A 573,623-nucleotide genomic window follows, 5' to 3' on the forward strand; every position below is an offset into this window, starting at 1 on the left:
AATTTCCTCAGAAGTACCTGAAACACTGCCATTTTATTCTCTTCTGTCACCTGGTGGGATCGCCAGGAATCTGCCATCCAACTCTCCTTTTGCCCAATCCTTATACTATGAGCATTCCTGGGCCTCTGTTTCCCAGGACCATAGGTCCCCCCAGTACTGCCCTGACCTCACCCCCATTCCCACAGACCTCCAACTGAAGGATGAAGAGGGCACCTATGAATTCACTGCTGGCCCCCTGCCTGGAGCTGGGGATACTGAATATTCCCTGGCCCCCAAGTGACAGCCACCCTGCCTCATGCACAAGTACCTGCTCCTCCTACCCAGCCTCTCCAGCTGACTGCCTCCCACCACCCACTAGCAGCAGGACACATTTAATGACACAGAAGAGAGAAGGTCATTAGCAGGAATGCAATATTAATGAGGAGGCCTAACTAGGCAGACCACTAAATCACTGGGTCTCATTCCAAATCCCTGATGACTAAAGGGGAGAGGGTTGAACTCTGGGGAGGGATTTCTAGGCCTCTGAGTAGGTCCCTGTGTGCTGAGCCTGCACCCACCCCAGAGTATCCAAGCCTCAGGCAGGGGCTCAAAGATTACTGATGTCATGGCCCTGGGAGCCTCCAGCTTTTTCCCTGCCACAGGCTAAGCCCAGTGCTCCCAAGAAGCTGCAGGACCACCCACTGAGCATCTGCACTGGCTCTCAGAGCAGACATGGGCCTGGGGCCCATGGATACCAAGGGGCAGCCGGGCACCTAGTGGGGATCCACCAGATGACAGTTCCCTATGGCAAATATCTCCAAGATAAAAAGGCTCATGGCCTTGGTTCCTTTGCTCTGTTTCTCTCTGTCTACCCCCATCCTATTTCATTTGAGAGAGGCAACCCCCAGGAGCAAGGTCACATTTTCCCAGCAGGGGAAGGGGGCAGGCAGTGGAGTATGACAGGTGTCCCACTGAAGAAGCCTTAATGAGCAATCAGGCTCAGAGGAGCCAGCTATCCCACTAATGGCCTCAGGGCCTCTAACTCCAGAGTAGAAGATCTGTGGCAGGGCTAATGAGGACGTATTGACCAAGGGACACTCCTAGCACAGTGATCCTGCTCTGAGGGCCTATGTTGGCCGTGGGGACAACACTAGCCTTCAAAAACATGGGCAGCTCTGACCTTCTCAGGCCTCAATTTATCCATCCAGATGTGACCTTGAAGGTGATGAAGGAAATAGCACTCTCAAAAATGGGAAATCCAGACTGGGATCGTAGCCATTCCCACTTGGCAAATAGCTTGTGGGAACTGTCTTCCTCTGACAGGAAGGTCCCTTCCCACAGAGCCACCAATCTGGGCCCTTTATTTCTCTAGCAGCAGCCTTTTCTTAATCTTATACCTTGAAAATGTGTAAATTATCAAAACAACTGCAAGTGCAACCCAGTACCCACCCCACTTTTCCTGGGCCCATAGCCAGGTGCCCAGTGTCATATCTGCCCCAGTGGCATCATTGCCATCACTATGATGATGATGGCTCTGAGTTAGGAAAGAAGTGGCCATGGATAATCTGCCTGTCATTTCTGGGGGTTTCTGTTGTTTCCTGATGTCTTTGCATCTTTGCATCTGGGGTCGCAGCCCCAGAAGGGATGCCGTGTGTCTCTCACTGATATAAGGCTTCAAGGTCTCCCCACCAGGGGGCCACTCTCCTCCTTTTTGGAATTAGAATCTTGTGGGAAAGCTGAGCTTGGTCACAGTCCTGTCTTATTAGATTCTGCCTCTAATTTTTACCCCAGCTATGATCCTGCCCAAATTATTATTACCACTATGGTTGAAATAAAGCCAAGACCTCCGAAGCACACACATTCACACTTTAGTGAGAATTGGTAGATGAAGCAGGGCTGGTCCAGATCTCAGAAGCATGGCAGGGCCAAGCCCCCAGGGTGGTCCATGAGCCTTTCTAACTTTCATTCACATTTTCCCCTATGGGGCTTCATAGGTGAGTGCCTGGCCTTGCTAAAGGGCAGAGTCTGGTTCCTTGTTCTCCATGTCCAGAGCTAGCTGATCCATTCTGAGACTCATGGCAGAGCATGCAAAGATAGCACCAGCTCCAGATAGGGGACAAAGTGGTTCTGAGAGCTCTGGAAGCTGTGCGACTCAGGAAGGTTCTGCTCAGAGGATGGCGGGAGTAAGAGAGGAATATAACCATGTCAGCTAGGAGGGGGATCAGGTAAGAGAAATCAAAATGAGGGAAACTTGCTCACATGAAAGGCAGAAGACTCCCAAATCTTGCACCACTCTGGGCTCCTAGCAGCTTCTAAGCCATTGTCCACTAGACTCAAGATGGAGGGTGCCAGACCTCCTATTGCCCTCTTCCTCCCCTTGCATATGAAGATTTCACATGGATAAACACCTAAATCTGCAAGCTTAGAGAATTAGGACAGAATCAAGCAACTACTCACACTTTAATGAGAACTGGTGGATACAGCAGACCTAGGTCAGATCCCAGGAACACAGTAGAACACGTCAGATGATGGAGGGGTATAACCAGGGACCAGAAGGGTTAAGGCAGTAGGATAATGAGGGACTGGCCTATGAAATCCACCCCAGCCCACTAGCCCTGAGATTTGGGATATCTGTAGGGATTGGACAGAGGGTCTTGAACCAATCCTCTAAGACAACTCCAAAGCCACCCATAAGCCAAAAAGAGTAGGAAGAGAGATAGGCTTCACCCACGTGGCCCAGTACTGGGCAGAGAAACCCTGCCATTCTAATCCTGAGTGCAATGTCCTTACTCTGTGCGTGTAACACCAACCCCTTGCATATAACATCAGGAAGCAAGGGTGGCCAAGAGACAGTGGATCTGCCACCCTCTAGCACCAAGGTGCCCTCACAATGCAGGGAATCAGCAACTTTGATGGCTTTTTATTTAACTTTCTCTTTATCATAATTACTTAGAAAACTATTAAGTGTAGTTATTAATCATTAAGTAATTATTATCTGCTCTTGTATTAATTATCTGGCCATCGGGAATGTCACCAATATTTAAGATTTTTAATTGTTAATAATATTTCCCAAACATGAGAGAGTTTAAAGCACCTCCATATATTCTCCCTCTGTGCAGAGTGAGGCAGGCAAGGGCCTTCCTGGTACAGGAACAGACTGCTTCTTACCCACACTGTCTGGCATGCCTACCCACCAAGCACATCTTAAGTGCAAGCAAGGTTCTGGGGGCAAGCCAGGATAACTGAACCCTCCCTCCAGTCATGGCCTCTGAGTCCCAGATGCTGAACCATCAGTGTGACCTGCTCATGTGTCCTTGCCCTGCCTTTCCCATGCATTCTGGTCTTGCAGAAGCCAATATGGGTCCTCTATGAGGCCCATAAGCTGGGGTCCCCAGCACTGAGACCTACTAATATGATTATGTTGGGGAGAATGCAAAGTGCCTGCCCTACCCCCATGGCCCTACCACCAAATCCAGGCCTCACCACCACACTTGGCCCTGCTGGAATCTCCAGTTCCCAATAGCCTTTAGCCCCATGGCCAGAAGCACTAAAGGAACTTCCATGAGAAACTACACTGTGTGCCCACAGATGGCTCTGTAAGGACAGAATGGGTCATGTGAATGGCTGAGTAGGGCTGGAGAGCCAGGGGATGATGAAGCAGGTACCAGAGATGACATTATGTGGCCCTAGTGACCTAGCACTACTGAGGGCCCAAGTGCCCAGCTCACTTGCTGCTATTGTCAGATGACATAGTAAGGGCACCCCACCAATTCCAGTCCACAACACCCTTTACCTGGCCCTTCATGGGCATTCTGGCACTCTTCCATGGCCTACTAGCAGTGATTACTGAGTCATCCCATCTCATAGATGAGCAAACCAAGGCTCATGGGCAAGAAACCAGTGCAGTAGACTCTGACCACCTTGCTATGACAAGTTCTGAGCAGCTGAGGCTTGTGGGAAAAATGTGCACCTCCTCTGGCTGCCCTTAGCTCTGGGGAGGCCATGGAGGATACTCTAGCTTGGGAGGATGTGATGTGGACAAACGGAAAGACCAGGGCACCTCCACCCTCTCCCCTTCCTTTGCTGCTTCCTCAGCTCCAGTTTGGTCAACAACGGAAGGTTGGTTGGTACTGAGACAGAAGCGGGCACTGGTGAGAGTATCCATGTGCTGTGGCCCAGGTCCTTCAAGACCTGTCTCAGCCTGCCTATCTTCCCTCTCCACAATATCCACCCCCACAAACTATCATGTGAGACACTCCTCAGTTGCAATCAGACCAACATGGAGGCTCCTATTCTGGAGCAAGTGCAAAGAGATGGAGAGCCTGAAACCCAGTGTGGAATTGTTGACATGGTGATAATAACAGAGATGATGATGTTCACAGTTATAGTAATCATAGTGATGGAGATGGTAGTGGTGGTGGTGATTGTAGATATGAAGGAGGATGTGATGATGATAGTGGTAATGACAGTGGTAGTTCTGGTAGTAGTGATGATGGTGATGGCGGTGTTGTGGTAGTAGTGATAATGGTAATGGTGGTGGTGGTGGTGGTGGAGGTAATTATGGTGATGGTGATGGTGGTGGTGGTGGTGGAGGTGGTGGTGATGGAGATGATGCTTGGTGATCGTGGCAATGTGGTGGTGATGACAGTCATGTTTATGGTGACAGCAGTGATGATGGAAATTGATTCTCTAAGACCCAGGGTTTTGTGGACAAGCAACTTCTTTGTACCCCAGAGCCACTGGGCCCTTCCCTGTCCTGGTGGGCTGGCCCTGGAGGCAAGAAGAGCACAGTTCTTACTGAACCTGACAAGGCAGTCAGTATATCTTGAGCTCACAGAGAACATTTAATCTTAGTTAAAAATAAATAAGTGCAATTATTGGAAAGGGAAAAATAGCCTAGTATTTACTGCAAGTGAATTGAAGGTAATTACTCTGGGAAAAGTCCTCTTTCAGAATGCCAGGCACTGTCCTTCTTCCCTCTCCTATCAGGTTTACTCATGGCAGGTGGGGTCACTTTGCAAGGCCTGGTTGGAGGGAGCAGGATGGGATTACCCTGTCCAGAGCTTCCAGGGGGTACAGAGCACACTCCTGGTCTCCACTTGACCCACAGGCTCCAGAATTCCTCAACAGCCACTCCTCAGTCCCTGGCAGGATGTTCCCAGGTCAACAGTTGCTCACTCTGTTGCTTACTTGCTCATGTGTCCTTGCCCTACAGTGTGGCCCCAGATAAACCCTGTGCCAGAAATGGATGAAGGCAGTTTTCCATGGTCAGTGTATGGTCAAGAGTTACTGCTGGTGGTCAGTGCCCCGTGACACCATCTCTGTATGAAAGATGGGGACTTTTCTTCCCTCCCTAGTCTCCAACCCATCCCAAGGGGTTCTGTGTAGACACCTTCCCCACCAACCTGGAGGTGGGCCCCATGTCCCCATGGCCTTTTACTAAGTCAAAAACCCTGAGGTTTGAAATCCTTCTGAGCAGGATGCAGGCAAGGCCAGCATTCTGCTGGCTGCAGGAACAAGAGTCAAGGAAAGCTGAGACTAGGGGAGAGTGCTTTCAGGGCAGGTAAAGCCAGATCCAAAGTCAACTGCCCAGCTGAGCACAGGACCCCAGACCTTGCTACTGGATTAGCCAGCTCACTTCCCTGAGTCTGGCTGATAAAGGGCCCATGGGTCCCTGGGAGGTACCAGGCAGTCCCACCTTTCAGCCCAGTTTCTCCTCCCAGCCTCCTCCTTGGTGTGGCCTAGTTAGGCTGGCCTCATCTTTACCTTGTGGGTGCCTTTCTTCCCCTCACCTTGCCCCTGACCAGATGAGGCCACCTTCCCTAGAGCCAATCTGAAGGTCTGCTGAGATTAGGAGTCCTAGAGATGACACAGCCCCAACCCTCAGGCTAGGCAGGCTCAGCCCTATGCCCCCAAATGGGCACCCACCCTGCTGTGGGGATGAGTGGTAAGGAGCTACCATTATAATTAGCGTGAAATGGGTCACATTTGCCAGGGAGGAAAATCCCATCTTGGAAATACACGTCAGATGTAAGTTCAATATCACCCGTGGGGCTATAAAACCCTTTTTCCAATCACCTGGTGATGCTGGCTGCCAGCACCATTAATCCTGGAGATGTTATTTAGAGCCAAGACATCACTTGGGGGGGGGGGATCAGGTCCATTCCCCTAGAGGAGGTTCTATCTGTCCTCCACAGAGGTCTGGGGAGATGGACATGCACAGTTCCAGGCACTGGGTGGGAAAGATGAAAGGACATACAACCATCTCTGGCAGTCATGAGACCAGAGAATCAAGTCTTACTTCATTACCTTCCACTCCAAAATGCAGACCCTTACTTCTAAGCTGCAGGGCCCTGAAGATGGGTGCATTGGTAGGTGGGGAGACCGAGACCAAAGAAGCCTGGAAGGAACCAGGATACACCAGTCCCACTACCCCTGCCCACAGCAGACAGTCTTCAAAGCTCCTCATCCCCAAACTATCAGCCCAGCCCCCATCCTCCTCCCTTGAGATTGTTATCATCCTACAGCCTATCTTTAAAAATCGTTTCCTTGATTACCGACGGTAACAATGAAAACACGTAATTGAATCTCCAAGAAATTACCATTTTTATAACTTGCGCCCAGTTCCTGAGATAAATTAAACGTCTCCCTCATACAAGCGAGCCTGCTCACGGTGCATCAGCGAGGGATTGATACTGCCCTTTATCATCATTGCAGGGTCTTAGTAAGAAGAATGCCTCCAGCTGCCTCCCTGAAAGTACCTGGTGGCTCTACAGCACAGGTACTGAGTGGGCAGTGGTTGGTTGGAGAATCTGTAGCTAGCCATAGGGTGGGCTAGAGGGGTGGGTGGTGGAGTGGCTAGCTCCTTTGCAGGCTGGTTGAGTAAGGGTGTGGGTGGTTGGTAGGAGGGCTGTCTTAGCCTGAGCCTCCTAAAAAAAAAACAGGTCTGGGGCCCTGGCAGGAAAGTTACAGCTTTCTGGGAAATGTGACCCAGGGAGCCAGAGAGAGGGAGAAAGTGCGGGAGCTAGGCAGGATGAGGGCTACAGGGGGAGCGTCTAGCCTGGTGAGAAGGGAGAAGGATTTACCCACTTGCACCCTCCATCTTGTTAACCACAGGGAACCCACTGCCCACCTGGCTGCATTGTTATCCACAGGTACCCTGGTATCTCAGGTTCAGGAATCTAAGAGGCTTTGAGGGTAGAAGAATTGGAGGCAAGACCGGCACAGGGCCAAGGAGCAACTGTGCTTGCTATGTGTCGATCATAGCCTGGACACCCATACCCAGCAGGGGAACTTCCAGGTGGAATGGGCAGCAGGTAACCAGTTGATTGAATGATTTGTTAGTTTATAAGTTGATGGGTTTGGTGGTAACAGTTTGTGGGTAAGTTCATGTCTCTCACTGGCCAAGGGACTATTTGGCGGTAGAGAAACTGAAGCCCCTCAGATGGAAGACTGAGTTTGCTGTGAGTGTTGGCCAGCTGTGCTCAGCAGAACCAACTTTAAACACAGAACCTAGCAGTGAGATTGTTTAAGAGAGAAAAAATAATAATAGTAATCCCTAAGAGCAGCTGGGACTTGCTGCCTATTGTATCAATGGAGGGGAGTGGGTGCTTTCACTGGAATGGAGGATCTGTTCCCTGTGGATGGAAGGAGGTGAGGCCCAAAAAGCAGCCTCCCACCTTGGATATATGGACAAACTTAGGGTCCAGGGCAATACTCTGGGTCACCAGGAACCTGGAACACAGGCTGGGAAGGCTGACCTTCTTCTGGGGAGGCAGGTGGCCTTTGGGCAGCGCCCTCTAGTGGAGCCAGCTGAAGGAACTAGAGTAGAGAAGAAGACAGTCAAACACAGCACCAAAAAGGGGCTAGATGTCCCCACCCAGCAAGTGTGCACTCCTCTGTACTCTCTCTTGTTTACCTCCACTTTCCCTCACTCCCTTCATCCCCTTCCAAAAGTCAAGGGCTTGCCTAGAACCTCGGAGGTGGGGACCTGAGATCCTCATCATCAAATGGCAGAGCATGATGTCAGTTCACTTCCCAGCCCCGTGCTATGGGCTGGGGCAGGGGAGGCCTGCAACAGTCCCTTGAAGAAATTTGTGGCTGGAGAAGACAGGCTGCTTGGAGTCAAAGCTGCACTCAGGCCTCATTGAGAGCTTAGGGTTAGAACGTCCTATTCCCCAATCCACAAATTCTCAGCCACTCCCAGGCCCTGCCCACTCACCTCCACCCTCTAGTCATCCCAAACAGGCCTATTTACCCCAGAACCTAGACAGCCAATGTGGGCACCGAGCTCCCAGCTCCCACTCCTGCCTTGCACCCTAGAGCCCCCCTCTCATCAAGAAGAGCCCAGACCTCTGGCCTGGCTCCAAGAGTCAGACATGTAAAGCTTCCCAGAAGCCTTGGTGGTCCAGGCCCAGATCAGGAAGGGGCAGGGAACTTGTACTGAGACCCCTCCCCAAGGACCCTGACCCCAACATACAAATAAACACTTCAAGTGGCAACCTTGAAACCTTTATGATAAGAAAAAAACATGGTAGATATAGGTTAGGGCCAAGCACCATATGGTCACTCAGAACAATAGCCTTGTACAGCCTTCCTATCAGGTCATCCCAGACCAAGTCTTAAGGCATCATCTCTCTAGGCAAAGTGCTAGCCTCTACTACCTTGCCTCTAGGGCCCTCAAATTCCCTGGCTCTCCCCAGTCTCCCAGGTGACCCTTACATGTAGTTTGTTTTTCAGAAACCCTGAGGGTAGCTGCATCTTGAACCTGCACTGACCTCCTAGAGAGTTTGGGATGCAAAGATTTGCCTTGGCCCTGGGCACAATTTTCTCTCCACTCAACCCTCAGTCCCCCATAAAGAACTTGGGCCACTTTCTAGCCAAGGTCTCACAAACCCTGGGGCTAGTGATTCACATAAATTGTCCAGGGCTATAGTGAACTGGACAGACCTGCTCACCTGGTCCTAAGACCTAAGAGAAGGGAAACATGAAACCAGTTTAGGAGAGTCAAGGGCAGGCATAAACACTGCTAGGGTGAGCCTCAGAATATTTTGTTTCAGTTTTAATACTGGGGAGAAGGATTCCTTCAACTAGCAAGAGAAGTTGTGACAACCAGGACAGACCCACTTGTAGCCACTCATAGAAACCACAGATCCAAGTGGAGAGGACCTAGCATTGGCCCTGACTTGCCAGAATCTTCAGCCTCAAAGAACTTCCCCTTCTCCCCCAGGTCCCCCTGTCAGAGGACTGCCCTTCCAGCCCTGGGCACTGGGTTCCAGAAACCTAATTTGGTCTGTAGGGTCTTGGCTCCATCTGGTGGTAGATGTGAGAACTGAACTTCACTCCTGTCAGCACCTTCAGCCTGGAAAAGGATAGGCAGTGATGAAAGGCCACTTGAGGTGGGCCCCACAGTATCAACTGAATGGGATGGTTCTGTTTTCAGGGTACAAAAATAGGTTTCATGAGGTCACAGTCTGGCACTATTTCCTGAGCTGACAAACAGTCCAGTACCCAGAAGGAGCTGGGCAAAGCAAAGGGGAGAGCAGGGTGAACAGTAATCCCAGTTTTTGACCCCAGTAAGGTAAACCTGGCTCTGACCATCAGGCCCTCCAGCCACTCTGGCTTCTCAGGCACCAACATCCAGCTGTTAAGGGGACCAATAAGGGGGACTGAGCCTATCTGGGTGAGGTCCTATGGAAGGGTGTCCTCTGGGCTCAGGAGTGGATACATACCCACATCCAACACACCCATTGTGACCCTGGAGCACAAGGGCCCTGGAAGTCCCAGCATACTAACTCTCCAGGCCTTGAAGCCCTCAACATCTTGGACTGGCTATGATTTATTGAGGCTGTGTTGTCCACAAGAGGATTTTCTTTGACATTCTTATAATCTTTTCAATTCTTAAATAAAAAAATATGAGCAGCAGGTATCCAGAGAGTCATCTGGGAGGGAAGACAAATGGTCTGCCACAGCCAATACCCTAGGAGCTATGTGGCCATGCCAGGGACAGGGCAGCGTTGAAGCATGACTTCATGCATATATCCTCCACCAAGGCCTCTCTTTTGCTCACATCCCATCCCCAGGACCCAGCCTGTTCTGTCCCTCCATGCTGGGGAGGGCAGGGGAGGCCACCCAGAACTCAGTGGCACATGTCCTCTTACCAGGAATGGAGGTCCAGCATTCCCTGTTTTCTGGACCTGGAATGGGGTGGTCACTCCTCAGGCCACCCCCATTCCTCATCCAGCCTTCAGTGGATTTGTTCTCCTGGCTATGAGTCTAGGAGTGCCTGAGGGGCCAAACCATCCTCAAAAGTTCCATGAGCCCTGGCCAAGTGTCACTCTGCACCTCTTAGATGCTCAGAAAAAAAAGGAAGCTTGCTCTCAGAACTCATCCAGATCCTGGGAAGATGGTGAAGGGGTTAGGAAATGACCTGAAGCTCCAGGTGAAAGGAGGCAATGACTATAGCAGGGTTGCTACAGGGAAGTTGATAGGGATTAAGAGACAGTTCTCCAGAGTCTGCTGACATACCTGATCTTCCATGTAGGGCAGTTTCAAGGTCTAAGTGGGAGAGGCTCCCCTGATGGGCAGGCTAGGAAGATCTGAGTAAGGAAACCAAAGTAAGGAAAATGAAGATGGGGTGCCCCCTCCAGGGGCTGTGGCTGGTTCATCAACTCAGGGCCTGTTTTCCAGCTTTTGAAGTGAGCTCAGGACACTGAATGCCAAGGCCACATTGAGTAAGGCAAGAGGGCCCCATCCAGCCCTTGCCCTTGCCCCCAGATTGGCTCTAGGCAGGAAGAACTGGATCTCCATGCCAGTGGCCAGTCCTGCCTTCTCTTCTGTCTCTTCAGAATACCTTGGGCACCATCATGGAGGGGCAGGGGCGACTGGGGAGGCCCCTTCTCACTGCTCCAGGCTCTACAAGGCCATCTGGGCGTCATGACAACATGGGCAGGAAACTGCTGCCATGGTAACTAGCGTCCAGGGAGGTGCACTGCCTAGCAACGTGGGCCACGGTTCCCCACCCTCCAAAAAACTATGTTTCAGCTGGCCACACTTTCCACACACAAGGCTGGGAATTCCAGCATCTAGACAGTACTCCAACCTGCGGCAGACTCACCCTCTTCCTGCATGAACATCCTAGAGCCCTCACTGGATGTAGACACCTTATTCCCTCCCCAATCCAGGACACCTAATTACATGGCACTGGGCATACGTTAGCATATCTTGCCCTGTGAGTGGGAAGCCCACTGTGGCTGCAGATCCAGTGCTCCTTTCTCCCTCTTAGAGTCCACATATACACTCATGATGTTCTGGATCTCAGGGAAGAGAAATCTTCAGGTCTGACTTTCTTTGGTACCAGACTTCTAGACCAGGCACAGCACAAAGAAAGGTAGGGTGATCAGGGAGTGTGGAGCTTCCAGGCTGAGAAAGGAAGCACTCTGGGGTCTTAAGTGGCAGGAGGACATAAGTGCTTCTAGGGTATCCAAGATACTTCCTCACAGTCACTAGAAGATTGCAGCCCAGCAGGGTGCAACCTGAGGATCTCACTCAGCAGTTCACCCTTGTGCCACCATTCATCGTCATTATTACAGGAGTCATTGAACATCCTGAATACCTACCGAGCACCTAGCAGCCTAAGGGACACAGCACACTGTCCCCCATGCCAGCTTCTCAAGGCCTTTGCCTATGCTGTGCTCCCAATTCCCACCCATGGCCCATCTCACCTCAAAGGCCCTCCAAGAGCCCTTCCGTGGTCTCCATCTCTGAGTTGAGCACCACCCAAGACCCATGAAATCCCAAAGGGGAATGAACAGGCCGGTTTCAGGAGAGGGCCTTGGAAACTTCTACATCCTTCTTGGGTGCTGAGCAAACAGCCGCCCAGGAAGCTAAGGAGAGACTCAGGAAGCCACTGATTCAGGTTCCTGACCCTTCCTATCACATTGGTCAGAGCCCATTGCTACAGGATGCACAGATGTTGCCCTGTCCCTGGAAATGCATTTTAGCCTCCTGCACCAGGGGCACATGTATCCACTTGGGTCCACTATGAGCCACCATTGCAGTCTTTGTGCATCATCTCCTCTGTCAGTGAGATCCTCAGTGCCTCTGGCTATATATCTTCTCTATGTGGAGAAGAGAACAGGAGAGAGGCCATATAGAAACGAAGGATTTCAACAAATGTTTGCAGAAGGAAGTAGGGACTGACAGGGGAACAGCCTGTGTGGAAACCAGGGAAGGGTAGAAAATTAGGTTGTTTGGGGCTGGCTTGTGCACTGTAGTACTCCTTTAATAATTACAGTAGAACCGCAGGTGTCAACGAGAACTACCCAGGCAAACCCCCAAATTTATTCTCCACTTCAGACCTCAGAGCTGCAGCAGGAAGATATGAGCTGGTGCAGAAGGCCTTCCTCCCAGGAGCTCAACTACTCGCCCCCCCCCCCGACCCCGACAGTTAATGGGGAAAGGAAAGTACCTGCTGGCTCTTTCCAACCTTCCTTATAAGCAGGGACAATAAAAGAAAGAAAAGTCAGATAATGGAGGACAGCATCTAACGGGAAGTCCTAAGACCAAACACAAGGGGGCAAAGGGAGAAGAACCAAAAAGTGAAGACAGAAAACAGTCAGCAAAAGATGCTCCTTCCCCTCAAAATCCAGTGAATCCCTAAAAGAGAATAGGATGTTCTGAGAAAAGAATAGGAGGCATCCAAAGTACAATAGAGACAACCACAGTTTAAAATATGACTGCTGAAATTCAAAGAACGTTTTTTAAAACCATAGATATACAGTTATGGACTGCATAACAGCATTTTGGTCAACAACAGACCACATTTAGGATGGTGGGTCTCATAAGATTGTAAGGGAGAGAGCTGGGGTTATAGTGATAGAGTGCTTGCCTCGTATTTGCAAGGTCCTGGGTTTGATCCCCAGCACTGGGGGAAAAAAAAAAGATTATAATAGAGCTCTGAAATTTCCCTATCAACTAATAATGTTGTAACCCTCATGACATCATAGCACATCATCACATGTTTGAGGTGATACTGGTGTAAACAAACCTACTGCACTTTCAGTTGTATAAAAGTCCAGCACATATCATTAGGTACATTGCAGAATACTGGATGAGATAGTAAATAACTATGTTATTGGTTTATAAATTGACTATACTACACTTTTGTTGTTATTTTATTTATTTATTTTTTATTTATTTTTTAGTTGTAGTTGGACACAATACCTTTATTTCACTTATTTATTTTTATGTGGTGCTGAGGATCGAACCCAAGGTCCTGCACATGCAAGGTGAGTGCTCTACCGCTGAGCCACAACCCCAGCCCATATTGTTATTTTATAGTGTACTCCTTCTACTTGTAAAAAAAAAAAAAAAGTTTATTGTAAAATAATACACTCTTGTTATGCCAGTAGCAGCCCTCAAACATCTCATGTTTATTGTGCCTCTTGATTGCATCATTTTCTCTTGTGCTTGATTTAATCTCATGTTGTTTTGTTCATTATGGCCCTAGGAGCAGAAAGCTGTGTCATACATGTAGGTACTATATAGCTTTGGCATAGGAGGCTATTTTATCTAGGTTTGTGTAAGTTCACTTTATGATATTTGACAACCAAATTGCCTAATGATAAATTTCTCAGAATATATTTTCATCACTAAGTGATCCTAACTGTATGTAAAGAGAGTATTAGGACTCAAGGAAATCTACAAATAACAAAGACAAATTTTAAAAAGTAAAGAACACATAAAATCAATACAGAAGGCCCAATATCTAACTATTGGGAGTTTTTTTTTTTTTTAAAGGACAGGAAAAGCAGAAAAGATTTTATTAACAAAATACTAACTCTCAAGATGGGAATGTAGCTCATTGGTAGAGTGTTTGCCTAGCATGCATAAAGACCTGAGCTCTAGCTCCAGCACTGCAAAAACTAAAGAATAAAAATATGAAATGTGCCTACCAAGTGCCCAGTGCCATGATCAATAAGACACTCTCAATAAGCATGAAATCCTAGGGTCTCAGAGGTCAGAGAGGGCTCCAGAGATTCCTTAGCAGCACTAAGGACCTTACTTTCTGTCCTTGAGCTCCCAGGGTGGAGGTGACAGGGGATGCCCTAGGATCTGATTCTCTGCCCAGACTAACATCCAGCAAGCAAGAAGCCAGATTAAGAGGCTTATAGACCTCTGAGGTCCTCATGATTATCTATTCTCATATGATAGACTACTCCAAAACTTAGAAATGAAAACACTCCTGATTTAACCTGATTTAAGCAGGTTCTTCGGGGTTTTTAGTGGGCTATCTCACCCTCCTTCCAGGATCTGGACCTGGCTGGAATATATTGCAGAGTGGCCAGGATCCTGGGGGAAGCCATATCAGTGGCCATTTCTACCAACTTGGTTTCAACCAGGACTCAGGATTTTTCTGAACCAGCTTCCTGGGGATGTTCACTGAGGAACTTCCACGGAATGAAAGAGGAAAACAAAGAAGAGAAGGACATGGGTAATAGGAACTCAGGGGCAGTGAGGGCAGTGCTGTGGTGGGAGGGGCCCCAGGGCCTGGCTCCCGCCCCAGCTCCCCCATTATGACCTCCCTGGCTGTACCTAGGCCTTTGTGACTGTCACCCAGGCAAACCTGTGAGCCAGAGTGACACCCAAATTACCCTCAGTAAGAGGGTGGCAGGTCAGCCAGGCCAGAGCCTGGACCTGGGGTCAGGAAGGGGTCACAGGGAGGGATGGAGGGGCCAAAAACTCTGGGACCATGTGGCCACTCCCACTCCCAGTGTCCCCCAGCCCCAGCCTCGGGCAGCCACGGAGGATGCTTGGATCAGCCCTGCCAGGGATTTGTAAGGTGGCCCTGTCTGGTTCCCATCCCCTCCACTCACTCACTGGAGTCTGTGAGGACTTTTCCAGCCCCGGGGTCAGGGGGCAGGGAGCCCAGGGTGGGGGGTGAGGCAACCAGGGTCTTTCTTTCAAGTGAAGAAGGAGAGATGCAGTGGCAGAGAGTGAGAGAGCCAGTAGGGCCAAGACAAAGAGAAATGGAGGCAGAACTGGGGTGGGGCTGGCCCCTGCACCAAGGGCGAGAGCAGGGGCCATTCAGGCAGGGGGGATCCCCCTGTACAGGGCCTAGACCCTGCCCATGTCCAAGCCTTCCATTGGGAAGAGGGGTCCCAGCCTCACCCAGAGTAGCCCCCTCTCAGCTCCAGAGCGGGCCGCTGGGGTCTGCAGAACAATCCTTTCTCCAGCTGGAGCAGGAGAACCACAGCCTGGTAAGTACAAAGCCACCAGCTGGATGGGCTCCAGACTGATCCTAGCTGCCCAGGCCTTTACCTCACCTCAAAGCTCCAGACCCTGCCTCAGTTTTCCACCTGAAAAGCAGTCATGATAGATGACCCCATCTCTGTCTCCCAACTCTAGAAAAGGCAGAACCAGGACCTTCGGGAGCAGCTGGGGGTCCTCCTGGGTCCAGGACAGCAGTTCCTGCCCCTGTGTCCAGAGCATTCAAGTTGCACAGCCTTGGCCTGGGTGAGAACAAGTGTGCAGCCCTGTGACCCTCCACAGCAGCATCCCCCCAGCTGCCCAGGGCTGCAGACATTGCCCACAGCCTTGGGCTGATCTAGAGGCTCTCCCATAGTCCCCTGAATCAGCCAGCACCCGGCCCCTGGAGGACAGGACACCTGTTCAGCTGCTACGGCGGGAGCTGTGCCAGGGGGAGGAGGCCTTCGTTCGGCAGTCTCAGGTGGGCTTGGCAGTAGGGACCTGGGCCCAGAGAGGGGGTTCCTGTGCCCATACTGTCTCTCCTCATCCAGAATGAGCTACAACAAATACGACTGTCCTTTGAGAGGAAGAAGATGGCCATCACTGAGGTGCTCACCCAGACCAGGGTGGGAGAGGGTATGAGGGGATCCCCGCTGGTAGATCCTGTTCCTTGAACATAACACAGACTTTCCTGCTCCCAGGTATGGGACGGTGTGGCCGAGGTACACATGGCTCTGAACAACCAGGCCACTGGGCTCCTGGTAAGTCCCCAGGAGGATGAGGAGGGCAGGGCAGGAGTTAGGTGGTGGTGAGAGGCAGGGGAGGGCAGCAGGTAGTCCGGGTGGAAGATCTGTCTTACCTCTTCTGTCCCCCAGAACCTCAAGAAGGACATCCGGGGCGTGCTAGAGCAGATGGAGGACATTCAGCTGGAGATTCTGGGGTGACGTAGGGGACCAGGGCCTGACTGAACCAGGTCGGGATGGGGTGGATCAATGTTTGATCCCCCAGTTCCACAGTAGGGGGTGGCACAAGTATGGGGTGAGGAGCACATGGTCCTGACAGTGCGGCCCCCCAGGGAGCGGGCCCAGTGCCGCACCCAGGCCAGGAAGGAGCAACAGATGGAGTGCACGGAGGTGAGCTCCCCACCCCAGGCCACTCTTCCAGTTTGGAGACCTGGCCCAAGGGTACTTCTGCGGGGGGAGGTGGAGAAATGGGATCTAGACAGCAGGCCCCAAGGTGGGATCCTCCTGAGGATCCAGGTGACCAGAGTCATCCTGGAAAGTAGTTGCAGAAGGTGGCCCCTGCAGGAGGGATGGGGCAGGGGCACAACTGGGTTGACTGTATTGAAATCCCTGTCTATTGTGGGTCCTCCAGAGTCAGGGACCCCCACCCTCTGCCATAGCTCTCAAGGCAGGCTCTGACCCAGCCCCCTCCCCAACAGAAAGGGAGGCCACAGCTGGAATGTTCCGAGGGCCTCAAGGGCCAGCTCTGGTAGGTCACTTTGCAGGTAGAGCCCTGTCCCCCTGGGAACGTCCCTGTGGGCACCCCCTGCCCCTGACCACCACCGCCCGCAGGCTGCTGGCCCTGAGGCTGCTACTGGGCGCCCTGCTGGCCTGCACCGCTGCCTACGTGTATGTGGTGGACCCCGCACCCTTCGAGGGGCTAGTGCCGCCCCTGATGAGCCGAGCCACCGTCTGGAAGCTCCGGGCCCTACTGGGCCCCTTCCTGCGCCTCGAGGTGGACGACTTCCTGCCCTTCTAGGCCGGAGGCCCAGCGGCCCCAGCAAGGAGGAGGCCAGGCGGCCACCGGCGCTGCCCTGGGTGCCCACTGGCCCCGTCAGCCCCTGGCCACAGCACTGCTGCACACCGTCCCTGCCAGGAGCTGCGGAGAAGGGTGGAGGCAGGGTCTGTCCTGAGGGCTGGGCCTGCGGCTGGACATATAGTCGTGACATGCTTGGTGTGTGAGCTTGTTTCCATGGAAACAGTGTGGAAGGGGCATTTTGGTGCTTCCTAAAGCAACCTATCCCAAGGAGCCCTGTCAATCTGGCAGTGGCAGGGAGGGGTTCTTCAGGGCAGGATCCCTGCCTCAACCCCAAGCATCAGTGTTGACTCCCGTGTCCTATATTGCTGCCCTCCACCCCAACAATGATGGTTTCCCCTGAAAGGTATCTGCACAGTGAGAACCAGGGGTCCATGGTTCAAGCCCTCCCAGGTACCTCAGAGGTCATGCTTGGATCCCTGAGTCTGCTGACTCACTGACCTCGTAGTGTTCCCATTACCCACCATTCCCCTCCTACCACCCCACTCCACTCTTCAACCCAGTCCAGCTTCCTGGTACTGCCCAAGGCTCAGACAGGGGAACCACATTGGTGGACAGAGCCATGGAGGTAAACACCAAAAATTTTATTGGGGGAATTTAAATGGAGGAAGTATCCCTTAGAACAATAGAAGATAGCTTTGTGGCTTTCTTGTCCCAAAATGGGAGAATAGAGCCAGTGCCCAGGGTGGATCCTGGGACAAGGACCCTGCACAGGAGGGTCATCCTGCTCTGCCTCTGGAGGACAACCAGGTCCAGCAGGCTCAGAGATTGCAGGACTGTGGACCATGGATCACCCATCCCTGGATGCAGACAGACCAGGTGGAGCCAGAGCAGAGATACTGATGGAAATCCGGTGGGCAGGCAAGGGGCCCAGCTGGATGGGCTGGGATCCCAGGGCTCACCAGGCTGGTGGCTCTAGGAAATTAAGGCATCTGTTTATGTTCTGGAGGCAGGGTAGAGGGACTGTAGTAACTGGCAGGGAAAACCTGAGACCCCCTCCCCAGCCCAACCCACAGAGGCCCAGGCTCCCCAGGAGGAAGTGGCTTAGTCTAAAGTGCTTGGTAGGATAGGGAGGCTGGGGTGAATGTCATGCTGGTCACAGCAACTCCAGGGCCACCCTCAATGGGGTACTGGACCCCCTGCAGCAGGTGGAGGACTTCCTGAGGTCACCTGGACACAGGGTCACAGGCCCTGGCAGTCTTGAGTCAGTCAAGATGTAGCTGGTAGAGACAGGACCCACAGTCCACACCCAGCCCCACCCCAGGGTCCATGGCAGCCTGGCTTCCTGCTTCTCCAGTTGGGCTGTCCAGGGCCCCAGAGCTGCCCACTTGCATCCCACTAGGGTCCCGAGAGGCTGGGAAAAAGGCTGGAGGCTGCCGAGTGTAGGCGGCACATGGTCCCACGAGGGGGTGCCCCAGCAGCCTGGCTCCAGGGGGCCCGCAGTGGAGGGCGGTCCTCAGGGAGGCCAAGATGGCACAGGTGCAGGCCAGGGGTCCCCCTGGGCTGGCCACGCTGCCCCCATCCACGGCTACAGGTGCCTATTCGCCCCCTGTGGGCCACGGCATCCGTGAGAGAGAAGCAGAAAGGGTGGAGGTCAGCTTAGGGCAAAGCTGTGGGGTCCAAGGCTCAGGGAACCTCCCTTTGGGTCCCTGAGCCTCCCCATTGCTCCTACACTGGGTCTGCCCCAGTCCCCTCAGTCCCTGCCAGGCTGTGCCAGCCCTGAAAAGCTGTTGATTCCTGGAACTCCCCAATCCCATCTCTAGCATATGGCAGACAAAAGTGAGTGCCTTGAAGTTCAACCTTTATCCAAGCCAGCAAGTGGCCCCACTTGCACCCCATTCCAACTCCCTCAAGCCCTTAGTTCCTGGAGGTTCCTGGGACAGATGCAGTCCCAGCTTTTTCCCCCCGCCAAGAACGATACCTCATGCTGACCAGTTCTCACCTGACTCAGCTTCATCAGCAGAAATGCACACAAAGAATGTGCTACCCTGAGCCAATCAGCTACCCTCTCTCCTGAAGTCCTTCCCTTCCCCCTGGGGCCCCTGCACCCACAGCCCTGACCTTGCCCAAGTAAAGCATCAAAATGACTCTTTTTCTTTTTTTAATAAAATTATAGATATATAGATGTAGATATAAAAACATAAAACAGACACAACGCAAGCTGACGCTGCCATGTGCTTACTCTCAAGTCCCTGACACCAGGGGAAGCACTGGTCCCCCCCTCCCCAATGTGCTTTCCACATGGGACCGGCTGGGTTAGAGCCAAGGACTGCATATGATTTGGGGTGGGGATTCTCCAGTTTGGCAGGGAGGGTGATCCAGGTCTCACTGGCCTCCTGGGGTTGTGTGTGACCCCTGTGCCTGTTCCCATTACTTTCTCTCCCACCACCCACCCCCCCCCTCCCGTCGCCTCCCACAAGAGCATAAAGCAGAAGTTAAGGCTTCAATGAAAGGGACAGCGGCGGCCGAGCATTAACACATCAGACGTGGCACGGCAGCACAGCACGCAGACACGGGGACACAAGCCCACTGGCCAGGCAAGACAAAATGCACAGAGCTAGGGCCTGTGCCACAGCTGGCTGGCTGTCCATCTGTCCATCCATCCGTCAAAACCCAGAGTAGACCAGGACTGCAGAAGCATCGGCCTTGCCAAGCTACAAGCTGCCAGCTGGGTCAGTGAAAGGCAACATGTTAGGAGCAGCTGGGAGGGCAGGGCCCCAGGCACCCTCTGAAAGGGGAGGAGGCAAACCCATGGGATTGTTGGAGACTAGCCTGGGAGCATGACAGAGTGATGTTGTTGAGCTTGGCCAAGGGAGGAGGCAGTCTGGGTCCCCCTCACTGCCCCATCAAGGATAAATACGGGCCTGCAGCCTGGCACAAACTGCTCAAGATCCTGTCTTCCCCATGAGCAGATGAGTGGATGGACAGGCAGAGGGTGCAGGGACAAGCTTGTGGAGGCGTGGCTCTCTCCTGCTGATCCACACCAGGCTTGGGCGGCCTCCTTTCTCTGGGGTAGAGAAGTCGGTGGGGATGGGGAGAGCCACTATGGGGTCCTGGTCCCCATGGCACCACAGCAGACGGGTGGCGGTCAGTTCTCAAACCGAGATCTCGTAGGTAGTCCCACCCACGCCGGAAACCTTCTTAACCAGCGTGTGCCGGGCAGGGCTGGCGGAGGGTCCCAGAGGACCTGCAGCAGGCCCCAGTCGGGTCAAGCCTGGGGACTGCCCGTTAAGCTTACTTGGGGGGGTCTTCAGCTGAGGGTGGTCTCTGCATTAAAACAAGCACACACACATACATACACACACGGTGAACACAGGATGGTGGGGTGACAGGACACGCAGACATGGACTGGAGCCCTCTGTCCTGGCCCCTTCCTCAAAGAGGGTTTGTGCCATCACAGGAAGGACAAACAGATGTCAGAACTGCTATCATCCTCCTGGTTGCCTCAACACCTCCCAGCTGGCAATGACCAGAGAACAGGGCAGGCAGGTGGACATCAAACTGGAGTCCTAGGTCCTGCCCATGTCATGGGTCCTGCCCATGTCATGGTGCCCTGAGCTTGGAAAGCCACCACCGGGTCTGCTCCCCATTCTCTCTCAGAAAAATGAAGGGCTGTTCTCCTGCCACCTGGCCTGGCCACTGCTGACCATGGTGTTTCTGACCTCACTACTTAAACATTCCTAAAGGCAGGAGTCCCTCCTTTCCCCAACTACTGTCCCCGCCTTACCACAGCCACATCCCTGATCCCAAGAAAAGTAAATGGGCTCCTGGCCATATGTAGGGTAGGGAGGCCTTGCTCGGGGCAAGACCACTGGTGACTGGGCTCCCAGCTCCTTTGTGGCCAAGTGGCCTGGATAAAAAAGTCTCCCCTTGGGGCCTCATCTGCCTATCTAAAACAACTGAGCCTGAGCTCTCAGGACCTGGACACAGCAGTTCTGTGACCTACCCAACATGAGAACTTGACCCAAACAAGGCTCAGCTCTCCTACTTGGACCTGGCTCTATGAGGCAGAACCAATTACCAACCCACCAGAAGCCTATAGCCAGTCTTTCTATAAACAGGGAAGCTTCTGTTCCAGGGACTATGTGCCCGAGGTGGCACATTTCACTATAAGGAGATGTCCCCCAGTCTCAGCCTCCGGAGATGCATGGAGACAAGCCCAGAGAGAGTACCAAACAGACTGAGGAAGGTCAGTGCCCATGGCCCAAAGGAAACCCATGCAGCCACATGGTACTAGTTCCAGAAAAAAAAGGTACCAGTGCCCAGTTGCCCTTCCACATTTTGAGCCTGCACCAGCTCTGGGAGAATGTGACATGTTGATCTCAGGGTACAAATCTTCCTGCTCCCACATATGAAGCATGCCCAGGGCATCCTCAGAACCGAGCCACTCTCACATGGATAACTGAGAAGTCTTCAAGGCAGGATGAGGCCCACCCTCCTTGTCCCATCCCAGCAGGCAACCAAAGGGCTCCAGGACAACCCTTGAGTACTGGGCCAAGAAGGGCCCTGCAGGTGGTTGGATGGCTGCCCTGCACTGGGAAACCCACCCACACCTCTGGACACCCACCTCTGCACAGCCAGCGAGGGTGGCCGTTCCGGGAGGTCCGTATGGATGAAGGCGACAGCTTTGGGGCCCATGTAGGAGGGCGAGCAGGGAGTGCCAGGCGGGGAGGGTAGACCCTGACGCACAGGCGACCTGTGTGAGCCACTTCCAGGCCGGGGCCCAGGGGCGTTGTTGTTGGCCTGGTCGGCCTGCAGGGAGGAGGAGGATGTCCGTGGTGCCCGGCTCACAGAGCTTGACAGTGAAGACAGTGATGTCTGCAAGGCAGGGTTGCGGGCACCACCAAAGCCAGGCCCAGCCACAAGGTCATCTCTGGAGCCATAGCGCAACACAGAGCCACGAGGACCCTCAGACAGCACACTGGCCTGCTGCAGGCTGTAAGAGCTGGGTGTGTCATAGACTCCAGAGTCACCAAAGAGTGAGTCGGCCTGGGAGCGCAGCAGCCGCTCACGCTCCTCCCTGTCCTTGCGCTCCTGGATGGAGGCCATGATGGTCCTCGACAGGTTGTCATAGCGTACTGGTGAGGGCTCCCGAGGCCGGGGACCCAGCACGGGACTAAAGCTGCGGGGTGGGGGCCGTGGTGGGTCACCTGCTGCCCCAGGGTGTAGGTAGGGTGAGCGGTAGCCAGCTACACCAACAGAGGGGTGTGCTGGGCATGTGTGGCCACTGGGTGAGCCAGGGTTAAGCAGGCTATCATAGGACAGGCTGCCATTTCGGTTGGGTAATGCATGGGGAGCAAAGATGCCCCGGTGGGGTGTGGGAGGACCACCCTCAGAACGCAGGGGCTGCAGAGCTACATGGTCCCCACCCCGCCGGCTGGCAGCCTTGAGGCTCAGAGAGCGCAAAGCGCCTGAGAAGGCATCAGTGGCACTGAGTGGTGGGGACGGTGGGTAGGTTGAGTGCAGGCCACTGGGCCCATGGTCTGGGAGGTCCAGGCTGGGCTCAGACACAAAGTCCAGGCTGTGGGTGCTGTCATCCCCTATAGTCAGGGAGTCAGGGCCTTGAACCTATGGAGAAAGAGAGCACTCTCACCCCTACCCAATCACACCCCCAGCCTGTAGCCACCAGGTGCTCTGTGCCCATGTAATGTAGACTGTAATGCTGGTGACATAGGCCATGGCAGATGCCACCAACACATAATAGAAGATGCTCCCTATTTTCTGACTATGCCCACCTCTCTCATGCCAACCATGGAAGGAATTTGGGACAGAATGGAGCCAGGACAGAGGCCTCAGAGGGAAGACTGTGTGGGGCCTGCCACTGCCCACCAGCCCCAGGTGAGAAAGGGCTGCATGGGCAACACCCAGGTTAACACTGACTCTAGGCAGCAAAGAAGCAGGAACTCCACAATCTAGGCCAGAGTAGTGCCCTCAGAGTCTACCCAGCCAGGGAGTCCACCTTCTCAGGGCAGCCATGGCCACAGAAAAGAGGGGTCTCTTTCAGTCTCTGTGGGGCAGCTGACTTAGGCTGAAGAGTAGCCCAAGGAACCTCAAATCCTAAAGGTGGTGAGGGTGAAATATGGCCTTGGTGCACTTAGCCAACTAGGCTGAACCTTCAGTAGGCTGAAGGATCCAGGTCAGTCCTGGGAAGGAAGTAAAGCAGGGAATGAACCTAGAATACCCCCATTAGCAACCAGGGCTGACCATCCTCCAGGTGGACAGGGTCACTGCATACCCACCAGAAATGGACCCTCATCTAGAAAAGCCCAGACTCACTGCCCCATCTATCAATCCCTAAAATGGAGGTGGAACAGGATGTGAATCCTAAGGGATGAAGCTGGTCTAGATGAATGGGGCCTGGACTCAGGCCTGCCTCTAAGGCTAGACCTCAAGGAGGGATGGCAGCCCTGGGAACACTCAGGGCTCTGGGTTATTCTGAAAGCTGGACAGCAGAGTACTGAACTTGGAGAAAATAAATGGGTTTTCTCAAAGAAATCTCAAGTTCTTCTGAAGGCTTCCCATGGGCCTTAAGTTTCACTAATGGTGAAACTCCAAGTCATCCTGGCACACACTGCTCCTGGGGGCAGCCTCTCATCTGGCCTAAGGGCAATGCCAGCCAAGAAATAGAGATTCCAGGCTTAGAACCACTAGAATCAGCCCTCCCAGAATATCTCACCCTGTACCCCTCCAATTGACCCCAGTCCCAACCGGGTAAGGTCCCACTGGCATGCACATGGCCCTCTGTGAGTGGGGACTCTCTGGAAGCATGGCCTGGTCTCCTCACCTGCTCGCTAGGCCCACAGAATGGCGCCTTGGGACCCGTGGGGAAGGCTGGCCGGAATTTGTACATGGCAGGTGTTGGAGGGCTGGTCCTCTGCACTGACAGGGCACTCTCTGGGGAAAGGGACCACTGTCAGACTGGGGTCAGTCCATGTCCCTCCCCCAATTTGGCTGTCCAACCTCACCAGCACTGCCAGGCCGTGGGGTCTTCAGGTCACCTCCAAAGGTGCTGGCCTCTATCTTGGGGGGCAGTGGTGGCCCCAGATCCAGTGGCTTTTCATCCAGCCGGTCCAGACTGCCCTTAGACTGGGAGGGATGGGCTCAGTGGTATGTGGGGCTTGGATAGGGGGTGGGACTTAACTGAGGATTCCTTCCTGGAGTGGTGGGACCCTTCCCCAGAATTCTCCCAATTCCTCCTCCTTCCACCTCTTCTGGGCCCCCTTCCAACATGCCTATTTGCTCACTCTAAGGGTCTGATTCCCATCCCCTCTTCCTTCCCAGCCCAGGCCCCCACCTTGCTGCGGCCCAGTCCTGCCTTCAGCCCATTGTCACTAAGCTTGACCTTGAGCGGTGCAGCTCTCTCCAGGAGTTCAGGCCGAAGGAAGGGTGGCTTCAGGCTCACTGAGAGCGGCAACCGGGGTGATTCCACCATGTACCTGCACCAGGAACAGAGGAATCAGCAGCCAAACAACCTGGCTATGAACACACACCAAAGGCAGGACCAACCCCACCTGGAAAGTGCAGAAAGATACCAGGCTAAGGGTTCAAGGCTGCCCACCCTGCACCCAGCACAAGCTACCTCACCCCCCTGCCCAGGCCGGGCCTCACCGGGGTGCCAAGGGGCTGCATAGCACGTGCTCCACGTTCCCATAGCAGCCTCGGGTGAAGGGGTTCACACCCCCGCGAAACTTCCCAGTCACCTGTGGACACGGGACCCCTCAGCCAGCCTGGCCACCCAGAGTACAGGCCAGGGTAGGCAGAGGGATAGGCAGGGGAAACTGGGGTTCCTCAGAAGTGGTGATTGTGGAAAGCAGCTTGAGTGACCCTCACCCAGGCCATCCCAGCATATCCCTATAGGGAGTTATAGAATATACAGGCCATCAGTTGCTGGTGACTGCAGTGTCCACAGGCATGGGGCATGCAGGGGGACAGGTAGGCACAGCCTCACACCTGCGACCCCTCCCACCAAAGTTGCACAAGACACCTCACACAAGGGTTTCCAAGGCCCTGCTCCAGTGAGATCTGCACCTGCTCATTAGTGGTGCGCCCCCGAGTAACCAGCACCACGTGGAAACCAGTGAGGCCGATGACAGGAATGAAGAAGAGTCCAGCCACACACATGACAGCCATGCTGACTGGTTAAGGTCAATGGCTGCAGGTAAGGACAGGGTGGACCCCATCAGAGTGGCACTGAGCAGGTGCCTGTGTCCAAATACCCTCCTCTGCCCACTTAAGAATAACAACTCACCCACTGGGTCCCCTAGGCAGCTGATCAACCCCTCTGGTTCTCAATTTCCCCTGTGACACACATCCCTGGCCTACACTGCCTTTGGGAGGGGCACTCAAGGATCAAGGATACGTGATGGTGGTGTGGGCAGCTCCCAACCCCTCGGCATGGTTCAGCACGTAGACCAGGCCAAAGGCCACGACGCCCACCATGTGTGCACTGAGTGATAGCAGGAACAGGAAGAAGTAGCGGTAGTTCCGGCGCCCAATGCAATTGTTGACCCAAGGGCAGTGGTGGTCAAAGTCCTAGGCAGAGGCAGTGCATCAGGGCACATAGGGGGGTGAAGATTAGGTGCAAGGCCTGGTTGGGGAAGCACAGAGCAATGGGATAGTCACCTCGACACAGTTGTCACAGACACTGCAATGTGAGCAGCGTGGTGGGCGGTAGAAGTGGCATGTGGCACACCATTTCATGCGGACCTGGATACCCCGCACATCCACATTCTTGTAAAGTGGGGCCCGGAAGTCGTCCTCTTTGTCTTCGTCCTCGTCCGCTGCAGATCAGGAGATGGACAGAGTGGCAGGGAACAGGAAAGTGACTTCCCTATTAGGAAAGCCCCTGCCCAGCCTATCTACGGGGAACCACTAAGTCCCTCAATTCAGCCCTTCATACTTCATTGAAAATGAGCAGACGAGCTGCCTCAACACAGAGCCCTACCTCGGGGGAAGACACCAGGGTCCATGAAGGTGGCCATGCTGAAATTGGCCAGGACAAAAAGGAAGATGATGCCATTGTAGACAGGAACAGCTGGGGACACGGCTCTCGTCAACCATGGGCACCTGCAATGGAAAGCCAGGAAGAGAGCTAAGTACGTAGGGTACAGTATAAAGGCAAAGGACAGATCCATAAGACATGGAAATTTTATTTGTGCGGGTTGGACCCATCAGGCCACCAGCTGCAGACCTACTGGGAGACCCCTGCCCATCAGCCCTTTGTTCCTTGGCTCAACCACCAGATGCTATTGTACACTGTGTACAGTGTGTAGTCCTCCCGCTATGCCAGTTCCAACCTGGCAACACCCCAGGGTAGCTGTCTGGAGTGTAACTCACAGTTGAGAAATGAGGCTCAGAGAGGCCCATTTGACTGGAATTACATCATTAAGGATGGGTGGCCCAGAGCCAAACTACAAACATCCTTTTACCCCAGGCACAACTTTTCTTGGCTCCCCTTCCCTGGGGTGACACAGAAAGGAAGTGAACACCAAGACAGAAAATGAGACAACACACATGTGCTATGATGTATAGAGGCCAGTAACCTGCCTGGGTGGCTCCAGTCAGTTCAGGCCTCACCTAAACCTGTCCCCAGCCTGGCAGGGACCCCTCGCAAGGAAGACTCTGGAGTAATGAAAACCACAAACATGAGTCATATATGGAGGGACAGTCTCCCTGCTCTTCCCTGAGGGACACAGCAACCCATCCCTCACCACTGGCAGCCTCTTCTCAGTTTGTCTCCTTGCTCCCCAGTTAACAATGCAGAACACTTCGAAACACTGGAAAAGCACAAGGCCCCTACCCCTTCCCACCTCTCACCACCCTGCAGCACTTAGCTCCAAGTCTTTCCGCTTTTCCAGGAAGCCTTCCAGGACACTTGGTTCTCTGCAGCCTCCTTGAAAGGGTTTTGCACATCTCCCTAAAGAGAACCTGCTCCAATCCTCAAGGAGCCTACCCAGAGTCCCCTCCATGGATACCCACTGGTCCTCAATTCCCCTGACCCTGACCTGCAGCAAGTTCCTGAGTGCCACCTCTCAGGTCCTAAAAAGCACCTGGACCCTCATATTGTTTTTCTGCTGCTTCCCCTACACCCAGCTGTTGTGACAAGTGGTCAGGTACACAGGGGATACACACTTCCCTCCCCATCCTGCACTTGAGCCCTTTCTGGAGTCAGGGGCCAGTGGGGATTCCCCTACCGTAGTCCTAACTATAGGGATGTAGCAATGGTGGCTGCCAGCAAGACAAATAGGACCCACAGCCCTGCCCACCACCCCAGCTCACATCAGCCACACTAGTGCACCCACGCCTGCCTTGGCCAGGAGCCAGCTCTGCCGCCCCAACAACCACCTCCATGGCAGCAGAACTATTTTTAGTGGAAAGCAAGAGGCTATTTAAAGATTCTGCTTCCCACGGCAGTGTCCTCCACAGGGCCAAGAGCTGACAGTTACCCCTTCCCTTTCTCCACAGCCAGCATGGACACAGTGTGTGTACATAATCTGCAGTGCAAAGGTCTCTCTGCCAGGAAGATCTGCCTCTCACCCCTGCCCTGGTGGTCTGGGATGCAGACCCCGTATACACCTTCTTTTCATATTCCCCATCCCTGCCTGGTATACAGATGGCACTTAACATATGTCTTTGACCACCAACCTAATGCTGTTCAGCAAGGCAACAGTGAGGCCCTAAGGCATGGCCAGCCTGACATGGTGGAAGGCATATACCCCAACTGATGCCAAACAGGGGAGACACACTGAGAGAACCAGTCCAGCCCAGGGAGAAGTAAGGTACCCCCTTGGATGGCACAAACAAGATCCCTACAGAACTTTCTGGGAAGGGCTAACTACATAATCAGTGTGAAATGAAAATATGGATGCCTTATTAAAAAGTTATTAAGAAATACAAAACAACATGGTGGTACATGCCTGAAATCCCAGAGACTTGAAAGGCTGAGGCAGGAAGATTGAAAGTTTGAGATCAGCTGGGGCAACTTAGTGAGAATCTGGCTCAAAATAAAAATAAAAAAGGGATAGAGATGTGGCTCAGTGGTAGAACACCCCTAGATTCAATCCCTAGTACCAACAACAACAAAAATCAAGACAGTGATAGTATGTCATTAAGCCCTTGTAAAACATGTGGAGTTGGCCTGCGCTGGAAAAGGAAGAGACCAAAGAGTCCAGGGGCTGGCTGAAGATGAGGTAGATGGATGAATAGATGCAGGGGAGAGGCAGCAGGCAGGTCCCCAGGGTGGAAGGACACATGAAAAGGCCAGTCATGGGCTCTGTCCTTGTATCCATGGCTTCCCATCCTGTATGGTACATCTCCATTCTCCCAACTGTGAGGAAGGGGAAAGCTGCTGTCCTCACATTTTATAGACAAGGACCTGAGGATCCGAGGCCTTGGGACCAGTGTGCATTTGAGCTGGGTTTTCAACCTGTTCCTTGGCCCTAATTGGAACTGGTCTTGGGAGTGCCCTCACCCGTGGTGTAGGCAGGGCCTGAACCCCTCAGCTGGCCAGGTAGTCTATACCACTGGAACGTCCTTGAGCCTCAATTTCTTCCCCTCAAGGCAGGTGGGCTAGACAGCTGACTTGAGTAAGATTCCCTAGCAGGAAGGGGTATGGACAGCAGCTGTGCAATGATAGGTCCACATTTGGAAATTTGTGCTCTTAATAGGGCAGTGCTTGCACTGAGATGCTGGGTAGCCTCTATCCAGTGTGGGCACCACCTGGCCAAATGTCTGGGAGGGCCAGTGGGGGGCCTTAGCTGAGTATCAGAAAGGACTGAGGAGACACACAAGTTCTCTGAGACCTAAGCCACCATTCTCCTATTATCTCCAGCCCCTTGGCTTGACTCAGGCCCAGGACCAGGCACTTGTCCTCCCTGTCGCCCTCTAGGTGTTATTGCAGGGACCCATGAACCTAGACCCCACTTAAGGGGGACAGGCCCACTAGCTAACCCATCTCGGCCCTGGCAGATCCCAGAACTTAGGAAGCATGCGTGCTAAGTGGTGGAGGAGACAAAGAGAATGCACAGGCACATACACACACTTGAACACACATGTGGACACACATACATGTGTCACACACAAACATGCTCCAAAGTACACATGCACAAACACAAATATACAGGCCCATAAACACAGACAACCACTCTTTTACCAAAACAAAAAAAAAGCACATATGCATGAACACATACAAATATATCCACAAGCAAGACACACGTATATGCAAGAACATACACATGCACAGGCACACACACTTGTGTGCAGGTGAATGAATGCAAAAATGCTAGCAGAGCTCACATTCAATCATAGAGGCCTAAGCATATGCATATGCACACATGAACACACACATGCAAAGACACACCCCTCCTCCCCCTACACCCAGCTGTGTCCAACCTCAGCTCAGTAGCCCCTTGTTGTAGGCCTCAGGCAAATCCCTCTGCCTCTCTGGGCTGTCCATTGTTCCCCTGTGGGACAGGGCAAATGTGAATAAACATGAGGACACTCAAGGACATGCAAAGATGTGTGAAGACACCGGAAGACATACAAGAACATGCAAGGATACACAAAGACACAGAAGGAAACAAGAGGACATGTGAGCTCTCCTGGGCAGCAATGTTCAAACCATATTTGTGCCAGCACTAAGCTTGAGAGGATCCTCTGCCCCCCGAGGATATTCCCCGCTCATGTGCGCCATGCTGGTCCTTCTCTACCTGGCTCCAGGGACCCCAGCTGGATTCATCCTCTTCCCCTGCAGGACATAACCCAAGACCTGAGTTTGCAGGAGGGTCAGAAAGAGACAGGCAGGTCACAGGCCCCAGGACCATGGGCAGAGCATTTAGCCTTCCATGAATCCTGCCTACAACTTCCCTATGACCCCCTTCTGGTTGACTCAAGCCATGCTGTGGACCAAATGGAGGACCAGGAGGGGGCCTAGCTCTGAGGTTCCAAGCACTCCTTCAGTTCCAGCCCTACCTCCTGAACAGCAGGGACATAAGCCAGGACACAAGTCATTACAGTGTGCCCCACCAGGGTGGAGGTCTTAAGTCCTGCCTAGGCTAGCAGAGTCTCCCTGTAAAGGGGGATGGGGAACTTTACAGGCAGAATGTCTGCCACAGCTAAATGTGGAATGGAAATTTTTAACTCAGACATTTTCTTTTATATCAGGTTCTTCATTAACAGTTTGCATTTGAGAGTGGTACTGGCCCATGGAATGCCAGGACTCCACTCTGCCCTGGTCATTCCAAGCAGGGCCTCTGGATCATGAAGCATCTATACCTACCTAGCAGTCTGATCCCTATAGACACCTGGACAGATGGGGAAACAGGCTCAGGAGGGCAGGGAAGTCCCTGGTGACATGCATCATGTCCTGGCAGGGGAGTTCACACTGAGTTTCCACCCTCAGGCTCTTCCCCACAAGGCACAATCAGCCCTTCTTCTACCTAGCCCCTTAACCCCCAGGCCTAGACCATCTGCTGTCTTGGACTAAGCCTCCAACATGGAGAGGGCTCAGGCCCAGCCACACCAACCCAGATGCCTCAGAGATAAGACCGCCCAGCCCCAGTCCTCTGACATGCATAGTGTCCCTGTCATTCTGCAAAGTGACTCTGGGGAGAGGCAGAACAGAGGCAGAGCAGAGGACTGCCCTGAAAGCTTTTGGACCCCTCCATGTACCTGACCCAGCCTAGTGTTGCACTATAGTAAGAAGTCCTTTGGAACCCAGAGGACACAAACCCCACCTGGAAAGCTCTAAGAATCTGCCATACAACATACACTCCAACCTCAAAATGTTACACTCTCAATCAGGCATCCTTCCCACACCTCAGCCTCTCCTGGAAAGATGTCTGAATGTCCTACTGGCCCCACAACCTTTGGTGAGCTGGCTGAGGGAAGGGATCCCTAGTCCTCCAGGCCTCAGACTCCTGATCTTGCATGATACCAGAAACATGGCCCACTTGGTATGGAAATAGAATCTACCCTGAAAGGGGCAACTCACATTACTGAGTGCAGAGAGGAGACCTGGGGTCCATTCACCATCTGGTAAAGTCCAAGGAGCAAAAAAGAAAATAGAAACCCTATATAGATCCTGAGAGTAGGGTAGGGAACCATTCCCTCACTGAAGCCAAAGTGGGCCCAGGCATGAGGAAGCTACCGGATATAAGGAAGCCACAAAGGAGGCACTGAAGCCTGTTCCAAGGACACCCACTCAGCATGGCCACCAGACCTACCTAGTATTCCATCTAATCAGAATTGTCATGGCCTACCCTACAAAGACCCCTTCTCAAAAATGGAGCCACCTAGTGGATTCCAGAAGAGCTAGGGTGGGGAAAGTTAAAGTCCCAATTTAGCCCAGGAAATATGGCTTCAAGGTTGCCAAGGGACAGGTGAAGCCATTGAGTCTCACTAGATAGTTCCTACAAATGGGACCCAATAACACCACTGAGACTCCATCCTGCCACTGAGACACATATTGCATGTTCTCCTAGACTAGCTGAGTTCAGCGTGGGCCACACACAGATTGGAGTGCTACCTCAACAAGAAACCCGATACCTCAAAAGCACCATTGTCCATGACCCTAGAACTCCAGCTTTGAGAACAGAGGAAGGAAGTACTAGCAGCCTGCAGAATGGCAGCAGCCTCAGCACTCAAGGCCTAGGCTGGGTCAATTCACAGGAAAGAGCACATAATAGACTCTGAAACCACAGGTGAGTGACTCACAAGCACTCCTATTGCATGGCCTGGGTGCCATAGAGGTGAGTCCAGGGCACAGAGAAGCTCTCTGAGGATGAGGAGATGGGTGGTCTCCATGAGGTGGAGGATGAATTTTAACTTCTTTAAAACTTTTTTCCCCCTGCATTTCGTAAGTTCTCCATAGAGAACCTTAAGTTATAAGAAAAGACACTGGATTGCACTTGGGTAATAAGACCTGAGACAGACACACCACCCCAGTCCCTGGGAGGCCAAGACCAAGCTGAGATCCATGCTCCCAGAAGCCCCAGGGAATGGGTCCCCAACCTCACCCACTACCCACCTCTCTCTGCCCCATAGTCAGCAGCATCAGAATGAGAAGAACACACTGACTCTCCAGAGCCAGAAATAAGCCCGTCCACACAGGCCTTTTTTAAACACATTCTTGGCAGTCTGCAGCCCCAGCCTCCAGGTAAGTACTCTCCCGCCTCCTCAAGCACCCAATTCAGACTTGCCATGCACATGGGCTGCCACCCCAGCTCTTACAAAGGTGAAAGAGCAGTAGGTTGACTCCTGCCTATCCCAGGCTCACTCACACTCAGAAGCCATCACTCTGCCCACCTGGGCTCGGACTTGTGGAAAGGGTTAGCAGCAATCCCTCCTCATGCCTGAATGATCCCTAGGGTGACCCCAGGACAACAGAGGGAGGTCAGCAGATCACTCCAGGCTGTAAGCCAACATGTCTGAGGTGAAGAAGTTGAATTTGGAGCCACCTGAGGCCCTATGAGCAAGGGGATTCTGTCCCTATAACTAGAGGCTTAGCCTCAAAGGTCTTAGTGTCCACTATGAGAAGCCCACAGCAGAGCTATTTAAACATCTATCTCTGAGTGCAGCCCAGCCTAGCCTCTCAAACTCAAATGGCCACTGAGAGCTTCCAAAGAGGAAGGCCAACAGAGGGCAGAGGACCCCACCAGGCCAGGGTCACCAGCAGCTATGGGGTAAGCATGTGGCAACCAGACCAGGCCACACCTACGCGGGAATAACTTGGCTCTGGCCTGGGGTGGCATTCTGGAGGGGACCCAAGAAGCACCCACGGCTGCTTGCAAGGAAGGCTAGTAATTCTAGGCAGCCCGCATCCCCTCCTGAGCTTTGTGAAAGGGAAGGGCTGCTGCCACACCCAGGGCCTGCCTGACACAACTCTGGGATGCCCAGTTAGTACCACTGTCCTCACACACATGTGGCTCACCTGTTCCAGAACGCGCGGCATTCCGGGATGCGGTCCCTTATGCCAGGGTGGGGGCTCGCCTTGCTCACAGCCCGCGCCCCGCCCAGCAGGTCTGATTCCCAGCCCCCTGCCCGGCCCAGCTACCCAGCCCGGTAGCTGCCTCTGTATTCCCAAGAATCTATGTCAGGCCTGACTGCCACCCGGGCACACGGACGCAATGCCAACTCACGTGAACACGAAGAAGAGGGTGCTGGAGCCGACCAACAGCGCGGCGGCCGTGGCCACCGGGATGTACTTGGCGGGTTTGAGGCGCGTCCCGGGGCTGCGGGGCATCCTGGGCGCCGCGCCGCCGCATCCCTCCCCGGGGCCGGGCGGGCGGAGCCGGCCGGGGTCGGGCCGGGGTCGGGCGGGCGGGCTGGACTCGGCGCAGAACCCGCGGCGGCGGCGGCGGCGGAGGAGGAGGAGGAGGAAATCCCACCCCACGGGGCGCGGCGGCGCACTGATGTCAGCGCGCCCCTTAAGGTGGACCCGGCTGCCGAGGATGGAGGCGGGCGCGGGGGAGGGGGGGGCGTCAGCGGGGGCGGTGCGTTGGCCTCCTCGCTGCCCGCCTGCAGCCCCACGCAAGTGCCCTCCGCCCTCGGACCCCCCAGACCTTCAGAGGGGCGGGGTCACTCCTTGCCTCGGCTCAGCGCAGCTGTTGTACCCTGCAGACTTTGCGGGACGAGTGGCAACCTCCGTGAAATCCAGAGACCCTGGTCCTACCCGGTGCGGGTTTCCTCCTGGGCCTGTTTGCACAGATCTTTCCTAAATAGTTCCTTCCCCTAATCACATGTGCATCCCGGCGCAGGCTGATGGCCACAGGTACATGCTATTCCTGGGCAGGGACAGCCCCCTCATCTGGAGCCATCTGGCAGTCACGAGGGTGGGGTGGATTTTGTGATACTGCAGGGGCATCAGTGTCGTTTATCAACCTTCCCCATCTCACTACCCTCATGCCATTCTTCAGGTCTGAACAGAGCAGGGGCCACAGGCCCCTCCGCGTCCTGGCCCAGGTTGCAGGCTTGGAAGGGTGTCTGTATGAGACCCTGGGACTCCTCCCAGAGGCTGGATGCCCCACAGGGGGGCGCCATCACCTTGCCCAGGATCGGGATAGGCCCGGTGAGCAGGCCCACCTCCCGCAGGAAATCCCACCCACCAGTGCCAGTGTAGTTATCACTTAAGGTGGACCGGCATTAGAGAATGAGGTCGTCTGAGATGTGTATAAGTGGTCTGGGCAACTGCACTGGACTCCCTGGCAGAGCACACTCAGAGCCTGAGTGGAGACCTCGTAGTTCTACTGCCTCTCTAGCAAGGGCCTGTCCTGGCCACTCCAAAATGCCCCGGGTTTCTTCTGCTCTGAAACCTATTACAGCCCTCCCCATGTGGGGATCCTAGGAGGGTCCTTATCCTCTAGCCAAGACCCAGCACCCAGCAGCTACCTCCTCCCTGTCACACCATCTCAAACCTGGGATCTTTGCCTTGTTAGTCTTATGAAGCACCTAACAAGCTCCTCAGGGAAGATCTGGCTGTTAGAGGACCAGGGGCCTTAATGCAGCTAGCTATCCAACAGAAACGATTTCTCCTAAACTTCTGTTCTGCAGGATGTTCCACTCCAGAAGGCCCAGTACAGGGGAAGGGGGAGGGTTCTCCCAGCACTAATGGGGACTACAATGAGATACAGGGATCCCTGCACACTGGTGAGCAAAGACCTGATACCACCTCGCCCAGGCTCTCAGGTGGTCTCAAAAGGAACTTCAGGGATAGGAACACATCTCAGAAGAGCAACTCAACCCATGACTTTACCTGTTTCTGCCCTTCTGCACTCAGAATACAGAAAGCTCAGACCCTGCCCTCCATTAGGAATGGCCCCAACCTCACATTAACTTCTTATGTGACACACCTATATCACACCAGGCCCTGTAGGTCCAGGTCTGACTCCACACCCACTCTGTATACAGGGTGCCAAGGACAGTCATCTCCCCCCCTGGCTGGAGAGCCCTGAAGAAAAATGTCAAACATGTCACAGGGAGAAACAGGTTTGGATCTCTTATTAACACAGGTAAGTGGGCAGAGAGGGGTCCAGAGGGGTCCCAGTGAGGTAAGCCTCAGTACTTACTCTACCTGCAGGGCCAGACAAGCAATGGGGCCAGCAGTGGGGAAGCTGGGGCACCATGAGGATGAAACAGGCCTCACTCACTAGTGTTGCTCCTCAACTTGCTTCATTTTCCCTGTCCTCCAAGGGATAGGGACAGGGAAAACGAATCAAGTAGGTGCTTCCTCAGTCAACCCAGCACACAGACCTGAGATGTAAGGCTATCTATACCCCCTAATCAGCAGTTTTGCTTTCAATGGTTTCAGTTATCTACAACCCAAAAATTATTAAATGGAAAATTGAATAAACAATGAATTTTAAATAACTTTATTTTTTTAATATGGTGCTGAGGATTGAATCCAGTGCCTCACACATGTGAGGCACTCTGCCACTGAGCCACAATCCCAGCCCACAATTTGAGTTTTATATTGTGTTTAGACTAAAATGAAATTTTGTACCATCCTGCTCCAAACAGCTTATGTGAATTATCCCTTCACCCAACATATCCACACTGTATCTACTACCTAATCATTTGACACTTCTAAGTTATGAGATCAGCTGCCCTAGCATTGTAATGCAATGTTCAAGTAACCTTTATTGAATAATGGCCCCAAAGCAAAATAGTAGTAATGCTGGCAATTTGAATATGTTAAAGAGAAGCTGTGAAGTTCTTCCTGTAAATGAAAAGGTGAGTTTTCCACTTAATTAGGAAAGAAAAAAAAATGTTGCTAAGATATTTAATACAATAATTTCAACATTACATTCACTATTACCATTTAATCTCCCATTGTTAATCTTTTACTATGCCTAACTTTAACATAAATTATGTGTATATGCATACTTATTTATGAAATAATAGTTGTTATTTTGCCCAGCCAGCCGGCCTTCGACAGATGGTGGCCCATTACGGGGAGCCCCGGGACACTCGGGGGTAAGTGACGAAAGAAAAAAAAAAAAAGCTGCCCGTCCATAGATAGGACGGGAGCAAATCTGCTCGTCCCTAGGCAGATAGGGCGAGAGGAAAAATGGCCATTTCGAGAAAATGGAGATTGATACAGTATGTTTGTGTCTTGTTTTGTCTCAGTGTATTGTATTGTCTTTGTGATGAGAATATGGAAGGGGTGAGAAATAAATTACTAAGGGAAGAAGGCACCCCAGTGGAACCAAGAATAGTTAGGGCATGTGTTGATAAGAGCCCAGGAACTCTAGTCAGAAAGAAAAAGAAAGTTCAGAAGAAGGATTATCAGGAAAAAAGTTGCAGCAAAAGGCTATTACTAAATACTTTTCGTTACCGGAGGGTGCGTGAAGCGGAGAGGCAGCTGCCGAGTGTGCAAGCTGGTCACAGCGCAGCAAGGATTTTCCAAGAGGCGGCAGCGACTGGCCCTTCCCCGCCTCCTGGCTGGGGAGCTGGCTCTTCCACTGCCCCGAGCCCAAATCTAGACCTGACCTGGAGGCACAGTCTCACAGGCTCTTGCTCCCTGTGCCCAGTAGCAGTTTGAGTCCGGGACACTCCCCAGGGCCATCTGGGGCTGCCCAGGCACTACAGCCAGCAGAAGACGCTACTGGTGTCCCTGATATTTGGTCATTTTCAATGCCAATAACTAGGCTACAATGGTTCTCCCACACCTGGAAGCTAATGAGTAATGAGCACTATTAAGGCTTATTTCAAATGTAAAAAACCTTGAGATAATGTACTAAATTGTTCAGAAGGTTGTTTTCTTAGTGGAATGCTACAGGATTTTCTTTAGCCTTCCAGAGTTCCTGCCTTCGTCCCAGTGCCGGTGAAAACGAGGGTGGAAGAATTTCCAGTGTTGCTGAAAACCGGATGAAGCTTCGGCTGAGAAACGGACGAGACTTCGGAGCTGTTGCTGTTTCTGCTGCTACAGCTTAGGCTAGCTGCCTGCAGAACTTACCTGGACTGTGATTTACGCTAGCTGCCTGCAGAACTTACCTGGACTGTGATTTACCTGGACTGTGAGTTAATCTATTGAGACACTGCTTTACCTGGACTGAGACAACAAACTGTAATCTACAACAAATTGTAACTCGGTATCTTTGCTAACGGTGTCATTGCTGGTATAATTTTTCCAAGGACTTCTTGCATGGAGCCATCAACTGGCTTGGTATTGTGGCATTTTGTATCCTCCCCTTCTGCTAGTAGCAGATTATTTATGGTGTTTATGTAAAAACCACTATGGTTGTTATTTAAGTTAAACAAAAGGGGGAAATGTTAGAGTCTGTAAACAAGTCTGGATGGCGCCTGGCAAAATGCCAGAGGGAGTGGTTTGTGAAGTACTGCCAGCGAGCCATTAAGTGTGGAGATTCCTTATTGGTTGACTGCTGTATCTAGTTTATGTTAATTAGATAAGCTGTGTGTAATGTATAAATACCTCTGTTGTCCTACAATAAACGGCTTCCACTCCTGCTGTATCAATCTACACAAGTTGTTCGTCACCCCCTGGTTATTTTGCTGCAGCCAGACTGCGGCAAATAGTATATTCACTAATGAGGTTTCAGGTATCCACTGGTGGGGGGACGCAGTCTTGGCACACATCTGGAACACAGATACGCTGATGCATTCCTCATAATCCCTAACTTCTATTAGGACCTACATTGCTTTTGCCAAAAGATGACAACCTGGAAGCATGTCAGGCTGGGCAGTATGTACCCTTACTTAGCCTACATGATGGCCAGTAGGGCTGATGCTGACTCTGTCCCCTGCATGTCTCCCTTTGAGCAGAACTTCCTACAGTGTCAAAAGCTATTTCCTTCAATGCACCCCATGATACAATCTGAGCAGAGGATGGTAGTGTCCCCCATCCATTCTGAAGAGTCTTTCTGCTGCCAGAAACACCATTTGGAAACACTTCTCCCATCCCTAGATGAAGGAATTTATTGGAACCCAAAGCGAAGACAATGTTAAACATTCATTCTATCCCAGTGGAGGGCTTTCTTCAAGGAAGATCAAGTCATGGTATGCAACATATCTGACTCCTGTGCCTGTGAGGCTTCAAGGGAATGTAAACAGCACAGTGAAGTTCCACCTATGATTTACAACATCACAATTCTACTGCTATAGGACTTAATGGTCACTGTGTGCAATCCTCAACTCCTCCTGGGGTAGAGCCCCACCAAGCCACTACCAATGTGCTGGAGGTAATTCACAAGGTTCCCAGCAGATAAGAGATAGCCTGTGCAGTCTTTGTGTGGGTTTTTATAATAAGAGCAGCTGATTCCCGCAGGAATTGGGAACTGTGTTTAAACAGGACATACACTCACCAAGCAGGACCAGGCACTCAGGAAGGTCAGACAGAACAGCCAGTAGGAGACACCACTGACAGATGGAGAGATTAAGGAGCAACAGCAGAAGTGTGTCAGATGCCCACACTTTACCCTGGTAGATGTTAAGGGCAAATTGCCACAAGTCATGATTGAGTCCGTCTTGTGGCCCATCTGGGGTCAGGTCCTTGCTCAATCCTGCCCTATGGTGGGGAGGGCTGGCACAACTCCTCAGAGCCTTGTCTCTTGGTCACCTTAGACACATGACAGTCAGAACATGCTTTAAAAAGCCTCTTGTACACGAAATCCTTTCTCCCCTTAAGAAAATGTCTGCAGAGAACATGTTTTGCTATACCAAACCTCAAAGAGCATGCTTGAAAACACCTCTTATTTAAAGCTACTGCAGATGCTCACAATTCAAACAAGGCTGAGTTTAGATTTCAAGTCCAGGAGGTCCAGAGTTGAGATAGTTTGCTCCAAGTGGTGAGGTATCTGACAGGGTTTCCCACAGGAGAGATATAGGACTAAGCCCCACTTGGCAAGGACAATGCCCACCACTCTGCCAACAGGGGCCAACTAGAACCAAATGCATACACACACACACACACACACACACTGTGCCTACCTATCTCCTCACCACAGTGCAACAGCAGCTGTTCAGGCCTAAAGAAGTGGCAGAACACACCTCAGCACCATGCACCAGCCCCTGTTCCAGCATGGGCTGACACACCATGCCTCCAGTGGCCAACAACAGCTCAAGTTCTCCAAGACCCACAAGACCCACAACCTCAGCAAGGCAAGGAGTCTTCCAAGATACAACCCGTGGCAACATCAAGACCCACCATCACAGTCACAGGCAGACCTGAACATGCATACTCAAAAGGGCTCAGGCAGGCACCCCCAGGAGCTAGCCAGGACCAACAGTGCTCACAGTACTGTCCACATACATGCAGTCCTACCATCTGGTCCAGGTTTCAAATGCATTTTTTATTCACTATTTTTGATGACTATAAATAAGTGTTTCCACTATGGAAAAGAAAGTTAGCACAGTACATTTTCATGACTGGGGAATGGATTTTCTCAAGTCATCTTCAATAAGGTAAAAACTTAAGAAAAAAAAAACCTGAATGTTGGAATTCAGTTCTTTATATAAAGTCCTTATGAAAACATAACAGAATAAAAATAAACCCAAAAGGAAGGGCAGGGCAAAATTTAAAAAAGAAAAAGAAGAAAAAGAAAGAGGAAAAGAAATTAAGACGACTCATTGCTTCTCCGATTTCTCCTCAGTCTCCTCTCCAGGTTCCTTGTTCTCCTCCTTCACAGAAAGAGCTTCCAGCTTTTCGGTCACTTTTTCAGCATTATCATTTTTGCCCAGTCCTACCAAAAAGGAGAGCACAGTAAGAAAACAGAAGTCCAGATTATGCTGCCTCCTCACCAGGCCCAGAGCACAGAGGATACTTCATCCCTGAGCACTGCCCACTAATCTCCCCAGCTGAGCCCAGAGAAGACACTGCTGGCTACTCTTACTGGGCTGCTCAGTGACATCTGGTCACTTACTACCACAGCTACCATCTGCCCCTAAGAACCAGGAGATCAAGTCCTACAAAGAGAAAATGAGGATATGATTCTCAAATCACCTGATAGGTTCCATACATTATGACCTAACTGCCCACCTGGACCCCACTGATGTGAGCCATGATGATGAACATGAACTCAGGAGGCCCCCCCAGGAAGCACCCTGTGTCCCCAGGCAGCTGCACTGTCCCTGACAGATTCAGGCAGCCACAGCTCCTGGAATGTTTTTTTAGCAGACTGAAAAAGCACCCGCCTGGGACTGCAGCTGGGTGCAGAGTGAGTCTGCAAGGAACCCCCCACCCAGGGGTATAGTGTCACCTTTCTTTTCTCTCTCTTCAATTGCTTTCCTGCATTCTTCAAACTTTGTTTTGAATTTTTGTGCATCTGTGGAAAGAAGAGAGATAAATTCCTAAGAGTCCAAGTGTGGAAAGGACACATCCTAGAGGGTCTGAAAGACCAAGATTCCCAGAGGGCTCTTGTCCTATATGCAATTTTTAACCTAAGGATGGGCTGGGCCATCTCCCTTCATCTGACTGTGACAATTCATACAATGAAGGAGGCAGTGAACTCTTTTCCAAGGACTATTCTCTACAACCATCCTCCCCACCTGACAAGGGCCCATAAAGTGCACCAGGCACTGGGAGCCACACAGTGTTGGAGGGACATCCCCCCTCCACCAAACCATCAACTACTGGGGACATGGCAACCACTAACTCCTCAGCTTTCACAAATCCATGAAAAAACCCTAGGCAGGAGAGAGGTCAGCCTAGATCTACGGACCTCTGCATGGTCTCTGCAGGTTGTTGGTATCCAGGTGACATCACTGTACCTAGCCTCAGGGAGCCATAAACCTGGCAAAAGCACCAATGGGTAGGAAATCCTGAGGTTTGACTCAGGCTCCACTCACCCAATGGGAATTGGAGCTTGAGGAGCAAACTAAGTGCTAGATCTGGGACTGTACCATGGACACTTGCTCAGCACTAGCACCTAAGAGGAAGCACCCTGCACAGCCCCCAAATAGCATGCCAAAACTCTCCAATGAAAATTCCCAGTCACTGTCACCTTTTCTCCAAAAGCAACACTGCACTGCAATGCTACAATCAGTAGGTCTCCAGGGTACCCCATTCCACTTACTCTCAGCGTTTAGGAAGCGGATGGCGAGCAGCTCTGGCTTAGGGTACTCATCAGCAAAGTCAGCATGGGTGTTCCAAACCCAGGCACGGTCGCTGCCGGCGTTTGGCTTCAGTTCCATCGTTGGCGTGACTTGGAAGAGAGAAGCCTATGAGGCTGATGGGGACTACCTAGGAAAGCTCACAAACCCTTCGGCCAAAAAGAGTTCTGCTCATCAAACTGAAAGACTCATTTCAGGCAACATAGAAAATATGGGGTCTGAGAATCGGGCCCAGACAAAATCCCACAGGGTTTACATTTCACCCAAACCTCTTTGAAAACAGTCCATATTCACTTAAAACCATCCACATTTAGGACAATCCTGAATGTGGGGAAGGCACCCGCTCCCTGACCATGAGGATATCTCTGAGGGTTTCCTGAACTATCTTAAGACCACTCAGCACAGATAACCCTACCTCCAGAAAAGTGGACATGGGTAAAGCAAGCTTCAGTTTTGATTCCAGTGTGACTACTCACACCAAGCCCCTTGGTAGTAGCCCCCCAGTGTTGTAGTCCCAAGGCCTAAAGTCAGACATCAGGGCAAAGTCAAGGGAGCCAGCCCTTCCTAATGGCATTCAATCTGGCTGATTAAAAGGTGGGGGTCAATGGAAGGGAAGAAATCCAGAAACAGGACTCTCATCCAGGACACATAATCAGGCCAGCATGAACACTCCATGTTCTATCGTCTAAGACGACCACTGAGGAATGAGAACAGTTGATATCAGAGTCCCATAACAAATGCTTCTAAGTCATGAAGACAGGGCAATGGCCTAGAATAAACATGCTTATCCTGAACCCATTGGGCCCATGCAAACTTGAGGGGAGAAGAAGGGAGACAGGTCCCACAGCCAATTAGGGAGCATCCCCTAAAGAGAGCCTCTTGTCTACAGATGTCTTGTAGACACCTTGTCCCTGGTATCTCCACCCAGTCAATGACCCCTGTGCCTCTGGCAGAAGTCTCCAGGGACTCCAGGTGGGTCCATGACCCCAGTCACAGCCACACCTACAAATCAGTGTAAACTAGAGCTCAGAGATCTCATCCACTGCAGCCCAACATAATAGTCTCCAGGCCTCCTGTACATTCTACACATCCATACCTCCTCCACACCCCTCTTGGATGCCTGGCCTACACTCAACCATCCTCCCCACCTGACAAGGGCCCATAAAATGCACCAGACACTGGGAGCCACACAGATAGCTCTGGAAAATACAGACTCAGCACTAGGAGGTCTACCAAGGGATGGTCCAGGACACATGTGCTTCTCAACACAGCACCCACCAAGAGGAGCATGAATTGTTTCTGCATGGCAGCCAGCAGACAAAAGCAGTAGGGACACCCTCCCATTCATTCCATGTCCCAAGACTGGCCTGGTGCTCTGCAACCATCCTATCAGGACCCATCTAATTAAACCTCACATTCCATGTTCTCTAAGCTTCACTGTAGCTCATAGTTAAAAGGCACATTTGAAAGACTTTTTTTTTTTTTCCCTTCCCAGCCCTGGGGGTTGAACCCAGGGCCTTGCACATGCTAGGCCAAGTGTTCTACCACTGAACTACATGCTCATCCCTTTCTACAATTTTTCTTCAAGACAGGGCCTTGCTAAAATGCCCAGGCTGGCCTAGAATGTGCAATCCTCTACCTCTACCTCCCTAGTAGCTGGTATTATAGGCATGTACCACTGAGCCCAAAAGAAAGGTATACTTCATATCTTAAATTCTACAAACACCACAAACATGCACTCCAGGTAACAACACATTCCCAGGTTCCAAGTCAGGCCTAAAAAAACCTTCCTGTAGTTCCCAAGTCAATTTAACATAGCTTAGGGGCTGAGAATAAAAAAACAACCTTAAGAGACCACCTACTATAGTGGTTGGCGCATATCTTCAGGGTCTTGTCCCTCCTCATGAGAAGGCGGATGGTTCCTTTCTCCTTATGTTTCAGGAGCTTGACATCACCAGTGCCTCGTTCCTTCCATTCTGGAAGATCATTCTCTGAAGCAAATCGAAATAGCTTTGCTCGCCTGTTAAGAAAAGCCATTAAGTGAGTGCTAAACACAGCACAGCTATGTGCCACTGGATCCCATGTTTCTATAAACAGTCTTTCCCTCCTTTGAGCTCAAGTAACTACTAGGCACCCAGTACCACCCAAAAGAGCAGCACAGCCAACAAATTACAGGCCACTTTAATTTCACAGCCAAAATGAAAAAATATGTAAATACTTTCAACATTTTCCCTAGCAAAAACATATGACCCCTCAAAGGGAAAAAGTAAAAAAGCCCTCAGTAGGCTGAGCCTACCATAGCATCCTATGGCCACATAGAGGTCTTTCTCAGGCCCAAGTCTTCCAAGAGATAAATTTGCTCGTGTGCCCTCAACCCAGAGGACCAGGACATGAATCTCCCTGTCAAGGAGCAGTACTTCACACCTATAGGGGCACGCACCCAGGATCCAGCAGTGAATCAATAGTTCTGTCCTGAGGGCTCACGTTAGCATCCTCCCTCTGCCCCCCCAGTTCTGCCTGTCTCTCTTCTACCAAAGACTCTACCCTCCTCCAACCTCAATTCAGTCAAGGGATACCATGTTCTCACAAGATTACCTAACAGGCCAGGCACAGTGGGTGGCGCATGACTGTAATCCCAGAGGCTTGAGAGGCTGAGAAAGGAGAATGGGGAGTTCAAAGCCAGCCTCAGCAAAGGCAAGGTGCTAAGCAACTCAGTGAGACCCTATCTCTAAGTAAAATACAAAATAGGGTCAGGGATGTCAGTGGTTGAGTGCCCTCAAGTTCGATCCCTTACCAAAAAACAAAACAAGATTACTTAACAGGAAACCCAAAGATCCAGATGAAAAGGCCCAATCAACTGGCCTCATGTCTGAGAGCAAGTGGCCCTGCCCAAGATAGCAACACTTCTCAACCCATGGCAGGTAAGCAGGTGACAAGTATCATGTCACTTCAAGTACGAGCTACTCCCCACCTGGGGCTACAGCAATCCCAAGGTAGAACAGAGACCAGTGATCCAGTATCTTTAGGAAAATGCCCACCACCCTCTAGGACCGAAAGGGCACCTGTAGCTTTCTTTGCCCATGCTTCCTTCTCCAGCCCCATTCCCTGGAAGAATGGCTTGGGATGGAATTTTCTCATCTTCCTTCGTCCACCTCAGAATAGCCAAACCTGGTATCTTGGATCTACCTGAAGTGGGTGGAGACTAGAGGGCACAAATTTGCACAAGGAATAAACTAAAACCTTACTTTCACTGAAGTGTAACTGAATTTAATATCTCAGGCAATTCTGGCCGTAAGCTATGATCTCTGTAGTTCTGTGATATAGTCACAAAACACAAAGCTCATACCTAGCGGTACTTCAAAACCTCCCCACCACTGACGAGTGTACACTACTTTTTAAAAAGTAACCCTGAGCCAGGTGTATACTTGTCTGAGGACTGCAAATTTCAGACCAGCCTGGGTTTCTTGGGTAAGACCTCGTTTTAAAATCTTGTCTCAAAAAGTAAAATGTAGCTCAGTGGTAGAGTATCCTGGGTTCAATTTCCAGACAACCAATCCCCAACCAAAAAGTAATTAAATACATATACACACGCACACATATATACACACGCGCGCGCGCGTGCGCGCGCACACACACACACACACACACACACACCCAAATAAACCTCATAAATAAAGCTATCCATTTTCATTTGTAATTACAAGAGTTATTTTGTACATGAAGAGTCAGGAATTCCCAAATTTCAGACTGCCAAAGTTTGTACTTGTTTAAATGTGCCCTAAACATTTGTTGAAAACTTAATTCAGCTTAACATAATGCTAGGCAGGTGCTCTACCACCAAGTTATATCTTAACATAATGCTGGGAAAGGGGCACTACCATTGAATTACATCTCCCCCTACTTCTATTCTTTGTAAATGGTCCACTCTTTGGTATTCTGATAAAGCAACAGAAAACAGGTAAGATACAACTTTATGCTGCAAAAACAATTAAGACTTCCAGCTCCACCAAGGGAAGGAAACTGGATTGCTGGAGGTGAGATGGCAAGTAAGGACAGCTAGGGAACCCAGGGAAGGGTCCTGGTGGTCCTAGTGTGGTACAAGAAAAAACATCTTCAAAAACTATAACAATAGAAAATTACCAGATTTTAGCCCAACCCCAGTAAATCAATAAAAAGCTTATGTATGCCTTTGTTCAAAGAGCAGCCTGTCCCTCCATAGGTCAGGTCTTCTCCTTTCGGTTGAAAGTAAATTAAATCCTTGCATGTGTGTGCTCATGTTTTGTTTCATCTCATTTTTACTGTCAACAGAACCTATCTCTGGTAACACTTCAAATAGCCACAATCAAGCCAAGCCAAGATGTGATGCTCACAAAAACCATAAAACTTCCACATTACCAAAGATAACTTTCCCTCCAGTGACATGAACATACTTACATCTTAAAAAGTTCCTCTTCATCTTCCTCCAGCGTTTTAATTTCTTGCTCAGGGAGCGAAACTATAGGCTCAAACTGGGGGTCGTGATTGGATTCATCTGCATTCTCAGTAGAGGTATCATGGTCCTGATGAGGGTCCTGTGAAGGAAGATGCAAAGAGGTGATGCTGCAGGCTGGAGAACCTGGCCCACAGCAGGCATCCCCAATAGTGAATGGCATCCGGAAAACAAGGACAGGCCTCACCCCAAATCAGAATTTAAGCTCACAGACTTTCACATCAGCAAAAATGTGCATTTACATCCAACTCCACAAAATCACAGCACTAAGTGTGCAGCAAGACACTGGATTTCAGCACCCCTCCCCCAGATCCACAAACATCAATCAGAACCATGCAGACTGTCTGTGGCTCCTTGAGGAGTAGCCTAGGAGAAACTCCCTCATCTCTTTGAGCCCCCGTTTCCTCACCGGTAAAATGAAGATAATGATACCTGCCATGTGAAGATCAAAAGACACAATGACGAACTCAGTAAATGTTAGCCTTATGGCAAAATGCAAATCTAAGAGTTTCCACTAAGGGATATCCATGCATGCTCTTACTACAAAGACAAAAGATTGCTATAGACTACTAGTATTTACACGGAATTCACAATTCTGCCAAAAATTTTATCATGGCTTGGAAAATTGAGTTGATAGGTTTCTAAGAAAATCACAAGTCAAAGTCATAAGGGTCTGAACCAACTCAAAGATTTATAGAGCACAAATTATCACATTTAAGTTTAAGTTTTACAAAACACATGCCTTGACGATACAGAAAAAAACCCCAGACTCACTACTAGACTCAAACAGGAAAAGAAAACATAAGCCCTTCGCTGTTCTTCCTTTGGTTTCACAGCACTGCGGCTCCGCTGCGGCCGGCATCCGACCAGACACTAGCAGCCAACAAAGCCGCCCCCGCCCTGGGTCGGCGTGTCCACGACCCGTCCCCCTCGTTGGAACACGAGCTTCCGCCACGGAGGCCGGCGGCGGTTCCAGACCTAAGGACCGAATGAATGAAGTGCTGCGTGGGCGACGGGATGGAAGAATACTGTCCCGGCGGAAAGCCCACCAATGGGCTGAGCCGGAGGAAACCGGTCTCCTGCCCCTATCCCGGGCAAGCAGGACCGCCTTTCGTGGCAATGGCTTTTTCCCGACCCACCCCAAGGTCACGCGAGCGCCCTCCAGCCCGCGCGAACCAAGCTTACGCCCCCAGATCCCGCTAGCCGTGACTCCACAGGCCTCGAGCCCCCAGGCCCCGCGCGCTCGCCCCTAGCTCCACAGGCCCGGAACCCACAGGCCGGCGGGGGTTGGTGGCAGAGGCACGGGCCGCCCACGTGGCCGCCGATAGCGGCCCCAGCCCCCCGGCCCCCGCCCGCCCAGTCCCCGCCTGGGCCAGGCCGCACCTGGGCGGCCGCCATGGGAACGCGGCGGCAGCGGCAGCTCGACTAGTTCGGTCTTCACTGACTCCGAGGCCTCTAGGCGACTAGTCGTAGCTTCTTTCCTCCGCGTCTGGCGCCGGCGCCTCCCGCCTGCCCGCTCTTCCCTCCGCCCCGCGACCCGAACCCCAACCCCTGACCCCGGCGGCGGGAAACGCGCCGCGATTCAAAACCAGTGCAGCTTTATTGGCGCAGGAAGCGGACACTCATTGTCCCGCCCACCCTGTGCTTCCCGCCAAAACGCCCGCGGCGCATGCCCAGCCAGCCAGTCAGCCAGAGCAGCGCGCTTTCCCGACGGCCCCACGCACATTTCCGTCCACCGGCCGCGCGCGCACTCTGGCGCTGGTGAAAGGGACTGGCTTGAGGATCTAACATGGCGCGTTTTGATGTCGTCACCGGAAGCCAAGACCATAGAGAAGCGCGGCCCCGGAGATACGCGCTAGCGGATTGGAGAGTGGCTGGCGATGCGAGCAGCTGCCACGGGCCCCTGGTGGGCTGGCGGGTGGTGCAGCCCCGTGCCCGAAACGAGGCTCTGAACACCGGAGGTTCGATCCCCGACATACCTCTCCGCCCCCCATCTCCTGGGCAGAGCTGGAGAGTTGGCCTCGCGACGTCGCACCTGCTTTCTGAGCACCTTTAGTGTGACAGGCCCAAGATTGGGCGCCAAGGCGGCCCTCGTGTGGCGCCCACTCCAGGCAGCTGACTGTCCGGACGATGAGTGAGAAGCCGAACAACGAAGTAAAATGAAGGGAGACGCGGGCGGAGATGCGGAGGAGTTGGGGTGGGGTAGGAATCCCCTGGAAGAAGAGGTGGGATAAAAAGGTGACACGGGGTAGGGGAGGAGATGGTAGTGGGCTCAGGAGGATAGAAAGGAGAAGCCTGTTGGGGTGGGGCTAGGTGCAGGTGGGCTGAGGGCCTGGGTGTTGGAAAACGGATCCTGGGGAAGGGGATGTCAGGCCCCGGGTTCTGGTTCTCAGTCTGGCTGTTTGTCCACACAGGCCTCAGAGCCCATGGAGGTCTGCAGCCAGCGTTGCAGCAATGTCCTGGACAGCCCTGAAGCCCCAGTATCCCGAGAGAAGCAGGAGGAGAAAGAGGGGCCTAGGACTGCTGCAGGCTCTGGTCCTCAACCTGGGCTTTACAATTACATCAGGGATGACTTGTTCACCTCAGAGATCTTCAAGCTAGAGCTGCAGAATGTGCCTCGACATGCCAGCTTCAGCGATGTCCGACGTTTTTTGGGCCGCTTTGGCCTGCAGCCCCATAAAACAAAACTCTTTGGGCAACCACCCTGTGCCTTTGTGACCTTTCGCAGTGCTGCTGAGCGGGACAAGGCCCTTCGGGTGCTACATGGAGCCCTCTGGAAAGGCCGCCCACTCAGCGTGCGCCTGGCCCGCCCCAAGGCGGACCCCATGGCCAGGAAGAGGCAGCAAGAGGGTGAGCCACCAGCAATGCGAGTTGCTGATGTGGTGACACCTCTTTGGACAGTGCCCTATGCTGAGCAGCTGGAGCGAAAGCGGCTGGAGTGTGAGCAGGTGCTGCAAAGGCTTGCCAAGTGAGTTTGGGGTGGGATACTCTAAGCACCAGAACTCAACTCTGCTGCCTCCTCTATGAGAGATATACACCATGGGATCTAAGCTGTCAGGGTGGTGGCCAGTAAGTCTCCTGTGATTATCAGTGGCAATAGTGAGGTCTCAAGGGAGGGACCCAGGAGCTTGGGCTTTTGGGAAGTATTCCAATGTGGGTGGGGGGCGGTGGGCTGACTGAAACCACAGATCTACTTCATCCTGCAGGGAAATTGGAAACACCAATCGCACACTGCTGCCCTGGCTGCTCACACAGAGGCACAAGCACAACAAGGCCTGCTGCCCACTGGAGGGGGTCAGGCCATCACCCCAGCAGGTCAGGCGGGACTGGGATGGCCACAAGCCCCTGTCCTGTGTTGGGGGCAGGGATTGCAGTTCTGTGGACCAAACCCAGGGCCTCAAGCATGTTGGGCAAGCACCATATCACTGAGCAACATACACCCCAGCCCATCCTGTGTTTTTTTAAAAACTTTCTTTTTGCTCTTCTCTCTCTTCCTGTTTTGTTTCTTCCTGGTTTCTTTGGTTTCATCATGTGACCGGTAGTTGTCTTGTTTTTCAACTGCCAACCTCTGTGGGGAAGTTGGGGTATTGCTCTTGCTGCTGTGTTATACAAGTGCTGGATAGCCAGGGTAAGGTCTGGCTGCTTCTTTCTGCCTTCTCTCCCCACAGACTGAGTATCGTAATAAGTGTGAGTTTCTGGTTGGCGTTGGGGTGGATGGGGAAGATAACACTGTTGGCTGCCGACTTGGCAAATACAAGGGTGGGACGTGTGCTGTAGCAGCCCCCTTTGACACAGTGCATATCCCTGAAGCCACGAAACGGGTGGTGAAATCCTTCCAGGAATTCATACGGTGAGATTCTGGGACTGGGCCCCTGGGAAATCCTGAGAGCACCTGGGAGCAGAGGGTGTGGGTCCTCCCCAGGGTTCTGGAGTGCCTGCTGTTGGGAAACATGAGGAGAGGGTGAGGGGAGAGATGATCAGGGGGAGAAAGCGGGAATGCTGTCCCTCTGGTCTTGGTTGGCAAACTTTGGGTACTAATGGCTGTTCATGGCTCCCACAGGTCCACCCCATACTCTGCATATGACCCTGAGACATATGCAGGCCACTGGAAGCAGCTGACTGTACGCACCAGCCGCCGCGGCCAGGCCATGGCCATTGCCTACTTCCACCCCCAGGTCTCAGGCGGGTGGCTCTGGTGGGGGAGGGTCTCTGAGAGTGGCCGTGGCACAACCTGATGGGGCTTTGAACCACCTACTCTAGAAACTGAGCCATGAGGAACTGGCAGGGCTGAAGGCCTCCCTGGTACAACATTTCATGGAGGGACCAGGCAGGACCAGCGGGGTGACCTGTCTTTACTTCGTGGAGGAGGGACAGCGGTGAGGAGCCCAGGTGGGAACAGGAGGGAAGCTTGCAGGAGCGGATGACCCTGATACACTTGCCTCTCCATACACAGAAAGACTCCCAGCCAGGAGGGCCTACTCCTGGAGCATGTGGCTGGGGACCGGTGTATTCAGGAGGACCTGCTTGGGCTGACCTTCCAGATCTCTCCTCATGCCTTTTTCCAGGTAGGTGTGGCACAAGCACATAAGAATGGGAGGCCTGACACAACATCAGAGCATGTTGGAGACAATGTGGACTAGATGGCAACAAAAAACTAGCTAGTCTTGCAGATATCTGTGGAAAGCATCTAGGTGGGGGAGCCACAGGAAGACTGGAGTGGGAAAGTGGTTGTTGGTCCCTGATTCGATACTTGTAACAACCCATAGATATACGCGGTGATGGCCCTTCTCATCACAGAGGCTGAGGAACAGGCACATTTTACCACCATAGGACACTACCCAGGCCTTGGCAAGGAGGAGGCCTCAGTGGTCTTTGGGCTAGAGAATAGTTTTACCCTCATTCTTGCTGCCATTGGAGAGACCTTTTAGGAGGTATGGAGACTTAGAATAGGTAAAGACCCTATTTTGGAGTCAGGCTTGGCAGGACCTGCTGGAAGGCCAGAGGTGGGGCTGGGAGATAAGAGTCAGGGACTCTAGGGCTCTTTTGTGAATTCCCATGGGAGGTAGATATACGCTCTACTGGCATGGCGAAGGAAGCCATTGGAGGCTGTAGTCTGGGGAGCTGGATGAAGTTGAGAGGGCCATACAAATCCATTAATTAGAGAAATGCTTCTTATAATTGGAAGTGTGGTTAGGGCTGTGCACATCGGCACAAATTTGGTTTTTAAAGTCAAGAGACTGGGTAAGATTATTGGCATGATGCCAGCATGTCACTGAGACCCTGAAAGTCTCAGCAGGATGGAGCTGGGAACCTAGGTGCGTGGGGTAGTAGGCCTGCCTCTGGGGTCAGGGACTGCCCCAGGAGGGGAGGCCTGCACTGAGTGTGCCATGGCCACCTTCCAGGTGAACACACCTGCAGCCGAGGTGCTCTACACAGTCATCCAGGATTGGGCCCAGCTGGACAAGGAAAGTACAGTGTTGGATGTGTGCTGTGGCACCGGTACCATTGGCCTGGCCCTTGCCTGGGTAAGCCCTCCTGACCCAGCTGAGGTTGCCCTCTCACCTCTCCACCTTCCTCCATTACTCCCACTGACCTCTACAACTTGAAGGCTCAGTCCTTTCCCAGGTCCCAGACCCAGTCTGATTCAGCTGCACACTTTGCCTCAGACAGGGAGCCATCATCTGGCCCTTTTTCCATTTCAGAAGGTGAAGAGAGTCATTGGGATTGAGCTATGCCAGGAGGCTGTGGAGGATGCCCGGGTGAATGCCCATGCCAATGGTGAGAGTCTGTAGCCCATGCAGCAGGCTGGTGGTCCTGGTTATACCTCAACATATTCCATGGCTCTGAGGACCTGTTGGGGGGCAGAGGGGCCCAAAAGGACCCTGTAGACCCACATGCTCCAGTTCTGAAGGTACCCAATAGGACAGAAGAAACTCCTTGGTCAGTGCTTTCCAAAGAGCCTTATGGTGCCACTCAGGGCTGGACCCATGGGGGAGATTATCCCAGGCCCACTGACAACAATGGTGCATCTTCAGAGCTAAACAACGTTGAATTCCACTGCGGGAGGGCCGAGGACCTGGTGCCCACTCTGGTGTGCAGACTGGCCTCCCAACAACTTGTGGCCATCTTGGACCCACCACGAGCTGGCCTGCGTGAGTGACATACACTTGGGGAGATGGCAGGTGGCCTGCCAGGCTGTGCAGTTTAAGGTCTTGGGGACCTAGCCTATATCTGTGCCTTCTCAGATTCCAAGGTGATCCTTGCCATCCGAAGAGCTGAGAACCTCAAGCGGCTCCTGTATGTCTCATGCAACCCCCGGGCAGCCATGGGCAATTTTGTGGAGTGAGTGTTAAAACAGGGATCTGGGGTGGTCCGGGGCCCAGTACTCTCCTGTCTCCCCCAGGAGTCCTTGACTAGTCCTGTAGGACTGACTTTGGCACTCCCTTCCCACTACAGCCTCTGCAGGGCCCCATCTAACCGGGTCAAGGGCATCCCCTTCCGACCAGTCAAAGCTGTGGCCGTGGACCTGTTCCCACAAACCCCACACTGTGAGATGCTCATTCTGTTCGAGAGGGTGGAACACCCCAATAGTACGGGAGTCCTAGAGCACCAAGGCCCTCTAGCCCAGCCCTCACAAGAGCCCGCTAATGATACCACACTGGAAGTTGGGGCCTCCTTTTCATCCTAGGCCCTGGAAACTGCAGGGTCCAGCTCTTCCAGAACAGGGCTTATCATGGGAGCAGAAGCTAGGGGGCTTCCCGCAGTCTTGCTTGTCTCAAGATGCTCAGAAGAGCAATCACAGGGCACAAGGCCTAGCTGCCTTGCCAGGACCAACATGACCGTGATATCGCTCAGAAGACAGCTGGACTTCTATGGCCTGTCCATCCCTCACCCCATCCTTCTGGAACAGCCAGGCTATGAGGACCAGAATAAACAACTGCTGAATTCAGGGTGTTTGTGAAGAACTTTGGTAAACAGGGACTCCTCTCTGCCCCATTCTGTGCGTGCAAAGGGACAGGGTGAGTGAAGTATCTCAACCCTATCCAAGCTGCCTGGGAATTTCTGCCCTTCATTTTAGTCTGACCCTTAAGCCTCTATGACACCCTACCAGGCCTGGATATCAGGCTGGGGTCAATTTGCATGACTTGCCAAAGGAGCTCACAAAGGCCCTGAACAGTGCAAAGCTTGATGTTTAATAGGATGTTAGGTTTTATGCTTGGAGAGGCAGAGACACACAAGACCAAGCATCAACTGGATGTTCCAGAGCATGCAAGCAGAAGGATGTCCCTGCACCTGAGGAAAAGATCCTCCTAATTGCTCCCAAAATCAACCTGGCCCTCAACCCAGGAAGAAGGCCACCTCCATACAGTGACCAAAGGCTATACATACCAGGTGGCTGCTAACCACCTAACAAGGACAGATGTGTCTACTAGTAGGCACTGCAGCCCACAAAGGGCTGGAGTCTGGCCAATTGAGGGCCCACAGTGTCATTCCACCCTATGCCCAGAATAAATAAATACCAGCCATTCCCTTTTAGAGTTTGCTTTATGTGTTCAGACCATTGAGGCTCACTCAAACAGCTGTGGCCTAGTGCACAAAAGCAGCATTGGCACAGGCCCCACAGTACAGCTGTGTGCATACAGGGCTTGTGCCCATATGTAGCAGAGGGAGGACACTAGAGACCACAACTGTGTGGCAGCACCTGCTGTGGTGGCATCTGGGACAGACCAGCCCAGTGAAGCTCACTGTCTTCTAGGCTAATGTGTGCACAAAGCTTTGGTTCACAATGGTCAATCTGGCCGTTTCAAGGGCAACAGTCATGGTCAAATGACAATTCACAGCTGCAGACAGGAGGCAAGACAGAAGCAAGTGTCTAATTACAGCAACTTGATTTTGTTGTTTTTTTTTTTTTTTTCCTCAAGGTCAACACAAAAGTCAACCTCAGTCACACAGGTGTGAGGGAGGGATACAGTGTGGGCAACTCAGATGACATTCTGTCTCCAAGACAAATGCCTTCTTGACTGCAGGGATATGATAGGAGACATGTCATGGAACATGAGGATACAGCCCAGTGCTGGGCTCTGGTGTCCAGTGAGCACATGACCCCTGAACAGGTGCTGGGGACAGGTCAATTGCTGGCCACCACCACCAGGGTCCTGAACACACACATGCTAATTCAGACAGAAACATCTACCCTCAGAGAGGCTACCCCGTGAGCACAGGTGACAAGTTGAAAAGCCAGCTGGACACTGCACCTGGCTATACAGGAGAACTGCCCTTGACACCCGAGGAGGCCACTGTCACTAAAAGTTGAGTCAGCCACCGTGTATTCAGCTAGCCCTTGGCGTACTGCACTAAAGGCCCTTGTTTCTTCAAAGAAGTCCGCTTGCTTAAATGCATGATTTTAAATCTACCTTCTACTCTCACTGTAAAAGTTTCTTTGCAAATGCTAAAATATCATAAAAGCTTTAAAAATTGATGGGTGGACAGATGGATTCAACTGTGCAAAAATCTTTGTAAAAAAACCTGTTGCCAGATGCCAACAAAGGCAGGGGCCTCAGTGTCCAGGGAGGCAACTGTTAGGACATTAAGACAAGATCAAAGAGTATTCCAAGCCCAGTAGCAGGCCAAGTTGATGCAGAGACTGGGTCTGGTGTCCTCACTGGCAACTTCAGTCACAAATAGAGAATAGCTACCTTGATGATTTGCCCGCAATCTCTGAAAAATAGTTCGATGCTAAAATTGTTTATTTTAAACCAAAATGGTCTGAAATATTCCTAACTCTTATAACTTTTTCAGAGAAAAAGGGAAAACACAGAAGGCAGGTGGTAAGGGACAGGGTGCCATGTGCACCTTCTAACCAGGTCCCTGCAGTGGCTCAGGGCACAGGGGCCACCTGGCATCAGGAGCCAGCCACAGCCACAGGACTCAGCTGTCCTTACAACTGTCATCTGAGTATCATTTCTTGTCAGTGTGTGTTATATACTAAAAGTCATGAAAACCTTCATTAAAAGCCTGTAGCAGGTGCATATGAGCAGTCTGCAGCAGTCCAAATTATCAGCTTCCACTTGGGTAATCATTTGGAATTGATCCTTAAACACATCCATTCAGGCCTGGGAGCAGCTTCCAGAAGAGAACTGCTGTTTGACTGTTGTGCTGTATGGCCATGGCTGTCCCCATGTACCAGAGCCTCTACCCTCTGGTTTGGTTCCAGACACTGGCTGCAGGGAAGTTAACTTAGGTTGGTGGCCTGAGGCTGCAGAGTGAGCGGTGGGTGGCTGGTATTCTCCCAGGCAGTGCTGCTGATGGCCCCTTGCCCCAGCCCAGGCTGCCTCCCTCACACGTCCACAGTGCAAAGGGGTTCACCACCAGGCTGGGCAGATGCCACAATAGACATCTTAGGCTTTTTCCTAGTCTCCTCCTGGAAGAACAAAAGGTCAAGGATATGAGTGAGGTGGGCTTAGGAGAGAGGCAGGGTGAGGCCAGCAGACCAGCATCAGGAGACCCCTGGACTCCAAAGGGCACAGGTGCTTGCAGTGCTTAGCTATATGGAAGGCCTGAGGAGCAAGCTAGATTGGGACTGAAGAGGATCTCCCAGGGACACCATGTGCTATCACTTTCCTGGCAATCAGGACACATACCCAGAAGTGAAGAACTTGAGTGAGGTGACATCTTAGAAGCCAGGATTCACCCCTCCATTTAGAGCGAGTCTCTCTCATCCCAGCTACAGGTATGGGTACTTGCGGGGGCAAAATAAGGCACAGATGGCATGGGCAATGTTTACCCTTTCCTCAGCTAGCCTCTCATTTGCTTTGCTTGCCCAATGTCACCATGTCCTGGGCCTGTTGCCCTTGGGCCCCAAAGCCCATTTCCCAACTAGGAGCAGGCTTGTCAGCCCTGCTAGTTTCAGGCAGACAAGGTTTAACCCCACCTGAGAGCAAAAGCAAGGCATCTCCCAGACCACAAGCAGCAGACATCTAGTCCTAAGGATTTGTACATGGGTGCAGGCTGATGCCAGAGCTGAAAGAACTGCAACCTGGAAGGACTAGGTGGGGTTGTAAATGATCACATGAACAGTGCCTGGGGACAGGGAACACCACTATCTGCCTGATGTGGGGGGGGGGGGGGGCGTATCCACAGTGGGTTTAGAAGCTTCACCAGGACAAAGCCCTGCCCAGGTTCAGTTTTCTGTGACCCTTTGGAGTTCCTCAGGAGACCTAAGCTGTTGTACCATCCCTGTCATCAAACACCCAGCTCCAAATGAAGACCCAGTCAGTCCTCAGAGGCTGAGCCCTTCACCCACTAGCAGGCTGGCCTACTGATTCTCTACCTTAACTAAAAATAAAGCTATTTTACAAAAGTATGACATTGAAGCTCAAAGAAAAGCAAGTCTCATCTGGAAGGAGGATTCAGACATTTCCAGAGTGTCAGAGGTCAGGAATGGGTTCATAGTATCTAATGTTCCTCCATAGCTGCCCTAGGGATGGTATGGCTCAGTGACTGCTTACAGGAGTAAATGAGGGGACAGTAGTTGTGGATAGTGCTCACCCTCTCCTCAGCAAGTCTCTTCATTTCCTCCTGGAGCTTGCTCAGTATGTGCAGGTTGGGCTTGTTCTTCTTGGCATACTGCTGCAGCTCGATCACGCTCTTGTCAGAAGTCTCCTAGGGAATAACAAAGCCTTGCTCTTAGGGCCCATAACCTTTCCACCACTAGCAGCAGTTTGTCTCATGATCCCTTGAGGTGGAAGCACTAGGATCTGTCAGGCACATAGCAGCCAGGAGCTGTGGCCATGCAACTACACACTGACACCTGCCTATGATTACACCTGGCCTGCTGACAGCAGCAGAGAATGTGAAGCAGCAGTTCATAGCTCCCTGAACATGCCACCCCACTGGACAGAAAGCTACACTTCCTACAATGGGCAGAACAGGGAAGCCAGGAGTTTGCTGTGCCAGAAGCCCTCAGAACAGTGACCAGATCATGGATGCAGCCTGTAGAGATAGCACACTGCCAGCCAGATACATCCCCAGAACCAAGCTCTCTATATTCCCACAACTTGCACAGTAGGCAGAATAAGCTGTCTTGAGAGGCTATGGCCAAGGACACCTATTGTGCCTTGAGATGCCAGAGCTCCTCCTGCACTCTGTCAGCTCCTCCTGGCTATGTCAGGCTGGGCCTACTGTCTTCCAGCTGAGAAAGGTTTCCACCCACAGCCAAAGCAATGCTTGCCTTCTTTCCCTCAGTCTTAGTCCAGGACTATGCACAGCAAAGGCAAATTTAACCTACATTTGAACTCATTTACCTAAAATGTCTACCCTGGGGTGGGAAGTATAGCTCAGTGATAGAGCACTTGCCTAGCATAAGAGGCCCTAGGTTTGAGCCTTAGCACCACAGGTCGGGGGTTGGGGGGATACAAAATAATCAGATATCCTTTAGGTCATTAATGCATCCATGTAATTCTTGGACTCTGCCTTGTCATGACCAGAGCAAGGACAGGACCAAGACCATGGTCTCAAGGTTCCTGTGTTGTTCCCAGCTGCTGATTCAGTCCAAGGAAGGGTGGCATGAAGACTCAACACAACCCTCAGGGTCATCCTACCTGCAGCCACCAACCCACTACCCCTTAACTAAATGGGATTCTGACAACCCTGATGGTTTCTGTAAACATCAGGTATAAAAATAGAAAATGTCAACACTCACCTCCCAGTACCTCCCTCCACCCCTTAGGTTTGGGCACTGTTTTAAAAATTTTAAAATCTTGGCAAAAACTAAAGAAACAAAACACATGACAGATACATTCTTCAGGCTGCTGGAAGTCCTGAACTAAGCACAAGAGGACATTGCCCTGGGAAGGGCTGAGGGCCTGGCTCTCAATCCTTCACAAACCTCAGCAATGGGGCATGGTCTACATCTTATACCTGGCCTTGTAGCCTTGTCTCTCACTCCAGTCACCTCCCCCAAAGCCACAAAGCAAGACTCAGCCCATGTCCCCTGAAGATGGCTTAGATGACCCTACCTCCTACCCATACGGTCATAGGCATGGCACAGCAGAGAGGCAGTCATGAGCAAGAGCAGTGCTGCCAAACTGTGACCTTCAGAAAGCAGGACCCCAGATGCAAGCTCTAGGGCATGAGGCAAAGAAGCAGAGGAATTACCCTAGGATCTGACAAGGGGTCCAGATACCTGTTTGACCATTTTGCTGCTTTCACGGCCATACATGCGAAGTAAAGACCCCCAGTTCTTGACATGTGGGTGCAGCAGCTGAAGGATTTTCTGAGAAGCTAACTGTTTCCCAACTCTCTTATTCTTACCTGTTAAGAGGAAGAGCAAAGGTAAAGAGAGGGAATCTGGATGTGAAACACCCAGTGTTCATGTGGCCACTTCACACAAATAGAAGTCACTGATCCTCCACACTTCCCCAGGGACCAGCTGGAGCATTCTATAGGACAGTAGGCAATGTTCCACTTTTGGGTACCCAAGAGTCACAGTCCTGTGACCAAGCAATAGCCGCTGCCTAGAGTATGACCTTAGACAATCCAGGTAAGGGTGTGTACCCAGGCCAGGCAGCTGAGAAGTCTCCATCCTCCACCCTACTCCCTGACAAACAGATTAGCAGCAACCTACCTTGCAAGCATGCTGCTCCTTGAGAGAAGGTGCTGTGGGGTGGAGATCCAGCAAAAGGCCTTTCCTAGGCCTTCCAGACAGATCAACGATACTTCCCAACAGCTTAACCAAGTGGCTCATGCCTACCCAGCCTGCTCAGGGCCTGTCTCAGTGGTGACTACATTCTGCAGGGTACAGGGAAATCCCAGAGGCAGCAGGGCACACATGGGTTTAAATGTGGTTCTGTAATTTCTCAGACCACTGTATACTACTTCTAATTCATATAAAACTAATTTGTGTTTATAGTAGTTTTCTTTTACAATTAGTTAGGTGTTTTTATTTTGCTTTGTTTGGTTTTTAAGATGGGATCTCACTATATTGCCCAGACTGGTCTCAAAACTCATGGCCTCAAGCAATTCTAGCCGATCAATCTCCCTAGTAACTAAGACTACAGGGATGTGTCACCATGCCCAGCTTAAATTAGCTTTGAAAACTGGTTACTTCAGAACCAGGCATAATGACACATGCCTACAATCCCAGAAACTCAGGAGGCTAAGGCAGGAGGATTGCAAGTTCAAGACAACTTGATGATAGCCTGTCTCAAAATAAAATATGAAAAGAGCTGGGGATGAAGCTCAGTGGTAGAAGGCCCTTGGGAATCCAATCCCCAGTACCACACCAAAAAAAAAAAAGATGCAAAGTGAGCAGACTACAGGTAGTACCCACAGAGATCAGAATACAGTGGGGTAGGTGGTAGCCAGCTAGTAGATGGGAACCTCTGCCTGCTGCTCCAAGAGTTTGGTCCCTTCTCCCACCACATGGTTAGGGGCTAGATGAAGAGAGGAGTAGAAAAGGAAGAAGACACACAGGCAGGACAGCTACCAGTCCAACCTCAGGCAAATATGTGCAGCCAACATGAACAGCTGCGGCTCAGGACTGATATCAGGGAAATGACAGAGGGGCCAAGCCATGTAGAAAGGAGGATAAGACCACACAACCTGGCATCATTCCCCAGCAGTTATCTGAAAACATATCAGCCTATGTGGGAAGCAGGGGAAAAAAGGCCTTACACCATCCGCGCACTGTGTGCTTGCCACATGCCATGACATATTCACTCTTCTGGTTTTTCCCAGGAACCACTTCAAACTTGATGGATGTGTCACCCATTCCATGGTTTCTTCAAGAGAAAACAAAGACAACAAGGGGTATCAACTGTAGGGACAAAATGGCAGCTTCTGGGGAGGAGAGCTCTTTGGAAAAGCCTGTTAAAGACTGAAGAAAAGGCCAACCTCTCCCCAAAGTGTTTCCTAACTGACAAAAAGAAACTTCTCCATACACCTAATTTAATCCCATGGGGCTCTGCCTGACATCCATGGGTAAAGGGTTCCTGTGAACCCAGGGAAAACTGGCAGTGACTTCACCCCAAATAGCCAGCAAGGACATGGGATGCCCAGGAGCTCCCATGACCTGATTGAGGACAAAAAGTACCTCCCACCCTACCTTTTAAGGCACTCGTGGAGAATCTGATATGGAGACAACAGCCCAGCTTTGCTGGTCAACTCGTAGACCCGCGAGTCCTCGATACTGATGTGGTTAAAATACTACAACACAAAGCAGATGCTCATTAGTCCTGGCCAAATCCACAGCCTCAGAGAGGTGGCCCCCTGCTGTTAATTTCCCCCCCCCCAATGCTTAGATGTCTTTTCTTGTTACCTCACTTACATCCCCTACAGACCTGCTAGAAATCTGCCAGTTGTGGAGGACCAGTGACTCTATACCTCACTGACCAGCTGCCCATGTCCTCAGCCACTCCCCTAAGCATGGCATGACAAAAAGCCTGAGCACACAGAAGATCTGGAACATCTCTTCTCAATCTGATTCTGATTAACTATGAACAACTCAACAGAAATTAATGATAAACCATCTTCCAAGAGATCCTTTAACATTCTCATAATTCAGACTGTAGGAGAAAGGAAGCCAGACATATTAAAGCTGGCTCTCCAAGAGCTAAAGTTTCACAAAGACACCAGTCTGAGAAAGCCAGGAAGGGTTGGGCCTGGCCTGGCTGTAGTCTCCAACTATGTTGTTGCCCTGCCTACACAATCAGATCAATTAAATCAAAGAACAGAAAAGGCAAGAAGGGTTAACAGGGAACCAAGATAACCACCAAAGGGAAAAAGCAAAATTCTGCACAACAAGTCATAGGGAAGCAGGCAACTATGAAGTGTATAAGACCAGCCGTGCACTGGCCACAGGGACAGAGTTCACACCTGACCTTGCCTTTCCTTTCCTCACTCTCTGGCTAACCCAGTATCAGATGAATGGAAGATGCTGTCCAGCCCATTCTGGCACACAGACCACCTATCTAGAAGGAGCTGCAGTAACAAAGCAAGGAAATGCACCAATGAGAACAAACATGCCAATAATAGGCACAAGATTCTATCACCTAGTGGCATCATAGCCATCTTAATGTAGCACACACTGATGTTCGTACAACAAAATCACCTAATGACACATTCCTCAGAATGTGTCCCCATTAACACATGACTGAACAGCAAAGTGGGTGGCTTTAAAAAACAGAAGTTTATTGTCTAACAATTCTGAAGGTCAAAAGTTAAAAAAAAAAAAAATTCAAAGTCAGTTCTCTCTGGAGGCTCTAGGGAATCCTTCCTTGCCTCTTCCAGCTTCTGGTGGTCCAGGCTCCCAGGGCTTGTAGCAGCACCAGTCCAATCTTCACTTGGTGTTTTCTCCCTCTCTTATTTCTTATAAGACTGCCAGTCACAACCACCCTGCCACACTATGACCACATGTTAACTAACAATATCTGAAACCCTGTTTGCAAATAAGGTCACATTCTGAAGTATTAGAGATTAGCATGAAGTGCTAATGGCTTTTTAGAGGACACAATGCAACCCAGAACAGGGTACCCCTGAGATTCTGAGCAAAGGTTAGCTTTACCCACTTGACAATAAACACGCATGAAGAGATTAAAACAGACAAGAAACAGTGGGGCTCACCAGCCAGAGGGAGTCCACCAGGAGCCCACAGCCCTTACAGAGCTTCTCCCACCAACTGGGTCTGAAGGGGGCTAGAGAGGCCTAGAGCCATGGATGGGAGAAATACTTGGGGCCTGGAGACACATGAAGAAGCTGAGACTCAACGTAAATGCCTTGCTGTGCAGGTCCCAAGGTGTGCCAGAACTTCTCCGCACTGACATAGGCTCCTCTGCCCTCGCTCTATTCTGGCGAGGAAGCAGACTCACCATGGACTGCACGGAGGAAGGAAGATGCATCTCTGAAGAGGACTGCAGAGGATGGTGAGCAGGAACTCCAACTGCCATGGTTTGGCTGTTGTCTTCAAACAGGTTGCCAAGAGACGCCTCTACTCTCAAGTGCCCGCATCAGTGTGGGAAAGTCACTCACCAGGACGTCAGGCCCTGGAACCATCAGCAAGGGCTGGCAAGGTAGCCAACCAATTAGCAATGTGTGGTGCTCTCAGCTGTAAGGACACACGGTCTAACCACAGGTCAGCACCTGGGCTGTGGGGCCAGTGTCAGGGCTGGGCAGATAGGCTGCCTACCCTCCGGCTCCAGACTCCTCCCTGGCAGAGCCCAGCCAGCATGTATGCTAGAGAGCACAAGCTCAGAAGCACAAAGACATTAGTCTCTGTAAAAGAGCCATGCCATGGAAATACAGAGCAAGTTGCCACAGGCCACACATGTTGAGGGTTAACCTGCCAAGGAAGTGTGGAAGCTCCAGCTGGGGAAAGAAGACAAAATTGCAGAAGTGACCTATAGACAATCACTGTTGACAAACAGCCTAGGACAAACCCAACTGATCAGTGCTTTGTGGACAGTAAAGAACCATGAGGAACACATGGATAGCCTAATGCCCATTAACTCCTGTCTAGACAACACAGACTAGCACTTTAAAGGTCACAAGCCATCAAAATAGTCTGATTAGCCCCGTAGCTATTCAAGAAATCAACTCTGTAATTACAAACTTTCCCACAAGGAAAACACCAGGTCCAGAGGGCTTCTTTGGTGATGACTACTGAGTAAAAAAAAAACAACAATTCTATTAAAAAACTCAAGGAGGACACTTCCCAACTCATTTTATGAGACATTAATACCATGACATTACCACCAGGCAATGACTGTGGGTGCACATGTGTGTGTGCACACACACACACACACACACATACACACAAACTATAAAATATCTCTCACAAACACAGATGCAAAAATTCTAAATAGTACTTACTTAGCAAATGGAAACCATTCACATATAAAAAAGGATACATAAACATATATATATATGTGATATAGACTGTGTGTGTGTGTGTGTAGTACCCAAGTAGGACTTATCCCAAGATTTTTTTTTTTTAAATCACATAATTAACTATATTGACAAATTAAGAAGAAAAATCAAATGATGAAGTCAATAGATACAGAAGGCTTTTGGAAAAAATCCAACAAACTTTCATGATAAAAACAGGAACAAACCAGGAACAGAGAAGACCTTTTTCAAACTGATAAGGGGCATCTACAAAAAACCCATAGCTCACATTACATTCAACAGTGAGAGGTAGATGCTTCCCGAGATGAGGAACAGGATGTCTGTTTTCATCACTTCTATTCAATAATGGCTTTAGCCAAGGCAGTTAGGTAAGAACATGAAAAAAAAAAAAAAGATATCCAGGTTGGAAAGACAGAAACCACACCATCTTTACTTATAGTTTACATGACTCGATACACAGAAAATTTTTAAAAATCTACAGAAAAACTACCAAACCTAATAAGTTAGCAAAATGACAGGACACAAGGTCAATATATAAATAATAAATTTTCTCTACATTCTAGCAATGAATAATTGGAATTGAAACCAAAGTACTACTCATAATAGTGCCAAAACACGAAATAAGCAAAATTTGTGTGCTGAAACTACCAACCATTAATGAAAAACATCAAAGAACATGTAAATAAATGGAGAGTTAGACTATTTATAATTTAGAAGACTCAATATTGTTGGGATGTCAATTCTCCTCAAATTAAATCTACAGATTCAGCACTAGTCCAATCAAAAAATTTAATAGGAATCAACATACTGTTTTTAAATCCTATTAGCAGATTTTAATAAAAAGACAAAGGAGCTGAAGTAGCCAAAAATATTCTTTGAAAAGAACAAAGCCAGAGGATTTATACCATCTAAAGATATCAAGGTAATGTGGTTTCGCTGAAAGGACAGACACACAGTTCATGGCCACCAAATTAGTAAGAAAGGCACCAGGGCAATCCAAGTTAACCACAACTGTCATCTGGCCCAGCAATCCCATCGTAGGTATTTACCTAAGAGAAATCAATCCCAAGGATCACACTATCCTCATGGCAGCCTCAGAGCAACTTTATTGCCAATGAAACACTGGAAATGCATCAGTGACCCTCATGTAAGAATGGAGTGACACTGTAGCTCAACCATCTGGTAGCAACTACTCAGCAGAACAAAAGGCCTAAAGACATATGCATCAACATGGATAAATATGCCAAGGCACAGAAGCCAGGTTCAAAGGCTATCACTGGCTCCATTGATAGGAAATTCTGGAACTGGCAAAACTGTAGAGAAAATTCTAGTACCCTTCGGCAGATACAAATTAGGAGTTTGACTACAAAGAGATAGCTTGAGAGAGTATGCGGGAAGTGAGGGAAATAGTCTATATTAATTGTGGTACTGATTGTATGATTCTATGCACTTGTCAAAACTCCTAGAATTACACCAAAAAAGTGTATTTAACTTTATAATAATAAAAAAGTAAGTTGAAAAAATTAAAGAGACATATCTGGTCACTAATACCTAAATTCTCAAACAACTATGAATCATGTTGCTAACTCACAGCTAGCAACAAAATGTGATGAAGGGATCAAAAGTTTCACGAAAAGAAATGGTGACAATTCTGTTCCTCAAGTTTCCTCATTTTAATCATGCAATTCACACACTTTATGCCAAGGTTCTCTACTCTGTGGTGGCACAGGGACTCAGGCCCTCCTGGTAGACTCTGAGATCACTGCACCTGACAGCTCCCAAAGCAGCCCTGCCCCAGGCCACTCAAGGAGAGGATACTATTCCAAAATCTCCACAACTCTGCCAGGAAGTCCTGGAGAAGAGTTGCACAATTCTGACCACTCCAACCTAAAGAGCCTCATAAGCATGAAAAATTGCCAGATCCCAGGTGACTTTCTAGAAACACAATGGCCATCCCTTTCAGTCAGGCATGTACTATTCAAATATCCACCCTGCTGAAGGAAAAGCTACTTTCTCCTCTGACAAGAGAAATGTGAAACTACAGAGACACATACATGCAATAAGTTAGAAGGATCAAAAAACTTCTCCAGAGCACCTGGGACACTATATAAAAGTATCTCTTATACCAAGGTGTGGTATAATAAAAATACGTCTTGTATGGTCTCCAATCCTGAGCACACAGCTCCTAAAACCTGAGGTATTTCTGAGTGATGTCAGTATCTTTTATAATTCAAAATGACCCAGTAGGACCTAGGGATATAGCTCAGTGGTAAAGGCCAAGTGGCAAGGCAAGGTAAGGCTCTGGGTTAAATTCCAGAACAACAACAAAAAAAACACCGCAAAATAAAACAACCTACACCATCATATCCAAGCTTATGCTAATGAGATAGATAAAGGAGTTCTTTTAGAATATCAGTATTGGGGCTGGTACCCAGAAAGATCAAACATGAGATTAGAGGGTAGGAACTTTCAACCCTAACCCTGACCACAGTGGGAGAGAAGGATGGCTAGAGACTGAGGATTAAAATTTCTAGATGGATATTCAGGGAGCTCCCTGTTTTATGAACACATCACATGACAGAAAGGCAGTGCACCCCAACTCCCGAGACATAAATGTTCTTGCACTTAGGATCCTTCCAAACTTCACCATATGTAACTTTTCTTCTGGCCACCCATTTATCCTTTAATAACAAATGTAATAAGAAAAATGTTTTCCTGAGTTCTGGAAGTCATTCTAGAAAACTAATGAACTTGACAGGAGCATGTGGGAATCCCCAAATTTGTAGCTGGCTGAGTAGGAATGTCAGTAGCCAGGGGTCCCCCATTTGTGGGATGAGCCTTGTGAGACTGAGCTCTTTACCTTGTAAGATCTGACATTAACTCAAAGTAGACAGTGTCAGAACTGAATTATCAGACACATAATTGGTTTTAGATAACTGGAAGACTGGTATGGAAAAGACTCCACACAAGGGGAGATTTGGGGAATTTCCAAACCTAATTGAAGCTACTTGAGCAGCACCCCTCCCCTACATGTTCTTCTTCACCTAGGAAAATCTCTTTCTAGAGCTACTTTCCAGTACAGTCTCTGGTCCACTTCCCAGACAAGTCCCAGGGTATATGCTGAGAAACTAACTTACAGCTGGACCATCCCCAGTACCAGAACCCAGTCACTTACTCGTACTTCTGTGCATGTGTGCGCGCGCGCACACACACACAGAGTTCCCTATTATCACAGGACAGGCAGAGTCACCATTCAGGATGGTGCTGTGAACCCTACGTGGTTAAGTGCCATCAACCTCATATCCTGTCCTCAGAGTGCAAATGGCCGCAAAGGAGTCTTAGCAGACATTATTCAGAAGGCTGCCCTGAAAAACCATTTTCCCCATAGTTGAGTCATTCAGAAAATAAGCTGAAATGCAACTTTTACTGGAGAAGTTTATGCCCCGGGAATAGTGGAACCTCTTTGTAATTCCAGAGGCTCAGGAAGCTGAGGCAGGAGGATCAAGAGTTCAAAGCCAGTCTCAGCAACTTAACAAGTTAGTGAGATCCTGTCTCAAAATAAAATATATATATTAAAAAAAAGGGCTGGGGATGTGGCTCAGTAGTTAAGCATCCCTGGGTTCAATCCTTGGTCAAAAAAGAATTACAGGATGTTTTGGACTAAGTTTGAGACACCACCCCCCACCAGAAAAAAAGACTAAAAATCAAAATGTAGTCCATCCAATGATATAAAGTTCTATGTTTCCAAACCAAAACTCTTACCCATTCTAATCTTGTATGTTAGGGGACCTAGTCCTGTCCTAATTTTTTTGGTTTTGTTTTAATCAGAGATTGAACCTAGGGTTATTTTTTTATTTTGAGAAAAGGTCTTGCTAAGTTGCTTAAGTTCTCACTAAGAATTCTGCCCTAATCTTGTTTGTCTTTGAAGACATGCCCTTAAGCTAGAAGTAGTACCCATTCAGGTAGACTACCCCAAATTGATTGGTTCTAAGATGGTTGCCAGAGTTGACTGCCAAACATTTTAACTTCATGTAATTCTATCTGCATGATAAACGACAATACCATAACAGCTGACAACTGCCATGACAAGGATAGGAAAGAACCATAAAAGGAATAAAAGGAGGTGACACCCAAATTCCTAAAAATTCTCTGTCCATTCACAGAAAAGACGTGAATATAATTAACCTAACCTCTCCCTCATTTCTTTATATATATATAAAATAATCTCAGAAGTGGGTCGGTGAGCCTTTCTCCCTATTTCTCCTATTATCTTAGTTAACAATAAATCTTCCTTCACTGCTAAGTTAGAACTTGGTCTTATCATTGGGTCCACAATTCTGAGAGGAGAAAAGGACCTCCAGTTTGGGGCCAAAAATTAGCAACAAAACTAAATTGTTATCTGACCTTCCAAGAAATCAGGCCAGAGTGCAGTGGCACACCCTATAATCCCAGCAACTGAGAAGGCTAAGGCAAGAGGATCATGAGTTCAAAGCCCTAGCTGCAAGGCCCTAAGCAACTCAGTAAGACCCTGTCTCTAAATAAAATATAAAAAAGGGTTGGGGATATGGCTCCATGGTTAAGTGCCCCTGGGTTCAGTCCCCAGTACCCCCCACCCCCACCCCCCAAAAAGTTATTTTTTCTATTCTTCTAATAAGGAAAGTAACTTCAAAATGACCAATCTACTTTTTGTTCTTTGTTCCGTCTTTCTTCTGTCCCTCTCTATAAAACCAAATACCTCTGCTCAGCCAATCAGACCACTCACTCTATATGGAATTACAAATTGCCCAAATATAGAATTGCAAATAAAACCAATTAAGATCTCTAAACTGTTTGTTGCAATTTTGTCTTTTGATAAGACTGTACCTACGCAGAATGGCATCTCTGATCTATCTGTGGACCATCCATGACAAAATAAGTTTCATAAAGCACAAAAAACATTTAGAAACTTAAGAGCAATTTAACACTACATATTTATATTAATCAGTTCACAAAAATAAAAAAAGAAATTTTAATGCATCCTATCCTAAAGCACTTTTGGAATGGTGAAATAATGATCTTCAAAATCTGCTCCTCCACAAAAGAACACTAGCAAAAATTGTTAAATCAACTTTTGCAGAACTCTGAAACTTAACGAAGGCTTTCAACAATCTAAGGAGTGTTTATTCAAGAAAAGCAGTTAAATGTTGGTAAGAACAGTGAACTCTATGGCCCTTTAACCTGCCCTTTCCCATCCACTCACACCAATTCTGTGGCAGCCACTGAAGGCAGAATGTGTTCCCAAGACCTTAACCCCAGAGAATTGTCACTCTTTTGCCTATCTAGCAGCTCTCTGGAAAAGCCTCATGGCAGGACTTTTCTGTTTGCCCCGACTTAGAGCTCACTGAGGAAAAATAGCCCAGTTCCCCAGGGCATTGTAATCAGTGATAACAGCCTCATACTGCAGTTGCTTGAGGCTGCTACTAGTAGTGCAAACGAGAAGTTGGCCAAAAATCTTATAAGGAAAAGCTGGGGAATGAGGTGTTCATATAGAACTTTGAAAAGCTTTTCAATGTCTAGGGATCTAGATGGCACAGAAAAGACCTGAGAAAGCCTTAACTGCTCCATTTAGGAGGCCTAAAGGTTGTGCGTGGGTGGAAGGAAAGGTTACTGCAGAGCTGCCAATCCCTGCAGCACCACAGAGGGGGCCCCAACAAGCATATAGAGCCCCTCAGCATAGGATGGGAGACTTACTGGTCTGGACAGTTTAAGGAAATCTCTGTCCAATCATCAATTGACCACTAAGCTAATGCAACAGTGACTCACTTGGTAGGCACATCTTTAAAAGAACATAGACTTATCAAAGTTAGTCTGGGAAAGTCATTATAATTACAGGTTGAATTGTCTCCCCCCAAAATGTTCATGTTGGAGTCCTTACTCTTAGTATCTCATAATGTGAATGTATTTAAAGATAGGGTTTTTTTTAAAATATTTTTTTAGGGGCTGGGGATGTGGCTCAAGCGGTAGCGCACTGGCCTGGCATGCATGCGGCCCAGGTTCGATCCTCAGACCCACATACAAAACAAGGATGTTGTGTCCGCCAAAAACTAAAAAATAAACATTAAAAAAAATATATATTTATTTTTTAGTTGTCAATGGAGCTTTATTTTATTTATTGATACGTGGTGCTCAGATTCAAATCCAGAGCCTCACACATGCTAGGCAAGCGCTCTGCCACTGAGCCACAATTCCAGACACTTAAAGATAGGGTCTTTACAGAGGTAATCATGTGACACAAAACAAGGTCACTGGGGTAAGCCCTAATCCAATATGACTTGTGTCCTTATTTAGAGACAAACATGCCTCCAAGGAGAAAGGCATGAACACAAAGACAGCCATCTCCAAACCAAAAGAGAGGCCTTCTCTCACAGCCCTTGAAGGAACTAACTGGTCTGACATTTTGATTTTGGACTTCTAGCCTCCAGAACTATGAGACAATAAATTATGGTTGTTTAAGTCACCTGTTTTTTGTTATATTTTGTTATAGTAGTCCTAGCAAACTAATATGGTCACTAAATAGATAGCAACAATAATAAACAGCATAAACAATAAACTTTGGGGAGGGGAAGGAATCCGATTTTCAGAGTTGCCACATATTATTTTAAATGGCCAGACATGCAAAAAAACCAATAAAGTACATATAGTCCACATGTTGGGGCGGTGGGGTGGGGGGGCAGTTAATACAAACTATCCCTAAGAAAGCTGGAAATTACCAGACAAAGACTTTAAATCACCTATAAAAAACTCACTCAAACTAAAAGAAATCCTGTCTAAAGAATTAAAGATGGACTGGAGAATATATCATGATAAGCGAAATAAGCCAATCCCAAAAAATGAAGACCGAATGTTTTCTCTGATATGCAGATGCTAACTCACAATGGTGGTGGTGGGGTGCTAAGGAAAAATAGAGGAACTTTGGATTAGGCAAAGGGGAATAAAGGCAGGGGAGAGGGTATGGGGGTAGGAAGAACAGTAGAATGAATCAGACATTATTACACAATGTACATATAAGATATGATTCTACAACATGTACAACAAGAATGAGAAGTTATACTCCATGTATGTATGATGGGTCAAAATGCATTCTACTGTCATGTATAACTAATTAGAACAAATAAAAAGAACTAAGCCGGCACAGTGGCACACGCCTGTAATCCCAATGGCTCAGGAGGCCGAGGCAGGAAGATCGCAAGTTCAAAGCTTGTCTCAGCAACGGCAAGGTGCTGAGCAACTCAGTGAGACCCTGTCTCTAAATAAATTACAAAATAGTGACTTAGTGGTTGAGTGACCCTGAGTTCGATCCCAAGTACCAAAAAAAAAAAAAAAATTAAATAAAAATAAAAAGAGCTACAGATGTGACTCGGTATTAAAGTACTCTGAGTTTCAGTATTGTTTAAAAAAAAAGAAAAGAAAGAAAGAAAAGGAAGATTTACAGCTTCATTAGGCAAAGAGTTCTTGTAGTCTGCATCTGAATATTGGTTTTCTTTCTAGCTGTGTAACCTTGGTCAAGTTACTTAATTTCGCTAAAACTTTTAGTGTTTTTTTTTGTTGTTGTTGTTGTTGGGCAGGGGAGATACTGCAGATTGAACCCAGGGGGTGCTTAACCACTGAGCCACATCCCAAGCCCTTTTTATTTATTTTTTTTAATTTTGAGACAGGATCTCCCTAAATTGCTTAGGGCCTCACTAAGTTGCTAAGACTGGCCTCAGACTTGAGATCCTCATGCCTTAGCCTCTCATCCTCTGGGATTACTGCGGTACTATAATCAGCTTAAAATTTTAGTTTTTTGATCTGTAAAATAGCAATATTGTGGTAAAACACAGATGAAATATTAATAAAGCTTGTAGAAGAATGCTGAAAAAAAAAGGGGGCAATTTAAGAATATGTTGCAATGGGGCTGGCGTTGTGGCTCAGTGGCAGAGCACTTGCCTGGCACGTGTGGGGTCCTGGGTTCGATCCTCAGCACCACATATAAATCAATCAAATATTGTGTCCAACTACAACTAAAAAATAAATAAAAAAGAATATGTTGCAAAATACAGAATATCAATAAAGAGAAACTGGAGGTGTAGCACAATGGCTAAGCGCTTGCACAGCATCATGCCCTGGGTTCAATCCCCAACACTGCTAAGAGAGAGAGAGTGAGAGAGAGAATTATGAAATAGTCACTAGAGAAGTTCCCCAGGAGATTCAGGCAGGCAGAAGAAAGATCAGCAAACTTACAAATAGATCAATAGATTATCCAGTCTGAAGAACAGAAAGAAAAAAAGGAATGAAGAAAAATAGATTCAGAAACCTGTGGAATAATTTACTATTAGATATGACAATTTACATTGATTAGAGTTCTAGAAAGCAGGGAAATAAAACAGAAAAAAGAATATTTGAGGAAACAGTGGCTGAAACTTCCCAAGTTGGATGAAAAACTTTCATTTACGCATCAAAGAAGCTCAACTTAAAGAAATCCACACCTAGACACATCTGCTGAAGGTCAAAGAAGAGAATCTCTAAGCAGCAAAAAAAGGGATTCAGCAAATACAAGCAAGCCTCAATAAGATTACCAGCATTTCTCTTCAGAAACCACAAAAATCAGAGAGCAGTGGATGACAAAAGACTGAAAAGCAAGAAATTTGTTCTAAGCTAGACATGATGATGTATACCTACAATACAGGGTTCTCTGGAGGTTCAGATCAAGGCCAGCAAGGGCAATTTATAAGACCCTGTCTCAAAGTAAAATTTTTTTAAAAGGCAGAGAGGGGCTGGGGATGTAGCTCAGTGGTGAGAGTAAACACAAGGTCCTGGGCTCAATCATAGTACCTACTACAATAGGAACAAATTTTTACATGCAACTAAAGTTGGTATTAATCTGAACTAGCTGTTTTAATAAGTTTATATGTTAATATCATTCCTAGAAAAACCACCAGGAAAATATCTAAAAAAAATAGTAAAAGAAGGTACATTAGAAAGTTTTACTTTAAAAAAAAAAATGATGGTGGAATGTGACGATCATTATTATCCAAAGTATACATATTAAGACAAGAATTGGTGTGAATATATTTTGTATACAATCAGAAAAAAAAAAAAAAAAAGATATAGGATCTCAAGTTCAGCTTGTTCCAGAAAGCAAATATTACTCTGATAAGTACACCAGACAAAGACATCACAAGAAAACTATAGACCAATGTTCCTTCTAAATACAGATGCAAAAATCTTTTACAAAATACCAGCAAACCAAGTCCAGCAACACGTACAAATGATTATATGGTAAGACAAAGTGGAATTTATCAAGAATACAAAGTTGGTTTAATATCTAAAACTCAATGTAATACACCATACTAAGATAAACCATAATAAAATAAAAAATAAAACCACATGATCACCTATCTCAATAGAAGTAGAAAGGCATCTAACAAACTCCAATAAATTCTCAGCAGGGACTTGGGATATAGCTCAGCAGTAAAGTACCTGCCTAACATGCACAAGGCCATGTTTGATTCCCCAGCATCACCAAAAAAAGAAAGAAAATACTCAGTAGTAAATTGGATGTGGTGGCACATGTTTATAATCCCAGCTACTCTGGAGGCTGAGGTAGACTGCTCACTTGAGCCTAGGAGTCCACGTCCAACCTGGACAACATAGTGAGATTCTGTCTCAAAATAATTAAAAAATTCAGCACAACCAGAAATAAAAGGAAGCATCCTCATTCTGATAACCTACAGCTAATAATACAGCATACTAGTGAAGGAAACCAGTCACAAAAGACTATATATGATAAGATTCCATTTACATGAAATATCTGAAACTAGAAAATTACAAGATCAGAAAGCAAATTAGTGGTTGTCAGGGGCTGAAAAACAAGAAGAACTGGGAGTGACTTGCTAATAGGTTTGGAGTTTCTTTTGAGTGATAAAAATATTCTAAAATTAAACAGTTGTGATGGTGGTCCAACACTGAATATACAAAAATCCACTGAGTTTTATTTTTTAAAAGGTAAATATAGAGCTAGGGTTGTGGCTCAGCAGTAGAGCACTCGCATAGCATGTGTGAGGCCCTGGGTTCAATCCTTAGCACCACATAAAAATAAATAAAATAAAGGTATTGTGTCCAACTACAATTAAAAAATAAATATTTTTTTAAGAAAGGTAAAATTTTATAGTGTATATATATTATCTCAATAAAGCTGTCATAAAAAAAGAATCTATCCTTCAGAATTTGAAAAGTCCTTGCTAAAAATAACCATAAAATCATATTCACCCTAAAAAGTTTACAACTAGATTTAAACGGTTCTTAAAACATAAAGAACAATCAAAATCTTATAGATTCTACCTCAAAGGTTCATTCCCACCACAGATCTACATTTATAGTGTACACTCAATGTGGCAAAACAAAGGGACAAAAATCTCCAACAAAAAAGGATAATTTTTCCCTGCTTGCACAAAAGACAAGCAAGTTTTCTATTTATGAAGTATGAACAATAACCTGGAGGCTGGATGACTAAATCAGGGCACAGAGGACATGGGCACGGCCTGTGGGCAAGCCTCAGATCAGGTCAATAGGGCAGGTGGCTACACTGCAGCCATAACTCTAAACAGAGTAGGACCATAAGAACTCACCTCCAGTTCTTCACTGTCTTTTGGCTTCTCCTCAGAGGTCTGTTTAACAAAATCAGGAATAAGAATTTCCAGTGTGGCTCGGGCTATAAAAAGAAAAAGCCCAAGGGTGAGAGAGTAAACACAGCCCTCTTTCTGGGGCTCTAGCTAAAAGGGAAGCCAGGTACACTGCCTGGCCTATAGAGTGAGCCCTGTGCTAGTTCCCATCTCCACAGTTCAGAGGTGTAAGCAAGAGCCCTGGGGAAGCATTTTAGAGGCAGGGTCAGGATAGGATAAGAAAAAAAGCACATCCTGGGGGATAGTAGAGGATAGGAAAGGCAGCAGAATACAACAGACACTAGTATGGCAATATGTAAATTAATGGATGTGCAACTGATGTGATTCTGCAATCTGTATATGGGGTAAAAATGGGAGCTCATAACCCACTTGAATCAAATTGTGAAATATGATATATCAAGAACTATGTAATGTTTTGAACAGCCAACAATAAAAAATTAAAAAAAAAAAAAAAAAAGCACATCCTAAGGAAGGGCAATAATGGGACAGGCTACAAGAAGCTTCACAAGCCATACCAAGTGTGTATACTTTTACCATGAAGTTCTCATCACAGGCAAAGGAGGAGTTTGGATGTGTTTTAGAACTGCATCGGTGGTGTGTGAAAATATAACTTTGAGAGGGCCAACAGAGAGGCCTGATAGCAGGCTACTGCAGATATCCAGAACAGGGTTCAGGGCAGTGGCTGCCATGGGCAAGGAAAGGCAACTAGATCTGAGGTACATTCTGGAGAGAATATATACAGGGCAGAGCAAGGGGATGACACCCACATGAACAGGGCTGCTACCCACCACTGGTGAGGAGAAGTAAGTATAACAGCCCATGTGCTGATGGTTCAGTCTGACTCAGCCAAAGTTCAATTGCCAGCAAGACATCACAGCAAAATAAATAAGTAAAAAAGGCATTCCAATGCAGATGTCTAGTACTAGAATCTGGGTGGAGGAAGCAAATACCAGCACTTGGGCAGCAAACAGTGACACTGCCAAGGGGACAGCCCAGACCATACCCCAGAATATTCCCACCCATACACCAGGCCCCATTTGTAGATTATATGCTCAAAACCAGTTTTAGGTAGAATCTCTCTAACACTGACAGTAGGCCTTCCTCATGACTGAAGTGGACAGTGTAAGCCTTGGATCAGCCATGCAGAGGAAATAACAGACAGTAAACACAATGCAGAAAGGTTTCCCATTGTTCTCAGCATTCACCACCACCAAAAAGCAACACAGAGGGACACTCTTGAGTTCTAGAAGCAGAAAAGATTTTCACTGCCCCGAAATCCAGTGAAACTGTACACACTTCCTGCTCTGTACAGGGCAGACCTGCTCTGGGAGACAACATAACAATGGGAGAAACCTCAAGAATACACGCCTGTGAATTTAAGGGCTGGGAAGGACAACCAACATTATTCTGCTATGTGTACCTTCCATAGAGGAGGCCAAATAAAACAATATTAGGCAAAATGGCTTTAGTAAAAGAATGCCAACTACTATGAGGGCCAGTAATAGAAGTGAATAGGAAGGACATGGTACAAAACAGCAATGGATTTCAACTAGTAAACACCAGTTTTCCAAGAGATAAGATAAGCTGTGTGTAATGAGCACTTAGTCCCTACTGTAGTGTCTAAAAAACTCGGGAAATAGGCCCAAAAATGTAAAAAACACTTGAGAATAGTGGCAGCATGCTGATCCGCCTCTTCTCTTTACTGACATGCCCATATTTTGCTCAGTTTCAAAACAAACTTGTTCTACAATATGCACCCAGCATGGCCCAGTTGGCTCTAAAGTATGCTCTAACCAGTGCATGGCCAGGGCAAGCACAGAAGACACTGGCCCACCTGTCATTTAGCAGAGAGGGAGTTTCTGTTCTACTTTCAAGTTTCATACTTTACCCTATTTGAGTCTACTCCAATGAACATATAATATTAAAAATCAAGTAGATGATTACATAAATAATGTCAATGTGCCCCACCCACATACCCACACCTGTTGCCACTGCTCAGCCCCTCCCTTAACATCCCTCCCTTAACAAGGTGAAGGCAAACCCAGCAGGCATCATATGTCTCCAGGACACTGAAGTAAACACATTACCAGCTTTATTCTTCGCAAGTTTTTTGCTGCTTGCAGTTCCAGATCCATAAGTCACACCATCAATGGTCACCGAGGCACCAAAAGGTTCACTTGGGTTCTCTTAAAGTTAAAATTACTTGTTTTAAAACACACTTGCCAAGACATAAAGTATGTACACACACAATCTGCCCACATTGACAGCTATCTCTGCAGAGAGCAAGTCCCTCATCTGCAAAGACCACAGAATCCCTAAAATATAAAGACAGGAATGAGGATGGTCAGGAACAGACAGCACAAATGGGAAAATTGACAGAAATGGAGAACCATGAGAGACTGAGTCACAGGGGAAGCAGGAGCTAGAGGCAGAGCCTCCTGGAATACGGATAAAGCCTCTGAAAGATGGAACACAGGACTGTTAGGAGTGGGGAATCACAGGATGCAGTGAACCAGAGAAACAACCAGGCTTTGACTTCCAAAGACAGGCTAATTTACATAAAAATGTGAGGAAGATATCATGCAAGATAGCTGGTGGGATGTGGCAGCCTAAGGTCTATTCATCCACTAGGGGTATCAGGAACCAGGAAAGGACCCAAGGCACAGTAGAGAAGCCTTCCTCACAAGGCTCTGAGACAATACAAAGTCAAGAGACAGCAAGGCAAATGGGAAGAACTAGAGAAAGGAAACAGAGTCATTCACCCTCATCTCTGTGAAAACAAAGTACCTATCTGCAATACACTTCTTGACTTTCCTTTGTACTTCCATTCCAAATACTCAGCTGCCACCTCCCTAGCCCATACCAAAGTGATGTTGACATTTATTCTTTAAATGATTCTATAGGAATTAAATGGAGAAAGTCAAACTTACCACATTCAAAGAAATTATAAACAGGGCGAACTTTGAGGACACGCTGCATGTACTCGTGAAGGATGCAGACCTCGGATTTCCCGTTGGGGTTAATAACAAACTCTGTGACAAGAAGGACCATCTCAGCAACAGCGTGAGGAGATACCACAAGCTAGTACTCAGGGAGCTGGCACCATCTGTATTACTGAATCATTCATTAGGGGCCCACCACTGTGAATGTGGCAGACCTCTGCATTCATAGGATAAACATAAGCTCTAAATTAAGTGCAATTCACTCACAAAGTACACACACTAAACAAATGGAATTAAAACAAACAAACATACTATGTGTGCTGATGTTGACATTTATAAGCCCAATTCACCTTTCTTTGTAGGTGCATCCTGCACGGATAAAGTGATGAGTTTCTGATTGGCAGGTAGGATTGGCCTCTCAGACTCAGCTTGCTTCCGCTTCATCTCACGGTTGAACTGTCGTCGCTCAGCCCAGGTCCTAAATTTTTTCACAGTAACTTGCTCAAAGTCAAAACGCTTCTCCAGGTAGTTTCGAAATTCCTCCAGATCTGTGCAAGATTTACCAGAGAATCCAACTAAACTTTGAAAGCAGGAGTCATGTTCCCTTTGTACACAAGATAGTGAAAGGCTACTCGTCAAATAAGCCTGGACCACATGATACCCATTTCCCTTTCCCTGCCCCTTTCAAAGTGTAAAGAAAGTGAGAAATCAAGCCTCTTCCCTCTACCAATTCAAATTATTCTGGCAGGTCCCATGTGGTTAGATTCCTGGGATATCCTTTTATCTTATTTGCAGCAAAAACAAGAATGTGAAAAATGAGGAGAAAAAAAAAAGCTTAAAAGAAAGAAAAAACAAAATGACATAATCTTCAGATCTCTCTCTCCCTTTATCAAAATAAGTACCTAAGGCTGGGATATAACTCAGTTGGTATACAAGCATGTACACCTTATACATGGTCTAGCATGTACAAGGCCCTTTTTGATTGCTAGCACCTCAAAAAAAGAAAAGAAAGAAAAAGAAAAGTATCTGACTTCCAAATAGCAGCTTCCCAGTACCACTCTGACCTTGTCACTCTCTTCCCTTCCATCCTCCCACTTCTGCATTCACTAACACATCCAGACAGCTCCCTTCCTTTGGACCTTTGTACTTGACCTCTTCCCAGTCTACTTTCCCCCACCTCAGCAACAGTTTTCTCCTCCCCACACCTCTTCCAGGGCACCTTACACTCAACTGAGTTATAGCATAGGCAGTACAGCAATACACGGAGAAGCTGAAAACAAAGTCCTCTTTGAAGTGATTCAGCAGGAAGGCTGAAAGAGATGTGCCACCCTAAAGACAGGTCTATTACTTGAGGGGACAGAACTAAACTAAAAGATGTGGAGGAGAGACTAGAAAACACCAAAAAGTATCTAAAAAGCAACTGCAAAATTTAAGAAACATATATATTGAAGAGTATGGAATGAAGGTCCATTCTGAGATCATAAGGATAAATTCAAACACCACCACAAGAGCACATTCTACCAAAAAACTAAGAGTTCAGGAAAGATCATATAAGTAACCAGGAGAAAAGGGCTGCTCATCCTGTATGGCAGCCTCAACCATATAGATTCTGAAAAGCCTGAGCACAGGAACTTAATGCCACACTCAGGCAGGTTCTCTCAAAAGCAGGGAGACAGGCCTTTCCAGTCATGTTGGAGCAGACACACACATTGATGCAACTAGGAACAAGAAACGATGGCTTTCGGTGGGAGAAATAAGATCTCTGGGTAGGGGTGGGATGTAGAAGCACCTCTGCAGATGGATTCTAAGTGGAAAGGAAGGAAGAAAATGCCCTAGGAAAACTTACCAACTGACTCATCTTTGCACACCTCAACTTTGGCCTTCACCTGCCCCAGGGCCCCAGGGGCTGCCTCAGCCCCTAGCGGGTCCTTCTCATCTGGTGGCCCGGAGTCTGTGCCCATGGGGTCAGGCTCTTCCAGGGAGAACTCCAGTTCTGTAGATCGGCTCAGGGGCTTGATAGGGGACACCTCCCCACTGGGGGTGAGTTCACTGCTCTGCTCCCGTTCCTCATTGTCCTTCATTTTCTTATAATGCAGACAGGGAATGCTACTCAGAGGAGGGTCATGTTTCTGTGGACAGCGAATTTGCAAGAGGTTACAAGAACAACTCAAAGTCTGAAAACCTGTTACCTTTCACCAGCCTCCATTTGGCTTCAGTACAAAACATTACAGACAGGCACATTTCAGTCATACAAACACCCTTAATTCACAACTGATTCCTCCCCTACCCGTATGCTTCCTGTTCCCAAGAAATAGGGCCTGGACCAGGTGACCACCCGAGACTCTCTGTGCAGATACACGGGGACTCCAGAGTTATGAAAAGTCATAATCCAGCCATCGGGCAGCGGCTCTGTAGGTGGGCGGCCACGACCTGCATGAAAGATGAGAACATACTGCAATTATTTTTAAACACTTAGTACTGTCACCATGGAGCCTCCTGCACATCAAACTTCCTATGTTTGTGTATTTGTATATCTGGGTCTTTCCAGAGAATCTAAGTTCCTATGTCTTGCTCCCTGCTAATTCTAAGACAGCATTTGGTATAAGGTAGGAACTTATACATGAAGAATCAGTGCATGAGGAGCCTGGAATAAGACTGTGCAAGATAGGAGTTCTAGCCTCAGCTCTCGTCTCCACTTCTGGTGAACACTGTATTTCTTTCCTGCCTGATCAACCATGGCCACAGGCAACCCAGGGGCCAGGTATGCTTTGCTAATAAATGGCATTATCTGTCAACCAGTATTCCTAGTGACCAGGTGACATGTCATTATAAAACACTACTTTAAATTAATAAATTTTATATTGGACACTATACAGATTTAGTGCAATTCCAATCAAAATCTCAATGATATTCCCCATAGAAACAGAAAAAACAATCATGAAATTCATCTGGAAAAATAAAGAGACCCAGAATAGCTAAAGCAATCCTTAGCAGGAAGAGTGAAGCATGTGGCATCACTATACCAGACCTTAAGTATACTACAGAGAAATAGTAACAAAAACAGCATGGAATTAGCACCAAAACAGATTGGTAGACCAATGGTACAGAATAGAGGACAGAGACTAACCCACAAAATTACAATTATCTTATATTAGACAAAGGCGCCAAAAATCTGCATTGGAGAAAAGATAGCTTCTTCAATAAATGGTGCTGGGAAAACTGGAAATCCATATGCAACAAAATGAAATTAAACCCCTATCTCTCACCATGTACAAAACTCAACTCAAAATGGATCAAGGACCTAGGAGTAAAACCAGAGACCCTGCATCTAATAGAAGAAAAAGTAGGCCCTAATCTCCATTATGTGGGATTAGGCCCCAACTTCCTTAATAAGACTCATTTAGCATAAGAATTAAAATCAAGAATCAATAAATGGGATGGACTCAAACTAAAAAGTTTCTACTCAGCAAAAGAAACATTCTGTAAGATGAACAGAGAGCCTACATCTTGGGAGCAAATCTTTACCCCTCACACATCAGATAGAGCACTAAACTCTAGGGTATATAAAAAACTCAAAAAGCTAAGCACCAAAAAAACAAATAACCCAATCAATAAATGGGCAAAGGACCTGAACAGACAATTCTCAGAAGGTGATATACAATCAATCAACAAATATATGAAAAAATGTTCATCATCACTAGCAATTAGAGAAATGCAAATCAAAACCATTTTGAGATTTCATCTCATTCCAGTCAGAATGGCAGCCATTATGAATACAAATAACAATGAGTGTTGAAGAGGATTTGGGGAAAAACGCACACTCATACACTGCTGGGTGGGGCTGCAAATTGGTGCAGCCAATATGGAAAGCAACTGGACAATCGGGAATGAAACCACCATTTGACCCAGCTATCCCTCTCCTCGGTCTATACCCAAAGGACTTAAAAATAGAATACTATAGGGACACAACCAAATCAATGTTTATAGCAGCACTATTCACAATAGCTAAACTGTGGAACCAACCTAGATGCCCTTCAATAGACGAATGGATAAAAAAAAAAAAAATGTGGCATATATATACACAATGGAATATTACTCAGCAATAAAAGAGAATAAAATCATGGCATCTGCAGGTAAATGGAGTTAGAGAAAATAATGCAAAGTGAAAGTAGCCAATGCCAAAAAAACAAATGCCAAATGTTTTCTCTGATATAAGAGGCTGATTCATAGTGGGGTAGGGAGAGGGAGCGTGGGAGGAATAGAGGAACTCTAGATAAGGCAGAGGGGTAGGAGGGAAGGGAGCAAATATGGGGTTAGAAATGATGGTGGAATGTGATGGACATTATTATCCAAAGTACATGTATAAAGATACAAATTGGTGTGACTATACTTTGTATACAACCAGAGATATGTAAAATTGTGCTCTATTTGTGTAATAAGAATTATAATGCATTCTGCTGTCATATAAATAAAAAATTATTTAAAAAATTTTATATTGGTGGGGTTTTTTTAATTTGTTTTGTTTTTGGTAGCAGAAATTGAACCCAGGGCCACTTCCTCAGCCCTTATTATTTTTTATTTTGAGAGCTTGTTTGGAGGTTCCAGCATGAAAGCACACCTACTTGTATACCCTTGACAAGAACATTCCTCCTCTATCAGGGAAGGTCATCCCCTACAACTAAGCGTGCAGCTTCAGGAGAGATGCACATAGAGTGGTGAGGGAGGAAGGGAGCACCCACCTAACCAGCCAGATCAGTCAAATCAACCCTGGCAATCAATGGGGTAACAGATGTTGCAGCCAGATCACCCTCACATCCTTATTTTATTTTGAGACAATTCTAAGTTGTTTAGAGCCTCATTTAGCTGCTGAAGCTGACTTTGAACTTGCAATCCTCCCAAGCCACTGGGATGACAGACGTGTGCTACTACAACCAGCTCTATATTGGTTTTAAGACACTACTCCCAACCCCTTCTTTGCTTTATAGGCCATAAGAAAAAAGTTTTGGGCTACGGTTGTGTCTCAGTGGTAGAGCATTTGCCTAGCATTTGTGAGGTACTGGGTTCGATCCTCAGCACCACATAAAAATAAATGAAAAGGTATTGTGTTCATCTACAACTAAAAAATAAATAAAGAAAAAATGTTTCAGAATTTTTTTTTTTTTTAAATGTGTGAATGCTAGGGCTCCTCAGAGCCTCACATACTAGGCAAGAACTCTACCACTGGGGCTGAGGGTGTAGCTCAGTGGAGGAGTGCTTGCCTAGGATGTGTGAGGCACTGGATTCAATCCTCAGCACCGCATAACAACTAAAAAAAATTATATTTAAAAAAAAAAAAAACTCTATCACCAAGCTACATCCCCAGCCCTTTTGTAAGTTTTGAGACAAAGTCTCGCTAAGTTGCCCAGGCTGGGCTTGAATTTGTGATCCTCTTGCCTCAAACCTCCCTATAAAGCAATGTTTTTGCTGGTATTTAAAACAAAATAAAATTTAGAAACTGAAGAAAAAAATGCAGATGAAATCTAAACACTATATATATATTATGGAAAAAAATAACAGCTAGGCATGGTGGTGCATACTTGTAATCTCAGCAGTTCAGGAGGCTGAGGAAGGAGAATCACAAGTTCAAAGCCAGCCTCAACAACTTAGGGAAGCCCTAAGCTACTTAGCAAGACCCTGTCTCAAAAATAAAAAATAAAAAAAAAGGGCTGGGAATGTGGCTTAGTAGTTAAGTGCTCCTAGGTTCAATCCCTGGTACCAAGTAAATAAACAAACATTTTTTAAAAGAAAAAAGTATCAATGACTCTCAGGGAAATGTAGTCTCCCAACCAGGCGGACCTGACCCTAGGGCCTATACCTAACACATAGGTCACTATTAGACATGGCTCAGAAGAGTGCTCTGTAGGTCAGAGTACACCCTATGGTTTCTTCTTCCCAGGGTTTGGGTCATGGTGGAGTTTCCTCATACTATCTTTGGGCTAAATCTGGAGAAGCAAACAAGCCAAGAATAATACATAACACAGGTTCCTGGCCACTCATCTATGACAATGAGTAGTCATAACCAGCCCAGATAGCTGAAGACCTCACAGCAGCTGTAAGGACTGAGGTCCCTGCCATGGCTCTTGCTAGGCAGTTAGGCAGACCAGGTCTACTGCTGACTATGGGTTGCACAAAATGGACTTAGGTTTATATGCTCAGAGTAAGCCTGCTGAAACTATAGGAAGAACACGATGCCAACCTTCCAAAATCATCACTCCCTGCCCCACATCTCCTCTAGAAGCTGCAGCCTCAGATTCATTACATCTGCAGTTACCTATCCTGACATTCCTTCTACTCATCTACCACCAAACAAAAGGTATCTGCTGACTTGTCCCCTAAGTGATCCAAGGAGGGCAGTCACATGCCACCTACCTCTTATTTTCCATCCCAGTCACTCATCACCTTCTGCACCCAGGGTCTCATCCATGTGCCTGAGTACCCATGTATCTCTTTAGCCCTTCTTCTGAGCCCAACATCTCTACCAGGACAATCACAGGTGCCTCTAGGCAAGTACAGACTGAAACCAATCCCAACTCATCCCACACCTGCCCCACTTTAATGACAGAGCCTCACAGCACAATTCTGGGTACCTCTCAACTGTTCTCGTATTAATGATCCACAAATCCAAGTGCAAGACCCACTGCATGCTCATACAAAACACTACCACATATTTCCCACCTAAAGTACACATGCTATGCTGAGGCCCTAGGAGTCATGCTTTTAAATAGAAATTAGGTAACAATGGCCTACCTTCAGTGGTTTCCCACATAACCTGACACAAAGCTTGAACCATAATCATTGCCTGCCACCTTGCTGAATACCCACCACTGGGCTTCCACATCCTTTGGCTGCCAGTTTTCTTGTCTCCCAGCACACACTGATGCTCCCTCCTCTGCACAATGTCTAAGGCTCTATAATTTCCAAAACACTTAACAACAGAATCTGTACCTGGGTTGTGCAAAGGGTGAGTCCTTGTGTCTAATCTGTTTTCCTTTCATCAGACATGACTGCTATATTCAAACACATGTCTCTACCCAGATTGATGCCTGGTATCAGAGGGCTCTTCAAACATTTTTTGTGAAGGAAACAATGGTACTTCTAATGCCTGGAAACACTACTTTGTGACCCACAAACTTACTTTTCAGCACTGTTTTAATCTTGGTCATCATGGGCTGCACACTTGTTTCTCCATCAGATGGATGATCACTGTCTCCTCCATATTTTTCCTCCGTTCGCCTCTTCTTGGGAGCACAAAGGCCTTCTTCCAGCAAAGCATCCACATCATTGTCAAAGTCATCCTGCAAAACAAGGTGTTCAGATCTCACAGCCCCCAGTGCCTGTTCTCCTGCACCACAGGGAAGCTTAACAATATTAGGACAGACACAGAGCAACAGCGCTCAAGGGGGCCGAGGTGTGCCCTGATAGTACATGATCATCTGAAAAACAAACAGGATAAAACAAGTGAAACCAACACGCCTGGTCCAGGTGAATACCCTTGCCAAGGAGGCTTTTCAGCAGCACCTGCCAAATCAGGTTGGAAAGAGGATACATGGGCAGATGTCAGCCAAACTTTTCAATAAGAAACTTAAAAACCAGGACTCCTTATATCTTTCTTAGGTGCTGCTGAGAAACCTCACATGGGTTTGGCTCCTGTTTTTGTTTTTCTTTTTCCTGATTTCAAAAGATACAGCTATTCCCAAACCTCTCTTTGAGTTTTGCCAGAGCCCTCCAGAGGAGGGGTCGCCAACATACCTCGTAGGAGAAATTCAAGGCTTCTTCATCCACTCTGTCTCTTTGAACGATTGCTTTAGCCGTGAACCCGCCTGCTCCTTCTTCATCTAGCTCCAAATTGTCAGTAAAATCTTCTAACTCATCGAGCACTGCATACTCCACTCTCTTTTCCTGATCCAGCTCATTCTCCTCATCCTTCTTATCCGCACTCTCACCCCCTACGCCTACCCCATTACCAACACTCCCGCCAAAGGGACAAGCATGCATGTCTCCACTGACAGGACTAAGGAGCAGACCACATTCGGTCCGAGTGTCGCGCTCCACTCCTGTGTACAGCACCTTCCTGTCCTTACTCCTGCAGCTCTCGGTAAAGCTCACGCTAATCTTTACATCCTTAAGCAACTTAAGGTCAGGGGAGAACTTCCGGACCGCAGGTGCGTGCCGGGCGGTGCGTGGGCTGTGGCCACTACAGTTCGGGTCTATGAGGAGGCGGCCCTTAGAGAAGGATCCTTTGGAGAGAAGAGAAGCTCCGCAGAAGTTGAATGGGTCCTCAGCAGGGGGTTCGGACTGTCCATCACCACCAGAGCCAACGTCCATTACCTCTGCATCACTGGACGTTTGCAGGGGAGGTGGTGGAGACTGTTCACAGGGCAGCACTTGGAAAGGGCAAGCTCGGTTCTCCATCATAGCTTCTCCTGCGGGCTCACGCGGGAGAGGAGAGGGACTCTCATATGTCTCCATATTAAAAGCAGTTAAGACTATTTTAAAAGACCAAAGTTTTAAAACACCTTACACAAATCTATACAGCTAACATGCACAAGTCCGTCGAGACCCAGTGCCGTCCTGCCCGCGCTGTGCACACTGGCTGCTTAGTCAAGCTGGCCACATTGCTCTTTTCATTAATGTAGACAGCTTTTAGAACCACTGCCTCAATTATTGGAAATCACAATGCACTCAGCTTAAAAGACTGACGACTAAGTGAGTCTGTCTTCATGCCAAAGTGGCACCTTTCTTCTTCCACCTGCAAAGAAATTTAAAAATACCGTCACGAAATGACAGAAACCTTTCACTTCCCTGGTACCAAGTTAAGAATCAAGCGCTATTAACAGCATAGTAAAGTACTTAAAATAATACTGCCTATAAGAACCTCTTAGACATCAGAACATACTAACTTCACTATTTTCCTTCAGCACCTAAATTATAATTTCTTAAATTATAATTAAATATTTTTATTGTCCACTTTAATTCCTCCTTTAGAAGAACAAAAATAATTTAATAAGGCTCAAAAAGGATTTTAAAAACTACAGTAAACTTCACCATAGTGTTCCACTAACTCATCCTATTTAGGTAGATAATCAAGCATGCGGTGGGAGGCCGCCCTTTCTGGAACACACATAAAGTGTGTGGCCTCCCTCAGGCCATCAGAGCGACATCAATCCACTCACCTGCAAGGGCCGGGTCAGTCAAAGGGTGAGCATGAGACCCTCAGTTCAACTCTGCAGCACTAAGGGCCTCAGAGGTATGGTCAGGTGCTCTGCTACCCAGGGACCCCCTCTCCTGGGCCCACAACGTGGCACGTGGACAGGATAGTGATGCAGCGTGCTGAGGTCACCAGAGGTGGCGGCATAGTTCTGTTCCCAGTAGAGGAAAGGGGCGAGTGGCTGTTGGGAAGGGAGCCTGCTAGGATTTTTGGGGAGTTGTAGGAGACAGCTGGAGCCAAGGTACAAAGAGTCTTGGGTGCCATCTGAAGCCTGGCTCCATCCTGGGGGCAATAATGAGCCACCAATGGTGAAGTGACTCTAGTCAGAAAAAAGATTCACAGCTGTGCTAATTATAAACAGCTGTGCCCAGGACAGCCCTCCAGGCCAGAGGACAAAAGCACAAAAGAGGATCTAGATACATCAAGAACAGTGTCAGAACTGACGGTACGTGACCCAATGGGGATAGATAACAAGAGGGAGCTGAAGACAACGAAGGCTTCTCCTTTCCATTCCAGCATCTAGGAAGGAATCTGGAGAAGAGGATGAAGGAAAGCTCCAGGCAGACCTGTCTGACAGGTGCTGAGGCCACAGCTCTGGAGTCCTGACTGGCCCAAATAGCTCTGGTAAGCCAGATCACATTAGCAAGGAGGTAAGTGCCAAAACCACAGGGGGGGAAGTACCAGAGAAGGAAGACTGTAACTGTAGTGTAACTCTAGGAAGCTTCACCACAGAGGAAGCACCATAAAAAAGGAGGACAGGAGGTAGAGAAGACAGGGGTGGAGCACGGGGAAGCAGAAACACCAAGGGCCACAGGAAGAGAGGCCCATCAGCAGAAGCACATGCAAACACACACACACTCAAATGCATTAACATTCCTACACCTTGCATGCACAGAAACATACATGCATGCACATGCCATGCACAACAGTATAGATATACAAACATGGCCACATCCATGGGTGACAGCTCCATCAGTTGCATGCAACATAACTCATATTCCAAAGACTCCAGAAAGAACAGGAGACAACAGAAATCATCCAATTAAGAAGGGATAGAGTGTGGTAGTTATACTTTGAAAGGGACACAACACAAAGAGTCTTATTTAGGTTAAATTCAACTAAATATTCACTAACCATCTACCGAGGAAGATGCTACCACAAAAAGAGACAAAGTCCCCAGAGCCTGGACACAGTTGTAAGAGCAATGACCACAACACTGTCATTTTATTTCCTAGATCCTAGGATTTCCTAACACTTCTGAATTCAATGGGAATTTAACACAATACCTCCCCAAAGTTGTGTCCATCAAACTGCTTAGAATTCAAGAGGTATGGCACAAAGATAAAGATAGACTGAGAAGAGCAGCAATTGCTAAGGAGCCTACATCCAGATGGGCACAAGGAATATCAAGAAGGTCAGTCTCCTGGCAACCAAGAAAGACCACTGTAGAGGACAGGTCAACATGCTCAGTGCTACAGACCCTGAATTATGACAAGGTAGGACTGGACCTCACAGAACCTGGCAACTGTGCAGGGAATCTAGGGAGGCAATTCATGATTTGTGGGCAAAAAAAAAAAAAAGCTAAAGGCAAGAAGATCAAGGGAGGTGGGGGTTGGAGATAAATGGTGGTACAGGATGGGGAAGACTGCCAGCATAGAAGCACAAAACAAAGGTCATAATAGGTAGTGAAAGGGACCTTGAAGAAGCACACAGCATAAAATATGGGAACCCTGGCAAGGAAGAAAGTGCTCTCTGGAGGAACAAGAAAGCTGCCCAGCCCCAGAGATCAGCAATAGGCAGTCATGGTAAGCTCCTTACTCTCCTTCTATAAATTTTCTCTATTCACTCAACAAGTATTTGCTGAATGTCTTCCATACAGTACACATGCCATTCTAGATGCTATGAAGACAAGACAGACAAAACCCATCCCACAGAGCTCACATTTTATCAGGAAAGACAAGTAACAACTAAAAAAATCATCTACCCCATCACATGCTAAGAAGTATACAAGCTAAAACAAAGTAAAAGTGTTGGGGAACTGGAGGCAGCTTCCAAAAGGGTGATCAGAGGAAGCCTCACAGCCAGTATCCACCTGACAGTAGGGGAAAGGAAGCTAAGGGGGTAACAGAGGTGGAAGGAGGGGACATTCCAGGTGATACCTGGAGGAAAAGCAAAGGACCAGGTGTGGTATGGTCAAATTAGGGCAGTGCACTGATGGGGAGTGAGAGTAGGCCAGGTCAGGAAGAATATGGCTTTTATATTGAGATATGGGCCACTGGATAGCAGGGTCCAAACAATGATATCACATAATCCAAGATAAGCAGTGGCATTCAGCCCTCAGTCGGGCTCTGCTCTAAACACTTCATGCACTACAACTCACATAGCACTGAAAGAGAAAGGTTACACACACACACAATTCACTCAAGGTCACACAGCTAGGAAATGGTGCAGCTGCTCTGCCATCCAATCAATCTGGTTTGAGTTTGTACTGTCTCACGTTTATACTATCTTACAGTTTTAAAGAATCACTCTGTATCCAGAAAAACTATAGGCAGGTGGCAGTGGGGAACAAAGAGAAGAATTAAGATACCCACTAGGAAATTTGAATAAGACATTTAGTTGAAGTGCTGAGAAATGGCACATTGTTGGACACAGAAGGCCTCCTCTGGGACATATGAAGGCATAAGAAAGAGGAATCAAGGTGACTTTAGAAAAGATCCTCCTCCTTTAGAGGAGGATCATTTGCCTGGCATGGTGGCACCACGCCTGTAATCCCAGCAGCTGGGGAGGCTGAGAAAGGAGGATCAAGATTTCAAAGCCAGCCTCAGCAAAAGCGAGTCGCTAAGCAACTCAGTAAGTCGCTGTTTCTAAATAAAATACAAAATAGGGCTGGAGATGTGGCTGAGTGGTCGAGTGCCCTGAGTTCAATCCCCAGTACCAAAAAAAAAAAAGAAAGAAAGAAAAATAAATGAAAGAAAGGTATGAGGAGCATCATTTCGATGTTGATGAAGACTGGAGTTTGGTTTGAACACAGCTACTTGGCATTAAAGTAATGTGATAATAAGAAGAGGCACCTAGAAAGGAGGACAGGGCTAAAGATGGAGACATGGAAGATGTCAAGGAAAGTTGGCATTAAACCCAGGAGGCTGGCCAGGTGTGGTGGCACGCATGGTAATCCCAGCGGCTCAGGAGGCTAAGACAGGAGGATGGTGAGTTCAAAGCCAGCCTCAGCAATAGTGAGGAGCTAAGCAACTCAGTGAGACCCTGCGTCTAAATAAAATAGAAAATAGGGCTAAGGATGTGGCTCAGTCGTCTATTCCCCCTGAGTTCAATCCCTGGTACCAAAAAAAAAAAAAAAAAGCCAGGAGGCTGGATGAGATCACATGGGGGGAGCAAGCAACAACAAAAGTCCAAAACTCGGCAATCCAGTCAAAATCAGATTTCCCACCCCAAGATTACCATGGGACTATAAAACCACCCCTAGAAAGTGCTCCAGACCATGCCTGGCCATGCAGGGCTCTAAGAATGGCTCTCCGGCCTCACTGCTGCCTGAGCAGACTCAACACATAGACACAAACCTTGCCTTGTAATTTGGACTGTGAGCCAGCAACAGACCCATAGCAGGATCCCTAAACTCCTGCACAGCTGTAAAAAACCCAACACACTTGAAAAGCACCTTTCCCTGGAGTCCACTTGGTGGACTGACATGGAAGCACCAGCTGTAGTGTCCCTGCTGTGGTTGCAACCCTCCACTCATGCCTCTCCTGCTGCAGCCTCCCACCCGACCCAGGAGCATTATGACCTCATCCATTCCTTTTGTCATCCTCCAATGGGCCTCATATCCTATACTCACAAGCTGTACTCAATCGGCATCCCAGACTAGCCATTCACTCCCTTCAGTGAGTGGAGCCTTGCAAAAAAACGGTCTGGGCCACTCCCACGACTGGGAGTCCAGTCTGTGGCCAAAAAATGGAGGACCCCTGCCTAGTAATCTCCAAGAGTCGACGGCACTAGTTGGAACTGCTGTGCATCAGGTAACAAGGTACATGCAGGCATGCAAAATGGCAAAATCAAATTCCTACCATGAGCAACCTAAGTCCATTGGATGATACCTGACAGATACCGCTGTCAACAGGTTGCCACTTTCCATTTATTTCTACCACGTTCATTGTTACAATAAAACCACAATCTGATTATCTACACGATAATCCAAGAGCATTTGGTGAAGACTTGATTTCTCAGATTTCCCAAACTCTGTTAAAGCAGATAAGGTCCAGTCCACATCGATCCCGCCTTAGGGCGATGATACGGCTTTGGGGCCACCAGACAAGGAGGCTCTTTACCCAGACATACAGACAAGGAGAGTCTGCGACGCCTGGGCCCGAGCCCCGTATCCAGCTCTAGCCCCGGCCTTGGCGCCCGCCGCGAGCTCTCGGCTACCTCCGCTGCCCACGGCCATGTTGCTTCACAAAGGCCGGGTCTCCTTGTGGGCCCAGCCCGCCTCGAGCCCTCCGCCCCGCCCCGAGCCCGGGAACCAGGCCTCAGCCTGGGGGGAGGAGGGAGAGACAGAAGGGCGCGCCCTCGCGCAGGCCGCAGCGCCCGCCCGTCCACACGCGGGGCGCCCCTAGCGCCCCGCACCTACCTGCGGCGCGGTGGCCTGCTGGAGCCGCCCGCAGCCCAACCAACAGCAGAGAGACCCTCACCGCCCCGCCGCCGCCGCCATCTGAAAAGGCCACCCAAACCCTCCGGTCTGCGGGACCCGCCTGCCGCGCCGGCCGAGCGGAGGGCGGGCCTCTGAGGCGCGTGGCCAATCCCCTTGTGCGATTACCCAGCATTGGAGGAGCCGCGAAGCCGGCTGCAGAGGCTGCCAATCCAAGGCGAGTGGCGCGCGCGGTCTGAGCGCGCGGCCCAATAGTTCGACTGCGCAGGCGGGACCAGGCGCCGAGGCAGAGACTGAGGCTGTACTAACGGTCACCGCCCGGGAGGGGCAGCGGCCGCGGGGAGCGCCGGGAAGGCAAGCATGGGGGATGCCGGGAGGAAGGGAGCGCGGGAATTATTGCGGGCGACGGGAACAGGAGCGCCGGGTACTCGGAAACATAGCAGCCAGCTGGCCGCCTCCGATGTGGGCAGTGTGGAAGAGGGCGTGCACACTTAGGCACCGTACAGTCGCCAATTAAAAGCAAACAATCACTTCTTAAAAATCAAGTAAGCTCAACTGTATGACAGTTTTCCATTTGCTAATACTATATCTGGAACCGTAAAAAGAGGGAGGATAGAAATAGAGAAGGGACAGCTCTTCCCTAGATTAGTACTCCGCCAATATATATAGAAGGGATGATGATTGACCATTGGCAGGCTCTTCTATCATTGTTGCTGGATACGAAAATCAGGTGCTAAAAATATGGTATATGTGCGGAAAATGAGAAATAGGTTCTCTCTTCTTGTCCTACTGGGGATCAATCCGAGGGTCGCCGGTTTGCTAGGCAAGTGTTTTACCATTGAGCTGTATCTCCAGCCACAAGGTTTTGTTTTTAATGTTTTTGGTGCTGAGGCTAGAATCGAAAGCCTCTCCTGTGCTAAGCCTGCTGTTGTAACACAGAGCTACACTCCCAGGTTTTTGGTTTTGTTTTTGTTTTTTAACACAGTTGCAAATTTTCTCTCCCCTAGATATTCCAGTAATTACAAGAGGGGAAACAGTAGCTTTGCAGGGAGAAAGAAAATCTGGGAAGGCGCCACCTTAAGCAATTCATCAAGATCACCAGCACCTCCAAATTTAGCATTAGCAAGCTGTACACTTTAAATATGGATGTTGCGGTGTTTATTATTTATACCTCAAAAGAAATGAAGTGGGGAGGGGCTGGGTTTGTGGCTCAGTGGTGGAGCGCTTGCCTTAGCATGTGTGAGGCGCTGGGTTTGATACTTAGCACCACGTAAAAATAAATAAATAAAATAGGGCTATGGTGTCCATCTACAAATAAAAAAATATTTTTTTAAAAATGAAGGGGGATAGGAGAAAAAAGCACTAATCAATGGACAGATATATTGTGGGTCTCCTGAAAAGGGAATAGATTCACTTGTAGGTATTTCTGCCCAAAAGCAAAACTTGAATGAAGAAAGATCAGACATACCCCAAATTAGGAGCATTCTGTAAAATTACCAGCAAGCACTTTTTCAAAGTGTTAAGATGATTCAAATCAAAGACAGACTGAGGAGTCATCTTCAATTAAGAGACACAACTAAGTGCAATGTGAAATCCAGATCCTAAATAGGATCCCGGCTCAGAAAATGGATATAGTGGGATAAGTGGTAAAATTCAAATAAAGTCTATTGATTAGTTAATTCTATTCTATTGAAAGATTCTTCACTTGGCCAAACTTTAGTCAGGCTTCTGAACCTTCTCCGAAGCCCATTTGTGTTCTTCCAGTTTTTGCTAAGGACTCTGCTAAGTTAATCTGGCAAGCACCCTCTTCCCCCAGTTTTTTATATCTGATCAGGATCTTCACCATCCTCCAGGTGGTGACTGATCACCTGGCCTGCCTTTAGCAAGAATCCTGTTAGATTGCTGAAATCCCCCTACATCCCTATATTTTCTCTCAGCAATTTTCCATTCAGTGACCCCCTACTCTGCTCCTTAGAGACAAACTTCCACTTGTCCAGGCTGTATTCAGAGTTGTATCCTTCCCATTGGAAGATCCTACTGTGGTGGTCCCAAACTATGGTGATGATCCTGAATAGTCTTCCTTACCATGATTTAATGAGTATCATTGAATCATCTTTTAACAGTGTCAATGTTAGTTTCCTGGTTATAATCATTTTACTGTGGTTTGGTGCTATTTTAACATTTTGAGAAACTGAATGAAAGATAATGGAATTCTTTACTTTTTAGTTGTTTTATTAAGTTGAAATAATTTTTATGTGAAAAAGGTTAAGGAGCCAGGTGCATGCCTATAATCCTAGCAACTTAGGAGGCTGAAGTAGGAGGATTTCAAGTTCAAAGCCAGGCTCAGCAAATTAGTGAGGCCCTAAGCAACTTAGGGAGACTTTGTCTTTAAAATAAAAATAAATAAATAGGGCTGAGTGTGTGGCTCAGTGGTTAAACACTCCTGGGTTCAATCCTCAGTACACAAACACACACACACACACACAAAAAAAAAAGAATAAAGAAAGAAAGAAAATGGAGGAAGGTGGTATCGAGGTGATGAAGCTGGAGCCCTGCTTAGGACTTTCCCTCTCTACCTGCCTCTCTCAGCATCTAGCATCTCATAGCAGGAACCATCCTACTGTGAGGGTCTGGCTGCTGGACTCAGCCAGGGCACACAAGCCTCCCTGTGGCTAGGCCAGCCAAAGCCCTTGGGAACTCTGCACACTGCCATCAATCATAGCAACCTCCCACACCTGGTAGGTTGTTGAGTCCAAAATGTCCCAATAAGACTTGAGACCTCAGAATTACACACTTTCAGCTTCCCATACAACCTGGAACCAACTGGGGGAACTCCCAACATAGGAACTGGCATCATAGTCACAAAGACCCATTGACTGGAAGCTCCGTCCCAGGCTAGGAGAGGATTCTTTCACCTCAATCTGGTTCACCCATGAGCCATGTTTCTGTTCGAGGGCCTTGGCAATGCCACCTGCTAGCAGATAAGACAAAAAGATATGGTCTTGGGAAGTCTGTGGTGGAAGGCCAGAGCCCAGGCCTGCGGGATGAGACTCAAGGCCATGCTTCATTCATGGGCTGGCCATGTTCTTTCATAGACCCACCTCTACAAAGGTCAGCCCCATACCTCTAACCTCCACATCTATTCTTCAACTTGGCCATTTAGGGGGCAGGGGGCAGAAGTAACTCATGAGGGAAGGGGTATCCAAGAAGGGGACAAGTAACATTTGCCTGAGAGAAGAGGACCCATGTTGGAGACTCAAGTCAGATACGTCTGATGACAAGTGCAGGAGACTAGCTATGCCGTGCCATGGTCTACCTATCTGGCCATGTCCAAAACACTTCTAGAAGACATTGGCTTCCAATAGCCCCTGTATACTTCTAACAGTACAAGAACTTTACTTCAAGGAGTTAATCTGAATAGAAGGAGGCTTGGAAAGCAAAAGTGCTGTTATCCTTAGTTTGAATGTCTATCTAGCCTAGGCATCAAGATACAACAATAAGCAAGAAAGGCCCTTGCCTCCATGAAGCACTAGTTCTAATGAAGAGACACACAAGAAAATGATCAAAATATGTACATCAGGCAATGCTGATTGCCATACAGGAAAATAGAGCAGGAACTAACAGGGAAAATTGCAACTTTATTTATTTTTACAGTGCTGGATTGAACTTAGACCTTGTACATGCGATGCAAGCAATCTATCACTGAGCTATACCTGGTATCTAAGATACCAAAAAAAGAATACAACTAACTGTAAACAGGTACCTGTACCTTCCCCCCACCCCCAGAGACTTCAGCAAAGACCTGTGGAAAGTAAAGGATGGCATGGTTTGGATGTCTACAAGAGGGATTTTTCAGGCACAGGGGATAGTGAATGTAAAGCCCCTCAGGCAAGAATTATGACTATGAGAAATGGAAAGGGCCTGGGCACATAAAGTGAAGGTGAGAGGGGTGCAAGGCATTGTGGCAAGAACTTTGTGGGTTGGCCATTGGCCTACAGAGGTATGTGCCCCCTGAGGTGCCACCAGTCCTTGTCCTGTCCATCCTGGCCTCATGGCTGTGCCTTCCCACCTCTCTGGGAAGTGGAGGACTATTAAGTAGAGGACTATTAAGAAGCCCCCTTTAAGCCTCAAACCTATTTCTCCACCTACAAAGTAAGGATCACAGTTATTTTAGTCTGCTAGGGCTGACATGACAAAATATGACAGAATGGCTTAAATAATAATCTGTTGTCTCACAGCTCTGGAGGTTGGAAGTCTGAGATGAAGAGGCAGCAGATCTATACTCTCTCTGAACACTCTAAGGAAGCTATGATCCAGGTCTTTCTCTCAGCTTCTGGTATACTCCCTGCTTATTCTGGTATAGCAGAACTTCATGCACTGTATGCTGTATCCAAATTTCTTTTCAGATAAGGACAACAGTCACTTTGGATTAGGACCCAGCCTAATTTTATCTTGATTATATATGGAAAGACGTTATCTCCCAATAGTCACATTCTAGATAGTGGAGTTAGAATTTTTTTTTTGGGGGGGGGGGCAGGGGAGTTGGGGGCAGAACTCAACCCATAACAATAGAATCTACATCTGCCCTTTCCTCAGAAGGTCTAGGCTATTGGGGAGCCCTGGGTAGGCTGGGGGCAGAGGGGTTCATGACAAGTGTTTAAAAAGCTTTCCCTGGGCAGACCCAGTCTCTAGGACAGAGATGAACAGGGAGGTTCTAGATAGGGAGGCTCTGCATGAGAGCAGTGTACCTGGCTGGGGGGAAGTGCTGGCATAGAACATGGGTACAAGACAGGGGAAAACCCACTGAGGCACATGGAGAATGTTGGCAGTGGGGCTGGTTGGGAGCCTTGACTGCCAGACACATGGGTCTTGAGACCTTTGGCCTAGATGTGTATTTTGTCACCACTGGAAGCCCCCTTTAAGCCTGGCCTGGCTTAACCACTATTCTTCTGAGTTTAAAGTGAGCCATGGAGGGCCTCAGACCCAGGGGCATGGAGGAGACAGGAAGAGGGAAGCTGGGCCCCTACTCATTCCCAGATGGACTAGCAATTTGTCATACCCAGGCTGGGATACGCAGCGCAGGTCCACATCCACTCTAAACTCATTGCTCTGAGAAGGCCAAGTCAGGTCAACTCCAAAGGCAAAAGGAAGCATGGAGCTAAGCAATGGATATGTGGGACTTATGCATGGCCAGTGCTTGAGACTTTACCTCCCCAGTGCCATGGCTGAGGCTGACTCTATTTGTCCTCTGGCCCTCAACTCCACCATTTCCATGCCTCTCCCTCCAAGGGCTCCTCCTAACGAATCACTGGTGGTGGGTAACTCATCCAGTAATCACCACCTGGGTCCCTTATATATGAGTGGGTCTCTTGCACCCTGGCCTATACCCATAGACAGATAGCCTGACCCAGAGGCCTCCATTACAGTGTTGAGGAGGTTGTGACAAAAGGAGGCAGAAAGAGCCTCGTATGGGTATTGGTACCACCACAGGAGTTCCTGTCACCACCATCACACAAAGGAAGGATCTTGAAACCCATTTACTCACCACAACTTCAAAGCTTTATTATCAACAGCTCACATTCAAGTTCAGATTCCTATAAAGTTTGATGTACCAAGAAGGGAGACAGCAAGGACTAGCTAAGTTCCCTTGCTGAGATGGGCCTTCCCAGAACCCATAACACCCACCTGGTAAGTAGTGGCCTGAAAGCCCCTGGAACACACACAACCATCCTGCACCATGGACCTGAACATACAGGACCCTTGGTGCACAAAAGACCACCCAGCATATGTGGGGCCACATCTCTCATTCAAGACTGTCCAATGCACACAGGACTCTCTGGCATATGGAGAACCACTGGATCTCTAATGAGGCTGAGCTTCTATTGTAAAAGTGAGTTTTTCTCTGGTCCTCCTTGTATATGATTGCAAATATGGCCCATATCCTCTCAGGAACAGGTATGGTTGTTGGGAAGTAAAGCACAGTGGTGCCCTATGTACCACTTAAACACCATTTAAGGCACCATTTAAATAAATGCCTACTCCTGACATTTGACCAGAGCAAAGAGCCATTGGCTACAAGTATAAGGTAAAAGGTTCTCTTCTGCCTGCTTGGCATGCACATGTGTGTGTATACTCTTGAGTATGTGTTCAAATATGTATACACATGCAATTTTGTGTGCATGTGTGTGCCTCTGCACATGGGGGTGTGTATGTGTGTGAGCATGTGCCCTACATGTGTATGTGTGCCTTTACATGTGGACAAGGTAGACCCAAGTATAGTCACACACATATGGTACACCTGGTTCTGTCCTAGACCTGGCATCAGAATCTCTCACTCCCCATTGGCATAAAGGCAGACCCTGAGCTGGATACAACACAAGAATAGGTAACAAACAAATTAGACATCTCTGAGAATGTTGGCCAAGTCACGAGCAGTGTAGTATGGTCATGGAAGGTTGCTGTCCACACTGGCCTTCAAGGCAGGGCCTCCAGAGCCTGCTGGCCATATCCAGCAGTGGGGGATTAGCTCTGTAACATGAACTCGTAGGTGTTGGTCTCCCAGCAGGAGGGGTCCTTGTTCAGCATGCTGCGCTCGGTGAAGGTCACGTGACCATCTGCGTCCACAAGGATGATGGTGTTGGTTCTGAAAAACAGTGTTCACCCTGTATCCCTAGGCTCCAGTCCTACCTGTCAGAGGCACAGCTGATGCCAGACCTGAGGCAGGAGGCAGGAAGAGGCAGATTCACCAAGTGTGGGGTCTGTGCTGGGCACTTGGTTCCAGCTTTGTGGTAGGTCACAAATGAGTAGCAATCCCAGTCTTGAGGATACAGAGAAGCTTGTCAGAGGCATCTGGGCCTCCTGACCAAGCCTGCATGCCCACACTGGGTGAGTCCTGTCACCTCTAGTCTGAAACACCCCCAGCCTTCCCTGCCTTCCCTCTGCAGGAAGAGCCCCACCTGCCTGCCCAAAACTTTCACAGGGTGGCCCTAAGGGGGCCTGACCCCAAGGGGGCAGCCCAATGGCCCCATCTAGAAGACAGCTGAAGACTGGGGGATCTCAAGCCCTGATCTACAGAGCCCCTGGGAATTGATGCTCATTTATGTTATGCATGGCCCTTAACTGTGGAGTCTGCTTGCCCCTGTAGCCCAGTCTATACAGGGCAAAGGCTTTGAATTTACTCAGTTAGGGAAATAGCCTGGTCCTAGCTAGCTATGGAACATAAGGAAGCTCAGTTTCTTTATCCTTCCTCCAGCCTGGGAAGTGGGAGACTAGGGTAGGAAGGTGATGCACCTGGTACCCCCAGCCCCTCCATACCTGGTTCCATAGTTGGGGCAGCGCACACATACAGCTGCATACTTGCTCAGTATGGGCTGTACATATTCCTGGCCCTGGTCTTCAATGGCTGGGTCTGGCAGCTGTCTGGAAGGACAGAGGGGAAAAAGGTCATCATGCCTGTCCATGGTCCTGGATGGTCAGCTGGACTAACCTAAAGTGCTAACAGCTTTCAGGTTCCTAATGAGCTCCCTGGGCTTGGAAAGCAACTGGGGAGAACCACAAGTGTTGGTTTATTCCCTTTCATGCTCAATGCCTCACATCTTTGTCTACTCATCTATTTATGACTCCATCACTGAAACCCAGGCAGCCAGATAGCATATATATTCTCTTACTGTCCCTAGAAGAGCCTTTGCAAGCAGCTTTTCATAACAGGAGTCCACTCAAGCATTGAGACTTGCCAGCCACCATAAGGGGTACTAGAGCTACAGCAATCAATAAGAACAGCCAGGGCCTATCATGGCTCTGTCCAGGATGACACACTGACTAATGACTATGTGGTCTTAGAGCTGAGCAGAGGGCTAGGCCAGCACAGCTCCCCCAAGGGAGTGGTGATGCTGAGGCTAAAGGGTAATGTTATGGTTCAGAGGCCTTGAGGCAGTTGTGGGAGGGCAGGGAGAAAAGAACGGGAGACAGACTATGAGGTGTCCTCTGAGGGTCCACTGGGGGAAGTGAGACCAACAGGGTACACAAGTGAATGCTGGGTTGTCTAGGCAGGAAATGGTATGTGTGGCAGTGGGAGGGACATATGGGACTACACTCAGAACAAAATCCAGGTTGATGAGCACCAGGATCCCTGCTGGGACAGCTAAGCCCTAGGTGTCCAGTATCTGAGGGTGCCTTGTGCAGAGGCCTATGGGCAAGGAAGATGGTGGGGGAGCTCCTCTGCCCCCAGGAACAGGCATGCCTGTGCCCAGTGCTCAACCCCAAAGTCACTAGAAAGACAGCATGTGGGAAGCTCTATCTATATCTCCTCTCACACAGAAGAGAACCTCTAGCTGCTCTGGCCTCAGGCCAGCCTGCATCAGATCTCTATGAGCACTGAGCCTCCCAGCCCACATGACCCTGACTTCCCCATCTCTCATCATCAAAGGACCCTACCAGAAATCAAGGAGAACAGCGGAGGAGTAGCAGAGGGGCCAAGGACAGCATATTTTTCAGGTTTCCTGCAGTTAGAAGCCAGACCTGGTTACTTTCATAGGCCTTTAGAGTAGCAGAACCTGCCTTCTTCTTTGCCTCAAAGCCTGAGTGGTCACCCCAGAAGAATCTGCCCACTTACGCCTCCTCATTGTTGAGCACATCCAGGAGCTGGTTAACAAGAGTATCCTTGGGGAGCACATGGCTCTGCTCCACAACCTCTAGGAAGAGCTTCTTGCCAAAGCACAGCTTCCTCCAGGGTGTCTCCAGCAGTGCATTGCTCAGTCCATAGGTCCCTGCAGGGAAGAGACCAGCTTAGCCATACAGAGGTCCAGCTATGTGATTTCAAGGTAAACTTCTGACACCTACTGGTCCACCCAACACAAGATGTTAGGGATAGCTGAGTGTGGTGGCACACGCCTGTAATCCCAGCAACTCAAGAAGATGAGTCAGGAAGACCCCCAGTTCAAAGCCAGCCTCAGCAATTTAGTGAGGCCCTAAGCAACTTAGTAAGAACTTATCTCAAATTAAAAGGGCTGGGAATGTGGCTCAGTGGTTAAACATCCCTGGTGTCCCCCCAAATAACAAAATGGCAGGGGTATAGCAGGTGATAGCAAAATTGAACCAGACTGCATCACTTTGGCACTCTCTAGGCTCATACCTGATCCATATCTATGGTAAGGGGTACAGAACCCAAGGCAGGGCAGAGGCAAGTGGCAACCTCAAGATTCCACAAAGTACAGATATCTAGGGGACAAGATGGACGGACTAATATGAAATAAAAAACTTGAACTCTAATAGGCATCCATTTCTAAGGTATGGTATGAGGGTTATCTGCAAAAATCAAGGGTGGGACAACCACCAACCCAAGGGCAGGAGGGTGCCCACCATGATAGGTCCTGACTCATGAGGAGATAGGAAGTCCTAGCCAGTGGACACACAGACAGTATACATATCCATTATACAGAGCCCACCTCTGTATACTGACTGGGTTCCTGCTAAGAGAGCAGGTGGACTCATTGCAAGGACTCTGAGCTGCAGTTTCTCAGAACAAGGAAGTTCTAAAGTGGACAGAAGGTGTGACCAAAAGAGAAAGGGTTTCTCATGTCATAAAAGTGAAGGACACACATTTGAGGGGAGAGACCCCTCAGAGCTGCTTCTCCAGAGGTCCAGGTGGCCAAGTAGCACACAGCTCTGCATCCTGGATGAGGCACCAAGGAAGCAGAGTCTGAAGCAGCTCCAGTTCCAGTCAAGTCCAGGAAGATTGCCCTGGACTCTGCTGGAGCCCCCATAGTCAAGTTGCCAGTCCCTGATGTCATTGTGGTTTTTTTCCTTCTGGAACAACTGGGAAGACAATTTAATATTGGTGCTAGGAAATTAGGAAGCCACAGGCAAAGACTGGAGTTTGATCCCACCTGACATCGTACACAAAACTAACTCAAATTGGACCAAAGACATAAATGAAAGAGCTACAACTATAAACCCTTAGAAGAAAACATGAGAGGAAAGCTTCATAACCTTAGATCAGGCAATGACTTATTAAATAAGACAGCAAAAACATAAACAACAGAAGAAAAAAATAGGGGGCTTCATCCAAACTTAGAACTTTGTGCTTCAAAAGAAACCAAGAAAGTAAAAAAAGAAAATCCATGAAATGGGGAAGAATTTTTGCAAATCAGATCTCTTGTTGCATTGGCAGAATAAAGAAATCCTACAACTCAAAAAGAAAACCTAGGGCTGGGGCTGTAGCTCAGTGATAAAGCGCTTGCCTCGCATGTGTGAGGCACTGGGCTCAATCCTCAGCACCATGTAAAAATAAATAAAAGATATTGTGTGTCCATCTGCAACTAAAATATATATATATATAAAAGAAAACCTATTCATTAATTCTGAGGATTGAACCCAGGCCACTTAACCATTAAGCCACATCCTCAGCCCTTTTTATTTTTTTATTTTGAGACAGGGTCTCACTAGATTAGGGCCTCACTAAGTTGCTGGGCTTTGAACTTGGGATCCTCCAGCCTCAACCTCCTGAGTTACTGGGATTATAGGCATGCACTACCACACTGGGCAGAGAACCAAATTTTAAAATGAGCAAAGACCTGAATAAACATTTCTTGGCAGAAAAAGTGGCTAACAAGTACATGAAAATATGTTCAACATCCATAGCCACCAGACAAACGTAATAAAAATCACAAGAAGATGCCCCTTCATACCCATTAAGATAGCTACAATCTAAAAGATAGAGGATAGAGTTGGAATGTAACATAGCAGTAGAACACTTGCCTAATATGTAGAAGCCATGGGTTCAATTCCCAGCATCATATGCACACACCCAAAGACAGAAGACTGGGGAATGTAGCTCATTGGTACATGTGCTTAGCAAGCACAAGGCCTGGATTCAATCCCAGTACCCACCCCTCCCCCACTGCAAAAATAAATAAATAACAAGGATTGGTGAGGATTCAGAGAAACTGAGACCCTTGTACACTGCTGTTAGAAATGTAAAATGGGAGGCTGGGGTTGTAGCTCAGCAGTAGAGCGCTCACCTAGCAAGAGCGAGGCCCTGGGTTCAATCCTCAGCACCACATAAAAATAAATAAAATAAAGGTATTGTGTCTATCTACAACTAAAACATATTAACAACAAAAAAATGTAAAATGGTGCAGATGCTTTGGAAAATAATTTGGAAGTTCCTCAAAAGGCTAACAAAGTTACCATATGATCCAGCAATTCTACTCCTAGGTGTTTTTATGTGTGTCTGTACTGTTTCACCACAAGCAAGGTGAAAACATGTCCACACAAAAACTTTTAATAAATGTTCATGGCAGCATTATTCATAATAGCCGAAAGTATTCATTAATGGCTGAATGGAGAAACAAAATATATAACCACAGAGTATTACTCAGCCTTAAAAAGAATCAACAAGGGATGGACTTGTGGCTCAGCAGTAGAGCGCTCGCCTAACACATGCAAGGCCCTAGGTTCAATCTTCAACACCACATACAAACAAATAAATAAAATAAAGGTATTGTGTCCAACTACAACTAAAAAAAATATTTTTAAAAAAAGAACAAGCTGATTCAGGCTACAAGATGAATATTGAAAACATTAAGCTACATAACCCACTTGAATCAAAGTGTGAAATATGATATATCAAGAACTATGTAATGTTTTGAACAGCCAACAATAAAAAATTTAAAAATAAATAAATAAATAAATAAAAGGTAACTTTATTTTTTAATTAAAAAAAGAAAACATTAAACTAAGCGAAAGAATTCAGAAGTCAGTTCCCAAGACCACACAGTACATGATTCCATCTGTATGAAATGTTCATAATGAGCAAGTCCATAGAGACAGCAGATTAAAAGTTGCCAGGAGCTGGGCGCAGTGGCACACGCCTATAATCCCACAGCTAGGGAGGCTAAGGCAGGAAGATTGTGAGTTCAAAGCCAGCCTCAGCAACAGCGAGGTGCTATGCAACTCAGTGAGACCCTATTTCTAAATAAAATACAAAATAGGGGGGATGTATTTCAGTGGTTGACGCCCCTGATTTCAATACCCAGCACCAAAAAGAAAAAGTTGCCAAGGTACAGACACAGTAGCCCACACCTGTAATCCCAGTGACTCAGGAGGCTGAGGCAAGATGATCTCAAGTTTGAGGCCAATCAGGGCAACTTAATGAGACTCTGTCTCAAAATAAAAAATAAAAAGGACTGGGGTTGTAGTTCTGTGGTAGTCTCCCCTGGATTCAATCTCTAGTATCAAAGAGAAAAATAAAAGGTTGCCAGGGGCTGGGAAGCAAGAGGGAAGGGGGAGTATGTGCTAATGAATGTGAGACTTTCTTTGGGATATGATGAAAAGATTCTGGGATTAGACATAGTGACAGTTGAGTAATTTTGTGCATTTACTAAAACCCATTGAATATAATATACTTTAAATGGGTGAACTATATAGCATGTGAGCCATATCTCAATAAAACTGTTATTTTAAAAAATGGTAACTGGGCCTTGAGCCTCTCTCTTGCTCAGCCCACTCCACTGTACCTTACAGAGTGCTACTTCCACCTTCATCAAATCTGTACTTTGTCTATTAAAAAAGTCTTTGCTAGGGTGTACTAAGGTATAGTTCAGTAGTAAGATTGTGTACTTAGGAACTGGAGTTGTAGCTCAGCAGTAGAGCACTCGACTAGCACATGCAGAGCACTGGGTTTGATCCTCGGCACCACATAAAAATAAAATAAAGGTAAGAATGTGTACTTAGCAGGCATGAGGTACTGGGTTCAATTTCTAAAAAAGTAAAAGAAGGAACACAGATCAGGTGGGGGCAGATGCAGGGATTAAAAACAGGAGGTGGGGGGCTGGGGATATAGCTCAAGTGGTAGAGTGCTTGTCTAGCATGCACAAGGCCCTGAGTTCAATCCCTAGCACCACCAAAAAAAAAAAAAAAAAAAAAAATGGCACATGAAAGAATTTTTACCAAAAATGACTTAGCAGAAAATAAGTGTCTCTAGTCAGGGGGTCTCAGGCACTGAGAACAGTAAAGCTTCTATCTGCTTCCCAAAGGCCTCTGGGCCAATGTTTAAAATGAGGAGTGGACCTATCTCTGTCCTTTGATATTTTAGTTTCCAATTCTCTCCTGCACGGTCACTGGCTCAGGGCAGCCCCAACAATATGTGAAAGGAAAGACTGACTCCAGGGTACAAACCCACCTCACCACATACCCAAACTCCAAGAAGTCTGAACTTATGGGGAGACACTGAGGCAAGAAGAATGGTAAGAACTGTCCCAAGCGAAGCCAGAATGATTCTTCCCAAACCCAGGATCCCTGAGCATCATGTCCCTCTGTTCCTTGCTGTTAGTTATTTATCACCCAACTCTTGGGAGCTTGGCCAGCCCTGCTTTGGATCCCTATGGCTCTAAGGTGGGAGCTGGGGTCCCACTATGGCTCCAGAGCACCTTGTGGTAACTGGGCCAGCATGAGGAATAGATGCTAGCATAAATGTGCACCATTAACCCCCAGTGGGAAGGAAGGACCTGTGTCCTGCGACCTCACTTGGTGACTGGTGCCAACTGCAGAGAAAATCCCTGTGTCCTGAGGACACAAAAACTATACTACGAAAGAACACTGCCTCAAAGAGGCAGGGATGAGGGTGATACCAAGGATGTTGACACTCTTCCCATGGGCTGGGTCATCTGATATGGGCCAACAGCTCAGATATAGGGACCAGAGTGGGTGTCTGAGTTCTGTAGTCCTAAGATGTCACCAGTGAGAACAGGCCTCAAGCAGCAAGCTGGGGAGGGAGGAAGCAGGCCTGAAGGCAGGGTTCTGGTCCCGGAATTTTGTTTACCTGATATACTGTGCTAGACCCCATTTGTGCTATTTCCCAGGGGTTCCTGCTCTGTCCTGAAGACTCAGACCTCCTCCCAAAAGTAGTTTATAGTGGGAAAGGCAATGTAATACTCTCTGCCCAGATTGCGGGGACGGATGCTGACAGAGGAGGCTTTCAGGAAATCATAACACCTAAAGAAGAAGGGAACAGAAGGGCAGAGCAGCAGAAGGCACAGCCTGGGCAAAGGTGTAGCTAGAGGGAGGGGATGGTCCAGGCAGAGTATGCTCTGGGGTACAGGGGGAGGCAGGCAGGTGATGGGAGAGACAAGTCTCTGAGAACATGGGCCAGCATGTGGCCAGATGCAGGAGGTATGCATTTGTGACAAGTTAGCATGTGGTGCTTGTGCATGGGGAAGAGGTCAAGGGGAGGAGCCTGGGTGGAGCCTAAAGGATCTAAGGCAAGATGAGGCTACCGGAGGTGGGGCTGGTGATGGGGCTGTAAAGTGGGGTTGGAGGTCACCAGCTGGGCTTTGGGGCTAAGATGGGAAGTCCAGAGCAAGTGCAGTCTTAGTCTATAGGAAAAGCCCATGAAAGGCAGTAGGGAGGGTATAAGGCTCTCTTGTGGCAGGTATGGGCCACAATCTTGTACAGATCATTAGGCATCAAATGGCCAAAAAGTCCCAGGAAAGTGCTGCAACAGGGTCCTGGTCTCTAAAAAGTATAGGTTATCCCCTTCATTAGGAGCAGCCCCCTTCTCCGTCAGACTCCCAGAACAGACTCACCTGGTGTCAGGACAATGGGCTCAGGCCTCCCCCGGTTTCCATAGTAGCAAACCAAGTCTCCTTTTGTTGTGCTGTAGATAGAGGAAGGGGAGAAGAAGGTAAGATGGGAGCCACAGGGTATCCTGCCCCCACATTGCGCAGTTTGATCTCATGGCCCTATTCCCAGAGCCCCAATGGGAGCCAACGCAAAAACAATGGTCCACTTTAGCCAGGCTAGGATACTGGAAGCCAGAGTCATGGAGACCCTGGCTCCTTCTAACATCACAGGTATATTCCTGGCTCACCTTGGGGACCACCAGCCTAGGAGGCACAGCACAGCATGGCTGAATGCCACATAGCATAGGCATGTGGTGATAATATCAGAGTTGGGCCCCACCCCAACAAACACCCGAACACTCCAGGGGGCCAAGGCCCCCACCTCCACAATTGATCTCAAACTGTTCCTGGGCAGTTGGTCTCACGGCGACATAGACTTCTCAACAAAGTGCCATATGAAAACATATTTTTGTATACCAACTGCAGATTTTAAAAATACTTTAAACTGCTCCACAGCTAAAGATATCCCAGTTCCTCAATACTGCAGTAAGTCTTTCTGCTAGAACTTGGAATACCTTTTTTGCAAACTAAAGAGGGACTCCCCTGTGATCCCAGCTACTTGAAAGGTTGAGACAGGAGGATTGCAAGTTTAAGGCCCACCTAGGCAACTAACCTAGACCCTGTCTCAAATAAATAAATAGGGATTCTTTATAACCTGTGAGGCATCTTCCCAAGACAAAAAGCTGAACAAGGAGACCCTTGTCTTCAATACAGACAAATGCAGGGTAAGGGGCAGATGTTGAGTACTAGAGACCTGCCCTTCCTCCCTCACTCTCCAACCACCCTCCAGTCCACACAGGCATCTAGAACCCCTAGCCTGTACTCACATTTCTTTCACATTCTTCCTCACTACAATCCTTGGCAATTTCCTCAAGATGTTTGGCTAATGACTTCAGAGATTTTATTTTCTGGCAAAAGTTCTTTTAAACTTTTTGCCTATGGGCCTATAGAAATAGATACTGGAACTAATGCCAGTGTCACCAGAGGCCAGGCAAAAGGAGGGCCTGACCTAGGAGAGGTCTTGGTTTCCTCATTAGCACCCACCAACAGGGCTGCTTTCCTGGCACCATCTTCCATCTAACCACAGGATGCTCTTCTGGCCACTGTCAAACTTCTTGGGTGGCGTTGGGATAGCAGGCCCCTGAACCAGGAACCAGGACAGCTAATTAGGCTCCCAGAGATATAGGCCCTCACATTTGACCATACATCCATTCAAAGGACAACTCCCTAGTTCCCTGGACACTCAACACAGCTGCTGAACACCCAGTCTCACTAGCATCATAGTTGCTAGTCTGGTTTCTTAGGGCTGGGTCAGATAAGCATGGAACTACTGACAGTGGTAACCAAGTATGGAGAGCCTAGACAGCACATGGACTTGGTCTTCAGGAGCTAAAGGTCAACAGAAAGGAGAACTCTTGGCAGCAAATTCATAATCAGCCTCTACCCTGGGCCTTCCTCCTATTGGTTATTACAGCTTGCTCAACCTCCACACTGAGTCTGTCTAGCCATGTGGTACAGAGATGAGGCAAAGAATGACACATGAAATGGATTCTCAAAGGAATAGAAGCCTAGGTCTTAAGAGCCCAGAGGTCCATTGACTTCCCCTCACAGAAGGAGGCAGCTCAGGATGGGCATCTGAACATGGGCTAACCAAAGAATACTAATGGCCTCCCTCACTATCTGTACTGGAGGAAGCCCCTAGGCTAACAGCATTCACTGGCTTCTTTGGCTTCAGAGAAGGGAGGAAGAGGACCTAGGAGAGGACAGGGAAGCATAGGAAGGATGCTCCCTTCACTAAAAGGCAAAACATACAAAACCTCTCCAGTTCCTATGGCTACATCTCTAATGTGAGAGTCACCTGGGAGCATAGTATTTGATTAGGGCTGCCATAGGCTGCACTGTGAAACCTGCTTATGGGAAGTGAGGAGCAACCTAGCCAAGCCTCTCCAAACAGGCTGCCCTTCACAGTCCTACACTGCCAGGTCCCCACCTCAGTTCTCTAGAGTCAGGAAGAAAGAAGCCTCACACTGTCACAGGAAGCCCTAGGCTATGTTCTTAGTTCCCAAGTTGATGGGTCTGAAACAGGTAGGTCCTCAGGATGCCTGCCAAGCCCACCAGAAACAACTTCTTAGGAAAGGCTGCCAAGCTGATTGGTAGAGTTGAACCTGCTTTCCAATGATCTGTAGACCTGGCCCTCAAAGCAGTGCTGGGTAGCATGGCTGTCCCCCTGCTGGTAGACCCACCTCAAATCAGCTGCTATGAGGTTGAAGCCATTGTATAGGTGGCCCTCTGTGGAGACCTTCTTCAGGTAGGACAAGCTGTCCATATCAGTGGTCAGAAAGTGGGCCACAAGTTCACCTATAGGCAGGGGATACACATGGCTGAGGAAACAGGGTAAACCCTTCTTCCTGGGAATACAGGAGTGAGGCCCCTTCAGGAGGATGCAGGAAGGAAAAGGGTCCCACTAGAGCCACACCTCATTGACTGCACTGCCACTGAGGTTGACACCAAGAAATCTGATTTTTTTCAGTTAAAAAAAGTTTTCCCCATTATGCCTCCATAGAGAAATTCAGCATGAAAGGAGAAAACTTCACTGGGAACATATTTATGTGTGCTCTTGGGGCAGACATATGCTCTGCAACATTCAAGAGGCTGACACAGTGATTAAGAGTGACATTTTGGTGTTTTGTTTTTAACCAGTGCTAGAGATTAAATCCAGGGCCTCACACATGCTAGCAAAGTGCTCTAGCATGAGCTATATCCCCAGCCCCTTAGCGTGACACTTTGGGAAGTAATATGCTTGGAGCTCACTCACTGAGATAAACAAGTCTCAGGTGACTCCCATGGTGACTCCTCTCCTGTCTCTGCCACATGGCCCAGAAGCAGATCAAGGTGGGTGAGGTATATCAGAAGAAGCCCTTACAACATGACTCCTGACTGCCTTAATTGTCCCTAGCCCACCCACCTTACCTGCTATGCCTTGGCTCTGCCCTGCCTAGGTCCCATTCTACCCTATCCAACTTACCTCTGCCACGGGCCTCTGGATCCTGTTGTGGCTGCAGGTAGTTAGTGAGTGCCCCCAGCTTCCCCCGTGTGCTGATGCCCAACCATGTGCCTCCTTCTTTGCCTTCTTCCATGTCAAGCCCTGTAGCAGGTAGCAGGCAACAGTGTTACCACCAGCAATACTCACCATGAAGGGCATCAACCCATTCTGGTCTCCCTCCTGGTCCCTGTCTCCTGGGAAACAAACTCCTTTGCTCCATGAGGACACACAGCAATGCACAGCTTGGTCTAACAGCCTAGCCTATTGAATGGGCTCTAACTCTGCAAGGTGAGGCAGCCCCTGAGGATACAAGAGGTGCAGATGATACAGATTAACATGGGCACCAACTATACCCATCATGACACCAACAGAGGGCCCTGAAATCAGGTAGTCCCTTTGTGACTTCTACAGAACACACCTCATGCTTGAACCAGTTTTGGAAGTCACTTCCATGCAGAAACCAGGCCAGGCTGCCTCATCTACTGGAAACTGGCACAGGCCCAGTCAGTGGTCAGTCCTGCATGGGCTACCACACCATACCACAAGATCTACTAGGCCCTTAAAAACAGGCATTGGGGTGAGCGAGTGTGCTCAGTGGTAAAATGCTTGCCTAGCATGTAGGAGGCCCTGGATTAGACCTCCAGCACCTGCTACAAAAAACAAAAAGAGTCACAAGAGGGGGAGCCTTGCTAGACTAGAGGATCATTTTCCTAAGTCACTAAAATGTCATTTTTTTTTTTAAAGAGAGAGAGAGAATTTTTTTAATATTTATTTTTTAGTTTTCGGCGGACACAAAACATCTTTGTTTGTATGTGGTGCCGAGGATCGAACCCAGGCCACACGCATGCCAGGCGAGCGCGCTACCGCTTGAGCCACATCCCCAGCCCTAAAATGTCATTTTTATAACAAAGATCAATTATAACAGAAAAAGAAATAAAATGTAAACATGGAAAGGAAGAAGCAAAACTGTCTTTATTTGTAGATGACAAGATTATATACTAAGAAAATCTAAAAGCAATACCCAAAACAATCTACTAAAGCCAGTAAGTAAACATGAGCAAGAATTAGAAAAAGAGGGTTGGGGTTGTGGCTCAGCAGTAGAGCACTCTCCTAGCACATGTGAGGAGCTGGGCTCGATCCTCAGCACCACCAATAAATAAATAAATAAATATGATTAAAAAAAAGAATTAGAGGGCTGGGGTTGTGGCTCAGAGGTAGAGCGCTCGCCTAGCATGTGTGAGGCACTGGGTTCGATCCTCAGCACCACATAAAAATAAAGCTATTGTATCCACCTATAATTAAAAAATAAATTAAAAAATAATTAGAAAAAGAAATTTTAAATATACCATTGACAACAGTGTTAACAAAACGCTTAGTATGATTTTTAAAATAGTTAGGAAAACATTTAATGAAAAACATATGGAGGGCTGGGGATGTGGCTCAAGCGGTAGCGCGCTCACCTGGCGTGCGTGCGGCCCGGTTCGATCCTCAGCACCACATACAAACAAAGATGTTGTGTCCGCCGATAACTAAAAATAAATTTTAAAACTAACACTCTCTCTCTAAAAAAAAAAAAAAAAAAACACATGACACCTAAAGATAGAAAGCCAGAGAACACTGCAGAAGGAAGTCAAGCTGACCAAGGAGAAGTGTGCCATCTTGTATGCCAAATGGAAGACCCAACTTCTTCCCCAACTGGCCCATGAACACCATCCCTATCAAAATCCCCTCAGTTTTTTTTTTTAATTACACAGAGATTGGCAAGCTAATAAAATGTTTATGGACATGTGAAGGAATTGGGATTGCCCAAACAGTCCTGAAAAAGAACAAAGCTGGAGAACTCACATTACTTTAAGACTCACTATAAAGGACTAAATTGTTGTTGTTGTTTTGAGATTGGAGTGTCACTATGTTGTTTTGAGATTGGAGTGTCACTATGTTGCCCATACTGGTCTTGAACTTCTGGGTTCAAGTGATCCTCCTACCTAAGCCTCCTTAGTAGCTGAGACTACAGGAGTTTGCCACTGCACTTGGCTCAAAAGGACATTAATTGAGATATTGTGGTATTGGCATCAAGAGAGACACACAGATCAATGGGATACAAATATGTTCAACTGACTTACAACCAAGATGCTAACAGGCAAAAGAGTATCCATTTTAATAAATGATGCTGGAATAACCAGAGAGATGGAAGGGAGATGACCCTCAACCCTTACCTTATACAATGTATAAAAATTAACTTGAGATAAATCATAAACCAAAGCATAGATCTCAAAATCGAAAGGCAAAACAGAGGGAGCAAAATAGGAAAACATTTTATGACCTAATGGAGGCAAAGATTTCTCAAATACAACACAAAAAGAAGAAACCGTAAAAGAGTAGATAAAATGCATTTTGCTAAAATCTGCTCACCAAAAGAAATCATTCAAGAAATGAGTAAGCAATACATTTATCAACAAAGGATGCACATCCAGAATGCATAAAGAAATCCTACAAACTAATAATTTTTTTTAAAGAGAGAGAGAGAGAGAGAGAATTTTAATATTTATTTTTTAGTTTTCAGTGGACACAACATCTTTGTATGTGGTGCTGAGGATCAAACCCTGGCCGAGCATGCTACCGCTTGAGCCACATCCCCAGCCCAAACTAATAATTTTTAAATGAACAGCTTGCTCAGCGCGGTGGTGCATGCCTGTAATCCCAGCAGCTCGGGAGGCTGAGGTGAGAGGATCATGAGTTCAAAGCCAGCCTCAGCAACAGCAAGGCACTTAGCAACGCAGTGAGGCCCTGTCTCTAATAACATAAAATAGGGCTGGGGATGTGGCTCAGTGATTGAGTGCCCCCGAGTTCAATCCCCGGTACCAAAAAAAGAAAAAAAAAAAGAAGAAGAAGAAGAACAGCTTTGCTATCTGACCAAGCAACAGGATCCAGATTTTCTCTCCCAAATAGAACAACCAAAAATTAAAATATGTGAATAAAGGACTTTTGAGATAAAGGAGATGAGAGACAAGAAGCAAATGAGATGAGTTCCATGACTGGAAATTCCCCAGGATCCAGCAAAGGGGAGGTGGGAGGCGGGGCAGCCAGGAAGAGATCAGCAGACTCCCTGAGCTGAGGGCAGAGACTGAGAGTTGGGGGATACAGAGGCAACCAGAGTTCATAAAAAGAAGATCAGAGAGGAGAGCCACACAGAGAACACCAGAGTTCTAATCAGTGCACAAATTATCTGAACCAACCAGAAGGATTAGACCCGGACACTGCTTACACATAATACCAATCCTAGAAGTCAGATTAGAAAAAACATGTAATAATTAGCCCTGAACAGGCTACACAGTTCCAAACCTATCAAATCTTAAGCAGAAGACCTGAAAGGACCAAAATGGCATCTATTTATTTATTTATTGGTACTGGGATTGAACCCAGGGGCATTTTACCACTGAGCAACATCCTCCGCCCTTTTTATTTTGAGATAGGGTCTCCCTAGGCTTCTGAATTTGGCCTCAAACTTAAAATTTTCCTGCCTCAGCCTACTGAGTATATGGGATTTCAAGTATGTGCCACTATACCCTGCTTAAACTTTCTTTTTTTCCCCCCAATACTAAGGATTGAACCCAGGAGCACCTACATTCCCAGCATTTTTTTTTTTTTTTTTTTTTTTTTTTGAGGAAGAGTCTCACTAAGTTGACCAGGATGTCCTCACACTTGTGATCATCCTGCCTTAGCCTCCTGATTCACTGGGATCAATAGGCATGTATCCAGCCTAAACATGGTTCTTGTAATAACTTACCTAATCCAAAACAAAACTCAATTATAACATTTTTTAAATTAATTATTATTTTTATTTGTTCTACTTAGTTGTACATGACAGCAAATGCATTTCAATTCATGGTTCACAAATGGAGTGCAACATTTCAATTCTCTGGTTGTACAAGATGTAGAGATGTACCATCCATGCAATCAATGATAATATTTCAGGGCTGGTGTTGTGGTTAGTGGTAGAGAGCTTGCTTAGCATGTGAGAGGCACTGGGTTCAATTCTCAGCACCACATACAAATAAATGAATAAAATAAAGGTACATCAACATCTAAAAAATTGTTTTAAAAAAGATATTTCTAGTAATACAAAATGTGCCCCACCCAAGCCTTTGCTCCACCAATTCAGCCCATCTTCCCTGCAGCAAGAGAAGATAAGTAGAAACAATAATGCAGACACAAACATACGTACGTACATGCACACACAATTAGGATGCCTCAGAAGTGATATAGCTCCTACATGTAGTCTGACTACTTACTTCTTCAAGGGGTCACAGGGCATGTAAAACCACAAGGACACTGGGTGGTTCTCAATGCTGGGGCTGGATAACTCAATGCTGACCCAGATCCCAAGGTTCACCATATCCTTGCACACATTTGGTACTTACACTTGGAAGCAAGGATATTATTAGGATCATTCTGTGACTTGCACTTTCATGACACCCCAGGAGCCTGAGTGGGGCCATGCTGAATGGCTACCTACCAGGTGTGAAATAAGACTTACCACTGAGGATCTCATTGTTGTTCCCCCAGAAGCCTGCCAACTTGGATGGTCTGTGGTAGAACTCATCCCTGTTGGCTGCCAGAATGAACCTAGGAGAAAAAAGTATGACTGGCCATCTCGGATTGAAACAGAAAATCCACATTCTCTCTCTCTTTTGTGCTGGGGATTGAGCTCAGGTCCTTGCACATGCTTAGCATATACTCTACCACTAAATTACACCCCCAGCTTCTCTTGCTAATATATAAAATTTATAGGAGTAGCAATAAGGATAAGACCTAAAGATGATAGAAACCCTTCAGCCCTTGCCAAACCAACAACAGATAAAAGTATATAGAGGCTTCAGGTAGCCCCTAGGGAGATAGCACTCAGAGCCCCTACCCAAGAAACAGACAGGTCCTGGGAAAAGATGTAAGACTACCTGGCTTAGTGCTAAGAGACAGGTCTGCCAGGGCTCATGGGACACCCTTGTTCCATACTACACAGAGCCCCTGCCCACCCCAAAAGGTCCCAGCCAGTGGCAGGACCAGGTGCTGGGCAAGTGAGGATCAGGAATGGAATCATCAAGCACATCCTGGGGGCCTAGACTAGAGAATGGGGAACCATCCCTTCTTCTGACCATCTGTCCCATTCCTTGAGAATACCTACAGCAAGCCTGTAGGCTTCCTGGAATGTAAGCATGCATGAAAAGGAACTTGAAGACATATGCTGAATGTCAGCAGCCCTCTGAGGGCTGCTCCATCCTATTTTATAGTGAGTTTCTTTGGCAGGAGGTGTCAGGTCTGGCCAGGGACTGTGCATTTCCCTCGAACCCTCTGGGTCTCCTACAGAAGCCTCACCATCTTCAGGGCACCCTATGTGGCCCCTCTCTATCCCATCCACATAGCTGGTTCCAGGGCTGCATCAGGTATGTGCCACCCAGGGTGAGGAGGGAATGGTCTGTCCACTGTCCCTGATACAAGAATCAGCCATTCACAATATGCTGCTGGGAGGGGTAGGAATTAAATGAACTCTAGATAGGGCAAAGGGGAAAAGGGAAGGGAGGGGGCATAGAGATAGGAACGATGGAGGAATGTGATGGTCATCATTACCCTAAGTACATGTAGGAAGACACGAAGGATGTGACTCTACATTGTGTACAACCAGAGATATGAAAAATTGTGCTCCATATGTGTAATATGAATTGTAATGCATTCTGTTGTCATATATAACAAATCAAAATTTAAAAAAAAAAGAATCTGCCATACGCAAAATAACCCTCTGCACCTTCAAGTGCCAAGTTTCAACCCAGACTCCAGCCTACATCTCCTACCACATTTCCTCTGTCCCTTCTAGTCAAAGGTGTCCCCAACCTCTGCAGCAGAGGCAGCAGCAGTGCCCACCTTTCCTGGCCCTAGGGCCATCCTGACTGACACCATTCTAACAGGCATCATGTCTGTCCCTGGACCTGTATAGGTCAGTCGTGGCTTCAGCTGTGCCTGAATAGTGGTTAGGAGGAGGTCCCTGAGTGGGAGGAGACAGATAAGCTACAGTAAAGATACACTAGGGACTGGGTTGAAGCCCCTATGGTCCCTGTGGGGGTGGAAGTCAATTTCCACAAGGTCCTATTCAAGTGTTCTCTCTTAAAAAGAATATTTCTGGGGCTGGGATGTGGCTCAAGCGGTAGCGCGCTCGCCTGGCATGCGTGCGGCCCGGGTTCGATCCTCAGCACCACATACAAACAAAGATGTTGTGTCCGCCAAATACTAAAAAATAAATATTAAAAAAAAATTCTCTCTCTCTCTACCTCTATCTCTCTCACTCTCTCTTTAAAAAAAAAAAAAAAGAATATTTCTTCTCTTTTCTCACCTCCAAGATCTCTGAGGGTGAGTGGAAGATGGGGTAGTAGGGAGGCCCCTGCTGGATAAAACCAGCCCTCCCAAGGAGAGGATAATAAACTCCACAGTCCAAAGCCAGGCTGTTGTCTCTGGGTACCAATTCTTACATAAGGTTACAGGGAAGGAAAAAATACTAATAATAAGGAAATTAAAAGCTTATTAAAGCAGTCTTCAACCTTAAGATGTTCAATTGCCTATTTTTCAATAGGAATGTATCTGCCTAATAATTTAGGAACATTAATTTATAGGTTATTTTACCATAGGAGACACTGTTTAGCTGAATTGCCAGAGATTTGCCTTGCCTGGGATTTCATTAAATACATAATTCAGAAAGAAATGAGTGTGATGACTACCTACTCTGATGCCTAGAGCCCTAGATGAGAGGAGGAAGTAATTCCCTCAGTCAACACTTGAGACTGCAATGCAGATGAAAGTTCATCTATGCCAATGTTCAGGGTCTGAGTGATAAAACACCATGGTGAAGGGCTGTGCATCACATGGCAAATCATCCACTGGTTTGGTTCTGTTCCATTAACTGAAACCACTGATTATCCATCACCACCAAGCACTCTTCACACAGCTGGGGTAAGTGAGCATATGCAACATCGGGGAGATGAAAGGGTACATTGTTGGGGGGAGATGAGTGTGTGCAACATCAGGGGGATGTGTCTATGCAAGGTTTGGGATGAGTCTGCGGGAAGGTATGTGTATCATGATAAGGTGAGTCTGTGACCATTTGGGGCTGGGTCAGTCACCATCTGAGGGGTGGTATGGCAGCAGGTAGCAGGTGCTGTGATCCATTGATCAGGGCCTCAGTGATAACCCCACAGAAGTTACCATAAGGAGTGACAGTCTGTACAGTAGCCACTCCAGGTTGTAGGCAACAAAGGACTTCAGCATGTAAGTGTAAAAAAACATCTTTTTAAAAGATGGTGGTTATGTGATAGTATGACCATGTTATCTTGGTTTTCTATGATAGATATCAAATTACTGCAAAAACAGTGGTTTGGGTTTTTTTGTTTATTTGTTTCCTTTTAAGGTACTAGAGATTAAACCCAGGACTCAGCCATCCAGGGCTCAGTCTACATGCCCTCTGATCTGCTCTCACCCGTCCTGCATGTGGTACACAGGACTGGGAAAGAACCAGCCAGGCATCCCAGACCCAGCAGAACATGAAAGATGCAGAGCCAGAGTGTTACCTGTATGCATTTTTGGAAACAGGGTGAGGATCAAACTTAAAGAAGATGATGCACATGGGTTGCGAGGGATGGCTTTGCAACAGGTTCAATGAGGTCTGCAGGAAAAGGAAAATAATAAGTTGAATAAATGACTGATGATAGAATAGCCTCAATGAACTTACAACAGCCTAGAACAGAAATGCCAGCAAGCAGGGCTGAACAGGCAAAAATCACATGCTTGCTGGCACTGCATAAACATCTGTCTTCACCTGTGCACTAATCAGCATAGTCACTCTGTATCGCAGTTACCCATGATGTTCACAGGCCCTGGACACACCACATGGGGGTGGTGAGTGGGTGTGGAGGGAATGGCAACAGTGAGACTAGGAACCACGCATGTAGCTAGGGCCAGCAGGTAGCATACCCTCCCCTGAAATGGTACCAAATCCTCCCCACAAGCAACCAAGGGAGGCACTTTCATCTCAGCCCATGGCACCTTAAGGCAGGACACTAACTACACCCCACTCACCTGGGATGCTGTGCAGCATATGTCCCTGGCAGGCCTTCATCCAGCTCATGCCCACCACCCCATAGGACACAGGAGCCCTGGACATCCACATCAGCAGGCAGGGACATGTGCTGGCAATGTGCACACACACCTAGGTGTTGGGCAAGCATGGATTAAGTGCCCACTCCCTTGCCACACAGACCCCAGACCCTGTGCCTGGGAGCCCCTGGAGCCAAGCAAGCATTTTCCCACAACTAAGTTGAAAACAGATTAGATATTAATGCCACCAACATGTAAAAGTGACTCAAAGGTCCCTGAAGACTATACGTGTGCAATGATTCAGTCATATAGCTTCAGGCAGAGCTAATGTCTGCAGCCAAGACATGGAACAACCAAGAAGCTGTTTTAATACTAAGAGAGCCAAACATATTCTTCCCAAAAAAGTCTAACAAACCGGTATGCATATGGATATTCGGTGTATATACAGAAGTGAGTCTGCTGAGGTATGTAAGTGCATGAATAAGTCTTTGTGTGTTTCTTTGTACACATGTGTTATGGTTTGGATCTGAAATGTCCCCCAAAGGCCAAGTGCTAAGGTTTAATTACCAGCTTGTGGTGCTATTAGGAGATAGTGTAACCTTTAAGAGGTGAGGCCTAATTGGAGAAAGTAGGACACTAGTTATGAACTTTGGAAGGGCATATTTGTCCCTTGTCACTGAGCTACCATGAGGTAAGCAACTCTGTTATACCACATCCTCTCCACTATGATGCTCTGCCTCACCACGTGCCCAGGAATAGTGTAACCAACCACAATCTTAATCCATGAAACATAATAAATCTTTCCTCCTAGGCTGGGGATGTGGCTCAAGCGGTAGCGTGCTCGCCTGGCATGCATGCGGCCAGGGTTCGATCCTCAGCACCACATACAAATAAAGATGTTGTGTCCGCCGAAAAGTAAAAAAATAAACATTAAAATTAAAAAAAAAAATCTTTCCTCCTTTGATTTTCACAGGTATTTTGTCATAGTGACAGAAAGCCAACTAATATATGTACTTGTGTGTATATGAATAGCATCTGTATATACCTGCATTTGTGAGCATATGAATATTTCAAGGAGGCCACTGAGCTCCCCAAGCACATTAGCAGAAGATACCCTAGAGGTCTGAGTGCCTTATCTTGGTTAACCCTTGGTTGGGGAGTGTCATGCCATATCTTGGGGAACCCTAGGAGTCAGGGAGGACCGTGCTATATCTTGGAACACCATCGGGGGTAAGGAGGGTCCCTAGAGTGGCCTTGGTCCCAGATGTTAAGCATATGGTACCCACTAGAGCTTGGGTTCCTCCTCAAGAGGCAGCATACCTATAAAGTGAGTCTGTGTATCCAGGCCCTTGCTAGGAAAGGAGACCAAGGTTACTCAAGTGAGGTGTCCCAGACCCAGCCCATTCTGTCTCCAAGTCTCAACAGTTCATAAGCACTCCTGCTCCTCTGCCCAAGGTCTTAGAGCAGGCACACAGGGCATCATTCTGGGTAAAGACCCCCAAAGCCTCCCTATTGGTGTATAAGCAGCAAGCATGAGCTGGGGAAGGCTCTTGGTTCACTGTTTCAGGCCAGGAACTCCCAACAATGGCCACAGCCAGCCTCTTAAAAAAAGAGGCCTCACTGAAACCTCCCCCTCTGAAATGGTGCGATGACTCCAAATTCTTGGGAATCTGACATAACAACTTTTCAGACTCTGCATCTCAGCATAAAACAAAGGCATTTCCACTGCACCAACCCTGCTATCAAAGCCAGAGCTGGCACCAGGGGAATAGCAGGGGCTTTGGTCATAGCCTTCAGTGAACACCTGGGTTAACAGCCATGGGGACACTACCAAGTTCACAGCCCTTCTCCTAGACAATGTCATGATGTCTCCTGCTCACTGGTCAAGCCTAGAAGTCAGGGGAGAGGCACAAGGGCTCCACTTTCCATCCACGAACTGCTACTTTCCCTGCCAGCTCCCACAGCTACACACTGGGACCACCAAGGACCCAGTCCCACCAGGCTCTGGAAAAAGCCCTCAGGATTCAGCTGAGGCTCAGAGCTCTCCAACCTGTGTTCCTCCACCTACATACACATCCTTCTCCCATGGTTTCTGCTCTGTTCCAGGGCCCTGCAGGCAAAAGAGTTAATATAACCACTAGGGGCCAATATTCTGCCCTAGGAAGGAGCCAGTGGCTATGCAAGTAAAGTGTCACTATGGTTATGAGAACCATCTGCAGAAGCACAGGGTGCTGGGAGACATTCAGCCATTGTAAATGGGCTGCTAGTCACTGCCTTTCATAGGACACTGAGCCAAAGGGATGCCAAACATGAAGGTTCCTATACAGAATGAGGCCAGAGGTCAGGCGCAGACTGGATTCTCTCCCTGGGTGCCCTGGCAGTGCCCACTGAAGACCATCATCTCAGGGTAATGTAAGAATCCAGAACTGGTATGCAGGCTATTAGGCCAACATTCTTAGTAAAAATACACCAAAGTGCTTGGGGAAAAATGGGTGTGGCAGTGCATGCTTGTAAACCCAGTGGCTCAGGAGCTGAGACAAGAGGATCCTAAATTCAAAGCCAGCCTCAGCAACTTAGCTGAGGATCTAAGCAACTTAGTGAGACCCTTGCTCAAAATGAAAAATAAAAAGGGCTGGGATATGGCTCAGTGGTTAAGTGGCCCTGGGTAAAACCCTGGTACCAAAAAAAAAAAAAAAACTTGAAAAAATATGAAAATATCTGAAAAGAAGCCAAGATCACCAAGGATTTGGAAAATATCTCAGAGAATATAGGGACCCAGAAAGGAAAGCAGGGCACAGTGGCTGTTTCTGGCTCAAAGCATCTGTAAGGACAAACTAGGCTTAGGTTCTGGTAGCCTCATAGGAGAAGGGCACAGAAGACAAGGCTTAGGGTCCTTCATCAATATAGGGAATCTAATTCCTAGAGGATCCTCCCCCAAATTAGATTCTCAAAGTAAATAAGATAAACACATGTAAGTAAGGGTAAGCTACATCCACAGTCACCCCCAGGGGCTCTGAGAACAATGTGCAAAAACAGGGGGAAAGTCCTGATTCAGCCAGACTTCCATGGATTAGACTGAGGTTCATATTGAGGGTGCCCACAATTGGTAGATACCTGGATACAAACACCAGGAGTAAGGACCAGCAGAAAGGGATCCACACATATATCATAGATCAAAAAACTCTAATTCCAGAAAAATAAAAGCAACTGAGAGGAATTGAGCCAGTAAACCAGAAAGTTTACAAAGCACTAAAGGAATTTTTAGAAAGTTCTTGCTGGGTTTGGTGGTGCACACCTGTAATCCCAGTGGCTGGGGAGGCTAAGGCAGGAGGCAAGTTCAAATGCAGCCTCAGCAAAAGTGAGGCACTAAGCAACTCAGTGAGATTCTTTAAATAAAATACAAAATAGGGCTGGGGATGTGCCTCAGTAGTCAGATGCCTCTGAGTTTAATCCCTGGTACAAAAAAAAAAAAAAAGTTCTTTAAAAATGAAAGCCATAAGCTATAGGAATATAGGAACCATAAGTCACAAGTTAAAGCTCAGCAGGGAACTTTTCTTTCCTTACTTTTTCTTTTCTTTATTTTTATTTATTTTATTTTTTGGTGTGAGGCGTTGAACAACAGTGGATTATTCAAATAGGACATAACTGATGAGATGGATCAGCAGAATCATCCTTGGCAGTGCAGGGAGATAAGAAGCATATTGAGACTTAGAAAAGTCTCACGTATCCCACCTCTCAGGTACTGTGGATAGGGGATCCCAGTAACCACCACATGACCAGAAGACACAGTGCCCTCACCCTGGAGGAGCCAATTTTTCCCTGACATGAGAACCTGCCAAGCTGAGGTCATGAGAGAAAGCCTGTTAGCCAATCCCTACCATAATCCCATTGGCTCAGTGCCCAGCAGCTGCCCAAGTCCAGGGATGATGAAGAGCTCTTGTAAGGACTGCCCACCAGGAACACACCATTCTATAGTATCAGAGAAGAAGGGTAGACCCTCAGTCCTGGTCTACTCTCTGACTGCAAGCCCCATTGCTGGGCAAGACTGCTGACAGGAGAAACCCTTGTCCATTGTCAAAAAGAAAGGGCCCTTGGTTCAGCTTTAGGACCCTGCCATCCTAGCAGACCAGCCCTCGAGACAACAGTGATAAGGAGGGTTCCACTCTCCATAGGAAGGCAAATGATGGATCTCCAGGTAGCCTGGTGCTGGAGATGTTGGCGCAGAGCCCAGACGTGCAATCTTGATGAAGACGCAGTCATTGGGAGGGAAAGACCAGAGGAAAGCCAGCCCCTGGGGAGGGGACCATCAGGAACTGCCTTTCTCTCCAATCCCTCACCCCCCACTCAAGCCAGGCCCGCTGCCCACTGGACCCTCCTTCTTCCTTTCCCACTTCGCTCCCTCAGCATACCCACCTCCTTCACCTATGCCTCTATATACTCCATCAGCAAACTCTTGGCAGGTTCCTGTGAACTCAATGTATCTTCCACCCAGGCTCCCACCCACCAACCCCAAGCTCTGCCACTGACAAAGTCTTCCCTGACACCCTGCTCAATGGTCCACCTTCTCACTCCTGTGGACCTGCAGGTTCTGAGAGCAAGCCCTGGGTACAGACCCTGGCCTCCTAGTCATTGCATAGTGGGCAGGGTACTCAGGGTAGGCAGGGAAGGTGGGCACACAGGCAGTTATAATCACCCTACAGGACAAACCCCGTGGCATACTGATCACACTGTTGTGTACCTACATACTTCCCAAGGCTACTTCCCACATCTCTGTAGGAAAATCCATTGTGCCACAGGTGAGGCTAGCGCTCATCCTCAGGAACATCTACATGTGCCACAAGGACCTCACCTTAAAGGATACCTGGATTGTTCAGGAGAGGGTGGCATCCAGGGGAGAAATAAGCCTGGTTTTCCTGTTGATACCTCCACTGTCTGGCCCCAATTCTGGGTTCAACACATGGACTAAGAGGAATCTCTATAGGTCCTTGGCAGCCTCGTCAGGACCACACAGGATTTTAGGGCCTCTGAGGCCCAAATAGCCAGAGCTAGACCACAGCAAGAGCAGGTAAAGGAAGAAGCAAATAGGAGGACCAGGGATCTGACCAGGATCTCACCCAGGGGCTTTGGGAGCCCGACCTGGAAGCATCTGAGTATTTACAAGAAATCATGTCCTATGACAAGTGCTTCCTGCCCCAGCAGAATGAGGAGAACACAACACCAAGCTACACACACTGCCAACAGCAGTCAAATGGTCACACACACACCCATTCTCTTCAGGTGTAAAAGATTCACCCTCCCTCAACCTCTCTCCTAGTCTCAAGTAACCACGATAACCACCAGGTCATAGGAGAAGGGAGAGGGCCAACAAAATGGTGCAGGTACCACACATACTCACTTGGAGGAGGCTAGCCCAGGGTATCACAAGGCAGGGGAGGGTCAGCTAAAGAGTGCCATCCCCAGGCTTCAAGTTTCACAGGTGTGATCCCTCTCACTAACAGCTCTAGCAACATATCCAAGGTCATACACTGGGGATGTGGCAAGATGAGCCTAGTGAGGTTCATGGAGAGGTGCCTGACAGCTTGAAATGGCATGAAGGAGTGACGAGTGGCTATTCTAGAGTGAGTACACATGGGATGCTGGAGCGAAACAGGCCTCCTGGACTCTGCACTTGCTCCTGGCAACTACTTCCTTCCCAGTACCAGGACACCCCCAGTACTGGTTCTGTCCATCTGCAGATCCACAGGCTATTTTGCCCAGTCATGTCACAGAAACTCCTAGAAGCTGGCATGCCACTTATAGAGGTCCTGTCACCTCACTGATCTCCCTATGGCCAGGCTTCCAACCCTCCCCAAAGGAGGAGAAGCAGGGGTGACAGAGCAGCAGCCTTCCCCAGGTTATTATGGTGGTGGCACTGACAGCACTGTCCTAAGGGCAACTGCCATGATATAAGGGTACAGGCCAGTCTTGTTCAGGCCCACAGGAATGAAAAGCTCAGATGTGTGGTCCAAGTTGAAGAAATGAGGCCATGTGGATAGTAGTCAGGAAAAGCCACATGCAAGAGCTGAGACTAGGGTCTGTGAGTTGGCCAACATCCTGACACATGTCAAGATGCAAGAGCAGTGTGACACAAGATCGTGATGAGGTTCCCTCACCCCACACTCAAGCCACGTCTGCTGCCCTCTGGACTCTGCGTGAGCTCGGAAAGAGAAGTGGCTCTCTTACCAGAAAGGCAAGAGAAGTGGCTCTCTTACCACTGTGTGGGGAAGCTTTCCACTTCATTCTCACTATGAACCTCAAATGGATCCTTACTGTGACCTAGGCTGCTCTGCAAAGAAAATCAGAGAGCTAAGCCCTATCATCATGGCAGCTGGCTTCAGCAGTGGCCTAAACAGTGCACCCTGGAGTCTCCTTGACATGGCTTCCTTTTGATGCCATGTTCCACAACTCACATAGACTCTACTTTGCTGCACATGACTACCAGGCAATGTTTGTTAAACCAAGATGTCACCTAAAAAGCCAACCCTGTGAGTTATAGGTCTTCTAAAAAAAAAAACTACCTGGAAAGTTCTAAAAATGAACAGGGACCAGCATGAACTCCTGCTGAGCACCAGAGGCTGTGGCCTGGAAGTATGTTTTCTCTGAAAGCACTCAGCAAGGTCTGTGACTGTATCAAGGGTCTCTAACCCAGGGACTGTGATTCAGATAAGGCAGATACTTGAAGATGCAAGTGCATGAATGAGGCCAGAGTACCCACAACTCACATCTGTCCACCAATCCCTAGACAGGGGACTACCAATGTGTCCTTAGCCTGCCTAGCAACAGCTGAGAAAATACCACATCTCCTGGAGTATTATAGCAAACCCAAATGTGCACCTTTTCTAAGTGCTCCCACCTGCAGCTGGATCAGTCCAGGGTGACCATGTGTGCAATACAGGGATAGCTCAGCAGGCCTAGGCTGTCCATACCCTACATACTCCAAAGAAGGCTCTGGCCTTGTACATCTCCCAGGAAGTATCTATCCTCTAATCCTCTGGAATATCCTGTCCAGCAAGAGTATCCTTATTCAACTGGAGCCTTGGGCAATACCAGATAATCTATGCTAACAATGTGACTTATGGTGAGGGTCCTAGGACACATTGTATCAGCTCAACCTCTGGAGGGGTTGAAAAGGAAGTAAGGTCAACCATACAGGCTGGCAGTCAATCAAGCTAAATAACCAACCCCCAATAAAAATCTGAGGACACCAAGGCTGGGGTAGGCTTCTCTATTAGCAACACTCCACATGTTTTCACACGTGGCTGCTGAGAGAAATAAACATGTACACACAACTCCACTAGGAGATGGCAACTGGAAGCTGGAAGCTGGTGCCTGGTCCTCCTAGATACTGCTCTCTGTACCTTTTCCATTGCTAATTTTAGTGGGTGTCTTTCCTTGTAGTAAATAATACCCAGTCAGGTGTAATTGGAGGCAGGTGTAATTGGACTGGGCTAGGCTGGGCCCAGAGAGCAGACTGTCCAGAGTGGAGCCTGTTGGTGGGCTCTGAGGTCCAGCCCCTCCCTCATGAGAAGTACAGTGAAGTCAGTATCTCACAAGATAGATAGATGGGGGAGGTGGGGATTCAGGAAACAAAGAGCCACTGTGCCTCAGCCCAATGTGCTCACCTCTGTGCCTTCACCCTTCACCCTTCATCACAGTGACCCTGATTGTGCTGGTCCCTGTTCATTTTTAGAACTTTCCAGGTAGTTTTTTTTTTTAACCTTTATTTTATTTATTTTTTTATTTTTTTATGTGGTGCTGAGGATCAAACCCAGGGCTTTGCAAGTGCTAGGCAAATGTTCTAACGCTAAGCCACAACCCCAGCCCCCAGGAAGTATTTTTTAAAAGACCTATAACTCACAAGGATTGGCTTTTTAGGTAACACCATCATAGTTTGAAAAACATTGCCTGGTAGTTATATGCAGCAAAGTAGAGTCTGTGTGAGTTGTGGAACATGGCATCAAAAGGAAGCCATGTCAAGGAGACTCCAGGGTGCACTGTTTAGGCCACTGCTGGAGCCAGCTGCCATGCTGACAGGGCTTAGCTCTCTGGTTTTCTTTGCAGAGCAGCCTAGGTCACAGTAAGGATCCATTTGAGGTTCACAGTGAGCATGAAGTGGACTGTGACTAGCCTTTCTGAGTTCTGAGTCCTCTAGTGAATCACTGAAGCTAAGGGTGGCTCTGGGGTCTTTCAACAGCACTGTCACAGTGACCCCACAGGGCGAAGGCACAATGGCTCACAGAGGTGAGCACACTGGGCTAAGGCTACACAGTGGCTCCTCATGAGGGGCTGGACCTCAGAGCCCACCAATAGGCTTCACTCTGGGCAGTCTGCTCTCTGGGCCCAGCCCAGCCCTGCTGATTTACACCTGCCTCCAGTGAAACATCACCCTAGAGGTATTCACAGGCCCAGAAAGCTCTGTTACTGAAGCCTGCCACTGATCATGGGTTACCTGACTGGGCAAGGCCCAAGCAGAAACACAATTGCCCTACACAGTCAAATCACCCAAGTAACTTGGGGGCAGGGGGCAGGGGACACCTGGTATATGGCTCTCTGGGGGTGGAGGCCAGTCCAGGACCCATTACAGGGAACTGGGCAGGAAATTTTTATGTGACTGGGTATTATAAGCTATATCCTTTTTGCTTCCCCACTTTATTCACATTAATTTTTTGCCTTTAGTGTGCTTATAGAAAATTAGAGAGTCTTTTTTTTTTTTTAAAGAGAGAGTGAGAATTTTTTAATATTTATTTTTTAGTTCTCGGCAGACACAATATCTTTGTATGTGGTGCTGAGGATCGAACCCGGGCTGCACGCATGCCAGGCGAGCGCGCTACTGCTTGAGCCACATCCCCAGCCCAAAATTAGAGTCTTAAGCAAGAGTTTAGTGACAAATTTTGTAAGCAAAGTTACATTCCATCTCTAAGTCAAATTTGTCAGTTCTTTCAGTATTTACAAAGCATACATTCTTTTTGTTTCTTTTTCATTTTTCTTTTTAAGTAATTGTCTTGTACATGAGAATCTCTCCTCCCCCAAAGTCCTGGTGCACCCTCTAAAAGAGACACATAGCTCTATGCTCAAACAGACCTGCCTGCCTGCCTGCCTCCCAGGGCACACAGTGACCTGGCAGACATGTAAGAAATGCATGCACATATATGTCATGAGGCTCTATGTCTGAGGAAAGTCAAGTTCCTCTTACTCAGATGAGATGACAAAGGAAGATCCTGTGACAGTCAACACCACCCCAATAGAACACTCCAGCTCTCTACGGGCTGCCATTGGCCACAGGGCCACCCCATCTCCAGCCACCTCACCATTAACCAAAGTCCAGGTACTATGGCTGGCACCAGCGAGTTGGTGCTGGGCCAGGCATTCTGCTTTCCTGCAGTGTCCAGCCCCCACCGAAACAAATGCCCAAAGAACATGTGTAGTTTGTGTTCAGGGAGGCCTGGGAATAAACCTGCTTGGTTTACTCACTGCCTCTACTGACCCTGCCAGGGAGGTCCCAGAGATGGTCACCAAGACTGAACCCTGAGTGCTGCCAGAGCCCATGCAGGAACATGGTACAGGTCACTCTCAGGGAGAAAACCCCCCAGTGCTTTCTACCCACACCTGGGAGTCCCTGAGCATACCCAGGCCCTGGGCTAGAAGGATATGCAAGATGTGAATGGAAAGAAAGAGCCCCCTTCATATTGCAGCCAAGGACTTCCCATCCTCTAAGAACACCAGTGGAAGTCTTCCCAGAATCATGGTTCAAATTCTCCTGGCCTAACAACCTGTAATTCTGCAAAACAAGAAGAACACATCTTGGATTTGGCTCAAGTTATTCTTGGTGCATGGTGCTGGCTAAAAGGAACAGAGCTTTCAGGCATTCCTGGCCTATATGCTGATAATGCTTTTAAGAACTTTCCCAACATGCAATGTACTATCTGCCCACCAACTGCCTCTGACATCAACTCCCCTTGGCACCCTGGGTCAAGCCTTCCTTCTCTCTTGGAATTCTCAGAGGAATCAGCAGGGCCTTTTCTTCCTAAAGGCCTAGTGGAAATAGGCTAAACCACTTCTCTGAGGAGGACAAGAATCTCCAGGGGAGCCAAGCCCCAAATCTCACTCCATGCATTGTCTAAAAAGAGTACAACAAGAAAATGACACAGACAGACCTGCTCAAAGACTTGGCCACATGCCAAGAGCACATGGCAATGATGGCAGTCACTCTTACAAGAGCCATATGAAGATAAGGCCCATCACTCTGACAAAGGTCCACTAGACGGAGTGATCAGAGGGACCCAAGGACCATGTCAACGGGGCTTTGCAGTCACACATGAAAGGCTTCAACACTGCAGGATATGGTTTAGCCTAGAGAGGAATCAAAGCCACCCTCCCTGTGCACTACAGACCCAATCTGCCAGCAGGCAATAGGCATCACACACTGACCAAGCTGGCCAACCACCCCACTGACCAGCATCACCTCCTCTGGCATTTCACCAATAGCCCGTTCCACCCTATTCGCTTGCATTCGCTGCAAGCTTGTCCATCCACTCCATTTAGCTTCTTCATGTCAAGTCCAAGACTCCACATCTCTGGCTGCCACAACTGGCAGCTCTGTAGAGCCAGTGGGGACTACAGTTGTTGCTCCCATTGCCTGGGCTATACAGGAGCACATACCTGCTGGAAACATTTTTCTAATGACACATCAGGCAGAAGACCCACCTGGAGGGCTATGTGTGCTGTCATAGGTTTCTCAGCAAGCACTCACACACATGTACAAACAAATAGGTTATATTCTATAAGCAGACCTGGCCATCTGTCCCCAAATGTCCAGTGACAACAGGTATGCAGTGGCAGGAAATGCTCTCACCATGGTTCCATTGGCAATTCCCAGTGGCTGAGAGTTTTAAGACTGTTAGCCACCTGTCTGCCCTTGCCCATAGATCACCAATTTGGGTACTGACTCCTGGGACTTTGTCTCATGGACTTACAGTGCAGCTGGCAGGATATGGGCATCCACACACCTGTTCCATAACCTGCAACTGCTTTCACCTGTCTATCCCCTGCCTTCCAGCTTTGCCTGCAAGGCTGCCTATCAAAAATGGTCTTATCATATGGCAAATTTCCTAACCACAGTGGTTGTGTCCCATTCTATTACATAAGACCCTATCTGCCCCCAAACTGAGAACCCTTTTTTCCTGACTTCCTTGTATAGGCTTAGCTCTTGAATCTGCCCTGTCTGCTTGTATAGATAGTATGAGGCAAGGATATACCCACATTTCCCTAATGCACAGCCACTACTCTGCAGGTAGGTCATTGGGCCATCCCGTCTGCCCCACCTCAGTCATACCCTAGACTCCTGGTCTCTCAGGGCCCTGCATATGTCACAGGGTCTCAAATGCTACAGTAGTTTTACCTTAGCTCCAGGGCATACTCTGGTGTCTGAAAAGCAAGTCTCCTTTAGCTATTCCTGGAAGCTAGCTTAAGTGTGTCCCCAAACTCAGGGTTCCTGTGTTGGGAATTTGGTCCTTAGTGGTGCTGGGTGGTGGTGGAACCTTTAACAAATGGCTCCTGCCAAGCATGGTGGCCCATGCTTGTAATCCCAGCAACTTGGGAGGCTGAGGCAGGAGAATCCCAAGTTCAAAGTCAGCCTCAGCAATTTAGCAAGGCCCAAACCAACTTATTGAGACCTGGTCTCCAAGAAAAAGTAAAAAGGGTAGAAAAGATGGTGGAATGAGATGGACATCATTACCCTAAGTACATTTATGAAGATATGAATGGTATAAATCTACTTTGTATACAACCAGAGACATGAAAAATTGTGCTCTATGTGTAATATGAATTGAAATGCATTCTGCTGTCATATATAACAAATTTGAATTAAAAAAAGAAAAACTCTAAAAAGGAAGTAGCCTGTTAAAGCACAAGGAACATGTCTCATACTGATTACACAAATTTTAATTGCTTCAGTGACAGCTCTAATTGTCAAACAGCAAAAACAGTTCTTAAATACAAAAACTGTATTGTGAAATAAGATTAAAAAATATTTAAGAGAAAAAAAAAGTAAAAAAAAAAAAAAAAAAAGCTGGGAATATGGCTCAGTGTTTAAGCGCCCCTAGGATCAATTCCAAGTACCAAAAAGAAAAAAGTCTCCTTATGTCACTGAGGACACTGTCTTTGAAAGAGATTATGGTGGTTCTTATGACCCTGAGCCCTTAAAAGATCAAGTTATTATATAAGTGCAAGCCCAATCCCTGAATCCCTTTCTGGCCTCCAATTTGGCTATGTGTTTGCTTGCTCCCACACATGCTCCTGCCATTTCAATCTGCCCTGAGGTTATATAGCCAGACAGTTCTTGCCAGAGGCTGCTATTTTAGCACCCAAAACTATGTACTATAAACCTATTTTCTTTATAAAGTTAGCCTTTCAAGTCAAGTATTTCACTATAGTTATGAAAAACAGACTAATACAACAGAATATTCTAAAACCCTGATGGATCATTTCATGCCCCACCCTCTGCTGGCCATGCCAAGAGCTGTGCCAACCTGGAATTTTTTTTCTTTTTTTGTAGTGCCTTGAATCCAGGGTCTTGCACACTACATAAGCATTCCATCGCTGAAATAGACCTACAGCCCCAACATCCTGGAACTTGAAGCAAGTCTGTGTCCTTCCAAAATAGTGTCTCTACCCTGGAGCAATATGTAGTGGAAGACAGCAACAAGCTCAGCTCCTGAGGTAGCAGGGAGACCCAGCTAGGAGAAAGCTTATCACCTCAGTCATTTGTCCAGAGGCCAGAAATAATCAAGACCCATAGGGACAGAAGCAAGGCAGAGCCACCTAGTCTCTGGGACAGCTGGGGGACATGAGGGAGATACATGAGTGTGGGTGATAGCTTCCATGTCCTGGCATGGATGGTTATTTCCTGACTAGGATCCCTTTGTAGAATCCATCTAGCTAGATGCCAAGAACTTGTGTGTTCTCAATAGGTGTATTTCATGGCAGGAAAAAGAGTAATTTTCCAGTCCCAAAAGCTGCCATCAGAACTGATGAAAGTTTGCACACCTTGCCCTCTTCACCCTGCTAGTGCTGGCAGAAAAGGTGAGGGAGACAGGAAGGTGGGGATAGCTTAAGGTGAGCTGCCTGCACATAGGAGACTGGACAAGAACAGATCAGCCCTGGTAAAAAACACCTTGGTAGAGGATGGAGCAGCTGGGCTATCTTTCAACAACACTGTTTACCTATCACCCTGTGGCCCTTGAGGTGACAAGGAACACTTCCCTTTGTCAGCTAAAAAGGCAAAGAGGGCACGTGGCACAAGGGAAAAGTGCAGAATCAGGATGCAGCAATGACAGATGCAAGAATACACACACAAGGGAACAGAGATATTTTTACTTAGACACAGGGTCAGTACACATGGAAAAGTGGGGTTCACAGTTCCCAGCAAGATGGTCTTACCAGAGATGCATGTATCAAGACTCTGGACAGAGGTTATCTGAGCCCCACAACAAGCTGACCCACTTAATTTACACCAAGTAGTTTACAACATGTAGGGAGTATGTTTTACAGCTATCCAAACTCTGGAGAGGCCAAGAAAAGGTCAGAGTCCCAGAGACTTCTAGAGAGCAACTTAGCAGAGCTAAGCAGCCAGGTACCTAACTCCACTAACTGCCTAACTGCAATGGCATGGCTGTCACTGTCAGCTGTGGCATCTCCTGGGGTGGAGTTGCTCTATTGGTAGGACAGGACAGACACAGACATGTGATATTATGTGATATGGGCTTCCAGCAGCAGCCAACAAAGGAGGTAAACACACACAGAAAAGTGTCACTGTTCCTGGGACCTTGGCTGAGAAAGCCCTGACATCCTGAAATCCTCTGAGTGGCCAATCCATAGCAACACCCTACTCTCCTCTCATAACAGCAGTAAGAGCTCAACAAGCTACACTTTCTCATTTTAGCTATTACATGGCATTTTACCATGACAGATTTTCTACAGTGATACTCTCCCCTCAGATCTTTGCAATGTTTTAAGGACATTTTTCAGCCTTACATCATGATGTCATTCTCCTTTCATAGTTTAAAGGAGCAACACAAATAAGACACATCATGGTCATGATACAAAGCTTTGGACACAGAGTGACCCTTGCATCTCATACTTCTGGCAGGATACCTGGCTTCCCCACAACAGAAAGACAGGCTCAGCATTAAGGTAGTCCTTATGGCCTACGTGGTGTGTAAAAAAAAAAAAAAGAAGAAGAAGAAAAAAGAAAAGAGGACATTCTTAACTGCTCAAAAAGGACAAAAGCTAGCACTTAAAAGCAAGCATGTCCAGGCCCTGTAGTCTGTAATCCCAGCAATTCGAGGCCAGGATTCCAAGTTCAAGGTCATCCTCAGCAGCTTAGCAAGACCCTTCCAAAATAAAAAATAAAAAGGGCTATGATGTAGCTCAGTGGCAGAGAACATCCATCCCCAGTATGCAAAAATGCACAAAGCAGAGCACGGTGGCATATGCTATAATCCTAGCTCCTTGGGAGGCAAGACTATAAGTTCAAGTCTAGTCCAAGCAACTTAGTGAGACTCTGTCTCTAAAAAGGGGGGACAGGGGCTGGGGATGTGGCTCAAGTGGTAACGTGCCTGCCTGGCATGCGCAAGGCACTGGGTTCGATCCTCAACACCACATAAAAATAAAGATATTGTATCCACCTAAAAAAACTTTTTTTTTAATATTTTATTTTTTTTAATATTTATTTATTTTTTTAGTTCTCGGCGGACACATCATCTTTGTTTGTATGTGGTGCTGAGGATCGAACCCGGGCCGCACGCATGCCAGGCGAGCGCGCTATCGCTTGAGCCACATCCCCAGCCCGTAAAAAAACTTTTAAAAATAAATATGTTTAAAAAAAATAAAAAGGGGGGACAGGGCTGGGGGCTGTAGCTCAGTGGCAGAGCACTTGCCTAGCATGTTTGAGGCACTGGGTTTGTTAGCACACATAAAAAACAAACAAAATAAAGGCATTCTGCACATATACAACTACAAAAAAATAAATTTTAAAAAGGGGAGTGAGGAAGTGGTGCTAAGAATGTAGTTTAGAGGTACAGTGCTCCTGACTTCAATCCCCAGTACCACAAAAAATAAAAATAAAAAATGGTTAATATGATACTTGTCAATGCACTTTCAAATGTCAGCAGGTACACCAACCATCCAGGAGATGGAGATCAGCCTTTTTCATTTTTTAAGTGAGCATATATTATTTTTGCAGTCTAAAAAAGGAAATAGAGATGAAGGGGAGGGGAGAATCTGCACCAATAACCTCAAAGAACAGCTCAGTTGGTTCGGAATGACCTTTTTTTCACAGAGCCCATCACCAAACCCCTGGTAAGGACTAACAAATGCCAGACTCACCCATGTTGCTATGATGTGCTGATTGATACACTACCAAAGGATGGACCCCAGTTCTCACCCACCTAGAGTGTCAATGACAAGCATGGTCCCACTTCTAGAAATCCTCCAGACCTCCCTGTCTTACATCATTTCTCTACAGACCCACTCTCTCCACAGACATTCTCAAAAGCAGCACCCGTGGGCAGACATCAGGATGACAGCAGAGATCACCATCTGACACAGAAGGTAGTCATAGGAACCACCATCTGTCATAGAAGGTAGGGACAGACCCAGACCCCACAACATTGCAAGTGATTATATTCATCATGAAACACGATTGGAATAACAATGTACAAGTAAAGACATCAATGAAGCATAGGGGCAGGGCAACCCAGGCAGAGCTGTGGTAGCCAATCATCTTCATTTAGGAAAACGCTATTGTCATCAATCATCAGAGCAGGCAGATGCTCAGACTGAGAGGCCTGCAGTCCAAGGACATGCAAGTAACATGAAAACGTGGAACTGAGAACCCTTGCTATAGGGGCCCAAGGAGGTGAGAATACCAGGATATGTCACCCAGCCCCACCAGGGTGCTGGGATCCTGGGGATCCCAGAGGAGGCAGAGGTTCTGCTGTGCCCATCCCAGTCACTCTCCCCAGTTACTACCACCCCACCAGACAGATCACCTGATTCAGAAGTGCTCCTGGGAGGGGGGGGGGCCAGGAAGAATAGAAGCACTGGGAGCCAGTCCTAGCTCTAAACGACCTTGGAAACTCCACCTGTCCCCTTAGCTTGAATTTTCTTCACTATAAAAAGGGTTGGACTAATAAATACTTACCCGAAAAAGTTACCCAGAGGGTAATTGAGCAAGTGTGAGGATACATTCCTAAGCACCACGCAGCTGCCTCTTATTGCTGCCATCACAACTGTCTCATGGAAGATGGCTGAGTCCAGAGTGGTAGCAAAATAGCAGTCAGCGGGTCCAGAAAGGTATGAAAGACCTGGCCCATGCTAAGCATGGGCTGTTCCATTGGATAAAGAGGCTCCAGAGGCTCAGGGACTTATCCAAGGGTAGAAAGTTCACTCCAAAGCTGTGACCCAGAAGGAAGCCAAGGAGTATGGGAGAGGTGCTGGTCCTCTGTGTCCATTGCCCAAGAGAATACAGGCCTAGTCCAGCAGTGGGACCAGGCCTGGTGTGGGTGAAGTCCTGCCCAGTCCACACCCCTGACTTCCAGGTAGGGTTGAGGTGGGGGTTTAACTATTCAAGACACCCCCGGGAAAAGGCCGCATCCAGGCACTGGGATGACCCAGCACTTGCTACTTACTCTAAAGGGGCAACAGCTGTCATCCTGCTGTGGCGCGATAGCATGGGGGATGGGCCAGCGTGACTCGGCTTCAGAGTAGTCCCTGACGCTGGCTGAGGCCGCAGCCTACCACTCTGCCGCGACCACGAAGCTCCACACCCCACCAATCTCAGCATTCCCTCAGCTAGTTTGCTCCTGTGTGCCAGTGGTCTCAACCTGCACGCTGCAAACGCCTTCCAGTACTGCATGGGATGCTTTCGTTGGCCAGGGTGGTCTGGTCTCCCTGGACCCAACAGAATCCCTGAGCCAGGCCGCCAGATTTCCGCACTACGCCTTGGAAAAGGGAAACTGAGGCACGGCGAAGAAGTGCAGCCCGCCTAGCCCTGGTGCAGCCTGCCTCGCCCTGGTGCAGCTCGGTCCCACCGTAGCCCCAAGAACCCTGAGTCCCCGATCCCCGGTCGACCCCGCAGGGAGCAGTGTTGTCCAGGCCAAGTCGCCTGCCGCGCACTCACCGCCTCCGCCGCCGCCGCAGCCGCCGCCGACTTCCGGGTACCGCGCCCGCGCGGCACAGTAGCCAGCTCAAGCCCCGCCCCACCCTCTGCCAGTGCACTTAGTCATTGGACTAGGAGATGAGGGGCGGAGTAGAGCACCTAAGAGCAGGGCCCAGTTGGCTCTTCGCGCTGTCGCTCAAGGGCTGCAGTAGAGCTGCGTCAAGTCTGGAAGCTGTGCTGGCGTCTGAGCGCCACGTAACCCCATGGTCTTGCTGGTCTCCAGGGCTCCTCAGCCAGCTGAGGTGTCTTCGGAAAATCGAATGTCCAGTGACCCTGTGCCCTCGCGGACACCATGTCACCTGTCCACCCTGCTCTCCTTCCTGGAAGGGGACAGGGATGCTCGCTTGCAGACCGCCCCCCTCTGACTTGGTCCTAGTCTTCCAATCCCTGTCCCCTAAACCCGACCTCTGGACTCATCCATGCTCGGTTCTAGACATCCTCTTCGCTTTCCCGCTCCAGTTTGCTTCTCTAGCCTCTGCCCCTCTCCCCACTGCAGCCCTAACTCCTGATGTTCCTTCATCAGGACACAGCCCAGACCCTTGACCAGGCCATTCAGCCACACCTGAGCTACTAAAGCTTTTGAGCCCCCATGTGGGCTGTTCTTCTGCAGGTCCAGGCCTCAAGGATGAGTGGCTGGCCCAGCTTGAGCTGTACCAGGTGAGCAGATGGGAACTCACTGGAGCTAGTCTCAAAAGGATAGAGACATTCCCTGGGGCTTCCTGTCCCCAGTATTCTCAGAGGTATAGCAGGGGCCTGAGCACTGCATAGGTAGAGAGTCAAGGACCAAAGGCCCAGGGCCTGCCCCAAAGTGAGTGTTCAACAAACCATGACAGCTACATTAAGAATACTGACAATGTGTTAAGAACTCTAAACCCAGTGCCTTAGTCTACGGGTTTTTAATATATATATATATATATATATATATATATATATATATATATTTTTTTTTTTTTTTTCTTCTTTAATGTAGTGCTGAGGATCGAATCCAGAGCCTCACAAGTGCTAGGCAAGCACTCTGCCATTGAGCTACAGCCCTAGCCCTCAGTCCACAATTCTTATTCACCCAGTTTACAGACATGAACACTGAGCAGTTATGCCATCCAGTTGAAGTCAAAATGGTGACTGGATTATACCCACTGGCCTGTGTTGAAGACCCTGATGTCCTGACCCTGACTTGGAGCACTGACACCCTATGGAAAACTGCAGCTCAGAGAAGCAAAGGCAATAATCTAACCCAGAACCACCCAACAGCACATTCTGCCCAGCTGTCTAGCTCTTGTTAACTGTATGCCTCAGGAACCTATAGAAGCCTTTCAGAGAACTCCAGACATTCTAGGACTCATGGCCAGTAGGTGGCAGACCTATCCAGACATGCAGCTCCCTTCCTATAGAACAGCAGCAGCACAATCCTGTTTGGCTAGTGCCAGCGATCTCCCTCTGAGCTGCCAGACCATACTAAGATATAGTGATGTTGAACAAGCAGGATCTGGGTCTTATAAATGAGTGTAAGGAGGAGGTGGTACGTGACTATGAGGTCATCACAAGAAGGGCTCCAGGAGTAGCAGGGTCTGATGTCCTTGAAGAGATGCCCTGTGACAGACTTATTAAATCTCCCATAAGGAATAAACCAAACACTCTCTGCCCAGCTACATAGCATCTGACTCAAGATGTTACCCACAGTGCAGCTCCACAGGAAGAGAGCTACATTGTTCACAGGGGCTCTTGAGTTCCAGGGGGTGATCCCTCATTCTGCATCCCCACCCCCAGCTGCAAACAGCATTCCTATGCCTAGATGCCAAATGGCTTTCACATCAAATGGCAAAAACAATGGATTGGTAGTGGCTGTGTCATGCTGAAATTGATTTATTATGACTGCCAGGACTCAGGGGGACCCAATGGTGGTACCAGTGGTGAGTTTTTGACCCAGGCCACTTCCTTTGTTCTGACCAAGCAACTTGGGTAAACAACTGGAGTCTCCAAATAGTTGGATTATTGTCTGGATTAGATCTAAGTGTACTTCCATTAGTCCTGTCTGCAGGTAAATTTGCTCCTCTCATGGTCTTGGGGAATACAAGGAACCCAGGAACTAGTCATCTCCAGATTCATCAGGGTAGGAAAGGTTTAGAACCAAATATGAGCCAGGTTCACTGACTCACTCTCCACAAACTAGCCCCACTGGATAACATTCCTGTTGGTTCCCCTGAAACCACAAAGGTAAGTGGAGCTGGCCTAGGGTTATCACTGCAGGGAGGAGGTTGGTGCTCTGTATGGGACGGGAAAATAAGACTTGTGCTGATCTCAGCAGGAGGTAGCCAAAGTCCCACAATGTTCCTTTATCACTCCAGGTAATACAGGAGAAAGGGGCACCAGGATGGAGTGAGAAGAAACAAAACACCCCATACCCGGGCTGAGAGTTGTGTAGAGGCCACCAGGAGGTGAAAAGGGGGGTCACAGAGGAACAGCAGGATGGTGAAAGCCCAAGGGGTCTGTAGATCAAAGCCTGGTGGGGGAGGTAGTTTACCAAGGACTCCGTTCCTGCCCTCTTCCACTCCACAGCCTCACTAAGCCAAGAACGCAACTCCGTCTGGGCTGCAGGTGCCGTGGGGCGGTGAGAGTGGGAGAGTTCCAGATCCCGAAGTCGGACAACTAAACCCATCATCTAAAGCAAGAACCTCTCTGAGCCTCGTTTTTTTGTCCCTAAAATGTAAATAAAATGAGGTAAGTAGCAGAACTCTCCCTCACCGATTATGTGAGGGATACAATTAGACGGTAGTAGAAGGGATCTGAGCGCAGCGCCCAGCGCTGGAGGATACCTGCGAACTAGGGTTGGTGATGGACACAACACTGCCGGAGTGTAGGGAAGAGTCGCCGGCCGTGCCCAATCCCCGCTTTCGAGGCCGGACAATCTGAGAACGTCCTCAGAAGACGGCCTGGAGGGGGCAGTCCCGAGCCCCTGGCCGCCACCGCAATGTTCCAGGCAGGTGCCGGGGCCTCGGCCTCTCCGCGAGGGGGCCGGTCGTTGGCCACACTGACAACCTCGAGGGCCAATGGTAAACCGTCTTCTCTGTGCAACGGTCCAATCGGCATGGGCTGCCGGGCTTCTCGACCAATGGGAAAATTCTCAGATGGGGCGGGGCAGAGGGTCGAGTCGCGGGCCTGGGCAGCTTTGCGCACGATCCGCGCGAGGGGCGGGGAGGGTGGCTGACGGGCTGAGCGCTGGGCCGGGGAGGGAGGGGTCTGCTCCTGCACCGGCTCAAGTTGCGGCCCTGTGGACCGCGACCCTCGCAGCGCCCTGGCAACGCCTCTCCCCGCGCGCCTAAAGACCCAGGGAAGCTCGACTGGAGGCGGAGACCGCGTTGCGGAGCCGCCCACGCTGCGCTCCAGGTAAGCTCAAGCCGGTGGGCGGGGTCGGGAACCCGGGGCTGGGGAGGAGGTTTGGAAATTCACGTCCGGCTGTGCTGAGGCGGGGTCTGGGACCTGGGGTGCGAATAGGACAGGAGGAATGGGTTCCTGGGCCCTGAGTCCAGGTGCACGCGAGAGCGGGATTGGGGGGCGGGGGGGGGGGGCGGTGGCCAGCCCCACCTCACCAGCTTTTTGCTCTCACCGTCGCGCTGGAGTCTCGTGGCCCGCGGGGGCGGGTCCCTTTGTGCGCAGCCTCTGGGCTCTGCCGGACCCGGCCGGGGCGCCCCGCGTCGCGCGCCCCAGCTGAGTGATCCCAGCTCCGCAGCGATGTCCACTCCGAGCGACTACGGCGTCTCGAACCCGGGGCCGGGCGGCTACGGAAACTTTCCAAGGGCCCGAGGGGCGGCGAGGCCGGGGAACTTTCCAGGGGTGGTGTGCCGTAGGGCCTCAGCCTGGCCAAGAGGATGTTCCCGCACCGTGCTGCTGCTGCCGTCTGGGGAATAAGCGAGAGACACCGCTGGGGATCCCTGTCTGGTATCCCGGCCTGGGTCACTTCCCCACGTCATCCCTGCCACCTTCTCTGTCGGACGAAGGTCCTGGTTACTCTGAGTGGTGTGTAATCTGGGATTGCTGAGGAGTTGCCCAGGGCAGGAGTCTAAGTTCCCTGGCTTTCCCATTTTAACTCTTTAATAATTCAGTACTGGGTTACATTTAATCCTTTCTGATTTGTGTTATCTATCAGATTGAATATCGAACTAAAAAACTTTGGCTCCTTCCCTCTAAATTCAGACAAATTCAGACCCCTGGGTGTCAACCTTTAGGGTAGGTAGTCTCTTCCTCGCCCCCCACCTTTCTTATTGGCAACATCCCCAGCCCTTTTTTATTTTTAAATTTTGAGACAGAGTCTCTAAGTTGCTGAGGCTGTCTTTGAACTTGTGATCTTTCTGCCTAAGCCTTCTGAGTTGCTGGATTACAGGCCTCCTCAGGCTTCCTCCACTACACTGGTCTGGTGATATGAGCTAACAATCTCAGGTGGTCATGCACATTCCACATTGTAATGCACACCCCAGAATGTATTAGCCCAGAGGGTGGAGTGATGAGCAAGATGCCTCTCAGGGGAAATCATCACCTGAATACCAGCCAGAGGTACACTGGGAACCTCCAGCCCCTTGGTGACTATAGCCCTTCTGCCTCTACTCCAGGATCCAGGCTGTGGTCATAAAGCTGGTCCATTCAGAGCAGATGCTGCTTATCTTGTGCTCCTTGTATCTTTGGACCTGAGATAGTGTTGGATACCAGAGACAGAGTTCTCTGGTCCAGCATTGTAGAGCCATGTCCAGTCAGTTCCTGAGCAGGTAGTACAGGCTTTGGGATCTGGAAAGGCATAGACTTTTCCCCCATCCTTGTCCCATCCCAACTGAGGTGCCTGCTCTCTGCTGTCCCCTAACTTCATACCTATTTTCTGTTTGGGGTGCACCAGGGCCCCGCATATGACTGAGCACAGAGTATTTACTAAGCACAAGAACTCAAGTCCAAAATTGGTGAGGAGGGTGATCCTGAGAACAGCCTCCCCCTGGGTTTTTCTAGCTGGACTGCCTTTGGGATTTGTGTAGACCCGAGGACCTGCTATCCAAAGCTGGAACTCCATTCAGCCCTTTGTCCTGCTTAAATTCTGTTCTGCTCCCACCACCTGTCACAATTAGACTGCTTGGTTCCCTATGTTAGCTCTGACACCCCCTCTAGAGGTGGACCTTCAAATCTCTTCCAAGTCCCAGAGGCCCTTTGCATTTCTCAACCTCCCTCATGAGAATGGGGCTGCAGCTCTGTTTGTGCTTCACAAGGACTCAGGGTGAGTTCATTTCACACCAAGAGGCCTAGGGGGCACAAGGCAAGCCTGGAGTGGGAGCAGAAGTAATGAGATACCCTGCAAGGAGGAGCCAGGAGCTATGCCAAGGATACCAGGCATGTCTGGCCAGCCCCCACATCTGTCATATTCTCTAACACAGGGGGAGGGGGCAGAGTTTCAGTTGGAGTCAAGGCCCACTCTGCCAGGAATGGAGAATGGAGGAGTCCCTGAGGCAGCACTGCAAGAGACCAGGTAGGCCACAAGAAAGTCTAGAGACTTCCAGACAGTAACTCCTGTTGAGAGACAATTTATGTTCTTTTACAACAGGCTTTCATTAAGGTCAGGATGAGGTTTTAGGCCACTCTGTAAGAACCCCAGAATTAGGAAGATAGAGGGTCAGAGATCCCTTTGTGGACCTTCCAGCTAAGGAGCTCACCTATCAGCCTGTTTCAGGTTGAGAAGATATTTTCAGAATTGGCAGACATACACACACACACAAGTGTCTTCCTTTCTCCACTGAGTCATTCACTGGCCCTTTTCACTGCTTCTGCCCAGTGAGGGGCTGCTGACCTCTTGCAAAGCAACTAGGGGCCAGCCATGGCCACCAGAGGGCAGCTGGGATCATGGTCATGGCAGACAAGACCATCTTCACTCAGTCTCCTTCTAAGGACTAGAACCCTTCCTGAGGTGCCCACCTTGGAGGCCAAAGCTCTGCTTCCTCTGGGCTACTTGTCAAGAATGTGGATCTGGAAAAGAGCCAGAGATCATGGGGCAAGCCCCTTGGTGCCCCTTACACTTGGATGTAGACTCCAGGGCCAAATGGTGGGAACAGTGAAAAATGGAGCCCTGTGCTTGCATGGCCCTGAAAGGCCTCTTTCAGACATGCACCCCAGCCACTTTCCCAAGCCTGGTCCTGTCACCACAGCAGGGTACAGGCATGGGTTGTACCTCAGTGTCCATATGATGTTCTCAGGGTGGTAGCTGCCTAGAGGAACACATTGGTTTTGCTATGGTGGACACCATTGTCATTGGGAAACATGAATCTCCCCTGTTCAGTGGTGGCCAAGGTGTGGTCCATAAATATGCCCACCTTGGTTTCTGGAAGAACATATCCCCAGCTACTTGTATTCAGTTCCACCTCTGCTCACAGAGCAGGTTTGGAGGAGATCTGTTTAGGGCTATAGCCTACCAAGTTCACACTGCAGCCATATAAAGCAAGTTCTCAGACCTATCTGATCTCACTTGGCCATGGGTTTTGTGCCTAGCATGCCCAATCCAGATCCTGTCCCCACTGTGGACTCAGCTTGTGACCATAGGAACTGCCTCATGCAGTTCATATTCTTAGGACTTGTAGCTCATGGTCTGGTTGCATGACTGGTCCTTGCAGCCTGGGCTGGGCTCATGCCCTAGTCTGTGTGTTCTGTTTGGGCCACAGATACTGCATCAGAGCTGTAGACCTTCCCAGGACTGGAGGTGGTTCTGTGGGGAGTGGGCAGGGGCTGGTAGTACCCCAGGGCTTGGCTGTAACTAGGAAGTTTGGTGAGGAGTCCCAGCATGGAGTGGCCATGGTAAGGATAGGACCAGGCCAACCTATTTGTTGGATGAACCATCTGACAAGGTTGGTGGCTCTCCTAGCTACAAGATTCCTGTTTCTGTGTCCTTGACCAGATGGATGACCCCTGAGCCTATAGACTAGCCTCAAGGAGTGTTGAAAGGGTCTTCTCAAATGGGTATCTCCTACCCCCTTGTCACAATTCTCATCATTAGATCTATCTTCATATCTCTGTCCTGTCATTTCTTAAATCACTTCCTCCATCCATCTACTGCCTCAGGGCTTCCAGCAGGCTGGCTACAATCATTCTGCCTTGACCTCACCTGTATGAAGCCACTATGACAAGGACACTCTTAAGACCGAGACACATTCCTTCTGGCTACCACTATTTTGCCTCCACAGTCCCTTCTTCCCCACCACTGCTCCCACCACCACCTCTGAGGCACCTTGCAAGGCAGGAGCCCCATTCTTCTTGAGAACGTGCCATCCCCAGCTGGGTAGAAATTATGGGGAACTCTGGAGACAGGAAGATCTGAGCTCAGATGTTGGTCCAATCACTTTCTGTCCTGGACCTGGTTTCATCATCTATAAAATGAGGTGTTAGCTCTACTCAGGGCACCTAGGAGGAATCAGTGAGATGTTGGCAGACAACTTGCATTGCACAAAACAGCGACATATGGCAAGTCCTGAGAAGAGACTGTAAGATATCAAGGTTGATGATAAATTCACACAGTTCTTTGTGGGACAAAATTGTTGTGAATATTTAAACTAAAAGCAAATGTGTCCCAGAGATGTCATATTGAGAGGAGGGATTCCTGAGCCTCAGACCTCAGGATAGGAGCAGCATTTTTATCTACTGGGGTGGAGGATATTAGGGGCTAGCCCTAAACCATGCCTACCTGCTGCTTCCAGATAAGTCCTTCCAGGCTGGTCTATACACAGATGCACACTAATTGTGCACATGAGCATGCACCAGCTTGGAGCCCCAGTTTGTTCCTGCCTCTGACTTCCAGGTCCTAATCCCCTAACCCTGCCCTGACCCATGGCCTGTTCCCACTCCTACACAAAGTTCTTCCCCATGATGAAGGGGCTGTTGTGGACAGGGAATGTCATCCTTGGCACACCCAAATAGATCACATCCACACAGGTTGGATAGAGCCTCAGAACAATCTGGAAAATACCATAGAGCAGAGGCAAAAGAACTCCCATCATTATCAGCTTTCTCCTCAGACATGGCTTCCCAATACCCTCCACTCAGGTAGAAGAAAGTGCTTCCCAACCAAGGCCATCCCTCCCTGCCTGTCTATGCCATTCTGGTTCTCATTTTTACAACATGGGTGCTTTGGCAGTCTCCAGGTGTGGATATAATGAGAGGGAATGTGTCCCCAGGCTGTTGGCTGAGACAGGAAGTGTGTGGTTCCAGGACTGTGAGATGTGGCCTATGTGAGGGACAGGTGCCACCTTGTCCCCATCTTGGCTCCATACAATGTGGTCACCCAAGAGCCAGGTCCCAGGTTGCACTTGAACATAACTCTGGGATCAGTAGCCTACCTGCCACTGGTATCTTATGGACTGGGGAGCTGCTGCCTATTTGGGAGAACAAAAGATCTGGGCTGGCCTCTGGGAGCATCAGGCAGATACTATTCCATAATACAGGAGTGGACTCTAGGGTAGAAGGATCAGGGCCATGCTGGTGGAGGAATTGTAAACACCTGAGTAGGCCACCAAAACTGTGGTCCTGACTGTCTCTTGTGCGGGACTTCTCTCTTTATGCTTCTTATCAGGATAAAATGAGCCCAGCCTTCTGGAAGGGGAAAAGAGGTCACTATCAATCCACACCTCTGAACTCTCAACAATGTTAGAAATACAAGAGGGGCTGGGAATATAGCTGAGTGGTAGAGTGCCTACCTAGTATGCATGAGGCCCTGGGTTTGATCCCCAGTGCTACAGAGGGAAAAGAAGGAAAGGAAGGAAGGAAAGAAGGAAGGAAGGGTGAAAGGAAGGAAAGAGAAGTTGACTTGATATAAACTAGGTTCCAGCGACATTGGGACGAGAAAGTGCACACAAGTGTGTGGTTATGAGTCAGGAGCACTGCAGGATGACCTTAGGGTTCAGAATGACATCATTCTGATTTGGAGATAATTTGGACCATTACATCTTAATCCAGAAGGAATTCACCCTAGCCGGGGTAGCGTTAAACAGTGCCCTCTGGTTTCTCTGCAGGAGCCAGAGTCCACAGGATGGGCATTAGGACATGCTGATCTCCCATAGAGACAGGTAAGTGGCCTGGGGTTGGCCTGAGCATATCTGTTTCCCACACAGGACAGCATAGTCTTGCTGAACCTGGCAGGTGTGGTCAATAGAGAATGGATGGGCACTGTCATCCATCCTGGTCATCTTTACCTTGGTTGAGCTTTATAACCTTTTGTATAAAGGCTGGATATGGCAACCCCTGCTGGATTTCCTAATGGTCCCAATGTGGGCAGCAGCCACCAGTTTGATGTCTGACTTGAGGACAACCCTCTGGTGGACCCAACCTACCAGATTGATGGTAAGTATTGATTAGGACATTAGCTGGTTCTGATCCCCATCCAGTTTGGCTTGGACACCAGCCATTGCAGTCTGGTGTTAGCACAGCCGGCCCAGCCTTGTGTTCATCTCAGCGTAGCTCCTAGGAGATTGGAGCACCTGGCTGGTCATAGCTGATAGGCCTCAAGGCCAGCTTCCACAGACTTTGTCTGAAAGAGGCAAATAATGAATATTGCAGTTTTTCAGGTTTTTGTGGTCTCTGTCACAGCCACATTACTCTGCCATTGTAGAGCAAGAACAACTGTAGACAATTTTAGCAATGATATTCTTTCTTTCTTTCTTTCCTTCTTTTTGTTTTTTGGTTTTCAAACCAGGGATTGAACCCAGGGGTACTGAACCACTGACCAACACTTCTAGCCCTAGCAAATGATATCCTGCTCTGAGCACAGCTGGGGGTTATATGTGCTGGTCCCTGCCAGTGGTGTTATCTGTGTTTTGAGTTCATCTGTTAATTATAGCTCACTGAGATGTGGTACTGGGAAGATACAACAGATTGTAAGACCGAGTGATAATTATGTCCCCTATACCTTTTGAATAGAAGGGACTCCCTGATGGCACTTGACACCCTGTCAAGAATACTGCTGTGATGGTTGCTGTTGGGCAGAATGGGTGATTGGTTACAAAAAGTATTCCTAGTTACTCTTGTTCCTCCGGTACAGATGCCCAGTTCCCAGCCAGCTATCTGCCCATTTCCCTACCTAGTGCTGTCTTGGGAGGCTCAACTAATGACAGCCCTGTGGATTCTTAGTGACACTTATCACCCAGTGTGGAAGCCTTGCCCACTGGTACTATGCTTGGGAGAAGGTGGTAGCAGCAGACCCAGGAACCCCTAGGTCTTTGGGTGTCTGAGTGTTCTGTACAAAGGGATGTAGGGGAAGGGAGAGAGAGGGGTCTGGTTTCTCATTCCTTGTTCCCAAGGACCTTGGGTGTGGGAAGTTGCTGACCAGGCCAGCCCAGGTCAGCCTGGGAGGAGCTAAGTCTATTGCTGACTCCTGTGTGGGAGGACCAGTATCTGGCCAAGTATTTCAGTGCTCAGGCCATTGACCCATACAGGGGATTCTGGGAAGAAGAGGCTCAGGCTGTGTCCAGGGCTTACTGAGCCAGAGTGTCCAGGACTTGGGACATAACATTGCTTGTGACAGAAGGTAACAGTGTCTGGAGACAACAGCGTGAGGAGAGAGTGGCTCCCATCCCCCTTAACTTCTTAGGGAGGCCAGGTCAGATGTCATCTCTAGTAACAAAGTCTATGGGGGCGCGGGAGCTAAACACATCCAAGGCTACCTGGCCCTTATCACCTGATTTTCCTGCCATTGCTCACTCCTTTCCTGTCCCTCTATCTCTTTTCCTGCTTCCAATTCCTGGTCTTCTCCTCATATCTATTGCTCTGTCTCTCTCTCTCTTTCTCCCCCTCTTTTTCTTTTTTCTCCTTGCCTCTACTTTGTCCATGGAGTGTTGTGATTGATTATTCATGTCCGACCTAGGCATTAGATGAATGGGTGATGGCATTTGTAGTGGACCACATTTCACAGACTAGCAAGTAGAAGCCAGGCCCATACTTATTAGTTCCCTGTTCTGCTGGGCCCCAGGATATAGTTCTGCCCATAACCAGGAAGGAGATAGGAGGGAGACATCAAAGCTAAGTTGAGATAGGGACTGATATAAATACACATGTGTGTCCTACACTCAGCTTTGATAACATCTCCCAGTCCCTGAGCCCCATGCCCAACATTGGGCATGGCAACCCCACCAGGCCCAGCCCCGCCCTTGAGAAGCTCCCAGTCTGGCTGAGAAGATGGATATCAAACAGGGAAGCAGTGGCTAACTGTGGGATTGTGAGATGGTGAATGGTGGGGCTTCCTGGGGATGGAGAGCTAGAGGGCCATGTGATGGGTTGGCATATGCTGATGCCAGGCCTAGGTGACAAGGGCTGGTGGGGGCCAGCCCTGGTATTTCCTCTCAGAAACAGGCACCCAGCCCAGCCTGTCCCTGTGCTGGGTTTCCCCTGGGGTCTTGATGAGTTTCTTAGCCCTTAATGTGAGCCTTTCTATATTAAAGATATTAATTAAAGATATAAATCATATTAATTATTTGCTCATCTCCCTGCCTGCTGAATATTTTTTGTTTTTGACAGTTTTTGATGTTCAGAAATTTTTCATGCTTTGTAGCAAAATGTTGGATTTTTTTCCCTTTCTTTAGTTGTTCCATCACTCTGTGTATAGTCCTCCTCAGCATGTAGCCAGATAAATACATGTTTGTCTTCTCTTCTAGTAGATGTTTCTACTTTAGTTCTTAACACTTAGCATTTAATCCATCTAGAATTTTTTTTTCCATAAACATCAGGTGAGAGTTTAGTTTAGTTTTTCCTGTTGCATATGAACCATTTATTGCCTAATATCTTGCCTAATGTCACTAGAAGTTGGAAATATTTTGATGTCCTTATGTCCTCAGGTTTGCTATCACTGGTGACAGGCAGGCAGTCCCTAGTTACAGACAGTCCCTACACTCAGCTTTGATAACAGCTCCCACTTCCTGAGCTCCATGCCCAACATTGGCCATCGCAGCCACATCAGGCCCAGGTTTGCTTGTTACTTTTTAACTAAAAGACCAAGTAAGGGAGACTCCATGCCATCAGTCTTTATTCTCAATGTTTTGGTTGTTCTGCGTGTTTCTTTGAATGTATGTTGAATTACTGCAAGCTCCCCTCCCTGAGATCTCTATGGGACTCCCTTGAAACTCATGCTGCTTAAGCAGGCTGACCCTCCTTGCATAGGTTGTGGTATACTTGGGGCCCATTGACCAAGAGTAGGGGACTTGGTCCCTGTTGTGATAGGACCCTCCCTAGAAGCTCAGAATGTAACCTGGACCTCTTTGTAGGTGTCTAGCCTTTAGATACCACATTCTGGCTACTGTTAGGGTCATTGCAGGCCCCCAGGGTCCCCAATCCCTGAGCCATCCCTGAGGAGCTTGAGCCTCCTGATATCAGCTTGTATGACCTTTCACCTGGGGGCACCCCTTGACCAAGCAGCTTTGTCATGCTGGGAGTGTGGGGGCGGTGTTAAGCCAGTTGGCCTCATCTTCAGGGATCACCAACTTTGGCATCTTCATGATTCAAGGTAGAGGCACCTCCCTCACTCATGTTCTGTATGTGTCCCAGCCACAAGGGCTGGTGGACAATTCAGTTGATCTGGCTGCCACATAAGAACCTTGCATGACTGGAGAGCCTGGTATAGGCTAGCCAGGTACTTCACCTTGCCATCCCTTTCTCAGTATGATTTGTGACTAGTGGTATGGCCTATGCTGTAAGAATGGCAAGGCCTATAGTGTTCAGGCCATCAGATGAGGTGGCCTACTTATGTTCTCTGCCTAAGGGCTCTCCTGGGCAGTCTTCATAATGGCTATTTTGATGTCCACAACCCCCCCCCACCCCGTGTTTATAGGCCCCCCAGCGTCATTGTTGTCTTCTCCAGAGCTTCCTTTACTCCTTGTGCCCTTCCCTTGGACCTCATACAGTCATTCTGACTATAGTCACCTTCTAGCTGTTCCCTGCCAGGATTGTCCTAGGGGATCTGCTCATGAATGCCTCTGGACTCAGGCTGAGTGAAGTGCCTTCCTTCTCTCAGGCTTGGGTACCCTTTGTCCAGGCCTGACCCTCAGCTGCGGGGGCCAGCAGTCATCAGCTCAGCTCTGTGTGGTAAGAACGCCTCTGTGGAATGCCCCTCAGCAGCTCAGACTTGGGGATTCTGATTCCCAATTTTTTTTTGTGGGGGAGGGGCAGAACTGACCTGATCTTGACACTTTGCAGCTCTGAGTTGGCTAATATGTCTTTAGTTAAACTTTTTATATTCAAAATACTTTCACTGTCCTTCAAATTCTTATTAGGCCATTCCAGAGTCTTGCTTCCCTCTGTATTTTGTGAGATAAATGAGTCTGCAGAGATGGCTCCCTACTGTGTCTTCCCTGGGGCTGTCCTTTGTGCCCTGGAGGAAGGTGCTACATGCCCTCAGGGCTCATCCCAGCTGGTCAGGATCTTGGCCACAGTCCCTAAAGGGGCTTGAGTATACAAATGGGAAAACTGGTGCCTGGACCACTGAAGAATCTAGAATTATGTAGGCAGAGGAATCTCAGGCCCAGGCAAGGCCCAGCCTTCACAAAGCAGGTCTTCCTTCTCAAATGATCCACCTCCTACACCAAGCCCTGAGTCTTGTGATGCCAAGATGTGCCTTCTATTATCCACATCTAGGTGGGCCAGGCTCTCCTGGGTGTGCCCAAGAGACAAAGAGGCTAGCTGACAAGAGACCCAGTGTCTGAGGTGCCAGCATCCCTCTTTTTGCCTTTAATTTCTAATAGTAGATTTGTATGTGCTGGAAAATGTGGAAAACACAGAAAAGTAAGGAAAAGACATACTTGCATATCTCCACAACCCAGCACTGCCTGTCCTTTACCATATGGTTTTTATTTTCATTTTATTTTGTACTGGTAGGAATCAAACTCAGGGTCTTATGTGTGGTAGAACAGTTACTTTACCATTGAGCCACACTCTGCCTTGTGTTTTTTTTTGTTGTTTTGTTGGTTGGTTGGTTGATTAGTACTGGAGATCGAAGCTAGGGTGCTTAACCACTGAGCAACATCCCCCAGCCATTTTGATTTTTTAAATTTTGAGGTGGGGGTCTCATTAAGTTGCTTAGGGCCTCATTGTATTGCTGAGACTGGCTTCAAACTAACAATCCTCCTGCCTCAGCCTCTCAAGTCACTGGGATTACCAGTGTGCACTACCACTGCCATGCGGTGTTTAAGTATGATGTGGGTTGGGTTCCTAGTTCCCTAGTGTCCTCTCATTGGCATTTCCTATTGCTAATGTCTAGATGAGTGGCAAATATGAGTGGGAAGGGGATAGGTTTCCCTCTCTCTACCCACGTGCCCCGTGGTATTGGGCCTGCCTCTCCTTAACACTCCTGACTTGTTCCGCCTTGTCCCTTGCATTTTCCCCTAAGGGCTTGTGAAATTTATCCTTTATCCCATCATGGACATTCAAAATGTTGCCATTTCTTCTTCATCCTTAGGGATGCTGCAATAAACATCTTGTGCCCCAAGCCACTTTTATGTATTTGAACAACTTGAACTTGAACCTTGAGGTCCTGGCAAGGCAGGCAATGTGTCTGCTGTGGTCAGTGCCTTGGCAGGGAGGATCACACACCAATGAAGCCTAGGAGCATAGCTTGTGACCAGTGCCAGCCCTTCTCACAAGAAACATTCAGGTCCATCTCTGCAAATAGAGCCTATTCTGGGACCTGCAGAGAAGATGAGTCTTTCTGGGAAAACAATCTAGAGAACCATACTGCCAGCTAGGAACCCTCTCTCCACCCACTGTTCCTCACCTATAAAATGGGAGCCTAAATCCCCTGGCAGGCATGTATGAGGTGACAGCACTTATAGTACTACATCAAGATACCCAGGCTGCCCTGGACCTGAAACTGATCCCTACTGAGTGTGTCAGACACCACACAGTAGGTCTTGAGGAACCCAGGCCATTTTGGGTCTGGGCCTGGGCCTGGTCGCAGTCCTGGTCCCGGTCCCCATCCTGGTCCTTATAGAGCCTGCCTCAAAGACCACACAGGGTAGGTCTTTTAGGAACCTAGACTATCCTGGGTCTGGGACTGGTCCCCACAGAACCTACCATAGACACAGAGCTGAGTAGGTGCTGGGGCCTTCCTCTCTGTTTATGACTCTACCATCTGGTCTCCTAGTCATGGACCCTTCCTCACCCCCAGCACAGACCCCTTGAGAGTCAGAGGTCTGGTAGTGCTAGCATCCCTGCATATGACCACCTCGCAGGTGAGTCATTGATGGACCCTGGCAGTCAGGGTAGCATCCTTAGAGCTAAGTCTACTGTATACATATCTAGAGGCCCCTCAGCTCCTCTCATTCCCTTGCAGAGGCCTATGTTAGGGTAGGGGCTCCAGGATTCTGCTCAGGGGGTTAGCTGTACCCCTCAAAACATACCATGAGCTCTTCAGTCCATTCACCATTAGTGAGAGTGGGATGCTGGAAACTGCCCAGACTTCTGACAGGGTGAGGGGGAAGCAAGAGTGGGGACAGGGTGGGATGCAGTCAAGGAAAGGGTAGAGGAATATAGGGGATGGAGGGAAGCAGGGGGAAATGAGGGGACAGGGAGATGTGGGATATGGGGGGAGACAAGAGTGCCAGAGGAGGTAGATAGGGATGCAGAGGAAGGAAGTGAGCAGATGATTGGAGGACCAGGCCCCTTGTGCAAAGACAGGAAGAAGGAAGATGCTAAGCACCCTGGGCCAAATACTGTGCCTTCTGAGAACAGGGATTGCTGGGGAGGGGACTTTGCTGAATGCACTGGGAGATGGCAGCCCCTTAGGCATGGAATTTCTGGGACCCCCCACCCCAGCCAGTATAGACTATAAGCTTCACCTGGTCCTTCCCACCTGGAGAAGATGGGGGTAGGGATCATTGCTATTCAGGGCCCTGGAGAAGATGAGCATGCCAAAACTACCTTCCTTCTGCTGGGGCTTCCACCCAGCTATCCTGACCACTGCAGCCTAAGTCCTGGCTTGGGACCAGGGCTTTGCATGAGACTAAGACCATCTTCCCTCTTGGACCTCACAGCGAGTGGGCCCTTTCCAGTCTTCATATTTCTTTGGCATTTGCCCATCATCTACAGGGAGCTATTGGTTTTTTTTGTTTGTTTGTTTGTTTGTTTGTTTTATTGTGTTTAAAGAGAGAGAAAGAGAGAGGGAGAGAGAATTTTTTTTTTTAATATTTATTTTTTAGTTTTCGGCGGATACAGCATCTTTGTTTGTATGTGGTGCTGAGGATTGAACCCGGGCTGCATGCATGCCAGGTGAGCGCGCTACCGCTTGAGCCACATCCCCAGCCCGGGAGCTGTTGTTTTTAAGGAAACTAATTCACTGAGTATTTTGTGCTTGGAGTAATAATTCCAGATATTTATTTACCAAACCTATGAAACAGGCATTGGTTAATTTTAAATTAAGCCTTGTAGTCACAGACTTATGTCTTTTCAGACCCAGGGATTTCCAGAGTAGCTAAGCATGGTGTAGAGGAGAAGGCATCTGTGATGGTAGCCCAGACAGCCTGTGCCCTGGAAGAGCCTTGGGCCATGATCCTTGGGGTTCATTGTGTAATATGGCGGTCTTCTTGTTCCTGGTAACTTGGCTCCAGCGTACTCAGAGCCTCCCCACCCCTGTTGATGGGGATGACCTCCCAGAGCCACCACTGGTAAGATGAGGACAGCAGGCTTGAGCAGGGATGGGTAGGCGTGAAGGAAGTGTCCCCATCCCCTTCCTCACACCTGGTGGGGTCTGCTTCTGCTGGAGCCATGGAAGTTCCTGCATTGGACATGTTTCTTTTGCCCACTCTTTCAGCAAATATTTAATTGATCTTCCCTCTTAATACCATCTTGAGGTTCTATCTAAGTCTCAGCCATCTTAATTAACTCTTCTGATTGCCTATCAGTTCCTTGTCTCAGCAGTTGTTCCCCTTCCCCATCTTTCTAAATGTGGAAATCCCAAGGCATCGCCTTCTGAGCCTGCTGCAGCCCAAAGCAGTCTTTCTCCTGACATTTCTGGAGTTTTCTGCAAAAATCTGTGTCAATGCAGGGAACAAACTCCGATTCTTGAACACAGGAACTGCACTGCTTTGCTGGCCTGGGCACTGTTCTCTGACTTTTCCCTGCTTCCTCAGTGCAGCAGAAACAAATTGAGCACCTGCTATGTGCCAGATACTGTGCCAACTGGTGCCTAGTTCTGGCCTGAAATTCCATAGAGGCCAAGGTGGCCTTGTTTCCCCCACCCAGACCACCCTTCCAGATGGTGGCCAAGGAAAATTTAGATTTTTTTTTTTTTTTTTTTTTTTTTTGTGTGTGTGTGTGTGTGGTGCTGGGGATTGAACCCAGGGCCTTGTGCATGGGAGGCAAGCATTGTACTGGGGATTGAATCCAGAAGTGCTTTAGCGCAGAGCTACATTCCCCAGCCTTTTTTAAAATTTTTTGAGACAGGGTCTCAGTAAGTTGCTGAGGCTGACCTTGAACTCATGATCCTTCTGCCTCAGCTTCCCAATTAGGTGGAACTTTAGGCATGCACCACCATGTGCAGCTCACAGCTGTGTGTTCTGCAGCTTCAGTTACTTGTGGTCAGCTCTGTTCTGAAAATATTAAATGGAAAGTTGCAGAAGTAAACAATTCATAAGTTTTAAATTGTACACCATTTTTAAGTATGTCTTTCACCTCACTTCTTCTCATCATGTAGGCATTGTATCAGCTCATATCATCAGAAGAAGGGTGAATATGGTACAATAAGGTATTTTGAGAGAGACCACATTCACATAAATTTTATTACAGTGTAATTGCTCAATGTTATCAGTTATTGTTATACTCCTGCTGTGACTATTTTATGTTAAACTTTATCACTGATATATATGTACACATATATGTGTGTGTGTGTATGCATATATATAAACAGTAAAAAATAGGGTACTACTATCTGTGGTTTCAGGCATTCATGGGGGTTTGGAATGTATTATGCACAGATAAGGGAGGACTATTGTATTGAAGTTTTTCTGTTTCTTCACAATTTAGTCATGGTAGATTGTGTGTTTGTAAGAATTTATCCGTTTTATCTAGGCTATGTAATTTGTTAGCTCATATTTTTTTTTTTTTTTTAATTTGGTACTGGGGATTGAACCTAGGGCCTTGTGCATACAAGGCAAGCACTCTAGCAACTGAGCTATATCCTCAGCCCACATAGTTGCTTTATAATATTCTCTTACCAGTGTTTTATTTTAAAATACAAAGAAAAGACATGCCAGAACAAGAGAGTTTTTTGTTTTACTTTGTTGTTTGGTTATTTTTTGACTTGGTTGGATCTTGTTTTATATTTCTTGAATTCACACTTAATGTGTTGCAATCATCAATCCTGATTTCCCATGATAATAAAAATGCTCCCATGGTCAGTTGACAGCGACCTGTTTCAGACACCCAAAGCTGTCTTGATAAATTCAGAATCCTAGAGTCTTGCTGGAAGAATCAGTTCCTTGTCTCAGCAGTTGTTCCCTAGAAGAATGTTGCCTTCATGCCCAAGCTGCGTACTTCTTACCAAATCATAGTGGTGGCCACCCCCAGATTTAAATCCAGCAGTACAAGCACAGGATCCCATTTTTTTCAGGCCTTATAGATCCTGGAGTTTTTCTTCCTCTTTTGGTTCTCAAAGCAAAACTGCTTTCTTAGTGTCCAGGGTTCCAGGTGAGACATATTCACTGCCTCCAGAGGGAAAGCCATTCAGAGGGAATGATAGAATTATGTCCCTGAAATCCAGAACTTCATCATGTTGTTTCCTTAAGGAATTTTGGAGCTAGGTTAACTTGCTTAAAGATATCAGGATATTAGCTGGTGCCATGGCACATATTATAGCACCTGCTGCTTGAAAGGCTAAGGTAAAAGGATCACTGGAATCCAGGGATTTGAGGCTAGCCTGGGGTGGGGAGAAGATTTCAAGGTAAAGAAGAAAGGCATTTTGTTTTTTTAACAAAGCCATCAGCTTTTCCTTTCCATAAAAGAGCATCTGAGATGTAAGATATAGGAGCCAGGCAGTGGGAACCATGCTGAAGTTAACATGGGTGGTCAATGTCTTCTCCAGGGCTGTGGACATCCTGGCAAAAAGAGTGACCCAGACCTCAGCAAGGTTGGCAGGTTAGGACCTGGCAGACCTTCTCCCTACATCATGAAGCAGACATATCACAGAAATGTGACTTTGATGAGACTGAATCATGAAATGCTGGAGAAAGACATGCCCATGATTTCCTCAGCTTCTGCTATGGTTTGTATCCTCCAGAATTCATGTTGAATCAGGCACAGTGGCACACACGGATAATCCCAGTGGCTCTGGAGACTGAAAAAGGAGGATCAAGGCCAAACTCAGCAATTTTCGAGGCCCTAAGCAACTTAGTGAGACCCTGTCTCTAAAAATGTAGCTTGATGGTAAATTGCTCCTGGATTAAATCCCCAGTAACCAAAATAAATAAAATTTGTGCTGAAATTTAATACCTTCTATGAAATACTAAGAAGTGGGACTAGGTGGGACCTTTTAAGAGGTGATTAGGGATCTACCCTTATGAATGGATTAATCTAATCATGATTGGTAGATTAATGGATTAATGAGTTATCTTAAGAGTGAGTCTTCTATGAAAGCTAGTTTGGCTGCTTGCTTTCTTGTGTTCCCTGCATCTTGCCATATGATGCTCTGTGCCTCCTCAGGACCCTGCTAAGAAGGCCATCATCAGATATGACCCCTCAACTTTGGACCAGAATCATGGGCCAAAGTAAACCTCTTCATAACTTACCCAGTCTTGGGTAATATGTTATTAGCAACAGAAATGGATGGAAACACCTTTTCTGGACAAAAAGCTCACCTCAACTCAGGGTCCAACTTCAACATGATGAGGGTCCCCTCTTCTATGACTCCCCCTGCCATGTTTCTATGGTCAGTAAAACCCTCTCAGCTCATCCTTACTCTGGGAATTCCTGTTACATCTCCTGCCATCCACCTTTTGTCATCTGTATTTTTCTGCTAGGTTTGGAAGGCCATCTTGATTTGCTGCCTTCTGCCTGACATTGTATACTGGTTTTCTACAGTATCCTCTCTGCAATTTGCTGCCTTTGTCATGTTTTTCTGTAAATCTCCATGGGCTCCTGATTACGATGACGCCTTTTCATTGTGGTCAATTCTCATTTCATTGAACACTGTCTTTTTAGCCTTTTGAGGGGCATGTACCTTCAACTCCCAACATCTGTGCTAGTAAATATACTCAATGTGATTCAGTGAGAGGCAGCTTTCTTAGTTCACCCACAACAGGAGGGTCTTCAAAGCACTGGATATTGATATTTGTTTGTTTTTCCCTTTGCAAACTCAGGATCTGTGGGCCTATCCACACCAGTCTGTCACTGAGGGCCCTGAGGCAGGGATCAGAGGCTGAGGTTTCTTGTAGACTGGTGCTGAGGACAGTCTTGGCTAGGGAAGAGGCACCCTTGCCCATTGTTCAGGACAGCAACAGAGGTCTGCCCAGAACGCCAGTGCTCAGAAGGAGTTGTCATGGCCAAGCCCTGGTCCTCACTTCCCACCAAGAAGCCTGTCAGGAATTTCAGGCCATCTACTACCTATTTTCACATGGAGTAGGAAGGGCCACAAATGGGTATGAATTCCTGTGCATAGGTATTGTACCTGGGAGGGCATCTGTGGGTACCTGTGGATAGGTGTGCTCTATGTATTTGTGTGTTGTATACATGCATGACCAGGGACTATATGGGTGGTTACCCACATGTACCTGTGGTTAGCTTTGAGAAGATCTCCAGACTTGATAGTATTTCCTGCTGTAATGTTTCTGCCTTTTTTTTTTTTCTTCCTTTTTTTGTACTGGGGATTGAACCCAGGGGTGCTTATCCACATCCCCAGCCTTTTTTATTTTTTGAGATAGTGTCTCATTAAGTTGATTTAGGCCCTCACTAAGTTGCTGAGGCTGGCCTTGAACTTGCAATCCTCCTGCCTCGGCCTCCCAAGTTGCTGAGATTACAGGAATGTGCTACCATGCCTGGCTTCCTGCCTTTTGTGTGTGTGTGTGTGTGGTGCTCGGGATTGAACTCAGGGCTTTGTGCATGCAAGGCAAGCACTCTATCAAATGAGCTGTATCCTCAGCCCTTCATGCCTTTTTTTTGACAGGAGCTGGACACAGACAAATCCAGCTACCAGAAGGCTCTTGTGGTATGTGTGTGGGAGGGAGCCAGAGGGGACACTGCGGGGCCTGAAGTCTGCCCTGGGTGGTGGGTGGAGAGAGTACCCTGCCCATTCCTGCTTCCTTGTTTGCAGATAAAAGGCAGGACTTTGCTCATTTGCTGGTGGTTGGTGTGTTGCCATGGGCACTCTAAGCTGAACTGGCTCCAGAACCCGGGAGACACAGGATTGTAAGCAGCATGGAAACATCTACCTCAGGTTTTAGAAGGGAAGTGCTGTCCCCCTGGGGCCCTGGCAGCAGCTACCACAGGCCATATATACACAAGACCCTGAGTAAGAGCAGAGTTTTGGGACCCAGGTCTTTGGTACCTAAAACCACCTTGCCCAATAGGATGGACTACCATTCCTGGTTGGATCAAGATCTTGTACCAACTGCTACCCCGATTTGCTGAGCTGGAAGAGCTTGGTGAGAAGCACCTTTCCTCTGAGGGTCTTTAGACTTTCAGGTGGACAGGTCACTGTCCCCAAATGATGGCAGCTCTGTTACCTTCCCAAGACTGACTTTTCAGTGTATTCTAGCTTCTGTCCCTTCCAAAGCCATGACAGCTGATGGCATGGAGAGTAATGTCATTTCCTTGTTCTAAAAGATGTTAAAGCAAAGCTGGTGCACAATGGCTCATGCCTGTTATCCCAGTGGCTTGGGAGGCTGAGGCAGGAGGATCATGAGTTTAAAGTAAGCCTCAGCAACATTGAGCATTAAGCAACTCAATGAGACCATGTCTCTAAATAAAATACAAAATAAGGGTGGGAATGTGGCTCAGTGGACAAGTGCCCCTGAGTTCAATCTCCAGTAACCACCCCCCCCCAAAAATTAAAAAAAAAATGTTAAAGGGAGGCCTATTAGGAAGTGGTGCTGTTTTGTGGGGGGAGGAGTTGTTTTGTTTTGTGGTACTGGACACTGAATTCAGGCCTTGTGGATGATTTACAGACCAGCACTCCCCAGCCCTAATTTTTTCTTTTGTTTTTGTTTTTTTTTGTTGTTGTTGTTGGTTTTTTTGTTGTTATTATTATTGTTATTGTTGGTTGGTTACAGAGATTAAACCCAGGGGTACTTAACCACTGAGCCACATCCCCAGCCCTTTTTTATATCTTAAGACAGGGCCTTGCTAAGTTGCTGAGGTTGGCTTTGAAATTGTGATCCTCCTGCCTCAGCCTCCTGAGCTGCTGGGATTACAGGTGTGCACCACAACATCCAGCCATGATGCTGTGGGGTTTTTTGTTGGTGGTGGTGGTGGTGTTGTTATTGCTGGTTTGTTCATTTGTTTTCTGCACCTCATTATCTCTCAGAATCTGACAGTGGTTCTCTGTCTCCAGCCTTAATCTCTCTTCTGGAGTCGCCTATATCCAGTGGGTCCTTGGTTTCTCTAGCCTAACACATCCCCACCTGCACTCTGGAGTGCAGGATCTGGGCTCCTTCTCTCAGCTGACCAGGTCCAAACTCCTATAGTCATCCTGAACTCCCCATTTATTTACCCACTCCAACCTCCCATCCATCCACAACCAAATATCCAAAGTTCCACCACAGCAGCCTCTGCCATGGCAGCTAGAGGATCCTCCTGATACAAAGTCAAAAGTGCTATGCCCAGGTCTCTCCATGCTGTTCCCAAGTCTGACCAAATTTGCTTGTGGTCCCTATGCGGGCAGGACCAGGAAAGGGGGAGTCCCACTTTTTGGGTCACAGGGTTTTGTTTTGTTTTGTTTTTGTATTGGTGATGGAACCCAGAGATATTTTACCACTGAGCTACATCCTCAGTCCTATTTTTATTCTTTGAGACAGGGTTTCACTAAGTTGCCAAGGCTGGCCTCAAACTTGAAATCCTTCTGCTTCAGCCTCCTGAGTCGCTGGGGTTAGGCATGTGCACCTGTCCTGACCTCCCCACACCTCATTCTTACCAAGCAACTACCTTTTGAAGGATATAGGCAATCCAACCTAGATCCCCATCTTCCCTGGGTAGAAGAGGCCCCTGGCTGGGAATAATTGGAGCACACTTCAACACTTTGTCCTGTGTGAGCCTTTGCAGTCTGGCTGTGCTCACAGGGCTGTGGGGAGGATTGATGGGGTGTTATTGAATAGTGGGTCTCCACAGGCATATCCTGGTGTCTACAGGCATCAGCAGATAGCACAAATGCCAATGGGGAAATCAGGACAGGATGGATGAGGTGGTGGCCTCTGTGGGAGCTGGAGAGAGCACTTGCTGACTCAGAGGTATTGCCAGGTTGGGGGTGGCCCATTTGCACACAAAGGGACAGATCTTTCCTGGGGCCAATGCCACCTCCTGCTGCCACTAGGACCTGTGACCCTCTACCAGTAGCTTAGTTAGCAAAGCTGTTGTGGGTCAGACTGAGGTCACTTGGTGAGGGCCTCCCAGGCAGGGAGCCCAGCATGTAGGGGTACTGCCAAGCGCCTCGTCAGCAGCAGTCAGGGTGAGTAGGGACCCTTAGGCCAGGACAGGGAAGGGCTCCAGGACTAGAGATCTCCTGAAATGTGGCCTAGCCACCTCTTGCCTCAACTGTGGAGTGGGATTGCAGATGGGGCTACCATGTTAAGGGGTGCCCAGGACCTGCATTGACCCCAGAGTTCTGTTTCTCTGACCCTGGATCAAGCCAGTCCATGGTGAGATTCCTTTTTGTCTAGACTTGTCCTGGGGTTTATGGCTCCAGCAAGTTTGCTACAGGCAGCACAGCTGGATGGGCCATGTTCTCCCCAGAGAAGGCCAGCAAAGTGAGGGTTCCCTACAGCAGGAAGTGCCAAGACAAGAGAAGTAGGAGGACAGTGAGCTGGGGTGGGGCCCAGATGCCATAACCAGTCCCAAACAGACCTGATGCCAGACCTCCCTCCACCTTACCTGCAAGCCTTGGGCTCTGCCTGCTCACCTGCCTATGACTTCCTACTTTCCAGTTCCCACTGGGTGAGTAGGGACCCTTAGGCCTGGTTTCCCAGCCCATCACTGTCCCTGTAACCAGTCCTAGGTGTTTCTCATCAAGCACAAGTTCCCCCTGCAAAGGTCTTTCCCATCATCAAGTAAGAAATCATTTCTTGTTAAAAGAATGTGTGAGAAAGTGAGTAGGCCCATAGCCTTTGTTGTATCTCCTGGGCTGATCCATCCCCTAATCATCAGGCATTCCCACCATGGCTGCTTTCGCTTTGCAAACCAGGGAAGAAAGGCTGGGCCAGGAGGGCCTCCCTTATTCCCCAGAGACTTTCTGGCCATAGGCTTCTAGGGGCTGCACCCCTACTACCCCTCAAAGGGGCTTTGTGTCACACAAAGACACTCTGTCCTTCCAGAGAAGCCTGGGTGTTGCCATGGTGATGGAGGGGCCTGGCAGAAGGGGTCCACCCACCGTCTGTGTGTGTGTGGCAGGGGGGTTCCAGGCCTAGGACACTGTTCACACAGGCTAGTGGCCAGCATGGTAACTATTACACCTGCCCAGCTATAGCCCCTCGGCCTGTCAGGACACTTGTTGCTGACTGGGCCTCAGTGAGGCCATCTGAATGTTAGTAGGAATGGGGTTCCCAAGCCTTGTGCTTGTTTGTGATTAGTCTCAGCCTTGCAGTGAGCTTCAGACCCCTCCTCAGGAATGCTTTTATCTCTACCCAACTCCAGAGTACAGAAAGGTGGGGCTCAACTATGTGCCTGGGACCTCATAACCCCCCACACTGCTCCTATCTCCTTGAGATGTGAAGATGAGCCATATAGTGCACCTTGCAGGCTGAATATTTGTCAGGGGAGGGAGTAGAGGCAATGGCTGCCACCATCACCATGCTTGATCCTACTTGATGAGACATCTTAGGGGACAAGTCCCTTCAACTTCCATGGGCTTTGTTGTCATAGATGAAGTAGGTAGTCTGAATATGTAGGGAGAGGATACTGTATGCTGGTAGCCCCCACACTTCTGTGCCTGGAGCTCCCAGCCCTGGGGCCTTAGGCCCTTAGAGTTGCCCCAGGTCAGTTGCTGCAGAGACCCCAGAGGATCTGGGTCCTTACTGCCCCTAGGTCTATCTGCAATTCAGGTAGACTTGGCTGCAGCTGGAGTCTAGGTCAGGCACAGAAGGGGCCAGAATGAGCACTGCCCTAAATCTCAGCCTAGGGTCCACCCTTGATCCCTATGTCCTCATGGAGATGCAAGTCTCAAGGAACAACAAAGACTCGAAGGGTGCAGTTGGCACAGAGATCAGGTATCTGTGGCATGGGATCCAGAAGTGGTTCCCTGTGGTTCAGGCCTCTTATGGAGGAAGACAATCACTGGAATACTCACAAGCCCCATCTGCTTACCCACCATGTCCTTGACCCCCCAGTGTGTCCTGCCTTAATCTGACCCTTAGCCTCCTGTGTCAGCTCTCCCATACCCCTTAATCCCCCCAGGACCTCCTGTTCATAAGCCCCTACCTTGGTCCTGGCCTGCCCTTGGCCTAGGGTGCCCACAAAGGGTTCACTTGCACATAGGAGCCCTTCTACATGTGATCAGCAAATATACTGGGTAATCACTACAGGGCGTCTCCCCTCATCCCACCCCCACTGTGGTCCAGTGTGACATACCTCCTCTGCTTGGGAAATCTAATTTCCACACTGAATCTGATTATGCCTCTTCTGGCTGCATGAAAATCCTGCTGCATCCCCCAAGCTGCAGGTTGTGGGCACTGCCCTGGCCCCTGGGGAACTTAATTTCCTGGCCTCCATGCTTTCTGGACATTTGTTTTTGTTTTTTTTCCACTTTCCTTTTTCTTTCTCTTTCTTTCTTTATTTGGTACCTGAATTGAATTCAGGGACACTTAACCACTGAGCTAAATTCCCAGCCCTTTTAATTTTTATTTTGAGATAGGGTATTGCTATGTTGCTTAGAGCCTTGTTAAATTGCTGAGACTAGCCTTAAACTTGTGATCTTCCTGCCTCAGCCTCCCAAATTGCTAGGATTACAGGCCTGTGCCACCACACTCAGCCTCCTTTCTTTCTTTTTTTTTTTTTTCCTTTTTTAATAAGATACTTTTTGACAACAATGATTCTTTTTTTAAATATTTATTTTTTAGTTTTAGGTGGACACAATGTCTTTATTTTTTATTTTTATGTGGTGTTGAGGATGGAACCCAGCGCCCTGCGCATGCCAGGCAAACGCACACTACCGCTTGAGCCACATCCCTAGCCCAACAATGATTCTTAATAAAGGCCAATTTAAAAAACATCCCTCTATGCCCAATGGAATCAGACACATGGGCTGGAGATATAGCTCAGTTGGTAGAAAGCTTGCCTTGCATGCACAAGACCCTGGGTTCAATCCCCAGCACCAAAACCAAAACAAAACAAAACAGAAAATAATCAGACACATGGAGATCAAGATTCCAGCTTCTTTAGTGTAAGAGCCATGTGGTCTCAATAGAATAAGCCCTGTAAATTGAACTTCATGCCCCATGCTGCAGACCTGCCCTCACCTGCACAGATTCTGCTTCCCAAAGGAAAAAGAGAAGATGGCAGAACCTCTCTGTAGGCAGGTGGAATCCACAAAGGAAGGGCCTGAGCTGAGCATGGTCATTGCCTTCCACCAAACCCACCAATCAAAGGAGCTGGGAGAGAGGGTGAGTGCATTCTAAGTCAGGTACTCAGGGCTATTCTAGTAGAAACACTTCTCCCTGGAAACCAGAGTGGTATTACCTGACCATTCCTTCTATCCTACAAACAATGAAGACTGTTAAAGAAAGACTCTTCCTCATCCCCTGGCCCCCCACATCTTCCCTTTTGCATGCTGTCTTGACTGCTCTGCACATTTTACATGACTGCAGTCACTGGGCACATGCATGCCATTTAGTGCCACCTGTCCGGGAGGCTCCAGGGTGGCTCAGCCATCATCATGGCCATATCCACCAGCTGGCAGAGATTCCATTATTGAAGTACAGCCTACACATTAGTGGTGTGTGTGGGGGGGATTCTTCCAGAGGAGTGGTTACTGAGCTCTGCAGTCTCCTTTCTTACTTAGGTTCTGACTATAATCATAGTTCATGTTCTTTGTAGGACACAGGCATGTGCAGAACTGTGTGAGAGTCCTGGAGCAGCCCCAGTACAAGGGACCCTCCCCACCACCAGCCACCACTCTGGCCTCAAGATAAAGATCATTGTATTCCTTTCCTGTGTATGTGTGTGAATCTTAACTCCAACCATGTTGTTTATGTCTTCTTCACTTTCAGCTGTTTTTTTTTCTTATTGATTTATTAGAGCACCTACAGATTAAGGATATCACTTTATTGCCAGATGTTAAAAATACTTGATTCTATCATGTCAATTATGTTTTGATATTCTGTATGCCTTATCCTTTTCTCTCTCCTCCCCCCCATCCCTCCCTCTCCCTCCCTCCCTCCCCCTCCCCCCCTCTCTCTCTTTGTCTCTTTGTGTCAGGATCTTGTTATGTTGCCCCAAGCTGGCCTCAAACTCCTGGGCTCAAGCGATTCTCTTTCCTCAGCCTTCCAAGTAACTGGGACTAAAGACTTATACCACTGTACTTGACTTTCTTCTGCTTTCTACTGTGGAAAATTACAAAGGCACAGAAGTAGAAAGAGGAGTGCAGTGGGTCCCACATGCCCCACACCAGCCTCCACTGTGCTGAAGTCACAGTCTAAAAGTAAACCCAATGCTTGTTATTCCAGCTAAAATGCTTACTGCATGTGTTGTTCTTAGAGGTGTCACTTCCTAAAAAATGACCATACTATTTGTTGATTTTTTTTTTTTTTAATGTATAGAAATGTTTTATTCTAAGTCCTGCTGGTTCATCTTTCCTTAGCAGTTTCTGCCATTGCTTAGAGACTGAGAACAGCCTTCCCCTAGCACTGCCAGGCACCCCATGGTCTGCATTGACTGCCAAAGACCTTGTAGTCCTGGCCTCTGGCAAGAGTGGACTCTGCCCGGTGTGAACCCTTTACCCAAGTCTGTACTTCTTTGCCTTATTCCCAGATTGGGCACAGTGCCTATCCTTGGGGGTTGACCAGAAATTATCCCTGAAGCTTCGGGCACCGTATGATCCCAATAGGGGCAATGGGATAATGATGGGTCCCCAGAAGGCCTGGCCAATAAATTAGGGAATAAGTCTCTTGTGGGGTCGGGGGACAGAGCTCCAACAATGTCCTAGGCAGAAAGTATGGACTTGTATACCACTGGGCTTGAGTTCAACTCCTGCTACTTTACTTTCTGGTACCATGTGCTTCTCCTCGAGATGGCCAGAGTATAGAATGGGGAGTGGAAGAAGGATTGATGTCACCAGTTCCCTCCTGGGTTCTGATATGTGGCTGGCAAGAGCTGCTGCCTACTCTCCTGCTGCCCTGACCCTTAGGAAATTCCTCTAATTCCTCAACCCAGATTGGACTGGGGCCCCATAATTTGATTTTCCAGAGCAGTGCTTTGGCTGGACTCCTTCTGAGGAGGAATGTCTGGGTCAGCAAGAAGACGTAAAATATTGGATTTTGGTTTCAGGGGAAACATTCAGATCCTATCCTGAGGTTTCTCTGATGATGTCTTCTCTTTCCCAACAGAACTAGCATTGACCACATTTGACCCAGAACATGTGAGACTGGGCTTCCTCCTTCCAGTTGTGTTGCAAGCTTTTTGTTACACACCTGCCACCACAGTGCCCTATCCATTTGATCAGCTATCTATTCACTTATTCCTTCATCCCCCATCTATCTAGCTTCTAATCAGCCCATCTGTCTAGTCTTCTTACCCATCTTTTTATCCATCCACCCACCTGATCCATCCTCCCTCCACCCTTCCATGGAGCCTTCCTCCTCTCATACAATCATCTCCTCATCCTCTTGTGCACACACCTGTTCTCTCACTCATTTATTCCCTCTTCCATCCAGCCTCCTATTCTCCCATCCCTCCTTCTATCCACCTACCCATCCATCCATCCATTTGCCAATCCATCTACTTGTCAAGTTATCTACCATCCCCTCATCCATTTATTTACAACCCACCATAATCCTACTTGCCCATCCATCCTTTCACCCATTTGTCAAACCATCATTCCCCTACCTGCCTATCCATTGCTCCATTCACCTGTCAGTCTGTCCGTCCTCTGTATTCCCCCACCTACCCATCCATCCATTTATGCTTTGTCCATTTCCCATATTCACCTGCCTATCCCTGTATTCACCCATCTATCTCCCTCCATCCCCTACCTGCCTGTCCATCAGTTCACCCATTTGTCTGTCCTTCCCCCTACATTCCCATCTGTGATTTGCTCTTCCTTCAGTCTCCCGCTTCCAACTTGTGTGTCCTGGAGTCACTTGTTTTTCCACCCAGGCTTCTCATGCAACTCCCTGTCCAGCAGCATTCTGAGACCATGGGGGAATGCTCTTAGCTTAATACTAAACACTCAGCCAGTATCTTTTTTTTTAATATTTATTTTTTAGTTTTAGGTAGACACAATATCTTTATTTTATTTTTATGTGGTGCTGAGGATCGAACCCAGTGCCTCATGCATGCTAGGCGAGCGCTCTAACGCTTGAGCCACAACCCCAGCCCCTTATCTGGTGTCTTTTGTGCTGGGACTAGGCAGTCACTTTTCTTTTATAATTAAGTTTTGCAACATTTAATCTCAGCTCTGACCTTACCAACCCGCCTACAAGGTTCCTAATGTTTTCTGGTCTGGATATTCGTGTTCTTTCACTGTCCTGATGTATGGTCACTCCTGGCGTGCCCAGTGTTGTCCCTGTCATTTATAATTCACTCTGTGGGTAGGCACATTTGTCATAAAGTGGCCTCCTGTTTGGAAAATGTGAAACTGATTATGGGGGTCAAGCAGGAATCTTTCTCGGCACAAGGAGAGAAGAAAGCTGCCTCCTGCCCACAGGCCAGCAGTTGTCCCATGGATCCTGATCATTGCTACCCACATGCAGTGTCCTGGTCCCTTCTGCTTCTTGGCTCTAAGTCTCAGCTGAGATGGGCCAACTCAGCAAACAAGACATGGCTGAGGACGTGGGTTGTCTGTCTCCTCCCAGGCAGGAAGACTCCATACCCATCTAGCACCACTCTTTGTACCACCAGTCTCAGTTTATACTTTCATAAGGCCTAGTGTCTACGCCTTGACTGGGTCTGGGTGCTGGAAGATGTGCACAGGACAGAGTACTCCTTCTTTGCCTGTGCTGTGCTTTTTGGTGGCCAGAGAATTGTGCCTCACTCCCAACCCCCTCTTCCCAGTGGGGCTAATACCTTTCCCAGCTGTAATGCCATTCATTCTCAGGGTATGGCTGATTTAACAGCTCCTATCCCCACACTAGCATCCCCACAAGGTCACATTGACCATTTTATTTATGTGACAGGAGCTGGGGAGATGAAGAGCAGGTGTGGGGACTTATGCTGGTCTCTTGCCCTCAATGGGCCTTGGTTTCTCAAGTGTCATGGTGGGACTAGGCCCCATAGTATCATTTCACCTTTGAAATACACTATGTCCTCAACTCAGCCATCACTGATGTGGCCCAGCCTAGCACTGGCCCTTCCTCTCTAGGAGCTCTGTCCTTGCAGCTGGCTCCATCCAGGCCAGTGAGTAGCAGACCTGGCCCTCTGTTTGTGTCAGTCATTGTGTGTGGCATTCATACACAGGGGCCTCTATTTTCTAAGTTCAGGTTCTATGTTGGTGCAGGGGTAAGGGGTCTAGCAGAATTGGCCTTAGTGGGCTGTGTGGGACCAGCCAGGAGCAGACTCCAAATAGCACTGGGCATCAAGCCACGCACCAAGCTCTGGGCACTGTGGCCACATGGTTGTACCCTGCCTGCGGCTCTGAGCCTGGGTTTGAGCTCTGCATACTTGGTCTGCTTTTCATTGCCCATGAAAAACAAACACACTGGTCAGCCAGAGAACAAGCAGCAAGGAAAAGTGCTGGCTTGTCACTGCAAATGCCAACTCTCCATTGCCCCTGCTTGTTCCCCTGGGGCTCTGGGCCCCATGGGGGCAGTGCTGAGCCAGGGGCTGGGTGGGCCTGACCTCCCCAAGTATTGGGCCTCAGATGTTTGGGCCTATGCCCTCTCACACATAGGCCACTTACAGGCACAGAGCCTCTAAACTTCATGTAGCCCTAGCCAGAACCTCAGCAAGGCTTTTACTAGATTTTCACTTAGCCTTGTGAAACAGATACTGCCCCTATTTTAGGCTGGGATGGCTGCAAATGGAGGCTGGACAATAGTCCTTGGGCCAGTGTTGCTGGGAGCTGAGGCAGAGGTCACTTGCCTAGGTGTTCTGGGCAACTGCGATAGTAGACTGGCTTCTTACTCCCTGTCCATTGGCTGCACCAGCTCTGGCCCACTAGTTGTGTGGCTACAGATAGTCCCTGACCCTTTCTTGGCCTTGTCCACTGTTATAAGGTGGGGCTGGGGTAGTCCCATGAAATAGGGATGAGCTGGTATATGCTGTGGGCCAAGGAAATAGTGGACACTCATCACACCAGCTCTTCCTGCCCATCCCAGCAGTCTCTAAGACACTCACAGTCCATGATTCTGCTGGACCTGGTAGGAAGCAGAGGAGCCTGGGTCAGAGCCCCAGGCCTCACTGGGAGTAAGCCAGCTGCTTCCAGCCGGCCTGGGATTAATGACTTTTAATTTAGAATTTAGTCAATGCAGCTTTCCTCCAGAGAGCTGAATGTTCTGGTCTGGGAGTGAGTTGTATGATCTGTGAGTGGGATAGGCAAGAGGCCTGTGATGGCCTCATCAGGCCACTGTTCCACACCACTCTTAGTTTGCTCTGCTTTGCCTGCAGCTGGCTGGCACCCTATCATGGAGGACTACAATGTACACTCAGCTGCCAGCATCTTGGCCTCGGTGAAGGAGCAGGAGGCCCGTTTCGAGCGACTGACACGGGCACTGGAGCAGGAGCGGCGCCATGTTGCCCTGCAGCTGGAGCATGCCCAGCAGCCTGGAGTAGGCAGCAGTGGTGTGGGCAGTGGGCATCCCCTACCAATGGCCTGGCAACAGCTGGTCCTGCAGGTAACAGCCCACTGACTGGGAGAGGGTAAAAACAGCCAACTGGGGAATCAATCAAAGAGTCCTAGCAAACCTTTGATGTATGCAATGGCTTGTTATAAGACCTGTTGAGCTTTTGGAGAGGAAAGAAAAGATCCCAAGGATGTTGGCTAGCCACTTAGGTATGCTAGGCACTATATGAATGATGTTCAAGATACAGTTTGACCCTGAGATTAGCACACTCCACTGAGGGAACGCTCAGGATTCAGTGGATAGGATCTGATCTTGGCAGCTCTTTGGGCAGCTTGGTGACACTGAGGGTTTTGCCTGTTCTGGAGCCTCCCTTCCATGATTTTCTTCTTCATTGCATGCACTGGTAGGTCAGCCCCAGGAGAAGGCTTGATTGAGGTCCCGGGCTCTGTCTACAGCTCAGAGGGTGACCTGGGAACCTCAGTTTCCCTGCTGGCCATTGCCCTCAGAATAGGCTTTAGGCAGCTTCTATCCCCAGAGGGTCTGAAGCCCTGTCTATTTCCTAGCCAGTGGAACAGATAGGGCTCCACAGGAGTCAGACTTCCTAGACCTTCCCAACATCTCCCTTACCTCCATGGGTCATGAGGGTGGAATGAGGAAGCCCAAGGAGCCTATAGAGTCTGGTGACAATCTGCCTGTGTCAGGCTGAGGAACTTAGGGCAAGTGACCCCTCCCTGAGCTTGGCCTTGCTTGACAGTGGCCAGGTGATGGTTCTTTTGTCCACTCATGAGATCCACTCATATAAAATGTATGGCCCTGTACAAGTACACAGTCAAAGTCAAATACATGTCTTCAGAATGCCCCTAACTCACTGGGGAACTCTTCCTAAGCATCTGGGTCTGAGTGGTCTCGGGCAGGTGGCATAACCACCCACAGGAGCCTGGGACTGAGAGGAATCAGTATGAATACAAGAACTCAAAGAGTTCCAAACCTCAAGAGTTCCAAAGGGTGTTCCCTAAACTCTAGCAGGGGAATAGAATGCCTAGCTGAGCCACATGGGGACAATGGCAGCCTGTGACCCCAAGGCTGCTCCTCAAACACCAGGCACTCAGTCTATCCCTCCCAGCCTGGAACAGGCTCTGTTCTACAGCTCACAGATAAGTAGTGTGGGAGGACAGAGGGCATTCAGAGGGTCGATGCTCTGGCAAAAACATGTTCCCACAGTCTGGAATTGCCCTGGCCTCCTGGGGACTGAGCCTGCATGACCTTAGGCCATGACCTCTCCTCCACCCTGCCCTTTTTCCTTTGGCTGGGAGCAGAGACAACATGTGTTCCCAGGGCTGTAGCTGGACTGATTAGGCTGATGGGGACACAGAGAAGCATTGGATTAGCCAGACCCAACTGCCTCCATGCCAAACCTACTTCTCAGATTAATCCCAGCAGGAGGTGCTGGGTGAGCTATCATTGAACCTCGGGACAGAGCTGGAGTTCTAAAGCTGGCAAGACAGGTAGCTGGGGGCCAAGACTATGGAACCAAGGCTAGAAGTTACTGCTGCTGTGTCTCCTGGGATTCTCCATGTCTTGGCTGCCTGCCCTTCAGACACTCAGCCAGAGCAGGGCTGATCCTCACCTAGCTGGGAAGGGTACCATGAAGGCCTGGCCAGATGGGCCATTGGACCTGCCTTGGGCTCAGGCAAGATGGCCTGTGGCTGGGGCACTAGCAACTGGTATATTTGGGGAGAAGACCAAATCGGCCTTAATTCAGGATCGGGGCCACATTCCCTTAAAGCAGTGTATACTTCTTACTGGCCTGGGCAGCTATGAATGGAGGATGCAGTAGGCCAGTGGTAAAGTCAACCCACTCCTGTCTAGGTAGGGAAACTGAGGCTCAAAGTGGCACATAGTGGACATTGAAAGTGCTTGAGCTTACTGGAAGTATAACCTCTGTACATGGCATATTGTGGAAGCCAGGGGTGGTATGAGGCAGGAAGCTCAAGCCTATGCCCCTTTCTTGCAGTACCCCCAAAGCCTCTGTGGGCTGGCCCCAGCTCTGTTAATATCAGAACCTGGTTTGTCATTCATGATGCAGGAGCCATTGGCTTGCCTCTGTGGGAAATGATCCAAGAAGGTCGCCATCACTGACCCTCTCCTGAATTTCCCTCCCCTTCACCTAAGTTTCCCCCAAACAGAGTCAGACTCCTTAGGTGTGGCTGCTTGGGGGCTCCATGGGATAGAGAACCCCTAATTGGCAACTCTGATCCCCTCACTTCATCCACCACTTCCCAGTAGATCAGAAACAGAGGGTCTGAAGCCAGCTCAGCCCCCAGGACTTTTTCTGAGGGTTCAAGATCAAGATATTAAGTTTTTTTTAGGGTTGGATTTTGGTTTGGTTTGGTTTGGTTTTGGTACTGGGGATTGGACCCAGGGGCACCTAACCACTAAGCCACATCTCCAGCCTTTTTTAATTTTTTATTTAATTCACTAAGTTGCTGAGGCTGGCAATCCTCCTGTCTCAGCCAGTCGCTGGGATTCTGGAATTACAGGCTTGTGCCACCACACCTGGTAAAGGGATTAAGATTTTTACACGAGGTTACCCAAGAGTTGTTCTCCTGCCCCAATATTTGACCCACTCTGACACCTCAAAGGGTGGGAAGACACAGGGTCTCTTGATGGAAAGAACTCAAAACATAAAGTAAGCCTGTGGAAAGACCTTTCGCCAGGTCCCCATTGAGCTCCGTGGGAGGGCCGTTCTTGGAAGCCCATCCTGGGTAGGGGCTAGGCAGAGGGCTGGGACTAGATCTGAGAGAACTTGCAGCGCTAACAATGCTTAACTACTGTCTCATTGGCCTAGAAGGGGAAAACGGAGTCATAACCAGGATAAATGGATTATGCCAAAGATGCTGGCTTTTGAATTCAGTTTTTCCGTCTGTATAGGTGGAAGGGTGTTCATTTGCTGAAGTCCAACCGAAGCCTAGGAAGGACTTGGCTAAAGTCACTGGGCTGGAAAATGCCACCCCCTGGGGGAGGGACGAGAATTCTGACCAGCTGCCAGGGACCTGGGGACCACCCGGGCCTATCCTGGCTGCAGAGCCCCGCCCCCGACAGTAGAATGCCGAACCTCGCCCCACTCCTTTGGCTCCCGCCCCGCCCCGCCTGGGCGCGGCCCCGCCCGATTGGCTGCTCGCTGTGACCGCCGCCAGATCCGCCCCCACGGGGAGCGAGTCCGCTGAGCCCAAGCGGCAGAGGCACCGGAGCCGAGCCCGGTGTATCTGCCGCCGTCCCTGCAGGCCTGCGCCCCCAGAACCCCGGCCCGATGCCGGCCGAACTCAGACAGGTTGGAGGGAACTCGGTTCCGGGCGGGGGCCGAGGGCACCATCCTGGGGCCAGCCCCACCGGAGGGCGGGGCGCCGGCCTTCCCGGGGAAGGACCCGCTTTTGTTACGCTGAGCTGCTGGCCCAAAGCAGCTATTGTCTGATCTCCCGGCTGGACTGCGCGGGACCCAGGGCCAGGCGGGGTGGCAGGAGTGAGCACACTACCCTGGGTTTGTGCAGAATGGGTTGGGGCCTCTGAGTCTCCAGAACTAGCGCGCAGTATCCCAAGGCAGGTGACCCTGGGTTCAGAAGGAGCCAGGACCTGACCTGGTTGGGTGTATCTCAGCCAGCACCAGGATAGGTGGTGGGGTAACCGGGTAGAGGGCCAGGGCCTCCGTGAGTAGCCCTTCTCTGTGCAGAGGGAGGCTGACTGAGTCTGCAGAGGGAAGTCCAACCAGGCCTCCTGTTTCCTTGGGGCACCCTCCCTTTCCCTTCCCTCCCCTCTCTACCCCTGCGCAGACTCCTACTCTGGGGACCTACGAAAGAGCTTCTGGAGCTTTAATGGAAGCTCTGCCTCAGCAATGCTCATGAGAGGAGGGGTGGAAGCTGGTCCTGCCCACGTGTGGAGGCAGGACGGGTCTCAGAGGAAAACGGGGCTGGTCGCCTCCCAGTACTGGATAGAGTGGAAGGCAGGTGAGCAGCCTGTACTGTGCTCAGAAGTAGGATTCAGTAATAGTTGGGGAAATAGGCTGAATAGAGGAGCAACCCCAATAAGACCCTTTGTGGTAGGAGGAGTGTCTCCCACAGCCAGATTTCTGCCTGTTACGCATTTCTGGCTCCGGGGGTCTGGCTACTGACTGATTCAGAAACGGAGGGATTAGGGGGGAATTCGTGGGTACAGTGTAGCTGAGGTCTAGGCTTAGGGAAGCTGGGTTAGGTGACTGGCTTGCTCTCCCAGCCTGCTGGACACCAGATTCCCTTGGCCTTTCAGCCCACTTGTCTAGGGCCACACCCTGGCAGGTATATTGCTACTGTGGAAGATCAACCTTCAGCGGCCATGGACACCAAAGGAGAGGGTACTTTGTGGTGGCCAAGGTCTGGATGCCTCGTGGGAAATATCAGCCTGACTTGTCCTGTACTCCACCTGGAAGTGTCATACTGAGGGATTCAGAACTATTATTTTTCCAATTTTTTATCCATCCAGGGGTAGCCATTGCTTGCCCTCTGGAGACTTGGCCCAGGAGTTGTGGTCTCTAAGTGTACATTCTCACCTTAACCTGTACCCAGCAGACCTTGCATAGGGTGGGCAGCCCACCTCTGCAGTCTGTTCTTCATGATACAGACTGTGAGTGTGTATCTATAAAGTTCATAGACCTTTGAGCATTGATCTACATCTTGCTTTTCTACCCCCTATGTTTCTTGTATCTGGCTGCATAGATTGAACTGGCAACCTGTTTCCGGAATCTCTGTATGAGGAAAACAACCCCCAAAGAGGCAGACGCCTCTTGGGGCCCAAGGCGCTTGTGCTGTGCTCAGTTGTGTCTGCAGGGATCCTATTGAGAGGTAGTGGGCGGGTCTGCCTCATCAGACACTCTGGCCTCTTCTACAGGCCCAAGGGAACTCATAGGAAACCCCAGATCTGGGCTGCAGCCCCTCTCCAAGCCAGGCCCAGAAGCTATAGACCTACTGCACCATAGATGGGAGAGCCCCAGGATGAATGTGAGCCCCACAGAACATGGTCCTTCTATGAGGTGAAAGGAATAAACCAGGACCAAGGAGGAGGTGACAATAAATGATTGGCAGGACATAAGGAGTAGGGGAGGAGAGGGGTGTTGTGTCCAGCATGGTGCCAATGTCTGGGCTGTAGAGGGGAACAGCCTAGAATCAGGTCTAGGACAAAGGTAATGTGAGGCTGCAGGACAGGGTTCCCTGCAGGCCAGTCTGGGCTGACAAATGTGAATCGTAGAACCCCAGAATAGGACATTGGAGCCAGTCAGGGAACCAGGCACCCCATTCAGCCCCCTTTGTCAAGTGTATGCTGGTCATTAGTTCACCATCCTATAGATCCACCATAAAGATGTTGGAGAGGCCTGAGCCATGGAGTTAACCTGGACATCCCTCTGCTATAAGCTTCAGTTTCTCTATTTGCTGCCAGCTCGGAGAGTCTGTGGCTTGGTCCTTGTATGTTGAAAGCATATCTCGAGGTCCCAAATGGGTAAGGGTCTGGATAAACCAGTGGAAGACCTGAGAATACAGGTATTCTAGCATATGCCTCTGAGAATAGTAGTACTGTGCACTTTGAGTGCTCTTAGAGGTGCCACAAATTTATATGTTCGGACCTGTGAACTAGGCTGGGTGCTCATATACTTATGGACCTGCACATGTTCCTGCTTGAGGAATCAGGTACATGTGTCTGTGCATGTTTCCAGATCCCTGTCTGTGTGTGCCTAGGCATGTGTAACAGGGCTGGGCTTTTCCTTGAGTGCCAGCTGACTCATGCTTCCACCTGCCTGGATGAAGTCATTGCCCATTTTTAGCTCCCTGAGGTCATTTGCCAGCAGGGACTCTTGGGTCCTTGGGATCCCGCTGCCTTGCTGCTGATCCCCAATGTTAGTGGTGATACTGCAGAATTACCACTGATGGCTGGGGGCCCTTGCTTTCCTAACTCTTTCACCCTAACTCTGCACTGTTAGACCCTCACCATAGCCAACTTGGGAGGAGGAAGATAGGCCACAGATTGGTAATGAGGTACCACAATGTCCTTCCCTCATCTCCCAAATTCTGGGGTCTCAGCTGGCAGCAAATAGGTAAACTGAAGCTTATGGTAAGGAAATGCCCAAAGCCATTCTGTGGCTCAAACTCTGGAACATCTTTCTGGTGAGTCTGTGGGTTGGTGGGCTCATGAACAGCATGTACTTGGCAGAGTGAGCTGATTGGTATGTGCTCAGTTCCCTACTACCTAGCTAGGGAATATGAGCTCTTCTACTTGTGTTTAATGTATAAAAATCTAAGAGGCCATATATGACTGGCAACAGTCTCCTCAGTCTTGCTCCTCCCCTCTACCTTGTCTCCAGGAAGGCCACCCCTCTTTCTTGGGCCCCACACTAGAGCTGTGACTAATCTCAGGGCCCTGCACAGAGTTTGAAGCCTGACACGCAGTTACCAGATACACATGGGGAAGCCCAGGCGCTAGAAGGGATAGCTGCCCTGTGCCTACTTTTACTTTAGAACCTTCCCAGCTCCCCATTGCCCTTGGGGTAAAAGCCCAGGCCTCCCTCTCAGCACACTACCAATTGTCCCCACTCTGGACCTCAATCTGTTTCTCTTCCCTGGGAACAGGGTCTCTTCTTTCTGGCCAGGTCCCAGCAGACTTTCCACTAAGACTGGGCTGGTGGCCATCAAGGCCTTGTTCCCAAGAGGTAAGGTGTCACTCAAAGGATTCCTTCAGATAAGTGCCTGAAATCCCTTGGCTAACAATAGTGAGGTTCTGAGTAAACTTTCTCCCCTCTGCCAGACCTCAGTTTTCCCATCTATAATCTCATCTCTTTACCTTTTGAGGACCTGCTTCTAGGGGAGGGGGGAGTGCATTCTGTGCTATTGCTCTCCTCTTTCTCTTGATCCTGAGGGATGTACTGTCCTAACATATTGGTGCAGGCTCCTACCCAGACCTCTGCCCATATGCATTAGGGCCACTAGGACAGGGCCCTGATGTGAGGCAGATTCCTGTGCCAAAGATCTCAGGAGGAAGGCCCTGAAAACAGCCCTGGGTATTTTGCCTTGAGTACCTCCCAAAATGACACATGCAGCCAGAGTATAGCTCTGGAGCCAGGCAGGTGCAGTATGAATTGCAACTCTCCCTGGACCTCTGCTCAGGATCTGTGCAGGCCTTAAGGGGCCCAGACAGGGAGCACATTCTGTGAGGCCTGGGCCACAGAGTGAGGCATGTACTGCTGACTTGTCCCTGGCTACCCGGGAATGTGCTTCCCATTTGCCCACCCACAACAGTTTTGATTTCAGTCCCCCTGCCCATCCTGGTAGATGCCAATCCCTGGACATAAGCATGGTGGAGCCCTGGGGTACATATGCCCAAAGGCAGATTGGCTTGGGTCTCCCTGCCACTCAGCAGAGCAGAACTGGCCTGTCCTCTTTCAGCTTCAGCTTCCCCACTGGCAAGTCCAGCTATTTAGCACATGGATCTCAGAAGGGCATAGTCTAGAGTTGTCCTGCCTAGAATTTCACTGTTGTGTGCCCCCTGCAGGGTGATGGTAAGGTGACTGTAGTGCAAATCTACTATCTCTGATCTCTGATATGACATCTAGAATCTCTGTCAGCTGGGGGCACCAGACATAGGCCTGAGGTGGGGCCAGACCATGCCTTTAAGAGTGTCTAAATTGGAAGGATCAAGGATATTTTGGTGCTTTGGACTACAGTACATTCTGAGAGCTGGGTATTTCTGTCCTGTGAGAGCATCTGGCTGGACTTGACAGGAGACCAGGAGTGGCCACAGGAGACAGACAGTGCCACTAAAACTGTGACCCCCAATGTTTATGCATTTATGCATTCCAGGCTTCTGGAGTGCTATAGGGAGGAGGCTGCACAAAACTTTGAGGGTCCAGCCAGGAGTAACTAATGATGTCAGGAGGACATCCTGCATGTCCTATCTAGACCTCTTTAGGCCTGGGAAAACCTGCAATAGCCAAGGCATTGAAGCTCAGAGAGGCCTGTACCTCTCTAAGCTATTTATTTGCCAGTGGAACCAAAGGAGGCCCTAGGATGGGGAACCAGGCACCTACACTCCAGGGACATATGAGCAGCAGGTCCTGCCCCCTGATATCTGCCTCTTTTCCCCCAGGAGCAGAGCCCAGGGAGCCAGGCATCACTGGCCACAATGCCGGAGGCACCTGAGGTGCTAGAGGAGACAGTGACAGTGGAGGAGGACCCTGGTACACCTACCTCCCATGTATCCATTGTCACATCTGAAGATGGTACAACCCGGCGCACTGAAACCAAGGTATGGCTGGGTGCAGATGTTAAGAAAGCAAGCCAGGAAGCCCATAGCTCTCCCTTTGTGATGTGGGCATGTGAGCCAGCCCCTTAGGGGCCGCCTGTTTGGGTGGAAAATTGAGGCCACCCTGGCTCTGCTAGGGTACTGTCCAGGTCTCTTGGACTGCCCAGCTCACACACTACCGGCCTATCCACCAGGTCACCAAGACTGTCAAGACAGTGACCACGAGGACAGTACGGCAGGTGCCTTTGGGCCCAGATGGACTCCCCCTGCTGGATGGTGGCCCTCCACTTGGCCCTTTTGCTGATGGCCCTCTGGATCGGCATTTCCTACTGCGTGGTGGTGGTCCAGCAGCCACACTCTCCCGAACCTACCTCAGTAGTGGGAATGGCTTTCCTGATGGCCTTGAGCTCCGTGATGGCCCTAGCTATGGCAGCCTGTCCCGGGGTCTAGGGGTACGGCCCCCACGCACTGGCCCCCTTGGCCCAGGACCTGGTGATGGCTGCTTCACACTGCCTGGCCGCCGGGAGGCCTTCCCTGTGGGTCCTGAGCCTGGACCATCAAGTGGTCGTTCCCTGCCTGAGCGCTTCCAGGCAGAGCCCTATGGCTTGGAGGATGACACACGCAGCCTGGCCGCTGATGATGAGGGTGGCCCTGAGCTGGAGCCCGATTATGGCACAGCCACACGGAGAAGAGCTGAGTGTGGGCGGGGCCTTCGTGCCAGGTGAGCACCCCATTCCATGTGGCTGCCTCCTTTGGAAATTCTACCTTCTCTACCCAAGCCATAGAATACTCCACAGTCAAGCTGCCGGGGCTGAGTTAGTCATGCACACTTTAGTTTGGATCAGCCTTGTCTCTTCTCAAGGACAGCAGCAAGGACAGACCCTGAGATGGTAGATGTTAGTCTGGACAGGAGAGAAGCTGGTGACAGTGCCAGATTCCTGCTTTGTTCCAAACAGATGGCTGTTAACACCAAAGTGCAAGAGATTCAGGGTGTTACTCTGAGCTCAAGGTCCCAGACTATCCCTGTGCTTCAGTCTCTCCCAGGTACCAGAATAATTAGAACCCATTGCCCCTAGTCCTTCCTGTCACAGCCTCTGGTTCTGTCTATATGCCTTATATGTGCAGAGTGGGAACATAATCACAGCCTGGGTCTGGATTTTTTATGTGACCCTAGGTGAGTTACTTGACCCTCCTAGCTCAGTCCCTACCCTGGGAAGTGGGTTTGATGAGAGCCCATGGGGCTACTGAGAGCAAAGGATATCTCATACTCTGAAGGGCTAGTAGCCTGAATGCTCTTCAGATGGTTCTACTAGAATGACCACATGAAGGGAAAGTCATTTACTTCCCCTACTTCCTGGTACTAGCCAGATGATCTTACAAAATGGGGTGAGATTTCCCACTCACTATCACAGAAAAATATTACATGGAAACACATTTAGTGCAGGATTGGTGATAGGAAGTGAGCAAACTCCCCATCCCCAGTGGCCTTTGGCTGGGATTTGGCTCTGTCATTGACTGTGAGTCAGTTCTTGCTTGGTCATGACTTTTGGAATGGTCAATTCTTGGGCATGACTTTTGGGACCCACTCCATGCTCAGTACTGAGATATAGATTCTGTCAGCCCAGCCCTGCTCTGGGCATTTATAGTCTTCTGGATACTGTGATGGGTAGCTCAGAGGGTAGGGCTGGCAGCGGCTATAAAGATGTTCACTTGCCCTGCTCACCTGAACAGGGCCTATGAGGATATAGCAGATGATGCTGGTGAACTGACCGATGAGCGGCCCCTGTACCCAGCAGCAACGGCACCACTGGCCCAGCCAGAGCGGGGCAGTCTGGGCAGCCTGGACCGGGTGGTACGTCGCTCACCCTCAGTGGACAGTGCCCGCAAGGAGCCACGCTGGAGGGACCCTGAGCTACCTGAAGTGCTGGCCATGCTTCGGCACCCTGTGGACCCTGTGAAGGCCAATGCAGCTGCCTACCTGCAGCACCTGTGCTTTGAGAATGAGAGTGTCAAGAGACGTGTACGGCAGCTGCGTGGACTGCCACTGCTTGTGGCACTGCTAGACCACCCTCGGGCCGAAGTGCGTCGCCGGGCCTGTGGAGCACTGCGCAATCTCTCCTATGGCCGTGACACCGACAACAAGGCTGCAATCCGGGATTGTGGCGGTGTGCCTGCTCTGGTGCGCCTGCTGCGAGCAGCCCGTGACAACGAGGTCCGTGAGCTGGTCACTGGTGAGTGGGACCTGGTCATGCCTACTTCCCCCAGGAAGAAAAGAGAGCAAGGCTCAGCCTGCAAGGGGTGAGGCCACCTGGGGGAGAGCACCCAGGAGGTCAGGAATTCCAGCTGCTGGGACTGTTTGCCCTGGGAGTGGGCATCCAGCCCAGATGCTGTGACAAATTCCCAGTCTCTATTACCATAGGCAGGGGTGCTGGTACCAGGACCCACCTTCCTGGTTCCCACCCCATGATAGTAGGGTAGTAGGGTTTGTGTCTTGTAGGACCTGAAGGAGCAGGCAGGGTCACATGACCATCTCTGTGTATGGCCTGGTGGCCTCAGGAACTTTGTTCCACCTACCTACATAGCAGGAATAGGTAGGAAGAGATGACACCTGCCAGGCCCCTCTGAAGCCCAGCTCTTCCCTCCCAGCTGGAAGCCACCTTTAGGTGCTGCCTGCATATCTTGCCTAGGCTAGGATGGTCTTCCAGAACCTCTCCTGGCTTTTTATTATTTTCTAACTTTTTGTGCAAGCTAGAGTGTAGCTCAGTCTTAGTGTGCTTGCCTAGCATGGACTAAGGCCCTGGTTCAATCCTCAGTCCATAAAAAGAAAAAGAAAAAAAACCTATACTGATTAACTTTACACAGTTAATCAGTGTAGGGTTTTTTTTTTTTCTTTTAACTGTGTAAAGCTGGGTACTTTGACTTATGCCTATAATCCCATCTACTTGGGAGACTGAGACAGGATTTCGAGTTCTGGGCTAGCTTCTGCAAAGAACTAGGGTTGTAGCTCAGTGGTAAGTGTCCCTGGGTTCAATTCCCAGTACCAAACCAAACCAAACTGAACAAAAAATTCCTATGTGGACTGGGGAACAAGGGTGGGGGCAGGTCCTGAGCATAGTCCCCAGGGGAGGCAGGGCCCAGTAGTCAGCATGGTTGGTCGGCGGCGCCCTGCAGGCACACTCTGGAACCTGTCATCCTACGAACCCCTGAAGATGGTCATCATTGACCATGGCCTGCAGACGCTGACCCATGAGGTCATCGTGCCCCACTCGGGCTGGGAGCGAGAGCCCAACGAGGACTCCAAGCCCCGGGATGCTGAGTGGACGACTGTCTTCAAGAACACATCAGGCTGCCTGAGGTGTGGGTAGGGGCTGGGCTCAGGCTGTTTCCACAGGATGACTGGGTATTTAATTAGGGAGGCAGAAACAGGTGCCAGAGACTGCACATACACCCGAGCCCTGTCCTGGTGGGTAACCATGTTCTCAAAGTCCCAGAGAGCATGGAAGACAGTGAACCACCTGGATCTTAAGAGTTTCAGAGCCACATCACGAGTCCTATTGATGGGAAGTAGGACTGATGGGAGACCCCCAAGGGCAACCTCTAGACAGGGACTCCCACCTTTCCTATAATGTCCAACCACTCTAGCTCTGCCCATCATCCCATCACCATGATAGCTAGGGAGTAGGAGCAAGATCCTTGTGTCCAGTTACCTCTGAGTCTTGTCCCTTCATGTTTATGACCTTTGCTCTTCCCCTCCTATCTCTGGGAGGCCTTCCATAGACTCCACAGGCATCCATCAGGTCCTGCCCCAATGGTCCTATGGGGTCCAGGCCTCTCAGTGTGGAGCCTAGTGCTGCTGCTGGGATGCAGGGGCAGAATTACCATGTACTGATGGATTCAGGCCTCCTTGGGCCCCTCTTTGGCCCTTCCTAATTAAACTGGGAGTCAGGGAAGACCCCCTTATGCCCAACAGATATGTTGAGCTAAAGCAGCCCACCTCCTGGAGTTGAAGTTGTCAGGACTTCCTGCCCCTCCTTCACTGTGCTTCAGGTTTTGGTATACTATCCCAGTGGGACTGTTGTGGCAGCAGCAGGGCCAATTGTACAGATGAAGACAAGCCCTTTGGGCCAGGGTTGGGGCTGGAGAAGTTCTTACGGGGGTTAAGGGGTCACCAGGCCTGCTCTCTGGCAATACAGGAATGTGAGCTCAGATGGTGCTGAGGCCAGGCGACGGCTCCGGGAATGTGAAGGACTGGTGGATGCCCTCCTGCATGCCCTGCAGTCAGCTGTGGGCAGAAAGGACACAGACAACAAGGTGGGCAGGGCAGGGACAGTCTTGCAGCCTCCTTCCAAGGATCAAAAACTGGATGGTGCAGGAATGGGACCCAGGGGTCTGGAACTGTCTGGGGGTGGCCCAAAGGGGCATGGGTGTGGATCTAGACATGACCCACCTGGTAGCGGCCACACTGAGAAGAAGGCGTGGTCCTACTGATGGCAAGTGCTCCCTAAGATAGGGGTTTCCTCTTGTAGCCCCTCCTTGGCCTAACTGTGGCCAATCTTTCCTGAAAGCTAGTTCCACACACAGGGTCCTGGGATGGTCAGCAATCCCCAGACCCCGTGGCCCTGCCCCACCAGGTCACCTTTCCCCACAGTCTGTGGAGAACTGCGTATGCATCATGCGAAACCTGTCCTACCATGTGCACAAGGAGGTGCCTGGGGCTGACAGGTACCAGGAGGCTGAGCCTGGGCCCCCAGGCAGTGCTGCAGGCTCCCAGCGCCGGAGGAGGGATGACGCCAGCTGCTTTGGTGGCAAGAAGGCCAAAGGTGGGTGGGTGAGATTGGCATGCTCCCCCTAGACCCTATTCCCTGGGCTAAAGTCTCTCATATCCATGACAGACAACCACAAAAGCTGGAGGACATCTGGTCAGCCCTCCATGGCAGGTGAGGAAGTAGGGAACTGCTGTGGGTCACACAGCTAACGGGCCAGGGTTCACACCCAAGCCTGGTCTTCACCCTGTGTTGTGAGCCCCCCAGAAAAGTGTTCATGTTGTCTACTACTGCCCAAACTCTGTCCCTTAACTCTAGAAAAGGGTTCTGTTGGCTTGTGAATTTGGAAAGTGCTATAGGTGACACCCCCTGGTCATTTAAAGAGCACCTACATGTCCTGACAAGCCCTGCAGGTATACCCCACTCCAGCTGGGCTAGGCCTCTGCTGCACACTGTCCCCTTAGGTACCTGGGGGTTGCAGTTTCCAGGAACCTGCATCCCCTACCAGTTGCAGAACAGTGTACCTCCTTCACCTGCCCTGCTGATCCCAGGTCCTCCCTTGCCTGTCCCACTGGTGAGTTCTCAGCCCCAAAGAGTAATTGGGACAAGGTTCTTACTTGGCCCAAGGCACACAGTGGGAATCTGAGGGCACAGGGAGGGTGCCACCTGCTCAGGCTCATCTCCTCTCTCCTGTGCTTCCTCCGGCCGCCCAGAGGAATGGTTCCATCAAGGTGAGTTCCTGTTTGTCCTGCTGTCCAGGCCTGGCAGGTGCTGTAGCATCAGGGAGATGCGTGTCCCCATGGCTCAAGACAGTTTTCTATGACGTCTGCAGGGCAGTGGGTACAATGGGCTCTTGGGATGCCTTCCAGCTTCAAGGCCCTGTCCCACCCCCAGTCCCATGAAAAGGCAGCCATCTCCATGACAACTACATGGACTTGACAAAGGCAGGAATGTGAGCCATGGACTTGTGGGGAGCCTGAGAGGGAATACCCTCTGTAACATCAGACTCAGTTACCTAAGCAGGGTCAGGGCAGAGCAGAAAGTGTGCAAGGCCTGGGGTATGTCTATTACTCAGAGGGCAGAGTGTGTACTGGGGCAGAATGTGCCCCTATAATGTGGCTTAGTTGTCCCATGAGGATGGGCAAGGCAGGAACCTCAGGTCATTTGAGCTTGGCTTATTGCTTTCCAAGAGGAAGATGGCTAGAGGCACTGAGTTTGTTGTCCTGGAGGTATGCAAGCCAGGGCTGCACAAGAATTTGGTAGGGCCACTATAGGAACCCAGCCTGGGTAAGGGGGTTCTGGTTCGTAGAGGCTATGTTCATGTCTGGCCCCTGACTAGGGAATTTTCCCCTTAGATGGGACTTGACCCCAGCCCTGCCTCTCTGTGTGACCTCAGCAAGCACTGTCCCTGTCAGTTTCTCTATGCTTGTACCTAACTGCTACCCAGCATGGGCTCCTGTTTCCCTTATTTCAAATACCTGGAAGCTTCAAGGAAGCCATGAAGAGGTCTGTGGTACATTCCCAGAACCTGATGGAAGGTGAGGCCTAGTCCCCAGGGCAGGGCTGGGATGTCCTTAGGTCCCACCTCCCTGACCCAGACTAAAAAAGTGCTTCACACCCAGGGCCTCTCAGTGCCCAGGCCTGGACATTAAGGTTGTTTTTGATCTCTGGGCAGGAGAGGACGATGCCTAATCCTCTTGATATACTCTTGTGCCCCATGAAGATTTCCTCCCCTCACACTGCTTTTCTGTTTCAGGAAAGAAAGATGGTGAGATGGACCGGAACTTTGACACATTGGACCTGCCCAAGCGAACTGAGGCTGCAAAAGGTAAGTGGGAAGAGGCAGAGCCAGAAGTGGCCATGGGTACTTGGTGGGGCTACTGTATGAGCTGGGGAAGCCTTGTGCCATCAAGCAGGCTTGAAGAGTCTGAGGGGATCATTCAGACAGGGAAATGGGCCCATATGTTTGGAATTTCATGGAGGGGTCCAATCCCTGGGCACCTCGGAAGGGCTCAGAATCAGGATCAATATCACAGGTAATTTCAGGTAGGGTAGATGGGAAGATACAGGCCAGGCTCTGCTCAGTCACTCAGCAGGTAAAACAGGCCAGTCAGAGGGAAGGTAGGGCTTTCAGTATACTCCATGGGGGCTGGGAGCCAGTAGGTCATGGACCAGAGGGCCAGGACCCAAGAATGCCCCTCTTATGGACTCATGCAGGGACAGGGTTGTTCACCCTTCATGTCCTCTGTCCGCCGGATTCATGTATATGGATTGGCATTGTTTGCTGCACTCAGAACTAGCTCATGAAAGAAAACATTGCCCTGCAAGCTAGAAGAACCCAGATGCCCCCGAGATGGGTAGAAGGACCCAGCCCTGGGTGGGTGGGTGTGATGTGGGGCCATACCAGGCAGAGCAACAGGGCCTTAGAGGAGAATGCTTGGAGAGTTTGGGGAATAGTAAGCCCAGTTAGAGTAGAGGGAACATGAGACTTGAGGACAGGGGAGCGGTGATGAAATGTGAGAGGATAGGGGAAAGGGAAGTAATGTCTTAGAGCCAGACAGAGGCCCAAAGTAGGGAAAGGCAGGCTTGGAATGCTGCTTCCACCTCTGACTCTGGATCCCTCTGCAGGGCACCATCTTAGGGCAGCCATGATCACAATCTGAGACCTTCATTACTAGAGCTCTTAAGAGTGGTTGGCAGGGAGGGCAGGCCCTGTTGCTAGGGCAGGCCCCTCATTCACAGGTTCATTTGCATTTGGGTTGGGTCGGGGGTCCTGTTTCCAGGGAGGGTAGCCAGGTGCCCTGGCCTGGTGGGGCTTATTGCTAGTAGTATGTCCTGGTTGTCACCTCCTTTCCCCAAAAGTCCCCTGCTATGCTCAGGCTTCCAGGCAGATCCAGTCCCATTTCTTTGGCAGCATGGTTGAGGAAGGAATGTCCTCACCCAAACCTATTACCTTCTGAGTAAGCCTGTTTGCCCCTCTGTGAAATGGGAACATTTTCCTCTTTGGGTGGCTATAGGGTTCAATACATTGATAGAAAACATGTCCTGACTCCTCCACACTCATCCCTGGCCCCAGTTCACCACAGCTTTGGGAGTAAGGGTAGGGGGTTCTGGATGACTATGGGCTCTGGTTGTCCTTGTACCCAGGCTTTGAGCTACTGTACCAGCCAGAGGTAGTACGCCTCTACCTCTCCCTCCTCACGGAGAGTCGGAACTTCAACACCCTGGAAGCTGCAGCAGGTGCCCTACAAAACCTCAGTGCCGGCAACTGGATGGTAAGGGGCCAGTTTTGGCAGGGAGAGCATGACCTGGACAGGAAGGGAATTTCCCCAATCCCTGCCCAAGCTGGAGGGTATTTCGGGGGGAGGTGAGATACAGTATGACTCCCCAAGGTCTGGGAGGTTCAAGGTACACACCCTGGGTGATAGAGGTAGTGCTGAGCTATTGGGGCAGGACTTTGTGAGGAACCACCCCTCGCTGAGCAACCCATCTCCCTGTCCTCACCGCCACAGTGGGCCACATACATCCGTGCCACAGTGCGCAAGGAACGTGGGCTGCCGGTGCTGGTGGAGCTACTGCAGTCTGAAACTGACAAGGTGGTGCGTGCTGTAGCCATTGCATTGCGCAACCTCTCACTGGACCGTCGCAACAAAGACCTCATCGGTAAGGACATTGACAGGGCCAAGGTGTAGAACCATGAAGGCCGTTCACTTCTGGTTTGGGGTGGGTAGTTTGGGAATCCAGGCCCTGCCCTTGTGTCTTGGGCTAGTCCCAGCCAGCTACAGGAACTCACTGTCTTCCTGGCCCATTCTCCGAAGCTCAGCCCCCTGCTCTTAGGGGTCCTTATGGCGTCCTGGGGGCCTTCCTGGCAATGCCCCTTGCCTCAACCCTGCTCCTTCCCACACAGTTGGGCAGAGGTTATCTATGTCCTAATACCAGACCCTGCCTCTTAGGGAGCTACGCCATGGCAGAACTGGTGCGGAATGTGCGCAGTGCTCAGGCTCCAGCTCAACCCGGAGCCCGCCTGGAAGAAGACACAGTGGTTGCCGTTCTAAACACCATCCATGAGATTGTGTCCGACAGCCTGGATAATGCACGCTCACTCTTGCAGGCCCGTGGTGTGCCCGCGCTGGTGGCACTAGGAGCCAATAGGTGGGTAGGGGTGGGGACCAGGGGGTGGGAGTGGGGCCAGGAGGTGGGGTTGGGAGACTCGAAGGCCCCAGGGACTTATGATCCTGCCTCTGATCCTGCTGCAGCCAGTCGGTTCGGGAGGCAAAAGCAGCATCACATGTGCTTCAGACTGTTTGGAGTTACAAGGAGCTACGTAGTGCCCTACAGAGAGATGGCTGGACTAAGGCTCGCTTTCAGGTGTGGTCCACCCTGGCCTTCCCTCTCCCATTATACCATGTCAGGTTTCCAAGGGCGCTGCTTCCCACCTCACCCCCTGTTTTGTGTCTCTTTAAGTCGGCTGCTGCAGCAGCCAAAGCACCCAAGGCAGCTTCTAGTCCCGGAGGCTTCGATGACAGCACGCTGCCTCTAGTAGACAAGAGCCTTGGTAAGTACAGGCCAGAGGAAGAGGTGGATGGCACAAGAGTCCATCCCTAAGGCTCAAGAGTGGCTCCCCACCTGCGTTGATCGTGACAAGGTTGGGGGTGGCCCCTTTCCCTGCTCTCATCCTCCTGGGTATTTCCTTCCCATGCTGTCTATATTGGCACCAGGCTGGGTGGTGGGTGTCAGCAGGCAGAAGCTGGGCTGAAGAATGCAGTGACATTAGTGACAAGAGCACCCAAGGTCACTGAGGTCAGTCCTATGATGGGCTTATCTGCCTTGGTCATCTCTCCATCCCCAGTTGCTTGTCCTTTCCTTGTAACCAGCTACCTGCTTATGCCTTCCAGATGGTGAGAAGCCAGGCAGCCGTGATGTGATCCCCATGGATGCCCTTGGCCCAGGTGAGGGCAGGTGCTGTGAACTTGTTTCCTCCTCAGGGAGGAGGGAGGGCTCTGAGACAGTCCTGCTGGTTTTATGGGGTAAGTGTGGTTAGTGCTGGGAAGAACTTCCATGGACCTGCTCCCTGGAGAAGATTGGTTCAGGGATACCCAGGGAATATAATGCAGTACTGGTGAGAGCTGGCACCAGGACAGGTCTCCAAGGATCTGGTAGGTGGGGATCTTCTGTAAAAGCTCCCTGTCCAAGGGGTCTCCTGAGTTTGGCCTGAGAGGAGCTAACTTGTTCCTAGAGTGCCTGCCCCTCAGAGCTCCCCTCATGCCCCACCAACCCTAACCCACTCCACAGATGGATATTCCACCATGGACCGGAGGGAGCGGAGGACTCTGGGCAGTGACTCTATAGGGGAGGCCTCAGAGAAGGAACCATTGAAAGTAAGTGATTGTGGGTAGGTGACCAGGGAGGCTGTATGTCTAGGGTTTGTCCAAGGAGCAGCTAGGTAGCACTCAGTTTGATGTGGTCCCTGGGGCATGACTAGGGTAACATTTATCCATGAACAACTGGGAGCTGGAACCAAGCCTGGGAAGCAGCCCTTCACATCAGTCAGCCTTTGGGTGTTGGGTTCAGAGCTCCACCTGCTGGGAGGGAGGAAAAAGGGGATAGAGCTCCACCTAGCCACACAATGCACTGGACCGGAGCCTGAGAAAGTGACTCTGCATCCTTCTCTGCATGCATGTGTATGGTCCATGCCATGGTCCAGTGGAGAGTGCAGCACCCATCACCTGCTCTGTACCAGTCCCTGGCTTTATGTGAAGGCCTTTGTATGTGTCCACATGCCAGCTAAGCCTATGTGAGCCATGCCAGCTGAGTTGCTCCATGCTGCCTTGGCAGGCCCATTCTCACACTGCCCTGGCCCTGACCCCACTGACCAGCTCAGCCCCGCCCTTCAGCTGCAACTAATGTGCTTTGTTCTGCCTCTGCCATCATCCTGCCCACCCACCTATCCACCCATCTGTGTGCTGCAGCCTGACCCCTGCAGGAAGGCCCTTCTTCCCGGGCCCAGCAGGCCTTCGGTCAGGCTGGTGGACGCCGTGGGGGACACTAAGCCTCAGCCCGTTGACTCCTGGGTCTAGCTTGCATGCCTGGTATGTTCTCTTGTCTGGTTGTTTGTCCAACTGTTTTCCTATCCTCTGGGCAGGGCTTCTTGTTAATCTCTGTTGGCCGCATGCTCTGCTCTCCCTGTTGCTCCCTGGCAAGACCCAAGCTGCCAGCAAGCACAGCAGGCCCAAATTCCCATCTTTGGGAAGGCCAGACTGAGATCTGAGCAGGGATCCTCCCAGGGCCCATAGCCTCATAGCACTGTGAAATCAAGTTCCTGAGGAGATTAATCCATAGCAGGGGGTGGTCCCCCATAAGCCTTAAATTCCTCTAGCATAGGACTCCACCAGGTCCAACAAGTCAGGATTGGTCCTAGTGTCAAGTCCCTGGGGGTTGGCCCCTATCTCCTGATCCATAGTAGTTGCTTTTGTCCACATCTGCATTCACATGGCCAGTGATCTCTGTCCAGAGGTTGCAGTTGCTGTCCCATTCATTTGGTTCTGGCTACTTGCTTGTGCTAGTGGTTGCAGCATTTTTCTTCCTTCCATCTCCCTCTTCAGGGCCAGGACCCAACCATGTGTTCTTAGGGATCACCAGAAGGGCCATCCTGAGCAGACCCTGTCGTGGAGCTTGGAGCCCCCTGGCGGCTGAGATTCTCACCCGGAGCCAGGACCTTTATGGACACCCCTCCTGACCCACCCTGTCCATTCTTCCCTCTGCTCTCCCGACCTAACTCCCTAGGCCAGAGTTAGCTATTTACTGACATGGTGCTGTGTGTGGGCAGGGGTGGGGACCAGTGAAGTGGCAGGGGAGGGTAACTAGTTTTGCTTTGAGAGAACAGGAGAGAGCACCCTGTGTGCCCAGTGCCCCAGAGGAGCAATATGGAACTGAGGTGCAACTCCTGGGGACAGACAGCCAGGCAGGGAGGGAGGGGCTTGGGAAAAGAAGTGGGACCATGGAGAGTGGAGGCCTCCCCTGGCTGAAGCCCTACCCTGCTTAGAAGGCAGACTGCAGGCATGGGGCTGCTCCAAGAGGGCTGACCCAGGCAGGGGATTAGCGAGATGGAGTTCAGGCTATGCTTGCCCCTCTACCACTCATTGGGATCTGTGGATGTGTAGGATCCCCATATAGTGGAACTCTTCCCTGAACTGCCTCTAGCTGGGGCTGCTATGGGTGCCATATCTGCATCTGCCCAGAACCTCAAGTAACCTCCGGGACTGACCTCTGGCAGCAGCCCCCAAGGGAATGCTGTTCAGTGCCTGCTGTTTGTGACTTAAAAACAGAAGAAAAACACTGAAAAAAAGCATTAAAAACAAAACCAAAATAAGATTGTATTGGTAAACATCTAACTTTTTGTAAGAAAATTTTAAAAAAGCAACAAAGAACTTTCTGTTTTGTGTGGCTCAGCTTCTTTTTCCCAAGCCACTGGGCTTCTCCCTCAGCCTTGGGTAGGTAAAGGCTGACCAGTGCAGACTCTGCTCCTGCCCTTTGGGCATTTCTCCATATCCATTCACCCTGGCTACTTGCTAATTCCTTTTCTCTATGCTCAGAGAAGTGGGCTGGCTTATGGGTGGTTAGCTGGCCCTGAGACCAGGAATGGGCACAGGTGAGCTCAGCTTGGACAGCGTTTATATTTGTGTCCAGTATAGGAACTGGGATCCTGCTGGGGTGGCCAGTAATCTGATCACTTGGAGGAGTTGGGGCCTCAGAGCCAAGGTGGGGGCTGGAGCAGCTCTAGATTTAGGCATACACAAATCAACTCTGCTTCACCACTTGGTACCTGAGCAGCCAGAAGAAATGCTCTGGCTAGGCTAAGCCTGCCTTCCTTTGCATTAAACCAAGCTGACTGGAAATAGGAAGGAACATAATCATTTACAGTGCCACATGAGGGTCCAGGGAGTCAGGTACTTTGCATAGCCCTGCGTTCACCTCTACCTAGTGCCTGCTTAGAGATGGGTAAAGGCTGGCCAATTTCTCTGTTCTGTTTTTTTTTTTTTTTTTTTTCAGTAATACTAAGTAAGGCTGGCTTCCACTTCACTGCTATGGCCAGAAATCCTAGGCTGGGTGTGATACACAGGACCCAGCCAGCCATGAGCCTAACCTGTAGCATTAGCATTCCATCAAGAGGAAATTGGCATGTTTGATATTAGCAAAGGGTCCTGGGAAAGAGGGAGCAGTGTGGCAGTTGAGAAGAACTATACTCAGTTATCTTGTATCTAAATACTTAATCTTTTCTTTTTTTCTTTTTTTTTTTTTTGGTACTGGGGATTAAGCTTAGGGGTGCTCGACCACTAAGCCACATTCCCTGCCCTCTTTTGTATTTCATTTAGAGACAGGGTCTCACTGTGTTGCTTAGTGCCTCACTGTTGCTGAGACTGGCTTTGAACTCATGATCCTCCCAAGCCACTGGGATTATAGGTATGCACAACCATGCCCAGCGTTTAATTTTTAATTTCTATTTTGTCCTTTAAACATTATTTTAGTATAAGATTATTGCAGCTAGCCAATTTTAGTAAAGCAGTTATGATTCATTCTTAAAAAGAAAGTGAAAATTCAGGAGTCCAAAGTATGATATGAGTTGTTAATTCTGGTAGTTACTTTGCTGCCACCTACTGACAGCAAGCCTTGAGGACATCCTGAGTGGAAGGCACAGCAGTTTGTAGATGTCTGACTTCCACACCCCTTCCTGGATCTAATAGAGGTGTCAGTGCCTGAGGACCATGTAGAAACCCTATTGGAATTCCACTTGCTGGTCAGTGACTCCAAAGATACCACCTGCCCCAATTTGGTCTGTGTGTGTGTGTTTGTGGTGTGTGTTGCTAAGGATGGAACCCAGAGCCTCACTAGGCAAGTGCTCTGAGCTATCCCCGCTACCCTCAATTTAGCTTTGTCAGCAGTATTTTCACACAATGAACCTATACTATGGAGCGTGCCAGAGTGTGACAATCTGGAACTGCAACACAGAGAGGTCACTGTATGGGCAAGGCCCAGGCCTTACAGGCCTAAAGTAAGCTTTGGATTTGAGGACAATCTCAGAATTATAGAAATGGCATTAGTAGAAGTTAGTCTATCTTGCCCTTTGGAGGACCAGGCTTGGCAGGGGAGCCCAGAGCAGGATAGACGATCAAGGCTGCACTGGACTGCTTGGGCCCTTGTAGATGGCTTTCTCAAGGCCATCCACCACCTTCCTGTATTCCAAATATGAGCTGTAATGTGTGCACTCAAAGTTGCTGCTTTCACGCACATATGCCAGATATTCGGGTGTTCCTGGGATGATGACATTGTCAGCCAAAAGTACTGTCCCCTTCCGCAGCAGGCCACATTCCTACAGAAGACAGACAGACAGAGTAATGAACCTATTATACTATGGAGCCAGGAAAATTCACCCCAAACCAGGTGCTCCTCCCCAAGATGCTGCTTCATGCACTGTCTTATGCCTTGCCCTAGGCACCAGGTCTCTCTCACTCCCTCATTTTCTCCCCAGAGCAACCAGTGTCAGAAAGGGTTGTGTTAGGTCCTAGTCCTGTGTCTGGAACATCAGCTTTCTGAAATGATGGGACTTTGGGACTTTTTGCTCCTCCTTTCTTTTTCTTTTTTTGTTCATGGTACTGGAGATCAAATCAAGGGCCTTATATATACTGGGCAGATGCTCTACCACTGAATCACTATCTCCACCCTTCCATTCACTCCTATATCCAACTCAGTCCCTAGAAAAACATGTGACACACAGCAATAAATCTCCATCAATAAATGCTTACTGGATGAGGAAGTAGAGGAAATGCTGGAACCAGAGCATGCTCCTGAGATAACTAGTTCTAGGAACACAGGCCCTTGAGCCCTAAGCAGCTTGGGCTGCTGCTACAGTCATTACAGACAAGAGCTGGTGACCCACAGGATTGGGGGGCAAGTTGATCTTGCCACTGACAAGACTACCCACTTCTCTGGATATCCCAAGGTTCATGCTTTTGCAGATCTCTATTCCACCAATTTTGGGGATATGGGAAGATACAGAGCTCTCTACAAGATGAAGGAGTCATTATTGAACATGCTGCAACAGGTGTGGCCCCCCAGGGTCTGCAGTCAGAAAAAAAAACTCCATAAAATGTTTAAGCTGAGAGGTAGATGTGCACACATCAGAAAAATAAATATATAAATATTTATAAATAATAAAAGAAACCTGAATGGAAGTGTATCCTGGTGGGGAAAGAGGCAGTGCAAAAGGTCCCCCAGACACATCTTGGAGTTGAGTTTGGAAGCATGGAGGGTTGTTGGCTTTTTGTCTCCCACCCCCACCCCACATAATTACAAAATAAAAGTTAAAAAGCAGTTTTAAACATTAAAAGCAAAAACAAGCAACCCAGATTGGAGTATTACCCAGGCCCTGGGTTTGATCCCTTGTACTGTAAAACAACAATAAAGCCTGCACAATGGATATACACCAATAATTCCAATGACTTGGAAGGCTAAGGCTGTAGGATCTCAAGTTTAAGGCTAGCCTTGGCAAGACTCTTATCTCAAAAAGGGCTGGGAATATAGCTCAGTGATAGAGCACTTGTATTACCAAAACAACAACAAAGATAAGTGACCTTGAGTATCTCAAATCACAGGCAGGAGGGGGCTCTCACTTGAAAATGACAGACATCACTCTGCACCTCTGCAGGGATGTGCTGCCCTATGTTCAACAGTCACCCAGCATTTTCAGCTGGAAGTGGTGGAGGGCAGTCTTTTTCAGCCTGTTGGCAGTGGAAGAAAGCCAAGGGGGCCCCCAGGCTACAGTAGTAGAGAACATAGCTGTAAGGTCACTTAGGTCAGGGGACAACCCCATGATCTGGAATTTGCACAGGAAGTACACTGAATCAAGATGTATTTCCTCTTAGGGAAAAAAAAAAAAAAAAAACAATGTCCTAGCAAAGTAAGCTGAAAATATCTAGAACAAAGAACTACTCAGAAGGAGGGCACCTGTGCTCAGGCACCAAGAAAGGGCAGAAATGTACAAGATGAGAAGGAAGACGGGGCACCTAGAGTTTTAGAGTCAAGCAGAGATTCAGGAGTCAGCCTTAATAAGCTGACCTTTAGTAAGACCAATGATATCAGTGATACCAAAATTTCATGAGTTCTTCATGTCATAAAGGAAGAGTGAAATGTTGGTCACCTTTGGAGTTGCTAGGGGCCCAATGTCCTTTAAGAAACTGGTCAAGAAAAAAAAAAGTCGGGCTAGGGTTACAGCTCAGTAGTAGAGTGCTTGCCTAGCAAATGTGAGGCACTCTACCACTGCGCCACAACCCCAGCCCCCACAATAGAAACTTCAAGAGACAAATTTTAAGGACACACTGGTTTCCCTGGAGCCAGTATCAGCAGATACCCAATCAGCAAAGTGGCTGTGGCCCCTAGAACTGCTCTTCCTATTTCCTCAGCCTAGTGCCCTTTCAGCCTGGGCTTTCTGACCCCTATTTTCCCAATTCAGGCAATCTGACCCCCATGCTTCCAACAGATTACTTTATCTGATCCCTGACCCAACAACCCCTTTCCTCCCATCTCCACCTGCCTCAGGGCCGCCATGGTTGTCTGCTTTCCCTGACCTTAGGTAGCACCCTAGGTGTAGTTCAATGCCTATTATAGTTTGAATATGGAATGTCCCCCAAAGGTTTGTGTATTGAAGGTGTGGTCCCCAACTGGTGGCACCACTGGCAGGTGGTAGAAACTTTAGGAGGTAGAGCCTAATTGGAGGAAGCAGATAACTGGGGGTGTGTCTTTGAACAAAATATCTTTCCCCAGCCCTTTCTCCCCTTTTCTCTTTCTTTCCCACTGTGCTTCCTATGAGGTGAGCATTTTTGTCCACCAAAGATGTGCCTCACCACAGGCCCAGAATCAACAGAGCCAAGTGATCATTGACTGACACCTCTGAAACTGTGAGCCAAAATAAAATCTTTCCTCCTTGAAGTTGATTTTCTCAGGTATTTTGTCACAGTGTTGGAAAGCTAACTGATGCAGTACCCAAGGCTGTCCCCAGGGGCCACCTATGTCCCCTGGACTGCCCCAGCAGGATTTGGCCAGAGTACATGGATCTTCAGAGGCAGAGATCAACCGACCTGGGTGGTCCCAGCAGAACCTACAGCAGCAGCCAACCTAGGAGCCTATTCTAGCAAGGCATGTGTAGCTCACCTCCAGGAGGAGTGTGTCTGGCAGATATCGGTCCTTCCAGTGGTCAAGGAACACCATGTCCAGTGTGTCCACATCATACTTCTTCTTCAGCTGGGGAATGAGGTCCTGGGATGCCCCAACCAGGACAGTGACCTAGAACAATGTGTTGGTGTTGTGCCCTGGGAACACATAAGAGCCCCCTACCCCACTCCCTGCAACCACCCCACCAGACACCCACAGATTTTGTCTCCCATTAATTTTCTTTTAGATTGTAGGATTTTGCCTGCTCCCTCCTGGAGCAGCCTTGGGAATTTCCAGGCAATATCACTCTTCCCAAGCTGCTGGGTATTCCTTTCATGACCCCAGACCTGGAAAGCACTAAGAAGCCCAGGCAAAGCATGTGTTCAATGCATGAATCAATTTTGGGTGTGCCCTAGGCACTCCCCACCTCTTTGCCTTCCCCTTTCAAGTCTCAAAGTCCACATTTGTCACTTGTGTCAGGCATGCCGCACCTTGTCCTGCAGACCTGCAAAATCTACCATCTGCTGGGTGATGGCAGCAAAGTCAGGGTTCATCTCCATGGTGAGTAGTCGTGCACCAGTTGGCAGCAGGCGAGCCATCCGCACAGCTGAGTAGCCACAGTAGGCCCCCAGCTCCAGCACGAGGGAGGGGCTGTGCTCCTGAATCACAGCATCCACAATCTGGCCTGTGGAGCAGTTGGGGAGTATGTAAGTGTGGCTGGACAAAGGGGAACTTAACTCCTACTCATAGGTTCCACCCCTCTCCAGATCAAGCAACAGGTCCCTCTTTCCTCCCCACTGTCCCTAACCATTGCTGGAGAGGGTCTTTTACTTCCCTCAAAGTCCCCAGCTCTGAGGACCTGTCCTCACTGCACATATTCTTAGAACTTCCACAGTCCTCCAGGCTCCTATGCCTTTGCACACACCAGTCCCTCTTTTTCCCCACCCTCCCTGGCTCCCTCAAGAGTTATATAATCTAAGGGGGCTAGACAGGGGCTGTGAAGTCTTGTCCCAGGAGGTGAAGCAGAACATACATCTGTGCTCTGGGCTAGAGTCCAAGACCAGGGGAGGTGCCTGGAGAACCTGACTGACTGGTTCCTAGGCAGGTCCCATGACACTGTGGGACAAAGTCAAGGGAAGCTGCACCACTCTTGTTGTCTGAGTGTAGGGTCCTGAATGTAATTCCTACTGTGGCCTTCTTAAGTAATGGGGTTATGAGGAGTCACTAGGGACTGGTGTCCATGGAGACATCTATGGTAGGGACTTTGCAGAACCTGACTCCCACCCCTATGTCCCTGGACAATGACCTTCCCTGGCTGGCTCTCTCCTTACAAAGCACATTTTGGAAAACATCTCTCCTCACTGGAGCAATGGTCTGGGTGCAGAGTCCGGCAATGGGTGTCCAGGTCTCTGAACAATCTTTGCCCCGGGTCAGGGAGCAACAAGCAGGGTCCTGTGGCTCAGGGTCCTGACGAGTCTCCCATTCCCACCTGAACACGTTCCAGGGCTCCCAAACCCAACCACCCACCCCCTTAACAGGACTCTCCTGTAGAGGCAACAGTGCTGATTGACCAGGGTTCTGCCTGCTAGAGAGGTCACCTACCTTTCCTATCACCCACGTTCATGGCCCATTCCTTCTGCGTGCAGTAAGTATCAATGGCTTCTAGCACACTCTGAGGGTCTCCAGGCTTTGCGTTCTGCTGCACATGGCGGAGGATACGCTGCTCCTTAGTGTCACCCATGATCAGGTTGTGGACTGGCTGCAGGACCCACTCAAGCCAGAAGATGACTAATAATCCCCAGCACAACGGGTATCTCCGTAATAGCAGCAGGACTAGCAGCACAAGGCCCAATGAGGCAGCTGCCAACAGCAGAAGAAGGACTCCCAGCATCTGCAAAGGTGGAGCTTGGTGAAGGAGGGGGGCAGGAGGCAGCAGGGTAAAGGAAGTCCACAGAAGGGAACAGAGAAGGGAGTGAGCAGAGAGGGAGGGGCTTAAGTGTTCTGTGCTTTTCCTGACTTACCACCTTGTCCTCAGTGGAGGGCCAAAATTCAGAGAAACAATGTTGCATGCCTTGGTTGCCTAAATGGGTCAGTGCCAGGGAAGCTCACCACCCTACCCCTCTAGCATCTGTGAAGAAACAGAGAGGATGCACATGTTCCTCTGGTAGGCAGAACTCCCTGTCTGGATCCTTCCCAGTGAAGGAGTTAAGGACAGGCCATCTCAGAATATGCTGAACTGTTATTAGTTCAAACTGAAAGAAGAACTATGACTGTAGGAAGGGCCACATGGTCCTTTTCTTACATGTAGCGGCCTACATGTAGGGAGGCTAAGGCAGGAGAATCTCAAGTTCAAAGCCAGACTCAACAACTTAGTGAAGCCCTAAGCAACTCAGCAAGACCCTGTCTTTAAGTAAAATATAAAAAAGGGCTGGGGATGTGGCTCAGTGGTTAAGTGCCCCTGTGTTCAATCCCTAGTACAAATAAATACATACATACATACATACTCTCCACACCGCCCCCCCCCGAGAGAGTAACTTGGGGCTGTGATGAACCTAAATAAAACTTAGACTACCCCCCATGTATCTCTAAGTGATATCCCTAGAATTTACTATTCAAGTCAGAAATCATAAAATTCCTTACAAATTTATCATTGTCTAAAGAAGCATGAAAATATCATGTTTTGATCATGTCTTTGCACTTGATTATTGTGTAGAAATTCCCAATGTGCATGTAAAATTAATAAAACTTGTGCAATTTTATCTTATTATTCAGCCTTGTATTAGTTACATTCCACCCAGCTGAACCCAGCTAAACAGCAAACGTGCTCTAAGGGAGGGTACAAGAATCTCTCCCTTCCCTGCATCAGACGGACTGGGATGGGGGTGTGTGTGTGAGGCAACCTGCCCAACTGAGGTAGGGAACAGCTTTAGTCCACTGACCCTCTAAAACCAAGCTCAAGGGCTAGGGATGCAGCTCAATGGTAGGGTACTTGCCTAGCATATATGAGGCCCTGGGTTTGATCCCTGCACTGTAAAAACAAAAACATAATACAGAAGTAAATATAAACCAAGGTTGTCACCTCCTGGCACCTTAGAAGACACTCAGGTCTAGGAAGGCTCCACAGCCTGGAGTACAGGCAAAGAAGTGTTAAGGGGTAGGAGAGGTTACAAGGCACAGAGGAGGCCACACACTTTGTGGAGCCCCCTTGGCCCCACCAGGGAAGCCTTCACTGGACACTCATAGTCTGCACAGCCAACAGATTTACATGACCCTTTTTGTTGTTGCTAAGAATTGAACCCAGGGGTCTTACATATGCCAACACATGCTCTAGTGCTATCACTGAGCTCCATTCCCCCAGCCCCCATTGTGTGGCCTTGTATTTCCGGGTAAGGAGAGAGGCAGTGCCCAGGATAGATGCACAAAGACAGCCATTCTCCTCATGGAGTGCTGTTCCAGAGGGAGCAAGGTTGGCCCTGCTGCCCACACCACAAGGTAAGTGAGACATGCAAAACCATATCTGTTGACCACAAAAGTGGCATGATAAAGCCGGGCATAGTGGCGCAAACCTGTAATCCCTGCATCTTGGCAGGCTGAGACAAGAGAATAATGAATTCAAAGGCAGCCTCAGCAAAAAAGCGAGGCACTAAGCAACTCAGTGAGACCCTGTCCCTAAATAAAATACAAAATAGGGCTAGGGATGTGGCTTAGTGGTAGAGCTGCCCTGAGTGCCTAAATAAAAAATAAAAAAGGGGAGGGGAGCACAATGATATCTGAAATCATGGCAAATGACTCCACTTGAAATCCTATTGGCAGGTAGCCCTTGAGGAAGCTCAGCCAGGGGTCCCTCAGCTGGCATAGAGTTGAGTTCACAATGTTCAGAGCAAAGGCCCATCATTTCAGGCCAGAGACTGTAACATAAGAAAGAGAAATCTGCCAAGCTTCCCTCAGGGTCCTTATAGTCACTCACAGGTCTTTCTGGGATGGGGCCTGGGAAACCCTTGCAACTATATAAGATCCAGTTTTCCACTAAAAGCACAGAAAGGCACATCCAAGAGGGAAAAGGAGTCAGGCCCAGGACCTGCTTCCTCTCTCTGTGGGGAGACTGCTTGAGGACATTTTCAGGGCTTTAAACCCCAGGATCACTGGTGGGGAAAAGTACTCAGAAGACAGAGCAGAAAATAAATAGAAAAGCTGAGGCTCTGCCTATGGGCACCTAGACTTCTAGGTAGTCTCAGGACATAAAGCCAATTTACACTGAACACATGCTAGACCTGAATCCATCCTGCCCTCTTCCATCAGCCAAATGATCTTCAAAGATGTTTCAAATAGCTCCTGTTCTCATAGCTGTGGAAAGGGTCTAGACTCTATTCTCTGAGCTTACCAGCCAAGCAGATATTTGTGTGGAGCTCAATTTTGTTTTTGGATAATCATTAACAGAAACCTTAATCCAGAAATTATCAAGGTCCAACTATCCAAACCCCTTCCCCATAGGCCAGCCTTGCCCAGGCCTTCCCCATCTTGCTGAAGGTAGCAATTCACCTTACCAGCCTCAGAAGAGGCTGTAGAAGGCCTCAGAGAGGTAATGGTAGAGTGTCCCCCAACCAGGGACTCCGGAGAAGTCTCTCTGGTCGTTATCTGCACTGCCCTGTGAGTTATGGTGGCACATGAACCCAAACCTTAGGAAAAGCAGGAAAAAGGAACCATTTTGCCAGGGCCATATTTTCCCCAGGAGATCAGTGATAAAACTTGGAAATTACATATAAGATGGAGGGCTAGTTACAAAGAATACATATAAATCAATAAGAAAGAGATGATCTAGGGCTGGGGATATAGCTCAGTTGGTAGAGTGCTTGCTTCACATGCACAAGGCCCTGGGTTCAATCCCCAGCACCACAAAAAAAAAAAAAAAAGAGATGATCTAAGAGAACAATGGGCCAGCATGACCAATGCACAGCTTACAGGAAAAAGGCCCAGAGGCCAGAAGCCTGGAACAAGCAGGGCAAACCAAATGCAGCTCTTGCAGACCACCTGGGGTTGGCCCCGGTCCTGTCCGCTCATGAGGAGGTATGAATCATGCCATCCTGGATATCAAAGGACACTGTGCAGACATTAGTCACTGTCTAGAGTTTTTAATTGCCCAGGAGTTCTGGGCAAGAGGTTGGGCTATAACCCAGGCCTGCATAGATTACAACTTCAACTACTTCTTCTTCCCCCCGCCCCTGCCCTTCCTTCTTCTTCTCCCTCTCAGTAGTGTGTGTGTGTGTGTGTGTGTGTGTGTGTGTGTGTGATTAAACCCCAGGGCATTCATCACCAAGTTATTACCCTAAGACTTTTTATTTTTATTTTGAGACAGCGTCTTGCTAAATTGTCCAGGCTTGCCTTGAATTTGCAATCCTCCTGCCTTAGTCTCCCTAGTCAATGGGATTAACAGACATGTACAACTGAACCTGGTTCCGCATTATACCTTTAGTTGATTACAAGAGCATGAAAAATATAGAAGGTCACTGCACAGTGTAATCCCAGCTACTGGGTCAGCTGAGGTAAAACAGAATTTGCACCCCCCCACACACACACACCAATTAAGAACTTCTGCTGAAAGAAGGAAGCTAAAGGACTGTGACCCTTGACCCTGACAGGTGCCAAAGAAGATGGCAAGAGATTGCCCATTATGGCCTGAAAGGTTAACTAAACCTACATACGTATATAATCTGGCTTTTGTTTCTGTAATTGCTTTTGTGGGGTCATGGGGAGAAGCTTCCAACTGGATTGCTTCTCCCCAGTTTGACAAAACTGTATAAATTTTATATTTCCTTTTTCCATCTTTTGCCTAATTTTTACACAGGTGGGAAGCTAAATCCAGCCATCTAGGATCCAGGCAGATCTACTGGTTACAGAGGTAGGAGGGTGGCAAGTTCGAGGCCAGCCTTAGCAACTTTATAAGATGCTGTCTCAAAAAATAACAAAATAAAAAGGGCTAGGGATGTAGCTCAGTGATAGTGCCTCAATCCCCAATTAAAAAAAAAAAAAATCACAAGGACATATTTGCAGAAAAAGAGAAATCTGCCTTAAAGTCCCATGGAATCAAGGGACCCTGAATAGCCAAAACAAACTTGAAAAAGAAAAACAAATTACAGGATTTACACTTTTATATTTAAAACTCACTATAAGACTTGGGGGTGCAGTTCAATGGTAGAGCTCTTGCCTAGTACGTATAAATCCTTGGGTTCAATCTTCAGTACTGCAAAAATAAATAAATAAAATAAAACTCACTACAAAGCTACAGTAATTAAAATACTTTGGTAATGGCATAAAGACAGACATATAAACCAATGGACTAGAACCGAGTCCAGAAATAAACCCTCATCTATAGTCAACAAAGGTGCCAAAACCAGTCAGTGGGAAAAATATGATATGACTTCATTCTTCTGCATGTGGCTATCATGTGCTGGGACAAATGATAGCCACATGCAGAAGAATGAAGTTAGACCCTTATGTCATACCACATGCAAAAATTAAATAACAACAAAATCTTAACACTCAAAATGGATGAAACATCCAACTTTAAGGGCTAAAACTATAAAGCTCAGAATAAACTGTAGACATAAGTGACTTTGGATTTGGTAGTGGATTCTTATACGTGACACCAAAAACACAGGCAACAATCAAAAAATAAGTTGGACCTTAATAAAATTAAAAACTTTCCTGCATCAAATCACTAAAAAAGACAATGAAAAATGAAAGAAAATACTTGCAAATCATCAATCTTTTGAGAGTTTAATTTACGAACATATAAAGAAATCCCTAAAACCTAATAAAATGACAAGACTCCATTTAAAAATGGAATTTGGGGCTGGGTGTAGCTTAGTGATAGAGCATGCAGGAGGCCCTAGGTTCCATAGCCAGTTTAGGGGAATGTGGAAGGGGAGATAAACATAAAAAGAGGTTCAGCCTTATTAGTCATTAGGGAAATGAAAATCACAACCACACTTCACTCATGAAAATGGCTTTTTTTCTTTTTAAAAGAAAAATAACAAGGATGTGGGGAAATTGGCCCATCCACTATTGGTGCAAATGGAGATGGAAAAACACTTTTGTTGTTGTTTTGCAGTACTAGAGACTGAACCCAGGGCTGCTTTACCACTGGCTTACATCCCCAGCCCCACTTTTTTTTTTTTTTCTTCATTTTGAGATAGGGTCTCACTTAATTGCTGAGGCTGGCCTCAAACTTGGGTTCATCCTGCCTTAGCCTCCTGTGTTATTGGGATTACAAGATTTAGGCTACCACAACCAGCTCTTTCTGTAACTTTTTGCGAAACCATCAAACTATTTCCCAAACCGGGCACAGTGGCACAAGCCTATAATCTAAGCAATTCAGGAGGTTGAGGCAGGAGGTTCACAAGTGGTAAGTCAGCCTCAGCAACTTAGTGAGACTGTCTCAAAGTAAAAAACAAAAAGGGCTGGGGATGTAACTCAGTGGTAAGATCACCTGGGTTCAGTTCCACCAAAAAAAAAAAGTACACAAAGAATTACCGTATGATATTGCAATTCCACTGCTAGTATAGACAGAATTGAAAGCAAGGACTCAAACATACACTCGCCCACTCATGTTCATAGCATTATTTGCAATAGCCCATGTTCATAGCATTATTTGCAATAGCCCAAAGACTGAAACAACCCAAATGTCTACCCACAGATGAATAGATAAGAAAAATGTGGCATATTCATACAATGGAATATTACAGTTATTAAAATGAATAAAGTCCTGATTCATGCTGCAACATGCATGAACCTTAAAGACATTATATAAGTGAAAAAAAAGTCAAACACAAAAGGATTAAACACTGTATGATTACAGGTAATGAAATATATAAATAGGAAAATCTATAGGCAGTAGACTAGAGGTTACCAGGGGCTGAAAGGAGGGGGAGGGGAATTACTGCCTAATGGGTATGATTTGTGTTTGGGATGATAGAACATTCTGGAAATAGTGGTTAAAGATTACGCAACATTGTGAATTGTGAATGTACTTAATACTTGATAAAACTTCTAAAATTTTTGTCCTAAATTTATCTACAAAGGCCGGAGGATAAAGGGAGAAAAAGATAGGGCAAGTTAATCAGTTAACAGCTGCCTACAAAACCAATAAAAACTCTGTTGAAACTTAGGCTGGGGATATAGTTCATTGGTAGAGCACATGCTTAACATGTGTGAGGCCCTGGGTTCAATTTCCAATACTCACTCTCCCAACACAAAATTCCTAATGTTGAAACTTTGACTTAAACTCTATCGCTGCTACCAGGGCCATCACGGCCTATGTACACATAAGTTTTCTGGACTGTTAATCCCAACCAATCCAGAAGCAACAAGCGCTTCTCTTTAAAAACTATCTTATCCCAATATCTTGCTTCCTTGGAGTTATCCTGCCCTTTTCATCTATAGCCAATGTAGGTTACAGTGTTTTTCCTTCCCCCAGAGTTCAGGAAAAAAAGCTCTTAGCTCCTGTCTGATGGACATTTCCAACTGCTACCTGTCCCCAATGCTGAGTTTGGGGAATGTGTCCCAGGACTGGTCCTTTCCTTTTCTAGCTGGCATCTATCACAGGTCAATAAACCCTATTATTTCACAGATCCCTTGGTCTCAAAAATTTTGGTCTTATGTGCCAATGAGTTGTACACCTAGAAATGGTTAAAATGATAAATTATAAGCCCAGTATATTTTACCAAGATAAATACAAAAACAAAACAGCCAGGCATGGTGATGCATGCCTATAATCCTAATACTCAGGAGTCTGAGGCAGGAGGTTCAAAATTTCAAAGCCAGCTTGGGTGATTTAGCAAGACCCTGTCTCAAAATAATAGTTCTTACCTGCCATACACAAGGTGCTGGGTTCATTCCCAGCACAGCAAAATAAATAAATAAATAAATAAATAAAATAAAGAAGGAGGAGGAGGATGATGAGGAGAAATGAAAGAAAAACATTGTAGTAAGACAAAATTTAAAAAAATAAATAAAAAACTGCTTCAAGTCCTCCCTGTTCAAAAAAGGATATTGGACATACCATTCCCCATAAAGAGGCAAGACCCAGAAAAACAATTACAGCTTCCAGTTCCCAGGGGAACTCAGTCATTCAGGAGGGCCTCTCTCTGCCAACCAGATCTTCCTGGCTGCCTGAAAATTGCAGTCCACCCTGGCTGTGCCTGATGATAGAGTATGCCCTTTGGAAAGATTCTCTTTCTTCTTGGAGTCAGGGGAAGAGGCTGTCTTTATCACAGCAAGAATCTGTCCATCTCAACCTCTTCCTTGCCATGTGCTCTTAATATGTGTATCCAGCAGCCTTCAAGGATCAGCCACATCCCTTTCTGCACAAATGGCACATGCACCTGGGCAAGGGTCAGGTCTTCTTTCCCAAAGCAGCAACAAGAACACCTGAGCAGTTAATCCCAGTGGCACACACCTGTAATCCCAGCAGCTTGGGAGGCTAAGGCAGGAGAATCTTGAGTTTAAAGCCAGTCTCAGCAATGGAGAGTCGCTATGCAACTCAGGGAGACCCTGTCTCTTAAAAAAAACAAAAAACAAAAAACAGGGCTAGGAATGTGGCCGAGTGGTTGAGTGTCCCTGAGTTGAACTCAACAAACACAAAAATACCCAAGCATCCCCTAAAACCCTCATAAGCTTGGTTAGACAGTATCCCTGCAAAAACAAACTGTGAACACCTATCTCAATCAACTCCCATCACCATCTGTCCTCCCAGAAACCTGAAGAGGGCAATCAAGACTCGTGGGCAGTTAGAAAGGCATAGTGGTACATCCCTGTAGTTCCAGCTACCTGGAAGGCAGGAGGATCATTTAAGCCCCGGAGTTCAAGGTCTGTTCGAGCAACATAAAAGATCTCCATACTGGTGGGGAGTGCTTGGCAGCTACCCTCGGGTCAAGGTGGGTCACTGACACCCAGAGTCAACAGTTTTGAAATTGATTGTAGTAGTGTTTCACAACTTTTAGCCTGGCACAATCATTTGCACCGGGTGTATTAGACCCTGTCCCTTTCTCAAAGACATACCCAGCAGCTCTAGTAGTTCCCAAGAATCAGGAAGTTGAGCGACTCTACTTTTGAGGACATTTCAAAGGATTTTTTTTTAATGTAGATGGACACAATACCTTTATTTATTTATTTTATGTGTTGCTGAGACTTGAACCGAGTGCCTTACACATGCTAGGCAAGCACTCCGCCACTCAACCCCATCCCCATTCCAAAGGATTTCACAGTTACCCATAATGGGGCCCAGGAAGACAACCCACAGTTGTTATGGGGCAGATGGCAGATGATGTTCACTCTAATGGCCTTTTCCTAAATAAACAGACATGGACAGGAAAGGACAAACACACTATGTGAAACTGCCTGGGGTGGTGAGTTCAAGGGGCCTGAGTAACTGTTCCCACATGTCCATATCCTCCCAGCATAGACTGTCCAGATCTGTGCTATCCCAAGCCCCAACTCCCAAGATGCACTCCACAGACCCAAGATGCCCCAACTCCCAACAGATCTGGACAGCAGAGACTGTCCAGATCTGTGCGGTCCCATGCCCCAACTCCCAATAGGTACTGGGCTTGTCTGTGTGCCAGCCACCTCCCCATTTCTTGAGTCTTCATTCTACTGGTGCTTCCTTGCAGTACATTTGTGGAAAATGTTTATGCCTCTTTAAGGAAAGATAAGAGGGTGTATAGCTCACTTGTAGAGCCTTGCCTAGCAGACATGAGGGCCTGGCTTCAGTCCCCAGCATGGCAATAATTAAATAAGTTAAAAGAAAGATCATCTGGGGATGTTAAAGATGAAAATACTGACCAGCTGACAAATGATGAACTATCTGGCTATGAAGCACAAAGAGAGCCTCTCAACCTCTCTGCTGAGTGCCTACCTTCTGAATGCCTTCAGCTGTCATCTTAAAGGGGAAGAAGCTATAAGAATAGAGCCAAGATGCTGTGCCTGCAAACAAAACTTGCACCTTTTCTGCACAGGTTGTTTCCAGTCAGGCTGCTGCTGTCTCCTGCAGTCAAAGGGTCCTTTAGGTTTGGATGCAGGCTTTCCCAGGAGTGCTGTTGCACTGGCTACCCTCTACTCTTTTTTTTTTTTTTTTTAATATTTATTTTTTTTAGTTTTCGGCAGACACAACATCTTTGTTTGTATGTGGTGCTGAGATTGAACCCGGGCCGCACGCATGCCAGGTGAACGCGCTACTGCTTGAGCCACATCCCCAGCCCTTGTTGTTGTTTTTAATATTTATTTTTTTAGGTGTATATGGACACAATGCCTTTATTTTTATGTGGTGCTGAGAATCAAACCCAGGTCCTGCACATGCTAGGTGAGCGCTCTACCACTGAGCCACAATCCCAGCCCCTCCCCCCCTTTTTTTTGGCATGTTTATGTGGTACTGGGAGTTGAAACAAGGGCCTTGTGCATGCTCTACCACTGAGCTATACCCCAGGATCTTTTTTTTTTTTTTTTAGTATTTTTTTAGTTGTCAGTGAACCTTTTATTTTATTAATTTATATGTGGTGCTGAGAATCAAACCCAGTGCCTTACACATGCTAGGCAAGTGCTCTACCAGTGAGCTACAACCCCACCCCCCTAGGGTCTTTTTAATAAAGTGATAAGTCCACGGTGTCCAGCTTCCTGCCTTCAGGTCTGTTGATCTGGTTCCTTGACTTCTACCAGGACTACCATACCATGGGTAGCCATGGCCTGGACTGGTAACTCCACCTCTGTAGCAGTCTTGGCCCCCTGGTCTTCATCTGTCCTCCAGTCCTTTCCAGTGGCCAGTGGAAATTGATTCATAGTTACTCTTCTTGTGGAACTTTCTATTCCTCATGATCTGAAGAATTCTTTGTCTATATCCATTTTTGCCCCAGAATTTTCTTACTTTAGTTGGTGTGAAGGGAATTCTCTTGAGTTCTCATATTCTGCATTCTTCAAAGAATAAACATTTTCATTATTTGATCTATTGGGGGAAGAGATGGAATAAAAACCAATACTAACAAATCATTACTCATAAGACATGAGGCCCAAAGTTACTCTCCATTTAAGCAGGAAGTAAGCTTTCATTGCGAGATTTCAGCCACGTAAGTATGGTCATGGAGTCTCATTTAGGAGTATGTCTGACTGACATCTGTCTTCCCCCTATATTTGCCTTCAGTTGGCAATTTAGAGATGCAGCCTGAGAGCTGAGGGCACTCATGAAGTAGTAACTTCTCCCCACTGCTTGTGGCTGTTGGAGTAGGTAGGTGGCCCAGGGTGCTGAGAGGACTCCAAGGGAGGATCTGGGGATCCAGTTTCCCCATCCACCTGTCTCCTCCATTTAGCTTCCTGTGCAGAAGGTCTAGGAAACACACATGGACTGCAGAAACAGAAAAAATTTTTGCTAGAATCAGGAGACCACATTGTTTTATGCTCAACAGTGTGGTAGGAGGGCCCAGAGATTGGCCCAACCCATTGTCCTGCAGACTATAGATTGCAGCTGGCCCACTCCCCAAGGAGTGTTAGTAAGACACTATAGGGGCCAATATAGGGGCCACATTTGTTTTGTTTCTCTAGTGCTGCATGGCTTGGCAAAATGCAGGAGTCCCATTGCATGGGCACTGCTAGAAGCAGGGAACAAAGAACATTGCATGTTGAGCACTGTTGCACTTTCCCAACTTCAGTCATGGATTTATGCCCATACCCTCTACTCTTACTCACTAGCTCCTTCGAGCTCTGTCAGGCACAAGTTCCTCCAAGGTCAAGGTGCCCTTGCAGACTGAGCAATCTATGGACAAGAAGGCTGAGAGGGGAGGTTCAGAGGCCACCTTGGAGGCAGGGCAGCCACAAGCCCAGCCTTAAGGGTAGGACCGTGGAATTCAGCACATTCTCCCACAGCTAAGCCTGTTTCTTCTTCTATAAAATGGGTAATTGTCCCAGGTCTCCAGTATGATGGTGGACAAGGAACAATAAGAGTTCCTGGAGCTCAGAATGGCAGCCCATGCTTTTCTCTGCCTCTTTTTGTTCTTCATAGCCGGATAATTCATCACTTGTCAGCTGGTCAGTATTCTCATCTTTCTTTTATTATTTAATTATTGCCATGCTGGGGACTGAAGCCAGGCCCTCATATCTGCTAGGCAAGGCTCTACAACTGAGCTATATACCCTCTCATCTTTCCTTAAAAAGGAAAAGTTGGGTGGAGACTGCCTTTCCACAATTATACTTCAAGGAAGCACCAGTAGAATGAAGACTTAAAAATTCTTTAACAATACAAACTACTTGGGGCTGGGATTGTAGAGCACTCGCCTAGCACGGGCAGGACCCGGATTCGATCCTCAGCGCCACAAAAAAATAAAGGCATTGTGTTGTGTCCATCTACACCTAAAAAAAAAAAAAAAAAAACCACAAACTACTTGTATGACCTGGTTTATAGGCTCATTTTATAAAAATCATGAAAGATAACTAGGAAGTGACTTTGACTCATTTGCAAAGATCTGGAATCTTATGCCACATTCCATCCCCACCTCAGTTTGAAGAGCAGCAGATGCACCAGCTCTGCTCATTCATGTCTTCCTGATTCAGAAGTTCAAGGAGGGATGAGATGGTGCTTGGGCATGCAGCTACCAGAAGCAACAAGAAGAAAAGTCCAGGTCATGCACAGGTGACCTCAGGCAGTTGTCAGGAAGGGCCATAGTCAGCCTCCTTGAGAATGAACTCAAAGGGCTGCATGTTCCCCGTTTTCCATAGCAGGTCAACACATGGTTGCAATGGGTCTTCAGCAGCACTAGCCATTTGAGAAGTACTTTATATTCCTGAACACAACTAATGACAGCCACCAGTACCCTAAGAATGACTGGCTCAGGCATGCCTTGTCCTGCCCTCATGCAGAGGGTATAGAGCCACAGGTGTGATGACAACCAGGACAGTGGCAGGGAAAAGGTGACATGTGAGCACTGAAAGACAGAAGTAGTCCCACTCTGCACACAGGTCCTCCAAGGAAGCTGGGGAGAGCCTTGCCTGGAGCTTGCCGAACAGGGCTGGAAACTCTTAGCAAAAAATGGAGCAGGTATGAACCCTGCACTAGAGGGGCTGGTCCTGCAAGATAAAAAGGGACTGAGACAAGGGCCCAATAATCCCAGGGGAGAGCCAATGTAGGTTTATTTGTCTGTTTTGGTAATGGGGATTAAACCCTGGAATATTCTACCACTGAGCTATACCCCCAGCCAAGCTAATGGCACACCTGGCTCCATTATAGGTTCCTTTTTTTTTTTTTTTTTTGTACCAGGGATTAAGCCCAGGAGCACTTTACCAATGAGACAAGTTGCTTAGAGCCTTACTAACTTGCTGAGGCTGGCCTCAAATTTGGGGTTTCCCTGCCTCAGCCTCCCAAGAAGCTAGGATGATGGGCATGCACATTCCACTATAGGTTCTTTGTTTTTTAATTTTTTTTTTTTTTTTAAAGAGAGAGAGAGAGAGACAGAGAATTTATTTTTTAGTTTTCGGCAGACACAACATCTTTGTTTGTATGTGGTGCTGAGGATCGAACCTGGGCTGCAGGCATGCCAGGCAAGCGCGCTACCGCTTGAGCCACATCCCCACCCCCAATATAGGTTCTTAAAGAATGGTCAAGGTACAGCTACACATGGCATGCCTGAGCAGCACTTAGACAGGCTGTGAAGACACAGGGAGGCTAACATTGAATCTCCACCCAACTGCAATCTGCTCACATCTGTGGACCCAGGGGCTGACCCCTTAACTCTACTTGGGCTCTCTGAGTATCTAAGGAAGGGACTAGAAATAAAAAGGCTGCAAAATACCCTATTAAATCCAGATAGTGGCAGGGTCTCCAGGCCTTTGCAGCAGAGAGCCTGGCCTCTCTCTTTTGCAGAACTCTGGACAATGACCCCTTCCATGACTGTCTCACACCCTCCAATAGGGAAGAAGAGAGAGTCAGAGAACTTGGCCTCTTGTCTTTGTCACCTGAGTTGAGAAAACAAATCTGTCCTGGGTATCATGTAAGGGTCCTGCCTGCTGCCTATTTTGTCAATAAAGCCCTATGGGCATGGAATGTAGCTCACTCATTCATGTGCTTGCTCTCACAAGCCACAGCAGAGGTAAGCTGTTGCAACAGAAACCATAATAACCTTGCATAACGAAATAAAAACTGGGTCTCCATAGGAACAGAACTGGAATGGCCAGACATGCATCATGGTCTAACATGCCCTTCCATCCTTCACAGGTATTCTTCAGTCACACCTGAACCTGCCTTGGCACCTACCTGCTTCTTGGAAAACCCCCACAACAGAGCCAGCTGCTCTGGTCAAGGCTCATGTGCTAGGAGCATGGCTGTCTTCTTGGCTCCCAGGAAAGCACAGGCCTTAGGCTGGAGGATCCATATGTGGAAAGTACCAAAAGGATGGGACTCTTTCTAGGGCGAGGCAAAAACAGCCTGGATGAATGTGTTGGGGTGATGACCAGGTCAGCCAAGTGCCCCATAGGCCAGTCTCAACAGACCAACAAGTTTGCTCTGCCTGGAAACTCAAGTTTCTAGCACTTCCTGAACACCAGGAGCAATGCCCCAACAGCTACTCTGGGCTCTGGGCTGGACTGGAAATAGCCCACTAAGTCTGATTCTGACATCTTTATTCCATTCCTCAAAGACTGGATGGTACTATCACTGCTCTCCCCCCAGGCCCCAGTGTCAGGGCCATAAGCGCCAGGCCCCGTCATTGCAATAACCTTGACAAAAATTTTCTCCCTTAGCAAACCCCTGCCAGGCTCCTCTGAACCATCACATTGGCCCATGCAGATGTGAACAAACCTGAACATAGTTTCTAACAGCTCATGGTCATGTCCCTAGGATGATTCTAGGCCTCCTCAAAGTGAATGCCTGAGAAAAGGTTGCCAACACATAAGCAGTCTATTGTAGCCAACACCTAAAAACAGAGCCCCCTGTTTCCCAGCTTCTGTGAGAGTGTAGGAATCTTTCTTTTTCTTGTCTTTTTATTTATTTTCTTTGCAATGATGGGGATTTAACCCAGGGCCTCACACATGCTAAGCAAGCACTCTACCACTTAGAATTAAGGAGTAGAAAGGAGGAATGTGAGGGGCTTGAACATAAGTGGAAATCGACTAAAGAATGGAAGGATGATTGAGCACCATGGCAAACAGTTTTAATCCCAGCCACTCAGGAGGAGTGTAACTTCATAAACTAGAGTAGCAAACCCAGATGTGTTTTCCATGGACCAACAAAAAATAAAATAAACCCTTTTTTTCTTTTCTCTTTTTTTTTTTTGTGTGTGTTTGTGTGTGTGTGTGTGTGTGGTGTTGGGGATTGTTATGATTTGAATGCGAGGTGTCCCCCAAAAGCTCATACGTGAGACAATGCAAGAAGGTTTAAATATTAGGCTATGAGAGCCTTAACCCAATCCCTGAGGGGATTAATTGAGCAGTAATTGAAGGTGGGTAGAGTATGGCTGAAGGAGGTGGGTCATTGGGGTCATGCCTTTGGAGTATATATTTTATATCTGGTAAATAGATTCTCTCTCGGCTTCCTAATCATCATGCATGTCACTGCCCTCTGCCAAACTCTTCCGCTATGTTGTTCTGCCTCACCTCAAGCCCAAGGAATGAAGTCAGCCTTCTATGAATTGAGACCTCTGAAAACTTTTCCTCCTCTAAAGTTGTTTTTGTCAGCTCTTTTAGTCACAGCAGCAAAAAAGCTGACTAAAACAGGGAATGAAACTAGGGGTGCTCTACCACTGAGCTATACCTCCAGCCCTTTTTTATTTTTAGACAGGGTCTCATAAATTGCCCAGGTTGGCCTCAAATTTGTAATCCTTGTGCCTCAGCCTCCTGAGTGGCTGGGATTAAAACTGTTTGCCATGGTGCTCAATCATCCTTCCATTCTTTAGTCGATTTCCACTTATGTTCAAGCCCCTCTCATTCCTCCTTTCTACTCCTTAATTCTCTCTTTAAAATGCTAGTTGCTTCTGCCAGGGTCAGAATGAAGCCTAGCTCTTTCCCCTACCATTAGTAGTCACCAAATACTTTCTGTTCTTACCTCTTTAACCAGAATCAGGACTCTGATCTAGATCAGGACCACTGGACTGTCAGAGCATGCTCAAAAACTTATGTGCCACCTCAGGTTTGCTTGCTCAATTGGTCAGTCCATGGTGAGGTCCCTCTCCTAGTCCAAGGCGCCAAACACATGTCTGATGCCATATGGCTGAGAACAACTGCACTTCTTATTTATTTATTTTGGTACCAAGGATTGAACCCAGGGGCACATTACCACTGAGCCACACCCCCAGCATTTTTTATTTTAAGACAGGGTCTCACTAAGTCATTTATGGCCCTGCCAAATTACTGAGGCTGGCCTTGGATTTGCAATTCTCCTGCCTCAGTCTCCCAAACCGCTGGGATTACAGGTGTGCGCCACCTCTGCAACTACTTTTTGCTAAGCACTGGGGCTGAAAATACTCTTGGTTTCAAGTGCTAATTTACCCAGGGCTGGAAGATCCTCCCTCCCCCATCCTTGGAAGCATTTCTTACTACTCCTCCCATGGGAACTTCTTGCCTGACTAAACACTCCTACTTGAGCCTCTGTATGTTCTGTCACTACTTCTAATCAATATATGAAAATAAAAAATAAAACTACCAGAAATAATCTATCTTCTTCTTGCTGACATCACTACCAAGGTTAATCTGGAACATCAATGGCTTTTTGGGGAAACAAGATTTCCCCTAACTGGCTCCTCCTTTCTGTTACCCCTGCTCCTCCTGTTCCTCTTTTTCAGAGGGAGTGGGTGGGTATTGAACCAACCGTCTCATACATGCTCTCCTTCCTCCTCCTACCACCTTCTATCTTCCTTTTGGCTTCCTTACATCATTTGATATATCCTCTTTCAAGCCCCCATCTCTTGTACCCCTCTGTTCTAATCTTTCATTTCCCATTCCAGTTCCTCAACTCTGGATACTCCCTGAAACTTTAGGTACCTTTCTCCAACAGTGGCTCTCAAGGAACATAGGGTTCCCCAAAAGCAACCACTTGAAGCTGAACAAGAAAAAACACTCCCTGGAAGGGTAGAGGTGTAATTCAGTAGTAGATTGCATGCTTAGCATGCCTGGGTTCAATCCCTAGCACTAAAAAAACAAAATTGAAAAACTAATTAGAAATAGATATTTAGACCATGGCCTCCATAAGATTATATATCAGGGCAAAGAAAGATTTTCTCTATAAATACTGGTGGAAGGCTTTAGCCTCACATTAAGCAGATAACCCCTAATTTATTCCATCTGTCAGAAACATATGGCCAGGCACAGAGGCACATGCCTATAATCCCAGTGACTTGGGAGGCTAAAGCAGGAGAATCCCAAGTTCGAGGCCAGCCTCAGCAACTTAGTGAGACCTTGTCTCAAAATAAAAAATAAAAAATATCTGAGGATGCAGCTCAGTGGCAAAGCACATATAGGTTCAACACCTATTATGCCTCCCCCCACCCCTGGCAAAAAAAGCCAAAATAAAAATATAAAATGGAGGAGAGAGAACAACTTTTCACATAAATTCCTGATTTTATGTTTTGTAAATTGTGTTTTATATCTGCCTAAAAGTTTCCAAAATCTTTTTTATAACTTATAAACTTAGCATTATACTAAAATAGTTACATAATAGATATTCATTGAATAGCTAATTTCTTTCCTTTTTATTTGGTGCTGGGGAATTTTTTTTTTTTTAATTGGTTGCTCAAAACATTACAATGCTCGACATATCATAATTCATACATTTTGGTCCTGGGAATTAATCCAGGGCTTCCTGCAAGCTAAGCACTTGCTTCACTACCGAGTTATACCTCCATTGCCTAAATAATTTCTTTTATTTATTTATTTATTTATTTATTTATTTATTTATTTATTGGTGGTACTAGAGATTGAACCCAGGGACATTCTTCCACTGAGCTACTGTGCTACACCCCAAGCCCTTTTTGTTTTTTTAAATTTTGGGACAGGGTCTCACTAAACTGCTGAGGATGGCCTTGAATTTACAATCTTCCTGCCTCAGCCTCCCAAGTCACTGGGATTACAGGCATGTGCCATTGCACTGAGCCCTAAATAACTTTTAAAAGAAGAAAAAGGACTTCTGGGCACGGTACAAATGGCTGCCGCCGGCTCCTTGGCGCTGAGTCTGGCCGTCCGCCCAGTCCCTGTGGCTCGCGCTGCCTCTGCAGAGCCGTGGGTGTGGCGTGCATGACCCAGAATCGTGAGTGACCGAGGGGTGTGTTCCTGGGGATCCGGCTTTGAGGATGGTGCCCAAGATGCGACGTGCCTGCCCGACCCAGGGGTCTCAGGAACCTGAAGCAAGAGGCAGCGATGGCAAGTTTGGGGTCTTAGGGCCGCGAGTTCTGGGATTCTGTCTGTGTCACCCAGGAAAGCTGTTGTCCACGCCTGATGGTAGAGCTTACCGCGCCGCCTTCCGCATACGTGCGCGCCCTACACCGCCTAGCGCCACCCTGCCCTCCTGCATCTGTCTCTGCAGCGAGCCGGCCGTGGGTGTTGAGGTGTCGCCAGAACCCCAGGACACTAAACCAAGCCTTTCCTTTAAAACTTGTTGCAAGTCTAACCTCCTTGACAGCCTGTGCTTGAAATCCTGAAGGAATTGGACAAATATTACGAGAAGTTTAAACGAGAGACAGATGGTACCCAGAAACACCGAGTGTTACACTGCATCCAGAGGGCCCTGATTCGGAGCCAGGAACTGGGCGATGAGAAGATTCAGATTGTGAGTCAAATGGTGGAGCTGGTGGAGAACCAGACAAGTGGATAGTCATGTGGAACTCTTTGAAACACATCAGGAAATCAATGACACCACTGGCAACAGCGGCAAAGCTGGCCAAGATAAGTCAAAGAATGAGACAATCACGCAGGCAGAAAAGCCGAATAACAAACGTTCCCGGAGGCAGCGCAACAATAAGAATCGAGAAAATGCATCTAATAATCATGACCACGATGACATCACCTCAGGAACACCTAAGGAGAAGAAAGCAAAGACCTCGAAGAAGAAAAAACGCTCTAAGGCCAAAGCAGAGAGGGAAGCATCCCCTACAGACCTTCCCATAGACCCAAATGAGCCCACGTACTGTCTGGGCAATCAGGTCTCCTATGGAGAAATGATAGGTTGCGACAATGATGAGTGCCCCATTGAATGGTTCCACTTCTCATGCGTGGGACTCAATCATAAACCAAAGGGCAAGTGCTACTGTCCCAAGTGTGTGTGTGTGTGTGTGTGGGGGGGGGGGGGGGCAATGAGAAAACAATGGACAAAGCATTGGAGAAGTCCAAAAAAGAGAGAGCCTATAACAGGTAGTTTGTGGACATTCACTAGTAGTGGGGAAAACAGAACCAGCTAGTGTATTTATTACATTGCCACCTGTGCTGAGGTGTGAGGATTGTCAAATGTGTATTTTCAAGGAATGTTGGAGAAGGCACTGTTCCCTTCACAGGGATGGCAGTGACTCTCTCCACCTTTTGTTCTCACTGGTATATGTGTGTAAGAAGACAGTAGTCTGTGGATGGAACTACAAATATAGGTTTCAATTAAACACTTACGTGAGTCTCAAAAAAAAGAGGAAGAAAAAGTGCTGAAACATTATTAAGCCTAGGTATATGCTTTTGGCTTTTTCTCCTCTCTGAAAACCAGGGCTTTGAACACACTAGGCAAGCATTCTACCACTGAGCTCCACCCCCAGCTCTAGTTTCTTGTTACATGATACAGAGGAGTTAGATATTTGGGTCTATTAATAAGCTCAAGAAGAACTAACGTGCTTTCTCCATTAAAAAAAAAAAATGCTGGAACTGGGGATATAGCTCAGTTGATAGAGTGCTTGCCTCACATGCACAAGGCTCTGGATTCAATCCCCAGCACCACAAAAAAAAAAAAAAAAAAAAGTGCCTAGACAACCAGACACAGTAATGCACACATATTATCCTAGCTACTGAGGAGGCCGAGGCAGGAGGAATACAAGTTTGAAGCTAACCTTGGCAACTCTGAGAGAACTTATCTCAAAATAAAAGGACTGGGGGTATAGATCAGTGATAGCACTCCTAGGTTTAATTCCCAGTACTATGAGTACAAAAAGTTATACTATAAAAAGCAATGCCTCTAGATGTTATATAAGATAATTTATTTATAACAGCAGTCCCTTTCATGTAACATGTTTGACCATGGTGGCTTATTTTAAAACTGACTTTTTTTTTTTTTCCCCTTCCTCTTCCCCCTAACTTCAGGGGAAGCAAGATTAACATTCCTTCTATCCTAGGCCAAGTTATCTGTACTTCTTCTGGCTCACTGACCACAGGAATGAAGAAATGGAGACTAGGGAGGTGGTACCAATGGATGTAAGAAATGGCTATCTCTCAAGGCTACATTTGGATGTGAATTACAACTGCTGATATGCATACTTGGAATTTAGTCTATGTATCCCCTGTTTAAAAGCCCTCTACTCCCCCTGACAGAATTGCAATAACCTCCAAGACAGGAGTCTACTGCCTTCTTATTTGCTAGCAAACCAACAAAACTTCTTTTTCCTTTTTTCTCAAAACCTTGTCCTAATTACTGGGGATAAGAACTGTGTTTTCAGTCTCTTATTCATAAAATGTGCTAATCTACTACTGATACTTGTATATAATACATTCACAATAGTCTACTTCCTAGATTTCTCTGTAAGGTACAAGGTACTAATGGTTAAAAATTATGGGATGGGGGTAGTTCAGTGGCAGAGTGCTTGCCTAGCATGTGTGAGGTCCTGGGTTTTATTCCCAGCACCATCACTGAAAAAATAAATTATATATAAACACACACACTGACAAAACTACTAGCAACAGAGCTGTGGTTGTAGCTCAGTGATAGAGCACTTGCCTAGCACTTGTGAGGTACTAGGTTTAATTCTCAGTGCCACATAAAAATAAATAAATAAAATAAAGATCTAAAAACACAGTGTAAAAAAAAAAAAAGCAAAGGCAAACAAATGTGCAAATATTGGTGGAAAACAGGATGTGTTTTTACATGAAAAGTATGCCAAGAATGTAGAATGTGTTTTTGTTACAGGGAAGAGAAAAATTTTGTCTAAAAGTAAAATAAGAAAGAGGGAAATTATAGGAAAAATCCTGAATGGATATAGAAAGTTGTAGGTTTGCAGAAAAAGGATTCTATGTTTCAAGCTCAAAGCAGGCTAGGATTAAGGGGATTTATATATAAAGTTTTTTTAAATGAGCATTACTATCAACAGTGTACTGATGTAAAAACTAGAGTGTGTTTTTCTCTCTGTTAAAACAACAAAGTTGCAAGTTTAAGTAAATGTCCACAAGGTCTATTTTGTTTTAAACCTATCCAATGAGTCATCCCTGTTCTTTATTTGATATATTCTTTTTCTTATTTTCTTTCTAATTCTTACTATGGTTATTTTCTCTTAAATACCTGAACGTATCGAGCAAGTTCATAAAAGCTCTCTTAATGTCCTTGTCTATTAATTCCATTTTCTTTGCCATTTATGTATCTTTTTCCATTGCCTGATTTTTCTCCTGTTACTGGGTACACTTTTATTTCTTCTCTGCATGTTTTAAGTGTGTAGTCATTTTAGACATGGTGAATTTATGCTGAGTGCTCAGTTTCGCAGTGTCCTTTTCCAAAGTGTTAACCTTTCTTCTGTCTGTGTTCCAACTGCAGAGTAACTTGATCTCTTTTTATCTTTTATCTTTTTTTTAACTTGGTCTTTTGATTTTTAATTAATTTTTAAAATTAAAAAAATAAATAAACAATAAAGTTGGGGCTGGGGTTATAGCTCAAAGGTAAAGCGCTTGCCTCACAAATGTGAGGCCCTGGGTTCAAGCCTCAGCACCACATAAAAATAAATAAAATAAAGATTGTCTCAATCTTTAAAAAAAAAAAATCTTAAAATAAATAGATAAAACAAAGTTGTTGGGTATGGTAGCACATGCCTGTAACCCAGAAACTCAGGAGGCCAAGACAGGAGAATCACAAGTTCCAGGATAGCCTCAGCAATTTAGTGAGACCCTATCTCAAAAATTTTAAAGGGCTGGGCATGTAGTTCAGAGGTTAAGTGCCTCTGGGTTCAATCCCCAGTACCAAAACAAAACAAAACATTCCCTGCATTTTTTTTTTTTTTAAAACCATGCTATGGATTAAACCCAGGGCCTTAAGCATGCTAGCCAAGTGTTCTATCCTAAACTACACCCCTATTCACCTCAGCCCCTAGCACCTACAATTTTTTTATTTTTATTTTTTTGTAGTTGCAGATGGACAGAATGCCTTTATTTTATTTGTTTATTTTTTTTTTTAATGTGGTGTTGAGGATTGAACCCAGTGCCTCATGCACGGTAGGCAAGCGCTATGTACAGAGCTACAGCCCCAGCCCCATTTTTGTTTTTTTGGTACTGAGATTGAACCTAGAGGCACTTTTTTTGAGCTATATCCCTAGCCCTTTTTGTTTTGTTTTTGAGACAGGGTCTATGCCAATTTGCTGGGGCTGGCCTCAAACTTGAGACCCTCCTGTCTCAGTCTCCTAAATCTCTAGGATTATAGGTAGGTACCACCATCTCAGTTTTTGGTACTTTTTCAACAATCTGCCTAGAATATAATAAGGATTCTTTATCATATCAAAATAAGTTCCTGTGTTTCATGCAATCATTATTGTATCCTGGTTATCTAAAATTTCGTCTTCTCAAGTTAAAAGAGTTAATCTTTCACGGTCTTGTTATTGCTTATATTTACTTTTATCTTTAATTATTTTACTGGTATGGCAGATGGAATTCCCTGCTTCAGTTCAAGTCAGCCAAGCTCTACAACTGAGCTACACTCTCCATCCGTGTCACAATAATCTCAATGATTTTAATGTCATTTCAATTAAATAGGTAACTAAGTTAGGGCTGAGGATATAGCTCAGTGGTAAAGCTTATAAGGCCATGAGTTAAATCCTTAGCACTGCAAAAGAAAAAAAAAAATTCTGTATAACCTTTCTCAAGTTACATTTGTATCGGTAAAAGTTAATTTAAGGACTTCAGAAATTGGGTGAAGTCCCTAGTAATTTGTCAATGCCCATTATATATCTTCATATAATGTTAGCAGTCACACAGTCATAATTATAATCATTATTTAAAAACTTGGTGGGGGGCTGGGGATGTGGCTCAAGCGGTAGCGCGCTCGCCTGGCATGCGTGCGGCCCGGGTTCGATCCTCAGCACCACATACAAACAAAGATGTTGTCTGCCAAATACTAAAAAATAAATATTAAAAAAAAAAAAAAAATTCTCTAAAAAATAAAAACTTGGTGGGGTCACCAAAACAATTTTGCATCATTTTGTAAAGAACTCTTATTAAACCTTTAATCACCTCACGTTCAGTCTTTAATCATCACAAATAGCTGTTTTACTCTGATGCTTTCTTAAAAGCTCTTGCAATCAATTACAGGCCAAAGTGCTTCGTCTCCAATACCACGGAAAGGCCTCTGAAGGCAACTCTGAGGCACAGGCTTCTGATGGTATCACTTTGAGACCATGCCACTGGGCTGGGACAGGGTCTCCAGAATTCCAGCTGAGAATCTCATGGGGTCATGATACTGGGGTCAAAACAAAAATTAGGTATAGGGACTGGAGGTGTAGCTCAGCAGAAAAGTGCATGATTAGCATGCATGAGGCTGTGAATCTTCACCACCAGCAAACACACACACACACAAACACAGCCTTTCTCTGGGGTGGGGGCTTAGCTCAGTGGTAGAGCACTTGTCTAGCATGCTCAAGGACCTGGGTTCAATCCCCAGCACAGGAAAAAAAAAAAATGTGCTTTGATTATCTTTGCTCAAAAAGAGGTTATTTTTTGTTCAACATCTCTAATAATGAAAGAAATGCAAATCAAACCTATTCTAAGATTTCCTCTCACACCAGTCAGAATGGCAGTTATCAAGAATACAAACAACAATAAATGTTGACAAGGATGTGGGGGAAAAGGCACACTCATATATTGCTGGTGGGACTGCAAATTGGTGCAACCAATCTGGAAAGTAGTATGGAGATTCCGTAGAAAATTTGGAATGGGACCACTATTTGACCCAGCTACCCCACTCCTCAGTCTATACCCAAAGGACTTAAAATCAGCATACTATAATAATGCAGCCACATCAATGTTTACAGCAGCTCAATTCACAAGAGCTAAACTGTAGAACCAACCTAGATGCCTTTCAATAAATGAATGGACAAAGAAACAGTGGAATATTACTTAGCATTAAAAGAGAATAAAATTATGGCATTTGCAGGTAAATGGATAGAGTTGGAGAATATCATGCTAAGTGAAGTAAGCCAATCCCAAAAAAACAAAGGCAGCATCTGATAAGTGGATGCTGATCCATAATTGTGGGGGGTGGGAGAGAAATGGAGGAACTGTGATTTGGCAAAGGGGAGAGGGCATGAGGGCAGGAAAAATGGTAGAATGAGTTGGACATCATTACCCTAGGTACATGTATGACTGTACATATGGTGTGACACTTCATCATGTACAACCAGAGAAATAAAAATTTGTGCTGCAACTATGTACAATGAATCAAAATGCATTCTGCTGTCATATATACTTAATTAAAATAAATTAATTAATTAAAAATTTTAAAAAGAGGTTATTTTTAAGTTAGGTTTTTTTTTTGTGGTTGTTGTTTTGGTACCGGGGATTGAACTCAGGGGTACTCAAACACTGAGGCATCTCCCCAACCCTATTTTGTATTTTATTTAGAGACAGGGTCTTTTTTTTTTTTTTAGAGAGAGAGAGAGAATTTTTTAATATTTATTTTTCAGTTTTCGGTGGACACAACATCTTTATTTTATTTTTATGTGGTGCTGAGGATCGAACCCAGCGCCCTGCGCATGTCAGGCAAGCACATTACCGCTTGAGCCACATCCCCAGCCCCAAGAGACAGGATCTTGATCAGTTGCCTAGTGCCTCGCTGTTACTGAGAATGGCTTTGAACTTGTGATCTTCCTGCCTCAGCCTCTCAAGCCACTGGGATGGCGGGCGCCACTGCGCCCAGCTATTTTTATGTTTTGATGGAGAAGTATAATACACCTTTATAGGTTATCAGATTCTGATTTTTTTTTATGATCTACCTATAAATTGGGTTGGACCTTGATTTCTTATTCATTTTGCCAGCCCTTAAATACTCAGATACACTTTCCTTCAATATTTGGCTACAGAGCACCAAAATGTTGTTTTTGATTTTTCTTCTTCCATTCTGACTTGGTGTCACTGAGAACAAAACCTGACAGTCTGAATCTTTACTGGGACTCGAGCTGGCTGTCCTGCCCTATCAGAATCTGAAAAAGCACTGCAGGCTAAAGCCAGGCAATTTGATAATAGACTTCAAAGACCTCATCACCACACTAAATAGTCTATGTGCAACCGTCATGCCTAGAGCTGCTACCACATAAGCCACGAAGTCCTCTCCAACTCCTACAAGTTTCATACTCTGCTCCAAGAAATAACTACAATGCTGACACTGATGTCTATGCCTTCACCACACACATTCAGACTTCAAAATCTGGGCAATCCATGAAGTTGCTACTGCTGTCCACATTCTACCACTTAAAAAGACAGTTAAGAGGGACTGGAGTTGTGGCTCAGCGGTACAGCGCTTGCCTAGCATGTGAGGCACTGTGTTCGATTCTCAGCACTGTATATAAATAAATTAATTACATAAAGGTCCATCAACAAGTAAAAAAAAAAAAAATTTTTTTTTAAAAGACACTTAAGAGTCAGACACCCAGAAATTACTACCCGCTAGTCTCAAAAGCTGGGTTTAGGCACACACCTGTAATCCCAGCAATTTAGGAGGCTAAGGCAGAAGAATGGCAAGTTCAAAGCCAGACTCAGCAACCCAATGAGGCCCTAAATAACTTAGTGAGACACTGTCTCAAAATAAAAAAAATTAAAAAGGGCTGGGGATGTGGCTCAGTGGTTAAGCGCCCTTCAGTTCAATTCCTGATACCCCGCCCCCCAAAAAAAGCTGGGTTTAGAGGTCAACTCCAACCATTAACCTTTATTTTTCTATTTTCACTGAAATGCTCCTCATTAAATACCTTATCACTTACACCATACAGCAAATATCTTCATCCTAGTTCAGCTAGTCCTTCACAAACAAAAGGCTATGGAACAGAAAATGGACTTCTATTATTAGGGAAGAAGAATGTCTCTTGAACAAGAACACTGACAAGATCCTCTCTGTCCAAACTCCAACCATTAAGGCTCCTTCTAAATACTAAGTTTCTAATAGCTCATGACTGCATCCCTAGGATAGCCCTAACCCCCTCAAAATGCCTAAGAAAATTCAAGAATGCAGCAAAATTCAAGGGCCCCGGGGCAAACCCATTTGGCCTTCCCAGGAACCCACCCTCCTTCCCTGATTTTTGTAAATGCTTACTTCCTTGACCCTACTGCACTCTTTATTCCCCCATACCCCTGTGAAACACTCAGTCACCTCTGCACAAATCAGAATGGAGCTCAACTCTTTCCCCTACTATTACTAGTTCCTGAGTAAAATTTGTTTTTGCCACATCAACTAGTGTCGAGTTGTATTTCTCTGTGATATGCTGTCCTCCTCATTGAGCCTTGCAGGGTACCCCAGAGTCCCTCCAGGAAGCAGCAAGTACTGAGGCATGGAGAACCATGTTTAATAAATGCAGTAGGGCATCAAAATCTCTGGCTGGAAAAATCTGAAATGCTGATCTGCTAGCAGGGCAGGTGTGGCGAGCCTCCTGCAATAACACAAAGCTCAGCCTTGGGGGGTCCTGGACTCTGATTGGTCCCCCTTCCAGGTCAGGAAGCCACTCGCTTGCATACTCTTCCTAGGTCCCTAAAACTCTCTGATCTGAGGGTCTGATCCTTATCTAAGGACCAAGTAGGATCCTCCAATGGGTCGGGTCCTGGTTTTGCCACATCCTCACCAGGTCAAGCTATGCTCCAGGGATAGACCTACCCTTTCAGTCTGTAAGTCTTGATCCCCACCCGTGGTAGAAGAACAGATTTCCTACCCTGTCTCGAGGCTCCAACTCCAGCACAGATCTTCAAATAACCACCTCCCCATTACACACACGCACACACACAGTCTGGTGCCCAGACCCTGTCCAGAGACCCTCACAGAAGATCAGAACCCCTAACGGCTATCCAAATTCCCCATCCTTCCAAAACTCCCCACTTTAAATACATCTTCCAACCCAGGTCCGCAGACCCACGCCCAAGGGCAGATTCCTACACTCCGGCCCAAATTCCCCAGCTCAGGTTGGAATCACCAACCCAGGTCCGGAGACTCTCCTACTCTTTCACTGCCGGCCAAATACCCCACCCATAAGCCCATCCCTTGGCTCACCAGCTTACTCACCTCGCTCAAGGCCGCGCTCCCTGGACTGCCGGACGCGCTGGGCGCAGGCAGCGCGGAGGGCAGCCCCGGCAACTGAGAGGTCCCGACACCATGGCGGCGATGGCGGCGGCGATGGCGGCGGCTCTGCGGGGCCCCGGCCGGCGCTTCCGGTGGCGGACGCAGGCCTTGGCGGGAGGGGTGCGGGGTGCGGCTCGGGGCGTGGCAGGTAGGGTGGGCGACCTAGGGAGCGACCGAATCCCTGAGGCTGGGGGCGGGGGTGCCCACGTGGGGGTGTCCGCGTGGCCTGGTACACGGTGTAGTGCGTAGGTGTCGACGTGGGGGGTGTTCTTGTGCGGGCGGGCGTGCCCGTGCTGACCCTGGGTAGGGCATGTATCCATAGGAGAGTACTCCCGGGTTGGGGGACGGGGTATCCGTACCGAGATTGTTCTGTGGGGGTGTTGGCTGCTTCTAGCTAGGTAGCCTCCTCAGATGGGGAAACAGGTTGGTGGACTTGCGGAGATCATCCAGTACTGGCTGCACCTGCAACCTCCAGGAGCTGTCTCTCCCCACCCCCACCCGCCGCCACCCCAGCTCAATATTAACTGTAGTTCTGACTAGGATGATGTCCCCACTCTTGGGGTCATCTGGCACCCCACGGGCCACACCATGAGCACCTCCTCATCGAACCACTGGCTATGGTAAGGAATGAATGAGAGGAAACTAAGACCAATGGGTTCTGGGGACCCAATGCACATGGGAGTCTGTGTTAGGGAAAGACTGAGCCTCATTGACCAAATTAGGACAATAATCATTAACTTTAAGTGGCCAGAAGTCTGGATCCTTATTAGGACTCAAGTTGTCTTGCAGCTGTCCTGTCCCATCCAAGCTGAAAAAGCACTGCAGGCTAAAGTCAGACAATTTGATATAGACTTCAAAGAACTCATCACCACACTAAATAATCTGTGTGCAGAGGATAGGCAAGTCACTCAGAACAGTTCACACTGCACCCTACAGAACTGGCAACAGTGCCACCACATCTGGGATGGTGAGGCCAGTCCCATGCATGAACCTGCACAGTAACCACCCCACCACCATTGCCCCAGCGCTATTCCCTGGACTTTAGTGACAGAGCTCAACTCTCCCCCATGGGAGTGAGTGTGGAGGGCTGTGAGTAAGGACACATCACGGCATCTTCACAAAAATGGCTGCCTGGGAAGCAGAGTGGCTGGCACTCAGCCAGCAGTTGATTCAGGAGGGATTGCTGCTGACTGCATATATGAATGGGCAGAGCTGTTAGTGTTGGAACCTTGGGATGCCTTGGGGCTGAAGGTGGCCCTACAGAGCCCCAGGAGGTGGTCACCATGTCCTGAGGTGAAAACCTAGAGGAACCTAAGTCTGCTCTTATGGGTTACCTATGCTGACCCTGAGACTTTGGAAAGTGCTATCTTTTGGAGCCTCCTTGTTGCATATGTCAGGTAGGAACATTCATATGGATTAAATGCACCCATATCAGTGAAGCTATTACCCTGTTTAGTGGCATTAAAGATCCATTAGTGCATTAACAGGAGCAGTGCTTGTGGTCACACATCCAGGGCCTTCAGGCTGGTGGGTAACTGTGGCCTTGGGGCCAGGCATTTCATTTTAGCTGGGCAGGAGGCACTGCTGCCCTGAGGATTCTGTTCCTGGAACCCAGGGAGTGCTGGCAGTAAGTGGAAGACCCCAGGACCTTCTGGAGTCATAGTCTAGGCCCTGGAGAAGGTGCCAACTCTCTTAACGATGATTCCAGAATCCAATTTTGAGTCTCCTCCATTTCAGCCTGACAGTTTCTCCTTTCAGAGAAGAAACATCTTCCCTTTTGAGCTTGAGGGAACAGCTGATATAACTCCTGAATGGGAACTAGAATGACAGCACTGCTGGAGTCATCTGTCACCCTAACACCTGCTAACAGAAAAGAGCTTGAAGCAGGAAGAATAGTTTTTCAGGAAACTCCTGAAGGTGACTCCCTTAGGGGTGGCCAGCCCACCTACAGGTACACAACCATTTTGCAGGTCTTCTTACCGTTGTTAGAACATTGTACCACTCATTTGGTCTTTGCCATACTCACTGGGCTCCTGTTCTTAGCTGGCCCTGTACTAGGCATTGGATCCAGAAAGGAACAGAAAATTAAAAAATAATGTGGTAAGAAGGTAGAGATGAGGCAAAGACAAGTTCTGGAGCCAAGCCCTGTGGGCAGGGAGGTTGTGACCGGCTCAAGTGATTGAAGGCCAGGTTGTTAGTTTTCCCATCAAGTAATACCTGCTGTGCTCAGTCCCACCTCATCCACCTTTGGAGTACTTGCTCTCAACAGGCTACTCAGAGCCTCCCAAACACTCGGAGATATCTTGCACTTGCAAACTGCTCTACTGCAGGACCTTTTTCCAAAAGTTAATCAGGCTGAGAGTGCTCCTAGTTATGCACAGGGAGATAGCAAAGGGCCCAAGATAAGTCCACAATTCACAAACAGCCAGTCCTGTTTGCTGGCTGATAGCAGGCAGGCAGAGGGCAGGCAGAGGGCTTTGGGGCAGGACAACTCTGGACAACCCGCTCTGGTTACAGGAAGGACAGGTATTTGCAATGGAAGGTAGGACTCTCCAGGACGAAGCATTGCTTCCCCTACCCTCAATCCCTTGAGCCTCTGCCCTGCTCCCACCTCATCCCTAGTAGCAGGAGAGGAGAGAGACCCTGACCCATATTTTTGTGATTCCTGGAGCTCTGTGGCAGTCTTCCCTTCTACCACCAGTTGTCCTTGGTACTTTTGGCTCATACTAAAACCATCAGAATAATTTACAGCTTGTCAGGCTTTTTCAGAGTCCTTGAATTGAACATGGAATTGGGTGTGCTTTATAATGGCTGCTTGAGTTAGCTGTGACTCCTTTGTGTTCATTCGTTCAAATAATGGCTGCTGGACAGGACTTTGAGTGGGTCTAGTTGTGAGGCAGGCCAGTTGCAAGCCATAGGCCTCCTTCAGGCTCCAGTTCTGTGTTCCTATAAGAGTACAGGCCCTGTTTGCTCAGCTAGAGACCCTGAGGTGCAAGGAAGCCCCAGCATATCCTCTTCATCCTTGCCAGACCAAGAAGGCTGGTGGCTGCAAAGACAGACACAGCTTTTCCCCCACAGATGCTAGATTTTGATGCTGGTAGGGGAAGATGCCTCAGCCTTGGATGGCAGGCACTTTGGTCATGGGACCCCTGGGCCTTACTTGGAAACAGTGGCCAACTTCAGAGGATGGCATTTCAGGCAGGCTCATGTCTGTAGAGGTACTGAAGGCACTATTTGTTTATATCCTGGCCTGGTACCAGTCCTCACCATGCCCTAACCCTGATACTTTTCTATTATTCCTTCCTCGATGGAGTGGCCTGATGCCTGGTGCTGGGTATCCCCAACTTCAGGCCCAGGTTAAAGCATTCTCCCCTCTCCTTCCTTCATCTTCACCCATCACCTGTTACTTGCCTGCCTTTCATACAGCAGCTTGCAGAGTGGAGGAGTGAGACAGCAGACTGGTCAGAAAGGCTCTGAGCAGCCCTCTGTGCTGTGAGTAAGCTATGGTGTGAGCTTCCAAAAGGGATCCCAGGGAGGAAGCCTGAGCCCAGGCAGCTCTACTGGTGTCCAGGGTCCTTTCCCTCCTATACTTTACCATGTAGTCTGGCACACTGAAACACCTTTGTTTGTCACCGACTTCCATGTGGCGGGGGCTGTACTTTTTCTTCTTGCTAACTTCTAACAAAGGATCACCTTTACAACTGGAACAAACATGAACTCAAGGAAAATATTTTAGTTCTGTCTGGCTCAGAACACTGAAGGTTAAATTCTGAGAAGTGCTGCCAGGGTGTGAGTGGTAGTGTGGTAGGGAGAATGGTCTGCAAAGGTGTTCATGCACACCTGCTGCCAACTTTGCCTCACTTTGCTTGGATTCTGGCTTTGTGTGGAAGACATGTATGGAGTCACGTCACTTTCTGCTCTGATTCATGATGCTGATGTGTTTTCAGCCCTAACTGCCACAGGATGGAATTTTCCATCCTAATATGGAATCTCCCATCCTGATAAAATAAATGCTGCACCATGTTTAAACAGAGACCCTTTGGAGATCACAGGGGCTCTTCTGGTTCTGGTTTCTTTACTTCTCACCTCATTCTTTCCTTAGCAGGACAACAGGACTATGATCTCCTGGTGATTGGTGGGGGATCTGGTGGCTTGGCTTGTGCCAAAGAAGGTATGTATGTCCCTGGAGAGGTGGCATTGTGGACGTGGGCCTCAGTATCCACAAGTAGAGTACAGCTGACCTGCTTGGTCACCCAAGCAACCTCCTAGTTATGCCCTGCTTCCCACCATGGCATAGTGTGGTGTCTGCCACACATGGCAGTCACAGCAGTACTTGAAGTCTGAGCACAGTCTTTACTCAAAGTGGAGGTCCTTGGGCCTCACAGGATCTGACCTTATCCATCCAATTTCAGCAGCTACCCACCCCCACTGCCCTGCCTCCTTACTGTTCTGCACATCCTTTCAGAAGTGCTTATGTCCTTCTTGCCCTGGCAGCTTGATTTGTTGGTCTGTTGTTTGCCCACCAGGTTAGCTGGGGGTCTCACTCATCTCTCTTCAGTCTTTGCTGAGATGGCTATACTTAGAACTGCACACTCCCACTGTATAATCCCTGTCACTAGCTCCTCTTCCTTGTTCTTAGTGCTTTGCCTTCCCAAAGAGACCACAGTTGCCTCTGCAAATCATGTCTGGACCTAGGTCTGGTACTCAGTAGGTACTCAGTAAAGACATGGTGGATGATACATCCAGAGACCTTACCTTTCAGTTCACTGATAATCTAGTAGTGCAGTTCACTGGGACTCATTGAACTGCTATAGGAAACTTGCAGTCTAATTGTTGATCCCTTCCCGCCTCCTCTCTTCTTTTCTTTTTTTTTTTTTTTTGGTACCGGAGATTAAATTCAGGGACACTGGACTGATGAGCCACATTCCCAGCCCTATTTTGTATTTTATTTAGAGACAGGGTCTCACTGAGTTACTTAGTGCCTTGCTTTTGCTGAGGCTGGCTTTGAATTCACGATCCTCCTGCCTCAGCCTCCAGAGCTGAGCCACTGTGCCCAGCCTAGTTTGCATTTTCTAAAGTTTTATATAGATGGAATCATATATAAAACTTTCACTGACTTCTTTCACTTTGCATCTTTATTTTGAGAATCATCCCTGTTGCTACATGTATGTACAGTTTATTCTTGTTTATTGATGAACAGTATACCACCTGTAGGAATTTGATCACCTGCATATGGTCATTTTTGTTTTTGTTTGTTGGTTTTGGCTATTGCATATGGTGCTGCTGTAAACATTTGTATGTATGTTTCTGGGGATGTATGTTTAAAATTCTCTTGGGTAAATGCCTAAATTTGGACGAATTGAGTCGTGATATATCTCTAATTTAGATATTTTTTTTTCATTTCTCTCAGCAGTATTTTGCAGTTTTCATTATACAGATCTTTCACATCTTTTGCTGGACTTACCCCTTTTTCATATAACAGTTTTGAAATATGTCACATACCATGTGATTTACTCATTCTGTGTACATTATTCAGTGTTTTTAAAAATATATTTGCAGAATTGTTCAACTAGCACCACAATCAACTTTAGAACATTTTCATCTCCCTACCCTGAAATACTCTGTACCCATTAGTACATTCCCTCTTCTCTTTGCTCCTGGCACCCTCACTCAGCTACTTCCTGTCTCTTTGTGGATTTGCCTGTTTTGGAATGGGATCATACTGGTCTTTTGTCATTGTTCCTTTTACTTAGCATGTTGTCTTCTGTGTTCATCCATGATACAGCTTTTGGTTCCTTCTGTGGTGGTTAATTTACATTGTACATATAGATCATATTTTGTCTATGCATTTGTTAGGTGACTGACATTGAGTCATTTAAACCCTCTTTTCAGCTATTATGAGCAATGCTGCTGTGAACATCTATATGTTGGTTTCTTTTTTAAAATTTTTTTTAGTTGTAGATAGACACAATATCTTTTTATTTATTTGTATGTGGTGCGGAGAATCTAACCCAGTGCCTCACACGTGGAAGGCAAGCGTTCTACCACTGAGCTAGAGCCCGAGCCCCTATATGTAAGTTTTTGTGTGGACATATGTTTCTGTTTCTCTTTGGTATTTACCTAGGAGTGGAGTCATAATAGTAACATCTGGGTCATAAGGAAACTCTATGTTTAATCTTTTGAGGAATTGTCAGTCTTCCAAAGTGACTGGCATCATTTACAATACCATCATCAATGTACCAGGTTCCACCTTCTCCATATCCTCACTAATTCTTTGTTATCTGTCATCTTAAGTAGGTATGAATGGTATTTCATTGTGGTTGATTTACATTTCTCTAATAATTAGCATTGTTGAGCATCTTTTCTTGTGCTTATTAGAAATTTTTTTGAGGAATGTCTATTCAAAATCTTTGCCTATTTTTTAAAATGAATTGTTCCCCCCCCCCTCACATACACACACACACACACAATACCTATGTTCATATCTCCAAGTTTTTCTTCTATGTCTGGATCTGTAGACTCCAGATGTAACCAAGAAAATTTTTGATAACTTGCCTTTATTTATTTGGGGGTTGTAGATGGACACAATACCTTTATTTTATTTATTCATTTTTATACATTGCTGAGGTTCGAACCCACTGCCTCACACATGCTAGGCAAGTGCTCTCCCATTGAGCTACACCCTCAGCCCTGATTACTTGCCTTTTTAATTATGGCTGTGAATACTCTTACAGGTTCAAGTTTTTATACATTCAAAACCATTTCTGGTATCTTTTGAGTTTATCTAAGCCATTAATTTGACTAATGAGTCCTACTTTCAAAGCATTTCTAACTGTTCTCCAGAATTTAAGAGTTAGCCTATGTTTCTTAGAAATTCTGAAAACACAGAACAAACAGGAACCAAACTAAGGGGTCTGAGTTATAGCGAGGAATGAAGCAAGAAGGAACACTTCCTTAACATAGAAGGCCCTGGGTTCAATCCTCAACACTGCAAAAGTTTGATAAGTAAGATAATAAGAGAAAAATCTTACATACTTACCCATGTATTTCCCATTTCCAGTGTTCTTCATTTCTTTGTGTAGAGACATTTTTTACCTATTATCATTTTTCTTCTACCCCCTTTTTTTTTCTCAGTACTAGAGCTTGAACCCAGGGGCACTACCACTGAGTTATATCCCCAGCTGTTTTAATAAGTTTATTTATTTTTATTTTGAGACAAGATCTTGCTAAGTTGCCAAGGCTGGCCTCAAATTGCAATCCTCCTACTGTAGCATCCTGGGTAGCTGGTATTACTGGTGTCTACCACCAAGCCCTTCATTTTTCTTCTACCTTGAAGATGTTCTTAAACAATTCTCACAACATGGTTCTAGTGGTAATAGGTTCTTTTAGCTTTTTTTTTTTTTTTTTTCCCCAGTACAGGGAATTGAACCCAGGGCCTTGCACATGCTAAGCAAGTGTTCTACCAGTGAGGTACATCTCCAGTCCTTTTTATTTTTATTTTGAAACAGGGCCTCACTAAGTTGCTGAGACTAACCTCAACTTGATCTTGCCTCAGCCTCCCAAGTGGCTGGGATTATAGATGTGTCCCATTACCACTCCCAGTTTGCCTTTAATTTTTAAAAGACATTTTCTTGGGGAATAGAATTCAAGTAGACAGTTTTTTTTTTTTTAGTATTTTAAAGATTTTGCCCCTTTCTCTTTTCACTTGTACTATTTCCAATGAGAAATTATAACAAAGTCTCTTTGAAATTAAAAGCCCCAAAGTACTTTTTGCTTCCCAACTTCCTGGTGACTGATTTTCTGCATCCAGAGTTTCTTCATGCTAAGAAAGTAAACTGGAGAAACTACCCTCTGCCCTGGAGCTGTCACCAAGGAAACTAAAATTGTAACAAAGTTCTTGTTAGCACAACCTAGCTAAATCTACATGTGTATATTTTCTGGTTTACGATTTTATAAATTGTAATTGCTTCTATGGGACCACTTCTATAAGACCAGCAGAGACAGATTCGTTGCTTTTCCTCATTTTAACCTAACTGCAATTAAATTCATTTTTCCTTTTATTTCTTAGTTGTGCAGGCACCCAATTCCAGTCAGTCGGAATCTTGGCAGGTTCTCTGGCTTGGTTTCTGGTGACAAAATGTGCTGCCATCTTTATCTTTGTTGCTCATTAGTATATCTTTTTTTTCTCTGACTGCTTTTTGAATTTTCTTTCTTCATTGTTTTTGAGCAATGTTGTTTGTTGTTATTGTTGCTTTATTTGTGGTACTGGGTACTGAATCCAGAGCCTTGTGCATGCTAGGCAAGCACTATCACTAAATTTTGGTGTACCTTGATTAGTTTTCTTATTGTTTTTTTTTTCCTAGAGTTTGTTGAGCTTTTTGGGTCTATGGGTTTATAGTTTTCATTAAGCTGTGAAATTTTATAATCATTTTCTCAAATATTTTTTCCATCCCCACCCCCTCACTGTTGGAGATTTTAATTACATGTATATTAGGCTGCTTTTCATTAAAACAAACAAATAAAAAAATTCTTATTATCTCTGTGTTTTATTTTGTAAATTTCTATTCTTGTTTTCAAATTCACTAATAATAGATTTTGCAGTGTCTAAATCTGTCATTAATACCATTCATTGTATTTTTCATCTTTTATATTATATTTTTTATCTCTATAAATTAACTTAGGTCCTTGTATCTTCCATGTTCCTCCTTAATTGTTTTGAACATATGGAATAGTTATGAGTGTCTTACTGGTCCTTTGACATTTAAATCAGTTCTTGGTTTCCATTGACTATTTCCATCTTTATGTGTTGTATGTATTTTCTTGCTTCTTTGTTTGCCTAGTAATTTTTGGTTGAATGCCAAACATTTTGAATTCACCTTGTTGGGTTCTGGACATTTTCGTATTTCTAGAAATATTATTAAGGTTCATTCTGGATGTAGGTAACTTATTAAGAAAGGGTTTGATCCTTCTGCCTAGTATTTGTTAGGTGAGGACTAATTATTCTCAACTCCTGAAGCATGACCTTCCTTAGAACTTATGCATAGTCCCAGGAATTGTATATATATTTTTTTATCTGTCTTCTGGGAATGGGCACTATTTCCTGCCCTGTGCAAGTGCTGTCTGCTCTAATCCTTTTGGTAGTTCAGACTCAGATAGTTTCCTCAAGTGCATGTGCTGATCTGGCTCTTCCCTCTCTTTCTGTCCCATGAACTCTGGACACCTCAGAATCTCAGCCCCTCCTCTCTTTCACTGGGTCTGCCTTACCTGCAATGTTGGATCCAGGAAACTCTATAGTCAATTTCACCTTGTTCACATCTTGAATCTCGGATCCTTTGTTGCCTAATGTCCAGTGTCTTAATAATTTATTGTTTCATATATTTTGTCTGAATTTTTGGTTGTTTCAGGTGGAAGGCTAAATTTGGCCACTGTTGCTCCATCATGGTCAGACTTGAGAGTTTGACATTGATATTTTAATGATTCCCATCAACCCAAGCTTTTAACTTAAGTGTGGGAATCTTATTTTTTGGACAAGTTTTGGCTAAATTGCCCAGGATGACCTTAAACTTGGCAACCCTCTTGCCAAATGCCCCTGTACCCAGCTGGATTATCATCATTAATCACTTGAGGAAAGTAGATTTTTAAGATGAACTCTTCTGCCAGGTGTGGTAGCACACACTGTAAACCCATCTACTCAGGAGGCTAAGGCAGGAGAATCACAAGTTTGAGGCCACTCTGGGCTATTTGGTGAGACCCTATCTCAAAATAAACTTTTTAAAAGAGATTGTGATTTGCCAGACATGGTGATGCACACCTGTAATCCCAACAGCTTGGGAGGCTGAGACAGGAGGATCCCAAATTCAAAGCCAGCCTCAGCAAATTAGGTCCCAAGCAACTCAGCAAGACCCTATCTCTAAATAAAATATAAAAAAGGACTGGGTAGGGGGCTGGGATTGTGGCTCAGCAGTAGAGCACTCGTCTAGCACATGCGAGGCCCTGGGTTCGATCCTCAGTACCACATTAAAAAAAAAAAAAAAAGGACTGGGGATGTGGCTCAGTGGTTAAGCACCCTGGGTTGAATCCCTGCACACACACACACAAAAAAAAAAAAAAGTTGGGGGGAGCTGGGTAATATACTTTCGTGATAGAGCACTTGCCTGTCATGTGTAAGCCCTGGGTTCAATCCCATGTACTGCAAGGGAAAAAAAAAAAAAAAAAAAAGAACCTTCTAAAACTTTGTTCTCTAGTCTTGCTTTCTAATAGCTATGAATTTTTGTGTTCTTTTATGTTTTGAATACTTCTGGGTTCATGAAATTTAAGCCCCGCATGCCCTCAGAGATAGTCAAATCCAGGGCCCAGAGTTTACCAATGTACTTCCCAAGGTAAATCAAAGGGATGCCTGGCAATTAATTAACTCTACTAATGGTTCAAGAGTTGGCCTCAAAACCTGAGGATTGAGGCCCTCAACCCTCTGCTAATGACTGGGAGGTCAACTGGTAGCTACATGGCAGGGAATCTGTTTAGACTCTAGGTCTCCCCTTCTTCTCTGGGAGATGATCAACCTTGGACTTAATGTTTCACTTCTAAACTTTGATGTTTTTCAACCTGAGAGGGAGGCAAGTAAATGCCCTGATGAGGCAAGGTCATGTTCATTCTCACTATTTGGAAAAGAGGTGAGCCAGTGAGAAGAGTCTGGGCTTCCCTGAACAGATAGAGATTAGGGGTCCTCTCCCAGGGAGGTGGGTTGCTCCTGGGATACTCCCTATGTAATTGAGGTGTGCACTGAATTTATTCCAAACATATGGTCCTGAAACTAATAGGAGCAAGAGCCAAGTGGGGATTGGTCCCAATGTCATCTTGGAAGGGGATGTGAAGGCTGCAGTATGAGAAGAGGCCTAAGGGCTCCCTCCTTTGAGCAACATAGCTTATTGGACAGTGGGAAGGCCAGGAAGTTGGTGCAAAGCTAGTAGGCAGTGTGGCCTTATGGGCCAGAATACCAGGGTAGATGGGACAGAGTCACTAACATTATCAGCTTGGCCACTATGAGGGCAGAAGCTAGCCCAGGCCCTTCCCCACCTTCTTTTCAGTTTTATGGGCCCCTGGTAGCCCCTGTTCCCCAGCCCCTGGCCACCTTTCCTGCTGTGCTTATCTTCAGTTCTTTTGTCATTCTAGCTGCTCAACTGGGAAGGAAGGTGGCTGTAGTCGACTATGTGGAGCCCTCTCCCCAAGGTAGGCAGTCCCTGATAGGAACCTTGTGTCCTAGGGAAGGGTTTGGGAGATGGAACCTAGTTCATATATAGAAGGTGACTGATACAAAATCATTTGTCCCCCTCTGTTCATTGTCTCTGGAGAGTGTCCTATTTCAGATGTAAACTGTCTTTATTTTAAAAATTCTTTATCCTCATGTTTAAAATGGTGCTGAACACAGTTACAGAGAGAATATTCCTATGGTATGGCTCACCTGGGCCATGTTTGAATTACAGAACAATGGCCACTTAAAGGGATTCTAAACCACCATAGAGCAGAAGTCCTCCTGTGCGTCTCTGTATATGAATTCAGATGTGATTTTCCCAGGGCTGGGAATATGGCCAATGAAAATAGTGAAAGAGTACTTGCCTAACATGTGAAAGGCTCTGGGTTTGATTCTTGGCACTACAAAAAAAAAAAAAAAAAGTGCACTTCCCAATGTTGCAGGCACCAAGTGGGGCCTTGGCGGCACCTGTGTGAATGTGGGCTGCATCCCCAAGAAGCTGATGCATCAGGCGGCACTGCTTGGGGGCATGATCCAGGATGCCCACCACTATGGCTGGGAGGTGGCTCAACCCATCCGGCATGACTGGTGAGGAGCTCATTATGGGAAGTTCCCAGTTCTTTTCTGCTACTCTTAAGTAGAGGAAGAGATTTATTCCCTACTAACTCTCACTGGGAGCAGCTATAGGACAGGAGCTTTCAACTAGGGGTAGCTCTGAACCTGAATCCCCAGATATTTGGCAATCTCTGGAGACACTTTTGATTTTCCCTGGGTCAGGGAAGGATTTGCTTCATTTCCTGAGTAAAACCCAGGGATGCTGCTAAATGTCCTACAGTGCATGGAATAGGCCTACCAAGAATGATCCAGCCCCAAAGGCCAATGTGGGGACATAAAGCCTCTTCGGTTTAGTTCTTTTGGGAAGAAGATTGATGGAGGCAGTAGCACATGGTTCTGCTCAGAGCTCACATACAGGTGACTGAGACAGGATGTTGCCTGCCAGGTATGACGTCCTGGATGCAGAACCACTATATTTGAATGATTGTGGGCCAAAGCCTGTGTTTCCTGATTTCAAAGATTCATAGCCCCAAACTCTGGTGAGAGGTCATGATGCCCATGAGGAAGAACATCACATTGTACTCCTTTAGACACACTTCTACTTCTTAATATTTAGATAAATGTACTATTTGCATCTAGTCTGTTTGAGATTCCATAGTTAACACTTCTATTGTGGTTTTTACATTTTGTTTTCTGTTTCAAAGGAGGAAAATGGCAGAAGCTGTGCAAAACCATGTGAAGTCCCTGAACTGGGGGCACCGTGTCCAACTGCAGGACAGGTACTGAGACTTCCACAGTCCTTAGTGGCTATGTAGTGAGGCCCTCAGTGGGAAAACTCCCCTCCTGGCCTTCCCAAATTCTATTCATACCTGGACAAGCTCTTTCTGATTGTGCAGAGTAAACCCTGGTAGGCTCTAAATGCACAGCCAAGATAGGACAAGGGGTCCATTCTCCTGGGTGGGAACACAGACAAGGGGTGGACAGAGCAACTGCTGTGGGAAGTGGGGGATGCCCTCGAGGCCCAGAACTGAGTAGAACCCAGGGACAATGAAGAGTTAAAGAGGGACATATATCCAAATAGCCAGAGCCTGATGAGAAAAGAGGTCATTCAGGGACAGGGAGGCCTCAGGCCTGAGGTCTTCCTGGGACTCCACAATGGGCAGCTTCCCACTCAAGCCAGGGAAGCTGAACCAAGGAAGCTGGCCCCCTTGTCCACTGCCTGGACTTCACCAGCCAGTTGCCCTACCAGAAAATTAAGCCACCTTTTGTTACAGTTTTTTGTGTCTTGTCTTTCATATGGAGCTCCATATTCCCAAGTTTGGTTTTCTGAAGGTAGTAGGCTCTGCCATCCTTCTTCTGGCCCCAGGCAGCTCCCAGGCAGGTGCAAAGCAGGCCCAATTCACAGCCACCCCTAAAGGGAGAATAGCAGGGACCTGGGTTGTTTCAGTTTTTCATTATTATGAATAATGCTATGTTCCTCTGTATCACACAGCTGTTTCCTATTGTCATGATAAGTGAAGGGCATGTGTACAGGAGCTTCCTATAGCTCAGATAGCCCAGAAAGGCACAGAGCTTGGAGGTGGAGATAATGCACAATGAGGAGGCAAACCCATCTCCAAACTATTAAGAACTTCTGAGATAGCATTGTCTTTATAATTAGTGTGGGTCATTTCTTTTTTTCTTTTTTCTTTTTTCAGTTGTAGTGGGGATTGAACCCAGGGGCACTCTACCACTGAGCTACACTCCTAATCATTTTTCTTTTTTAATTTATTTTTATTTCATTGATTGATTGATTGTGGTATTGGGGATTGAACCCAGGGCCTTGTGCATGTGAGGCAAGCACTCTACCAACTGAGCTATATCCCTAGCCCCTTATTTTTTTATTTTGATACAGGATTTCACTAAGTCGCCCAGGCTAGTCTCGAACTCACAATCCTTCTGCCTCAGCCTCCTGGATACTGGGATTACAGATGTGTACACTGCCCCTAGCTGCATGGATCATTTCTGCATATTATGCACCTGACCACTGCTGGGCCCCACCAACTACATTAAGCCCCTCCTTCAGGCAACACCAAGTCCTAAAGGCAGAGAGGGTGGCACCTACATGATAGGCACCTTAGTTTCTTGTTGGTACATGCCTAGGCTTAAGGCCTGGCCCTTGTCATTGCCTACCAGGGCTTGAACATGGGTTTTCAGGACAGTTCTGAGTTGACTTTTGTCCCTGCCTTGACACCTATGGTCACCATGTACCAGGAAAGCATAGAGAATTGGCAAGATGCCCTTCATACCCTCATGTTTCCCAGCATGGTATTCTGCTCATGTTCATACAAGCACCTTAGCATAGGTACCAGATCCTGGGCTGGACCTTGCCTTTTTTGCTTTTTTTTGTTTTTTGTTTGTTTGTTTGTTTTATTTTTTTGCAGTATTGGGAAGGATCCTGGGGCCTTATACATGCTAGACAAGTTCTCTATCTCTGAGGTATATTCTCAGTTCCAAAGCTTATCTTTTAGCAGTCTATACAATGATATCCATTCTAATCTGATCACTGAATTTTAATTTGCAGAGGAAATGTTGAAAATCCTTATTTTTGTTTTTGCAGAAAAGTCAAGTACTTTAACATCAAAGCCAGCTTCATCAATAAGCACACTGTTTGTGGCATCGCAAAAAGTGGGAAAGAGGTAAATGCTCACCTTGCCCCTCATGATTCTCTCCAGGCATTCTGAGGACCTGGGGTCCAGTCTTGTTCAGCTTAAGTGTTGTTCTAGTAATAAGCACTGCTGGAATTAAACTAACGACTTCCTTTGAGGTCACACTTCTTCAAAATGATTAAATAGGGCTGGGAGATTAGCTCTGTGGTAGAGTGCTTGCCTAGCATGCGTCAGATCCTGGGTTCCAACACTAGCTCTGCCAAAAAAAAAAAAAAAATATTTAACAGTTTGTGCATGGGATGCACATCATGTCAAGCTGCCCAGCTATTCAGGGTGATGGGCTGACAGGGAGCATGATTACAACCTCTTTGCAGAATTTTGTAGTGATTTGAGGAGATAAGATGCCTGCTGGGTACTTGTAAATTGTGAAGTGCTTGGAGTTGGAGTATCACCCTGTCCCTTCCACCTGTAACCTCCTGTTGTCTCCTGTCTGAAAGACTTTTGACAGATCCCTGCTCTGTATGACTCTGAGCTACTGGTAGGGGGCTATAGTGAAGGGTACTGTTGTCCTGCCGTACCAGCAGGCATTTGAGCCTTTTGTTGGGTGATCATAGTATACAGTTTGATCTGCAGCTTTCTTGGTTTATTCTCAGACTCTGCTTTCAGCTGACCACATCGTCATTGCTACTGGAGGACGGCCGAGGTACCCCACACACGTGAGTGTCCCCAAAACCCAGCTTCCCCTGCACCCCTGAGCAAATTAATGGTCCTTAGAATTACATGCTTCCCACATCAAAGCTTTCACCCCTTTGTTTCTTCTATACATCTTTATTTCCTTTTCAGTTCTCTCTCGAATCCATTCTGCTGAAACTGGAGGTCTCCAGAGATCTCTTCTATTGCTGAATCCTCAGAATTATTCTTATTGCACTCTTTAGTTAGATCCTGGGTATCACTGAGCCTGTTTTCCTTTCATACTAGTGTTCCTTCTCCTCTTCCATTTTCTCCCCTCCTCCTCCTTTTCTTCTTCCTCCTCCTCATTCTTTTCTCCTCCCTCTCCCCTCCCTTTCTTTCTCTTCCTCTCTTCTTCCCTCCCTCCCTCTCTATTTTTAAGTGATAGAGTCTCACTGTTTTGCTCAGGCTGGCCCTGAACTACTCTGCTCAAGTGACCCTCCTCTTCAGTTTCTTTATAGCTGGGACTGCAGGTTCATGCCAACACATCCAGCCCTAGTGACCTTTCTTCTAAGTCTTCATTGTTGACTCTTCCTTTTCTCTTTAACCTCAGAATGTTGGAGCATGGAAAATTTAAGCCTTTTTTATCTTTCTTCTCCTCCCCCACTTTTAAAAAATTTGAAATAAATTCAAATATCCTAAATTCACCCTTTTATAAATACAATTCAATGGCTTTTAGTACATTCATAGAGTTGCACAACCATCAGTCACCAACTTCCATCTTCAGAACTTTTTAATCATCCCAAACAAAGTCTCTGCACCCATTAAACAACAGTTCTCTGTCCTTTTCTCCCCCAGCCCCTGATGGCCACCATTCTCCTTTCTGTCTCTATGAGTTTGAGTATTCTAGATACACAAAAAAGTGGGTTCACACAGTTTGTATTTTTGTGACTGGCTTATTTCAAAGGCTCATCCATGTTGTTGTAGTATGTGCCAGAATTTCCTTTATTTTTTAAGCCTGAATGATACTCCAGTGTATGTGTAGATCACATTTTATTTATCTACTTGTCCACAATGAATATCTCAGTGGTTTGCTGTTTTTTAACTATTATGAACTGTGCTGCTGTGGCTATCTGTGTAAAAGTTTTCTGGGGGATTTGGTTTTTATTTCTCTTGTGAATTTACTTAGGAAAGGAATTCAGATCATATGGTCACTGTAACCTTTTGAGGAACTACCAGATGGTTTTTCAAAGTGGCTATACCATTTAGCAGTGTTCAAAGCGGTGTACATTCCCTCCAGCAATGAACAAAGGCCACAATTTCTAGTTTCTTTACATATCTTATAATTTTTTGTGATAAGTTGAACTTTTCAAATAATGTGAGTTATTGTGATAATGCTGGAAATCAGATTCTCCTTCCTCTCTAGAATTTTTCTGTTGTTTTGCTGTTTGGTGACTTATTTGAACTAATTTTATAAAGTATTTGCTCTTTGTTATATGTGGCTACTGAAGTCTGCTTGCTCAGTGAAAGACTTAAGTAGAGAGTTCCTTAAACATCTGGAACCATGAAACCTCCCAGTCTTTGTTGAGGACTATGTCCATTTTCAGGGTGCTGTCAACACTCAGTTGGACAGTAAATAACTCTATTTTGCTTCCTGCTTGTGCAGAGATTAAGGTTAGCCCAAGATGAGAGCCCTTAGTCTTTCCTGATGTGTGCACAACCCAATGCATTTGCCTGGCCTTCTAGATACCCAGAGATATTGTGGAGCTTTTCAGAGCACCTGTGAATATTCATTCCTCAATTTTTCTTTTTCAACTTCTTGGTTCACCTGTTGTTTGCCTTACCTGTTATCCATCACCTCAGGAAGCCATGAAGATAAAATGTTGGCCAGATGCCCAGGGAGAGGCTTTTAGCACTGGCCATACTGGAGTAAAGTTACGACCTACCAGCCAGCTCAAATGCTAGTGTTCTTTGGGAAAGAGGCTTTGCAAGGCACCCAGCTCTGTCTTGCTATCTCTGGTGCTGTCATTTTTTAAGACTGAGAGACAGGACTAGGGTAAGTTAAACTCTCCTCATAGAGATGCTGTTCTTATTGACTTCCCTCTGTTTCTCTTGATTCAGTATTCCCTGTGTTGCTGTGAGTTCTTAGTTGATTTTTCAGAGCTCTGAAAAGGTGAATCTGGCCAGACCCAATGGTGAATGCCTGTAATCCAAGTGACTTGGGAGGCTGAGGCAGGGGGATCACAAGTTCAAAGCCAAACTCAGCAACTTAGCAAGGCTTAAAGCAACTTAGCAAGGCTTAAAGCAACTTAGTAAGGCTTGAAGCAACTTAGCAAGACCCTGTCTCAAAATAAAAAATAAATGCTTGACATGGTGGTACACACCTGTAATCTCAGTGGCTCAGGAGACTGAGGCAGGAAGATGGAAAGTTCAAAGCCTCAGCAACTTAGCAAGGTCATGAGAAACTTGGTGAGACTTTGTGTCAATATAAAATACAGAAAGGGCTGGGGATGCAGCTCAGTATTAAGTGCCCCTGGTTCAAGCCTCAGTACCAAAAATAAATAAAAAGGGCTGGGGATGTGGCTCAGTTCCTCAGGATCTCAGTCTCAGATCCACATTGAGCACCCCTGGGTTCAATCCCCTTTACAAAAAAAAAAAAAAATTTGAATCTGAACTTTCTTGCCGGTTTTTTCTCTGCTTTCACAGAGGGTTGGATTTTGGGAGGTCCTATTCTGATGACATCATCTCCTGGCCCAGTCTTCTGGGATGAGGGGGCTTTTCTGTCCTCCTGGAGGGCAGAGTTGAGGAAGGGGCCACAGAGTGAGCTTGGGTGGGGATATGGAGGAGCTGCTACAGGGAAAGTAAGAAGCAGGAACAGGAATTTGGCTAAGGCTACATCCTTACAAGTCTCTCAGGGACCTAGATGTTACCAGCCCTCAACATGTTAGCTGCAAAAAAGCTCATGAAGCCCACAGGTCTCATGGTCCTGTAAGCCACACCAGCCTCTGATTAGACCCAGGTGGAGCTTGGATGGAGGAAGAACAAAGGGTTCCTTTTTAGATGGGAACAGAGACGTGTGAACATCTAAACCCTCAACTTCTACTTCTGTTCTGTGCTTGCCCTAAAAAATGGGGAAGAAAAGAGACCAGAGTAATATGAGTTCCCCCAGTCCTCAGAGGGCCATGGGACCTCTGTCTGGCAAGTCAAAAAGAGCAATCTCTAAGGTGGCACTAGCTGCTTGTGCACAGAGGTGGCCCTTAGGCAGACTGCTTGGCTCCATAGATGACACAGTGCCATCGTTCAAGTTTGATTCAGTGGACAGGATTGAAGTGACCCCATCAGCCAGGAGTAAGGCTCTGGTGGTTGTAAGTCCCCAGGGCCATAGTCACCTCAGCTCCTTAAGGGTGCTGAGCAGAGCTGTATATGCCCCCATGCTTCAGTGCCCTATGGACATTCCTTGGCCTGCTCCACCCTGCTGTACTGCTGGTGTCTCTGCTTTCCCACAGGAAACTGGAGCTACGATTCCCAGGTCCTGGAGAAGGCAGCTCAGTGGCTGATCCACTCTCTCCACTGCCCACTGCTATCCCTGGTGTGCATTCCTTGAGTGCATGCCAAAACTTGCTTCTGTTTAAGTCCCTTTGATTTTCAGACCTTTTGTTTTTCCTTGTGCAAACTGGAGAAATTCATGACTTTATTTTATTTTGGCCAGTTGGAATTGTAAACTGTTTGAAATCTATTTCCTCTCCACCAGCACATCTTAACTTTCATAAGGCCAAGAGGATGCATGACCTTGGGACTCCCCCACCTGCTTAGCTGCCCCATATCAAAGGATCTATATCATTCCTGGGCACAGAACTCATCCTAAATGGTCTCAGAGGGATTTCTGGTGTGTCTAGCCTGCAATCTCGTGTCCTCAAAACCATCAACTCCCCATGTCCTACCTGTTCTCAGCCCGTGATGCTTATCCTCTTCTTCTGTCCTACTCTGGTGCCTGGCCCCTGTCACTGGGACATTGCAGAGCTCTCCTGATCTCTGATTTTCTTTCTTTCCTTCCTACTTTTGAGCCCAAGGCCTTGAGCGTGCCAGGCAAATACTCCACCACTGAGCTAAAACCCCAATCTCTGATTTTCCAACCTCTTTACCCACTTCTCTCTCATACTGGACCCCCAGACCTGAGCATTACTCCCTTGGTCTGCATGCCCCCATCTCCTCCCTTACTGAGTACCCAGACAGAGTCATGGGAGGACCAGCTCTCTGTCTGTGTGGCCCCTACAGCTGCCATGCTTTTCTAAGGCCCCATGCTCTTATCTGCATCAAGGTCAAGTGGAAAATTTCAGAGAGCAGAAAGAGCCACCCAGGCAGACACACACTGAATTTGATATATAGACAGGTCACTTTCTATCCCCAGAGAGGTTACAACCTGAAGACAAGTTCCATTGTTCAAGTTTGAAGAGAAACCTTCTCCACGTGTGGGCTGGGTGTGATTCTGGTTGTTTCTTCAAAAGAAGCATTCTCTTTGAGGAGGTTCTTGGGACAGACCAAATGGCATTCCTGTCATATTGATCTTCTTTTCTTTGATAGATTGAAGGTGCCTTGGAATATGGAATTACAAGTGATGACATCTTCTGGCTGAAGGAATCCCCTGGAAAAACGTAAGGTCTAGCATGCCCAGGATGAGAATCCTCTTTTTGCTCGCTAGCATCAGTGTCTGTTAGAGTCCATGGCACTGTTCACTTCTCAGTCCATTCTTTCCAGTTTTTCTAGAAGAATGAAGAAAGAGGGGCTGGGGATGTAGCTCAAGTGGTAGCGCGCTCACCTAGCATGTGTGAGGCACTGGGTTCGATTCTCAGCACTACATAAAAATAAAATATTGTGTCCACCTAAAACTAAAAAATAAATATTAAAAAAGAATGAAAAAAAGAAAGACTTTCATGTGTGCCTCTCTGCAGGGCTGTTGATGCTGTGTGCTATGACTGTTTTAGAAGTTATAGCACAAATGTCACATAAAGTGAGTCAGCCATTTATTATCTAGGTCAGTAGTTGTTCAGCATGGTTCCCCGGAACCCTAGAGTTCCTTAGGGACATCAGGGAGGGCCTCAATCAAATGTCCTCAGTATCATTTGCTTGAAATCTAGAAAAAGATCCAAAAGCCTCAGGAGTTACATCCCACTTGATACCAGCAGCATGCAGTTGGCACACATGCATTAAGTACGTCCACATGCTCACAGTGCAACTGGTCCAGGGGTCCCAGGTCCAGGCAGCTTCTGATGGCTACAAGTGTGACTTCCAGCTTGCAGGGACCAGAGGAACCACCAGAGGGCAGCAGAGGCTTGTTTGATAGCAGTGTTTGGCCATAAGGAAATCCTGGTAGAAAAGTCCCAGAGATGGGCAGTGTGTGTGTGTGTGAGAGAGAGAGAGAGAGAGAGAGAGAGAGAGAGAATGCAGGTGTGTATGTGTGTGTGTGTGTTGAAATGTATTTGTGGGGAGTGTCTGTGTGTGTCACATGCTCTACTTGCCTTCAGTAATTCACACTAAATGAGGTGGCATCTTTGGGATCAGGTCTGGAGTCTCTTAAATGGTTGTGGTATTGTTTCTTTGACCTTTCTATCATGAATGAATATCTCAGTAGTTTATCTTTCTTACCTTGTATCATAAATATTACTTATTCATTTTTTCAATTATTAAAATGATGAAAAATACACATAAAATTTACCATTTTGCTGGTGGCATGTGCCTGTAATCCCAGCTAGGCTGGAGGATCACAAGTTTGAGATCAGCCTCTTTAACTTAGAGAGGAGGCCAGCCTCCTTAACTTAGAGAGACCTTATCTCTAAATAAAATTTAAAAAGGACTGAGACCAGCTGGGAATATAGCTCAGTGGTATATTCCTAACATATGTGAAGCCTTGGGTTCAATCCCGAGCACTGCAAAAAAAAAAAAAAACAGTGGGGGGTTGCTGGGGGCAATATAAGACAGTGGTAGAGTGCCCCTGAGTTAAATCTCTAGTATCATAAATTTTTATCATTTAGACCTTTTATTTATTTTTTAAATATATATATATATTTTAGTGGTAGTTGGACACAATACTGTATTTTATTTTTTTATTTTTAAATGGTTCTGAGGATCGAACCCAGGACCTCACATGTGCAAGGCAAGCACTCTACCACTGAGCCACAACCCCAGCCCCATCATTTTGACCTTTTAAAGTCTACAGTTCAGTGATGTCAAATACACTAATAATTGTTGGGTAACTATTACCATCATCCATTTCCAGAACTCTTCATTTTTGCAAATTGAAACTCTGCAGTACACCTCATCCCCACACCCCAGCCTCTGGAACCACCATTCTATTTTCCATTTCTATGAATTTGACAATTCTCACTACCTCCTGTAAGTGAACATACACAGTATTTTTCCTTTTATGACTGGCTTATTTTGCTGAACATCATGTCTTCTAGCTTTCTGCATATTGGAGAATGCATCAGAATTTCTTTTCTTCTTAAAATTGAATAATATTGCATTGTATATATCACATTTTATTTGTACATTCATCCAGTATGTGCTTGGGCTCTCCCACCTCTTGGTTTTTATGAATAATAGTGCCTTGAATATGGGTATACACATATCTATTTGAGTCCCTGCTTTTGATTCTTTTGGATATGTACCCAGAAGTAGATTTGCTAGATTTATGGTAACTGTACTTTTTAAGAAACTTTAGCTTTATAAGAAACTGCTAAACTGTTTTCCATAGCAGCTTCAGCATCTTACATTCTCATTAACAGTGCAGTGGGGTTAGAATGTCTCCATATCCTCACCAGTTATTTTCTGGTCCTGATGGGATGAGGTGGTCTTATACATTTTATATATACCTTTCAGGGGTCTTTCCTACACGTAGAAAAGCTGACTCCAAAGGCAGATGCCCTTCAACCTCAACATATGGCTGGCTATACCCTGTCCTACATGTATTTCTGCCTACTTCTCCATTATCCCCCATAACTTGGGCATCAGCTTTTATTTATTTATTTATTTTTGTACTAGAGATTGAACTCAGGGGTGCTTAATCACTGAGCTATACCCCTAGTCCCTTTTATTTTTTGAGATAGGGTCTCCCTAAGTTGCTTAGGGCCTCACTAAATTGCTGAGGCTGGCCTTGAACTTGTGATCCTCTGCCTCAGCCTCTTGAGTTGCGGGAATTATAGGCATGTGCCATCACTCCTAGTGCAACAGCTTTTTTATAAGATATAAAATAGAAAGGACCCTCTCTTCCCATTCCAGTGGAATGGTCATGATACCTGTTGCCTATGGCACTTCATCCTCTCCCTAAAATTGTAGCTGAGCTCATCCTAGTTTGTATCTGCCTGTCTGCTGCCTCTCACAGGATCCCCAGATTAAGGTTTATCTTTTGAATTGGTGATATTTTTTTCAAATTTTTTATTTATTTTTGTGGCAGTGCTAGAGATCAAACCCAGGGCCTTATAAATACTCGGCAAGCACATTACCATTAAGCTACATGCTCAGCCTAAATTTTTGTCACATTATCACTATTTCCTTTTTTCCTTTATGCTGTAATTTTTAGGTTTTTTGTTTGTTTGTTTGTTTGTTTATTTTATTTTTTCAATGCTGGGAATTGAACCCAGGGCATTGCACATCATATGCTGGGCAAGACTACATCACTGAGCTATATCCCCATTCCCTTAACTGGTCGTGTGTGTGTGTGTGTGTGTATGTGTGTGTGTGTGTGAGAGAGAGAGAGAGAGACTGGGGATTGCCATCCTTCTGACAGGCTCCTGAGTCACTGGGATTCTAGGCATATACTGCCACACCTACCCCCTTATCTGTTTTTGTTGTTGTTATTGTTTGTTTGTTTTTACCTTTTACTCCTTTTACTGTCTGATAGGTTATATGGGCCACAATCAGTCATCTTTTTGAGTATTTATTGGCTGTGTTTGAAATTGAGAGTGTGTTCTATGAGCATGTGAGTATGTACATGTTTGTGTGAATTAACTGATTGGTCCTTGACCTGCTTTCTATTTGGTTGTTGATGACTTTTTTTTCCCCCCTGTACCAGGAATTGAACTCAGGGGCACTTAGCTACATCCCCAGTCCTATTTATATTTTATTTTGAGGCAGGTTTTCTCTTAAGTTAGTTAGGGCCTTGCTAAGTTACTGAGACTGGCTTTGAACTATTGATCCTTCTGCCTCAGCCTCCCAAGTTGCTTGGATTATAGGCGTGCACCACTGTGCCTAGCTGATTCTCCTTCCCTCCCCCCACCAATTCCCTTATCTTTTTCTTATCTTCCAGCTGTTTTGTATTTTAGAAATGCGACCCTGTGTCATACATGGTGCAGATTTTCTCAGCTTCTCATGTCTTTGAACTTGTGATGTACAAATGGTTTCCTTTTTTTTTTTTAAATGTAACTTAAATCTCTTTTTACATTTAATGGCTTTTAGATTTATTACATGCTCAGAAAGGCCTGCGTCACCTCCAAGATTTTTTTTTTTACATTGATTTCTCTTGGTAGAATTTATTCATGCTTTCCAGCTTCTTCATAGTGCTTTATGTGCTAGACCCATCATGAAACAATCTTGAAGATTCAATAACCCTGGAAGCCAGGCCCTGCCAGACACCTCTGTCCAGGCTGAGGCCTCCCATAAGCTCAGGTCAGTGTCTTGAACTGTCACCAAAGACTAGCATTTTCTGAGTTATGATCAGAAAATAGGTGTACACAGACTGTGGATGTACACAGCAGTGTAGCCCAGGAAGGACCTCCCTCTAGTGAGATGGTACAGGATTGGGGGACCTCTCCTATGTGACCTTGTTCTAGGGGCAGCCCACTCAGCTAGGAAGACAAGGCTTCAGATATTTTGGTCAAGAAAGAAACTTCAGTGTTTATTTTCTTCAGGAAAAAAAAAATTCAAAGTTTTTTGTTTTTTTTTTTAAAGCTCTTTCGTTTAGAAGGAATCTAGGTATGTTATTGTTAAGAAAAAAAGTGTTTGCAATGTATCAGTCACCCGTTTAGTTCTGAGCATGATTTATGTGAGGAAATGGTTTTTTTAAAAATTAAGCTGGAGATATATCCCTGTACGATGCTTCTGTGAAAATGCAGCTTTTGTCCAGCGCTGTTAATGCAAGTTGTAACAGTGTAATATGGGAGTCAGTGTTTACATGTTACATTCCTCCGCAGCAGTCAAAATAAGCCCGGAGGGTCTACAGTAGCATTTCTGTATTTTATCAGCTTGGGCTGGGGCTGAGGGGGAGGCCTCCACTCACACTTGGAGGGGCTGTTTCTGCCAGATTTATTTGCCTTATAAATATTCCCCATGTTTATTTTAACTCGCCTTTAAAATGGAGCTGAAATTAATATGGACCTTAGGGCTGCCCCTCTGGCCCCAGAGTGCCCTGGAGCCTGGTGGGGACATTTTGACTTGGCCCCATCCAGGAGGCCAGTTCAGTGGCTGAGGATATTCAGCTTCCTTGGGCCTCTGTCTGCAGTGGACACTACATCTACTGGTTGACATTTCGGTACTAAGGATGGGTCATTTCTGTCCCAACCCATGCCCTTGGGGAGTTGTGCAGCACAAAGACTTCCTTTCCTCTACTTGTATGTGCATAAGCAGCTGCACCATGGTAGAACTTTCTTTCAGGTCTGTCTACATGGGATGCAGTGAGAAATGAAATAAGTTGAGCCCATAGTGAGGCCTGTGGCCCTTCAGCCTCCATGCTGCCTTTACCCTTGAGCATTATATGAGGAACACCTCTACTCCCATCCCCACCCTGGCTTCTTGGATGACATCCAGGTCTGAGAGGGAGCCCATGGCTAGAGAGATGACAGGCATGGGGCAATCATGCCTGAGCCCTGTTCATAGGAAATAGAATTAAATGATATCCTTCACTCAACAGCTGGGTGCTGGCAAATAGCTATATTTGTCAGCCACATAGTAGGCTAAGCACCTGAGTCAGTATCTGTGAAGATGATCAACCCTGTGTAGAGAACCTCTGGGAAGGCAGCATTAGTTTGTGGGAGGTGGGACCCTTAGGCCCGATGGGGTCAGGGACCTTCCTGGTTGCCCCAGATCCTCATAACTGCACCTTTGGGGAAAAGGAGCTGTCCTCCCATCTCAGGGGACTGGGACCAGCCAGTACAAAATCCTGGGTGGAACTCCATGCTGGTACCTACTCAGCTTTGGCCACCTGGATATCAGCTTTGTGCCCAGATTGGTTGCTTTTCCATTTTTCAGTTTATTTCTCTGTCAAAATCCAGAATAGGTGGAAGACATGAGGATAATTCTGGGGCAGGGACAGGGTCCCCTGGGCAGGTAGCAGGGGCTTCTTCAGGAAGAATGGTCAGTGAGATAATGGCCGCTGTAGATAGCTGTTCACCAGCAGCTGTAGAAGTAGGGATATAGAGTGGATGTGTGGCCCTGCATGGCTGAGCCATTCTGTTTCAGAAATCAAGGCCATTGCTGTGGAGGGATTGTAGAAGGTGAGAAAGGGAAGCATGCTTCCCAAAGCTCCTTTAAGGAGACAGCATTGGGGTCATGATTCAAATGCAACCAGGTGTGGCCTGGAAGGAGTCTGATATCTTAAGAGGAACCTACCCATTGCCTTCTTCCCATCTGCTCCTCTGCACTGTGGTAGAAACTCAGTCCTGGTTGCCCAGCCTGCCCAGGTCTAGCATCCCTGATTTCTCCCTTCTGCACTTCCAAAGTCCTGGGCTCTGCCTTTTTCCCTTAATACCAGGTTTCAGGGCTCAGATACCCTAACCCTGAAGCAAGGGATCACAGCTACTCTATTACTTACTTACCTACTTACCTCCTGGGAAGCTGATCTGGGGCTTGCTGTGTATGAAGGTCAACTTTCTACAAATCTGAGCCCTGAGCTGGCAGCATTAGGATCAGGAAAAGGATGGCTGTCTCAGGGAGACTCTTTCCCTACATTGGACCTAGTCTAAAGTTCAATAACTGAGTTGTTATTTCCAGATAGCAACCAAGACCACCTTGTTCCTGCTGTCCACCTGGGTAGCCCCTGTGCAGGTCCCCAGGAGGCTTATAGAACAGGGAATCAATCTCATCCATAGCTCCCAGCTCTACTCAGGGATTCCCTGGGCTGCCCACTGGTTCTTGGAAGGAGACCAAAGCCAGCTCAGGACTATCTACTCTCTTGTGGCCACATTAGCATTTCAGGGTTCTCTGTCCTTGGATTTTTCTGGGTCCTGTGAAGCAGGGAGAGTGTTTTTATATCTTGGGCTGATTTAACACTTCAGTTTGTCCTAGGAGGAGCTTTTGTTTGACCTCTTTTATCATGAAGTTCAGAAGTCAGTCAGATACCATGTCTGTTTTTCTGTTTTCCTAAGTACAAGAGGGAGAAAGGTAAATTTTATCTTAGGGAGAGCTACAATTCTTTTTTTTTTTTTGGAACAAATCACCCCTGCATTTTCTGCTTTTGCATTTTCTGCTTAGTGTACACATTCCTTTGGTGTTGTGTTCAGCAAAAGGGATACCAGCTATCTGCCTGGGACTTGGTTCCTAGACTGTTAAGCCTCTCTACCCATCTGTCTGTGTCCTTGCAGCTAAAATATTATGGAGCCAGGACCTGAGATAACATCTATTTCCTAGCAGTTGGCCTGCACAGAGGCTCTGGCAGGCCCAATGTTGGTGCCTAAGGGGTTGGATGGGGCTACCAGATCCCAGGCAAGCTCAGAGCCAGACTCCGCTGGGGTAGAAGCTTTGGGGGTGCCTCACCCTGGTGCTGCCTCTCTGGGGCATCCAGAACTCTGCAGCCTGACTGGCATTTCCTGTGCTGGAAGGACTGCCAAGGGCCCAGGTGCTCCTATAAGATTGTCACTTATATGGGTGTGCCTCCCAGAGAGTGGAACAGGGACCTTCAAGCTCAAGAGGCATATGGAGGGCTCTGTAAAACTGGGCTTTTGTGGGCCTGTGTTAATGCTTTTATTTTTGCTTCCTCTACCATTTTGATTTTGAATGAGAAAGCCTATCCTGTGATTAAGCTAATCTCATAGCAGTTATTTCTCTGTGGAAAACGCTGGTGCACTGGAAGTCAGAGAATGGAGCCTCCTGAAACACATGGAAAATTAGATTCTAGGTTCACAGGGTATAGGATGGTAACTTCTGGTGTGGGTGGGCAGACACCCTGGTTTTAGGTTTGTTTTTGTTGTTGTTGTTGTTGTTTTAATACTTTTTTTTAAAGAGAGAGTGACAGAGAGAGTTTTTTTTTTTTTTAATATTTATTTTTTAGTTCTCGGTGGACACAACATCTTTGTTTGTATGTGGTGCTGAGGATCGAACCCGGGCCGCATGCATGCCAGGCGAGCGCGCTACTGCTTGAGCCACATCCCCAGCCCTTGTTGTTGTTTTTAATATTTATTTTTTTAGGTGTATATGGACACAATGCCTTTATTTTTATGTGGTGCTGAGAATCAAACCCAGGTCCTGCACATGCTAGGTGAGCGCTCTACCACTGAGCCACAATCCCAGCCCCTCCCCCCCTTTTTTTTGGCATGTTTATGTGGTACTGGGAGTTGAAACAAGGGCCTTGTGCATGCTCTACCACTGAGCTATACCCCAGGATCTTTTTTTTTTTTTTTAGTATTTTTTTAGTTGTCAGTGAACCTTTTATTTTATTAATTTATATGTGGTGCTGAGAATCAAACCCAGTGCCTTACACATGCTAGGCAAGTGCTCTACCAGTGAGCTACAACCCCACCCCCCTAGGGTCTTTTTAATAAAGTGATAAGTCCACGGTGTCCAGCTTCCTGCCTTCAGGTCTGTTGATCTGGTTCCTTGACTTCTACCAGGACTACCATACCATGGGTAGCCATGGCCTGGACTGGTAACTCCACCTCTGTAGCAGTCTTGGCCCCCTGGTCTTCATCTGTCCTCCAGTCCTTTCCAGTGGCCAGTGGAAATTGATTCATAGTTACTCTTCTTGTGGAACTTTCTATTCCTCATGATCTGAAGAATTCTTTGTCTATATCCATTTTTGCCCCAGAATTTTCTTACTTTAGTTGGTGTGAAGGGAATTCTCTTGAGTTCTCATATTCTGCATTCTTCAAAGAATAAACATTTTCATTATTTGATCTATTGGGGGAAGAGATGGAATAAAAACCAATACTAACAAATCATTACTCATAAGACATGAGGCCCAAAGTTACTCTCCATTTAAGCAGGAAGTAAGCTTTCATTGCGAGATTTCAGCCACGTAAGTATGGTCATGGAGTCTCATTTAGGAGTATGTCTGACTGACATCTGTCTTCCCCCTATATTTGCCTTCAGTTGGCAATTTAGAGATGCAGCCTGAGAGCTGAGGGCACTCATGAAGTAGTAACTTCTCCCCACTGCTTGTGGCTGTTGGAGTAGGTAGGTGGCCCAGGGTGCTGAGAGGACTCCAAGGGAGGATCTGGGGATCCAGTTTCCCCATCCACCTGTCTCCTCCATTTAGCTTCCTGTGCAGAAGGTCTAGGAAACACACATGGACTGCAGAAACAGAAAAAATTTTTGCTAGAATCAGGAGACCACATTGTTTTATGCTCAACAGTGTGGTAGGAGGGCCCAGAGATTGGCCCAACCCATTGTCCTGCAGACTATAGATTGCAGCTGGCCCACTCCCCAAGGAGTGTTAGTAAGACACTATAGGGGCCAATATAGGGGCCACATTTGTTTTGTTTCTCTAGTGCTGCATGGCTTGGCAAAATGCAGGAGTCCCATTGCATGGGCACTGCTAGAAGCAGGGAACAAAGAACATTGCATGTTGAGCACTGTTGCACTTTCCCAACTTCAGTCATGGATTTATGCCAATATATCCATGGTAACTGGATTTGTTTGTAGTTTAAGTAACGCATAATTTCATATCTTAAAGAAAGGCTTATACCACTAAACTCAGAAAGTCAAGGGTCACATATTTTCTCTCATATGGGAAGCTGGAGAGGAAAAAGGAAAAGAAAGGTTAGGGTGGGAACTCATGAAAATCAAAAGGAGATCAGTAGCTAGGCACAGTGGTGCACACGTGTAATCCCAGCAGCTCAGGAGGCTGAGGCAGGAGGATCAAGAGTTCAAAGGCAACCAGCAAAAGCAAGGTGCTAAGCAACTCAGTGAGACCCTGTCTCTAAATAAAATACAAAATAGGGCCGGGGTTGTGGCTCAGTGGCCGAGTACCCCTGAGTTCAGTCCCCAGTTCCTGCCCCATAAAAATGGATATCAGTAGAGCAGAGGAAAGAGACCAGAGGGGAGAAGTAAGGGAGGGAACAGGGAAATACTGGGGAATTATATTGGCCAGATTATATTGTTATATTGTGTGCATGTATGAATATTTAACAACAAATCTCACCACTATGTACAACTACAATGTATCAGTAAAAAAAAAAAAGCGGGGGGGTGGGGAACCAGCTTGTAACCTTTCACTATATACATCAAATCCAGAAAGAGTTAGGTTTTGTAACTTTGGTTATGTGTATTACACCTATGGGTGAGTCTACATTCATATGGATGTACATTTGTGCCCCTGTGTCTATTGCTTAGGCATTGCTGACCCTGTGTGGGGCCTGGAATGCATTTCTGCTCTCCTGATCTGTGAAAATTCCAGGGTCTTCTCTTACCTTCTTTATACTCTAAGTGTGAATGTGTAACAAGCCAGGACCACCTTGTACCCAGCCAGTCAGTGTGGTTCTGTTCCCAGATCCTATGAAGAAGCTGCCTGCCAGATGCTTCCCGCAGGGCACCTATAGAAGTATTCCAAGGGATACATGCTTTTTGAAATGGAATTATATCATTAGTACCTGCCAGGATTAATGCTGACATTAGGCTTATCCATCCTTACATCATCTCCTCTTGTTCAAAGACTGAAGAGGTGATCTGTCGAGCCCACCCATGCGTAGCCACCCTGGCTGGGAATTCTCATTCTCTGTTGGGTTCTGAGCCTGCTCCTGAGTATGTGCATGCATATGTCTATGTGATTTTGTACACATGTGTGCATGTAAGTAAGTACACATATATAAGCATGTTTACAAGGGTGTTATGTGATGCATATGTGCACATGCCAGTTATCACATGTGTGCATGTTCACATGTTGTGCAGGTTAGGTATATGTGTGCATGTGAATTGCATGAGATTGTGTACACCTGTGTGTCAGTATGTATGTGTGCATGTGTATGTGAGTATGTGTGTGTGCACATACCTACGGAATGTGAAGTTGACCACAGGAGAGGATCTAAACTACTAGAGCAAACATTTCCAGTGAGTCTCAGCATCCTGTCCTGCCTCCCAGCAACCTGGGTACCCTTTGTCTTTGGCTCTGGAAAGCTGACTGTCCTGGCTCTGGGCCCAGGTATGGTAGGCTGGACAGGACGACATAGGCTTTCCAGCCTTGCCTTCTGTGGTCTAAGAGTATTCTGTTCACAGAATATGCTTCCCCAAGAACTCCCCACAGTCTGGTCCCCTTACTGCCTGCAAAGCATGTCCCTGCTTCCACCCTGGCCCCAGGAGGCTCCAGAGGCCTCAAGACAGAACTCATTTTAGGGCAGAAGAAAAACTGTGCTTCTCCTGAGGGATGTTTCTCAGCACATCCACAGAATGCTGGTGCTGCCCAGTGCCTTTCATAGGACAGGTGCTGTTTGTCACTGACCACATACCCTTCACCACCAGGCAATTTGCTGGTTCAATAACACTGTTTGTTGTATTGTATTTCACAGCCATAGCCTCTGGGAAGTGGGCTTTGTACCTCAGTATGAACTATTTGAATAGTCAGCCTCAGCATTCATTAGCTGAGCGCCTGGCATGAAGGCTAAAGGGCTCTTTTGTCCCACCCTTGGGATGACTGCTTGTGTGCCCATGTGGGCCACACAGGTTCTCACATGCTTTTTCTCTCTGTCCATTTCTCTAACAGGTTGGTGGTTGGGGCCAGCTGTATCCTTTGCTAGTATGCAGTTTTGTCTTTGGGACATGGACTTTTATTCTCCTGAGTTCTCCTGATGGCTCTTCTTCCCAGTGGTCATTTTGCTACCTCAGACTAGATGCTTACTGAGCCTCTCAGGGGTAAGGTCTGTGCCCTCAGAGAAGGACAATTTGAAGTTTACCTTCTGGGGCTAGGGCTTCCTGGAGACTTCCTGAGCCACACACTGAGCCAGTTGAGCCAGCTGGGGCATCTGGACACGACTGTGAGGCACCAAGCATTCCTCCCTTGAGAATAGCCCTGCTCTGGCCTCATTCCTTCAGAAGGAGCAGTTAAACCAGAGAGGGTCAAGACAGGAACCCCAGAGGGAGCCCAGGGTCAGATGATCGCTTTGGAACTTTATAGCTGAAAATACAGGTCAAAGATAGCAGCTTTGTATCTTCCACCCATGATATTCTTCTTCCCTGTGCTTGGCCAGCAGCTCTCCACCTCTATAGACACCCCCCACCCCACCCCCAAATGCAGGCCTATCCCTAGAGGCTGAGATTAAACTCCAAAGCCAAGACAGATAACTTGTAGAGGCACAGGCCAACTTAGTCCTTGGGTGTATTGGAAGGGCTTAAAGTTCCAGCTAGCAAAGCCCTTACCCCCTAGTCCATGCACTTGAGACTGGGGCTGGCAATGGATATGTGGGGGTGTGGGCTGCTTGAGCAGGAGCCTGGAGTCTTGCCTCCTGTTTTCTGGAGTCATGATTTCTTAGTATTTCTTAGCCTGGTACTCACAGATGTGGCACTGGAGTGTGCTGGCTTCCTCACTGGGATTGGACTGGACACCACTGTCATGATGCGCAGTATCCCCCTTCGGGGCTTTGACCAGGTAGTACAAGTAGCTCTGGCTCCTGCCTTACCATTGTGCTCTCCCACGGGGCCTGAATTCCCTTCTGCTCCCTGCCCCTAGGCAGGTACAGTTGTGGACTTGGAATAAAGTCTGTATCTTTAGAAACAGGTCCTTGAATTGAACAAGGGAATTGTTCCAGAAAATATAAAAATGCATGTGCTAGAACATAGAAAGAAGGATTTGGTGCATGGAGTGTACACACAGCTGCACATACATTCTTCTTACCAGGCTGAGGGGACATTTGTGGGCACACCAAGTCCAGCTTCAGGGACCATCAGTTTGGGTCACTCTTTTCATATGTCCCATTAGTAAGTGGTGGGCATATATCACAGAAGCACTATCCCCACCTCAGAGACCTTCAACTCCTTGGTCCTTCCTTGCTGAACCCTTTTGGGGTCTGCATCTCGCTGCCACATAGTCTTCATGGAATGTCTTCTTATGCTTCACAGCAAATGTCTTCTTTGGTCATGGAGCACATGGAGTCTCACGGCACCCAATTCCTGAGGGGTTGCATCCCCACCTGCATCAAGAAGCTTCCAGATGGCCAACTCCAGGTTACCTGGGAGGACCGCACCTCTGGCAAGAAGGACACAGGCATCTTTGACACTGTCCTGTGGGCCATAGGTAAGGGGATGTTGAGCCACACACATGCTGTCTCTGGTTGCCCTGAGGTCCATGGAAACTAACAGAACCTTGTCCTTTGGAACAGAAATCTTTACCATTCTATCCCTTTGTTTTCCAATGTTGGAACCATTCTATTTGTTCCAAGGAAGGTTGGCTGCTGCCTGGTGCCCCTCATGGGCCTTTCATTGTAAAAGCCTGTAGATACATTATCCATTTCTGGCCATCCCGGGCACAATGTGCCTCTGTCTTTTTTCTTCTACCCTGTCATGTTCTAGAAACACAAATCAAAAAAGAGACCCAGCTGTTCTCAGCCAATTATAATCATTTAGTAAAGATAATGAGTCCTCCAGCTTCCATGTCCTCTGATAGAATGTTCATTAAAGTTTCAGTATATAAATCCTATATACTTCCTATGAGGCTTAAGCCTTTTTTTTTCCCTTTCACAAAATAGATGGTTTTTATTTTAGTTTCAAACTATAACATGATAACTTAAAATTTACCTTTCTTTATGTGTGTGGTGATGAGGATTGAATCTAGGCAAGCACTGCTAGGTAAGCATTTCACCCCTCAGCTAAATGCCCAACCTTATTCACAGCTTTAACCATTAAATGTCTGATACAACAACATTGAATACATTCACATTGTTGTGCAACCATCACTACCATCCATATCCAGAACTTTTTCATTATCTTAAAACTGAAACTCCATCCTCATTAAACAATAATTCCTCATTCTTCCGTCCCTCCAATCCCTTGGCAACCACCATTCTCCTTTCTGTTTCTATGAATTTGATGACTCTAGGTTTCTCACATAGGCGGGAACATACAGCATGTGTCTTTTTGTGCCTGGCCTGTTTCACTTAGCATAATGTCTTCAAGGTTTATCCATGTTGTAGCATGTGACAGAATTCCCTTTGTTGGGGGGAGGGTACCGGGAATTGAACTCAGGGGCACTCGACCACTAAGCCACATCCCCAGCCCTATTTTGTATTTTATTTAGAGACAAGGTCTCACTGAGTTGCTTAGCACCTTGCTTTTTGCTGAGGCTGGCTTTGGACTCACAATCCTCCTGCCTCAGCCTCCTGAGTCACTGGGATTACAGGTGTGTGTCACTGTGCCTGGCTTTTCCTTCTTTTTTAAGGTTGAACAATTTTGTTTATCCATTCGTTTCCTGAGAGACACTTGGGTTGCTTCTACCTTTGGATTCTTATGAGTAGTGTTGCTATGAACATGGCTGTCTACTTTTGTTTATAGTTGTTTATAACATATAACAATGATACAGGGGCTGCAAATGTAGCTAGGCAGAACATTTGTCTAGTATGTGGGAGGCCCTGGGTTTGACCCCCAGTACTGAAAAAAAAAAAAAACAACAGATTTTTTTTTTCCAGCTCTAACTGGGCTTTTCATGTCTTCTTATGCTTCCATTGGGCAGCTTTGGGTCCTATAAATCATCACATGCTAGGATCAGGATCTCACTGGACTTTCCAGAAGTCTTGGTGTGCAGGTTTCCAAAGGCAGCATCCAGTGATTGGGCAGAGGCATGGCTGGGGAGGTCTTTCCAGCAGGCGTGGCCTGGCCACCTACTCCCTGTGAGTGATGGGTCTAGTTTTTCATGAGGATGAAGGTTGAACAGATGTGACTGTATATAAGTAGCTCATTGCTGACCTTGCTAAACACATAGCCTCCCTGGCTGTGCACCTAGGGAAAAGGGTGAAGAGTATGGATGCAGCCAGAGGAGATTCCTGCCCAGAGCCTGGGTGAGGGTGACTATGGAGGGACTGCCCAGAACCTAGTGGGGGGAGCAGAAAGCTCAGATGCCATTTGAGTCATATTCATGCTGGGATTAGGGTACCACAGCTACTATGAATGGGCTCCCTGGAGGAGGACAGCAGGCTGTCCCCCCACCTCACCCTCTAAATGGAAATTGAGCCCAGGGATACTTTACCACTAAGCCCTTTTTATTTTGAGACATGGGCTTGCTAAATTACTCAGACTGGCCTCAAACTTGCAATCCTCCTGCCTTAGCCTCCTGAGTAACTAGATTATAGGTGTGTGCCACTGTACCTGGTCAGGGCTGCAGGTTCTTGTTGATCAGAGTCATAGAATGCATGCTGTTTTCTCTATGAGGACATCCCTACCCACCTCAATATGAGCACCTTATAGTTTGGCTTCTGGTTTTCCTAACTGTCCTGTCAACTTGTACATTGACAGAATTGTCAAGTTGTTGCTTTCTCCCATTATTTCTGGTTCTCTGGAGTCACTGTGCTGAGCCTTGTCTGTGTCCCCCTGATGTGAGCCAGAGGGCTTAGAACTCAGGTCACTCTCAGAAGCCTCATGAAACTGGTGTTTACCAAGTAGCCCAAGAGGCTGTTCCATCAGTGCTTGTTAAGGCTGATTTATTTAACCAGGGTCCCAGCATCCGCTAAGATGGGGGTCCCGAAGCAGCCTGGCTGCTTCTGGGGGAAAAAAAAAAGTTTCTCCTGAATTGTTTAGAATACATGGAAATCTAAACAACAACAACAACAACAAAAAAAAAAAAAAATGAAGGAGACAGACCTTCCACTTGTACATAGTGAACACAAGAGCAGATTGTATAAGGAGGGATCTGAAATGCCCTGGAATGAATTCAGTACTTCTTGACCCAAAGTTGACCAGTTACCAAAGGAAATGTTTTTGGTCAAATTGTAGAAGTAAAATTTAAGTAAATTCAGTATAATGACCACCACAAAGATTAGGTGTATCTTTTGGAGCCAAAAGTGTTAAACTTCATTCTAATCAGTGAGATAGCTAGTTTCTTGTTTCCTACTCACTCCCCAACCTTCCCCTTTGTCTTCTGTACTCCTACCATTGGCACACAGAACCCTTATCTCACCTTTGAATGGAGGGGTGGGCCATGCAGCCAGATGCTGTTGGATGGCAGTGGCTCTAGAGAGCCAAGGACCTTGCCTTTGGAAAATCCCCGGTCCTTCCAACTTCAAGGAGGTCCCTGGCAGGAAAAAAGTAAGGCCCCTGCCGGGCAGAGTTGCCATGGTACATACACACACCCTCCCCCACTATTCTATTTTTTGTATTTTCAAAAAGAGCATCCCCCAGACAGTCTGCCTGGTGTGATTGATGCTGGGGATGGAAGCTTTTCACAGTCCTTGGCCTTTGACCTTGCTTCCCCAGGGCTGTGGCAGTGGCGGCAGCAGTTTCTGGCACGCCTTCTGGGGAGGAGGGGGGTGGTACAGGCATGTGCTGACTTTGCTGCTCCCTCTGAGCCAGGTTTTGTAAACATTCAGGAGCCACTTCCCAGTTTAACAACTGGTAATCTTTTCTCTGGTTTGCACTGATAAGCCTTTAAACAAGAATTATTTCTACTTGTAATAAAGGATGATCCGTTCCAGAAGGTTAAAGTAAAATGCCTTGGGGGGCTGCATATCTGGCACCACTAGCATCTCCTTGGATGGTGCTTCTAGTCCTGAGCAGTAAGTATTGTGTCCAAATAAGCTGGGCTTTGGTGGGTGTTTAAAAAACAGAAAAGGGAAGGATGCCCTTTTTGCCTCCAAGAACACATATAAAAGGGGCCCAGATGCTGCTGTGGACCTGCCCAGTGGCTTGTGTCCTGCAGCCCTTGAGGACAATGAATGTTGGCATCACGAAGTGGGTGCTACAAGTCTGGAAGCCGAAGAGGACTCAGCCTCTTCCTCGGCGCAGCCTTGATCTCCACGTGGTGGATTAAACACATTAGCAGTTAAAGCAGTTAATTGCTGTGCAGGGGGCCCCCTCATTGTTTGTCTGTGAATCACCCGCCCACACCAGGTGTCTCAGATAATAGACTGGGAACTTCAGCGAGGAGGATTTCCTGTCTGCAGATGTGCCGATTACAGCGCTGAGTGAAGACAGTCAGCCTGTGCACAGGCTGCTGCGGGCTCGAATTCGCCTGTCAAGTTAACCAGTTGTGGCCTGAATTCACAGCTGTCTGGGGAGAGGGACCAGGATGGGCATCGCAGCAGATGCCTTCACAGTGTAGACATGTCTAAGCTCTAGTTGAACTTTGGGTATTAAAGAAGGGAAAGAATGATTCTCGAGTTCAGTCTTGGGAAAACCCAGACCTGAGATTGTTGTGTGCCTTTCAACATCCCAGGTCCCTCTGGATGATTCTTTGTCCCTTTTTTAGAAAGATGATGAAGACTCTGGTAAGTCCATCTCTGCCAAGGAGTCCTGCTGTAGTGGAAGAGCCAGCATGTAACAGAGGGACCTTGTTGCATCTGTGGGGTCTGCAGCCTGGATGGCCTTTGTTTCTGCTATCCTTCATGCCTGGGAGGGCAGTGGGGCCTGCCTGGAGAACTTTTCAAGAGTGGCAGGTGAGGGCTAGGGCCGTAGCTCAGTGGCAGAGCGCTTGTCTAGCATGTATAAGAAGCTAGGTTTGATCCTTAGCACCACATAAAAAAATAATAAATAAAATAAAGCATTCTGTCCATCTATAACTACAAAAAAAAAAAAAGTGGCAGATGAGACCTAGGGGAAGAATCAGCCTGATTCTCACCTGCAGCCACTGAGGCCCTTTTTCAGCCTTTGTCTTAGACAACTTAGTGTCATAGACCCACTTCTGATTCTCGGAAATGGTGTGAGGGCAGCCAGAAAGCCCTGCCTGGCTCTTGGGCATTGGAGCTTGGCTTCTCCACTCTTATCTGACCACTGTGTGAAGGCTGCCACAGGAGCTGCCCCATGTACAGATACTTCACCCCACATAGCATGTGCACTTGACCCATGACCAAGAAAGCTGGGGAGACCATGATGAGGATCCCTCAGTGTCCAAGAAGGGTACACATTGGCCCAGAGGGGCTATAGCCTGGGTCTTCTCCACCCAGGACTGCTTTCTTGTATTTACACAGTGGCCCCGCCATCATAGACACAGTCCATGCGATTCCCTGCAGAGTGCTCCTCCCCCTGTAGAATGCCAGGCAGCAAGAGAGGAGATCAAAGGCTAAACAAAACTGAATTCCCCAAGTCTGGGAATTTATGATGGAAATATTCTGAGCCCTGTGAAAGGGAAGAGGTGGATCAGGGTCTGGTACCTCCTGAAGGCCATGGCTAGGAGCTCAGACACTGGGGAGGAGCTGATAGATGCCACAGAGCATGGATATACTAGTCCAGAGAACCTTATACCTCCCCAGGCCAAACCCACCAGGGATCTGCCCCTAGGGTGTCACAGCTGTGGGTGGGTGCCTGGGAATCATTGAGAAGGAGCCATTCTAGAAAAAGAAGAGGAAGAGGAGGGAAAGGAAGAAGGAAGAGGAAGGAGGAAGAAGAGGGCTGAGGGTATAGCTCAGTGGTAGAGTTCATGCTTAGCATGCTCAAAGCTCTGGGTTCTAGCTCCAGCTCACACATATACACATACACAAAAGGAGTAGGAGAAGGAGATCAGAGCCTCTCAAGGATCTGACTCTAGACTCCACAGATATGAACCTTCTATATGCCTGGTTCCAGTGCCACTCTGGGGTGGGCAAATGAAAGCCCTGGCTCTTGAACTAGGCTGGTACTGGAGGACTCAAGCCTATGTGAAGCTCTGCCTGCCTTGCAGGACAGCCATAGCTAGCTCTACCCTATTGACCCTTGCACCTCCTAGCATGGAGCTTCTGGCTGTGTCCTTTATGCCCAAGCTATGTTCATCTCTATCATAGCCCCTCATCCATCCTGCCTACTCTGGCTGACACTTAAATCTCACTTCATTACTAGGCTTGTTCTTCCTTAGTGGGAACATATGTTCCAGGCAGGCATGAAATTGGAGGGTATGCTTTTTTCCATTGTGGATAAGAGAAACTCATGTTGCTGCATGTGGCCTACTGTCTATGTTTCTCTGTGTCCAGCAGAGCAGGTAGTGATGAACGATGTCCGCCTTCTGGGTGGGTTTTGGCCTACAGCCCTCTTTGGCTTTGCCTTGGAGAAGGGCTGACTGGCAGGCATGGTGGCTGGGTACCCCTGGGCCAGCAACAGCAGCTGGTGGGATTCCCAGTATGATTGGAAGAGATCTGGTCCTGCCCCATTGCTCTGAGGGTCTCAGGGGCCAAATCCTGCCTACCTTAGGGTCCCTGGTCTGAGGGAAAGGGCTGTCCTATTGGCAAGTCACATGGCTGGACCTGGGAAAGGAGGCAGATCCAGTGGCCAGAAGTTTTTAGTACAGGGCATATTGAATATCCCCCATCAAAGACCCATCCACATGTTTACTCAGAGGAGGAAGTGAGAATGTCCATTTATACCTGGAATGTTAATGCCCTCATCATTTGCAGAAAATGTGACAGAGCATTATGCGTCATTTACATAAGAAGCTCTACCAGTGAATGAGAAAAGGCAGGAATTGGCAGTTCACCAAAGAGAAACTATAGTTGATAAACATGTGGCCAGAAAGTACTTAATTTATTAATCATCAAAGAAGTGAAAATTAAAACATTATAAGAGGAACCTCTGAGCCACCCTTCCTCCCCAGTGAAGGTACATATTCAAGAATAAGGTGCAGTGGCACATATCTGTAATCCCAGCAACTCCAGAGGCTGAGGCAGGAGGATCACAGATTCAAAGCCAGCTTCAGCAATTTAGCAAGCTTTGAGCAACTTACCAAGACCCTGTCTCAAAATAAGAAAAGGGCTGGGGATATGACTCAGTGGTTAAGTGCCCCTGGGTTCAATCCCTGGAACCCGCCCCCCCCAAAAAAGAAGAAACCATCCTGAGAGGAGGCCCCCACCTTGTGCTGGGAAACTTCACCCTTCTATCCAACTGTCTCTCCTCTGAGAATTTGTTCTAAGAAACCAAACAGACACATAGACAAAGGAGTTCCTCAGGTCTCCAGCCTGGTGGTATCTAGGAAGGAAAAATTCAGAAGCCACAAAATGTCCCACCCCAGGTTCAATATTGCTTGACAGACACCACACTGGGCTTTCTAGAGCTGAGGCCATGAGGCTGGAGCTATACGAAATACAAAGGCCCCCACAAAGAGGCCTAGAGCTGGCATCCTGGGACCCAGCTAGGACTGAGAAAACTCTTGAGTACAAGACATGGGATCTCTTCTCCCCCCCCCCCCCTCCCCAAAATTGGCTGAGTGGCCTTCATAGCTGCATAAGACAAGAGAAAAGTGGTCAAGGAGATGACTTGGGGCATGTTGGCCTGCATCTTTCTTCTCATACCATGTAGGGTCCACTGGACCTCAGCCTAGTGTGGCTGAAGCTACCCTACTTATGGACCTTGGCATCTATTCCCCATCTTCCACTGGGAATTCAGCCTCAAACTGAAGGGGTACCTACACCTGATTGGATCCCCAGCACCAACAGGGAGGTTTGACCTTGCTCTGAGCATGAGGGAGCAGTGTTTAAAGTGGTTATGAGGTGTTTGAAGTCATGGGACCCACCCTGCCTCTTCTGTGCTAGAGTCCTTTGCTTAGCCAGGTGCAGAGTAGGGGCTCAGGGCTCAGTGTCCTGGCTGGCAGAGTCTGTCACAGCTTCAAGACATGGCCCCATGATGTAGAGCACCTGGGTGGAGCTGGCTTCCCTGCCCACTAGGGTCAACCCCTGCTAATATACCTTCTAAACTCTTTCTCAAGGTTGGACTTCACTGCCTATCTTGGCCTCTCTCTTCCCCCTTTCCTTTACCATCTATTCCAAAAGCAACAACAGAGCACATAGGCATGCAACAGAACATACTGGGCAAGTTTTTGCCACACTGTCCATTCATCTTGCATCCATCCAGCCATCTATTTCCTACATACTCATATTCTTGCAAACTTCCCTAGAGTACACATACAATATGTCCTTAAGAGTTCTGGCTTTGAAATGGATCATAGGGACCACTTAGTTCCATGCCTCCATTATCTCCTGCAACTGCTTTTAAATACAATAACATTTTAGCCAGGCCCAGTGGCACATGCCTATAATCCCAGTGACTTGGGAAGCTGAGACAGGAGGATTGCAAGTTCAAAACCAGCCTCAGCAATTTAGTGAGGCCCTAAACAACTTAGAAAGATAAAAATAAAAGTTTAAAAAGCTCAGAGCCGGGCATGGTGACACATGCCTATAATCCCAGCAGCTCAGGAGGCTGAGACAAGAGGATTGCAAGTTCAAAGTCAGCCTCAGCAATAGCAAGGTGCTAAGCAACTCAGTGAGACCCTGTCTCTAAATGAAAATACAAAATAGGGCTGGGATATGGCTCAGTAATTGAGTGTCCTGAGTTCAATCCCCAATACGGCCCCTGCCCTCAAAAAAAAAAAGCTCAGTGGTAAAACTCCCCTGGGTTTAATCCCTAGTACCAATCAATCAATCAGTCAACATTTTGATCAACAATGGACCAAATATATGACCATAAGGTTTATAATAGAACTGAAAACGTTCTATGGTATAATGACCTCTTCAGAGTTAGTGTAACTGTAGTTCAACACTTGCTTGTTTGTGGTGCTGCTGTTGCAAACAAATCTATTTAGATGCACAAATACTTTCCATTGTGTTACAACTGCGTACAGTGCCCAGAGAGTAAAATTCTGTGCTGGTTTGTAGTCTAGGAGTAGTAGGCTATATACACAATCTCCCATGTGTGCATGCACACACATAATCTCTATGTATGCACACACATATACATGCTGTTGGATTATGGGGACACATATGCATGTATATATGTATGCACACACATAGGCATATGTGTGTGTGCATATACATATCTATATACATATGAGATATATCATAAAGTCCAGGTGTGTAATAGGCCATATCACCTAGGTTTGTTTAAGTAGACTCTAGATGTTTGCACATTGATGAATTTACCTAACAACAAATTTCTCAGAATATATCTTGGTCATTAAGTGTTGCATGGCTGTATCTTTATTTCCTCTGGACATTGGCACAGAGCTTCGTCAGCACCTGTAAGGTCCATAATTGTTAGTTACTGCAAAGAGCATAAGGAGATATTCTTCGCCTCCCCAGGAATACAGGCAGGTGTACACGGGACTGTGTAGATACGGGGTGGCCAGCATTGTAGCAGGGCTATTAGCTTTGCTCTAAGTTCAACTGTCTCCAGGAAGCAGCGGTTGAGTTGGACAGACCAGCATGGGGAGGGACCCAACAATTGAGCTCTGAGCCCCAGATTGCAGGGACCCTCATCTCCTGAATGCCCCAGTCCTGCCCATGTGACCTCAGCTCCTTCCTCTGATGTGGTCTCTCACCACTGAGTCTGGGCTGATCCTGACTGGCATCCAATTCCTGTGGCCTAGCAGCTCCAAGAGGCTGGAGCCGGCCTCCCATGAACTTGAGCAATTCAGCTTAGCTGAGCCTCTGTGTTTTGACTTCCCACTGTGGGGCGGCAGCTGGAGACTTAAAGTTTCCTTTTCATAGGGGCATTATCTTCCCAGAAGTTCAGGTGGGCGCCACCCAATTCCCGGCTGCTGCCTGCTGAACTCTGTTTTGTCTGAGACTCCAAGAGTTGATAAAATGATACCTCTAATAGCAAATCACCTTTGTCATTAGGGAATCTTGAGCCACTGGGAGCCAAGAGCACCCTAGCCCTGGAGGACCACCCACTGGCTCAACCAGGTCATACTCCTCAGAATTGGGGGCTAAAGGAACCTCCACTGACAGCTCAACTATGATAAGATCCATATGTTGCCTCTCTGCCTATAGGCCCAAAGCTGTATGGAGAGGACAGCCATGCCAATGCTACCAGGGACTGCCACTACCCCTCCTGACTTTTCACCTGGAAAGCAGGATCAGTGGGTTCCAAATGTGCCTTAATATAGGTGTGATGTGATTCAGACATTGCCCCAAAGCCCAGCTCCTCTCAACTCTGAGGTCTCAAAACTGGGGCTATTTGCTGGGCAGCCATTTGGGGCATGTAGGAAAGGACTTAGTGGAGGCCTGGGACATGGAGTGGCTGGAAGACCTGGCTGCAAGCCCTGCTCATTCAGCACCTGTGATGTCTGCCTGATAAGTAGGTTGTGGGCCTGCTCTGAGAGTTTGGGTGGAGCATGAACTTACAAATTCTCACTGCTGGCTCTTGTTGGCTTGTGCTTTATACAACACTGACTACAGGCCATACTGTTGGATTATGGGGACATATGGGTGAAAACTGCCCACTTTTTATATTGGCAGAGAGGAATATGAACCCATCCTGATGTGAGGGGCTTGCCTGTATGAGGAGCTCAGTAATGGGGGATGGTAAATGCTTCAGGGGAGTCCTGGGGGCTGATTGAGTGGGGAGAAGATTGCTTCTCCCAGGAAGAGTCATATGGAGAGTTGCCAAGTGGTCAGCTCACTTGGAGCTCCACAAGACTGAGATATCCCATACCCCAAAATACAAGACAGTTGTAGGGTTTACATTCTACTTGGATGGAGCAACTACTCCTATAAGCACTACTTATAGATGTAGCTTCAGTGGTTAAGGACCCTAGGTTCAATCTCACTAAGATGGGTATCTTCCTCTTGGGGTATGCTGCTTTTCCATGCTGCCTGGCCTTCTCTGTTATGCAGTGTCTTTGATCATATTCTGCCCCATTTACAAGCCATCTAGACCAGGAAGAACCTGATCTTGGTGGGAGGCATTTAGAGATCCCATTCTAGGGCTAGAGTCACTTATTGATCATTTCTGCTGCTAGACCAGAGCCCAGAACTTCATATTTTGGAAAAGAAAAGAAATTACTATTTACAGTTGAAATGTGAAATTACAGGGTCTTAATTGTCCTCTTTGGATGATATTTTGCAGCTTTCTTTATTATTAGGAAACATGGGCTCCTTCCATCTTTTCAACAATAGTTGAGCCTGGTACAGTAACACATACCTGTAATCCCAGCAACTTGGGAAGTTGAGGGAGGAGGATTGCAAGTTCAACACCAGCTTCAGCAACTTAGGGAGGCCCTAAGCAACTTAGTAAGACCCTATCTCAATTAAAAAAAAAAAAAAAAGACTGGAGATGTAGTTCAGTGGTTAAGGACCCTGAGGTTCAATCAGTGGCATAGGAAAAAAAAAAAAAAAAAGTCAACCCTTGTCTATGGATTCAACCAACTATGGATGGAAAGTACTGTGTTGCTGCACTGTATTGAACATATACAGACTTTTTATCTTGTCATTATTCCTTAAACAATACAGTGTAACAACTATTTACCTAGCATTGACATTGTATTAGATATTACCAATAATGTAGAGATAATTTAAAGTTTACAGGAAGATGTGGGTAGATTATACGCAAACACTGTGCCATTTTGTAAAAGGCACTTGAGTGTTACTATCCCTGGTGGGGGGACCTGGAACCAGTTTCTCACAGGTACAACTATAATGCTTTTCTTGTGTGTACTGTTACCAGCCTTATATGAAGTTAGGTTCATTCATTTTAGGTTATTTGTAGTTTTTAAGAATTTTTCCTGTGTTAATATTATTTTTTGAATATATAATTGTGTAGAATTCAAGAAAAAAGAAAACCAAAATGTCACAAGATGTGTTTGGACTACCTCGGTCCCTCTGTCCTCTTCTCTCACTTCCTGTAAGATTCTGCTTTTAATCTTCCATTGATTTCTTTTGCAAATGTGTGTGTATGTTTTACAGGCACATGTATGTGCACATGCATTTCCTCCATCTTCACAAGGATGCTCTGAACACTCACTGCTTTGCTGTGTGCCTGCCCTACTCTATCCCATGGCCCCTCAGATCACCTAGGTAGCCCCTCCTGACTCATGTCAGCATAGGGACTCCCTCTGCTAAAGTTCAGGCAGAAGAACTGGTTCTTCAATGGTCTCATGGCCTTCCCCTGTGACTATTAAGGCAGGATGGAAAAGGAATCTCCATGTGAGCCATATGCCTCATCTTGTCTGGGTCTCACATTGGCACTGTTTACAAATGAGAACACTGAAGTTCATAGAGAAAAGAGGCTTGTCCAGGGTCTCTTGTTCATGGAGGGACAGGGAATCCCAGGCAGTCATCTCCCAGCATGTAGTAGTCCAAAGCAGAGTCCAGCAGGGGCCCAGGGCCCACCTTCAAAAAGCATTATCTATGTAGCTTTTGCAGCATGTCAGTTTAAGGGTCTCAGTTCCATGTAGGGTTACTTCTAAGGCCTAAGTTTTTCTGCCCTGGGTTGTGGGAGCCAGACCTCCTCTGCACTGTCAGAAACAAAAAATAATATATAACATCTTCATGTTACAACCAAAGGAAAGGGTCTGGGGTACAGTTCAGTAGTAGAATACTGGCCTAGCACACATAAGGTCCTTGATTTGATCTCCAGCAATGGGGGGTTGGGGGGAACAACCAAAGGAATGAAGAAGGCATCATTAGTGGAGAAGGAGGCCCTGAGCATGCATCCTTGGAGGGGAGAGACCTTAAGGTCCTGGGTGGGACCAGACAGTGTCAACTGAGGCTATAACCCAGTACACGTCCAACTGTGCCTCAGACTGTCCAGATGAGAAAGAGGCCATCAAAGCCATTTGGTGTCCCTCAGAGGAAGCCCAGCTGGACTCTCAAAATCTGGGGGCTGTGTTCCTGGTACCTAATGGCAGTGAGCTGTGGTGTGGAGAATGATCCAGCAAGAGGACCAGGTGCCAACAGCACTACTCTGTGTTTCCAAGGAAGGGCTGGTTTCTCAAGATGAAGACAGTATCAGAGCTATTCATGCTAATACTGGTGGTGGTGCAGGCTAGGTTGAGGCCCATGGAAGATTCTGGAGTCTTATTTCTAGCACCCTGATATTGGGCAGCATTTGTATTTGTAAGCATCTGCTCTTTCCCCCACATGCCAGAATGCAGCCACTGAGAAGGCTTCTCTCTTCAGTATGCAGCAATGTACTAGTTGTGTCATTTGATAAAGGTTCATAACAGACACCCTTGCCCCTCTTCCATGGTGAAGCTGCTTGTCTACAGAAGCCGAGAGCCCTTTGAGACCATCTGTACTTCACATTTGACCATTTCTAAGATCATTCTGAGAAATGTTTTAATTTTTTTTCTTGTTCCTCCTCCACTCTCCCCTCCCCATCTCCATCTCCTCTATCTCCTCCTCCTCTTTCTCCTCCATCTCCTCTATCTCCTCCTCCTCTTTCTCCTCCATCTCCTCTATCTCCTCATCCTCTTTCTCCTCCATCTCCTTCGCCTCCTCCTCCTCCTCCTTCTCGTTTTTTGTTTGTTTGTGTGTTTGTTTGAGACAGGGTTTCACTGTGTTGCCCAGGCTAACCTCAAACTCCTGGCTCAGGTGATCCCTCTGCCTCTGTCTCCTGAGTAGCTGGAACTTCAGGTACACTATAACCATGTCCAGCTCCAAGAAATGTTTGAAATAAAAGGAATCTAGGTTAGAACTTCTAAAGAAAATCTTTCAACCTTCTTTGTCTTTCCTTCAGGTCGAATTCCAGAAACCAGAAATCTGAATCTGAAGGAAGTTGGAGTGAATATAAACCCTGAGAATCAAAAGATCATTGTTGATGCCCAGGATATCACCTCTGTCCCCCACATCTATGCCATTGGAGATGTTGCTGAGGTATGACCTGTGCCCCTCTGTTCATCTCCTATGACCAGGAACCCCCCAGCTGTCCATGTTCCTGTGGCTGCTGTCACATGAGAAAGAGAAATTTCTTCAATTACAGAGGCACTGGACCAAACCTCAGGGGTTGGTAGGGTGTGTTCTGGGAAGAACTGGGCATTAGATTCAGCTCTTTCGAAAGCTTCCCCCCCACCCCCCGTGGAGAGTTAGTGTGGGATAACTTAAAAAAATGGCTGTAAGCTCAACTAGCCACATCTCACAAATGACATTGTTGGAGGCCCTAGGGCCATCCTGTTCCCACAGGGGTAGAAGGGCAGGCCTAGTTCAGCCCTTCCTGGTCCTGCCCACCTTGCCTTATTTTTTCCTCTGATCTGCAGGCAGGTTCAATTTGCTCCCTGATTAGGGTATCACATGGGAGCAGGGTGTCTGCTTCTTACTGTTACTGTAAATGGGGGCCAGTTTGATTTTTCCTGGTGGGAGGTTCAGTCCAAGGAAGACACAAAGGCTTTGGAGTCTGCCTCTATCCACTGGGTCTGTAGCTGCAGTCACTTCCCTGTCTTACTATCTCCCCTGGAAAGCAAGGACTGTAGCACCTCCCTAGTGAGTCCCTGGTTGAAGTCCCTAGACCCTCCTCCTAGCTTGGGAGGCATCTAGTCACCCTCTCTTTTATGGGCACCCACCAAGAAACCTGCATGGTTTCTTGAAAGAAATCAGTCATGGGACACTGTTTCCCCACATCCTCAGGAACAGTTGGCCTGACCTGCATGTTTCTAATGCATTCGGGGGAAGGTGCCTCAGGACGTCCCTAGTCAAACAAGCTGAGAGGTGCTCCCTACATTCCTAGGCCCTGTCACCTCTTTGCAGTGAGATATGCTAATGTCATCCATGTGTGTGTTCATGTCCTGGGGCTGCTATAAACACATCACCACAAATTCAGTGGCTTAAAACAGCAGATATTCATCTCTCACATTCTGGGGTCCAGAAGTTTGAAATGAAGGTATAGGCCAGGCTGCACTCTCCAGGACCTTCTAGAGGAGGATTTTTTTCTGTCTCCCCCTGTTTCTGATGGCCCTGTGAGTTCCTTGAATCCTGTCCACATCACTTCAGTATGTACCCATCTCCTCCATGTGTTTTTGTGCCCTTATTTGTCTCTTACAAATGTTTCCCATCAGATTTATGGCCTATCCCAATCCACTGCAACCCTAATTATATCTGCAAAGACGCTATTTCCAAGTAAGAACACATTCTGAGGTTGCAGGCAGTCATGAATTTTGGGAAGTCTCTATTCAACCCACCCAAATATATTAATTTACATTCACTCAGATGGGCATTCACTTGAGTGCCCACTGCATACCAGGCATTTTTCTGGGTACTAGGGACACTGCAGGAACAAACGTTACACCCACATGGAAGTGCATCTTGAAAGAGGTTATAGATGATAGTAAGTGAATTATTTCAGACATCAAGAGATGCTTAGTACTAGGGATCAGGAGAGACCTAGAAGGAGTTAAGAGAGGGGGCCCAGTGAGTGTCCACCCCTGTGCTGGAACACAGCAGGCTTGGTGGGGATACTAGTGCTCTCAGGAGAGTACAGGCACCACCCTGCCCTGGATTACCCTAGAACCCACTTTGGAAAATGCCAGCAAGGAGCTTGGAGGGAATGGGAGCCAGTATCTAAGGCTAGCAAGTCCCTGGGTGGGATATCCCAGAGCTAAGTGGGCACAGGTAGGCATTATCATCAATACTGAAGGACTATTCCTCCATGTTGGACTCTGCTAAGGCTCACACCAGGGAAAAGGTTGGCATACATGTAGAAACAGATCAGAGTAGAGGGCTGTACAAGGTGAGGCTTTCCCTTGTTCCTAGGGACCAGCCTGCTTATGTGGTATGAGTCATTCCTGCCAAATACTGGGACCCACACTAATCCTTTCTGCTGGGGCAATAGAGTCCTTCGTGCCCCCAGTGTGCAAGAGGCACCACCTATCAGCCATTGCTAATACATAGATGTGAGCCAAGTTGCTGCTACTCAAGCACTCAAGCCCCTGTGACTCAAGTTCAAGAAAACATGTGTAGGGCACTGGAGGACACTGGGTACCCACTGCTGCCAGATGCAACCCCCACACCCTGCCAGGTAGATGTTCTAAGGCTCCCCATGTTGAAAAGGATTATGAGACAGCTCTGGTGGGGCTTGCTATCAGAGTTTGTCCCCTTCCCTGCTGGATTGTACACAATCCATCAAAGTAATGGCTTCTTTTGTCAACTGGCTCCAGCCCACTTAGCTGAGCAATGCAGTTGCTAGGCCTCTCTGCCTGTAGACAGTTTGGATGTGGTGATCTGTGTGCAGGCTTCTGTTGAATCCTGTGAGTGCTGTACCCTAAGACAAAAACTGTTTTCTTACCAGCATAACACTGTGTGCATCTCTGTGCATCCTATGACGCCTCTTTTGCACCCACCAGTTGAAGTTTCTTCATCTGCACTAACACAGTTCCAACTCTCCAAGGCCTATAACAATGTGATAGAAATGATAACACTTCGAACTATATTGCCAGAAATACATGACAAATACAAAAGCATTCTTTGTAGCTTCAAAGGTCATTTTTGAGCAGTACAAAGAGTTAACACCCAGTGTTAGACCAGAGCTGGGAAGAGCTCTGAGGATTGGGGGCAGGGGGATATTGTTTAATGAGATATTGTGTGCTGTGTGTGTGGATGTTTCCGCAGTTAGTCAGGCCTGGTGGAATGCACAAGCTGCTTTCCTGAGTTTATCTCTGCAGATCTCTATTCATTTCTGGAATGCCAAACAACATCTGCATTTCCTGCTGCAGAAGTGACTGGTAGCAGATCCCAGGTCTACACATGCAGGAAAACCCAAGGCAGGGAGTATACCCTGGGTTGGGGGGGGTCTCCTACAGTATGATACTTTGATTTGAGATTTGTCATGGGCTGTGACATGCACTTCAAGGCGTGTATCAGGAGCATATGGGCTACTTGAGGATCATTTTAGCTGAAATCTCAGTTAATGGGAATGGAGCAAGGATCTCTTTTGAGGTTTGTCATGGGGACAAACCTTTGAGTTCATTAACATGAATAAGGGATTCAGAGAGAAGACTTGAGTGAGTGAAAGTGAACTGACTGAGCCCATTAGCAGTTCATTTTCTGTTCCTGGAAAGAGGGTCATAAGCACAGGTTTCTCCCCAGAGGAGAGTGTAAGGAAGCCATTAAGAGAATAAGCAAACCAATGAGGGTCTTGGCATTCCTGCACCTTCTCACCATGGGAGAATCAACCTCCAGTGGAGAAAGCTCTCAACTCACTGCCATTCTGTGGAGTTTCATCAGGGAGCTGCCCATGAGGAAGATGATGGGTGGTGCCCTCTCTAATGTGGTACTGATATAACCTTGAGTTTCTTCTATCAGGGACGGCCTGAGCTGACACCCACAGCTATCATGGCAGGGAAGCTTCTGGCCCAGCGGCTCTTTGGACAATCCTCAGACCTGATGGATTATAACAATGTGAGTTCTCTTAAAGAAACCCAAGTCCAGCCTGGAAAAGGCTAAGGCTGGATCTTCTGGAGTGGGTAGGGTATGTGTGTGCTCTTGTATGCCTGCACTTTCATGGTACATATGTGCATATGCAAGTGTGAATGTTTTGTACACATATATGAGCACATGTTTATGGTTTAGTCCAAGAGTGAAGCCCAGGAACTGTGAATGGATCCACTTGCTGTGCTTGCAGCCTGCCAGCCACTGTGGCTAGGGCCCTGGCCTGTGATCACTTCTATTTGAATTACACAGTGGAGACTTTCAATTTTGGGGGTCTAGAGGCATACCTGACTCCAGACCTGCTTTTTAGGTTCCCACTACTGTCTTCACTCCATTGGAATATGGCTGTGTGGGGTTGTCAGAAGAGGAGGCTGTGGCTCACCATGGACAAGAGCATATTGAGGTACATTTGTGGTTCTCACCCCCACAGATGGTCCTTCCCTGGATGGAAGTCCTGTGAACAGGGGTATTTATGTCCCTGCTTCCTGTGAGCTGTGGCTTGGCAGGGCAGGATAGGGGGATCCAGAACAATGGCTATGGAGGGAACACACAGGACAGAAGCATTGGAAGGCAGCTCTAGAAATGAAGGAAGGCAGAGGCCTCTGTCAGCTTTGGTGTGGGCTGAGCCTCAGCTTCTGTGATCTCAGTGGCCATCTGCTACTGCATGTCATGTGACTATAGAAGGGCCCCAAGATGCCTAATTCTGAAGCTGAGTGGTCCAGCAGCCTCTAGCTTTCATGCCCAGCTATGCTACAACACATCAGGGGTCCTCACCTTGGTACCAGCAGCTCCCTGCTAGAGTCTCAGGGCATCAAAGTACCAGCCCCATTCCAGCATGAAGAGTACTTGTCACAGAAGACCTGAGGGCCCATATGCCTCTGTGGTTCTCACCATCTCACAGGGGCATGGTCTCTCTCAACCTGGAATAGCTCCTCTGGGGTGTTCTCTGACCACTGTTCCCCTTTACTCTGTCCTCTTACCTAAGGCTGCCCCGTCCCCTCCTACCTGTACCTCTGGGCATTCCCCCAGCAGCTCCAGCAGGCATGATCCTATTTTGTCCCAATCCAAGCTTCCAGTCCTCTTCCCAGACTTTTTAAATCCTTGCAGGCCTCAGTGGCCCAGACTCAAGCATTCATCCCAAAGAAAGGAGCTTTTATAGGGCAAGATTACTTTTTGGGGTCTGCCCTGGCAGGTGGGCTATGGCCCCCAAGGTGGCCACAGAATATGTCTAGGTGCTCTGAAGGGAAGTTGGAGGCTTTGAAACTTGCCAGGCTGTGGAAGCTGAAAGCCTTCCATGTGGTTTCATCTTCCTGCTACAGCAGCTTGCAGGCGGTAGGGGAAACCAGACCCCATGTGGCCTGGGCAGGGAGGTCTGTGCCATTCAGGAATGAGTCACTGGACTCCAGAGCCTGGCCCTTCCCCTGCACCTCAGGCCCCTCCATCACTAGGAAGCATCTGACAGGCCAGCCTTCCCTGCAGCACTTTATTTGCTATTTTTGTTTGATTCATCATAAGTACACTGGGACATGTGTTCATGTCATTTTATAATGTTATTTTATGTTTCACAATGTTGAATGGCCAAATACTCTTTGTTTGTTTTCTTTTCAGTTCTGTCTTACTTAGAACAATATTCTCTGAAGCTCTATTAATTAATAATGGCTGTGTAGCACATGTGAGGGCCCTGCTCATTTTTTACTCGCTGCAGCCCCAAATGTGCTGTCGGCCCTTCATGGGTGCTGAAAGCCTCTGTTCGACAGCTCCAGTGTGACCGTAGCCTGCCCTAGCCCTTGGCCACCCTGTGTCAGACCCCTCCTCCTCACTGAAGTCAAGGCAAACCAAGGACAGAATGCCCAACAGAGGACCATTAGCCCAATCCTGCTTATGTGGGCAGGCTGGGCAACCCCCACACTGGCCACTGCTGCAGTTACCTTGTCCAGTTTAAATTGTCATGGGGGACCTGTGTCTACCCAACATTTGCTCCCAAGGGAGTGCACCAATGCCCTGGCCCAAGCTCATGATGCATCATGGTGAGCAGTACCTGAGCAATCTAGTGTCCTGCTGCATATAGTTACAGGGGTTTAGGGCCTGAGCAGGAGAGGGTCTATCCTGCAGATTGCTTGGCTGCAGGTACTGGCTTCTTGTGCATGGGAGAGGTGAACACACTCTGCAGCAGACTAGGCTGTGTTCTCACCCCACATCACAGTTTTGAGCCAAGTGAATAATTCTGGGTCCCTGAGAACACATCTACTCCTTGCACCCTTCCTGTTGGATCCAAAAAATACCCATAGGACTGGTTTTGCTGTGGCTGCTAATTCCAGGAACTGGTATCTTGTCACCCAGGTTTATCACGCATATTATAAACCACTAGAGTTCACAGTGGCTGAACGGGATGCATCCCAGTGTTACATAAAGGTGAGTGTCTTTTGGGTCCAGCGCTGAGGTGTGCAGGGGGTTGGAGGAAAGGAGGGAAAGAGCTGGCAACAGAGGTGGGTGAGATTTGTGATGCCCCTCTAGCAAAACAGTTGGAATGTCTGAGGATCACTAGTATCCCCAGAGGTGGGACATAGTTGGGTCCCTCCTTTGGCCTGGCTGCCACTGAGATACTCTGTTTTTCAGATGGTGTGCCTGAGGGAGCCCCCACAGCTGGTGCTGGGCCTGCACTTCCTCGGCCCCAACGCTGGTGAAGTTACTCAAGGATTTGCTCTGGGGATCAAGTAAGTCGGGAGGAATTTCGGCCGTTATGCGTTGCTCAGACTGGGTGTCCCTCCTAGTGTTGGCAGCACTACAGTGGAAAGCCTGCTGGGTTTCATGTTGCTTTCATGTGGCCTTGCGCATGTTTCCAACACGGATTCTTTAGGTTCCCCTCAGACATGGCAGGTTCAGTGGGAAGAGAGGCAGCTTTCTTCTCTAGCCAAACACTGTTCAGGCAGAGCCATGCTACATGTCTGCTATGGCTGGCTGCCTGGGGATCATTGTGGCCCTGGGTCACTGTTTAGGCCTTTTCTACACAGTCAGAACAAGCAGAATTGGTCTTCACTTCCCCAGCTGAGCCCTCAGGTAGTTGAGAGCAAGGTCCTGGTTTCAAGTGAGCCAGGAAAGAGCCACAATGGAGTGGTTTTGTGTTTTCTGGGGCTTGGGCTTTTGCCTATGTCCTGGACTAAAGCTGTGTTATATTTTTGTTTTGTTTTTGTTTTTCAGTGCTAGGGATCAAACACAGGGTATTGCATGTGCTAAGCAAGCATTGTACTGCTGAGTTACATCCCAACCCCATCATGCCATGTGTTTTGGGGATTCCAGGGTCTAAGGAGCCATGCAATGGCTCTGGGTGGGGTAGGTTGTCTGTAACAGTTGGAGGCTAGAGCATGATCACCTCTCTGCTGGATCTCTTAGGCAGAAGGGCTGGACAGGGTGGAGCTGTCTGTGCATGAAGCAGAGGTTAGAGGCACAAGAACAATTTAACACAAAGAGAAGGGTATGTGGACAGATGGGGTCCAAAGTATGCTGGGGCATGAGTATAACTAAAAGCCAGCCTTAAGGGTAAGAGGTCTGGGTATAGGGAAGGCAATGAGGGCTGGGGCAGGAGAGCAGAGCCAATATGTTGAAAGGTTCCATGGACAAGATGGAGGGTCTGGGCCAGATGCTCTGGGGAACCCCCATTCTCCCCAGTGGGCTGTCTAGGCCTTCACAGGGCTGAGAGCATTAGACTCCACCATAGCCCATCTAGCCCATATGTTGGAGCAATGGCTTGAGTTGTAGGGATCAGGTTCTCCCAGGGCATAACAGAATAACTAATAGGGAGGTTTAGGTCTGGAGTGGGCTCATATCCTTGGAACATGTGTCTGTGTTCCCTAAGTTGCAGAGCCATCTGTGGCAGAGTTATCATTTGGAAGTCCAGTCCTTAGTAACCTTTGGATAGAACTCATGAGCCTCATGTAGCCTCCCTTGCTGAGAGTTTTCCTAGAGCCTGTGGGGTGCAAGAAGAGTGACCCTTGGAGCCCAGTTCACTGACACTGTGCAAGTGATGGTAAGCTGGGGCCGTCCACAGCACTAGATCTAGCCTGGGAGACTTCTGGGGCTGACAGGGCCCAGAGTATCTGGCCCAGATCCTCCACCTTGCCCATGGAACCTTTCAACATATTGGCCCTGCTTTCCTGCCCCAGCCTTCTCACTGAACTTCCCTATAACCAGTCCTCTTACCCTTAAAACTAGCTCTTAGTTACACTTACAATCTGGTCCATCCACAAGGCTTTTGCCATTCACATGCTCTAGAATGCAAATGCTGATGCCAATACCAACACTTGGTTTCTGGAATAATTTCTGGAAAAGTCCTTTAAATTTTGGCAGCCTCTTTTTATAATGCAACTGCAGAGAGTTGTTTTTCTTTTTTCTTTCTTTGATATAGAGAATTTAACCAAGGAGCATTTAACCACTAAGCCACATCCCACTCCTTTTTATTTTTTATTTTGCGACAGGGTCTCACTGAGTTGCTAAGGTCCTTGCTATGTTGCTCAGGCTTACTAAGCAAGCACTCTACTGCTGAGTTACATCCCAACCCCATCATGCCATGTGTTTGGGGAATTCCAGGGTCTAAGTGTCTATGTATGTGTCTATGTTGTACCTGACCACCTCCTTCCCAGAAAATGTCCAGTTCCAAATGTCTATTTGCTCCCAAGCTGCTGGGATTACAGGAGTGCCCCACCATGCCCAGCAGAGCTGATTTTCTTAATATGCAAAGAGCTGTTAACCTAAAAAGAAAAAATACAGAAAATAAATAGGCAATTCACAGGAAATAAAATAATAATAAACAATAGAAGGCCACTGTGCCCAGAAATGTAAAGTTTGGAATATTAAAATGTAATTCAAATACTGTTGAACCATCTTGGTTGATAAAGCATAAAGGGCTTAATACTGTCCTGTAATGATCATTTTCCAGGGTCTACATGGTAGAAACACTGATGCTCTGAAGCAAGCTAGTAGAGCTCAAAGACTGATATTTCAGACATGGAGTGGACCTTCCTACTACTGACTTCTTGTCTGTAATGCACACACCTATTGTTTGAGTTAGGAATTTACCCATGAGATATTCCAACACACAAGTGTATCTTAAGGAGAGCTGCCTAGTGCAACCTTGTCTAATGACAAACAACGGAAGCTATCTGTGCCCTATGAGGCATCCATAATACTGTTTTCCCAAGTAGATGAACAGTGTACATTGAGTGTGTGTAGTAATGCAAGGGACATGAGTAGATGCCTTGAATACCCACCTCAGCTCTTAATCTGTAGAATTTTGGAAGGTGGGCTTGGGATCCTGGATGAGGGCCAGGTCTCAGAAGTTCCCAGAGGAAGCAAAGGCTGTTTCTTACAGGGCTAGTTGCTGAGCTAGACCAGACCCCTCCCCCATGCTCCATTGTATACTCACTCTATGCAGGCAGGATGCTGGGGCTCAGGGCACAGCCACCCACAGAGCAGCCAGCTCCCTGCCTTGGGCAGCAGGTGCTCAGAGCACTGGCGTTATGCCGCTGCATGTGAGAAGTCTGAGCAGAACTGGGCTGAGCAGGAGGCCAGGCAGGTGCAGTCTACAGTAATAAAAAGTATAGCTAAATGGTTAGAGCACTTGCCTTGCATATGCAAGACTCTGGGTTCAGTTTCTAGCACCACCAAAAAAAGAAGTGGGCTTGAGCTTACTTTGATTGGTAATTTGAACCATATCTTTTTTTTTTAAATATATTTTTAATTGTGAATGGACACAATACTTTTATGTGGTGCTAAGAATCAAACCCAGTGCCTCATGCATGCTAGGCAAGCGCTGTACCACTGAGCCACAATCCCAGCCCTTGAACTATATCTTGACAGAGTGAGGGAGCAGGTCCTCGGGAAGGACCAGATGGGACTATGCCTGGTAGGACTACAGCAGCAGGAGGCCAGGCTATAACAAGCCAAGGAGAGGTTGGATGGGAGGTGGGCCAGAAGGGATTGCCACTTGGCCACTGAGGGAACTGGACATTTTCTGGGAAGGAGGTGGTCAGGTACAACATAGACACAGGCAGGTGTTCTGGCGCTGACTGGAGAAGGCAGGGGTACTTCTAAAGCCTTCCTAGGGTCAGAGTGGCATAGATATGACTCCCTGTGCTGACAGGTTCCTTGCGTATCTCTGCTAATCTTTGCATGCAGATGCGGGGCCTCCTATGCACAGGTGATGAGGACAGTAGGCATCCACCCCACCTGTTCTGAGGAGGTGGTCAAGCTACGTATCTCCAAGCGCTCAGGCCTGGACCCCACTGTGACTGGCTGCTGAGGTTAAGCCATCATCCCTGCAAGGCCAAGGGTACACGACATGCTGCTCCCCACTGCCAAGGCTCCTAAAAAGCCCAGATCCAGGTAAACAGGTTTGAGGGTAAACACGTGGTTCAGAGTTGTGGGAGCCATTGGGTAGGTGGAGGTTGCACCTACTATGCCACCTGAAACAAGTGTGCTCTGCTCCCTGTGTTAAGCCCTGGTAGCCTAGAAGCATGGATTGGAGGGGAGGCCACCAAGTATCCTTACTCTCTGAAAGATACCCAGAGAGCCCTTCCTGGCCATTAAATGTTCCCCATGTTCAGGTTTTGAAAGGACAAGCTCACACCTATAGTATCCCCTGGGCAACCTCAAGTTGCTGGTCCTTGTGGGCTGCTGGCAAGAAGCTGGCCACCCGCTCCTGTCTTTTCAGAGTGCCAGCACCAGCTCTTTTCCTTCTTGCCCAGAAGGTGGAGATGCTGCCTCATACATAGCCAGCTGCCGCCCTGCACATCTGGTTCTGTTACAGCTTTGCAAAGCTGGGCTGGCCAAACGGATGGCCAGAAGTCTCAGGGGTATTGCAGTGTTCATTGCAGTTTTCTTCTGTAGAGGAAAAAAATTAGTGAGTTCCTAGCCCCTAGGAAAGCATGCATATGGCCAGGGCTTTGTCCCCTGTCAGTCTGACATAACACTCTTCAAGCCCCAGCAGGGTTAAACCCTGGGGCCTACACAGTCCAGCCCTCCCTGGGTGTCCCCTATGACTGTTGACTCCTCCTAATCCTTTCTTTAGATCCCCTCTTCCTCCAGAGCAGAGGCAGAGTTGGTAGGCAGAACAGTAAGCTCCCCCTTGAGATACTCTTGGCAGACTTCATTGTCTAATCAGCTGCTGAGGGGTCCAGTGGGCAGCAGGTCCTGACTAGGGGCCTTGCCTGGACATTTTGACATCTAGCTCCACCACAACCTACCAGAACCAGGGATGCCTTTGATACAGACAAACAAAGCATCTTGAGGAAACTCTTATCAGAATATTATAACTCACAGAGCTGTTTTGTTAAGATCCTGCTACAAAAATTTTATCATTTCAAAATATTTTTATAGCACTGGTGTAGGGGGAGGGGAGCATCTCTCCAGTCTACCCTTTGAGGGTCCCATGGGCAGCTGCGGGAGATGTGTCCAAACAAATGTGAGGGTTGACTTGTGCTGACTCCCACCTGTCGTTGGCAGGACTAGAAGGCGAGAATTGGATGAGTCTCTTCCCCTCTTCTGTTTGCATGGGAGCAGCGTGTATCTGCACAGATGGCTGGTGTGCCCTGCAGGGATGGCTCCAGGGGTAGGTAGTCAGCCCCTTTCTCCTCTTCTACCTGGGCTAGCGCCACTGCCCAACCCAGACCCCTAAATGCCAAATGATGACGGCCTGGGCAGAAACCCACTCTGTGGGCTGCCCATGTCCGAGCCCCCTGGCGTTTCTGGATTGTAAATAAAGAGGATGTTTTCCTAAAGTGTGTTTTGCCTATGATATCCCTGATATATATGCAGGACTGCTCAGGTAAGGTAGGGCCTGGCCAGCCCACCAGCTCCCTTCATCAAATGAGAGTAGTTTCTAGGACCTGCTGGCAAGGGAAGCCCACAATCAACTGGGGCCATCCAGAGTACAGAGCATATAAGTTCCCAGTAGCCAGTGGGTGAGAGGGGCAAATGCTGACCCTTCTGGCCCCCAGGAAGAACACAGTCCCCCCTGTGCCTCCTGGCTATCTGACCTCTCATAGGGATCTCTCTGGGGACCCTCTGCAAGGTTCCCCTTAGTTTTCTGTGTACCTCAAAGCAAGGAGGACAGCCCAAAGCAGATACTGGGCAGGGGTTGGGGCAAGTGACAGGAGTGTTTGAGACTTCTGTCCCTGAACATCAGCCACCTCATTACATTTCCATCATGGCCTCCAAGTCAGCTTGTTGGCTGCACTCTGGCTAATCCTGCACATTGAGGCTTGATGGGTTGAGGGAGCGCCTGTCTGTCACATTGCAGAGAGACAGTGCTGACAGCGCTGGGCAGGGCCCGGCATTGTGCTGAGGCTTTAGTGGCAGCTAATCTCATGTCTTCCTTAAGAAAACATCACTTAGTCTGCCGGCCTGGGAGCCCTGGATGGGACCCTGCTTGTCAGTGAACAAAGGAATGTGTTTGTACCTTAATGGGCCTACGGGAGCCTGGCTCACGGTGTGAAGCGTGTGCGGGAGCTCTCAGACGCCCAATTAAGATGCCAAGTGCTGGGCTGGGCTGGGTCCTCCTGACAAGTGCAGAGCCAGATCAGCCGTGTCCCATTTAACGCACGGCTGGTGGCACACCCCTGAAGCAGATCCTGCAGGGAAGAATCCTCTAGCCTGAGCTTTTTGTCTGCCTCAGAGGCAAAGAGGTCAGCTAACACCTGGGGCCTGTGGGGGGTCTGTGGGAGGCCCCTCTGGGGGTCAGACAGGTAGGGCAGACATTATTCTGCCGCAGCAGCACCCTCTATTTTGGGGCAGACAAGAAACTTGCAGTTGGTACTCTCTGTGATGACAGAAAAGATTCAGCCTATGTGGGGTCCTCAGCATATACCAGGCAGCTCCCTGGGGTGAGGGCCTTTTGCCTTCTTGCCCACCCAGTCAGCCAGGAGTACCTGTCACTGGCAGTCAGAATGCCCACACACATCCATGTCCCCCATAATCCCTCCAGGTGGTCTTGCACACCTTTTCCCCAGAAACAGATCTTGCATCAGCATATCTGCTCCTATAATTTCTCCTCTCATTGTGCTGTTCATCTGGCATGTGCCAACCCCTAGGAGGGATCAAAATGTCTATAACTCATATCCCAGATGGTCTTAAGTCCATTGACTCCCTTTGCACAGGGCCTTATGCACTCCTGGGAAATGGTGAGCAGGGGACTGGTCCATCTCACAGTTAGTGTTGCAGAAGAAAATCTTCCACAAAGATCTTAGGGACCATAATCACCAGGGCAACCTTCAGGGCTGGATGCTGGAGCAGTATACGCTGGCTTGGCCATGGGGTTCATTGCCCTGAAACAGGTTCAGGGAACCTTGGAGGCATGCTATTGCTCTAGTGAGGCATGAGCCCAAAAACCCCACACAGTCAGCTATGGATCAGGACCATAAGAGGAAAACCCCAACATGAGTGTGTACACATGGCAGCTCCAATGGGCCTCTCACCCTGAGCTCCTGTGCCTGCATCAAGGTGGGGCCAGGGTCAGAAGCAGGCCAGATATGCTATGCAGTGATGGCTTCTGTCCTGGGTGTCCCTACTGCTCTAGCTCCAAGATCATGGCATGGCCAGCCCCTGCTCAGAGATTGCCCTTCCCTTCCACCCAGGAAGACACAAGGAGGGGCCAGAGTGCCACAGGCCAGGTGCTCTCCACCTGGCCCCAGGGCTGTCTCCTTGCTGCCTTTGCATGTTTTTATGGTGCAATGAAAATATGATTTTAATTCCTCAGATTGTTCCATGTAACCTGCAATTACCCTGGGGATGTCTTGCACACTTCTACTTGTGGCTCCAGGTTGCGCAAGGATAGGGGAGGGAGAGGAGCTGGCGATGGGGGTGGGGTACTATGCTCAGGGCCAAGCTGGCCCATCTCTGCCTCACCCTCCCCTGGGAAGTGGGGCAGGATCACCCATCCTCTTCTGCCACACCACACCCTTTTCCTCCTTCAGCCACCCCTACCTTGCACACTGTTCTGAAGCTCTCTGAGGGTAAGCACACAGAGGAAGGGTGACATGCGGTTATGAGGCTGAATGAAGTACTAGAAGTAAAGGGCAGGGTCCAGAGAAGTCTCTGACAAAGGGGCCTGGGGCTGACAGTAGGGTGTAGAAGGAAGTCATCATATCAAAAGGAACAGCTGAGATGTTCAGACTGAAGCCCCCCTGAGCATCCACTCTGAGCATCCCACAGCATGTTGGGATGCCCAGTTTCATTCAGTGCCAGTGGAGGGTATGTGCTTTGGCTCTGCTTTTCTGGCTGTTGGAAGTGACCTCCTGGATGGGGGCCCTCACATGTGAGCAGAGTTGCTCCTGTGAGGAGCAACTCAGCATCTGGCAGTGCCTGCAACTCAGAGTATCTGTGCCTGACTTCAGGTTTGAGCTTGTCCCTGAGGTCTGTGTGTTTGTGTGTCCCATAGTATCTTGACATACATGACTCACATCACCAGGTGGCTACTCCAGCCTCAGTGCCCAAGCAGAAGCCTGGAGGTGCCACCAGTACTTAGGCCCCAGACTACTCCCCACTCTAAGGTAGGTCTACAAGGGGAGGCCCGAGGCTACCACCTACCACTCACCTGCTGGGTACAGAGCTACCTGGAAGTTCAGGCCACCCAGGACCTACACAAGGGACACTCTGAAATGGCCAGGTGGGCTGTGCCATTGCAGGAGACCTCGTACTACAAGGCCATATTGCTGAGCCTTCTATACCCTATTCAGACTCCAGATTCCCCTGGCCCTCCTGGTCAGGGGACTCACTCCATGTGAGAGGTGTGTTCGTGTCTGCACTAGACTTGTGGGTAGAACTTGCTCCTGCCTCCCTGATTTTACCTTATATGCCTCTGGAGCCACTTCCCCTCCAACCAGGGCCCCTTGTTACCAAGCCTGACCAAACCTGTTGGCTTCCCTTGCCCTGACCTCTGCTTATCTGCCAGTCCACTTGTCTAGTTAATCCAACTTTGGTCCTGCTGAGGGTACAAGGGGAAGACAATGTGGGCTAGTCATTGCCAGACATGTGGTTGGGGATATCCGCCACCCATCAAGCAAGAAGCAGCAGTAGTGGGTGCATAAAGATGGCCGTTGGGCACTAGATGCTGGGGAGTGGGACAACACCACCAGGAGCCTAGCCCTGAGTACCAGAACCCATGAAAGCTCAAGTATATTCCTCCACAGGCCCAGTCCTGTGAAGCATGTGTGAACTAATTCTCCATTCAGATGGGATCTAAACCAGGCTTGGCTCCTGGAGGCCTACCCCCAAACCCTACTCAGACGAAAATTTCCTGGCCCCAAAGTTGAAAGCTGTGGGCCTCCTGCCAGGTGTGGGAGCCTCAGCCCAATCTAAACTGGGTTGTGTACTAGAATGGAGGTGGGGTGATGATGGGTACTATCCTTCTCCTCTAGCTATGTAGATACCCTTGACCAGGGACTGCTTGAGCAGGGCCTGGCCTTAGGGCCTAACCTGGAGAGTTATCTATAGGTCTGAACCCTTAGCACCCTTGCTGCCAGGGACCCTACTGCCTATCTATCTACAACCCTGACCCCTATTTCTTCCTCATGCTTGCACAAGGAGGTGGCTGACTGTTGTTAGAGGTTTCTAGAATCTGGTCCCTAGGCTGCCAAGGAAAAAATCACCAAGAAGCAGCCCCAAGCCCACCTGATCAGGCTCCCAGCACAAAAGATTCCTCTCTGAGGATCTCTCTAGGCTGAGAAATTCTGCCTCCTTTGCCCTTTTCCTCCCCATCAGGTTTCTCCTTGGTGTTAGTGCCACCAGAAGCCCATAACCAGGCTGGCCTGCATGGGTAGCATTTTATGTCCCACCTTTGTTTCTTCCTTCTTCTTAGATCTAGGCTTTTTATGACTGGTCATTGCATGGCCTTAGGAGCTGCCTTACATCCTTCCTGTGCCAGATAGGCATAAGTAAATAAGTATATACTGGCATCTTTGATGCCCATTCCTAGCAGAAGGCAGGCAGGAGGAGCTGCCAAGCACAGGCTTTGCCTGCCCCTGATGTTCTTCTGCATACCCAAGTTTTTGAGGGGACTCCCTGATGCTCTGCTATGGGGCTTTTCTGCTGGGCTTCTTCCAGGTTGGGAGAAGGCTCTCCTGGATTTGTGTAGACAACAACTCTGTCCCAGCTTCCACAGGGCTAGGCCATAGGGGCCCAGCTGAATGGTGTTCCCCTTGGACAGGCTGGGGAAGAAGGAGCTACCCAAAGCAGGTAGCAGGATGGCAAGGGCTTGTCCAGAATGTTCAGCTTGGGAAATAACTAGACATAACTGGAGAAAAATTCTTCACCAAAGAACTACTAAGAGGTTGATAATTCAGGAAATGGAAGAGATATCTCAGTGATGGTAATCTGGGAAGGCAGAGAGCTAGAGAGATGAGACTCCAGACTGCCATACCTAAATGTTCCTTAGGCCTTACCTATAACAGCCCCTGATCACAGGGCCCACCTCCAAGCCCAACACTCATGGCTGTAGTCATTGCTGCTGTTTTCAGAATCCACCACAACAGGGTGAAGGTTTGTCAAGGGCCAAGGACATACAGCAAACATGAGCTTCCACAGGCTGTGATCAGCACCCTCTAGGGCCAGCATTATAGGTCCTCAAGAAACAAGAGTGGCTATAGGTATACCTCACTACACTGATCAGAAACTAAAGATTTCAGGCACCTGTGCCTGTCCATGCATGGTGTCGTGCCATGTCACACTCATGCCCACCATGGCCTGGGGCTACTTAGTGTCCCAACTTGCTTCTGTCAACACCCAGTGTAGGAAGCAACCCTGGGAGAGAAAAGAGTCAGGACTTTGGGCCTATTTAAGCAGATGTTGCTACTTGATCCCTGTGAGCTTGATGGTGGAACAACCATCAAGAGGTCATCAGACCTGGGCCTAACAGCTGCAGGCCTTCACACTTTCCTACAGACCCACCTGAGCACTCTGAACCCACTGGGGCCTCATTTCTGCTGTCCTCCCGCTCTATCCCCCATCCCCCTTATGGCACAACTTGACTCCCCAAGAATTCTCAGGTTTCCAGGGATTCCAGGAGCCCTGCATATCCTGGTCCCCAGCCAAGCACCTGTGGTGACAAGGGCAATAAGGAGCCCTCCTCGTCCCCCTGGGGCCCAGTAAAGCATCTTAGACTCAAGCCTGCCTAATCCCAGCCCTGATGCGGTTTATGGTACTCGGGTTACCCTAATCCTGAAACCCAAGCCAGGGTTCCAGCAGCCTTCCCAGCACCATCTGAGGGGCACTCAGGGCCTTCCCAGTGGGCAGCAAGAGGACTTCCCCCCAGGAGCCATCTGTGTTTAGAGCTGACCCCAACTAGGGATGGGGCAGAGTGCTGGGCACCCACAGAGGTAAAAGAAAATCCTGACCTGGTGAACGCTAGCAAGCTCTGAAAACACCAGGTCCTTGGCTGGTTGGCTGGATCTGCTGAAGCCTCTACCCAGGAAATTCAAAGCCAGTGGCAACAACAGAAATGATAGCCAAGGCAGACCTAGTGAGGTCCCGGCCTCTAGTATTTCATGGGACAGTGATTGGGCCTTGTGGTTCCATAAAATTAAACTGTTTTTCTCCTAATAAAATCAGATCTTTTGGGATAATAACTGAGGATCAGATAACACCAAATGCTTGGGAATAAAGTAGAACCATAAAGAAGACACATTATGGCCTTGTTACGTTAGCAGCTGGGGGTTGGGAAAGATTTGGGTGCAGCTCTATGCCCCAATTGCTGGTCACTGACCCAATTGCTGGCTGCTAGTCCAGCTGAGACTCCCAGGGCCAGCTCCACTCTGGGAATGGGCACACATGTGAGTACCCCAACATGGGGAAGGATAATCCCACAGTCTCTCTGGGTAAGGCACTCAGGTCCTCATGTATCTCCAGCACCTTAATAGAATTTTCATATCCATAGATTTCCATAAGGCAGGCATATATATCTTGACCTACAAGGGTCAAGATATGGTACAAAATGTCAGGGGAGCAAAGCAATGTCAGGATGTGTTTTCTTCAGGTCCCTCACTTGATGAATGAGAAGACTATGCCCAGACTCCCCAGGACTCACTATGGTATGCAATGGTAAAGCCAGGATACCAGCATGCTGCCCCTGCTACCCTCCCCACAGAGGCCCCAGCACTAGATCCCTGCCTGTGGGAGAGTAGATGGGAGGTGAAACTTCCACAAGGCTTCAATGGCTCATTGTTCTGCCCATGATGGCTGGAATTGGGCCGGATGATTATAATAATAAAGTTTTAACAATCAGCCAGTGGTTTGGTTTCCATAGCTTGGGGAGTATTTGATTTTCAAAGTCTTTGGGAGGGGAGGCAGTGTATAAATGGAGTATGTTGTTCACATCAGTCTATTCTTTGCAAGGCAGAGTCTCCCATCTTGTGCCTTAATTCTCTCAAAAAGTGTTGTACCTGTCAGCTCCCCAGTGCCCAGGCATGTCAGGGCGGGAAACTATACCAGGAGGCCCAGACATAGTGGGAACGAGTCCTGCCTCCACCAGCTCAGACAAGCTTTCACCCCGCCCCACCCTTCCAAAGGCTGCTCTGAGAACCAGGTGCCTGCTACCATAGAGGCACTCAGTGAAGGGGGCACTCCTCTTATTTGGATTTTTCAGTGCAGCACACATCTGGCCTTGTCTGGTCTTTATATGCCTTTGTCTATCTATTCCCTCAGTCCAAAGATGTGCCTTCTTCACTCTTCTGCTCTGGTTAAGAATCACCTGTTCAGGGCTCCCGTGGAATGTTGTTTTTTCTGTGACCCTAGAAGGGTTTTTTTCTCCTGTGTCCAAACGGGGCCTTCTTTCTTCATATCTTTATCCCCAGTATGGGTCCCTGGTAAACCGTAGGTGTGTAAAGCATGGTTGTCAACCTGACATGAAGTTTTTATGTTATACTATTATACTTTCTTCTTTTTCTCCTTCTCCTTCTTCTTCTTCAGTAATAGGGACTGAACCTCAGGGCCTCATGCCTGCTAGACAGGTGTTCTACCACTGAGCTACATCCCTACCCCTATGTTCTACTTTCTGTTTTAAAGTGTCCATGGTGCCCTCCTGTGCAATATCTAAGATCATATATTCTGTACATAGTTTGTGGAAATAGGGGGTAGTTTAGACGAGATCTGACTTTCTTCAGCTTACCTTCTCTTACATCTGATGCACTGGAGACCACCTCCATGTGAGATGAGCAGAATAACACACCTTCTACAAACATTTTGTCAGGCACCCTGCATATCCAGCCACAAAGACAGGCACTGCTGGACCAATGCTTATAAAACAAATGTACAAAGGTGCTGATCAATTGATCACAGATAGCAATGAATGATTCTAGATAAAATATGAAAGAAAACTTCTTGAAGTTACTGAAAATCAACTGAAAGCAGTAGACACTAATGGGAATTCAACCACTAAAACCACAGAAAGTCCTTGCCTTAGAAGAAAAAATTGTATTCCAGGACTAAAGGATTAACTTTAGGACTAAAAGCAAAACTGCAACAGATCTATCCTAACAAACATAAACTTGAAATAGAAGGCCTGCTAGAACAAAAGTTAATACTCTTCAAAAGAAGAGGACAGAATCTAGAATCTATAAAATGCCATTTACAGTATTCAGAATGCAATTAAAAATACTAGACATATAAAGTCACATCAAAATGTGATTCTTAGCCCAAAGAAAACTCAGTCAATAGGACTTGGCCCCAGGATGACTCAGATACTGGAATTCTAAAAAAAAAAAAAAAAAAATTTTTTTTTTTTTTTTTTTAGTACTGGGGATTGAATCCAGGGGTACTCTTTCACTGAACTACATACCTAGCCCTTTTTGTTTTATTTTGAGACAGGGTCTTACTAAATTGCTGAGGTTCTTACTGAGTTGCTGAGGCTTGTCTCAAACTTGCAATCCATCTGCCCCAGCTTCTGGAGTTGTTGTGATTACAGCCATCTACCACCTCACCCGCCTGTTATTAAATTTTGAAATAGCTTAAATATGTGTGTAAATATTTGAAGAGAAAAACAATCACAATAAACAGAGGAAATTCAGCAAAGAAACAGACACTATAAAAGGAAGCCAGACGAAAATTCTAGAACATAAAAGTAAAATAGTAAATGAAAAATTGGGTAGACTTTGTTCTTAAGAAAAGATTGTATGCCAGGTGCAATGGCACACAATCCCAGCAGCTCAGGAGGCTGAGGCAGGAAGATTGCAAGTTTAAAGCCAGCTTCAGCAAAAGTGAGGCACTAAGCAACTCAATGACACCCTGTCTCTAAATAAAATACAAAATAGGCCTGGGGAGGTGGCTCAGTGGTCCAGTGCCCCTGAGTTCAATCCTTGATATGACCCCCTCAAAAAAAAAAAAAAGAAAGAAAGAAAGAAAAGATTATAGATAACAGAGTAAAGGGTATTGAATTTTTTTTTTCAGTATCGAGGATTAAACTCAGGGGCACTTAACCACTGAAGCACATCCCCAGCCCTTTTTTGTATTTTATTTGGAGACATAGTCTCACTGAGTTTCTTAGGGCTTTGCTAAGTTGCTGAGGCTGGCTTTGAACTCATGATGCTCATTTTGAACTCATTTTGAACTCACACTGGGATTATATGTATGCACCACAAGGATAAGGAACTTGATGACATATTTTTTAAAAGTCTCCAAAGATTAGAGAGTAAAAAAATTAAAAATAACAACAAAAACCAGGGACCTAAGAGGTAATATTTAAAAGTCTAACATAATGGTGCTTCAGAAAAAAAAGTGAACAGGGCAAAAAAAAATTCTGAATAAATAATTACCTAAAATTTCATGAATCTTGTGAAAAACATCAATTTATAGATTAAGAATCTCAGCAGGATTGGGGTTATGCCTCAGCAGTAGAGCACTCAACTGGCACGTGCAAGGTGCTGGGTTCGATCCTCAACATCACATAAAAATAAATAAATAAATAAAATAAAGGTATTGTATTCAACTACAACTAAAAAAAAAAAAAATCTCTGCAAACCCTAAGCTATATAAACTCAGGCAGATGAGTGTGGTGGCCTATGCAACTTAGGCAGCTGAGGCGAGAGGATCTTAACATTGAGGACAGCTTGGCAACTTAGTGAGACCCTGTCTCAAAAAAATGATTTTTTAAAAATGTTTATTTATTTTTTAGTTGTAGTTGCACGCAATACCTTTATTTACAGGTGGTGCTGAGGATCGAACCCAGGGCCTCGCACATGCTAGACGAGCGCTCTACCATTGAGCCACAACTCCAGCCCCTCAAAAAAAATGATTTTTTAAGGAAGGTCTGGGAATCAGTGGTAGATTGCCCCTGTGTTCAAACCCCAGTACCAGAAAGAAAGAAAAAATAAATAGCACAGGCAAGCCAGGTGTGAGTGCACCTGTAATCTCCTGAGTAGTTTGCTCAGGACGCTAAGGCAGGAGGATCACTTAAGCCCAGGAAGATTGCTTGAGCCTAGCAGTTTGAGACCAGCCTGGGCAACATAATGAGACCCCATCTCAAAATAAAAATAACAACGGAGAGGGTGGGGGAATGAAAAATAACAGGCAGGTACATAATAGCCAAACTTCTTGAAAATCAAAGATTAATGGAATATGCTGAAAGCAGAAATAAGGTACACATCATAAATGCCCTATTTTGCATCAGAAAAAAACAGATCAGAAGGAATGGAACAAAATGTATTGGCAGAAAAAAGAAGCCAACCTGAAATCTATGTGCAATAAACATTATTCAAACCCTAGAAAGAAATAAGAACATTCTCAGATAAAGACTGCTGAGATAATTCCTCACAATAGACTTGCACTACAAGAACAGCTACAACGTATTCTGCTGTCAAGTATAACAAATTAGAATAAATAAATAGAACAACTACAGAAGTTCTTCTCAAACTGAAGGGAAATTATACAAGATGGAAACAGATTTATAAAAAGAAATTAATACACACAAGAAGTGGTAAAAATACAGATGAACAAAATATACTGTTTCCTCTTTATTTTCTTTAAGATACTGATTACTTACAACAACTATAAAAATGTTCAGCTGAGCTTACAGTAATGAAAAAATGTCAAGGGCAAAACAGTTGCAAATGCAGTCATATGAGTGCAAGATTCTTCAATTTAAAGTGAAGTGATACAATATTAACTCTAAGTAGGTCATAACAAATTAAGGATGTGTTATAAACTTCTGGAGCAATCACTAAATGCCACAATTAATGAACAGAGAGAATTTCAGCAGAGAAATAGACACTATAAAAGAAACCCAGATGAAAATTCTAGGTTACAAACATATAATAACAAATGAAAATTTAACTGGTGGACTTTGTTCTTAAGAACAGATTGTAAACTGGGCTTGGTGGCACATGCCTATAATCTCAGCAGCTGGAAAGGCCAAGGCAGGAAGATTGTGAGTTCAAAGTCAAACTCAGCAACTTAGTGAAGCACCAGACAACTCAGAGAGACCATATTTCTAAATAAAATATTAAAAAGGTCTGGGGATGTGGTGCAGTGGTTGAGTGCCCCCCTGGGTTCAATCCCCAGTACCAAAACAAACAAAAAACAGATTGTTGATGGCAAAAAAAGGGGGGGGGGTAATGAAGTAGAAAAAGTTACATCTAAAAAGTCAGTAGAGGATTGGGGATGTAACTCCGAGGTAGAGCACTTGCCTAGGATATACAAGGCACTAGGTTCCACCCTGCACTGCAAGATAAATAAATAAAAATAAAAAAGCCAATACAGGAAATAAAATAGAAAACAAAAAATATTGAAAAACCCAAAAGAAGCCAGAAAAGGGGGAATGGAGGAATGATGGAAGAAATAGAAAACAAGTAGTAAAATGGTAGACCTAAGCCTAATCATATTAATAATTGCATAAAAATGGATTAAATTTTACAACTAAACAAATGCAGAGATTGTCATACTTGATTTTAAAAAACAAAATCCAACTATATGTTATCTACAAGAGATGCCTTTACATATAAAAACACATCCAGATTGAAAGTAAACAGATGGAAAATATATATATAATCTGAAATGAAAGCACTACAAAGCTGATGTATCTATATCAATATCAAACAATGTGGACTTCAAGAGGAGTTTCATCAAAGATAAAAGAGGAACATTTCATAATCATAAAAGGCTCAACTTATCAGGAAAGCATAACACTCATAAATGTACATAACTAGTAACAGAACTGCTTTTGTTGTTGTTGTTGTTGTTGCAGTACTGGAGATTGAATCCAGGGGTACTCTACCACTAAGTTACACCCCAGTTTTTTAATATTTTATTTTGACCCAGGTTGCTGAGGCTAATTTTGAACTTGCAATACTCCTGCCTCAGTGTTATGAATCACTGAGATTACAGGCATATTCCAATGCAGCCAGCCAGAATTGCAAAATTAAAACAATAAAAGACAAAACTGTGGGTTTGATACCAGAATCATAGTTAGATAGATAAAGGACGAATTCACACAGATTTTAATACCTTGCTCAGCAATTGATATACAGCTGAAAAATTCAGGTTTGAAGGCACTATCAACCACCTAAATCCAATTGACATTTATAGAACACTATGCCCATTTTTAATTTTTTGAACAGAAGTCACATTATTTTCATTTATACTCTAATGGCTAGCAGCTCTGATAGAATTTTGTGAAAAGTTTCAATAACAAGTTTTTGAGGGTAAATCATACTCATATAAATGGTACAATTTGACAATTAAAAAAATTTTTTTTAGTTGTAGTTGGACACAATACCTTTATTTTATTTATTTATTTTTACCTGGTGCTGAGGATTGAATCCAGGGCCTCGCACATGCTAGGTGAGCGCTACACCACTGAGCCACAATCCCAGCCCACAATTTGATAACTTTTGACAAATGTATCTACTCAGGAAGTCACCCCAATGATCAAGATATAGAAACTTTTTAAAAAATATATTTTTTAGTTATCAGTGGACCTTTATTTTATTTATTTATATGTGGTGTTGAGAATTGAACCCAATGCCCCACACATGCCAGGCAAATGCTCCACCACTGAGCCACCACTCCAGCCCCAAGATATAGAAATTTTTCATCCCCTTTCCCCCAAATTTCTTCATGCCCTCTTGGTCTTTCACTTCTTCCACTTCTTTGTTCTAGGTGAGGACTGATCAGCTTTCTGCCACTAAGGATGAATTTGCATTTTTCCGGAACATCTTATATAAAGGGTTTCATACAGTATATACTCTATTGAGTCTGATTTCTTTCACTCAGTTTTTGTGATGTACCTGATTTATCTTTTTCTCTTCTTCTTTTTAATAAATAGTATTCCATTGAACATATGTGCCAATTTTGCTTATCCATTCACCTATAGGTGAATATTTGACTTGGATTGTTATGGGCTATTAGCAATGAAACTGCAACAAATGTTTTAATTTCTCTTGGTCATCTCGGACTGAAATGTCTAGGTCATAAAGTTAGCACATGTTTAACATTATAAGAATGATGCTGGATATGGTGATGCCCACCTATAAACCCAATGACTCTGGAGGCTAAGGCAGAAGGATCAATTGAGCCCACAAGTTGGAGAGCAGGCTGGGCAATACAGCAAGACTCCCTCTCAAAAATGAAAACAAAAAAGCCCCAAACAGTGAATACATCTCTTCAAAAGAAAGATTTTTGGGGCTGGGGATGTGGCTCAAGTGGTAGCACGCTCGCCTAGCATGCGTGAGGCACTGGGTTCGATTCTCAGCACCACATAAAAATAAAATAAAGATATTGTGTCCACCTAAAACTAAAAAATAAATATTTTTTTAAAAAGAAAGATTTATAATCCATGACCCCAGCAATTTCCTTAAACCAAAAAAAAAAGAACAAATTAAGACCAACATAAATAAGATATAAATAATAAATGTAAAAGTGGATAACAATTAAGTAGAAAAAAATCATGATTAATAAAATAAAATGTTTGTTATTTGAAAAAAATAAAATTACTTGTATCAGGAACGAAAGAAGAAACACTGCTACTAAAGTTATAGGCATTAAAAGAATAATAAAAGCACTGGAGTGTATCTCAATGGTAGGGTGCTTGCCTCCCATGCATGAGGCTCTGGGTTTAATCCTCAAGCTTGCATGTGTACACGCACATATACTCATATACTCACAAATGATAATAAGGCAATATTACAAATAAATTTGACAATTTAGATGAAATAGACAGATTTCTTAATAAGAAGTAGAAAATATGAGTAGCCCTCTATTAAAATGTTTATAAATTCTTCATTAAAAATATCTCATAAACTGGGGCTGGGGATGTGGCTCAGTGGTAGAGCACTTGACTAGCATGTGTGATGTACTGAGTCTCAGCACCATATAAAAATTAATAACTAAAATAAAGGTATTGTGTCCATCTACAACTAAAAAATTTTTTAAAAACCTCATAAATTGGGTGTGGTAACAAATACTATAATCTTAGCTACTTGAGATTTCAAATTCAAGGACAGCCTGTACAACTTAGTAAGACTCTGTCTCAAAGTAAGAAGGGCTAGAGATAATAATAACTCAGTGTAGAGCTTTTGCCTAGTATGCATGAGTGTTATGGTTTGGATGTGAAGTGTCCCCCAAAAGCTCACTTACGAGAAAATGTAAGAAGGTTCAGAAGAGAAATGATTGGGTTGTAAGAGTCTTAACCCAATCAGTGATTTAATCCCCTGATAGGGATTAACTGAATGGTAATTGAAGTGGTAGGGTGTGGCTGGAGGAGGTGGGAATTGGGGCGTGGCTATGGGGTATATATTTGTCTCTGGTAAGTGCAAATCTCTTTCTCTCTGATCATGATGTGAGATGCTTCCCTCTGCCACACTCTCCCGCCATGATGTTCAGCCTCACCTTGAGGTCTGAGGAAAGGAACCAGCCTTCTATGGACTAAGACCTCTGAAACCGTGAGCCTCAAATAAACTTTTCCTCCTTTATAGTTGTTCTGGTTGGGTCCTTAAGTCACAGCAGTGAAAAAGCTGACTAAAACAATGAGGCTCTGGGTTAAATTCCTGGTACTTCAAAAACAAATAATAAAACAAAACAAACAAAAAACTACCTCATAAAAAAACTCCAGGCCCAGATTGTTTCATTGATTAATGTTATAGAATATTTAGGGAAGAGTTAGTGCCAATCTTTACAATAATTATCTCAGAAAATAGATGAGAAAGAAATATTTTCCCAAATTATCACCTTGGTTTCAAAACCAGACAATTACAAGCAAAGAAACATTACAAGCAAAGAAAATGACCAATATTCCTCAAAAATAGATGAAAAAGTCCTTAACAAAATATGAGCATATTGAATTTAGCAATACATGCAAAAATTCATTATGGCCAAGTGGGATTCATCCCAGGAATGCTAGATGGTTTCATATTCAACATTTAATCAATATAATTTATCACATTAACAGAATGATAAATAAAAATATTGTGATCATATCAATAGAGAAAAAGCATATGTCATTCACATATATCATGTATTTATGTGAAACAAACTCTTAATAAACTAGAGCTAAAAAGAAACTCTCTCAACCTGCTGAAAAGTCATCTAGGATAAATGTCGATGGCTAATATCTCACTTAGTGGTGAAAGATCAAACACTTTCCTTCTAAGATTAGGAATAAGTCAAGGATTCGTACTCCTTATCACCTTTGTTGAACTTTGTTACTAAAGATCTTGGCTGTTTTTAGGGGGAAAAAACACATATACACACACACACATATATAAATATACATATATGGTGTATATATACATATGAATATATGATGTACATATTATAGATTGATAAATAGATACACAGAAATGTCCTTTGTATATTCAGCCCTCTGTATCAGTGGGTTCCACATCCACAGATTCAACCAACTGTGGATGGAAAATTTGGGAGGGGAATGGTGTCTGTACTGAACATATACAGACTTGCATTTCTTGTTATTATTTCCAAAATAATACAACTATTTGCCTAGCATTTATATTATCTTAGGTACTATAAGTAATCTAGAGATGATTTAAAGTATAAGAGATGGATATGGCTGTGGCTGAAGCAAGAAGATTACTTGGACACAGGAGTTTGAGAGGAGTCTGGGTAACATAGTCAGAACTTGTATTAAAAAGGAAAACAAAGGGGCTGGGGCTGAGGCTCAGCGGTATTGCACTTGCCTAGCATGTGTGAGGCACTGGGTTCGATTCTCAGCACCACATATAAATAAATAAATAAAAATAAAGATCTATCAACAATTTTTTAAAAAATATTTTTAAAAAAAGGGGGGGGGGGAGCTGGGGATGTGGCTCAAGCGGTAGCGCGCTCGTCTGGCATGCGTGCAGCCCGGGTTCGATCCTCAGCACCACAAACAAAGAAAGATGTGTCCACCGAGAACTAAAAAATAAATATTAAAAAAAAAAATTCTCTCTCTCTCTCTCTAAAAATAAATAAATACATAAATAAATAAATAAACTAGAGAAGTAGACATACAAGGGTTGAAACTTAAAAAAAAAAAAAAGGAAAAAAAAAAAGTATACAGGAGGTCCTTCCCTCCGGTGCTAGTAGGCGACCGTTCTCCACCGACACTCAGACTACTGGACTAAGGCCAGTTCGTGGGGCGCTCGGCGTGCGGACATACCCGCTTCGCGGACACGCTTTCCCGGTGGTGGATGACCTCGGGAAACTGGGACCGAAAAGGCCGGGGCGCGCTCGCAGGACTGCCCCTGTGCCGGGTGGAGAGCGTCTCAGCACTTCGCCCATGCCATCTGTAGCCGTTCAGAACCCAGACCCTAGACCTCCGTCGCTCCGTGTCAAGTGGGGAAGTGACAGCCAGGTCGGCCTCCCTGTAACCTGGGCTATAGAGAAGCAACCTCAAGACCCATGGATATGAGCAGCTTGTGGCAACGTGAAGATGTGCGGATGCCAGGTGGGCTCGGTGGCGCTGGCTTTTAATCCCAGCAGCTCAGGAGGCAGAGGCAGAAGGATGGCAAGTCCGAGGCCAACCTCTGCAAATTTAAGGGAGACTGTCTCTAGAATTTTTTTAAAAGTCTGGAATGTAGCTCAGTGGTTGAGCACTTGTTTAGCATGCATGAAGCCCTTAGGTGCAATTGCCAGTGCCAGAAAAAAAAAAAAAAAACCCTACTGCTAGGCAGCTCTTGGTGTTGAATGAAATCAGGCCACTAAGTGGGGGGAACCATGGTCACAGGCTCATTGTGCCTTGTGTGGTCCTAGTCCCTACCTCTCCCTTCCTGCCACTCTCCTTCAGCAGAATCAGACTGGCTAGGCAGAGTTCCGCTAGAATTTGCCCAGATTTCAGCCTGATTCATACAGTCATCAAAGTCAGGGAGCACCTTCTGTGTGTGCAAGGCAGGAAGCTTCAATTTTATTCTGTTTACTACTTCATAAAAGCATCTTTACTGTCTCAGAAATGGCAGAAGACAAAATGAGCACACCACCCCCATTATAAGCAGTGGATTTTAATGTGTCTCCTTTGGAGCAGTTAAGGTGACCTCTGAGGATGCCCAAAGGTTGTCTGGCACTTTGGTACAGAAGGATTTGGTCCAATCTTGTGCTGACTTAGGATACAGAAAGGCACATAGAGTAAATAAAGGCACTCCCTTGGGCTGTGGTGGAGCAGAAAGTGAGCAAGAAAGTGGCTTGGGGGAGACAGGATGGGTGTGGCTTGAGTTGTTGACCAAAGCAGTTGTCCTGGGTGGTTGCTGGGGCACTGAGGGCAGCACAAGCCCTCAAGCTGGATAGCTGCTGCTGTAGTGGCCCCCATCTGCCCAGTTCACCAGCTCGCTGCTCTGGAACCACAGCTGGATCTCTCTCTGGGCCCCTTCCACTGAGTCACTGGCGTGGATGATGTTCCTGTGCCAGGTGACAAGTAGCTTAGTCTCCAGTGTGCACCCAAGGGCCCTAGGGTCAATCTGCTGCTCCCCTGCACCCACAGGAGCAAGCAGGTGACTGCAGAAGGAAAAGGAAAACTAGGAGCCAGAAAACTGCCAGCCCAGCCTCTGGGGCCAGCCCAAACCCTGATTTTTGGGAGCCTCCTTTCCCCACCAGTGTCCCACACCAGCCCTTCAGGGTATCTGGCAGGACAGATAACACACAACACAGAGTACAGTCAAAACAACAAACAATGAGAATGTGTCATCATCAATAAGTGCATGGAAGGGCAGGGAAAGAAGTTGTTCTAGTCAGTATTATTCATGATGTCCCACTGTCAAGCCTCTTTGGCTTCACCCCCCACCAAGGGTGGGGAAAGCTCTGTCACATTTCTGTGACTGAGCGCCTCAGCACCCAGCCGCTTCAGCACCCAGCCGGGGAGTGTGACCCAGTTACGTGCAAGGTTGGTCTCCCACAGCTTCACCTGCCACCCAGCAAGAAACCCAAGCCTTGGGATCTGCCTTCAAAGCATGCTGTTGCTGGAATGGCCCTCCTCACCCCACAGCAGGCAACCCAGTGTATCAGGCTCCCAGTACCTGCTGATGTGGATGCTGAAGTCCCCCCGGATGGTCCCAGGGGCAGCCTCAGTGGAGTCACTGTGTCCTATCATGGCCCTTGAGGTGCGGACCACATTGTACTCTTCCCAGACCTGCAGTACAGAGCTACAAGTTGGGGAGAAGTGAGGAGCACCAAAAGCCCAGGGCTCAATCCTTTCCCTGTGCTTGGTGGAGGACACACCCACATTGCACATCCTCCACCCTGGTCCTGTCGTACCATTGCCACCACGGGCCCAGAGCTCATGTAGCTGATAAGGGCTGGGTAAAAGGGCTTCCTCTGTAGGTCCTGGTAATGCTCAGCAAGGATGCTGTCAGGTGTCTGGGTAACATGGGAGAAGAGTAAGAGGAGTCCCTAAAGATGAGCCCCCCCCCCCCCAAACTGGTGTCCTGACCTCAGGGCACATTGCAGTTAATACCTACATAGGCTGTCATCCCAGACAGATACCTCCCCACACCTGCAAATACCAAGCCACAAAACCCCCATGACACTGGACTGAGCTGTGAATGGCCAAGAAGCACCCCCAGTACCTCAAACACTACAAGGGGTCTGATACCTGCAGCATCTTCATGCCAACCAGCTTGAAGCCCCGCCTCTCAAAGCGCTGGATCACAGTTCTGATGAGCCGGCGCTGTACCCCATCTGGTTTCACTGCAACCAGGGTGCTCTCCTGGGTCCAGGAGGGCCCTCCTTTAAAAGTGGGGAAGTTTAGGGCTGCCATTGCCTCACCCTTTCACATCTCCCCAACCTGAGTTCCTGCCTGGGCCCAGACAGCACTAGGCTTCAGAATGCCTTTATGCAGGGCAGCTCTAGAAGGAACAAGCACAGCACCCCCAAACAGGAGCTGCCTCCTAGCACTGCCTGCCAGGGGTACCCAAGGCAGCATGTCCCCACAGCCTTCTCCCACACAGTGGCAAAAACTGCCCAAGACTGGTGCAGTGGTGTACACCTGTAATCCTAGCAGCTCAGGAGGCTGAGGCAGGAGGATTGTGAGTTCAAAGCCAGCCCCAGCAACTTAGTAAGACCCTGTCTCAAAAAAAAATTTAAAAAGGGCTGAGGATGGGGGCTGGGGATGTGGCTCAAGCAGTGGTGTGCTCGCCTGGCATGAGTGTGGCCCGAGTTCGATCCTCAGCACTACATACAAACAAAGATGTTGTGTCCGCTGAAAACTAAAAAAGAATAAATATTAAAATTCTCAAAAAAAAAAAAAATAAAAGTATACAGGAGAATATGTGTAGGTTACATGCAAGTACTATGCCATTTTATATAAGGAAACTGAGCATCTTTAGATCTTGGTGTCCAAGGAGGGTCCTGAAACCAATACCCTGTGGATATCAAGGGACAACTGAATATGAACATATATATTTTAAAAGTATAATTATCTTTAATCATAGATGACATGATCATGTACATGGAAAGTCCTAAGGAATTTATATTCATGGACTCTTTATCTTTTGCTCGTGCTGGAGATCGAACCCAGGGCCTTGAGCATGCTAAGAATTTGCTCTACCACTGAGTTACACCCATAGCCCAATGGAACTGAAATTTTAACAAAGTGTCAAGGTAATTCAGGAGGAAGAGAATCAACTTTTTAACAGATGGTGCCAGAACAGCAGGATGTACACATGGAGACAAATGAACTTCGACCTATGTCACACAAAGAAATCAGTTCAAAATACACCATAAATATGCATATAAGAGATAAATCAATAGAACTTTTAAAATTAAACATAGGAGAAAATCTTCCTTTCACTGGGGAAGCAAAAGTTTCTTTGAATATTAAAATCTCAAGACACCAGACATAAAATTTCTCTTCAAAAGACACTATTGAGAAAATGAATAACACAATTGACAGTAGGAAAAGGTATTTTTGATGAATGTATCTGACAAAGACTTATTCAAAATGTATGTAATAACTTAATAACTTGCAAATTAATAAAATATGACAAACAACCATGTGAAAGCATGGGCACTATTAGTTATCAGGAAATGCAAACCAAAAATACAATGGATATTACTCCTCTCCTGTCAGAATGATTAAAATTTAAAAGGCTGATCATATCAAGTGTTGGGGAGGGTGTGGAGCAGCTAGAATCATGATATATTACTGAAGGAAATACAAAAGTTTCAGTACTTTGGAAAATTCTTGGAAGTTTGTTATAAAGTTAAATATATGTACCTATCTTATGACCCAGCAAGTCCACTCCTAGATATTATCTAAAAGAAATGAAACTTATGTGTATAAAAAGAACTTGCACAAATGCTCATAGCAGCTTTCTTAAAAAAAAAAAAAACCAGAAAAAAATTCAGAAAAAACAGAATGTCCATGGATAAAAGAATGGACATGAAAACTGTGTAGACATGAAATGAGATGCAATATAGCAATAAAAACAAATGAGACATACTAAACTACAATTTGGATGATTCTTACAAATGTTATATTAACCATAAAAGGCCTGTTTTAGTCAGCTTTTTCACTGCTGTGACTAAAGGACGCCACCAGCACAATTGTAGAGGAGGAAAAGTTTATTTGACGGCTCACAGTTTCAGAGGTCTTGGTCCATAGAAGGCTGGCTCCAATACTTGGGGCTTGAGGTGAGGCAAAACATCATGGAAGAAGAATGTGGCAGAAGGAAGCAGCTCATATGGTGATAAGAAAGCAGAAAGAGTCTCCACTCTCAAGATACAGAATATATACCCCACCGCCACGCCCCCATTCCCACCTCCTCCAGCCACACCCTACCACTTCGTTAATCCTTATCAGGGGATTAATTCACTGATTGGGTTAAGACTCTTATAACCCAATCATTTCTCCTCTGAACCTTCTTATATTGTCTCACATGTGAGCTTCTGGGGGACACCTCACATCTAAACCATAACAAGGGCAGACACAAAAGAGTCCATACTGTTGGGTTCTGTTTGTTAGAAGTTCCAGAATGAGTGAAATGAAACTATGGAGTAGAAATTGGAACAGTGCCTGTGAAGAATGGAGCATACCGGCACTCTCTGTAGAATAGAATGTTCATAGCTTAATTGTATATGCCAGTGGTTTACATGTACAAAATACATGCGACTGTACAATGCATTCTTAGAGGATACATTCTAAGACTTCCAGGTAATCTTGGGTACTACTAAATCCTATATATACTTTGCGTATGTGCCTATGTGCCTCTGATAAAGTTTAAATTTTAAATTAGGCACAGTAAGAGATTATCAAAAATAGCTAAAAATAAAATAGAATAATTATACCAATATACAGTGGTGTTATGTAAATGATTTGGTGTCACTCCTTTCAGTGGATCTCTTGTTGAAAACTTCCTATAGGTTCAAAGCTTTCTGCCATGAATGGTTTTCTGTTTATGTCTTCCACCCACAAAGTAATGGTCTTTTCTTTTTTTAAAATTGGGGATTGAACCAGGGGCAGTTTACTACTGAGTACATCACTAGTCCCCTTTTATTTTTGAGATAGGGTCTCACTAAGTAAATGAGGTATTGCTAAATTGCAGAAGCTGGCCTTAAGCTTGTGATCCTCTTGCCTCAGCCTCCTGAGTTGCTTAGATTATAGGCATGCATCACTGTGATCAGCCTCTTTTCATCTTAACTCAGTACTAACCACACACTGTAGCTGTAACTGTCTCAGTTTTAGGTACAACAGTAAAAACTAGCACAAAGTTACTTTTCTTTCTTCACAATTTCATGCTTAGATTTGTTCTTATCATAGATCTTAGCAATATCAACAGGCATTTTTTTTTTCTTTTTCAGAAATTTCACTTTTCACTAAAAGGAACAAAGGAAGCAATTTACAACTTCTCTTTGGCATATCCAAATTGACAGTATCTCTATTTTTGTGTTTGGGGACCATTATTAATAAAATAAGGATTACTTGAGAACAAGTACAAAGGGATGGTTCATCCTGAGAGATACAGAATGGGGCGGTGCTATATTTCTGGTACTCAAAATGCTATGTAATTTAAGAATCTTATATTGTTTATTTATGGAATTTTTTAATATAGTATTTTCAGTCTACGGTTGAGCATAGGTAACTGAAACCATAGAAAGAGAAACTTCAGATATGGGGATGCAACTACATTAGGTTCTGTATATTTCATTATAGTAAATCTAACCTCAACAACAAAAAGAATGGAAGGAAACCCACAAAGGCTCTACTCTTTCTAAAGGCTGAAGTACAAGGAGCCCTGGAGCACCACACTCAGGGACTCATCCTCCTGGCTAAATTGGAAGGGTCTCTGAAGTGTCCATGCTAATCACATAGGTCACAGACTCATCAGCAGGACAGAAGGTAGACCTTTCTGGAAAATGACCATTAGACCTCTGAAAAGGCACCAAAGGATACAGCTCTGAATTTTGAAGGAAATTTCTGTCAAGACAGTAAAATGGCTGGCTAAATAGCAAAGCTCTGCTGCTCCTGATTCTGACTCAGATGCTCTGAAGAATGACTCTCATGCAAGTCCAAGCACAAAGAGCACAGGCAGCTAAGAGGCTAATAGTTGTTGGAGAGTGAATATCAACCCTTCTGTGCTGCCTATGCCTGCTTCTTGTTACCCCTGGCTCTAGGGAGGCACAGGGCTCACATTAACCTGAAACATCTGAGAGACAAAGTCCAATCCAATGTCCTTTGGGTGACCACTTTCTCTGGGCCTCGCAGTTCAAATGCATCCATACAAGTAAGGGGATTTCCCTTGGGTAAGTCTTGTCCATCTGTGAATTGAGCTTATTCCTGCTTTATTATCCTTGGGAATTCTTTCATCATATGATGGGCTCTCAGCAAAGTTTGCTTCCCCCACTCTGGTTGAAAAGGCAGCCTGGGCCCTGTTAAGGACCCAATCCATAGGAAAGTTAAAATTATTTGGAAATATATGTATTGAAGTCAGTATATGCATCACATTAGTAGAGCAAAAGGGAAAAAAATGTGTGATCATCTCAATACAGAAAAAGCATTTGACAAAACTCAATACTTTTTCAAGACAAAGATACTCAATAATAGGATGCTTCTTCAAAATAGTAAAGTTCATACATAAAAAACCCACAGTCAACATCATATTTCATTCTGAAAGTCTAAAATCTGTTCCCTTAAGACAGGGGACAAAACAAGGACAGCCCACATCTGCCACATCTATTCCAACATAGTGCTTGATATGGTTTAGATATGAAGAGCCTCCCAAAGGCTCATGTATAAGACAATGCAAGAAAGTTTAGAGGTGAAATGATTGGGTTAAAAAAGCTATAATCTATTTAGTGGTAAATGTAGGCAGGTGGGGAGTGCCTAGAGGAGGTAGATGTCTGGGGGTGTGCCTTTGGGGTTTATATTTTGTCCCTGGTGAGCAGAACTCTGTTTTCTGATTGTCATGGTCTGAGCTGTTTTTCTCCTCCACACTCTTCTGCCAAGATGTTCTGCCTCACCTGCGGCCCAGAGCAAAGATATGGGCCATCTGAAACCCCTTAACCATGAGCTTCCTCTTCTAAAATTGTTCTCATTAGGTCTTTTGGTCATAGAAGCTAAAACAGTACTGGAAGTTGTAGCCAGAATAATTATGCAAGAAAAGGAGTTCCAAAATGGAAAGAAAGAAGTAAAAATCTTTGTTCATAGATGTTATGAGCTTACCTAGAAAACCATGAAGTTCCTCAAAAGCATTGTTAAAACTATTAAGTTGGGGCGGTGGTGCCCCACTGTGATCCCAGTGACTTGGGAGGCTGAGGCAGGAAGATTACAAGTTTGAGGCCAGCCTCAGCAATTTAGTGAGGCCCTAAGCAATTTAGCAAGACCCTGTCTCAAAATAAAACATAAAAAGAGTTGGGGAATGTAGATCAGTGGTAAATTGCCCTGAGTTAAATCCCCACTACCACCCTACCCCCTAAATTGCTAAAAGAAATAAAAGAAAACCTAAATAAGCTAGGCATGGTGGTGTACATCTGAAATCCCAGCTGCTTGGGAGGCTGAGGCAGGAGGATAGTGAGTTTGAAGCCAGCCTCAGACTTAGCAAGGCACTTAGCAACTCAGTGAGACCTTGTCTCTAAATAAAATATAAAAAAGGGCTGGGGATGTGGTTCAGTGGTAAGCACACCTGGGTTCAACCCTCAGTATTGAAAGAAAGGAAGGAAGGAAGGAAGGAAGGAAGGAAGGAAGGAAGGAAGGAAGGAAGAAAGAAAACCTAAATAAAAGGAAAAGACATAAAATAAAACCTGAAAATAAAAGACTAAAATAATATTCCCCCAGAGCTAGAAGAGCATCGTACACAGGGTCTCATGCATACTAGGCAAGTGTTCTACCACTGAGCTCATCTCATTGTTAAGATATCAATACTATCCAAAGTGACCTAAGATTCAACGAATTATTATTAAAATATCCATGGTGATTTTGCAGAGATAGAAAAACCTATCCTGAAATTCATATGGAATCTCAAGGGACCCCTAATAGTCAAAACAATCTCAAAAAGGAACAAACTTAAAGGTCTCATACTTCCTTTTTTGAAAGCATACTACCAAGCTACAGTAATCAAAACATTGTGGTAATGGCATAAAGACAAACGTATAGCCAGAAATAGTGGTGCATTCCAGCTACTCCAGAGATCAACCTGGGCAACTAAGTAAGACTGTATCTCAGAATAAACAAAGGGCTGGGCATGTAGCTCAGTGGTAAAGGGCCCCTGAGTTCAATCTCCAGTACAAAAAATAAAATAAAATAAATAAAAAGACACATAAACTGATGGGAACTAATAGAAAGTCTAGAAATAAACTCTCACATACAATTTTTTTTTTTTTTGGTACCAGGGATTGAATCCAGGGGCACTTAATCACTGAGCCACATCTCCATCCCTTTTTATTTTTTATTTTGAGGCAGGGTCTCTCCAAGTTGCTTAGAACCTCTCTAAATTGCTGAGGCTGGCATTGAACTTGTGATCCTCCTGCCTCAGCTTCCCAAGCTGCTAAGATTACAGGAGTGTGCTATCATGCCCAGCATATATTATTTTTTAAAAAATTTATTATTTAGGTGTAGTTGGACACAATACCTTTATTTATTTATTTTTATGTAGTGCTGAGGATCTAATCCAAGGCCTCACACGTGCTAGGTTGAGCGCTTTACCGCTGAGCTACAACCCCAGCCCTAGCTTATATGATTTTTAAAAAAAGACTTATTTAAATTATTATTTTTTGTTGATAGATTCTTTTTTAAAAATATTTATTTATTTTTTTAGTTATCGGCAGACACAACATCTTTGTATGACACAACATCTTTGTTTGTATGTGGTGCTGAGGATCGAACCCGGGCCGCACGCATGCCAGGCGAGCGCGCTACCGCTTGAGCCACATCCCCAGCCCTGTTGATAGATTCTTATTTTTTTATATGTGATGCTGAGAATCGAACCCAATGCCTCACACATGCCAAGGAAGTATGCTACAGCTGAGCCCTAGCCCCAGCCCCATGTATGATTTTTGACAAGGGTACCAAAATCATTCAATGGGGAAAGGACAGTCTTTATAACAAATGGTGCTGGAAGAATTGAATGTTCACATGCAAAAGAACAAAGCCAGATCCTTACCAAACAGAATACACAAAAATTAATTCAAAATGGATCAGAGACATAAATGTAAAACCTAAAACTATAAAACTCTTAGAAGAAATTCATAGGGCAAAATCTTCACAATATTGGATTTGGCAGTGATTTCTAGGCTGTAACATCAAAAGTATAGCAACTAAAACAGCATGTAGACAAATTTGACTCTGTAAAATTTTTAAAATTCTGTGTATCAAAGGAAACTATCAATAGGATGAAAGGCAATCTATGGAATGGGAGAAATATTAGCAAAATATATATCTATGTTTATATGTATATCTATATGCATATGAATCTCTAGAATATCTAAAAAAACTTTTACAATTTAAAAATAAACAAAAGCTCAACTAAAAATAGGAATGACTTAAATAGACTTTTCTCCAGTGAAGACATACAAATGGACAATAACATTTGACTATCACTAATGACTATCACTAGTCATTTAGGGAAATGCAAATTAAAACCACTATGAGATACCACATAATATCCATCAGTATGGCTATTGTTGAAAAACCCAGAAAATAACCAAGTGTTGGGGAGAATGTGGAGAAACTGGAACCCTTGTGCATTGTTGGTGGGAATGTAAAATGATGCAACCACTATGGAAAACATTTTGGTGGTTCCTCAAAGAGTGATATAGATCCTATGTACATATATGAATATGCCACAGTTGATCTTACCATTGTGTATATCCATAGGAAATTAATTTAAAAATATAACTATGGGTAAATGGCAGAAAGATCAATATAGGGAAGGGAGCAAGAAGAGAGCGGGGAGAGGGAAGGGGAGGGAGAGGTACTGGGATCTGAATTACAACAAGATATATTATACAATATTACATATATTGTATAATTATGTTAAAATGGATTCCACTGTCATGTATAATTAAAAAGAACCAATAAAAGTAAATAAATAAAATAAGAAAAGGGGAAAAAGTGATAACAGAATTACCATATGATCTGGCAATTCCACTCTTTGGGGAAATACTTAAAAAGAATTGAAACCAGGGACTCAAAACAGAATTTTGTACAATATTCACAGCAGCATTATTCACAATTGCCAAAAGATGGAAACAATACCAAGTGTCCATGGAGAGATGAATAAATAAACAAAATGTATATATACACAATAGCTTTTAAAAAGTAAAATTCCAACACATGTTACAACATGAGTGCACCCTGGAAACATTATACTAAGTGAAATATGAGAGCCACAAATATTTTGAGCCCACATATGTGAGGTACCTAGAGTAGTCAAATTCATAGAGATAGAATGTAAAATGTGGATGCAAGGGGTTGGGGGTGAGGTGGATGAGGAGCTAGTTTTTAAGACAGTTCCCGGGGTAATGAGAAAGGTCTGGGAATGGTAGCCGTGTACTTAATGCTACTGAATTGCATACCTAACAATGGTTAAGATGGTAAATTTTGTTTTGTATATCTTAGTACAATACACACACACACACACACACATACACACACTGGAGGATGGCCTAAAACAACAACAAAAAAGCAATCTGAACCAAAAAAAGGATTTTTTGTTTGTTTGTTTTTGGCCTTCTTTGATTAGTGTTTTGCACAAGCCTGCTGCCCACTCTGCTGTAGGCCCTGAGTTGGCCTGAGCTGCCTGGAGCTGCCTGGAGCTTGAGGTAAGCTGAATTCACAGGAACTCCCCTTCTCCCTCCAGGGAGGAAGTTTAAATTATCAGGTCAATTAGGAAAGATACAACCGAAAAATCCAAGTTTCATTCACACTTCAAGAAGGCGTTTCCTGGCTGGGTGCCACTTTTATTATTTTTGGCCCAGGCGACTGAAAGCCCCGACAGAACCAGAGAAGGTACAATGTGATCTTTGATTCGCGTTTCAAGGATCAAAGGGAGTGAGTTTGGGTATAAATGCAGATAACATTTCAGAGATCTTTCATGAAAGGAGTCACCAGACCAGGGCCAAAAGGGAACAGATATGTTGTGTGTTTGCCTTTAGAAGCTTCGTTTTTCAGCAAATCACCTGCCCCGAACCCAACGGCCCGCCCGCCCCGGCCCGCACCCAGATCCGTGGCCCATGGTCACTTGGTACTGGGCTGGGTGTTGGTACCCTCTCCCAACCCTTCTCTAGGTACCGCGAAGTTGCGGGGAAGTAGTGTTGGACAGCCTGTGTACAGGCAAGTGAGGAGAACACGATCTCATCTCTTCCTGGCTCCCAGAGCGTCTGGGTGCTGACTGGGGTCACCAATGCTGGGTGGCACGCTTGGTCTGGTTATGGCCCTGTAGCAAGGCCTTTACAGCCTGCCCAATCTTCTCTGGGTCCAGCCTCAGCCGGGGTAGGGTAGCACCCACCCACCCATGACAGCCCCTGCCTTAAGACCCTAGGCATTCAGGTGGCCAGTCCTTGCCGCAGCCTGCTCTCCCTCTCACACCTGGGCTGGAAGTATGTAGATACAGGTCCCAACTAAGTTTCGAGCACCGGCTTTGGGCTGTGAATAGTGAACTCTGTAAGCCTGCTATTCTCGGAAAGCTCTTAGGTATAGGCTCAACAGCTCCTTTATACCCAAACTCTCCGTGATACCCTCACCCCCGCCAGGAGCATCCTGGCTCCCGGGCAGTCCTACTGACACCCAGTGTCCAGCAGATTCAGTATCGGCCTGGTCGATACTGGTCGGCCTCTAGATCTTAGCTGCAGGAGTATCGGAGGGGATTACGGCCAGGGACAAATACAGCCCACCCGATCTGCGCCTGCGCAAGCGGCCCTGCCTGCACTCGTGGCACTAGGCGCGGCGTAGTACAGAGCGCGCTCCCATCACCCCCTGCGCTTCACTGCCGCGCTGGCAAGTCCCAGAAGCGCCTGCGCAGCAGAGACCCCAAGGCACAAGGCGCAAGCGCGGCGGGCTGAGGGCGCGCGCGCGGCCCGACTGGGCGGCTGGCTTGGGCTGTCACGCGAGCCTGAGCAGGGACGTATGGGGCTACCGCGCGCACGCTGGGGGCGTGGCTACGCGACGCGGTTTTCTTTTGGGTCGCTTGCTTCTAGAAGGGGCGTCCAGGACTTCGTCTGAAGGGTCAGTGTTGCAGCGCGAGCTCGGGAGGCCGGCGAGGCAACCCAGTGTGCAGGCCCAACGCAGTGACCCTTTGTTCTTTCCTGACTCCCGTTCCACGGAGGAGCGCTCGGAGACTCGGGCCAGGGTTCTGGTGCGCTTCTGGCCGGCGGGGCTCAAGTTTCTCGGTCTGCGGCGGGGATTGGGGAGCCCTTGGAGATTTGGGGGCTGTTCCCGCCGTCTCAGGACGCCGCTCCCGCTTTGCCTGACTCAGGCTCATCTCGTTATCTTTTTTCTAGGGGCCGCGTGGATATTCGCTTTCAGAAAAAAGCCAGTCCCTACGGTCTCCAGTTTCGGATCTCTGGACCCTCTCTGCGGGCACCTAGCGTATTTGCAGGTAGGTAGGCTTTATTGCTGTGGGGCTTGTGAGCTCATATTTCTTGCATGGCGGGTGCTTAGGGGAGGGCGGGCGGGCGAGCGGTGCAGTTGTTTGCCTTCGGCTTTGGGCGGGTTCTTTCCCCCCGGGACCCCTAGGTTTCTAAGGAGTGAAGAAGGTTCCAGCGTTCCAGGCGCTGCCTTTGGCTTTGCGGAGGCAAATACACGCGCGCCGCGGTTCCTGCTTTTGTAGTAGCGCGCTGACTGTTCAGGAGAAGGACACTGGCAGGCTGAGGAGAGGAGCAAGAGCGAACAACATACTGATAAGTGAGGTGGGAATGGGACGGCCAAGGTTCACAAAATGATGAGAGTCTGATCCGGTGTTAGGAATGCTTAAAGCAAAGCAGTGCTGGCTGGCTAGTACAGGGGATCTGTCTCCTGGAGACAGCAAGGGGCACACGAGTATGCAGGTGAGTGGGCAGGGTGGCAGCTAAGTTTCCTAGTGCAGGTAGGAGTTGAAGACAGGGAAGAAGGGCTGATAGAGGTCTAGGTAGTACTAAGGGTTCATAACATGGGATGTGATTTGGGGGGGGGGGGTCCTGACACCTAGTCTTAAGTAGATGGCGGGCACTGGGGCCTGAATCATAGACACTGCCGTTTTAGAACTCAGTGAAAAACTGAACTGGATTCATGAATGGACTCCTTTCATAAGCTGTCTTGTGGGGTACTGCTGCTGCAGGCCACAGTATATTTTTTTCTGTAGTAGGGTGAGAAGCCAGGGTCAATGGCTGGGCTTTCAAGGTGAAATGGGGGGTATATCTGGGTCATTCCAGAAAGCTTGGGTGGCAGATGTAGGTGCTGGTAGTTCAGTCAGCTTTTGAGTGTTGCAGGCCACCTGGGAGGTACTGGTTAGAAAGACCAACATAGCTGTACCTCCATGGGGGAACTGAGATAGTAAAATGGGAAACTGGACATAAAGGTGTGTGTAGTCCATGGTGCTCCTAGGTGTGAGCTGGTGGAGGATTGGGATATGTATGCAGGGATGAAGCAGAGAGAATTTTGTGGAGGTTGTGAGTGGGTCTCTATTTCTAGAGACTGGGGAGGGAGCTGGGACAGAGTGAGAGGTCCAGAGGATTCCCTGCCCTAAAAGAGAACTGAGTTGCCTAGAGTTTGGTCTCCTTGGTGATTTCTGCTTGGAGGGGGGCCAGTTTGGCCATCTTTGAGCGTCTCTCCAGGCTCTTGGCATGGTGGATTGGGATGGTAGGAGCAGATATAGCAAGAGGGATTCCAGGGTTTTGCAGGTGCTGACTGTAGCCTGGGATGGCAAATGTAGGGAGATGTGTTTGGGGTGGGGGTGGCATTGCCTGCAGATGACACTCAGCAGAAAGCATGAGAGAGGACAGGGCAGGAGGGAGCAAGTGACAGCTGAGGACCCTGCTTTTGTTGGATGTGCCTGATGCTGGATGTTCAAGAACCTTATGACAGACTGTGTGTACTTAGTGGTTTATAGTGTTTGTGGCAGCCAGGAACCTACTTAACAGACTGAAGCATAGTCTATAACCTATATAATGTTGTGTTAGGCCTGTGGCTTCTACAACCCTCTCCACTGTCTTCTTGTTACTTAGGAGTTGGTGTGTAGCTGCAGGACAAGTCACTTTGCCACTTTGCCTCAGTGACAATAATAGTACCAACCTCATGCTGACAGCAGTCAAGGAGGGATCAGTGTTTGGCACAAATGGAGGACTCTTTTTAAAGGTTGTTATTGTCATTGTCCTGAAGTTCCCGAACAATTCTGATCTGACCTCATTTATTCTCCTGAGATTGACAGCATCTGTCATTACTCCTTTGCCTTGAAAGTCACAGGTGACATTTTCCTGCCTTCTTGGACATTCCAGGCCAACCCTTGGGCCCTTCCTTCCACTCTAGAGCTCCTAGTGGGGCACCAAGGGTTTGCTTGCTTGTTGCCTTCTCCTGTCAGCCTGTGACAGTTGGGCCTAGTTCCTGCTCTTCCCCACCTTGTTTTTGGACAGATTGCCTTGGATGATGGCCTGCGTCTGACAGTCCCCTCGGCTCACCTTGCTCTCCTAAGGTCGCAGTTGACAGCTCCCCTGGTCCTCAGCATTTGCCTGGAACTGCTGGGTCTGCCACATCCTGTCCAGCTGATCCCTATCCTGTTGTGCTGCCTGGGTCCACAACCTCCCTGCGTTGGCTCTTCCTCCTTTCTTCCCTCTGCTTCCAGTATGCCTCGGGGTCGTCGCCGTCGTCAGGGCCCTCGCATTCCCATCCGGGCAGCTGCCAATTACGCCAATGCACACCCTTGGCAGCAGATGGACCAGGCCTCTCCTGGGGTGGCATATACTCCCCTTGTGGATCCCTGGATTGAGCGGCCCTGCTGTGGGGACCCTGTGTGTGTACGCACAACCATGGAACAGAAGAGCACAGCTAGTGATTCTGTTGGTGGTAAGCCCACAGAAAGGGGCCTTCCGGCTGTGCGAATGCTCGGCCCCCGGCCCCTCAGGATGGACTTCCACTGGGTGCCTGGCTCAGATCCAGGTACCTTTGACGGCTCTCCGTGGCTGCTGGATCGCTTTTTGGCCCAGCTAGGTGATTACATGTCTTTCCGCTTTGAACATTACCAAGACAACCTAAGCCGTGTCTGTGAGATTCTTGGACGCCTGACTGGACGAGCCCGGGCCTGGGCAGCCCCTTACCTTGATGGGGACCTTCCCTTGCCTGATGATTATGAGCTGTTCTGCCAGGATCTTGAGGAAGTTATTCAAGACCCAAACAATTTTGCTGAGTACCATGCCGCAGTGCCCTGCCCCTTGCCTCCAGCCTCGAGCCAGCCACCAGTGGCCCCGCAGCTGCCTGTGGTGAGAGAGTATTTAGCTAGGTTCTCAGAGGCCCTGGCACTCAACATGGGTGCTCCCCCGAGGCCTGTCTCAGCTGCTGTGGCCACCCCTGCTGTGTCTAGGTCCTGTTCTACATCCAGAAATGTTCTGGCCAAGGAGAGCACGCCTGGGCCACAGGTGGTTCCTGTTCTGTCCAGTTCTGCTTGTAGCCATGATCCTGGTCCTGTTGGGCTAGTTCCCTTCCAGCCAGAGGAGGCAGGGACCAAACCTGTCCCTAGACTTTCAAAATCTCCTAACCTCTCTGCCCAGATGACAGACCTACCTTACTCAGAGGGTTCAAAAACCCAGAAAACAGAGGAGGAAGTTTCTGAGACTGGGGGAGTCCAGGATGTATCCTTAGGTGCCTCACAGCAGGTAGTTGAGACCCCAGAAGAGCCTCCATTTTCTCCTGATTGCCAGCACACATCCATGGGCTCTGAACATGGCCCAGGTAGAAGCAATAGTGCACTTTGTGATCAAGTGGCTGGTGTTGCTAAGGAACCCCATAGCCCCCAGTCAGGACAGAGTGGTGTCCCCAGATGACTCCAGACAACTTCATAGCTGGGCTAATAGATGCATCCATTTTGGACTTCTTTGTTCCTTGTTGGAGCACAAGCAATACCCCCTGTCCCAAGCAGAACAAGGGCCTTTGCCCTGTGCACTTGTTCTCTGCTCCTGCTGGGTTTCCAGCTGTGTTCTCACCCTTTGCATGGGAGTACTATCTTACTGGGCCTGTTCCTGCTAGTTGGATAGTTCTGAGAATCAGCCCCATCAGATATTTACACCTGTTAACTCTCACAAAACACTACCCTTGGCATTTTTTAACAGTGATTGGAACTGGATTTGTTTGGCCCTGCCTGTCCTAGTTGGACATGGTCCCTACATAGTGTCTGTGCTCCTGTCTCCTGCCCCCCAAATTCAGGTTCTCTGTGACCTGTGACCTCCAGGTTGGAATGTAAGAAAGGCTGTGTGGAGGAGATGGCCACTTTTTAAAAATATTTTTCTAAATTGTGCATAAGTACATGGAATATAGTATGATAATTTGGTACACATGTATAAATGTGTAATGATCAGGATGATTGGCATTTCCATCTGCTTAAATGTTTATCATTTCTTTGTGTTGTGAACCTTTGAACTCCTCTCTTCTAGTTCTTTATATGATATATTGTTATAAACTGTAGTCACCCTGCTGTGTCATAGAAACTAGAACAATTTTGTATTTTGGTACTTGTTATCTAACCTTCATCTGTCTTTCCTGCCTCCATCCTTGACATCTTCTAGTGAAGGCTGTTCTACTCTGTAATTCTGTGAAATCAACTTTTAAACTTCCACATATGACAACATAGGGTATTTGTCTCTCTGTACCTGGTTTATTTCACTGAATGTTTTCTACTTCTATCTGTGTTGCCATATTTCATTCTTTTTATGGCTGAATAATATTCCATTATGTAAATGTACCACATTTGCTTTATTCATTCATCTATCAGTAGACACTCCATTGATTCCATACATTGGCCTTTGTGAATAGTGGGGAAGCAGCAATCAATGCATCTGAATGAGTAAGATGGCATCTTGGCTTCCTTGTGGGTTTACCAGAAGCCCAAGCCAGCTGGAGTTTTAGATGCAGGAAGGTGGGGCCCAAGCCCCATTGCCAGGCATTATCCTTTCTATATGGTAATATAATGACCACACCAGTTTTCTTAAGAAATTGGTACAGATTTTAATGTTTCTGTGCTGCTCCTTTCCCTCTTTTTTTTTTTTTTTTGTACTTGGTTTCTTGCTGTATTGCCCAAGCTGTCTTCAAACTCTTGGACTTAAGCAATCTGTCTCAACCTCCCAAGTGGCTACTATAGGCATGTGCCACTATGCCTGGCTGCCCCCACTTTTTCTTTTATTTTTTAAAATTAGTGCATTATAATTATAGGTAATAGTGGGATTTTTTTGATACATTCATACATTTATACAATATAACTATAATTTAGTCAGTTTTGTTCCCCAGCACCTCCCCTTTCCCATCTTCCCTCCCCTGGTCTTTCTCTGCTGTCCTGTTTTCATGAGATTTTTTTCCCTCCTTACCACTACGACCTTTACTTTTTTCTAATTTCTACATTGGAGAAAATATACAACCCTTGATTTTCTTGAGTTCAGCATATTTCACTTAACATAATATTCTCAAGTTCTATCAATTTTCCTGCAAATAATAATTTCACTCTTTATTGCCCTTTTTCTAAAGTAGTCCGTGCTCTCCCCCCATGTACTCTTGCATATTGCTGATTCAGCATTTAAAACCCCAGTGATGTAAATAACTTGTATCCCCCAGCAGACTGTGAGCCTCTAGGGCAGGGACGTTAGTCTTAGCTTTGTGTCCCTGGTACAAAATTGGTGCTCATTAAACGTGTGTTGGATCCATTGCTAAATGTGTGATGTGGTGGTTGCTGCTGAATAGAGTCTTTGTTTTGTCAACAGAGGCCCAGCTGTAAGCATTCCAGGTCAGTGTCACAGGTGTGGTTCCCACAAAATACCTCAGGATTGAGGGATCTGGTGGGAGGAGTTGGGGCCTAATGGGTGGGGTTGGGAGGCTTGGCAGATGAAGGGTGGCCTTGAGAACTGACTTCTGAGAGCTGTAGGTAAAGTGAGGAGCAGGCATGAGATTAAGAATTTGGTGTCCCTCGGCCAGAGATTGGAATGAAGAAAATCCTGTTTTGCACAGGATGGTTTCTAATGAGAGCTGAGTGTGGAAGCTTCCTTAAGTAAAGGTTACCTGAGGATGGGGGCTCAGTCATCCCAGTGTACAGTGTGTATCTACTCAGGTGCTTGCACAAAATCTCAAAACTCTTCTGTTTTTACCTTTGTTGGGGAAAAAAAAATCAGGACATCTTCCTGAAAAGTAGGAAAGTAGGATGAAAAAAGACAAATTGAAAACAACTTTTTTTTTTTTTTAGGAAAAAATGGTAATAAGCAAACATCTGGTAAGATATTTTCAGAAAAATAGATGTTGGTATTATTTTATTTCGTAACTTACTTTTAAAAGGCTCTGGGTTCAGGTGGTTTTATGTGTATTATTTCAAGGTACAGCAGGAAATCTTGGAATAGGTGAAAAGCTATTTTTAGGAACCTGAAGGAAAACAAGCAACCTGACAGAAGAAACTGATATGCATTCTTGATTCAGATTTAGAAATCTCTAGACATCCTGGCCCAATCCTTGTCCTGTTCAGGGTCACAACAGCTGTCCCACCATATGATTGCTCAGGGCCAGGACAGACTGTTCTCTTATACCTCTCCAGCCAGCTGTGGCCTGGCCTGCCCATATCTGTAGAACTTGGAGCTACTTGAATGGTCAGCTCAGTCATCCAGCTGACCTCTAACCATTTTGCTGACTTCTGTACAACTGCCTTCCATTTGATGCACCTTTAGCTTAAAGTTCCTATCTTTCCTGCTTTCCCCTGTTCTGCCAGGGTAACTTATAGTCCACCATACCTCTAAGTGTTAACTGTGGCATCTCTATCAATAGGCAGGGAAGACAAGTGTTTAGAAAGAGTCCATATGACCTGTTATTAATTTGGGAAATGGGTCCTATTCATTGTGATTGGGTTCTTCTCTAAAAGGAAAGGAGTGGGGGCATTGCAGCAGCAGGAGCCAGACTGTCCATTTCTGAGTTCCTGTGCAGTGGTATGGAGGAAAGAATTGGGGGGCTATAGCCTGTCCTACACAGGTGGTGTATACAGTGTTGTAAAGTGACTTTGTTACCAGAAGCAGCTGTACCTGCTGGTGAGAGGCAGTTACTGAGCTGCTTTACCACTCCTTGGGAAAGAAGGCAACCAAAGGCTAGGAGAGAAGGCTATGCATCATGCATGGCGCATGTAAGGAGGCCTTGGGTCATTTGTTCCTGCTGCCACCTGCATACAGGGCAGATGACCCAGAGGAGAGTTCTCTGGAAATTGCAAAGCCTGGTAGGGTTTGCTAGACATACTCAGGGATGGACCTAGGTGCTGATCCTGCCTTCCAGGATCATTCCATAGAGTCATGTTCTGATGAAATGAGTGTTCGGACTTTAACATAAGAATTTAGGGGGACACAATTCAGCTAATAACAATGTTCTTTGGTTTTGTTTTTCATTTTCACAATTTTGGACTGCTACTATGAGAGCCCTCTGTGGCTCTGTGCAAGGTTTCTTCAGACTCTGGTGCCTGTGCTGAGGCATGGGATTGCTGAGTCTCTTCTGCCCTTGAATAGCAATGCTCAGCTGTTATGTCTGTGGCGTTCTTTTTATTACTTAAATTTAAGAAATTTTTTCCTTCATGGGAGTTCAAAGACATCATCTAATGTGTTGTCTTTTACACCAAACTTGGAGTCTATTTGTCAGTGTGACTGGTGGAAGGAGAGTCTGTTATCTTCATCAAGGGCCTGTGATGGGCAGAGCCTCTCTGCCAACTTCAATGGATATGTAATATGAGCAAGAAATAAATTTTTGATGTGTTAAGCTGCTAGGTTGGGGGCTTGTGTTTTCCAGAGCATAACCTGTTATATCTCAAGTAGTAGAGGATCTCATTTCTCTTTTTTCCACAAGGCATGGACCTACCCGGGCCATCAACCACTCAGTGCCATCCTAGCCTTACAAATCAATAGAACTCTGGTCTGGTCTATCCCATATTAGGTATTTTGACTTTATAAGTAGTGTTGATTTTTCTGGTAGCGAAATATCCATCACTACCCTTTGTTTTCCAGATTGTTTTGGCTAATTTTAAAAACACAATAGGGTATCATGGGTGTTAATGTGCCCCTCACCCTGCTCCAGTAATGCCTATCAGCAGCCTGACCAAGCTCAGACAGGACAGTAGGAGCTCTGAGTTCTCATAGTTTTAATTCTGGGCCACAGTGACCTCTGTAGAGGGGCCATACAACACTGCTTGGAGACACTGTGGGTGGCCAGTGGAGGAAGAGCCCTGGCCTTCAAGGTTTCCTCAGCAGCTGAATTCTTCCCTCCTGGTCTCAGGGGTCTCACTGCACAGGACTGGGTCCAGTGGTGGTAAGTGAGCATATATTTGCCAGATTCTTATGTCCTTCTTAGTGACTGGGCCACTAGATGGGTGAAAAATGATGTCTGGACCCACCACCCCCATTCTGTCCCTATTTCTCTGTGTCTTTATGCTGCCCAGTCCTAGGCCTTTGGAGCAGCCCTAGCCCTGTGAGGGCAGGTGGACAGTGGAAGTGTGACTGGGTGCTTGAGAGCCTACTGTATCATGGATGCACAGTGGAGACACCTTGCCAGAGTGGTATCTTGCATCTTGGAGGCTGAGGGGTAGTATGTGTGAGCTACAAAGATGTCTCCTTTGTCACATGCAATGCATGTAGGGATTCCTCAGTGAAGGAAGTGCCCATTTACAGTGCCCAGGGAGACTGATTTTCACCTTTATTTGCATATCTGTCGGTGTGGTAGACCTATTGCTGTGAAATGTGTGAGCATGTGCACAGCCAGCATTGTATCAGATGTGGGTACTTAGGAGTCCATGAGGCACACAGCTGGCCACACTACCCCAGGAGTATGATGGGGGACTCCTGCCACCTGAGGTGGCTTCTACCATAGGATATGCAAGTCTCTGTCATAATGTTTCAACACTTGTGGTTAGGGACCCCTCTTTTAAGTCAGATTGTGTTCCCACAAACTGCCTGGACATAATCTCCATCCCCGAGGCCCAAGGGGATTGGCCCCTGATCCTACCCTACATGAGTGTTGTCCCTCTCTGATGGGGCAGGCAATGGCCTCTGGTGGACTGGGCATCTTGGCAGGGGTGAGCTGCAGCTAGCTGTAGCACATGGGAATGGTCATGCTTCCTGTAGAGCACTATTTTTTTTTTTCCCTGTGTTTTCTAGATACAGTAAAGCTGGTGGCCCATTGCTGGCTGGGTTCCTACCTCTGCCTGTAAATGCCTGGCAAACAGGCTGCTAAAAATCCCCCTCAGTCAGGCTTCCTTCCTGCCATCTTACAAGCTTTTCTAACCTGCTTCTGAAGAGACAGATGTCCTCAGCCTCAGCTTGAGTCTCCTATTCAAGGAGAGACACCCCCGTGCCTACTCCTGCAGCCCAGCAGCCCTTCACTCTGGCATTTCCTCCAACCTCAATCTGTGACTTGTGCCCTCAACACCTGCTCAGCACCCAAAACTGCAGGTTGCCTTCTCATACTGAAGCTGACCAGCCCATCACCTTTCACATGCTCCAGCCAAGAAGATTCCAGACCCCACCAAGGAAGAAAACCAACCATGTCTAGGTCTTCATGAGATCACTCCTACTGTCTTAGCTGGCCTATCCTTGCCAACATAATTGTTGGCCACTAGATCTGAGTGCTAGATACCCAGCAGGGACTTGGTGGTGGCACCACTGGGGAGAAGAGCAGGCCTTGAGGGACTGGCAGGTGGGCTACTATCAGTTCTATTTGGGAACTAGCCCACTTGGGCCATGTCTCCAGCAGAGGAGAACATTCAGGAACACGGGGCTGTAACTTGCTCCCTTCCCTAAATCAGTGGGGTCTGTCTAGAAGGGGAATATACAGAACCAGTCAGGTATTCAGGCACTGTATATGTAGGTAAGGTCCGTGCCTGGCCTGAGGCCCTGGGTCCTGCTTAGAGAGGCAGCCTCTCAGCAGGAAGCCAAAGCCGGTTTTTGTGGGAGCTAAAGGTCTCAGTGGTGGAATAAGCAGACCGTTTTCCCTGGCTGGAAGTAGTGATCATCCTTACAGCATGTTCTTCAGGACTACAGTGATTTTGACTCCAGCATGGAAATCGTGTCTATGACTAGAACCCAAGTTCTTTTTTTGTTTTGTTTTTGGGACTGGGAATTTAGTAGGCTTTACCACTAAATTACATCCCCAGCCCTTTTTATTATTTATTTTGAGACAGGGTTTCGCTAAGTTGCTAAGGATCTTTCTAAGTTGCTAAGATTGGCTTCAAACTTGAGATCCTTTTGCCTTAGCATACCAAGTCACTGGGATTATGGGCATGTAGCGGGCACTATGCCCAGTCCAAGTTCTGTTGTGTTAGTAAAACACCAGCTCTCAGGAGATGCCTTGTCTACAGTGGTACCCAGGTTATGCTGGGCTCAGAATAGGGTTCCCTGAAGCTGGGGCTTGGCTTTCTCTCCTAGGTGTTTTTCCTGAACACCCTTACTGAGTTGGTGCAGGGCATTAGTGGGCCTCAGGCTGAGCTGTCAGTCAAGGCACAGTCTGCTTGCTTCATCTGGAGATGGATGTGCTAGATGCAGGCCTGGGGAGAACCACCTTGTCTTTCAGGAGAAGGGGCCTTTGAGGGTATGCCTTATCAACTCCAACCCCCCTCCATAAGCACAAAGATGACATCAGTCAGCCCTGGCAGGTGGAAGTAACTGTGATTGGGTTGTATCCTCACTGCTTTGCAGTGGACAGTGCCCAGCTCCTATCTTGGCACTGGTATTGGGCTGCATAGTACCCACCCTCCCTGCTTCCCTGCATCCCTGGAATTCCTCCCCAGGATCTACATCTTTGAAGCTGCTACCTCCCTGCCTGCTTGGGCGCTTCCCAAGGCGGATACTGACAGAGGATTCAATGAATTGAAGGTCGCCAGTCGGGACGTTGACAGATGCCCGACCATGATACTATTTCTGATTTAATAACCGAATGGGAGGCCGGCCCTTTGTAATAATTAGGGCTAATTACTGAGGAGGTGTTGACAGACGGGCTGAGAGGAAACAAACTACCTTTATCCCGTGGCTTAGAGTCAGATTACCAGCCCAGTGCTATCTGTCCCTCAGAAAGTAGACGCTTCAATCACTCAGCGAGGCTTCAAAGGGGAAAGGGCCCTGACAATGCACAGGATTTGGAAAGGAGCTATGAAGTGCGCCTTTGACTGAATCGCCAAACAGAGCCCCATTCCAGAAATGATTTCTTTGTGTAGTCTGAGTTACCATGGCCAGACCTGCTTCCCGCGCTCAAGACCAGGGAGGGATCTGTGTGGGCACCGGCAGGACTGTGGCTGTGGCTGATGCTATGGCTGACCTGGCTTACTCAGATCTTTCCCAGGCTGGTCCTGAGCTGGGTGAAACCAGCAGAGAACTGGGTGTCCTTCAAGGCTGGCTCTGATAGCCCAAGGGCTCAAGCAGGGGTGTATGGTATGTTTTCCTTAGCCTGGGAGCATAACCAGTTCTTTGTGGTCATGGGCAGCAGGTTATGACATAACGGTCTTATCATCCCAACAGGCTTGTACCTTCCCTTGTTTTCATCTGGAGCACAGTCTTTCTGTAACCTACATAGACAAGTCTGGGCTCTTTTGATGTAGGTTGTGTCTTAGGTTTTCTTTAAGGCAGGACCACCCCTCAGGGGCCTCAGCATCTCTCACAGGCTCCTCCCACCTGTCTTGGGCTTAGAGCTAAGGCTATGGAAGTGATACTAACCTTGGGGTTACTGTTGGGCAGACTTGGAGAAAGGTGTTTGAACTGGTTTCTGATGAATTATGCATGCCCACTGACTCCCATGGATCTCCATGCATTTCACAGATGAGGAAGGGTGTGTTCAGACCTGGGTTTTTTGGTTTGAAGCAGCAGCACTGGGCAGTGTACCAGTGAGTGGGCCTAGACATCCCAGTGACATGGAGTGTGCTGTGTGGGCCTGGCTGGAAGAATGAGAATGCTGGCTGAGGCCATAGTGCAGGGCCAGTTCTGAGGTTGCAGGTCTTGTTGTCTGTTCTCATCAGACAGACAAGGGGAGGACAGCAGGAAAGGAAGCATTTTTTCCTGTTCCAGGTGTACTCTGGGAGATGAGCAGGAGGTGGGAGGAAGCCCTGAATTCTACTTGAATGCTACTTGCATGTCTGCCCTGAGCCTCATGGCCATGTTCTTGCTGCTTGCAAACCTGGTTGGTTTTGAATCTTTCTATCTCAAAGACAGGTAAAGTAGGTTAGGTTAAAGGAGATAGCATGGCCTTCTTTCTTTGCCTGGCGTGCTGCTCTGCTTGCATCAGAAAAAGGTGTCTTTTTGAAGAAACAATGATAAAAGTCATTGCTAGTATTGCTTCAACAAATGAGGAGGCACCTTTGATAATTTGAATAAATCTATATTTGGGCAGAAATAAGATGATGAATTATTTCAAGTAGGAGAAACACTTGAAATTGACTTTAAATCTGTTTATAGTCATCTTGAGCAGAATTAGGAATTCTCTCTAAAGCTGAGTTTTTATAATGTTAGTAGTAAATTAAACACCCTTAACTATAGCACAAAAAAATAGCACAAAGATATCATATATTTTATTTGAAATATAGCCTCCCAGAAAATGGCCACGAGAGTAATGGCCCACTGTTAACTTGTACATAGAAGCCTGTCTGAGCTCTCTTGACCTTGTTAACATCTTAAATTGGTACAGCTAAGGAACCAGTATCCATACATTGTTAATGACTTAAACCCAGATTGTATTCAGATTTACCAAGGTTTTTACCTCAGGTCCTATTTTTCTGTTCCAGGATCTTGCCCAGGATCTCATGTTATACTTAGTCTTTTGTTTCCCTTGATTCTTCTTAGCTGTGAGTTTCTTCAACTTTCCTTATCCTCAATGACCTTGACAATTTTGAGATACAAAAGTCTCTTACTTTGTAGAAAGACCCTTGGTTGGGATTTGTAGCCTATTTTTTCATGATTAGACTGAGGTTTGGAGAAGAAAGAGCACAAAGGTAAAGTGTCATTTTTATTTTCTTGTCATATCATTGGTTCATATCAACACGACCTATCACTGTTGATGACCTGGTTGAGTAGTGTTTGCCAGGTTTCTCCACTGTGAAATTACTATTTTTCTCCCTTTTCTTACTATACTTTTAGCAAAAAATTCATGCACAGTCCATACTTGAAGGGTAGAAGTTATACAATCCCCCTTTTAGAGTGGAATAGCCATGTAAAGTGGAATTCTGCATGGGAGATTTGCTTTCCTTCCCCATTTTTAAATTTATTCAGTCATTTCTTTACCTCAGTATGGACTCATGGATATTTTATTATTAGATGTACTTCTTTGCCAGCACCATCACAACTGGGACACAGAAAACTGCTCCTTCCCTCAAAATCCTCCCCTTCATGGCATTTGGCAGTGAACCCCTTCCCCTTTTCTGACCTCTGGAAGCCACTGATTGGTCCTCAGACCTTCTTTTTTGCCTTTCTCAGGATGCCATCCAAATAGAACTGTACAGTGGTAGCCTTTTACTTGACATAATTATCTGGAGACTCATCCATGTTGTTGTGTTTATCAGTAGTTTTTTTTTTTTTTGTTGTTGTTGTTATTGCTGAATAGTATTCTACTCACCTGAGGGTGGCCATTTGAGTTGTTTTCCATTTGGGATGATTATGAAAGAAACTAAATATTCATGTATAGTTTTTCATTTGCACATAAGTTTTCATTTTTTCTAAATATCCATGAGTAGAGTGGCTGGGTAGTAGAACACATACCTATTTTTTTATAAGAAACTGCCAAACTGTTTTTCAGAGTGCTCACACCACTTTTCATTCTCTCCAACAATGTATGAAAGTTCCTGTTGCTCCACATTCCTGCCAGCCTTTGGTTTCTTTCTTTTTCTTCCCCTTAATTTTAGCCATTCAAATGGGTATGTAGTGGTATTTCATTATGGGTTTAATTTAGAATTCCTTAAAAGCTAATGTTGTGCATCTTTTTGTAATTGCCATCTATATTTCTACTTAGGTGAAATGTCTGTTCCAATCTTTTGTATATTTTTAATTGGTTTGTTTAATGCTAATGGCTTTTGTTTTTACACAAGGTATACTTATATTCAATAAACTGCGCATATTTAAAGCAATAGATAGTTTTCACTATCTGTTGACACCATCCCCACACTCTAGATAATCATTGTCCCTGAGGTTTCTTCCTGTTCCTTTGTGGTCTTCCCTTTTCCACATCCCTGCATTTCCCATCCCTAGGTCTCCACTAATCAGCTTTTCCATCACTTTAGCCCACTTAGCATTTCCTAGAATTTTGTATAAATAGAATCACAGTATACTCTTTTTCTGGCTTCTTTCACCCAACACAATTATTTTGAGATTTATTCACATCAAAGCGTGTGTCAGTACTTCCTACCTTTTTACTGTAGAGTATGGAAATATTCCATTGTGTGTATATACCATTGTTTGTTCAGCTGTTGATGGGTATTTGGGTTGTTTCCAGAGTGGGGCTGTTTTCTAAAGAAATGACCAAAATTTATTCCAAAGTGGTTGTACCATTTTATAAACCCATCAGCAGTGTATGAAAGTTTCAATACTTCCCAACAATTGGAATGATCAGTCTTTTTAATTTTAGCCATTCTGATGGCATTTTCTTGTTGTTTTAATTTGCATGTCCCTAATAACCATAGGTGTAGAGTATATTTTCAAGTTCTTATTTGCCATTTGCACTTTTTTTTTTTTTTTTTTTGGCAGTACTGGGGATTGAACCCAGGGTCTTGAGCATACTAGGCAAGCACTCTACCATTGAGCTACATACTCATGTTAGCATTTCTTTTGCCCATCTTAAATTTTGTTGTTTTAGTACTGAGTTTGGAAAATTATTTATGTTCATTATACAAATTGAATTCTTTTTTTTTCTCTCTGTGTATGGATTGAACTCAGGGCCTTGCACATGCTAAGCATGAGCTCTAACACTCAGCTATACCTCTAGCCCTCTTTACTAAATACATGATTTTAAAAATTTGCAATATTTTCTCTCTGTAGATTGTCTTTCTTTTTTCCTCTCTTTCCTTTTCTCCCTTCCTCCCTTCCTTCTTTCCTTCCTTTCTTTAGGGCCTTGTGCATCCTATCTAGGCAAGCATTCTACTACTGAACTATACTCCCAACCCCCGCAATTTCTTAATGGTATCTTTCTTCTAAAAAAAATATTTTAGTTGTCAATGGACCTTTATTTTGTTTATTTATATGCAGTGCTGAGAACAAACCCAGTGCCTCACACATACTAGGCAAGCACTTTACCACTGAGCTACAACAGCAAACTAAAAGTATCTTTCAAAGAGCAAAAGTTTCTATTTTTATTGAGTCAAGTTTATAATTTTTTTCTCTTATGAATGATACTCACTGAAAGATTTTTAAAAATCATGCTTGGATGTTACATTTTGCCCATACTCTTTCTTTATCAATGGATATAGTCCTATGGTTTTTCTTCAGTGTGTTAATGTGATTTATATTGATAGATTTTGAATATTGAGTCAACTAAGATAAATTCCAGTTGATTATGGTGTATTATTTTTATATATTGTTGGATTTGATTTGCTATTTTTTGAGTATTTTTTTATCTACATTTATGAGGGATATTTGTGGTTGGTTTTCTTTTGTTGTACTACCTTTATCTGGTTTGGGTATTAGGATATTGCTAGCCTCATAAAATTAATTAGGCAGTGTTCTCTCTTTTTTTTTTTTTTTCTGTTTTCTGGGAGAAACTGTAGGACCAATTTTATTTCTTTTTTAAATATTTGGTAGAACTTTTTAGAAGTCATGTGGGCTGGAATGTTGTATCTATTTTGTTTTTGTAAGAATTTAAACTGAAAATGCTGGCTGAGAATGTAGCTTAGTGGTTTATACTTGCCAAGCATACATGACACCTTGGGTCCAATCCCCAGCACCACTGAAGAAAACAAAAGACCCTAAAGATGCAGGGGTTTTTTTTATTGTTGTTGTTTTGTTTTTTTTTAATTTTTTAGGTGGACACAATAACTTTATTTTTTTTAATGTGGTGCTGAAAATCAAACCTAGTGCCTCACGCATGCTAGGTGAGCGTGCTACCACATCCCCAGCCCCTGTTTTTTTGTTTTTGGTGGGTTTTTTTTTTTTTTTTTTGGTGTTGGGGGACTGGGGATTTAACCCAGGGGCAATTTACCACTGAGCTACATTCCTTGCCATTTGTTTTTATCTATCTATCTATCTATCTATCTATCTATCTATCTATCTATCTATCTAATCTATGTATTTATTTCTGAGACAGTCTCACTAAGTTGCTGAGGTTGGCCTAGAATTTGGAATCCTCCTGTCTCAACCTCCTGAGCCACTGGGATTACAGGCATGTGCCACCACATCTGGCTCTAAAGATGCAATTGTTAAAGTCTATATAGGGCTATTCAGGTCTCCTCAACTACTCTGTGGTTTTCAACTTTTCATTTTTATCTAAGTTATTGAATATATGTTCATTGAGTTGCTCATGGTGTTTCTTATTACTCTTTTAATGTTTCTTGTGTCTGAATGATAATCCTTTTTTAGTTGCTGTAATTTTTTTTTCCCATTTTATCATTGTCATTTCAGCTCGAGACTTACCAATTTTATTGATTCAAAAAAAACCCCAGATTTTCTTGTAATATTTCTGTATTAGAGAAAAATCATCTGATAATAGTTGTACTATTTCCATTTCATTTATTTCTTCACTAGTTTTATTATTTCCTCCCTTCTGCTGGATTTGGCCTTATTTAGTGCCTCTTTTTCTAATTTCTTAAGGTATCATTGATCTGGAGACCTTTTTTATTTTCTATTTTAAGTATTTTAATGCTATAAATTTCCCTCTAGGAGAGTAATGTCAGCAAGATGGCCAAATAAGTTGCTTGTTGCTCATCCCCTCCACAAAGAATAAATGACTATATTTTGACTGGATGGATAAGCACATACTCTAGAGAGTACAAGGGAAGTGGTAAAATCCCTATGGGGCACAAAACAAACAAAAAATAATAATATAGCACCATAGAGAGGAGACTGAGTCACCCTGCCTCTCCCATACCATTTCCCCAACTCAGATCAGCTTGAGGTGAAGACAGACTTATGTTTCTAAAAAAATAATAATAATAGGCTAGAGACTCCGATTGGTTTCCATTTCTTCTGTAGATGACTAGGAGCCCTTAACGACCCCAGACATGGTTTGGAGAGTTTCCCACAGTTCACAAGGCTGTTGTGCCACAGAGTAGGATTTCACATTGTACACCCTCTACCCACCATGACCTAAACTGCTGTGGCTTACTGCCATCTTGAAACTGGATCTGCTGCTAGAATGCATATCACCTAGAGGACTAGTGGGCACAGTGTACCTTTATTCTTGAGACTCTGCCATCATTTCACTATGCTTATATGAGTAACTGCAGAACCACAACCCCAACTGCTAAAATCCTAGGTCTATCTAAAAGGCAGAGACCCTGGCTTCCAAACCCTCTTGGCACCCACATCCCAGGGAACTTTTGAACTTGCAGAGGGAAAGCTGACATACAACCAGGGACCTGATATTTCTTTGTATACATCTGTGCATGACCTGACAGCCAACAAGGTAACAGCTTCATCCTGCCCTCTATGGACCAGCTGCACAGCTGACCAGCTTGCAACAACAATACACACCTGAACCCAGCCTTGATAGCCATCAAGGTGGCAACTCCTCCCCTCCAGCGAGCCTACTATACAGTCCACAAGTATACAAACCCAATCTGTCAGCCAACCAAGTAGAGAGCCTGCCACACAATCAGTGGCCTACAGCATCTGTGGACCCCATGTTTGGTGTAGCAGCCTTATTTCTAGCAAAATCACACCACACCACCACGGTTACAAACACTCATAGCCTCAGTCACAGATAACCATAGATATCGTTGAGAGGATAATAGTTGAAGAAACTATGCAGAAACCACACTACTGTATCAACCCTGAATCAACTCTAACATGTCATACTGAACTGGCACTTTCACACCTATCTATAGGAAAAAGTTTCCATACCAAGGTAGGGATGGTAATCTCTCCAAAAAGTTGGAAAAGGCAACTGTTGCACGAGCTGCACAGATATCAACGTAGGGACACAGGAAACATGAAAAAGGAAGAAAATATGATACCCCAAAGTAACACAATAATTCTCTAGTAAGAGACCCCAAGGAAAAGGAAATTTATGAAATACCTGAAAAGGAATTAAAAATAACCATCTTAAGGAAGCTTGGAGAGATACAAGGGAATATAGACAAATGGTTTAATGAAATCAGGAAAGGACTTTAGGATTTGAATGAGATATTTAACAAGAAACTATAAAAAGGGATCAAACAGAAGTCTTTCTGCAAAAGAATTTAGTGAATGAAACAAATACAACTGAGGGCCACAAACAACAGGCTAAATCAAGCAGAAAAAAGTAATTTCTCAACTTGAAGACAGTTCTTTAGGATTAACCCAGTCAGAGGAAGAGAAAGACAAAAAGAATGAAAAAGTGAAGAAAGCCTGTGGCACTTATGGGATGCCTTTAAGTAAACATGTATTCACATTATAGGACCTTAAGAGGAACAAGAAATGGAGAAAGGCACAGAAAACATATTTAACAAAATAATAGCTGCAAACTTCCCAAGTCTTGGGACAGAGTTGGACATTTAGGTCCAGGAAGCTCAAAGAACCCCAATTATATTGAACCTAAAGAGATCCTCTCCAAGGCACATTATAATCAAACTGCCAAAAATCAAAGATTTCTAAAAGCAGCAGGAGAAAAAATAATAAATGACATATAAGTGCATCCCCCTTAGACTAAGGGGTTTCTCAGTGGAAACCTTAAAGGCTAGAAGAGAATGGTAAGATATATTCAGAGTGCTGAAAGAAAAACATTTACCTGCCAAGAATACAATACCCAGCAAGGCAATCCTTCAGAAATGAAGAAGAAAAAATGTCTTTCTCAGATAAGCAAAATACAGGAAATTCCTCACCACTAGGCTAGCCTTACAAAGAAATACTTAAGGTTAGAAGTAGAATGACAATAACTGCCATCATGAAACATACAAAAATCATAAAACTCACTAATGTAGTTAAAAAATGAAAAGTAAAGCAATCCTTATCATTACAGAAAACCATCAAACCACAAAGATTAACTATAAGAAGAAAGGAACAATAGATAAACAAAACAACCAGACAACAGTGAACAAAATGACAGGAATATGTTATATAATAATAACTTTAAATGTAAATGGGTTAAACTCCCCAAGTTAAAAAAAATATACTACTTGAATGAATAAAAACATAATACCCAGCTCTGTGCTGCCTACAAAGGACTCACTTCACTGGTAAAGACACAGATTGAAAGTGAAGGCATGGAGGGCTGGGGAAGTGGCTCAGTGGTAGAACACTTGCCTAGCACGTGTGAGGCACTGGGTTCGATTCTCAACACCACATACATACATACATACATACATAAATAGCCAAGGCTGTCTTTGAAAAAAATAAATAAAAAAGGGCTGGGGATGTGGCTCAGTGATTAAGTGTTCCTGGGTTCAATCCCTGTTATCACCCCCACCAAACAAAAACACCCAAAACAAAATGGATTCAACAAAAGTCTATAACAATTAAAAATATGTATGCACCCGAGACTGAGTCACCTAAATATGAAAAATAAATATTATTAGATCTAAAGGGAAAGGTAGACTCCAGTAATAGTTAGGAACTTTAACATCCTGTTTTCATCAATGGACAGATTAACCACACAGAAAATGAATGATGAAACATTGAAGTTAAACTATATTATAGACTAAATGGGCCTGATATACTTCACAGATCATTTTGTCCAACACCTGTAGAATGCACATTCTTCTCATTAGCACATTTTCCAGGATATGTCATATGGTAGGTCATAGAACGTATCTCAATAAATTTTTAAAAATTGAAATCACATCATTTATCTTCTCTGACCACAATGTAATAAAATTATAAATCAGTAAGAGGAACTGTGGAAATTATACAAGTACATGGAAATTAGACACTAGGCTCCTGAACAACAAATGGGTCAATGAATAAAAAGAAAAAATTTAAAACTTCTTGGAACAATAGACATTTGAAACACAGCATAACAAAACCTATGGGAAACATCAAAAGTAGTACTAAGATGTTAATGGTAAGAAATTATTACATCAAAAAAAGTAGATTGCAAATAAATAACACTGCAACTCAAGGAACTAGAAAAGCAAAATCAAGCCAAACTCAGACCAATGGAACAGAATAGAAGACATAGTCATACCCACTAAATACAGTTTTCTCATACTAAACAAAGGAACCATAAACATACATTGGAGAAAAGATGGCCTCTTCAACAAATGGAGCTGGGAAAACTGAAAATCTATATGTAATAAATGAAACTGAATTCCTATCCCTCACCCTGCACAAAGCTCAAAGTGGATCAAGGACCTAGGTATTAGACCAGAGACTCTGTGCCTACTAGAAAAAAAGTAGGCCCAACTCTCCATCATGTCAGCTTAGGAACCAACTTTCTCAACAAGACTCCTAAAATGCAAGAAGTAAAATCAAGAATCAATAAATTGGGGCTGGGGTTGTGGCTCAGTTGTAGAGTGCTGATCTAGCATGTGTGAGGCACTGTGTTTGATTCTCAACACCACATAAAAAATACATAAATAAAATAAAGGTATTATGTTCATCTACAACTAAAAATGTTTTTTTAAAAAAGAATAAATAGGATAGTATCAAATTAAAAAGCTTTTTCACAGGAAAGGAAACAATCAAGAACATAAAGAAAGACCCTACAAAATGAAAGAAAATCTTTGCCACCTGAACCTCAGATATATCATTACTCTCCAGGATATACAAACAATTAAAAAAACTAACACACACACTAATAATAATAATAATAATAATAATCAGTAAATGAGCAAAGGAACTGAACAGGTACTTCACAGAAGAAGAAATATGAGTAGTCAAAAAATATATGAAAAAATGTTCAACATCTCTAGTAATCAGAGAAATTCAAATTAAAACTACACTGAGATTCATCTCACTGCAGTCAGAATGGCGATCATCAAGAAAACAAGTAACAATAAATGTTGGTGAGAATGTGGAAGAAAAAGTTCACTCATACATTGCTGGTGGGACTGAAAATTGGTGCAACCACTATGGAAAACAATATGGAGATTCCTTAGAAAACTTGGAATGGAACCACCATTTGACCCAGTTATCCCACTCCTCAGCTTATACCCAGGACTTAAAATCAGCATACTACAGTGATGCAGCCACATCAATGATTTTTGCAGCTCAGTTCACAGTAGCTAAGCTATGGAACCAACCTAGGTGCCCTTCAGCAGATGAATGGCTAAAGAAACTGTGGTGTATGTACACAATGGAATATTACACAGCCATAAAGAAGAATGAAATTATGGCGTTTTTCAGTAAATGGATGGAACTGGAGGCTATCATGGTAAGTGAAATAAGCCAATCCCAAAACATCAAAGTTCTCCGATATTTGAATACTAACCATGGTAAGGGAGGGGAATGGAAGAATAATTGGAGTTCATTGGATTAGACATAGGGGAATGAAGGGAAGGGAGAGGGAATGGGAATAGGAAAGATAGTAGAATGAATTAGACATAGCTTTCCTATGTTCATATATGACCAGTGAAAATCCACATCATGTACAACAATTAGAATGCAATCCTAATTAGAATGTTATACTTCATGTATGTAGAATATGTCAAAATACACTCTACTGTCATGTATATCTAAAAAGACCAAATAAAAATTATTTTAAAAAAGATCAAACTCAAAATTAGTAGAGGGAAAGAAATTAAAATCAAGGCAGAAATAAATGAAATTGAGACAAAAATTACTGAAACACGTTGATTATTTGAAAAGAAACAAAATTAGCAACACTCTAGCTAGACTAAGAAGAGAGAAGACCCAAATAAATGAAATGACAAAAAGAGGAGACATTACAACTGATACCACTGAAGTATGAAAGAAGTATATACCAATAAATTGGAAATCCTAGAAGAAATGGATGAATTCTTGGATATATAACTTACCAAGAGTGAAACATGAAGAAATAGACAACCTAAACACCAATAGCAAGCAATGAAATTGAATCAGTAATTTAAAAATCTCCCAGCTGGGCACGGTAGTGTACACGTATAATCCCAGCTACTCAGGAGATTGAGGCAGGAAGATTACAAATTTGGAACCAGCTTTGGCAATTTATTGAGAGCCTCTCTCTCAAAAAAAATTTTTAAAAATTTATTTATTTAACAAAAGAGCTGGGGATGTAGCTCAGTTGTTAAACACTCCCTGGGCTCAATTCCCAATACCAAACAAACAAAAACTCTCAGCAAAGAAAAGTTCAGGGCTGAATTTAAGAAGGAGGGAATTCTTAAAAATTTATTGCCCAGACAAGGATACAACACCACCAAAATTACAGACCAATACCCTGATGACCATATATGCAAAAATTCTCAGCAGAATAGTAGCAAACCAAATCATTTCCAAAACATTTCACACCATCATCAAGTAGGATTTATCCCAGGGATGCAACACCAGTTCAAAATACACGAATCAATTAACATGATATATCAATAGAATGATAGAAACTATATGGTCATGTCAATAGATACAGAAAACAGCATTTGGTAAAATTCAACATCCCTTCATGACAAACACTCAATAAATTAGTTATAGAAGGAACATATCTCAACACAATTAAGGTAGTAAATGATAAGCCCATAACTAACAGCATAACATTGGGAAATGTGTTTCCTCTAAGACCTTCAATAAGACAAGGATGCCTGCTTTCACTACTCTCATTCAAATTATTACTAGAAGTCCTAGCCAGAGCAGTTAAATAAGATAAAGAAATAAAGGGCATCCAAATCAGAAAGAAGGAAGCTAAACTATCCCTATTTATGGATGACATGAAAAACCTACATACAACCAAAAAAAAAAAAAAAAAAAAAAACTGTTAGAACTGATAAATAAATTCAGGAAAGTTACAAGATACCAGATCAACACTCAAAAATTGGTAGTGTTTCTATTATTCAGTAATGAACTAGATGAAAAAGAAGTCAAGAAAGCAATCCCATTTGCAATAGGTACAAAAAAACCCTCAAAATACCTAGGAATAAATTTAACCAAGGTGAAAGAACTCTACAGTGAAAACTATAATTGATGAAAGAAACTGAAGAAGACACTACAAAATGGAAAGATATCCCATATTCTTAAATAGGAAGAATTAATATTGTTGAAATATCCTTACTATCCCAAGCAATCTAGAGATTAAATGCAATCCCTATAAAAATATCAATGATATTCTTCACAGAAATAGAAAAAAAATCCTAAAATTCCTATGGAACTATAGAAGACATTGAATAGCCAAAATATGCCTGAGCAAAAAGATCAAACTGGAAGCATCACAATACTATAAAGCTGTAGTAACCAAAATATCATGGTAATGTAGTAACCAAAACAGCATGGTGCTGGCATAAAGAGAGACACAGGCCAATGGAGATGAACAGAAAACAGAGAAATAAATCTATATATTTACAGCCAACTGATTTTTGATAGAGGCACCAAGAAAGGATCTTTGAAGAAAGGACAACCTCTTCAATAAATAGGGCTGGGAAAAGTATATATCCATATGTAGGAGAGTGAAACTAGATCACTTTCATGATGTATACATTGTTAACTTTGTTACTGTAACAGCATACCCGAGATAATTAACTTGAGAGAAAAGGTTTATTTAGCTCACAGGTCTGGAGATTCCAGTCCAAGATTAGGCAGACCCATTGCTTTGGACTTCTGGTGGATATGCCAGATGGCATTGTGGGGGGAACGTATAGCATAGTAAACTGGTTACCTCATGGCCAGGAAGCTGAAAAGAGAGAGGAAAAGACCAGGATCCCAGAGTCCCCTTCAAGGGCATGCCCCCAATGACCTAAGGACCTCCCACTAAGTCTCAACTGCTAAAGGTTCCACACCTCCCAGCAGCAGTCTTAGGGAACAAGCCTTTAAACCATGAACCTTTGGGGGGAACATTCAGCAGAATGGAGAGACAAGCAGTAGAATGGGAGAAAATATTTGCAAACTATACATCTGACAAGGGATTAATATCCAGAACATATATGGAACTAGAAAACTGAAACAATAAAAAAATACAATTAAAAACTGGATAAATTATCAGAATAGACACTTTTCAAAAAAAGAAATACAAATGGCTAACAAGTATATGAAAAACTGGTCAACATCACTAAAATTAGGGAAATGCAATCCAAAACCATGAGTTATTATCTCACCCCAGAGTGGTTATTATAAAGTAGCAAATGCTGGCAAGGATGTGGACAAAGGAGGACTCTCAATGTAAATTAGTGCAGCGATTATAGAAAGCAGTATGGAGAGTTCTGAAGAATATTAGAAATACAACTACCAAATAATCCAGCAATTCCACTATTATATCCAAAGGTATTAAATTGGTATGTTGAAGAGGTCTGTACTCCCATGTTTTTTGTTTATTTTTACTTTTTCACCAGGGATTGAACCCAGTGGCACTTAATAACTTGAGTCACATCCCCAGCCCTTTTAATTTTTAATTTTGAGACAAGAGGCTTAGAACCTCACTAAGTTGCCCAAGCTGGCCTTGAATTTGCAATCTTCCTGCCTCAGCTTCCCAAGTAGGGAGATTACAGATAAGTGACACCATGCCTGACTAGGCATTTTTTATTCAAGTAATATTTTTGCTCTAATCTTTCTCTTCTTGGACTCCATTATCCTGAAAGTTAGACTTTTACTTTTATTCAACAAGTCCCTAATGGTCCAATCATTTATTTCAATCTTTTTTCTTTCTGATCTTATACTGAATACTTTTTATTGATCAATCTTTGCGTTCTGTCATCTGCCATCCTATTATCAGACTTTTTTTTTTTTTAAGTTTCAGATATGGTATTATTCAATTCTGAAATGTCTGTTTTTTAAAAGGTAATTTCTATTTCTTTGTCAAGAACTACTTCATTTATGAGGGGCTGGGGTTGTGGCTCAGTGGTAGAGTGCTTGCCTAGCATGTGTGAAGCACTGGATTCAATCCCCAGCACCACACCAAAAAAGCTAAATAAACAAAATAAAGGTATCGTGTCCATCTACAACTAAAAATATTTTTTTTAAAAAGGAACTACTGTGGCTAGGGTTGTGGCTCAGTGGTAGAGCGCTTACCTAGTACGTGTGGGGCCCTGGGTTCAATCCTTGGTACTACATATAAACAAATAAAATAAAGGTATTAAAAAAAAAGAACTACTTCATTCATGAATGTTTACCTTTGCCTCAAGACATATAATCATTAAAGCTACTTTCCTAAATCATAAAATCTTTTTCTGAATGGGGCACAGTGGTGCTCACCTGTAATCCCAGCAACTCCGGAATCTGAAGCAGGAGGGTCACAGGTTCGAGGCCATCCTCAGCAATTTAGCAGGGGCCTAAGCCATAATAAAAAAATTGCTTAATGAGACCCTGTCTCAAAATAAAAAATTAAAAGGGCTGGGGATGTAGCTCAGTGGTAAAGCACTCCTGGATTTAATTCCCTGTAACACCCCACTACACTCCCTACACAAAATCTTTTTCTGATATTTTCAACTTCTGAGTCCTCTCAAGGTTGACATCTGTATATTATCTTTTCCCTTGAGAATTTCTCTCATTTTTCCTGGTTCTTTGAATGTTCAGTAATTTGGGATTGTATCCTAATTAAGTATTAGGTGGGATCTTTGAGAAAATGTTTTGTGTTCGCAGGAATTGTCACCAAGTTAGCTGTGTATCATAGATTCTGTTTCACCTGCTGTGGACTGTGGTTTTAATCTCATTTCTCAGACTAGCCTCAAATTTGTGCTCCTCCTGCCTCAGCCTTCTGAGTAGCTAGGATTACAGGTGGACAACCACTATGCCCAGCTCACTTAAGAGTTATTTAATGAATGGTTCTTAATTTCTAGTTGGGGAGTGCTTTTTGGTTTTTACTTTGTTCATTCCCAATTGTATTGCATTGGCACATAGAATTTTATTGATAATTATTTCTTCTTTATAAAACCCACTGATGTTTCTTTGTGGTCCAATGTACAATTTTTACATGTTTCATGAGCACTTGAGAAGAAGGTATAGGCTGTATATCAGAGAAGTTGCACATAGATTCATGATCTCTTCCCTGTCATTTGTGGGTGTTTGAGTCATTTCATCATTATTGTATACTTCTTCTGACTTGCACTAAAAATAGTATGTCACATTCTCCAATCATTAGTAGGCTTCTGTAACTTCTTGCATCTTCTGCTTTATAAGAGTGAGATCTTTGTTATTTAGTGAATTGATGTTCAAAGTTGTTGTATCTTCATTGTGGATTACAAACTTAAAAGTATCAGGCTTTGTCAAGTGAAAGCTTTTTGGCTGGAATTCAACTGTGTGATATTGATATTTCAACCCTTTATTTTTTTAAAGTTTTTTTTAGCTATAGTTGGACATACTATCTTTATTTTACTTATTTTATGTGGTGCTGAGGATCAAACCCAGTGCCTCACATGTGCTGGGCGAGCACTCTGCCGCTGAGCCAACCCCGTCAACCCTTACTTTATTTTAATTCCATTTGTCTCGTATACCTTTGCCTATCTCTAATTTTAGTCTTTTGGAATCACCATGTTTACTTTGTTTTCTTATTGACATGAATTCTTTTTTAAAATTTTTTTAAATTGATTTTTTTAAATCTTTTTTTTACATTTTTTTGAAGTTGTAAATGGACAGAATGCCTTTATTTTATTTGTGTATTTTTATGTGGTGCTGAGGATCAAACCCAGTGCCTCATGCATGCTAGGCAAGCGCTCTACCACTGAGCTACAGCCCCATTAAATTGATTTTTAAAAAATAAATGACAGCAGAATGCATTATAATTCTTATTACACATATACAGCACAATTTTTCATATCTCTGGTTGTATAAAGTATGTTCACACCAATTCGTGTCTATACATGTACTTTGGATAATGATATCCATCACATTCCACCATCCTTGCTAACCCCCTGCTCCCGACTCTTCCCCTCCCACCCCTCTGCCCTGTCTAGAGTTCAACTATTCCTCCCATGCTACCTCTCCCTGCCCCACTATGAATCAGCCTCTTATATTAGAGAAAACATTCGGCATTTGTTTTGGGGGGATTGGCTAACTTCACTTAGCATTATCTTCTCCAGCGCCATCCATTTACCTGCAAATGCCATGATTTTATTCCCTTTTATTGCTGAGTAATATTCCATTGTATATATATGCCACATTTTTTTATCCATTCATCTACTGAAGGGCATCTAGGTTGGTTCCACATTTAGCTATTGTGAATTGTGTTGCTATAAACACTTATGTGGCTGTGTCCCTGTAATTTGCTGTTTTTAAGTCCTTGAGTATAGACCAAGGAGAGGGATAGCTGGGTCAAATGGTGGTTCCATTCCTAATTTTCCAAGAAATCTCCATACTGTTTTCCATATTGGCTACACCAATTTGCAGTCCCACCAGCAATGTAGGAGTGTATCTTTTTCCCCTACATCCTTGATAACATTTATTGTTGTTTCTCTTCATAATAGCTGCCAATCTGACTGGAGTGAGATGATATCTTAGAGTAGTTTTGATTTGCATTTCTCTAATTGCTAGAGATGATGAACATTTTTCATATATTTGTTGATTGTATATCCTATTCTGGGAAGTGACATGTATTCTGAGTCAGTGAGTACATTCTGAACACGAGTTCTTTAAAAGATAATATGTATTGTGAATATTTTCTCCCTGTTTATAGCCTCTTTTTTAAACTTCCTTAATGTCTCTTGATGAGAATTGTGATTTTGAACTTCATCCTTGTAAGACTGGAGTTTATTCTTTTCAGTTCTATGTAGTATTCTAATGTGTGTATTTACCAAACTAATCCTATTCTGCAGTTGATAGCCACTTTGATTGTTTCTAGTTTTTGGTACTATGCACAATAATGCTGTGAACATTGATATACAAGTCTATTTGTGCACATCTCAAAATTTCTTTACGGTATATTTAAGAGTAGGGATACTCAGTCACAAAGTGTGCAAGATAGTACCAGATTGTTTTCTAAAATGGTTGTTTCAATTCATGCTCCTTTCAGCATGATAGAAGAGTTACAGTTGTTCTGCATTTTTTTCAGCACTTGACAGGCTGTTTGATATTTTGTAAATGGGCCAGGAGTATAATTATATCACATTGTGGTTATGACCAGCATTTTCAAGATTATTAGTTTAAACATCCTTTTGTATGTTTACTGGACATTTATGTTGCATGTGCAGTATCTAGTCAAGTCTTTCGCTTGTTTTTCTTGGATTTGCTTCCCCTGCTCCTCTACCTCCCCAATTCTGGTGTTTGCTCTTTTATTGCCTTGATCTGTGTATTCTGAATGTGTCTAATAGGAACTTGTCTATATCCCTGTCCCCTAGGATGCTGCTATACATTTTAAATCTACTGAAAAGTTGCAAATGTGGTGTCAATTGCCTGTACACACTTGACCTATATTCACCGATTGTTAGCATTTTGCAACATTTGCTATACTTCTGTGCCTATATATAATTATCTCCCTGTGTTCATAGGTCTCACATCTGTGGATTCAACCATTTGTACAGACATTTTCCTTGTTATCCTCCAAATAACATAGCGACCATACATATAGCATTTACATTATATTGGGCATTATAAACATCTACAAATGATTTAAAGTATATAGGAGAATGTACATAGATTCCACACAAATACTATTACCATTTTATATAAGAAACTTATGCATTCTTAGATTTTGATATCCACATTGTGGGGCCAAGGGATGTCCTGGAACCAATCTCCCATAGATACTGAGGGACAACTGTATTCATATGTAGATGGATACAGATTAAGAGAGATTTTTTCTATTAAGCAATTAGAAAACAAATAACCCAATCAACAAATGGGCCAAGGACCTGAACAGACACTTCTCAGAGGAGGATATACAATCAATCTACAAGTACATGAAAAAATGCTCACCATTTCTAGCAGTCAGAGAAATGCAAATCAAAACCACCCTAAGATACCATCTCACTCCAGTAAGATTGGCAGCCATTATGAAGTCAAACAACAACAAGTGCTGGCGAGGATGTGGGGAAAAGGGTACACTTGTACATTGCTGGTGGGACTGCGAATTGGTGCGACCAATTTGGAAAGCAGTATGGAGATTCCTGGGAAAGCTGGGAATGGAACACCATTTGACCCAGCTATTGCCCTTCTCGGACTATTCCCTGAAGACCTTAAAAGAGTGTACTATAGGGATACTGCTACATCAATGTTCATAGCAGCACAATTCACAATAGATAGACTGTGGAACCAACTTAGATGCCCTTCAATAGATGAATGGATTAAAAAATATGGCATTTATACACAATGGAGTATTACTCAGCACTAAAAAAATGACAAAATCATGGAATTTGCAGGGAAATGGATGGCATTAGAGCAGATTATGCTAAGTGAAGCTAGCCAATCCCTAAAAAACAAATGCCAAATGTCTTCTTTGATATAAGGAGAGCAACTAAAAACAGGGAGGAAGAGCATGCGAAAAAGATTAACATTAAACAGGGACGAGAGGTGGGAGGGAAAGGGAGAGAGAAGGGAAACTGCATGGAAATGGAAGGAGACCCTCATTGTTATACAAAATTACATATAAGAGGATGTGAGGGGAAAGGGGAAAAAAATCAAGGGAGAGAAATGAATTACAGTAGATGGGGTAGTGAGAGAAGATGGGAGGGGAGGGGAGGGGGGATAGTAGAGGATAGGAAAGATAGCAGAATACAACAGTCACTAGTATGGCAATATGTAAAAACGTGGATGTGTAATCGATGTGATTCTGCAATCTGTATACGGGGTAAAAATGGGAGTTCATAACCCACTTGAATCAAATGTATGAAATATGATATGTTAAGAGCTTTGTAATGTTTTGAACAACCAAAAAAAATTTCAAAATAAAAAAAATGTAAAAAAAAAAAAGAGAGATATTTTTTCTGGGCTGGGGTTGTGGCTCAGTGGCAGAGGGCTTGCCTCACACATGTGAGGGACTGGGTTTGATCCTTAGTACCACATAAAAATAAATAAACAAAAATAAATTTAAAAAAGAGATTTTTTTCTGAAACATTTTGAAAATAAATTGCTGATATGATAACTATTCACACCTAAATCCTTTAGCATACATCTAGGAATAAGGACATTCTTCTATATGAAATATCAGTGCTGTTTTCCTTCTCAAGAAAATAATTCTACATGATCTGCAGTTCATATTCAGATTATCCCAAATGTCCCAAAAAATGTCCTTTATAGTCCTCACTTTTTTGATCCAGGATCAAATTTAATATCCAGGATCTAAGATTCATATGTTGCATTTGGTTGTGCTGTCTCTCCCTTTTGATTTTTTTGTTTGTTTGTTTTCCTTGATCTTGACCTTTTTCATGAGTCTAAGCTAGCTATCTTGTCCAGTGTCTCCTATCTGAATGTATCTGATTGTTTCCTCATGGCCAGGTTCAGGTTGAACATTGTTGGCACAGATATGCAAGGCTGGTGCCTGACTTCTTATTGCATCATGTGAAGAGATGTGATGCCTGTTGTTTACTATTGGCAGTGCCACCTCCTATCAGTTGGTGAAGGTGGTGACAGCCAGATATCTCCATTGTAAATATACATTTTCTTTTTGTGATTAGATAATCTGGAGAGTAACATCTTGGCATGATGCAAATCTGTTTCCCAGCAACCTTTTACTAGATTGGATCCTATTCAAATCTGTGGTGATTTTTAGTCTTGCTTTCTACTTGTAGCCACAGTTCCCTATTTTTATTTCCTTGAAACTTGAAACATTCTTATTTTATATACCCAAGTGCTTTGCTCTGTGGACCTATTTCTGCCTCCTGTTGTTTCTGATGGCTCTCACTCATGGTGCCATGTGTGCTTTGTTTGTTTTTATGATTTCTGACCATAAGACTTTATCTGTGATTTCACTGACACCTGGGTAGAAGGTGGAGTCTCTCTGAGAAGACATACTGAAGTTTTGGAGAGCTTCCAAGGTGATGTGAGTTGGGGGTGAAACCTTCAGGCCAGTATCTTTCTTGCACTATGGATGATGCAGGTTTAGTTCTGGTTTAGCTTAAGCATGAACTGAGCATATAACCTTGTTAAATTCCCATCTTTATTGGGTTTCTCCTAAGAGACTAGCCACCTTGAGAGGGCCCTAAGCTTTGTCTTTTGTCACCTCAGAGGCCATCAGAACCCAAATCCCAGGTTACCCTAAGCAGATGCCCTTAGAAAAGGTGCCAGCTGCAGGCTTTGCAGACCTCAATAGGTTGCTATGTCTGTCCAAAGTATAAAGGTGGGGTGCAGCCTGGCCCCAGCCACCCACTATTGGGGTCCCCTCTCCATGGAAATAACCCTGAGACCTTCTGTGCTGCTGCTGCTGTGGTGTCCCAGCAGGATACTATCATGCCATGGCCAAGGGCCTGTGGGACTTTCAGGGTGTTTGTAGTACCTTAAGAAAGGCTGTCAGAGTTAAACAGATTGTATCAGATTCTTTCCTTTTAATTTTTTGAAAGAATCTGTCTGGCTATGATATTTTAAAAAGCAGGCAGAACGAAAGTTATACTCTGGATCAAATTTCCTATTCCTTTGCCCTCTGGGAAGAAAAGACAGGGATAGAGCTGGGCATTGCATAGCACCCCGTGGCTGGTGCTACACACAAGCTGTATGCAGGGGCTGCGGCCTCCGCCCCAGGGGGCCTTGTGCCAGGGGAGATAGGATAATGGGATTATTCTCAATTAGATTAATAAAGAATAATTAGATGTCATAAATCAAGTAATCATAGGATATTGTCATGGGAAAAATATGTAGGTAGAATTAATTAGTTTTCAAATAAAGCGTTTATTTTAATTGCTTGAAATGATGGAGCCCTTAATTGCCGATGCATCATTTTGGACTGAGCATTTCGGCTGTTGTAACAACGTGACGGGTTTGTTCCCTGAAGTTCTGGGGAAACAATAGAGGAGAACTTGATTTCATCACCTCACAATGAGTCTTCTGCTGTGAGGTTCTGGAAACTCCCACCAGGCCGCAGGCAGGTGGCAAGTGTGGGCCGGGCTTCGGCTGGCACTGCCCAAGGCCATTATGCTGAGTGTGTGTGTGTGTGTGTGTGTGTGTGTGTGTTCTTATACATGTGTGAAATGTGTTTGCCTGTGAGCATGAATGGGCATGTGTTTGAGTTGTGAATATGTTTTTGGGTGAATGAGGGTCTGCATGAGTGTGTGCATATCAGTAATGTACAAGTGCATACATATATGCATCTGTAGGTTTGTGAGTGTGCATATGTGAGTCTAAGCATATATATATATATATATATATATATATATATATATATATAAATTTAAGACTTTAAGCATGTGCATGTATACATTTGTGAATGTGAGTGTATATGTGTGCCTGTATATGTCTTATTCATGAATTATGCATATGTGTATATGTGTCCTGTGTATATGTATGTGTGTGCACACATGACTACAGTGCTGTGCTGCACATGGGAGCCTGGGCAGAGATGGCCTGTCAGAACCTGCTGCCTGGTGGGAGGGATGCCTATCCTGACTTGGTGCTTTTCTATAGGTTGAATTGCTTTAGCCAGGGCAGCGTTCTTGGGCCCCTTTGGAACTGGGACCCACAGCCTTGGATCTGTCAGGACATCCATTTCTCAGGGCCCAATAGCTGCCACTCTGAAATGTCTTCCAGGCCAGCCTGCTGGTAGCATCTCTTTCAGCATTTGGGGCCCTGTCATGGGCCAAAGCAGGAGCATGGGTCCTAGGAGCAATGTGGGGTTGGATCTCTCTCTCTTCCTGCAGGAAGCCATCCTTCCATTTGGGAAGAGTTAGTTGACTTTTAGTCAAAAGTGAGAGGGGCTATTTGACTGAAACTCTTTCTCAGCAACCTCATTCTCTTTGAAAGCCCTTGAGAGAAGCAGGGTTTGGTTGGTATTAGACTGCCACCTGAGGTCCAGGAAAGGCAGACCCTCACTTTGGTGTCAGAATCTGTTCCTGGACCTGACTTTGTGGGTTCTAGCCCTAGCCTCTTAAGCCTAGCAGTCCTCCCTGCACAGGCTATGGTTATCTTTTGAGATCTTTGCTCTGGTCCTTGCCTACTTTCTATGCTCTGTGAAACTTGGAAACTACTCCTTGCTTCTTTTGTAGAAAGAGAGAGATGAGGGCCTGGAGTAGCTTTGGGGAGTAGCTCTAGCAGGTAGGCCGCAGGGCTTGGTGGTGGAGGCATAGCTGAAAGAAGTTGCTCTATGTGGGCTGCCCATTCAAGAAGTCTGCCCCTCTCCTTTCTCCGTACCTACTCATGTGCTGTATGTGACCTCAGCCTATGGCCCCCTCTTCCTTTCACATCCCATTCTGGCCTCCCAGCCAAAGCTTGGTTTTGGAGGAATTCTTTCTTTTTTGCTCCCATTTTCTTTGCCTTCTGGTCCTTCTGATGGCTATGGTGGCTTCCCCAGCAGAGCAGGCCTATTTCTCCCTGCTATGTGCTGCCTGCATGTGGGTGGATTTGGGACTGTTCCAAAGACCAGGGGAAAAGGCCCCCAAGGCACACTGCTTCAGCCCTCCAGCTATCTACTTTGCCTTTTACCTCTGCACCCTCTACTTAGCACTGACACATGTGCCCTTGGCCTTTGGGACAAGTCACTTCTGGCTCTGGGTCACCTCTGCCTCTCAAGAGCAACCACCTGTGGGACTGAGGTGGCATGGAAGGCTCTGCAGGGTTAAATGAGTGGGGTGGGCTCTAAAAGTACATTGGAAGCCTGTCCTTTGCAGGGTGGATCTTAGCAGGTCTTAAACGCAGACTCTGTGATTGAGGAAGTGGCTACCTATCTGTGACAACAGCCCCATGGGGAGCAGCCAGACAGCTCTGCTCTGGCCTCTGTCCATATACTGCAGCACTGGCTACTGTGCTCCTTGGTGATGGCATGCAGACTTTTGAGCACTCAAGCCTGACCCCAAGGGCCTTGGGTAGCACAACCAAACTATTTCCTGCCTCAGTTTTCCCAAAGTAAAGGAGTGCTTCTTACTTATAGGGTTTTTGTAATAATTAGAAATTTGTGAAAATATAGCCCAGGACCCAGTGAGGCTATTTGCTGTAGAAGTGAGGAGGGCACCTCTCCTTCAGCCCCACTGGGACCCTATGTGGTACCTTGCCGAAACTGGATTTTACAAAGAAGTGCACAGATAGACCTAGGAGAAGGTTCAGGAGTCTTTTTTTTTTCAATGTTGGGGATAGAACCCAGGGTCTTAACATTTGCTATGCAAGTGCTCTACCGCTGAGCTACACCCCCAGCCCCAAGAAAAGGATCTTTACCACTGGCAGTGGAAAGGAATTCTTGGAGACAGCATGGGGCTCTATATAGGACCCTGAAGGCCAGAGTAGCCAGGGGTAGGTGCAAGTGCCCTATATTTGTCCAGGAAGGGTTCGGGTTGGGACCTTGTTGGGTACAGAAGCTGATAGGCAGGATAGGGATAGGATATCCAGGGAGGGTTCCCAGATTCCAGAAGGAGCAACCAGAAGAGGTTGGCAGTTGAGGAAAGGATGGGCCTTTTAACTCTGGCATGGACCCCTGTGGCCCATGCAGGGGGATTTGGGGAAACAGGAAGTCTTTCTCCTCCCAAAATGGCCAGGAACACTGAGCAGGGCAATGTCCCAAACACCTTTGCCCAGACTCCCTTCCTGGAGGAGGACAGAAAGTTCTGTCACTCACATGTCTTCCTTTGGTCTACAGGTGACTACGCATGGCAGCCCCTCTTGCACCACAACCACCAGATCCCCAGTTTGTCCTCCGAGGTACACAGTCAGCAGTGAATGCTGTCCATTTCTTTGGAGGAACCCAGGCTCAGGGGTGCCCTCTCCTCTTTTCAGGGTGAGTAGCAGGTGCCCCATCCTGAGCCCAGGAGTAAAGTCAAGTGGTCATAGGCTAGCATGGAGTCAGTTACTTGTTTGAGTACTGGCAGAGGGCTTCAACAACCTGTCACCTATGCTCATTGCACTTTTAGAGACTATTTGATATGTGTCCTTTTGGGAAGCTAGGAGGAACAGGGATACACAGCTTTTCGGTATAGACCATCTAGTTTACATTTTTATGGCATGGCCCTCACTCTGCTCCAGAGTAGCATACACCACCCAAGTTCCCAGGCAAAAACTCCCGATGCCCTCTCAGTTTTACCCTGTGTTCACAGTTAGAGCTGTCAGCTATTATACTTAAATTCTTGATCTGCTGAAATGCCTGTATCCATCAGCTGTGTGTGGTGTCCAGGTTGGTCCCAGAGTGAGCTCAAAGTGTTCACCTGACTCTAGCACCTATCCCTGACCTATGCTTGGCTCTTCTCTAACAGGTCTCAGAGTGGCTTGGTACACATCTGGAGCCTGCAGACACGGAGAACAGTTGCCACCCTGGATGGCCATGGGGGCCAGAGTGTGACCTGGCTGCAGACACTGCCCCAGGGGCCACAGCTCCTCAGGTAGGTCACAGTGGCAGTGAGTCAATGGAATCCCATCAGGCCCTCCAGCAAGAAGCAAGAGCTCCCTAACAGAGGCCCTTGTGGTTCTCACTTAGCTGCTAGGGAAGAAAGGGGGTGACATGAAGGATTCCGGGAGCAGTAGCTAGCTTGACCAGCATGTAGGGGAGCAAGGGCAGCCTTTTGTCCTTGGGAAAGCATGTAGATCTGACTTCTACAGCCCCATCATCCTCACTGGGGCTCTTCACTGCTCTGAGATGGGTCTGGGAGGTGATATACAGGAGATCAGAGGGCTGGAGCTGGTGACATTGAGGTGGCTGCTGCCAGCCTGGGTGTGAGAAGGTGGAGAAGGCCAGGCTTCATGGAGGGCATCAGATTGTGACTTGGAATTAGGCAGAGTTGACAGCATCACGTGTTTAGGGGAAGGAAGTGGAATGAAGCATATGTTTGGAGACTAAGAGCCAGTAAGGAAATAAGTAAACATAGCAGGTCAAAGGCTGGGTGCTGAGACTCTTGGACCTGGAGCCCTGGCCTTGTGTCCTTTCACTGAGTTATACTAGCCCATCTGACTGTCACATTGTGGTTTGTTTTAGTGTACTTCTGAAGTAGGTGCTGTGATGGGGCTAACTTCCTGCCTATAGGCCCTATAGCATTTCCTGTGGTTTTTGCCCATTCGGTCTCCTTTTTCCAAAGTCCTGAGCCCATGTGTTATAGACTGTATGTGTGTTTTTGTGCATGTTTTGTCTCCTACAAATTACTTGGGCATCATTTATAGGCTGCATCATAGTTGGAAAGGACCATAGAAGTTGCCCATCCCCATTGAGATACTCACTCACCCAGCCTCTTATTAACTCAAGGGTGGATTCTGGTATCCTTGGTCTGTCCCCAGGCAATGTGTTTAGAGTGGTCTGGTTGCTGGTTATCCAACCCTCTTAACTGTGATGCTATCTGGACAGGTAACTACTTAGAAGAACCTGATAAATGTTTAAGGATGGTTCTTCCTGCAGCCTGGTGCCAGTCTGTGGCTTCAGAGCAGGATCTGTTATTCCTAGTGGAAGAGACCACATGTGAAGAAGCCACAGAGAGCCTGGCCAGTGAACAGCATGAGGGAGTATGAGGGATTTGGGGATGGACAAACTCAGGGACCTCAAGTTAAGAGGCATCTCTTGGTAGTTGACTAGGGCTGCATTTTGGCATTGCCACTGCAACATTGTGGAGATGGTGGAATCAGGGACACTAGGTGGGCCAGAAAGGAGCAGGAAAGGGGAGATGAATGAGTAAGAGGCTTCCCACAGGGAGAGGAAAGGACAGGGCATCATAGGGACAGGGAGAGTATGCAGGGAACCAATAAGAAGTCCTCTTTCAGGGCTACCTGTCTGCCATAGCAGACTGTTTGTCTTCAATCACAGGAATATCTTCCCCTAAGCAGGTTCAACTGTTGTCAGCCCAGGAATGCACCAAGTAAAATATCCACCTTCTTGAGCAGCCTTTGGCCCCACATGGGCCTGCTGCCACCTTCTGAGACTTGGCACCCATTACGTCCAGGCCATTCATGAGCCATTACCTTCATGGCCTAGAATTCCAGAAGGACAGACTTATTTTCCTGTTCTAGACTTGATGCTCAGGACTCCTGGGTGCTGTGGAGTCTAGTTCCCAGAGTACAAGTCCTCTGACAGTCTGCAGAGTACTTTTGTGCCTGACTCATGCTGTATCACCACCCCAAAATGGCTGGCAGATGGCCGAGGGACCACAGTTGTTCAAGAGGGTGATGGCTCTGACTTTTGTGCTTGTAGAATCCTTGTTGAAGGAGCTTAACTCCTTTCTGGCTAAGCTGCCCCAGTTCTCCTCACTTTCATGTAGAGAACTCTGTGTGGTTTTAGTCTTTCCTTGATTTTCAGAGTAGACCTCATTTCCATATATTCCTCTAAGCCACTTGCACGAAGAGTGATCATTTGTAAATGTTCTCCCTGAGTTTTCAGCTGAGAGATAGACCCTTGAGGGCCTTCTGCTCCTCATGGGCCCAGATGCCTGGGTGGCCTTCACAATCCTTTGGGCTGGGACCATGGAAGGCACACTCAAAGGGCAAGCTTAAAGCAAGTGTTTGATGGTGCCTCTTATCCCAGCTAGAATGGTGCTTCAGCAGACCCTCTCCTCTCCAGGTAGGGCCCCTCTCTGAGTAGGGCTCCTCTCCAGGCAGGTGAGGCCATGGGTCAGGAAGCCTGCAGGTGGCGACTGCAGGTGTGGAATGCCCAGGTGCATTTGCATTGCACTAGAGACTACAGCCCGCAGAGGCTGGCTATACTTGGACTGTAATCAGCTGTGTTTGGAAGCCAAGTCTCTCCAAGTGGTCCTTGAAGGGGGCTATGAGCTTTCATGTTTGGGGGAGGCTAGAGGATAACCAGCTCCACCTGTACCTGTACCATGATAGCCACCTCAGCAGGAAGTTTCTTTTACCTTTTTTATGGTGAAATGTAACATACTTAGAGAAAAGTGAAAGAATGAGTGTACAGACTATTGCATCATCACAGAGGTAGCACCTGAGTAACCACTTCCTGGTCAAGAAGTGGGTGCTGCCAGCCCTGCAGCCCCACTCCCCCAACCCTACCTGCCACCCTTAAAAATGTTTCCTGCCCTCCCCAATGACATAGGGAGACCCAATGCCTTGTTCTTGCTTTACCTTCTTAATATATGTCTCAAAAAAAGTATAGATTAGTTTTTTCTGTTTTTTTTTTTTAACTTAAAAAGGAACAACAGCTTCCTCTGTGTCTGATTTCTGTCACTTGTCCTAATCTCTGCAAGGTCCACCATGGTACATATAGCTACAATTAGTTGTGTAAAGGTTTTTTGGTGGGAAGAGGAGCATACTGGAGATTGAACTCGGGGCACTCAAACATTGAGCCACATCCCCAGCCTTATTTTATTTACAGATAGGGTCTTACTGAGTTGCTTAGCACCTTGCCATTGCTGAGGTTGGCTTTGAACTCACAATCCTCCTGCCTCAGCCTCCTGAGCTGCTGGGATTACAGGCGTGTATCACTGCACCCAGCTTCAATTAGTTGTGTTGTGGCTATTTTTTTTTTTTTTTAATGGTATCTATTAGATGCATTTTCCTGTTTCACTTACTATGCTCCTGTAGGTGAAGATCTGGGTTGCCCACTTGGGACTGTTATGAATGAAACTGCCAGGACAACTCCTATCTGAGTCTCTTGGTGCCCAGATGAAAACATGTCTATGGGTTGGAACCTGCACCTAGAGCTGGGATGTCTGGGCCACAGTGCGTACACACATTGGACTTGTCAGCAGATGTTCATCTGTACCCCTGCAGCAAGATCACCTCCCTCCTCTGTTCCCCCTCAGGACAAGGGTATTTCTGAGTATAATTTGAATTGAGTTTTCTAATCACAGTGGACCTCATTCTTGTATTTATCAGCCATTGGGATAAACTCTTTTTAAAAAAAAAAATTTTTATTCTTTAGTTATAGGTGGACACAATACCTCCATTTAGTTCTTTTTTTTTTTTTTTAATGTGGTACTGAGCATCGAACCCAGTGCCCCACACATACCAGGCGAGCACTTTTCCTCTAAGCCACAACCCCAGCCCATTGGGATAAACTCTTAAATACCTCTTTGATCTCTTGCCTGTTCTGCCAAATTGACTGCCTTTTTCTTAGTGACATAAAGAGTTCTTTTTTAGAATTTTTATATCAAAAATTCTTTCTCTAACATGATGGCTCACTTTTTTTACTCACTTAATGGTGTCTTCAGTGAACCAAAGTTCTCATTTTAATGGAGTCACATTTGCCAGGCTTTCCCCTCCTGGTCTGTGCTTCTGGTTCTTGTGGTGGAATCCTGCACTAAGTCCATGGAGGCCCCTCCCTTTCTCCCAGGATATCACAGTTCCTTTTTAGATCCACCATTTCTCTGGAATTCTTTGCTGATGTGCTCTGTGTCCCCATTGTTCCTTCCTTCATTCCCCTCCAGATTCAACCATGTTGGTCTCTGAGGTCACAGACAGGAAAGGGGGGTGCCAGGTTGGGAAAGAAGGTGGTCAGGTTGGGAGGCCAACCATATCACCCAAACAAGCTCACAAGTTGGGCATGTCAGTAAATATCAGGAAGATAATAGGAGCTGGAGTTTTCCCTGTGCAGAGAAGAGAGTTATAAACATGAAAAGGGGGGAAAAGGTGACATGGAGGTGGCATTTGTGAGTGCTTAGGTTGAGGTCCTTTGAAGATTAGGTTGGTGTAACATCAGAATTCTTCCCTATAGAATTCTAACCAGACAAGGGGAAATGGTGGCTTTGTGGTAGACAGCCCTAGTGGGGACCATCTTGACCCAGTGGACAGGATTGCTATCCCCAGCAGTGGGCAGATTGTATCACGTGCCTCTTGGTTAGATGGCTGAGGCAGATGCAGCATCGTTTTCATGCTCATGGTCTGTCTCCCCAAACATGACTTGGGACTTGGGACTAGGCAGTGACACCCTAGGAAACAAAGGTGTGCCAGGGTCATGATGGATGGGAAAAGGAGGGATTATGGCAGGGTGTAGGAGGCATATGAGAACTGGCAGCCAGTGTAGTGTGCATCCATGTGGGGCTTTACAGATAGCACTAAGACATTGGAAAAGTGCACATCTGGGGACTACCTCTGGATGGCTGTATGTTGGTAATGAGGTGGTGTCCTTGTTTGAGGAGGGGCACAGGGAGAAAATGGGCACATATGGAACAGATGAGGGGCTGGAGAAGGGCCGAGCTGGGACAAGTAATCACTAAGCAGGAGGCCTTCATGCTCTTTTCACAATTCTCTTCTGAGTACAAAACTGATGTAAGAAGTTACAATCATGTTTTTGCATCTGTAGAAGATTGGTCCCAGGATCCCCTGGAGATAGCAAAATCTGTGGATGTTCAAGTCCCTTTTATACAATGGTGTAGTATTTGCATATAACCTATGCACTTCCTCCTGTATACTTCAAATCATCTCTATAATAATGTTAATGCTATACAAATAGTTATTATGATGTATTGTTTGGGGAATAATGACTAGAAAAAAAGTCTGTTCATGGTCAGTACAGAAACAAATTTTTTTGGACATCATTTCTGATCTGCAGTTAGTTGAATCTGCAGATTCAGACCCCTGGATACAGAGAAACAACTGTACTTGAAAAATAGATCAGTCCTTTGCTCACTGCTTGGTACACACTGGTCTACCCACTACCCTCAGGTGTTGAACACACTGCTTAGCTGTCTTCTCCATTTTAGGCTCTGATCCTTCCTTGTGTCAAGGACACCTTCCTATTATCCTTATTGTCATAGGTTTATGCTGGGCCGTACCATCCAGCAGAGACTCATGAAAGCCATGTGAGTATTAGTTCTCCTAATGTCCAGGCACATTTAAACTTCAACCTAGCAGGTTTTCCAGAAACCAAATAAAGATTAGGATTGAGTTGCTCTGGGTCAGCACAGGGAGATTATCCTCCACAGTGCCAGGTTCTCTGAAGCATGGACACCTCACACAATATGGTTCACACAGAGAATGTTGGTAACATGTAGACATTCAGTCCAGCTTTGTTCAATTTATTCAATTTCCCATTGATGTCTTCTTGTACAGCATGGTTCACTGAGTTTTCCTGGGTCTTTAGTCCCCTATGGACTGAGATTGTTTCTCTGTACTTTATTTTTAATGACCTTTGCTCAGGTGTATGCAGAATGCCCCTCTGGTTTCCTCAGGATTAGATGAGGGTCATGGTTTTGGGGAGGAAACCCACAAACTCAAATGCCCTTTTTGTCAAGAAGGCATCCCATAACTCATTGTAGGTGAAGTTGACCTTGATCACTTAGGTCAGGAGGTATCTGCTATGGCCTACTGTCAATATCCAACAGGTGAGTATCCTTAATTCAGAAATCAAAGTCCAAAGTGCTCTGAAGTCTGAAACTTTTTGAGTGTCATGTCAGCTCTCAAGATGTTCAGGATTTTGGAGCATTCAAGTTTCATATTTCCAGATTAAGAATGCCAAACCAGTGAAGTCTTTGCATATGTTTCCAAAATCTGAAATACTTATGGTCCCAAGAATTTTGAATAAGAGATCCTCATCCTGTATTGCTCCCTTGGTTCCTGAGAAGCAGATCACTATGTCTTGTCCACACTCAGGTGAGGAGAATTATGTTCTACCTCCAGAAGGGAGAAGGTCCAAAAACATGCGGGTCTTTGTTTAAACCAGCATAGTTAAGAAATATTTAGGGGAAGACACTTTGAGCTTATACAAATGCCTTGTGTCTCTTTAAGATTTCACCCAATAAAGTTAGCATCCATCAGTGGATTCTGCCTGTAGTGGCTATTACTGGGGTATTCTCATAGGGGGCTTTTTATTTGGGAGGGGTACCAGGGATTGAGCTCAGGGGTGCTCTACCTCTGAGCTATGTCCCCAGCTTTCCCCATCCTTTTTAGAAAAGTTTTCCCTAAGTTGCTGAGGCTGGCTTTGAATTTGTGATCCTTCTGCTTCAGTCTCCTGAGTCTCTGGGTTTACAGGTGTGTGCCACCATGCCTGGATCTTATGGGGACCATTTATTTCCATCATTCCTCCTCATTTTCCTTTTGGTAGAATTCTACATTAATTGAAACTATGGAACATATAAGGAAGGTTTGTTCCTACTTCCATATTTATTTATATGTTCACTCATAAGGGGCTCATGGAGATTTACTTCATTATTTAGGTTAAAATCTAATATTAATATTTATCACTCAGATTGTTACAGCTTCCTTTTTATGTGCCCCTATCCTTTATTTGTTTTTTTAAAAGTATTTCCTGGGGCTGGGGTTGTCCTCTGCACCACATAAAAAATAAATAAAATAAAGGCATTGTGTCCAACTACAACTCAAAAAAAAAAAAGTATTTCCTTACTTGATGCTGGAACTCATCTTGGTTTTTCCCTTACCCCAGCCCTAGAATCAGATATTTCTCCAGAAACCTGGATCCTGTAATTGGAGAACAGGATAAACTGAACCTGGGCTATTGAGTGGGCTCATTACTTCTAGGTCTCTCAGTGGGAAGTGCTAGGACATCTAAGGACATGCCACCCACACTAGCATACATATCTACATTTATCTCCAGGTCTGTCTGCACATGTATGTAACTACACACACATTCATGCTGAGCTCTTGACTTTGATACAGCCCCACAGGTCTATTAGGTCTCCCTGCTTCTTTATAATGACTCTCTATGAAAGGCAAACAAGGCTTCGGCCATCCACCACTTATTCAAATATTTGTTGCACTCTGATGGACCTGGATTCAGAACTGTTTCCCACCCGCTATGAGAAACCAAGTTACCACCTAGACCACTGTATCTCTACAGGGTTATCTTTAACTTTACAGTTGGAACACTTCTCCAAACTCCTTTAGTTGGCTTCTATCTGCCTTCTCCCCCCTGAGTTGTTATCCAGTTTGTCACAGTGCACAGTCCTTCCTGGGGCTCCTGATATCCTGCTGGGTTGGCTGGTTGTTTTTAATGTACATACATTGAAGTTTATTCTGTGTATGGGGGTCTAGAGGTTTAGCAATGCATGGTCATGAACACCCCTTCCCCAGGATCACACAGAGCAGCTGTGTGCCCTGACATTGGGTGCCTTGGATGCAGACTCAGGTGTGAATACTTGGATATCTGACACTCATAACAGCTGCTATCTCTGAAAACATGTTTACCTTTGGCCTTGGGGGACCAAAGGCTCAATGCTGGTCAAGTGGGTGTGCCTGTGTTCACTGGGTGTCTCACAGCATCTTCCTCATGATTTGCCAGTCAGGGCCGGGATCTGCAGCTGTGCCTATGGGACCTGGCAGAGGGCAGGAACACCATCATGGACTCTGTGCACCTGGAAAGTGTGGGCTTCTGCAGGAGCTCCATCCTGGCTGAGGGGCAGTTGCACTGGATGCTTGCTGTGCCAGGGAAGGACAGTGATGAGGTAGGGACTCTTTAGGCTCCTTGTTCCATGAGCCTCTGGCTCTGGGCTTCTCTTTTTTTTTTTTTTTTAAATATTTATTTAGTTTTTTTTTTTGGCGGACACAACATCTTTGTTTGTATGTGGTGCTGAGGATCGAACCCGGGCCGCACGCATGCCAGGCGAGCACGCTACCGCTTGAGCACTTCCCCAGCCCCTCTGGGCTTCTCTTAACAAATATACTCATCCTCCATACCTGGTAAGGGGGCACACTGCTGCCTGAAAGACTCTGTGGAGCTGATGGCTGCAAGTCTAGGGACTAACAACTTCACTGTAGTTCCAGTGACCTCAAGCTAGTGCATGGCTGGCTCCACCTAGTTCTGGTCACCTGTGAAGTGGTCTTGGACCCATACTTGCCCTGTGGCCTACTTGAGTCCCCTTACCCTTATCCTTTACTGCAACCAGAGGGATCTTCTTGAGTCATCCTCCCAGGGCACTTAAGAATCAGAAAGGAGCCCAGAGAGAGGGACCCGTATCTCAGAGGCCTTGTTACCCAGTAGCCTTGTTACTTTGTTACCCATGGAGAAGAGTGGCTTAGAATGGCTAAATGTTCAGGCCCAAGGCCCCTAGGGGCAGTTGCGGGAGAAACCACTCACATCCTCAGGGATCTTAGACTAAAGTAGAAGGAATGCTGGAAAAGGTGGTGGACAAGAGACCAAGGCCCTGGTGAAGTCAGAAGTAGGGCATTAGAGCAGCAATCATAATTGCAGGGCTACAGGTAAATAGGAAGATGGGGTTCATTGGGAGCAGGGAGGTCATGGTCAGATTGTTCTTAGGCCAGAGTGACCAGAGGCATTGGTTATGTGGGAATGATCAGCTGAATAGTGTTATTCAAGCCCCCAGGATCAGAGAAAGCAGAGTCCACCAAGGGAAGGGGTGCCCATGACATGAGGAAGGGCAGAGAGCAAGAAGCCAGGGTGGAGGGTAGTATAAAGGAGGAAGGTAGGGCTATAGGCCCAGCTTCCGAGGGAGATGAAGGGAAAGTGTAGATCATTTGGCCTGGTAAGTGTGCAGCACAATTGCTCCAGGGCCCAGAGGGTAAGTGAGGAAAAGAAGGGGACTTTTGTCTATCACCCTGTCTTCCTGTGGGCCTGTGGTCCTTTAGGGCCTATAGTGCTGGGCAGGGCGGCTCCTGCTGATGCTGGCAGATCAAGCCCCATGTAGTCAGTTAGACTTGGCCCTCACCCAAGAAAATTCATTTTGTCTTCAAGTAGATCCAGTTCATAAATAATGAGATAGCAACAGGCATTTATTTGTTCATGATTGCATTTAAATTACCAATTAGGAGCTACATACACTTTTCTTGCCAATTTGCCAAAAACCTGTTAAAAGTTTTATTAATGTGAGAAGGAGGGGCATGCTTCCCCCTGGACAGTGGAAACAGTCAGTGCCAGCTCCTTCTGAGCCACACACTCACATAATGCCATCCTGATGTGTGTGAGAGCTCTTTTTCAGAGTGGTACTGTTGGCCATCCTCTGTGTCCATCTCAGCCACCCCTAAGCCACTGGCCAGCACAAAGTCAGCCTGCCATCTTTCTCCCTGGAGGCTATATATCCCTGCACGGTTTTAACCAGCTTTCTGGCTCCTGGTTCTCCCAGTACAGGTGGTATTTTTCAGGAGCAACGGTCTGGGGACCATGCACATCCTGGAGAAATGGTTTGTTTTCCACATTCCCACCTGGAATCTGCCTGGACTAGCCCCTTGAAAAGTATTGCTGGCCTGTGCCCAGACAATTCCTGGGGAGCGTGCTCCTGCCCTGCTTGGCCATCTGGGTGGCCACACTTGCCCCAACTCAACATTTTTCCTTCTGAAAACAAAAGTTGCAGTTGGGTGCCAGATGGAAAGTTCTTGGTTTCTGTAGGAGGCTCTGAACACAGGGCAGGAACTCCTCCTCCAACCTCATAGAGGCCTGGGCTGGGGTACCCAGACCAGGTAGATGTAGGCCTGCTTTATGTGCTCAGGCCCTGAGCTCTCTGCTCTCTTGCACACAAGTTATGGTACCACCACTCCTCCATCCTCTCTCCCACAGTTTTCAGCTCAGGCTCTCAGGACTGCCTTGATTTTCACCTTCTCCTTTCCCCTTGACAGAGGATAGACTTGCTATATGACTCATACCTTTCCTCTGGCCTACTTGAGTACCCTTTACTGCAACCAGAGGGGTCTTCTTGAGCCTGCAGATGGGAACAGATCCTCCTTTAACAACATGTGGATGTGGGCTGTGCAAATTTCTGCCTCCTTCAGCACCCCCGACCTGGTACATGCAAGTTTTGTGGCAGCTGCTCCTTCCCACTATATTTGGGTTACAGTTCTAGCCCTTGCCTACTGGCTGTTCTCTACAAGCCACACCCTGTACCTATAGCTCCTCACACAGTGACTGGCTGATTCTGCAAAAAAAAAGCTGAGGCTGAGCCACTATGGGGACCTTGATGAGAGCACCCTGCCCAGAGAGCACCACAGCTCAGCCTGCCATTGGTGAATGCATTGGCAGAACTCTAGCCGAAGACCCAGGCTGCTCAGTACTCTTCCCTGCCCAGAGACTACCCTGGACATGGCCCCACCCCAGCACATTCATGGTAGAACTAGAATTCAGACTTAGGGACCCAGGCCCCTTGTCCTGGATGGGTTGGTGAAAGCAGCACAGCTCTCACTTGCATGGGCACTGAACCTTCAGACATTGTCCTCCAACCCAGCCTGGGAGGCTGAATCAGTAGGTATAAGTTCTGTCCAGTTGACACCCCAACCTCTCTGGACCTTAGATTTCTCATGTGCAAACCAGAAGATACTTGTGTTGGCTGGCCTTTGTTTCCAGGGTGGCTGAATATCAGTGTGATTGCTAATTTATTGATAGAGATACACTCTCACTCTAGGGAAGTTCAGGGCCAGCAGAGACCCCCTAATTTGCAGAGTGATGGCAGAAGGCACAGGTAGGCACAGGTAGGCCTGACTTGCTAAAGAACTACTTGACAACAAACACAAGGCAGGAGGAACATTTGGCCAGCCCTGCGCTACATTGTGTCTTGAGGGAACCCCCTACTCCTCTGAGTTCAGAGGAGTGCTGCCCTGTCCCCCTGAGGAAGCTCAAATATGCAGGGACACAGGACAACTAGGGACCTGATTCTGGCCATTGATGCTCCAGAGCCCAAGTCTTATTATTGTGGCTTTGGCTGTCCTCTAGGGAGAGAGTTGGGTAGGGCCTATCCTGTCTGGTCAGATAGGCAGTCCACTCAGGTTGACAGGCCAGCACATGAGACTGGACTATATTGGCCACAAGGTATGTCTCCAAGCCCAGTTTTAGGAGGGCCTGGCATCTGCGCAGGCTGGTACAGGGGGACTAGAAAGCCAGGATCCAAATGGACTTTCCCTAGGCACTGCACATCATGCTTGTTTTGTAGGCTGCTGGTGGGTCCCAGGTCCTATGCAAGTCATTGTACTACTTGATGTGTCTGAGTTGGTTCTAAGTGTTTCTTGTATAAAATCTATGCCAAGAAAGAAAGACAAACAGGAGGGAGAATGGCCAAGGTAAGTCAGGGCCAACTGAGTTAGGTCTGTTCTGCCTAGATGGCAGAATCAGGAGAGCCAGAGGCAGCCATCAGTCGGTGATGGGCTGGTCACTCAGGAATGATGCAAGCATTTGTTTCACAATAGCCCTGGCAGCACCCAAGCCCACGAGCCTGTGCAGCCTAATTAGGAGACTCAGCTTCCAGGTCCCCGTGGGGAGGGGGGCAGACAGAAACTCGCAGCAGCCTTGGTTAATCGCCTTAAAAGTCTCTTGTTTGTATAGCACAAACTCAATTTGGCATAGGCCCAAATCAACTTGTTTTTTTACTGTCAGGTTCAGATTCTGGAGATGCCATCCAAGACGTCAGTGTGCACCCTGAAGCCGGAGGCAGATGCCAAGCCAGGCATGCCCATGTGCCTGAGGCTGTGGCAGGTAAGGCAAATGTTCACCAGCCACACCCTGCTGCCACACCCGCCAGACTGTGAGTCATGCCCCATTCAGGATTTGATTTGTTGTCAAACCAATTGGACAGTATTCCCTTTAGAGAACATGTGTACCTGCTACCACAGCCCCAGTGTCCCTGGCCAGACCTGTGCTCCTACCCTTACACCCCCACACTCCCAGTTGCTGCTGATTCTAATTCCAAAGGGCTCCTGCAAATTTCTCAGAGAGCCCTGGCTTTGGTGCTTATCCTCTGCAGGCCCAGTTGGGCTCACCCTTCAGGGTAACCTCCTGCTGGTGATGGTAAGGAGGGGACAGAAGTGTCAGCTGCCTCCCAATGGGGATTCAAACCCTTCTCCTTGGCACCTTGGTCCCAGGCTTTGCTGAAGCCAAAAGAGAAAATACTGACTAACTTTGGCAACCCCTCATGGCCCTCATTATGCTTGGAATTAATTCTTGTGCTTCTCTTAGAGGTAGGAGTGGGCTTCTTAACACTTTGACTGCAGCCCCCTGGGAATTTCTGACCCACAGCCATTTCTTCTCAGTTTTATTTTCTAGTTAGAGTTAGGAGGCCTCTCCTGATGTTGTTAGCAGAAACTGGGGCCCTAGTTTTCAGTGGGGCCTGGGATGGGTCCTCCCCCAGGCAGCCTTTCTGGAGGTGAAGCCTCTTTCCTAGTGATCCGCCCAGGTCAGCACTGGCCCAGTGTTTCCCCTCCTGGGGTCACTGGTATCTACAGTAGCAGAGTAGATGTGTTCATTCTAATGTGTTCATTTGCAGAGAACCCCAGAAACTTCTTTGACATTGCAGAACCCATGGTGGGCAGATTACTGAGCAACACCTATCTCAGGAACAATTGATAAACCTCAGGTCATCTTCCTAGTCCTGGGTGCTAAGAACAACCCTGTCCATGGTCAGGGAGAAGCAATTCCTGCCTTGTGCCTGCTGCTTCTTTGAACTCAGAAATTTCTAAGTGTTAGATGAGATGGGCCTCTGTAGTTTGGAAGTATCTAATTACCACACAGGAACCACTGGGGTAGGCACTCCCAGAGACCCTGTCCCAGGTATTTCTGTCCACCCACATGAGCAGAAAGATTGCTGGCCTATCTTGCATCTGGTGCCATCTGCAGTTTCTTGACTGAGAAGGTCAAAGTTGGAATTCAAGATTTTCAAAAAGCTGATCCTGGGTGTTCCCTCTGCTGCTGGAGCCTCTTGGAGAGAAGCCCCTAGGGAATTTGAGGAGGTGGGGGCTTCTGAGAGGTTCATAAGTCTCATGAAATGATGAAGTAAAGGGCCTCATGCTGTCACTTTTGCAACCATGCCCTAGGTATTAAATAGAGCCTAGGTCATTGCACTTAATGTGTCCACACAGGGTTCCTTTGTAGGCTCATTGGTACTTTCCTGGAAGGATAAACACCCCCTCACTCCACACACACACCCCTAAATGCCACAGGCAGTGACCATGATGCTCGTAGGACCTGGGGGGCAGGTCACCTGCAGCTGTACTTCTATTCCACTCCCTGAGAAATGTGGGTCATTGCACAATCATCCAAAAATTCCAACAGAAAAATGTGTAGAAAGGGATGTACAAACTTGTTAAGGTAATTAATATAGTTGACAGAAGGACAAATCACGGTTTTGCTGGTGATATGGATCTAACATTAAGTATTCAGCTGAAAAAAGTAACTTGGAATGTTCCTCTTTTTCTACCCAAACCTAAAGATCTGGGTTATAAACTTGTTAACCTTAGTGTGGCAGAGTGACTAGACTGGATATTTTTTTCCTGAAACATTGAGGTCTATTATTTTGTTTCTCAAAGCAACTGACCTACATTGTTTATTATTGCATAAAAGGTCAGGATCCAAATCAGGCTAGAGGCAGTATCATTGGCACCAACCTCAGAGCAAGGACTTCCCAGTTCCCTACTCTCTGGCCCACTCCAGCTGGACCCACCTGAGTTGGGAAACAGAGAGTTAGGGGCTCCCCATGGGACTCTGGCCTGCTATAATCCCTAGGTCACATAGGGACAGGACTACAGAGTGAATTCTTAGCTCCAGATCTTAGTTGGGGATGAGGGGAGGAGCCAGAGATAAGTAGATCAGAAGACTACAGCCTCTTATCCCTGAAGGGGCCCAGCAGCACCAAGGGTGTGGCCACCAGGGGTTCCCCTACCATGATAGCCTATCTGATCCATGGTGTCTGATACTGGGAGGCTATAGAAACCTGGGGCATAGCAGAGAGCTAGATGGCCAGGTGCTGGACTAGTAGTAGTGGCTGGGAGGGACCAAAACTATAGGGCAACTCCCTCCAGACCAGGCTGGTTCTTCATTTGTCATGGAACCATGACAGGTGGATTATCATACCCAGCCTCTGAATTAAGTTGTGCTTAGCCCTCAGGGGCCACAGCCTTCACTCGGAGACTGGCCAGAACCAATGTCAGCGATAAAGATAAACCCTTGGACCAGTTTCAGCTCATAAGACACAGAAGGAGAGTATCCTATGAAGGAGGGAGAGTGGGAGGCTTGGCTAAGGCTCTAAAATTGGGAGTAGATGCCACCATAAAGCACTACCCTAGGAGAGTAGATCCAAGTGACCCTATGCAAGTTCTTTAGAATGGCTTCTGGGGCAGTATACATTACCTCAGCTGTTAGCAGGGGCTGGTGTGTGTTCTTGGTTGGGTGTAGAGCTCCAGGCTTCTCCCACCTGGTTCTGACACTGACCTGGATACAGACAAAGCTGTTGGCCCAGGGAAGCACATCTGGTAAAGGCTTGATGGCCTACACAGACTTGTAGTACAGAGAGTGTTTCTACTTTGGCGCACTCTATGTCCATATCTGCGAGAGGAATGACATGAGTCTGCACAAATAATTTCCAAGCAAGTGATCTGAAAAGCACCAGTATGAAACTCTTCCCTGTGATGAAACTACAGGAACAGCACAGCAGCACCTCTAGGGCCTCTGCCCGGTGGAGACAGGGCCAGCACATGGGGATCTGTGCATCCAGAGACCCTAGGCAGACCTGCCTCTCAGGATTGAGCTCAAGGGCACAGGGTGGGCTTGGCAGGGGAGTAGGACGTGAATCTAGATGATGCCTAAAGGGAATTGCTCAGGAAGACACAGAGCTGCCAGTACCTCCTTCTAGAATCCTCCTTTCTTCCTGTTTTTTGTTTGTTTGTTTGTTTGTTTGTTTGTGTGTGTGTGTGTGTGAATTTGAATTACCATCAGGATGCAGTCTGTATACAAGCCATTTCTGGGGACATATGGAGGTTGCCTCTAGACCAGCTCTGGCCTTGGCAGGTTCGCCATATCTACCTACAAGCCTGGGGTGATTTTGCCCTTCCTGTTCCTGCTATAGCCCTGCAGCCATCCCTCCAGTGGACCCAGGCTTAGCTTCTCCAGTTCCCATAAAACATATCCGCAGCCTTAGCTTCTCACCCCCAGCATTTTTTTTTCCCTTTGAGATAGTCTTGCTCTATTGCCTACACTGATCTTGAACTCCTAGACTCAAGTTATCCTCCTACCTAAAGCTCTGAAGTAGTTGTGACTACAGCATGCTCCACTGTGCCTGTCTCTTATGATACTAATGAGAGCTATGGTCTTTGTAATGTTTGAGGATGTAGTGTCCACTCCAGTAACCCAGGCCTCCTTGCCCAACCATCCAAGTTTTCTTTTGGTTAACTGCTTTTAGCTAGGACTGATGGCTGCATCCCCCAGGGTGACTTGGAATCCTGCAGTGCTCTTCTTCTGTAGTTGTTTCAGAGGCTAAATAAACGAGGCATCCGCCCAGGGCGCAGAGCCCTCTGACCCTCATCCTCATTCATCATGATAGCAAGGACTGCTAGAGCCTGCTCACACCAGACTTCCAGGGGCGGGGGCTTCCGCAGCCACGTTGACAAAGCACAGAAAGTTCGTTTTTCATTGAGATGGAGTTTGCAATCTTCGTGGCTGGTGGTTATAGACAGGTGACCAATCCTAGCAAGGGGGTCCTTGATCCTCTGGCCTGAGAAGTGGAGGCAGTTAGATAGGTCCCCATCAGTCTCAAGGCATTGGCAAATGCCCAGATGTGCCCCTTTGGGCAAGATGAAATGCTGGCAGCTGGTAAGAAGCAGCATGGCCCTGTGAGGCCTTAGGGGCTTGGCTGGTATACTCAGGGATTTGCCCTCCAGCCCCTCAGGTGCTTAGCAATGGCCCTGCTAAGACCTATATTGGTTGTAGTAGTCACCAAGGTACTCAGGTATACAAGGTATACAGGAGAACACAAAGGAGTGCAAAGCCTCAGGAGTATCATGAGAGCATAGGAAACTACTCCCAGGCTGGTCTACCCCACCTCTGGGCCCAGCATGAGAGGTAACCTGTCTCTGGAGCCCTGTCTTCCTGTAACTCACTGAAGGTAGGGGACTTCAGGGAGCTGACCACTCTGTTGTTCCCTGCAGGCTAACACTGACCCCCGCCCTCTCCTTCTGGTCGGCTATGAGGACGGATCAGTGGCCCTGTGGGACATCTCAGAGCGGAAGGTGTGCAGCCGCATTGCCTGCCATGGGGAGCCAGTCATGGGCCTTGACTTCGACTCCCAGAAGACCAGAGGCATCTCAGGCTCTGCAGGGAAGGCGCTGGCTGTCTGGAGCCTGGATGGGCAGCAGGCCCTACAGGTCAGTGTGCCGGCCCTGGACCTCATTTATCCTGCTCTGCACTAACAGTCTGATAGGCTGAAACAATATTTAGGCATGAAGAGGAGCTGCTGCAGATCCCTAGCTAATTAATCACTTGGAGGTAGTGCAGGAGGGCCTGTCCGCTGCTGGCACAGGGGAAAGGGGTGTGGGCGTGGGCCAGCCGTTCACATGGTTTGGGTTTCTCCTAGATCTCAAGTTAACAGCCGTCACGTCTTGTCCATCTACAGAAAGGCACGTAGAGTCAGGCAGAACCAACCCCTTTGTGAAAACTCAGAGGAATTTTGTCAGTAAGGAATTGATTAATCAAAAAAAAAAAAAAAAATCAAAAACCAAACTCTGGAATGCTCCACAGAACCATGGCCCCAATGGTGGTCTATAACCTAACTCTAGGGAGGTTGTTGCTCATGGGTAGCAGGAAACAGGCTATGAGGCCTCAGATCTGAGTGGGGGTTGCTGGAAATCTCCTCATGATGTCTCATAGGCTGTTCCAGTTGGTGTGGCTTGAGGATTGCCTGTTGTCCAAGCTTGGACCAATGGCCACAGTGCCCAGCACAGGGTGGCCTGGCTTGTGTGCTTTCCCCCATTTGGGATGGGAGAGTTTGGGTTAAGGTGGGGGTATATGAGACATGCTCAGACCTTTCTCTGGTGCAGGTCTTCTGAGGAGCCACAGGCCATAGGCCCTGCCTTGGCCTGGGTACATACTGGTTCTGGGGGTGGGCAAAGAACTCCATTCACCAGGAGCCTCAGAAGACAAACTTGGCCTCCACCAACAAGTAGAAACTTTGGAAACAGCCCTGTGAAAAAGGTCTGATGTGGAGGGGTGCCAAATGGGAGTTGTGTTGTCCCTCAGGGTGACTGGTAGCAGAAGCCATAGCAGGCCCAGCTCTCAGCCCCATTGGGGCTTTTGGACCCACAACACCAAAGACAGGATCCATGCCTGCCCTCATCTGTGGTGTGTGGTATTCCAGGCTTCCCACACACTACAGGAGTGTACAAAGAGGACATTGCCAAGACCCTTCCTAAGACAGGGAGGCCTATCTCAACAACCTCAGCATTTCCCAGCCTAGACCCTGTTGCCAGGGGGAAGGAGCTCACCTTTGGCCCATCGGACTCATCCCTGAGTAGACAGACACTGGCACAGAACTGAGGCACATAGACCAGGGGTGGACCCTGAGTAAAAGTAGGGGTGCAGATGGTGCTGAACAGCATTCAGGCCCCCGTGGTACCACCAAACCTGGAATGCAACTAGGGGCATCATCATAAAGACTTATGGAAAAGGGACCAAGTAAGGATAGCAAGGGCAGAGGTCATTGGGTGGGGAAAGAGTATTGTATAAGGAGACTGACATGGAACAAAGCTAAAAGGACAAGATAGCAGCAGCCTAAGGACAGGTACTAAAGTCAAGCAGGGGAAGACCTTGGACTGCCCCATTGGAAGAATGGAGTTTGGAGCCAGAGTGAGGGGCTAGCAGAAGCACCCATAAGGTTGTGCCCACTGCCTTGGTATAAGGCTGGCCTAGCATCCCTGCTAAGCAATATCTGAACAGAGCCCTGCAGGATCATGCCCAATTAGACCCCAGTACAGAAGTGTGAGAGATGGCAGTATGGGGCCTATAGGTAAGGCAGGCACATGTCATACTCAGAGTATAGGTTCATACCCCCTGGGTACCACCTTTTTTCTGGGGGACCAGCCTGTGACAGGTGCACAGTGAACTCCCCAGAGTAAGCTATTCTATTTGTCCCTCTGTTAGTCCATCAGTGTCCCAGAGAGGCCCTCAGAGGCACTGCTGTGAGGGCAGAGCTTCTCATGCCTCACCCAGAAAGAAGTATCTCCAAGGTCTCAGAATCATGGACCTGGGTTGTGATCAGGTATGAAAGCCATAATGCTAAAGGTCATTTGTACAAATTTGAAGGCTGAGCCACTCTGGGTGCTGGATCTGCATGTTCTGAGCTGCTACCAGGTAGGCATGGGGGCAGGGAAGTTCTCCTCATACCTTTCCCTCCTTTTCCTCAAACCTGATGGGGAGACTCATCAGTGCCACCCCTTATGGGTTCCGGTGTTCATCCCCCAGCGATTTAACCCTCATCAGCCTGACTTTGTAAAGAGCTGAAGACCAGGCAGCTTCTCCAAGATCTCTGTGGATCCCCACCTAGGCTTCCCTGTACCCGGTACTCTGTGAAGGGGTTGTTCTGGCCCAGATCTGCTTGGTCTGTCTTGGCATGTTTGGGAAACAGCTGCTCGAACTTAAGATTTAAATTTATGGGGTACGTTCCAGTCCAGAGATGAACTTTTACTCTACTAATGAATTGAAAAGTTAAAGCAGAAGGGGGAAGCAGGAATTAATGAATTGAAAAGTTAAAGCAGAAGGGAAACCAGGAATTAAAGTGATTGGGGTGATGGTAGGCCCTGGGCAGGTCTGGCTCAGCCTCCCACATCAAAGGAAGAGCAGAGTTCCCCAACCCCCCCGCCCCCACTGAGCACCAACTGCTCCTGCTGCTGAAAGAGGTCCTGGGAGGGGAGGGAATAGCCCCATGGAGAGGGTAAAGGCAGATATTCCATGCTTTACCTGATGGCATGTCCAGTGCAGGTCCCATAGACCCTGAAAATTTTAGTTTCCGTAAGCACCAGACTTCCGGGGAGGAAGCATTCTTGGGTGTTTTAAGGATGCAAGCCATCTGAGAGCTGCCTTGATAACCTGGAAGTAAGTGAGGTGATTCATGCCCTCAGCATCCAAAAGCATTCTCACCTATGCGATGGTGCTGTATAACATGGCTGCTTGCCTTGGCCCAAGACCTACATGCCACAGATGTGCCTTTCTTATGTCCTTCTGTTAAAACCTCTAATGAGCCCAAATCAATCTCTCCCAGGCCGGCGCTGGGAGCAGACATGGATGAGGAAACCTCAGAACACGGGTAATCAGAACCAGATGGCAGCCATGCTGTGCATTCCTGGCACCTGAGGTCATGTGCTATAAGAGCCACTTGTGGCCCCAGATCCTTTCTAGAAGGCCCTGCCCCAGGCCATGGCCTGGTCAGGGGCTGCTGTGGTGACCAAGAGACTCCTTGCTCAGGATGATACCCAGGGCTTGCCTTGGAGACATTTGGTGACACTAGAGCTGTGGGCCTGCCTTACCCAAGTGGCTTTCCCATGAGCCATCAGGTTTGGGCTTGGCTGTCGTCGAAAACAGGTGGTATGCAGGCCCTGCTCCTTCCTCCCATACTTGGGGCAGGGCCCACAGCCTTGAAGCAGGGACTGATTTACAGCTAGTAGTATTTTTAGTATTTTTAAGTCTTTAAGTAATAATCAGGCTTCTCAACCCCAGTCAGCCCTGGGCTGTGCTGTCTCCATACTATACTCAGTGAACATTCTGGCTGCACCACAGTGGTAGCTGCTCCCCTTCCTCTCCTTGGCTCTGCCAGGAGCTTCCCTTTAAATGGCAGTAGCAGAGCTACCTATGACAGCCAGGAATGAGACTGCAGGGTCCAGGGCCAGCTACCCGTGCATCCAGAGTTTCTGTGCCTATTGTAACAGGAGACAAGGATGAGGGCACAGACCTCTGGCCAGTGTTTTTGCATTCCCTTGGAGCCAGGTCCTCTTCATCCTTGGGAACACAACCCCCAGGACAGGTGCTGACCTTTTTCCGCTTTAGGTCTCTGCACAGACTTCTTGTCTCCCTCATTGCCTACCAGGAACTCTGTCCTCTTACCAGGCTCTCTGCCTTGATGTCATTACCCATTTCTAGGAGTGGCTATGGTAGGTGTAGAGTCACTTCTCTCTCTGAGAACGGTGACTGCTCAGCTAGTTGCTCAGTACAGCCAAGTCCCTTGGCAGAAGCTGGATATTTTAGCCCCTCACAGGTGAAATCATTGGTATGGAAGCATGAGAAAGCTAGTGTTAGGCTGCCCACTGCCCTGCCTGTGAAGACCACAGTCCAGGGCTCTGTTGAACCCTTCTGCTTGACCTGGAGCAACAGGGGACATATTTAAAAGCAGCACTTTTCTCCCAGAAAAACTTCACACAGTTGGGAAATTTGTAGAAAGAGGAAATAGCAAGGAAGTGACCTTGAGTCCCTGAGTAAGTGTTCCTAGCCAGGCTCACTGCTTGTTATCCAGAGATCCTCTCTTTACCAGGGGAGAGTTCACAGGAGAGAAAAGAACAAGATGATATCAAGTCAGTCTTTTGTCCTGGTTCCTAGCTTCCCACTGGGCCAACAGTGTTCTGGTCCTTGGAAGTCAAGGAAAGGACTTCTGTGTCTGCAGACATAGGCAAGTACATCCCACAAACACCTACACTGCCTCATGGTCCTGTCCAGCATGGGCCATCAGCTGGGTCATGGTAATGCTCCTGAAGGCAGCTTGTATGTAGAGCCAAGTGGGGATAAAGGGGCCGTGTAGAGGGGAGGGTACAGCCCAGCAGCTGGGCACTTTGCACACTGAGGACCCATCTGGGCTTATGGTTATAGAGTTGAAAACCTGTTCAGTCGCTTGTATGCAAGCATAAGCAGGAAGCACACAGGTTCCCTAAAGCTAGAGTTCTATCTATAGGACTTTGTCTGTAGGAATTTTTCTATAGGATTAAAAATCTTCAAGGTATTTTCCTAATGATGAGATCAACAGAAGGCAAGTGAAGTGTCCTGGACACAGGGATAATGCTGGCTGAGATAGACAGCCAGAGAAGGGTGAGCCCATGAGGGGTGGTGGACACTGGGGACATTGGCAGATCCATGAATAGATGGACTCAGGCACTGGAGAGATGACTGAAAGAGAGGAGGTTGGGCTGATAGGGTCCTTGGCCATGAGATAACAGAACAAGTGACAAGGCGATTGGAGGATAAGCAGTTGAGGTGCTGGTTGTATGTAGAACCCAGAACTTGCCTCATGTGTGGGCAATGACATACCAGACTAGGCTGGATTAACAAGGAGGCTGTGTTTGCAGCAAGTTATTGAGAGTTTTTCATCAGGTGAGATTCCTTCTTGTGGGGGAAGTATCTGAATCATGAATAGGTGCTGGATTTTACCCAATGTGTTTACTACATCTCTAAGACTGATAGGGCTTTTTTCCCAGAATCGTAATTTAGTGAGTTTTGTTGTTCAAAACTTTTGTTTGTTTGTTTTTTAATAGCAACCAAATAAAGTCAAGTGTGGTGGAACACATTTGTAGTCCCAGCTTCTCAGGAAGCTGAGGCAAGAAGATTTCTTGAACCTAGGAATTTGAGACCATCCTATTCTATGCAATATAATAAGAAGTCCTAAAATAACCTAATATTTAGCGTGTTGTCTTCTCACTCTGCTGTGCTCAGCTGGAGATGTTCAGGGCCTTGGATTGGCCAGTACCTGCTCTCTTTCCCTCACCTAATGCTGTGAATGGTATAGAAGGACAAGAAGCCCTAAAATTTGGGAGGCAAGCAACTCCTCTTTAGTCTGATTGATGACTAGCTCTGGGCAGGAAGAATCTGCTTCATTGTTGTTTTATTTTGTTTGCAGTGCTGGGGGTGGAGCCCAGGGCTTCATTTGTGGTTGGCAAGTGCTCTACCTCTGAGCTATACCCCAGACTGAAATCTGCTTGAATGGCCATGGTCAATCTGGTTCTGATTACCACTATGGCAGGTATTTTCTCTGTAGAGATGGTTCAATTTTTCTTTCTTTCTTTCTTTCTTTTGTAGTGCTAGGAGTTGAACCCAGGGTCTTGTGAATGGGAGGCAAGCACTCTACCAACTGATCTATATCCTCAGCCAAAATGGTTCAATTTTTGTAGATTTATTTTGGCTTTCTGATTTTAAGGGAAGTTTGCATTTTTCTAGGTATGTGTCTATAGGACCAAAAATCTTCAAGGTATTTTCCTAATGACCATTTTATAGTTGTTTGTAATGAATATGTACATTTTTGCCATATTCACAGTACTGTGCCTTTTTATTTTTGATTAATCATCTCTCTCCCCGTCTGTGTCTGTCTCTGTCTGTCTCTGTCTCTGTCTCTGTCTCTCTCTCTCTCTCTCTCTCTCTCTCTCTCTCTCACACACACACACACACACACACACACACACACACAGGATTAAACTCAGGGTTGCTTGATATTTTTAAGTTTCTGAGGCTGGCCTCAAACTTGGAATCCTCCTGCCTCAGCCTCCTGAGTCACTGACATTACAATCTTTGTTGATCTTGAAAGTCTGCATTTTTTTTTTATTCATTATTTCTGTTTTTATTTGTCTCTTTCTTTTTTCTGTATTCTCTGGGTTTGCCCTGTCACTCTAAATTAAATTGGGTATGTAACTCATCAGTTCACAGTCTTCGTTTACCTGTGTATTCCCACTGGATGACCCTCTAGCTGCATCCTATATCATGAGATGTCATCATCTTCATCATCCCTCACTTGTAGACAAACCTGTTTTTATTTGTTTTCTGGCTGCTGAGCTGATTAGAGGGTTTTTACGTTCCAAATGTTTTGTTTGATTCACCCCCCAACTCCAGTTATCTTTTAGTTTTCAAATTCTAACTTAATTACATTGTGGTCAGAGAACAAGGTCTGAATGATATCAGTTCTTTGAAATTCGAAGGGCCCGTCCAGTTTGCATAAGTATTCCATATGTGCTTAAAAAGAAAGTTCCTTGTGCTGTTAGACACACAGCTGCACATGTAAACACTGGATCAGGCACAAAGGCCTGGCTGTGGGCAAGGTTGAGGGACCCTGAAGGTAGACCTCATGCTGTGCCCATCTTGTTACTTTTCCCTGAGTTCCTGTCCATTTTTGTTCTGTGCATTTGGAAGCTACCTTAGGAACGCGCAAGTTTAAAATGATAATCTTCCTGGTTAATTGGTCCTGTTTTTAGTCACCCTCATTATTTCCAGAAAGGACTTTTGCCCAAAAGCCTATTTGTATGTACTAATTAGTATGGCTCAGGCTGAGTTTCTTTTGGTTACCACTTCCCTTTATCAATTTTGGAGTTTTTGATCCTTTTCCCTTTATTCTTCCTGGCCCTTCAGATACAGATGTGCCTTACTGAGCTGAGTGACTGCCTTTTGAACTGTGAAGTTGCCCAGGACATTCTTCCATTTCAGACCCTCCTCCCCATAAGCCAAGAAAGCCATCCTTTGTTGGGGCTTGTTGGTAGCCAGTGCTGGTGGCCTCTGGGTTTGTGCGCTTGGGTATGGATGGTGCCCAGAGATGATGCTCTGGAAAGTTGGCCATTGGGCCCATATTTCAGCATTCTGCTTCTGCTAGGCTGTTGAAAAGTCATCTCCCAGCCCAGTAACCTTCCACTATCGGCCTGTCCCACAGATTTTGACATATTGTATCTTTGTTTTAATCTAGTTCCAAGTATTTTCTCTTTTTCCCTTGAGATTTCTTCTTTGATCCATAGGTTCCTTAGAAGTATATTAGTTAATTTCCAAATATTTGTTGATTTTATAGATATTTTTAATCTAGTTTAATTCTGTTGTCAGTGAATGTATCCTGTACAATTTCAATGTTTAGAAATTTATGGAAGCTATTTTTTGGTCCAGCACATGGTGTGTCTTGGGGAGTAGACCACATGTTTTTAGAAAGGACGGGTGTTCTGCAGTTGTTGGGTGGAGTCTTCTGTCAGCATGGGTTAGGTCACTCCAGGCAGTCTGTAGTTCAAGTCTTCAGCATCCTTACCGATTTTTTTTTTTTTTGTCTATTTTTCTACCAATTCCTGAAGGAGAGGTCTTAAAATCTCTGATTGTGATTACGAACATGCCTTTTTCTCCCTTCAGTTCTGCTAGTTTTGCTTCATGATCATTAAAGCTTTTGTTAGGGATATAAGCACTTCAGATTATTACCTCTTCCCTTGACCCTTTGTTCATTATGAAATGTCCTTTTGTGTGTATGCATGTTGCTGAGGATTGAACCCAGGCCTTCGTATATGCTAGGTAAGCGATCTATTCTGAGCTATATCACTAGGCCTAAAATGTCCTTCTTTATTGCTTATGATATTCTATGTCTTAAAGTCACCTTAACATCAGTTTTCTTAGGTTTTTTCCTTGCAACTTTTTCCATGCTTCTATTTTCAACCTATTTTGATCTCTTCATATTTTATTTATTTGTTTTGGTACTGGGGATTGAACCAAGGGGTGCTTTATCACTACATCCCCAGCCCTTTTTATTTTTTAATTTGAAATAGTCTCCCTAAGTTTCTGAGGCTGGCCTTAAACTTGCAATCCTTGTGCCTCAGTCACTGAGATTACAGGCATGCATCATCATGCCCAACTTGATCTCTTCTTTTTTGGGGGTAGGGTGGGGTACTGGGGATTGAACTCAGGGGCACTCAACCACTGAGCCCCTCCCCAGCCCTATTTTGAGGGTTAAAATTAGAGACAGAGTCTCACTGAGTTGCTTAGTTCTTCACTTTTGCTGAAGCTGGCTTTGAACTCATGAACCTCCTATCTCAGCCTCCCAAGCCAGTGGGCTTACAGGCCTGCGCCACCACACCCAACTGATCTCTCCATATTTAAAAAAAAATCTTTTGTAGACAGTATGTACTTGTTAATTCTTGCATTTTGATTGTTTCTGACAATCTATGCCTTCTAATAGGAGCATTCAATGTATTTGCATTTAATATAGCTATTGAAACATCTGGAAGTAAGTCCATCTTTTATATTTGTTTTCTACTTCTTACTTCTGTTTTTGATCCTTCTTGTGTGCTTTTCCTGCCTTTTTTAATGTTAATCAAATAGAGTTGTGCATCATGGGCTACATTCTGAGAAATACATTGTTGAACATTTTCATCATTGTTTGAACATTGTAGGGTATGCTTTGACAAACCTAGATGGTACAGCCTACCTGTACCTGTATAACCTAGTCTCCATGGCATGTGTCTTCATAATATGTTGGTCAGTCCATCATTGGCCAAAAGATCATCAGGTGGCATATGACTACATTTTATTTTTAGTATTTAGCTTCATTTTCTGTCTTGGCATCTTAGCTATATCTCTTGTATTTTTTTTCCTGTGTGATTACCCATGAGTTAAAAATATTCATCCTTATCAAAGTCTGTGTAGACAGTGTTGTCCACATCTCACCTCACAAATGTAATAATCATATATTAGTACCATTCCATATATCCACTCCCCAGTCCTTACTGCTGCTATTGCTATATATTTGACTGCTGCACATATCAGAAAGTCCACTTCACAATATTAGTTTTAAGTCATCTGTAGTTTAAGAAAACAAGAAATTTTAAAATATATTTACTCACTTATTTTGTAGTGCTCCTCCTATAAAATTAAATTCCTTTAACTGGAAGAACAGCCAAGAAATGTAGTGTAGTTCTGCTGGCAAAAAAATTTCCCTAGTTTTTTGTTTTGTTTTGTTATTGCAGTACTGGGTCTGGGTATTGAACTCTGGACCACCTACCACTGGGCCCTTTTGTTAATTTTTTATTTTATACAAGGTCTTGCTAAATTGCTGAGGCTGGCCTCAAACTTGGTAATCCTCCTGCCTCAGCCTCCTGAGTCACTAGGATTACAGGCATGTACTACCATGCCCATCTCTGGTTCACTGTTTCTAATAAGAAATGCTGATATCTTCTTTTCATTGCCAAGTATACAATGTGTCTGATATTTCTTGGCTGTGCCCAAGATTTTCTTTTTTATCATTGATTTTCAGTAATTTGACTTATCATTTACTTTTGTGTAGGTTTTTTTCTTATCCTGATACTATTTTGCTGAGCTTTTGACCTATAAATTGATGTTTTTCTCTAAAATTGGTAAATTACTGGCCATTATTTCTTTAAATATTTTTTCTCCCACCCTTTCCTTTTTTTTCAACTTCCTGGGACTTCAATAAATTAGACAGTTCGACATTGTCTCATTGGTCCCCGAGGTCTGTTCGTTTCCTTTTATCTTTTCTCTTCTTCAGATTGGATAATGTCTATTGATCTGCTGTGTAGTTCACTAACTTTATAGAAAATAATTTCCTAATAATTCCCAATTTGCTGTTTGTTCTATGAATATTTTATTTGAGTTATTGAGATGTTCAATTCTTTATTTCTCTGTTTTAATATAATTTCTATTCTTCTACTAATAGTTCCTATCTGCTAACTCACACAGATAATTTTTGTAATTATTTGAATGCAATTTCCTTAACTAAAAAAAAATTTAAATAGCTTCTTTCTAGTCTTTATTATGTTCACTATCTGTACAATTTGGGGATCAGTTTCTGTTAACTGGTTGGTTCTCCCCAGCCATCTTGACTGTGGGTCTTATTTCCTATTTCTTTGCATGTCTAGTAATTTTTTGTTTGTGTGCCTGATATAAATAATACATTATAGAGACTCCAAAGTCTGTTTTTTGCTCTCAAGAATATTTACCTTTTTTTCTAGTAGGCTCTTCAGTTATTGTTGCTCACCTTGAACTTGTGTATGCTTGGTTTTGTGCTTTATTAGGGCAGGTTTATGGAAAAGTTATTCCCAAGTTCCTTTAGTGTAATAGAACTCAACTCCCAAATCTACCTCTCCTTCAGACAGGGCTTTGTTTCTAGCATTGTTACAGTATGTCTAGGTGGGATCCTTATTCCTGAAGTGAGGACATTCTGGCATCTCAGCTGGTCCCAATCCCATTTAATCCTGTAGCCGCCACACTCTGTTAAGTTCCACATAGTATGCATTGAATCATGCATTGCCCGGTCCTTGAACAAGGACTCAAGGACTTGTAAGGAACCCCCACAGTCCACAGCACCCTCAAAACACCCAGCTCCCATTTTGCTACCTCATTCCCTCAGATTTCAGCCCTCTAGCTTTCCCAAATTCTGATCTCTGCCACCCAGCTTAACATGACTGCTGTGTTCTACCTGGAATTTGTGGTCAGAACATTGTCCCTTGGCAAAGAACACTGAGGCTTGCTCATCAGCTGACCTCCTCTGCCTGTTGTCTGTCTGTAAACAGTTACCATGTGTGTTTTATTCACTTTCATGGTTGTTTACAGTGAGATGACTAGTCTGGTATCAGTTACTGTATCATAACCACTTTTCTATGTCCTTGCTTTATGAAGGATAAGCCTATTTATTTGCCAGTCATAGTTCTTCATTGTGAATCGTACTTTTTATCATTGTTTAAGTGTCATAGATGATCTTAGTGCTTTGGCTCTAAATTTAAATTTTTTCTATTACTAAATGGGCTCCCTATTTTTCTTGTTTTCATTTTCCCTGTATATCTGCCAGTCACTCCTTTGGAGTCTCATACATAGCAGAGATCTGCATTTACCTTTGGAATCTGACCATAAAACTGTTGAGTATATTTGAATTTTTATTATCTTATGTAAATATATAGAGCGAATACTAGGAAAATAAGGTGGTTCATGTCAGGTGGAAAAGAAGGAAATAATGCTAATTTTTTTTCATTATTTATGGTGGAATGTCAGATAATCTCTCAAGTGGGAGGTTGACTATTATGTCTTTGACTGCATATGACAAACAATGAGCAAATCAAGTGAACTTAACCCACATCCTCTCATTACCTCCTTCCATATTTCTGTTTATTACATAACCAGTTCTATAACCATAATCCCCATGTTTTAAACTTAATCCTGCAGGTAAGCAGACTTATCACTGTCTGCCAGACCATTTGCTGTAGTCCTCCAGTTATCTTTTATAAGAGTGAAGTTAATCTTCTTGTTCTTCCAGAAGAGCTTATGGGAGCAATATTCTTTTGAGTTCTTACATGTTCAAAAATGTGTATCTATTGTTTTTAAGAGTTGAGTGACAGTTTGGCTGGATGTAAAATTTTTGGACCACACTTCCTTTCTCCCCCTGTGAGCATCACTCCACTGTCTATTGGCACAGATATAGCCATAGAACATTCTGAGGACAGCCTACACTTTATCTTCATAATCTTCTTACCTGACTACCAAAAAGACTTTAGTAGCTATTAGATCTAGTATTTTACTAGAACATATCTTTTCTTTCTCTTTTTTTGGTACCAGGGATTGAACCTAGAGGTACTTTACCACTGAGCCACATCCCCAGCCCTTCTTTATATTTTATTTAGAGACAAGGTCTCGCTGAGTGGCTTAGTGCCTTTCTAAGTTGCTGAGACTAGCTTTGAACTTGTGATCCTCCTGCTTCAGCCTCCTGAGCCACTGGGATTAAGACGTGTACCACCACACCTGGCTAGAGTATATCTTTTTTTTAATTTATTTTTCAGTTTTTGGCAGACACAACATCATTGTTTGTATGTGGTGCTGAGGATTGAACCCGGGCCGCATGCATGCCAGGCGAGCACGCTACCACTTGAGCCATATCCCCAGCCCCAACTAGAGCATATCTTAATGTTGATTGCTACATAATCTTTCTTTGGACTTAAATTGTAATACTTCAATTTCAAGAAATTAATATTGCTTTTCTAAATCAGTGAGTCCCAATATCCCATCTCTCATTACCCTCCTGTATTCTCTCCTATTCATTTGAACTTTTTATTTTCCTAATTTTTCTCATTTTTTATCCTTCCTGCCCTCCATGTTCTTCCTGTCTTTTTTCAGGGTCTACTCCTGTTTCTGCTTCCCTTTCATTTCTTTGAGTTTTTTGTTCCATTTATTTTTTGATCTCTGCCATTTCTAATCTCCTCTGTATTTTGCTTGTTTTATAGAAGTAATTTGTAGAGGTAATTTAATTCATGAAGTTTTATTTTGTTAATTTATGGCTAAATTGCTTTGTGACCCTTTCCATAGCCTTTGATAAATCCTGTCATTTGTTTTTCCTGTTTCTCTCCTCTTTTTTCTTTGTGCTATCTTTGTAGAAATGGTGATTTCCAACTGAAGATAATATGGCCCTATTAGGAGGCTCTTAAGAAAAAAAGGCTAAAGGGCTGGGGATGTGGCTCAAGTGGTAGTGTGCGTGAGGCACTGGGTTCCATCCTCAGCACCACATAAAAATAAAATAAAGAAGAAGAAGAAGAAAAGTCTGATACAAAGACTTCTTGGTACCCATGGCCAGGCCACACACAGAGAATCAATTAGTGGAGAAAAATCGCTATCATTAGGTGTCACAGTGTTGGCAAAGTGCCTTTGTCATTAAGTGTGGGAACAGAGATGCCAGATACTTTGCAATGCATGGTACAGTTCTACATAACCAAGAATGCTGTGTAATAGTTTTTCTTTTTTTCTTTTTTTTTTAAGAGAGAGAGAGAATTTATTTATTTATTTAGTTTTTGGCGGACACAACATCTTTGTTTGTATGTGGTGCTGAGGATCGAACCCGGGCCGCACGCATGCCAGGCGAGCGCGCTACTGCTTGAGCCACATCCCCAGCCCTGTGTAATAGTTTTTCATTCGTTACGACCAAATACCTGAAGCAGGCCAACTTTATAAAGACGCTTATTTAAATTAAAGTTCTGGAGGTTCAAAGTCCAAGTTTGGTTGGTTGACCCAAAGGTTTGTCCTCAGGAGGGCCCAGTGGTGGATGGTATCATATCAGGATGGGACCATGTGTAAAGGAATAGATTACATCAGCAGGCAGGAAGCCAGAGAGTCTGGGGTTCCAAAATTCCTTACAAGGGCACATCCCCAACTGAGCTAAGGATCTTCCATTAGACCCCAACTCTTAAAGATTTCATACCATCATCACCACACTGAAGACCAGACTTGCAACACAGAAACCTTTAGTGAGCACATACTTAAATATACTCAAACCACAGCATATTGTGACTATGAAGGCAGCTTTGATTCCTTACTCACTTCTGGAGGCATGTGTCAGGGGGCGGTTAAGCAGGAGGCGTCCCATTTGCCCAGCACTGAGCATGGGGGCACTTGGACTCTAGAGAAGACCAATATTCTGACAACTTCATGCAGGTAGAAAGAACCTATGTAATTCCTTGTTTTGCCCAGTGCCCTCCTGCCCATTTCTCAGAACCAACCAGAGACTAGGTTTCACCCACAGCCCAGTGAGCAGCACTACTGTACAGCTTTTCTTGCCACCCCCGGTGTTGTCTCCTTCATTCTGTGTCTTGCTCCATTTTCTGTTGCTATACTAAAATACCTGAGACTAGATAATTTATAAATAACAGCAGCCACAGTTCTGGAAGTTAGAAAATCCAAGAGTATAGTGCCAGTATTGGGTGAGGGCCTTCTTGCTTCATGATGCCATGGCAGAAGGCATCCCATGGTGAGACAGAGCAAGTGTGCTAGCTCAATTTTTTTTTTTCTTATAAAAAAGCACTAATACCATCACAAACGCCCCATCCTCGTGACCTCATCTAATCCTATTTACTCCCAAGAGTTCCACCTCCAAATACCATCATCATAAGAATTGAGGATTAATTTTTCCAACACATGAATTTTGGGGGTGGGGAGCATATTGAAACCACAGGACCCTATCTGCACCCTGTTGGTTCCTACTCTTGTCAGCTCTCCAACCCCTTCCATGTTTCAGTGTTTGACTTAACTCTTAGTGTTTCTGAAGATGAAATTTGTGTTCCTTATTCCCCTTGCGCTTTGAGGTAGTGGCCGGGAAAAATACTGACTTCATGGGTGCAGTCAAGTTAGAAATGTTGCCTCTTACTTAGGGTACAGTATATTTCCCATTATGAGGGATCCTAGGAAAGTTGTGTTGAACTGTCTGCTGAGGGCTGGAAATTCCCTGTCTACTGACCCAAGGGCTCCTTGCTGATGAGCGTGGGAGTCAGAGCAGGTCCAGAGAAGAAGCAACTCTGCAGGGTTTCAGGCTAACCTGAGGGATATCTGAAGTCTCCCATCATGGCCAAGGGTTTGGCAGAGAGCAAAGAATTTGTGAGGAAGAAGACAAGGAGGAGGAGCTCAGCCACAGGAAGCACATAGCTATCAGGGAACCCATGGCTATCTCCTGGTTCCAGTTATGGGATAGGACAGCAGGATATTCATGGTCAGGTCTAACACAGGCTTAGGAACAGCCTAACGTTTCTCCCCTCCACCCTCTCTGTTACAGGTGTGCCACACTCATGAACTCACCAATCCTGGGATTGCTGATGTCATGATCCGGCCAGATCGAAAGATCCTGGCTACTGCAGGTTGGGACCATCGCATCCGCATATTTCACTGGAGAACAATGAAACCACTGGCTGTGTTGGCCTTCCACAGTGCTTCTGTCCACTGTGTGGCCTTTGCTGCTGATGGCTTGTTGGCTGCAGGATCCAAGGACCAGCGCATCAGCATTTGGTCACTGTACCAACGCACATGATCTGGGCACTCCCTTTTTGAAATACTCAAAAGACTGAAGGTGGGCCTCTCACTCCAGCCTTGACCCAGTCATGTGAAAACTGATGCTCAAAGGCCTTTGAGGATCATCAGCTATGGTCCAAAGAGCATGGAGTTCTTACTGTCTTTATGAGGCTTGCTATTTCTTTCATGAACCACATTGTCCATATGACGATATCTCTGGTGACCTCCCAAATACCTGGCACCTGTGGCCTGATGATAGGCATGGTTCTTGCTGATGCCAAATGGCAAATAGCTCTGTCCAACAGCTTTGTCCTCACTGAAACAAAGCCATGAACACAGTGCCTAATGGCCCATTCTTGTCATCCTCATCTTCTGTGGGTACTCTAGAAAGAATGGCCTTGGAAGGATGAGGTGAACAGCAGGAGAGGGGGTCAGGCCTCACAAAATGGTCACCCTCCTGCAGCCTTACCTGCACTACTCCCAGGCCTCCAAAAGCCCCTGAGGCAGCATCTGCCCTGCCTCATTTTTGACCCTGAGGTCCCTGGGTATACAGTACCAACATTCTTGAGAACCTCTGGTCCAGGCACTAAGCCCCATGGGTGGGGCCTCTACCACCCCACCCTACCCCCATTTATGTCCCCATTGTCTTTGGCATTATCACAGTAATCACAGAAATAGAATAGAGCTGGGGCTGAGGATATAGCTCAGTGATAGAATCCTAAGTTCACTCCCCAGCTGTTGGGGGGAGGGGGGACTAGGGCCAACAGCCATGAGGCATGTGTTCCAGACAAAGGATAAGAATGCTGTGAGTCAATGGGAAATCTGCTAAATGCAGAAATGTTCTCTTACAAAATGTCTAAGGAGAGCTGCTGCTCATGGACTGCCAATATCTCACCTGGAGACAAAAGATGGTAAAAAGGTGGTATTGGCGGAGACACATACCTGGCATCTGATCCCTGGCTCTTGCTTTTTTTTTTTTTTTTTTGTCTCATGCATGCTAGGCAAGTGCCCTACCATGGAGCCACACCCCCACATCCCCTGCTTAAGGGCACAAGCAGGGTAAAATAGGCTGCTGACTAGGAGCCTGGGTCAGAACTATGCAGTGTTGAGCAGTTAGCTGATCATGTCTTGTGGCTGAAACTATAGATAGATAGATAGATAGATAGACAGACAGACAGACAGACTGACTGACTGACTTTATTTTATTTATTTATCTTTAGTGGTGCTGAGGATCGAACCCAGGGCCTCACATATGATGGGCAAGTGCCCTACCACTGAGCTACAGCCCTAGCCCTTGTGGCTAAATCTTTTTTTTTTTTTTTTTAACATTTCATATATTTTTATTTTTATATTTTTAGAAAATCATTTCATGACAGAAAATTGCTATAATCAACAAATATTTGAAGTAAAAAAATTATGTATACAAACCATAGTGTTTGACAATAAAAGATTCTAATTTCATATGTTGGCATAATCATTTTCAATGTTTCCTAAAATTACAACATTTTGTCATCAAGTGGCCTTGTGGCTAAATCTTGATGTGCAGGGACAAAGGCAGCGAATAGGCCCTCAACCTTGTATGCTTCATATGGTCCTATTCCTGCATACCAGCCATGAGCTTTGTATGGCTGGATAAGGTAGGCTGTGTTCCACCCTTCAAGCAGATTCATGTCCTCCAAAGCACTATAGCTGGTGGTGTGGAAAGCTGGTGGCCCAGGATTTCTGCTTGCTCAGCTGAGCTTCCTGGAATAGCAGTGAAACCAACTCTATGAGAGCACTGGAGTCCAAGAGTCTTGACTGATGTTTGTCCAGTTTATGTCCTACCTGATGACCATTGCTCTGGCACTGGGAACCTAATTTTGGGTCCCTCCCTTCCCCTTGCCCTAGCATCCCTAGAGGAAACCCAGCCCAGGATAGCCCCTGGTACTTCTTTTTTTTTTTTTTTTTAATATTTGTTTTTAGTTGTAGGTAGACACAATAACCTTTATTTTATTTTTATGTGGTGCTGAGAATCGAACCCAGTGCCTCACGCATGCTAGGCAAGCGCTCTAAAACTGAGCCACAGCCACAGCCCCTGGTACTTCTGATGTAAGGTTCAAATTCAGTATTCACCATGATAGGAAACAAGTTCAGGCTGAGGATGTAGCTCAAAGGTAGATCGCTTGCCTAGCACGTACAAAGTCCTAGGTTTGATTCCCCGCATGCACGCGCGCGCGCACGCACACACACACCCTGAATTATTACTTTCAGATCCTCCTGGGTAAGGAAAGTACAGTGAGTCAAGAGGACAGTCCTTCATCCACAGATCATACAAAACAGGAATGGAGAGTCAGGCAAAAAGAGCACAACTAGTAGTATATATAGGACAAGAGTACGTGAGTTGCTTTAAATTTATAGGCAAGTATTTGACTGATCTGTTTAAAGGAAACAGCCTGAAAAGTGGAAGCCCAGTCTGCTAGGCAGGAGAGATACCTTCAGGTTCTTATGTCTGGTCATGGACTTGAGCCATGTGTGTAATGTTCTGGTGCCCAGATATCCTCCTGTCCAATGCCACAGAGTGGATTTTCTCCAGTTACCAATTTATCACAATAAAAATAGCCTATTTTCCTTAGAGGTGCTGCTATTCCCTGGATCAGTCAGTAAGGCCTTCCTGAGAAGTCAAGAGGCTAGTGGTAGTCATCCATCTCATATAGATAGACTACACAACAGGACTTGGGCAGGCCACCTATTTCCTTTCCCCATCACACCTGGAAGTGGCAGTCAGTACACATCTGCTGACAGGTGTGAGCCCTTCTGCTCTCTGAGGACTACGTACCCATGTGCCCACAAAAGTGGTGCTCTGGGAAAACATTCCTAGGGCCCAGCAACTTTTCTGCATACTCTGCATACATGGTCTGCAGGATCCAGGTAGCTTTGCAAATATAGCCCCGTGATTTTCTTTCCATATTGAAATGCCTTTTCTGACTATTTCAGCTGCTAACCAAGCAACCTTCTTTAGGACTTGAACTTAAGTGCTTATTTCCTTCATATCATTTTAGTATTGCACCAACCAGAATGGCTAAACCATGAGGATTCAATACTGTGGATCAGCATTATCTTCTAAGCAAACAGAAAAGAAAATGTGATTCACAGGTGACACCTGGAGTTCCATGCAGTGTCCCTGGGATGAGCCTGGGGATGGTGGCTCCTGAAGGCAGTATGTTGGACTCCATCCTCACTCATGCAGCAAGACATTTCCCAGTGCATCCAGCCTTCAACTGAGAGGCACAAATTTCATTTATCTGCCTCTCCAAATGTTCTTCCATAACATTCTTTGACATAGTGGGGAGGCCACTCACAACCAAATAAAACTGGTGTTTAGAAGTAGCAATAGACATTTCTTGTGTTCTGTGCTGAGTCTGATTGGTGTATTCTACCTTTTTTTTTTTTGTACCTGGGATTGAATTCAGGGGCACTTGACCACTGAGCCATATCCCCAACCCTATTTTGTATTTTATTTAGTGACAGGTCTCACTGAGTTGCTTAGCATTCACTTGCCATTGCTGAGGCTGGCTTTGAACTCACAATCCTCCTGCCTCAGCCTCCCAAGCTGCTGGGATTACAGGTGTGCACCACTGCGCCCAGCTCCATAATGTTCTTATTGGAAGAGTTTCTGTGGGTCAGGAACACAGTCGTGGTGTGGTCATCCTCTGCTCAGGGCCTCACAAGGCTGCAGTCAGGGCAGCCTGGGCTCCTCTCCTATTCAAACCCAGATCCTGTGGCTGTAGGATAGAGCTCACAGCTCCATGGTGTTGACCCAGGACCCTAGGCCCCTCTCATCAGTACACTGTGAATAGTAGTGTATCTTCACAGTGAGCAGGAGTGGTCTTGGGATAGTCTGTTCAGTGACTTGGGTGCCCCAGGTGGGGTTCAGATAGGCTGCAGAGCTGATGAGCTCTAAGAGAGATCCAACATCCCCAGCTCCCACCTCTGGTATAGGGTAGGGGCACCTCATAGGAACAGAAGAAGGTGTGCAGCTCCAGACAGGGGCACCAAGGCATATTCTGGCATGTCTACCTGGTAAGGTTCTACCTCTAGAGGAATCTGCTACCAGTGCCAAGGGCCTCCTACCTTAATATTCAATGCTACCATGTGCCACTCATTCAGCCCCATGGATGCAGTCATTATCCACCCAGCAGGTGGGCAACACTTATCCAGTATTATGCTGTCCCTCTCTGACAAATGGCCCTGGGAATGCTTTCTTCTTCCCCGCCCCCAAGTGTCCCAGACACGATCCTAATCATGAACTCTGGGAATAGGTACTCCAGACCCTGCATTTTGCCACTGGTGACCTTACAGATGGCCTGGGCTCAACACCTGGATGCTAATGAGTCAGTTGACACCATGAAATTATCCAAGGAAGGACTCCCAAAGCAATGTGTCCAGGGAAGCCACCACCACAGCCTAGGACTTGCAATGTTGGCGTGAGGTGCGTGTCTCCACACTCCTCAGGCAGTGATGTTCACTCAGGTGTTTCCCATCTGTGTCTGCCAAGAAGCTGCAGAATTCCCTCTGCACAAAAGGACTGTTTGCACAAAGAGAAAACATCCCTTCAGGGGGTTCTTTAGAAATGCTTGATTCTCAACTAGCTATAACTTCATGTGGAAACCTAGTGTGGCAGAAAACAAGCTTGCACTGATGACAACATTAAAGCTGAACTTGCTGTGCACTTGTGCCCTGTGCAGGCGAACTATCCAGCCAAGCCATGAGCCCCACCAGCTCCACAGCTCTGGGAAGAAGCGGCTGCTCCAGGGTCTACCTGGACTCACCTCTTCATACCAGGTTTTCCAGCATGCCCTTCCTGTGAGTGGTTTTCACATCTACCTTAGGAATGAAAGTCCTCTTGGGAAACTCAGCAGGTGAGGCCCTTCTGAGATTTCCCTCTCACTGTTAGCTTACCAGGGTCTGTGAGCTACTGCTCAGCCCCCATCCCCAGTGCTGGTTCTTAGTGGGCCCCTGTGAAGGAGCCAGGCAGCAGGGAAGCAACTGCTTCCCTGCAAGAGGCACAGATGAGAAGGGCCAGGTACCTGTTGCTGAGCAGGGCAGATTGTCCACCAGGCTAAGACTGGCTAGCTCTACAATAAAGATTCTAAGGTTCTGCAACAAAGGGCAAATAAGGAATAAAACTATGGACCAAGAAGAAGTAGGACATGGCCATGGGTGGGCCAAAAAACAAAAAAATGAGTGGCAGTTGCTCATGGCTTTTAAATGGGCTGTTTTCACATTCCATCCCTGCTGGCCAGGGGAGGGGGGAACACTAAGATCAACAGTGCATCCATCCACTGCTGCCTGCTCTACACATGTCAGTAAAGTACACCCTGTGTGCTGTCCACAGCTGTCCTTGCATTTCAGCATCAGAGATCATGGGGCCTTCAGAGCCACAAACATTTATCACCTGGCCCTTCACAGAGACATGTGTTGGCCCCTATCTTAAAAGATAGCTGCTGGCCTAGGGATGTATCTCAGGGGTAGAGCACATACCTAGTGTGTGTAAAGCCCTGAGTTTCATCCTGGCTACCATGAGCGGGGGAAAAAAGATTCCATGTGATGGGTAAACATGGGGGAACTTGGTTGCTGCCACAAATATGTCAGAGCAGCACTGGAGCTCCAAGGGCCTCCTTCATGAGGCCAAGATGGCTCGCACATCAAGCCATGACTTCACTATAGACTGTGAAGACAGATGAAACTGACAGGCCAGGAATTCTCACTGTCACTCAAACAGAAAAAAACTTAAATGGTATAGAAGAAAGACACTGGGATATTTACATAGGACAAGTATGACTGAGAGATGCTTATATTTGTATTTTTATAGATGTATAATATTGAGAAATTGGGTCATTTGGTTTCATTCTGTTGTAGTTGTCTGTGACTACATTAATATGACACCAAAAACTTTGCAATGTAATGCAGCCATTCTGTACACCTGAAGGCTGTAGTCAGGAATTCAGGAGGGGCTCTAACTATGTGGTTTGTCTCTACTCCACATGGTGGCAGCCAGAGCTGGCATATCTACTTCCACTAAGGCTTCTGCACTCATGTGCCAGGCACTTAGGCAGGGGCCACCAAAAGGCTGGGCTTTTGGGGGACCATTAACACAGGACCTTTGTGTGTCCTCTCAAAGTGGTGGTCTCAGGGGAGTAAAACTCCTTACAAGTGGGCTCTAAGAGCAAAGCCAGCAAGCTGGATAGAGCCCAGAACCTTCTATGACCAGACCTGGAGTCAGGAAGGAAAATAGACCTCAAATCTTGGAGGAAGGTCTAAGTGTTTTCAGACTTTAAAAACTGAAGCTCAAGCTGGGGTTGTGGCTCAGTGAGTCGTAAAGTGCTTGCCTAGCATGTGTGAGGCACTGGGTTCTATCCTCAGCACCAAATAAAAACAAGGTATTGGGGCTGGGGTTGTGGCTCAGTGGTAGAGTGCTTGCCAAGCATGCATGAGGCCCCAGCACCAAATAAAAATAAATAAAATAAAGGTATCGTGTCTATCTACAACTAAAAATATTTTTAAAAGATACATTTTAAAAAATAACACACTGTGTCCATCTATGACTAAAAACACCAAATTAAAAAAAAAACTAAGGCTCATCCTTGGTTCTTTATGTAGCCAGAAAAAGTGAGCACAGACAACTGAGACTCCAGAAACAGGGGAATGAGCTAGGATCTATATGAATGATTTTCACACACCATCAGAAGATGGGAGGGTCTAGCTGTATGCCCACTCCAGGCTTGCGTGGCCATACATACACAGGCAGTGATCACTGTGGCCATCACTCAGCTCTGCTTAGATGTGTTAAAATGAAAGGAGCTGGGAGTGGTGGTGTGCACACCTGTAATCCCAGCACCTAGGGGAACTGAGGCAGGAGGATTATAAATTCAAAGTTAGCCTCAGCAAAAGCAAGGTGCTAAGTAACTCAGTGAGACCCTGTCTCTAAATACAATGTAAAATAAGACTTGGGATGTGGCTCAGGGATTGAGTGCCCCTGCGTTCAATCAAATAACAAACAAAAAAAAGCCAGCCTCAGCAACTTAGCAAGTCCTCAGCAACTTAGTGAGACCCTGTCTCAAAATTTTAAAAAAATATAAAAATAAAAAGGGCTGAGGATGTTGCTCAGTGGTTAAGCACCCTTGGATTCAATCCCCAGTACCAAAAAAAAAAAAAAAAAAAAAAGAAGAAAGGAAGGTTTATCATCCTAACATATCAGGGCAGTATTTCCATATGAATTGAGATATCTCATGCACACAAACCCAAAGAATTGCACATCTCAGGAAGAGATGCCAAAGTGTCAGAAACTGAAAGTAAATATGAAAAATGAGCTGTAGTAATGAGTTCCTCAACATAAGCCCGGCACGGTAGTACATGCTTGTAATCCCAGCTACTTGGGAGGCTGAGGTAAGAAGATTGCAAGTTCAAGGGCAGCCCTGGCAATTTAGTGAGCTCTGTCAAAAAAATAAAAAGAACTGGGGATGTAGCTTTGTGGGAAAGCACCCCTGTGTTCAATCCCCAGTACCCCCCCCCCCGAAAAAAAATAAGTTTCATAACAAGAAATTTTGTTACAAAAAGAGACTCAAGCATCAAAAAGAATAAGGGACTGGGCTGGGGTTGTGGCTTAGTGGTAGAGTGCTTGCCTAGCATGTGTGAGGCCCTGGGTTCAAGTCTCAGCACCACATATAAATAAATAAAGTCCATTGACAGCTAAAAAAAATTTTTTAAAAGAATAAAGTACTTAGGAGTGAATGTAACAAAGGTGGTGAAAAATTCATACTTTAAAAACTATAAAACAGGGCTGGGGTTGTGACTCAGTGGTAGAGCGCTTGCCTAGCATATGTGAGGCACTAGGTTCAATTCTCAGCACCACATATAAGCAATTAAATAAATAATAAAGGTTCATCAATAACTAATAAAAATATTTTAAAACTACAAAACATTGCTGAAAGAAATTAAAGACATAGCCAGTCATGGTGGCACATGCCTGTAATCCCAGTTACTTGGGAGGGTGAGACAGGAGGATTGAAAGTTTGAAGATAATCTGTACAACTTGGCAAGACCCTGTATCAAAATAAAAAATTTGTAAAGAGAGCTAGGGGGTGCTGGGGATGTGGTTCAAGTGGTGGCATGCTCGCTTAGCATGCCTGAGGCACTGGGTTCAATTCTTAGCACCACATAAAAATAAAATAAAGATATTATGTCCACCTAAAAACTAAAAAATAAAGTAAAATAAAAAGAGCTAGGGGTGTAGCTCAGGGGTAAAGCAACTCTGGGTTCAATCTCCGGTACCACAAAAAAAAAAAAAAAAATGAAGAAGAAGAAGAAAGAAAGAAAATAAAGACATAAACTGAAATATATCCACATTCATGGATTAGAAAACTTAATATTGTTAAAACATCAATACTACCCAAAACAATCTACAGATTCACTGCAATCTTTATTTTAAAAATCCCAATGATCTTTTATAAAAACAGAAAAGTTCACTCTCAAATTCATTTGGAATCTCAAAGGACTCCCCAACATTCAAAAGAATCTTGAAAAAGAACAAATCTAGAAGGCCCATACTTCCTGATTTCAAAATTTATTACAAACCTACAATAATCAGAGTAGTACTAGCATAAGATAGACATATAATCCAATGAAATAAAATACAGAACCCAAAATGAGCCCTCACATATATTGTCAAATGATTTTTTAAAAGGATGGCAAGACTATTCAATGGGAAAAGGACAGTCTTTTCAACAAATGGTGCTGGAACAACTGAATAACCATATGCAAAAGAGTGAGCCAGATTCTTACATAATATCATATATAAAAATTAACTCAAGGGCTGGGGTTTTGGTAGAGCTCTTGCCTGATGTGTGAGGCACTGGGTTCGATCCTCACCACATAAAAATAAAATAAAATAAAAGGTTATTGTGTCCATCTACAACTAAAACAAATTTTTAAAATGCTTTAAAAAAATAAACATCCGTCAACAATAAAAAATATGTACAAAAATCTTTTTTTAAATTACCTCAAAATAGATCAAAGACCTAAATGTAAAACTTCATGACAATGGATTCAACAATGATTTTTTGGCTATAATACCAAAGGTCACAGGCTACAAAACAGACAAATTGTATTTCTCGAAAATTTAAAAAGTATGTGCATCAATAGATACTATCAACAGTAAAAAAAAAAGAAAAGAAAGAATAGAAAGGAAAGAAAGAAAAGCAATCCATAGAGTTGTAGGAAATATTTGCAACTCAGGTATCTGATAAGGGATATATGGTGGTGGAGGGGGAGACAGAGTGTGTGTGTGTGTGTGTGTGTGTGTGTGTAAGAATTCCTAAAACTCAACAATGAATCAATTAAAATGGGCAAAGGACTTGAATTAGACATGTTTCCAGAGAAGATATAGGAATAACCAAAAAGCACATCACTAGTCACTAAGAAAATGCAAATTCAAACTACAATAAGATACTACTGTGTTATACCCATTAGGATGGTTACTATCAAAAGAAAAAAAAAAAGCAGAAAATAAGCCAGGTGATGTGGTGTAAGCCTATAATCCCAGCAGCTCAAGAAGATAAAGAAAGAGGAGTGCAAGTTCTAAGCCAACCTCAGCAATTTTGTAAGTCTGTGTCTCAAGATAAAATTTAAAAGGGGCTGAGGATATAGATAATTCTGTGGTAGAGCACCTCTGGGTTTGATCCCCAGTACCACACATCCCAAAATAAATAAGGAGAAGGAGGAGAAGGAGGAGGAGGAGAAGGAGGAGGAGAAGGAGGAGAAGGAGAAGAAGAAGAAGAAGAAGGATGATGGTGGGGCTCAAAAAATTAAAAATAGAATGACATAATTCAGCAATGTCACTTCTAGATATATACCCCATATCGTTGCAAGCAGGGTCACAATGAAATATTTTTACATCCATGTTCATAGTATCATTAATCACAATAACCAAGAAGTGGCAGCAGCCCAATTTTCCAACTACAAATAAATAAACAAAATGTTGTGTGTCTGCGAACAATAAAATATTATTCAGCCTTAAAAAGGAAGGAAATCATGGCATATGCTACAACATGGATAAAATCTGAGGATCTAATGTTCAGTGAAATAACTTATCACCAAGTATGTATGACTCTACTTATAGGAGCTGTCAAATGCATGGAGAGTAGATTGGTGGTTTGCAGGGACTGGGGAGCAGGAACAGGGAATTATTGTTTAATGAGAACACAGTTTTGGTTTTAGAAGATGAAAAGTGTTTTGAAGATGGATGATGATGATGGTTGCACCACATAATGAATGTGTTTAATTTCACTGAACTGTATACTTTGAAATGAATGGAATGGTAAATTTTACATTACATGTATTTTACTTCAAAAGATTTGGGGGAAAAAGTGCATACTGTCATTCCTCATGGAATGATAGTGTTTGACTAGGCAGATGCTCTTACTCTAGGATTGATCAGAATGCCAACCCCTGGCAGTGTCCTGAGAACACATCTAAGAAATAATAAGAAAAAATAAGGAGAGAACATAAAAACGTAGTGTGGTACTCTTGGAACCAATTTTAGTGAATCATTCTCAAACTGTATGCGTCTTTCAGGATATTTTCAGTTTAAATACATTAATCTTGTAGTTTTCATTTAATATTTATGAGGTTTTTTGTTTTGTTTTGTTTTTGTGCTGGGGATTGAGTCCAAGGCCTTAAACATATTAGGTGTTATGGTTTAGATAGGAGGTATTGCCCAAAATCCCATGTGGGAGAAAATGCAGGGAATTTCAGAGAAATTAAATGATTGGGCTATGAGAGCCTTAACCCAAATCAGTGCATTAATCCACTGATAGGGATTAATTAACTGGGCAATAGCATAGGCAGGTAGGGTGTGGCTAGAGGAGATGGATCACTGGGGGTGTGCCTTTAGGGTATATATTTAGTCCCTGGTATCTGACTGCTGTGTGTTGAGTTGCTTTTCTCTGCCATGCCTTTTCACCATGATGTTCTGCCTCATCTCTGGTCCAGAGCAATAGAATAGTCATCTATGGATTGAGACCTCAAACCATAACCCGTAAATAAACTTCCCTCCTCTATGTTGTTCTTGTCAGGTCTTTTGGTCACAATGACAAAAATGCTGAGTAATATACTAGGCAAGGGGGCTGGGACTGTGGCATTGTGTTAGAGCTTGCCTTGCACACATGAGGCACTGGGTTTGATCCTCAGCACCAAATAAAATAAATAAGGTAGTAAAACAAAGGTATTATGTCCATGTTCAACTAAAAAAAAAAAAAAAAAAGCAGTAGACAAGGACTCTACCATTGAGCTACACCTCCCTTTCTATTTTATTTTGAGATGTGGTCTTGGCAAGTTGCCCAGGTTGGTCTCAAATTTGCAACCCTCCTGCATCCGCCTCCTGACTAGCTGGGATTATAGGAATATGCCACTGCACCCAGCCACTAGTGATTTTTTAAAAATATTTTTTTAGTTGTTGATGGACCTTTATTTTATTCATTTACTCATATGTGGTGCTGAGAATCGAACCCAGTGCTTCACACATGCTAGGCAAGTGCTCTACCACTGAGCCACAACCCCAGCCCCCATTAGTGGTTTTTAAACAATTTTTCAATCAATGTTTAAGTGGTGGTGGGGGGGGGGACAAGTAAAAAAGAAGTATCAGCAGACGTTTACTCTATTATATCCATAATATTTTCATTTGAATTCTTGGCTGAATTAGGGTGTGAGTATATAGAGAATTGTTTATTATACAACATAATTTATGAATCTTGAGCATTTATTGAAATGCTTTCTTTTTAGTTTTGAAAATTTCAAATATAAACCAAAATGAAGGGAAAACATGTACCTTCAGCATTAGACAAAGGTCTTGCTGGTAATCATACCCCAACCTCATGTCCTTCTTTTTTTTTTTTTTAAAGAAAGAGAGAGAGAGAGAGAATTTTTTAATATTTATTTTTTAGTTTTCGGCGGACACAACATCTTTGTTTGTATGTGGTGCTGAGGATTGAACCTGGGCCGCACGCATGCCAGGCGAGCACGCTATCGCTTGAGTCACATCCCCAGCCCCCTCATGTCCTTCTTATCACTTTTCCCAGTCTCCAGAACATCGAAGGGTCATCGCTTAGGAGGCCATGGAGTCCCAGGTTCACATGGTCATTTTCATCCCTCAGAAGCCTCACTTATCCAGGAGGTATGTTCCTGGGACAGCTCTGAATTTTTACTTTCCCATCCTGAACACGGAGACATTGCCATCTAATAATAGTAGACAGAAGTTCTCTGTGCGATTTATGTCTCTTTTAGTAGATGAGACAAGATACTAGATGAATGTCATATGTTTGAACTACATGGAAGGGTCAGGTAGGACTTGATCTACCCCAAAGAAGGACCATCCACAGGAATTTGATGTCCATTCCAGCAGCCAAACCAGGCCCAGCCTCAGCAACAATAATCAATGACCCAAAGGAAATAAGTTGGATTAGGAAATTAAAGTCCCCTTACCTACTTTTTTAGAAAAAAAGGAACAGAAACATGCTATTTTCCTAGTTTAGAATAAAAATTCTGGGTCCAGGGTGTAGCTTAGTGGTAGAGCACTTGCCTAGCATGTGTGAGGGTCGAAATTTCCAGCGCTGCAAAAGAAATGAAGACAAATCCCAAAGCACACTGTGAAGTTCAGCTAAAGCAGCCAAGAAGGTGGAGGATGGAGATGTCTTAATCCATTTTGTTGTAATTTATTTTAAAAAAAGAGAGAGAGAGAGGTTTATTTTGGCTCACATTTCTGGAGGCTGGCAAGTCCAAGATTGGGCAGCCACATCTGGTGAGGGCCTTATGCTTCTCAAATCATGGTTAAAAGCAGGAGGACAGGGGCTGGAGTTGTGCCTCAGTGGTAGAGTGCTTGCCTAGCATGCGTAAGGCACTGGGTTCGATCCTCAGCACCACATAAAAATAAACAAATAAAATAAAGGTATTGTGTCCATCTACAACTAAAAAGATATTTTTAAAAAAGCAGAAGGACCCCCCCCACACACACACACACAAAAAGCAGAAGAACAAGTGGGAATGTAAGCAAATCAACCCACTCCTGAGAAAAAGGTATTAGTCCCTCTTAGTGATCTAATCACCTCTTAAAGTCAATCAAATTTCATCATAAGTTTCAGAGGTGACAAACCATATTCAAACCAAAGCGAAAAAGGAGAAGGAAAAGGAGACACACCAGGATGGTGTCAAACGAGAGGAAGAGAGTTAAGGGCCCAGCAAGTCATTCTTCATATATGAGAGAACTTTCATTCAATAAAATTCACCCATTTTTGGCATACGGTTTTGTGAATTTTGAGAAGTTTTTGATGAAAGTTCCATTACCTGGTATAATTCTCTCATCCTGCTGTGGTTGGCCCTTCCCATGCCTGAAGCCCTTGGCACTGGCTTGTCTTTCGTCACTGTGGCTTTGCCCTTGTCCCACAGTGTGGTGCCTCCAGGGTCTGGCTTCTTTCACTCAATACGATGCATGGAGACACCTGCAGGTCGCCTGCCTCAGCAGTTCCTTCCTTTTCATTGCCAAGTTGTGTTCCAGGGACCTGTGTTCACCACCCACCTGCTGAGGCACACCTGGGTTGTGTCCTGATTTGGGCAGAGACTGCCATGGACCTTGAGCACATGTCTCTGTCTCTATGCTCCAAGCCTTGCCCGACCAACTTCATCACCTGCTGTGATGCCCCGAGAAGCAGCTGCCCACAGTGAACCTCAGGTGTGTGATACCTGATGCCTGAGCTGAGTGGCAGGCTGGGCTCTAGAGAAGACAAAGGTCCCCTTCACCCATCCCTTCCCTGGTCTTGATTCTGCTGAGCCCCTTTGTCCCTACACCCCCAGGAGGTCTAGCCATCCTGAGGAAGTTATCTCTCCCTCCCTATGGAACTTATGGAACTTAAGCCTTTTCAGAGCATAAGTTGTATCTCTCGCCATCTGGCATTGTGTGACATGACCATGATTTGACTTTGGTCACCCATGGCTCTACACCTTTGCCTGAGCAAGGGCAGGCTGGATCCTTCCTGAGCAACTAAGTGGCTTTGTTGTCCTCCTCCTAAAGATTCAGTCCATAACTAAACTTTAGAGTACTGCACTATGGAAAAGAGGGGACAGAAAGTTTCAGAGCGGAGGCACACAGCCAGGCCACAAGTATCAAGGAGCTCTGTCTGGGAACTCTGCCATTCTAGGGAAGACACTGGGCTTTGCAGATGATCTCAGAGGTGCCAACATCATGGTTGGTGCTAACTAACCTCCATCCACACCTGCCCCATCTATACCTTCTGCTCTGGAACCAGCAGGACTTGCCAGGGTCAGGGGTACTTGGAGATGTCATCTCCAGGGGATGGCACTAATAGTCCTCTGCCCCCTTTAGGGCTATCAGCCTTCTTAACCCCTTGACACTATCCCATTGCAACCATCCTCCCTTTGACACTGGACTCCCAAGTCCAGGCCTGGTGACTTCATTGGCAAGTCTAGTTCTACCTGGATAGGGGGAAACCTGCAGAGATCACCCCAAAGCACCCTTGATCCAGAAAAAGAAGTAACTCCTATAGGGAGCAGCAGCTATGTGCCAAGTGAGACTTGGGGGGCTCCTGGGATCAGAATATTTAGTACTGAACTATTGGCTTATCCATATCATGGGTAGCTATTTAGTACTGAGCTATTGGCTTGTCCATAGCATGGGTAGCTCTCTGGGAAGGTCCATACAGGCCTCTCCACTGTGGCCCTGTGACTCCTTGCTTAATGACTCTTTGTGAGGGGGCCTCCCTCTATCTCTGGCTCAACCCACCAGATACCAGGAGAAACCCCCAACTTAAATGACAACCATAGCTGTCTCTAGGGTTTGCCAAATGCCTCTGGGAGATTTGTCTCCTGTTAAAAAGTACTGGCTAAGGAGTTGGTGATGTAACTCAGGATAGAGCACTTGCCTAGCATATGCAAGGTCCTAGGTTCAGTCCCCAGTACTGCAAAACAAGCAAACTAAAAACAATAACTAAAAATAAAAACCTGGGGCTGGGGATGTGGCTCAAGCAGTAGCGCGCTCGCTTGGCATGCGTGCGGCCCGGGTTTGATCCTCAGCACCACATATAAACAAAGATGTTGTGTCCGCCGAAAACTAAAAAATAAATATTAAAAATTCTCTCTCTCTCTCTCTCTAAAAAAAAAATAAAAATAAAAAAAAATAAATAAATAAAAATAAAAACCTAGTTTAGAGACAGGGAAGGATTGGTCAATTCAAGATGAACCCAAGTGACAAATTTGCCATTTTAATCCTTTTTAAGTGTCACTGAGTCAATTTACACTGTCATGCAGCAGTCACCACCATCAATCTCCAGAATTTGTTATCTTGCAAAACCGAAACTTTGCAAGATAACCATTAAGCAGTTCCATTCTTCCCTTTCCCCTAGCCCCTGGCACCCACCATTCTACTTGCTGTCTCTACAGACTCACCTACTCTAGGTGCCTCATATATGTGAAGTTATACAGTATTTGTCCTTTTATGACTGGATTATTTCACTGAGTATAATGTCAAGTTCATCTGTGTTGTAGCATTTGTCAGCATTTTCTTCCTTTTTAAGATTGTTTAAGAGTCCATTGTGTCACTAGACCCCAGTTTGCTTATTTTGCTTTTTCATCTGTTGATGAACACTTGAGTTGCTCTATCTGTTTGTTATCGTGAATAATGCTGCTATGAACATGGGTGTGTGCACTTCTATTTAAGTCCCTGCTTTCAATTGTTCAGGGTATACACCCAGCAGTGGCCTTGCTGGATCATATGATAATTCTGTTTTTAATTTTTTGAGGGACCACAGTGGCTGCACTGTTTTACATTCCCAACAATAGTGCATAAGAATTTCAGTATCTCCACATCCTTTATATTGAAAAAAAAAAAGTAACCATCTTAATGGGTGTAAGATGGTATCTTATCCAGGTATTTTTATTCAGGAGAAATCATGTGATAGGATCTCTGTCTTCCAGATATTTAAATTCTTATTGAAGATGAGACATGTGAGACATGTGTCCGAGAAACACCTGAAATCAAAGGAAACAGCTGCTGAAGGCAGAGGAGGTAGGTGGAATTTAAGAAGCAGATCAGCCTCACTGCCTGAGCAAAGAGGCTACAATGGCCCTTGGTGTCCTGGCCAACCCCAAGACCTTTCCTGGCAGCATCCTCCTAAGCGTTCCTGGAAGTCTGGAGGCTCTGTGAGTAGTCTTGAGATTCAAGAGAGCAGGTGGTGGCTGGAAAATAGAGGCCCAGCCCTGCAATAAACTTCCTGGGCTGTGATCTAGGTGTCCAGCTCTCCTGAAGTAGGTCCTGATTATGGTCCTGGGCCCTGCTTTTAAATGCTACTCCACACAGATTGGCTGCTCAGATGGATGGAGGGCATGACCATTAGAGACAAGGAGGACCACCCAGCTGAACAGAAGGGACCACTATGAAATGCCTCCATTGGGTGCTAGGGAAATGCCAGTGGCAGTCCTATTTGAAACGAGTTCCTTTTCAGCGGGTGATGGTGTCTTGGGATGTATGTGTTCGTGTCCACCTTGTGACTCTGCCACAGAGTATGACCTGCTTGTTCCCCACTCTGCCTCTGTGACCTCTGCGGCTCTGTCCCCCACCTCTGTCTCCCTCCAGGCTGTGTCCCAAATGCTGAGGTAAAGCCCTGAGCCCTTAACCTGGGGCGGCCTCTCCTTCCCAAGGCTCAGCCCCTATAAGTTATCCCAGGAGGCAGCACTTTCTAAAGCTTTCTGAATGGTCAGCTGCATCTCGGTGAAGCTGCTCATTTGTCTTCATCCCTTAAGTCTTTACTCATTGTCATCAGAAGGGTGACCATTTGCATGGAAGTGGCTGCTTTCATATTTTGCTTCGGTCCAACAGCTCGCAACAGCTCTGAATCTGCAAACCTACAATGACACTGCCTGCCACTCTGTGCTGTCTAGGCTTCTGCAGGCACAGCCCCAGCCTCACCTGTAGACCTAGCAGGAGCTGGCCAGAAAGGGGAAGCTCTCGGGGACAACAAGGAAAAGGTCCCGTGTCCCCAAGTCTACCAGGCTGTCCCTTATCACTAAGGAGACCTGGTGGGGGGAGGGGGCAGTAGCTTTGGAGACCTAGCACTGCAATGTAGATCCCTGATGTGCCCTGGGGGATGTACTGACTGATGGTGAAAAATTCAAGCTGTGACCCCTTGCAGCCAGGTGGTCTTGGGGAGCTCTGGCTATCATTACCACTCCACTGTATGACAATATTACAAGAGAAACTATTGGGGAAAGGTCTAGAAAACCCATGTGAATAAAAGGTAGGTTTAGAAATGGGAGTGGGAATGTTGAAATGAATTGAGGGTAGAATGGGAAAGAGGGGTGAAAAGTAGACAGGGAAGACTGGGTTTGCACAGGGAGAAGGTCCCAAGAAATGACGTGAGAAGCCTTGTCTCAGAAGGTCATGGGCACTTGGGAGCCCCAATTGCAAGAAGGTCTCCCAGGATGCAATGCTGCCCTAGAGCTGCTCCCTCCTCAGCCAGGGAACATAAATTTGTGCCTGAAAAGGTAGCCATTTTCCTCAATTCTGGCATCGATCAGCTATAATTGTGCCATCATTTCATGTGTGACCAAGACTTTTCTAGTTAGACTGAGACCCTCAGCCCTTTAATTAAGATGTCTCCCAACTTTAGAACTGTTGAAATGTGAGTGCTTGCCTATCATGCACAAAGTCCTCAGTTCAATCCCCAGCATGGCAAAAACAAAGCAAAATAAAATAAGCACAAGAAAAAACCTGTCCATATCACAATCAGTGCAATGGGGTGATGCACCCCAATCCTTCCCCAGTAGGGGGTCTATGCTGCAGGGAAAGTACTGGGCTGGCCCAAAGCAGGGGAATGGGGGTGGATACTACAGGAAGTGGGGATTAAGTGTGGACTTGTATAATTAAAAGCTGATAAAAGATGTCAACAATGCCATCTTTCCTTATAATTAAGAATATAGGGCTGAGGTTGTGGCTTAGCGGTAGAGCACTCACCTGGCATATGTGGGGCACTGGGTTTGATCCTCAGCACCACATAAAAATAAATTTTAAAAAGGTATTGTGCCCATCTACAACTAAAAAAATATTTTTTAAAAAGAATATAATTTAATTACTGTTATTAAAACCTAAACCACTGCCCCATATGGGCTGCTTTTAGCAGAATACCTTTGGTTCTGCGGTTTTCCATACAGACCCCGCAGCCATTAACAAAGAGCCACGGAGTGTCCAGACTTCATCTTATGAGCCCATCAGGTTTGAAGTAATACAACAAGCAGGAGAGGGAATTGAATCAAAGGCACAGTTTTTGTTTGTTTGTGGTTTTTTTGCTTGTTTGTTTGTTTTGTTTTAATACAGAAAATGTGTGAAGTAGCACCAGGAAAAAGGTCCCATTCAGCCTTGTAAGGACTAGGTACTGCATGGCACGCCCTGGGGCCATGTACTTGCTTAATCTGAGGCCAAGCCCAGGGCAGAACATAGAAGTCACTTGAGGGGTGAAGAAGGAGGGTGCAGATGCTTTGGGTGAGCCTAGATAGAGCTTTAGAGAAGCACACAGCCTCACTAGAACTCACACAGTAGAGGAAACAAAAAACATGAATGTTTTCCCCAGCCAGAGGGCACTCCCCTATGCACATGGCTCATGTTGACCTTCACTGTTTGCATGAGAGATTCCCTGAACAGGGCAGAGCTCAGCACCACAGTGTGAAGGGGAAACTGAGGCACAGATCCTCTAGAACACAGGCTGCTCCCTGTTGATCCCACTGACACCACTGGCATCATCCCTTTTTTCTAGAAGATCCACCAGCACATGGCCCTTCTCACTTGACCCTGGCCACTCTGGTCTGCTTAGTGCTTGGCAACTGTCGCCACATGGAATTCTCTGGTTTAAGGCCTGCTTTGATCTGGGGTACACCTGGAGTTCAGTGTCTCATCCTCACACAGTTGTCATCACATGGGTCCTACACACTCTGCGAATTTCCCCAGCTGGTGGGCACTCCCCTGGTGGGGGCTACATGCCCACAGTGGACAAAAGTTTCTCCCCCTCTACATCTGGAGATGCCCCCAAGCAGACTCCCCTCATTTTGCAGCTTAATCCTGCAGCAAGCCTGCCTCTTTTCCCCAATACTTCCCTGGGAGACTCTAACCAGCCCCTCCAGATAGTGCCGAGTTCCCATCCTTACTTAGACAAGGGTGCCAATGCAGAGCAAGAGGCTGTGAAGGTCCCTGGCAGGCTGCATGTAGCTCTGGGCTTGGTCTCGTCTTCCCCCACTTAGTCAAGAGTTGATCTATTTCCCAAATTGAGTGTCTACTATTTTCTGAAGGGTTTTGAGGCATGAATAAGAGACTGGACTCTCTATGGTGCCTTCTGGTTTAAGCATTCATCCTCCCAAGTCTTGGCAGCTGGACATCTGGAAACAGACTAAGGGAGAAGAATGCAGCCTGTGGACCAACGAAAATGCTTGGGGGAGTCCAATAACAGGGATGTGAGTGAGGAACCCACAAGTGAGAAAACCCCATCACACACACACACACACACACACACACACACACACACGACAGCACAACAGCTCACAGAAGGACAGGGCAAATGTTCATAGAGAAACCTAAGGTGAGAGAAAAAAGGAGTCACTCAGTCTGCTCTGGCTCCTATGATAAATTGCCACAAACCAGGTGACTTATAAATAATGGATATTTTTGTCTCATAGTCCTGGAGGCTGGAAGTCCAAGATCGGGGTGGCAGTATGGTTGGTTCTGCTGGATTGATATGAATGCTTTCTCTCTGTTTTCACATGGCAAAAGGGATATGAGAATTCTCTGGGGCCTCTTTTATGGGATACTCTTATGGGAACCTCATGAATGGGTTCATGAGGGCCTAAACCCTGACCAAATTACCTTCCAAAGGCTCCACCTTGAAACACTAGGGTGGGGACACAAACTTCAGCAATCACAGAAAAGAAACTGCTAGAAAGCTATTTCATAGAAGAATTAAAGGCTCTTCAGAGCAACTGCCCACAGGGATGTCAGCTCCACAAGTGTAGCAGCCAGGGCAGTGACCAGACAGCACCGAAAGCTGGTAGGTACTCACCAAGCACTTGTTTAAGGAAAGAATGAAGGAGGGATGATCAACATGGGGGAGATACACAAATGCATCATGGAGTTGAAACTGCCAGCCACAGGACATCCTGTTATATTCTTCAATTTACTAGAGGTTCTCAGACAAATTCATGCTTGGGGGGTAGGGGAGAAAAAAACATGTCTTTGGGGGCCATTACCCAACACATGGTACTCCCTCATCTGACACAGCCAGTGAGGTGACCCTCAGCACCTGAGCCATTGAGCATTTGGAATGGGGCCAGTGAGGACCTGAATATTTAATTTTACTCTAAGCCATTAAAATGTTAAGTGACCACATGTAGCTAGTGGTATCTCAGTTAAGACAGCAGGGTGATTCTTTGTCTTCACTGGCCATCACAGTGGGAACAGGCAGGTCTGTACAAGGCCAACAAGCTCCACCCCTATTTACAAACACTGAGTGCTATTATTTGTGCAAGAGACAGTTTTTTATTGCTTTAGTTTTGAATGAAACCAAAGCAGAGGCCTCTCTAATGACAGCTCTTTTCCTGGTGTCCCCCTGGAACACTGTGGGTGTTGAAAAGTGTGGAACAACTGCATTCCACTGCCGAGAGGGGAAGGCCCATAGTCCTCTGCAAGGCAAACCCCAATCTGCCACTCCTGGGAGGGGTATGGTGCAAACAGGTAATCACTGCTCCAAGTAGAAGCCCACTGTCACATGGAGGTAACCCAAAGAGAGAGCTATAACTGAAGGTAGGGTGAGAAGCAGGACTCAGAAAGGTATATCCGCAGCTACCCTTAGAAGAAGGTCGCTGAAGCTGTGTCCATGGAGCCTGCTGGCCACTTTGGGCAGACCTATAGAAGTCTTCATGTCCTGGTACTATAAATGTGCCCTTAGAAGCTGTGGGTGGGTCTGGCCACCCCCTCCCTTCCCAGATTTGCCTCATGGGAATTGTTCCTGCCTTCTAATTACTGAACTTCACTGCATAAGGGTGAACACAGCCTGAAACAGGTCCAGTTCAGGGTCAACATATGGAAATGCCTGGGTGTGCCTTTGGAGAGGTGATACCAGGGCTGCCACTGCCATTTGGGAGCAATAATAAACCCAGCAGCCTAAGAAGGAGCAATTGCCACAGATACACTAGGACAGAAAGGAGGGATAGAACCTGGCCACGTGCATTTCCTGTTCATCTTGTGTCCAAGTTAGCCTTGATGTTGACCTGGCTGTCAGCTTTTCCTGCTTGGTTTCAGGAAGGGAGGGATCAAAGGGTTCCTCTAGCCCATCCCTGGTGTTGAGTTAACAGGGAGAGATCTCTCAGGCACCTGGCCTGGGAAAAATGCTTCACAGGCGAGTTTTAAGATGACTCATGACCACTGTCATTGTGCCCCCTGTCCTGGTCATACCGTGGGGACATTCACAGTGAATAAAGTCAATAAACAGGGGAAAATGCAGGCCTGGGCTGGGGCTGGGCCAGGGAAGTGCTACAAGAGCAGCACTGCCTGTTTGTCTTTCCACAATCCCATCCGGGTCAAGGGCTTCTCCCTTTCCCAGGCCACATGTTCTGTGTCCTGTCATGATCATCCCAGCTTCCATGGAAAGGCATGCAGGACAAGTTCTGAAAATAGGTCAGGTCCAGCCTAAGTCCTAGAACAGTGACAACTTCAGGTGTGAAGATTTTAACTAAAAAGGACCTGGGGCTTGTACCAGCTCTGGGGATGTGGGATGAAGCTGACTCTCTGGCGGGTAATTGGGCCAGGAACAGGCGGAGGGAATGAGCCCAAACAGGATGGGGGAGTAACGGGACAGGAAAGGCAATGCAAGGACTTCATTCCCACTGCCCAGGGCCCTAGTGGACCTGACCTGGGGGCCTGTGGGGGCTGGGACTGAAGTCCTGAGTCACATCTAACTTGCTCTTCCTGAGATCTTCTGCAAGACCTATCTAACTCGACGCCAAAAAAAAAAAAAAAAAAAAAAAAAAAAAAAAAAAAACACCACACACACAGGCAGCTTCCAAAAGAAGCGAAACCATTTATCATCAGCGCCGGCGCGGTATCTACAGTATCTACACATATCTACATGTATCTACACCGCCTGCAGGCGGAGCTCTTGGGTCGTCTACATTGCCACTACCAGCGGGACGGAGTCGTTGCGGTCTCGCGGTCTTGGGGAAAACAATAAATACCACTTCCTTCCATCTCCGACCGGGCGCTTTGGCACTGTCGGGCGGGATCCCCCGTGGCCCTTGGGGCTGGGAAAGGAACCCTGTTTACTCCGGGGTTGAAGTGACCGGATAGTCCTCGGGGCTGGAGGGTGGAGGACCCTAATGACTTCAAGGTTGGGGAAGGACAGGACCCGAGGTGGGCCCCGGGCCTGGGAGAAAGTGTCCTTTGATGGCCCTCAGGGCTGCGCGGGGCTTCCGTGGGTCAGGGCCCAGAGCGCAGTTGCGGCTTGCATTATCTGGGGCAGTAGTCGTAGGAGCCGGGCGGCGCAGCCCCAGCAGACGAGTACATGTTGGCGGCCGCAGCAGCGGCTGCCGCGGCTGCCGCGGCAGCAGCAGCTGGACTCACAGCAGGATGATGGTGGTGAGGGTGTGCGTGCGCGTGCGGGTGGTAGCCGTGGCCGCGCAGACCCGGTAGCGGGTAGGGCGCTGGCCGGCTCTTGGCCCCGAGGTAGTGGTCGTAGGCTGCGGCCGGATACTTGTAAGGGTGGTGGTGTAGGGGCTCCGATGCGCCGGGCGCTTCCAGGCGCAGCTCGGGGTGCGGGGGACTGGGTCGGCCTCCGGACGCGCCGGGCAGCTGGACGAGGCCGCCGGCGCCACCGGCTCCGGGCAGCGCGGGGCTCAGCACCCGGGCCAGCAGCTGCGGTGGATGCGCCGGGTCCCCGAGCATGGCTGACCCGCCCGCGTCGCGTTCGAATTCTCGCCGGACCTCAGCAGGGTCTGCGGGAGCGAACCGAGGGGGTGAGCGCAGCGAACTGGGACAACCGAGATGACTCCCCAAAGGCCCAGCCGGCGAGGAGGCGAGAGGCCGCGCTCGGGGCACTCCCGCCCCTACTCTGCGAACCTGCCGGAGACCCTGTGCCGCCTTCGTGCCGAGCCCTCCCCAGGGGCCCGAGCCCCTTCTCGGGCGGCAGCAAAGGGCAGGGAGCGCAGGCGGGGCTGCCTTCGGGCGGGCGGGCGTGTGCGCGCTTGCCCGCCGCCACCGCCGTTGTGCAACCGGCGCGAGGGCTGCAAGCGCCGCGGGGGTACAGGCGAGGCGGGGCGCGGCCGTCGACCTGGGATGGAACGCGCGCGAGTCCGCGGCCTGGATCCCAAGACCCCGGCCCTACCTTTCTCCGCACCGTTGGGCTGCGTTGGAGAGGCCACCGGGTTCCGCGAGCGCGCAAAGGCGCTCATGAGCGGCAGCGCACCGGGCCGGTGATTCCGGGGCCTGTGAAAGGGGGCGGATCAAGTTGGAGCCCCAGCCAGGCGCCCGGGCACTCGCTTTCTGCTCGGAGGACACTCACCAGTCCTCAGGGTCGCAGTCCCGGAAGCCTTTGGCAAAAGGGTTGCTAGCAATCTTCAGCTGCGTGATCTGCAGGGAAGCCGGCAAGAGCAAGCTGCTGAAGTCCGGCAGCCCGCGGCCACCCAACCCCAGCGACAGCGAACAAGGGAGTGTTAGGAACCTCTCTGCGCTGCCGAGGCAAGAACCGGCCCTCCTCTATCCCATTCCCCATGGACATTTTGCCTCCTCTTGCATTAGGGGGACTGGAGAGCCTCCTCTCTCACTAGGAGACGATTCACTGCCCAGGGAGGGAACCCACTGCTTCTTAGGGTGCCCTCCTTGGTCCCAATAAATAAATGGATATGAAGACTTTGCGTCCTGGCTAGAATGGGAACGTGGTCACCTCTGGCCTCCAAGGCGCAGCAGGGGTATCTGAGCTGGCGCCCTAGGAATCTGAGTAAACCTAGGATCAGGCCCCTGATGGGGAGTTTCCGGAATGGTTTGGAAAACAAACTTTCTGGGGGCAGTGACAGTTGCTGCTACAGAGGTCAAGCTGATAGAAGGCTCGGCCAGCCTGGCAGAGGGAGGGAGCAATTTGAGGCCCTTGAAGGAGGGGTTGTGCTCTGTCAGGACCCACAACCTGCAGGTCTAAGCTGTCTATGACCCCAGGCATCGAATGTACCTTGCACTCCATTCCCAGAAATGTTGTATGTGCCCCTCCCCAGAACCTCCCTGCAGGTCCTCACCCTGTGGTTCTGGTAGGCAGTGACCGCAGTGAAGCGTGTCTCCTCGAATACAAAGGTTTTGAAGTTCTCCTCTGCATATTTCTCACTATCTTTGCGTGGGTCCACATAGACAACATGGAAGCGAGGCTGGTATCTGTGCATGGAGTTGAGAATAATCTAGAAGGCAAGGTGGAGGATTAGCTCCAGCGAAGGAGCTGGGACGGAGAATCACGGTGAAAGCTGGAAAACGGAATTTCCTTTGATAATTTGAGCAAAACCCTTAACTTCTGAAATGAGCCGTAAGACCCATTTGGGATCTCCTAAAAAGATAGCCCAAGTGACAAGTGATCAGGATTTATATTCTTTCCTTAGGTCCCCAGAAATTGCTGTGGGGCCTGTAGAGGGTGGTCGCTGTAGAGCAGAACTCAGCGTGAAAGCAGCCTCACTGGCCTGAATTCCACAGTCTCCTGCCCGCCCCACCTCCCCAAACCTGTCATCTGTCCTTTGCAAGTAAAGATCAGGGGATGAGGGAAGGGTAATCCCCTTTCCCAAGTCAGCAGCCTACCCCCTGACCAGAGGTCCATTCTCTGAAGCCTATCCTCTCTGATCAGTGAGGACTGCCAAGGGCCTGCAACAGGGACAGCTCGGATGCCTGGGGAGAAGGGATCGCTCACATGGCCATTGTCGTCCAGCAGGTTGTTGGTCAGCTTGAGCTTGTCGAAGGACACAATTTGCTTCATCCACTGTGCACCTTTGGCAGGTGAGTCAGGGTGGTAGTGCACTCGGCCCGGTGTGGCAGGGTCTGCCTTGCCAGCTACTAGCCAGGAGGAACTATGGAAGGCATACCTAGGGCAGCACCGGGGCAGGAGTCATGCCATACTGGGGTGAACCAACAGGATCTTACCCCATGTGCCAGTTGAACCCGGAAAGTGCCTCTGAGGAGTTTCTTCATCAGTGAAATCAAGCCGTCCAATGTCACATGGACTGGTAGTTTTCACAAGGGGATTGTGGAAAAACCAGAAAAATCCCACCAGCATACAAAATGAACGGGGAACCAGGGCCCCACCAGGATACCAGGAGAAGGTAGTGCTCCCCTTCTCTTCTCATTTCGCTGCACACGGGTCCGCCCTGTGCTAATGTGGTGGGAGGCTAGATTTGGCTTCACTGGCAGCCTCAGGCACAGGGCGGTCCAAATTCGCTTTATTAATTGCTGTTAATTGTCCGGGTAGCAGAGGCCCGCCCAGCATAATCTCTCCCAGCCACCCCACCTTTCCGGCCCAGCTCTGGGACCCAGCGTTCCCTGGAGATGGGGGAAGGGGACAAGGCGCTCTGGCACCTCCTGGGAGAGGGAGACCTGAGGAAACTGAGGGCTGCGCTTGACCCACCCTTCCCAGGCCGTGGAGGCCCAAGGGCATCAGAGCTGCCTCAGGCCTGAAGTTCGAGGGGTTCCCAGCTGTGTGACTTCCTGAGGCAGGTTCTGGAGAACAAGTGGGGAAGGGAGTTGGGTCCGATGGGGGCAGGGAAGAGAGCAGGCTGAGAATGTCAGTGGGGCAGCGAGCGCAGATGCCTGGGTGAATTCGGTGGTACTTGGAGTTAGCAGACATGAACCCACTGCTTCTTAGGGTGCCCTCCCTAGTCCCAAGCATATACAGCCAGCCCAAGTAGTCCCAAGGACTTGCTCACCGGTAGCGCTTGTCATCTACCGGCACAAAGTCCATGAGCAGCATGTAGTCAGCCATGGGGTCCATGCCGAAGAGCTTCACTTGGAACGTGGGGAACATTCGCCTAGAGATGGTGGAGCCTCAGGTCACCTCATTTGGAGGAGGACCAAACTACCCTACCTTGACTTGCGGGGGCACAGGCAGCACTCACTCAGCCCTTCCTTCTAGTTTCTTTCTGGTTGCGATGTTTGATCCAGCTCTCACTCAGCTGCTCTAACCCAAGTAGGCTCCTACCCTACCACGGGTAAGTGTAGCAGGTCCCTTTCTGTAACAGAAATGGCTAACCCAGCGCCGAATCTTGGAGTCCTAACCTTCTTCTGCCACCTTTGCCTGAGTAGACCCAACCTTGCCTTGTCGATTCCTTGGCACTCTGGCCCTAGCCTTGGCCAGGGTGCCAAAGGATCCCTAAGATGCAATCTCCAAGCTTCTCTGCCCTTGACAGAGCCTCCCCAGCTTGATCTAAGTGGCTCCCGGCTCCAACAAAGTGAAACCGGGCGGTCCACATAATTCTGAGGAGTCTTCGTTGCCTTTTGAACTGGGTCTATGGCTGCTCCCCAATCCCTCTGGAGAGGCTGAAGAGCTGGGTCTGTGGCTGTACCCCAATCCCTGACTCTTAGATCCTGGCCCAGTGCTGGAATCTCCCCACCGTCCTCTGGATTCAGGCAAGTTCCTGCTTCCTCAAGACCCACAAGCCCAGAAGCAGCTGCCCAGAACAGACTTTGCTTATGCCTTCATGGTTTCCCAATAGCTTCTCTTCTGGACCCTGACTCAGTGACAGATCAGGGCTCTTAAAAGGACCTTTTGCAACTCCTGGTTGGGCCACTGGCCATGGGCCAGCCCTGGCCTGATGGCGCAGAAGTACCAGTACTGACCCTGAAGGACAGCACAAGGCTTGGTCCCTTCTTGTCCTTCTCACTGCCTCCCCTCATAGGCAACTCCCTGCAGTCAGTGGGCAGAAAACAGATGCCAAGGGCCAGCACTCCAGGACAGGCCGCCTGCCACCCCCACACAAATCCTCTGCAAGTCCAGAGTTCTGCAGAATATTGTCTTCTAGGGTAAAGCCGACGACAAGGCCCTTGCTGGGTTGAGTTGGCCTGCACCAGAGGCCCAACCACTGTCCCCAGGAGGGCCTGTGTACACAGGGACAGCAAAGATCCTGAAGAAAATCCATGGAGCAGGAGATGAGGACAGACCCTAGGCTCCCCAGGGAAGACGGCTGTGGCAGGGAAACAGGAACCGCGAGAAGGCTTTGCAAACAGGCCCAGCGCTCCCCTTGGCTGTGCGGACACAGAGCTGGTGTGTACATTAGACACAGCCCAGCACCAGCCTTTGTCTACTGGTCAAATCGGGTGCATCTGCAAAACTTGTTCCCCTTCTCTCTCGGCCCTTAAAACAAATAGAGGCCAATTGAAAGGCGACGGCCCGGCTTGCGCAGAGCCAGGCCCGCAACTACCCGAAATTTAGGCCTGAGAAAACTGGGTAGCGAGTTCCACTGAACCAAGCACACTGTTTTAAATCTCTCCTAAAATCTTCCATACAATTGCTCAGCTTCTGTTCTTTATCTTGCCCGCATTGACTGAACTCCGGAACCCAAACAGGAGTTTCCTTTGAGGTGGGATCCACCAGGAACCTGCTGGGCGGCCTGGCCCTTAGTCTCGGCTGCCGGCCCCCAACTCAGTGCGCTCTAGCCCGCTGCTTCCCTGCGCGGCATCCTGGGGCTGCGGGTCGAACGGGCCTGTTCCGGGACTTCTCTCGCTACCCATGCTGTCCTCTCTCGCTCAGCACTACCCACGGCTATCGCCGGAGCCGGGACCACAGAGAGTAAAGGCGGCGACAAGGCCGAGAAGAGCTCGCAGGTGGCCGAGCCGCGCCCCCCACCCGGCTTTTAAGCCCCACTCTCGTGCGTCCGAACGAGGGGTGCGGTCCGTAAGTGGCAGCATATGGGGAGGGTAGCGGCGAGGGGAAGGGGCACCCTGACCTGCCGGCCTTGGTGACGATCATCTCGGTGCCCAGCTGATTGAACTCGTCCCACAGCGCCTTCATCTCCAGCTGCACGCTCACGCTGGCTACCTTCGCGTTCTTCTTCACCGGCGCCTTGGCGGCGGCCACGCAGCTGGCCCCGGGGCCCTCGGGCTCCGCAGTGGCGCTGGTGGCGGCCCCTGCGGCCGGCGCGAACGGGTAGGCGTGCGGCGGCGGCTGCGGCGGGCCGGGGGCTCCCGTGGCGGGGGCGGGGGCGGCGGCGCAAGGGTCGTAGCGCGGCGGCGGTGGATCGCGCGGCCCGTACGGGTCGGCGCCCGGCGACGCGGCGCCCGGGAAGCCCCCCGCGGCCCCCAGGCTGCTCAGGCTGCTGGCCGTGAAGGCTGCAACGTCGCAGAAGTGCGAGAGCTGAGTGAGCCACGGGCTGGACACGGCGGAGATCATGACCCGAGGGCCGCCGCCGCCGCCCCCGCCGCCGAGGTGAGCGCTGCCCCGCGCCGAGGGCCGAGTGGCGGGCGCAGCGCTTCGTGCGCCCGGGGCCGCGCCGCCCCACACCGCAGGCCGGCCCTGAGGAGGCGCCCCGCCCCGCCCCGCCCCGCGCCCCCCCTCCCGCGCCCAGACAATGGCTTCGTTCCCCTCCCCCGTCCCTTGCCCCTCCCCCTCTTTCCCCCCTCCCCGGCCCCCAACCCGCCCGCCCCGGCTCGCTCGGCCCGGGGCCCCCGACCGCCCGGACCGGCTCCCCGGAGCGCCGGGCTCGTCCGTGGCCCCTGCTCTGCCGCCCTCCCGCGTTGTATTTCTCCTTTTTCTGTTCCAGATTTTCTTTACCCAATTTATTTCTTTACCTTTGTCTCCCTTCGTTTAAGTTTTTCTTTCTAATCATCTTTCCATCTTCCAATCTCTCTTTATTTTTCTCGTTATTTTTAACTTTCTGCCTCTTTCTCTTTTTCCTGTCCCTTCCTTTGTATTTTATTTTTCATCACCCTTTGTCTTTCTGTTTTTGTCTACCATTTTTCTCTTGTTTCTGTATATTGTTATTCATGATTTCCCTTTCTTTTCTTTTTTTTTTTATGCTGGAGTCTTTTCCCTTTTTTATTTACTTTCTGTCATCAAATTTTCCTTCATTTTCTCTTCTCTTTCGTTCTTGATATCTTTTTATTTTAATCGTGTCTTTTTATCTTTCTTAAATTAAAGCCTTATAGGTTTTCTGTGATTTTTCCTTCCTCTTTTTTTCCTGTTACTTTTCCTCCTGACAGCCTCACCATTTTGTTTTTGTTTGTTTTTGTTATCCTTCCCTCTCCTTTTTCTGTATTCCCTGACTCCCTTGCAGTCTCTTCTCTCACCATCTTTTCTCCCACTTCTCCAAGCTCACGACCACCTCTTGATTCTCCTTACCGGGCTCCACTTGCCCTCTTCTGGGCCTATATCTAGCTGCGTGCCATTCTCTGAGTCTGGAGCCCCCAGACTGGTGGGCGGACAAGCTTTATAAGAGATGCCCATCCTTCCTCTCTGCTCCAGAGTCCCAACTTCAAGCCTGGAACCCACCCCACCGGGAGCTCCCTCTACCTACTCCGCGGCGGGCTCTCACGGCAGCGGAGACAGTGGGTTGGCGGGCAAGCCAGTGTAGACGCGGCCAAGAGGCTCACCTTCCATGTCCCTGGTGACCGTGCTGAAGTGCATCCCGGCCAGGGATCCTGGTAGCAGGAGAAACTTCGCCCGGTTGGAGGCCCCGGGGCCCCGGTGGGCGGTGCCCTCTGAAGCCTCCGCTGCAACCAGAGAGGCGATGCTGAACGCGCTGGCCCGAGGAGAAAGCGGGCTCCAAGCGTCCATAGGCGCCCGCCGGCCTGCCGGGCGCCGCCTCCGACTGCGTGCGCCCAGCCGCACCGCGCCCAGCCCAGCCCACCGGGCCCAGGGGCGGGGGCCTGCGGTGCCACTCACAGCTGCGGTCCCCTAGCCCAGGGGATTATGGCGTCACGGGCCCCCACTTGGGGCCAGTATCAGCCCAGGGGCCCGAATGGGTGGAATACTCTGGAAGTTCGGGGACCTCCTGCTTTCCAAGCTATCCGCCCCTCGCCTCTGCTCCAAGGGCCCTCTGTGACCAACGCCCCTTGAACATCCCACAGCTCCTGCCAAGGCCGGGCCTCCCTCTGATAAGAAAAGCCACCTTCAGCTTCCTCAGCCCCAGAGGAAAGGCCGTTATGTCAGGAGCACCAAGTACCGGACAGATGGCAGGGCACCAAGGGGCTTCCTGGGCTCCGTCCTGCTCCTGCCCTTGGCTCCTCCCGCCTCTACCTCCTCCCCGGCTACCCCTGCACCTGGGTGAGGAGACAGCAGCTCCGGCTCCCGCGCCGGACACGGGCAGATAGCCTCAGGGCTGCGAAGTTCTCCGTTCCTCGGTGCGGCGGGACAGGACCCAGCTCAGCAAGTGTCCTACAGACCCCTTAGGACTGGCTGTCCTAGCTGGGGACCCAAGCAGGGGGACGCCGCCCAGGCCGCGCAGCCCGGGAGCCCGAGCGTCACGCGCACCCGCGCGCACCGCCCGCCTCTGGCCTGGACGCTTTTACATCCGGAGGGTGGGCAGTGCCCGCTCCTCCGACCTCCCCGCGCACCGGCCGGGCGCAGGGAGGGCCGGGGGCGGGGCCTGGTCGGCCGACGGAGCCCCAGAACACGTCGGAGAAATTCAGGCCGCAGGGTTGGGTGTAGCCCGCTTGCCACCCCACAACCAGCCTGCCCACCGGGGAAGGCCCTGCTGCCCGTGGTGCCCGACCAGGCCCTCAGCCTTGGGTCTCTAGTCTCAGACATTCCAATGCCTAACGTTGGGCTCGGCCTGTGTCTTTCCTACTATTTCCCGGGGTCTCCTTTGGCCAGTCCTTGGAGTTCCTGTCCAGGGTTTCTCCAGCTGAGTGTCAAGCCTGCAGCCTTCCTGCTTCTCAGGAGCTTCATTGATCCTGGGCTAAGGCACTAGGCCGTTAAGGCCTCAATTTCCAAGGTCTTTCTTCCTAGGACCTTGTAGGCTTCTTGCAGCACTTGCTTGGGATGGAGGAGGGAGGCAAGTAGCCTCTCCCAGGTCTTACAATTTCAGGACCTCAGCCCCTGGGTTGTGGAGAAACCTAGCTGGTAGTCCACTTGATCCCAGTTTCCAGAAGAGTGGGCTCTAGCAGGAAGGGACTGGATCCAGGAAGGAGCTTGAGGCTGAGAGTACAGGGGGTGAGTATGTATATGGTGCTGTGTCCTTGGTGTGATGTAGGTAACTGTGTGTTCCCCCACTCCCCAGGCCTGCAGCTAGGGCCTTATGGACCATGTAGGGAAAGATCAGCTATCATCAGGGCATTCCTTAGGCCCTGAGTGGCCATTCAGGGCTGTGACAATGACCTGTCATCCAGGGACTATAACTGAGGGGACCCAGGACAAGGTCCAGGGAAGTGTACTGTACAGGGACCAACTCTGCTCTAGGCTCCTTTCTCTCTTCCCTGATCAGGGCCAATCCTTATGTCCAGGACCGAAGAAGGCATTGCCCCTGATGGAGGAGAGATCTTGGCTGTGGGCAGGTGAGAGGGTCATTGGTGGGTGCAGGCCATGGTAATGATGCAGGAGATAAGACCCCTTTGGAAGCCTGTGCCTAGAGGGGCCCTAGGGCCTGTAGACTGTGAGTGGGTCTCTATGTGGGGACATGAAGATGTGTCTCCTGCATGTGATGTGCATTATCAGCGTGCATAGTGCCCTAAAATGTGGGGTGCTCAAAGTTGTGTCCTGTGCACCTAAGGGAGCCTTCCCAGTGTACAGCACACCAGAGGCCAACATAGAAAAGGAAGAAAGGAAGAAGTGAAAGTGAAAAGCTCTGAAACTCTAGGTCAGGCCCTTAGGACGCTGTGCTGAGGTCCTCAGAACTCCCCCATGAAGATGGAGAATGGGAGCAATTCTCCCAGCCTGCCCTCCATTAACCCCTTAGTGCTGTAGCAGGACTTGATGGGCAAGTGGGGTGGACAAACGCTCCAGGACAAAGACGCAAACAAAATGGTGGAGACCCTGGCGACCAGAGGAGCGTTGGGAAGAGGGGCCTCATTCAGTCAGCTCGGTTGGTGGCCCATCCACCCCACCCGCCGCGGATACTCACCGGCTTGATCCTGAAACCCCCAACCACGTAACTCAAAGCCAAGACCATTAGGGGGCCTTACCTTGGCTGAAGGGACCTAAGGGAGCCCATAGCCCTAGAAGCGCGAGGTCGTCCTAATTTCCAGACCGCGGCTGAGCCGCAGCCTCCGCTGTCCGTGGGGCAGAGCTCCTCTGACCCTCCCTCCCTCCCTCGTGTACCACACCGCCCTCTCGCTCTGCGCTCCGCCACGCCACGAACAGCCGCCCCCAGGCAACCCTCCGGAGCACATCTCTGCCCGCCACCGCCACTGCCTCACTCCGGTGCCGCCCGCAGTCCTGAGGGGGCGCGCCCACCCTGTGGCCCTACGCCGCGCACGCTCTGGTGTGAAATATTCCTTCCCTCACCTGGACCCGCTGAGGCTCCCTTCCGTCTCGCTCCCCCTGCCGGCCGCGCCTCTGTTACCGTAAGTTTGGAGGCCTGTCTGGGAGCGGGCCCTGGGCGGACTGAGAGTCCCAAGCGCGGCCGGGGGTCTTGAACTGCTCAGGGTATGAATCCTTAGGGACTTGTGCTCGGCTACTCGGCCGCTTCCTCCATGTGTCACACAAAGTGAGGATGAGACCCGCATTTCTCCAAGCAGGAGGCGGCGAAGTGGGGGCCCTGATGAGGCCATTTTACAGGCCCTAAAACCGAGGCGTGTTTTGAGACTGGTATCCGGCAGATAAGGGGTGGGGACCAGATGCTTGATGAGTGCAGGAGGCTGGACGGGTGGAATGGGGCTGAAGACACGGGGCAGACTTTGCCTTGCCCTCTAGGCCCTGGGGCAGAGCCCCACGTGAGCGATTGGTTGCACCCCAGTCCTGCCTTTGGAGTCCGATGTGCCCTCGACTCACTCACCCCTTGGCCCGGCATCTTCAGAGAAGTTGAAAGTTGAAGCAAGCCTAATTTCCGAAGTTTTCTCCCCAGTGCGCAGAAGGCGGCCCCTAGAGAATCTTGGCTGCTCTGCTGCCTACCCAGCTCCGCCTCCCCAGGGCACACGTGGCTCCCCCAGGGGAGCCGTCAGACAGGCGCCCTCACGCCCACCAACCCCACTCCTCACTTCGCCTTCTTTATAAAGACACAGCGCCGCGCCCTCCGCTCAGACTTCACTCAGCCAGCCCTGGAAGGACTTGCGAACCCTCGAAACCTCGTATGTGTTTGGAGGGCTCACAGCCCACCTATCTTTGAGCTCAGGGGCTCCCGGGACTAGGTGCGCAGGACCAGCGGCCCCTGCGTTGGCCCCAGGATGTTTGGAGCAAATAAGCACACAGATGGGGTCAAAAGGGCCACAGTTTTCTAGCACTGGGAATGGCACTCGAGTGCCGCGTGGTGAGGGGGAGAAGGAGGCTCTGTACCCGCTAGGGAACAGAGGGAAGCCCCGAGAGGGACTGGGCTTTTCTTGACCTGGTTAATTCGTTTCAAGATTGAAAGCAGGGAATAGCCTCCAGGGCTTGTCTGGACGCAGCCTCAGTATCTCAAGAAAGCCCATAGCTACTCTAGAAACAGCCTTCACCGGCCTCAGCGTCTCTGCCCCAGGCTACAGCTGCCTGGGACAGACAGGCAGCCTGAAGAAGGGGTGTGTGTGTGTGGGGGGGGGGGGGTCAGGTGTTGGACCTTTGCTGGAAACGGGAGAGGTGGGCATACCCGAAGGCTCTGTTTTCTTCCCCCTCCCCCCATCAGTCTCCCACTAGGCTCCTAACCCAGTAGCCGGCCCCTGCATAGCGACCCAGGCCCACTGGGTGTGCTGCATCATCCCTCCCTTCCACCAAGATATTTGGCCCCAGATGCTGGCAAATGCTACATTCCTGATGACCCTCATGGGCGTAGGCAGGCCTGGAAGCAGGCCAGTGTGACTTGCTTGGCTGTAAACTCCAGCTGCCAAGCAAGAGAAAAGAGGGTGCCGTGCTGCTTGGCTGGGGAGAAGGATCTGGCTGCGCAAGGTCTGCGTCAAAGGAGTGGTCTCATATTCCACCTGTGCCTGCATATTGCACCACTGGCAGGAGCATCACATGAGCATACCCTCCAAGTGCTGGGCCAGAACTAGGGGGCTGCGGGAGCTTCTGGTGTGCCTGCAGCTCCAGCCAGAAAGGGGGGTGGGGGGCAATGGGCTGTCCTAGCCCACTTGTGTCATTTGGCAGTGGTCTTTTGGCAACCTGGTGAGGTTGGAGACCCTTCTCCCCTGGCCTGGGGTATCCATGAGATTCCTCCCTACCTGTGGCTCAGATGGCCCATACTGATCCTTGACCCTTGCTTCCCTTGGCTCCTCTCTAGGTGGTGGTTACTGCCCCTCTACTGAAACGGACATTTCTGCTAAGCCCACCCCAAGGTGTCCTCCTTAATGTCAGGACTTTACCCAAACTGTTAGGGGGAAGGCATTCTGTGCCTAGTGCTGAGCACTGTGGTATATGACAGGCCACAGTAGGGTTCACAGGAGAAGGACCAGGGACTCCCAGGAGGTGCCTTAGTGAGACTTGCCAGAAAGATCTGACTGATAAAAGTCCAGGGAGTTAGGAAGAGCCTAGTATGGCTTGACAAGGATGCCTGATGGGGGTAAGCTGATGTGTAGCCCTCACCCCTCACATAACATCACTTGAGATCCTTCCTGGGCCTCAGAAACACCTGCCTTTTGTCCTGGGGCAGGGCCTGACCCATCTCAGAATCCTTCTGCCTAAACCCTGGAGACCTGATGACTGGAGGATGAACAAAAAGGAAAACAGACCCAAGAGAGGCAGAAATGTGAGGAGGTAACAAGGGTGGGTAGAAAAGAAGACAGGCCAGAGAGGCTTTCATCCCTGTGACCCCAGCCTGCTCAAAGCTGAGAGATGATGGGCCAGGGTTTACACAGCAGTGGATATCTGGTCCCCTGCCTTCTTTCTGCATAGAGCTTACACCCCTCCCCAATATGGGTGCTATGTTTCTGGGCCGAGTTCTCAGAAGGACAGATGAAGAGAGATCTGGTGGGAGGGATGATAGGCCAGATGGGTGATAGCACCCCCTACCTTCCACCCCCATCTTTGGGGGCACCGAGGACCCCTGCAGGCTGGAAGTTCCCACAACTCCAGAACAAACAAACAAACAGACAGACTGATGGACAGCCAGGCTCTGGGCCCCTCTCCAATTTCTGAGACTGTTGATTTAGCTGCCCACTTGGAGGGAGGACCCCAGACACATGGGGAGCTGGCTGTCCATCTTCTGGCCATGCTAGCCCTTCCGCTCCATTGCTGTCAGACAAAGGTGAGGTAGATACCCAGATGGTCAGGCCAGTGAGGTGACCAGGTCTCTGCATATGGAGGTGACAGCTGAGGAAGCCAGCACCCTGCCAGCCCCTTCCCTCTTGTGGCCATATAGGAGGAACCACTTTATCCAGGGGAAGGGACATGCCCCCAAATTGTACCTTCAGGTTCTTCTGACCTGAGAGGACCCTAACTACATAGGATTTCCTATCTACCCATGTGCAGGCAGCCCACACCAATATCAACACACAACACACACACACACACACACACACACACACACACACTTGAGGGCATGGATGTGAGTTGACGTGTGTACACACCATATGCTCATTTGAACATGTGCATGAGTGTGCACATGTACCCACATATGTGAACACACCATATACTTGTGACCATGCTTGTATACATGCACACATTTGACAGTCACAAACACAGACTTGAGCTTGAACTCACACATGTTCACTGTACACACACAAACACCCACACAGGAGAGTGTGCACACTCTGGCAGGTACAGCACATACACAGAGACATGCACATATGTGTAGGCTTTTCCCTGACAGTGGCCATGGTAGCTCATCTTCAGTGGTGATGACATTTCAGGAACTAGCCAAGACTTCACTTGGCTAGTTGTGGGTGGCACACACCTGTAATCTTAGCTATTGGGGAGGCTGAGGCAGAAAGATCACAAGTTTGAGGCCAGCCTGGGCAAATTAGTGAGACTCTATCTCAAAATAAAAAGGGCTGTGGGGAGGGTAGCTTAGTAGTAGAGCATTTGCCTAGCATGCATGAGACCTTAAGTTCAATCCCTAGTAAACACACACACACACACACACACAGAAATAAATTCAGTGGGACAAGGTCCTTGTGCAACCTCAGTGCTGCATGATGAAGGAAGAATGAAGTGTTTCTGGTCATTCTTATGAGGTCATTTTCTGAAGGTGACACACACTCAGGTAATGGCTCTCAAAGGTCTGATTAGTAGGACACTGGGTACAAGGGGTTCTGCCAACGAGGAACCTTCTGGGTTAAACAGCCTTGGCCACTTTTCGGGCTTAGACCCCTCTCACCCAATAGTCCTGAGTTTGGCTTGGTGGTAAAATGAATCCTAGGAAGCTCCAAGAAGTAAGAAACAAGACAGGGCCAATAAAACGACAGTGACATCAGCCCATATGTCAATAGATCCCAGCAAGGATGTGAGGATGGGCTACCTCTAGTCGTTTGATATATTGTCTCTCCCTTTAAAGATGCTTAAAGCATTTAAAATAATCAAATATATAAAATCTGGAATTTTCACTAAATGCTCAATTACATCATGTCGTTCATGTATTTACCAGGACATCAAAGTGTGACTATTTGGAGAAACTCTGTGGAAATCCTTCCTAAGTGCAGTAGAGCCTTAGCTTCCAGCTACCATTCCTTGATATGCCTCATGCCCTGCTCTCTGGCCACCAAGAGGTCCACTCTGCTTCCTGCCACTTTAGTCCAGGGCTGCTGAACTGTCCCCACTAGCTTAGGACTATGCCCAGGTGCCCCACATCTGGCATTCAGATCCTGTGCCCACTGCTCATAGCATGTCCCCTTAGGCTCTCTTCCCCTACCCTTAGAGGCCATACACACACACACACACACACACACACACACACACACTTGAGGGCATGGATGTGAGTTGACATGTGTGTACACACCATATGCTCATTTGAACATGTGCATGAGTATGCACATGTACTTATATATGTGAACACATATGTGAAGGCCCATGACACTGAGGCCTTCCCCAAGATGACCTGAGGCTGGAGGTAGCTGAGCTGACCAGCCGGTGGCAAGTGACAAGTACACTGCTGTCACAGCAGAATTGGGGTGAGGGTAGAGTAGCCTGATGGGCAAGGAAGTGTCCAGCCTGGAGCTGCTCTGCTGGGGGCCTAAGGAAAGTACCATGGGAGGATGGGGCCAAAGGCCTGGAAAGAGTAGAATAGGCAGCCAGATACCTCTGGTGGGGCATGCATGCCAGCCAGGTTCTGTCAGCTCCAAATGGTCTCCAGGTTTTCTGGGGTTGGATGGGAGGGTCAGTAGGAAGGCTTAAAGAGAGAAGGGATTAACATTTCTCTTCTCTCCTTAGGAGGGGAAGTAGCCAATGGTGACGGTGTGCCCTAGTCGTCACTAGCTGGGACCAGAAGTGAGCTTCCCTTATAGTGCTGTGTGTCTAGTGCCATACCCTGGACCCTTCAAGCATCAGGATTTTCATCAGAAAAGTGGGGAGAATGCTTGAGGCCGCACAAGGTGGATAGAGCGCACTCTCAATGGTAGCTCCTCAACTGATGTCACCATTGCAGCTGCTGGGCTTCCTTGGGCCACCCTCAAATTCCAGCTGGTCCCTCAGCACTGTCTGTAGGGTGGTTACTGCCTCTGCTGCTCCTGAGAAGCCTGGAAGCTTGGTCTGGGTCTTGGGGAGAGGGTATCCCAGCTGTGCCCCTGCCTTGAAACCAATTAGGCACCCTCTACCTGGCTTCCCCACTGGTCCATGTGCCTCAACACAGCCTTGTTTCTCCTGGTCCAAGAGCATGGCCCCAGCCCCACCCCAGCCCTGACAAATCCCTTTCCTCCTCCAAGGCTTTGCTGAACCAGGTTGGAATTTCTCAAAAGCAAACAAACAGGCGAGCTCAGAGTTGCGGTTTCCAGAGCTCAGATTCCTCCCGGGTCTGTCTGAGCCAGCATCAGGCCCTGCCTGCAGCCCCACAGCAGACTGGATGGGGGCCCTCAGCAGAGGCTCCCTGGTCTGACGGCTTTTGGACTCGAGCAGGGGCCCAGGATCACAGCCCATGGTCCTGGACAGCGTGGGCCAGCTCAGTTCCCTCCCAGCAGGAGGCTACAGACAGAGCTAGTTGGGCCGGGGTGGGAGGTGAATGGATCCACTGCAAGGACAGCGGTTGGTAACACTGGCCAAGCAAGGCACAGCAGACAGGGATTGGAGGCATAGAGGGTAAGGGTGGGAAGGGTTGGGGGCTCAGAGGAGGGATGGACAAGGGCAGTAGGCTTTGGTGGAGAGGTGATCAGAGTGGCAGTGGTACTGTGGGGGCCTGAAGTGGGGAAGGGTGTGGGGGCTTTCTGGGAATGTGGGGGGTAGGAGAGATTGGTGGGGGCGGGAGAGCACCTCAAGGGGCCAGCAGGGCTAGGAGGGAGGGCTGGGATAAGGGAGGGTGGGAGGGGGCTCTTGCCAGGTGGTCTTAATCTCCTCAGTGAAATAGGAGTCCTGGAGGCGGGCGGGGGAGATGGGAGCTCAAGACAGCTGCCGGGGAGGGGGTCGAGCCTGACAGCCCAGAGGCTTTGTGGCCCAGGAGTCCCAGCCTGCTGGACCTTCTCCCCAAGTCAGTGCCCTGGGCTGTGCCAGTTCTGCCATTCAATCATCTTCTCACAGCTTCTCTGCCTTTGTGGGGGAGATTTCAATGGCAGAGAGGGTCTGGCATGGGACTTTGCATTTAGGGGTTTGCCTGGCAGGCCAGAGGTTGGGTCCATTTTGCTTCTCCTGAAGCCCCTGTACTCGGGTCTCCACTAAGCTGTTGAAAGCTCTGAGGTACTGTGGGGGCAGGGATGGGGAGGGGTGCAGGGATAAAGAAGGAGCTTCCCCAGCCAGCCCACCACAGGGACCAGAAGGGCAGAGGGGAGGGTCCACCCGACTCAGAACTTGGTCTCTCCTTACCCACTGAGGGGCCTCCCAGAGGTAGAGAAACCAATGCTGAGAAGGAGTGGGTGGAACTGTCCTTACAGTCAAGCAGCAGGGGCAGGATGGTTGTGGGCAGTGTGGAGGCACCGGCTTGCTAAGTGGGTGCTTGGCACCAGCTGTGCTGGGTGGACAGACAGATGGATGTGAGCTTTCACTGGTGCCCTGAAATCAGTCCAGCCCCTCCCTCCAGGCGTTGCCAGGACCCAATGACTGACAGCCACCCCATACTGGGCGGGGGCGTCGGCGTGGGCGGGCGCCAAGCTGTCTCAGGCTTTGCTGGGAACAGCCAAGCCCTAGGGCCCATATGAGCATCCAAGGTACCCACTGCAGCTGGAGGTCAATCCCAGACTGGAGGAACCAAGGCAGTGTCCCCTGACAAAGCCTGGCATCAGGCAAGTAGAATCAGAGTACTTGGGACGTCCAGCTCAGCCAAGCTATCCATTGTTCGTTTTCCTGGGCCCTGGTTTCTATATGTATGAAGCCCCTGGCTACGTATCCCCTCCTTCTCCAGCTCTGTACCCTGCCCCAACCACCAGATCAACCAGTCTCAGGGCTGCACCTCCTCATACCCTAGGTTCTACTCTGCTATTCCTGACTACTCGTTGGGGATGTCTGGGTGGTACTTGCCCCAGAGCATTTGCCAGTTATGTCACTGTTTCCTTTCAGGCCAGGCTTGGGGTCACCAGAGCTCCAAGGATCACCAGGGCACCCTGGGCCAGAGAGGGTAATCAGGCTTACATGGGTGGAGCAACAAGGAAGAAGGACCAAGGTGCCTTGGTGAGTGGTCTCAGATGCCATCACAGGGGTAGCATAGGAGGCTGGTTTTGCCAGCCCTCATGAGCTGTAGCCTTGGCTTTGGGGCCTATGGACATGGGGTCAGCCTTTCACCTCACTCTGCACTTGAGTGAAGGCACTTGTTCACTTTCACCATAATCCTTTAACATAGCACCCAGAGAGTTCCCTCACATGGCCTCAAAGGTCATTCTCTCCTTGAGCTCCTCCTACCCAGTTCTACATATTCAAAGACAGATGACTATTAGTTACACCCACCTTACAGTGGATTGTTGCACTCACATTTTCTCAACATCTGCTGTGACCAGCCAGTCTTATTATTTTATTTTTAGAATGTTCAAATTGATTTATTTTTAAAAACTGAAAGATAAGATTGTACATGTTTATCATGCACAATGTTATGTATTGAAGTATATATATATATATATATATATATATATATATATATATATATATACATATATATATATACACACACACACATATACATTGTGAAATGATTAAATCTGGCTAATCAACAAATTACATTACCTCACATGATTATCATTTTTGTGGTGAAAACACATAACATCCACCCTCTTGGCATTTTTCACGAATATAATATATCATCATTAACTATAGTCACCATGTTGTATAATAGATCTCTTTAATTTATTCCTCTTAACTATAATTATGCCTCTTTGATCAACATCTTCCCCTTTCCCCCTCAACCACAGTAGCCCCTAGGACTTACCATTCTACTCTCTATTTCTATGAGATGAACTTTTTGATTCTGTATATGAGTGAAATCATGTGGTATTTGTCTTCCTGTGCCTGGCTTATTTCACTTAACATAATGTCCTCCAGATTCATCCACATTATGTCAACTGGTAGGATTCCATTCTTTTTTATGGCTGAATAATATGCTACTGTGTATGAGTACCACACTTTCTTTATCCATTCATCTTTTTGTGTGTGTATGTATCAAGCCTAGGGTCTTATGCATGCTAGATAAGCATTCTGCCACTGATCTATATCCTAGCCTTTTTTATTTTTACTTTGAGACAAGGTCTTTTACTTTGAGACAAGTTGCTGAGGCTAAATTTCAATCCTACTGCCTCAGCCTCCTGAGTGGCTGGGATTACAGGCATGCATCACCATACCCAGCTTCCATTCATCTCTCAATAGACATTTAGGTTGTTGCCATTTCTGGGCCATTGTGAATAGTGATGCAACAAACATGTGAGTGTAGATATTTCTTTAACCTACTGATTTTTTTTTCTCCTTTGGACAGACTCAGTAGTGGGACTGCTGGATAACATGGTAGCTCTAATATTTTTTTATTTAAAAAACAATATTTTGGGCTGGGGTTGTGGCTCGGTGGTAGAGCACTCGCCTCACACATGCAAGGTCCTGGGTTCAATCCTCAGCACCACATAAAAATAAATAATAAAATATGGGGCTGGGGTTGTGGCTCAGTGGTAGAGTGCTTAATTAGCATGCATGAGGCACTAGGTTCGATTCTCAGCACCACATAAAAATAAAATAAAGATGTTGTGTCCACCTAAAACTAAAAAATAAATATAAAAAATCAATAAAATAAAGGTAAAAAAAATTTAAAAAAATTTTTAAAATCTTTTGGTACTAGGGATTGAAGTCAGGGGTATTTTACCCCTGAGCTATATCCCAAGCCCTTTTTATTTTGTATTTTAAGATAGGGTCTCATATCTCAAAGTTGCTCACCCCTAAGTTGCTTAGGGATTCATAAATCGCTAAGGCTGGCTTTGAACTTAGTATCCTCTTGCCTCAGCCTTATGAGTTGCTAGGATTACAGGCATATGCCACTGCACCCAGCTATTTTTAACTTTTTAATAAGCCACCAAACTATTTTCCAAAATGGAAGCAAAAATTTACATTTCCACCAACCTTGCTGTGCAAAGGTACCCCTTTCTCCACATCCTCAACAATGCTTGTTATTTTTTTTGACAATATCCATTCTAAAAAGAATGATGTTGTATCACTGTGGTTTTGATTTGCATTTCCCCTGATGATTAGTTATACTGAGCATTATTTCATGTGCCTGCTGACCATTTATATGTCTTCTTTTGAAAAATGTATATTTAGATCTTTTGGCCAATTTTTAATGTTGTGTATATGTGCATGCATGCACTATTGAGTTATCTGATTTCCTCATATATTCTAGATATTGATCCCTCATCAGATGTAGAGTTGTCAGATATTTCCTCCCATTCTATAAGTTGTCTCTTCACTCTGTTGATTGTTTCTGTTGTGGTACAGAAGCTTTATAGTTTGATCTAATCCCACTTGTCTGATTTTTCTTTTGTTGTCTGGGCTTTTGACAGTCAAAGTCTTAATTTGAGGCAGAGTAGTTTTCAGTTTGGGGAGACAAAATAGGATAGATCATACCTCACGAACATCTGCAGAGATGTCCTGGGGTAGCCCAGGTCTAAGAGAAGAAAGTCTGAGAAGGAGATTGTTGCTCCCAAATGAACCAGAGTTTTGCAATCATTAGAGCTTCCTGAGAGGTATAAAGACAGGGGTGCCTGCTGTGAGGGAAGGCAGGAGACCCTTCTTTCTTGAAGACAGTGGGACATCAAGCTACAGGGACTGAAACTGATAGGCATTTCTCCAGCACTGGGCTTCTGGCTTTGCCTCTTGGGAATAGAGGCCCTTTCAATTCACTATAAGAGTTTAGTCTCTGCCAAAATTTGCCCTAACAGCGAGAATTCAGTGACTTTTGTCTAGATCCTGTGGACTTTGCATTTCACTTTCCTTGTCCATAGACCTGTCTTGGTAACCCAGAATTGGGGGAGTGAAGAGTGACCATGTGATGATCAGGGAATCAGGGCAGAAGTCTGAGGCTGCAGTAGTAAAAGATGTTTCAGGCAGGGTGTTTGTGGCAGATGCCTATAGTTCCAGCTACTTGAGGGGCTGAGGCAGGAGAATCTTTTGAGCCCAGAGACTGGAGACCAGCCTGAACAATAGTGAGGTTCCATCTCAGGAAAAAAAAAATGACATACCCCAGTGTGACCCACCAGAGTCTCAGAGCCCCCAAAGGATTGTGAAGAAAAGCATTGAAATGATTATTGGGTGCCTGGCACAGTGTCATCAAATTATACTTGTTTGCATATACTTTGTACAAGTATACAAGTATACGTATGTATGTGAGTGTGTGTGTGTGTGTGTATATACACATATATATGTAATTTGTTACTATACTTTCACATATACATACATATAAGTATAAAATAGATATACCTTCATATATAATCTATATAATTATACTTTCATATAATGCAAATTATACTTTCATGAAGCAGTAAGTAATATTGTGTAGGGCTGAGGACACTGCTCCGGGTCTGAACACTAGCTTCCTGATATGGGATATTATCTTTTCCATTCTACAAGTGCTGCCTCTTTTAATGTGGCCTCAAGTGTTTCCAGCTCTGATCTCAAGGCTGGATGTCTCCAAATCAATGCCCAAGCTCTTCCAAATCTCCTGGCAGCCTCCTCACAAGTTAGTCTATGACTTGGATCTAGCCCTAGAGTTGTTCCCTATGGCCAGTGTAGACAATAGGATCAAGCATCTTGAATTTCAGATAGGGAGACCCCCCACCTGGTGGCCTCTGACACCTGAGCCCACCCTACCCATGTGGCAAGGGGCAGGGGTGAGTGACCTGCCTGGAGACAGCTACCATGGGAATGCTCAGAAAATTCCTAATGTCACTTGTCTTAGTGCCAGGGGAGACTGAGGTACAGAACAGGGCAAGACTATAGACATCTACATAGGACTCAGATGAGCCAAGGGACCCACCATATCCCAGCCTGGTCCTACCCATGGTGCCCTCCACACCCCTGCTGTCCATCTGCCCGCCCAGGCAGAAAATGGTCATTTCCTCTGGCCCCCGCCCCAGGGAGCAACATGGAGCTGGCAAAACAAACAGGCCATTCCTCCTGTGGCTGCTGACTGGTGATGGATGACCAGAGGGGCTGGCTGTGCTGACGGACAACTGCTCGTCATGTGTGGGCCAGGGATGGAGGTTGGCTAGGCTCAGACATGAGCTGAGGTTTTGGTCTCTACCTGCCTTGAGACTCTTCCCGGCCAAAGACGTGGGGGACTGGGACCCAGGCACATCAGTCGCTGGAATATCTGTCTCTCCATCATTGTCATGAGGATCATAGTCCAGGCTCCCATTGCAAATGAGGAATGAATTAAAGTGACAACATACACAAGGATGGTATCCTTCATGCTCCCTAAGGTAAGAGTCCCCTCCTTGCCCTTCTGTACTCTGGGTCCAGTTGAGTTGGGGTCCTCTGAAGCCTCTACCTCCATCTGTGTATGCTTGTGTGGGCCCAGGGACTCCCACAGCCCAGGCTTCACAAAGCCTGAACAGGCTGGATTTGTGCTGTGAATACTTAGCACTATGTGTTTGTGGGACTGATGAGACCAGACTTATGGGCCTGGCACCTGGTAGGAGAGAGGGCCCTGGAGGGGCTAGGTCCTGAGCTTAGGCAAAGCCAGGTGGGCCCACCAGGAGATGCCAGGGTGTGAACAGTAGCAGTGCAATAGGGCCCAGGGTCTTGAAGGTCTGATGGACCTATATTTCTCCAGCTTCAGTGAATTGCCACCTCACTGCCCAAATGGATAAACCCAAGGCTCAGGAGAGATCTAGCTGGAGGAGATGTAAGTAAAACTGAGATATGCCCTTCTGTGCACTCTTAAGCCCTACCACCCCTATCTCACAGCCCCTGCAGCCTCCAAAACAGCCATTCTCAAACTGGGCTGGGATCAGAGATTTTCAGGCTTGACTGTGGGGGCCTGAGGAATACTCAGCTACCTAACTCAGGCCTGTTATAATATAGGCCACCCAGCTGGTGACTTGCCTGAGAGGAAGGGGCAGCTGCAACCAGGCCTCTGACCCTCTGGCTGCCCAGTCCCATGGAGAGCACGTCTGGCTGAAAGGAAGCTTCTGAGACCCCTGTTTCCTGAACTTCAGAGTGGGCTGAGCCTGCCACTTCCGTCCAGAGCCCCCAGCCCTGCCTTCAGCTTCTCCAGTCCTAGTCTGTAGTCCGTAGTGATGTGTTTCCTGCCACTGAGGGTGGAGGGAGAATTCAGGGGTGTGACCCAGAGACTTAATCCAGATCTAGGGTCAATAGGACAGGAAGTCTGGTGGGTGAGGGCTGAGCTGAACAGTGACCTCCCTTAGAGACAGGGCTGCCCACAGAGCAGCTTGGTAAGCTCTGTGCATAGGACCTTTGGAATTTAGGATAACCCACTGGTTCAAGGCCAGCCCTGTAGGGCTATAGCCAGGGGATACTCTGATGTAGCTACCAGCTTCTAGAGCTGGATTAGGGACGACTGAGTCCCACAGTCCACTACTGAGATGGGTGATGAGAGCAGCAAGTGATATCAGAGCAGGGGCTGTCTGAAGAAGGGAGTCTGTGGTACTGAGGAAGGTTGGGACAAGGACATGTCAGGTTTTGCTTCCCCACCCAACCCAGGGTTATGGGGCAGGGATCTAGTTATTTCCAATTGTACCTATCAGGCTGTGTGAGTCTGTGATACCCCTGCCCTTCCATGATATAGGGGGAAGGAAGTCTGGGGTCTGGCCCAGGCTGGCAGAATGGTGGGTAGAACGAAGGCCTACATAGGGCAGGAAGTGGCCCTGAACTCTAGCAGTCATGGTGTGGATTTTGAGGGGCCATTTCCTCCCTGGGAACATCCTGTCAGCACAGGAGAAGGGAAGAGGGCTCCATCTTTGGCTGGACAGGAAGGGCCTGGGGCTCAGGATCCCCTATGGCAGGGCCCTGGGAGCTCCCGGGAGGGAATGACTTCATGGCATATCATCTGAGCCTCTGGAGCTGAGAGGCTGCCATAGGCACCCCTGCTCTGCCACCCCCAACCCCCGAGGTCTTCCCCTCAGGTTGAGCTTCCTAGAGTTTCCACTGCTATTGGTGTCATCCTCCCATGATCAGGAGCTCAGACCCCTGGCCTAGCCTCAGCTTCACATATAATTCAGGCCTCCTAGCCTGTATTTAGCTGATAGACAGAAGGATCAAGAGCTGAGGCAGAGACTCTGCAGGCAGCAACCTGGGCATCAGAGCTCAGCTTGAGCCACTAGGCTGGGCCTGGGCAGAAGGCCCAGCCCCAGCTGCCCCTGCTTCAGGCCCCAGGAGGGGGTCAGTAGCCCAGCACCACCCGCCCCCTGCCCATGGCCTAAATATAACCCTAGCAGGCGCCTGGCCGGGAATAGAGACCTCTGTCAGCCCCTAGCAGGTGCTAGTGGGAAGAAGGTCAGCATGATTGGCAGGGGGGCCGGCGGGCAGGCAGCCAGACATGGGTCATGTGAGTGTCCGGTGGCATGGCCTGAGGGTAGAGCAGTGTGTCCTCTCAGGACAGCTGGATCCCTGGCTTAGAGCAATCCTCAACCCTGCCCTTGCCCATGTTCTATGTCTGAGGCTGCTTCCAGGCCCCCGGGAAGGGCAGGCCAGCTCAGCACTCCAGTATGCCTGGGTTTCATGCATGGGTTTGGTCCTACCACTCTGGCCAGCCACCTTCTGGCCTCCATAATATCAGGTTTATACCCCCACATGGGGATAGGCCCATCCATCCAGCTCTGTGAGGTCACTGAACAGATGTGAGGAACAATCTTCAACCCTGTGTCCCTTGCCCTTAGGGTTTTTTCTCTCCCCTCTACCCTCAAGCCCCATCTTGCTCTTCATTCTTGTCTTTGTCTCCCCAACCCCCAAATCCCCACAAAACCCACATCTGGCTTCTCTGAGCTAGCCCAGTTGATAGAACTTGACCAGTGTCCTTTGGGGTCCTCTGCAGATGTCACATTCCATTCCAGACTCCAGCTCCTAACCTGTCAGGTGAGATCCCCTTGAGCCCCATATAACTGTCACTGGGGCCAGGGCTCTGAGGGTGGCAGATGGGGCTTAGTCTGAGGAGGAGCCCTTACCTTCATCCACTTTCAGCTGCCCTCCCCAGACCCCTCAAACAGTGTTCTGGGTCTCATGTCCCTCGCTGGCCTGTCTCCCAAATCCAGCACTGCATCCCTGCTGCCAGCTCACCCTTGCACTTGGCTCTCTCCAGTTTCCTTTTGGTATCCCACAGTATAGGGCTTTTCTCCTACTCTTTTTGTTAAAGAGAAAATCGCTAAACTAAGAACCTATGAAATACTGAAAAACACCAAACAGACCTGGAAGAGAGTTATCCTTATTAACATCCAGCTGTGCAAGGGTCCTGGGGCAGGAGTGGCAGTTGCTGAGGAGAGAGAGACCTGTCTGAAGCTCTGCAGGGATCCTGTTGACTGATCTGACCCTTAGGGAATGGGGTGGCAAAAGCAGATTGAGGAGAGGGTGGATGCTGATGAATCTGAGGCATCCAGCTGCCCGTGGACTTCACTGAGGTTATTGATCAAACAAGTGAGAATTTGTCTACCAGCATTGTGCTTGCCACATGACAAAGTCTAAGAGGTTGGGCTGTTAGAGAAAGTCTTGGATCCAGGGACTTTGGGTCTGAAAAGAACTTTGGGGAGTCAGTCCTACCTCACTAGCCTGCAGTGGCCTTCTGGTCCTATATCTAGCCCTAGAGAAATATACTCCCCAGAGGTAGCCCATTGCGTATGGAACAGCTGACTTAGCAGTGTTTGCTTAGCAGGTTGGTGGGTGGAAAGGCCATTCTGGTGAATGAAAGGCATGGGGGTGCCCAGCAAGGCAGGATGTGGGTTGATGGGCAGTATGGGCCATGTTGGGAAGTTCTGAGAGGTCCCCAGGCTACCCTTCTCACTCTGACCCTTAGGATTCCAAGAGGGTGGAATCAGCACCATGGCCTTGCTCATACTGGATGTGGTAGAGGCTGCAGCAAGGGATTGTTTATTCTTTGTCTCGTTTTTCTGTTTTGGAGCCTGGATGCCCAAGAAGATCTAGGGGCATGGGAACATGGGGAGGCTTGGGGGATCTGCAGGGTGTGACTGAAGGAAGAGATTGGGCCCAAGTTGGAGGTCATCACTGGGCCTGACCTCATTGTCACCTTGATATCCTTGTCTATGGGGATGTGGGTGAAGCCCAATAGGGATCCTATAGTGAGAGGCCAAGGTCCAAGGATGGGAGCAGGCTCCTGATGAACCCCAGCCTTGAACCTTAGCCCCCTTAGCCTTCCTCAGAGAGACATGGGAAACAGAGTTTGTGTGCAGGGGTGACAGGGATAGCTGGCAGTGGCCTGGGCCTCAAAGTCCCAGGCATGTGGCATAATTTTCCCCTCAGTTTTAATCTGGGCTCCTTTGCTTGTTCCTTGTGGGGCCCTGGCCTCTCTGTGTCTTTGGAGGGAACTGCTGGGGGTCTTTCCACCTTGTTTGCCCATCCTGCCTCCGCATTGCTTATGCTTCCTCCTACCCCAACCTCAGCTGCCCTAAGTACTTGGGATACCCTCTTCTCTCTTCCAGTCACATTCTGCCCTTTCAAAAATACACAGGGAGAAACTGAGGTTCAGAGAATGGAAAAAATGCTGAAATGAAGCAATGATATGTAGTTGTGGCCAGAGCTCTAATACTGGCAGATGTGGGCAAGGTGCTAGCCATGGCCACTGGTTCTGGGTGGCCTTGTTTTTAGGGAGGGCTTCCCTGCAGCCTTCAGCTCTCATTGGTCACAATTTCCCACATCTCCAGTTTGGCAGAGCTGTTAATCAGGGTTTTGTCTGTAGACAGCAGAGGCCCAACTTCCTGGCTTGGTGAGGTGGTAAGGCCCTGAGCAGCTGGCTGGACAGCATCTGTGGACAGATCTGGGCCCCTGGAGTGGAGAATAGGGCCATACAGGTCCATGTAAGTGCTACCCCCAGCTCTCCCGTAAGCTTCCTTCCTCAGCAGCTCAGGGTACCCAGAGCTCAACACCTACACAATATTTACAAGATTCATTCCAGAGCTACCGAAACTAAGGCACAGCCACATAGTGTATGTGTCCTCACAGCACAAGTTTAGGCCTGGCAATGAGGACAACCTGTCCATTGAGGCAAGAGGTAAAGGCTGAGGCCTGGCACTGCCCAAAGTAGGGAGTGATGGGCTCCAGGGGGTACAATGAAGCAAAGCAATCCCCCTGGGACAAGAAGGTCAATTAGCAGCTGAGCTGGGGCCGGGTGTAGGTACAGAATTCTGGGGCTCACAATTCAGGTTTCAGTGGGTTTTGAAGGTACATAGGAGTTCACCAGGGAAGCAAGGTTGGTGAAGAACAGACCAAGGTCAGGTGGTAACATTCACCAAGGCAGAAACCAGCTGTCTAGAGCTTTGTCCCTCATATAGGCCACAGAGAGGGGGACAGAAGAGTAGTTGAATAGTGTTGAGGAAGAGTCCACATCGTGATGTTGGCTGGTGGCTCTCTGTGCAACCCTCGTCTGGTCTCAACTGGCAGGGATGAGTCCACCCTGCCGGTTGTCCTCTCTTTCTCTGAGCCTCAGTGACCCCATCTGTAGCGACTCGGGAGGCTGAGGCAGGAGGATCCAGAGTTCAAAGCCAGCCTCCTCAAAAGTGAGATACTAAGCAACTCAGTGAGATCCTGTCTCTAAGTAAAGTAAAAAATAGGGTTGGGGATGTGGCTCAGTGGTTGAGGGCCCCTGAGTTTAATCCCTGGTACCCCCCACCCCACACCAAATGGTGAAGGTGGATCCCAAGGAGGTCCTAGGCTTTTTGCTCTGAAAGGTTTGTAGCTCTGGGATGGACTCATCCCTGCCAGTTGAGACCAGACCAGGGACTCAGCACCAGGTACTTTGAGGACTGGGGGCCTGGCTGGCTAGGTTGTTAGGATGGCCCACCCTGGAAGAATTCCCGGAACATCTCTCCTCCCCTTCTGACATTCCCAGCTGGGCCTGCATTGGCCCGGCCTCCAAAACATATTTTAGAGATTAGCCCTTAATCCCTAACTGCCTTAGTGTAGTCCCAGCCTTCTTGCCCTGCACTGTCTGCCCACCCACCAGGTCTCCCATTTGGGGTGCTCCAGCCCTTAAGGGCTCCCACAAGGAAGATTGCCCCAGGGAGTCCCAGGGTGATGCCCGAGACCTAGGCTTCACCCTTGCAGAGCCCAAGCCAGCTCTTCACTCCACCTAAACTGAACTTCAGGCCCATCTGTCATCTAGGTAATGGGAAGTCTTTTCTGATTCTGAGGTAAAGAAACCTTATCATATTGCTTTTCTGTCTCCATGGAGCACATTCCAGCACATAATTCCCTACTTTTACTCCTGTACCCCAGGCAGACATGGACAATTTATCCCAGACCTCAGCTCCAGGTCGCCTCTGCCAAAGGCAAAAAAAAAAAAAAAAAATAGTACCTAGGCATCCCCATCTTGATGGTGACAGAGTAGGGCAAGGTAGGAGGCTCTGGATCAGGCAAGGGGTTCAGAACTTCTTGTGTGTCTCACCTGGTGCTAGAGACCAGAGGGGAAAAGAGAAATCAGCAGAGTAGGGAGCCAACACTAGGCCTTCCGCTCTCAGTGTTCAGGGGCGTTCCAGCCCACCATTTCTTCTATCACCAGAAAATGCAACCCAGAGAGGGGCAGGGCTGGTTCATGGGAGGGGGTAGAAAGGGTCCTCTCTTCTGCACTGGCCCTGCCCCCATGAGGCCTGGGCGGGTGCCTCATTGCAGCTTGGGGCCCCAGAAACATTTGCTTTAAGTCTTAAAATATCAGGTTCCCTCATCCCAGGGCTTCCCTGGGGACCATCAGGCAGGCGGGAGGGATTTTAGAGGTAAGAAGACTCTGCCCCTGGCCCCTGCCCCACCGACCACTCTATTCCCACTTCAGCCTCAGCTGAAGTCAGCCAAGTGATTGTAGGGCAGCTAGCTGGGCCCTTGCTCCCCTATTCTGGGGGAGCCCTCGGTTCACTCAGATCACACCAATCTCTCCAAAGTCCCTCCACCCTCCTCAGAACAGTTGGCAGGGTGGAAGCCAGATCCCAGCATCCTCAGTCTCCCTCAAGAACTCAATCCTGCTCTCCCATAGGACCCCACAGATATCTGCAGACAAAGACAGTTCAATTAGAGAAACTGAGACTTGGGGGGAAGTGAAGCCTCTTTAATGAGTGAACCCCAGCTCACAGCAGAGGAACTGTGCACTTCACCCTGTTGTCCAGCCTTATACCAGATGATAGGCACTAGGAAGCAGTGCAGGGCCCAGACTTGCATAGGGTCTTGAAGGGTGAATTTTCAGAGAGGCTCCTTGGACAGAAGGACTAGCCCGACAAACGTCTGAAAGACACTGACACCAGGCTTTTGGTGCAAAAGGAGGCCCTGGGATGCAAACAAGGAAACAGCAGTGTCCTCTTCCTTGAACGCAGTACCAAGTAGGGGTTGTCCCAGGTGCCAGGAGAGGGTATGATAGAGGGTTCTTGGAGATTCAGGTGCTCAGAGCAGGCTGCAGGACCTGCAGAAAATGGAGCTTGAGAAGGTGAGAGAGCCCACTCTGATGGCTGGTTCTGCCCCTCAGCATGAAGGTGGCTCCCTTCTACCCCTGCTGTCCCAGGGACCACCACCTGGAGGAAGGCACACCCCCCTGGACCCCCGCTCCCTTTCAGGCAGACCACCAGCCTCGGCCCTAGGGACTAGCCTCGGTGCAGAGCGGGAATTGGAGCCAGTTTGCAACAGCTGGGCCAACTCCAGCATCCCCTGGGGGCCACTGCCTTCATTCTCAAGCCCCCATCCCAGCTCATTCCCAGGCTGCACCCCACCCGCCAAAACACTGCTTGGGATGTGGTCAAATGGGGCTGTGAGAGGACCACCAGCAGGCAAGTCTTGCCTGCCCCCTGGCTACCAGCATGCAGGACTGGCTGCCTATAGAAAGGCAGGAAACTCTGTCCATCTGCCCCTGCAAACCTACCCACAGTTCCTTGTGATTGTTTTTGTGGACACAGTTTTCCTGCAGAGTGGAAGACTCCAGGGGACCCACCAGTCCTTGTGCCCCTCAGGGCCAGAGGGGACCACATGGGAGGTGCAATACCCTCAGCAGTACTTGAATCAGTTGTCCACAGATCTGGGCATGTGCAGAATTAGTCAGCCCTTCCTACAAAATCTGTGGGTTCATCAACCATGGATTTGAAAATATTTTTAAAAATTGTGTCTATACTAAACACACAGACGTTGTTTGCTTTTCATTATTCCCTAAGCAATGTAACAACTATTTATATGGTAGTTATACTGCATTAGATGATTTAAGGTATATTGAACAGTATGCGTATATTCCATGCAAATACCATTTTATATAAGGGACTTGAGCATCCTTGGATTTTGGTATCCTGGGGGAAGATCCTCTGGGTCCTAGACCTAATAAACCTTGGATACTGAGGGCCATTTTATGTAACTTTTGTGGCTGCTGTCCTTTTTGGTGGCACTGATAAGATTAATTCTTCTATTATTTCTTTGGAAGCTGGTCTTGGTAAGCCTTCTGACCAATGCCTGCCAATGGGGTGTTCTTCTATCTCTGGCCACTGAGGCTATGCTGAGGTAGTGGAGGGCCTCTGTGCCTACATGTGTCCTCTGGAGAGATCCAGGCAGGGCCTACCCTGGTCCCAGAGGTTTCTAGATGTGGCCACACACTGAGGTGTTTGCCTCCTGGAGAGGCATCAGTGTGCTATTAGTTGGCATTTCTCTGATATTGTCTATACACATCCTTCTCCAGCTGCTCCTCAGCATCTGACTATCAGCTGCCCGATCTACTCAGGATCCTGGGGCATATTACCCATTTTATAGGTAAGAAGACTGAGGCCCAGAGAGGTTGTGAGTCTGAGGCTGTAGCAAATCCCTGAGGGATGGAGATATATGTCTTTTGGGATATCAGCCATGGCTACCAAGTCACACAGAAGTGTGGGGGAGGGGACAAGGGCAACAGTAGGATAGAAGGCAGGGAAGGACCCCTGTGGTCCACACTGTTTATATTATGCCCTTCATGGCCAGGGCCAGAGAAGGCAGGAGCTGGAGTAGCTCTCCCAACCCCAAGGAACCAGGTACTGTGTCCCAAGGAAGACGAATTTTAGCCTGTCAGAGGATTAGGAGGTCATTGGCACCCCTGAAATCTGAGCTAGCAGCCAGCTCTGGGAATAGGCATCTGACCCCTCTGTGGCCTCTGGGATCCCGGAGAAAATCCTGGAGGCTGAGTTAATACCAAGACCAATTTTTATTTCAACAAAGTTAATTCTCAACAATGTGATACTGAGGCAGAGGGATTTTCCTTCTTTGGGGGGAAGGAGGAAAAGTTCCTCACACAGTGAGGCCTTCCCCTCCCCTATAGCATTCTTCACTGCTGGGGCAGGAGCAATTGGGGTGCCCCCATGGATCTCTGCTTCCTCAGGAGTCCCAGACATGTTTTTTCCCACACAGGGCCCCTCTTAGTCCCTTGAGATGGGCCTGGGGATCTCTAAGCATCTCTACTTGTCCACCAGTGGAAGGCTGATCTAACTACTGTTAGTCACTTGGGTAGACAGGGCTCAGGAAAGTTTGCTCAGGAATGCCTGAGCCCTTGTCATGCAATCATGCAATCTTAGCAGACCCCTGGCCATGACCAGAAGGGCCAGCCACATGTCCTCGTATTTCTTGGGGTACTATGGCTGGTTTAGACGCAGATCCTCGTTAAGGGTGTAAGTTGTGGGCAGGAGCAAGGGTCTGATTGGCATGGGGGCCAACACATGTGCAGAAATGACACCCATCTGCTCACTTTGGGGAACCCCAAGACGGGAAGAAGAGAGGAGCTGGGGGAGGAAAGGAACACTCAGACTCAACATCATTGACCCTGCAACTGAATGTGGGACCAGACCCGGAAGCCACCCCTCCCACTGAATAATCGATGGTCTGGGGGCCACAGAGGCTACAGGAGGGTCTGTAGCCCTGTCAGAAATTCTTCCTGACAATGACCACATGGGCTGCTGTACAGGGCCAGGCCCTGCCCCCACTGGCCTGCCTTCCCTCCACTCCATCACCTTCTCTTTGGCTTTTCTGAGGTGGGTGCTCACTCCTCTGTATTCCACAGACTGGCAGGCCCCTAGCCTTTGTTCATCTGTGCCCTTTGGCTATCCTGCAAGCCCCAGTGGTGCCAGCAGACCCAGGTGCTGTAGGGATACCTCCAGGGGGTCCAAGTCTAGGGAGGCCCATGATAACAACAGGATGGGCTCTATAGAGGGGACCAGTGAGTACAAAGGTTTAGAGGCATGTTGGGGCTGCCTGGAACTGCCCACACTGGCTCCCAGCCTCACTGTGGGGGTACTGCTTGAGGGCAGGGGTGGGAGCCCAAGGGCATCTGCCAATAGGCCAAAGTCAAACCAGATGGGCTGGGGCCCCGTGGGGCAGCCAGGCCATTCGTCACCGTTATCTGCCCCGCCGCCGAAATCACAAACACATTTTTAAGTGAAGGACTGGCTGCCACTGGCCTGTGGGCCCTGATGCCGCCCAGCTGTGGCCACACTGGGCCTGGAGACTGAAGGAAGAGTGCTGGCAGCCCTGGGACCTGAACCCCCAGGATGTGCACTGGGGTTTTGTGGGAAGGACAGAGGGACTCTGAGTAAGGGATGTGTCTTCTGTGTGTGGTTGGTGGCTCAGCTGGCCATTGTGTGAGATAGAGCTGGGAACAGAGACCCAGAATTAGAGGCAGTGATAAAGAAAGACAGACTGGGAGCCTGGTGCCTTTCACCAGAGTTCCTCTCAGTGGATCCCCACCACCAAACCAGTGAACCAGTGAGCTGCGTGGCTCAGTCTCACTTCTGCTTTGGGCTGACCATGGGATCTGGGCAGGGCTACACAAGGACCTGGCCTCTCCGGGTGTGCAGGTAAGGGTGGGAATGACATTCCCTCTGATCATCACCTGGGAAGCCAAATGTGGGTCCTTCCCTGAACTGGCATCCCCCACAACCCAGCACCCTGGACCCCTGGGCAGACCCTTGGGGGGTGGAAGGGGGCGCCAGGAGAAATGGCCTGTGACAGGGGTGGGCGTCCCTGGCGGGAAAGCAAACAGTGTCAGCGGCTAATGAGCGGGAACCGGGCCTGGGGCTGAGGGCCTAGGGAGGGGTATGGCCATCCCTCATCCTGACAGCAGGCAGTAGGGGGGGCCAAGGACCAGAGGTGGGGGCGAGTCTGAGAGCCGACAGAGGGTCCCCTGGAGACTCGACCCTGCACATAGATAGACAGACAGAGGGGAGGTAGCCAGGCCCCCGCCCTCCAGCTGTAGCCCCAACAGGACTCGACTTGTTCCATCATCTCCCTGTTCAACTCTCGAACCCTTGGCAGCTGCCCTGTCCCAAAACTTTACAGGGAGAAGGAGGTTGACCAGTGAGGGGTGCCAAACCTAAAACCCCCACACTGCATTCTGGGAAACAGGAATCCTTAGTCTCCAGGCCCTATTCTTCTTTCCTGTGTAGCTTCAGATTTCTGCCCCTCTCTGGGCCTCAATTTCCCTGTATCAATAAGGTAGAAGAGGCAGCTAAGGGAGTCTTCCTTGTACATTGCTCCCCCTCCTTGTGCACAGTCCCATCAGCCCTCAAGGGCCCCACACTTTCCCACAGTCCCTACCCCTTCCAAAATCTTGATATTCCCAGCAGGACCAGTGACACTGGGTTAAGGACTCAGCACATGAGGAAAACAGTCCTCCATGCCTAATCTTCCAGGTGTATTGAAGCTGCTCCCCCCATTTCATAGATGGGAAGACCGAGGAGCACAGTGGAAAGAGCAGATGGACTGGTGAACATCAGACCAGGCTTTTGGTCTCCCTGCTTTGGGCAGGTGGACAGTCCCTGAACCCTTAGCCCTGGTGGAGGCAGAGCTGGCTTGGAGATCAGAAGATCTCCTACTAGCCCTCAGCACCCTCAAAATTGCAGTCTCTGAGCCTCAGTTTATTCCTGAACCCCTCCTGGTCCAGTCCCTGCCCCTGTGGTCCTACAACATCCCAGTGGAGTGACCTGGAGGTGCCTGCCTTCAAGGTGTCCCAGCCTCTGTCCTGCCTCAGCCGGGAGGGAGGTGTAGCCATAAATTCACACCGCCAGCCGCCCGCGGGATAAATGTGTCATCGACTGCACGATTTATGAGCACACCCCTGGCCCTCAAGGCAGAGAAAACAAAACTCTGTGTACACATGGCGCAGCGGGCAGGGACGGGGTGTGCAGTAGGGGCGGGAGCAAAGGCAGGGGCGGGGCAGTGGGACATACAAATGCAGGAGGTGTGAGGACACAGGCATACTCACGGGGTGTAAGCACACAGACACTCACAGGGTGGGGCTGAGGACACTGATACATGCTTATGGGGGCACAGGGTCAGACACATGTTTATGTGAGTGTGGGAAAACAGACACAAAGGGAGGTGAATATCTCTGATATAACCACATACTTACACTTAGCGCTGTGCTTACTACACGTATGCATATACTCAGTGGTCCAGCATGCTCGGGGACACTAAAGAGGTTTGCCACACATATCATGTGTCGCTAGCCATGTGGCTGACCCACGCTGAAGGTGTGATCCATCCAAGGGAAGGTAAGACAGGGAAGGGAGACTTCTCTAGGTCTCGTGGGAGTGTATGTATGTGAGTGTAGGGTCTCCACCCACCCCAGACAACCCACATGGAGAGTGGTGGGGAAAGACTCCCAAGGACACTGCATGAGGAGTCATAGGCAGAGATGGAGACCAGTATGCCTAGGGGGGATGTGAGGCAGTGTCAGGAGAAGGGAATATACAGGAACAAGGGGCAGGTGACTCCTAAGCTTGTTTGGGGTCTCACCTGATGATGCTGATGAGGCTTGATCAGTATCATCCCAGAGACCCAGGAAAGCCATGCAAGCAAGGTCCATCAGGTCCCCTGCCTATCTTGCCCACCAGGACAAGGGGCAGTTCCCAGCTGGCAGCTCTGTTGGCACCAATAAAACTCCATGCCCACTGGGCACAGTTATACCTCAGAGGCTGAGGCAGGAGGATTGCGAGTTTGAGGCCAGCCTCTGCAATTCAAAATAAAAAATAAAAGTGATAGCGCACCCTTGGGTTCAATCCCTAGTACTGCCAAAACAAAACAAAATGAAAAAAATAAAACAAAAAAATGCCAATTTGACTGCTAGAACCAGTCCAGATATAGCAGTCCATACCTGAGAGTTTAGGGAGGACTGTGGCAGGACTTCAAGAAGCATCAGAGAACACTCAGAGACTAAGGAAGAGAACTCAGGATCAGAAAGGATCTGGGGAAGATACAACTGCAACACTAAAATCTGGAGAGGACTGGAGGTCGGTGAATGGAGGATGAGGGTCTTCTGGTGAGCCTTAGATCTGGGGATCTGGGGAAATATTCCCTGTGTTCAAGCCAGTTTGCTTCCTGATTTTGCCATAAAAGGCTTGGGAGTGGGGCCCTCTGGAATGATTCGGGCAGCAGTAGATCCCCAGCCCAACATGAAGGTACTGGCTGATGTCCCAGAGACAACCATAGCACAATCATGGTATCCCAAATAAGGGGAGACAAGAATCACTGACCCCCAGTCTAGGAACCACAGAGCAGGCTCCTGTAGAGGACAGAACTGCTCAGCAGGGACCCCCTAGGCCAGAGACACCAACACTAGGGACCCACAGAACAAGGACACGCAGGGGAGAGAAACATAAAATACGGACCCCCACTGAGGATCCTAGAGTAGGGACACCCAGAGCAGGGGGTGCCCAGTGAGGTATTTAGTGCCAAGAGAGACCCTGGACTCCTACAAACAGGTCTGTTTTCACTTTTCCTATAAAGTCTATGGTTTTCTATGCTCCTCCTTCTCTCAGGGTGGCTGTATCCCCGCCTGTCTCTGGCCTGCGTTCCTGGTGCTTTCTGGACCTTGCCCCTCAGGCCATACTCCTGCAGGAAGGTAAGGCAGTCCACATGCAAGAGCACCCTTAGTGGGCAATAGGGGTACAGGCAGGCATGCTGGGACAGGCAGCTGTCAGGGCTCTTGTCCTCCCCAGTTCTGTTCAGACAGAAGTCTCTTTCTCGGCATCTGCAAAGACTGGCTGGAATTCTTCAAGAGCATCTTTAAATAAACAAAGCATAGAGAAAAGCACACCCCCCCATACAAATCTCATCAAAATAGATTTCCATACAGACACCCGAGCAGCACTCTGTCTTTGGCCTGCCCACAAGCACCTCCTTGAAGTTCCTCTTCCTTCTGGTAGTCCCCAGAGGCCCAGGGGCATAGTTGCTCCTGCACAACCCAAAGCAGAGGTGCTAACATTGTCTGGGGATCCCCACCCCCCATCTCAATGGACCTCCTAGCCCCAGGGAGTGACCTTCTCAGGGTTGAGCCTACCAGATCTATCCATACCACCCAGCCATCAAGGGAGGCCTATGTCCCCAGAGTCTGCCCACATGTTCTAGGATTCATCAGGCAAAACTGGCAGGATTCCCTTCCAGCTCCTCAAGGATTCTTTTATCCACTGGTGGTACAGTGGCCTTATAGGACTGGCCCCAGGGTCCTGGGCAACCCAGAAGGAGACAAAGCCACTCTGTGGGGGTAGTCAGGGCAGGCTGGTGCCTGCAGAAGGTGTTCCTGCACCCCTCCCTTGGCCGTAATGGATCCGGCAGTCCCAGGGCCTCTTGATTTGTCTGACATGCTTAAACAAACCCAAGTAGGTGAGTCCTTCAGGGACATCATAGAGTAACAGGGACACTCTCAGTTGAAGGAGGAGGGAGGTGGACCCATCAGGAGGGGTAGAGTTAGGGGCAACTCTCCTGGGTGGGGGTTTGAGGCCAAGGCTCCTGGACGCCCAGCCCTCTGCCTTGGCTGTACACTCCCCAGAGATATCTTTATGCCCAATTTGAAGCTTTGTTTTGAGGGTCAAGGGAACTGTCCTGTGACCAGGCTTGGGCCAGCCCAGAGCACACTCAGTGTCTCTTTCAGGCACATAATCCCAAGAGCTCCAAAGGTCTTTCTAGACAAGGACCATCCTCCCCACCAATTCCATCATTTCTTTTTTTTTTTTTAAGTTGTTTGTGGTCTTTTATTTAATTAATTTATTTATACGTGATGCTGAGAATCAAACCTAGTGCCTCACACACACTATGTAAGTGCTCTACCACTGAGTTACAACCCCAGCCCTCATTATTTCTTGAGACATGTTATGAGTGACTATACAGTGGACATTTGTGTTTCCTTGTGTACAAGTGGCCTTAATGCTGCCATGTAGGCCATGGGGGACTACCTGCAGGACAGATCCCTGGAGAAGGACTGCTGGGGTTGGCCCCACTGGAATGAGGGTCTGGGAAGTGGGGGTGTTGATCATACCCCACAACTCCCACTGGTTCCCTCAGTCCTCTCCCACTGGTGATGTCACACCTATTTTGGGAAGGCGTGCATGTGTGTGTGTACATGTGTGCATGCTCACACCTGGGGCCCACCTGGCTCAGCTCTCACCACCCTTTGTCTAGAGAGCCCTCAGCATCCTGGTGGGAGGTGATAGGGAAGGCAGGATGGAAGGAGGCACAGATGGCATTTCTCCTGGGGCAGAGTGGACCTGAGGGTGGGGGGAAGCCTCACTGGAGAGGATCTGCTGACTCCCAGTTCCTGTGGGACCATTGACAGGTCAGCCCCCCAGGGGTTCTCCTAATGAGGATACATCATTCCCCTGCAGACATATCCTGTCTGCTGAGAGAGAAGGAGGCAGTGAGTGTGAGCATCCAGTGTAGACAGAACTTGGTTTAGACAGCTCTAGGCTAGTTTGCCTGTGTTGGTAAAAAAATGAGAGATGGGGGAGGGCCTGCGAGATCCCCCCAAAAGCTGTTTAAAGAGGGAGGGTCACAGTCAAGGCCAGGCCTAGTCACCAGGATCAGTGACCCTGAAGATCCTCACTCTCCCTGGGGGTGGGGGGAGTGCTTGTGGAGTGCCCCCCTGCTGATTTATAGTCCTCCCAGGGGAGCTAGAATTATAGCTGCAAAGGCCTGGCTCCCTCCCTCCTCCACCTCCCTGTTGGGGTCAGCCAAGGTTGGGGGTGGCTCTCAGCTGGTTTCCAGATGGGCTATGTGGAGGGGACACCTGGGGCGGGGTGGTGGTGTGTGGGGGGTGGTGGTGGGGAAGCCAGACAATCCAGCAAGTACCTGGCTGGTGCAGCTGCCTCTGTTTCTCTGTCTTGTATCTCCCTCTCTGGGCTTCTCTTCGGTCTCTGTCTGAGGCCCGGACTCTGTCACATGCAGCCCTGCAGCCCCTCATTCCCACTGGTCCCCCCGGGTGGGAGGGGGTGGGAACTGGTGATTTATCACTAGCCGCCTGTCTTCCATCGGAAACGCCAGGGGTGGGCGCAGACGGTGCGGTGAGCTATGGGCCCCCAGGGCTCTGCCACCCACCCCAATGTTGTTGCTCTGTCTGGGCGGCGGGTGCGGTCCCCCCCCCAACGTGGCCTGGGCTTGGGCCCCCCAGAACTTCCCAGAGCCTCCTTCATGCGGGGGCCCCAGCAAGTCAGTCCAACATTGACGCTTCCCCACGCTAGAGAAGTTCCATGAAGAACCCTAATACAGCCATTGTCCCGTGGGTGGCGGAGCCTCTTGTCTTGAATATTTGCCTACCCAGACCAGGCATCCTGGTTAGAAGCTTCGGAGTCCAGCCCTCCCGTCCCCTCCACAGTGCACACAGCAGGGGCCCAATAAGTGTTTACCAAGCAAACACCAGCAAGAGGGGGAAGGGCGCACCTGGGATGGCCCTCTTCCCCTAGTCCCGGCGGAAGAGGTCCCTTATCTTTGCGGTTGACGGGCTGTCAGTGCGCCGGGAAGGGAAGGGGAGAGAGTAGAGCTCACCCCTTCCCTGTCTGTCAGCGGCCCCACAGCGCCCGCCTCGCAACTCCCCCGAGGGGGAGACCTGCTTTACCCTCTTAGTGCTGCCTCACGCAGCCTGGACATTTCCCCCCTCTCCTGGCCCCTGTTTTTCCGCAGACCCTGGCTGTCGGCACCCCTAGCGCTCAGCTCTGCCTGCGCTGCCCCTTTGCAGGTGTTTTCTGCGGACTGCGAGCGCCCTCTGGTGCCATCCCTGGTTCGCGGCGCCCGAAGGAAGGACCGGATTGGTCTCTGTACAGGAATCATTGCAGCTTAAGGCAGCATCCACCCATTTCACAAATGAGGAGACAGAGGCTCTCAGCAGCAGGACACCGCTGCGTCTACCCTTGGGCTGCTGTCTAGCTTTGTTGGGGATAGATCTATATACTTCTTTGATCAGTCACTTGCTGTCGGGTTGTGCTCAGGACTTGGAGCTTGTGGCTTGAGCTCCTGGGAGGCTTTGGAGAAATAGGTTTGGACCCAAAATCGTGTGCCATGTGTCAGACCAGGCAAAGCTGGGAAGCTCCCTGTGAGGATGTGCTTGAATGGGGCCTTGAATCCGGACAGTAATCACAGGAGAGAGGGCATGTTGGGCAGAAGGACTGGCTGGCAAAGGTGTGGAAAGCCTGGATACTTGGGAGTGGGACTCCATCTAAGTTTGAGGCCTTGGGAGTCCAGTTCAGCTGGTTGGGATGCAGGGCAAAGAGTCCCTAATCCACCATCTTGAGGTCTGGATATGTTGGGGGCTGGACAGGACCTCCAAAGGGGTCCTCTGACTTTTGCTGGTCTGGGAGGAGTCTGAGGCCAAGAAGGAGACCAGCTGTTCAGTGGAAAAGAGTCCCTGGGGCAGGTGTGTTGTCTATGAAGTGGAGGACAATACTCTGAGCAGGGGGTGTGTATTTCCCTTCCCCTTGTGGGGCCATTCAGGGGCGCTGAGCTGGGACCATCCACTTCCCCATACCATTTGGAGGCTGAAGCCCCAGGGTCAGCATGTGGAGGGTCAGCTTAGGGTCAGGAGTTGGGATTGAAGGTTCCTAGGCCCCAGCTAGTCTGACCAGGCCAGCACCCCCTGTGGTCAGCAGCTTGGCCCAGTAAGAGGAGGGGATCCTGGAGCCATGGAGTTCAGCTGCTTCATTGACTAGCAAGCAAGACTTTTTCATTATGTCTGACCACACTGATTTCATTCTTATTCCTCCAATAGTGGAGGTCCCTTGCTCTATAGTCCTACCCCTCAGGGACTCCAGGCCCACCCCTTCAGCAAAACACTGGTCCTGGAGTGCTCAAGCCTTCTGAGGAGAAGGCCTGGGTTCCTTCCCATAGTTTCTTTTAGCTTGGAGGTCACCCAGGCCCCCTAAACCATTTTCCCTAGGCCCTGAATTTGCTCCTTGAAGGCCTCAGTGAGAAGGAGAATGGGGGACCTAGGGACCTTTCTCAGCTCTGCTCCCATGGCAATGATAGAGAAAGCTCTGGGACCCAGTAGGGAGCTCCTTTCTGGGATTTGGTTTCCTCTCCTGGATAGCAGAAGGGACACCTCCTCCCTGCATCATGTTCAGATTGAGTTTAGAGAGTTGCTTGTCCCTGACCTCCACCAGGGGTTCTGGGGATGCCAGAACTCACCCTTGCAGGGTAAGTTTGTCAGTTCCTTGTACAAAGGGGGTCATTGTCCCTGATGTGGTGATAAGTCCGGATGGACAACCGGACAGTTAGCTGCAGTCCACAATGGGCCGGATGCCCTGCACCTGCCCACAAGGGAGGGGGTGGCTGTTGCCTTATGTCTGATCGACAGCCTGAAGATAGCATCAGCCCTATTGGAGGGCCATCCATCTTATCCCACAAAGGCTAGGACAAAGGCCATGTCAGTGACAGCCTCCCCAACCTGGTCAATGGCAGCCAGAAGGGGTTTCCTATACCCAGAGGTGAGGAGACTTCCTGTACCTAGACTTGAGTCCTATTTGGGGTCCTCAGAGAACAGCCTTTATTATTCACAGGGTCAGTAAGGTGGGAGCCAAACCAAAGGCAGGAGAGGGACTCTGTCCTAGGCACTTTCATCCTGACTCCAATAATGAAAAAGGTGTCACCCCTCATTTGTGCACACTGTGCCCCTTGTTAGCAGTCTTGTGCTATACTGGGGTAACCCACAAAGGACTCAAAAACTATTTGCTCAGCTATAAGGGCAGGAGAGGACAGCAGGAGACCAGGGACTGGAGGGCCCCTTGCTAGTCTGGGCAATCAAAGAGGACTTCCTGAGGAAAATGGCAGTGAGGTGGGCACTAGCTGGAGAGGCAGGAGGTGAGCAAGGAACAGCAATGTGAAGGGATGTGTGCCAGGCAGAAAGAAGGGCACATGTACAGTCCTAGTTGGGAGGTAGGATCAGTATGGTGCAGCCTGGGAGCCTGGGGAGGCAGAGGCTGTGAGGTGGTTAGTAGGGACAGAACTCTCAAGCAGAAGTGGACTTTGAGCCTCAACAGAAGGGCCAAAGGCTGGGGCTCCTGCTGTGAGATGGGGAAATGGGATGGGGAGGATACTTAGGGGCACCTGTAGGAGCCAGGAACTGTGGGAGAAGTCCTGGATCACTCCAGGCACACCATGCCAGAGACACCTGGCATCTACTCACACCTGCAGGGGCCTTCCATGGACTCCACCTCTCATGGTCCCAATCATCCTGCCCTGTATACACTCCAGAGGCTGATTCACTGACAGTCCAGGGAATTCCAGATGCACCACTGGCCCCACTTGACTATTCTCACCATGCAATCACCCCAACCTCAGTCCATCCCTGACTGCTTTGAAAGCTGCCCGATCATCAGGGTCACTGATAAGAGACACCTCATCTTCTGAGCTGTTCTCAGAACCCTCAGAACATCCTCTTGGCCCCACAACTCAAAAGAACCATTCCTCTGAGTGTGCTCTGAGTTTCCTCACTGTTCACAGTACCTTCACATCTACCCAGACTCCTGTAGGTGCCAGGCCAGTTCGGCTTGTTTGAAAATGTGATTGTGTCCCCTTGGACCATCTTCCTGGAGTCTTTTCTGGAATCTGAGGAGGGGAATTCCAGGTCATGTGGTACAGAGACCAGCCAGATCAGGAAAATGGTTTATTCATCGTGGAATTTGGGAAGACTCCACAGTGTTTCAGTTGCAGCTAGGCTCCTTCATCTTTCTAAGTATGAAGGGCACAGGGTTTCCTGACTTCGTCTTGGCAACATTTCCAACCCACATAGATCTGACCCTACCCGCCCGGTGGGTTTGGGAGATCAGGCAGGGGAGAAGACCCAGGGGGATCTTGGTTAGGGAGAGGGATCCTTGGACAGCGTCCTGTGGAGTTTGCAGGCCTGCGTGCTTTGCGCTTCTCTCAGGACGCACCAGCTGCAGCGGGTTCCGCTACCAGAGGGGTGTTCAGCGATAGCCCGTGCGGTCTACGGTCTTGGGCTCTTAGCCTCCGCAGGCGGCACAATAGCAGCGCCAGCAGCAGCGCGTGTAGCAGCCCTAGGCCAAGCAGCGCTAGCTGAGCCACCAGCGCCCCCCAGCAGAGCCGACCCCGCTCGCAGGAGGCGCGCATCTCGTCCTCGGTCAGGTAGGGCAGCAGGCGGCCGCGCAGTGCAGGGGGCGAAGCGCAGCGAAGGTCGCGGTAGGGCTCGCGCTCCGGGCGACCCGCCAACCACGCGCGCAGCGGCACCAGGCTGCAGTCGCAGTGCCAGGGGTTGGCGCTTAGGTACACCGCGCGCAGCGCTGGCAGCACATCCAGCAGCCCCGGTGGCAGTGCCGTCAAGTTGTTGCCCATCAGCACCAGTTCCGTGGTGTCAGGCGGGAAGGCGGCAGGCAGTGAGGCCCACGTCAGCCCGCGTCGCCCGCAGTCCACGAGCGTCCCTGCGCAGCTACACGGCGCGGGGCAACCCGTGGCTGGGCGGATCCGGGGCGCCAACAGTAGGAGCAGTAGGCTCAGCGCCCCGTGTGGCCCTGTAAGAAAAGGCTGCGATGAGCTGGTCGGCCGGTGGGACACCTGTGCGGCGTCCATGGACATCGGGATCACTGGGCCCGGCTCCATCCCGAGGCCTGTGGCCTCAGCCGCACACCTCTCCACCCCAACCGACCTAGGCACTGGTCAGAATCCCCCTCTAAGTCGGATCCAGCCCTCTCCCTATTGCAGTATAAACGAACGAAACGTCTCCCAAACTGGGTCTGCCCAAGAAACTGCAGGCACGATCCCAAACTCACGGGAGTCCATGGCGAGAGGTTGGTGGCCCAGCTTGCTCTGGAGCGGGAGGCGTTGACCAGAGAGCCAGCCACCTCACGCTCGCCGCACAGACCACAGTGCTGCCTCCTGTACAGAAATAACCCCGAGGCGGCGTGGGCCGGAGCTGCAGCAGCAGATAGGGCGCTATCACCAAGGCCTGCTGACGGTTTGCATTTCCTCTCCCACCCGCTCCCAGGGGCGCACGGAATACTAGGACACCCTCTGCGACGTTCACCAACATTGTTCTCCTGTCACCAGGACAGGACACAGCATTCACAACTGAACAAAACGGATCATGAGATGTTGGAGGAAGAATCATGCGGGTGGAGAGATGAAGGAGGCCAAGGGCTAGGGATCCTGGCACCACAGTGCTAAGGGAGATGTTTAGGTATTGGGGTTTGTCAGGGAATGAGCCACTGTCCACTGTTCCTGGAGCCCTCTAGATCGGCCCAGGATGTGGGGAAGGAGCATGGGCTGCCATAGGTCCCCTGCCCACCCTCTGCCTGCTCTCCCTACCAGCAGCCTTCTGGTCTAGATGTTTCCGAATTGCTTCAGGTGCCCAACCCTGCCTACTTTGGTCCCCACCTTGTGTCAGGTGGTAAGGAAAGCCCCTTTCTACACAAAGTAGGGAATCAGCATAGGCTGCATGGCCCATGGGAACAGTACAGAGGACTCCAAAGTGTGCTCTGCAGCACTGGATTAGGGGAACAGGCCCAGAACCTTGGAGATCCATTTCTTTCCTCTGCCTTGGTTTAGGTGCATGCCTGAACAAGGCCTGAAATCTGGTTGCTGTGACTTTCTTGGGGATGGGGGTGATCTCAGAAGTTGTGCTCAACTTAGTGCCTGCTCCCCCCCCAAGACCAGTTGGGATGGGGCTATTGTCCAGGCCCCTCAAAAACAGATACAAATGACCTGGGAGGGGTTGATACTGAGAATAAATTAGGGTCATATGGGGTTGTGGCTCCTTGTCTCTGGGTCGGGAAAAGTCCGGTCAGGGCCCCTCTGGGTTTAGGGTTGGGTCCAGGCCCGACTGAGATCCAGGTGAATCCAGGATGGAATCCAGGCCAATCTGGGGTTCAGGGGTGGGAGGGGCCAGCCCGGTGCAGGTGGTCTATCCGTGGCGACTGGCGACGTGGAGCTGGGACAGGGGTCACTGGTCCTGCATTTGCTGCTTCATCTTCTGCAGCATCTCCTGCATGCGCCTTAACTGAGGGATGTGGAGAACCGAGGGAGGGCAGGTGAGAAAGGTAGCGGGAGAGGCCAGACCCTACCCCCACCCCTTCTGGCGGTCACATCCAGTCCTGGCTCCACCCCCAACTCCCACCAACCTCCTCATCCTTCATCCTGATGAGTTTCTCAGTCTCAGCATCCGGGGTGGGCAGTGGTAGGATGGGGATGGGACTCTCCATGCGACTGTCTTGGGTCAATTTGCTGTGGGGAGGGGCGATAAAGGAGGGAAATGGCTGCTAGGAGGCTCAGAGTGGTGGGCTGGGATACAAAACCCCTGAGCTAATTCTAGGGAGAGCAAGCACTGTGGATTTGATTTGGGGGGTTAGGACAAGATTGAGCTCTGGTTGGGCATTGCCAACCAGCCCTCAGTTATAGAGACATGGCCAGGGCCAAGAGGTGTGAGGTCTGGTTCCAATGTGTGGGGATGGCTCACCTGGTCATCTGCTGGATGCAGTGTGCGCGATAGTTCTCGTAGTGAACATCACATGTCACATCCTTGAGGTCGTGCATGTGAGTGCGGATAAGCATGTTGCGTAGCTTTACGAAGTCGCAGTGTGCCTGATTCTCCACTATGGGGCAGAAGTGGGCTGTGGGTGGGCATCTGCCCAGGGAGCCTTCCCACCCAGTACATGGTGCCCCATGCATCAACTCACCCTCCACGATTCCCCAGGGGTACAGTCGCCCCCGGACCCGCTGCCCCTTGGCTTCCACCACTGTGTTGCTGCCAATAACAGCGAAGGGAGCACTCTCCTGGGGGAGGGGAGCAAGGGCTCACGCCCAGACCATATGAGCGCAGGCTTAGTGGTTGGGGGGGCGTGGGGGCTAGCACCCCGAAGCACGCCCTTCTAGCATCACCATTATCCACTTCCCCCCAAAGTCAACCTGATATTGTTCTTCTTTTGACATCTTTGTTGCCCACTGCAGCCATGATCTGTGCAGTGCACACCCTTAGGCCTCTGCCAGATTGTGCCCAACCAAACTCTCGCTTCTTGACCCCTTCCACATCAAGAGCCACCAATCTAGCTTCCTTCCCTTTCTCTCCCCACAGGCTGAGCCCATACCTTGTGGTATGATGCCCCTGTCCATGCTCTGTTGACCCAGTGGATCTCTGCCCTTGGCCTTGGTGGGTCTTAATTGTCACTCTATCTGGGGCACCCAAAGCCACCACTCTGGGAGTTAGGGGATGTCACAGCTCTATGACAACTGGGTTGGACTCTTTAGCTGTTTACCCATGGGAAGGTCATGGTAATCTGGGCAAGGGCTTCGTGACTCACTAGCACCTAGGTGAGGCCCAAATGACCCACCATCAGCCACAAAGCAATGAGGGTATAAGTCTTCTACCTCCAGGACAAATTACTCTTGCCCTCATCAGATTGGACTTGGATATCTAGCCCTACTCTGGCTCCTGTGTGGCCTCCAGTTCTCTATCCCTGGCTATCTCCATCCCCTCCCCACTGCATATTTACCTTCAGTTCCCGGTCCTGTTGCTTGAAGTCTTCATCCTCATCTGAATCACATTCCGGAAACTGGTATACATGAATCCCAAACTTGTCTATCTCTTCCCGGATCTGCAGTGAAGGGGCAAGAGCTGTCAAGAAATGGGGCTGGCCAGCTTTCCCAGCATTCTCGGCCCCATAGTCTTTGGCCAAGTCCCCTGTCACAGCAGGCTCACCCGCTCCTTCAGTTTCCGGATTTCACTGGGGACCAGGCAGTCGGCTTTGGCAATGAGGGGCACGATGTTCACCTTCTCATGCAAAGCCTTCATAAAACCCACGTCCACTGGCCGCAACCTGCAGAGAGCAGCCAGGGGCAGGGATGTGCATGGTAAGGTAGTGGTGGTGCAGTGATAGGTACAGCCATAGGAATACACTATAGGGGGATGGGCCCTAAGCCTGGTTCCAGGACATACCCATGCCCAAAGGGGGAGATGAAGTACAGGCAGCAGTGCACCCTGTTGTCTTGGATGTTCTTGCGGTTGAGGCCACTCTCATCACGGAAATACTGCTCAAACTGCTGGTCCACATAATCAGTGATGGGCTTCCAGCTGTGGGTGGAGGGAGCATTAATTCAATGTCAGGACCACCCACTTGCCACAGGGAGGCTGGGATTAGCTGGGTCAGGGATTCATTCCCCAGTCAGGCTTTCCTCACCACTCTGAGTTGTTGACAGCATCCCCGAAACCAGGTGTGTCCACAATGGTTAGTTTCAACTTGACCCCCTTCTCCTCAATGTCCACTGTGTGCTTCAGGATCTCTACTGTCTGACTGATGCGTTCTGCAGGGGGATGGGGAGGAAGGCATTGTTAGTATGGGGCCACTCCAACCCTTTATGCCCTCCCCCAGGCAGCCAGGACTCTTGTCCTCATCTATCCTCCTAGTGCCTTGACCTTGGCCATACAATATGACTGTGATCTGGGCCACTCTTTCTGGACTCTGAATAGGGATGCACAACATGAGAAGGAGGGTAGACCTAGAAGGGTGCTCTTCAAAGGATTATAGGATAGGGTTGGTAAATCAGTGTCAGGACTGTGTGCGGACCACTTACCCTCAGCACTGAGCAGTTTCCTGTCCTTGTACAGGTCAGTCAGGAAGAGGCTATGGACCAGTGTGGACTTCCCAAGGCCTGACTCACCTGGCCACAGGTACAGTGAAGGAATTGAGTTAGGTATGGGTTCCCCACAACTAAGCCTGGCTGGCCAGAGGCCCCAGCCACTCCACCCAGCAACCTGGCCCACTCACCAGCCACCATAAGCGTGAAGTCGAAACCCTTCTTTACTGACTTGCGGTGCACCTGGTTGGGCAGTGTGGCGAAACCCACGTACTGCTTGTCGATATCCTGGGGGCAGGATTGGGGAAGGTCAGTGGCACTCTGGAGTTTCTTTGCAGCAGCCCAGTGCCCTATCCTCTACCCTGCTCAGGATGAGGAGACAGCAGATGGCACAGTCCTCACCTAGGGTGGGGCATTTCACTGGCAAAAATGAGGTGAGGATTTGTGGACAAAGGCCTGGAGGTGGGAAGGCTGATGAGGTGGGTAGCAGGAAAAGGCACTCCTTCCCCAGATTCAGCAAGAGGCTTTTCAGGGACCCAAGACTATGGGGAGGACAGGGGAATGCCAGCCCCAGCAGGCATTGGCAACTGTCTTCCCTGGCTCCCTTTGTGGTCTGAAGGTATCAGGACTGAGACCCCTCAGACACACAAGGCACTTCACAGACAGAAGAAGCCCAGGCCTCAACACTTACCTCTTCCCAGAGTACTGAGGGTGGGAGGCCTATCTGGCTCAGATCCAGCACTGGGGGTGGCTGGCTGCAGCACAGAGCAGGGGCTATTTATAGAAAATTGCTTGGAGCCTTCCCAACCAAAGGGTCCCTGGTATCCACCACCAGGGGACATGCGTCTTGCTGGGCCCTACCATGTTCCGGAGCTCCCAGGTCCTGGTCAAGCAAGCTTGCACACACTGACCCACATTCCACCCCCTTTACACACACACACACACACACACACACACACACACCTTGAGACGCCTCTGGGCCTGGGTCCGTGGTGACAGCAGCTGCTCCACCAGGCGGTCCTGGGGTGCTGCCAGCGAGTCCATCGTGGCGACCCTCCAGACCCTGTCGGCCACGTTCAGACCCCAGACCAGACCGGGCCAACCCGAGCAGGGCTTTCGCGAGGGACTTACGCGTGTTACCGCCCTTAAATCTTGTTCTCGCTCCCGTTTTGCAGACACGGGAACTGAGGCCCAGAGAGAGGATATCGCCAACTTTGGGGGCCGCTGACCCCAAAGGCCTTGTGAGCCATCCCCCTGCCTCTGCGGGCCTGCCCAGAGCTGTGGCGGCGTCGCAGCCTCGGCAGGCCTGGCTCCCGCACCCGAACCAGAGGCGGGGCTTCGGGGGGGGGGGCTCGCTGCAGGGGGTAGCAGAGACGCCCCGCCCGCCGTCGCCGGGAAACAGTCGCCTGGAAATTGGGCCGCAGGCGGAGCCACCGGGAAACTGCTGCGGTGGGCAGGGCCCAGCAGAGGCGAAGGGGCGGGCTGCGGCGACGCGTGGACAAGGAGCCCCGCAGTGGCACCCGCGGCTTTGGTCCAGGCGTCTGAACAGTGAGATCACAGGCAGGGGCCAGGTCCGCACGCGGATCGAGGGTGGGAGGGGTGCCTGTGGCTACCGAGCGTCGTATTCCCCGAGACGCAGCGCGGCTTCCGCCCGCCAGAGGGCGTTAGGGGCCGCTCCCGACCCACGCGCAACCGTGCGGGACCCAACCCAATTCAACACGCGTGCTCTCTTCGCAGGCTCCGTCTAAAAACCTCCTAGTGGTGACTCGAGCCCCTAACCACTACCCACCGACCCATCACTTCTAGCATTCCTGCTTCCTTGGTGCTGACCTACTGTGGTTGGCACGCATGAGCTACTTGTGTGCTTAGGGAATTCTTTCCTGGCATGGTGTCCCCAGATATGCGGGGAACCCGTGGAGGACACAGCCCACCTCTCTCGTGATGCCCATGCTCGGCCTGCCCACCACCCACCCCCAGCAGAGGCTTAGGGTTGGTGAAGGGCACAGGGCCGGTGGAGGCGGCCAGATTACATACAGAGGACCCCCTTCCCTCCAGTCTTGGAAGACCTGGCCAACCTCAGCAAAATGTCGCCAACAATGCATGCCACCACCATAGTCCCCAGCTGGCCCCTGCCATCAGAAGTGAGGTGGGAGTATAGAGTAGGGTCCACTGGCCCAGTGGGCACTCCCTTCCCCTCCTTGGAGCCTTCCCACCAGCTCTGACCCACAGGACTGGGCAAAGGCAGAATTGGAGAACTTAGGCCAGCTAGGCCTTCACTCTGGTATGGCCACTCCAGGAAACTTGTAAGTCTGCTGGGCCAGGAAAGCATTCTCTGTGGGTCACCAAAACTTTCCTTAACCTCCACCTCAGGATGCCATCAGAATCAGTGTAAGTGCATCCTGGGGATGGTGGGGGAGAGTAGGGAAAGGAGCCTAGAAAGTTTCCAGGATGACTGGGTGTGTCCCTGGTCATTGTGCCCCTGTAGAACTAGAAGGCCCCCTCCCCCAAGCAGTACCAACCCCTCCTTCTGGCAGGCCCTTCCTTCTTAGCTCCCCCAGTGGAGGGGCTGCCTACCCACTGTCCAGGCCCTGGTCCTGCTGTTGGGCCTGGAGCCCCTGGTACCTGAGGAAGAGGGTGGGTCCACAGCTGGGAACAAAGGGCCTTTCATCCCAGAGTAGGGGGCAGCCCAAGGCCCCTAGCTCTCCCAGTTTAACCACCTCCACCCACTCCGCCAGTCTTGGTTCCCAGAAAGCCTCCTCATGCTACCAGCTTCCTGTGGTCCTGTCCTGTAGGAAACCTCCGGGCTGAGTCCCATCCAATCTCTATCCCAGTGTTGTCCACTTTAGACATAGGCCTCAGCTCAGCAAGCACAAAAGAGTCTGGTATTTTGGACCCCCGGTCATATCCAGAAACACAGAAAGCTCTGGTCTTGGCCTCTGGCTGGGAGGAAGTCTCAATCCTCCACACCCTGATAAAGAGCCTGCTGGTCTCAGACTGCCACAGTTTCCCCAAAGGGAAGACACAGGCTTTTAAGAAGCCCATGTCAAGAGGGAAAAATTCTCACTCCTAGCTCCTGACCTGCCTGCCCCATCATCCAGCTAGGCCCAGTCAAAGCTTGTGCATTCAGTGGGGGAGTCCCAAGGGAAGGGCCCTGTCACCCTCTTTCTCTAGTCACTGAGGCACAAAAAATATTCCTTAGGGCTTCCGGAGCTGTATGACAGCTGCGCCCACCTCCTCCTGGTGTCTGAGACTCTCTAGGCATTTCCATTCTTAGAATCACCCAAGTCAGTTCTGGAAGCAGCAACAAAGCCAACAGAGCCCCCACTGCTGCCTGAGAGGAGGTAAGGGGACATAGAGGGCTGACAGAGTTACCCCCCCACCACCAGCTGCTTCTCTGAACCTCTTGTGTAGAGTAAAAAGGAGGTCTGGAGAAGCTGAGACTCAATTGGTCTTCAGTGACTTCAGTGGTCACACTGAAGCTATTGTGTGCTTCTGGCCTCCCCCAGATTCACTGGGGTACATTCCAAACACTTGACCACCTGGCCCCATCTAGTGGCTCCCTCCATGTGCCTCTGAGATACCTTCTCCCTCTGAGCCTAGGGCAGGGAATGGGATTGGCTGGCTCCTAGCTAACCACCAAAGGATGGGCAGATACAGGACTGAAGGGGCTTACAATTCAGCAGGGTGGGGGTCTCCACCCTGGCAGCAATAGGCAAGAAAACCTAGTTGGTGCGGAACAGCAGGTGCCCAAGCCTGGTGACTCAGAGAGCCCTTAGGCCAAGATTGGGTCACTCACAGTCCCAGGAGAAGCTGAGCAGGTTGGTCTCAGCATCCTCCACTCTTTCCCTGTCCCTTGAACAATAGCTTGGCAGCACATCTCTGCATCTCAGGCTTTGTCTAATGTCCTGTGATGGGGAGGCAGCTCTCTACTCAGGTTCCCTGGGGAGTCCCTCTCAATGAGACTCATCAGTCCCTGGGTGGGGCATGTCCCTGCCAGAAGACTGGCACTGGGCAGTCAGTAGACTCCCAGTTCACACCACCTGCCAGCTGTTCCTGCCCTGCCTGCTGTACCTTGGGCTAGGAGTCCAGGTTCCCTCCCTGCTGTGAGTGCTATGTGCGAACTCCCATCTCTGATGGGAGTTTTCATGGCTCCTGTGGTGCCAGAATTAGGCCCTTCTTTCCCCAAAACCTGTCTGAGCTCAAAGCAGCAGGGCATCAGCAGGGCAAGTGGAAGCCCCTATCTCACTTGCTTACCCATTCCCCTCCCCTCTCTCTCAGGTCACAACAGCTTGGTTTAACCCCCAGCCTGGTTGAATTTTCATAGGGGATGCCCAGGTCAACTTCCTATTCTCAGAGGCTGGGACCAGGCCAGCCCCTTTAGAAGGTCACAAGCCTATCCGTACCCACTGGGTTTGAAGACCATTTCTGGTCCCTGGAATGACTCAGACCAGGCTTGGAGGCTCCCAGTCTAAGAAGAGGCCCAGCTACAGTCTAGAGTATATGAATTTGTGTGTGGCAGGGAGAGGAGCATAAAGGTGCAGGGGTGTGAAGTGGGGTGACCAGAGGTTCCCCATGGTAGTGGTCAGGGACCATGCACTGGCTAGTGGACCCAGAGACCCTTCTTCCCCAGCCTGTGGTCTTCCATGACCATTGCTTCACTCAAGACCTCCTGCACATGGCCTTTGAGCCAGGTCGGCAAGGAGATGCTGGTGCTGGACCAGTGGGAGAGATACGGTGAGCCCATCCTCCCATCCTGAGGAGGGGACCAGGCTCCTGCTGTGAGGGTCAGGGGGCAAGGCATGTAGCCCACTCCTTCCCTGCTCAGCTCCAGGCGCGGCAACGCCGCCCTGACAGACAATCGATTATCGCGACAGGGACAGATGACGGCTGGCGGGGGCGGGGTCGTGCCTGGGAGCCAGCAGCATCCGTGCCACAATAGGTGACAGCCAGCCGGTCTTGCTAAAAGGGGAACGGCGGCGGAGCTCAGGTACCTGTTTGTCCTCTGCGGGGTTCGGGCCGGGGTCGCGGTCGGGGTCGGGTCCATGTCCGGGCGGGTCCAAGCGGGCGGGTGGGAGAGAGACGGAGAGACACGGTGAGAGGCGGGCAGGCGTCAGGGACAAAGGCGCGCGCGGGCACGCGGGCGGGAGCCGGGCTCACCTGGGGTCGCCAGCTTGCTCTTGTACCGCAGGCCTGTGCTCATGGTGGCCGCCAGCGGAGGACGTGCGGCGGCGGGCGCGCGGGCGGGGCGCGGCGACGAGCGGTGGAGGCCGAGGCCCGGCTGCGGGGTGACCCGCCCCTCCGCGCCGCCACCGCCCGCCCCGCCCGTGCTCCCGCCAGCCAATCGGCGCCCGCCGCGCCCACGCGCGACCCGGCGCGGCTAGTGGGGGCGGGGACTGAGGCACCCCTCTCTGGCCCCCAAGCCGGTGGCCTCCGGGCGACGCCCTTGCCTCACGCAAGCAGTGCAGCGCCTGGGGCAAGCGGGCGAGACCTGCGCTGCCCCGCCCAACACGGCTGTTCCCACTGCCCTAGTCGCCTACCTCCCATTCTTGTTACCCCTGTTCCCTAGCCTGGGCTCTCCCTCTGCTGTCTCTGGGACATGCCTGGGCCTCTGATAATCAATCCGTGTGGCCCTCCTATAAAGCCAGTCCTGGCTTTGGCAGCCTAATGCTAACCCCTGCACAATCGGTCCTACCCTACTAAAGTCAGGGGATTCATCCCATCACCATGGACTTGGGAGGCTGGTCACTTCCTTGGTGCTATCTGCAGGATGGTGTGCAGATCTGCTTAGGAAGCATACACCCTTGGGCAAGGTGCAAAGCACATGCCATGGGCAGTTGTTTGATCCTCTTTTCCTGGGCAGTGAAATGAGATTATTTGCAAAACTAACTGAGCTGAGGTGTGGGATGGCACCGGTCCAACCTGCAGGCTCCCCAATGCACTTCCTCACCCCAGCTGTACACCCCTTGCCCTGCAGATCCATAAGCTTTGGGGTGTGCTCCAGGCAGCCCTGCTACCACCATGGGGATAAGAGTTACAGGAAAAGGAGGGGCACTGTGAAGGCAGGGCTGGGGCCTGTTCCCCATTCACAAATGGGGAAGCTGAGGCCCCAGACCCTCAATGAATTAATGGGGCTCAGTGGCCAAGAGCTTGAGTGCCTTGCATCTTCTGTGTCACTATCATATTTTCAGGTGCCCTTGCCTGGACCTCTCCAGAATGTCCCTAGGTGGCATATCTGAAGTATTCCATCCCTCAGAAAGGGATTATGGGGCTGTGGTTACCACCTCTCCAGGCTCAGGTCCCCTTGGAGGGAGAAGGCCCGCTGCTATACCCAGAGGAGACCATACCCTTTCAAACCCAAGAAACTCACCTTTATTCCCCAGCTCCTTGTGTTCCCCTTGGTCCCTCCACTGAGTGGTGGGCTCGCTGGGTGGAGGGTGTGCTACAAGGGCTCCTCTCACTCTCTGAATCATCCAGCACCCTGCACAGAGCTCTTTGCTCAGTAAGTGAAAAAAGTCACATAAGCAGCATTTCTGTCCCACAGTCCTTGTTCTACCATATCCTGTGGTCAAAGCTTACCCCCTTTTACCATGAACTTCCTTCAGGTCCAGAACTTTGACCAACATAGAGATGTTCCCCTTATCCAAAGCCTCAAGGCTAGATGCATTTAGAATTCAGATTTTTTTGTATATGTCATACATGTGATGCCTCTTTGGAATCTGGAGCTGCGCCTCATAATCAAAGCCATTAATATTCTTTTAGTGAAACATAAGACCATTCACATGAACCAGAATAGATGATGACCATAATAAATGGCAGCACATAAGTTCAGGTCTGACTTTGCCACTGAGTTTTGGAGATTTGGGAATTCAGATAAAGAGATGTGGACAGTTGGAGAAGGAGGATAGACACGCTCAAAGTGCCAGGCAGAACTTCTGACCCTGTACTTACCAGTCCAGAGGGGCTGGGAGGAAATCTATTTCCAAAGGCCTGGAGCTTTGTAAATGGTTCAATTGGTCAGTGAAAAGTGATGCTGGGACATTGAACATGAACTACAGAAACGATCCCTGCAAGTATAGTCTTTAGGATATTAAACATGTACGACTCCAATACTGACCAATAAGAACAAAGGGAATATTCCCTGAGGTTCAGATGGGAGGGCAGTTCCAGGCAGCCCTGAGTCACAGGGGTTTAACTTGTCCTGTGTATAGATGGGTAAAGGATGAGAAGTGCACATGCACAAGAGTAATAGGTTCAAAACAGTTCTGGAGATTGGAGGCAGAAAGGATGAGGCATACCATGTAAACAGGATCTATTTTTATTAAGGTAAGTATAGTTTAAACAATCACAGAAATGCAGTTGGGTTAAAGACCAGTGTTTAATGGAAAATCAGTGTGGAGTTGATATCATAAATAGGACTGGGAGCTACTCCTTGGAAGGATGCAGCACAGAGCAACCCTAGATTGTATCTCATGTAAAATGCCTAGGAGTGACCTGAGGCTCGAAGCCTAGAAGGGGAGTCAGGTTTTCTCCCTCACCCTGGGACTCCTGGTCACCTTGAATCCCTCTGAAGACAAATGGAATCTGAATCCTGTGCAGTTGGGAGCCATGCTGAGTGGCAGGACTCATGGCTCAACAAGCAAGGTATCCATGGGATACATTTCTTCTTCTTTTTTTTTTTTTCCAGAGGTGTACCGGGGATTGAATTCAAGAGCACTTGAAAACATCCCCAGCTCTATTTTGTATTTTATTTAGAGACAGGGTCTCACTGAGTTGCTTAGTGCCTCACTTTTGCTGAGGCTGGCTTTGAACTTGTGATTCAGTCTCCTGAGCCACTAGGATTACAGTGCCTGGCTGGGGACATTTCTGAAGTTAGGAAAATGGGCCATAAAAGCATCATTGATTAGTGGATTCATAGGACACATCTCCAGTTCTGCCAGAGGCAGACAGTGTGAGCTCCACAAAGGTCTAAGACTGATCAAAAGAGCCAGGTGCTAAAAGCCCAAGCAAAACAGTTAAAATGTTTATGCCTATCCCAAAGCACAACCTTTGGGGCTCCATTTGATATAAGGGAGGTGTCACAATCAACAAAGCAAGGACCTGGACACACTACATTTATCTGCTTGAGATGCTGTGACTTGAAGGAAAACTACTTCCTGGAGTAAGTGTTTGATTCTGTTTTACCCATCAAGAAGAACCAAGTGCTGGCTATAGTACAGAAAGAAGTAAATAAAACACCCCTTGTGGAAAAATATTGCTATTTTTTTTTAATTCATAAGGAAAGGAAGTTAATGAGTGAAAAAAAGCAACAAGAAAAATCTGTTCAACCAACTTAGGCTACAAATAGCTCAACACTTTTCAGAAAAAAAAAAACCCACTCTTTTTGTTAAGAAAAACTCAAGAGGCCACACTTAAACCACGCTGTGTCTCCCCCTCAGTACAGACCATGGAAAGAGTGGGTTTTCTCTGGCACTGCAGGGCCAATCAGGAGGAAGAAAAGAGCTTGTGAGGCTTTAGTGTAAACCACAGTGACAGTGACCCAAAAACAAGGCATCTGCATTTGGGAGGCAGGTGCTATGTGGGCTAAGGTTCAGAGTGGGGCAGTTTGTTTCGGTTGACATCCAGATGTCTAGTAGAACAGCAACTACCAGAGACAAACTTCCAGATGTTAACTCCATCTGAGGCCAAGGATGACAGAGGTCAAGCTGAGCACAGTAGGTTAGACACCTGAAACCCTCTACCAACATGTCCATTTCAGGGCATCCCTGCTATGCTAGGAATGGGGTATTTTTGTTTCTCAAGCACAAAGAAGTGCAGTTTAGAGAATGCTGGAAATTCACCCAAGACCAACAGCTGAGACTAAAATCTGGACCATTGAGCCCAGGTCTTACTACTTATTGTAAGAGGGTGCAACTTGGTCCTATGCTGGCCAAGGGCCTCCCGGAGTCATGTAGCCCATCCAAGCCTGAATTTATGTTTCTTCTGCAACTGGTATCCTCCATCATTTGATGGGGCCTGGACTTCCCTCATAATTCCTGCTTTTGTCTATTTGTTCCCATGCCACTGTCCTTGCTGTTTCTATTGCCTTCCCCCAGCCAGCCATGTGAAAAGATTTGAACCCATTCCTCAGCCCTTGGGAGCTCCAAATTAGGAGGTGTAAAACTTGCAACTTCACAGCTCTGTGCCTTAACACTTGGTGTGTCCTCTGCCTCCATTGCCCTTCCCCAGGCCTGCATGAACTATCCCCAGCCCTTCCTCACCCTGTACATGCCTCTTTCTGCAGGATGCAGCCTGGGGAGCTATTTAATCCTGACCAGCTCCCTACCCTGACTGATCTTTCCACCACTCAGCCTCATCTTTTACCCAAGGAAGGCTCAGTAGCATCAGTTCATGCTAGGTGGCATGGGAGAGGATGAAGCCACCCTGGACCCAGTGTCATGGGATGGGTAAGGAGGGACAACCAGGAGATCCTGGGTGTGGGGGCTTGCAGACTGCAGCACCTGAATCCTGAAACCTCTCTTGGCCTGCACTGGGGTGCTCTGTGTGCTTGCCTCAGCTACAGGGGATATGTGGGAACTCAGGAGCTCTAGAGTGTCCTCCATGATCCTAAAAGCAGTGGCTATCTCCACACATAAGGGAAAATGTGTGTACAGTGAGGGGCTATTGGAAAATATATTTCTTGATTTCCTTGTCAGAAAAATATAAGGAGGTTACTACACAAACGAGTCCTCGTCACCAAAGACAGGCCAATTAAAAAGACTCAAAGTCCACACTGCCCTTGCCAAGAGGGTGCTGGTTGGCTCTGCTTAAAGCCTCTTGTGTATTGCAGGGTGGACAAAGCAGGGCTGAGACCAGGTCCACACCAAGTCCCCAATTCATTGGGCAGCTGGAGCAAGTGCTACAAAGGGAGCCTGTGCTCTGTGGCAAAGAGCCAGCCTGGGGACCCAGAGCAGCCAGGGTCTCTGTTGGGTGGTGATGTGGGCCTACAGCCACAACTGATGAGCTGCAAGTTCCCTCCATGGGATTCTGGGATGGTGTCTGGGAGAGGAGGCATAAACTAGCCCAAGGCAGGGAACTTGAGTGCAGGTGATTGCATAATGAAGAGTTGCCAGACACTGTGCCCCTCAGGGGAACCCTCAGCTGGGATGCTGTCCATAGGGCATTTGCACAGGGCTAGAAGGGATCTGCCCCAAGGTGTTCTGGCACTTCTGAGGCTCTCTGTCCTCCATGAAGTTCTGTAATTTTTATGAAAAGCTAAAGGTGGAAGAAAAGAATATGAATGAGGAGATAGGAAATGGCGCCAACATTGAGATTCTCCCAGAGGCACTGAAGCATTAAAAAAAAAAAAAAAAATCCCACGGGAACATGCGCTTGCAAAAGGCAGAGTGTGGGGGCCAGAGCACTGGTGACCTAGATCTTGAGGCAGCCAGTAGGCAATGGAGCTGAGCTCACCCCACCCCTCCATCCACCCGCCTCTCTCTGCACTGGGGTTCCTAGGGCTGGCAACAGCTCTCCACTGCATTCTGCCTCCTGGACTCGTCCTACAAGTATCAGGCCAGAGACAGATATGAAAATCCCTCTGGAATAAATTGAATATGGTGGAGAGTTTTACCTCCTACTGCCCAGGTCACGAGGGCCAAATCCCAGTGTCCCTGACACCCTTGACCACAGACACAGCATTTCCTGGCACCCCACCTTTTGCATGCGGGCTACAGTTCCCTGGCACCACCCAGGGAGGGTATGGAAGGTCAGTGGCACTGCATGCAAATACACTCCTGCCACTCCCCCATTCTCCCACGGGGAAGTCAGCCACCAGAACCCTCAGGGTGTGCATCCAGGTGAGGCGTATGTCCAAGGTCTCAGGTGACTGGCCATACTCAGGTGAGGACTTAGATTTGAGTGGGGGACCTCAGCTCAGTCCCCATCATTGCCTCCTTCCCATGCCTCCCTCTGTTCAAGCCTCTTTGTCCTATGAGGATACCCATCGACAGATCTCTGAACTGAAAATATGGCTAAAGCTAGGTAAAGGGGATGGTTTGGAGGACAAGGGGAAGCCATCTCATGATGCCACAGAGAGGGCCATTGACAGAATAGGACTGGCCTGGGTGGGGGACTCTGCTCCCACCTCCAGGGTACAATGAAGGCTCTGCTCTTCTCTTCATTTGCTCTTGGTTGGACATCATTTCTTATCAAGCACTGGCTGCATGTCCCATGGACTGGAGCCACATACCAGTTGGATAGGGACAGACACATACTGTACACCAGGATGCCTCTAAACTCCTTCCATTTAACTGGGAGAAAATAGTAGGTATAGTCCTCCCTCCGTGTAGGGAAGAGGTCCAGCTCAATCTCCCAATCTGACTTCAGGGGGCCATTTCAGCTAGACTTGCCCCTTGAAGGTATTTCTAGGATGAAAAAGAGAGAGACTGTCAACAACAAAAAGAGAATAAAAAATGGGCAAAAAGCTGGAATTAACATTTCTCCAAGAAGAAGCTGGCCACAGATGGGGGCAAAGGGTTCCTGATACCCACTTTCTTCCAGGTTCTCTATGCCCAGTCCTCTTACACAGCCTCCTGGGGGCCTCCTGGTGTTTACCCTGGGCTCCAAGTCATCTTCAAAGACGTTTATGGTGCTAGCTGACTGCACAGCCCTGGCTCTATTGTTACTGCCCTGTTTAAGCTAATTGGTTTCTGGTGCTTCATTGTGGCTCTCTCAAGCAAATAAACAGTGTTTTAGTCTCTTTGGGGTGCTCTAACAAAATACTAGACTGGATGGCTTATTGTTCATAGTTCTGGAGGCTGGAAGTCCAAGATCAGGCAGTAGTAGATTTTGTCTGGTGAGGGTACACTTCTTCAGAGATTGCAGGTAATTTTCTTTCTGTGCCATCATGTGATGAAAGGGTCTTTTTTCTTGGGCCTCTTTTATGAGAAATTGATATGATTTGGATGTGGTTCATCCCCCAAAGTGCATATGTTGGAAGTGTGTTTCCTAAGGTGGTGGTATTAGGATATTTAATAAGTATGGTCTGTTAAGAGTTGTGGGACCTTTAATAGGTATGGTACTTCTAGGTGGGAAGTCTTTGGGTCATTGGGGACCCTTTCTCAGAGAGGATTAGTGTAATTGTCTTGGGCCCCTGAGTTAATTTCCAAGAGACTTTATTATTAAAGCCAGAGTCTGAGTTGAATATGGTGGCACACACTTGTAATCCCAATGACTTGGAGGCTGAGATAGGAGAATTGCAAGTTTTCAGCCAACCTCTGCAACTTGGGGAGACCCTCAGAAACTTATCAAGACATTGTCTCAAAAAATAAAAAAGGACTTGTATGTAGCTCAGTGATAAAACACCCTTGAATTCAGTTCCCTATCATAAATAAATAAATAAACACCAAAATCCGCCCCTACTCAGTGTACTCTATCTCTCTGTATCTGTCTTTAACTCTCTTGGCTTCTTGTTCAAGATGTGATCACTTGCTTCTGCACACACTACTGCCATTGCCATCTGCCACAACCTTTGTCAGAACTGAACAGATGTTGACATCATACTCTCAAACTTTCAAACCCATGAGCTAAATAAACCTCTTTTCTTATAAGTAGTCTATCTTGGATAGTTCATTATAGCGATGAAAAGCTGACTGATACAGATACTGTGCTGAAGAAACAAACTGCCTGTGTTTTCTGTGCTCTCACACCACAATCAACACAGAATACTTCTGTGGCATTAAGAAGTTGTGGGAATTTCTAGCCACTATCAAGAAAAGCAATCAATTCTACAGTGAACACCAGCTGGGTATCCTTTAATTCAGTTCTGACACTGTCACTTGGAAATAGTATCAGATCATACAAATGGAATGCTCAGTTCTCAAGACTGCCTCCCTTTACTTCAGATGCCAATCTCAACTCCCGGTTGTTTTTTCCTGTGCTTCTGATCTACTGGTATAAATTGGGATTCCCACAGACTTCTTCTTGGGTTCAATTAACTTGCTCAAGGGGCTCAGAGATCTAAGTGAAACACTTATGTTTACCAGTTTATCACAAAAGATATTACAAAGGATATGGATGAAGAGATGCATTGGGTGGGGAATAGGAAAAAGGATGTGGAGCTTCCATGACCTCTCAGGCATGCCACGCAGCACACCACCCAGCATACCACCCTCCAGGAACATCCTTATGTTCAGCTATTAGGAAGCTCTCCAAACTCTGTCACTTTGGTAGGTTTTTTTTTTTTTTTGTTGTTGTTGTTGTTGTTTGTTTTTTAAGGAGACCTCATTGTATATCTAATGCTAAAATAGACTGGGTAGGGAAACCCAGCAAAGTCTATCTATTTAGCTTCTATCTATTTAACAGGGTCCTTCTGGAATGAGGAGAGTTGCTATGACCCATCTCAGGGAGAAATTCTAACTTCTACAGGCTGCCTTAAGGAGGGAGTTATAAGCCAGGAACCATGGAGGAAAACCAAAATAAGAATATAGTAATATCACATTTTTTTTAAAGAGAGAGTGAGAGAGAGAATTTTAATATTTATTTTTTAGTTATCAGCGGACACAACATCTTCGTTTGTATGTGGTGCTGAGGATCGAACCCGGGCCGCACGCATGCCAGGCGAGCGCGCTACCGCTTGAGCCACATCCCCAGCCCTAATATCACATTTTTGATAGGTCCCATTTTTGGAGGTTCCTCTCTCATGACCTATTCACCTCCCAAATTCTCCATCACTTAATTCTTGTGACCTTGGGAGTAGGATTTCAACCTATGCATTTGGGGGGATGCAAACATTCAGACCATAGCACATTGGCACTCCAAGACTTTGATAGGATAAGCAGGCAGCATTCCTGAGGTATGGTACCATTGCCAGACCTCTACTCCACCATCTAACTTTAGGCAGGAGAGTCCAATTCAGAAAGGACAAATCAGATGGCATGGGGACATATGTGGATACCATGTTTCTCGGAATTCTGGTGTTTCCCTATCAATAGGTGAGAAATTCCTTTCTGGGAGTCCCCATGGGCTGAGCTCTGGGCAGGGTCTGGGGTAATGATCTCCATAGGCCCCAGGTTCCTTTGAGCTTGATCTGTTGGGGATCCCAACCATGCACTATATCCTGATGACTAAGACCGTTTAAGTGGAGGCTTTATGGGAGGGAAGATGGAGAGAGGGTTCTTTATTTAATATTTATTTTTTTTAGTTGTAGTGGACACAATACCTTTATTTCACTTATTTATTTTTACGTGGTGCTGAGGATCGAACTCAGGGTCTCGCACATGTGAGGTGAGTGCTCTACTGCTGAGCCATAACCCCAGCCCCAGAGGGTTCTTTTTGTTGTTGTTGTTCTAATTATTTATATATGACAGTAGAATGCATTTTGACATATCATACATAAATGGAATATAACTTCTCCTTTGGTTGTACATGTTGTAGAGTTACCCAGGTCATGTAATCATATATGCATATAGGGTAATGATGTCTGATTCATTCTACTATTATTCCTACCCCCATCCCCCCTCCCCTCCCCCTTATCCCCTCTGTTTAGTCCAAAATACCACTATTCTCCCCCACTCTCATATTGTGAATTAGCATCCACATATCAGAGAAAACAATCGGTCTTTGGTTCTTTGAGATTGGCTTATTTTGCATGGCAGAGTATTGGAGAGAAGGTACTTAAGGATGAGTAGGAACCCACAAGCAGAGGAAAGGGGCCAGGATACCCCAGACAGGGGCGGTACACTAAATGGGAGGGGAGGAAGTGATTAGGGCAGCTAGGGAAGGAGAATGATCTGCATTGTGTCATTGAGTGGCCCATGGGACCTGGATGAGTCTTCTTGTCTACTGCAGGACTTGACTAGATGATGGCTGAGAACTCTTTTTGTTTTCCAGGCTACTGTGCCCCTCACATGACAAAATGCAATGAGAACAAAAACAGCTCACACAGGAGGAAGGAAAGAGACCAAGTCTAAGAAACAAGAAGGGAAAGACCGTAACTGAGAACTGTTAGTATAGAACTATCAGCAAATGAGGCCCAACAGAACCCAGAACCTGAACAAGGGCTGGCAGTCTCTCGATTCCCAGGAGGACAACCACTAATTCAGAGGAGCTGCTTTAAATGCTGGGGTCTGAGCAGGCCCTTTTCCACCTAGAAGACAGATGACAGAGACCACCCAGGTGTTTTATTTCAGCAGCCCCTAGCAAGGCACATGGAGCTATACATTCCTTGGCATCAGTTCCTCTAACTTCCCTGGTCCAGATCAGAAGAGGCTAAATTCTAACAGGTGCATAGAAGCTCCAGCCACAAGGAAGGGCATAGCGGGTTCCCAACTGTTCTTCAGAAAACAAAAAAGATGCACAAGCCAGACAACTCTGTCCTCTGTTGAAAGTAAAGACTAGCACCTCACCAGACTCAGTTCTCACCAGCCATCAGCAGCCAGAAGCTCTGTGGGACACTTCCCTGACCAGAACTTCTGCCTGGCTCTGTCCATCTCTCTATGACAGATGTCATCCATCATGTTAGGTGGTATTGGACTCAATGCTGGCTATGACAATGCCACACATTTTGAAAATCTGCTTTGGTTCAAATGTTTTTCAAAGAAATGAACCACTTTTTGTTGTCATTTGAAGGATTCTTTACTGAGCAAAGAGGGAAGGCAGTAAAAAAAGAAAAAGCCCACAGGTGCAAGCACTACTGAGGACATTAGAAAGATCAGTTTCATATGCACAACTCCCTAAAGAGATGCTGTCTCTGGCAATGATCGGAAATGCAAAAAAGGCAAAAGTCTGTGCCGTATGGTAACAAAGCTTCCATGTGGTTCAGAGCAGAGATGGGTTTGGGGTTCTGCATCAGACACAGGCATGTTCCCAAATGTTTAATAAACTCCCTCCATCCTCTTCCCCAACTTATCCCCTAGGTATAGTCACCAGATCTGAGGGCATTTAGGTCATTCCATCCGCGGGGGTTTTGACATGCATGTTGAAAAAAAGGTGCCAGGGCTCCTGTGTCATGTGCTCTGTCCTGGACCCAACTCATTCTTCTCAACACCAGCTGACCCTGGCTCCTTGGATACAGCAAATTCTGCAAGAAATAACAGGGATAACAGGTGTGCTAAGCATGGTGACACACAGAGAAAGGACTATGAGAATATTAGTTATGACTGGGATTTTTAAAAAATTATAAAACACTTGGTCTATTATGTTATCTATTATTTACATCTAAATGCATCTGTCAAGTATATGTTCAACATTGTGCTACAGACTATGAAATACAGAGGTACCATTAGCACTATGAGGAGAGAGACATCTTGGTGGCAAATATTTTAGTGTTATGTGTTGTGGCTGTAAGATACTTTGATTAAACCAGTCATCAAGGCATATATAATATTAAAATTAAACCTTATTTTGAGATGAAATTGTAAGAAATAATACAAAGAGAGTTCATGTAATCATTTTAAATATTTATATGCTGTGCCGAGAATCAAATCCAGTGCCTTACACATGCTAGGCAAGTGCTCTATCACTGAGCCACAACCCCAGCACATGTCCATGTATTCTTTACCAAATTTTCTCCAATGGCATCACTTTGAAAAATGGTAGTATAACATAACATTACTACAACCCAGCTATTGTCATTGATATAGGTGAGACAGAATATTTTGTACAAAGGACTGTTCTATTTTTTCTTATAGCCACACCCACTTCTCTCTCTCATACCCACACACTCTATCCTCAGTCTCTGGCTTTGAGGATAATGTCATTTTATCAAAGTTACATGCATAGAATCATCTAGTATGTAACCTTTTAAGGTTGTTTTCTTTTTCTTTTCCTACTCAGCATAATTCTCTGGAGATTCATCAGGTTATGGTGTATGTCAATAGTCCTTCCTTTTTAATTGCTGAGTAGCATTCCATGGTATGGATGAACAGAGTTTGTTTAATCCTTCACTAAGTAAAGAAGGACTGGGTCATTTCCAATTTTTACCTATTATTAATACTCATGTACAGTTCTTTCCCTCCCTCCCTCCCTCCCTTCCTTCCTTTCTCTCTCTCTGTCTCCCCCAACTTCCTTTCTTTTTTTCCATGCTAGAGATTTTACCCAGGAACTTGCACCTGCTAAGCATGCACTCTATTACTGATCTGCATATTTAGCTCCATTCATTTCTCCAGGATAAATGCCCAGGACTGCAATTGCTGGGTCACATCATTGTTGCATGTTTAGGTTTTTAGGAAACTACCAAACTGTTTTCTAGAGTAACAGTATCATTTTACCTACTCACCAGTCATGTGTGAGTGATCTTGTTTCTCCATATCCTCACCAGCTTTTAACATTGTTGCTTTTTGTTTGTTTGTTTTGGCTATTCTATTAGATGTATGGTTTTAATTTGCATTTCCTTAATGTCTAATGATCTGGTTTTCTTGTGTATCCTCTTTGGAAAAAATGTCTGTTTATGTCTTTTGCCCATGTTCCAACTATATATTTTTTTCTTGTACTGCCGAGGTTTTTGTTGTTGTTATTGTTTTGTGATACTAGGGATTAACCTAGGGTCTCCCACATGCCAGACAAGTACTTTACCACTCTGCTACATTCCTAGCCCTTCCTAAGTTTATTTTGAGATAGGGTCTCAATGAATTGCCCAGACTGGCCTCGAATTTGTGATCCTCCAGCCTCAGCCACAGAGTAGACAAGATTACAGTCATGTGGCACTACTGTTGAGTTTTGAGAGTTTGTTACATGTTCTATATATTGCCCTTTGTTGAGTATATGGTTTACAAATATTTTCTCCAAGTCTGGTTGTTTTTTATTCTTTAACAGAATTTTTTTTTTCATAGAGCAAAGCTTTTTAAAATTATAATGAATTCTAATTTATCACTTTTTTCTTTTTATGATTTGTGCTTCTGGGGTCAAGTCAAAGAATATATTGACTAGCTCTAGACCCTAGGGATTTCTTCTTGATTTTTTTCCCCAAAGTTTTATAGTTTTAAATTTTAAGTCCATGATTCCATTGAATTACATTTTGTGAAAGGTATGACATTTAGATTGAGTTTTTTTTTTTTAATTTCTGTTTGCCTATGGATATCCAATTGCTTCAGAATAATTTGATGTCTTTCTTTCATTGAATTGTGTATTAGTCCATTTATGCTATTATAAGAAAATACTCAAGACCTCTTACATAAAGAAAAGAAATTATAAGAAATTTATTCTGCTCACTCTTTGGGACATTTTTTTGTTTTACATTATTTCATGGAAATAAAATTTATAAAAAATTATACATAGTTAATTGCTTAGACCTTAGGTACTCAATTCAATGAATTTTGACAAATCTATAGACTATGTACTCAAAAACTGGCAGTGTAAACGAGAGTCCCATTTGTTCCACATCCTTACCAACACTTACTAGTATCAGTCTTCTATTTCTAATGAGGATATAGGGCTATCTTACTGCAGTTTTAATTTGCATTTCCCTGATGATTGATACTGAATATATCTTTGGTACTTATTGATCTCAAGTATATTTCCTTTTATGAAATGTATATTCAAATCTTTTGCCCATTAAAAATATTTTTATTAGTGGCTGGGGTTGTGGCTCAGTGGTAGAGAGCTTGCCAAGCATGTGTGAGGCACTAGGATCAATTCTCAGCACCACATATATATAAAATAAAATAAAGGACTATTGACAACTAAATAAATATTTAAAAATTTGTTTATTAGCAGCCATGGTGGTGGGTGTGGTAGTACAAGCCTGTAATCCCAGTGGCTTAGGAGACTAAGGCAGGAGAATTGCAAGTTCAAAGCCAACCTCAACAATTTAGTGAAGCCCTAAGCAGCTTAACCAGACTGTGTCCCAAAAGAAAAAAGAGCTGGGGATGTGACTCGGTGGTTAAGTGCCCCTGGGTTCAATCCCCAGTACCATCTATATATTATTGATCTGCAGAAGTGATTTATATACTCTTAGTACAAGTTCAATGTTGTATATATTCATTGCAAATATTTTGTCCCAGAAAAATGGCTTAAATCTGGTGTGGGGGTTGTGACTCAGTGGCAGAGCACTTGCCTCACACATGTGAGAGGCACTGGATTTTATCCTCAGCACCACATAAAAATAAATAAACAAAAATAAAGATATTTTTTAAAAAAGATATGCCCAGGCTGATCTAGGACAGAATATTTTTTAAAAAGTGGCTTAATTTTACTTTTAAAATTGTATCTTTTAAGAAACATTTTTATAATTTTGATGAACACCATTTTATCATTTTCTAAATTCTTTATTTCATTATTTGTGAGTCTTCTCCAAGAAATCTTTTTGCTTAATTACTCTAGGATCATGAATATATTTTCCTGCTTCTTCTAAAGGTTTTACAATTTTTTTAATATTTATTTTTCAGTTTTTGGTGGATACAACATCTTTATTTTATTTTTATGTGGTGCTGAGGATTGAACCCAGCACCCCGCGCATGCCAGGTGAGCGTGTTACCGCTTGAGCCACATCCCCAGCCCAAGGTTTTACAGTTTTAGTGTTATGTTTAGGACTATGGTCCACTGGGAATTAAATTTGTGTGTGTGTGTGTGTGTGTGTGTGTGTGTGTGTGTGTGTTATTGGGGATCAAACCTAGGGCATGTTAGATAAACACTCTACCACTGACCTAAATCACCAGTCCCCATGGACCACTTTTTATATATGGTGTTAGGTAGAGGTCATCCCCTACCCACTAGTTTAATAGCTCTAGCACTATTTATTGAAAAAATTTGGCTCTCCTCACTGAATTCCATGGCACCTTTGATAAAAACTAATTGGCTATGTATTTCTGTACTCTCTATTCTGCTATGGAATGGATATTTATGGCTGCATAATAACTCAAAACTTAGTGATTTTTCTAACATGTTTTCTGTGGATTAGGAGGGCTCAGCTGAGTAGTTCATGCAATTTCAGGCAGACAATAGCTAGAGCTAGAGCAGCTCTGGCTGGACATCTTTCTTTCTATGAAGTCTCAAGGCTTCTTCATATCATCTTTGGAGGTGGGCTAGCCTGGAAATCATCTCTGCAAGTAAGCTAGCCTGGCATCCTGAAAACACAATAACTACACGATTCTGAGTACGAGGGCCCTAGCACATAATACAGATTTTGTATTACCCTGTCTGTCCCAGACTCAGGAGCTCAGCAGCAGTGCTGCTGTTGAATTCTATTGTTTATAAGAGAGTATAATATCACTTAGATTCCAGAGGGAGTATCAGTACTCCAGAAGAGCATGTGGGCTGGAAGACATTATCATGCATTATTATGGCCACCTTTATAAAACATAATCTGTAAAATCTCATCTTTAAAAAAAAGTTTTAAGAGGGAGTATCAATCTTTGTTCTCTTGTTTCTTCATGCTGGATGATGTATACCAATCTGTCTCTGGATGGCAATGTGGGATAGATTGGAGTGGGCAGTGATGGGACTTTTCAGATCCAGGACTGGGCCCAGGATTAGGGCAGCAACAGTGCAGAGGAGGAGGGGCCACCCCAGGTGTGTGGTCACACCTGTGCAGCACTAGGTATGGTGGTGGTGAGGAGGGGAGGTGACAGGATGACTGGCTGGATGAGAAGGTAATCATGCATCCCTTGGCCTGTGACCCCAGAGTGCCTCTGAGACAGGCCTGCAGGTCTGGGAGGGGCTGGACAAATGAGTCTGGAGCCCTCTGGGGGATACATCTGTGCAGCAGGGAGGACAGGAAACAATACTCAGGAGCAGAGGATGAAGTCCCAGGCATTGTGGGTCTGCAGGTAGAGGGGCTGCTGAAGCCCCACCACCCCACAGCACTAGTCTGGCTGGGAAAGAAAGCCCCACACAAACAAGGGTGTTTGGGTTGGCTGGGATTCCAGGGAGGCCGTTCAAAGCTGAATGTAGCCGTCTCAGGCTCCAGGAGAGGCGCTGAGTGAGAGGGCACATTCCGTGGTGGCGGTGGGGCCTGGCGCTGTCCCCGCCCAGCCAAGGGAGGGAATGCCTGTGTTGTGTTTGGCTAACTCTCTCTAAGGCATAGACACCCCAGGAGCCGACAGAGAATCTCCAATGACCTCAGTGTTTTTCCTGTGCAGACAACCCCTCCTTCCCTTAATGTGTGACCCAAGGAGATCCCTAAGAAATCACTCTGGATAGAAGGTCAAGTTGCTGTCACCCCAGCCCAAAGTGGCCTCACTGCCTTTGACTAAGGATTCCACAGCTTGGGTCCAATCCAGAGGTGTGGAGACTATGTGGTGAGGGACACCCCAAACCTTTACCTTCAGAGTCTCCTAGTATGATCATCCTCTGGTGGTATTTCTCACCTCCTTCCCCACAATTTCACATCTTTGCATAGCTTCTAGCAGGGCTTTTGTTCAGGTTCATCCCTGCCTTTTGGAATCCTGCTCTTCTTGCTCAGTCCAGCTGGCCTTCTGGACAGGATGTTTCACCCAGCATGGCTTTTCTGCACACCTCATCTCTTACTTATTTATTAGTCTCTCCTTCAAGTGAATTGAACTCATGAAAGCAGGGTCCTCACCTATCTAGTTCACAGTGCTTCCCAAGATATGTATGAAGCACAGTGCAGTGAAATGACTTCTTCGACATGGAAACTGACCCAAGGGAATCTCTTGATTTCTGTTTTTCATTTGCTTTATTGAAAGACTGTGTAAAGACCTCATTGTAGAATATTACTGGTCAAAAAGGATACTTCAAAGGAGGTTACAGGCCCTGAACTCTGGTGACAGCCAATTTTCTGCTCTTCTGAGCAGAATGCTTCTGTCCTCATCCTAGAACACCAGACTTTCTTGCACATGGCCTACCTGACCTACCAACATCAGGTAGACATGACACTCTCCATGGATGAACCTGCAAGAAAATGGTACTGTGCCTGCCTTGGATTTTCCTGTCTGATAAGTGACAACTCATACATCATTCACCCAAATGAATACCTGAAAGTCACGTTGCATTGACCCCCTTACTCTCACCTTCTGTGTTGATCCACCAGCAAGTCCTGACAATTTCTGCCCTTGGTATAATCCAATTTGTATTATTTCACTTCTAGATCAGTTACCATCTATACTAGTGTCCTGGGGCTATAATGACAGAGCACCACAGGCTGGACGGCTTGACCACAGGCATTTATTCATTCTTTCACAGTTCTGGAATTCTAAGGCCAAGTGTTGACAGTGTTGGTTTCTTCTGAGGCCTTTCTGCTTGATTTGTGCATGACCACCCTTTACCTATGTCTTTGCATGGTCTTCATTTTGTGTGTATCTGTGACAACATATCTTTTTCTTATAAGGGCATTGGTCATTTTGGATAAGCCTCCTACCATTCATTTGAACTAAACAACCTGTTTAAAGGTCCTGTCTCCAAATACAGCCACATTCTGAGGTCCTGGGAATTAGGACTTCAACATAGAAATTCTGGAGGGAGGGGACATAAATCAGCCTGCAGCACCACCTGTACAATCTCATTTCATGTTTAGCTTTCATCCTGCAGTAGGGATCCATTGAGTTTCATGATAGACCCCTTTGCTTGTCCAGGCTTGTCCAAGGCTTGATCAGGCCTGAGCCTACTCTCCAATGCCTGCCTCAATTTCTCCCTTCAACCCAGGGCTCAGGTTAAGAAGGCTCCTCACCTTCCCTCAAACACACATAGGTCTTCAGTATGAGTGCCACCCAACTCTAATCTATTGCCTCTCTCTCTCTCTCTCTCTCGGATTGAACCTAGGGGGTACTCTCCCATTGAGCTACATCCTCAGCTCCTTTTTTATTTTTTATACTGAGACAGGGTGTTGCTGAGTTTCTGAGACTATTCTCAAACTTAGGATCCTCCTGCCTCACCCTGCTGAATTACTGGGATTACAGGTAAGCACCACTGCACCAGCTGGTTCTTCTTCTTCTTTTTAAATGATAGCTTCATTGAGACAATTCACAAGCCTTACAATTCACCTACTTAAAGGGCATCATTCAAAAGTTTTCAATTTATTCACAGGGTGTGCATCTATCGCCACTATCTAAATTCAGAACATTTAAAATTGAGATATAATTCACACACCATAGAATTCTCATACCTGCTACAACCCAGATGAAATTGAGGACATTATGCTAAGTGAAACAAGCCAGTCATATAAGGATAAATACTGTATGAGTCCACTTATAAGGAGTATTCAGAGTTGTCAAGTCCATGGACATGGAAAGTACATGGTGGGTGCTGGGGGCTAGGGCAGGAGAATGGGCAGTTATTGGTTAATGGGGAAAGAGTTTTAGTTTGGGGATGATGAAAGAGCTCTGGAGATGGAGGATGGTGATGGTAAAACAGAAACATGAATGTTGATGCCACTGAACAGTGCACTTAAAAGTGATTAAAATGGAGCCCAGTATGGTGGCACATACATGTAATGCCAGCAACTTGGGAGGCTGAGGCAGGAGGATTGCAATTTTAAGGCAAGCCTAAGAAACTTAGAGAGGATCTAAACAACTTAGCAAGACATTGTCTCATAACAAAAAATAAAAAAGGGCTAGGGATGTGGTTCAATGGTTGAACATCCCTGGGTTAAATCCACAGTAACCCTCTGGCCCCTCCCCCACAAAAGATTAAAATGTAATTTTTATTTACTACAATTTAAAAAATAATTTAAAAAATCAAACAAAGAAACCAAAAGTTGCAAGCCAACAGGCATAGCAGGCATGTGTATTTCAAAAGGAGCAAGTTTATATGTGTATGCATGCATGTGTACATGTGCTTGTATTTGCATAAAACACCTTGGAAGAGTACCAAAGAGCTGTCCTATCAGAGGTAATGGGGAGGACATTGGGTGGGTGGGTAGGAGGGTAAAGCAGGATTCTCCACACATGAGTCCTATTACCCTTCTGGAACTTTGAAAACTGGGATTCTGTTACCTATTGGAAAAAGTTAAAAAAAATAAATTGCTACAGGAGGCCTAGCTGAGGAAAAGGAACCAAAGCTTTGGGGACAACACCACACCCACTGCAGGGTGGAGGCTCAGCAGGGAGAAGCCAGCCCTGCAACAAAAACCAGTTTCTTAGGCAAATCCAGCAGCCCTGCCCTGCTCTGGATGAAAACTAAAGCTCTGGTTCTGCTAGGAGGGGGGGGCGGGGGAGTGTCAACATATCATGCCAGGTCAGCGGGGAAGAAGGCGACTGTGTTTATTTCGTCCTTTCTAACCTCACACAGCTTCCGTTCAAGAGTCCAGCAGTGTGTGGTCAGCCCTGTCCCAGTGGCTAGACCAAGCGGATTTGCTTAGACTGTGGAATTCTGAGGAACAGGCGTTCCCAACGGCCATACTCATGCCCAGAGCACAAATCCTGGCCAAAAAATGAAGGATTATCCATTGCAAAAAGAGTGAGATGGAATAAGCAGAAAAAGGGAAAGTTCATGTCAAAACAATTAAAACTGACTTAGTTCGAAGCCTGGAATGTTAACACTAACAAAAAAAATCTTAAAAAGAAAAAGTCTGTCTGAGTCAGAATTTATATCCTTGAAGCTCAAAAAGGTTGGCCCTTCCCTAAAGAAGGAAGTGGTACCAAGGTGTATCACTTCCTTCTGTTTTTATTTTTACCTTTCATAACATTTCTAAGTTATTGAGAAGCAAAAGAAAATTCATTATTCAAATAAATCATTTCACAGTCTCTAATGGATAAACAGAGTTCCCTTAGCAAAACGAGAGAAGGACGAATTTTCCTAGATCAAATTTCCAAAGAAATGGAAATTTCTTGTGCTTTCTTGCTAAAATGCCAGCTGTTGCTGGTGCTTCAATAAGATAATTCTTTCTAGATAATGAGAATAATCTCAGGGGAAAGAGTCACCAGTCTTCAGTAAAATCAGCCTCCACTCGGGCAAGGAAAGGGCCCAACTGTATGTGTAGCCTCTCTCTTCAGACTTGGTAATTGCCACAAGTTGGTGTGAACCACAAACAATAGGCTAGAGGAACATAACAGCCCTATGTCCATCATGGTGGCCAGGAACCACACAAGGCTGCTGAGCACCTAGGATGTGGCTGGCCCAGATGAACACAAGCTGCAAGAATACAACACATGTCCAATTTGGTAACAAAAATGTATATACTACCTTATTAGTCATTTGTGTATATAAACTGTATGTTGGAATGATAATATTTTGGATATATTAAGTTTAAAAGTATGAAAATTAATTTTACTTATTTTTTAATGCGTACCCCAAAGACCAGTGTGGTGCTACTGGGAGGTGGTAGAACTTTTAAGAGGTAGGATTTAATGGCAGGATCTGAGGTCACTGGGGATATGCCCTTTAATAATATAGTGGGATCCCAGCCCCTTCTTCCTCTCTTACTTTGTGCTTACAAGGTGAGCAGATTTGCTTCACAATGTGCTCCTGCCATGATGTGCTGCTGCCTTGTCACAGGCCCAAAGCAGCAGGCCAACTGATCATTGTCTGAAACCTCTAAACTGTGAGCCAAAAAACATATTCTCTTTGTAAGTTGATTATTTCAGGTAACTTGTTACAATGATGGAAAGTTAATACAATGTGGCTCCTGGAAAATTAAAAATTGTACAAGTAGGTCACATTCTACTTCTGTTGGATGGCATTAGTATAAGTCTTAGTCCAGTCTCTTTGCCTGGGTAATTTATGAAGAAAAGAGATTTATTTAAATCACAATTCTGGAGGCTGGAAAGTCCCAGAGCATGGTGTGAGGGCCTTCTTGCCATATCACAGAATGGCAGAGGGCATCCCATGGTGAGACAGAGTAAGTCTGCTAGCTCAGGTCTCTTTTTCCTCTTCTTATAAAGTTACTAATGCCATCATAGAATCTCACCCTCATGACCTCATCTAATCTTGATTATGTCCCAAAGGCCTCACCTTCAAATACCAGTAACAATATGAACTGGGACAGTACCTAATGAGATTGCCTTTGCTTCACCCGTGGACTGGCAATTCCACCTGTGAGAATTTGCTTTGAAGATGCACCTCCAACAATGCAGAGGTATCTGTAGACCGATGTATACATGTTGGCCTAACTTGTCATTACTAATATTGGAAACAACCTTGAGCCACAGAGTAGCAGCCACACATGGGAGCATCATACAGGGGAGTATCACAGCTGTGCAGGGGGAACAGGAGCATCTGGGCCATGAGGAACATTTTCATGTGACATGTTATGTGAATTAAAACACACTCACATGCACAAACTGATCAGGATTGTTTGCCACCTTTTTGTGAGAAATAAAAAAACGAATACAGCCATGCATCACTTAACAATTGGATAAATTCTGAGAAAAAAGTTGTTATGTGATTTCATTGTTGTTCAAGCATCACAGTATTCTGACACAAATTAAGATGCCTGTGATGACACTAGGTAATATAATATTATAGAACCATCATCGTATATGTGGTCTGCTCTTTACCATTATCAGCACATGATTCTGTGTGTTTGTGTGTGTGTGTGTGTGTGTGTGTGTGTGTGTGTGTGTGTGTGTGACTGTACACACATATTCTGATGTTGGTCAAAACAAAACAAAACAAAAAAAACAGGGGAGACAACCAGGAATGAATGAAAGTAGAGGCATAGTGGTCAAAACGGGAAAGTGGGAGGGAGAACATGGGGCTTTTGGAATTTGGATCTTGTTTATATTTCCTACAATTGTAAATAAAATTAAACGAAGAACATTAGAAGCCATAAAACTGAACATTAACGAAAAACCAAACCTACCTATATTTCACATGAATGTCACAGCCACACAGAAGAAAACAAAAAAGAGTCCAAGTACAGTAACTTTTGTTTCTTTTAGATCAAATTTAATTTTGTAAATCTTTGTTTTTGGGGGGGTATGATTTTATTTTTTGTGTCTTTGTATGCTATTCTTTTATTTAAATTTTTATATATTTAAAAAATTTTTTGTTTATTATTTTTTCCAATTCAGTTTTGAACATGAACATTTTCACTATAGATTAATTCTCAAGACAAGAAGTATAAACACATCTCAGCAGGTTTGCTGTTTACAGTGGTATGGATCTAGCAATTCCAGAAAGGTCCTGTATGTTTGGGAGGCTAAATAGTGATGTATGTGGATGTTTGTACTCTTTTGTGGGAAAATCAGTTATAGATATGAACAGGTGGAAACAGGAGGAACCTGTGGTACTGAGTTAGGACTAGCTGTGACAGTGATATTAATTATTATGTATTAATTATATATATTATAATTAACTACAAATATAATTTAAATTAGTAATATATCATTTATGTTAATATTAAATTAATAATATTAATGAAACATCCTAGTTCAATCCTATTTAATTTATAATTATATATTATTAATATAGTTAATATATTATATATTATATACTATATTTGTATATACTATTATATATACATACACACACACACATATATACATATATATTTTTTTCTAGAACCTGGTGCAATCTGTTAAAAATAAGCACAATCTACACCTAGGTCTTGGTGCTGAGGAAATATTCCTCTCTAGGACATATTGGGTTCCTCAGAGTCATGGCTAAGTCCAGGACTATGACAGTGAAAGCAGAAGCTGAGCTGTGAACATCCTTCAGCTCCAGGAAGTAAGGAAGTGCTCAGAACCGATGAGTCTATGTCCAAAGGTGATGGGAGCCAGGAGCCAGTCTGCCTGAAGCAAAGTGAACAATAGCAGCAATGGATTGTAACTCACTGAATAAAGGAAAAACCCACAAACCCTTACTAGTAATAAATAAATAAACAGGACAAGTAGACTGCCATCTATGGCATTATAGTATAATGCCAGCTACTAAATGCAGAAGAAATGAAGGAGTTGAAAAATTATTATCTTGCATTTGTTGTAGTAATAACTGACTCAGGCAAGAATCAACAGCAGGTGCTAGGAAGTCTTGGGGTGAAAGATAGTTAGAAAAGATATTTACTCAGACTCAGAACTTCTTCCATGGCTTTTTTTTTTTTTTTTTTAATTAATGACACAGGTTGAGACATCTGACAGATACCACCTAAGCCCAGGAGTGTCATGGGCTCTGGGAAGAAATGGGTGTCACTCATAATGCGCAGCCTTGCTATCTCATTGTAAGAAATGATCAGGCACACACCAATAAGGGACATGCTGTAGAACGGTGGCCTGGGTGCCCAGATGCCACCACTGGGGGGGAAAGAGGAAGAGACAAGGGACCACTTCCAGATATAGGAGGGTGAAAAAGAGAGTACGGTTCTGAACTCAGGAAAATGGTTAGAAGGGATATCAGTGGCACAATTGATAAAATTTGAATACAATAGTCCCTCCCTTATTTGAGGTTTCTATTACTCATGGTCAACTGGGGTCTGAAAATATTAAATGAAAAAAAATCCAGAAATAAGAGGCTGGGATTGTGGCTCAGCAGTAGAGCACTCGCCTAGCATGCACAGGGCCCTGGGTTCCATCCTCAGCACCCCATAAAAAATAAATGAATGGAATAAAGGTATTGTGTCCAACTACAACTTAAAAAATAAATATTAAAAGAATCCATAAATAAATAGTTCATAAGTTTTAAACAACTTTTATTACAGAATATTACTAAAATATTCTATTTCATTATTAGTTATTATTGCTAATCTCTTACTGTTCCTAATTTATAAATTAAACTTTATCATAGGTATGTATATATAGGAAAAATCATAGTTTATATAGGGTTCAGTACTATCTAAAGTTTTAGGCATCCACTAGGGGTCTTGGAATATATCCTATATGGACAGAGGGGCATTATCATTGGGACTGTGTGTCTAATAAGAGTGTTGTGTCAATGTTGAATTTCCTGAATTTAATACTTGAGTGGAGCATCCTTATTCTTAGCAGAAACATGCTGGAATTTGGGGGGTAAAGAATGACAACACTCCCAAGTTGTCCAGGAATAATAATTAAAGTCATGGCAGTAGTAATAGAAAATTTATGCAGATTTATATAGAGAGTGCTCAAGAGAGAAATGAAGCAAATGTTAAAAACTGTCAAATTGAGGGGCTGGAGTTGTGGCTCATGTGGTAGAGTGTTCACCTAGCACCTGTGAGGCACTGGGTTCGATCCTCAGCACCACATTAAAAAATAAAGATATTGTATCCGCCTAAAAATTAAAAAATAAAAATTTTTTAAAAACTGACAAATTGAGGTAAAGGGTTTAAGGAGCACATTGGACATTCAAGTTTTCTGTAAGTTACAGAAGACCCCTGAGAGGTCTCTGGCCACCAAGAGGGGGAGGTTGAGGCCCTGTGGGGAGCTGACTGGGAAGTATTCATATCTGCCACCGAACTTGAGGTCACCACACTGGAGACAGCCCTCTGCACACAGGCATTGACTGGGGATGTGGCTTAGTGGCTGAGTGCTTATCTAATATGTGTGAGGCTCTGGGTTTGATCCATGGCACTGACAAAACAAAAAACAAACAAACAAAATATTTGACTTAAATAGGACCCTATCTCAAAGAGGGATGTGGATGCTTCTGGCCCAAGACTCTATGCAAGCTTAACTGCCCCCAATAAAGGCATCTCTCCTGTGCAATTCTCCAGGTTTTCACCCTATCCTATGAAGGTGTAAGATTCTCTGGATCAGAAAGATGCACTTTCTTAAGGGTCTGTGTGATGGGCCTCCATGGGGCAGAGGTGACCCAAACTTCCCATGTACCCTTTGTGGATTGCATTTCTCCTTGGAACATCTGGTTAAGCAAGAATAGCCTCTATTCTCTCCAGACCCCATTTGCATCTATCTGTGCAACCACCTTCTGCATCTAGCCAACCTGGGGGAAATACAAGTGTGGTTAGCATGGTTTCACCTGGCAGAGGGATCCGCCTCATCTTCTGGGGGGACAAAGCCCTGTCTGTCCTCATGTCCTGCCACAATGACTTCAATACAATACAATACAAACATCTGTCCCCTACAGATTGCTGAGCATTTTATCTTCTTCCTGCAATCCAGCTCCTAGCCCATACCCATGGTTTATGCACATGGGTGGCTAGAAGAAGAGGAGGCAACAGAGAGCCCAAAAAACAATGTGTGGTTACTCCTGGGAGACTGCAGGTTGCCAACTGGGAGACAAAGAGCACCAGTGGAGGCTTGGCGGCTGGGAGCAGCAGACAGCAGGGGCTATGGCCAAGAATACTGGCATGAGAATCAGCCTCTGGAGCAGGTATGGACTTCAAATGTTTAGTTTGGATGAGAAGAGAAACAAGGGAATAGACCCAAAAGCTGTAGGCTGAGTACAGGACTCTGCATGAGAGACCTCCCAACCTCTGACAGAGTGTGGCCATTTCAGATCCCCAACCTCCAAAGCCACAATTCTAGGTGATAAGACATGTCCAGTAAGTACAACACATCCCACAAATCTGGCAGATCCTGCTTTGGAGCCAGAGGAGGCAGAGGCTGTGCCAGGTGATGGCATCAGGGAAAGGTCCCTGGACACAAGGGAACTGTCTAGGCCATTTTCTGTTACTATAACTGAATGCCACAGATTGGGTAATTTATAAAAAGAGAGGTTTGGGCTGGGGCTGTAGCTCAGTGGCAGAGCGCTTGCCTATAGCTCAGTGGCAGAGCGCTCACCTAGCATGAGTGAGGCACTGGGTTCGATCCTCAGTATCACATAAAAATAAAAAAAAAACAAATACAATAAAGGCATTCTGTCCATCTACAACTACAATTTTTTTTTTTTTAAAAAAGAGAGGTTTATTCAGTTTACACTTAAAAGCTAGGAGATCTAAGATCAAGGGACTATTTATGTTAAGGGCTTCTTGCAAGCAGGGCCTCTCTGCAGAGTCCCACAGTGGTTCAGGGAATCACATGGTAAGAGAGGGGCAACCAAGGGACAGAGATAAACTGACTTTTATAACTCGCAGTACTGAGATAACCAACTAACTCATTAATGTATAGATAGATTTTTAAAATATTTTTAGTTGCCAATGGACCTTTATTTTATTTATTGATATGTGGTGCTGAGGATCGAACTTGGTGCCTCACACATGCTAGGCAAGCGCTCTGCCACTGAGCCACCACTCCAGCCCCTAAGTAGATCTTACCACTTCTTAATACCCCCATATTAAGAGGTGATGATCCAACCTCTTAATACTCCACTTTGGGGATTAAATTTCAACAGGAGTTTCAGTGGAAGCTATTAAGCCATGGCAGGAGCCTAGGAGAGAAGAAGGCATACTGTGGGCAGGGAGCACCATGGCCAGAGGAGCAGGTGCTGAGCAAATGGAGGGCCCTAGGCCTATCTAAGGAGGTGCATACACACCTTTGGTGAAAGAGATCAGAACAGTTTTGTGGGGGAGTAATACAATCACACCTATGGGAGAATGATGTGGAGTCAGCAGATGGATGGCTGGTAGTAAAGGAGAGATTGAAAGGTCAGTGTGCCCCAAAGGAAGGCTGGTAAGCAAGCAGAGAGGGCAGAGGCAGATGGTCAGGTGCCGAGTGAAGACACAGCCATGAAGCAATTACAGCAACTGGCTCCATTCAGTCCATGGTTTACACACTCACTGGCTGTGACCATAAATTAAAAAGGGAAATTGCAGGCTTTGGGGCTACACAGCAGCTCTGACTTCTCCACCCTCTCATGGGGCCCCCTCCCATGCACACCCTGTCCACCCAGCTCCAGAGGATGAAGATGAGGCTGCAGATTCTAGATAGCCCCGACAGGTGCCTCATTACTGTGTGTGGAGCCCTTGTATATGGAGAAGTACCTCCCAGCCTCCCCAACAGGTTCCTGCTGGTTGAGGGCCAGCCTCCAACCTCAGGTGTGTGGAAACACGCAGAACCATGTTGCAATTCATTTCTTTAGCAATGACAACTGGAGAGAGCTTGGCAAAGATTGGGGGCAGAAGATAATTGGGCTCCTTCACTAGGATGTTCATTTCACTGGGGGAGGGAGATCAGCAGGCAGCCATCCTTCAGAGTGCTTTGTGTAAGACAACAAAACTGTATGGAGCCTCTTATAGGCCATGTATCATGTAGGGTGCTGTGGGGCTCCAAGAAGAAGGGCAGGCTCTTGCTTCAGGGTCGGTTCCAGGAGAGGAGCCTGAAGAAAGGGAGGTGTGCTTTGCAGGGATATAGAGTTAGCAGATTGCCTGTGAGCAGAACCCAGAGCTGGTTGTAGGGTAAGGGGTCAGCAGGGGACATGAGGGCAGTAGGGAGGGGCAAGGATTGAGCTCAAAGGAATATGAATTCAATGCTGTTTCCTTAAAGTATGGCTTAAAAGCTTAAAATCTTTTATAACACCCATATTCTGCTTTTGAGCTCCTTCCTGATGGATCCCTCTGAAGGTGGCCCCAGACTTTTCAATTTTTGTTTAAATGTGGATGCTGGCTTATTGCAGTGAAGTGAATAGTGTGTGTGATTTGGATTCATTTTGCATGAACCAAATTGGTATCATTGCTCCTTGTGCACTTTATAAAATATTTTTGAAATCAAACTTTTCATTTTGGAATAAGATAGATCCTCACATAGTTGTAAAAAATAAGAGCGGTGCCTTGTACGCTTTACCAGTTCCTCCTGATAGTGGCATCTTGCAAAACTGACATACATTAAAACCTGGATTCTGACATTGGTGTTGTCAAGGTCTAGGACATTTCCATCACAAGGCTTTGTTTGGTTGTCCTTTTATGGTCATGCCTACTTCATATTGCATCACCTTTTTAACCTCCAGTAACAATCTGTTATCCATTTCTATAATTTTATCATTTTAACAATGTTATACAAATAAAAATGGAGCAGGGTGCAGTGGCTCATGCCTGTAATTGCACCTGTTTGAGAGGCTGAGGCAGGAGAATCACAAGTTTAAGGCCAGCCTAGACAGTTGGCAAGATTCTTGTGTCAAAATTTAAAAGTAATAATAATAATAAAAAGGGCTGGGAGTGTTGTTCAGTGGTAGAGTGCCTCGGTTTCAGTATCCAGTATTGCCACACACATACACACACACAAAAAAAAAAAAAAAAAAAAAAAGGAATAAGATAGTATGGGATCTTTGGGAATAGGGGTGTGTGTGTGTGTGTGTGTGTGTGTGTGTGTGTGTGTGTGTTTACTGGGGATTGAATGCCACATCCCCAGCTATTTTTTATTCTTATTTTGAGTCATTTTGAAACAACGCCTCTAAATTGCCTAGGCTGACCTTGAACTTGCTATCCTCTTGCCTCAGACTCTTGAGTAACTGGTATTACAGATATGTGCTACCACACCCAGCTGGGATATGCTTTTTTCACTCAGCATGACTCCCTGGAGGATTCATCTAGGTTGTTGAAAGTATCAATAAATAATTTGTTTTTTATTTCCATGTTCAAATTCTGTATTTTTTGTGTTATATTTACTCCTAAGCAATACATTTTTGAACAATTTTAAATGGAATTATATTTTTAATTTCAATGTCCATGTGTTTATTGATAGCATATAGAAACAGAATTGAATTTTGAATGTTTATCTTATATCCTGCAACCTTGATAAACTCACTTATTAGTTCTAGGAGGGTTTTCTATGTACATAATCATGTCATATGCAACAGGGTGTGATGTTATGATATGCAGTTTGTTTTTATCCACAGTTCCTGGCTCATAGTACCCACAGCCTTGTTATTTATTAAGTGACTAGAATAATGTTGGGGTGTTTTAGACCTTAGAAAGCAGTGTCAGTCTCTCTTTCTGACCTTCTCTTATCCTCCTTTCACATGCTCTTTTCTCCTAAGGAAGTGCAGGGAAACTAGAATTTCTAGACAATAAGACCCCCATTTCAGAAGGGGTCCTGACCTATACTCGGGGAATGCTGCACAGAGAAGTCAAGAAGAATCTGAACAGACAGGCCTTGCTGGGTTTTCCCCACCCAGTCTATTAGCATTAGATCTGAGTTCTGAGAGCTTCTGGATGACTGAACACATGGAGATTCCTGGAGGGTGGCCTGCCTGAAGAGGGGGCAGAAGCTCTGCACCCTTCCCTCATATTTTGCTCTAAGCATTTCTTCATCTGTATTCTTCATAATATCTTTTATGATAAATGAGTAAGTGAGAAGTAAGGGTTTCACTATGTTTTGTGAGCTGCTCAAGCAAATTAATTGAACCCAAGGTGAGGGTTTTAGGAACTCTGATTCATAGGCAGTCTGTCAGAAGGACAGGTAAAACAACCTACAGCTTGTGATTGGCATATAAGGTGTGTGTGTGTGTGTGTGTGTGTGTGTGTGTACAGTCTTGGGGACTGAGCCTTCAGTCTGTGGGACCTGATGTTATCTCCAGGTTGACAGCGTCAGAATTGAATTGGATTAGAGGACACTCACTAATGTCTGCTGTAGAATTCATTGCTTGCTTGTTGGTGGGGGAAAATCCACAGACCTTTTGGGTTCAGAAGTGATCTGTGTTATGAGTATATAGAAGAAGAAACTGAGTCTAGATCTGTGTTATGAGTATATAGAAGAAGAAACTGAGTCTAAATTGGAAGGTTTTATTTTTCTATTCATAGGTGCAGTTCTATTCCTATCTACATGCCTTCTAATTCCTTTTCTTGCCTTATTGCACTGGCTAGAACATCCAACAATATGTTGAATAATAGGGGTAAGAGGAGTGGGGCCTTGCTCTTGATCTCAGAAGGGAAGTACTTAGTTTTCACAATTAAGTATCATGTTAGCTATGTAACATGTATAAGTATTTTGTAGATATTCTTTATCAAGTTGACAAACTTTCTCCTTTATTTCTATTCAAAAAATTTTTCTCATGAATGGGTATTGAATTTTGTCAAATGATATGATTATATGATTTTTTATTTGATTTATGATTATTGATATGATTATATGATTTTTCTTCTTTTACGTATCAATATGGTGAATTTCATTGATTGCTTTTGGAATATTTCATTAACCCTTCATCTCAGAAATAAGCATCACCTGGTCATGGTATATAATTATTTTTATGTATTATTGAATTCTACTTGCTAATACTTTGTTAAAGATTTTGTATCTATGTTCATGAGGAATATTGATTTTTTTTTTCTATTTTGTATTATCTTTGTCAGTTTTGGTATCAGGGTAATTTTAGCTACCTCAAACAAATTGGGAAGTGTTCCCTCTTTTCCTATTTTCTAGAAAAGAAATGGTGAATTCTTATTCAAAGATTTGATAGAGGGCTGGGGATGTGGCTCAAGCGGTAGCGCGCTCGCCTGGCATGCGTGCGGCCCGGTTCGTTCCTCAGCACCACATACAAAAAAAACCAAAGATGTTGTGTCCGCCAAAAACTAAAAAATAAATATTAAAAAAAAATTCTCTCTCTCTCTCTCTCTCTCTCCTCTCTCTTTAAAAAAAAAAAAGATTTGATAGAGTTTCTCTTTAATCCTGATGAGCCTGGAGATTTCTCCTTTGGGAATTTTAAGATGAAAAATTCACTTTCCTCAGTAGAGCTCTTCAAATTATATTTTTAGACTTGGTGAGTTGTTGTATTTTTCGAGGAATTGGTTTATTAATTCAACTTATCAAATTCGTATAATGTGTGTAGTATAAGGTCATAGTGATATTGTTATTCTTGATAACAATAATTTGTGTCTTATTTTTTGTTACTGTTGCTAAAACCTTTTCAATTATTAATCTTTTCAAAGAACCAGCTGTCTTAAAAATTGATTTTCCTTATTTTTGTTGTGAATTTTAATGATATTTGCTTTTTATATTTATTATTTTCTTCCTTCAGCTTGAATCCAATTTACTTTGTTCTTCTTTTCCTATCATCTTGAGGTTTGTGTTTAGATGATTGATTTGAGACTTTTCTTCTTTTCTAGTCTTATCCTAGAACAATCTTAACAATTTGCTAAAACTTGAAATCACACAGAGTGTGTTCTCTACCAACAATGGATTCAAAGTATAAATCAATGACAGAAAGAAAACAGAAAAATCTCCAGATACTTGGGCACTAAATAGCATAGTTATATGTAATCTGTGGATAAGAGAAATCTCAAAGGAAAATTTAAAAATATAGTAAATTGAATGAAAATGAGATACAACATGTCAAAACTTGTGATACACAGGAGAAACAGTGCTGAGAGAGGGGAATAATAGCATTAAATACACATATTAGAAAAGAAATCTTCTGATGTTTTTTCATACATGATATCCAGAGTTTTTGGTTATACTTAGTGAAAAGAATAGGGGGAAGTACTACTCCATTTCCCCAGAAGTAGAAATCCCTGTATTTTTATTTTTTAACAATTTCTCGTGGGTGCCTCTTAGTACCATAATGCTATGTGGCTGGGTTTGAGAATTGTGCCTAGACATGCTGTGGCTGCCTCTCCATCACCTGAAAGGTCCCCAGTTTCTTCTGTAATTGGGATGGTAGAGGACTACTTCTAGATCTGAACTAAGATGCCTGTCAGGGCCTTGCAGAGATCAAGGACTCAAGAATATGGGATCTGGGAGTCTAACTTGAGGCTCTAGGGATAGTAGCCTCCTGTAGGCCACTCTGCCCCCTGGTGGCATAGCTTGACTACAAACAGGCTAGGGTTCTGGCCAGGGCTCTTGGTCCCCAGGCCTGTGGGCTAGAGTCCTCTGGAACAGGTACTAGGGGTGAAAATGAGAGATAAACATAAAAGGGTGAAGGTGCATGCAGAGCAAGTACACAGTAATCCTTCTTTATGGTTTTGTTTTCCATTGTTTAAATTACCTGCAATTACCTTGGTCCAAAAATATTAAACAAAAATTTCAGAAATGGACAATTTATAAGTTTTAAATGCTTTTTTATTTTTTGATGGTGTTGGGATAGATCCCAAGGCCTCATGTATACTGAGCACACAATGTATCACTGAGCTATACTTTCAGGTTCATTTGTACTATTTTATTAGTTTTTGCTGTTAATCTCTTACTGTGCCTAATTTTTTGTTAAACTTCATCATAAGCATGTATGCATAAGAAAAAACATAGTATGCATAGAATGTTTACTATCAACAGTTTTAGGCATTCTTGGAATATCCTGGAATGTATCCCCTGTGGATAAGGAGGAACTACTGTATGTACTTTCTAGGAAAACTCCCCTCCCTTCATACAGGAAACCCCCAACCTGTCACAGAGATCATCTATTCAGGTGATAGAATGCTAGATGGCGTAAAATTTTCTCAGAATACAGGGTGTTAGAACTGAGCATGCCTTTCTAGGCACTCAGTCCAACTGGAGCCTAGAGAGGGGTAGTGTCTTAGTCTGTTTGGGCTGCTGTGACAAAATACCATCAGCTGGATGGCTTAAGCAACAGAAATTTATTTCTTAAAGTTCTGGAGGCTAGAAGTCTGAGATCAGAGTGTGAACATGATCGTGTTCTAGATAGGGCCCTGTTCCAGTTGCAGATGACTGACTTCTTATTGTATCCTCATATGGTGGAATGCAGAGAGAGCTTTTAAAAGGGCACTAATGCCATTCACGAAGGCTCTGCTCTCATGTACTAATCACCCTCCAAAAGTTTTACCTCCTGACACAATCATATTAAGTGTTAGGTTTCAATATAAGAATTTTAGGAAGATACAAACATTCAGTCCACAAGAGGCAGAGCTGACTCTCAGAGATTTCTTGGACTCAGGATTCCAAATGTGGTCATGTGCCTGAGTGTTCTGCAAACACTCCTGGGAGTCAGGGCTCCTTAGCATCTTGCCTACACGCTATGGTTCTTAGAAGATGGGACCTGGCCCATTGGGCAGTTGGGGGACATAGAAAGAAAACTGTTTTAAATAGTGTCAAGAATGATGGAAGTGTGAGGATGCTGTCTCAGTCTGTTTCCTGTAGACTGGGAAATTTATAATGACCAGAAATTTATTGGCTCACTCATCGGTAGACTGGGAAGACCAAGAACAAGGTGTGGGCATCTGGCAGGGACTTTCTTGCTGCATCTTGCTTGCTCACACAGTGAAAGGCATCACATTGTGACAGGGAAAAGAGAAAAAAAAATTAAAAAAAAAAAAAAAAAAAAATATATATATATATATATATATATATATATATATGAAAAAGAGAGAAAGAGAGGGCAAGAAGGATGAACCTACTTCTTCTGAGAATAATGGTGTCACTCATCCATGAAGTCAGTCAGGCCTAATCACCTCTTGAAGTCCCACCTATTCATACTGTCGCATGGCAATTAAATTTCAATGTAAGTTTTGGAGGGGACATTTAAACCTTACCATTCCATCTTTGGCTCCCCCAAACTCATGTCCTTCATACATAAAAATAAACATTATTTGCATCCTTCTAGCTCCAAAAGTCTCTACTCTTTCCAAAAGCAACCTAGAAGTCTGATGTCTCATCTAAATCAGAAATGGATGAGACCCAAGTGTGATTATCCTGAGGCAAATCCCCCTCCTGCTGAGAGTTTATGAAATCAAACAAGTTACATGCTTCCAAATACAGTGTGAGATAGGCATGAGGTAGACATTCCCATTCCAAAAGGGAGAAATGGGAAGGAAGGAGTAACCGGTCCCAAGGAAGTCCAAAACCCAACCAGTCCTGTCCCACATCCTGAACACACTGCATGCAACAGGGGTTGGGTCCCCGAGGCCTCGAGTAACCTAGCACCTGTGACTTTGCTGGGCTTATCCCAAGCAAGTTTGAGGTTCTGCCTACAGGTCTACAAGATTGGTGTTGCACACTGGGGGCCCTTCAGTCCTGGGGTCTCCATGGTGTCCCATTCCTACAGTTCCGCTAGGCATTGCTCTAGTGAGTACCTGTGTAGTGGTTGTGCCCCTGCAACTGATCTCTGGGCCCCCAGACTGTAACATCGTTGAAACCTAGGTGCCAGAGCTGTCTCCATAGCTACCGAATTCTGCAATCCTGCAGAGTTAGCAACACATGCTGACTCACCACGTGCATCTGCCTCCAAGTGTTGGTCTGAGCTGTACCTGGGGCCACATGAGCCACAGCTGGAACAGCCAAGGGGCACTGAACCAGAATGTGGGGAGCAGAATCCCAAGGTGGATGGAGGGGGCTACACTCTGTTCCCCCCAACTACTCTTCCCACAAGGACCTGTATCTGAGACTGAAACAGGAGTGGAAGCCTCAAAGATGTATAAAATGTCTTTGGGGACTTTCTCACGTTGTCTTGATGGGTAGCATTTGGCTTCCTTCTATCCATACTGATCTCCTTAGCCACAGCTGTGGCTACACCTTTTGTTTCTCTTCTAGACAGGGTGTTTTGTTCTTTACATGGCCAGGCTAGGGATTTTCCATATTTTTACAGTCTCCTTCCCTTTTTTAAAATATTTTAAAGTTGTCGATGGACCTTTATTTTATTTATTTGTATGTGGTGTCGATATTTGAACCTAGTGCCTCATGCATGCCAGGCAAGCGCGTTACCACTGAGCCACAACCCCAGCCCTCCTTCCCTTTTAATTATAAATTCCATCTCTACATAATTTCTCTCTTCTTCCATTTCAAGCCACATGTTCCTCAAGGGCTTTTCTGCTTAGATATCTTTTTACTATTGACAAAGATTCTGCCCATTACTCACATTCACCTCAAGGTTCCTGCTATCTGTTAAGCTCAGGAATTGAAGAAATGCCAGAAAAGTTTCAGTAAAGGATTGGTCCAGGTCCCAGTGGTAAAACTGAGGGAAAACTTGAGTAAACCCTCAGGCTTGCTTTTAGTTGCTTGCTTTTATCAATAGTTTTATGTGAGGCACGTAGCTCAGTGGTAGAGTACTTGCCTAGCATGTGTAGAGGCCCAGCACCACAACAAAAGAAAAACTATATCACAATTTTAGAGGTCATGTAGCTAACTACATATAACACCTCTGACATATTGGTCATGAGGTAGTGGTTGCCTAAATTGTTTTTTTGTGAACGTGGAGCTACTTCAAACTAGGTGAAACCAATCCCTTTCATTTGGGCTTGCACAAATGTTTGATGATGACCTTCTCATGCCAGAGGGCCAAAAGCTGCATCTTCAGAGCATGCTAATGCTTCCATTTTCTGAACATGCATCCTATGAAGAACCCTAAAATTTGATTATGCACGTGCAAACTATAACAGCAAAGTGGCTGCCTTCAAGTGACACTCCCTTTCCTGGGAAACGAAGGAAAACTTCGCTTTTCCTCACTTCCAATTACCTTGCCCAAGTCTCAAACTTCCCTGCTTCTTTATCCCCTAAGTATCCCTAGACCCAACACTTGGGGAGGTGGATTTGAGACTTGAGGTTCCTATGTCATATTTGGCTGCCTTGTGAACAAATTATGTCTCTTTTGCAAACCCATTGCTTCAGTGATGACATACTGTGTGGCAGGCAAAATGAGCTTCATTGGACTACAACGCCAACACCGAGGGCTTGAGTCTGGTCATGATCAAAGACAACAGAGTTAAACTCTTCTGTCCATGCCATTGGCTTCTCTGTTTTTGTTCATTAAAAACATTTGATTGGGCTGGGGTTGTGGCTCAGCGGTAGAGCGCTCACCTTGCAAGCGCGAGACCCTGGGTTCGATCCTCAGCATCACATAAAAATAAATGAATAAAATAAAGGTATTGTGTCCAACTACAACTAAAATATAAATTAAAAAAAACATTTGATAGCCAGGCACAGTGATGCATGCCTGTAATCCCAGCAGCTCAGGAGGCAGGAGGATGGCAAGTTCAAAGCTGGCCTCAGCAACTCAACAAGACCCTGTCTCTAAATAAAAATAAAAAGGGACTGGGGATGTGGCTCAGTGGTTAATCACCCCTGGGTCAAATCACTGGTACCCATCCCCCCAATTTTTTGATAATATTGAGTAATAGCAAAATTGATGAGCAAATGTTTCATTTGATAAATTGGGGGGGTAAGAGTGCAATTGACATGAACATTATTGATGGATATTATACATAGACAACCCCTGGGACCTTGCCATTGTGATTCTCAATTTTTTGCCTATAGGAAAACTCCCGCTGTTACAAGAATCCTAGCTGGGAGGGGGCTTGACTTCAGTGAGTCCTGACAAACCAGGCCTGGTCACTTGTCCCAAAGAAATCAAACATAAATGTAATTGTGAAAGTCAAGAAAAGGAATTTACTTAATGTAGATATACTGGGAAGACAAGGAGGACATGGGAGGGTCAAACATCCTCAACCCAATCTTCAGGGGTACTGACCTTAGTTTCAGATTTAAATAAAGGAATAACTGGGACAGGGGACAAGAAGTCTTGATCAAACTGGTCTGGTTGATCATTTTCGCAGGTGGGGGTTCTAGAAGCCTTCAGGGAAGTCTTATTCCTTGAGGGGGAAATTCAGTTCCTATGAGATAGATGATCACACCTGCTTGGGGGCAGTCTTAGTTCCTGTCACAGGATAATTGTTTGGACTTAGTGGGACAGTCACTTCCTGGAGTGATCTGCCTGTAAGACTTTCTGCTCCTGGATAGTTTAAGGACATTGACTAGATACTTCTAGGCTCTGCTCTGGGGGGGTCTTGAATAGGACATTGTAGAAGGTGGCAATTCACAATCTGTTGATTGTGTCAAAATACCTTGGCATCTTCAGCCTTGAAAGAGGGGGAAGCTCATCAGCTTCAGATGAACATTCCTTAAATGATTAACCTACCTCTGGGCAGAGTTAAGTAGGAATCTGACCCAAAGTTTAAGGTAATAAAGAAGACAAATACAAAATGAAGGCAGAGGCAAAGCTTTTAATTCCACTTTTACTTTCCCATCAGATATCTTCAGGCCTGAATAATGAGTCAGTGTTATAAGCAAAAGGAGCCTCTAAGTCCCTGTCTTGCCACGTGTACATAAGGAAGAAAAACAAGGATGAGCCTGGCAGCATTGTTTTTAAGATTGTCTCTGTGGATGCCTTCTGAATGTCTACACATGGAGTAAGGAAAATGAAAAACCATGTGTCCACATCTTGGAACATTATGAAGTAAGGAAAAGAATGAGCCAGCCACATGCCTGGTCATGGGAATATACTAAGACACATTAGAGTGGAAAACTGGTAGGCCACAGGATACCATGTGTGGTGTGATGCTATTTATATAAAAATAAAAGGCAATTTCCAATTATATTTTCATTTAAATATGGAAATGAGGAGGGAAAGACCTGCAAGGCCATGCACCAATCTGATGGTGGCAGGTGAGAAATATTGGGTGAGAAGAGCCAACAGTATCACTGGAAAATGTCGATAATATGATGTTACATAGGGAAAAGCAGACATAGAGAAAATTGCGCCAAACATCTGACCTTACACATGGGAGACTGTGTATTGAGGGTGCTTTGTGACCAGGGTGTTTGCCCTGAGGTTCCAAATCTGCAAGTCTGGGTGGACTTGGCCATGCCAGATGGAAGTGTATCCCTACCCAGTAATTCTGACACACCCAGGTTCTTGGGATTGTAATGCTTTCTTGCTACCAGCTAGCATCACTTTTATAATCACAGAAAAAATTCTTTTAAAAATAGAAGGCAAAAGACAGGTATGGTGGCACATGCCTGTAATCCCAGTGACTTGGGAGTCTGAGGCAGGATTCCAAGTTCGAGGCCAGTCTGGTCAACTTAGTGAGACTGTCTCAAAACAAAAAGAATTGGAGGGCTGGGGATGTGGCTTAAGTGGTAACACGCTTGCCTAGCATGTGCGAGGCGCTGGGTTCAATCCTCAGCACCACATAAAAATAAAATAAAGATGTTGTGTCCACCGAAAAGTGAAAAATAAATATTTAAAAAATTCTCTTTCTCTCTCTTCTCTCTTTCTCTCTTTAAAAAAAAAAGAAAAAAAAAAAAAAAAAAAGAACTGGAGCTTTAGCTCCGTGGTAAAGTGTCCCTGGGTTCAATCCCTAGTACAAAAAGAAGGAGGAGGAGGGGGGGAGGGGTAGGAGGAATAGGAGGAGAATGTCATCAGAAAAATATTTGTTTCTTCTTCAGTGGTACTGCCAGAAAAATACTTGTTTCTTTCTCAACTGGGCTGTCTCTCTTCCTCTAGTCTCAGCCATGAGTGCTATGGCATGATGGCTGGGAAGGGGGGCCAGGGAGTGGCCAGGATCCTTCCAGGGCATGCCCCCAATGACCTAAATTCTTCTCACTATTCCTCACCTAAAATTTCCACAACCTTCTAGTACCACCACAGGCTGGTGACCAACTCTTCAACACATAGGCCTTTAGAGGACTCTCCAGATCCAAACTATAGTTGGAGTACTGCCCTAAGGGGCTAAGTTTGTGGCAATTTCTTATGCAGCAGTGGATAACTAATACACATTCTTAATTGAATGACCACAAATACAATTCAGTTTTGTTTTGCTTGATCTCCATTGGTGTGTGCAGTGAATCGGCAGGGGGATCCCCTTCTTGCTGGAAGGAATGGGGTCTCTAGCTTCCCGTTCTCCCTGCCTAGAACCTGCTTTGCATTCTAGCCCTCCTTATCCTATACTTTGTTGTCACATATCATGGGCTAGAGAAAGAGGAAAAATTAACCATAAGAGGAACAATTTTATCCACGTTTCAACTCAAAATCTAAATGAATAAAAATAGACATCCCATTAAGTGACTTTGTCTTTAAAGAGGAAGGCTGGGGGTGGGAACAGGGTTGATTTTAGAATACAGACATGCCAGGAACTCCAGGATGTTCCCACGATACAGACTGCATTTGTTAAAAATACCTTCAATACCAAAAATTACAAAGCGTGTAACTAATCCTGTTCCTTAGAGCCAAGAAAAACACACCCAAGTCAAACACAATGTATGGCTGAAAGAGAGGGATTTCCACTAAGAAGAGAAACGTGCAACCATCCTTACATGCCAGACTGGCACCTGATGTCATGGGTGCTGTCCATGCACCCAGACAGGCAGGCCCAGCTCCTCCTATGGAAAATAAGCTCTGTTGCCTCCAGGGGCTTCTTGGAAGCCCCCGCGATTCTCCATCCTCTGAGCTTCAGGACAAACAGTTTCTCTTCTTAGCAGGACCCTTGCCCAGACAGGGATCATTCAATCCCCAGGAACTCCCAGGGCACCAGGATGGGAATACTCAAAAAAGAAGGCAAATCATTCATCTGCAGCAGGTGTTCAGCCAACATCAGGAGAGAGGTTAGGTGATCACAGAGTAAAAGGAAGCAAAGTGTTCCAGGTGGTGAAAACATCTGCCCATCAGATGTGGTAAAGTAGAAACTCTCATTTAACCTCCTAAGACACCGAGAGGGGGCTGTAAGCACATCTCTCAGACAGAAATGTCAAGGCTCAGGGAATTCTATGGGTTGTCCAAGAAGCCCCAGAGACCAGTGGGTTAAGTGAACATGATCTAGGTCACCATCCTAAGTGCACCTGGTTGGGCCCAGCATTCCTGTTTCCTTTACCAGTTTCCCTCCTGCTTCCCATGGCATGACTTCCTGATGTTTCAGTGGGAGGGTCTGTGCCCTTGTGGGATCCTGCTCCTCTGCTCCTCCACTCCCTTGCTCCCTGCCTAGCTAAGCCTGAGGACACTTCTTTGAAAGCAACTTTTGGAAGAGAACTTTTGCCTAGTACTTCCTATTGCTGGTCAACCCCCAACTTCAAGGCCAGATTTCTTTTTTTTTTTTTATTGGTTGTTCAAAACATTACAAAGCTCATGACATATCATCTTTCATACATTTGATTCAAGTGAGTTATGAACTCCCATTTTTACCCCAAATACAAATTGCAGAATCACATCAGTTACACATTTACATTTTAACATAATGCCATATTAGTGCCAGATTTCTTGCTGTTCTGGAGAGAAGGGTGTGCCAATGCCAGAGAGATTCTCACAGGGACAAGCAGGAATAGCCTGCATGTCAACATTCCCAGAGGTTCCCTACAGAGTGAGGGCAGGGCTGTGACCTCCTGGACCTGCTGTGTGGCCAGGGTGATGCTTACCCCTCCCCCATCTCAGCCAGCTAGCCTCTCTCCCAGCCCCTAGCTTAGCAAACCGGCCTGTTCCTCTGTGTCTGGGACCCACTCACAGCCTTCCAGCCTCTCTGAGTCTCACATTTACTTTTTCTTAAAAAAAAAAAAATGCTTTAATAAACTTTATTTTTCAGAGAAGTTTTAGGTTTATAGCAAAATTGAGCAAAACTGACACTTCCTATATGCTCCAAATGTATGTATGCGCAGCTTCTCCCATTAATAACATCCCTCAAGAGTGTGTTACATTGTTACAATGGATGAACCCCTATAGACTCATCACCCACAGTCCATAGTTTACATGAGTTCACTCTTGGTGTTGCACATTCTAATGAGTTTGTATAAATATATAATGACATATATATATCCACCATTATAGCATGCAGGGTACTGAACTTGTACTACCACTGAGCTTCATGTCTAGCCCTTTTTTATTTTTTATTTTGAAATAGGGTCTTACTAAATTGCCCAGGCTCTCCTTAAACTTGCAAGCATCCTGAGTAGCTGGGATTACAGGGATGTGCCACTATGGCCAGCTATATTAGCCACATAAGTACCAAAGAACAAGAGTAGTAGTTTACATACTGAAAAGTTTTACTGTCTCAAAAATCCCTGGTGCTTCATCTATTTATCCTTTCCTTCGACTTCCCCCTAACAACCACTGATCTTTTTACTCCCTAATTTTGTCTTTTCCAGAATGTCATGCAGTTGACATCTGAACAGTGTATGTTATTTTCATATTAACTTCTTTTTTTTGAGAACTATTCTTTTATATTTCCTTCACACCTTTTCATGGCTTTGACAGTTCACTTCTTCTTGGTGCTGAAAATATTCCATTGTCTAAGTATACCAGGATTTATTTATTCATTCATCTACTTAAGGATATCTTGGTCACTTCCAAGTTTTGGCAGCTGCCATAAATATCCACGTGTAGATTTTCATGTGGACATAAATAAATTAAGTTTTCAACTCCCTTTGGTAAATACCAAGGAGCAAGATTACTAGATGAGATGATAAAAATACCATTAGCTTAAAAAAAAAAAGGTCTTCGAAAGTGGCGGTGCCATTTTTACATCTACCAACAATGAATAAGAGTTCTTGTTGTTTCATATATATTTACATTTTAAAACAACATTTATTATAATTTTAGTATAAAATCTCTTTTTATAGAAAATCTGAAAACGAAAAGGAAGACATAAAGAACAAAAGGAAAATCACTTATGATCCCGATTCCTTCATTTATTCATTGAAAAAAGAATCATGTGGGATATGCTCCAGAGGCCAGGCTGCAGAGACCAGCACAGTCAAATCCTGTCCCTGAGCGACCTGTCTTCAAGTTCAGGAGACCGGCAGACCTTCATAAGCAAATAAGTCATTGCTACAACCCCTGGTGGAGCATGGAATGTGGACCTGTGCCAAGAGAGAAGGGAAGGAGGGCGGAGTCTCTGGTAAGGCGGGAAAGGGGACGAGCAAGGGGCAGGGTCAAAGCCTAGTTATGCTAAGAAAAATGTATTTTACACAATTGCATGGTTATCGAATGCCTGTGCTACTCCTGGTTTGTACTGACCGGATACAACCACCTCATAGCTTAGTAAACTTCTACCTCGGCTTCCTCCAGGCTCACTCCTTTCTCAATGAGTTAGTACTGGGGTCCACCACTACAGGACAAAGGAGACAACTACCGATCTGAGCACAGGCCTGCACTTCCAGAGTATCAATCAAACCAGGACCCCCGAAACTTGGACCTGGAGAATTTCTGAGAAACTTTGACTTGGAGAAAAAAGGGAGGATGGAGTAAGAATAGAGCAGAAAAAGAGGAAATAGAGAAAGGGAGAGGAGGAGGGTGAGGGCCCCCAGTCAAGGGAGAGGGCCCCCAAGACAAACCCCTAGAAATCCCAGCTGCCTTGGGTCCAGAGGGTCCTAATTCTACCCATACTGTACATCCTGAAAGCCCACCTTATGGCCACAGGCTTCCTGCTGTGCTGCAATGTGACTAAACTGTGGCAGAGCAATCTATGTGATTTAGCCAGTTTCTTTCTGATAGGTGCAGGGAGGTTTCCAATAGCTGGCTATGATAGATGATCAGTGAACATCCTCATCCACAACTCTATGACCTGCAAGGTGGGTGCACCTGCTAGACAAAAAATGTGCACATTTTTTGATAGGTCTTTATTTTTGTATTTATCTAAATAATCTACATTTTTCTAAGTTCCAGATATCCTTTATTTCTGTTTAGAGAACAAGATTCTTTAGAAGTGAGTCAAAGTGGAGAAAACATCTTTGAGTGTGCATTTCCAAACACCATTTTTTATGGAACTTTCACACACACACACATACACACACACACACACACACACACAGAGCCATCCTTCTAGGATCCCCCATTGAGACCAAACCCAAAGAAGCTCAATCCCCTTATATACAATAGTATTTGCATATAACCCACATTCTGCTGTGTACTTTAAATCACTCTAGATTACTTATAATACCCAATGCAAAGTTGGTGCTATGCAAATAGTTATACTGTATTTAGGGAACAATGAAAAGAAAAAGTAGGTCTAAACATGTTTATTACAGATGTGATTATTTTCATATGTGATTTTTAAAAAATGTTTATTTTTTAGTTGTAGTTGGACACAATACCTTTATTTTATTTATTTATTGTTATGTGGTGCTAAGGATCGAACCCAGGGCCTCGCACATGCTAGGCGAGCATTCTACTGCTGGGCCACAACCCCAGCCGCCGTATGTGATTTTTAAAAAAATATTTTCTATCTATAGTTGGTTGAGTCTATGGCTATCGAACCTACAGGGCTGACTGTATGTATGAATGGGAGAGAAAATCTGAAATGGAAACCCCAAAACCATACACATCAGCTAGATTTAAAATTATTAAATTTGGTTATACCCACTTCATCTCTCTTTTTTTTTTCTTTGCCTGAATTATTTTCTAGCATGGCTCAGATACATTTTATCTCAAAATATTTTGGGATATATGAAAAGAGAAGAATTTTAAAATATTATCACAAAACTGGCATCACACCTGACAAAACACTGAAACATGAATCCTGTCTATCATCTAACATCATCAGCCCTCACAGCATCTTCCTGATAGCTCCCCAGACAACTCTTCCATAGGTTGTGACCATTTTTTTTAGTTTTATTGATTTTATTTTTTTAAATACCGACAGCAGAATGCATTACAATTCTTATTACACATATAGAGTTCAATTTTCCATATCTTTGTATATAGAGTATGTTTACACCAATCCATGCCTTTTTACATGTACTTTGTTTTTTTGCATTACAATTCTTATTACACATATATACCACATTTTTTCATATCTCTATTTGTATATAAAGTATGTTGACACCCAATTCGAGTCTTCATACATGTACTTTGAATAATGATGTCCATCATATTCCACTGTCCTTGCTAATCCCCTGCCCCCTCCCTTTCCTCCCACCCGTCTTCCCTATCTAGAATTCATTTAATCCTCTCATGCTCCCCCTCCTACCCCACTATGAGTCAGCCTCCTTTTATCAAAAAAAGCTAAGCACCGAAAAAACAAATAACCCAATCAACAAATGGGTCAAGGACCTGAACAGACACTTCTCAGAAGAGGATATACAATCAATTAACAAATATATGAAAAAATGTTCATCATCTCTAGCAATCAGAGAAATGCAGATCAAAACTACTCTAAGATATCATCTCACTCCAGTCAGAATGGCAGCTATTATGAAGACAAACAACAATAAGTGTTGGTGAGGATGTAGGGAAAAAGGTACACTCATACATTGCTGGTGGGACTGCAAATTGGTACAACCAATATGGAAAGCAGTATGGAAATTCCTTGGAAATCTGGGAATGGAACCACCATTTGACCCAGCTATCCCTCTCCTTGGACTATACCCAAAGGACTTAAAAACAGCATACTACAGGGACAGAGCCACATCAATGTTTATAGCAGCACAATTCACAATAGCTAAACTGTGGAGCTAACCTAGATGCCCTTCAGTGGATAATTGGATAAAAAAAAGTGTGGCATGTATACACAATGGAATTTTACCCAGCATTAAATGAGAATAAAATAATGGCATTTGCAGGTAAATGGATGGCGTTGGAGAAGATAATGTTAAGTGAAATTAGCCAACCCCCCCCCCCCAAAAAAAATGCCGAATGTTTTCTCTAATATAAGGGGCTGTGACCATTAAGTCTGTTGTTCCATCTTGCTCTGGGACCAGAGGCCCTTCTACTAATCCCTGAGCAGGGCAGATACTGCCCCCTTGTGGCCCTTCTGCCCTGAAGGGAGGAAAGCTTCCAACAACAGAGCCATTTGAGGGATAGGGAACATCTTTGTCCCACCATAGAGAAATACTCTCCAGCAAACTTGCTCATAATCAAAATATATTTATTTTACTTTGGAAGAAGAATTCAGAAATAAATACATAGTATTTCAACTTGATTGATTTTTACATTACAAATCCTTTATTATAAAGGCAATGGTTCATACCTACTTATTGGAATCCTTAAACTCTGGAAAGCACATCTCAAATGCCTCTCATCCCTGCTTCTCCATGAATAGGGCTCCCTCACTTCTTCACTTGCACCCCCCAAATAAATCAACCATCCCTCCAGTCATATCTTCTCCCCTACCTTTCTCTCCTTCTTGCTCTTTGTCTCTCTCTGGAGCTCACCTCCTGCTTTTTGTTTAGATCTTACCAAGCTTTTTTAATGACATGTAATTCATACACCTTGAGATTCACTCTTCTAGCCAGGCACAGTGACACATACCTGTATCCCAGCTGCTTGGCAGGCTGCGGCAAGAGGATGGCAAGTTCAAGACCAGCCTAGGCAGCTTAGTAAGTAAGACCTTGTCTCAAAATTTTAAAAAGGCAGGGAAACTCCAGATGCACCTTATTGGTAGAGCACTCTTGAGTTCAACTCCAGTACCACACACACATACAAAAAAAAAAGATTCACTTTTTAAAAGAGTACAATTCAGAATTGTTAATATATTTAAAAAGTTATGGAACAGGGTTGGGGTTGTGGTTCAGTAGTAGAGTGCTTGCCTAGCATGCATGAGGCTCTGAGTCAATCCTCAGCACAACATAAAAATGAAATAAAGGTATTTATTTTTGACCTTTGTCCACCTACAACTAAAAAATAAATATTTAAAAAAAATTATGGAATATCATAAACTGTAATTCCAGGATATGTTTAACACCTCCCAAAAAGCTCTGAACCAATTAGCAATAAATTCATTCCCATTCATCTTTACATCTAGCCTTGTTCCAGTGCCATATGGTCTTGATTACTGTGATTTTGTAGAAAATTTTGAAATCAGGAAGTGTGAGTCCTCCAACTTTGCTTTTTTTTTTTCAAGATTGTCCTTCATTCTCTTCTGCCTCTGCCCCTGGCAACTACTAATCTTTTGTCTCAGAAATCAGAATGACTTTTCCTGTTCTGGACATCCATGCAAACAGAATCATACAACATGTAGTCTTTTGTGTCTAGCTTCTTTCATTTGGCACAGTATTTTCCAAGTTCACACATGCTGTAACATGAATCAAGACTTCATTCCTTTTTTATGGATAAGTATTATTTCATTGTATGTATACTATATTTCATTTATATATGTCTATATATGCACCACATTTTTATATACTTCAGTTGATGAACATTTGTATTGTTTCTGCTTTTTTGCTATTATGGGTAATGCTACTATGAACATTTATGTACTTTTTTGTTTTTATTTTTTGCAGTGCTGGGGATGGAACCAGGGCCTCACACATGCAATGTGAGCACTCTATTACTTAGCAACAATCCAGCCTCATACACAAGTTTTTGTGCAGACATATATTTCCATTTCTCTTGGGAATATGTCTAGGAATGAAATTACTGGGTGTTAAGGTAACTCTATATTTAAGTATTTGAACAACTGTCAAACTGTTTTCCAGAAGTGTTGCTCCATCTTAAATTCTCAGAATCAGCCTTGTGTAAGGGTTACATTTTTCCATGTCCTTGCCAATACTTTTAATTAAAAACAAAATAGACACAGAGAGTATATTATCTTTATTGTAGTCAGTGTACATGAAATGGTATCTTATTATGGCTTTAATTTCCATTTTCCTGATGGTTAATGATATTGAGAATCTTTTCATGTGATTATTGATCTTTTTTGTATCTACTTTGGAGAAATGTCTATTCATTTCCTCTTTGCCCAATTTAAAGTTGATTTTTTATATTTGTCAACGTTATTTATATGTTCTGGATAAAAGTTCTGTATCAGATATTAAATATTATGCAAATATTTTCTCTCATCCTATGTGGTGCTCTCCAGTTTCTCAATAGTGTCCTTTGAAGCATAAGAGTATTAAAATATCAGTGAATTCCAATTTTTCTGTTTATTTCTTTGGTTTCTTGTGCTTGTGGTATCATATTTTGTCGCGACCCCTTGCCCGCAAGGAAGACGCAACTCAGGAATCTTCTTTCAGCAGTTTATTCAGGCCCTTGATATTTCTTCTTCTCCCTCTCGGATGCCCCTCCCAGCCTTAATAAAGCATCTCAAGCCCCAATGCAAAGCTGCCACGTGGAGCTTTCTCATAGGGTGATAAGGGATTATGTGCCAACTCTCCAAAAAAGGAGTTGTTTATCACAGGCCACAGTGGAAGCCGGCGCCATCTTCTAATGGCGGCCACGGTCTATAGGAACGGCTCACCACAGTTCCCCCTTCTGTTTTATAAAACAATGCAGGCGAAAGTAGAGGTCCTATCCCACTGTGCAGAAGTGGCTGCAATGTATGGTTCAGTCCTAAGGAGGTGTCTTCCCCAGACCTGATCCCATATCAGCCGACGCCTTTTTTCGTAGGGCGGGGCGTGGACGTCAAACCCGCATGCAATAGGACATGCTTTCCTTGAGGTCCGTTGAGGGATCATCCACTCAAGTGCAGTGCCTTGCCTCTCATCCTGCATCGTGACGACGATGAGAAGTAGGATAACACAGGTAGCCTGGTAATGATGACAAAATTTAAGTTGGCAACACAATCCCTAAGCCCCAGAGGAAGGTAAAGAGTCTGTAGCCGAGAAGAAAGACCAGTCCTGAAACCCATCTGCGTGCAATGGTAACAAGACCTGCAGAGTGCAAGGGCTATTCAGCACTGAGAAAGCATAGGAAAGAGGGCACGCCAATCCCAGTGCAATGTAAAATTAACTTGGTGTGCAATGGCCATGCCCAGAAATCACTGTTTAAGATGTGCAAGCCAGATTTGTGGAGAAATGCCATTTTCTAAGGCCGCAAGAGCCTGTACAATCATAGCTTTCTCTTGCGCATGGCGAGCTTTAAGGCGACAGAGAAGCCACAAACAAAGTACAACACCGAAGCAACACATTGCACCAAAAATGCCTACCCCCACCCACTCTTTGAAGAAGGAAAAAGCAGAAGATATCCAATCGGTGAATCGACCCAAAGTCACGGGATCGACACGGGTACTGTTCAAGACAGCTATCTGGGTTAGTTGAGACTGGATCATGTCTTCCGCTGCCATGGACCAATTTCCGGCCAAATATTCGCCAATGATGCGGGAGGCATTCCTGGAATCATTAAATCTGACAGAGGTTATGCATAAATGTGCACGTTGGTCAACACAACCCAAAAGCACCAAGTCAGCCAATTCTTCTACCTGAGTTTGGAGTAAATCTATTCTTTGGTTGGCAGCTAAAATCCCTGACAAAATATGTTGATTAATTGTATTTTGGGATTCAAGTATGGTGGAAGTTTGTTGAACAACTTGATTAATAGTGGCAGCAGTTTGTACTTGACTGGCCATGGCCACTCCGGCCGTAACCGCTGCAGCAGCAGACACTGCCACAGCTGTCACTATAGCTGCCGTAATTCCAAAATCTCTACGGGTTCTAATCAATTCAACAATAGGAAAGGATTCTGGATCTGCAGTAACCGGGATCGGGACAAAGGTTGGAATTTTCATAATCACTGCCATAGTCCAGGAGCCATTCCAACACTCAGACAAGTAGCAGGTAACATTAGAACAATTAAGCATCCCCTGTGATGTATCATTAGCCAAAAGAAACAGGAACGGAGATTGGAGACAGACTGCTGCGGAGGGCAACGTAGCATTAAACAATTGTGAATTGTGTGAAGTAATTTTAAGTCTCCTACCTCGCTCCAAGTCTTGGTTACTGCCAGAAACATTAAACAGCCAACTTTGGACTCCTAATATTTCCCTGGGGAAACACAAGCGCGGACTAGACTAGCCCAATCTGAGGGAGTCATACAAAATCTAGTAAGTCCCTCCACCTGAGTGAGAGTGAAAGCGGCATCTATGCCATAAGTGCGGACGGATTCTGCCAAGGTTTTAACTATCTTAAAGTCTAAAGGCTCATGATATCTTCCCCTGTTATTGTCCTGAAATACAGGGTATGCAAGTCCCATATCTGTATTAACTGTCCTCCAAACTTGTGCATGAAAAGATCTCCCAGAACTTTGGCTCCCCCCCACATACGGGGGTGGGGCAACCGGCACCATATCTTCTTCTAAATTTCTAACCTCCTCCTCCTCAGAATTCTGTTGACCAATATTAGATCCCTCCCCCTTCTTACAGTAGGCATGCGCGCCTTGTGTCTCCTTTTTCTTCTTTTTCATTTTTATCTTACGTAGTTGTTGTAACAATATATCAAGGTCCTCAGAACTCTCTGAGTCGCTTGTGTTCTCAGGCGTTTTTAATTCGGTCAAGTCTGGATAGAGCCTTCTCCTATTTTTATCTTCAGGCTCTTTTGCCTTCTCACTACTGTTACTTTTGATACTCTCTGCCACTTCACTATGTGATCCTTCAGATTTTTCCTCATGTAGTTGTTCAAGAACGGCCTGACCCTCACTCACAGCTTCTTGGCATTTACCATCTGTAAGGCAACTATGGACCATTTTCCAAAGGGGTATCACCCCACCCTCTAATATGCCCTGCTCAGAAGCAAAGTCAAGATCTTTGCCTAATTTATCCCAACTAGGTACAGTAAGGCTGCCTGAAAATGCAAACCACGGTGCAGCGATATCTATCTTCTGTAAAAATCTCTGTAAAGTACTATGTTTCACTTCCAGGCCCTTGGAACGTAACAGGCCATCTAGGGCCAAGAGAAGCGGACTTGAAGATGCGGCACCCATGACACAACAACAGAAGAAGCACAAAAAACAAAAGCGAAATGACACAACAAAAGAAACACAGAAAACAAAAGCGAAAGTACACAGTGCAGCTGCAATAAAATGTAATGCTCTCTCTTTCTTTACAGAGGAGCTGCCCCGCTTTGGTCGCGGATGCCACTTACCTGGGACTAACCCCGCTTTGGTCGCGGATCCCACTTACCTGGGACTAACCGGTGCACCACCCCTGACTGCTGAAAGTTCTGGTTCCCGGGTCTCGGCACCACTTGTCGCGACCCCTTGCCCGCAAGGAAGACGCAACTCAGGAATCTTCTTTCAGCAGTTTATTCAGGCCCTTGATATTTCTTCTTCTCCCTCTCGGATGCCCCTCCCAGCCTTAATAAAGCATCTCAAGCCCCAATGCAAAGCTGCCACGTGGAGCTTTCTCATAGGGTGATAAGGGATTACGTGCCAACTCTCCAAAAAAGGAGTTGTTTATCACAGGCCACAGTGGAAGCCGGCACCATCTTCTAATGGCGGCCACGGTCTATAGGAACGGCTCACCACAATATTTAAGAAACCATTGATAAATCCAATGTCATGAAGATTTATACTGATGTTTCCTCTAAGATTTTCATAGTTTTGGCTCTTATAGTTAGTCTTTGATCAATTTTGAGTCATTTTTTGTGTATGGTGTGAGGTAAGGGACCTAACTTCATTCTTTTGCATATCCAATGCAATTGGATATATTTAGATGCAAAACAATGATTTGTTGAAAAGACCATTCTTTCTCCTATTGAATTATCTTGGTATCCTTATCAGAAACCCAAAATACAAGGGCTTACATATAGACTCTCAGTTCCTTTCCATTTATGTGTATGTCTGTCTTGATACTAGTACTGTGAATTCTTGGTCACTGTAGCTTTGTAGTGAGTTTTGGAGTCAGGAAGTGTGAGTTCTCCAACTTTTTTTTTTTCCCCAAGATTGTTTTAGTTATTATGGGACCCTTGAGTCTCAATCTGAATTTTAGGATCAGCTTGTCAATTCCCATGAAGAAATCAGACCACATTGAATCCATATATAGGTCAAATTTGGGGAGTATTACCATTTTTAAGATATCATGTCTTCTAATTCATGAGCATGAGACATCTTCCTGTTTACTTAGGTTTTCCTTAATTTCTTTCAATAGTATTCTACACAAGTCTTACATTTCTTTGGTAAATTTAGTTCACCTATTTTATTATTTTTTATTCTGTAAAACGATCTCACTTTCATATTGGTCATAACTAATCTATAAAAGTACAATTAATTTTTGTATATTGATCGTGTATCCTGAAACCTTGATGAACCTGTTTATTAGTTGTTATAGCTTCTATTGTTGTTGTCCCTTAAGATTTTCTGTATACTCAATCATATCATTTCCAAATAGAGTTTTACTGCTTCTTTTCCAATCTGGATGCCTTTTCTTGCCCAGAACAGAACCTTTAATACAATGTTGAATAGAAGTAGCAAGAGCAAACATCTTTGTCTTATTCAGATCTTAGAGAGAAAGTTTTCAGTCTTTCACCATTATTATGTTAGCTGTGGGATTTTTTTTCTTTTTGTAGATGCCTTTTATTGGCTTGAAGAAGTTGCTTGTTTGTTTGTCTTGGGTATTGGGGATTGAACTCAGGGACACTCAACCACTGAGCCACATCCCCAGCCCTATTTTGTATGTATCTAGAAACAGGGTCTCACCCTGTTGCTTAATACCTTGTTGCTGCTGAAGCTGGCTTTGACCCCACAATCCTCCTGTCTCAGCCTCTCCAGCCACTGGGATTATAGGCATGCTCCAACGTGCCCAGCTGTGGAGTGTTTTATTATGAAAAGTTATTGGATTTTGTAAAATGTTTTTTTCCGTGTGTATTGAGATGACCATGTGTTTTTTGCCTGTCATTCCATTAATATGGTTGATTGCATTGATTGATTATTGAACCAACCTTATATAAATACTACTTGCTCATGACATAGTAATTTTCTTATATATTGCTGAATTCAGACTGCTAGCATTTTGCTAAGGATTTTTGTATCTCTAGAAGGTATATTGTTTTGTCATTTTCCTTTCTTGTGATGCTTTTTTCTGGCTTTGTTATTGAGGTGATTCATAATTAGAGTTGGGAAAATGTTCATTTTTGGAAAAGTTTATAAAGGATTAGAATTTTTATTTTATTTTTTAATTTTTAGCAGTACTGGGGATTGAGTCCGGGGGCATTATACCACTGAGGTACATCTTGAGCCCTTTTTATTTATTTATTTTTAAATTTTGAGACAGGTCTCATTAAGTTTCCCAAACTGGCCTTGAACTTGTGGTCTTCCTGACTCAGCCTCCTAAGTAGAGGATTACAGGTGTGCTCTACTGTGCCCAGTCTGGCATTAAAAATTCTTTTACTATTTGTAAAAATTCATCCATAACACTACCTGGCCCTAAGTTTCTTTATGAGAAGTTTTTTCTTTCTTTCTTTTTTTAAATTACTAACTAAATATCTTTAGTTGTAAGTCTGTTCAGATTTTCTATTTTTCTTCTTGAGTCAGTGGCTTCTATCATACCAAAAATTTGTCTATTTCATTTGGGTTATCTAATTTGTTGGTATATGTATTAGTTTTATATTGTACTGACAAACTACTACAAACTTCCTAGCTAAGAACAAAGTTAATTTTGTTTCATACAGTTCTGGATGTCAGACGTCCAAAACAGGTTTCATTGGGCTAACTTTGAGTTGTTAGCAGCTCTGTTACTTTTGGAGGCTCCAAGAGACAATCTGTTCCTTACCAGCTTCTAAAAGCTACCTATTATCCTTGGCTTTGGCCCCCTTTTCCATTATCATAGCCAGCAGCATAGCAACTTCAAATCTCTAACTCTAACCCTCTTTCTCCTATAAGGATCCTTGTGATTACATTGGACATATCCATACAATTCAAGTTAAGACCCCCATAGTAAGATCCTTAACTTAAATCATACATTCAAAACTCCATTTGCTTTGTAAAGTAATGTATTCACAGATTCCAGGAATTATAGCATAGACATCTTAGGGGGAGTTTATACTGCCCACCACAGTATATTTTTTAATGTTTGTGATGTTGATAGTAATGACTCCTTTTATTTCTTTTATTTAGTAATTTGGGTTTTAATTTTTAGTGAGTCCAGCCAGAGGTTGTCAACCTGGTTGATTTTTTAAATTTTTTAAAATTTTTCTTTTGTTTTTCCATTTTCTTTTTAGATTTATTTCCATTCTAGTCAGTATTATTTACTTCTTTCTGCTTGTATTATGTTCAGTTTGCTCTTTCTTTCTTTCTTTTTTTTTTTTTGGATTTTAAAACATTTGCTTTTTGTGACATTTCTTATTCTAATTTGTTATATATGATAGCAGAATGCATTACAATTCTTTTACACATATAGAGCACAATTTTTCATATCTCTGGTTGTATACAAAGTATATTCACACCACTCATGTCTTCATACATATACTTAAGGTAATGATGTCATCTTATTCCACCATCTTTTTTATACCCATTGCTCTCTCTCCCTTCCCCTTCCTCGCCCTATCTAGAGTTTGTTTAATCTTCCCATGCTCCCCCTCCCAACCCCACTATGAATCAGCCTCCTTATATCAGAGAAAACATTAGCATTTGTTTTTTTGGGATGGGCTAACTTCACTTAGCATTATATTCTCCAACTCCATTTATTTACCTGCAAATGCCATGATTTTATTCTCTTTTATTGCTGAGTAATATTCCATTGTGTATATATACCTCATTTTCTTTATCCATTCATCTATGAAGGGCATCTAGGTTGGTTCCACAGTTTATCTATTGTGAATTGTACTGCTATAAACATTGATGTGGCTGTGACCCTGTAATATGCTGTTTTTAAGTCCTTTGGGTATAGACCGAGGAGTAGGATAGCTGGGTTAAATGGTGGTTCAATTCCTAGTTTTCCAAGGAATCTACATACTGCTTTCTATATTGGCTGCTCCAATATGCAGTCCCACTAGCAATGTATGAGTGTGCCTTTTCCCCCACATCCTCACCAACACTTATTGTTGTTTGTATTCTTTTTTTTAAAGATGGACACAGATATCTTTACTTTATTTATTTTATTTATTTTTATGTGGTGCTGAGGATGGAACCCAGTGCCTCACACATGCAAGGCATGAGCTATACTGCTGAGGTATAACCCCAGCCCCTTGTTTGTATTCTTAATAGCTGCCATTCTGACTGGAGTGAGGTGAAATCTTAGAGTAGTTTTGATTTGCATTTCTCTAATTGCTAGAGATGTTGAACATTTTTTCATATATTTGTTAATTGATTGTATTTAATCTTCTGAGACGTGTCTGTTCAGTTCCTTGGCCTATTTATTGACTGGGATTGATTAAGGAGGAAGTGTAGGCTATTGGCTTGAGATTTTTCCTCTTCCCTAATGTAGGGACTTACAGTTTTAAATCTCTCTCTAAGCATTGTTTTATCCATATCCCATAAGCTTTGATATATTGTGGGTTTTTCCATTCCTCTCAAAGTATTTTCTAATTTTGATTATGATTTCTTCTTTGACTCATTGTTTATTTAGTACCATATTGTTTAATTTCCACATTTTTAAAATTTATTTTTTAGTTGTAGTTGGACACAATACCTTTATTTCACTTATTTTATTTTTATGTGGTGCTGAGGATCGAACCCAGGGTCTTGCACGTGCGAGGCAAGCGCTCTACCGCTGAGCCACAACCCCAGCCCCACATATTTTTTAATTCCTCAAATTTAGTTACCTTTCCTGAAGTTCTTTTTTTTTCTTTCCACATTTTTTGGTGCATTATAGTTATACATGTTGATGGAATTTTTTGTTCATATTCATATATGCACACAATATAACAATATAATTTGGCCAATATCACTTCCCAACACTTCCCCCCTTCCTTCCCCTTCTCTCCCCTGAACCTCCTCTCCGGTATCTTTTCTATACTGATCTTCCTTTAATTTTCATGAGATTCCTGTCTCCCTACCTTTTTTTCCTTTATCCTCTCTAGTTTCCTTATGTCAGAGAAAACATATGACCCTTAAATTTCTGAGTTTGGCTTATTTCTCTTAACATAATGGTCTCAAGTTTTATGCATTAGAGCTGTTGTTAGATGGTATCTGCTCTGAAGAGATTAGATCAACACATCCCTAAGGCCTGGCAGTTCTGATCTCTGGTAGGAGTCTGGATCTCAGGAGCCCTCAAAAATTCTACTTGCTGGTCAGAGGAACCAATCCTCCACATACTCTGTTGCCCATGAACCCAGCCTTCCCAGGCCTAGTCCCTGAATATATTCATACCTGCCTGTTCAGATTCCTATACTGCTTCAACTGGTCATGTGAGCCACCTGATTCAGAGGGAGTCAAGTTGGGCTCCTCTTCACTTATCTGACTTGACTCCTCCTGAGTACAATCTTCTCTGTGCTTGTTTTACTCACATTCTGCTAAGTACACCCTAGGCTACACAGTAGGCACTTGCTAAGATAGTATGGCCATGTTTGCTATGATCTCCTGTCTTTGCAGCAGTAGCTGCAGCATGGTTGCCTCAAGGTGGCTGCTGCCTCCCATTTTCCCTGGCCAGTTGAGAAAGAGAGCACTTTTCAAACACCAGTGTACAAGGCGGCCTCTGGATCAATTAAGTTCAGGCTGCTTTTCTGATCTCAGGTTTTTCCATACCAAATCTATCCATTGTGTTTTATCCCTCCTCTCTGTGGTGAACCAGCACTACCACAGCAACTGGCTTGGCTCCAATGTATTCTTTCTTTTTTGCTCAATATTCCCAAATTTCTGAGTCTCTAAGATACTCTGACTGTCCAATATTGAATTTTAGCGACATCCCTCTTTCACTCACCTTGCTGAGAAGCAGTACAGCTGAGCCATGGAGCAGGAGTGCTTCCTCTAACCTGCCATCTTGAATCCTCTTCCTGAAGTTCTTTATTTCTTCATATGGTGTTGAAATTCTGTTTAGTGTCCTTTCATTTCAACCTGAAGGATACCCTCTAGCATTTGCTGCAGGCAGGTATGCTGGTGATGAAATCTATTTTTGTTTATCCAAGAAGTCTTAATTTCTCCTTCATTTTTGTGGGATAATTTTACCAGACACAGAATTCTTGGTGGTTATTTTTCTTCAACACTTTGCATATGCCACCTCACTGCTTCCTGTTTACCATGATTTCTGATGAGAAATTAGCTGTTAATCTTATTGAAGCTCTATTGTGTGAGTTGCTTCTGTCCTGGTGTTCTTGAGATCCTCTCTTCATCTTTCTCTTTGGAAGCTTTAATGATGATTTGTCTAAAAATGAATTTTTTAGAATTGAATTTAGAATTGATTTTTTTTCAATTTATACCACTTAATAATAAGATATGTCTTATTGAGCTTCTTGAATCATATATTATATTTTTCATCAAAATTTCTGCCATTAGTTCTTCAAATATTTTTGCCCCTACTCCCCCTCCCTTCTTTCTGAAACTCTTATTTTTCATTTGTTTCTATGCTTTATGATTTTCCCACAGGTCTCTGGGGTCCTGTTCATTTTTCTTCACTCTTTTCTTTCTGTACCTCAGATAGTGTCAAATGACCTGTCTTTGAGTTTGCTGATTCGTCCCTCTGCTCACCCAAATCTGCTACTTACACCCTCTAATGAATTTTTAATTTCAATTATTGTGCTTTTCAATTTACAAATTGAAATTTTTTATTTCAATTATTGTGCTTTTTACTTTACATTTTTTGCAAAATGGCTTTTCTTGTGTGAGGCGGTGGGTTTGATCCTCAGCACCACATTAAAAAAAAAAAACAAATAAAATAAAGTTATTTAAAAAATAATGTAAAAACCCAGAATTTTATGTTGCTTAGTTGTTCTAAGAAAAATTAAAAATAAAACATATGTTTTAATAGTTAAAAAATGGCTTTTTTTTATTTGTATTCTCCACTTAGTAAGACATGATCCACATATTTCCTTCTTTATATACAATTTCATTTAATTATTTGAACTTCTTTCTTTTACCAGTTTATTAATAAAGAACATAATAAAGAATACAAATGTATATCCAGATGAAGAAGTACATAAGGCCATGTATGGAAAGATTCTGTGTACATGAGCTTCTGTCCTCATAGAGTTGGAATGTGCCATGGATATGTCTTTGAACATATTTAAATAGCTGCTATCCTATGAAATCAATATCTGGGCTTCCTGAGGAATAACTCCAATAAATTACATTTTTAAAATTTTTTAAAATATTTATTTTTCAGTTGTACACAGTACCTTTATTTTATTTATTTATTTTTATGTGGTGCTGAGGATCGAACTCAGGGTCTTGCACGTGCTAGGTGAGTGCTCTACCGCTGAGCCACAATCCCAGCCCTAAATTACATATTGTTAGTTGTAGTTGGACACAAAACCTTTATTTATTTGTTTGTTTATTTGTTTATTTATTTATTTATGTGGTGCTGATGATTGAACCCAGGTCCTCACATGTGCTAGGTGAGTGCTCTACTGCTGAGCCACAACCCCAGCCCCTAAGAAATTATTTTTTATGCCTGTCTGTAGACTATTCTTCTTTCTTGTTTCTTTGAATATCTCATAATTTTTGTTGTTGAAGACTGATCATTTAAAATAATGTAATGGATATCATATTTCTGTACCATCCCCCATCATAGTTTGGATATAACATGTCCCCCCAAAGACCCAATATGGTGCTTGGTACCCAATATGGCAATGTTCAGAGGTGGGGATTTGGGGAAGTGATTGAATCATGAGGACTCTAACCTTATCAGTGGATTAATCCACTGATAGTTGAATGGACTACTGGGAGGTGATGGAGGCTGTGGGAGGTGGGATCTGGTTGAAGGGAGAGAATCCTTGGAAGTATGCCCTTGGAGACTATATCTTGTTCTTCAGCCCATTTGTCTCTCTGCTTCCTGACCATCATGAAGTGAGCAGCTTTCCTCTGCCATGCCCTTCCATCACCATGTTCAGCCTCACTTTAGGCCTAAAGCAATGGAGCCTGCTGACCTTGAATTAAAAACTCTGAAACCATAAGTCATATCTTTCCTCCTCTAAGTTTCCTCAGGTATTTATCACAGCAACAAAAAGCAGACTAACAGCTCCTCTCCAGAATTTGTTGTTCTTTTTTTTTTTAAATTCAGTGACTTTTCCTGAAATAATTACATAGAATTTATATTATTTTGTGTGTATGAAGTCTGAAGTCTCTGTTCAGTTAGCTTAGTGGTCAGCTATTTACTAGAAAAAAAATTTTAGATTCCTGGAAGCAATATGTCTCCCAATCTTTGTTGATGGGCATGGTGCACAGATAGGTAGGAGCACACTTTCAACACTCAGCCTGGCAGTTTACCACTCTACCTTATCCTTCACTTCCCAATTGTAGAGCATTTCAAAGTTAGCTGGAGGTGAGAGCTTAAGTTTTCCTGAGTATGCACACAGCCCTATGCATAGGCTTCTAGAGTCCTAAAAATGTCTGAATTTTTCAAAGTCAGTATAGATATCTTATTTCCAAGATTTTCCTTTTAAGTGTTTTTGGGTTAGACTATTGTTTGCGCCAACTGTTGTTTACCACAATATTCAACAATTGTCTCTGATTGTTTTCAATAAACAATCCTGGGTGGAGGAGGCTGTTTTCATTGGTCAAACTCAAAATTAGATCAAATAAAAACAATATTCAGGGCTGGGGTTATGGCTCAGTGGTAGAGCGCTTGCCTAGCACATGCGAGGCCCTGGGTTCAATCCTCAGCACCATGTAAAAATAAATAAAATAAAGGTATTGTGTCCAACTACCAAAAAAAAAAAAAAAAAAACAATCTTTAGGGACTGGGGTTGTGGCTGAGTGGTAGAGCCTGGCATGTGTGAGGCCCTGGATTTGATCCTCAGCACCACATATAAATAAACAAGTAAAATAAAAAATCCATTGGCAACTAAAAAATATTAAAATTTTTTTTAAAAAGGCTTTAGGCGAGAACTTCAGGAAACCACCAGATAGGCCAAATATGACAATTCTCTGGAAATGAGGCATCAAAGGAACTCACATCCTGTTCTATATTTGCCACACGCTTGTTGTCATTATTGTGAGCTTTAGCTTTTCCAGGCTACCATGGAGAAGAGAGGATGAAGAAAACAGAACAGGTTAAAATTCCACAAAGTTCATTGTTCTTACAGATTCAGCTGTTTTTCTTGACAAAAACATTCCTCAGATTGCTGAAAGTATGTGATCTTTGGAGTTGTAAAAAAGCTTATGGTAATGTTTTCTTTTCTTTTCTTTTTCTTTTTTTTTTTTTTTTTGCAGTGCTAGGGATTGAACCCAGCATCTCACACATGCTAGATAAGTTCTCTGCTACATTTCCAACTTATAGTGACAAGTTTTTTGCCAGAATTTTCATTAATTTTCTGGAGGAATTTTCAGAGGCCCTTATTTTACAATTCTTGTGGATATCACCTCTCCATAGAAAGTCCCTTATCTTTGCTGGGGCTATCTCCTGAGGCGAATTAATGAAAAACAAATGGTCCACATCCAGAAAAGGCAGATCTGTTAGATAGTAAGCAGATTTGTGGCTGCTTTGAGGTTTGGGAAGGAGAAGGAAGGAGGAATTTCTAACAGACACAAGGAACTTTCTGGGGGTGATGGATATTGTCTAAAACTGAGGTGATGGTGGTACAGCTCTATAAATTTATTAAAAATAAAAACAATACATGCATACAAATCACATCTCAATTTAAAACATCACTGTTGGAAACCCACTCAGTCAATACGTTCTTGTGTGGAGGAAACTCTACTTGGTGGCAGCTCTGATGAGTGAGAAGGAAGAATAATGAGGCGAGATGAAGTTAAGCAATGTGAAAGTGGATGGCTCCAGATGTCTGTAAGGTAGGCAGTAAAGCCTTCTGTTCACTGAGCTTGGTCCTCCATATAGCTGCGCTGAGGCGGTGGGACCTTTTAGGTATAGTGCCTAACTATAACATATATAGCATGTCCCCCAAAGACCCATGTGCTTGGTACCCAAGGTACCAAGGTGATTATGTCCTTGGGGGTGCTATCCTCTGAAGAGATTAAGGTAGTCCTTATGGAACTGAGAAACTAATGTGACTCCATTTTTGAGAAACCAGCCTCTACCTCAGAACAAAGCCTGTCCAAGGAAGGGGGCGTGACCCTTGTCCTTGGAAAAACCCACAGCACTCCTAGGTACATACCCACCCTGCTGAGTTGTTTGTCTGTAAATAACAGGAGAAATCTGTGGTGCCAGGTGTCTCTGACTCAGTTAGGCTAGGTGAGGACCCATAGCAACCCCCCTAGCAACCTCCAATCAGCATGAGACAGGGAAAATACCTGGGATGCCAGATAACTCCCCAGTAGTTTATGGTGGTTGATAACATGTTGGGAAACCATGTAGTTTAGCACATACACCCCTTGTGGCCTAAACCAATCAGTTCAAACGAATCCCTCTATTGTACTAACCAATCACCCCTACCCAACTTGTTCCTGCCAGTGAATGTGCTAATCAATGTTAAGAGTTGTTGTTTGACTTTCCTGCGGTATGGAATGATTTGCTGTGTGATGTTGTGACGCATAGAGTATCCTCCCAAAACCTATAAAATCTCACTGAATAAAGGGCCGGGACTTACTCCCTGGGACCGCTGCATCTGGAACGGTTGTGAGTCCAGGCTCGAGCTTGCAATAAAGACTCTTGTGTGATTGCATCGGATTCGGCTCCTGGAGGTCTATTGGGGTCCCACGAATCTGGCATAACAGAACCTTCTTTAGTTCCCTTGAGAGTGAATTGTTACCAAAGAGCAAGAACAGCACACCTCCCTACTGTCTGGCTTACTGTCTCAGCATATGATTTCTCCCTCTTGAAAGAATTTCTGCCCTGATACTATGTGCTATGATATGAGTCAGCCAATGGTGACCTCACCACAGGCAGTACTGATGGGTCTTGGATTTTCAGCTTCCAAAACTGTGAACTAAGTAAAACTCTTTTCTTCATTCATTGGCTAACCTTGGGTATTTTGTTATAGCAACAGAAAACAGATTAATAGAAGAAGCAAAGCCCTGGGAAGAAATGAAAACATGTTAAGTGAGGAAAAGGCAAAGTACAGAGCCCTTAGGATATTATCTGAGAGTGAAATGAGAGATACCCAGTAAAGGACTGAGAGGAAGAAGCCCAACAAGGGAGGGGATAATCAACCACATTGAGTACTCCAGAAAGATCCCACCAAGTAAGAGAACTCACACTGCCCAATGGGCTTTGGGGAATCAGGAGAGATCTCTGTGAAGTTAAGAGGGCACGAGAGAGATGTGGTAATGTTCTGAGCTGCAGGAGGTGAAGCAGGACTAGCTGAGTGGCTGCAGCTGACAAAATTGTTCTCACTGACAAGAGCATGCTTGAATTTGACAGAAGGCACCCCTGGGAGTGGAGAGGTTCAGAAATTCCTCATTGGCCTGCTTTGTGCTCCCAGCTTCCAGGCAAATGGGTGTCCTGGTTACCTGTTTTCAGATTCATCATCTCATGTAAAATGGGTCATGCTTTACTATCAGGATGGCAAGTTTAACCTGTTTATGCTGGTGTAAATCACCTTTGCAGGACAGTGAGACAACCAGGCCTAAGGGCACTAGGTCTGTGATCAGGTTTGATTGCATGTCCTCTGAACTGATTAGCAGCCTCACTCAAGTCCCAGGTAGGCCACTAGCTCAGTCAAGGGGCAAACGTGCTCCCAGGCACAGGGAGACATCCTGGCTCCACTCTAGCCTGAGAACCAAGTGCATGGGGAATGGAACCGTAATAGCTTGGGGGGTCTGGCTTTCTGCCTGCAGGGCTAGGTGATTCCCAGATACATATTTTGGAAGAGATGCTGGAAAGGAAAAACTGTGATACCATGTTGGAACATATATGACAAGGGATATGAAGATTTTATACATCAATAAAGAAAGGAGAAACATTCCTGAGAAAAATAAGCCAATGACACAAAAAGACAATTCACAAAAGACAACAATTACAAACAAACAAAAAACATACAAAGAAAGGTCAACCTCAGCAACAGGCAAACAAATACACAGTGTTTTCAAGTGAGATTTCCATTTTCAGACAATCACAATGGAAAAGTGCCCACCACTTGTCTGGAGATTCAACCCAGGGCCTCATGCGTGCTAGTCAAGAGCTCTACCACTAATCTATATCCCCAACTTCAAAGGATGTGAGTGGCCAGCTTATCCCCTCATACTTATGTCTCTGCCAACAAGGCACAAACCTCTGCCAGGAGCACTGTCTTTGAGTCAGGGATTCCTCTTCAGACATTTATCTTTAAGGAATTTTCATAATTGAGTACAATGGTCTTGTTTAAGAATGTCTACAGTATTATTTATACTAGGAAAGAAAAAAGGAGCAAGCGTCAATGACCAACCACAGCATTTGGAGGAACGAAGTCAGTCAGTGAGAAATGTATTTTACAAGGTTATTGAATGATCCAAAAGCACCTAATAATAATAAGTGATAGGGACTGGGGGTGTACCTGAGTGGCAAAATGCAGATGCACAAGGTCCTGGATTTGATCTCTGTCATCAACCTCCCCCCAAATAATGAGCAAAAAAAAAAAAAAAGCAAAGATCAAAACTAAATATAAAATATATCAATTTAAAAAAATACACCTGTATCTATTTACTGAAACCCAGGAAATTTTTGTTAATACATTAATAATGATTATCTCTGCCTGATGGGGGCTTCAGGTAATTTTTATCTTCTTTCCTGTGCTTTTCTGTGGCTTCTGTTATGGTTTGGATCTTTAATGTTCCCTGTTAAAGCTTGTGTGTTAGGCAATACAGAAAAGTTCAGAGGTGAAATAATTAGATTATGAGAGTGGTAATTGGTGGCTTAATTGAATTAAAGTGGATTAATAATTTAAATATACTGCTGGGTAGTAACTGTAGGCAGATAGGGTATGGTTGGAGATGCGGGTCACTGGAGGTGTGGTCTGGACTATATCTTGTCTTTGGCTTTCCCTCCCTCCTGTTTCCAGCAGCTACCAGCTGGGCAGCTTTCCTCTGCTGTGTTCTTCTGCCATGATATTCTATCTACCCTCAGGCCCAAAGCAATGGAGTTGACTGACCATGGACTGAACCTCTCAGACCATGAAGTTTGTAAGTTGTACTTATCAGGCCTATTGGTCGTGATGGTGAAAAGTTAACTAACACAGCTTCTAAACATTCTAAAGCTGTCATGCTGCTACCATAGTCAGAAAAAAGTACTTTTTCAAAGGCCTCTGCTGTGGTATTGCCCTAGGGCTCCCTGTGTGTATGTCTCCTTAACCTGGTGCTTACTAAAATACACCTATTCCTAAAATAATGTGGACAGTACCAGTTAAAGCTGACAGGGTGCATGTCCAATGTTCTGCACCCCCCCCTTACAAGGCAGAGGGTACCCAGTCAGGGTGCGGTCATACACGATGTGTCCCTGTGCTCCAACCACAGGTAACCAATCACTCATGGGTAAGGAGGTGAGACCAAAGATGCTGAGAAAGGCAGGATTAATGGGAAGGCACTCAGGAGAGCAATGCCGGAAGGAGCACAGAGCAAGGACCTTATGAGCCTGGGCAGTGACTGGGTTTATCCAAGTCAGAGCTAACACTAGGACAGCCCCACATGAAGCACAAGCTCTGATGTCATTAAAAACAGAGAGATAGGGCTGGGGCTGGGGCTGGGGCTCAACGATAGCACGCTCGCCTAGCAGGTGAGAGGCCCTGGGTTAGATTCTCAGCATCACATAAAAATAAGTAAACAAAATAAAAGTATTGTGTCCAACTACAACTAAATATATATATATATATATATATATATATATATATATATATATATATACACACACACACACACACACACACAGAGATCCCTGCACATCCCTCTGACCCAATCCATTGTCTCTTCCCCTTTCCCATCTCCCTCCCCTTCATCAGCCTCTTTCCCTCCTGCTTTCCCCTGCTTCTCCACCTCCTCCTCCTCCTGACCTGAGCCCATAATATAGGCAGGGGTGTACCCCATGGAGAGCAGGTGCTGCTCTTGGCCTCTACCCCAAGGACCTCCCCTAGGGAATGGAGTTTGAGGAACACCCTTTGAAGTACTGTTCTCCTACTTGGGAGAAGTTGAGAGTACTCTTTTGTCCTTATGTCACTTTTGTGGAATTTATGCCTGGAGACAGAACCTTGTCAGCTTTAACTGGCTTTTCATAACAAACCACCCTGCCTTTGAGGAACAAAGCTGCCCAAAGGAACCTCAGCCTCCAGAGACAAAAAAAGGAAGGAAGAGTTGGGGGAAATAGGAGAGGTCAAGAATGTAGAACTGAGCTGAAGTGGTAGCTTCCATTTTATAACAGGAAATAAATGAAAATTCAGTGTTTGTTTGATATATTTTGACCAAATTTTAAAAATCTAATTTTTGAATCATGCCAACGCTTCCACCAGAAAAAGGCTTCTCTTTATCTATAGGGTACACCTGCTTATTGGCCTACCTGCTTTCCACCTTCATTGACACCACAGCAGGGAGAGGAAGGACTCTTTCTTTTGGTTTGGAATATTATTATCCAACAGAAGAGAGAAATTTAAAATAAATTAATGTCTGAGAGGATATCAAATGGTACAGCCACTGGCGCAAACAATAGGGTGACTCCTCCAAAAGTTAAGCAGAGAATTACCATATGACCGGCCATGGCCTTGAATTTGTGATCTTCTGTCTCAGCCTCCAGAGAAGCTGGGATTACAGGTGAGTGTTACCATGCCAAGTCAGAAGTGTTTTTAGTTAATTTTTATATTGTCAAATATTCTTAATATCAACTTTACCACTTTAACCATTTTTAAGGTACAGCATTGTAATTCTAATTCTGGGTATATACACAAAAGAATTGAAAGCACGATTTCCAAGAAATATTTGCGAATCATTGTTCATGGCCGCATTGCACACAATAGCTAAAAGGTAGAAGCAGTCCCAATGTCTGTGGACAAATGAATGGAGAAATGGAATGTGCTATATGTGAGGAATATTGTTTAGTCTTGAAAGGGGAGGAAGTTCTAATACCTGTTGCATCATGGCTGGATGAACTTGGAGGACATTGTTCTCAGTGAAATAAGCCAGTCACAAGAAGATAAATTCTTTATGATTCACTTGTGCAAGGTACCTAGAATAGCCAAGTTCATAAAGACAGAAGACAGAATGTTGGTTTCCATGGCTTGGGGGAGGAGAATGGGGAGATCCTGTTTAATGACTGCAGACTTTGTGGTTGACTTGATGAAAAATTTCTGGAAATGGATGGTGGTCTGTTTACATAACATTGTGAAGGTACATGATGTTACTGAGTTGGTTAAAGTAGCAACGTTTATATAATATATATTTTATGACAATAAAAAACCTCAAAGTACTAAAAATGGAAAGTAAATTCATGTGTCCATTTTGTGAGATGAAACAGAGCATATTGAAGATGTAGATCAATGCAACACACTTACATGAGTACTGGGAGCAACTGGGTGACAAGGAGCCATCTACATATTCTAACATGCTCTCGTCAGACCCACAAGACTCTGAAGCAGAACTTGCCTCCATGGTGTTGGAAAGCCAAGTCACACTGTTTCAATGTACCTATAGGATTATAATTGATGGAGGGGACTGACTGATGACACAGAGAAGTTAATGGCATTGAAATAAGGATTTCAGCCTTCTTTCTAAAAAAAAAAAAAAAAAAAGAATGAAATTCTATCATTTGTAGCAACATGGATGAGGTGAAAGATATTATATTAAGTGCAATAAGTCAAGTATAGAAAGACAAATACTGAATTTTCCTAACTCACTATGAAAGCTGAAAAAGTTGATCTCATAGAAGTGGTGGAATAGTGGTTACCAGAGCCTGGAGAGATTGTGAAGGGAGGGATCGAGAATAGCTGAAGTGTACAGGGATGCAGTTGAATGGGAAGGATAACTTAATGTTCTATAGCACAGTGGGATAACTATGATTAATGTGTTAGCTTTCCATTAATGTAACAAAATACCTGAGATGATCAACTTAAAAAAAGAAAAGTTTATTTTGACTCAGTTTTGGAGGTTTCAGCTGTTTATAGGAATGGTCTCTAGTTTTCTGGTACTTGGGTCATGGGTGCTTTAGGATAGAGAAAATATTGACTTAATTTGTGAGTTCAAAGGAGGTGGTTGGGGGGTTATAGACTCAGAATTGACTGATTTGCATATGAACAGAGTAACTCAAAAGCATATTGTTTATTATTTCTAGGATAATTGCTAGCTACCTCTGAGAGAGCCAGTCTCTGTTCAGCCAACTTGGCCTCCCAAGGTGTTAAAACATGATGAAATATGAAAGACATGATTAATACACACTAGCCACCAGCTCCACAGAATTCTGTCTGAGTGCCTCAGGCATTTACAAACCCTCAGGATCCACACTTGCGAATGACAACTTTGGAAATCTTTACCGACAAGCCCTTTTGTAGATGCACCCTGATGTCAGCAGAATGGGCTCTTGTGCAGACCATACAGCCCCATCAATTTGGCCTAGGTCCTTCTCCAACTCTCTGGGTCTCAGGACCCAAATTTTACATGCCTTATCTTTTCATTCCTTTCCTCTGCCTTTTAAAAATCTTACCCTCCCACCAGCACCGGCCTCTGTCACTTTTTACCCTACTCATCAAATCAGTTCTCTTTCAGCTCACTGGAAGCCTTATAGCTTGCATGGTATCTTTTTCTGTGTGTTTTACTTCTGTTTTTCTGGGTGTATTATACTTCAGGAAGACTTGCTGAATTGTGGGCTCCACAAATCTCCCTGTAGGAACTGGAGATTTGGAAATTTACCAAAGGGTATGGGTAGCTTCCTGGTTTAGCACTGGGGCTCCCCTGTGAGGTGGGATGGCTTGGCCATGCTGGCCACACCAGCCTTTGTGAACATTTTCACCCTGAATTGGAGCTCTGTTGTCTTTTCTATTCCTATCTAGGGGCTCCCGGAGAATAAAAAGTTCATCCTTCTAGAATGCTTAAATTGAAAAGTAATAATTGCCGAGGGAAATTAAGGAAAAGGACAACTAGAAGTACTATCATTTCCCATGTTGTAGAGCAGGTGCCTAAGGAATCCACAAATTCACAGAGCAAGGGGCATGAGACCCCACCATACAATACTTGAGTCCAGATGATCCTGCTGGGGTGCTCAGCCCTTGAAGAATGGAGGCTGGCACTTTGCAGCTCTTGGTCATCACTGCTGGCTCCTGGTTCAAGGTTCCCAGCTTTGGCTTGAGTCTCCTGGTCAAAGCCTGAGGCTCCAGACTACTGCCCACTGCCCCTGCTTATGTGATCTGGAAGAGCAAACATACAGTTTTCATTACAAAGTCACCCATTCATTTCAGTGATGGGGGATCCCCCTTTCTCCTTAGAACTTTTTCCTGCATGCAGGATAGCAAAACTGACTTCCCAGGCACCCTGCTTTGACCCTTCCCCATGCCTGTGTTCTGGGAGATCAAGATGCTGAGGTGAGAAAAACACAGCCTCTATCCATTGAGATGCTTAATGTGGCAGAGAACCAACCTCATGGGAACAAATGTTGCACTGGAGAGACAGACATGGCTGTGAGAATTATGAACATGGCCTAGCAAAGAGGTGAGGTTAACTGGCAGAAGGCAACAAGCTGGGCTTTGGAGACCAAGTGATTCTCACCAGAAAAAGGAATGGCAGGGTGGGAGAGAATGTGTCCTCAGAACTTCCCCTTCTGTTCAGCTTCCTCTTCCTAGAGCAGCCTCAGGTTGTGAGGATGATCCCTGTCTCCTGCCATGCCTGATATAGGTACAGTTGTAAGACTCACGCTTTGGGAGGCCTAGGGAAGTCTACAATGGAGCTTCTGAAAAGCCCTCCCCATTCTAAGAAGAGAACCTTGGGAGGGGATGAACTCTTCTTCCTGGGACACTGTCCATGTGGGTATGATGCCTGGAACTGCAGCAACCCCTCTGTGACAATGAGGAAAGCCATGTGTGGGTAGCAGAGCAGAGAGAAAAAAAAAATCCAGCCATTGATACTGTCATGAATCCAAGGGATCTCCTACCCTGGACTTTTTGTGGGATGAAAGTATCCTTGCTATTTGAAGAGTAGAGTCAATGTTCTTTCTGTTTTCAAAGGCAACCTAGCCTACACTGAAACAGAAATTCCATGAAACTAGATCACAGGTTGTACAGGGTTGAAGCTAAAGACGGAAGAATGAAGGTAGTTGGGGCCAGACCCAGAAAGTCCTTGTATCATGTTCTTTGGGAATCAGGGACCCAGAAATGTTGCTCTGCCAGGCCTGATCACAAGAAGGAAGCTGGATAGAAGTGGTCTGTTGGATGAATTGGCAGTGGAGTAAGGCCTCTCTGTATGTCAGTGGCAGGGCCCTTAGTATCCTGGAGCTGCTGGTTCAGAGGTCTCTGAGCATGGTCAAGAGACAAGGGGCCAAGGAGGTCTGGGACCCCCAAGAAAGAAGCTGGCTGTGCATAGACAGAGGAGTGGGTGAAGGCAGGGCAGAGTCCTGAGCTGAATCCCCCTCTCAGACCAGGAGACTTGAGTCATTTGTAGCTGAATGAGAAATTACAGAGGCAGGAGTTGAGAGAGTACAGGTGAGAGTTCATGGGTGAAGACCTGCAGGTAGAGGGCTGGCCCTGGGCAGCAGCAGAGGGGTTCTGAAAGTGGCTGGATAGATCAAGTGAAGGAGGAGAAAGAAGTTTGGTCCTTCTTTCACAGGTATTTCCTGGGGGTGGTGGTGAGGTGTTCTTCCAAGTTCCAACTCCTGCTCAGATTGGGGGACAGGAACCATTTTCTGTGAAGGGCCAGATGTTACATATTTTAGACTTTGCAGGACTGGAAGCCAAAGTGAGAATGAATATAGATAGTTACATCCCAAGAGAGAAAACCAGTTTCCACAATTTTTTTTTTGTCAAAATTCACATACAATAATAGTACAAATTTTAAGGTCTACTAATGAAAAGAATGGATCTATTAATTTATTTGTTTTGGCTGTACTGGGGGGTTAAACTCAGGGCCTTGAGCATGCTCAGTAAATGCTCTACCACTGAGTTACATCTCCAGCTTTCATTGTTTTTGTTTTTTTTTTTTTTAATTTTGAGACAGGGTCTTGCTAAGTTGCTCAGGCTAGTCTTGAATTTGTGATCTTCTGCCTCAGCCTCCAGAGAAGCTGGAATTACAGGTGTGTGCTACCATGCCCAGTTAGAACTATTTTTAGTTAATTTTTTATATTGTTGTCAAATATTCTTAACATAAACTTTACCACTTTTACCATTTTTAAGGGTACAGTTCAGCGGCATCAAGTATATCCACATTGTTGGGCAACCGTCACCACATCCATCTCTAGGACTTTGTTATTATAAAAAACTGAAACTGTCCCCATTAAACATTAGCTTCCCATTCTCCCCTCCCCCCAGCCCTGGCATTTGCCTACTTTAAGTAACTCATATAAAAGGAATCATATGGTGCTTATTTTTTTGTGTCTAGCTCATTTAGCTAAGCATAATGTCCACAAATTTCATCCATGGTATAGTGTGTGTTCAAATTTCCTTCCTTTATAAGGTTGTGCCCACTGCATTGATATATCACATTTTATTGTTTTTAATCATCTGTAGATAGACATTTGGGCTGCTTCTATCTCTTCACTCTTATGAATAATGTTGCTATGAATAGGACACGTAATTGGTTTTTTTTTTATTCTTTTGGGTCTATATCAAGAGATGGAATTGCTGGACCATATAGTATTTCTTTTTTATAACTTTATTTGTTTATTTTTTTAATATTTATTTTTTAGTTGTAACTGGACACAATATATTTATTGTATTTATTTTATTTTTATGTGGTGCTGAGGATTGAACCCAGGGCTTTGCACGTGCTAGATGAGTGACCTACCACTGAGCCACAATCCCAGCCCCTTGTTTATTTTTTTAATGTGGTCAAATCCAGTGCCTCACATGTGCCTGCAAGCGCTCTACCACTGAGCCGCAACCCCAGCCCCTCATGTGGTATTTCTATGTTTAATTCTTTGAGGAACTGCCACACTGTTTTTCACAGTGACTGAACCATTATAACATTCTCACCAGCAATAATCAAGGGCTCTGATTTCTCCACATCCTCACCAATAGTTATTTAAAAAAAAAAATTTGGCAGGGGTTGGGGGATGCATTTCATTTAATTGCAGTTCAAAGCTAGTGTTTAATCATCAAATTGAAAATTTTCTTGTTATTGTTGATCTATAGTGAGTTTTTAAAAAATATATATCTTTTTTAAGTTGTAGTCAGACACAATACCTTTATTTTATTTATTTATTTTTATGTGGTGCTGAGGATCGAACCCAGTGCCTCACACATGCTAGGCAAGATCTCTACCGTTCAGCCACACCCCCAGCCCTATAGTGAGTTTTTTAAAATATATTTTTTAGCTGTAGATGGACACTATCTTTATTTTATTTATTAATTTTTATGTGGTGCTGAGGTTTGAACCCAGTGCCTTACATGTACTAGGCAAGCACTCTACCACTGAGCTACAACCCCAGCTCTATAGTGAGATTTTATGTTTCTCTTTTCTTCCTCATTTAAAATTTTTCTTCCTGGGCTTAGGATGTAGCTCAGTGGTAGAGCATTTTGCTTAGCATGTGCTCTGCATGCTGGGTTCTATTCCTAGCACATAAATAATAATAATAACAACAATTTCTTTTTTACTTTGTATTTCTTTTAAGTCATTATTATTTATTTACTCCTGTTTCTCTTCTAGTTTAATATCTATTTGTGAAATAATTTTTTAGATTTATTATAATTCTTTTCTAAGTTTTTTCAACTCATTTTGGATTTTAAAAAAAGTTTTAAACTGACAAAAAAAAAGTTTATGTATGTTGTTCTTACATATTTTCCATCAACTTTTAAATTTCTTTGTGTTTGTTTGGACGTAATTAGATCATAATTTCCATCTTTATTTATTTATTTATTGTGTTGCTGGTGATCAAATGTCTTACACATGCTCTCTACCTTTTCTATCAGTTTCGTAGAAAAGTTTTTCTGGTGTGCTTTATGTCACTTGTCTTTTTCCCTTTATTCTTTTTTTATATAACTTAATTTTATTTATTTATATGTGGTGCTGAGGATCGAACCCAGGGCCTTGCATATGCAAGGCAAGCACTCTACCGCTGAGCCATAACCCTAACCCCTTTCCCTTTTTTCTTATAATAAATTTATAATGTTGCACAGGATTCCACTTTGAAATTTGTGTCCTTAAACTTTTAGGTGGAAGCTCACCCTCTGTGTGTTCAGCCTTGCTCAAAGCCTCCTGCTCTCTTCTGTTCTCCCAGCCATCTGGATTGTCTCTTTTCCCTATAGTCCTCTTACTGCTCCATTTGGGGTTACCTGCCCCTCCCCAATCCTATGCAGATGCCCCTCCTTCCCAATGATGTCAAGACCATACAAAGGCTGCCCAGCCCTCTTTCTGGGGTCCCCAAGGATGCTGCTTTATCTCATTAAATTGTCAATATCGTCAGTGAGCTTTTGGTTTCACTCTTCCCTGGTTATTTTTTCTATTTATAAGAAGAATTCAGGAGAAAAAAAAACCCCAAACCAAAAAACAATACTGCCCTCACCTCCATCTGCCTTGTCGGAAACTCCTTTTTCTTTCAAAAGGCTGAATAACTTCCCTCTACATACATCCCTCCTCTGGGAAGTCCCAAGGCCTTGGGACTTAGGGTCATCCAGGTTCTCAGACTGCCTCTGAATCTCTCTGGCTCCAGACCTAGTTTCCTTGACTAAGAATGACAACTTGAACAGCCTCCCTAGTGCCATTACCTGAGGCTAGACACAGAAAGCACTCACCAGGCTTTCAGAAAGCAGTAGGGGCCGCTAAATGGTTTCTATTTTTGTCATTATCTGGTAACCATTTAACTGAAAATGCTCTCCTTAAGAACAGCTCATATGTGTATTATTCTGCTTGGGCTACCATGACAAAGTCCCACAGACTGGGTTGCTAAAGCAACAGAAACCCTTGCATTTCTGGAGGGAGGCAGGAAATTCAAGATCAAGGTGTCATCATGGTTGGTTCTTTCTGAGGCCTCTCTCTTTGGTTTGTAAATAGCTGTCTTCTCCCTGAGATCTCACATGGTCTTCCCTGTATGTGTGTGCATTTAGTGTTCATTTGAATTCAATTACCCCCTCAAAGATCCTATTTTCAGGATTGGGGGTTGTAGCTCAGCGGTAGAGCACTTGTCTAGCATGTGTAAGTCCCCATGTGTGGACCCAGTACCCGCCCCTCCCCTCAAATCCCTGTTCTAAATACAGTCACAAATTCTGCTGCACCAGGGTTAGAACTTCAACATGTGAACTTTGGAAGGTTCGCAATTCAGTCCATAACAATGGGTGGTTTATTTTCAGGTGTGCATAGCACCCAACACAGGACACATACGAACGAATGTATAATATACAGTTTGCTGTAGAAAGCGTCACTGAGCTAACCTTTGCTGGTGGCCATCCGTGATGGAGCACACCCACACCTTGCTGCTCATCTCTTTCTCCACTAGAGAGCAGTGAGCACTCATTAATAGAGAGCCCAGCAGCATCTTCCACCACTTCTGAGTCAAGTGCACAACATGATGTGGAGGCTCTGAATTTCCCCCACCTTTTTCATACAGTCCTAATGCAATTTCAGGTCTCTGCAGACCCAGCATCACTAATGTGAGGCAGGTGCCCCTCGTTAGTCCTCAGTGAGGGGACAGAACTGCCTGTCCCCAATGCCTCTTTCTGTGAAGGTTGCTATGTACACACACTCTGTAGGAACAGTCTCTAAATCCTAAGCCTGGATAGGATCATAGGTTCAGGATTCTAGATTCAGAGAAGCTAATGAATTCAAGTGGTGGTTTTGCTGACTAGCAGCCCCAATATTAAAACGGAAAAGGGGGCTGCTCTGTTTCCTTCTCTTCACTCTCCTGCCCCAATTCTCTGATACTTACAGGTAACCTTCCTTCCTGTCTCTAAGCAAGGGCTCCTAGATGCCACCCTTTATTCCCATGACTGAAAAGTCCAATGTCTGAGCATAAAGGTATATCATATGGGCTGTGGGGGTGGCTGAGTGGTAAAGCTCTTGCCTTACATGGGTGAGACACTGGGTTTGATCCTCAGCTCCACATAAAAATAAATAAATAAATAAATAAATAGTGTCCATCTCCAACTAAAAAAAAATTTTAAATGTATCACCTGAGAGTAAGCAAAAGCAAGAAGCTTGTTTGTTCTAATGCTTCTCTCTGTTAGTTTCCCACTCTTCCTCTTCCTCACTCTCCCCAGAGGGGCAAGCAGCCCTGAACTCCCCAGAGGGTCTCTGGTGATACAGCAAAGGTGGTCATCACCCAGTAGTAACTTTGGGCTTAGATAGAGGGATATTTAATCCTGGCTTTCCATTGGTTTTTTACTATCAGGGTGCATATTCTTTCTGTTAAAAAAAAAGAGAGATTGATCTATTGCACAGTGGGCATATCAGCAGTAATGATATGTTACAGACTTCAAAATAGCTAAGAGTGTTAAATGTCTACCCACAAAGAATGGTAGGTACAAGAATTGATGAAAATATTAATTAGCTTGATTTAATCATTCCATGTTAAATATATATATATATATATATATATATATATATATATATATATATATATGAACATCACATTGTACCCCACAATGTATACAAGTGTGGTTTGTCAATTATAAATAATTTAAAAAAGAAAAGGGCATTTGGTTGATTTTATCCACTTCCACATCATCTGTAATTTGGGAACTTCTACAGCACCCCTGATCTACCTAGCCTCTGGGCTCTGTGTGTATGTGTGTGTGTGTGTGTGTGGGGGGGGTGGTACTGAGGATTGAACCCAGGGGATGCTTTACTATTCAGCTACATCCTCAGTCCTTTTTATAAAAATTTCAGGAAGAATTTTACTAAGTTGCCAAGGCTGGCCTTGAACTTATGATTCTGCTGTCTCAACACGAGTACCTGGGATTAGAAGCAGGCACCACCATGCCTGGCCAGACTGCTTTTCAGGCTGCATGGAACTGTTGGCTAAAGACAAGGAGCTGGCCCAAAGGAGTACACAGGAGCAATGCACCTAGTCAGTGCCCAGGAGCAAGCACATGTGCTAAGAAATTAAGACACAAATGAAGTGGAAATTTTGTAGCTAAAATGACTCCAGACTACAGTCTTCCTTTAAGTGTAAAAAATAAAAAATATTAACAAAAACTTTTGAAACTTCTAAAAGCACCCTTCCCTGCACCCACATTCATAGCAGCATTATTCACAACAGAAGAAGCCACCCAATGTCCCTCAACAAATGAGTTAATAAACAAAACACAGCATAAACACCTAATGAATTCGGACTAAGAAGGAAGAAAATTCTGACACTGGCAACAACAAGGATGAATCTTGAAAACATGTTAAGTAAAAAGAGCTGGGATCAAAAACTGTATAATCTAATTAAATGAATATTTAAAATCATAGATAGACCGGGCATAGTGGCGCACACCTGTAATCCCAGAGACTCTGGAGGTTGAGGCAGGAGGATTGCAAGTTTGAGGCCAGCTTCAGAAATTTAGTGAGAATCTGTCTCAAAAGAAAAATTAAAAGGGCTGGGGATATGGCTCAGTGATAAAGCACCTCTTGGTTCAATCCCCAGTATCAAGAGAAAAAAAAATCATAGAAACAGAAAGTAGAATGGTGGTTGCCAAGGACTGAGGGGAAGAGGGAATGAGAATTTAATGTCTTGGGGATGTGAAGTTTAGATTTGTGATGATGACATAGTTTTTGAAAGAATGAAAATGGCTAAATAACAAGGTAAATATACTCAATACCACTGAACTGTGCACTTAAAACGGTTAAAATCGCTGGGTGCAGTGGTGCTTGCCTGTAATCCCAGTGACTTGAGAGACTAAGGCAGGAAGATCACAGTTCCAGGCCAGGTTTGGCAACTTAGTGAGACCCTGAATCAAAATAAAAGATAAAAAGGACTGGGGATGGGCTGGGGATGTGGCTCAAGCGGAAACGCGCTCGCCTGGCATGTGCATGGCGCTGGGTTCCATCCTCAGCACCACATAAAAATAAAATAAAAGATGTTGTGTCCACCGAAAACTGAAAAATAAATATTGAAAATTTCTCTCTCTTCTCTCTCTCTCTCTCTTTCTTAAAAAAAAAGGACTGGGGAAGTAGCTTAGTAATAAAGTACCCCTGGGTTTAATCCCCAATATAAAAAAATAGTTAAAATTACTATAAATTTTATATCATGTATATTTTACTGCAATAAAAAATAACCACAAAAATGTACCCCTCGTATAGGAAGCATTCCACTGGGAGGAGACCATCCATATATCATCTTCCCAGTTTAGAGAGAGTTTCTGCTAGCCTAGGGGAAGGTAGATGGCCAGAAGCAGAGATTTGATACTTATAGTCACTATCACATCTGAGCACAAGAGAGGAAAAACCGGTTGTTCTAGAGTGTTTTTAACTCTAGCCAAACTCCCTTCTCTCACCTAGGTGGGGTGAAGCAAGCCTGCACCTCATCCAGGGGTATCCTTTCATGTTGCCATGTTACTCCCATGTTTTTGTTCAACAGCTCAGCCAACACCACCTTCCTGGCTCCCACTTCTCATCCTCTCCCAAATCTCTACAGCTAACCTTGGCTCTGTCCTTGACCAAATGAGAAAACCCGGTGCATAGTTCATTTTCTATTGCTATATCTGAATACCTGAAACTGGGAATATTATCAAGAATAGAGGTTTATTTTGGCTCATGCTTCTGGAGGCTGAAAGTCCAAGAACATGTGCCAGCATCTATGTAGCTTCTGATGAGGGCCTCCTACTCATGGTGGAAAGCAGAAGGGCAAGCAGATGCATACAGAAGAGGCAAAGGACAATGGATTAATCAGCTTTATATTTCTATGACCCAAGTATCTGACAATAACAATTTAAAGAAGGAAAATTTTATTTTTGGTTCATGTTTTCAGAGGTCTCAGTTCATGTTCAGCTGGCTCTATTGCTTTGGGCCTGAGATGAGGCAGAGGGCAGGTCAGAAGAAAGCTGTTTAGCTCATGGCAACTGGGAAGAGTAGAGAGAAGAGAGAGAAAGGGGCCAAGGACAAGACATGTTCCCCAAGGGTATACCCAGTGACCAACTTCCTTCAACTGTGCCCCACATCTTCCAGTTTTTCACCACCTTCCAGTAGTTCATTCGACCATCAGTGGATTAATCCACAAATGAGGTCAGATTCCTCATGACCCAATCACTTCCCAAAAGCTCCATCTCTGAGCATTGATGTATTGAGGACCAAGCCTTTAACATGAGCTTTTGGAAGATTTTCCAGATCCAAACCATAATAGGGAGGCTCACTTTATAACAATCCACTCTCATGATAAGTCATGCAGTTCAGAGAGAGCGAGAACTCATTCAAGAGAGGCATTAATCCATTCTGAGGGCTCTTACGCCATGACCCAAACACCTCCCACCAGGCCCCACCTCCCAACACTGCCACAGAGCAAATCAAATTTCAATATGAGTTTCAGAGAGGTCAAACTACACTACCCATCATGCCATTTGGCAGCCTGCTCCACTGCTAAGGAAGGTGGGTTTGGGGAACAAAAAACTTAGCTCAATTGCAGAGCCCACACTTTGCAAATGTTTCTTTTTAGTAGCTGCATATAACTCTGGGCTGTATGTGCAACTCTGGTGAAGGACTACTTAGCCAGGTCCATGATTCCCCAAGGTGCCATGAGTAATGATCAGGGCATCTAAGATCTTGGATGGGGGGAAAATGCATCATTATTTTCATTAACCTCTATTTGAAGTTTTGCATTTCCTTTGTCTATAAATGTAGGTGAGAAATGACAACAGTTTCATGGGGTCCATAGATCTCACCAGGCTACTTAAGGGGCCTGTGATTTACCAAAAATGCCAAGGACTGTGATTCCCTACAGCGTTTTCAGGGAGCCAAGAATTCAAACCATTGAAAAAGAATTGTCTTCTTAAAACACTGAATAATATAAGCAACATTCACTCATATTGTTAGGTCAGTAAACTTCCAGAAAGGTGCGATAACCCAGGTAGTAGGGTGCTCCAGGAAGAGGAACCCCCTTCCTGTGAATGCATCTCCTACTCAGGCCATGGGCCTAGGATAGGAGGAAGCCCTATTGGTAGGAATGGGAATGGGTGTGAAATCTCATCTGCGTTCAATTGATAGCAAAGGTGACTTTGTTCCAGGTCAGACACAGGAGCAGGGATCATCTGGTAGCAGTGGGAAACTCCTTCTGATGGCCCTGGCCCAGCCAGCAGAAGGAGAGCCAGGGGGTAAAGGGACAGGTAAAGAGGAAAGAGACATAGCCCCTTCTGTGGTCAGTACTTGCAGGGAAGTACCTTTCCTGGACACTCTCAGAAAGACCCCAGCATGCTCCACCCAGACAGGGTCTTAAAGGCTACAAATCCCTAAACAGAGATTGTATCTTCAGAAAAGAAAGGGAAATGGATGCTAGACTTCAGATGCCACAGGACCCTGGTTCTCTGCTCCACCGTGTGTGAGGACAGACCTGGTGAAGACAGAAGAAGTAGCCACTCCCTCATGGGAAGATATATCCAGCCCAGCTCAGCCCATGAGTCTGACGTCCAGGACCTCAGGTGTCAGTCCAGAATTCAGAAACTGTGCACAGCAGGAGCCAATAGGGCCCTGTACATGCTGACTAGAGGTTTGTGTCAACCTACATACACTTTGGAATCCTGAAGGGCTGGGGACCTACTAGCAGAGTCCTGGTGGACCATCTTTTTAACCTGGATTCCAGGCCTAGCTCTGAGGTGGGCCTGGGATGCCCTCTGAGCACCTGCAGCTACTTCCACGCACTGCTGTCTCACTGGGCCTCTGACAGCTCTACCAGTGATAACCTGAGGTGCTGTTTGGTGTTCTCAAGCCTAAGAAGGCAGCATTGACTATAAGACTATGGGCAGCAAAACTGCTGATAAGGAAGAGCTATTATATTTTAAAAGGCATCTTTAACTAAAAACACACATACAAGGTTATGTATGAATCCGTAATTGAAAATTTTGCAACCAGACTTGAAAAGGGCTGTATTTCTCCTGGATGATAAGGACCAGGGCACCAGAGGAAAGGCAAAATCCTGCTCTCGAAGGATACTGTCTCTGTTCCTTTTTTCTCTCCTCTGCTGCCCTAGAGCAAGTTCAAAGTTGGATTCCTGGAGCAGTGTGGTTTCTCTAGCACACTCCCAGCACTCAGCTCTCCAGCCTCTGGAACCTCCCAAGAATCCAAAGACACAGCTGTAGCAGATCTGTGTATTAGCACACCAGCTGGAAGAGAGATTGTCCTCCTTTGAGAATTAAAAGACAATCTCATTTTAACAAAAGCAGAGCACCTGGTACTTCTTAGGAGCTTTCTGATGACCATAACTACCAAAAACAAGGATAAGTTTTCATGTGAAGAGGAATTTAATTGCCATATACAAAGTTCTATAATTGCGTGAGAACTGACCCCAGGTGGGGGCTGCAGGGAGCTTTCTCAGGAGGTCTAAGGAGGGACACACACACACACACACACACACACACACACACACCAGATTGGGGGTGTCCAGCAGGCACAGGAGAGGTCAAAGGAAAGCTATAGGGTTTTAGGCTACTCATCATTGGAGGGGCCTGGGCACCTCTCAATGACCCTCCTTTGGCTTCTAAAAGGTTACAGAGAGACTCAAAATCTGAACCCCCAGAAGGCACTCCACCATGCTTCAGAATTAAAATCTCCCTGGGCCTTAGTGATAGGAAATAAGGCCACCTTTTCTAGTCCCACTGGTAGACTTGAAGGTGAAGTGTTGAGGGGTTGGGAAGAGGTTGATCCTGCATCCTTCAGGTACCTAAAGGTTTCATCTTGGAGTTGATGGAGGAGAGTTGGCTCTTCTAGGAAAGGGACCTCACCCTAGCCCTTCATTGGACCCTTCTGGGTCCAGCCCTTCCCCTTCTTTTCTTGCCTAAACATTGTTCCTGAAATTTGCCTGGTCTGAGATTCCCACATGTTTAACTGCCATCATGCACATAAAAGCATTGCAGGTCCCTATAAGAGGCTCTGGTTCTCCAGTCCTTAGCTTAACACCCAAGGGTAGCACCCTAAACCTCACTATGTAATATTTCTGCCTTTGGTCTCCATGTTTCTGTTATCATATCAAGCGGTATAATAAATGTGTTCCTTGTGGTCACACACAAGAAGCCTGATTACTCAAATTGCATCAGGTCCTCACTGACCAGAATAGGGGTGTAAAGAAAGACTCTGGATCCACCCAGGATGCCCAGATACCTGCTGCATAGCTGAAAAATGCCAGAGTAGACAGTCCAGCCAAGTGACAGGATGCCACTGTGCTGCTAACCCCCCACACTGACATCAGGGCTACTCAATGTAGCTGGTGACATGAAAAGGTGGTAACAAATGCCCTATGGCAACCACAGACAGAGGCAGGAGGTGGGGTGGGCCAGCACCAGTCCTCTGGGTAAAGCCGGAACAAGCACATGAAACAAGAATGGCATTGAACTTGACAGAGATCATGGTGATTAAAAAGGTAACTGGAACAATAAGGGGAAAGCCAGAACCAGGGGTACAAGAATAATCTATCAGGGCTCCTAACCCAGAGCTTTCCTGAAGGGAAAAAGAAATGCAAGAAAAACAAACTTTATATCACCGTTGCAACAATGAAACAATCTTGCTTCTCTTGCTCTCAATTTTATTGGCCTCCAGAGGTTCTGTGCTTCTAAAGATTAGCCTTCCTTTGGGAAATTAGGAATAGGGGGGGTGGGGAAGAATAAAAGCAAATATTAGTTCCCCTCTCATGAAGTCATTCTTTTGAGCAGGTTTCCTCTGGGGTTTTTGCACGGTACAGTTTGTGAAACTGCTGTCCAGGTCTTCTCAACCCAAGCTGGGGGAAAAGCTTAGAAATAATCTTTGAATTCCAGAGAGACAAAACAGGAATGGCCTCAAGCCGGGCTTCCTTCTGAAGCAAGGCGAACAGCTACTTCTGCCTGGCCTGAAATCAGGGGGAAAAATCACCCACCCAGCACAGGCTGCCACTCAGGGGGGCCACATCTTAAGTGAGCAGATCCGCCAGCTGTGCTGGCAGGACAAATCCTGATTTTTTAATCTCTGGTTAGTCATTGTGTTTGAGAGATGTTTTGAGCTAAAATAATATACAATAATTTCCCTAGAGAAAATATACACGGTTCAGTTTTTGGAACCACTTAACACAACACTTCACCAAGAAAAGATACATTTGGAACAACATAACACATTTCTTAACTTGGAAGAATGGCTGATACAAATTGATGTCATCACAATAGAGATGAATGTGCACATTTTATTAGCCTCCCAGGCCACACACAGGTGAATGGTATGAGCTATTGTTATTCAACTGTTTAATATTATTTTTACATAAATCAAGGTGACACCTGACAAAGACTAGTGTGTAAATCAACCCTCCTTTTCCTATTTGGAGCATAAAGTTGGGTTGTTGCCAAGGGTGTGGAAACAGAGGGCTACAAGTGGCATTTCAATAAGGAACGTACCCATTTACGACCGGATACAGGACTCATGGCTCGTGACCACTTGCCAATATAACCAAGTAAGTCTTTGGAGGGTTTCACATTAACAATGACAATGACATACTGCTAATGGTGTTAAGTGACTCATGCTCTCATATTGGGAGAAAGAAATACACAATGGGGTGGGTATATTAGTTTCCTGGGGCTTCCATAACAAAATGTAACAGACTGTGTAGCTTAAACAACACTTCTCACAGTTCTGGAAGCTGGAATTCTGAGCCAAGGTGCGGGCAGGGTTAGCTTCACTTGAGGCATCTCTCTTTGGCTTGGGGATGGCCATCTTCTTCCTCCTGTATCTTCACATGGTCTTCCCTCTGTGTGTGCCTGTGTCCTGATATTTTCATATAAGAATACTAGTCATGTCACTAGGGCCCGCTGAAGTGGGAAGCATGACCTCATTTTTAATGAATTACCTGTTTAAAGACTCTATCTCCAAATATAGACAAATTCTGCAATACTGGGAGGTTAGGGCTTTGACATACAAATTTTTTAAGTTGGGGGAGCAACTCAATCCTTAACAGGAAGCACAGAAATTTGTTGGCATCTGTTTGCTATTGCAAAAGAAAATGGAAAGGAAGAATAGACCTTGCCCAATCACCTGAAGCTCTTCCCACTACAACTCAGCCAGCCATGATATCTCCACCAGACCAATGCAGGCAGGGGCTATGTACATGGCCTGACACTTGGACAGAGGGAAAAGTGTGAGGATTGGAGTCCACTTCCAAGACCACCTATAAAGGCCCATGAGGCTGGTGTGTGCAAATGATCTGGATGAGGGGCTGTGAATAAATTAACCTTGGTGGTATTTCCCATAGAGAAGACCAGGAGGCCTGAAGTGGGAAGCAAGCAATGAGCTAGGAAACTAACATGTTGAGCTTTACTTCCAATTCTCTGCAGCTCAGCAATGGTTTATGTTGGGGCCTAGGTTCTCTATCTCCAATGTACCTGCATCCTAGGTGTCCTTGAGGGGATTAACTAACTACAATGATATCTTTGGGGAAAATTCAGCACAGAACCTTCCAGGTATATGGAGCCTGCAAATTGTCATCATCTGCTTTCTTCCCAGCTCTTGGTCTTAGGTTTTCATCCAGGCCTCTGGAGATGAGAGGATGTTTGTGTGGGGTTGGTAAAAAAGTTTAAGAGTGACACAGACCTCCCTGATTACAATGGATAAATATTGGAAACAAGAATGTTCTAGATTAAAAGCATTCATAGAGTTCTGATTTCAACTATGAATAACAGTGACTGAAAAGGGCTGCATCCGGGCTGGGGATGTGGCTCAAGTGGTAGCGTGCTCGCCTGGCATGTGTGCGACCCGGTTTCGATCCTCAGCACCACATACAAACAAAGATGTTGTGTCCGCCAATAACTAAAAAATAAATATTAAAAATGCTCTCTCTCTCTCTCTCTTTAAAAAAAAGGGGGGGGGGGCTTCATCTAACCCCGACATTGTCTGGATACAGTTTTCCCACTTCTCATCATGGGTAGGAATCAGTGAAAAGTATAATCATTCCCCACTTCTCTGCAGGGGATACAGTCTAAGACCCCAGGGGATGCCTGAAATCTCAGATAGTACCAAACCCTATGTAAATTATGTTTTTCCTATTTATACACACCCTGTGATAAAGTTTAATTTATAAATTAAGTACAGTAAGAGATTAATAATAATAGCTAATAATAAAATAGAACAGTTATAGTAAAATACTAATAAAAGTTGTGGTCTGTTTTTCAAAATATCTTATTAGACTATACTCAGCCTTCTTGTGATGATATGAGATCATACAACATGTACATGATGAGATGAAATGAGGTGAATGATGTAGGCATTGTGACATATTGTTAAGTTACTATAAAAGGGCTTCTTGGGCTGGGGTTGTGGCTCAGTGGTAGAGCGCTCGCCTAGCACATGCAAGGCAATGAGTTCAATCTTCAGCACCACATAAAAATAAATAAATAAAGATATTGTGTCCAACTACAACTAAAAAAAAAAATTTAAAAAAAGGGCTTCTTGAACAGAAGCACTGGGATGTTGGGTAGTTGAACTGATAACCAAAATGGCTGCTAAGCAATTAATAGGCAGGTATTGAATGCAGTGTGGATTCTTTGAAGAGGGATAATTCACATCCTGTGTGGGAGAGAGAAGAATGGAATGATATTTCATCATGCTACCCAGATTGGTATGCACTTTAACACTTGTATGTTGTTTGTTTCTAGAGTTTTCCATTTGATACTTTTGGATTGAGGCTTGTGTTGGGTTTGTGAAACTGCAGAAAGAAAAACCATAGATAATGGAAACTAGTGAATATAAGTATTTGTATAATCATAAGTCAATATCTTTGAAGAGTCACTATTCCTCAAAATAGATAAATGACAAAGAGCCACAAAATATCCCAATTGTGCTGGGCCCTGTGATGACCTGATGATGCATACAGTGGTCCATACCACCCACTCCAGAGTTGAGGAACTGGCCATGGTGACACCACCATGTGCCATGTATCCTAGATATCACTTTCAGGTATCACATGGTACCATCTAAAGTGAGCATGATCCCAGAGAGCTCTTTGTCAGTTGAGTACTCAGGGGGAGTGGCATCATGTTGAACAGGCAACATCACATGTATTCTGTGAGGATAATACAGTGACATCTCCACAAAGACATGCCTCCTAAAGATAAATGGCTTTTTTATACTTTTCTTATTTTGGTGCTATGGAGAAGAAAAAAAAATACTATTCATTTGCTCTCTGTCACCAAGTTTTCACCTGGAAAAAGAAAATAAGGAAAAGATTCTTGTTGCTTCATCTGCCAGTTAGAGTGACACATGTAATCCCAGCTACTCAGGAGGCTGAGATAACAGGATTGCAAGTTTGAGTCCAACATGGACAACATAGATCCTGTCTCCAAATAGAAAAATTAATAAAGGCTAGGATATATAGCTCAGTGGTAAAGCATTCCTGGGTTCAATTCCCAGCACCTCTGAGAGGAAAGAGCATTTCTCAGAGACTCTCTCTAGAGCCTCATAATCTGATTTGTTAAAGTATATGTTGCCCATGGGTACATCAACAGCTTATGTAGAGCAGTAGATAATGCCATTTAAGTCTCAAGGTCTGTGGATGCCCACTCCTTGTAGCCTGGAATCTAAGTCCAGGGTCTGAAATGGAACTGGAGCTCCAAATGCCCTTCAAGTGCTGAGCAAAGAACATCAGCAACTTCAAAAGATGTTCTTTTTGACTAATGAAGACTTAGAAAAATCTTTTAATTTACACCAAACCAATAATACTTTCTTTAACAAGTATTTCAAAGTGCCGATGTGGCACATGCCTTTAATACAAGCAGCTCAGGATCTGAGGCAGGAGGATTGCAAATTCAAGGCCAGTCTCAGCAACTTAGCAAGGCCCTAAAAAACTTAATGAGCCTCTGTCTCAAAATAAAAAATAAAAGGGGCTGGAGATGTGGCTCCGTGGTTAAGTGCTCCTGGGTTCAATCCATGGTACAAAAAATAAAAAATCAAAGGGGTTTTGTTCTTTTAGAATTGACACTAGGTCCTGACTGTCTCTGCACTGCTCACATAGATTCCCAAAGAGGGACATCTAGGACTAGCATGGCTACTTTACACTCTCTTTTTTTCCCAGCAAGGGTATCAGTTTTGGCAAGCTCAGGGACAGTAATGCTCCTCGACTTACATTAGGTTACGTACCACACATCACAGGTTAGCAGCACAGCACACTGTAGAATATCAGTAGTTTCCCCTCATTAGATTGGTAACTGCAGTTTCTGACACTGCCCAGCATCATGAGAGTGTATCACAGAGCATGTCAATAGCCTGGAGGAGGGCTGATGTTGTAGCTCAGTGGTAGAGCATTTGCCTAATGTGTGAAGCTTGGGATTTGATCCTCAGCACCACATATAAATAAATAAATAAATAAATAAATAAATAAGTTAGTTGTATCCATCTACAACTAAAAAAAATTGAAAAAAATATAGCCTTGGAAAAGATCAAAATTCAAGATTTGTGGTTTCTACAGTATGTTTGTTTGCTTTGGCAAAGAACAGAATGGTGGTTGCCAGGGACTAGGGGAAGGGTACAGAGAGGAAATGTCTAATGAGCATAGAGTTTTACTTCTGCAAGATGAAAAAGTGAACCCACAAAAGTTGAGGAGTATCTGTACTCATTTTGCCATGAAGAACTTTTGTAAATTCTACGTCTAAGAGTTTCAGCCTAGAAGAGAATCAAGGAAAGCATATCAACATATCATCTGAAGTATGGGGACCGTTACCGAGTATTGAGCCCTCACAACCATTGTTAACAAAAGTCAAACCACTGAAATGATATTAAACTTTAAAACTTTTGTTCATCAAATGACTCAGCAGAATAAAGGTAATCTCCAGATTGAGGGAAAATATTTGCAAATCATAAAGGTGAAAAAGTTCTGGAGATCTATTTCATAATGATGCAAATGTACTTACTGTCTTAGAACTATATATTAAGATGGTAAATTTTATAATATGTGGGAGTTTTTTTTTTTCCAAACACAAAAAACCAAACCATGGTGATCAGTAACCTATCAATTTCCAGTCCTCAGAAATCATCTATTTCAATGAAATGGTCAAGTGTAGGAACATAGAATCATGTGTAGAAAGAAAGAAATAAAGATCTCCAGAACTTTTTCACCTTGCAGAACTGAAACTCCATACTCATTAGACATTTCTTCTCTGTACCCTTCCATTAGCCTCTGGCAACCACCATTCTGCTCTCTGTTTCTATGAATATGATGGTTTTAGGTACCTCATGTAAATGAAATCATACAATATTTGTCTTTTTGTAACTGGCTTATTTCTTCTCTTATTTTTAAATTTCTGATATATCATAACACCTGTATTTGACATGGTGGCAATCTTAAACCATGAAAAATATCAGAAAGCTAAATGTCAGAAAAGAAAAGCAAGGGCTGGGAATGTACCTCAGTTGTAGAACACTTGCCTAGCATGTGTAAGGACCTGGGTTCAATCCTAGTATCACACACACACACACACAAAAAAAAAAAAAAAAAAAAAAAAAAAAAACCAGGCAGAGGGACTCCATGGAAAATCTCAAGTAAGCAATTGTCAGAGGGAATAAAAGAGCTCTAAAGGATTGTCATAACCCAGCAGTATTAAAAAAATCAATAGCATTCATATTCACTAGCACAAATGATTAGAAAATGCAATTTTAAAAAGTATTTTTTACCATGGCAACATTTTACTTAGGGATAAATTTTAAAATAGTACATAAGGCCCTTATCAAAAGTAAAATTCTATTGAAAACCTAAAGAACCTAATAGCATTAAAAAATAGCAAATTCAATATTGTAATCATGTCAGTCTTGCATCAATGACTCTAAATTCAAAGCAACTGCCATCAAAACCTCAAAAAGGAACTGGGGATGTGGTTCAGTGGTAGAGTGCTTGCCTAGCATGCAGAAGGCCCTGAATTCCATCCCTAGAACTGCAAAGGGGGAAAAACTCCTCCAAAAGATTTTCTATGGAATTTTAGATGCAGAACATGCGAGGAACAAGTTGCTGAGAAAAGTATTTTGAAGGACAAGGCAAAGGTAGCTTGCACCCTCCCAGGATTAAATTTGATTATAAAGCAAAAATACCTGAAGGTCATGATGCCCAATGAGGATAAGCAGTTGAGGATGAAGAAGGGATTCTGGACCAAAACAAAGGAAACTCAGACAGATGACTATGTGGCATTGCAGTCTGTATGGTGAGAAAGGACTTTCCATTTGTGTCCATGTGGGAAAAAATGAACTGAATCTCTGCCTCATATATTACCCCAAAAGACCTAAAGATAAACCATTACAACCTTTAGAAGAAATTACAGAGGGTGTCTTTATGACTTTGAGTATGGAATATAACTCTTAATTAAAACACCGAAAGCTTAAAGCAGATAGATTTATTTCCAACCAAATGTAAAAGTTCTTTCTACAAAAGCAGTAGAATTTCAGGCCACAGACTAGTAGGACATCTTTGTAGAGGACAGAGCTAACAAAGCATTACAATACAGAATATTCAAAGAATTCTTACAAAGTAAAAAAGAAAAAGACCAACAATTCATTGAAAAGGAGGAAAATATGAACTAGCAATTTGCAACCTGGAAACAGAATAAATAATAGAGACCTGAAAAGGCAGCTCCCACACCTGCTGGTGGGATCAGCCTTTGGGAAAAGAAATATGGCAGTGTCCAGCCAGGGTGAGAATGCTCACACTGTGGAACTTGGCAAGCCCATGTTTGAACACGTGTCTTTGGAATCCCCTGAAGAGTGCTGAGTAACTGTGCTATGCTAGCAGAAAACTGGAATTCTGCATCCCCCTAACTTTCCATCAACAGGTTGGATACCAAGGTTCAGTCCATTTCTCTTAAATACTACCTATCCTGGGAGCCATACATCTGGTAGCCCTCAAGCAAATGCAAATGAACTAAAGTGGCATGTGTCAACAGTGAACATGGTAAACATGTACAATGTGGGTGAGGAATGGGAGTTACAGAAAGAGAATAGACAGACACCTACATATGTAAATAGGTAAAAAGATTATATATATATATATATATATATATATATATATATATATATATATATACACACACACACACACACACACATATATATATATACATACATACATACATACATAATACATGGGTGGATGGATGAATAGATGGTGTTTTAGTCAGCCCTATGGATCTGTGACCAAAATACCTGACAGGAACAATGTAGAGTGGGGAAGCTTTATTTTGGCTATTGATTCAGAGGTTTAGTCCACCGTTAGGCTAGTCCATGGTTAGGCAAGTCCATTGCTCTAAGGCAGAACATCATGACAGAAGGGCATGGTGGGGGAACACTGCCCATTCATGAAAGCCAGGAGAGAGTGGGGGGGTACAGGGAAGGTGAACTTCACAGGGCATACTCCCAGGGACCAACCTCCTATAGACATTCCCCACCTGCATACAGTTATCACCTAGTCAGTCCATGCAAACTAAGATGGACTGATTTGGTTAAAGATCTCACAACTCAATCATTTCACCTCCAAACATTCCAGCATTAACACAGAAGCTTTTGGGGTACAGTTCATATCCAAACCATAATAGACTGATAAATAGGTACCTATCATATACATATGTACACATATGGATGGATGGATGGATGGATGATACATACATAAATGAATAGATAACCTAGAACAAGAGCCTAACAAGGGGACAGAAAAGAAGATGAAAAGATGGTGGCAGACAGAAACCCAAAGCAGGGGAACCACTGTATGGCCAGGAGGGGTGAGCCTGCCATCTCAGCACAGCATCCTAGGGCAGCAAATCTCCAGGGCTTCACCAGTCACCTGGCTCAGACCCACAGTTCTGGAAGCTGGCTCTTCCTCTTGCCACCTTTCCCATGCCTGCCTCTAGCCCACTTCTCTCCAAATTGGTATGTATAAGTTAGAACTCTCAAGATCACATAAATGTATCATCTTCACTCTCCTGCCACCTCAGGGAAAGGGCAGGGGTGTTGGGAAATGAGCCTTATAACCTGGTTGGTCAGAATCCTTCATTTCTCTCCTGGACCACTGGTTTCTGAGGTTTGAAACATGTGGTTGTTACCCTTTTCACAGTGATTGCTACTCATGAATTTGTGGAATTTATTTTTCCCCTAGTTTCCCATTTGATTAGACATTAGGAAAGCAAATCTATTTGTCCCTCCACTATTTTAACCTAGAAGTCTTCATTTTCCCTCTTTAATGTACAGGTAATTCCTAACCTTCTGCATTTACTATTAAACAAATCCTACCTTCATATAATAAGCATCCCCAATTTGTGTTCTGTGTCTGGACTTTTGTAAATGAGCTCATCTCAAGGGGCCATCTCAAGGCCACATTGTAGGGGCACAATCTCTGCCACCTTTGCAGGATGTCTGTCAAAATTTGAGGCAAGAATTTGTAAACTGGGTCTCATGGGTCAGAGGAGAAATCTCTGGGCATGTGGCTTTGGGGATGAAGGTGTCCCTGCAGGCAAAGGCACTCTGGCTCACTCAATCAGAGAAACTTTGCTTATTTTTCCTACAACACAATTGCCCAGGAAAGATTTCACTTAAAGAAAGAGTGTTAATACTAAAAATAAAAAGAAATGGAAAGCCACTGTTTTATTGAATTGCTCTCTCTTGTTTCATGGAAATGAGTGGAAAAAACACAAAAGGAAACTTAATAAGAAAGTGGTGACACTACCAATAATCATAGTCTCAAAATCTTTCACACTCACCAGTCTAAATTGACCAGAAGGCTCACGGTGATGCAAAGTAAAAACTGAGATGTGTTAAGAACCACACTGGCGAGGCTCTGCCAACGGTATGTGGGGAGGGTGCTGCAGGTGAGAGGATGAAGGAACAGCTCTTCAAAGGCCAAGTTCCTTGGGCCCTCCTGCCAGATGGATTGAGCATCCCATAGTTCTCATGCCTGCTAGGACTGTGTGGTTCCATCTCACTTCACCAATCTTCAGGTTAAGCAGCCCTACTATCTGGCTTTATAATAGTGCTAGAGGAGTCTGTGGCTTCACTCAGAAGTTCACAGGTAAAGCAGCTACTGAACACCATCTACCTGGGCAGCAGTCATGGAGCCCCTGCTCCTTGCCCCCATGGAAGCCACAGGGCTGTGATAGTTGCCATGGTACAAGGGTATAGTGGTAGCATGTGGCTATAGACAGGGAATGACACAAGAGAAAAAATGACAGCTTCTGGTGGTTGATTTTTCAAAGAGATCATTGCTATTTATTTACCTTTCCTTTCCTTTTATTAAAAACAAAACAAAACAAAAAACACCTAACATTGACATAAGATGGAGAATTCTGGGGATTGCACACTTAAAAATGGTTAAGACCTTCATGTTACATTTATTTATTTTATTTTGTATTTTTTAGTTGCCAATGGGTTTTTCACTTTATTTATATGTGGTGCTGAGGATCGAACCCAGGGTCTCACACATGTCAGGCAAGTGTTCTACCACTGAGACACAACCCCAGTCCCCATTTATTTTACCATAAACAATTAAAAAAAATAAGATGCTTAAGATCAAAACAGAGCTTGAAAAGATAATTTGTTTTCTGCATTCCAACCCATTTTCACTTGCTTCAGCAGTCTTCAGTTTACTGGCCCTTGTTCTGAAATTTGATCTCTGAGGAATGCGTGAAGTGATCACTAGCCATCCTATGTAGACACAAGGCAGCCACAGAGCCAGACTGGAAGGTGCAGGCACTGAAGGGATGAAGGATGCTGCGTGGGATGGGGTGGAGAGGACAGAAGCGACCCTGTGAACTCTGAGCTCCTGAGAAAGAAGGGGCAAAGTTCAGTAGCAAGTCCCAAACTGATGCCTCATAAATTAGGCATCATACATACAGAGATGAAGCCCCTCTAGGGCATCAGACTTAAATCTAATCCAAATTTTTGGGAGAAAAGGAGCCATGAAACTCAGCCAGATTACCGTAACTGGTGTTAGGAAAAATAATTTTAGGAGAGATAATTGAAATAGAAACTTTAGTTACTTCCTGCCCAAGATACTAAAGCCTCAGCGATTTGAGCCACTAAGGCTTAAAGAGATGACTTGTTTTGTGCTGTCACTGTCCCCAGGTGTGGGCCATATCACTGTCCCTAGGAATTGGCTACATAACTGACCCTAGCAGCTGGACCTGGCACTGTCCCCAGGAACTCTCTCCTGGACCACCAGGGAGCAGTCTAGATGAGGCTGGCTCAGCCTTCCTCTTTGTTGCCTGTGGCCTGCTAGAAAAACTAACTGCTGCTCAGCTTTTTTCACATGCAGAGACAGGCCACATCCTCTGCCCTGAGACTCGACTACCTCCGCTTGTGTCATCAGCTAAATCCTACCCATCGTTTGGGTGTGCCTTCCTCAAAGGGACCCTACCACCACTGCCCCAAGCCTGAACATGACCCCGTCCTTGCACTTTGGTAAACATTTATGCATTGTGTTATCATTAGCTTAAGTCTTTCCCCTTTCTCCAGCCTACTCTGCGCCATATCCCAAGCACTATATACAAATAATTATTTGTTGAAGATTACATGAAAAAGCAAAGTTTTGATGGAGGAGCACACTCTTCCAATTTTACTTAGCAAATCCATGGTGAAGGTAAGCCTGAGCTCACCCCAGGGTACCAGCCTGGATGTGAGGGACAGCACCTAGTCAGGAACTTGCTGCTCACAAAAACTTCGTGGTGGTTCAAGTGGAGTGCATACCATTCTCTGATTAGGTGGTGACAGGATTCTATCTGCAAGTCGATTCTGATGCTAAAATCACAGTCAGCAGCTGAGTGGGGGAGGGCAGAGCTAAGAACCTGCCAGCAAGGGGCATGACTCAGAGTAGAAACACAAACTTCTAAATGGGGGAAAGGCCTTGTAAACATCACTGATGCACAGTCATCTAAGAGCCCAGCCTTCTCTTCAGGAACCTTCCCCCAACACTGCTGGGCAGCAGGCTGCATGCCCAGTCTCCGGGAAGCACCTGGCCTGATATCACTCTACTGTCATCGAGCAGAGGACACAGTGCATCCTGTGCTTGGCCCTCCAAAAGCAACACAGCAGGGTTCTGGGAGAGGCTGGGGGCTGGACACAGCCCTGTGCTGAGAGAAACTGTGCACATCTGTAAATGCAGATCATCTGCTTGCCTTGACCCCTCAGGGAAGCCAGCCATGAAGCAGAAGGACTCCCCTTCTTCATCCTCACCCTGGGGACCCATTAACACCAAGGGCAAGGATGGGCACAGTTCTTCCAGGGTCAGAATTTAGAGATGGGTTAGGGAGGGACTGATGGGAAAGAGTGAGAGAGAGAACTTTCCAGAGTGCTGGTATGTGAGTTCCATGAGGGTGTTCATCTGTCAAAACACCTCTCATGGCAAACGGAGGCTTTGCATATTATCATATGAAAGTTATACTTTAATTAAGGCAAAACAGAACAAAACCTCTCACCAATTAGCATAGCTACTATCAAGAGAAAATGACAAGTGTTGATAAGAATGTAGAGGAATTGGAACACTTGAACACTGTGGGTGGGATTGCAAAATAGTGCAATCACTGTGGAAAAGTTTGGTGGTTCCTAAAAAGAATTACCCTATAACCTAACAACTTCTGGGTACATATCCAAAAGAACTGAAAATCAAGACTTGAAGAGATAGTGTATACTCATGTTCATAGCAGCATTATTCACAGTAGACAAAATGTGGAAGCAACTCAAGTGTCTATTAATAGTCGAATGGATAAACAAAATGTGGTATATATCTATAAGAGTATTATTCAGCCTTGAAAAGGAATAAATTCCTAACACTTGTTACAACATGGTTGAAACCTGAGGACAAGTGAAATAAGCCAGTTTGCAAAAAAAAAAAAAAAAAAAAAAAATCAAATACTATATGAATCGAATTAGAGGAGGTACTTAGAATTGTCACATTTATAGAGACGAAATTGGAATGGTGATTGCCAGGGGCTGGGGGTAACAGGGAGTCACTGTTTATTGGGTATAGAGTTTCAGTTTTGCTACTGAAAAAAGTTCTGGAGACAGATGATAGCAATGGTTGTACAATAATGTAAATGTACTTAATGTCACTGAACTGTGTGCTTTAAAATGGTCAAGTTGGTAAATTATATGTTCTATGTATTTTGTCATAGTTAAATTAAAAAGTTAATTGTCTTTGAAACTGTACCCTACTCCTCCAGTTTCTCATCCTTTCTTCTCACCCAACCACCAAGGACAGGGAGAAAATGGCAAGCTTCCCTAGCCCTTCCACATCAACCCCATTTGCTCAGGAAATGGTAGTTGTGGTGGGCTAAAGCAACCTCCTAAGCAGATCAGGAACTGCCACAAGGGGAAAGTTCTCCCACTTTGACTAACACCAAAAGTTTGAGCCCACTATAGGAAATGCTACCACCTACTTTAATTTCTTTCAGGAGGCTCTGTGCCTAGGCTTTGCAAACCTCTTCTGGAAAGGGTCAGACAGTAAATATTTTCAGATCTGCAGGCCACTCAGCTCTGTCACAACAACTCCATCCAGTCTGTCATAGAGACAGTAGCCGGACACAGTAAGGAAATGCACAGTGTGACTATTCCAATAAAACTTTATTTATGAGCACTAATATTGGAACTCCATATCCTTTTTACATGCCATTAAATCTCCCTCCCCACCCCTCTCTCTCTTTCTCTCTTTTTTCCTGCTGTTTTTTCCATTAAACAATGCAACAACCATTTTGAGTTTCTGAATCATTAGGTCAAGTGGTAGATCAGGATCATTGTGGGCTCTTGCTATGCCCACAATGAGGCAGGCCCATCCCCCTGCATGTCTCTAACTAATGCTCTCCCCAAGGATCATTAGGGCAAAATGTGAACCACAGTGACATCAGCTACAAAGGAAGCAGAGTACATAAACAGAGAGGCACCAAGGGCAGAGGATCACAGCCCACATCATAGCCTGGACTCTTGTCTGGCACTGACACTGTCACTCAGAAGAACTATTCAAGCCTTGGACCTTCTGCTCCCTGAAGTTGTTTGCTTGATTTAAATTCTTAAAACACATGAGATCCAATTCACTAGAAAATTGGACTGGGGACTCAGTGAGAAAGCAGTTGCCTAGTATGTACAAGGCCCTGGGATCAATTCCAGCACTAAAAACAAAACAAAGAATGCAGTTCTAATTCACTAGGAAATTAACTTAAAAGGGTTAACAAGGCAGCCATTCTCCTTCAGAAGGAGAAAGCACACTCAGGCATACACTCTGAGTCTTGATGATACAGGGCAATGTGCAGACTGAATCCCAGCCCAAATGACACAGGTGATGAAAGCTGAGAGACACCATGGCAGGAATCTAGAGGGCCTCAATCGAGGCAGCCTAGATTCAAAGTCCCAGAGCCTCAGGTTAATGCTACAGATCCACTCTGGCCCCTCAGAGTACATTTTCCTTGTACAGGGCTAGCTTTTGAGAAGCCAGGCTCTTCCGTGGACTTGGAGTTCCCAGCCCAAAGTTTCATCCCCAGTCTCCACTTCTCCTTCCACCTAGTATACTTATGACAGATACAGTGGGCCTCCAGAACTCCAGATAGCCAAATGTTGGAAAATCTTCTGTCTGACCCAGGCTTTTGGATCAAGAAACACACCGTTATAAAGTTGGCATCTTCATTCCTGTTTTTGTTTGTTTGTTTGTTTGCTTGCTTGCTTGTTTGTTGTTTTTGTCCATAAAATGAGACTGAAATTACCTATGTATCTCATGGGTTCCTGCGGGAATTGGGACAACACAGAATGAAGCCTGAGCCCAGTGTTTATCCACAGAGTCTTTTTCCTTACCTCCACCCAGGTTGAGGTGAATTAAATCAGCTCCTGGATATAATTATGATTATTTCATAATTACGAAATAAAAGAAAAAAACTGCATCTAATGGGCTTCAGGGAGAGTATGTGGCACACAGGACCTAAGTTGACATTAGCCATGACAACCATGCAGACGACTGACATCCAACAGACCTCGTTTCTTCAGTTTGGGAACAGCTGTCCTCAGACAGGGCTCCATCCAGGGCTGGGTGATGGGTGACTAGAACATCCCTGCCTGGCCCACACCAGGAGATCAAGGGGTGGCCCTGAAAGACAAGGCTACCTGGGGTCACCTCCAGATCCTGGATTTGCCTTCAGAGATGACATGGTGGGAAGCTGGGGCTAAACTGAAGCAGCAGCCTCAGTCAGGCTCCTAGGAAAATCCAGGTGAAAGGGTAATTTAGTGTTTAATGGAAACAAAATTTCAGTTGTGGAAGATGAAAAGTCCTGATGATGGATAGTGGTGATGGTTGCAAAGCAATGTGAGTGTGCTTAGTGCCACTGAACTGTAGACTTAAAAATTGTTAGGGAGTGGGGGTGTAGCTCAGTGGTGGAACACTTGCTTATCATGTGAGAGGCCCTGGGTTCCATCATCAACTCTTAAAAAAAAAAAAAAGAAAAAAAAAGTTAAAGTGGAAAATGTTATGTTACCACAATAGTGTTTTAAAAAGAAGGGAAAATCACCTTAGGGAAAAAAAATAAAAGTCCAGGAGCACTTCCAAGGTCATACTTAGTTTTTGCTTCCTAAGCCAGGAAACATGTAATTTTGCGTTTGATTTATTCTGTTCCCATCTTATCAGCACTTCCAAAGAACTGAAAACAGGGAATTGGAATTCTCATAGTGAGTGACTGGGCAAAGATGAGCAAAAGATTAGAGAGCCTTAGTTCCCACCGAAGCCTCCTGACACACTTCCTGTCAGCAAGGGAATGAGTAGCCAATGCCACTTTTGGGGCTGTAGCGACGGCAAGGCCTCCACCCCAACCTGTCCTGAAACAAGGACACAGCTAGCCTTCAATTGGGTCTTTTATATGATCAGATGACATATGGAGCTTGTGGTCTTCACCCAGGGTTATCACAGCCTCCCTCTCTTTCATGACAGACCAGATGACATTGAGTCCCCCAAAGCTGTGTTCCTTGAGAGGTGGGTGCCACACTTGCTGGTTGAACCTCCACAACCAGGTGTTGTTGGTGAGAAACCCCCAGCTCGTGACGCTGCCCTGTTGTACTCCTGTGTCCATGTCCAGCCAGGGCATCATGTTCTGTGCCCCAGGCCCTGATTATCCCTTCCCCAAGTTGGGGCTCCTGTGCCCTCAGGTCCTGACTAGGGTCCAGTTTTTTTTTTGTTTTGTTTTGTTTTTAATCCCTATCCTCTGGCCCTCATACACACTCTTCCCAGCTGAATTGGCTCCCACATGTCCTTCAAGTCCCTGATCCTTAGCAGGTCAGAACCACACAATGGCCACATGTATACAAACTCTCTGTCCCTTAATGACAGTATCTGGCACACTGTGCCAACCAGAAGCAGAAAGCATGTATGGGTAAAGTAGACCTCATGGCCCAAGGGGAGAGAGGGGAGCAGCAGAGGTAGAGTGGGGAGTGGTTAGAGTTAGGGTTAGGGTTAAAAAAATTAATTGAATTAAATTAAATTAATTTACAAAGAACTTCTTCAGGAATCCAGATACCTTGAACCATTTAGCCCTCTAAACATACAATTCTAAAGCTCCAGTGCCACACATAGCCCTAGGAATGTCTATCAGATATAAATTGTTAATCTAGGTAGAATTAAACCCAATTCATTTGCAAGAAAACTGAGCATTAAACAAGAACTTTAGTTTTACTTTAGTGGGTTTCCACCCTCCCTTCCTCCTACTACCCTTTATAACAACTTGCTTGTTTAGGCCAAGGAACAAAGATAGACACCTCCTCCAACCACCACTGGGCATTTGTGATAAACGTTCAGAGAACAAGTTCAGCAGTGATAGAGAAAACAGGAAAAACAAACTCTGAGGCTTTACATAAATATATATTCTATGAACATCTAAATTTAATCTACTAACTAGCACAAGACAAATCAAAAGCCCTGTGCCACTACTCACAGAGAAAATTATATCTAAATGTTCTACTTGCTTCTATACAATGCAAAGCTTTGAACTGTTTATAATATAATACAACAGAGGCACAATCACTCAAGAACATAGTTATTCTGCTCTTTGAAGCCGCTTGCAGTCAAGTATTACACAGGCAGGAAGTAGAAATATGTGCTTTGATTTGTTTAAACTAAATTAAACATAACTGGCAATCATATTTCCTCTTATTCAGGGGACTTACAAAAGGTACAGAAGACCAAAAATATCAGGTGACTTGGAAATGATGAGACTAGCTCTTTATACTCAAAAGAGAAAACAAATACTGGCCTCTCTCATGCTGTTTGGAGGTTTACATGCATTAATCTTGGAAAGTTTAGCACTGTTCAGAATTTGGAAATAATATTGTATTGCTTTTAGATTGAAGAGGAAGTCATTCAAATAAATGGGCCTCAAAGTTTTAGAATCAAGCACTTTTTTTCTTTCAAATTTAAATTTGTATTTAGTCTTGTTGAGCATTCCCTTCTCTACTAGAGTTGGCCATTTCAAAACCTGTCCATGGAGGAAATAATTGGAACTTGGTTCTAGAGGCAGTTCCCAAAGAGTGAGGCAGGCAGCAACATAATGATGGGGTCCCATTTCCAAGCACAGCTCCTCAGGGGACAATGGGTGGCATTTGTTTCTGAGAAGCAAGAGTCAGCAAGAAATCAGGGAAAACTAGGCACGGTGGCATATGCCTATAATCCCAGCAACTGAGGGGGCTGAGACAGGATGATCATAAGTTACCTCAGCAACTTAGCAAGACCCTGTCTCAACATAAAAAAATAAGAGGTAGGCTGAGGATGTAGTTGAATGGTAAACCCCTGGGTTAAATTCCTAGCACAAATAAACAAACAAATAAAATGCAATGATAACTTCTACTTCAGAGTTTCAGGGGTGAAGCAATTTGATGTTTGTGAAGCATTTAGGACAGCATCTAGTCATCTGGCTCCTCAAAAATATTCCATACAGTAGGTGTTTTTGTTTTTGTTTTGTTTTGTTTGTACTAGGGATTTAACCCAGAGGCATTTAACCACTGAGCCACATCCCCAGCCCTTTTTATGTTTTATTTTGAGACAGGGTCTTCTAAGTTGCTTAAGGCCCTACTAAGTTGCTCTGGCTTGCTTTGAACTTGTGATCCTCCTGTCTTAGCCTCCCCAGCCACTGGGATTACATGGGCCACCGCACCCAGTGCAGTGGTGTTTCTTTAGAAGGTGTTGTGATGTGTGTTTTGCCATGTTATGATTCTTATAAATCTAATTTTTTTTCAGATTTAGTAAATTGGTAATTTTTTTTAGATTTAGTAAATTGGTAATTTAGTAAATTGGTAATTTTAATAATGAACAATGTTTTGAGCTTTCTCTTGTAATAAGCTATAACTGAGCCAGGGAGCTGGCTGTTGAAAGCTACAGTAACAACTGTGTATAGATATGTAAATTAGATAATTGGTGACTGGGTCCTTCTCCTCCAAACTTGACGTCTGGGAGCTGAGATAATACAGTTTCTGGGCCTATGAATACCAGTGACAGACTGATTTGGGACCACATCTCACTGTGAGTCTACTCTTTGCATTCATTTTGAAAAGGCATTTAGTCACCAGATGGCCTACCTAAGAGGTTTTTTTACTTACTTGTTAGCAGCTCAATGGCACTCTAGACCTGGGTGAGTGCCATCTTGAAGAATTGGTGTCTCAGGACAATTTCTTTTATGAAAGGGAAATGGTAGGACCTTTAGGAGGTGGGGCCCAGAAGTAGGCCGTTAGTTCATTAGGGGCATATCTTTACAAGGAATTTCAGGGTTCCAGTTTCTTATTCTTTCTCTCTTTTGCTTCTCAGCTACAAAATAAGTGATTTTGCTTCACCAAGCATTTGCTCCCCACAAGCCCAAAAGTAATGGGGCCAATCCATCATGGACTGAAACCTCTAAAACTCTGAGCCAAAATATCTTTTCTCTTTATAAATTGATTATCTCGGGTATTAGTTATAATTACCAAAAGCTAACACAAGACCTCTTCATTTATTTAGGAATTCTTTGATTTCTTTCATGAACATTTTGTAGTTTTCAGTATATAGTTCTTGCCCATACTTTGTAGGATTTAGGCTTAAATAGTTGTTTTCTTTTATGTGTGTGTGTGTGTGTGTGTGTACTACTGCAAATGAAATTGCTTCTAATTTCAATTTCCAATAGTTCTTTGCTAGTAGATAGCTAAATTTACTTGTGAGTTTCCGTAACTTTGGGGTAGAAAGAATCCACTGGATTTTCTACATAGAAAATCATGTCATCTGCAAATAAAGGTAGTTTTATTTTTTCCTCTGCAATCTGTATGACTTAATGTTTCTTTTTCTTGCCTTTTGCACTTTCTAAAATTTCTAGTGCACTAATGAATAGAGGTGGTGAGGTTAGACATCCTCACTTTATTCCAGATTTTACAGGAAAAGCAGTCAGTCTTTCACCATTAGGCATGGTACTAGCTCTAGGGATTTGTATCAGGTTACAGAAATGAAAGAGATGTTTTCGAACAAAGCTGAGCAGAAAGACCCTAAATCATTTCTATGCAATGAGAAAAACAATTTAAAATATGTGTCAATAGGAGAAAAACTAAAAGAAAGTATGAGAAATAAAAGCAATTATTACGCAAAGCTGGTGAGAAAAATGAGTGACATTCTTGTCTAGTTTTCCCAAAGTTGTCTGTGATAAATCTCAAACAATTAAAAAACAAGTTTTAGAGAAATCACTTCATGCCAGCAGTCGGTACTATTCAAACTAAACAAAGAATAATAATCTGAAAGGACCAGGAAGTGACCCACTGGTTCCCAGAGGGCAAAAGCAAAACCCTTCTTGGCAGACTTCCTGTGGACCTGCCAGGCAGAAGTACCCTAGGGCCTCCTTCAGAAGGAGCTGGAAAAGACAGCAAACACACAAGAAATGAAGAGCTGTAGAATTAGCCTCACAACACAGAACACATATTTTATGATTTTAATTTTACTTATTTATTTACCTTTTTGGTGCTGGGAATTGAACCCAGGGCCTTGCGCATGCTAAGCATGCCCTCTACCACTGATCTGTGCATATTTTAAAATAAAAACTCATGCTGTTATAGACTTAGAAGTTTACAAGAGAAATATAGAGGGGTTTCTACATTATTGGAACAGAGAAACAGTCTATAACACTTCTTGAACAAGCCTGTGGGAAGAACTATGACCCTGAGGATGATAGCATTGTGCAAAGTATTCTGTACACTTTGGACCAAACTTCATTCAAAGGGACCCCCCCCCCCCGCCCCCGCACCACTACGCTGTACCAGGGATTGAACCCAGGGTTGCTTTTCCACTGAGTCACATCCCCAGCCCTTTTGATTTATTTATTTTTATTTTGAGGCAGGGTCTTGCTAAGTTGCTTAGGGCCTTACTAAGTTACTGAGGCTGGCTTTGAACTTGCAATCCTCCTGCCTCATCCTCCCAAGCTACTGGGATTTCAGGCATGCACCATAGCCTAAAATCTGTGGGATTTTGAGAGAATTCAGATGATCAAACTGCTATGAACAGTGAGAAGGACTACCAGGAGAGTGAACCAGGTCAGAGCCACACATAGTAAGGACACCTATGCCTTCTCAGACTTGCTCTTGCCTGAGTCTATCAGGACCTTTGCATCTATCCTACTGCCAGTCAGCTTTCTGAAAGCAGATGTGAAAAAGAAGGGCTTGGAATGAAGAAAAGGGCCCTGTGTCCTGGCAATGTCGTCACAGGAAGTGTGAGCTGGAGAAGTCCCCCAGCTTCTATGAGCCTCACCTTCCTGTTCCCTAAGATAAAGAGATTGTACAACATTATGTGACGTCTAAGGACAGATGCTCCTCTGATGCTTCTTCCACAGTGCTTTCCCCTCCCCTTTGTCTGTAGCTGAGCAAGTAGGTCCGTTATTATCTCCTTGGGCTCCTGTGTCTCTTGACTCAGCTTCTGGCCACTGTCTCACTGTGCTGCCTTTTGATTACAGCCCTTAGGAGAACTTGCCTAAGGAGAACCAGGTGAGGGGTATGAATTTCAAAGTTCACAGATTGAAGACATACTGATTTTCATGATCACAAAATGATGGTACCAGCTAACATTTAATGTTACAGCATTCATGCTTTCCAGGCTCTGTTCTTAAGTCATTTATATGTATTTGCTCATTTGAACTACACACAACCACCCTAACAATGATGATACTATCATTACCTCATTTTGAAGGTGAAGAATCTGAGGCACAAAGAGTTTAAATTGCCCAAAACTGAACAGTTAGCCATTGAAATTCATTTTAAGAAATACACCCACACACACCTAGTTTAAACCAAAACATGCCATTGTTATTCACTATATCAGATTTTGGAAACTTTGTGCATTGCTTATTGGAATGTAAAATGGCACAACTCTGTGGAAAACAATTTAATGATTTCTCAAAAATTTAAACATAGAATTATAATATGACCCAGCAATTTCACTACTAAGCGAATGTCCCAAAGAACTGAAAGAAGGGACTTGAACAGATATTTATATGTTAATGTACATAACAGCATTATTCACAATAGCTAAGTAGAAGCTAAAGTAGCTCAAGGGGATAATCAGAATGTAATACATATAATGGAATATTAGGCCTTAAACCTTGAAACATGCTAAGTGAAATAAGCTAGACACAAAAGGACAAATATTGTATGAGTCCATCTATATGGGGTACCTAGGAATGGGAGCTAGTGTTTAACAGGTACAGAATTTCTAGTATGATATAAAATCTTTGGAGATAAATGGAGATAGATATAGATATGAAAATTGGGTTTTTACAGTATTGCAGGTGAGAAATAATGATTTGCTTAAAATATACAGAGATATATTTGAAAGCTATTAGCAGTTTAATATTGAAAGAATATTGTTGTTGTATTTGAGAGGAAAGGACCAAAAATAATTCTCAAGTGTCTGGCTTGGTCAATGGATAGATGATTGCTCTACTCACTAGCTTAATTATTTAGGAGCTTACAAATATTGTTTCATGATTCTTATTCATCACTTTTCCAGGAGATATTAGCAGGCAGGGAGGAAACAGGTAATGAGTTATAAAAATCTTTTGAGGAATAGTACTTGGCAATCAAAAGGAGTGAACGTCTGAAGCATGGGAAATGTGGATAAAGCTCAAAAGCGTTGTGAAATGGTACCAGACAAAAAATATCATGTAGTAAGTGATCCCATTTACATGAAACTCTAAAAGATAATTCTATCCCAGTAGTGACAGTAATTTGATCATTGTTTGCTTGGGGCTGTGAATGAGGGGATCTATGGAGTCTAGGTTACAAAGAGACTTCCTCCATTGAAGGGCATGTTCTGTGTTTTGATGGTGATGATGGTTACCTTGACCAGTTCATTTTAAAACAAATGAATTTTATTGTATGTGGGTTATATTCCAATAAATTTGGTTTTAAAAAGTCAAAATATCAGAACTTTTGATACAGTCATTCTTTTCCTTTGAAGTAGATTATCCTACAGAAGTTCATAGCACAGACTTGAACTAATAACAAATCTTGGTAGTCACATGGATTTTTTTCTTTATGAACCAATTACTTGAAATAATGAGTACAAGATTTAAAAAACATCATATATGCAGTTCTAAATCTATAAACTTTTCCTTATAATCTTTGCTGAAATAAGTTCCATTTTATTGTTCTTGAAGTTATCAGAATTTCATTTCTTGGATAATTATTATTTTAGATCATATAGAATATACTGAAATGACTATTTAGCATGTAAGAACCTAATGGGGCAAATCTTGTTTGGGAAGTACATAGCCTTTATTTATGTGAACGTCTGTAATGGCCTTTGGTTGAATTGGATATTTTTCTGTTTGGGATGTGTATAACATATCAAAAAATGGGAATTAGAGCAGTAAGGGGATGGTCAGAGCCACACAGCCCTTAAAACCAAGACAAACACTACTCCAGCCCCCAGGACCTGCTCATGTTTTTGCTTGTAGGAAGATTCACCTTAATGACACAGAGCAGGGCTGGGAATATAGCTCAGTGGTAGGGTGCCTGGATTTGATCCCCAGCACTGAAAACAAAAAGTTTAAAAAACAATTCATGGGGAAATCTTTTCAAAGACTTGAAATGTGGGATTATATAATAGGGCACTTTGATTTACTTAATATTTTCAGCTAATTGTTATTTGTTAGCTAATTGTCTAATCCCAAATTGCATTTTTTTGTTTGTTTGTTGCTTTTGGTAATGGAGATTGAACCCATGGTGCTTTACCACTGGGCTACACCCTTGGCTTTTTTTTTTTGGAGACAGGGTCTTGCTAAATTGCTAAAGCTAGCCTTTAATTTGTAATCCTTCCTGCCTAAATCTCCCAAATCGCTGGGATTACAGGCATCCACTTGGCAAATTGTTGTTATTATTTTTTTATGTGAATAATTTAACATCAGAAGTTGTTGTTTGGAAACAGATGCCCATAATGAAAAATTCAAAAACTGCATGAGTATATATAGTGAAAGCAAAAATCTTTACAAAACTACTGTATGCATTTATTTATAAGTGCGTATATAAATAGATTCTTTAAAAATGGTAACAATCTATACACACTACTGCTCATGTTTAATAGCTTCGTATTCCTTTTTCTCATATAAACAATGGTTATTTTGAAAATACAGAATAAATATAAAATGCATCAGTTGGATAAAAAGAATTTTAAAAGTCAACTTTTTTATATTTTTAGTTTTAGTTGGACACAATATCTTTATTTGTTTATTTTTATGTGGTGCGAGGATCGAACCCAGGGCCTTGCACATGCTAGGCGAGTGCTCTACCACTGAGCCACAACCCAGCCCTAAAAAGTCAACTTTATTGAGATAGAGTTTACATACAATAGAGCACATTCACTTTCTGTGTACAGGTGAGTGACAGATGTGTATATCTGTATAAGTAATCACATCACAATAAGACTTGCACCATTCCTATGTGGTTCATGTGATTCTTCTGGTCACATCAACCCTCAGGGAACCATGGGTCTGTTCTCTCATTGTCTAGATGATTCCAAACTAATGAATCAAAATTAGTTTGGTCCTAGAATTTTCTATAAATGGAAGCAACAATACAATATGAGCTCTCTTTTTTGACTAGTTTCTTTCATTCAACGTATCAGTGAGATAGATTTGCCTTTTGTTATATCATCAGTTTTCTCCTTTTTATAGCTGAATAGTAGGTTGTCTGTGTGTGTGTGTGTGTGTGTGTATGTGTGTGTGTGAAAGAGAGAGAGAGAAAGGGGCAGGGGAATATGATGAATGATGCTGAATTTTTTCTTTTCAGAATTTTTTGATGTTGGGGATAGAGCTTAGGACCTCACCTGTGCTAGGCAAGTGCTTTACAGTGGTAAAGCTACACTGAGCTACACACATCCCCACCTCCAGCCTGATGTTGATTTTTTTCTGCTAAACCAATCTTACACTTGTGGAATAACCTCCACTTGTCCATGGTTTACTATCCCATTTTATATGTTGCTGAATTCAATTGACTAATATTTTTACTTCTATCTTCATGATCCTCCCCTGTAGTTTTTTTTTTTCTTATTATAACTTTGTTGGGTTTTGGTATCAAGGTAATGCTGACCATATAGAAAGAGTAGTGAAATACTCCTTCTTCTTCTATTTTCTGAAAGACTTTGTGAAAGATTGGTATTATTTCTTGAATAGATGTAGAGTTCATCATTAAAGCCACTTGAGCTTGGAGGTTGCCTTGTGGGAAGGTTTCTTAATACAAATTTGATTTCTTGGGCTGGGGTTGTAGATCAGTGGTAGAGTGCTTGCCTAGCATGTGTGAGGCACTGGGTTCGATTCTTGGCACCACCTAGAAATAAATAAATAAAATAAAAGGTCCATCAACAACTGAAAAAAAAATAATTTGATTTCTCTATTAGGGCTACTCAGAGTTCCTCTTACTTTTTAAGTTTCATTATGGTAATTTGAGTATTTCAGGTAATTTGTCTTTTTTTTTTTTTTTTTTGTACCAGGGGTGCTTAACCACTAAGCCACATCCCCAGCCCTTTATACTTATTTATTTTCTTATTTATTTATGTTATTTAGAGACAAGTTGTCACTAAGCTGCGTAGAGCCTCCATAAATTGCTGAGGCTGGCTTTGAAGCTGCAATCCTCCTGCCTCAGCCCCCCAAGCCTCTGGAATTACAGGGATGTGCCACAGAGCCTGGCTCTTATTTTCTTTTTCATGCTTGCAAATTTGTAGTGATCTTTCCTTCATCATAAGCGATTAGTGTCTTCTTTCCTTTTCTTAATCAATCTAAATAGAGGGTTATTGATTGTATTGATTTTTTAAATAACTGGTTTTGTTGATTTTTAAGTTATTGGTTTTAGTTCCTTATTATTTTCTTCTATTTTGGACTTAATTTGCCTTTTTGATTTTGTTTTTGAGACGGTCTACATTGCTCAGGCTGATCTTGAATGTCAGAACTCAAGTGATCATCCTGCATCAGCCTCCCAAATGCAGGTGCACTTTATCACTGAGCCACATCCCAGCCCTTTTTAAATATTATGCTTAGAGACAGGGTCTCACTGCATTGCTTAGGGCCTTGCTAAATTGCTAAGGCTGGCTTTGAACTTGCTATCCTCTTGCCTCCACCTCCCAAGCTGCTGAGATTACAGGTATGCACCACCGCTCCCAGCCTTATTTTCAGCTTCTTAATGTTAGTTTATTTAGATCATGGGCCTTTAAGACGGTCCCTCTTTCCCATTACAAACATTTTAAAACATATTCATTTCCCTCTAAACATTGCTTAGCTACATCCCACAAGATCCATTGATTTTTTTTTCATAATTATTCAGTTCAAAATACCTTTTAATTCACTTTGTGGCTGCTTCTTTAGTTTATGGGTTATATGAAAATGTTCTGTTTAATTTCCAAATATTTTGGGATTTTTCTAGATATCTTTCTGTTATTCTGACTTGTCACCATATTGTATCAAGTCAGAATTTCCTTCTTTTTTAAGGTTGAGTAATATTTTTAAGGCTGAATAATATTTCATTATATGTATATATCCCATTTTGCTAATCTCTTCATCTACCCATGGACATTTGGGCTATTTACACCTTTTGATTATAAATAATGCTGCTGTGAACATTTGTGCACATAGCACCTGTTTGTGTCCCCACTTTCAATTCTTTGGGGTATATACCTAGGATTTGAATTGTTAGGCCATAGGTAATCCTGTTTTATTTTTTGAAGAACCACCAAATTATCTTCCACAATGGCTGTACCATTTTACATTCCTACCAGCAAAGAACAAAGGTTCCAATTTCTCTACGTGCTCACCAACAATTGTTCTTTGTTTGATAGTAGCCATTCAGATGTGTGTGAAGTGGCCTCTCATTGTGGTTTTGATTTGTGTTTCCCTATTGACTAAGGATGTTGAGGACTTTTCCATGTGATGCTTGGTCTTTTGTACATCTTCTTTGAAGACATGTCTACTCAAGTCCTTTGTCTATTTTTAAATTGTAATGTTGGCTTTTTTATTGTTGAGTAAGCTTCTGATTTTTAAAACATGTTTTACCTTGATTTGTTTTGTAGACTGAGACCTGTTTTATTTTGAGCTTTAGAAGCAGAAAGAAAAAAATTAACAAGTCCTATTAAAGCCACATTCTTTTTTTTCCAGTCTGTCCAGTAAAATTAAATAAGAACATCTGACATTACATTTGAGTGATTATGAGATTTATATTTATATTCATAACCAATACATTTTATGGAAAACTTTGTATTTTTTTAAACAGTTAGCAATTCCACAGAAAACTTGCATATAACCTCAAAATGAAAATCTCCTAGTTTCTTTCTATCTGCTAGAACATTAGCATTTCTCCAACTATCAATATTAATGATCTCAGCTATACTTCCTTATAAATGTATGACATCAAGTTTTATAGTAAATGCACATTTACCAGATTGAGGACCTTCTTTTCTGCTTGGTTTCAAACAGTGACAGGAAATGGAAAAAGGGAAAACACCTCAGAGTTTGCTAGCTAGTGACCATGCCCTGGCCAGCACAGGAAGGAAATGACAGCAGGGACACCTGTTGTGTATTGGCTATAGCCAAGCTTGTCTCATTCAGATATCATGCAAACAAGGGTGGGTAACAGTGACCTCACGCTGAGCACCATCCCACCCAGGCCCTGGTGAACGTGAGCACTAGCATTTCATCTCCTTCTTAGCCTTTCTTTTCAGAAGCCCCCTTTTGGATACAAATTGAAATACTTGATATGATGACTAAGGTTTGCTTCTGATTAATCCAGGGGTAGTTAGGATGAAATGACATGGTATTGAATGAATTGGGACATACTGAAGCTGGGGGGCTGGGTGGTAGTGGATGGTGTGTCATTATATTATTTTGTATACATTTTATTTACATATATTATTCTGTATACATTATTTTATATATATTTGTATTTTTTCCATAATAAAGTTGTTTTGAGAAAAAAGAACACCTCCCTTCCTTTTTTTTTCCTCCTTGATATTTTCTAAACATCAAACTTTTTTTTCTTTTCGCGATGCTATGGATTGAACCCAAAACCTTGCACATGTTAGGCAACTGCCATACCATAAACATCAAATCTTAATATTGCTTCTAAAGAAAATATAAGAATGGTTATCTTAGAAGAAAGAGTTCAACCCCACTGTAGTTAAACTAAGTCAGAAAAGATCTTATAAATGAATTCAGTGTTATTTGTTTATTGAAGTCTTATCTATTGGGAAACTACCTTGTGCCGGAATGCCAGGCCCTCTTTTATCACTGAGGAGTAGCAGAGAGCAGGTGTACTATGTGGTTGGGCAGTATAGTATAGACAGAAAGCAGAGCCCAACAAGGCAGAGGGCAGTGAAGCAGGGTTGGGGGCCCAGATTGGGTGTGCAGGAGGATTTCTAGGCCCTGGCGCAGACTGTGGCCTGTGTTTGGGAGATATGGATCCTGCCGTCACACAGGGCTCACTCATCACATCACAACCATGGTTTGCTATTTTACAGGGATGTGAAGAAGAACTCCACCCAGTGGGAAGGCAGGAAGAACTCTACAGCCAATAAGTGCCAAGTAGTCAACCCAGGAAAGGTGACAGCAAGGCTGTCCTCAGGGTGTAGGTTGGGAGCAGAGTTCCCCACACAGGGTTCATCTGCTTCTCAAGGACCCAGGAAGCAAAGGCCCATTCTTAGGGCCTTCTGTCTCCCAAACTTCAGTGTGTTAGAACTGTCAGGTGCATAAAGGAAACACACAGTCAGTCCTCTTGGCAACAGATACCTGAGGTCCAATGAGATCAGTAATTCTCCCATGGGGGTGGAATTTCTATACTCATTCTAGGTAGGGTTGCTCACTCCTTCTTCCAGCAGATGCTCACTGGGTGCCTAATCTTTTGCTAGGCATGATGTAAGCGGCATCTGAGTTGACACAGGGGAAATGAATGGGTTCAGGGCCCATTCCAGAGGAACTAGTCAATGCAAAGATCCCAAGGCACAAGTGTGCTTGGTATCCCGGGAACCAAGTGGCCAGTGGGAATGGGATAGTATCTGGAGAGAGGCTAGGAACCAGGCAGGACAGGGAACTGGGGGGGGGGGGGGGCTTGGACTATAACTCTGAGTGAATGGAAGTAATCGTTGGGCTCATTTTTTATCTTGTAAACTACTAGGGAGAAAGTTCCTGAATAAAACTGTGATTTTCCTCCTATTCCCTACAGGGCTTCCCTAGCACAGCACCTGACATGATAAGTGACAGATACTGGGAGAACTCATTATTATTATTGTTAATTTTTTTCAGTGGATTAAACCCAGAGCCTCACAATGCTAGGCAAGTGTTCTACAATTAAGCCATATCTGTAGCACTCTCATTACTTTTTGAGGTCAGTTATCAAAAGTAACATAACTGGGAGAGGGCTGGGGATATAGCTCAGTTCGTAGAGTGCTTGTATAGCATGCACAATTTCCTGGGTTCAATCCCTAGCACCAACAAAAACAACAACAGAAAAGGTAACCTAACTGGGGACTTCCAGTCTTAAACCAATTTGTTCAAGGTGTCAAGAAGAAAGTACTTGGAAACCAGGCACAATGGCACAGGCCTGTAATCCCAGCTACTCAGGAAGGAGGCTGAGGCTGGAGGATTGCAAGCTTGACATCAGCATGGAACCTGTCTCAAAGGAACCCTGTCTCAAAATAAAAATTTAAAAAGCAGGGATTGGGATATAGTTCAGAGGAAGAGTGCTCCCGGGTTCAATCCTGAGTACTGTAAATAGTAAACAAATAGTAGTAGGAGGAGAGTACCTCCATTAAACAATTCACCTTAAAATAGGAAGGAATGGAAATGGATATCAAAACCCTCTAGAGAGCTGGGCATGGAGGCCCATACCTGTAATCCCAGGCTCAGGAGGCCGAGGCAGGAGGACCCTGAGTTCAATGCCAGTCTCAGCAACTTAGAGAGGCCCTAAGCAACTCAGCAAGACCTGTCTCTTAATAAAATATAAAAAAGGGCTCAGTGGTTAAGCACCCCTGGATTCAATCCCTAGTACAAAAAAAAAAAAAAACTCCAGAGAAGCTTAAGTTGCTTATTCACCCAAAGTCTAATTTGGTGACATTTTCAAGGACAGAGACAAAAGAGTTCAAGTTCTAGGACTCTCTAGATTATTAGGTCCAGCGGTACAACAGAGCTACTGCCCTGACCACTGATGATTTCCCCTAGTTTCCATCTGATTCAGACTAAGGCTGCCCAGTTCCACGGCAGTCATTAAAACTAAGAGAAGGGGCTGGGGTTGTGGCTCAGCAGTAGAGCGCAGGCCTAGCCTGTGCAAGGCCCTGGGTTCAATCCTCAGAACCACATAAAAATAAGTAAAATAAAGGTATTGTGTCAAACTACAACATATATATATATATATATATATATATATATATATATATATATATATATATATATAACTTATGAGGAGTAGCTATAATTCACTATAGCTTGACTTACTCCATAGCTAACCCAAGATCCTTGCCTGCCTCCACCCAGCCCTGGAAAATCCTAGCACACAGGCAGGAGAAGAGCTGCCCCACCCAAACCCTGACTAAGCTGATCTGGGGCCCAGACCTCACAGTTTAGATGTTCAGCAACCTGGCCATTTCTCACCACTTTGAAAACAATGGGAACACATTGTATAATTCCATTGATGTGAAATGTCCAGAAAAGGTAAATCTATGGAGACAGAAAGTAGTTGATAGTTGCCTAGTGGCTGGGGGTATGGTGGGGTTTTGGAGAAACAGGAATGACTGTAATGGGTACGAGGTCTCTTTAGGTGGTGATGCAAATGTCCTAAAGTTGTCTGTGAAGAGAGTTATACAACTCTGCAAAGATATTAAAAACCATTGAATTGCATACTTTGGATGGATGAATTGTATGGTATATGGATTTTATCTCAATAAAGCTGCTACAAAGGGAGCAGGGGAAGAGAGGAGGGAAGGGAAAAAAAAACATAAATTGCTACAAAACAAGTAGAGAAAGAAGAGGTTGACAGTCACTAGAGACAGGGACACAATGGTTGGGGTACACACCCTGGGAACTAGTGTCAACTATTAAATAAACATATAAAGACATCTTCAAGTAGAAAAAAATTAAGGAATAATAAAGAAAAGTTAGGATGCTCTGTGGGACATACGTACAGACAAGGACAGCCTCTGATATATCTGAAGAACAAAGGAAAAAAGAGAAAAGATACAATAAGTTTTTTTGAAAGAATAACTTTTGGTGCCCATCATGTCTTTCAGGTAGTAGCAGGTGCTAGGTAAAACTTGTAATTGTAAAGCCATAGCAGGTTGTTTGGTTAGATTGAGTTTGCAACACTGTGTCAGGCAAGTGTTCTTGTCTAAGATGCTAGCTGTCCTTGTGTGTTTTGTGTAGTATGGTGTGGTTTTAGAAAATATCTTGTGATAGTTGCTACTATCAGGTAAATCATATGTGAGTACCTTCCTTTCATGGTCTTCCCTAACTCCATTTTACCAAGGTTTGACACAATTAACTCCATTTGAAACTCATAATTTTCACACAAGGATAGGAGGTTGGGAGGCCAAAGCAAGACAGGGGAGCAACTGGGCACAAAGATAGGTGAAGCATGATATCATGTGGAAGTGTCCTACAATGATCCCCAGAGATGGCCTGAGGGGAGCCCTTCTTGGCCTGACACTGATTGTTACATCATCTGGAGCTATCATAGAATCAAAAACAGTGACTGGGCTCTGGGAAGTTCATCTCTCACTGCAGGAACCCTTCAGGGACAAGTGACACAGGGCACTGGGCTGGGGGGTGGGGGTGACATGGAACAAGGGGAGTTCTCCAATCTCTTTCTAAAGTTGGGGAACATTCTTAGACTTGAGAACAATGTAAATAATTTAAACAATCAATGAATTCAATTAATAGATGTTAATAATCAATATCCATCATATTATAGAAAGAATTGTGATAATAGGGAAAAAACAACCAAAAAAAAAAAAAAAAAGAACAATAGGCAAAAGATGAAATTTTCTCTTGAAGATTGTTTATAGCTAATTAATATTTTTAAAGAGACTTAAGCTCACAAGTCATCAATGGAATGTAAATTAAAGCATCAACTGGACAATCTTTTTCACTTCCACAGAATAGGAAAAAATTAAGAGTGAAATCAGTACTGGTAAAAGTGTAGGGAAACAGGCAATCAGGCAACATCTGTTAAAACTCTAAAATGTGCATTCCCTTTGACCCAATAATACAATTTAGAGGAACCCAGCCTACAAAAAGACTCATAAATACACACAAAGCAATACACACACTCAAGGATATTCACTGTAGAACTATTTTAATAGAAAATCTATAGACAAACTAGATGTCCTTCAACAGAGGAATAATTAAATAAGAATGATATAGCCATGTAATAAAATACTACATAGGTCTAGGAGAAGATGCTGAAAGAATGTGCCAACAGGGACATTCCAGAGAATAAGATTTTAGGAGAAGACTAACATTATAACTTTGTATTATGTTTATAATCAGAAAAAGTAACTTCAAAGGAAACAATGATGGTATGATACTATTTATGTAAAATATAGAACAAATTTTATGCATATGTATATATGTAATAACCAAATAGGAAATGGGTCTGAAAGGGTCTGTATCTGTGTATGCTATGGTTTAAAGGTTTTATGATAAGAAAGCTTAAATATAACCTGTTTAATTAATCTATTTCTTTATTGCCATGTTAGGGATCAAACCCAGGGTCTCGTACATGCTAGGAAAGCATTCTATTGTTAAACTATACCCCCCAGCTCTAACTTGTTTAATTTCTTTTTTTTTTTTATTTTTTTTTATTTTTTTTTTTTTTTAAAAATTGCTGTGGTATCAGAGTGATTATTAATACCTACAACAATCACAATAAAGTAGATCTTTTGGGGTCTTTTTTTTTTTAATATTTATTTATTTATTTATTTTTAGTACTCGGCAGACACAACATCTTTGTTGGTATGTAGTGCTGAGGATCGAACCCGGGCCGCGCGCGTGCCAGGCGAGCGCGCTACCGCTTGAGCCACATCCCCAGCCCCTCTTTTTTTTTTTTAACTTGTTTAATTTCAAAGGGAAAAAAAACCCCAAGCTGGGGCTTAAGAGTATACTGCACTGTCCCGCCAGCTCATGTCTCTCCCTAAGCAAGCTCCTCCATGTACTCATCAGCTATGGTTGGGGAATCCCCTAAACCAGATGCCTCGTCTGAGCTCCAAGGAAACAAAACCAATGATCTTTGCAAAATTTCCCTCTAGTTACATGCAGGACTTCATCTCCATACCAGGTTCTCTAGTCTAGGATCCTCTCTGCAGATGACCCCACTGCCATCCATGCTGACCCCTGCCTCTCCCTGACCCCTACCCAGACCATCACCACATCTTTCATTTACCTCAACCACATCTTGGTTCCCACCTCTGCCACCACTCCACAGGGCCACAGTCTGAGGAGCTGTTATGGCTCACGTGGACATCAACTCCTGTGTCAGCCATTCACCATCCACCCAGCAACCAATGGTAGCTTGAGAATGGGAAATTTATTTGCAGTTACTCCCTGCTTAGACACTTCAATAGCTGCCCGTTGTATCCAGGAACAAAGTCGATTCCTTAAAGAGGCCTGGAATTTGTTTTTTTAGGGATTGGCTAGCTTCACTAAGCATAATCTGCTCTAGTGCCATCCATTTCCCTGCAAATTCTATGATTTTGTCATTTTTTAGTGCTGCATAATACTCCATGGTGTATAAATGCCACATTTTTTTTATCCATTCATCTATTGAAGGGCATCTGGGTTGGTTCCACAGTCTAGCAATTGTGAATTGTGCTGCTATGAACATCAATGTAGCAGTATCCCTGTAGTACGCTCTCTTAGGGTCTTCAGGGAATAGTCCAAGAAGGGCAATAGCTGGGTCAAATGGTGGTTCCATTCCCAGCTTTCCCAGGAATCTCCATACTGCTTTCCAGATTGGCCGCACCAGTTTGCAGTCTCACCAGCAATGTACAAGAGTACCCTTTTCCCCACATCCTCTCCAGCACTTGTTGTTGTTTGACTTCATAATGGCTGCCAATCTTACTGGAGTGAGATGGTATCTTAGGGTGGTTTTGATTTGCATTTCTCTGACTGCTAGAGATGGTGAGCATTTTTTCATGTACTTGTTGATTGATTGTATGTCCTCCTCTGAGAACAGAGCAGGGAGGAAGAGCAGGAAGAAAAGATTAACATTAAACAGATACATGAGGTGGGATGGAAAGGGAGAGAAAAGGGAAATTGCATGGTAATGGAAGGAGACCCTCATTGTTATACAAAATTACATATAAGAGGTTGTGAGGGGAATGGGAAAATAAACAAGGAGATAAATGAATTACAGTAGATGGGGTAGAGAGAGAAGATGGGAGGGGAGGGAGGGGGGATAGTAGAGGATAGGAAAGGTAGCAGAATACAACAGTTACTAACAGGGCATTATGTATAAATGTGGATGTGTAACCGATGTGATTCTGCAATCTGTATTTGGGGTAAAATTGGGAGTTCATAATCAACTTGAATCTAATGTATGAAATATGATATGTCAAGAGCTTTATAATGTTTTGAACAACCAATAAAAAAAAAAATTAAAAAAAAAAAAAAGAGGCCTGGAAATACCCTAGTCATCCTCCCTTCTCTCTGGGCTTTATCATCCTGGCCCTTCTCAAGTCCCTGGGGTCATTATGCAGGTAAGTTTCACCATCTGAGACTCTCTCTTCCCCTCCCCATGATGCCCAGTTAATTTCTAGTCATCCTTCAAGTGTCAGCTCAACCCTCAGTTCTGAGGTGAAACCTGCTCTGACTCTACCCGTTGATTTTCACTGCCCAAGGTTTTCATCATTACATTCTGTCTGAAACTCAACACTTTTGTGATGTTAAATTGATGTCTATTCCCATTCCCAGTTCTAAGTGCCATGAAAGTAGAAAATCGTCCCTGTTCCCAAATGCCTAATTCCATGTCTTCAGCAAAACAGGAATGCAGTATTTGATGGGTCTGCAGACAAATTCTTGAATACTGCTATGGTGTGAAAGCACTCCAAATTCATGTGTTCAAACTTAATCATCAATATGATCAAGGTAGAGCTTCTGTGAATGGGAATAGTGACCTTGTAACAAGGATAGAAGGAAATAGCTGGGTTCATTTAGCCCTTCTGCCTTCTACCCTGTGAAAACTCATCATTCATCGCTTCTGCTGTGTGAGGATGCAACCAGATGGCCCTCACCAAACACCAAAAGTCTTGATCTTATACTTCCTGGATTACAGAACTATAAGAAGTAAATTTCTGTTGTTTATAAATTACTGATAAAGTTATTATTTATTTTTTAGTATTAGGAATTGAACCCTAACACTGAACTACAACTCCAGCCCTTTTCATTTTTTATATTGAGATGGGGTCTCTCTAAGTTACCCTGGCTGGACTCGAACTTCTGATTCTCTGGCCTCAACCTCCCAAGTAGCTGGGATTAAGTATCTTAAGTATCCCCCAAAGCTCTATGTGGTAAAGGCTTGTTCCTCAGAATGGCACTACTGGGAGACAATAGAAACTTCCCTAGGTGAAACCTAATGAGAGGTCTTTAGGTAATCCCGGACATGTCTTTGAAGGTACTTTGGAACTCCAGTTCCTTGCACTCTCTCTTTTGCTTGCTAGCTATGAAGTGCTCCCTTCATGAGGTGCTTCCTTGCCACAGGCCCAAAAGTAACAGGGCCAAATGATTATGGACTGAAATCTCTAAGACCAAGAGCCAAAGTAAATCTTTTCTGCTATGGTGTGATTATCTCAGGTATTTATAAGTTGATTATCTCAGGTATTTGTTTTACCTAACCCAATTATGTAGCCGCAGGCATTTTGTTATAGTAACACAAATGTACTAAGACAAACACTTTATGCACTTCTAAAAACTTTTTATTTTAAAAATATTCGAATACACACAAAAGTAGAGGGAAGAACTGGGCACAGACAGTACAGGAGCTTGAGGCAGGAGGATCACAAGTTCAAGGCCAGCCTAAGAAATTTAATGAGAATTTGTCACACCAAAGGAGGAGATCTGGGGACACAGCTTAGTGGTAGAGCACCTCTGGGTTTAATTCCCAGTACTACTAACTAACTAACTAAATAAGTAAGTAGACCGAAAAAATTAATGAACCCTCAGCTACCCATCATCCAGCTTACATAACTATTAACACTCTGCTATTTTAATTTATCTATCCATTCCTCATTCTTTTTTTCTTTTTTTTGTTTTACTCATAAAATCTTCAATAGGCAAGTAGGTACACTTCTACTGTATAAATGCAATTGTAGGAGGAAATCTGTTTATGTATCAGAAGCCAAAGTAGTCCCTGAGACATACAATTAGAAATCATTATGCTGTACATTATGAGCATTATCTAGAGCTGTTTACTTTCCCACACACTAGGTTTCTCAAGCAGTTATGTTGGACCCCAATGGAATGACAACGTGGAGGAACTGCCTCATACCTCAGGTGGTTAAGTTATTTGGCCATGAGCCGAATCTCTTCCAACATGCTGTCACACCCTTCCCCATCCGAACAAACACAAAGAGATGCCTCCCATAGAGTCACCTACTTGGCTGAACTGTGCACCTGGTAACCTCCTTGGAAGCTTCCTTCATGGGTATTTTTCTCTTCTACACAAAGTGTGCCTACGACATAAACCAAGAATGACAAAAACAGGAAAGCCCAATCCTGCAGAGACTGAGGAGTGAAGGCCTGCTTGGTCACAGGTCCCAAATTCATAATTCTGATCTGAAAAAAAAAAACAAAGGGTGACACTTGTTCTGCATCCACTTTAAAATTAAGAAATACACTATTGAGAGGAAAGTGCAATGACAAATAAGAACTCTAGCACTCACTGATCATGAAATGAAAAGGGACAAATATGTTTATCCTGAGCAGCATCACAAATCATTTCACAGCTGTTATTTTTGGCAGCCATTGCCCTGGATGGCTCATGGTATATTATCGTCACCTCAGACAAAACTCGGACAGCCAAAGATACATTATTGTCTCAGGAAAAAAACTGGTTTAAGGAGTAGGATTTTTTTTTTAATTAGACAATATTTAAAAGCACAGAAAGGTTTTTTAAAGGAAAAAAAAAGCTCAGAAATAGGGTCAAGAATGTAGAACAGGGCTGGGGATGTGGCTCAAGCAGTAGCGCGCTCGCCTGGCATGCGTGCGGCCCTCAGCACCACATACAAACAAAAATGTTGTGTCTGCCGAAAACTAAAAAATAAATATTAAAAAATTCTCTCTCTCTCTCTCTCTCTCTCTTTAAAAAAAAAAGAATGCAGATCAGTGGTAGAGCACTTTACTAGCATGCACAAAGCCTTGGGATCAATATCATCTCTCTCTCTCTCTCTCTGTGTCTCTCTCTCTCTTTCACACACATAAACACAAAAAAACCCTCAGTAATCCAAAGATTTATTACAGATAATACCTTATCCACTTACTCATCTAGATGACATGGCCATTTCCAACTACCTAATTTGGCCAGATTTATCTGTACAAAATACTATAAAGAAAAATAGGTTGACAGCATTGGTTAGGCCTTCTTCTGCCTCCATGGGCTACCAGCTTCACTGCCAACACTAAACTAGGTAACTCTGTACTTCTGACCTTCCCCATCTCTCATCTCCCTCCTCCAACAGGTGCCTCAGACTCCTCCAAATTGGTCACATGTGCACCATGTGCACTACCACCAGATCTAAGATTTCTAAAGATCAGACACACTAGTGGCAGGTGCTCAGTAAATGAGATGAGGAAGGAAGGTGGACCTTAGCCCACCCCATTTAAGCCAGTGTCTGAAAAACTCAAAGGTGTTTAGCCTACTATGTCCTATTTTTTAGGAAAAAAAAATGAATTTAGAAAGTTATCTTTTTATATCCCAGTTCAGTCTTCATGAGCAGTGAGTTTTTGCTCTGGCACCATCCTCTGAACTGTGCTCCACTGCCCACCTCAGGATGCCATCTCAACCAATTATCATGTTGTCTTCCCAAGGGCAGAGGCCAATGCTAATTACTCTCCTAGCACGGGCAAAGTAGGGTAACAAAATTTGTGTTTCCTTAGGTCCCTCAGTTAAATGGAAGAGAAAAGCTGCTTCATACAGAATTTGAACAAGAAAGGTAGACAGAGCAGGGCACAATGGCATGCACTTGCAATCCCAGTGACTTACGAGGCTGAGGCAGGAGGATCACAAGTTTGAGGCCAGCCTCAGCAACTTAGTGAGGCCCTAAGCAATTTAGCAACACTATGTCTTAAAAATAAAAAAGGGCTGTGGATGTAGCTCTGTGGTAGAATACTTGAGTTCAATCCCAGTACCAAAAACGAAAGAAAGAAAGAAAAAGAAAAAAAGAAAGAAAGAGAGAAGTTGTAGGAAGACAGAGTCTCAAGTCTTAAAAGTTAACACTTTAGACTTTTGAATGACTTATATTCCTAGGAAAATTTCCAGTGAATAAAATTAAGGGCAAAGTGCCTAGTGGTCAAGAGCTAACCTTTAGGGATTGATATACCAAGTTCAAAACCTAATTCTGCCTCTAACTAACTGAATGATCTTGGACAAGTTACTCCACCATACTCTACCTTACCTCCGTCTTACTCCAATCTTACCCTACCTTACTCCACCTTACCTGACTTTACTCAACTTGGCTCCATCTCACTCCAAACTTACTCCAAGTGACAGGTGGCAAAAAAAAAAAGGTAAAGATGACCACACCTAACTCAGGGAAAATTTTAAGAATTATATTAAAAAATGCATGTGAAGCACTGTGCTTATGAGTGCTCTGTTGTTGTTGTTGTTATTATTATTATTTTGATACTGGAGGATTGAATTCAGGGGTGCTTTACCACCACGCCACATCCCCAGCCCTTTTTAAATTTTTTTTTATTTTGAGACAGGGTCTCATTAAGTTGCTAAGGGCCTTGCTAAGCTGCCAAGGTTGGCTTTGAATCTGTGAGCCTCTTGCCTCAAGTTCCTGAGCTGTTGGGACCACCGCACCCAGCTAAATATTAAATTTTTATTAGCCTTTGAAGATTTTAAATTTGGCCAAAAATTGTGAATGAAGACTTCAAGTTTATATTTAAATTAACTCAGGGTAAGCCACTACTGTTCTTCATATAAAAAAATTAATTGGGGCTGGGGGTTGTGGCTCAGTAGTAAAGCGCTCGCCTACCACATGCGAGGCCCTGGGTTCAATCCTCAGCACCACATAAAAATAAACAAATAAATAAATAAATAAATAAATTTGCTATTTACATTGATCTGTCTGTAGCCAAGAAATATTGCTGAGACATAGCTCAGGGAGGGAAAGAATAAGTTCTTTATGTAACTGTGGAGCCTCTGATCCCACTAGACCTTATTATTGTTATTGCTATTATTATTATTATTTTAGAAAGAGAGAGAGAGAGAGAGAACTTTTTAATATTTATTTTTTAGTTTTCAGTGGACACAACATCTTTTTTATTTTTATGTGGTGCTGAGGATCGAATCCAGTGCCCCGCACATGCCAGGCGAGCACGTTACCGCTTGAGCAACATCTGTAGCCCTATTATTATCATCGAGACGGGGTCTCACTGTGTTCCCCAGGCTGGTCTTCAACTTGTGGGATTAAGTGATCCTTTACCTCAGCCCTCAAAATAGCAGGGACTATAGGCATACACCATCATATGCTGCAAAGAGGCCTACACATGTATGTGTAAAGAAGGCCTTTACACATACAAGACAACTAATCTACTCTGAAAAGTAGAGACATAATATTAAAATATAACAAATTGTTGCTCTACTCTCATGCATTCTGCAAATACATAACTCCTCTAACAACACTCACGTTTTATTGAGAACATTACCCAGAAGAGCAGGTGGGAGATGAGTAGACTGGTTCCAGATCTGGTCATCACACAAGACCCTAGGATCTTGAATCCATGCTGTTGAACTGGCATAAGTAGCAATCTCTACCCACAGAGGCACACAGGTGAGCATGAGAAATTGTGAACCCAGCACAAGGGAATAGAGAGCCCAAATCCTCATTTAAAGATGACTTGTTGCCTGTGTGGTGGTGGTGCATACCCATAATCCCAGCAGCTTGGGAGGCTGAGGCAGGAGAATTGCAAGTTTTCAAAGCCATCCTGGGCAATTTAGCAAAGCCCTAAGCAACTTAGTGAGACCCTGTCTCAAAATAAAAAATAAAAGAAAAAAGGGCTAAGGATGTAGAGCAGTGGTTAAATGCCCCTGCGTTCAATTCCCAGTACAAAAAGAAAAAAAAAAAAAGCCTTGTTAAGGATGTTCAAACAGGCCCAGGCCTAGGGCTGAGGGCACAGTTCAGTGGTAGAGCACTTGCCTAGCATATCTATGTGTGAAGTCTTGGGTTTGACAGCATGGCAAAGCCAAAACAACAACAAAGTACAAAAACAAAACACAAACACATGTAGTCTCTCCATCATGCTCAGCAGCCAGGGGATTTGTGCTCATTCACTGATCACCTCCCTTTTCTGGGAGCCTTGCACTGGATGACAGTCAAGTCTGCACCTCTAGTTAGAGCCTCTATTTTAGCTCACCCCATATTTCCTGTGTATTTCATGCTGGGGTCTTATCCCCAGCATATACAACACTGGCAGCATATACAACACTGTAACTATCCGTGAATCACCCCAACATTTTGAAATAGGCCACCATCCCTATTTTGTACACATACCAAGATCACCAAGGCTAAGTGAATGGCCCCATGACTGCTTGGCTAGCAAATTGCCATATCATTAGGTATGTTCACTGGGATGTCTCCTGGGCCTCATGCACTTGGTGTGCAGGATTGAACTCACTTCTTCTTTCCTTATCCTTCACTTCCCTACCCCACAGCCCCTATACTAGTCTTCATGAACATCCTGCACTCGCTTCTGCTCCTACCACCACTGCCCAGTTTAGCCCTCACTCTTGTCTATAAGACACTAAAGTGTCTTAACAACTGTCTTAATGACATTTAAACAGACACATAGTAGCTCTGGGTCTCCCCAACCAACACTACCTACAACCACCTCTTCCTGCAAGTTCCTCCCCCCTCCTTTTTTTTTTCTTTTCTTCCTTTTTTTTTTTTTTTTTGTTTGTTACTAGGGATTGAACCCAGGGACGCTTAACCACTGAACCACATCCCCAACCCTTTTTGTATTTTATTTAGAGACAGGGTCTCACTGAGTTGCTTAGGGGCTTGCTAAATTGCTGAAGCTGGCTTTGAACTCATGATCCTCCTGCCTCAGCCTCCCAAGCCATACAGGTGTGCACCCTTTACAACTGTTCTCCATGATACACCAGGGTAACCTGTCCAAAACCCAAATCTAAACAAGCCCTCCTCACTATCATGTTAAGTGAAATAAGCCAATCTCAAAAATCTAAAGGCTGGAATGCTCTCTCTGATATGCAGATGCTAACATGAGATAAGGGGGAGGGAAGAAAAGAAGTTCAGTGGATTAGACAAAGGGAAATGAAAGGAAAGGAGGGGGGATGGGAACAGGAAAGACAGTAGAATGAATCTGACATAACTTTCCTATGTGCATATATGAATACACAACCAATGTAATTCCACATCATGTACAACCACAAGAATAAAATCCTAATTAGATAAGTTATGCTCTATGTATGTATAATATGCCAAAATACATCTTCTGTCATGTATATCTAAAAAATAAATAAGAAAATAAATAAATAAGCCTTCCTCTGCCTAAGGCCCTGCAATGGCTCCCCATCCTTTAAAGAACAAAACCCAAGTTCCCATTTTTATACTCCACCATTTGCTTCTAGTTCTCTGAACACACCACAAACTTCCTGGTCTTCCTGCTCACATGGCTTCTGTGCTGGGGGCTCTCATTTTCCTGAAGCTCAGGTTTCTCTCCTCCAGGAAACTCTCCCTATCCTCTGCCATAATCTATCTTAGGTAAAGACACCTATAATTCTTCATCACAAGGATATAACTAATCTAGGTATGTGTTTGCCTGCCCTATTCAACTACAAACAACTCGAGGAAAGAGACTAGTTGGATCTTTAAAAAAAAAAAAAAAAAAACTTCAGACACTGAGAGGCTGGTGTAGGGACTGCACTTAGTAAACACTTAATAATGCATTCATAAGGACACAGAGCAGTATTGGGTCTCCCTAACCAGCACACAGTGACCAGGCAGTTCAATTTTCCAAACCCAGGAGTCTTCTCAGACTCCACTTTATATATATATATAGTTTTAGTTGTAAATGGACACAATACCTTCATTTTGTTTATTTATTTTTATGTGGTGCTGAGGATGGAACTCAGTGCCTCACACGTGCAAGGCAAGCTCTCTACCGCTGAGCCCCAGCCCCAGCCCCTCAGACTACACTTTAATAGGGAACCAAGGAAGCCTGTCAATTACTATCCCTGAAATCTCTTTGGAATCCTGCTTCCTTCTCCATCCCCATTACACCCCCAGGCTCAGGCCCTCATTATTCCCCGGATTATGAGATTAACTTCCTTCCTCCAACATTCCCTTGGTATAATTACAGTTTCTGACTGGTGCCTGTCAGAGTGACTTTGCTGAAACACACATCTCCTTAAGCTCCACACCTAAACACCCTAACAGATGAACTTTTCTTGGTCTGCAGGTGAAGAGGACTTTCACATTTCTTTCCCATCTCTTCCTTCAAGCCCACACCCCCCAACACTGGCCAGAAACAATTTCCAAAACTCACCTGGCACATCTTTGCCCTGTGTAGGCTTCCAGGCATCCCCTTCGCCAGGCGCATCCCACCCCCAGCTCATCCTTCAAGATCCAGTTCAGAGGTCACCTCCTTTATGAAACCTTTGCTAAATGTCCCCTCCTCCCATGCAGAACTCATCCCTCACCTCCTCTAGTTCCCTACTGCATTTTCAGCGCTACACATCACACCTTTCCCACAACCCTCCTGGCACCAGGCTGCAGCACCCAACGCAAGCGCGTGCAACAAGTCACTCAAGTGGTCATCCGTTTCCTTCAATTTAATAATTTGCAGTATTCAACGCGTTGTGCACCCTCCTCATTTTAACAATGGAATAAAGAGCTCCAGGAATATGACGTGCCTGGCCAGAAGCCACATTAGACCTAGATCTTCCGATTATAAATTTTATTTATCCACAGCACTGAGCCGGGGTCAGCAGTAAGGAACCACATGGGACAGAGGTGGGAGGGAGATTTAGGAGAACATGCCAGCTACTGAGTATTTAATCTCCTTCTACACTCAGTGGACTGAACTCTTCTTTTTTTCTGCGGCTAAAACTTGCGGGAAAGGTGTGGTTCCGCACTTGCAAAGAGATAGGCGCTCCCCAACCTAGCTTTTCACCTAAAGTCAGCCACTCCCTTTACTGCCTGCAGCGCTCCGTGCGCGTGCGCTGCCCGCAGTTCCGCTCCCAGGCACGCGCCACGGACGCCACGCGCAAACGCAGCCTCGGCTTTCGCACGTGCCCTGATTGTTTGGCCATGCTGCTGTGGCGGGGGTTGTAGGCCTGAACTAGTCCGGGCCTGGGGAATGGCAGGATCGGAGGCAGTAGGCACGGCTTCAGTTTACCAGCCTCTCCTCCGCCCAGAGCGAGCTGAGCTGCCGGGGTGTCGTGCAAGCGTTGAGCATTGGGTCGCCTGCAGAAGAGGAAGTTGGCTGAGGGCTTGCGGGAGGTAGACTGGACTTTGCTCCTACTACCACAGTCTGAAACTGTGGGGTTGGAGTCGTTCAGGGACAGAGATGACGACCCAAGATTTATTTTTTCTCCTTGCTCCTGACCATTGATTTCTTTATTTTTGTTTAGTTTCAACTAGATAGGCAGCAAAACGATGACCAGTGTGGGTGGTCTTTCTCTCCTTCTTGTGTGCAGAAGGCAGCCTTCTAAATTGGATTATAGGGTTTTTGTTTGTTTGTTAAATGTTTATTTTTTTAGTTTTAGGTGGACATAATATCTTTTTTTTTTTTTTATTAATGTGGTGCTGAGGATCGAACCTAGTGCCTCACTCATGCCAGGCGAGCGCGCTACCACTTGAGCCGCATCCTGAGCCCTGGATTATAGCTTTATGTCTTGCTGGCTGTATGAGCTTAGGCAGTGTTAACTTTTTGTGTTCAGTTTCCTCAGCTGGAAAAGGCTAGTGATCCTACTTCACGGGGTGGGCTATTAGGACAGGTAGATGAGTTAATGTGAGTAGAGGAGACTGGTGCATGGCAAGCACCTATATGAGTGGTTTGGGTGTTGATATTACTGTTATTGAGCTGTATGTAATGGAGTGTTTAATAGGTCTTTTCCTGTTTCCCTGGAACTGATGAGTCAGGGCACAAGGGTGAGGACCCAGAGGCATTTAGTATCCCACACTGTAAAAAAGAATTCCTAACATAAAAGCACCCAGAACTTATTGTAGAGCTCCAGAGCCAGCCCTGTCATCCCATCCTCCCTTCAGGCTTACATAATTGGACAAATGGAGACAGACAAGGCAAGAAGAGAAACAGGAGTTTCCTTCAGCAGTCTTGGTACAGAATTAGGGAGGGTGCTTTGCTGTTACCAGAGCCAACAGAGTGGAATTCCAAAAGGGTTATCATAATGCTCTTAGATGCCCAGAAATGACCGGCTTATTCTTTGATTGGACATCTACTGGGATACTCTTTTCTTTTTAATACGAAATATATGTTTTATATATACTTTTTAAAACAATAATACCCAAACAATTCAAGCCAATTACATTGCATAATAGTAATATTTATCTGATAGGTAACTATTGAACAATTTAGGGCACAACTTTAAATAATATTTACATAATTTCCTTTTTGATTTAGAATGGATATGTATCATTTGCAACGTAAGATATTTTTTTAGATTGTCTCCCTGTTCTTTGATTCAGAAGCTAATTGCAGAAACTGAAGACTTAACCTAATCCCAGTTTTTGACAATTATGGGACAGAAATGAAGAAACACAAGCTCTTCTTTGTACACTAACTGCTTTCTTTACTAAATAATCCTCCAGGAGGATCATGCTTTTGCAAACTGCAGCCTTCCTTGGAGTTCCATCTCCCGGCATCTTCCAAACAAGATTAACATCCCTTTAGTTTTCAGCAAAGATTCACCTTCAGTGTTTAAGAGGAAATCTAGCTTTTTTTTGCTGCCTTAATTATTTACAATTTATTTACTAAAGAAATAAATGCCACGTGTGGATTCTCTAAACATCCCAAATGGGAGCTTGTCTCCAAAGGCCCCATTCCCAAATGCTGTATTTTTTAGTCCCAGAAGTCTTTTGCCTGTGTTAACTATGTCCATCCCCTGTGAATATGTCCTCTGGCTGGAAGCCTAAGGTTACATTAATATTTACTCTGATTTAGCAACTGCTGTGTAGTCCCTACTGCAAAAAACAAAATGTTACTACAACTCTCTGCAAACACACTCTGTGGCCCAAGAGTTGATTATTTCTAGTGTTTTTTTTTTTTTTCTTTTGAATGAGTATCATGTGGCCCCCTTCCAAATTTGGCAGAAATGATACAAGATTTTCTTAAAAGGGATGAGAAAAATTTTCCAAACTGCAATGAAATTATTGCTTAGCTGGAGCATTCATGTCCTAAGCTCTGGCTGCTACAGGAGCCAGAGATATTCAGGCAAAAACATTTGAGAACTGTTTTGAGATCTGTTTCAGTCTTTCTATTGTACTAGACCAAAAATAAGCCTAGGTTAACCAGCGATTATTTGCTGTTATACTCTTACTGGCTTGTCATTAGCTTTAGTCCATGAAGGACTCAAAAGGCCCTTGAATACATAGCATCCAAGTCTATATTTTGTATTGCCCATCAGTGCCAAGGGTATTAGCTTATGGGGAATAAAGAGAGACACAAGAATGAGACATCATCACTAAAAGGGCTGTAGGTGGGCAAGATAAAGAAGCTGGTGGAAACAAAGACCTTTCTCATCCCATGATCAGGAAAATGAAAAAAGGAGATGAAGAGGATCACAAATGGGGAGGAGAAGAGGACCAGGCTGCATCCTCTCTGGTAGTAAGCCTGAGACTCCTGCTGGTACTGAGTGATGTACATCTGCCCCACCATTATCTTAATGTCAGACTTGGTGAAGTGTTCCCCTTTGGTGGTCATGGTGACCATATGCTGCTTGACCATGTACAAAGTTCTTCTGGTTTCTGTACTGATCCACAGCTTTGTAGAACACTTGGTTGGGATAATGGTACATGTTTACACAGTCGTAATGGTCTTCTAGGTTAGTTGTTGCCAAAATTTATAAGGGGACTGCTCAGGCATTCCCCAGCATGTAGCCACCAAGGCCCTCCACTACTTCCCCAGCTGTGGCAGCACCTGCCACCTGCTTCATGTTGTTTGTTGGCTTATTGAGCTTGTTCCATTGATTGTGGTTGCCATCTCCTTCACCTCAGCAGCCACTGTGGGGTTGCCCTCAGTCACTACTACCATGGGGTTGCCCCCAGCCACCACCACCATGGGGTGGGTAGTGGTTGCCTCAGGGCTGCCTTGCTCAGGGTAACAACTTCCCACAGTGTTCCCCCTCTTCCAGGCTTTGGCCACTTTTTGCAGAGGCTAGTGTCACTTAAATGGGGCTCTGAAGAGAATCAGTAGCCAGGGTTCACCATGATAACTGATCTAAACTGGACTGGGCCTCTGTGAAGACAAAATGCTTCAGCTTGGCTGAAATTATTCAGTTTGAAATATATTCAGGAATCCTTGGAAGCAAGGAGAGAAGCTTGCAGCACCATAGCTGTCAGTAACTGGAGCAGGATGACAGCAACTCACAGCTGCTGAAACATTTTTAACTTACCAGCTTGCCCCAGATCTATCTGTGAAAGAGCCTAGTAAACTTGAAAGATCTCTGCATGGGATAGGTGGGGGTAGCTACAGCAGGCAGATGCTCTCTAATACCAGAACTCTATCCACTGGGCCAGTAGCTCAGGAGGAAGAGGCACTAGAGACTACACTGAGTAAAGGACATTAAGTTAGAGCCCAATTTCCTGCCTTAATGCCACCCTGAGGCCTTTGGAAGAACTTATATAAAATTCCCATGAAAGAAAGCCAGCATTGAAATTTGCCCCACAGAGGTCAAAAGCAGCTAGTCGGAAAACTTGTGCTACCTTGTTTCAAAACTTAGTATAAAGCTACAGTAATCTGGACAAAGGCTAATGGAAGAGTCTAGAAGTAGAACCACACATGTATGTTCAATTGATTTTCAATGAAGGTACCAAGAAAAGAATAGTCTTTGCAACAAATGGGGTTGGAAAAACTCATGGGCATTCCTATGCAATAAAATGAAGCTCTACCTTTATTGCAAACCATATCAAAAATTAATTTGAGGGAGCTGGGGGTTATGGCTCAGCAGTAGAGCACTTGCATAGCATGTGCAAGGCCCTGGGTTCGACCCTAGCACCACATAAAAGTAAATAAAGATTTTTAAAAATTAATTTGAAATAGATCATAGACATAACAGCTAAAACTTTAAAATCTCTAGGAGAAAAATCTTTGTGGTCATGTATTTGGTTTTTACACTTAGCACTTCCACAAAGTGGGAACCATGATGCTTTGGTTTGTATGTTATGGGTCCCCCCATCCAATTCCTATGTTTAAAAATGATCACCAGTGTGATAGTATTAAGAGGTGGGACGTTTAAGGGGTGATTATGTCATGAGAGTAGAGCCCTCATGAATGGATTAGTGTCCTTATAGATTTGAGGAAGCAAAGAATATACCTCAGTGATAAAACATATTTTTAGCACACACAAGGCCCTGGGTTTAATTTCCAGGGTGGAGGACACGAGAGAACTAGCTAGATCTTTCTGTCCTTCTATCCCTTCCACCATTTGAGGATGCAACATTGTCCCCTCTAGACAACAAAACAATAAGGCACCACCTTGGAAGCAAAGATTGGGACCTCACCAGACACTGAGTAAGTAAATGTTATGAGTAGTTATACTGTGTTATTTAGGGAATCATAACAAGAAAAAAAGTTTGTACACATTCAATACACGTAATTTTGTTTCAGTTGGTTGAATTCATGGATGCAGAACTGACAGACTGCCAATTGTGTGTAATGTGTTACTTACATACAATACTGAATTTTTCAAATGTATAAGATGCCATCAGTTAATAAATACAGAAAAACAATATTACAAAACTCAATGTACTTTTGTCATTATGTGTTTTCTTAATCAGCATATACTGAAAATAACTGCTACCTCGGGGGCCCCCCAAGTTTTGTCTAATAAGTAGGATTTGTTGTAGTTTGAGGGAGCATTCCCACAGGAGTAATTGCAAAGCCCATATAGTTTTTTGGGGAAGAAGAATGGGAATGGGAGCCAAGTGTGGTGGTGCATGCCTATAATCCCATTGGCTTGGGAGGCTGAGGTATGAGAATTGCAAGTTCAAAGCCAACCTTTAGGGAGACTCTGTCTCAAAATAAAAAATAAAAACAGCTGAGGATGTGACTGTTAAAGCACCCCTGGATTCAATCCCTGGTACCCCCTGTAAAAACAAAAGAAATGGGTCCTGATAAGAGCTGGGAAATGTTAAGCAGAACAAAAGAATCAGGCTAGTCCTGAGTTATGGACAACACAAATGAAAAGCTTTTCAAGAAATAATTGGTCATAATAGCTAAGCTATAGAACCAACTTAGGTGCCCTTCAACAGATAAATGCATAAAGAAAAGGTGGTATCAATACACAAATGGAATATTGGCCATAAAAAAGAAGGACTTTATGACATTTGCCAGTAAATGGATGGATCTGGAGACTATTATGCTAAGTGAAATAAGCCAATCCCAAAAAACCAAAGGCTGAATGTTCTCTTGATATATGGATGCTAACACACAGGCAGGGAAGAATAGAATTTCACTGGACTAGACAAAGGGGAATTAAGGCAAGGGAGGAGGATAGGAATAGGAAAGACAGTGGAATGAGTCTGACACAATTTTCTTGTGTACATATAAGAATACACCACAATGATCTTGACATCATATACAACCACAAGACTGGGATCCTAATCAGCATAAGATATGCTCCATGTTTGTATAGATATGAACAAATAATTTTAAAAAAACTTTAAAAAGAATTGGGGAAACTGGAGGTTGGCTCCAATTCTTTCCTTTTTTTTTTTTTTTTTTTCGGTACTGGGGATTGAACCCAGGGATGTTTTACTACTATGCTACACCTCAATTGTTTTTTATTTTGAAACAGGGTCTAACTAAGTTGCTGAAGTTGGCCTTGAACTTGTGATGCTCCTATCTCAGCCTCCTGAGTTGCTGGGATTACAGATTTGGGCCACCACATCCAGTCTGGCTCCATTCTAAGCACAGCCCAACTTGCTGTGACCAGCCTTTCATCAGGCACACACATGAGCAACCAGAACAGCAAGAACAGTTCATACTGCAGGTTCTGAGTTGTTTGTCCTGTTATTCTTCTGTGAATGAGTTCTATGACAGAGACTTCCAGATGGCGATGGAGATGTGAACATATTTTATTCCATGTCAAATTTCCACTAATGACTTAAAGCCACAGGAGACAGTAGGGATGGAAGAAGCAGCAAGTCACCTGCCCCTCTGCCATCTAGTGGAAGACAAGAACTTGATGTTCAAGTGGAAATAACAGGTAAAGGCAGGGTACTAACCGCCCTCAAACTTGGGATCAACAAGAGGCAAAGCAGGTGGGTAAAATTCTGGAAAAGAGTGAAACTCAGCCCCATGTGTGGCCCAAAAGTAAAGTCTAAATCAAGAGAAGTGCTATTCCCACAGACCTCTGTAGGTTGCTGTGGCCTCATCTGGACACAACTTGACATACACAGGCATGATGAGATGATTCCCACTTTGGACCCAGCTGCCATGGCAAGCAGTGGTCCAGACCCCACAGCTTCTTCATGATTGATGGGTAGGCATTTTACTAGCCCTGAGCATGAGAACCATCACCTCCCCCTTGCCCAGCTGCATTGCTCCATCCAGTCTCTGTCCAAGTGTTGGCTTCATAGGCCCTGAAACTCTCCCACTATATTCAGCTCCCTCACTACCCTAAGTTGGGGAAGCAGCAATGGATCATTCTCCCAATTTACCATCATCCTCCAGGGTGCAAGACCTCCCTGGGGAAATGGTCATTTAGAAACATTTTGAACCTTCCTGATAAATACAGAAAGTACAGGACCCTAGGAACTCCATCTCCCTTCTACACTTCAGTTCTTAACTGACATAAATTTACCTGGATATAATTATTAG

At 46.2% G+C, this 573,623-nt stretch overlaps 15 protein-coding genes, 1 non-coding gene and 1 pseudogene across 46 annotated transcripts; 7 read left to right on the plus strand and 10 right to left on the minus strand.

Annotated features, from left to right (window-relative positions):
• The first annotated feature begins 14,705 nt into the window (after positions 1–14,705).
• Ccdc188 (coiled-coil domain containing 188) lies at positions 14,706–16,989 on the plus strand. The gene is made up of 9 exons (XM_027924242.2): positions 14,706–15,239; positions 15,388–15,495; positions 15,605–15,709; positions 15,780–15,836; positions 15,930–15,989; positions 16,104–16,168; positions 16,304–16,361; positions 16,670–16,719; positions 16,803–16,989. The coding sequence occupies exons 1-9, from the start codon at positions 14,706–14,708 to the stop codon at positions 16,987–16,989; spliced, it is 1,224 nt and encodes a 407-aa protein (XP_027780043.2).
• Positions 16,990–17,609: 620 nt separating this feature from the next.
• On the minus strand, positions 17,610–33,388 carry Zdhhc8 (zinc finger DHHC-type palmitoyltransferase 8). 3 transcript variants are annotated; one of them, XM_027924275.3, is made up of 11 exons: positions 33,183–33,388; positions 25,991–26,112; positions 25,669–25,826; positions 25,406–25,578; positions 25,075–25,177; positions 24,655–24,746; positions 24,341–24,482; positions 24,012–24,132; positions 23,831–23,940; positions 21,614–22,614; positions 17,610–18,595 (listed from the first exon to the last, which is right to left on the minus strand). In XM_027924275.3, exons 1-11 carry the CDS (start codon positions 33,284–33,286, stop codon positions 18,385–18,387), a joined length of 2,337 nt encoding a protein of 778 aa, XP_027780076.1. In that variant the 5' UTR covers positions 33,287–33,388; the 3' UTR covers positions 17,610–18,384. The 3 variants fall into 3 exon arrangements, with proteins under 3 accessions (XP_027780076.1, XP_071473865.1, XP_027780077.1); XM_027924276.3 differs by lacking the exon at positions 17,610–18,595 and adding an exon at positions 19,137–20,313; XM_071617764.1 differs by lacking the exons at positions 25,075–25,177; positions 25,406–25,578.
• Positions 33,389–39,329: 5,941 nt separating this feature from the next.
• Ranbp1 (RAN binding protein 1) lies at positions 39,330–47,150 on the minus strand. The gene is made up of 6 exons (XM_027924252.2): positions 46,982–47,150; positions 45,544–45,680; positions 42,972–43,129; positions 41,073–41,201; positions 40,257–40,322; positions 39,330–39,740 (listed from the first exon to the last, which is right to left on the minus strand). Exons 1-6 carry the CDS (start codon positions 46,994–46,996, stop codon positions 39,625–39,627), a joined length of 621 nt encoding a protein of 206 aa, XP_027780053.1. The 5' UTR covers positions 46,997–47,150; the 3' UTR covers positions 39,330–39,624.
• Positions 40,100–40,224, minus strand: LOC114083168 (small nucleolar RNA SNORA77). Its single transcript, XR_003581102.1, has one exon. It is a non-coding gene; the product is annotated as a small nucleolar RNA SNORA77 (small nucleolar RNA).
• A 298-nt stretch (positions 47,151–47,448) lies between the features above and the next one.
• Trmt2a (tRNA methyltransferase 2 homolog A) lies at positions 47,449–53,134 on the plus strand. Of its 5 annotated transcripts, none has more exons than XM_027924250.3 (12): positions 47,449–47,752; positions 48,013–48,566; positions 48,787–48,913; positions 49,267–49,448; positions 49,659–49,773; positions 49,859–49,974; positions 50,052–50,163; positions 51,001–51,123; positions 51,301–51,376; positions 51,634–51,750; positions 51,844–51,940; positions 52,055–53,134. In XM_027924250.3, exons 1-12 carry the CDS (start codon positions 47,729–47,731, stop codon positions 52,284–52,286), a joined length of 1,875 nt encoding a protein of 624 aa, XP_027780051.1. In that variant the 5' UTR covers positions 47,449–47,728; the 3' UTR covers positions 52,287–53,134. The 5 variants fall into 5 exon arrangements, with proteins under 5 accessions (XP_027780051.1, XP_027780047.1, XP_027780049.1 ...); XM_027924246.3 differs by having other exon boundaries at positions 47,741–47,823; XM_027924248.3 differs by having other exon boundaries at positions 47,741–47,823; positions 48,805–48,913.
• Dgcr8 (DGCR8 microprocessor complex subunit) lies at positions 53,125–90,134 on the minus strand. Of its 3 annotated transcripts, XM_027924244.2 has the most exons (14): positions 90,032–90,131; positions 83,931–84,930; positions 83,317–83,476; positions 78,430–78,572; positions 77,989–78,271; positions 76,493–76,690; positions 76,131–76,232; positions 75,288–75,386; positions 73,147–73,229; positions 59,703–59,803; positions 59,273–59,379; positions 57,783–57,910; positions 56,147–56,260; positions 53,125–55,019 (listed from the first exon to the last, which is right to left on the minus strand). In XM_027924244.2, exons 2-14 carry the CDS (start codon positions 84,648–84,650, stop codon positions 54,936–54,938), a joined length of 2,322 nt encoding a protein of 773 aa, XP_027780045.1. In that variant the 5' UTR covers positions 84,651–84,930; positions 90,032–90,131; the 3' UTR covers positions 53,125–54,935. The 3 variants fall into 3 exon arrangements, with proteins under 3 accessions (XP_027780045.1, XP_071473868.1, XP_027780046.1); XM_071617767.1 differs by lacking the exon at positions 90,032–90,131 and having other exon boundaries at positions 83,931–85,035; XM_027924245.2 differs by lacking the exons at positions 53,125–55,019; positions 56,147–56,260; positions 57,783–57,910; positions 59,273–59,379; positions 59,703–59,803 and adding an exon at positions 61,474–61,657 and having other exon boundaries at positions 90,032–90,134.
• Positions 90,135–95,585: 5,451 nt separating this feature from the next.
• Tango2 (transport and golgi organization 2 homolog) lies at positions 95,586–133,170 on the minus strand. 4 transcript variants are annotated; one of them, XM_027924286.2, is made up of 9 exons: positions 133,125–133,170; positions 115,381–115,475; positions 112,308–112,396; positions 107,753–107,872; positions 106,971–107,085; positions 104,632–104,702; positions 98,661–98,814; positions 97,364–97,468; positions 95,586–96,692 (listed from the first exon to the last, which is right to left on the minus strand). In XM_027924286.2, exons 2-9 carry the CDS (start codon positions 115,434–115,436, stop codon positions 96,572–96,574), a joined length of 831 nt encoding a protein of 276 aa, XP_027780087.1. In that variant the 5' UTR covers positions 115,437–115,475; positions 133,125–133,170; the 3' UTR covers positions 95,586–96,571. The 4 variants fall into 4 exon arrangements, with proteins under 4 accessions (XP_027780087.1, XP_027780088.1, XP_027780089.1 ...); XM_027924287.3 differs by lacking the exon at positions 133,125–133,170 and adding an exon at positions 132,147–132,604; XM_027924288.2 differs by lacking the exon at positions 133,125–133,170 and adding an exon at positions 115,889–116,018.
• A 3,218-nt stretch (positions 133,171–136,388) lies between these two features.
• Positions 136,389–185,792, plus strand: Arvcf (ARVCF delta catenin family member). Of its 7 annotated transcripts, none has more exons than XM_071617804.1 (18): positions 136,389–136,547; positions 138,572–138,663; positions 142,187–142,240; positions 165,105–165,331; positions 173,441–173,599; positions 173,791–174,317; positions 175,328–175,827; positions 176,768–176,951; positions 177,790–177,907; positions 178,245–178,416; positions 180,116–180,187; positions 181,507–181,634; positions 181,872–182,022; positions 182,313–182,511; positions 182,616–182,914; positions 183,255–183,308; positions 183,652–183,737; positions 184,962–185,792. In XM_071617804.1, exons 4-18 carry the CDS (start codon positions 165,122–165,124, stop codon positions 184,986–184,988), a joined length of 2,886 nt encoding a protein of 961 aa, XP_071473905.1. In that variant the 5' UTR covers positions 136,389–136,547; positions 138,572–138,663; positions 142,187–142,240; positions 165,105–165,121; the 3' UTR covers positions 184,989–185,792. The 7 variants fall into 7 exon arrangements, with proteins under 7 accessions (XP_071473905.1, XP_027780093.2, XP_027780091.2 ...); XM_027924292.2 differs by lacking the exon at positions 138,572–138,663 and having other exon boundaries at positions 182,616–182,727; positions 182,824–182,914; XM_027924290.2 differs by lacking the exon at positions 138,572–138,663.
• On the minus strand, positions 185,708–219,265 carry Comt (catechol-O-methyltransferase). Of its 4 annotated transcripts, XM_071617844.1 has the most exons (7): positions 218,999–219,265; positions 196,726–196,801; positions 192,585–192,691; positions 192,166–192,454; positions 191,055–191,248; positions 190,564–190,695; positions 185,708–187,726 (listed from the first exon to the last, which is right to left on the minus strand). In XM_071617844.1, exons 3-7 carry the CDS (start codon positions 192,630–192,632, stop codon positions 187,526–187,528), a joined length of 864 nt encoding a protein of 287 aa, XP_071473945.1. In that variant the 5' UTR covers positions 192,633–192,691; positions 196,726–196,801; positions 218,999–219,265; the 3' UTR covers positions 185,708–187,525. The 4 variants fall into 4 exon arrangements, with proteins under 4 accessions (XP_071473945.1, XP_027780021.1, XP_071473961.1 ...); XM_027924220.2 differs by lacking the exon at positions 196,726–196,801; XM_071617860.1 differs by lacking the exon at positions 192,585–192,691.
• LOC114083130 (inhibitor of growth protein 1 pseudogene) lies at positions 209,818–211,095 on the plus strand (annotated as a pseudogene).
• On the plus strand, positions 218,588–276,377 carry Txnrd2 (thioredoxin reductase 2). Of its 6 annotated transcripts, none has more exons than XM_027924216.3 (18): positions 218,588–218,607; positions 223,158–223,226; positions 230,225–230,281; positions 230,747–230,891; positions 231,563–231,637; positions 233,458–233,536; positions 234,160–234,222; positions 238,757–238,827; positions 250,074–250,093; positions 250,864–250,955; positions 251,426–251,600; positions 264,926–265,062; positions 268,480–268,575; positions 268,916–269,008; positions 270,946–271,017; positions 271,222–271,319; positions 274,777–274,983; positions 276,103–276,377. In XM_027924216.3, the coding sequence occupies exons 4-17, from the start codon at positions 230,806–230,808 to the stop codon at positions 274,898–274,900; spliced, it is 1,281 nt and encodes a 426-aa protein (XP_027780017.2). In that variant the 5' UTR covers positions 218,588–218,607; positions 223,158–223,226; positions 230,225–230,281; positions 230,747–230,805; the 3' UTR covers positions 274,901–274,983; positions 276,103–276,377. The 6 variants fall into 6 exon arrangements, with proteins under 6 accessions (XP_027780017.2, XP_071473923.1, XP_027780015.2 ...); XM_027924214.2 differs by lacking the exon at positions 218,588–218,607 and adding an exon at positions 219,092–219,203; XM_027924215.2 differs by lacking the exon at positions 218,588–218,607 and adding an exon at positions 219,092–219,203 and having other exon boundaries at positions 223,161–223,226.
• Positions 276,378–293,320: 16,943 nt separating this feature from the next.
• LOC114083156 (nucleoside diphosphate kinase, mitochondrial-like) lies at positions 293,321–294,667 on the minus strand. The gene is made up of 4 exons (XM_027924349.2): positions 294,653–294,667; positions 294,316–294,417; positions 294,078–294,190; positions 293,321–293,463 (listed from the first exon to the last, which is right to left on the minus strand). Exons 1-4 carry the CDS (start codon positions 294,665–294,667, stop codon positions 293,340–293,342), a joined length of 354 nt encoding a protein of 117 aa, XP_027780150.1. The 3' UTR covers positions 293,321–293,339.
• A 9,976-nt stretch (positions 294,668–304,643) lies between these two features.
• Rtl10 (retrotransposon Gag like 10) lies at positions 304,644–310,376 on the plus strand. 4 transcript variants are annotated; one of them, XM_027924321.2, is made up of 3 exons: positions 304,644–304,717; positions 304,993–305,090; positions 307,099–310,376. In XM_027924321.2, the coding sequence occupies exon 3, from the start codon at positions 307,309–307,311 to the stop codon at positions 308,500–308,502; it is 1,194 nt and encodes a 397-aa protein (XP_027780122.1). In that variant the 5' UTR covers positions 304,644–304,717; positions 304,993–305,090; positions 307,099–307,308; the 3' UTR covers positions 308,503–310,376. The 4 variants fall into 4 exon arrangements, with proteins under 4 accessions (XP_027780122.1, XP_071473970.1, XP_071473977.1 ...); XM_071617869.1 differs by lacking the exon at positions 304,644–304,717 and adding an exon at positions 306,694–306,931 and having other exon boundaries at positions 305,014–305,090; XM_071617876.1 differs by lacking the exons at positions 304,644–304,717; positions 304,993–305,090 and adding exons at positions 305,208–305,400; positions 306,694–306,931.
• On the plus strand, positions 305,000–375,382 carry Gnb1l (G protein subunit beta 1 like). The gene is made up of 8 exons (XM_027924323.3): positions 305,000–305,090; positions 339,545–339,682; positions 340,155–340,280; positions 348,068–348,230; positions 352,100–352,198; positions 356,638–356,853; positions 371,784–372,074; positions 375,055–375,382. Exons 2-7 carry the CDS (start codon positions 339,555–339,557, stop codon positions 372,033–372,035), a joined length of 984 nt encoding a protein of 327 aa, XP_027780124.1. The 5' UTR covers positions 305,000–305,090; positions 339,545–339,554; the 3' UTR covers positions 372,036–372,074; positions 375,055–375,382.
• Positions 375,383–394,361: 18,979 nt separating this feature from the next.
• On the minus strand, positions 394,362–401,742 carry Tbx1 (T-box transcription factor 1). 2 transcript variants are annotated; one of them, XM_034637366.2, is made up of 8 exons: positions 401,694–401,742; positions 400,052–400,433; positions 398,036–398,137; positions 397,027–397,198; positions 396,374–396,529; positions 395,650–395,717; positions 395,473–395,573; positions 394,362–395,083 (listed from the first exon to the last, which is right to left on the minus strand). In XM_034637366.2, exons 1-8 carry the CDS (start codon positions 401,725–401,727, stop codon positions 394,599–394,601), a joined length of 1,500 nt encoding a protein of 499 aa, XP_034493257.2. In that variant the 5' UTR covers positions 401,728–401,742; the 3' UTR covers positions 394,362–394,598. The 2 variants fall into 2 exon arrangements, with proteins under 2 accessions (XP_034493257.2, XP_027780151.1); XM_027924350.3 differs by lacking the exon at positions 401,694–401,742 and having other exon boundaries at positions 400,052–400,494.
• Positions 401,743–435,774: 34,032 nt separating this feature from the next.
• On the minus strand, positions 435,775–437,049 carry Gp1bb (glycoprotein Ib platelet subunit beta). The gene is made up of 2 exons (XM_027924270.3): positions 436,908–437,049; positions 435,775–436,649 (listed from the first exon to the last, which is right to left on the minus strand). Exons 1-2 carry the CDS (start codon positions 436,915–436,917, stop codon positions 436,045–436,047), a joined length of 615 nt encoding a protein of 204 aa, XP_027780071.1. The 5' UTR covers positions 436,918–437,049; the 3' UTR covers positions 435,775–436,044.
• Positions 437,050–437,152: 103 nt separating this feature from the next.
• Positions 437,153–445,970, minus strand: Septin5 (septin 5). Of its 2 annotated transcripts, XM_027924269.2 has the most exons (12): positions 445,861–445,970; positions 445,695–445,705; positions 440,895–440,991; positions 440,701–440,787; positions 440,307–440,430; positions 440,066–440,200; positions 439,829–439,946; positions 439,623–439,724; positions 438,810–438,906; positions 438,590–438,725; positions 438,255–438,357; positions 437,153–438,133 (listed from the first exon to the last, which is right to left on the minus strand). In XM_027924269.2, the coding sequence occupies exons 1-12, from the start codon at positions 445,901–445,903 to the stop codon at positions 438,077–438,079; spliced, it is 1,110 nt and encodes a 369-aa protein (XP_027780070.1). In that variant the 5' UTR covers positions 445,904–445,970; the 3' UTR covers positions 437,153–438,076. The 2 variants fall into 2 exon arrangements, with proteins under 2 accessions (XP_027780070.1, XP_027780069.1); XM_027924268.2 differs by lacking the exons at positions 445,695–445,705; positions 445,861–445,970 and adding an exon at positions 441,667–442,033.
• Between the last annotated feature and the right edge of the window lie 127,653 nt (positions 445,971–573,623).

This window comes from Marmota flaviventris, chromosome 1 (genome assembly GCF_047511675.1).
Source record: "Marmota flaviventris isolate mMarFla1 chromosome 1, mMarFla1.hap1, whole genome shotgun sequence".
Lineage (NCBI taxonomy): Eukaryota > Metazoa > Chordata > Mammalia > Rodentia > Sciuridae > Marmota > Marmota flaviventris.

Bases quoted from the DNA above. Each gene is read 5' to 3' on its own strand.
- Tango2 (XM_027924286.2), bottom strand. From the start codon at position 115,436: ATGTGCATCATCTTCTTTAAGTTTGATCCTCACCCTGTTTCCAAAAAT. The intron at 98,815-104,631 runs GTGAGTCTGTTC...TCTTCCCTGCAG, and splicing joins GCCCATTGTCCTGACACCAG to GGACCTATGGACTGAGCAAT. The intron at 96,693-97,363 runs GTATGGAGGGGC...ACTGTTTTTCAG, and splicing joins TGCCCCAACTATGGAACCAG to AACCAACACCATCATCCTTG.
- Septin5 (XM_027924268.2), bottom strand. From the start codon at position 441,747: ATGGACTCGCTGGCAGCACCCCAGGACCGCCTGGTGGAGCAGCTGCTG. The intron at 440,431-440,700 runs GTAAGTGGTCCG...ATCCCCCTGCAG, and splicing joins GAAACTGCTCAGTGCTGAGG to AACGCATCAGTCAGACAGTA. The intron at 438,726-438,809 runs GTGAGTTGATGC...TCTGCCCCATAG, and splicing joins CCCCTGGGGAATCGTGGAGG to TGGAGAATCAGGCACACTGC.
- LOC114083156 (XM_027924349.2), bottom strand. The intron at 294,191-294,315 runs GTACGACAGGAC...TCTGTACTGCAG, and splicing joins CTGGGCCCGTGGTGGCAATG to GTCTGGGAAGAGTACAATGT. The intron at 293,464-294,077 runs GTACTGGGAGCC...CACCTGGCACAG, and splicing joins TTCAGCATCCACATCAGCAG to GAACATCATCCACGCCAGTG.
- Rtl10 (XM_027924321.2), top strand. From the start codon at position 307,309: ATGCCTCGGGGTCGTCGCCGTCGTCAGGGCCCTCGCATTCCCATCCGG.
- Tbx1 (XM_027924350.3), bottom strand. From the start codon at position 400,494: ATGATCTCCGCCGTGTCCAGCCCGTGGCTCACTCAGCTCTCGCACTTC. The intron at 395,574-395,649 runs GTGAGTGTCCTC...CCCCTTTCACAG, and splicing joins GACTGCGACCCTGAGGACTG to GCCCCGGAATCACCGGCCCG. The intron at 395,084-395,472 runs GTAGGGCCGGGG...TCGCTCCCGCAG, and splicing joins GCCCAACGGTGCGGAGAAAG to ACCCTGCTGAGGTCCGGCGA.
- Trmt2a (XM_027924246.3), top strand. From the start codon at position 47,758: ATGAAGGGAGACGCGGGCGGAGATGCGGAGGAGTTGGGGTGGGGTAGG. The intron at 47,824-48,012 runs GTGGGATAAAAA...TTGTCCACACAG, and splicing joins GGAATCCCCTGGAAGAAGAG to GCCTCAGAGCCCATGGAGGT. The intron at 50,164-51,000 runs GTAGGTGTGGCA...GCCACCTTCCAG, and splicing joins CTCCTCATGCCTTTTTCCAG to GTGAACACACCTGCAGCCGA.
- Dgcr8 (XM_027924244.2), bottom strand. From the start codon at position 84,650: ATGGAGACATATGAGAGTCCCTCTCCTCTCCCGCGTGAGCCCGCAGGA. The intron at 78,272-78,429 runs GTAGGGGAGGAA...CGCTGTCCACAG, and splicing joins TGGGAACAGGAAGCATACGG to AAACATGACCCTCCTCTGAG. The intron at 57,911-59,272 runs GTAAGGCCTTTT...TCCTCTTAACAG, and splicing joins GCACACAGTGCGCGGATGGT to GTAAGAATAAGAGAGTTGGG.
- Gnb1l (XM_027924323.3), top strand. From the start codon at position 339,555: ATGGCAGCCCCTCTTGCACCACAACCACCAGATCCCCAGTTTGTCCTC. The intron at 339,683-340,154 runs GTGAGTAGCAGG...CTTCTCTAACAG, and splicing joins TGCCCTCTCCTCTTTTCAGG to GTCTCAGAGTGGCTTGGTAC. The intron at 356,854-371,783 runs GTCAGTGTGCCG...TCTCTGTTACAG, and splicing joins ATGGGCAGCAGGCCCTACAG to GTGTGCCACACTCATGAACT.
- Ranbp1 (XM_027924252.2), bottom strand. The intron at 40,323-41,072 runs GTAAGTGGAATG...TTCTTTCCACAG, and splicing joins CCGCTTCCTAAACGCTGAGA to ATGCACAAAAATTCAAAACA. The intron at 39,741-40,256 runs GTGACACTATAC...CCTTTTTGGTAG, and splicing joins TGAAGAGAGAGAAAAGAAAG to GACTGGGCAAAAATGATAAT.
- Ccdc188 (XM_027924242.2), top strand. From the start codon at position 14,706: ATGGAGGGGCCAAAAACTCTGGGACCATGTGGCCACTCCCACTCCCAG. The intron at 15,496-15,604 runs GTGAGAACAAGT...GCTCTCCCATAG, and splicing joins GTTGCACAGCCTTGGCCTGG to TCCCCTGAATCAGCCAGCAC. The intron at 15,837-15,929 runs GTGCTCACCCAG...TCCTGCTCCCAG, and splicing joins AGAAGATGGCCATCACTGAG to GTATGGGACGGTGTGGCCGA.
- Zdhhc8 (XM_027924275.3), bottom strand. From the start codon at position 33,286: ATGCCCCGCAGCCCCGGGACGCGCCTCAAACCCGCCAAGTACATCCCG. The intron at 26,113-33,182 runs GTGAGTTGGCAT...TTTCCATTGCAG, and splicing joins ACCCTCTTCTTCGTGTTCAC to GTGCCCATGGTTGACGAGAG. The intron at 18,596-21,613 runs GTGGGTGTCCAG...CGTGGCCCACAG, and splicing joins CCCTCGCTGGCTGTGCAGAG to GGGGCGAATAGGCACCTGTA.
- Txnrd2 (XM_027924214.2), top strand. From the start codon at position 219,098: ATGGCGGCGGCGATGGCGGCGGCTCTGCGGGGCCCCGGCCGGCGCTTC. The intron at 231,638-233,457 runs GTACTGAGACTT...TTGTTTTTGCAG, and splicing joins CGTGTCCAACTGCAGGACAG to AAAAGTCAAGTACTTTAACA. The intron at 238,828-250,073 runs GTAAGGTCTAGC...TTTCTCTAACAG, and splicing joins AAGGAATCCCCTGGAAAAAC to GTTGGTGGTTGGGGCCAGCT.
- Arvcf (XM_071617804.1), top strand. From the start codon at position 165,122: ATGGAGGACTACAATGTACACTCAGCTGCCAGCATCTTGGCCTCGGTG. The intron at 178,417-180,115 runs GTGGGTGGGTGA...TTTCTGTTTCAG, and splicing joins TGGTGGCAAGAAGGCCAAAG to GAAAGAAAGATGGTGAGATG. The intron at 181,635-181,871 runs GTAAGGGGCCAG...TCACCGCCACAG, and splicing joins TCAGTGCCGGCAACTGGATG to TGGGCCACATACATCCGTGC.
- Comt (XM_027924220.2), bottom strand. From the start codon at position 192,632: ATGCAACATTGTTTCTCTGAATTTTGGCCCTCCACTGAGGACAAGGTG. The intron at 191,249-192,165 runs GTAGGTGACCTC...ACTGCTCCACAG, and splicing joins GAACGTGGGTGATAGGAAAG to GCCAGATTGTGGATGCTGTG. The intron at 190,696-191,054 runs GTGCGGCATGCC...ACATTGTTCTAG, and splicing joins TTGCAGGTCTGCAGGACAAG to GTCACTGTCCTGGTTGGGGC.